At 46.1% G+C, this 576,716-nt stretch overlaps 1 protein-coding gene across 1 annotated transcript; it reads left to right on the forward strand.

Moving 5' to 3' along the window:
* The first annotated feature begins 70,051 nt into the window (after nucleotides 1-70,051).
* On the forward strand, nucleotides 70,052-321,941 carry LOC147115739 (uncharacterized). Its single transcript, XM_085990250.1, has 5 exons — nucleotides 70,052-70,145; nucleotides 99,362-99,481; nucleotides 144,644-144,850; nucleotides 310,646-310,824; nucleotides 320,489-321,941. Exons 3-5 carry the CDS (start codon nucleotides 144,652-144,654, stop codon nucleotides 320,594-320,596), a joined length of 486 nt encoding a protein of 161 aa, XP_085846376.1. The 5' UTR covers nucleotides 70,052-70,145; nucleotides 99,362-99,481; nucleotides 144,644-144,651; the 3' UTR covers nucleotides 320,597-321,941.
* The last annotated feature ends 254,775 nt before the right edge of the window (nucleotides 321,942-576,716 follow it).

A 576,716-nucleotide genomic window follows, 5' to 3' on the forward strand; every position in this document is an offset into this window, starting at 1 on the left:
GGCTGACCGTTAACTCTTCCACGGGAACACTGTGGATCAGAGTCTTCTCCATTTCATCCACCTTTTCCTCCAATGCTTTCACCTTCTTTTCCTCTTGTACTTTGGCTTTCAGCGCTCGGAGAAGTTGCGCCTTGATGCTCTCTAGCTCATGTTCAGGGGCCATTCTTACAGTCTCTGTGTTTCTTACAGTTTCCTTTTCTTCCACTGAAAGGATTCCCAGTTGAATCTGTTCTTCAAGTTGTTGAACCTCGGTCATTGCCGCCTCATATTTGTCTTGGGTTCCCTTCAATATTTTTATGAGTTCTTGGACATCTTGTCTTTCATGTTCTGCCATGTCTTTCACCTCTAATTTCTCATCTATGGATGGAACTTCTACCAATGAGTCTGTCTTGGCCTTGAGCTCATCAAGAATTTCCTGCAGCCTTTGGACTTCTTGCTCATGTTCAACCTTTAGTTGCTCATATGCTTCTACTGAAACTAGCTTTTTGGAGGTTGCCGAGTTAATCCCCTCCAGGATTGTAGCCTGGGCCTGTTCATACTGTTCCTTCAACTTCTCAAACTCTGCTTGTAAGGAGTCGTAGAGAAGAACGGGAATAAAATCCTGGCTTCCTGAAGATTCCTCTTCATTTGCTCCTCCCTGCAAATATTCGAACTCCTGAACAGCATAAGGGAGATGTGATCGGTAATTGGTCACAATGGCTCTATGGTCGCTCTCTGCTTGAGCTAGCTGCTTCTGTTGTCTTTCCAGATTCTCCCATTCGGTGTCATAGAACTTTTTCATTGTTTTCATCTCTTGTTCGAGACGGTAACTCACTTGTTCTACTTGCTGTCGTAATTTGAAATAAAGTTGAGTCCGAGCTCGGTGTTCGTCAGTCATGGATATGTCCGTAAACTGAACAGACTCAGAATTCTCTGTCAAACTATGTTGTCGTTGTTCGGTGGAGTTCTGTTCTGAAACTTTGTTCTTCTCTGGAGCATAAGCCTTTATGCATGCCTTCGTTCTTCCAACCTTAGTCGGCAAGTCCATTTTAGCCTTGTCTTTCATATTTGGGTTGGTCTTATCGTCATCCGTTTCAGAATCTGAGCTGATTGTCTGCACCGAGTCCTCACTCGTTATGGCTTTTAGATAGTGCCATTCCATGTCTATTTTCTTGATCCACTCCCGTCCCAGAAGTGGTGGTCCTCCCTCAGGTAGTACGTATAAGTTCATTCTTGGGTGTTCTTTACCCCCATCTCTCACCTTGACTCTTATCTTCCCCATGGGGTATACTTTATGCCCCGTGTATGTCTGCAATACGAACTTGGTATCTCTTAAGGGTATATGTGAGAATAGCCGGTGGTAATCCCTTCGATTTATGACTGATAGAGCTGATCCAGTGTCCAACTCCATTTTCACTTGGACTCCAGCTATTTTTAGCATGACCCAGATAGTTTGTAGGTCAGCTTCCTTACTCACATTGTGAATTCTCAGACTGCCCAGCTCCTGGCCGTTTGGGTCTGAGTCCGAATTCTGTTCGTCTGAACTCTTCTCAGCCACCTTGTGTACCTTGTTGTACTTTTCCTGTGATGGCTTCCTTTGGTTGTTGGTCTTCTTCCCTGACCGGCATACCTTGGCTATGTGACCCAGTTTGCCACATTTCCTACATTCCTGGTTCTTAAACCAGCATTGGTTCTGGTCGTGTGTTGTCTTCCCACAACGATAGCATTTTGTTGTACTCGAGGTAATTTGATCCACACTGAGTGCCGCTGCCTTTAGCTGCATTTCCGCAGTTCCCTTCGCTGCGGCTTCGTGCGATGCTGCAATAAGGACAGCCCTGTCAAGTGTAAGGTCGTTCTCTTCGAGTAGTCGCTTTTGCGTTCCTTCCTTTGACAACCCGCACACGAACTTGTCTCGCAATGCCTCTGTCAGATTCCCTCCAAACTGGCAGTGTTTCGCTAGTCTATGCAGTTCGACCAAGTATTCTGCGTTGCTTTCGTCTTTCCTTTGCGTTCTCGCATAGAATTTGAATCGTTCCACCAACATCAACGGTGTGGGGTTCAAGTGATCCTTCAGAACAGTCACAATATCATCGAAAGTCTGATCCGCCGGTTTAGCTGGTGCTAGTAGATGCTTCAAGAGCCCGTATGTCTTCGCGCCCATCGAGTTTAGCAAGGTTATAGCTTTGTCATCTTCTTCTATTTTATTGGCCTCACAATAGATCTCAACGCGTTCCACATACGTGGCCCAGTCTTCTACCTCGGAATTAAAATCGTTGATGTTACCACGCTTAGGCATCTTCCTCTCTTCCTGATAACACCACGAATTATTTCTTTAAATTTTCTTTTTTTTTTTTTTTCCCCAAGATGGCGGTTCCCGCGAAAATGGCGGTTTCCCGCGCTTATCTTCTCTCCCCGCCCACTTCAATGGCGGTTACCCGCTTCTGTCTTCTTCCCCGCCTAATGGCGGCTTCCCGCATTTCTTCCCTAGCGGGAGGGGTACACTTTCCCCACGGGCGACGGCCGCTGGCTTTCAGGTTCACAGCCTGCGCGTCGGCTTCAGGGCTTTCCCTTTTCTCGGCAGGGCAACCGGCGCTGGGTACACCCCGTTGACGGCGAACAGTTTCAGCCGCTGGGCTGGCTCTCGCTCGGTTCCCCTTGCTCGGGCTCTGTCTCTCTCCCGCTCGCTCGGCTCTACCGGCGCTGGGTACACCCCGTTGACGGAGAACAGTTTCAGCCGCTGGACTGGCTCTCGCTCAGTTCCCCCTTGGTCGGCTCTGCCTCTCCCGCTCACTCGGCTCCCAATCGCGCCTCCCAGCCCTCTCGCAGTCCGGTGCTTCCCTCCCCGGCTGCGGCTGAGTTTATCTCTTCCCGCACCTACGCTCCCGGTCGCAGCGCTTCGTGGCTTCGGTCGCTGCCCGGCCTTTTTTGCCGGTCGCGGTCTAGCTGTCTCATGACGCCGTTGCGTCCCCCAGCCTGTCTGTACCGCGGCTTCCTTGCTCCACGCTGCCCCAGTCTCAGCGCCTCTGGACCCGACTTCTGTCCGGCTCCTTTACCCCTCGACCGTGGTCGAGTGCACTGCCCTTATCCTCCGGTTATTCTTTTTACTTTCCCTTACTCACAGTCACCGTGGCTGCCTTGCTTCTCGTGCTGATCGGCTCACTCCTCACCGTGGCAGAAGGGACAGTCAGTGCCTGTTGCTGATGGAAGTCTTTGTCTCTAACTTCTTCTTCCTTTCTAGTTCTGCAGCCTCGAGTTTTCTCCCAGCAGAACGACGAGGGCGGTTGCCTCTTCTCGACGCTCGTTAACTGCTTTGGAAGTATTGTTGCCGCAGGGTACGATCGGACTCGTCGCCACTGTAAAGTCTGTGAGTTGTTTAGTTAATTAATACACAGACTACCAGAGTAACTTAAAACAGGACTTTACTATTCGAAGGTCAGGGCGAATCTGCCAAATAAATCCTGACACAGCACTTATATACCGGTGTGGTCACCGTCGGTATTACAGTATACAGAAGCCAACAAAGTAGTGCCACACCTAAAATAGTTCTCTTAAAGGTGAACGGTTACATACAATGGTTTTCTTAAAGGTAGACGGATACATACACTACAATTCTTAATGAATTATTTTGTTGAGCATATAGTCTTGGAAAAACAGGTCATCTTGTCACATGTGTGATGCACCAAGCGTACTGTGATGCTGCAGCTGCATGAATACTTCAAATATTAAAACTTGTTTAATTGAAAGTGGCATGTAGACAGGAATGGTGTGAATATAATGTAAAGAATATAACCTACTGGCCTCCTAGTGAACCGTAAATGTTATTTCTGGCACATATTACAGATAAACCTCAGGTTATTCTGGTAGAGCTTTCTTGTTAATAAAAACTAGGCCTGAAGCCTTCTGTAACATGATGGCATTTTATCAGGACCTTGAGAGCTAGGTTCAAAAGTTCAGCTGCTTATTTTTGTACTGTGTCAAAGCTTGTCCTTCCTAAAGGCAGAGGGAAGCAGTGTATGGTTGGTAGTCAAGCTGTATTCTACAATTATCTATCACTGCCAGAGAATTTCCTTCCAGGGCTAAACTGTGAGTTTCTGACATTCTGCAATTGTCAATATGAATATAATTGTACAAGATTAATCATTTAATAAATAGCCGCTGCTAAAGCAATGTATTTTTGACGTTGACATGGCAATTCTGGTAATCATTGCTACTTTGCTTTCTGCTCAAGTCTAACAAAGGAACACAGTTACATTCCCAATTGACCTTCTGGATGCCGGAACTTTCTGGAGCTTTTAGTATTTTGATTTTTAAGCCTATACAACGCAGCTGTTGGATGTTCTAAAGAAGGATTGGCTAAAAGAGATGAACATCTCCTAAATTTTTCACTACAGCGTTGAGCTTTTCTATATATTTTATAAAGAGTAGAGGGGTGCAGATAAGACTCTGGCAACAAAAATACCCCTTTCACAAAAAAAACTGGGGGTCTAGTTTGCCTTCCTCTTCAGCTCCAGTGTAAGTTGAGTAGTTTGCTGAATCTGAATCCATCTGTATTTCTGGGTTTGATGATTAACATGTTGTGGGTGAGCACTGTGGCTTAGCACCCGAGGCTGGGTGCTCACTCAATAGGGAGAGGGAATAAGGACTGCAGCAACTTAAAGGAGAAATTGCAGCTAAAGCCATGTCGGACCAGGAGAGCACCGAGGCCGGGTATAAAAGGAGGAGTGAGGCGAGGCCCGACCAGATCGGACCAGGAGAGCACCGAGGCCGGGTATAAAAGGAGGAGCGAGGCGAGGCCCGACCAGATCGGACCAGGAGAGCACTGAGGCGGCAGATAAAAGGAGGAGTGAGGCGAGGCCCGACCAGATCGGACCAGGAGAGCACCGAGGCCGGGTATAAAAGGAGGAGCGAGGCGAGGCCCGACCAGATCGGACCAGGAGAGCACCGAGGCCGGGTATAAAAGCAGGAGAGAGGCGAGGCCCGACCAGATCGGACCAGGAGAGCACCGAGGCCGGGTATAAAAGGAGCAGCGAGGCGAGGCCCGACCAACTCAGCAGCGGGGAGAGAGGTAAAAAGTAATCAGAGTGTGACGTCACCAGGGAGCAGGTAAGTGATTGGTTGGTGAGCATTTCTCTTTTTTAAACTTTAACTCTGTAGTTTATAGTTACTAAGGTCTTTTCTGGTGTAGCAGGGACTGTTGGTAAACCATACAAGCGCCTTAGAGTTATCTTTAATTGGTGATAGTGAATTAATTTAAATTAATTAAAGGGTAAGTCATGCCAGGAGAGCCCAGCCCCGTGTTATGCTCCTCTTGCTCTATGTGGGAATTCAGGGACACTGCCGGTGTCCCTGATGACCACGTGTGCCAGAAATGCATCCAGCTGCGGCTACTAGCAGACTGCATTGCGGCGCTGGAGCTGCGGATGGATGGGCTCTGGAGCATTCACGATGCTGAGAGGGTCGTGGATAACACGTTTAGTGAATTGGTCACACCGCAGGTAAGGGCTGCACAGGCAGAAGGGAAATGGGTGACCATCAGGCAGAGCAGTAGTGGCAGGCAGGTAGTGCAGGGAACCCCTGTGGCCATCCCCCTCTCAAACAGGTATACCGATTTGGATACTGTTGAGGGGGATGACTTACCAGAGGAAGGCAGCAGCAGCCAACTTCCTGGCACCAGGGGTGCTTCTGCTGCTCAGAAAGGGAGGAAAAAGAGTGGGAGAGCAATAGTGGTAGGGGATTCTATCGTAAGGGGTACAGATAGGCGTTTCTGTGGCCGTAGACGTGACTCCAGGATGGTTTGTTGCCTCCCTGGTGCCAGGGTCAAGGATGTCACTGAATGACTGCAGGGCATTCTGAAGGGGGAGGGTGAACAGTCAGAGGTCGTGGTTCACATTGGGACCAATGACATGGGTAGCAAGAGGGATGAGGTCCTGCAGCAAGAATTTAGGGAGCTAGGTAGCAGATTAAAGAGCAGGACCTCAAAGGTTGTAATCTCTGGATTACTCCCGGTGCCACGTGCTAGTGAGTATAGGAATAGGAGGATAGAGCAGATGAATGCGTGGCTAAAGATTTGGTGCAGGAGGGAGGGCTTTAGTTTCCTGGATCACTGGGCCTGCTTCTGGGAAAGGTGGGACTTGTACAAGTCGGACGGGTTGCACCTGAACCAGAGCGGGACAAATATCCTTGCGGGGAGGTTTGCTAGCACTGTTCGGGGGGGTTTAAACTAAAATGGCAGGGGGTTGGGAACCTGAGCAGGGAGACAGAGGAAAGGGAAACAGGGATAAAAGCAAAAGATAGGAATGAGAAAAACAAAAGTGGCAGTCAGAGAAATCAACGGTTTAAATCAAACGTGGCCACAGTAAATAATAACTCTAATAGGTCTAAGAGCGTTAAAAAAACAAGCCTGAAGGCTTTGTGTCTTAATGCGAGGAGCATTTGTAATAAGGTGGACGAGTTGGCTGCGCAAATAGAGGTAAACGAATATGATTTGGTTGGGATTACAGAAACGTGGCTCAAGGATGGCCAAGACTGGGAACTCAACATCCAGGGGTATTCAATATTCAGGAAAGATAGGCAAAAAGGAAAGGGAGGTGGGGTAGCATTACTGGTTAAAGAAGGGATTAATACAATTGTAATGAAGGATATTAGCTCTGATGATGCGGAATCTGTATGGGTAGAATTGAGAAATACTAAGGGGAAAAAAACATTACTGGGAGTGGTATATAGACCTCCCAACAGTAAGGCGGAGGTTGGGGATGGCATTAAAAGGGAAATTAAAGAAGCGTGCAATAGGGGCACAGCAGTCATCATGGGTGACTTTAATCTACATATAGATTGGGCCAACCAAATCAGTAACAATATTGTGGAGGAGGAATTCCTGGAGTGTTTACGGGATGGTTTCCTGGACCAATATGTTGAGGAACCAACCAGAGATCAGGCCATCTTAGACTGGGTATTATGTAACGACAAAGGATTAATTAGCAATCTTGTTGTACGAGGCCCCTTGGGTCTGAGCGATCATAATATGATCGAATTCTTCATTAAGATGGAGAATGAAGTAGTTGACTCAGAGACTAGGGTCCTCAATTTAAATAAAGGAAACTACGATGGTCTGAGGAGCGAGTTGGGTAGGATTGATTGGGGAATGGCACTCAAAGGGTTGACGGTGGATAGGCAATGGCAAACATTCAAAGACCGAATGGATGAGCTACAGAATTTGTTCATCCCAGTTTGTCATAAAAATAAAACAAAAAAGGTGACTCAACCGTGGCTAACAAGGGAAATTAGGGATAGCATAAGCTCCAAGGAGACGACATATAAATTGGCCAGAAAAAGCAATAATCCTGAGGATTGGGAGCAGTTTAGGATTCAACAAAGGAGGACAAAGGGATTAATTAAGAAAGGGAAAATAGAATATGAGAGTAAGCTTGCAAGGAACATAAAAACTGACTGTAAAAGCTTTTATAGATATGTGAAGAGAAAAAGATTGGTGAAGTCAAGCGTAGGTCCCTTACAGTCAGAATCAGGGGAATTTATAATGGGAAACAAAGAAATGGCAGACCAACTAAATTCATACTTTGATTCTGTCTTCACAAAGGAGGACACAAATAACCTCCCAGAGATGCCGGGGAACATAGGGCCTGATGAAAGGGTGGAACTGAAAGAAATCAGTATTTGTAGGGAAATGGTGTTAGGAAAATTGATGGGACTAAAGGCCGATAAATCACCAGGGCCTGATAATCTACATCCCAGGGTACTTAAGGAAGTGGCCCTGGAGATAGTAGATGCATTGCTGGTCATCTTCCAGAACTCGATAGACTCTGGAACAGTACCCATGGATTGGAGGGTAGCTAATGTTACCCCACTATTCAAAAAAGGTGGTCGAGAAAAAGCAGGGAATTATAGACCGGTAAGCCTGACATCGGTAGTGGGGAAAATGCTAGAATCTATTATAAGAGATGGAATAGCAGAGCACTTGGTAAGCAGTGACAGGATCGGACAAAGTCAACATGGATTTACAAAAGGTAAATCATGCTTGACTAATCTACTGGAATTTTTTGAGGATGTAACTGGTAAAATAGATAAGGGAGAACCAGTGGATGTGGTGTATTTGGACTTTCAGAAGGCTTTCGATAAGGTCCCACATAAGAGATTAGCGTGCAAAATTAAGGCACATGGGATTGGGGGCAAGGTATTGACTTGGATAGAGAACTGGTTGGCGGACAGAAAACAAAGAGTTGGAATAAACGGGTCGTTTTCCGAGTGGCAGGTAGTGACTAGTGGGGTACCGCAAGGATCGGTCCTAGGACCCCAGCTGTTCACAATATATATTAATTTCTGGACGAGGGAATTGGATGTAATATCTCCAAATTTGCAGACGACACAAAGCTGGGTGGGAGGGTAAGCTGTGAGGAGGATGTCGTCAAACTCCAGTACGATTTGGACAGATTGGGTGATTGGACAGAAACATGGCAAATGCACTATAATGTGGATAAATGTGAGGTTATCCACTTTGGTGGCAAAAACAGGAAGGCAGATTATTATTTGAATGGCAATAGATTGGGAGAAGGGGAAGTGCAAAGAGACCTGGGTGTTCTTGTACACCAGTCGCTGAAGGTAAGTATGCAGGTGCAGCAGGCGGTTAAGAAGGCAAATGGTATGTTGGCCTTCGTAGCAAGAGAGTTCGAGTACAGGAACAAGGATGTCTTGCTAAAGTTGTACAGGGCCTTGGTGAGACCGCACCTTGAGTACTGTGTGCAGTTTTGGTCGCCTTACCTGAGGAAGGACGTTCTTGCCATGGAAGGAGTGCAGCGAAGATTCACCAGGCTGATACCTGGGATGGCAGGAATGACGTATGAGGAGAGATTGTGTCGATTGGGCTTATACTCACTGGAGTTTAGAAGATTGAGAGGGGATCTCATCGAAACTTATAAAATTCTGTCAGGCCTGGACAGACTAGATGCAGGAAGGATGTTTATGATGGCCGGGGAGTCCAGAACCAGGGGTCATAGTCTAAGAATAAGGAGTAAGCCATTTAGGACTGTAATGAGGAGGAATTTCTTCACCCAGAGAGTGGTGAACCTGTGGAATTCTCTGCCACAGAGGGCGGTGGAGGCCAGTTCATTAAATATATTCAAAAAAGAGTTGGATATATTTCTTAAGGCTAAAGGGATCAAGGGATATGGGGAGAAGGCAGGGACAGGGTACTGAATTTGGATGATCAGCCATGATCTCATTGAATGGCGGAGCAGGCTCGAAGGGCCGAATGGCCTACTCCTGCTCCTATCTTCTATGTTTCTATGACCACTGACTGGAGGGAAGCAAGGCCCCTGCTTTCATGAGGAAGCCATAGAGATCTTGCTGCAGCATGTAGAGCTCAAGGGGGGCCTCTTGTTTCCCTGAGCTGGGCATCAGCTGAGCCAGATGGTGGGCAATACGCTTGGCAGGAAGTAAAACATTGTATCGATGCAAATACCACTGTGCAGAGGACATGAGTCTTATGTCATAAAAAAATGAATAACCTCACCAGGAGGGGAAAGGTGAAAGACCCTAATGTTATCTCATAACAACTATTATTATCATGTACTGCTCCTTATTATCAATGAATGCCTTCACCTTCTTTACATCTTCCCATGGGTGCTTATAAATATAAATAATAGATGTAGCTGTGTGAAGGTGTTAAAGTGGAGGAAGGGTTTGGGGGTTTTGCAATACAGTTTTTGTGTTGGGGAGCTGTGTAACCATGGTGCAGGAGAGAGAGCTGGAGGTTCCCTTAACCAGAGGACATTGTGAAGGGTTAGTTGTGGAATTGTTGCTTTAAGAGGGTGACGAGTATGCAGGTATCCAGGGTTGGCAAGGAAGAAAAGGGAAAGGTGTGTCGTGTGTTACCTTGCCTGCCCTACTGAGGATATGGAACTTCTTGCAGCACTGTTCTGCTATCCTGAGGGTGAGGGAGTTAGCAGTCAGTGCCAATGCCACCTCCCTTCAGGTGGCACAAGTGATGAATGTGGGTGACTTGATGGCACCCACGCCCAGATGTCTGTTCATCCTGCCTTCAATGCCCTCCAACAACACCAACAACGACTTGTATTTATATAGCATCTGTAACTTAGTAAAATGTCCCAAGGCGCTGCACAGGATCGTTATCAAACAAAATTTGACACTGAGCCACATAAGGAGATAATAGAGCAGATGACCAAAAGCTTGGTCAAAAGAGTTTAAGGAGCATCATAAAGGAGGAGGGAGAGGCAGAGAGGTTTAAGGAGGGAATTCCAGAGCTTTGGGCCTCAGCAGCTGAAGGTCCGGCCGCCAACAGTAAAGTGATTAAAATTGGGGATGCGCAAGAGGCCAGGAGGGCTTGGAGATCTGCAAGTGAAGTTGTGCATTTTTGACCTCTTCCTCGGTACCTGCTGTCATCTGGACAATGATGGCAATTGAATGTTCAAAATTCTGTCCAAGTAAACTAAAAATATTGGTCAGAGAAGTGGTGAAGTAATTTGAGAAAGAAATGAAAGAGGTAAGCAATGTTCCTGCCTTACCTTCTTGCTCCCCAGTGTACTGCTGAATAGTGCAGCTTGAACATACATTTAAAAAAAGGCTGCACAGAGTTCCTGCAGGTTCAGAAAGTAGCATTGGTTACACTGGTACTGCAAATCAACATACTCAGGAAACTACCACATATCTCCCTCTAGAGGCTAGTGGCAGATGTAACACTTTTTTAAAAGGTGTAACAACAGTGTAAATTATTTTGAGGAAATTCTGGGCCATTATATTCAGTTGACTGTAAAAGCAGATAGGATCCCTCCCCCGTGATGATTGACAATACCACATTTCCCATACAATTGAAACATCTTCCCGGCCTTACTCTTTTCCTTTCTCTGAATAGCATATGTATAATACGATTCTGAATGGGACACCCATTGTACTCAGGGGGATGTTGGGAGCAGATAACTATGTAATTCTCCAGCTCTCCTTAAAAGCTCCTGGACACAGTTCAGCCCAACTGCAGCGTAATACATCGAAAATTTGGTCTCCTAACCACCCAAAAGTCAACTTGCCATTCCAAATCGAAATTACTGCTTGTGGCATTTAGACACAACCTAGCAACTGAGAATGAGCAGTTTGTATGGACATTACCAGTACATCACCTGCAACCATTGTTGGGGGAGTAAATTGATGTGAAGGCAATTATGATGTCACTTCTTGTCCAGCACAAATAGGGCTGCGACTGGGTGCAATCTGTCTCCATCCCTTTTCCTTTTTCCTAATGCCCAGGAATTTAATGTACATGGGAAATAAGGCAGACAATCCACCCTACAAATCTTACATAAGAACTGGCACAAATACATTAACAGTAGAGGTTTGGTGCTGGTAGAACATGCTCTATTATAGATCTAGTATTTCTACTCTTGTAAAACTGTTTGTACTGTATATATTCATCCATTTTTTAAATTTACAGTCAGAATCTTTCCCAGTGTTCCTTGTACCTTTCCAGTTGTCAAACATGCAATGTCCTATTATGTAGAAGCAATTATTAGTGAATAGAGGAAATCTAATAGATGTGAATCAACACTAATTTGATTAATATTCTAAAAATCATTGATGAAACCGTATGTGTCCACTTTCATTTCAGTATGTATGAGAAGACTGAGATATTTGAAATGGTTCACAGCAAGAGGAAGTTGATCTTAAACTAATGGGAAAGTTGAATGATCTTTTCTTAGCATATCATACAATAATATATGAATGTCAGTCAGTTGGGCATCAAAAAAGTTTGCCATCCAGATTGTCACATTGGCTGAGGAAAAAACTGGAGAGAAAGTCAGGGGAGATGCAGCCTAAGTCTCTATCTGCGGTACTTTGAGACAAAGTAAAGAATAATCGCAAAGATAACTGCAGGTGATGAAGATTATTCAACCCCCCCAGTTCATCTTTTGTTGATTGGTAAAAGCTACAAAAAGGGTAAAGTACAAAATTTGTCACCTCAAGATTGTTAATCAAATCCTCAATGAACTCATGTTGGGGGTGGTGGGGGATGGGGGGGTGGTGGCAGTGGCGGCGGTTGGGGGCGGGGGGCGTGGAGAGATTCCATTTTCTTCTGCATTTTGACCTGAGACTTCTATAAAGCTATCACCATGGTAATTATGTCAAATCACATAAAATAATGTCAGTTGTAGGCCATGAGAAACCCCCATATTGGTTGTCCCAGAGCACATTTTCATTCCTTTAATCAGTACATTGAAAACAAAACCATGTGCAAAAAGCATTTTCCAAAGGCTTGTAGAACTTTACTTTCATTTAATGAGATAAAAGCAAACTTTCTTTGAAAAATACACTAATAACAAAAATTCCTCACATTCAAACTAAAGAGCTATTCTCCTGTCAGCTGGCATTAAGTCAATTCTGACTCAAGAACTAACATAAATAATTAAGATCACTTCAAACTTAGCACACCAAATGAAGAAAAAAAGCTTCAGGCTTCTGCTGTTATATAAAATTTATGATTAATTAAAAATTCCAGAATATGAAATACTTTCCTGTGCATTGGTCTAACACTGCCTTATATTATGTTAGTGATGCAGAAAAGAAATCAGACAAGGTCAGTCACCCTGGTAGCAACCCATGGTAATAATTTATACCCAATATTGTATTCAAGATTGTACTTACCAGTGACAATACAAAAATTAGGTTTCAGTGGAATCTTTAAATATTGAAAAATCAACTTTATGTAAACATTGTTATGAAGATAAACATAAGAAAGGTCCATTCAGCCTGTCCAGGTCCCTCTGCCATCCAAGCCTTTTTTCAGGGCCTGGTCTGGTACCAATAAAGGAAAGAAAAATGAGGAGAAACTAATAGTTAAACTGTTACATGTGCACATATTGTACTAATATATTTGCCTTTCATAACAGCATGTCTGTAGTGTATACGTGCTTTCGCTAGGAGCTTGCCATAATTTATCTACTCACCACTTCTAAGTTCTGGTCTAGATAGAGATTTAAATCCTTATCTCCTGTTGCAGGGATCGGCTAATGGCGATTTCATATTTAGTTCTTTTTTGTCCCTTCATACAATTTCGGAAATTATTTACAAAGAGAGAATGAATTTGTACCACTTTCTAGCTTTAATGTAGAAAGTTCATCTCAAAGCAATGTTCCTTCAAACACACTAGAACTTTGTTTACGTGTAATATGTGGATATTTGGCTCTGACAGTTAAGGGGTAAACATTTTGCTTTGTTCTCTTATTGTGGCTGACTTAGTGGTTGGTATTTTATAAACCTATTGTCTGTGGAAGTTGCAGAAAGTGAAGCTGTGGGCTAAGGCAGAATTCTGCCATTTTGTTCTCTTCTGGCGCGATTCACTGTGCCTGACATTAGCAGCTGGATGCAATCACTTAGATGTGAGTACTAAGGAGCATTTGTCATCATTACAATCTAGACAACATAAAAGATTCCTGAAATATTTCTACCGCATGATAACTTTGTTGCTGGAAAATCAGAGGTGAAAGCTGTGCAGCTGCATGGTTTGGTTTTTTGCTTCTCTAGCTTTTAAAAAAACAAGTGTTGCCTGAGTTATAATGTTGAACTTGAACGTGAACATGATTTTTTCTTTTATTCAATTTTCTAACAGACTTCCTGGGCATTGTGCGTAGGCTGAAGAAGCGATTGGGCTGTGTGTGTGCTTGGCAGAGCCAGGTGTGGCAGAGGAGGGTCTGGGTGGAGGGTAGTAGTCGGAGCCAGCGCCAGCACTGAAGGGTGAGGGTGGGTATCGGATTGCTGTATCAGGTATGTAGGCATGTTAGGGAGTCAGGTGATTTAGAAGAAGAAGAAAATTAAATTTAAAAAAACTTTACACCAGGGAGTGGAGAACAGATAGACTTTGGAGCAGAACATAGGTCATGCTGAGCAGGGAGCACAGGTAGAGATGGATGTAGGCATAGAGCAGGATGTGAGAAACATAGAAACATAGAAACATAGAAGATAGGAGCAGGAGTAGGCCATTCGGACCCTTGAGTCTGTTCCGCCATTCAATGAGATCATGGCTGATCACAGAATCACAGAATCACAGAAACCCCACAGTGCAGATAAAGGCCATTTCGGCCCATCGAGCCTGCACTGACACATATCCCACCCGATCCCCGTAACCCCTACACCAACACATATCCCACCCTATCACCGTAACCCCACGTATTTAATCCCCCTAACACTAAGGGTCAATTTATCATAGCCAATCAACCTAACCCGCACATCTTTGGACTGTGGGAGGAAACTGGAGCACCCGGAGGAAACCCACGCAAACACGGGGAGAATGTGCAAACTCCACACAGACAGTCACCCGAGGCCGGATTCGAACCTGGGTCCCTGGCGCTGTGAGGCAACAGTGCTAACCACTATGCCACCGTGCTGCCCTCATCCAAATTCAGTATCCTGTTCCTGCCTTCTCCCCATACCCCTTGATCCCTTTAGCCTTAAGAAATATATCCAACTCCTTCTTGAATATATTTGATGAACTGGCCTCCACCGCCCTCTGTGGCAGAGAATTCCACAGGTTCACCACTCTCTGGGTGAAGAAATTCCTCCTCATCTCAGTCCTAAATGGCTTACCCCTTATCCTTAGACTATGACCCCTAGTTCTGGACTCCCCGGCCATCGGGAACATCCTTCCTGCATCTAGTCTGACCAGGCCTGACAGAATTTTTATAGGTTTCGATGAGATCCCCTCTCAATCTTCTAAACTCCAGTGAGTACAAGCCCAATCGACACAATCTCTCCTCATACGTCATTCCTGCCATCCCAGGTATCAGCCTAGTGAATCTTCGCTGCACTCCTTCTATGACAAGAACATCCTTCCTCAGATAAGGCGACCAAAACTGCACACAATACTCAAGATGTGGTCTCACCAAGGCCCTGTACAACTGCAGCAAGACATCCTTGTTCCTGTACTCAAACCCTCTTGCTATGAAGGCCAACATACCATTTGCCTTCTTAACCGCCTGCTGCACCTGCATGCTTACCTTCAGCGACTGGTGCACAAGAACATCCAGGCCTCTTTGCACCTCCCCTTCTCCCAATCTATTGCCATTCAAATAATAATCTGCCTTCCTGTTTTTACCACCAAAGTGGATAACCTCACATTTATCCACATTATAGTGCATTTGCCATGTTTCTGCCCAATCACCCAACCTGTCCAAATCGTATCCTCCTCACAGCATACCCTCCCACCCAGCTTTGTGTTGTCTGCAAATTTGGAGATACTACATCCAATTCCCTCATCCAGATCATTAATATATATTGTGAACAGCTGGGGTCCTAGGACCGATCCTTGCAGTACCCCACTAGTCACTGCCTGCCACTCGGAAAACGACCCATTTATTCCAACTCTTTGCTTTCTATCTGCCAACCAGTTCTCTATCCAAGTCAATACCTTGCCCCCAATCCCATGTGCCTTAATTTTGCAAGCTAATCTCTTATGCGGGACCTTATCGAAAGCCTTCTGAAAGTCCAAATACACCACATCCACTGGTTCTCCCTTATCTATTTTACCAGTTACATCCTCAAAAAATTCCAGTAGATTAGCCAAGCACGATTTACCTTTTGTAAATCCATGTTGACTTTGTCCGATCCTGTCACTGCTTTCCAAGTGCTCTGCTATTACATCTTTTATAATGGTCTCTAGCATTTTCCCCACTACCGATGTCAGGCTTACCGGTCTATAATTCCCCGCATTTTCTCTACCACCTTTTTTGAATAGTGGGATAACATTAGCTACCCTCCAATCCATGAGTACTGTTCCAGAGTCTATCGAGTTCTGGAAGATGACCAGCAATGCATCTCCTATCTCCAGGGCCACTTCCTTAAGTACCCTAGGATGTAGATTATCAGGCCCTGGGGATTTATCGGCCTTCAATCCCGTCAACTTCCCCAACACCATTTCCCTACAAATACTGATTTCTTTCAGTTCCTGCCTCTCATTAGTCCCTATGTTCCCCGACATCTCTGGGAGGTTATTTGTGTCCTCCTTTGTGAGGTCCTTTATTCAAGTTCCAAGCTCGAGAAGGCCTAGGCATTCCTACTTCAACATGCTGTAAATGGAGTTGCAGTAATCTTTCTGCAATTTTATTCCTGGAAAACGTTCACTCACTTCAGAATTCAGAATATTTAAACTAATCCTATTCTCCAAAGATTGCTTTCAGTTTGAGCCTGTGTGGTGAGTGATGTAGCGGAGAATATTTATTTACTGCAATGTTATTGGGCTGGTGTATATTTGGTGGGGTGTGATTAGGGGAAGGAATTTGAAATGTTGCAGGAATGTTTTGAGTAAAATGATTATTGACTAATGAAAGTAGCCAATTATAAAAGAGAAAAACACAGAAATTTAGCCAATGGAAAATGAAAGAGCGAGCCAATGGGAAATAACTTCTTGACTTGGGAAAAGCTATTTATCATATCTGGGTTTTTGACAAAAATCTATTTTGAACTCAAAACTCATTTGAATGAGTGTACTTTTGAAACCATGGGGGCGACTTTGTCAATGGAGGCGCGTTGGAGGCGGGTCTGCTGCTTGTCTGGTTTTAGTCCCGCCTTCATCTATTTGTGGCCAACCAACACTATTTTCCCTTGCTTGACCTTGTTAAGCCTGCCCAGCAGGCTTAGCAGGCCAATTAAGGGGAAGCTGGTTACAGAGAATGTCAGCGTAATATGTTTCTTCTGTCAAAAATTTTTGACAGATGAATTGTCATCATTTGACAGCTCTGTGAAGCTATCAAACACTGACATTCTATGTTGTTTGATGAGTCCTTGTATTCAAGACTCGTCAAACCTCTTTTGTGAGCAGAAATTAGATGGCTTTTGCATTGGAGAATGCAGCAGCCATCTGTCATCTCTGCCGATGAGATGCGAGACTCTCCGCATCCCCAACTGTTGAAGCCTGCAGGAAGAAACAAAGGTAAGTAAACATTTTCTATCACTTTCCACTTACCACGCATAATTACCTCTCCACACTTGCACCCATCACTTAATTTCACAGCGCACTTTGCACCCCTCCGACCCCAGCAGACCCACTGCTCACCTCGCTGACCATGGTGGTGTTTCCCCGACATCGGGAAGCCTGCGCCTCTGTTGAAAAAATGGGGATAATCCTCTTAACTACCTGTTACCTACCTGTTAACAGGCAGTTAAGTGGCTGTAAACCCCTTCCCGCCTCCAGGAGATGGGACCCAGCACTGGTCGGCTACCCACCTCCTTGGAAGATGGCACGGAGGCAGGTTGGGGGCGGGATGGGTACCCGCCCCCAGATTCTGCCATTTTCCCGGTAGTTCCACCTCCAAGCTTGCCTTCCCAGGGCTGGCAAGATAGCACCCCGTATTTCTTTTTAACATAATGAGGCTATCCTCAATATTTTATAATAATAGCGGGATTCAACTTTTCCCTGAATAGCATTCACAGATTTATTGCAGGTACCTACAGAAAGTTGGTAATGTAGATGTTGCAAAGCCCTCCAGGAAGACTTTGTATTAGCTGCCACTGCTGTGCATTAGATCAATTAGCACTATGCATTTGAGTTGAGGTCGATGATCAGCCGTGATCTTATTGAATGGCGGAGCAGGCTCGAGGGGCCGTATGGCCTACTCCTGCTCCTATTTCTTATGTTCTTATTTAATGGACCAAATTTTGCGGCCCCTATGGGACGCACCCATAGGGGCCGCGCAATTGCTGGGTTTAGGCATGCAAAGCGTATGTGCTAAAACCCGGCACTTGCGATCTGTCAAGAATCTTCTTGACAGATCACATGCATCCCCGGGAGAAGTGCCTCTGCAGGTGGAGAGTTGCACCTTTTGCACAACTTCCGCCCGCTGAAAGGCCATAGAATTCTTACGCCTGGTAAAAGCAGGTACCTAGGCTTTCTTTTACCAGCATAAGAGTTTAAAATAACATAAAAATACATTTTTTTCAATCATTTAAACATTAAAAAACCCGTGGAATAAGGTAAGGTTATCTTTAGCCCCTTTAAAACATTTAAATTTATTTTTCAAAATATTAAATTTTTGTTTAAAATATTTAATTAAATGGCATTTTAATTAATTTTATATATGTAATGGCTTTTATTTATTTATTTCAGTGCATTGGTGCATTTTTGCAGTCATCCCCATTCATATTTTTGACAGTTCTGTGCGTACGGAACTGTCAAAAGTATGAAGGGGGATTCCCTTCTTCCATTGGTTCGCCTGCCTCACGAACCGCATGCGCCCCTGGGATACCTGGGCCTCTGCGCATTTCAAAGAGGAAACGCCCAGGATTGCAAGCCTCGGTATCTACGGAACCAGCAGGTAAGTTCGTAGATTTTTTTCCAATCGGAGGCATCTGCCCACAGGAAGCCTCCGATTGGAAATTCAGGGCCTATGTGCTATCTCAAATAGTGCATTAAGTATACCCTCAAAGTAGTGTGCAACAGTACAATTTTGAGTTATTCATGCAAGTGTCTTTGTACCACTGGTTGCTGCTGCCCCTCTTCTAACACTGTTGTTTTACCACTTTGTGGACGTGATTACATTGCAAGGTAGAGCGCAAGAGCTAACAAAGGATCATATTGAAGTTATCCTTGTGAGGATCAGGTTGTTTCTGTTATCGTTGTATTTACTATTGGTAGCACCAACATCAGAGAGGAAAACACATGTCGGGTAACCACTGAACCACACCATCAACTGACCATGGTGGCCATTCCCACCAGTATCGCTGCAAAGTGAATTTAGAACACCCGGGGAAAAGAATTGCTCTAGTTGCTATGTGTAGTAACATTGTAAATCATTCAAAAAGGATGTGCTCATGATTTTGCTGCAAATAGTGGCCACAGCAGTTCTATTCCCCTGGTGGTGTTGAGGTTTTCTCACCATTGCTGAGTGAGGTTTCTGCTGGGAGCTAAACTATTCTCACTCATTGGGAGTGGGACTCACAGATCCATATCAGATTCATTTATTTGATACTAGCAGGGGGGGCCTGGCGTTGCCAGGGCAGTTTAGAGGGCAGCGCGGTTGACGGCCGCCCGCTGCTGCTCCCCTGCTCTGTGTGTCAGGCCGGGCGGTTGTGAGGCCCGCCCCGAGTGACCCCAACTCACTTCCCGCTCCCGGAACCACAATGTGGGGCTTTGTTTGGCTGGTGCTGTCGCTGTGGGGATTAAAAAAATGGCGGCAATGTTTCGGGAGGCTGCAGGATTAGGTCCCGCCTGTGACACACTGATTGGTCAACCATCAGGTAACTGAACTGTAGGAATGGTCCACCATCACGTCACTCAACGCTAATGAGCGGTAGGATTGGTCAACCGGTAATGAGCGGATTTTTGAATGTTTTTTGTATACTGTTGGAACAATGTTTGTCTGACCAAAACGTAAATACACTTATGACACTCCCCTGATCATAACCTTTCTTTTGATATAACATATGTGTAGGTACGCTCTATAACTTTTGAGTGTATAGTGGACATACAGACAGACAAACAGACAAACAGACAAAGCAACTGCTTTATTATATATTAGCTGGAGTGCCCGGTGGTGCCGAGGGTTTTTTGAGGGCATGTTGTTGTTGGAAGAGAGAGAGAGAGCGACTGGGGGGAAGAGAGAGCGCGACTGGCGGGAAGAGAGAGAGCGACTGGGGGAAGAGAGAGAGCGACTGGGGGGGAAGAGAGAGAGCGACTGGGGGGAAGAGAGAGAGCGACTGGGGGGAAGAGAGAGAGTGACTGGGGGGAAGAGAGAGAGCGACTGGGGGGAAGAGAGAGAGCGACTGGGGTGAAGAGAGAGAGCGACTGGGGGAAGAGAGAGAGCGACGGGGGGGAAGAGAGAGAGCGACTGGGGGAAGAGAGAGAGTGACTGGGGGGAAGAGAGAGAGCGATGGGGGAAGAGAGAGAGCGACTGGGGGGAAGAGAGAGAGCGACTGGGGAGAAGAGAGAGAGCGACTGGGGGGAAGAGAGAGCGACTGGGGGGAAGAGAGAGAGCGACTGGGAGGAAGAGAGAGAGCGACTGGGGGAAGAGAGAGAGCGACTGGGGGGAAGAGAGAGAGACGGGGGGAGAGCGAGAGAGAGAGACTGGGGGGAGAGAGAGAGAGAGAGACTGGGGGGAAGAGAGAGAGACAGAGGGAGAGAGACAGACAGAGAGAGAGGGAGAGAGAGAGATGGAGAGAGAGATAGGGAGAGAGAGACAGAGAGTGAGAGAGAGACAGAGACAGAGGGAAGGAGAGAGAGAGGGAAGGAGAGAAAGGGAAAAGTGGTGGGGGGGAAAGGGGTGGGGGAAGGGGTGGGGGGGAAGGAAAAGGGAAAGAGGGGGAGGTGGGGGAAAGGGGAAGAGGAGGGGGGAAGAGGGGGAGGGGGAGGGGGAAGAGGGGGGGAGGGGGGAAGAGGGGGAGGGGGGAAGGGGGGAGGGGGGGAAGAGGGGGAGGGGGGAGGAGGGGAAGAGGGGGAGGGAGGGAGGGGGGAGGGGAAGGGTGAGGGGGGAAGAGGGAGGGAAGGGGGTGTGTGGGAGGGTGTGGGGGGGAAGGGTGGGGGAAGGGGGGGAGAGGGGAAGGAGGGGGAGGGGGGAAGGGGGGGTAAGGAGGGGGGAGCGGTGAAGGGGGGGAGAAAGGGAGGGGGGAGCCAACAGACCCTCTCCCCTCTGCCAGTGTTGAGAGTTGCGCTGCCGGCGGTGGTTGGAGAAGGCTCGGCCCCGGGGCCTCGGGCACACGCACTGACATGGCCCAGCCGAGTGCAGCGCCCTGGTCAGCCCGAGCTCCGCAGCCGGCGTTCGGCCGCAGGCCACAAAGCAGCCAAGCCCAGCGCCGGCGATGGCTCCGCAGAGCTCCGTGCCGCCCCACCAGCCTTTAGAAAGATGGTGGCGGCGGTTACTCTCGGCTCAGACCCGCCCGGCCCACAAAGCACCCGAGCCCAGCGCCAGCGATGGCTCCGCGGAGCTCCGTGCCACCCCACCAGCCTTTAGAAAGATGGCGGCGGTGGCTACGCTCGGCTCCAGACCCGCCTGGCCAGCCTTTAGAAAGATTGCGGTGATCGCGGGCCGCTTGTTGAGCAGGACGGGAGGTGCCTAGCTCGGGCGTGGCTGGGGAACAGAGGCCGAGGCTTCGAGGCCTGTAAAAACGGTGAAAGGTAGGAAAATTAATGAGGTTAGAGAAAATATTTACAAATTAATTAACTTTTTTGAAAAACAATTTGGCCTAGAAATTCAGTATAGCCACGTTTGGGGCGCTAAAGTTGGGCGGCCGCTAAAGTTTGCGCACGGCGCAAAGTCTCGCCACCTTCGCCGATATTCAGTCGCATCGCCCCAAGAGGTTGCTGCTGCGCTAAAACAGGCGATGCACGACTATCTTTAGGCGCTAAGCCGGCGGAGCTGAGTGATACCCCCGAGGCCGGGCGCAGCGCAGGTGCGGCGAGTTGTTGATTGACGGCAGACACTCTGGCGCCGGTCAGCTCTTAAAGGGGGAGGGTGGATTTGTTTGCCTGCCACGCCCTGCACACTGCAGCCCTCAACCTAGGCCTGACCACTTCAGCTTCATCTGCACAACGCCCAGGGCTATGGAGAAGACCAGGGAGAGAGCGCAGCGCTTCAGCGACGGTGACCTGAGGGTGCTGGTTGGCGGAGTGGAGCGCAGGCGCCATGTTCTGTTCCCAGAAGGTGGCAGGAGGCCGCTGCCCAGCGCCTACCGGAAAGCCTGGAGGGAGGTCTCAAACAGGGTGTCTTCCAACAGCGTGGTTGCAAGGGTGAGTACCCTTTCCAGTGTCCTCCTCATCCCTGCATGTGCACCTCACTTTATGGGCAAAGGGACCTGAAAGCCCTAATGGCCAGCCCTCATCCAGCAGCTATGGGACTGTCATGAAAATCACTTGCACATTCAGCACTTTACACAATGTACAAGCTATTCGACCATGGGAGGCAGTGCAGACAAGATCAGGGCTTGACACTGTCAGGGCTATTCCACCATGGGAGGCAGTGCAGACAAGATCAGGGCTTGACTCTGTCAGGGCTATTCCACCATGGGAGGCAGTGCAGGCAAGATCAGGGCTTGACACTGTACTTAGAGGCCGTCCTTTCTCTTGCAGGCCAAGGTGGCGCACAACCGGCAGAAACGAAGTGAGACCGGGGGAGGCCGTCCTGACGTCAAAGAGCTCTTTGACCTCGACCAGCGTGTGGAGCGCATTATGGCAGGCCGGCTGATTGGACCCGTCGCCAGTGGAGATGCCGACCCTGTTCTGGGCACCAATGGTAAGGGCATCACCTTTTTGACCTCTCTTGTTCCACTTGCGCCTCAGATCAGCATCCTTTGCCACTGTCCGACCAATGCAGTGAATGGCAGCACTCATGCCTCCCTCGCTGCCGCCTTGTCCTCACTCTAGAGCTACTCTTGTGCCTTCCTGCTTTCAGATGGTGAATTGCCAGGTGAGGAGGCGGGCCCTCAAGCTGCCACTGCAGCGCTTCCGAATTCGAGGAGGAGGAAGAGGAAGCCGGCCCATCAGTGCCACCCTCAGCCGCGCCAGCCCATGGCGATGAAGGGGACACGTCTTCCCTGGAGGGGAGCCGGGGGGAAGGGTCGGAGGAGAGTGAAGCTCCGGGGCCCAGCGGGCTGCAGCAACGCGGGAGGGGTGGGGAAGCTCGGCGGACTTCTCCCCAGAGGGTGAGTGCGGCCTCCAGTCCTGCGACGGTGAGCGCAGAGGAGGTGCGGCTCCTGGAGGAAATGGCCGTCCAGGCTGAGCGCAGGCACAATGAGCTCATGGCTGCAGTGGCAAGGATGCCTGATTCCATTGAGTCTTTGTCAAGGAGTGTGCAGCAATTTGGAGCAGCACAGGCCAGGAGTCTGGATCAATTCAGTGCAGCACAGGCCAGGAGTCTGCAGGACCTCGCGGCAGCACAGGCGGCTTCGAGCCAAGTGCTCAGTCGTGCCGTCCATTCACTGGCTGTTGTCATGCGGACACAGACCAGGGCCACACGGGCACTAACTGCTGCCACCCTCGCTGGATCAGCCAGGCATCGCCAGGGCACTCGCCGCGCAGCAGCAGCCCAGCAGTCTGTTCTTCAGCTGTTTGCTGCGCATGCTGCAGTGCTGGCCCGTGCGAGTGCCAATGTATCAGGCGACCAGGGAGCACCTGCGATCTGTCAGGTTGGCACCATTCCTGCAGCCGACACTGCCACTCTGCCATTGCAGCTGCCACGAGCCGCTGAACAGACTGCTGCCGCCCAGCCAGAGTTGGAGCAGTCAGCAGCCGGGCCCTCCAGGGCCAGAGCTGGTGCAGGCCGACCCCCAAGTGCATCTGCCGTCTCGCCATCTGACCCTCAGCAGCCTTCCCCCAGCCTTGCTGCAGCCACTGGGCTCCCATTGAGGAGGAGCTGCAGGGCGGGCAGGGGCCAGGCAAGGATGCGAAAGGCATCGCCCTCGCAGGGCAAAAAGTAGATGGTCTGCACAAATGCTTTGTGGTTGTTGAAAGGCCGAGACTGGTGTCTTTCTTTGTTTTTGTAAGGCCGAGACTGGTGTCTTTCTTTGTTTTTGTAAGGCCGAGACTGGTGTCTTTCTTTGTTTTTGTAAGGCCGTGACTGTTAGTTTTGTGTTTTTGGAGGGGGCTTCTCCACATGAGGTTGTAATGTGGGAAGGGCAGAGGTTTGCAATAAATTAATGTTCTTAAATTGCACTGTGCATGGTTTTTTTGGCAAGTCCTGGTTGCCCTGCATGGCTGAGGGCTTGTGGAGCGGCTACATTCATCTGCTGACATTGGCACAAGCCATTCCCTGAGAGGGGGCCTAGAACCGACGTTCAATAAGCCGGCGACGGGCGGCCCTTGCACTTTCTGCCTCCCTCCTGTGCTGGTCCTCCTCCTCCTCCTCCTCCTCCTCAGGTGGTCCTCCAATCTCTGGTGGCAGTGGCTGAGTCCTGCGGATAGCCAGGTTGTGCAGCATGCAGCACACGACCACGAAATGGGAGACTTGCTCCGGCGAATATTGTAGGGCTCCACCGGAACAATCCAGACAGCGGAACCGTTGCTTCAGGACGCCGATTGTTTGCTCAATGATGTTCCTGGTCGCTTGATGGCTGTCGTTGTATCCCTCTTCAGCAGGGGTGCTGGGCGCACGGAGCGGGGTCATCAGCCAGGTACACAAAGGATAGCCTTTGTCCCCGATAAGCCATCCTCGTGGGTGAGGCTGGGCCTGGAACATGTCTGCCACAGAAGTCTGGCGTAGGATGAAGGCATCGTGGCTGCTGCCTGGAAAGCGGGCATTGACAGCTAGGATGAGCTGCCTGTGGTCACACACCAGCTGGACGTTGAGCGAATGGTAGCCCTTCCGGTTGCGGTAATCTTCGGAATTCTCCAGAGGTGCCCGCAAAGCCACATGCGTGCAGTCAATGGCGCCCTGCACCATGGGGAAGCCCGCGAATGCTGCAAAGCCCATTGCACGCTGTTGATGCTTGGCAAGGGCCATGGAGAAGGAGATGAACTGACGTCTCCTTTTGAAAAGGGCTTTGGTCACCTGGTGGATGCAGCAATGCACGGCGAACTGGGAGATGTTGGAAATGTCCCCAGTAGCGGATTGGAAGGAGCCGGTGGCATAGAAGTTGAGAGCCACCGTCACCTTCACTGCCACCGACAGAGACGTCCTGCTCCTCAGATGTGGCTGCAGATCACCGCCAAGCAGGTGGCAGATCTCTGTGACCACCTCCCTTTGGAATCGCAGCCTCCGAACACACTGCTCGTCAGACATGTTGAGATAGGAGAACTGCTGGCGGTATACCCTGGGTGGGTAAGGCCTCCATTCCCGACGCCTGTTGCCCCCTCTCCGTCTAGCCAGGACTGCCACTCTCTCACGGCGTCTATGAGCCCTTTGGATGCAATGGAGAAGGCCAGGGTTTGCACCCATTGCAGCCCCCATTATATGTTAGCAAACAATGATATGTCAATGAAGGCAAAGACAAGTGGAAAGCTGTGGCCTGAAGCCACAAGTACCTGTCCGAGTGTTGAGCCAAAGCAGAAAGCTCTCTACCTTGGTCTCTCTGCAAAGATCCGTCTCTCAAGAAGGAGTGCTGCGAAATGGCAGCCTTTTCTAGTGCAGGAGGAGTGCCCTTTAATTTGCGCCCCCCGCGCCCCGCATCGACTGAGCACCGTTCCACTCTACCAGTCGCTAGGGGCGCCAGGCGCACAAGAGGGCGTCGTGACTGAATTTCCGGTTTGGGGCGCACAAAGGGCGTTGCACGAGGAAATGATGTCAGGATCTGCGCGCGCAGCTGAGCGCACGCAAAGACTTTGCGCCGCCGCTAAATCGTGAGTGAAGTTGGGGAGAGACGCAGATCGTGCTGCGCCCGGCCGCTAGCCGCCTAGCGCCCGACATCTACTCCTCCTAAGGCGCTACCGGCTGGCGCAACCAACTGAATTTCTAGGCCTTTGTGTTTTAAAAGCAACTTTTTTTTTGCTGGAAATGTAGATTTGAAAATAAACACGCAGAAAGTGGGACAAAGAAATGAAGAGTTAGGAATCAAGATGGCGGCCACTCACCTCAGCTCAGAAGGATTAGGCCCGCCCACACACGCACCGATTGGTCAACCATCAGGTCACTGAACTGTAGGATTGGCCAATCATCACGTCACTCAACTCTAGGATGGCCCGCCTGCACACGCAATGAACCCGCCCCCGTGATGCAGCGATTGGTCAACCGTCGTGTCGCTCGACTGTACGATTGGTCAACCTTCACGTCACTCAATGCTAATGAGTGGCTAATGAGCGGAATTTTGAAATTTTTTTGGATATCGTCTGAACAATTTTTGTCTGACCAAAAAGTAAATACGCTTATGACCATTCCGGAATCATAAGCTTTCTTTTGATATAACACATGTGTAAGTACGCTCTATAACTTTTGAGTGTATAAAGTACAGACAGACAGACAGACAGACAGACAGACAGACAGAAGGACAGACAGACAGAAGAGCTCTTTTATAGATATAGATTAGCCAATACTGTATTCTAATTAAACTAAAATACATATTTAGATTAGGCCAATTAGCACTGTGAATTTAACGTGTTATCTCAATTATTTAATGTGTTATCTCAATTAGTGTATTAAGTATATCCTCAAAGTTTTGTGCAGCATTACGATTTTGAGTTATTGATGCAAATGTCTTTGTACCACTTCCGACATTGATAATGTTGCTTTATCCGCTTGCTATTACACGTTACACTGTGAGAAATACAAGAGCAACTGTATTAGACACATACAGTGTCCATTTTAAAATGCAATAATCAAACACATTGGCCTGGATTTTGTGGTAAAAATAACGGTGAGGCTAGCAGCATCACCGTTATTAAAGAGTAAATCGGACAGCAATTTCCACAACTGCACATATGCAGTTGAACGCGGAAATCAGGAAGTTGCTGTCTGAGTTGCCCTGCTCCTCCACAAGCTGCGCTATACCAGTATCTTGCCCAGAGATTCTGCATTGAAACACATGGAATCGCGTGAAATTGGGCTACATACGTGATAGATACCCACTAAACACGCCAGAAAAAGCTAGGGCTTGTCGATTCAAGTGTAAGTGAATTTTAACGGTGTGATGAGTCTTAATTATTGCCAAGCAACCTCTCTGGCAATGAAAATTTACTTTTACAAATATGGAGTCTCATTCCTTCAGACTTTAATCACAGGAGTTTTAAAAAATTAAAGAATTTTTTTTTTTTTTACTTTTCCTTTATGTCTCTTTTCTATCTCTTAATCCCATCTTTCTTTCCTTCACTTTATTTTGCTTCCTGTACATGATTTGACATTGAATTAACTATTCTAACTTACACTTCCTGGTTTAGACTCTGTGTGCCTCAGTAAGGATTCTTCAATCTGATTGATTAAGGAGACACACCGTTGCTTGCCCTGTTCACACAGGTCCCAGATCCCCCTGTAGAGGGTGCCGTGTTGTTTTTGATTTCTAATTACTGCAGCTTCCATTGCAAAAGCCCACAGAAATGCTGTGGGCAAGTGTGAATTCAATGAACAGCTAGCACCGTTCGTTCATGGCTGACCACAAAATCCCAGCCATTATGATCATTTTACTTTTGCTCAGGTTCATTGAACAAAAATTTCTAATATTCTGATGTCCGTGCATGTATGTGTGTGTATTTTGGTTGGGGGAGTCGAAATAAGGTCCCGAAAACAGTTTAACTGTAGGTATGACTTCCCAGAAAGACGACTTTTGTCTAAAGCTGTTTGTGTCAACGTCTGGAAAAGCCATACCATCTCAATGGCTTGGTTGTGTTTGTGCTCTCTGGTGACATGTAACTGGCTTGAGTACACTAATGAGCTCATCCACCATAGTCAACTGGGATTCTATGAAGAGTAGTGGCTAAAAATCTAAATTCATGGCCTTTAAAAATAGATCCTGGACATTTGTTTTTAATAAACATTTTTTGTCCACATAAATAATTATTATTTCAAAGTAATTTATTGCCAATAATTTATTACAGTACCGCTATATTTCTATGAATTATTTGTGCAGTTTAATCAATTAACGGGGTACTTCTAAAAAAATAACTTAATACTTCTACTAATATTTTACAAAATGTAAAAACAAGTCTTGCTGCTGCTCTCAAAAACAGAGCCCCATCAGCACAATTCATTACTGTACCAGAGGTAACAGAAACCAAGATCATTTAAAAAAAATAATTGAGGAAAGTCTACAGCCTGATTTAGTTTCTGCTACAAATTCCACAATTGTAGTATCATAGAGTACCAGAGCTGTACATACAACCAAGCTTCCACTGGTGTCATCTTTGATCTCAGTGGTAAGGTCAATTTTGTTTCTTGTTTTGATTTTTTGCTTAAGTAGCCATTGTAACCTGATATATTGATGGTTAGTGTTCAAAATGCTAAAAGGATTTGATAGAAATTATTTACTCTGGTGGGGGGGATCAAGAACAAGTGGTCATAATTTTAAAATTAGAACTAGGCTGTTCAGGAGCAAAATCAGGAAGCACTTTTTCACACACAGGATAGTAGAAATTTGGAACTCTCTCCCCAAAAGGCTGTGGATGCTAGGACAGTTGGAGCTTTCAAGACTGAGATAGGTTTTTGTTAGGTAAGGGTATCAAGGGATATGGAGCAAAGGCAGAAAAATGGAGCTGAAGTACAGATCAGCCATGATCTAATTGAATGGCGTAGTAGGCCCAAGGGGTTGAACGGCCTACTCAGGTTCCTATGTTACCGAATGAGGCAGAGTCCTGACACAGACTGTTCTTTCTGAGGGTTTCATAGGTGCTCATTGTCTTTTTAAAAGTTTTTTCTTGAAGTTTCCATCTGCCCCAGCTCTATTAATGGTGTTGATTCCTTGTTGTAATACAGTTCTATGGGTGCTGGTCAACCTCTGTACGTTGTCATACATCTATATGGTTTAATAGTGAATTCTCAGCAGGACATTAATCACAGAAAGCAACACAACTGAGCCTGATCTTTCACCCACTCTGTCCACATGTGCACACCCAGCAGGGGGCACTAAATAATGACCAGGATTGGGAACCCTTGCTGATTTTGCACCTCCCCACCCAAGCTAATGGAGGCGCTGAAGCCAATTGTGGCAGCTTTACTAATAATCTGACTAAGATCAAATAATTCAGCATAAACTGGGGATTAAACCAAGGACCTTACTGATATGCATGGTTTGGCCACTCATTGGATAAACTTGTGTGGTCAGTTTTGAGTTCTGGGCGGGCACATGACCCAGCGAGCGGCCGACCTGTCCAGGAGCATCTGTGGGGAGGCCTAGCCAATTTTAACAGCCAGGCCTCTCTATTCCATTGGCCAAGCTTCCGCCCAAAACAGCCTGGAGGTTGGTGGGAAGTGGTTGCCCAGTCGTTAACATTGGGTGGCAGGATGCTGCAGAGGGAACGGTTCCCAGTACAAAGGCAAGTGAAGCCACCTCCTCCTCCTGTCCCTAAAGGACATTTTTCTTTTTTTCTGGACCTGGATTAATTTTCCGACATCTTTGGCCTGGCAGAGAAGGCACCAATGCTTCCCCCACTCAGGCCTCAGGTTAATATTGCAGTCGGGCCCCGATGAAGTCATTGGAGCCCATTTTGCATCTGTACAAAAGTAACCAGCCGGCTTCGGGCAGGTAGTCCTTGCCTCCTGCAATTCCAAATGGCATTTGGCCAGATTGGGGCAGAAAGCCAGTGGGTAAGTTTCCACTCCATTTTACCTTCCCCCTGCCGGCAGGGGTGTGGGAATTAACCCCACTGAACCATTGAGGGAGCCTGTCGGTAGTTTTCACAGGGACCGGAATGGTCTGAAATACTATAAACAGTGAAAGTGATGTAGGCTACTTTTGCTCGATTCTATAATTACATAGAATATACAGCACAGAAACAGGCCATTGGGCCCAACCAGTCCATGCCAGCGTTTATGCTCCAACTGAGAAAATTATGAACACGACAATGCAAAGAAGTACACAATAAGATTAATTATCTTCAGACATACTTGCCACCATTTTTGCATTATTATTGCTGACCATTTCATGAGTGGCCCATTCATTCAGCAGTGCTGCAACTCATCCAGCAATAACCCACTATATGTTCACAACAGTACGATTGTACATAACCTTCCATAATTGTGTTAATTAGTACTGTTTTGTGGCAGTGATCAGATCAATAAAGCCTCCAATTTTAGTGGACAATGCACAGTTGGAAGGAAAAAAAAGATTTGCATTTATATAACACCTTTCATGATCTCAGGATGTCCCAAAGTGCTTTACAGCCAATGAAGTACTTATGAAGCATAGTCACTGTTGTAATGTAAGAACTGTGGCAGCCAAATTGCTCACAGCAAGGTTCCACAAAAGCAATGTGATAATGATCAGCTAATCTATTTTAGTTATGTTGGTTGGGGGATAAATATTAACCAGGACACCGGGGAGAACTCCCCTACTCTTCATCGAAATAGTGCCATGGGATCTTTTATGTTCACCTGAGAGGGCAGTCCTCACCCTCCATTAGCTGGCAGGTTTTATGAGGCTTGCAAAACCAGACCAGCCACTGTTAAATTTAAAATGGTGGTTAAATCTGAGGCATGCCAGCCTCATTATATTATTTAAATGGGCAGCCTGCCTCCTGGGAGCGGGTTGGCTTCCCGCCCCCCCACCCCTCCGCCCCCGTCCCCGTCCCACCTCTCTTAAAAACGGAAGTGGAGATCGGTTCTGGTCGGTATTCAGATTTTTAACACTTTAACTTCCCACCTGACCCCAACCCACCCGTTTGTTTAGGTTAAAATTTCCCTCTAATTCTCCATGCAAACCTTTACAAGATTTTAGCTACATCCAATAAATAGTCCTCTAACTTTAGCAGCCAGATGGCTTCTAGGATTATTTGTAGTTTTAACCTTTTTTGAAATGACAGTTATTAGTCACGTACTAAATTTGGTTTCATTGATGATTTTTCTCAGCAGTATAAACAATACTGTATTTTTCACATTTAATGTTACTTGATTTACACTTGGCATGACAAGCATATGCCCTAACAATTTACTTCCAATGAGTTCTGGTCCAGATGCTTCAGCACTCTTATGTATGGTTCAGGTTTTTAAAGTACCTTTTTCCCTTTCAGCCGTTTCACAGTAATTCCCCAAATAGATCTTATCCTCCGTGATCTGGAAGCTGTATGTTTTTTGTGATTTGCCCTTGCAGAAGGTACATGATCTGGGGCTAAATATTATTCTACTTGCAGTACTCTACAGACTTGAAATCAGGCAGGCTCATCATAGATATTCAGTCATCTTGGTGTACAGAATGTCATTACAGAGAAAAAAAAATTATCAAGCTAAAATAAATACAGTATTGATTTACAGTTTTAAGGGCACACAGGATTATCATTGGGCAATAAAGGACACTACAATGATCAATTATAAATATAATTTACACAGTCTACAAGGAATGATTACCCTTTTGAATCTTTAAATGAAGAAGTGAAGATAAATGGTCAATTTTGCTATGCAAAGTTTCTGGACATGCCAAGGAAAGGTAGAACAATTACGCTTCTGAAAAGATGTGGAGTTGCCCCTCAATAGCCAGAATCATGGCCATTAATAGGAGCAGACCTACCCTTGTTATGGCGCATTTTGTATCATAATTTCAAAACTGCTATAGTAGGAACAAGCATTGCATCATCAACAAGTGGTGTTTCTGGGTATTTCAGCATTGAATCTGTAGAATTCAAGTATACGCAAAGGTAAAGCTGAAAACCTAAACCCAAAGGTTGGCTTGAGGAGCTCCCTAGACTCGAGGGAAATGGAGACATCCTGTCTCTGCACTAGGTTGTTAACCTATGCATGTATTCTTACCTCTGTGCCAGCATGGATCACAAATACCATGGAATGCATTTTGGGAGGAAAACAAAGAATGGGAGTTTAAACTCGATGGAAAGACACTGATGCATGTAGATGAACAGGGAGATCTATGGGTGAAAATACATAGGCACCTAAATTCATTAGAGGCTTAAACCAGGCCAAGGCACGTCAGATCAGAAAGGGCTGAGGACCATTCCAAATTGGTCCTTGGGCCTCATCATCATAATCGTGGCGAGCTGGGACCGCCCATCAGGGGCCCTGATGCAGCTTGCTGGTTGGGGCCTGACTACTTTTGGTCGACTCGGACACTAGCAGAGGCCCACAGGTGTGTCAGGAGGGGGTTAAGCACAGGCCGGCAATGACTGCAGTCTTAATGCAGAGGCAGAAGGAGCGCTCCTGCTCCACCTGCTTCCACATTTAAAATAAGTAAAAAAAAAAATACCTGCAGCCTTCTTCTGCAGCCTCCAGAGAACCCCTTAAGAACGACTAGTTAGCCCGTTTGTAGAGCCTGGAATTGTAGTCAGAGCTTGCACAGTGCCATTCTGTGAACGGGTCCGGAAATGGGCGCAGCAGACTCGCATTAACATTGAAATGAGGCTGCGTTCATTTCAGGCAGCTGCCCTCGCAAATCGGCGTGGGCCTTCCTACTGCTAAATGTATCATTGTTCACCCTTAAAAATGGGCGCAATGATGTTTCTTGAAATTAAAGCCACAGAAAAGACAAATAGCTTTGTGTGTTTTAGATAATGTAGAATACAAAAGGAAAGAGGTAATGATAAATTTGTTCAAGCCAATGATCAGGCCAAAATTAGAGTACTGTGTGCAGTTTGGGGTGCCCCATTATAGAAAGAACATCAAAGCTAGAAAGCATACAGTTTAGATTTGCCAGGGATGAGAAACTATAATTATGAGGAAAGACTTGAGATACTGGGACTATTTCCATTGGAGCATGGAGGCTAAAGAGCAAATTTATAAGAAGTTATTAAAATTGTGAAGTGTTTTGATAGAATTAATAAGGAAAGACCATTTCCTCTGATTGGGGAGTCAGTGATAAGGGCCTTCAATTCAAAACTGTCACTGACAGAATGAGGAGAGAGGTCAGAAGTAATGTCCTTCTGTAGACAGTCATTGGAGCATGTTACACTTTGCCACAGGGAAAAGTTGAATCAAGAACTATTTTTTTTAAGTGAAAAGTAGAGAAACACTTGAAACAGACAGATACAGAGCTATGGAAAGAGAACAGAACAGGAGAATTAGTTTTAGATTGCTCTAGCAATGAGTCAGCACAGACACAAATGAGTCAAATGGCCACCATCTGTAGTTCTATGGCTCAGACAAAAGCCTAAAAATCTGAAACCCTGCCAAGAACACCGATGAAATGTTTCATCACCACTGCCGCACTTCAACTAACACCACCTCCCACATAACATACATTGGATTTGCTAGTAGCTTTTCTTTGACTGTGAAGAAGATCCTTAAATAAAGATATTGCTTTGGAAAGTACTTATAATGCAAAATACTTCTCCCTAGTAAAAATCTAAATGTTAGAAAGCTTATTTACTAGGACGTTGCCACACCATCAGGAGAACATACATTTCAGACTGGGATGGTGGTGTGGGGAAACACTGTGTGTATGTAGATAAACCTGTATAATCCCCTTTTAACTGCTGTATTCCCCTCCCCCTGCAAGACAGTTGCAAGCTGAGAGGAATAAGGCACGTTCAGACTTGCCTGCTGCTGTTAGAAGGAAAACCAATCAGGTTCCAGCAGGTGACCAATCCGTGAGTCATCACAGGTTCGCGGGCTTCACGAATTCAGTACTGTATTGTGAGAGTTGGAGTAAAGACCTATTTCTTGTAGCTCGCTGTGTTGCCTATTTCTTTACGCGGGAGACCGTAGTCCCCCACATTGGTGACCCCGAATGTCGGCGGCCGAAGCTCCCGACTCACGCAGCCCTACAGAGGCCAGCAACGACCCGATGGCAACCAGCAGCAGCCTGATGTCGGCCGGCGCCGCGTCCTTGAAGCTCCCCACCTTCTGGGAACACCAAGCACAAGCTTGGTTCGCGCACTCGGAGGCCCAATTCACCCTTCGCAGGGTTCAAGATGATGAAGAAAGGTACCTCCACGTAGTCTCAGCACTAGCAAGCTCTACCGCCGCCGAAGTTCTCGACCTGCTGGGGAACCCACCACAGACCGGCAAGTACTCAACCATTAAGGGCCACTTGCTGCAGGCTTACGGCCTGTCCAAGGAGGAGAGGGCCCGCAGGCTTCTCTCACTACCAGGCCTCGGCGATTCTACCCCAACCCAGTTGATGAGCCGGATGCTTGCGCTCCTGGGCTCTGAACCGCAGTGCTTTTTGTTTCGGGCCCTTTTCCTCAGCCTGCTTCCTCAGCAGGTACAGACTGCCCTCGCGGGGTCCCCGATCACGGACTGCATACAACTGGCAGCCGTCGTGGACAAAGTTTTCGCCGTCGCCCAACTCGGCTGTGCAGCCGTGAGGCTCCCCGACACCACCGAGCGCGCGCCGCCACGCCAGGCCGCAGAACTATACCACTACCACGCGCGTTTCGGCCACAGGGCCCAATGCTGCAGAGCACCCTGCTCTTTCGATCAAACCAAGATGGCCGCCCGGCCCAACGCACCAGCCCCGCGCTGCCGCCTAGGCCCGCTCGACCGCACCCCCGCCGCCACGATGGCCATCGGCACCGCAAGTAAACTGCTGTACATAACCGACTCTCTTTCAGGGCGCAGATTCCTTTGCGACACCGGAGCCCAATGCAGCATAATTCCTGCCTCCTAGCTCGACATCCAGGCAGGCTGCAGCGGCCCACCCCTCGTGGCGGCAAATGGCGCAGCCATCGCTACTTTCGGAAAGTGACGGGCCGAGGTTTGTTTCAACGGCCAGCGATTTACGTGGGATTTCGTGACGGCCTCGGTGGCACATCCTTTGCTGGGCGCCGATTTTCTTTGCGCCCACGGACTCCTGGTCGACGTCCGCGACAGGCGCCTGATCGACGCAGCAACTTTCGCTTCACTGGCCTGCCAGCAGAGCAACAGCCCGGCCCTCGTCGGGTCCTGCTCCGCCCCGGCGCATGACGACTATGCCCGCCTACGCGCAGATTTCCCAAGGCTCACACAACCGACCTTCTCAGCCGCGGCAGCTAAGCATGGGGTCGAGCACCACATCGCCACTACGGGACCACCAGCGTTCGCTCGAGCCAGACGCCTGGACCCAGCCAAGATGGCGGTGGCCAAGGAAGAATTCGCCATGATGGAAAAACTGGGCATCATCCACCGCTCGAACAGCCCTTGGTCATCCCCCCTCCACATTGTGCCCAAGCCGGATGGTGGCTGGCGCCCCTGCAGCGACTACAGACGGCTCAACGATGCCACCACGCCCGATAGATACCCCATTCCGCACATCCAAGGCTTCTCGGCACACCTAGCAGGAAAGTTCGTCTTTTCCAAGGTCGACCTGATTCGCGGCTACCATCAGGTCCCCGTCCACCACGCAGACGTCCAGAAGACGGCGGTCATCACCCCCTTCGGACTGTTCCAGTTCCTGCGCATGCCCTTCGGGCTTAAGAACGCCGCACAGGCCTTCCAACGGCTCATGGACTCCGTCCTACGGGACCTGAGCTTCCTGTTCGTCTATCTGGACGATATCCTCATGGACAGTACCAGCAAGGCCGAGCACATCGCGCATTTGCGCTCCCTTTTCCAGCGCCTCAGCCAACACGGGCTAATCGTCAACCCGGCCAAATGCCAGTTCGGAGCAGCCCAAATTGACTTTCTCGGCCACAGAATCTCGCCAAGGGGAGCCATTCCCCTACCTTCCAAGGTGCAGGCGGTGGCGGACTTTCCCCAGCCCACCTCGGTTAAGGCGCTGCAGGAATTTTTGGGGATGGTCAATTTCTATCACCGGTTCATGCCCAAGGCCGCCGCACTCATGCGCCCCATCTACGAAGCCACCAGGGGCAAAATGGGCAAAGAGCAACTCACCTGGTCCAGCGAGATGGCGACAGCCTTCCACCAGACCAAAAGCGCCTTGGCCAACGCCACACTACTAGCCCACCCCACCCCGGGCGCCAAGACCGCCCTCACCACGGACGCCTCGGATTACGCCGTCGGCGCCATCCAGCAACAGTGGGTCGAAGGCGCGTGGCAGCCACTGGCATTTTTCAGCTGACAGCTGCGCAAGAACGAGCAGGCTTACAGCACGTTCGACAGAGAGCTCCTGGCCCTGTTCCTGGCAATCCGGCACTTCCGTTTCCTTCTGGAAGGCCGGCCATTCACCGCATTCGTGGACCACAAGCCGCTCACTTTCACCATGGCCAAAGTAACCGAACCCTGGTACGCGCGCCAACAGCGCCAACTCAACTTCATCTCGGAGTTCACCACGGACATCCGCCACGTCGCTGGCAAGGACAATTTGGTGGCCGACTGCCTCTCAAGACCCTCGCTCCATGCAGTGCACCTGGGCGTCGACTACGCCAGCATGGCGAGAGACCAGGCTGCCGACGCGGAGATCCAGGCCCTCAGGACGTCAACTACCAGCCTCACCCTGGCCGACATCCACTTCCACGCAGCCGGCACAACCCTCCTGTGCGACGTCTCAGTCCCCTCGCCTAGGCCGGTCATTCCATCCGCCTGGCGCAAGCAAGTTTTCGACATCATCCACGGCCTCTCACATCCAGGGATGCGTGCGTCTCAGAAACTTATGTCCACCAAGTTCGTCTGGCCTGGACTCCACAAGGATGTGAGAGACTGGACCAACACATGCGTGCCGTGTCAGTGCGCTAAGGTCCAGCAGCACACCAAGGCGCCATTGGAGTGTTTCCCGGTGCCCGAGAGTAGTTTCGACCACGTCCACGTCGATCTGGTAGGCCCCTTGCCGCTATCGCACGGTTTTACACACCTGCTCACGATCGTCGACCGCACCACCAGATGGCCCGAGGTGGTTCCCCTCGCCTCCACCACCACGACCGACGTCGCGCGAGCATTCGTCTCGACATGGGTGGCCCGGTTCGGCGTGCCGACCGACATATCCTCGGACAGAGGCCCCCAGTTCACCTCCCATTTGTGGAATGCCATCATCGCTGGCCTCGGCACCAAGTTGCACAGGACAACAGCCTACCACCCGCAGGCCAACGGGCTCTGCGAGCGCTTTCATCGTTCTTTGAAAGCCTCCCTCCGCGCCAGCCTGGTCGACACCAGCTGGATCGACAAACTACCCTGGGTTCTCCTGGGATTGCGTACCGCGCCCAAAGAGGACCTCCGTGCCTCTGCGGCTGAGATGGTCTACGGCCAACCGCTCAGAGTACCAGGCGACTTCCTCCCCCTGACAACGGAGCCGTGGTCGGCTGCCAGACAGCTTTCCCTGCACCAGGACGCGGCCCAGCAATTCCGTCCAGTGCCCACTTCGCAACATGGCCCGCAGCCGTCCTACATGCCTCGAGACTTACGACATGCGGAGTTCGTCTTCGTGCGCCGGGACGCGCACAGAGGCCCGCTGCAGGCACCATACACCGGCCCCTTCCCAGTATTGGAGACGGGGGACAAAGCTTTTCTTATCGATGTCGGCGGGAAGCCGAACCTTATTTCAGTAGACCGCCTCAAACTGGCGCACCTGGACCTCAGCTTCCCGTTTCGGCCGGCTCTTCCCCCACGGCGTGGCAGACCTCCCACGTTGGCGGCGGCCCCACAAGAGGACCAAGACACACCAGAACCTTACTTTCCGGCCGCCGCCCCACCTTCGCCGGCAGCCCGTCCAGCCAGCCCACCGGCAGACCAGCTGCCAGACCAGCCGACGAACCAACCGGCCGACCTCCCAGACAGCCCTCCTCACATGCCAGATGGCTACGACAGCCGCTACGGCCGCTTGGTCAAACCTCCGCAGAGACTGACTTTTACAATAAACGAGGATTCTGGGGGGGCGTATGTGGTGTTGCCACATTGGGGAAACACTGTGTGTATGTAGATAAACCTGTATAATCCCCTTTTAACTGCTGTATTCCCCTCCCCCCGCAAGACAGTTGCAAGCTGAGAGGAATAAGGCACATTCAGACTTGCCTGCTGCTGTTAGAAGGAAAACCAATCAGGTTCTAGCAGGTGACCAATCCGTGAGTCATCACAGGTTCGCGGGCTTCACGAATTCAGTACTGTATTGTGAGAGTTGGAGTAAAGACCTATTTCTTGTAGCTCGCTGTGTTGCCTATTTCTTTACGTGGGAGACCGTAGTCCCCCACAGTGGCATCTACTCAGCTGATGTCAACTATGGATTCCTTGGTTTATGCTGATTCGATGGGAATCTCATCTATCTTATTTCTGGAAGCTGTTCCAAAGCAACCAACTTTGAAATAATTTGATACCTGCTGAGTAATTCTGTGTAATAATGTGGATCCTTTCTTGCCCTTTCTTGCTTTCTGAATTAAATGTATTAAGCCTATTTTTTGGCTACTATGCACTTTTTTTGATTGCGGAAATTAGTTTTCAGATATGAACTTTACGCACCATACAACAGCATCAGAGAGTATTTACTTTCCACAACCCACATATTCAACTATGACAAATTTCTAAAAGGTTAAAACCTTTCCCTTGATATTGTTTTTTTTAACAGACAGCTAGGCTGCGATTTAGCTGACCGAGGCGGGTCCGGGGCGGCGGCAGGGGTCAGTAGCACGGTCCCAGCCCGCTGCCTGCTCCAGCCCGCACTCTCCAAGTGATTTTCCATTGATTGGGCTTGTAAAGCCCGCCCAGCGAGGTTCTCGGCCAATTAAAGGGAAGCGGGTCTGATGACATCATTTGAGGAGGCGTCATCAGCTGGTTTCCTTAAAGGGGCCATAAGAAAATAAGAGCATAAGAAGTAGGAGCAGGAGTCGGCCATTTGGCACTTTGAGCCTGCTCCGCCATTCAATAAGATCATGGCTGATCTTCTGTAAGGGGTTTTAGATCGCAGAGGTTTCTCTCTCTAGAGGCCTCTCTCTCTTGCACAGTAAAACCATGAGTGGTTCGACCCACTCGCCCCTTAGATTCTGTACTCTGGACTTTGGGGCAGGAACTACAATGTAGAGAAAACTCTTATCGACCAAGTTTGATGAAACAAAATGGAATTTTATTGCATAATGTAAAACAAATCAAATGCAAGCAAATAAGAGGGTACATGGGAGGGAAAAACACAAACAAATCATAACGACACAATACTAACTAAGGCAAATACAGGCATATTATACTCTACAAAGATCATCATGAAATGGGGAAACACACGGAACATCGAGGGACAACAACTCATGTTAATTATACCCTTAAATGACCACCCCCTTTAACCTATCTAGATCTGATTATGAAGGGCCAGAAACATGCTCACCAATCCAACTAGGAAGTGTAAGGTTTTGAAACAGGTCTGCGTTTGATCCTTTCAGGCGTCCTGTCTCCACGTGGTTAGTGGAGCCCCAGCGAGCTGCGCCACACCTCTCTCCTGAGGTGGGGGTCGGGGACGGCTGGACACCGGCTGGCCTGGATGTCGGCAGGGTCGGGGATTGTCTGCTCGACCCCGGTCAGAGGAGCCTCGGGCTGGCCCCCTTTTTCCCTTCTGTAGTTTTTTGTTGCCTCTTCTCCCGAGCCGGGGTGGGTCGATGGCCTCCCGTTTCGTCAACGGCCCGGGTTTGGTCGATGATCTCCCGATGTTTTACCCCGGGGCGGGACGCCGGCTTGAACCATCTTCTTCTCCTTCTTCTAGCGATGATGCCACCGAATACGATGGTAGCACCACGATGGCTGTCTTTTTTTTTGCTACCCCCGGGTTCCCCAGATATACTTCTCAGGAGAAGCCTTTTTCTCCCGCTTAAATCAGGTTAGTCTTTGTTTAACTTTTGGCGGGCTTATCGCACAGCGGGGTAGTTATTATATTTTAAAATACTTTGGAATGGCCGGTAAAGGGCCATCTCTGGTCTGGAATGACCTTCATTGTTTTTAATGTCCTGGTGATGTCCTTAACGGGTCCTTGATGCTCTTCTCATCATCAGCAAACTTGGATATATTACATTTGGTCCCCTCATCCAAATCATTGATGTGATTGTGAATAGCTGAGGCCCAAGCGCTGATCCTTGCGGTACCCCACCAGTTACAGCCTGCCAACCCGAAAATGACGTGTTTATTCCTACTCTCTGTTTTCTGTCCGTTAACCAATCCTCAATCCATGCTAGTATATTACCCCCAATCCCATGAGCCCTAATTTTGTTTAATATCCTCTTGTGTGACACCTTATCGAATGCCTTCTGAAAATCCAAATACACCACATCCACTGGTTCCCCCTTATCTATTCTGTTAGTTACAACCTCAAAAAACTCTAACAGATTTGTCAAACATGATTTCCTTTTCATAAACCCGTGCTGACTCTGCCCAATCCTATTATTATTTTCTAAGTGCCCTGTTACCACGTCCTTAATAACAGATTCTAGCATTTTCCCTACTTCTGATGTCAGGCTACCTGGTCTGTAGTTCCCTGTTTTCTCTCTCCCTCCTTTCTTAAATAGTGGGGTTACATTTGCTACCTTCCAATCTACGGGAACCATTCTAGAATATATGGAATTTTGGGAAATGACAATCAATGCATCTATTAACTCTATAGCCAACTCTTTCAAAACCCTAGGATGTAGGCCGTCAGGCCCAGGGGATTTATCGTTTTTCAGTCCCATTAATTTCTCCAGCACTATTTTTTTACTAATACTAATTTCTTTCAGTTCCTCATTCTCACTAGACCCTTGGTTCTCCACTATTTCCGGGAAGTTTTATGCATCTTCTTCCATGAAGACAGACACAAAGGGCTGGATTTTAACTCAGGTGTGGGATGGTGTCGCGTTATCTGCATTTCGTGTTATCCACCCGAATCTAAATGGATGTGGGAGATTGACGCAATTTTAACTTAATTGTCCAATTGATTTCCAACGTGTGGGAACCCTTGGCAAATGGGTTTTTCCTGACTGAAAGTCGCCTCCGATTATGTCACCATTGCTGCTGCATTTAAGGTCTACAGCAAGCCTTGCTTCTTCTGCAGACTGCCATGCTTTTTGCCTGTGGAGTGTGAGAGACCTGCAGGAAAGATGACTAGCGGGAGACCCAGCTCAGCTTCTCGTTTTGATGAGGTGGCCCTGCAGGCATTAGTAGATGGGGCTACAGCCAACAGGGAGGTGCTCTTCCCTTCTACAGGGAGGAAGAGGCCTCCCAATTAGACCAAGGCAGTGTGGATGCAGGTGGCTGAGGAGGTCAACTCCTTGGGAGTCAACCGCAGAACCTGGATACAGTGCCGCAAGAGATTTCATGACCTCCTCTGCACTGGAAAAGTGAGTATGATTTTCCCATCACCCTCAATTTCCATTGCCTTTCCTCACCAGCGCTCAGCTTTAACAATCTCTTCCTCCACATCCCACTTGACACTGACATCCATGCACCCTTACCCATTCCCTTTCTCTCTATGGTCACATTCACATAACTATTCGACTATGCAGCCCTCACACTCCCTATCACTGTGATGCTATGCAAACAGCTGACAACACACAGGGCGGGCCCTTGGTCTTGCCACCTCACTCCATCTTTGTCTCCTTCTAAATATCAATGCTATGGAATTTCTACGCTCACTCCTTCATTCTCACTCAACCTCCACTTGTCTCCCCCATTGCAGGAAAAGAGAACTCACAATAAAAGAGAGCGAGCGAGGACAGGAGGAGGGACAGCCTCATTAGCCCACCTGACCCCCTGGGAGGAGGCGGTCCGGGAAATCGTGGGAGTAGAGGAGGATGCGCAAGTGGGGGATGGACAGACGGGTGCAACACAGCAAGCTGGTGACAGAATAGTTTCCCATCTCTCTCATTGGCATTGCATGAGTCGCTGATAATGATTTTGAAACTCTAACAGATGGACTTATGGGCATTTGCAATATGCAATGTGCATGTAACCTTGGCATCACATCTCTGAATCTTTCCTTTACTCCCCCACAGGACCATCGCAAGCATCCATCCCCACTAGCCAGGAAGAACAGGCCGAGCAGCCAGACTCCTCAGAGGAAGCTGCAACCTCTGAGGGCGCAGTGTCACCAGAATTCAGCGCACCCACCACCAGTGCAGACACTCACGCCTCGGTGGGACCTTCGGGACATAGAGTAGTGTTGTCACCTGGTGTATCACAGCTCACAAGTGAGCATCAGCAGATTGTGGAGACAGGGACAGCAGTGGAGAGTCCTAGTCGGAAGGCGCAGGACTCTGCCAGCTCGGCTCAGCTGCATGTCGACCCTTTGCCTTTGGGTCCATTCCTAAGATCAGCGGTGCTGGAACTCCAGGAACAGATGCAGGAGTCTCTGGCAGGTTTTGTCTCCAGGGTCACTGCAAGTGTGGAGCGAATGGAGGAGTCCATAGCGACCATGAGCAGAGCCTTTGTGGAGTCATTGGCGCATCAACGCATCACAACGGAAAGGATGGCAACCTCCCTTGAACGGATGGCAACAGTAGAAAGGATGGCTTCGGCCATGGAGGAGATAAGTCGCCAGAGTGCTGAAAACATGGTGAGTGTTCATAATAGAATAACATCTCTGGAGGAGCGATGGTCATCTATTGAACTGAGAAACCAGGCCTTCGTGGAAGTCCTTCTGAGTAGGACGGCCATTGCAGATACGGCTCCCCATGGCCCCCCGATGTGCAGCAAGGTGCTCGCCAGCCACTTGCAGGTGCTGAGGGGGACATGGCCCATGAGAGGGAAGTTGGTGGCAGACATCAAGGAAGTGGGGGCTCCTCTCCAAGCGCTCACACTTCCATACCACTGCAGAGACCTCGGTCAGAGCCCCACCGGATTCCACACCCAAGTGAGATAGGCGTCTCAACCCCTGCACAGCTGCAGGAGCAGCAGACTGTTGACGAGCCCTCACAGGCTCGCAACCCCAGAGGACGCCTGCCAAAGGTGTCGAGACAAGAGCAGCAGCAAAGTGAGAAAGGGGCCTCCACATCTGCTGAAGCCACAGGGGAGGCACCACGTAGGAGCATGCGTAAGAGAAAAATTTTGCACAAATAGTTACAAGGGTGAAATGTTGTGTTTATAGTAAAAATGCCATCAGTTGGTTCTTGTACATAAAAATTCTGATAGCAACTGTTGCAGTTGTGGCGTGTTTCATTTCGCGAATGGGACTTTCACGTTGAGGGATTAGGATTATTTGCAACTGTCAGTATACTGGTCAAATAGCTAGGAATCAGCAGGGTCTTGGCCATTGTCGATGCTCAGGCAAGAAGCTGCGAGGCAAAAGTGCTTGATCGGCTGGCCTAGGCAAATCTGGCCAAGATGAGTGCGTTCCTTGCATCCCGGGCAGCAATGTTCTTGCGTAATGCTGCCGCTGGTTGATGGGCCTCTGCAAGATGTGCGTTTTCGCACTCCTCCTCCTCCTCCTCCACCTCATCTGAGGAGGGTATGTGAGGAGCCACTTGGTCCTCAGGAATCTGCAAGCCATGACGCTGTGCCATGTTGTGAAGTGCACAGCAAACCATGACAATTCTGGAGACCTTGGCTGCTGAGTACTGCAGGGCTCCACCAGATCTATCCAGGCATCTGAAGCGCATCTTCAGCAAACTGATGGTTTGCTCGATTATGGTTCTGGTGGACATGTGGCTGGAGTTGTAGCTCTCCTCAGCTTCGTTGGTTGGTCTCCTCAACGGCGTCATTAGCCACATCTTCAGGGGATAGCCATTGTCTCCAAGTAGCCATCCGTTAGGTTGGTCTGGCGGACTGAAGAGCGGAGGCACACTGGACTGGCGCAGTATGAAGGAGTCATGGCAACTGCCAGGGTACTTGGCACAAACATGCAAAATTTCCTTCTTGTGGTCACACACCAGTAGAATGTTAAGGGAGTGGAAGCCCTTGCGGTTGTCAAAAATATCTGGATTGCGATGGGGTGCCTTAAGGGCCACGTGTGCAGTCAACGACGCCTTGCACCCTTGGAAAGTCTGCCAGATTAACTAATCCAACCGCTCGCGCCGTGACACTTGCTCAATCCTTGGTGAAATGGATGTGAATGTGTACGATGGCAAAGAGGGCATCCGTTACCTGCATGATGTAAGTGTGTGCGGCCGCCTGGGAGATGTCGCTGATGTCTGCTGCTGATCCCTAGAATGAGCCTGAGGCAAAAAATTTGAATGCGGTGGTGACTTTGATGGCCACTGGTAAGGCTTGTCCACCTGGTCCTCTGTGCTGCAGGTATTGTTGCAACATTGCACAGATGTCACTCACTGCCTCTCGCGAAAGTCGGAGCCACCTTTGGCACTGCTGCTCAGACATGTTGAGGTAGCTGACCCTGTGGCCTAGAAATTCAGTATAGCCACGTTTGGGGCACTACAGCATGGCATTCGCAAACTTTTGCGCCCGGTGCAACTTAGCGCCACCTTCGCCGATATTCAGTTGCATCGCCCCAAGAGGTTGCTGCTGCGCTAAAGCAGGCGATGCACGACTATCATTAGGCGCTAAGCCGGCGATCCGGGGCGCAAACACCGAAGGCAGGCGCAGCGCAGGTGCGGCGAGTTGCCCATTGAGGGCAGACAGTCAGGCGCCAGTCAGCACTTAAAGTGGGAGGGTGGAATTGTTTGGCTTCCATGCCCTGCACACTGCAGCCCTAAGGCAAGGCCTGAACACTGCTTCTGGAACTGCTCCACGCCCAGGAGAATGGAGAAGGCCAGGGAGAGAGCGCAGCGCTTAGGCGAGGGTGACATGAGGCTGCTGGTTGGCGCAGTGGACCGCAGGCGCCATGTCCTCTTCCCTGAGGGTGGCAGGAGGCCGCTGCCCACCGAATATCAGAAAGCATGGAGGGATGTGGCAAACAGTGTCACGTCCAACAGCGTGGTTGGCAGGACACCAACCCAATGCCGGAAAAAATTCAACGACCTCACTCGGGTTGTCAGGGTGAGTACCCTTTCCAGTATCCTCCTCATCCCTGCATGTGCACCTCACTTTATGGCCAAAGGGGCCTGAAAGCCCTAATGGCCAGCCCTCATCCAGCAGCTATGGGACTGTCATGAAAAGCACTTGCACATTCAGGACTTTACACACTGTCAGGGCTAATCGACCATGGGAGGCAATGCAGGCGAGATCAGGGCTTGACACTGTCAGGGCTAATCGACCATGGGAGGCAGTGCGGGCAAGATCAGGGCTTGACACTGTCAGGGCTAATCGACCATGGGAGGCAGTGCGGGCAAGATCAGGGCTTGACACTGTACTTAGAGGCTGTCCTTTCTCTTGCAGGCCAAGCTGGCGCATAACAGAAGACAGCAGCGACAGACCGGGGGAGGCTGTCCTGACCTGAAACAGCTGAGCGACCTCGAGCAGCGAGTGGAGCGGATCATGGCAGGCCAGCTGCGTGGCCCCGTCGCCACTGGAGATGCTGACCCTGTTCTGGGCACCAATGGTAAGGTCATCACCTTTTTGACCTCTCTCTGTCCACTTGCGCCTCACACCAGCATCCTTTGCCACTATCGAACCAATGCAGTGCACAGCAGCACTCATGCCTCCCTCGCTGCCGCCCTGTCCTCACTCTATAGCAACTCTTGTGCTTCCCTGCTTTCAGATGGTGACTCGCTAGGTGAGGAGGCGGCCCCTCAAGCTGGCACTGTGTCCGAGTCAGACATAGAGGAGGGAGAAGAGGAAGCCGGCCCATCAGGGACACCCTCAGCTGAGGCAGCCCATGGCCGTGATTGTGACACGTCTTCCCTGGAGGGGAGCAGGGGGGAAGGGTCGGAGGATAGTGAAGCTCCGGGGACCAGCGGGCTGCAGCAACGTGGGAGGGGTGGGGAAGCTCGGCGGCCTTCTCCCCGGAGGGTGAGTGCGGCCTCCAGTCCTGCTACGGTGAGCGCAGAGGAGGTGCGGCTCCTAGCGGAAATGGGCACCCAGGCTGTGCGCAGGCACACTGAGCTCATGGCTGCAGTGACAAGGATGCCTGACTCCATAGAGTTACTGGCAAGGAGTGTGCAGGAATTCGGGGCAGCACAGGCCAGGAGTCTGCAGGATGTCGCGGCAGCACAGGCCAGGAGTCTGCAACAATTCAGTGCAGCACAGGCCAGGAGTCTGCAACAATTCAGTGCAGCACAGGCCAGGAGTCTGCATGACGTCGCGGCAGCACAGGCTAGCAGGACTTCGCTGCATCACAGGCGGCTTCGAGCCAAGTGCTCAGTCATGCCGTGCATTCACTGGCTGCTGTCATGCAGACACAGACCAGGGCCACATGGGCACTAACTACTGCCACACTCGCTAGATTGGCCAGGCATCGCCGGGGCACTCGCCGTGCCACAGCAGCCCAGCAGTCTGTGCCTCAGAGATTGCTGCGCATGCTGCAGTGGTGGCCTGTGCGCGTGCCAATGTATCAGCCGACCAGGGAGTGCCTGTGATCTGTCAGGTTGGCAGCATTCCTGCAGCCAACACTGTCACTCCTCCATTGCAGCTGCCACCAGCCGTTGGACAGACTGCTGCCGCCCAAGCAGAGTTGGAGCAGTCAGCAGCCGGCCCCTCCAGGCCCAGAGCTGGTCCAGGCCAACCCCCAGGGGCATCTGCCGTTTCACCATCTGACCCTCAGCAGCCTTCCCCCAGCCTTGCTGCAGCCACTGGGGTCCCATTGAGGAGGAGCTGCAGGGCGGGTAGGGGCCAGTCATGGCAGCGAAACGGATCACCCTTGCAGGGGAAAAAGTAGAAGGTGTGGCCAAATGTTTTGTTTTATTTATAAAGGCCGAGACTGCTATATTTGTTTCATATTTAAAGGCCGAGACTGGTATATTTGTTTTACTTATAAAGGCCGAGACTGGTGAATTTGTTTCATATATAAAGGCCGAGACTGGTGTATTTGTTTCATATATAAAGGCCGAGACTGGTATATTTGTTTTACTTATAAAGGCCGAGACTGCTGTATTTGTTTCATATATAAAGGCCGAGACTGCTGTATTTGTTTTATATTTAAAGGCTGAGACTGGTATATTTGTTTTACTTATTAAGGCCGAGACTGGTATATTTGTTTTACTTATAAAGGCCGAGACTGCTGTATTTGTTTCATATATAAAGGCCGAGACTGCTGTATTTGTTTTATATTTAAAGGCTGAGACTGGTATATTTGTTTTACTTATTAAGGCCGAGACTGGTGTATTTGTGTTTTTGGGGGGGGGGTTCTCTCCATTAGTTTGTCATGTGGGAAGGGCACAGAGGTATCACAGTAAAAAAATTTCTTAAATCGCACTGTCCATGTTTTCTTTTGGAAGTCCTGGTTGCACTGCTCAGCTGAGGGCTTGTGGAGTGGCTACATTCATCTTCTGCCATTGGCACAAGCCATTCCCTGAGAGGGGGCCTAGAACCGAGTTGCAATAAGCCGCCGACGGGCGGTCCTTGCACTTTCTGCCTCCCTCCCGTGCTGGTCCTCCACCTCCTCCTCCTCCTCCTCCTCCTCCTCTGGTGGTCCTCCAATGTCTGCTGACAGTGGCTGAGTCCTGCGGATAGCCAGGTTGTGCAGCATGCAGCACACGACAACGAAATGGGAGACTCGCTCAGGCGAGTACTGTAGGGCTCCCCCGGAACAATCCAGACAGCGGAATCATTGCTTCAGCACGCCGATTGTGTGCTCAATGATGTGCCTGGTTGCTTGATGGCTGTCATTGAATTCCTCTTCAGCAGGGGTGTTGGGCGCACGGAGCGGGGTAAGCAGCCAGGTGCACAAAGGATAGCCTTTGTCCCCGAGAAGCCATCCTCGTGGGTGAGGCTGGGCCTCGAACATGTCTGCCACAGAAGTCTGGCGCAGGATGAAGGCATCGTGGCTGCTGCCTGGAAAGCTGGCATTGACAGCTAGGATGAGCTGCCTGTGGTCACACACCAACTGCACGTTGAGCGAATGGTAGCCCTTCCGGTTGCGGTAATCCTCAGCATTCTCTAGAGGTGCCCGCAAAGCCACATGCGTGAAGTCAATGGCGCCCTGCACCATGGGGAAGCCCGCTAATGCTGTAAAGCCCATTGCACGCTCTTGCTGCTCGTCCACGGTCATGGGGAAAGAGATGAACTGACGTCTCCTTCTGAAAAGGGCATTGGTCACCTGGCGGATGCAGCAATGTACCGCGAACTGGGAGATGTTGGAAATGTCCCCAGTAGCGGATTGGAAGGAGCCGGTGGCATAGAAGTTGAGAGCCACCGTCACCTTCATTGCCACCGACAGAGACGTCCTGCTCCTCAGCTGTGGCTGCAGATCTCCGCGAAGCAGGTGGCAGATCTCAGTGACCACCGCGCTTCTGAATCGCAGCCTCCGAACACACTGCTCTTCAGACATGTTCAGATATGAGAACTGCTGGCGGTATACCCTGGGTGGGTAAGGCCTCCTTTGCCGAAGCCTGTTGGCCCTTCTCCGTCTGGCCATGACTGGCACTCTCTCACGGCGTCTCTGAGCCCTTTGAATGCAATGGAGAAGCCCAACGTTTCCACCCATTGCAGCCCCCATTATATGTTTCCAATCAATGCTATGACACTGAAGTTAAAGACAAGTGCAAAGCTCTGGCCTGAAGCCACAAGTACCTGTGCGAGTGTTGAGCCAAACCAGAAAGCTCTCCACCTTTGTCTCTCTCCAAATATCCGTATCTCACAAAGAAGGAGTGGTGCAAAATGGCTGCCATTTATACTGCAGGAGGAGTCCCCTTTAATTAGCGCCCCCCGCACCCCGCAGTGACTGGGAACCGTTCCCCTCTACCAGTCGCTAGGGGCGCCAGGTGCACAATAGGCCGGCGCCACTGAATTTCCGGTTCGGGGCGCTCAAAGGGCGTTGCACCATGAAATGACGTCAGGATCTGCGCGCAACTGAGCGCGCGCAAAGGTTTTGCGCCACCGCTAAATCTTAACTGAAGTTCGCGAGAGGCGCAGATCGCGCCGCGCCCGGGCGCTAGCCGCTTAGCGCCCCACTTCTCCTCCTCCTAAGGCGCTAGCGGCTGGCGCAAACAACTGAATTTCTAGGCCTGTGTCTGTAGACCCTGTTTGGGTGTATCTCTTACACCGATTGGCTTCCAAGCGCTGGCCCCTTCTGGCCTGTGCAGCTTCAGGTGGGTGAGCAGCAGCCTGGCGCTCCTGTTGTTGCTGCTGCTGTTGGTGCTGCTGTTGTTCCTGGTTCTGCTGGTGCCGCGGCTGGTGCTCGAGCTCACCTAATGCCCAGAAGGGAAGGAAATAAATGGCTCCCATGCTTCTGGTATATGCCTCAGTTGAGGATGTAAAGTCTGTAGGTATTATGGCGAATTAATACACAGACTACAAGAGTAACTTTAACAGGACTTTACTATTCGAAGGTCAGGGCGAATCTGCCCAATAAATCCTGACACAGCACTTATATACCGGTGTGGTCACCGTCGGTATTACAGTATACAGCAGCCAAGATAAAGTAGTGCCACACCTAAAATAGTTCTCTTAAAGGTGAACGGTTACATACAATAGTTCTCTTAAAGGTAGAACAGTTACATACACTACAATCCTCCCTTTTTAGCTTACAACATACTTATTCCCCATTAAACATAACATCATAACATATATCCAACTTCATGTTAAAACAGTTCACAGATGTAGTCTCTGCGGGAACAGTTCACAGATTCAGTCTCTGCGGGAAACAGTTCATAGATTCAGTCTCTGCGGAAAACAGTTCACAGATTCAATCTCGGTGGATGCGCCTTCCATGCTTCTTGACTCGGTCCTGACAACACCTCAGTGGTGTAGCAGTTCCCTGTGGTGTAGTCGGTTCATGTTGCTGGAGTGACTCATCCAATAGTCCTTCACTGGACTTAACAGCTTGAACTTCCGTCCTTCTGAACCAGCATTGTTGGCTTGTAAAAACTTGAGTACCTTGGGAAGTTTTTCTACTTCCAAACTGATTTGGCTCCGTTCGAAGGGACCCCGTGCGTGATCTAGTAGTGATGATGATGGTCCAGATGATCATCATCTTCTGCTTCGTCTTTTCCTTTTCTGCTTCTTGGAGACTCTCTGGGCTCCACTGTCAGCTGCCAGCTGCATGCACAGTTCCTCCTTCTCGTCCTCCTTTTTCCGTAGTAGCGCCACCATCTCCCGATGTTCCTTAGACTTTTTGTGATTCTTCATGGTTTCTGCACTTTGGGAGTTTTCATCACAAGCTGGGCAGAACAGGTCATCGTAATATTCGATGTCGTCCAACAGGTCATGGTAATATTCGGTGTCATCTTGAGCTAGGCCAGTGAGAGGGTCTTCTATTTCCTCCATACCCAGCTGGACATTAGCCAGCTTTTGTTCCAAATCCAGACATCTTTCCTGAAGAGACTTCTTCAGGCGTTCAGCTTCATCCAGCTTTTTCTGGGCTTCCTGCAAGTCTTTTACTAATGACGTCATTTGTGATTTCAATACTTCAACTTCATTCGGAGATTGGTTGATCGGACAATTCAATCCCTCTACTGCAGCAGCTGTTTCAACCTTCTGTTGTTCAACATTGACGTGAGTCAGCGTACTTTTGGCATCCAAGGGTTGCTCTGCTGCCATCTTCTCAGTCTGTGTTGCAACCTCAGCTATTTCAATAACTTTTGGGAGCTCCAAACCCCTCTCCTTTGAAGATTTAAACTCCTGTTCAATTTGTTCCCATTTCAGAGTCTTGTCCTTCAGCATATGAAGGAGTTGGCTGACCGTTAACTCCAAACCCCTCTCCCTTGAAGATTTAAACTCATGTTCAATTTTGTTCCCATTTCAGAGTCTTGTCCTTCAGCATATGAAAGAGTTGGCTGACCGTTAACTCTTCTGACCTCATACGTTTCCCAGTAGCTGCAGGGCTGTTTATAACCTTGCCCTGGGGCTCCTTTGCTGTTTCTACTTCGCCATCATCCGCAGCCTCCACCATTCGAATTTCCCCACTTGAATCGTCCGGTGATGCTGCACCCAACTTCAGTAGGAGCTCGGAGTTCATGGCGACCAAATCAGTCTTTTCTGCCTGCAATCCGCTAACAAGCGCTTTCAGTTGCTGAATCTCTTGCTCCACCAGATTAAAGCACGCACCTTCTGAAACCGAATCAGCTTTGATTCGTTTAGCCTCCTTGCCCTGACGGTTTGTGTGCTCCTGCTCCTTTTTCTCCATCAGCTGTTTCTGTTGTCTTTCCAGGTTCTCCCACTCTGTGTCACAGAACTTTTTCATTGCTTTCATCTCTTGTTCGAGACGGCAACTCAATTGTTCTAATTGCTGTTGTAATTTGAAATGGAGTTGAGTTCGAGCCCGGTGTTCCTCAGAATTGTGCATATCTGTAAACTGGACAGACTCAGAATTCTCTGTCAAACTATGTTGTTGTTGTTCAGTGGAATTCTGTTCTGAAACTTTGTTCTCCTCTGAAGCATAAGCATTTATGCACTCCTTCGTTTTTCCAACCTTAGTCAGCAAGTCCATTTTAAACTTGTCTTTCGCACCTGGGCTGGTCTTATCGTCATCCGTTTCAGAGTCTGAGCTGATTGTCTTCACCGAGTTCTCACTCATTATTGCTTTTAAATAGTGCCATTCCATGTTTATTTCCCAGATCCACTCCCGTCCCAGAAGTGGTGGACCTCCCTCAGGTAGTACATATAAATACATTCCTTGGTGTTCTTTGCCCCTGTCTCTCACCTTGACTTTTATCTTTCCCATGGGGTATACTTTCTGCCCCGTGTATGTCTGCAATACGATCTTGGTATCTCTCAAGGGTATGTGTGAGAATAGCCGGTTGTAATCCCTTCGATTTATGACTGATAGGGCTGATCCTGTGTCCAATTCCATTTTCACTTGGACTCCGGCTATTTTTAGCATGACCCAGATAGTTTGCAGGTCAGCTTCCTTACTCACATTGTGAATTCTCAGACAACCCAGTTCCTGAACGGTTGGGTCTGAATCCGAATTCTGTTCATCTGAACTCTTCTCAGCCACCTTGTGTACCTTATTGTACTTTTCCTGCGGTGACTTTTTTGTTGTTGTTGGTCTTCTTTCCTGACCGGCATACCTTCGCTATGTGACCAAGTTTGCCACATTTTCTACATTCCTGGTTTTTAAACCAGCATTGGTTCTGGTCATGTGTTGTCTTCCCACAACGATAACATTTCGATGTACCCGAAGTAATTTGATCCACACTGAGTACCGCTGCCTTCAGCTGCATTTCCGCTGTGCCTCTCGCTGCGGCTTCGTGCGATGCTGCAATAAGGACAGCCTTATCAAGTGTGAGATCGTTCTCTTCTAGCAGACGCTTTTGTGTTCCTTCCTTCGACAACCCGCACACGAACTTGTCTCTCAATGCCTCTGTCAGATTTTCCCCAAACTGGCAGTATTTCGCTAGTCTACGCAGTTCGACCAAGTATTCCGCGTTGCTTTCCTCTTTCCGTTGCGTTCTCGCATAGAATTTGAATCGTTCCACCAACATCAGTGGTGTGGGGTTCAAATGATCCTTCAGGACAGCAACAATATTAGCGAAAGTCTGATCCGCCGGTTTAGCTGGTGATAGAAGATGCTTCAATAGCCCGTATGTCTTTGCCCCCATTGCGTTTAATAAGGTGAGAGCTTTATCATCATCTGCTATCTTATTGGCCTCACAATATATCTCGATACGTTCTACGTATGTGGCCCAATCTTCCACCTCGGAATCGAAGTTGTTGATGTTACCATGCTTAGGCATCTTCACTATCTCTCACTATCTTTCTGCGAAACAAACACGAAATTTTTCTTTAACTTTTTTTTTTTAAATGGCGGTTTCCCGCGCTTGTCTTCTTCCCCCGCCCACTTTCAAAATGGCAGTTTCCCGCTTCTGTCGTCTTCCCCGCCTACTGGCGGCTTCCTGCGTTTCTTCCCCTGGCGGGAGGGGTAAGCTTTTCCCTCGGGCGACGACCGCTGGCTTTCGGGGTTCGCAGCCTGCGTGTCAGCTTCAGTGCGTTCCTTGTTCCCTTTTCTCGGCAGGGTAACCAGCGCTGGGTACAACCCGTTGACGGCGAACAGTTTCAGCCGCTGGGCTGGATCTCGCTCAGTCTCCCTCGCTCGGGCTCTGTTGTTCCCTTTTCTCGGCAGGGCAACCGGCGCTGGGTACAACCCGTTGACGGCGAACAGTTTCAGCCGCTGGCTGGATCTCGCTCAGTCTCCCGCTCGCTCGGGCTCTGTCTCTCCCGCTCGCTCGGGCTCTGTCTCTCCCTCAGCGGCTTCCAATTGCGCCTCCCAGCCCTCTCGCAGTTCGGTGCTTTCCTCCCCGGCTGCGGCTGAGTTCTCCGTGATTTATTTATTTTTATATCTTCCCGCACCTTACGATCCCGGTCGCAGCGCTTCGTGGCCTCGGTCGCTGCCCGGCCTTTTTCACTCCAATCGCGCCTCCCAGCCCTCTCGCAGTCCGGTGCTTTCCTCCCCGGCTGCGGCTGAGTTCCCCACGGTTTATTTATTTTTATATCTTCCCGCGCCTTACGATCCCGGTCGCAGCGCCTCGTGGCCTCGGTAGCTGCCCGGCCTTTTTCACCGGTCGCGGTCTAGCTGTCTCACGATGCCGTTGCACCTCCCAGCCCGCTTGTACCGCGGCTTCCGTGCTCCACGCTGCCCCAGTCTCAGCGCCTCTGGGCCCGACTTCTGTCCGGCTCCTTTCCCCCGACCGTGGTCGAGTTCACTGCCCTTATCCTCCGGTTATTTTTTTAATTTTCCCTTTACTCACAGTCACCGTGGCCGACTTGCTTCTCGTGCTGATCGGCTCACTCACCACCGTGGCAGAAGGGACAATCAGTGCCTGTTGCTGATGGAAGGCTTCGTGTCTGAATTCTTCCTTCTTCCTTGCTCTGCAGACTCGAGTTTTCTCTCAGCAGAACGACGAGGGCGGGTGCCTCTTCTCGACGCTCGTTAACTGCTTCGGAAGTATTGTTGCCGCAGGGTAAGATCGAACTCGTCGCCACTGTAAAGTCTGTAGGTATTATGGCGAATTAATACACAGACTACAAGAGTAACTTTAACAGGACTTTACTATTCGAAGGTCAGGGCGAATCTGCCCAATAAATCCTGACACAGCACTTATATACCGGTGTGGTCACCGTCGGTATTACAGTATACAGCAGTCAAGATAAAGTAGTGCCACACCTAAAATAGTTCTCTTAAAGGTGAACGGTTACATACAATAGTTCTCTTAAAGGTAGAACAGTTACATACACTACAGAGGAAGCGCTCAGTGAGGGTGGCGAGAGGGGTTTCCCAGGAGGTCACACTGGCGATGGGTGTCAGGCTCCAAACTTCCACAGCTGTGGTTATGCCTTCTAAAAGTTTCCCCAGACCTGAGACATCAAAGTCCTGCCACCTGCAAATGATGGCTGATCAAATCTCCTCTTTAATGATTGACTTGCAGCTGATAGTCAGCAATCCAATAGTGCTCCCGCCAGGTTTCACCATCGTGTTTCCCACCAGGCGTGTTTCATGTGGGAAAAAGGTTAAATTCGCAAGGGCCTTTCAAAATAGGATTATAGAGGCTATTTAGCGCTTGTTAAGGGCCTTAACGACCTATCCCGCCTGTTGGAGGCGGGATGGAGTCAGGACCATTAGACAGGACTGAGTTAAAGTTGCTCGGAGTTGGGAACCAGGCGTTGGGGTGTCCTGCCTTCCAGTTTTCGCGATTTTAACCTTCCACACACCTCCAATCATGCCTCCATGGCCCATTGAAAATCCAGCCCAAAGTATTTGTTTAATTTCTCTGCCATTTCGTTATTCCCTTTATAATTTCTCTTGTCTCAGCCTGTGAAGGACCAACATTTACTTTTGCTAATCTTTTCCTTTTTACATACCTATAGAAGCTTTACAGTCTGTTTTTATGTCTCTCGCTAGTTTACTCTCATATTCTATTTTTCCTTTATCAATATTTTGGTCCTCCTTTGCTAAATTGTAAAATCCTCCCAGTCCTCAGGCTTACTACTCTTTTTGGCAACATTATAAGCCTCTTCCTTTGATCTAATCCTATCTTTAACTTCTCTTGTTAGCCACAGTTGGACCACTTTTCCTGTGGGATTTTTGTGCCTTAAAGGAATGTATATTTGTTGTAAATTATGTATTGATTCTTTAAATGCTAGCCATTGCTTGTCTACCATCCTACCTTTTAATGTAGTTTCCCAATCTACCTTAGCCAACTCACCCCTGTAGGGGGTTTCTCTTGCTTGCTCTGGTCTCCTGCCAGGCTTCTTGCAATAATTACCCGTGAGTGGTTCGACCCACTCGCCCCTACGGTTCTCGACCTTGGACTTAGATGCAGGGAGCTGTAGTGCAGAAAAACTCAATAGACCAGGTCGAATAGCACGAAATGGATGCCTTTATTGAACAGTTTACAGCATTATAAAATACATGTCATATGCACAGATTAGAGCAACTGCAAGCATGCACACATCTATAAACTTAACTCTATGGAAATGGGGAACACACGGCACATCGTAAAAGGGGTAACACATTACAACTACCCTTAACCCCCTCCCCTAGACCTAACTAAGTTTCGATTTGAGGAACTCGGGATCATGCTCACCACTTTAAGAATTGCGAAAAGGGGTTTGCAGCCTTTCGACACAGCTTTCCATCGTCACGTGGGTTTGGAAAGTTCTGGCGCAGCTTGTTTTCCTCTTGGTTCTCCTGCGATGTAGGCAGCCGGTACAGCCTTGGTGAGCGCTCGCCACGGATGAATCCGTTACCGACGTGATTTTGAGAACTGGATGCACACGGGTGAATCCGTTACCGATGCGATGTTGAGACACTGGGGTGCCGGGCCCTGAGTGTCTTCTTCTCCGGCCTGGGTCGTCGATCTCCCGATGGTCTTACTCGGGGCGGGACGCTGGTCCCAAAAAGCTTTCTTTATACAGTCATAATTGTCCTTCTGATTTGAAGCAGAGCTGGAGTACAGGGTGTCTTCTTCTTCGGCCTGGGTCGTCGATGATCTCCCGACAAAAGTACCCGGGCCACCCTCGTCATCTTCCCGTCGTGGCCGGGCCTTGCCTGGCCGAGCTGGCTTCCAAGCCGAAATCTTCTCGCCGTCTTCTCGTCGTGGTCGGGCCTTGCCTGCCCGAACACCGAACACGTTCCGAACCGAAGTGCTGTGTGAAGGTCTCTGATGGTCTTGAAACGTTTTACCGAAGAAGTTGAAGAAGTACCGTCCAAGTTCCGAAGCTACTCCGAAGCGTACTAATGGACTTTTTCAATCCACAGTTATACTTTTTGGAACCATTCTTATCTCCCGCCAAATCATAGTCCTGTCTTTGTAATAATTTTGGTGGGCGGAACTCTCTGCAGGGGTGTTTTGTCTTCATAACGGGAGTCGGTGATAGCTTAACTGGCCTTCCTGGGCCGATAATGTCTTTGCTTTGTCACCGTAACTCGGCTTGTATATTGATCGGTCTGGAGATTGCCCTTGATGGCTGTTAAACGGCTTTTCTTTGTACAGTAAATGGGTTTAAGTGTTCATTCAATTGTCCGCCCATTTCTTGATGGGTCTCATCCTGCTACCCAAATCTGTCCTGTACTTATAATCCAATCAATATGTATACTCAGTTCCATGAGTTTCGGCTTCCCGAAACTGGTTTTCGCGGGCTTTAATGTCCTTAATCCACAAGCCTGTCTGGCTTGCAGTAACAGAAATTCAAATGGTCCCAGAAGCTGGTCACGAGGTCTGGCGGCCATTTTGTGTGCCCTTTTATCAAATGTTTCTCTGTACAAGCTTCTTTTGGTCAATAAAGCTGTTTTATTAATCCTAATTTCCTGCGTGATTATTTATGAAAATTTCGCGAATCTTACCCCCTCATACCTACGTAGTTTGCTTTGTTTAGATTTAAGACCCTAGTTTCGGATTTAACTAAATCACTTTCAAACTGAATATAAAATTCCATCATATTATGGTCACTCTTCTCTAAAGGCCCCTTTACTACAAGGTTATTAATTAACCTTTTCTCATTGCACAATACTAGATCTAAAATAGCCTGTTGCCTGGTTGGTTCATCAACATACTGATCTAGAAAACTATCTTGTATACATTCCATGAATTCATCCTTCACACTATTACTACAAATTTGGTTTGCCCAGTCTATATGTAAATTAACATTCCCATGATTACTGTATTACCCTTGTTACATGCGCCTCTAATTTCCTGATTTACACTCTGCCCTACATTACAACTACTGTTTGGGGGCCTATGAACAACTCCCACCAATGTTTTCTGCCCCTTGCTGTTTCTTAGCTCCATCCAAACTGATTTTGCTTCTTGATTTTCGGAGCTAAGACCGTTTCTCTCTACTGTCTTTACCCCATCCTTTATTATCAGGGCTACCCCTCCTCCTTTTCCATTTTGCTTATCTCTTCTAAAGGTTATGTATCCTGGAATATTTAGTTCCCAACCTTGGCCGCATGTCCAAATTGATTTTGACAGTTGCGCTGTTAGCGTTCTACAGCATTTAGGTGCTGGAAACACTGACAAGCACTGCACAAAGGTGCACAGCTGCACCCAGGCTCTCCCATGACTCCGTCCATATGCTAATGGAGGGAGTCACAGCACGCAGGGAGGTTCTCTTCCCTTCCAATGGGTGGAAGAGACCGCTCCAGGAGACCAATGCAGCCTAGTTGCACATTGCACAGGAGGGCACAAGCAGGGATGTCGTCAGGAGGACCAGGCTACAGTGGCGCAAACCTTTCAATGACCTCAGTAGATCACGTAATGTTACTGCCAAGCCATACTCAACTTCATCTTGCTGTGCCTCTCATCACATCCCCATCACTCTGGCTTCCCTACCCTACTCCTGCACATCCTTACACCAACTTATGACCTCCACCCATCCCTCTCTATCTACATTATCACTTCCCCATCTCACTAGCCACCCCTCACACTGTGTGTTTTAGCCAATGGTCATGTGAAATTTCTGGTAATGTGCTGTCAAACATTGAAATCTTTACTTTCAACACTTTGCACTCTTGGACAGAGTTGTGTGCACCTTTGACGTGTCTTAGAGTGTTCCAGTGAACGTTGAGCCATAATGTTCCCACCCCACCCCACCCAATGGTGATGAGTGTGAAAGAAATGGCTTGGACATTGTAGGGATGCTTTATGGTGCCAACCTGGTGCATCATGTGGCAGCCAGTGTGTAGAGTGTTAAGTGAAGTCAATCTGGACATGGTGAGGCCATCGCTGGCATCCCGGGCAGCAATGTGCACGGGCGATGATGCCCTGTGTCCTGTGCAGCATCAGTTGATTGCGGAGAAGTTTGGTGTGGATGTTGGTGCTGCTGGTGTGCCTGGTGATGTTGGTGTTGGGGCTGATCATGTTGGGATTCTGAGGACCAAGGTGAGATTTTTTCAAGGGCACCGATGCTGATGGAATAGATGGCAGGGGAGGTTACGATGATAGAAGTGATCTGTCAATGGTGAGATAGGTTGTTCCAATTAGGTGACACTGGATAGAGAGTTTGCTCCAAACACTTGCTAGCTGCATAAAAGACAATGGGGTAAAAATTGCTTAGCGCCCCCTTTGGTGCGCTAACTTTGCCGGGGCGCTAATTTTAGTGCCCCCACGGCTGATTTTCCCAGAAAGTGCCCAGAGAGGGAGGAGGGGTGCTACTGGAAGCTCCCTGCATCCCTCTTGGGGCGCAGCGAGCCAATATCGCGTGCTACGTGCTGTGGCACGCTGTGCCGTGGTACTGCAGGCATTCCTCCCCTTATTAAAGGGGAGGGGCCTGGCGCAGCACGTACTGATGCCCAGCTGGGCCACCATGGATTGGGCGTGCTGGCAAATGAGCCCGGCACTCAAGAGGACTGCCAGGCTCACAGAGAGCAGCCGGCACCCCGCGGGGCGACTTCACGGGGACAGCAACGGGGGCAGGTGCTGGCAGGCAGCCAGCAACAAAAATGGCCACCCACCACATCCCCTTTAACTAGCATCGCCCCGGCCACAGGTAGGCCCCCCTGACCCCGGCGGACATAGCATCCGGCGGAAAGTTGCGGGGCGCCACCCAATGTTACAGCCGGGGCGCGAGCGGGGCGCTGCGCATGCCGATGACATCATCATCGGCGGCGCAGCGCTGTGTCGCGCAGTGATATGGTTAGCACCGCCGCTAACCTCCTGCTGAATTTTGCGGGAGGCGTTAGCGGCGCCACGCCCAGGCACTAGTTGATTTGCTAACGGAGGCGCAAATCAACCAAATTTAGCCCCCAATCTGTCTTCCAAATGCAGTAAGCAACAGCTTCTAACCTTGAGATGTGAAGACCTGTGAAATGGGAGCTTTCATAGAACATTTGCAGCTGTCAGGTTAGTAAATCATTCCATGCTGACACAACACCCGACCTACTTACCTGACGTGATCCCCGTGCTCCGGGAAACTCATGGAAAAGCTGGTAAAATGGTAAGTACATGGTAAAATCCTGCTTTACTACCTTTTAACAAGCTTTTAACTATCTAAATTGTCTGACCCGCCGCTTGGTGTCGGATCTGTTCAGGATTGACAGACCCGACACTTGGGAAACTGACACGGAGGTGGGTTGACAGCAGGATACTGACCCGCTGTTTGATTTTGATTTTGACAGCGGGACCCGCCTCCAAACCCACACTCTGAGCACTAGTAAAATTCCGGCCGTACAGTCCAGGCACTGTAACATTCATAAATTCAAACATTTGCTGACTTCAGTGCTGAATACCGTAAAATTAATTGATTTATTTAAATGGAGTTTGCACCACATACACTCTTCCAATAAATTCTGTGTGCAGATTGCCACAAGCCATCGTATGTGTTTTATATGTAAAAGAACGATTGCACTGAACTAGTAAGGTAAAAATAAGCGGAAACGAAGTACACTGGAATTCACTGATGGGCGGCTGAGCCAAAATCTGTTTAGCCCTCACCCTGTTAAGTAAAAATTAAAAGTGTGTCTCTCGTGACTCTCTCTTAAATTTTATAGAACCTGTGAAAATCTGTTTTAATTAATGACACAGATTCTCTTAAAACAGGCAGGGCTTAAAAATTCGATTGCAGAGCAACACTGATTTGACGCCAGCGCTGCCATTTTCATCGCCAACTCTGGAAGTAACACCCTGTGTTAACCTCGCACAGTTGAACATGTGTTCAACAGCAGCAAGGACCCCCTACCAGTGATATTTAACCACTCTCAGATGAGCTGCTGATTAATTTCTAAGTAGATGCAGTACTCACCAGAACGCGTCTCAAGATTCGTCGTGGTCTACTGCATGCTCCACAAACTCACCATCATGAAGGCCCAGCCCTTGCCACCAGGTATACGGTGAGGGGAGGAGAAGGAGATGATAGGTGAGTGATGGGGGTATGGTGAATTGAGCCGTGTATGAGGCTAGTGGTGCAGTTTGTGGGATATGGCATTTGAAGATGAATTCACTGCCCTTGACCACTTGTGTGGGGTCATTAAACTTCTTCCTGCCTGCGTCCACATCCTTGGGGCTACACTGCTGGCATTCACCACAATGGCTATCTGCTCCCACTGAACTTTGCACTGTTGCCTGGAGGGCCTCCTGCCCCCCTGTGGAAAGAGGACCTCTGTCCTCCTATTGACCTCCTGCACCAAGGCCTCCAGTGCTGCATCGGAGAACCTTGTGCATACTCTCTCCCCTATTGTTCCTTTCCGCTGTCTTCCTCAGCCAGTTCAATGATGTGTTGCAGGCAGAATGCACCCCCCCTTTAAGAAGTGCAGATTGCCTTTAGGTAGTGCAGATTAGCTTTAATTGGTGCTAGCCTCACACGAACTTGGGTCCCCTGCTGAGCGTTCAGCAGCGCATTCAGTGATGGGCTGAAAACCACAATCATGGAAATGAGCAGGTAGCATGAAGTTCCCGTGCTGCCTGCAATCCTCCAAATGGGTGAGGATTGCTAGTGCATCGTGATTCCTGCGCCCGTTTTCGGTGGCAAACTAATTTCTAGGCCACAAAGTTTTGAATTGTACTGTATCATGTATCCAATCAGCCTGATTAGACTGTAACTTCCTCACAAAGTAAGAAAGCAGCCCCATAACTGACTCACACAAAAATTTCTGGAGCTTGATGAAGCAAAATTATTCTACTAATCTCATCGGACCTTGTTAGAATCATTTTCTTGATCAAGTTCCTGAAATATTTTCACAGCTTTCATCTGCAAACATTTCTTCCAATACTAAGTACATTCTAAATGATCAGAAATGTCACTTGCACATAAACTAAATGTTACATTCACATGATTTGTGCTACAGCAAGATCCCATGGGATTAATCTGATGTGTTTTATACCATTCAATTACTATCTTGGAAGGAAAGGGGAGAGGTAGAAAGGTGCACATAGACCCACTTTAGAAAAATACAAATGCAAACCAAAGTGAGCAAATTCAAACTCTGCAGTGGCCTTGCCCAATTGAATTGACCAGGTTTGGACTTTATGGGCCAGTACTGCTCGCCTCCCTTTGACTTGTGTGTGGAATATTAAACATCAGACACTGTGCAGCAGCATTGTATCCTATGACATACGAGCTCCAACATGCTTTGACAAATAATAGTAGAACATGAATTTTATTACGTGATCATAATTTGTAAGGGAGGGGAGATAACTTGCTTAAAAAAACTCAGTAAATCCCTCCTCATCTCTTTAATGATCTCCAATATAGTCAGACGTAATGTGCACAATTTATGGTTTCCTCACTAATACAGAACCCACAAAACATTTCACTTAAATAACACACTACTTGTTTACTTCCAAAGATAGTTATGTAAATAAACCTCCTGTACAAAGTAGAATATGAGTGGATGGAAGAGTCAAATATAACTGGAGCAGTAGTTGACAGCATTGGAAATTCATCAGGTCTAATTTATTAGATTCTGACAGAGTATTTACATTATGATAAAACTGTTGGGTGAATAACTTTCCCATAATGCTGATTTATTACCCCTGTGGAAGGATGGTTGTCAACTTTTAGAGGGAGATTTTTTTTTCCTGTCAATTAAATAACAATCAATCCATGTTGGGACAAAGCATAAAATTGAAAAAAAAGAACCTAGAAAGTGTGACCGAGATAAATATATGCCTGACAAAGATAGTGGCCTCAAAATTTGATTGCGTACTGTCTGCCTTTCGTATGAAAACCTGGAGCTGCAGGACGCAATGTGGTGCATGGTGTGCACGCACTCGGTCATCACTGAAAGTGTGCCACGTGCCATATGGGTTAGAGTGCCCTCTGGTCACCCAGGGCACCCACCTGAACCTGGCATTAGGCCCATTGCTTATGCAAGTTATGGGCCTAATGCTTGTTTCAGGCCCCTTTGTAAAATTAGTTTGTGCCATGCATGCTGTGGTCAGTTTTCTCACATGCACAGCAGCCAAGCTAATGGTCCTTAAAGGGACCGCTGGAGGCTGCCACCAAAAGGTAAGTTTAATGATTTTAACTTGCCTGAATGTGGAGCCAGAAGGAACAGGAGTGCTCCTCCCGGCACCACATCTAAACTCAGGGCCACTTCCGGCCACTGCTCGCCCTCCTCCCAATTGCCTCCTTGCCCCAGACTCACCTGAGGATTTCGACCAGCATTCCAGCCAGGTGAATTCGATGCCCTCTGTGAATGGCAAGCTGCCTCTTGGGTCGTGACTGGTGCCTGAAGCTCGCTGGTATTATTCTAGTGAAGCCGGCAGACCAATTTGCCGTGGTTTTATCATCGGCCTCATTAGGTGCGTACAGCGTGTGCTGCACCAGGATCGTGCCCGTGATCCAATTTCTCGGCCATAATGTCATGCAGAAGTTCTCAAGTGGGTCCAAATGCTATACAATGTATCTATTCAAGTGATTTTGTGTTCATAATAATGTAGATATCACAGTACAATATGAAAACTCAGGAAATGTGTATAACGTGTTCAATCGTGTAACCAAATTTGTTAGTTCATGTGGAAACTGAAATGTGAAGTCAGGCTATTACTTACGAACTACATTGTAAAACAATATGGTGGAACAATACAAGTCCATCATTCAGAACAATGTAAAAACTAGACAGCCCTGGAAATAGATTGAAGTGCCTGACCCAAGTCAGACATGTTACAATTAGGAATTCAACACTTGATTGTAAACACTTTAAGAGGATCACCTTTCCAATGCAAATGTGTATGTGCCCAAAACTGACAATCCTCTAGATACTGGAGCTGACAGTTTTATGGAAGGGAAATGAATTATTAAAGTCAGACAAATGACTCACTGACATTGTCTGCAGTGATTCTAAGTGCTACTGATAGCTGCAGTATCTGAAATATGCTTAATATCCCATGTTTGTAAAACCAAAAAGAAATCCAAAGGGTATTTTTGACACAGGTCTTGTTATAATACTTCTGGGACAGTGTTTCCACCTGAGTGTTTGCAAACATTTGAAATGTGTGCAGTTGCAGTGCAATTATTGTCTCAAACACAACACTGGACTGTGAGCACAGAATAGGCATAATGCACAGAATCTTTGCCTCTCAAACTGCCTTTACACATTTGTGAAGTATATGCATATACATCACATTTGCATGGACGATACAAAATTTCAGTTTCATGCATTGATGTAAGTTGGGCCAATTTTCCTAAATTTTGTGTGTCTAAATATGTATATGCCCCTGTGGCAACAGAAATATGGGGCAGGAATTTAACTCAGGAGTCGGGTTGGAGGCAGGACTACAACCTTTGGGGTTGTAGTCCCGCCTCCATCGAGATGCGGCCAATCCGCGCGATTTTAACTTGATTGACCTTGTTGAGCCTGCCCAGCGAGCTCAGCAGGCCAATTAAGGGCCACCCAGCAACAGGTGACATCACAAACTGAAATTTCATCTGTCAAGAGCTTTTGACGGATGAAATATCAGTGTTTCACGGCTGTTTAAAGCTGTCAAACACTGACAGTCTTACTTCTAACCTGAGTCCTTCTCCACAGACTCAGTTAGAAATCTCTCCTGTACAGAAAGCTGAAGGCTGTCACTTTTGACAGTTCGCAGCCATTCTGCTTTCTGTGCTGGTGAGATGAGGGACTCCCGGAACCTAAAGGAAGGAAGGCTGAAAAGGTAAGAAAAGGTATGTAAAGCTTATTTAATCACTTTAGACACACCAAACACACTTACCTTTGCATTCATGCACATATCACTCACCTGAACACTGACATCTCGACCCCTCCAAGTCCTTCAACCCGACGGCCCGCCTCCTCTAACTTGGCGTGGTTTGGAGCCATCGGGAATCCCACACTTCAACATCAAAAATAGGGAATAGGCTAAAAACTGCCTGTTAACTATCTGTTAACAGGCAGTTAATTGGCACTAATCCCTTCCCGCCTCGGGTAGGCGAGTCCCAGTGCGGGGCGGGTACCCGCCTCCTTTGAAACTGGTATGGAGGCGGGTTTGGGTGCGGGAAGGGGTCGGGACCCCTGATTTCGGGATTTTAACCCCCCACACACCTCCAATCCTGACTCCACGGCACAATGAAAATCCTGCCCATGGCCTCTGGTAGTGTTATAATTTTGAAGGTGGATTAGTCCCTGTCTCATTAGAGTTCCACATTATTAAACAGAATGGGAGATAAATAATTTCTAATCACATGCCGACAATAAACAGGCAGATGAAATATACACAGGAATGATGGGTAACAAGCCCTACTATTATATTTACATTGTTCATCAGTAGATGGCAATGTTGTTTTAGCAATATGAAAAATCATGTGCACCTTTACACATAAATACACTTCAGTGATCTAAAATACCTGCTTGTGTTCTCAATGAGGTGTTCTTTCTACAGAATAGAATTTGAAACACAGTGCTAAAGCACTGGAATGACCCGAGAAGTACATTGTACAGAGCAAATCTAAGACTGAATAAAGAATTATACATCATTTGTTTAAAATAACCACTTTGCTAGAAACAGATATTGCAAAACTATTAATAATAGAAGCTAGAGTAAACCACAACTATGATCAAGGAACACCTTCCTGTTATATGTATTCCTGTTAATGTCAAGCTTAATGTTAAAATCTTGAAAATGAATGCTTAGCTTGTGATCTTTGTATAATTTGGCCTCAGGCAGTGCTGTCTGTACAACATCATTGCTTGAAACTGTGGTAAAACATTCATTTTAGATTCTGTAGTTACAGGTCTCTGGAAGGGGCCTGTTTCAACAAGCTGTTAGATTTAAGATGTGTTTTTTCCAGTTTGCAATTACTGTTCAGTGGTATAGATGCACTGGTATTGGATCCTATAGGCCTGCCTTGGTAACTCTAGGAGGTGGAATGAACTCCTGGATCCATGCCTGTTTGTTCCTAAGGTGCCCTAGTTGATTCAGACTACCAGTCTACAACAAAACAGGACAAAATACAATAAAATCAATACATTTCAGTCACATCATCAGTAATAGTTGTAGGTATGTTATGTTATCTACTATGAGAACAGGAAACACTTTGGATGCTCCCTATGGATGTAAAGGCCAAGTGTGCAAACCTCTTGTCTGACCAATAGTCAAGGATTGTCAGTCTCAATATTATATTATGAACATTAAGAGGAATATGATGTACAGAGTAGTCTTTAGTGCTATTTGAGGCCAAGATACTTAGACTGACAGTGATTTGTCAGGAAGAGAATATCCATGTTTGTTTTGACAGAAAGGAGACTGTGAGGAATTTTAATGTGTTTTCATATCTCAAGAATTTAAAAGAAAATAATCCCTGCCTTGAGACACAAAACCCCTACCCACCCCTTTAATTTTGTTAAAAAACATGACAGGACATGTCAGAAGATTTCATACAAATATATCTCTACAAAAAATATTTACCATAAGCACCAAATTTCTGAAACAAAATTTAAATGAGATTCCGGCACAAAAATTGTATGAGTGAAAATATATTCAAAATGTATTTCAAAATGCCCCTTTAGACATATCTCTTGCTCCAAACTTGAATATCAGTTATATGCACTTGTGTATATACCCATTATTTTGAAGTAAGGAACATTTGGTAGAGCTTTTACAAAATATTGAGGATTTTTCTATAATGGGCATGTTATGTGATTTCTCACTGGTGACGCTTCCAAGATCTATCTCATCATCCTGAATCATGTGTAACTCATTTTGATATTACAGTGTTCTAAAAAACAGGTTGGATTAAAAATGAGTGAGCAAACATAATAGATATATTAACCTTTCAGGCTGCTGATATTTCAACATAAAATATGATTTTGTTAAATCATGTATAACTTAATAATACCTCATTGTAAGGGAAGATTTCCTCTGTGTGCTAAATGCAGCAGAATCATTAATGTGTGTTTGAAAAGAACAGTTTTATGATTTTGCTATATCTGGTGCAGAGGACAATTCACCTCATGTATTATCACTAGGCACCAACATTGATTTTATTGAGAACCTAAGTGAAGGACAAAGTCTTACTGTGGAGCATGCCACCTCGTTTGAAAAGAATAGGAGAGAAGAGGAGATAAATCAAGAAATAGTGATTGGCTGAAGGCAAGTTTGGGTTTTCAAAGCCTGTAAATTGTAGGGGGAAGGAAAGACTGAAGGAGACAAGGGGGATGATTTTCATCCCCTTTTTCAAGCAGGAATGAGGCGGTAGTGGGCCAGGAACTTATCCCTTCATCTCCGCTGGTGTCTGCTTTTGGAGCAGACCAGGAAACAGGTAAGCATCTACTAAAATATGCAAATCGGGGTCCTACACCATCTGTAGGACCCCAATGCAATTCTGGTCTTCCAATGGGTAGAACGCATGCTTGGCCTAGTGGAACAGAGCTTTCAACAGCCTAACCATCGGTCCTTAAAGGCCACTCAGAAACATTGAGGTTTTCCAAAGATTTTTGTGGGGTCAGGAGGCAGATAAATGTTCCCCTTGGTCCCACAAAAATCTTTTCAGCTGTTGCCAGTCCCACCATGTTCCCTCTTCTGAATTGCCTTCCTCCCCTTTTAAGGTCCTACTTATGGCTCAGCTTCACGGAGGAGCCATTTGATTTCCTCCCATTTACACAGAACACAAAAATTGCCCCCATAGTGTTCCACGTGTTGAGGTTCTGGCAAAGAATAAGTTAATGTTGGAGTCAATGCTAAGTGTCTTAATTGCAAAACAATGAAGAAGCCGAGGGGAGGAAGAGCACATAGGATGGCATATTGAGAGGTTAAGAGGAACAAGAGAGTAAAGTTCAGCAATGACTATAGCGTTAACTTCAAAACACAGGAAGAGTAACAAATACTGGGGCCGATTTTCATTTTGGGTGCACATCAGGCAGGCGGTGGATGGAGCGATCATACCGCCCACTCCATAGGACCAGCAAGAAGTCGAAACCATTCTTGGGTTGGGCCTCATTGAAACAAAGAAATAATTTGCATTTATATAGCACCTTTTAGGATACTGGAGAAAATACAGAAAAGGATGTAACCAGAATTGAGAAATGCAACTATCGGAAAAGGTTGATCAGGCTGGGGCTCTTCCCTCTGGAAAAGAGAAGACTAAGGGGAGACCTGATAGAGACACTGTAAATGCTTCCACTCCCTTAATGTTTAGCTGGTGAGTGCTCACCATCAAAGCATCATGCAGGATTGAGCCCGCTTGTGAAGGAATAAGCAATATAACCCATTCAGAAAAATACACCAATCTATGAAAGAATTCTGGCCTTATTAAAACATGACAAACTGGGTCTGGAAATCTAGAAACCCAACGATGAAAAAGCTGTGATAGCATTCTGGCTATTGAGATAAGATAAGTTGTTGACACTGAATCAATAACCTTATTGAAACAGAAGGTTAAAGGCTCCTGAAGTCTGAATCTTTGGGAACAAGACAATAGTTACCCAGTACAAGGTGTTCTAATTTACACCTCGTAAAGGAGCACATAAAAGTAACAAACATCTGCCTTTGTAAAGATGATACTGGGTGGAGCGCACCTGCTGTTGCACCATTTTTTATGATGGATTTCGAGCACCTAGAGAAGAGACATAGTTCTGTAGTGCTACCAGCTGAGGGCCTTAAGAACTGCAGGGGTCAGCAGAAAAATGACTAGAGATAATTAGCTTACATCACTAGAAAACCTTAAAGGAAATACCACTGTAAAAGGGTATAAATATTGAACTCTCAAATGGGATGATAGACTCGCTTAAAGGGGCAAAGCGATTCTCAGCTTCAGGGCTAGCTCTGTAAGTCTTCAACTCTTTGGGGATCAAGGTACTGTATTTGATTTTGGTGGATATCCTGAATAAACTAAGAACTGTAAAACTGTAGCGAAGTTAATATTTGAGAGTAGGTTCTCTGCTAATAAAATTGTAAGCTTTCCTTTTTTGGAACTGTTAATGTTGTGATTGACTCACCAACTGTAAATTATATGTCGGTTCTTTAATAAATCTATATATTTTTAGAATTGTCTCACATAATACTTCTGTATCAAACTTGCAAACTCAATCTCTGTACACTCTTTGGTGAGAAGTTGCAGAATTCTGGGGGAGTTTTCCAGACCCTCATAATATCCGGAATGTTACAGTCTAGCTAAACTTATTAAAAGTGCTATCTGGAGGACGGTAACATTTTCAGGTTGTTCCTTTCCTTTAGGGGAAGATAGTCCGGACCTTTAGACCCAATTAAGCATCTTTAGGATTCGGCTACCTCAAACTTTAGTTGAAAGTGAACGTCTGAGGAATACGCCTGATCCAGGGTAGCCCTAAAGTGGCTAGGACTAGTAATTATCCTTTCACGCTTTTCTGGCAGTTGTCATAACAGCTTCATACTATCCCAGTTGTCCAACCACCCCACTCTGACCCACCACAGCAAGTCAGAGGCTAGCTGCTTGGGGACAAGGGCTATCTCCTACACAGCTGGCTCATGACATCTCTCCAAAACCCAGTCTTGCCAGTTGAACTGTGATACTACCTGAGCCAAGGTCCACTACAGCCATCATCGAGCAGACCATTGGGCTGCTCAAGTAACGCTTCTGCTGTCTGGGCAGGTCTGGTGGATTTCTGCAATACAGCCCAAATCTTTGAACCTCTTCCTGCACAGCATTCAGGTCTTGGGTGTAATGCTGCAGGCATTGACATGCTGTGCAACCTCTCTCCATGCCTCGTATATTATCAGAAGGAAAGAGGAGCTCCTTCCGGTCCCTTGCTTGCTGCACAGGAGCATCAGAAAAACAGGGAACCCTGGAAGTCAACATTCTTCTCAGTAGGATTTAAAAATTGTGTCTCCCATAAACCAGCACTGAAAAGGCACCTCTCCTTTAAGAGGTGAAAGCCTTAAATGCAGGTCAGGTCCATGGAAAATCCTGCCCTCTGAAATTGCCCAGCAGCACTGGGAATGCATGGGCACCTCGCCAATAGAATGTAAATAAGGCCTGGCCATCATAATGCTTCGGGGGCTAACTGACAAATTGTGCGGGCAACATGACCGCTCAACTCACTGCCTGCCTGATGTCCAGTAAGTTGTGTGGATGGGAGCAGAAAGCTACAAAGGAACATAAACGGATTAAGTGAGTGAGGAAAAACTATAGCTGATGAAGTTCAATGTGGGGAAGTGTGAGGTCATCCACTTTGGATCCGAGAAAGACAAATTAGAATAGTTTCTTAATTGTGAGAGACTGGGAGCTGTGGATAAGCAAACTAATTAGGCATACATGTACACAAATCACTAAAAGCTAGTGCACAGGTACAAAAAATAATCAAAAAGGCGAATAGAATGTTGACCTTTATCTCAAAGGGACTGGAGTGCAAAAGTGAGGAAGTGAAGCTTCAGTTGTCCGGAGCCTTGGTCAGTCCCCATCTGGAGTACTGCATTCAGTTTTGTGCTGTGAACCTTAGGAAAGATATATTGGCCTTGGAGGGGGTAGAGTGCAAATTCACTAGAATGATACCAGGGCTTAAAGGGTTAAATTATGAGAACCAGTTGCATATCCCTCACTACCTCTGCATCAGTATTGTTGGCAGAGCCTTCAGCCAACATGCTTTGTACCCTGGAATTCTTTCCCAGAACATTTCCACCTTAGTACATCACTGACCACCCTCAAAAGCCTCCTCAACATCTACCCACTTTGATTCTGCCTTCAGTTACTGCCCCTGATTCTTCTCTCAGCTCCTGCTGGGTAGCTGCTCCTCCCTCTTGTGAAATGCCTTGGCGTCTTTCCTTCTGTATTAGGTGCTATGTAAGTCCTTGTAGTTGTTGGGTGGTTTGGCTGCAAGAATTACCATTTGAGTGGTGTTCATATTACTACTGTGTCTTATATTTCACTTGAATGCAAAAAAGGTTATGTTGAACAGAAATATGAACTTGTGCATCATGCAACCTATCTAGTAACACCATAGATATGTCACATAGCCATTGTAAAGGTGAACAAACTTGGCAAAGTTTTCCAGTCAAGTTTTATATTTAAGACAATCCAAAACATGACCTGATAGTTGGAATAGCAAAAATTGTATGTTCTTTCCTCACCATATCATCTTGGTCAAACTTCCTTTCTTTTAAGAAATTATTGTTACAAAGGTTACACATAAAAGAGAAAGAAAATTATTAGCTTTTATTGCTAACCTGTGATCTGAAGGTAACGAACAGTGATCAGTTGAGATGTCAGTTCTAATTAGTTTGCAGCAAACTTGATAGAAATCAGAAGGAAATACTGCATGGATGTAACCTACTCCTGAAGCTGAACTGAGACTGCATTGATTATTCAATAAATAACCACTTTACTGTCCCAATGGCTATTGCAAACAGCTTGCCTATATTCAAGCTGGCCTGTTATGTTTAAAATCAAGAGTTTCTGTTTCTTGTTACAGAAATTTGGAAAATGAACCTTCAATCTTTTCACTTTTGACCCTGTTGGAATTTTCAGCAGTGTGCTGTCAAGTGAGGGAGATTAGAGTTTTAGCAGGTGAGTGAATTCTTTGTGATGGATTTTCAGGTCATATTTTGAGATGGAATATCATATATTTTTATGTAAACATGTTTGAAAAGAATCAGCAAATTTGAAGAAGTTGTTGGAGATGGCTTTTGAAGTTTTATATTTGGATGAGATGGTAAGAGACTTCTGGGAAGGGTATCTGGGATGTGGTCATCGCTGGCAAGGCCGGCATTTATTGTCGATCCCTTGTTGCCCATAGAAGGTGGTGGTGGTGGACGTTGTGTATGCACCTTTAAGAGAATAACTGGTCTCAGACTGCAATACCGGCAGTGACCACCCCTGTAGACAAGGCGCTAGTGCGCCTCTGTGTTTTTAGTTTCACTATTGACATCCACCAGTAAAGACTTATTTTGTTCCACTCCTGCTGTCCGTGTCTCAATCATTCACGGACATAATACTGGCGATGAGTAAGAAACGAACTTACCTGCAACTCGGCAGCACCTCAGACGACGTTGTTGAAGGTCGAAGCCAGAAGAAAGAAAAAAAAAAAAAATCCAAAGAAACTCGAGAAACGGCGTCGACCGTGGGCAACCGCCCTCCAAATCGTCGGATTGAAAACTTGCAGGAGAGACTGTCAAGAGCCAGGCTTGGTTCCCCGGTCTGTGGTTTCCCAGCTAATCGGGCTGGTGGCAGGTAGTGCACTGATCCTTCCTGGGCTGCGGCGGGCTGAAGCTCGATCGGATGGCTTTTCAATGGGGTCGGTCAGTGAGTCGGGAAGCAAAGAGAGAGCGAGAGGGTGGAGCACACAGGGCGCGGCCGGTGCTTCGAAGCCGGGCAGCGTTCGGACCTAAGAAGAGGGAGGGAAGTGTCCCAGAGGGTCCGCTCCACGACGGGAAAAAAATAAAGAAAAAAATATTAAACGCTCAAGAAACCGTGGAAAGCAACGTTAACAACAGCGGGGAAGAAGGCAAAGCGCAGGAGGCGCCATTTTGTTAAATCGGGGAAGAAGGCAAAGCGCGGGAGGTGCCATTTTAGATTTGCAAGATGCCGAAGACTGGCTGTATCGCTGCTTTTGATAATACAATAGAGGACTGGACCACGTATGTGGAAAGAGTCGAGGTATATTTTGAGGCAAACGAAATAGCGGAGGAGAAAAAGGCATCGATATTGCTAAACTTAATGGGCGCTAGAACGTACGGCCTATTGCGGGACCTGATTACTCCAGCCAAACCGAAGGCGAAGAGTTTTAACGAAATTGTTGCTGTCCTACAGGAACACCTAAACCCTGCAGATACCCTACGGGACAAATTTGTCTGTGGACTCCTGAGTGAAGGAACACAGAAGAAGTTATTCTCAGAGAAAGAGCTGACGCTAGATAAGGCTTTCAGTGTGGCAGTATCGTATGAAGCAGCAGCCAGGGGAGCTGCAGAAATTCAACAAAAGCCACAGGAATACGGCACCCACGAAATGACACGGGGATTTGCAAAATGTTATCGCTGCGGCAGAACTAACCATGACCAAAAGGACTGCTGGTTGATAGCAGAAAGATTTAAATTCCACAGGAGAACTCAGCACAAAGATGAGAGCAATGCTGAGTATCTTACTATCAAAGCACTGCCAGTTCGGAGCAGGACTGGCAGATACCCTACGGGACAAATTTGTCTGTGGACTCCTGAGTGAAGGAACACAGAAGAAGTTATTCTCAGAGAAAGAGCTGACGCTAGATAAGGCTTTCAGTGTGGCAGTATCGTATGAAGCAGCAGCCAGGGGAGCTGCAGAAATTCAACAAAAGCCACAGGAATACGGCACCCACGAAATGACATGGGGATTTGCAAAATGTTATCGCTGCGGCAGAACTAACCATGACCAAAAGGACTGCTGGTCCAAAGACAAAATATGCAGGCAATGCGGGAAGATGGGACACATTGCACGAGTTTGCAGGTCTGGGAAGAAGACCAGCGACAACAAAAAGGCTACTAAGGAACCGTACAAGAAAGTACAAAAGTTCCGAAGACCAGATGAGCGATAGTGAATCCGGGAACAGGAGACTAAGCTGTCTCAAACTTCACAATGTAATCGCAAAAGAGGATCACCGAACCATTTGGGTCACCCTCACGATAGCAGGGTCCCAAGTTAAAATGGAATTGGATACAGGATCAGCGCTCACCATCATGAGTCGACGAGACTACGAGCGGCTATTTTCACACATACCCTTGAGAGAGACATCCATCGTCTTGACGACGTATACGGAGCAAAAAGTATACCCCAGAGGAAAAAGAAGGGTGCCTGTCGAATACAACGGCAAGAAAATATGGAAATTGTATCGTTACATACTGCCAAATGGTGGACCACCGTTATTGGGACGGGAATGGATCAGGAAGATAAACTTAGATTGGCACTCCATTCATGCAATGACGGTGGACGGTAAAAAAGATGAAGACGTCACTCCTGGACGATTGTCAACAATCTTAGCTAACGCCAAAGAGGTATTTCAACAAGAACTGGGCACGCTTAAAGGCGTAACCGCCTCGATAAAAATAGAAGAGAATGCAGTTCCCAAGTTTTACAAAGCAAGACCGGTACCATATGCAATTCGCCCAGCCGTCGAGGCAGAGCTGGAGAATCTGGAGAAGGCGGGCATGTTGTCTAAGGTCGACTGGAGTGAGTGGGCGACACCCATCGTTCCTGTCATGAAGAAAATGTTAAGCAATAAGTCCGGGGAGCCAAGGAAGATTCGCATCTGTGGGGATTTCAAGGTGACGGTGAACCCAGTCCTTCACACAGTACAATATCCTCTTCCAAGGATAGAAGACATCTTCGCCTCACTGTCTGGAGGGAAGCGTTTTACAAAAATTGACCTAGCAAAAGCATATTTGCAGATGGAGGTTGAAGAGTCCTCTAGGAAATATCTCACGATAAACACTCACAAAGGTCTTTACCAGTATCATCGATTGGTATTCGGAGTAGCATCGGCTCCGGCGATATGGCAAAGAGCGATGGAACAAGTCCTGCAAGGGATTCCGGGGACTCAGTGTTACTTGGACGACATCCGTGTGACAGGTGAAGATGACAGTGAACACCTTAACAACCTAGAACAGGTGCTCACTAGACTACGGGAACATGGGCTGCGAGCCAACCGCCCCAAGTGCGAATTTTTTAAGAAACAGATATCGTATTGTGGCCACGTGATAGATGAAGAGGGGTTACATAAGTCCCCTGACAAAATTGAAGCGGTTGTTAAGGCCCCAGCGCCTGAAAATGTGTCGTAGCTGAGGTCATTCCTCGGATTGGTGAATTACTATCATAAGTTTTTGCCGAATTTGTCGACAATTTTGCACCCACTGAACGCCCTGCTACGAACGGGGGTAGCATGGAAATGGAGTGATGATTGTAAGCGTGCTTTTCAGAAGAGTAAGGACTTAATCACTTCAAGGGAAGTATTGGCTCACTACAACTCAGCACTGCCGATCAGACTGGCGTGTGATGCATCTCCCTACGGCATTGGGGCGGTACTGTCACATAAATTCCTTGATGGTTTAGAGAGGCCGATAGCTTTTGCGTCACGCTCGTTAACTTCTGCCAAGCGTAACTATGCTCAGATTGACACAGAGGCCCTCAGCCTAGTGTGGGGGGTGAAGAAGTTCAATCACTACCTGCACGGTCAAAAATTTACTCTACTAACCGATCATCAACCTCTTGTCTCCATTTTCAACCCTCAGAAGGGCGTACTGATAATGACAGCGCAACGGCTGCAGAGATGGTCCCTTTTTCTAGGGGCACACCAATATGACATCGAGTACAAAGGAACTAAACAGCATGGAAATGCTGATGGATTGTCACGCCTACCGTTGCCGACGGTGGAAGAAGAAGACCTTGCAGTGGATCCAATGGAGTTATTCCACTCGGCCATAGTCGAATGTCTTCCTGTGACGAATGCAAACATAGAAAAGGAAACACGGAATGACCCGACACTATCACGGGTCTATGATTTAACGGTGAAGGGATGGCCAGCACATGGCGAACCACTGCTGCCAGCATTCTCGCCGAGAAGAGAACAGCTGTCAGTGTGCAGAGGAACCTTGATGTGTGGATCCAGAGTAGTAATTCCACCTAAGTTGACGGATAGAGTGCTCAATGAGCTTCATGAGGGTCATCTGGGTGGGGTAAAAATGAAGAACTTAGCCAGAGCGTTTGTGTGGTGGCCGGGAATCGATAGAGAAATCGAAGAGATGACCAAGAGCTGTGCAGGATGCCAGAAGGTCCAAAACGCCCCACCCAAGCTCCTCTGCATCCATGGGAGTGGCCCTCATCTCCATGGCAAAGGGTGCACATTGATTTTGCTGGTCCCTTCATGGACTCGATATTTTTAATTGCGGTGGATGCACATTCAATGTGGCCAGAGGTAATAAAAATGTCCTCAACCACCACGGAAAAAACGATCACAGTTTTACGAACCATATTCGCCAGGAATGGGCTGCCTGAACAGATTTGCTCTGACAATGGACCACAGTTTGTGTCTGAAGAGTTCCGGAGGTTCTTAAAGAACAATGGTGTTAAGCACTACACATCTGCCCCATATCATCCAGCCACTAATGGATTGGCCGAGAGGTTTGTCCAAACATTCAAGAAGACTATCAAGGCAATGTGTAATGAAGATATACCCCTACAACACAAGGTGGACAACTTCTTGTTTGCCTACCGGAATGCGACTCATGCGGTTACCAACCAAACCCCAGCCATGATGTTCTTCAATCGAAGACTACGATGCCACTTGGATTTGGTTACGCCAAACGTCCGAAGAGATGTGGAGAACAGGCAGTTTCAGAATATGAATGAAAGGCCGACCAGGAGTTTTAAGATAGGTCAACCAGTTTTGGCCCGGGACTACCGCACTGAGAAATGGCAGCCAGGAACGATTTGTACATGGCAAGGACCTCTCATGTATACCGTGGACGTTGGAGAGAGCATTGTAAGACGCCATGCTGACCAGATTCTAGAGTCACTGGAAAACGTCAACTCCACACTACGATCTGATACACCTGGAAATGAAATCGACGTACCAATTGCAGCTACCGCAGAATCGGTGATATTGGAAGCAGATGAACCAAACAACGACATTGATCTCGACTCAACATTGCCAGAAGAACCTGATACCCCAAAGAGGCATTATCCAGACAGAATCAGGAAGCCTCCTCAAAGACTGAACTTATAATTGCTTAAACTTAACCAATGTATCTAGCAACCGTAATTGTGATTGTAATTAGTTATCATTTAGTTGTTAAATGAATGTTATGTACTGTTTATCTAAAAAGGGAGGAATTGTTGTGTATGCACCTTTAAAAGAATAACTGGTCTCAGACTGCAATACCGGCAGTGACCACCCCTGTATAAAAGGCGCTAGTGAGCCTCTGTGTTTTTAGTTTCACTATTGACTTCCACCAGTAAAGACTTATTTTGTTCCACTCCTGCTGTCCGTGTCTCAATCATTCACGGACGTAATAGTGGACCTTCTTCTTGATCCACTGCAGTCCATGTGTTACAACCACTTGGGCCAGCAGCACATGCTAGGCCTTAGGCTTTCTCTCTCAAAGCACCACATCAGTGGCATTGAAGAAGTAACACCAGGCTGCACCAGGAACAAGCAGCAGCAGTACCCCCTTCCCAGTTACAAGCTGGCATGAGAGGAGGACCACCTCAGACCCATGAGCCTTTTGTAGAATATGAATAGCCAGCCACCTCTTGCAATACTGACCCTCAGGTTGCACCTAGAAGAAGCAGTAGAATCAGAGAAAGAAAAGCATGTGTAGTGGCCCAGGGAAAGCGCAGTGTTAGGAAACAATAGGTTGGCTTGTGTTCACTCTGGACCTTGTTTTAAAGTAGAATGTGCACTTATGTCATTATTTATAGCTGATTTCTTCAATCTTTGTTCTAGGATGGCTACTGGATTGAAGGATTGGTCCTTTTATATAAAAATAGGGGATGCAGAAGCAGTTACGGCAGTAATGACAAAGGTAGACTGTGTTAAACTGAAGAGAAGACTTTAGTGGTCAGTTGTGCTCTGATACCTCTTGCAGCAGTCACTGAGATGTCACTGAATGACAGTTATCATGATGCTCTTCCCCATGTACTCCTGCCTCCGAAGCTGTTAGGGTTGCCTGTCAAGAATGTTGAAGACCTTTTTAAAAGGTGAAATTGTGCTGGGCACAGCAGGCTACAACTACATGGACTATGTCAGCTGGAGCAAATTGCAAACGTCCTCATAAACTGCCAAGGCAGTAAAAGCACCATTTTAAGACCCCAATGGTCCTCTCACTTAATTCAAGCAGTACAACTTGTCTTTGCACATCCTGTGCTCATAACATTTCCCTGGCCCTGAAAACTGCTGTTTTACTTAACTAGTGATGCTTCCAGCTCTCGCCTTTAAGGTGTTGCTGAAGACCTATGATGAAAGTCTGGCCTATCAGATTTGCCACCCTCCCAAACAACAAGCTGCCTATAAGCAACACGATTAGTGATGGCACTTTGCCCGTTCTACTTAAATGAGACCCAACCACCAAAATCGATAGGGCCTCCCGTCAACATCATTAGGAGAAAACCTCCCATCACCTACCTGATCTGTGCTTCACACAAAATCGACCTCCATTGTCAATTTAACAGCTGCACAATGAACAAACAAGTTAATACTGTGTGCTGCGCTAATATAAATCAGCAATGTGTTTTTCCCTTAACTTTCCCTTCACTTGGCATCTGCCAAGGGACTCTGGGGGAAAAATTCAGTTGGTTGCGCCACCCGTTAGCGCCTTAAGAGGGTGCTAAGTGGGGCGCAAACCAACTAGCGCCCGGGCGCGGCACTGCCCACGCCTCCCGCCAAATTCAGCAGGAGGTTAGTGGTGGCGCTAACCGTTAGCACTGCGCCGCTGGTGATGATGTCATCGCTGTGTGCAGCGCCCCGCTCACGCCCTGGCCATGATCTTCGGGAGCGCCCCCTGATTTACCTCCGGACGCTATGTCCGACAGGGTCAGGGTGGCGTACCGTCGGCCGGGGAGGTGCAAATTAAAGGCGAGGTGCGGGGCGGCCATTTTTGTTGTTGGCCGCCTGCCAGCACCTGCCTGCGCTCCCGTCCTCGGCCTCCGGAACCCCCCCACCGCGGAGTGCCGGCTGCGCTCCAAGAGCCCGGCACTTCTCTTGGGTGCGGGGCTCTTTTGCCTGCACTCCCGATCCCCGGGGGCCCAGCTGGGCCCCAGATCGTGCTGCACAAGGCCCCTCCCCTTTAAGAAGGGGAGGAAGGCCTGCAATACCGCAGCGCGACGTACCGCAGCATGTGGCGCTGCGGCATGTAGCACCATGATATTCACTCGCAGCGCCCCAAGAGGGAGGTGGGGTGCCTCCAGTAGCGCCCCGCTTCCCTTTGGGGCGCAACCGACCAATTTCCGGCATGGGGGTGCTAATTTTTCAGCGCCCCGGCGAAGTTAGCGCCCCAAACAGGGCTATACTGAATTTCTCCCCCTCTGTATCTTGCACTAGGTGCCTTTAACCTTCTTGAACTGCTGTGAAATCATATTCGCAAGTGTTGGCACACCTAACGGTGAATGTGCGAGGGCCAATTGGCTCTGCAGGGTCAGCAGGGAGCTTTGCCATCTGCAGTAAGGACACTTGCAGTCAACGAGCAGCTTTGCATGAGCCTTTTTATTTGCATCTGTTCCCTTGGATGTAAATGTTCACTGCTAGTACTCCACACGCAGAACTTTGCACGCTGGCAGCTAATGCAAGGAATTTGGGCTCCCATGATTTTCTACCCATGAATTTATTGTGAGCAGATGCAGGACATGAAATTGGGCATCACTTCATTCAACAAATTCACACCACATTGAATTTTGTAGCACAGGAATTTGATGGGCAAGAAGATGCTGCATTTCAGATTAGCACAAGCTTCATTTAAATAAAATAATGATGTTAAATAGGGCCCCCCTGCTGAACTCGCAACTTGCCCATGTCATCATGATATTTTCACTGGCATGACCTGGTTTAGTATATCCTTAAAGCAAGGTTGGTGTAATTGGAGCTGGAGGAAAACTGCTGCCTTTTTTTTCATGAAGCAAGTGCCCAAGGTGTCAATTGCAGCAGTCACAGTGCTGGTGAAAGAAACTTGATCCCTGTGTGCTCTGGACCTCTCCTGCAGATGACCATGAAGATACCACTTGCTCCATGGCACTCTGCAATTGAATAAATCTCTCAGACATAACTGCAGTAATGTTGGAGGTGCACTGCTGCACATTATTCACAGGACATTGCTGGTTACTTATGGTGGATTCATAGGATGTCATGAAGTTCCTTTGCTCCTCCATTAATTCCTGTCTGAAAGCAGGCTCAGTAGGATACTAATCACTTATCCATACAATGGAGCAATGCCTAATCTGCATTTTCCTGTTCATCTCCTGCTGTCTTCATTTGCACCTCCTCACTTTTGGGTGGTGCATTATGCTTGCTACTACCTCAGATTCACCATCTAGATTACAGAGGTTGCTAGGATCTGTGCTGTTGCTTGGGACAGGTGAAGTATCTGATGCAATGTACTGTGATGTGCATGGTCCCGCGTACCATCTTGTTTTCTTGCATCAACTTGAGAAGGATCTACAGGAAAAGAAATGGAAGAAGAATTAAAACAGATCCACAAATCCATGCCTTCAAAGAAGTAAGATTATGATGCATATTGTGAGTCCTGCTCAGTTTGACCCAATGGTAATGATGGAGAACGTGATAGAAAATAGAATGGATACATAAGAACATAAGAACATAAGACATAGGAGCAGGAGTAGATCATTTGGCCCCTTGAGCCTGCTCCACCATTCAATAAGATCATGGCTGATATGATCTTGGCCTCAACTCCACTTCCCTGCCCGCTCCCCATAACCCTTGACTCCCTTATCATTCAAAAATCTGTCCATCTCCACCTTAAATATATTAAATGACCCAGCCTCCACAGCTCTCTGGGGAAGAGAATTCCAAAGATTCATGACCCTCAGAGAGAAGAAATTTCTCCTCATTTCCGATTTAAAATGGTGCCCCCTTATTCTGAAATTATGCCCCCTAGTTCTAGATTCCCCCATGAGGGGAAACATCCTCTCTGCATCTACCCTGCCAAGCCCCTTCAGAATCTTATATGTTTCAATAAGATCCCCTCTCATTCTTCTAAACTCCAATGAGTATAGGCCCAAACTGCTCAACCTTTCTTCATAAGACAACCCCTTCATCTCCGGAATCAACCTCGTGAACCTTCTCTGAACTGCCTCCAATGCAAGTATATCCTTCCTTAAATAAGGAGACCAAAACTGTGCAGTACTCCAGGTGTGGTCTCACCAACGCCCTGTACAGTTGTAACAGGACTTCCCTACTTTTATACTCCATTCCCTTTGCAATAAAGGCCAACACTCCATTTGCCTTCCTAATTACTTGCTGTACCAGCATGCTAACTTTTTGTGATTCATATACAAGGACCCCCAGATCCCTCGGTACCTCAGCATTTTGTAATCTCTCCCCATTTAAATAATAATTTGCTTTTTTATTTTTCCTACCAAAGTGGATAACCTTGCATTTTCCCACATTAAACTCCATCTGCCAGATTTTTGCCCACTCACTTAGCCTATCTATATCCCTTTGGAGATTCTTTGCGTCCTCCACACAATTTGCTTTCCCACCTATCTTTGTATGGTTAATAATAAAATGAAGGAGACTTGCTGGGTGGTGGCACCATGTCCCCAAACTCACTCTGGTCGATATCCTCCACAGATTCCTGGCCAAAAAAGGCAGAATCATCTCTTCTATTTGAGAAAGCTATTTCAATGTAGCTGCCCTGTACTGAATCTCTACACAAGGTTGTGTACAATCTTTCTCTGGAAGCGCACACAGTGGAGGTAATTCTGACTGTGTCTGATAGTGTACAATGGGTGATAGTGAATTGGCAGCCCGTGTTACATCAGTCCCCATTTTTATTTCCATCAATGGAAATATAAATTGGGAGAAATGTAAAACAGGCTGCCGATTCACGAATGCCCATTTTTACACTAACGCACACAGTCAAAATTACTCCCAATTTGTGAGACATTAGAAACTACCACAGTACCCCAAACACCACCCTTGTGCTGATTGCACTTCTCGCCCCGTGTGAGGGCATTGCAGAGCAGCATACCTGCTGTTTGTGGGATCAGTACTTATTCACAGCACAACTTTGAACAATATTGTTCAAGGTAGTATTGTGTCTGTGGTGTATGTAACCTGTTCCACCTTAAGAGAACTTAAGCCTGTTCCACCTTAAGAGATGTACTACTTTCTCTGGCTGCTGTATACGTAATACCGGTGGTGACCACCGGTATATAAGTACTGTGTAGTGATATTGTATTTAGTATAGTCCTGACCTCCAACTAGTAAAGACCTGTTGAACTTTATTCTTGTAGTCTGTGTCAGTAATTAATCTTAATACAACTGGAACACACAGACTTAACAGTGGCGACGAGTCCGATTCTTACCCTGCGGCAGTTTATATCCACGGCGGCTTCGTCCACAGAACGGGCGTCGAAGAGAGGCATCCACCCTCATCACCCTGCTGGAAGACACGTCGCGCGGCAGGCATCGAGAACCCGGAGTGCAGAAGACATCCTGAACTCGAAGCCTCCATCAGCGGCAGTCAGCTATCTTCTTTCTACCTCGGTGGTGGGTAAGCAGGTCAGCGACGTGAGCAGAAAGTCGGCCGCGTTGGCTGTACAGACGGGGGGAGGAAGACGGAGGAATAAGGGCGGTGAGATCGATTGCAACCGGAGATAAGGGCCGGGCCGCATTCGGGCCGAAAGGCGCAGCACGGGGACATCGATCGCGGCTGGTGATAAGGGCCGGGCCGCTTTCGGGCCAAAAAGGCGCAGCGTCTGGGGCGACTGAAGGCGCAAGAGCCGCAGTGAAGGCGAACGCAGCCGGTGCTAATAACCGGGCTGCAAGAAGGGCTGCGAGGCGCGACATCAGGGAAGCGTGAATGCCCAAGGGAGCCGCGGTGAAGCGGAGACAGCGTCGGGGGAGTTACTAACCGCTGGGAAAGGGGAGCAGCAGCGGCACGCCAAACGCCATTGCAGCCAGTGGGTGAAGACCGCCAAGCGCGGGAAAACCGCCATTTTGTAGGCGGAGGACGAAGACAAGAGCGGGAAGCCGCCATCTTGGGATAAAATAAATTGCAACGATGCCTAAACATGGGAACATTAATACCTTTGATAGCGACATCGAAGATTGGGCCATGTATGTAGAACGCATACAAAATTAGTGTAAAGCAAATAAAATCCCAGATGCAGAGAAAGCACTGACTTTATTAAACTTAATGGGGGCAAAGACATACGGGCAATTGAAACACCTTTTATCACCAGATGAACCGACGGATAAGACGTTCGAGGAGATTGTGATTATCCTGAAAAATCATCTAAACCCCACGCCGCTGATGCTAGCGGAATGATTTAAATTTTACAGCAGAAGGCAGCTGAAGGATGAAAGCAATGCTGAATATTTAATGGAATTGCGTAAGCTGGCAAGGTACTGTTAGTTTGGAACGGGACTGACAGAAGCGCTAAGAGATAAATTTGTGTGTGGATTATTAAAAGAAGATACACAAAAGCGACTGCTCGAGGAGAATGAGCTGACGCTTGAGAAAGCGGTCACTATGGCAGCAGCACACGAAGCCGCAGCGAGAGGCACGGCAGTAATGCAGCTGCGATCACCGGAACTCAGTACAAATAAATTGGGTTTGAGTACTGTAAAATGTTATCGTTGTGGAAAGACATCACACGATCAGAACCAGTGTTGGTTTAAAAACCAAGAATGCAGAACGTGTGGCAGGCTTGGCCACAAAGCTAAAGTATGCCGGTCAGGAAAGAAGACCAGCAACAAAAAGTCACCGCAAGGAAAATACATAAAGGTGCACAAGGTGACAAAGACCAGTTCGAACGAACAGAAGTCAGATTCAGACGCTAGCAGTAATGAACTGGGTAGCTTAAGAGTACACAACGTTGGTAAGGATGCAGATCTCCAGACAATTTGGGTCACTCTTCAGATAGCAGGAGTCCAAGTAAAGATGGAATTGGACACTGGATCGGCATTGACGGTCATGAATAAGAAAGATTACAAAAGGTTATTCCAACATATTCCCCTACGGGATACGGAGATTATATTGAAAACATACACGGGGCAAAGAGTGTACCCCATCGGAAAGATAGAGGTAAAAGTGGTCCACAAGGGTGAAGAAAGCCAAGTAATGGACTTATATGTGCTACCTGAAGGAGGTCCACCACTACTGGGACGGGAGTGGATTAGGAAAATGAATATGGACTGGCACTCCTTAAAAGCACTAACGGTAGATTCCAGGGAAACAGATGTCAAACCTAAACGATTGTCCAAAATATTGGATGATGCTAAAGAGGTGTTCCAGCAAGGACTGGGAACACTGAAAGGAATTACGGCAAACATCAAGATTGATGAACATGCACAACCAAAATTTTTCAAAGCCAGACCGGTACCCTATGCAATACGACCTACTGTAGAAGCGGAACTGGAAGCACTAGAACGTTCAGGTGTACTGTCTAAGGTAGATTGGAGTGAGTGGGCTACGCCCATTGTTCCCGTTATGAAACGTCCTTCGAGCAACAAGCCAGGAGAACCAGGGAAGGTTCGCATCTGTGGAGATTTCAAGATCACCGTTAATCCGGTGCTTCACATGGTGCAGTATCCGCTTCCGCGGATTGAGGATATTTTTGCTTCGTTGTCTGGCGGGAAACACTTCACCAAGATAGACCTGGCGCAGGCGTACTTGCAGATGGAGGTTGAAGAAGAGTCACGCCAGTACCTCACGATCAACACGCATAGAGGTTTGTACCAGTATAATAGGCTGGTTTTTGCAGTGGCATCGGCTCCGGCAATTTGGCAGAGGGCCATGGAGCAGGTATTACAGGGAATTCCAGGCACACAATGTTACCTAGACGATATTCTGATTACAGGTGATGGTGATGAAGAACACCTCGCAAACTTGGAACTGATGCTCAACAGCCTGAAAGAGTATGGACTTAGAGTTAATCGGTGGAAATGTGAGTTCTTTCAGAAGCGGATCTCGTACTGTGGTCATGTCATTGACCGGGAGGGGCTTCATAAGTCTCCTGACAAGATAGAGGCAGTTGTAAAGGCTCCTGCTCCGGATAATGTCTCTCAGTTGAGGTCGTTTCTGGGATTGATTAACTATTACCATAAGTTTCTACCAAATCTATCCACGGTACTGCACCCGCTGAACGCTCTTTTACAGAAGGGGGTACTATGGGAATGGAGCGAAAACTGTAAGAAGGCATTTCGCAAAAGCAAAGAATTGATCACCTCAGAGGAAGTGTTGGCTCACTTCAACCCGACACTGCCTATTCGGTTGGCTTGTGATGCTTCTCCATATGGTATTGGGGCAGTACTCTCACACAAGTTGCCAAATGGCACGGAAAGGCCAGTCGCGCTTGCATCCAGATCATTGACCTCCGCTGAGCGCAACTATGCACAGATCGATAGGGAGGCTCTCAGCCTTGTATGGGGAGTGAAGAAGTTTAATCATTACCTGCAGGGCCAAAAATTCACACTTCTGACAGACCATCAGCCGTTGGTATCCATTTTTAACCCTAAGAAGGGTGTTTCGGTGATGACAGCACAGCGACTCCAGAGATGGTCCCTTTTCCTAGGGGCACATCAATATCAAATAGAATTCAAAGGTACAAAGCAGCATGGCAATGCTGATGGGCTGTCGCGCCTGCCACTACCTGAAGCAGAAGAGACGACGAAAGTTGACCCTGTTGAGTTATTTCATTCGACCATCATCGAGTGTTTACCAGTCACCAATGCAAGTATTGAAAGAGAAACCAGGAACGACCCGACACTGTCCCGAGTTTACGAGGTGACAGTGAAGGGATGGCCAACACATGGTGATCCTCTGTTACCGGCATTCTCGGCAAGGCGAGACCAGCTGTCCGTCTGCCATGGTACTTTGATGTACGGGACAAGAGTGATTATTCCTCCCAAGTTACGGGAAAGAGTTCTAAAGGAACTGCATGAAGGTCATCTGGGGGGAGTTAAGATGAAAAGTCTTGCTAGGGCTTATGTATGGTGGCCGGGCATTGACCAACAGATAGAGGAGTTGACAAAAAGCTGCGCTGGGTGCCAAAAAGTGCAAAATGCACCTCCGATCGCACCGCTACACCCATGGGAATGGCCTTCAGCCCCATGGCAACGCGTACATATTGACTTTGCTGGTCCATTCATGGACTCCATGTTCCTAATTGCGGTGGACGCACATTCCAAATGGCCAGAAGTGATCAAGATGAATACCACTACTTCAGAAAAGACAATTGCGGTGTTAAGAACAATATTCGCAAGGAACGGATTGCCAGAACAGATATGTTCGGACAACGGACCACAGTTCGTGTCGGAAGAATTCCAAAAATTCTTAAAGAAGAATGGGGTGAAACATTATACCTCTGCCCCATATCATCCGGCGACAAACGGGTTGGCCGAGAGATTTGTCCAAACATTCAAAAAGGCAATGAAGGCCATGAACGATGATCAGATTCCGTTACAACACAAGGTGGACAATTTCCTAATGGCATATCGAAACGCCGCTCATGCAGTGACTAACCAAAGTCCTGCCATGATGTTTTATAACAGGAGGTTGCGGTCCAGGTTGGACTTGTTAAAACCAAATGTGCGGAGGGAAGTGGAAAACAAACAGTTCCGGCATATTAACAACAAGTCCACTCGAAGTTTCGACGTAGGACAACCAGTGTTGGCAAGGGGCTATGGAAACGAAAAATGGCAGTCTGGAACAATTCGGGCCAGACAAGGACCTCTGATGTACACAGTAGATATTGGTAACAATGTGATAAGGCATCATGCGGATCAACTGGTAGAATCAAGAGCAAGGGTCGAACCCATGGTTGCGACAGAGACAACTGTGGAAGACGTTAATGAACCTGAAGCATCTACCTCGACAGGGACTGTACCTGATGATGACGTCCAATACATAGGAAACCAACAAGAAGAGTCACCTCAGCAACAAGAATCAGAGACCACTGAAAGGCGTTATCCAAACCGAATCAGAAGGCCTCCTGAGAGACTGAACCTTTGAACTGTTTATACCTGAAGTTATATATGTATATATGTTATTATGTTATGTTAAATGGGGATATGACTGTTAAGCTAAAAAGGGAGGATTGTGGTGTATGTAACCTGTTCCACCTTAAGAGAACTTAAGCCTGTTCCACCTTAAGAGATGTACTACTTTCTCTGGCTGCTGTATACGTAATACCGGTGGTGACCACCGGTATATAAGTACTGTGTAGTGATATTGTATTTAGTATAGTCCTGACCTCCAACTAGTAAAGACCTGTTGAACTTTATTCTTGTAGTCTGTGTCAGTAATTAATCTTAATACAACTGGAACACACAGACTTAACAGTGTCCAATTAGATCTGCAGGCTACAACTTTAGTGCATTACAGGACTGTACAGAAAATGATGAAAAATGTTGTCTTGGTACATTGCATGCTATCTCTGAGGGTGCAGCAACTGAAGATTTATATTTGCACAATGCCTTCCAAGCCCAAGCAGTATGATTTATATACGCAAAACTCATACTAGTGAACTTCCTCTACATTTGCTCCCAGGCCTAATGGATCTGGGATAAAGCATGAACTCCGATTGCTATCTGCACCTATGCAACTTGGTACTTTAACAGGAAAGTGGCCTTTTGCTTTAAAGTGTGCCACTTTCCATTACTGCACCTCCTGTAGCAGTACCTTCAATGCCTCCTGAGAATGAGGGAGTCTTGCCTACTGCTCTCATTGTACACCTTGTCCTCACAGCAATGGCTATGTTTTTCTGCTGCTACTTAATAGTAACTAGAAGTAGCTGCCTCTTTAACAGTGAGCAGCAGCCCTTTATAAGCTACCACCTAGCTGGACTTTTGCAACCCCCGGCCAATTGTGTAGCTGCTCCACTTCCTTTTGCAGATTTTCCATGTGCAGGGAGCATATGGAATTTAGGGAGAGGAACTAGCCTAGCAAAATTCGGTTAAGACGGGATTCACTGTTGCTGGTGCAGATGCATTTCTGAGACAGATAATTGAAGCCTTGATTTTGTTACGTTCACAAAACTGGAGCTTACAAGATGTTTCTATTCATAATTAAATACAGCCATACTGTCAACATTCATTCTCCAAGCTGCCATTTGTTGTAAGCCAGGAAATCTAATTGACAATGAATCTTTAAATCATCCTTGTTACATTCAGTTTTTGAGGGATTTCTTTCTAAAACAGCATTTTATTTACTGTCCCCCTCTCCTTCAAATCTGCCGTCATCACCCCTCTCCTCAAAAAGCCAACCCTTGACCCCTCCATTCTTGCAAACTACTGCACCATCTCCAACCTCCCTTTCCTCTCCAAAGTCCTTGAACATGTTGTCGCCTCCCAAATCTGTGCCCATCTGTCCCAGAACTCCATGTTTGATCCCCTCCAATCAGGTTTCCATCATGCCACAGTACCGAAACGGCTCTTATCAAAGTCACAAATGATATCCTATGTGACTGTGACCATGTTAAACTATCCCTCCTCATCCCTCTAAAACTGTCTGCAGCCTTTGACACGGTTGATCACAGCATCCTCCTCCAACGCCTCTCCATAACATTCAGCTGGGTGGAACTGCATTCGCCTGGTTCCATTCTTATCTATCTAATCATAGCCAGAGAATCACTGCAATGGCTTCTCTTCCTACTCGCACATCATTATCTCATGTCCCCCAGGATCTGTCCTTTGCCCCCCTCATATTTCTCATCTACATGCCGCCTCTTGGCGACATCATCCGAAAACATAGCATCAGTTTCCACATGTACGCTGACGACACCCGGCTCTACCTCACCATCGCCTCTCTTGGCCCTTCCACTGTATTTAAGTTTTCAGACTGCTGTCCGACATCCAGTACTGGATAAGCAGAAATTTCCTTCAACTAAATATTGGGAAGACCAAAGCCATTGTCTTCAGTCCCCGCCACAAAGTCTGTTCCCTAGCCATCGATTTCATCCTTCTCCTTGGCAATTGTTTGAGGCTGAACTGTTCGCAACATTGGCATCCTATTTGACCCCAAGATGAGCTTCCGACCACATATCCATGCCATCACTAAGACCGCCTATTTCCACCTCCGGAACATCACCCGACTCCGTCCGTGGCTCAGCTCATCTGCTGCTGAAACCCTCATCCATGCCTTTGTTACTTCTAGACTTGACTATTCCAACGCACTCCTGGCTGGCCTCCCATGTTCTACCCTCCGTAAACTTGAGCTCATCCAAAACTCTGCTGCCTGTGTCCTAACTCTGCACCAAGTTCCGTTCACCCATCACTCCTGTGCTCGCTGACCTACACTGGCTCCTGGTTAAGCAACGTCTTGATTTCAAAATTCTCATCCTTGTTTTCAAATCCATCCATGTCCTCGCCCCTCCCTATCTCTGTAATCTCCTCCAGCCCCACAACCCTCCGAGATATCTGCACTCCTCTAATTCTGACCTCCAGAGCATCCCCGATTTCAATTGCTCCACCATTGGTGGCTGTGCCTTCAGCTGGCAAGGCCCCCAGCTCTGAAATTCCCTCCCTAAACCGCCTCTCTATCTCTTTCCTCCTTTAAGATGCTCCTTAAAATCTATCTCTTGTCATCTGCCCTAATATCGACTTATGTGGCTTGGTGTCAAATTTTGTTTTATAACGCTCCTGTGAAGTGCCTTGGGATGTTTTACTACATTAAAGGCACTATATAAATACAATGGCCCAGAAATTCGTGTCGGGGGCTTCCCGCGGGTGCAAGCCCCCGACCTACACTTACCTAGCGCGCCGGCAGTTGAAGCCTGGGCCTGCATGGATTTCCTGTCTGTGGCCCGGTTCAGCTCCCGGCGCGCTGTGCTTGCGTGACCCAGCGGCGTACTTAGTGCGATGCGTCGGCTGGGATCACGTGAGCACTGGGCAACCAATCGGAGGATGCAAAAGTTAATTCATGAGTTTGACAGTAAGAACTGTCAAACTCATGAAAACTCCGGGCGCCCAAAACAGTACTTAAACTTGAAATAATTTTTTTTTTAAATCACACTATTTAAATGAACTATAAATAACTTTAAATAACTATTTTAAACAATAATTTAAATTTTTGAAAAAAATAATTTTATAAAAAATCGGGGCTAAAAATACACTTACCTTACTGTAAAGTCTTTAAAAATAATAAAACTGTGGAAAAAAAATTCTAATTTTAATTAATAGACCACTTACCTTTTAAAATTAAGTCCTTACGTCTGCTTTTTTAAAGTGTAAAAAGTGGAGGCCTTCACGCACGGGCAAACCTGGAAAAAAAAGGAAGTTCAACGTGCACGCGCAGACTCCTGCGTGCACGCGTTCGACATCTGAACCCCTTGGTTCAGAGGATTGGAAATGCTGGTTTCCCCTGCATGCGCTGTGCATGCAGAAAACCGGCAATTCCATCGGTCCCACGCGTGAGTACACGGTGCTTACTCGCGCATTGGGACACTAATTTCTGGGCCATTGTTGATGATGCAAAACATATTCAGCAAAACATTTGTGATTCCAATTAATACTCTGTTTTAGAAAGGAATGCCTCAGAAGCTGAATGTAACAAGGATGATTTAAAGGTTCATTGTCAATTAGAACTTCTGGCTTGCAACAGATGGCAGCTTGGAGAATGAATGTTGACAGTAAGCATACGAATTTACTTCCAATTTTATTTTATCATTTAGTCCATACAGCAAAGAGAGTCTCCAAAGAGCAATAATTTAACATCAATAGGCTAGCTTATTCATCTTGTTCTAGAAACAGAGCTTGCAGAATGATAAACCATTGAATAAGATTACTGTTTTATCACTGCAAAGGAGTCACTGGGGGAGATATTGAGGCCTCCTGTCTGACAAAAATAGGGTGGTAGCGCCCAGAAAATAGTGGAGAATGACTTGCCACCCCATGCCCGGCAATGATTTGGGCATCTCTGTCTTCCCCAGAGCCTATTGTGCGAGCGCGCTTTCAGGGACCAATTAGCTACAACCACAAGAGAAGTAAGTGCATCTTTAAGCTGATAATTAATATTTTGAAGGTGATTAAAAACCAAATCTTGTGATTAACATTCAAAAAGGAGATGGATCCATCGTTATTTTTTATCTGGAGGTTTGTCCCCTTGAACGTCTTGTTATTAAGGATATTAGTCATTTTCAGTATATTTGTGCTCTAATGAAAAGTTAATACTGAGGGAGATAGAAAAACAAACAAAAGGAATATTGTTTTCCAAACTCAGAGCAGCCTTCATGGTAGACAAAGTAGGCAGTCCTGCTCTCCTACCTAAAGGACATATCAAGAATACAACTTAAGGGGGAAAGGAGTTATAGATTTAAGAGTCTTTGCTATATTTCATAATGTGCCGTTGAAATTTGCAATTTTCATTAAAGATTTAAAAAACTTATCAATATATTGGTGAGAATATTACTATTTTATACTAGGAATCATAGCTCTAGTGGTTTTCTTCAAAAATGAGATGAAAATCTAAGCAGCTGCATCACCCAAACTATTGGCTATTGATTAATTTGAGAAGAAATTGTTCTTTCATTTATTTTCTTTCAGGCTTTAAACAGATCTCAATAAGCACCAAGTAACAAGGAATATTTTAAAATCATAAATAGCACAGTTATTACTTTCCATATTAAACTCTGCCCATCTTCTTACCTGGTCATTCAGCAGCTCTGGGAACCTTGAAATATTTATTTGAGTGCCTGGTCTGTTAAAAAGTATAATCTTGATTCCATTAAAGTTTCTTCCTACCAATAAAGAGCGCATCAAAATGAGTGTTCAAGTGAAGTGAAGAAAGGAAGGAAGCTTTAGTCTCTCTTGAGTACATATTCAGAGAGAATCATTAATGTTATGTGATTCTCTATAGCCCATACTCCATAATGACTATTACTGCATAATGATGCTTCTGTCTATTTTGTTTTGACCACTCCAAGAGGAGTGGATTTTTGATTAATATAGTCACTGTCTAACGAGGAGCTGGTCAAAGGTATGGGAGCTGCCCAGTTAAGTGTGGACTCTTTTGTCATACTAGCCGATCTTCCTTGCCATTGCATGCAGTGACTTGGAGAATGCACTGTTTTATACGGGGTGATACCAGCAAAGTGCAATGGGGAAAATGTTACTAAAAGTGAATGTAACACTTATCATAAGCAAGGCTTATACGCAAGACTTTTAATATATTATAGATGGCGATTTTCAAGAAACATAACACATGATAAATTAATTTATTAATAATTGCTATAATTAGGATACAGGAGAATAAACTGTTCTTACCTTGATATCCAGTGATACCATCATGTAATCTCAGGTTATGTACCTATATAGTTCTTCCTGCATTAACCTGATAGTGGGCCCTATTCATAATTATTTCAGCAAGTGCAAACTTGTGCTTTTACAATTTTGCACAAATCCTGCAAGGGAAAATTTGTAGAAACCCTATTTCTTTTTACAGCTCAAACTGTTTTTACAGATAGAAAGCAACCTGTCTAATTTCAAATTCAGCAGAGCTCTGTACTACAGCCAACTTTTCTCTTTTAAGCCTCTCACTAGTTTTGATGAAACATTTAATTCATAAAGTGACAAATTATTACCATATTGAAGAAGCGCTCCTTGGATGATTCATACAACCATAGCTCAACATTGATTGATAACTGAATCACATGTAAAGGCATAGAGAACCAAAATAAAAATGCAAAACCACTGAAGTGGGAAAAAAGCCAACATCTGTAAAATCCAAATATAGCACAGCAAAATAATAACAGCCACATAACTAGGTACAAATAATTGATTCAGGTGCAAGTTATAACACCTCTCTCTTTCCTCCTCACTGGACATTTTTTTTAAAATTAACTTTATTTCAAGAGCTCAAGTTTTAGTTTTTCAACATGCAGTAACCCATTGAAATTAATTAAAGTTCAAGTTCAAATGTCCAGCTATTACCCTCCCTTTAATTTTCTAGTTACTGGCCTGAAACCATGCCACTTATGATCTGATTTTCAGTTGATTGATTAACTTATACTTAGAATTGCCAACCCTCCAGGATTGTCCTGGAGTTAAAGATTAATCTTCTGCATGCTGCCGTGAGCAACCCAGGAAGAAAATCCTTGGGGGCATCAAAACAATTGTGTTATTTTCATTTTCTTTGAACACTCTGGCCACAATTCTTTCAATGGAGGTGGGTTGGATGTAGGTCAGGTGGTTTCCGGCTTCCAGTCCTGCCCCCAACTGCATCCGGCCCACAGACATGATTTTACGTTGATTGGCCTTGTGATTGTCCTCTTACCATTTCTGTAGCTGAATTCATTGTAAAAATGGAAATTGTCACCCTTTCCCACAATTCCTAAACCCTCTGGTAACAATTTCAGTTAGAAAATTGACACATTAGAATGTATTTGTATCAATTACACCAAAGTAACAGGTGTATCTATTGTCACTAAATGGATTAATAAGCGGTAGGATTACAATAGCTCACATAGCCATTTTTTGCATAGCTGTCAGACTAACAGACAGAAAGGGATCTTTATAATTCCCTGCTGCTTACTTTGAACAGTATTGCAGTCCTTTTACATAATTGTTGCCAAGAATAATATTATTCAGAAAACACGAGAGTTTTAATCATCGGCGGGGTCAGTGACATGTCCAAAGCGTTGACAACTTCTTATTTAGTTTGATACCATTTGTGATGTACTGAAAAATGTGAGCCACATCTTTGGAATTACAAGGGGGGAACCACATCAAATCAAAAGTTAGAAACTGTTCCATAACCACATTTTCCTCTGACAATGGAGCACATTCATGGGGCTTTGGCTTCAAAGCTGTTGTCCAAGATACAAAAATACTTCCCTGAAGGCCACAGAGTAACGATATCCTCCAGATAGCTTACACAGGTGGAATCTGGCAAACATGCATCATATGTTCAGATTTAGTATATTTATTTAATGCTAGGCACCAGCGTTAGTAAAAACATATTTTCTAATGTTGGAACTAAAATTAAAACATGAACAAGATCTCAATTGAAATTAGATACAATTCTTTCCTCTGAACTTCAGAAGTGTCAGTAGGGAATATTGGCTTCAACATTGTATAGGGTCACAAAGTTCATGGTTCGGTGCCTGTGTAATGTCTGAAAGATCACTGAGAAAGTTTGCATGATGCAGTCTCAAGCATCTTAATGAGACTCTTGTTGCTATAGAAGACCATGAAATTATGTATACAATTCCATAATTCACTAGAAAATCCATGTTACAGTACTTAAAGCAGGCATGCAGTCAAAATTACTGTAATATACATTTTGACTGTTCAAACGGTGCAATGCATACTCTTTATGAAAGTTTTGTTGCTCATTTTCAAATACCCGTATTGAATGGAAAGGTATTTGTGACCAGTTTAAGCTGTAATTATCCAATGTTGTTGTGAAATAACATACTAACAGCATATGCCCCAAATGCCTGACAGAACTTCTTCTAGTTTGCAATTTGGCCTTGGAATTGTTCCCAGAACTAACACACTGAAATGCAGAGAATGTTGATTATACCATAGGAGATCCTGTTAGTAACAAATTGTCGAATCTAGTAGAGGTTTTGCAAAACAGAATGGAATAGAAATTGATTTAAGTCCATTTTCAGACACAGATTGGGCACCGCACTCTGAGCGCTTCTGATCACATGGATGCAACTAAGGCCCCATGGTGGTAGTCTTAATGAATTTAAATAAAATAGTTGGCAGCCAGCGCTACTCAGCTATTCATTGGCTGAGTTCTCCTAATGGGCCAGAAGCACCACCACAAGGACATGGCTGCAATGCAAGAAAAAGTTCAATGACCTCACGAGGCTAGCTAAGGTAAGCATCCTAACTCATATCTCTCTTCTTCGCCTTGCACTACCTGTAGCCCCACCACTCACAATCCTTCCTTCCCCGCTCACTAGCGCTCTCCTACAATCACTGCAGTGCACTTCACTCCACCTCCTTCTGCTCCTATTGCAACACTTTGCACCTACTAATGTCCTCATTATTACTTCCCTCACCACCTCACACATCTGCTATCTTTCACACACCAGCAACTCTATTCTACCCCAACATGCACATCCTCAAAGCATTGATACACTACTTTCTTTTTTGCAGGGCAAGCTCACATGCATTAAATGAGAAAAGGTAGCCACAGGAGGAGGGACATGCTTCATCCACTTGAAGAACAAGTTCTGGACATCGTGAGCAGGGGACATGGAGGGACATCAGGAGCATGGTATCTGGCAAGGCTGGAGGACAAGTCCCATGGGTTTTACACGGTCGTTCCATTGTTCCCTTCTCATTTCAATCTCACCCTCACACACTATGCATGACAAATTGTTGCTGCTTTCAGAAGCCACTCATCTGTCTCTCCTTACCCATGCCAATAAATGTTCACCCTTGTCCCTTTCTTCCATTTCAGGACCAGAAACTCCACAATGCCATTGGGGAGCAGAACAAGAAGAGGACAGCTCTACTAAACAGGAAGTGTAATTTGGCTGTACCTTTACAGACACCAGCTCAGAGACTGGCACCCCGCATAGTTCAGAGTTGGTTAGAAGGGTCTTTATGTGGAGATGCTAGTGTGCATGAGTAAGGGCAGGGGAATAGGATGGACCAGAAAAAAACTCCCCTGCTCTAAAGGTTACAGATGAAAACATTGAGGGCCCACAATGCATACGAAGACTGATAGCAATCCACACAGGCCTTCTAAGTGCACTGGCTTGTCTGTCAGCAAGCTTGCTGACAACGTTGAAGAGTATGGAGAAGTCAACTCCAACATGTGTGGTCCTCATCCAGGGCATCAAGACCATTCAGTCAACCATGGAGCAAGTTGTCAGCTCTGTAAGGGGCCTCACAGTGATGGAGCTTCTGGTGATAGCTTTGACATTGTGGTATCTTGAGGTGGCCATAGATGGAGACAGACACAGGTTAACTCCTTAACATGGTTTAATCAACACTTGCACATAAAAGCTTCTGCCATGAGGCAGCAAAAACAAAGAGTACAACAGTACAGACCAGACTTAACTCAGGAGACCAATTGCCACAGCACCACCTGGTGGATCAGGTTACTCATAACCTCCCAGGTTACTACAGACATCATCTCCGCTGGCTTACAAAGCTTGAAGGAGAACATTGGTAGGGGCTTTGAGAGATTCCAAGCACACCAGTAGTTTATTATCAGCATAGCAGTGGGAATGTTGTGTCTTAACCCCCTGAGTGGCATTGCCTCCATGGGAGAGTGTGCTGCTGTCCTCTCTCAGGAGGACAGCATGCCTACTCCACCACCAGCCTATCAACCGGTGCCCTTATTGGTGTTAGACAGCCACCTGGACCAGACTGCCCTGGCCATAGCCGTGTCCCAGCAGCCTGCAGCTGGATCCTCAACTGCCAGAGCTCCTGAGGGCACCCACTCCAGCCATCTCTAGTCCCCACAGTGGAAGTTCAGCAGACTTTGACCTCCCAAGCTGTGACCACTGGGAAACCATTACACACTGAAACAGGTAAAAGAGCATAGAAGTCAGGTACTAGGAGTTTGCACGAGGGTGATTTGTAGATAGGCATCAGTTATGTAACCATTTGTCAAATCAAGACTGAAGTCTTTTGGAGTAATGAAGTAAAACATTCTGTTTTGGTATAGCTGTCTTTATAATCTTAGTGATATAACAGGAACACCCATGAAGTTGCATAGTTTGAGGGCATTGATATGGTGGGTATCAGGATGGAGTCAGATGGAAGGAAGGATTGTTGGTGCTCTGGAGCGGGGAGGGATGGTTTAGAATAACCTCTTCTCTATAATTTTCTGCCTCACATTTCTGACAGCTTGCAGCACTACTAGGCCATCCTCCTGGTAGGTAGCTCAAAATTTATACCTGTAGAAGGGCGAGTTGCCTGTCAAGGCACGACAAGTGCCGGCAGCTCATCCAGATTATTTAGACGAAGCCCCATTTCGGGCCAGCCTCGGGCCTCCAGGTTTGGACATGCGTTTCTGGCACATAGCCACCTTTGCGCCCGAAACCGGGTGCCAAAAATTTCTACCCCATTGTGACTTTCGGTGGGTTGCCTATTGTTAGTTGAAACCTATAGCATTTGAAGGGATAAATGTAAGCAAAAGCTTTAGAAAAGAAAATATGTGTACGGAAAATAATTCTTGTTAAGCCATATGTCTTTGTTAATTCCTGATATCATATTTACATATTAAGTAAAAATTATGTCTCAGTTTCTCTCAATTGGGTCACATTTATGATGGACTGCTTCGCTGAATCATGTAGATACCACTCAGTGACAATTAATCTAATCTTTCCATATACACCAGAGTGTGAACCTTACACATTTTTTAATAGAGATCAGTTCTTCCCTTTGGAATACTGTGATTTATGTTGCGTTTATTTTTTCTCATCATTTGATTCTGGCTGTGTAAGCCTTGATAATATTGCTGAATTTCATATGAACTACATGTGAAGCCTGCTTACAGAAATATGTTTATTGCAATATTTAAGAACGGTGGGGGTTTGGGAAGTATTACAAATACACATTTTCTTTTATAAAATCTAAACACATTTTTGAACAGCCTTAATTGTTGGTGTGTTGCGATGCTTTTGAACAGGCTGAGCTGGATCCATCAATTTGCGGTGGGCAACACCAGCAAACGAGCAGCGTTCGCTGTTATTACCCCTTTGAAACTGACTGCAACTACAGGATGTAGTGCATGCGCATCTAAACATGGGAATCCTGAAACTGCGGACAGTCATTGACTGCTCTGACACTGGCTGCACTGTGGCTCCCCCCCCCCCCAATAGCCGGCAATCAGTGTAATCAGTGAAATCAGTGAAACGGATGAAAACTTTGGCTTTTCCGCGGTAATATCTCTGTTTAATACCCCATTAAAAGTTAGGCCTTGTTGGATTAGGTGTAACTGGGGTTTTAACAGTGTATTGACTACTAAACAAATGTTATGGCCCTGAAAAACTAATTTTAATTTTGTGATGTGTCAAATTTCTCCATTGTGATAAAATGACAATTTTTAAGACACATTAAAAAAAATCATTTTTTTAAAAGTTTGTTCTTATTTATTTCAGGATTACCTTATCCCAATCTGAAAGCCCCAATCTTTGTTTTTCTCTCTGTAACATTTTTAAAAAGTGGGGATAAAAGCAGTTTCTCATTTCCTGCCTCTCTGTGAGAATTCTGCATTGTGATTGGCTGCTTAGACAGCATGTTGACATCACAGCAGAGCGTTCTATGGATTCCCCATTATATTACATGGAAATCATGCATCGAAAAAGGCAAACATCTCGCCACAGTAATTGCAAGGTCTTTGTGGGCAGCTTTCTTTGGTGCCTGAGGCGAACGTCTTTGGTTCGCCGCTGACCGCAAATTCCGGGCCAATATTCTGAAACTCTGGTCAAAGTCAGACACATTGGTACTGGAATAACTTTGTGTTTACTTCATACAAACATTTGGATTATGTTCTCAGCCTCCACCCCTCCCCCACCCCCTGCCCTCAACATTGCCACCAATACTTTCAAGGCAGCAGCAATGTTTACCTTGCAATTGTTTTTCAATTCAAGTTATTAAATGTGGAGAAAAATGGGTGCTGGAATAATGTAGTGATGTAACCTACCTCTTGCCACTGTTTGCGAAACAATTCCTTTTTAAATAAATTTCTGCTTCTGTTGAAATTAGTCTCATCAGGTTATCTGTTCAGTTAAAAGCCAATAGTGACGTGCAGATTTAGAAATGCATTTGCTTAATATCTGGCACTGAAGTCTACAGCTTGTGAGACTGTAATAAGGTGACACATGTCTGTGACTAAACACACAATCCTTTCATTGTTCTGTGCGCACCATGAAGGTCAGAGCAAGACATTGAACAATAAGGGGATGAAATAAACCATGAGTAAGTATTACAGCAAAATCAGCATGTGATTTGTCATACAGCAAATATTTAAGGAAACCCACAATTGTTCATAAAATGCTATAAATGCCTAGCATGACTGTTTTGAATATTAATTGACCATTTCATTAATAGTAGCTTCAGTTTTTAAAATTACTTTCTTAAATGCCCGTCATTATTTCTAACTGCCCACCACCATTTTTGAAACTCCCTTTCAGATAATAAATATTGTTAGAAGAATATTTGCAAGTGTGATTTGAGTCATTGATACAATCTCTAATTTGCAATGTATACCTCACACTATCATTTGTAATTGCATATAAACATATCGCGTGCTTATTCTGGTAAGAGATCCTGTGAGATCCCAATAGGCTGGTTAATAGAACACTATAAGACAATTTAAAACATGTCATTTTTCCTTTTGGATTCTTATCAAAATGTTGAAATGAATTTGGATTCCTATGTTCTGGCTTTTAAAAGATTGTATCTTTGTGTTACTCATTACAGGTTGTAAAACAAGTATTAACAAAAACAGTATATAATCCCCTTGTGTACATTGGCATTCTTCTTACAATTGTTTTTTTTATTTTAGAGAACATATACATCCACAGTAATTACAGATGGCCCAATGACCAACCACCATATTATTGCAGCAATACAAAGGGTAGACAACCTAATACATCCATAATAAAACATCACATAATAAGCACAAAAACTGAGTGTGACTTTTCAGTAAAGTAATCTCTTCCTGTAACATAACACTAATAAACAGTAGGTGTAACATTACAGCCCTTTTATAACCTGATGCGAAAGAACCAAGGTCAACTTTGAAGGCAGACTGCCAAGTAACGCATCAAACTTCTAGCAATCATGGACTGCTTAATCCAAAAATATTGAGGTATGCATATTAGTAGAATATATATTACGTATAAGTTATTGTGGGTGAGCCCAGAACAAGGAGGCATAAATATAAGATAGCTACACACAGATCAAATAAAGAATTTAGGATGAATTTCTTCACACACTGTGGTGAGAATGTGGATCTCGCTGCCACAAGGAGTGGTTGAAGCAAATGGCATTGATGCATTTAAGAGGAGGCTTGATACATACATGAGGGATTAGGGAATAGAGGGGCGGAGTGGAGAGATAATTAGAGTGGAAAAAGGCTCATGTGGAGTATAAGCAACGACGTAGACCAGGTGGATCGAAATGCCTGTTTGTGTGCTGTAGATTCTATATAATTCTATGTACACATTCACCAGTTTAACCTAAGTGTGACAATAAGATGCTTCAGATCACTGAAACAAGGACTGCAGTGTCACAAACTCAGTCTTAGTTGCTACTGAAGCACAGAAAAATCTGAAGAATCTGTACTAGAATGCCAATAGAAATTCCAGAGCGTTCACACAGCCTGACTGTTCTATCAACCCTGGTGCAGCAGCTGATGATTAACTTGTATTTGAACCTCTGAATACAGAGAATACAATTCTCAGAACACAATTCTGCCTGAGGTGATTGCCACAGGCTAGAGAATTACTGTATGAAGGACAACAACAATGTCATTGGCTACTTATAGGCTTTGCAGAATATTTAAGTTGCCAGCTGTGCCAGGGTTTCCTGAGGATCCCAACACTTCTGTTACGTTTGCCATGTGTTTCTAGCACTATAATTTAGATATGATTAACAAGTCAATGAGTTCAATATGTTTAACTAAAGCCAGCTTGATACTGCTATAAAGCTTTCTCAATGAAGTGATTGACCTAGAAATTTGTTGATGCTGTGCCCATTTTACAAGTGTAATACAGGTGCCTAAGCATTCAATATGGCGGGCCGCATCCGCGCGCACATTCCGCCCCAGAAGTATGCCACCGATAATATTGGTAAAGGCTTTGCATATGCAAATAGGGGGCCTAGCTCCTGTTTCAGGACCCCTTCTCAAAATTGTGCTACCTGAGCGCAACAAAGTCTACGTGCAGCTTAACCAGTGGTCCTTAAAGGTTTTTTTCCAAATCAAAATTTGAAATGGAACTTTTGCACTGCAGCAAATGCCTAAACTCCTTGGGGCCTAAATTCGTTATCGCCCAAAAAATGGGGGCAAAATGGCCAGCGCGCTCCGATCGTGTGGCTGTTCATGTGGGAACATCTTCAAAACTTCTCACTAGGCTGCTACTAACACACTCCTTCTTTCTTCAAGGAGAAGCTGCATGCAGCCACAGGCGGAGGCCCATCATCCATACATGTCCTGTTCCCTGTGCAAATGACCATGTTGGACATTGTGGGCAGGAGGCGTGTCAGGAGCGTGACCTCCTGAGAGGTAGGAGGACAAGTCCTTCAGGGTTTTTGGCCATTTCACCCTTTTTCACTTCTCACTGAAATCTCATCCTCATACACTATTCATGATAAAGGACTGCTGCCTTCAGTAGGCACTCATCTGTCTCTGCTTACATCAGGAGAACAGCATGCCTGCTCCCCCAAGACACAGTCAACCAGTGCCCTTGTTGATGCCAGAGAGCCAGCTGGGCCTGACTGCCCAGGCTGCTGCTAAAATATTACAGTCTGCAGCCGGGCCCTCTATGGCCAGAGCTACTCACGATTACTCAACCACAGCCATCTCACAAGCCCTCAATGAACGTTCAGTAGCCTTTCACCTCCCTTGCTGTAGCTACTGGGGATGCATCTTGTAGGATCACTAGATTCGGTAAGCAAGCACACAAGACAGGCACTAGGGCTTTGTGCAAGGGTGGTTTTTAGTTCTCTATGTTCAGTATAAGCAATTGTCAAATGAAGAGTGAAAAAGTATCTTTACAAAGTAATCATTTTTTTCTCAGATTGTTGTTGGTCTTTATTCTTAGCCATGTAAGGGCATCAACCATGAATTTGGACTGTATGAGGACTGGATTAGATTGATGGAGGAACTGTTGGTGCATTGGGGAGCGGATGGAATGTTCATGAGAACCTCTCATCAATGAGATGCTGCCTGAGAGCTCTGACAGCTGGCATCTCTGCTGGGCCTTGCTCTTCCTCTGCAGCCTCAGCTTCCAGATCCTCTTCCTGTTCCTCAACTTCTTCCTGCTATGTGGCTCCAACTCTTGCCCTCTTTCAAAGGCAAAGTTGTGCAGCATATAGCACACAATGACAAATATCGACATTTGCTCTGGTCTATATTGAAGCCGCTTCCCGATGTGTCAAAGCATGAAAACCTTTGCCCGAGGAGCCTGATGGGCTGCTTTATGAGAGCTCTGGTTCTGGCATGACTCTCATTGCATTCAGGTTGCATGTCTATGCCCGGGTTCCTGACAGGAGTTATTAGTGGGACATATAAGAGATAGCCCTTGTCCCCAAGCAGGGGCTGGGGGGTGGGGGGTGGGGTGTGGTATTAAAGAAAGGTGCAGGATGAAGACATCATGACCACTGCTAGGATACCAGGCACAGATCTGCTTAATTCATTGCCTATGATCGCAGATGAGATGCACATTTAATTTATGGAATGGAATCCCTCCCTGTTGTAGTAAAGGGCTTAGTCTTGTATGGGAGCATGCAGGGGAACGTGGGTGCAGTTAATGACCCCCCTGCATCTGCAGGAATCCAGCAACTCTTGCAAAGTCTGCCACTCTCTCCTCCTGCATCACAGCCTGTATTGGGAAAGTGATGAATTACTGGTGCCAGCAAGCAGTGCAGCTGTGGCCTCCTTGATTACAGTGTGCAAGACATTACCAATGTCACCTGCTGGATGTTGGAAGGAGCTTGACGCATAAAGCTTCAGGGCCACCGTGACCTTCGCAGCCACAGGCAGTGCTGTGGATGCCCTGGTGCTGGGCTGCAATTCTTGGTTGAGCTCAGGCATTGCCTCCCTGGAGACCTGAAGCCACCTGATGCACTGCTCCTCTGTAAAGGTGAAGTTGGAAATCCGGTGCCTGTGCACCTTTAGTGTAAGGCCTCCTCCATGCCGCCTTCCTTCACCCTCTATTGGCAGACCGTGCAGCTTTCTGTTGCCTTCCTTGCTGCCACATCTGCTGCTCATGTCGGAGTCCCAATGGCAGACCAAACAGGATACCCATGTACCAATAATGTTAGGCAGACAATCGTTTGAAAGAGTGCAGGACCTCCAAAAAAAATCACTCTCCAAGTTCAGCTCAGCAAAACAGTGAATAATCAAAACACTCTCCAGCAGCCCATCAAGTCCAAACAGAGACTTGCCTTAATGGAGGTGAGTATCCCTTTAAATAGTGCCTCTGCAGCATGCTTCCCGACTATTAAGGCAATAATTTCCTGGCCAAGGTTAAGAACCAGAGAATCAGGCAAAGGACCTTATTCAGGTGCAGGACCCTCATGATAATACTATCGCCTAAAAAATGTCAGTATGAATTCAGCAGTCAATTGGGCGTGGTCCGTAACACTGCTAAATTCCACCAGTTGAGCACCTGAAAAATGGGCATAGCAATGTTGACCCCTTTGTATTGCCATTGTGTATATAATTTTTCCTACAGTGCATAGCAGATCAGTTCATGTATATTAAAATCAATGCACATTTCATACCTGAATAGCTTTATACATCTGCTAATGGGTTGAACGCGTGACCCCACGCTATTTCAAGGTGACGAGGTTACTTTGCTGCTTGATGAGATGAGCTGTCAGTGTTATTTTTGGTCAGGCGAGCACCCTTACTCTGGTAATAAGTCTGTGACGTTATCTGAGTAGTTTAGATTTAGCTTCCATTAAAATAGTTTCTGTTTCTTGCCAGAATGAGAGTGAGTGCAATTTCTGCAGAATTTACCAATTTGCATCTGGTTTTACTCCAGTAACGAAGTGAGAACTATAAACATTTTTTTAAAACTTCAGATATCATTGTTGCTGTTTCACATCAATGCTGTGGGTTGTCCACTTATAGGTTAAACAAGAAATAGTGGCACAGCAGAACAAAACAAATGATTATGTGTCCCGATAAAATGCCCCATGAGCACAGAGGCTTGACCTGTGGTAATGAAGTTATGAATAAAACTCTAATAGATGTGTTACTGGGTCCCTAACCTTACTTAAATGCATTTTAGTAGAATCACAGATGCTTTATCTTTGAACTTTCTTCCTAACTGATAATGAAAAAAGTTCTTTGATGTGTCAAAATTCTCTTGGCATCGAACCAAATAAAATTCAAACCTTTGAAAATGCCAATCAATAGGTGCACTTGTAGAATCATTGGGGGTTCTTTTAACTTTGGCGATAGTGTGAAACTTTTGCCAGGGCTGGCAAAAGCTCTTGACAGATGAAACGTCACTCGCTGACGTCACCAGTAACCGGCTTTCCCTTGATTGGCCTGCTAAGCCTTCCTGGTCCAGAGCTGGTCGAGGACGTCCTGCAAGGCCATCTGAAGTCTCCCGCATAGACACTCAGCAGCCTTCCACCAGCCCTGCTGCAGCTACTGGGCCAACACTTCATAGAAGCACTAGAGTAGGCAAAGGCACAGTAAAGACAGGCACTAAGGGATTGCACAAGGGTGAATAGTTAATATTTTTGGTGCAAATATGTGTTTACTGATTTTGATAAATGTATTAATTCATTTTGAATTCTTTTGTGATGTGTCTCATTTCAGCTTTGCACTGTGATATGGCCTGTGACAGGAATGGAATGATGGGGACGTGGTGAGGAATGGGAATCTGGGGTTTAATTCATTCAAACCGCAGTCTGATGAAGTGGTCACGGACCGCACTCCCGGAAGGCTGATTGAGTGGCTGCCTCCTCCCTTGCTCCTGTTCCTCCTCCTTCTCATCCTCCTTGTCTTCCTGTTCCTTTCCCTCCTCCTCCTCTGTCTCCTCTCCCTCTTCCTCCTCCTGATGTGGTCCCACAATCCCTGGTGGCAAGGACTGGGCCCTCATGATGGCCAATTTGTGGAGCATGCAGCACACCACGGAATGGGACACCCACTCAGCCGAGTACTGGAGGGCTCCGCCCGAGTGGTCAAGGCAGCGGAACCGTTGCTTCAGCAGGCCGATGGTCTGCTTGATGATGTTCCTGGTGGCAGTATGGCTCTCATTATATGAGTGCTGGGCAGGAGTGTTGGGGTTGTGGAGGGGAATCATGAGCCAGCTGGAGAGAAGATAGCCCTTGTCTCCGAGCAGCCTGCCACGAGCTTGACGTGGTGGCTGGAAGAGTGCTGACACACCGGGGTTTAATTCATTAGAACCGCAGTCTGATGAGGCGGTTGCGGACCACCCTTCCGGAAGGCCGATTGAGTGGCTGCCTCCTCCCTTGTTCCTGTTCCTCCTCCTCATCTTCCTCTTCTTCCTCGTCGCAGGATGGCGCAGGATCTGGTGGAAGATGAAGGCATCGTGGCTGCTGCCAGGATAGCGGGCATTGATGGTGAGGATTCACTGTGCGTGGTTGCACACCAACTGCACATTAAGTAAATGGTAGCCTTTGCGGTTATGGAAGATGTCAGGATTGTTATGCGGTGCCCACAAAGCCACGTGGGTGCAGTCAATGGTGCCCTGCACCATAGGGAATCCTGCAATCCTGGCAAAGCCACATGCACTCTTGTCCTGCTTCTCTCTGGTGATGGGGAAGGAAATGTAATCCCTTCTCCTACTGTAGAGAGCTTCTGTGACCTCCTGGATGCAGCGATGGATGGTGAACTGCGAGATGTCAGCTATGTCTCCTGTTGCAGACTGGAAAGATCCACTGGCGAAGAAATTCAGGGCAACGGTGACCTTGACTGTCACACTGATCTGAGGCTGGAGGTCTGGTTGCAGGAGGTGGCAGAGTTCTGTGACCACCTCCTTGGTGAAGCGGAGCCTTCTAATACACTGCTCCTCGCTTAATTGGAAGTAGGAGAAGTGCTCTCAGAATACCCTTGGAGGGTAAGGCCTCCTGTTGTGAGGCCTGATGGCCCTCCTCCTCCCTCTGGGCACATGTTCCAGTCCTTCTCTCTGTCTCCACTCTCTCCACCGTTGATCCTGGAGAGCGAGGACGACTGCCAGTATAGCCCCCATTAATGTTACCAAGTTTAGCAGTTTGAATCTTTGAAGAATAAATGTAGCTACTTTTTTGTTGCCAGAAGGCTCCTAATACAGAAGAATAACTGAATGAAACTGTTGCAGTGGGTGAAACTAAAAAAAAAACACTGAAACTGTACTAACCTGACAGCTGCGAGTGATTACTGATGATCCTGTTAAATAACGTCCCTGCAGCCAGCTTCCTGGTGCTACCGACCAGCTCTCCCTGTCGGTGTTTACTCCAGGTGGTGAGGTAAGTGGCGATAATCAATTTTGCAAATCGCATGCTCACTGACATCATGATCTCCCTGGCATTGACGTTCCCAGCGATACCTCTTACCGGCGGTGCAACGGGGGGGGGGGGGGGGGGGCGGGGGTGGAGAGCGGATTTGTTGTGCGGCACTGGATTTGCCTCGACCCGGCGATACTGGTGTAGCGCTCCATTACTGCCATCTACTGGCGCTAACGGGAGGAGCTAAAGGGACAAATTTTTCCCCCTTAGTGTTCTGGGAATTTTTCTGTTATGACAGATTTTTTATAGGCTCATAGCTAAGACACTCATGACATCTCCTGACAGAAGCAAGCCTGGTGAAGAGGAAATGGAAAACTGAGAGCAGTGTCCTTGTGGGAGGAGAAGTCTTTGGTACAGATGTTCTGGCTATGATTGGATAGGTACAAGTGGAACTAGTTGAGGGTTGTCTCATCCAACTGGAAAATTGAGGAGAGGCATTGGAGGAGAATGGTGTGGTCAAGCACGTCAATGGCCCCAGAGAGGCTGAATAGAATGAGGAGGGATAATGCACCACAATCTGAGAATGTATATAATCAGGGTTGTTTCAGTGCTGTAGCAGGGGCGGAAACCTGATTGGAGAGATTCAAATAGGGAATCCTGAGGCATTGGAATGCAAGAGATGCAAAGAATGAGGTGTAAGTTTGCATGAGGGCTTGGGATAACTAAAGAGTATGTGCAGAACAGGCGAAACTTTGCGGAAAGCACCTTTGGGCCATCCACACGGTACATGGTCTAGTTAGTACTGTTTCCTTGTCAGATTCCTTTGTGTGCTATCTTCTTCCCATCTGTTCCTAGGTCCTGCAGATAGCATGTGCAGCATTGAGCCTGCTACCATTAATGGTGTCCTGTGGGTGGGGGGGGCGCGGGGGGGGTGTTCTGAAATGCCAAATTTGGCAACCCTTCTTGCACCCACCTGCCTGTGCCCTTAGCCATCTCTGAAACATAGGAGCAGCTGCTGCACCTCTCATTCACTTGCCTAAAGGATTAGTTTTATGCAGCCACGTTGGGTTTCCTATCAGTGTGTTTATACCTGGCACGTCTCCTCGCCTCCAAAAATTGATTTTGAAGCTTGATAAAGCTGAAATAAATATATGCTCCATTTGCACGTACTCATCTTTAAGTGCATGGATCCCTTTAGTTCGGAATTGATGGGCCAGAAATTCCACTTACTTCGCTGGGCTGGTTCCCTGAACAAAGCTGCACAGGCAGCTATTGTAATAAATTGGAGAGCAAGTTTCAGAGCAGTCAGTGCGTATCTGCCCTGGGGGAGTTCGGGCTGTTAATGCAGCACAGGAACTTTCAATGTGCCGGGTGTGCAATGTTAGGCCTTTGGGTCTTTAATGATTAGAATGGAAGAGAAAAGGTCATAAAACAGACAAATGGGATTCTGGAATTTACATAGAAGTGCAAAGGAGTTTCTGGGCATAGAACTATACCAGTGTATTATCCATATAATTCCAGGAAACTCGGAGGAGCTGCTCTTTTGCATGGAGGCGGGGCTATGTGAATGAGTGGCAGAGGGTTTTCGGCAGATGTATCTCTGAAATGGTGTGAGCAATTGACGAAATTTGCTTGTAGAAATGTTTCAGTGTAAAACCAGCATTAAGCAGTTGCACATGAATTTCCTTGCAAAAATATGACGTGGGAACATCACCTCCAAGTTCCCCTCCAAGTCACACACCATCCTGATTTGGAAATATTTTGCCGTTCCTTCATCGTCGCTGGGTCAAAATTCTGGAACTCCCTCCCTAACAGCACTGTGGGAGTACCTTCACCGTAGAGTTATACAGCACAGAAAGAGGCCCTTCGGCCCATCGTGTCCATGCCGGCCATCAAGCCCTGTCTATTCTAATCCCATTTTCCAGCACTTGGTCCATAGCCTTGTATGCTATGGCATTTCAAGTGCTCATCTAAATACTTCTTGAATGTTGTGAGGGTTCCTGCCTCTACCACCCTTTCAGGCAGTGAGTTTCAGATTCCAACCACCCTCTGGGTGAAAAAGTTTTTCCTCAAATCCCCTCTAAACCTCCTACCCCTTAGCTTGAAACTATGTCCCCTGGTTATTGACCCCTCTACTAAGGGGAAAAGTTCCTTTCTATCTATCCTATCTATGCCCCTCATAATTTTGTACACCTCAATCAGGTACCCTCTCAGCCTTCTCTGCTCTAAGGAAAACAACCCCAGCCTGTCCAGTCTCTCTTCATAGCTGAAGCGTTCCAGCCAGGGAACATTCTGGTGAATCTCCCCTGCACCCTCTCCAATGCAATCACATCCTTCCTATAGTGTGGCGACCAGAACTGCACACAGTATTCCAGCTGTGGCCTAACTAGCGTTTTATACAGTTCCATCATAACCTCCCTGCTCTTATATTCTATGCCTTGGCTAATGAAGGCAAGTATCCCATATGCCTCTTTAACCATCTTATCTACCTGTCCTGCTGCCTTCAGGGATCTATGTACATGCACACCAAGGTCCCTCTGATCCTCTGTACTTCCTAGGGTCCTACCATTCATTGTGTATTCCCTTGCCTTGTTAGTCCTCCCAAAATGCATCACCTCACACTTTTCAGGGTTAAATTCCATTCGCCACTATTCTGACCATCTAACCAACCCATTTATATCGTCCTGTAGCCTGAAGCTTCCCTCCTCGCTCTTTACCACTCCATCAATTTTCGTGTCATCTGTGAACTTACTGATCATACCTCCTACATTCATATCTAAATCATTAATGTACACTACAAACAGCAAAGGACCCAGCACCGATCCCTGCAGTACACCACTGGACACAGGCTTCCAGTCACAAAAACAACCTTCGACCATCACCCTCAGCCTCCTGCCACTAAGCCAATTTTGGATCCAATGTGCCAAATTGCCCTGGATTACATGGGTTCTTATCTTCTTGACCAGCCTCCCGTGGGCTTCAGCGGCTCAAGAAGGTGGCTCACCATGACCTTCTCAAGGGCAAGTAGGGATGGGCAATAAATGCTGGATTTGCCAGCAAACCCCACATCCCATGAACTAATAAAACAAATCATAGGGGGAAATTTTAACATGGGTGAGCGGGTGGGAGTGGGTGCAGGTGAGGGGCGGTTAAGTGGGCAAAAATTCCACGTTGGGAAGCCGACTCCAACCTGCTGACTTCCGGGTTTTACTGAGGTGGGACAAGGGGCAGGCAGCCAACCAGCTCCCAGGAGACAGGTTGGCAGTTTAAATATGTTAATGAGGCCGGACAGGGTTCCCGGGTCTTGGGAAACTCGGTAGCTGCAGCGAGGTGAGGACAGCCTTGGCGAGCTCTCCTTATGGGCTCTCCTTCCTTCCTGCCCTCCAAGCTCACCTACCATCAGACCCACCCTTCCATATAAACTCCCTTGGGATTGGGGATCAGACCCCCTCAAGAGTCAAGGATTGGAACCTCCTTCAGGATTGGATTGGATCCTGACCCCTGCCCTCCCCGGGCTTGGAGATTGGGCCCCCCCTTTGGGATCGGGCACCGCCCCCCCCCGCCCTGGGGTCGGGAATCGAAAACCTTTGGGATCGGACACCCCACCACGGTTGGGGTTCGGACCTCCCTTGAGATCGGCCTCTCCCAGGGTCAGGGATCAGATCCCCCCTTGGGACCGGAACCCCCCCCACCCCCGACCACCGCCCCGGGGTCGGGGACCAGACTTATCTCTCCAACCGACTGGAAACCAAACCTGTCAATCAAGCTGACTTCTGGGCGGGGAACCTGTCTGGGCCAAGAATCGCATGCTGTGGAGTTAAACCTCCACAGCATGCGGGAAAACCCAAACTTCCAGGTTTCTCACACGCTACTGGCCCCTACTCCCAGTGCACCGGGAAGTGAAAACTCCCCCCATAGAATCATAGAATGATACAGCACAGAAGGAGGCCATTCGGCCCACTGTGCCTGTGCCTGCTCTTTGAAAGAGCTATCCAATTAGTCTCACTCCCCTGCTCTTTCCCCATAGCTCTGAAAATTTTTCCCTTCAAGTATTTATCCAATTTCCTTTTGAAAGTTACTATTGAATCTGCTTTCACCACCCTTTCAGGTAATGCATTCCAGATCATAACAACTCGCTGCGTAAAAAAAGGAAAAATATCCTCATGTCGCCTCCGGTTCTTTTGCCAATCACCTTAAATCCGTGTCCTTTGGCTACCGACCCCCTTTTGCCACTGGAAACAGTTTCTCCTTACTTAATCTATTAAAACCATTCATGATTTTGAACACTTCTACCAAATCTCCTCTTAACTTCTCTGCTCTAAGGAGAAAACCTCAGCTGCTCCAGTCTCTCCACATAACTGAAGTCCCTCATCCCTGGTACCACTCCAGTAAATCTCCTCTGCACCCTCTCCAAGGCCTTGACATCCTTCCTAAGGTGTGGTGCCTAGAATTAAACACAATACTCCAGCTGAGGCCTAACTGTAAGGGGTTTTAGATTGCAGAGGTTTCTCTCTCTAGAGGCCTCTCTCTCTTGCACAGTAAAACCTTGAGTGGTTTGACCCACTCGCCCCTTAGATTCTATACTCTGGACTTTGGGGCAGGAACTACAATGTAGAGAAAACTCTTGTAGACCAAGTTTGATGAAACAAAATGAAATTTTATTGCGTAAGGAAAAATAAATCAAATGCAAGCAGATAAGAGAGTACATGGGAGGGAAAAACACAAACAAATCATAACGACACAATACTAACTAAGGCAAATACAGGCATCTTATACTCTACAAAGATCATCATGAAATAAGAAAACACACGGAACATCGAGGGACAACAACTCATGTTAATTGTACCCTTAAATCCACCCCCTTATTAAACCTATCTAGATCTGATTGTGAAGGGCCAGAAACATGCTCACCAATCCAACTAGGAAGTGCCAGGTTTTGAAAGCAAGTCTGTGTTTTGATCCCTTCAGGCGCCCCGTCTCCTCGTGGGTCGTGGAACCCCTGTGAGCTGCGCCACACCGCTCTCCTGAGGTGGGGGTCGGGGCGGCTGGACACTGGCTGGTTCTGGCTGTCGGCGGGGTCGGGGATCGTTGGCTTGACCCCGGTCAGAGGAGCCTTGGGCTTGCTCCCATCGTTTCTTCAGTTTGTTTTTGTCTCTTCTCCCGAATTGGGAGAAGGCCTCTCGTCTTCGTCAATGGCCCGGGGTTTGTCGATGATCTCCCGATGTGTGACCCCGGGGCGGGTCGCCGGCTCGAGCGGTCTTCTTGATGGCAGCTTAGTCTTCTTCGTCTTCCTCTGGTGGTGGAGAGGAGTTTGCTGATCTTCTCCCGAAGCGACTCCTCTTCACCCACTGCCACTCGGTCGTGTGTCTCTGCAACTGTAGCTGTCTCCAACTGTCTCTGCAACTGTAACTGTTCAACTCCAACTGCTCCAATTATACCTTTTCTTCAGAGGCTTCCACTTCCCGCCCAAAATCAGGTTAGTCTTTGTTTAACTTTTGGCGGGCTGGAAGCACAGCGGGGTAGTTATTATATTTTAAAATGTTTTAGATGGCCGGTAAAGGCCCATCTCTGGTCTGGAATGACCTTCATTGTTTTTAATGTCCTGCTGATCTTGTTATCTAGTCCTTGGTGCTGTTCTCATGAATATGAAATTGTTCCCTTTTGTCTGGGTCAACATTTAGATGGCCTCTGTCTCCAGGCCGATCTTGACTGGATCTGCATCTAATCCATATGTATATGTGTGGGTCTGGTTTCATTCTCTCAGAAACGGCTTCCAGAACTTACTGTGGGTTGAATCCACAAAGCTGTCTGAGGATTCGCAGGAACCATTTTAAAATGTCCCAATAAGCTGGTCACATGATATGGTGGCCATTTTGTATGCCCCTTTTTCTGGGCTTCTTTTAAAACAGTCTTTAAAATCATGGCCTCTTCTGCCATTTGACCCTTTATAATGTAAAGTTTAATTTTGTGAATCCTACACTCCCCCCTGATGATACTGTAACTTGCTTGAAGTATCATAATTCTGGGTGAGCAAAATTTTCTGACTTTCCACAATCTAACCATCTCCAGTATTTATCCATCTATGACCCCACGACACATGCATTTCCCATTTCAGAAAAATCTAGTGAACATTAAGCATCTATAGATGGCAATACCTTGGAGTTAAAAATCTAACAACTTACTTCCAGACGTGGAGGGGGGCCTTATACCCTTACATCACCTAGTGTATACACATTACCTTCTAATAATAACAACACATCTACTTCAAATGCAATAAGAAAATAAAATACACACATGAAAAATTCAAAAATGCACATGAATACATATCAAAAATAATAGAGGAGGGAGGGAAAGTTTTATCTTTATACAAAGCAGCAAAATCTAAACAGGTGCCTCTTCTTCTACCCGCACATAATGCTCCCTCCATTCCCCTCTATTCTCATACTTTTGCGAATGATTGACCTTTTTACAGTGTACAAACAGTAAATAAACTACAATGACAACCTGGCACACTACAAGAATGTGGGAGGCTATCCTAATCCATGAATGGACTTCTATATTAGCGAACAGGTCCCACCACAGTGGGGTCACTATATCCAATATGTCTACCCCTATCTCTAAAGTCTTCTGCTCCAGTGTGTAGAAGTGTTTCTGTGAAACAACAACAGCTTTTAATATCTTGGTGAGGTGTTCAGGGAGAGGGGGAATGATATATCCAAAATGTGCAACGAATCTCTACAGATCGGTGAAATTCTCTTTCACAGTGATGTGAACAGTGGAAGGTTCAGGAATGGGGACAATTCGCTCTTGGGCCACTTGAACTTCTGCCCTGGGCTGTCACTAACCGTGCTGTCCATGCTGGTAGTGGGGCACTGCAGTGGTGACACAGTATGTCCCACTTCCTATATATGCCACCTGCGGGGGCACATGGCCTTGTGCCATTGCCTTCATGGTGCAATTTATAGGCTTTGCGCCAGCAGTTCTGAACCCACACTGTCGTTTTGAATGGGCATTCAGGTGCTGGGGACACAGGATGATGTGTGCTCCCTGGCTCCGGCACCCCAAGAGGTTGGTACCCGTCATTGCATGCTCCCATCGAATGACGTAAGGTGGGACCCCTGTGTAGCGAATGTGCGCACCTCCCTGAATGACTCCAATGTTCTCCACCCTGTATACCGGGGCGGGTTTGGCTGTTTTTCCCATCACCGGCTTTCTTACCACTATACCCATAATGGTGTGATTAGACGGTCCACAGTCCACTGGGACTGGGTAGGCCTCTGAGGCTAGTCTGAGCTGGCACGGACTTAATGCATTCTCAAAAGGGTGGAGGGCTGCGAGGTGCTTGTTGCTGATCCAGGAGGTGACTAAACCTTGTTTCAAATCCTCCAGGTTACTGCGGCCCTCGCCCAGTAACCACGCCCCATATAGCACACAAGATTCGTTCTGCGCAGCCTGATCGGACGCGTTCCCATCCTCCCTGATGAGAGCATTTACCGTTCTGGCGTGTTTCTCCAGCTCAGCTATTATCTCTTTTAAGTGTAGTGTCATGGCCTGGTCCTCATGTAACTCAGAACCCACTACCTTATTCTCGTCAGTCAGTATCTTTCTTAACTGTGTTTTCAAACTATTGATTTGGGTTTGCAGCTCCACGTCATCCAGTGTGTTGATGACGGAAGTTCCTGTATTAAAAGCTGTGAAAATATCATTTACTGCACCCGTTCTTTGTCTCCCTACTCTGTCCAAGACCTCATGTGGTGTGGTGTACAATTCGGCTCTGTCGACATCGGCAAAGTCGAATTTGTAAAACTGTTTAAACATGTTTGTTAACAGGACCTGGTATAATTGCTTCGTTTCCCTGGGGCACCACTCTGGCAATCGTACCTCGGTGAGGTTTAAAATCACCGAAGCCACCACGTAGTGTACACCTTGGTACAGCACCTGACCTGTGGGTACCAATACCAATCCGTTCCCGGGTCCCTTTGTTGTGGTGGGGCACCCTTGAGGGCTTTTGCTACCGGAACTGTGGGCAGGGGCTTGCGGGGTCGGGTGATGAGCTCAGTGGCATTTACTGGGATCTGAGAGTATGGGACTCCACACGCCCGTGTGCTGACGTCCCACCTCATTCCTTGTCCAGCATCCTGCCACTGTCTTTGGAAAAAGATGGAGACGCCTGTGGGGCAAGCGCGTTCTGAACCCCACATACAGATGTAGATCCCCTCATCTGGTTCCCACCATTTGTCCCAACAGACACTCAACCCCCCATGAGTTCCCGTAATCGTCCGATGGGTGTTGTTACCCAGTCTCTCCCACTCCACAGTGGAGTTCTTCATGGTGCTGCTCAACTTGCGCAGCCACCACCAGCGGTCCAAAGGTACATGTCCCAGACAGTTCAAGCAAATCTTCTTTCCCATGGTGACGCTGATCCTGGGTGCAATGATCCGCACCCTGGGGCACATCAGAGATGTTTCTCTGTACGCAAACCCCGTCTGGCTGGAGTATTCAGTAGAGTTCAACCCCAGCCAGCCTGGCCATCTTCCTTCATGGAAGTAGGCAGCAGTCCCTTCAGCGTCCCGTGGGCCGGTTCCATCAGCCGCGATGGGGCCTCTGTTGCCAGAGCACCCATATATGGTGGAGTCCTTAGTGCGGCCCCGATAGGCCCAGCTCCACCCGATCGTCACGAACGCGACGAGGATCCCTCTCATCTTTCTCCTGGTTCCTGCAACAAATCATACAATATAGCCAGGCTCCCGAGAGATTCTGGCTTAGGTGACGGCATGATCGGGTCTTTCGACATCGATCCAAAACTACACACATAGTGGGCAGATTTCAAACTACTTAAAACTCTAATCCCCTTAATATTTACACACCTTAAACTTAAACTTAAACTTAACTTATATACAGCGCCGCCCGTCCCCGGGCGTCTTGCCTAATCCCTGATTGGACTGCAGCTCACCGCTCCCTGTGGCGGGGCTGCAGTGACCTGTGGCTTAGGTTCCCTGCAGCCTTTTGCTGTTAATCGGGGACTGCGTTTTGTCAAGGATTTCTCAAGTCGGCGTTTACTGGGAGCGGGGGACTCGGGCCAAGGTTTTACTGGCTGAGGCGTTTGAGTCGACCTGTGAAAAGGTACTTTGGGCGTGGCTCCCTTAGCGAGTGGACCTTTGGGTGGGACCTTCACTCTCACAGTCCGTGGCTCTTCCACGACTGTGGGCTTCGGCTCCCTTCCCTCAGGCTCAGCCCCTTTGGGATTCGGGCAGGCTCCCTTGGCGAGTGGACCTTCGGGTGGGACTTTAGCTCTCACAGCCCGTGGCTCTTCCACGACTGTGGGCTTCGGCTCCCTCCCCTCAGGCTCCGCCCCTTCAGGATTTGGGTCTGTGGCAGACGACTCCTCCTCACCTGTCCCTACAGATGGAGGATCTCCGCCCCCAATTTCTACCTCCCCCATGCTCGAGTCGAGGGCGGGACCTCCGTCCTCCGACTCCACCTCCTCCAGAATCATGTTGAGGGCAGGACCTTGTTGTTCGGGCCCCTCCTCGTCCGAGTCCCAGGCCATCGGGGAAACCTCCCCCCAGGTGGGCGGGACAGCTTCTCCTTCCAAGCAGGCTACAACGCCAGCTTGTGTGGTCTGTGACTCATCGCGCACCTCAGGCTGAGGATCTTTACCCTCAGACCTGGCTTCAGTTGCTGATGCTCTTGCACCCAGTTTAAACAGTTTGCACTGATTGATGTGAAACCATTTAGTGCGCCGGGGCAACTTCACTGCGTGATGGTATGTTGCCTCCCTGGTGCAAGGGTCAAGGATGTCTCGGCGCGGGTGCAGAACATTCTGGAGGGGGAGGGGGAACAGCCAGTTGTCGTGATACATGTTGGTACCAACGACGTAGCTAAAAAAAGGGAAGAGGTCCTACAAGTAGAATTTCGGGAGTTAGGAGCCAAGCTAAAAAGTAGGACCTCGAAGGTAGTAATCTCTGGATTACTACCAGTGCCACGTGCTAGTAAGAGTACAGAGAACAGGATAGTTAGGCTAAATACGTGGCTTGAGCAGTGGTGTAAGAGGGAGGGTTTTAAATTTTTGAGGCATTGGAACCAGTTTTGTGGTAGGTGTGACCTATACAAAAGGGACGGTCTACACCTGTGCAGAGATGGAACTGATGTTCTCGGGGTAATTTTTGATAAAGCAGTTCGGGAGCATTTAAACTAGTATGGCAGGGGGCTAGAAACCTATGTAGTGAAATAGAGGAAAGTGAAAGGCAGACAGAAATAAATGATAAAAGGGTGAGGAACAAAAAACAAAGGGCCAAACTAATTCATAAAAAATGTGAGCATAAAAAAAGCCTGAGGGTTTTATACCTTAATGCGAGAAGCATCAGGAACAAGGTAGATGAATTAGCTGTGGAAATAGAGGTTAATAATTATGACCTAATTGGGATTACGGAAACATGGTTGCAGGGTGAGCAGGGCTGGGAGCTTAACATACAGGGGTATTCAGTATTTAGGAAGGATCGACAAAAAAGAAAGGGAGGAGGGGTAGCATTGCTAGTAAAAGAGGGGATAAATGCAATTGAAAGGAAGGATATTAACTCAGTTAATACAGAATCTATATGGGTGGAGCTAAGAAATAGCGAGGGGCGAAAAACATTAATAGGAGTGGTATATAGGCCTCCAAATAGTAAAATAGAGGTTAGGGAGGGCATCACGAGGGAAATTAGAGAAGCGTGCAATAAGAGCACAGCTGTCATCATAGGTGACTTTAACTTACATATAGATTGGACTAGCCTAATCAGTAAAAATAATGAGGAGGAGGAATTCCTTGAGTGTTTGAGGGATGGTTATCTGGATCAATATGTCGAGGAACCAACTCGGGAACAGGCTATATTGGACTGGGTACTGTGCAATGAGAAGGGACTAATCAGTAATCTTGTTGTACGGGGACCCTTGGGTCAGAGCGATCATAACATGATCGATTTCTCACTCGAAATGGAGAGCGAAGAAATTGACTCAGAGACTAAGGTCCTGAATTTAAACAAGGGGAATTATGATGCCATGAGACGGGAACTGAGTAGGTCTGATTGGACAACGTTCCTGGGAGGACTGGAGGTAGATAAACAATGGCAAACATTTAAAGATAGAATGACAAAATTGCAAAAATTGTTTATACCAATCTGGCATAAAAGGAAATCTAAAAAGGTGACTCAACCGTGGATAACAGGGGAAATTAGAGACAGCATAAAATCCAAAGATAGGGCGTATAAAATAGCCAAAAAAAGCGCCAGAGCGGAAGATTGGGAACAGTTTAAGATAGAGCAAAGGAGGGCAAAGGGCATAATCAAGAGGGGCAAAATAGCTTACGAAAACAAGCTGGCGGAAAATATAAAAACTAACTCCAAAAGCTTTTATAAGTATATCAAAAGGAAAAGACTGGTGAAAACCAAAGTTGGTCCATTGCAGTCAGATACGGGGGAATATATAATGGGAAATAAGGAAATGGCAGATCAACTAAATGCATACTTTGGGTCAGTCTTTACGAAGGAAGACACAAAAAACCTCCCTGGGATATCGGGAAAAATAGGGACATTGGCAAAGGAGGAACTGACGCAAATCAATATCTCTAAGGATATGGTGTTAAGGAAGCTAAAGGGATTGAAGGTGGACAAATCCCCAGGGCCTGATAACATGCATCCTAGGGTACTGAAGGAGGTGGACCTAGAGATAGCGGATGCACTAAGGATGATTTTTCAGAATTCATTAGACTCGGGAACAGTGCCGATGGATTGGAGGGTAGCTAACGTTACCCCACTATTCAAAAAGGGGGGTAGGGAAAAAGCAGGTAATTACAGACCTGTAAGCCTTACATCAGTTGTGGGCAAAATGCTGGAGTCCATCATTAAGGATGAAATAGCGGAGCACTTAGCAAATGGGGACAGGATAGGACAGAGTCAACATGGATTTACAAAGGGTAAATCGTGCTTGACTAATCTATTGGAATTTTTTGAGGGAGTAACTGGTAGAATAGATGGGGGAGAGCCAGTAGATGTGGTGTACCTGGACTTCCAAAAGGCCTTCGATAAGGTCCCACATAAAAGATTAGCATGGAAAATTGAGGCTCATGGGATAAAGGGGAAAGTTTTGGCGTGGATAGGGAACTGGCTGTCAGATAGAAAACAGAGAGTTGGAATAAACGGCTCATTTTCTGAATGGCAGGCAGTAACAAGTGGGGTACCACAGGGATCTGTCCTGGGCCCCCAGCTGTTCACAATTTACATTAATGACCTGGATCAGGGAGTCGGATGCAGCATTTCCAAATTTGCAGACGACACTAAACTAGGAGGGGGGGTGGGCTCAGAGGAAGAGACCAGGAAGCTCCAGAGCGATTTGGACAGACTGGGCGATTGGGCGGATAAATGGCAGATGCATTATAATGTGGACAAGTGCGAAGTTATCCACCTTGGGTGCAGGAACGGGAGGGCAAATTATTATTTAAATGGCAATAGATTGGGAGAGGGGGAAGTACAGAGAGACCTGGGTGTTCTTGTACACCAGTCACTGAAGGCGAGCATGCAGGTGCAACAGGCGGTCAAGAAGGCAAACGGTATGCTGGCCTTCATAGCAAAAGGGTTAGAATACAGGAACAGGGATACCTTGCTGCAGCTGTACAGGGCACTGGTGAGACCACACCTCGAGTACTGTGTACAGTTTTGGTCGCCTCATCTGAGGAAGGATGTTCTTGCCATGGAGGGGGTGCAGCGGCGATTCACCAGGCTGATACCAGGAATGGCGGGAATGACCTATGAGGAGAGACTATGTAGTTTAGGGATGTACACACTGGAGTTTAGAAGATTGAGAGGGGACCTCATAGAAGTGTATAAAATTCTGACAGGTCTAGACAGACTGGATGCAGAAGGAATGTTTCCCTTGGCGGGTGAGAACAGAACTAGAGGACATAATTTAAGGATAAGGGCTAAACCATTTAGGACAGAGATGAGGGGGAATTTCTTCACTCAGAGAGTGGTGAACCTGTGGAACTCATTGCCACAGAGGGCAGTGTACGCCAGCTCATTAAATATATTTAAGAGGGAATTAGATATATTTCTACGGGCAAAAGGGGTTAAGGGTTACGGAGAGAAGGCGGGGACGGGATACTGAATTAAAGGATCAGCCATGATCTCATCGAATGGCGGAGCAGGCACGAAGGGCCGAATGGCCTACTCCTGCTCCTATCTTCTATGTATCTATGTATCTATGTATACCATGGGGCTGGCCTTGTCTACAATGCTGTAGGGCCCCATGTACAGTGGTTCTAAACTCCCTACTCGGGCATAGTTTCTCACCATGACCTGATCTCCAACTTCCCACTCGATTGTCTTTCGGGGTTCAAGCAGCAATCGCTTGCCCTGATGCTGCCTCCCCATGTTCCCAGCCGCTTGCCCATAGATCTGTTTCAGGCGCTCAAAGAGGGTCCGGGCGAACTTGTCCCGATTCAGCTCTTGGAGCTGCCCCTCAGTGAGCACCGGGGCTAGTACATGGGTGGGGGTTCGCATGACTCTTCCAGTCATTAATTTGTGTGGGGAGTACCCCGTACTTTTAGACTGGCTAGCCCGGATCCCCATGAGGACTAGGGGCAAAGCCTCCGCCCATTTCTGGGGCGAGTCCCTCATCTCCTTCCTCAGCTTTTCCTTTAAGGTGCGGTTCATGCGCTCCACAATCCCAGATGACTGCGGGTTGTGGGCCACGTGCCACTTCCCTTCAATGCCTAAGAGCATGAGGGTGTCCTGCATCACTTGGCCAGTGAAATGAGCCCCTCGGTCAGACTCCACAAATCGTGGTAGTCCCCACCACGAGAACACTTCCTGGACCAAGATCCTGGCAGTACTAAGTGCCGTGGCTGTTCAGCATGGGAAGGCTTCCACCCACTTTGTGAACACATCCACCAGGACAAGGCAGTACTTATAGCCTCCCTGGGCGGTGGGCAGGGGCCCGATGCAGTCAACCTGTATTGACTGCCATGGTCCCTCTACTCTCCTGATGTGCCCTATGGGCACCTTCCTTTTCTGGGGGTCTGGGTTGTTTGCAGCGCACACTAGGCAATTGGCGCAGAACTTGCGGACATCGTCCCGAAGTCCCGGCCACCACCCCGCCTGTTCCACCCGTTGCCAGGTGACCTCAGGCCCGGGGTGTCCTGCTCCTGGACCCTCGTGGGCCAGTTGAAGGAATTCCCTCCAGTGCTGTTGCAGCACAACCCACTGTTCCTCTCGGAACAGCATGCCTTCCTTGATGGAGAGGGCTGCTGTACCGTATGGACCCTCTACTTCCTTGCCCTCAGTGAGGGCCTTGAGGACTGTTTTTAGGGTGGGATCTAGGGTTTAGACGGTCTTGAGGTCCGGGGGCAGTGTTACCCCTGTGGTTCCCTGAGTCCCATCCCTGCCTTGGATCACTGCCACGGGTTTGGACCCATAGGGATCCCAAAAGGTACCGGTGCGGGCACCCTCCCTGGCTAGTGTATCCGCTTGCTGATTACCCGCGCCGCGGGGTTCCGTGGAGGAATGGGCCTTTACCTTGTGGATAAAGACTTCCCCTTTCTCTCCCACCGCAGCTAAGATCTTTTCTAACAGGGGCTTCACGGTTAAGGGTCGCCCGTCCGCAGAGGTATATTCGCGGCGGGACCAGATGGCTAGGTACTCCGTACACGAATTGTATGTTAACATGCTGTCCGAGCAAATCGTGTATGGGGTGGGGAAGATCTCGGGGTGTGTAACGACGTACACTACCGCAGCCAGTTCAGCCTGCTGGGCGCTCATGGTGCTGGGGAGCTTAATCGCCAGGGCAATGTTTGCCTCGGGGTCATAAACTCCACACCCTGTGAGTCATTCGCTAGCTTCTTAGCTAGTCACTTTATTAGTATATGAGAACTTCAGTACATGAGGACTTCTACAGCTTCTTTCTAGAGGCTTCCATCTTGACTACTGCCTTATGGGTAGCCCAGTGCCTCATGGGTAATGTAGTCTTAATATACATACAGCTGGGTAGTGTAGTCTTATACATACAGCTATATACAGCTCTACACAGCTCTATGGCTCCACCTAGTGTCCACTATAGAATGACATGTTATTGATCATTACATCCCCTTTCTTTGAGGTTTAACAAAATCAATATCAATCAACTTTCAAGAAAACAATAAAGATAATATCAGTAACACTTTTGTTAGTGCTCTATAAACATAAACATTTTCAAAACAGTCAACACATTTTCAAAGCTTTACATTGTACTCAAAGATTAAGTCTATCAGGCTTTTTCACTTCACGTGTGGATCTTCTCAACACGGGTAAGTCTGATGTGTCTTCATGAGATTGTTCTGGCGGTGAATGACAAGATGCAGTTGTGGCATTGTCATCAATCTGCTCTTGTATAGATCGAGGTCTCCTTGCAATCTTTGCTTGGGAGAGGGTTTCAGTGTTTCCTGCACTCTTCATGCCATAACTCTCAATGTAGTCAATGCACTCTCGAAAAACTGCTGGCAGCTGGATCCCATCATACAGCATAGTCCTCTCAGCAGCCTCGGCTAATGGAACACCAAAGATTGGCCTGAGGGAAGAAGGAGTATTCACCGGAACTGCTTCCTGCTCTGGTGCAGGCTTCTTCTTTTTCTTTTTCTCTTTCCATTGCTTAACAACATCTGCTGTGGTTATATCTTTGGACTTTTTCTCCTTGTGTTTTTCCTCTTTGTGCTTTTCTTCCTTTGGCTTCTCTTTGACCTTAAAGTCTTTTTCTTTCTTCTTGGAGAAACTAGGCTTTTTGAAGACATGGATACCCTTTGGCCTTTTCATCCTTGATGGGCTCTCTGCTTCATCACCTGAGTCATCTGGTCTGCTTATGGCACAGTTTATACAGTAGACTCTCTTGACCAGTTCTAAGTCTTCACAAGCTTTGTCACCTAGTATCGAATCAAGTCTTTCAGCCACAACAGAAAACATGAGATGATGCACTTTGTCTTTGACTGTCACTTTAAGTCTGCATACACCTAAGCTATCTATTTTCTGTCCATTATAGCTCTTCAGTAGTACTGACTTTTTCTGAATTTGGGCTTTTCTTTCATATTTTTTATGTCACTCATACTGATTAAGTTTGCTTTTGCCCCAGTGTCCAGTTTCAAGGTAACTAATGCTCCATTTATCTGCAGTGGGATCATCCATTTGTCCACTTTTACTGCATTGACTTTATGTTCAGCACTGTCCATTTCTGAGGGCTGAACATTTTCTGTATCTTTTTTGATATCGTCACATGACACCATTCCTACAAAAAATGTCTCACTTAAATCAGTGTCCTCAATCACATTAACTTGTTGCCCTTTCGTTGTTTTTACTTTTGAAAAGCATTGTTTGGCAAAGTGATTCTTTCCATTACACTTTGTGCACATTTTTCCAAACGCTGGGCATTGTCTTAACTGGTGTTTGTAACCACAGCGTTTACAATTAAAAATTTCATCCTCCGATTGCTTTTCATTTCTGTTCTGCCCACATTTCTTCCCCTTGTAGGACACAGCACCGACAGCAGCATTATCACTCATTACAATCGCATCATTATTGATTTCACTGAAAGTCTTCACGTGCTTTCGAGCTAGCTCGCTGGCTTGGCATATTTTCACAGCATTTTCCAAATTTAGTTCAGTTTCTCTCAACAAACGTTCCCTGACTTTTTTATCATGAATACCAAACACAATCTGGTCACGAATCATGGATGCTTTGAGCTCAGAGAAATTACATGTCTGTGCTTTCAGTTTCAGATCAGTTATAAAGCTATCAAAAGTCTCATTTTGCTGCTGTGTCCGAGAACAGAAGATGTATCTTTCATAGGTCTCATTCTTTTTGGGAGAGCAATGTGCATCAAATTTTATTAGCACATCTTCTAATTTTCCTCTGTTCTCCTCTGGATTAAATACAAATGTATTAAATACCTCTATCGCCTGTGGGCCTGCAACCATAAGCAGCAATGCTATTTTTCTTGCATCTGGCTTCGTACCGAATCCAATGGCAGCAATGTAGAGTTCGAATTGTTGTTTAAAAATCCGCCAATTGTAGTCGGCATTTCCCTCAAGATTCAAACGCTCTGGTGGCTTCAAATTCTCCATGTCGCTTTTCACAATTTTTTAGCAGATATTTACAACTCTTGGTATCCTGGTACCATATTATGTTCATTAATAACTAGCAGTTTTCATTAAGAACACAGCTAGCTTCTTAGCTAGTCACTTTATTAGTATATGAGAGCTTCAGTACATGAGGACTTCTACAGCTTCTTTCTAGAGGCTTCCATCTTGACTACTGCCTTGTGGGTAGCCCAGTGCCTCATGGGTAATGTAGTCTTAATATACATACAGCTGGGTAGTGTAGTCTTATACATACAGCTATATACAGCTCTACACAGCTCTACGGCTCCACCTAGTGTCCACGATAGAATGACATGTTATTGAGCATTACACTGATACCGTGCTGGAACCATCCACGTAGATCTCGCGGCCCGTGGGATGTATCCCGGCCCGTAAACCTACGTCCACCTCCCATACCCCTTCTACGGAACACCGATGGGCTGTTCCGGGATATACCATGTTGGCTGCGAGCTTGGGCTCGCAGAGACCCTTCACCTTTAGCTCCATCTGTGAAAGGAGGAGGGTCCAGCGCGCAATGCCTGCACTGCTTACTGTCCCATCCTTAATCCTTCCATTTAGATGCATTCGGGTAGGTGTGTGATGGGTGAGGAGAGTGATGGGAGAGGTGCCTATGAAGATCAGAGATCTTTTCACAGCCCAATGCGTGGCCAGGAGATGCCGCTCGCAATTGGAAAAACTCCTTTCCACATCAGTGAGCACCCTGGAGGAATCGACCACTGGCCTCAGCTTGCCGTGTCGCTCTTGAAGCAGTACAGCGCTCAAGCTATCCCCGCTAGCCGCTACCTCCAGGAAAAACTCCTCTCCCCCATCTATGGCCCCCAGGGCTGGCGCGGTCTGCAAGTCTCTCTTGAGTTTCTCAAATGCTGCCTGGCAACCTTCATCCCAGTACCACTCCACTCCCTTGTGTGGGAGTCGGAGCAGTGGGGCTGCTGTGGCTGCATAGTCCTCAATAAAGTCTCTGCAGTACCCGGTCAGTCCCAGAAAGGACCTCACACCAGTTACGGTGTTGGGGATCGGCAGAACTTGCACCGATTGCCGCCTGGCCTTATCTATGGCTCTCTCACCGGCGCGGATGTTCAGACCCAGGAATTTCACTTCCTGCTGACCGATCCGTGCCTTCTTTGGGTTTACTTTGAAACCCTTTCTTCCTAACAGCTCCAGTAACTCGGCCAATAGTGGGCCATGCTCCTCTCTTGAGTCCGTGAATAGGAGCAGGTCGTCCACATACTGCACTAGCTGATTGGGCTGGCTGAACTCTTTTAAACTCCCTGCCATGCATTGATGGAAAATGCTGGGGCTGTTGTGGAAACCCTGGGGCAAGCAGTTCCAGGTGTACTGTTGTCCTTTAAACGTAAAGGCAAACTTGTATTGATCCTCCCTCCTTAAAGGGATGGACCAAAACCCATTAGAAATATCCAGCACCGTGAACGTGGTCGCGGAGGCTGGAATACTTCTGATCAGGTTGGCAACTGCTGCTACTGTAGGCGCGTAGGCTGGGATGTTGCTATTGAGGACTCTGTAGTCCACCGTGGCTCTCCAGGAATCGTTCAGCTTCCTCACCGGCCATAACGGAGAGTTCACATGGGTGACTATCGGTCTCAACATCCCCTGCTGCACCAATGAAGATATTGCTGTCTCCATGTCGGGCTCCGCTTCCCGGGGGTAGTTGTACTGTTTTTGGGGTCGGGCCATGGGGGTCCCCGTCTACGCTGACCTCAAACCCGGTGACCCTCCCGCAATCGTGCTTGTGAGTGGCGAACGTCATCAGGTGGTCGTACATGAATGCCTGCAAATCTTGTGGGATGCCCGTGACCATGAGCTCGAGGTCGTAGCCCTCTTCTGGCTTCACGGTACACAGGGTCCCTCTTTCTCCTTCCCCTGGGATGACGACTACCTTGCCCGGCTCACCCTTACCCGCTCCCCAAAGACAATGGTTTCTTAGGTCCACGAGGATCCCGTGTTCGACCAAGAAATCGGACCCGAGGATCCCTTTCCCATTCTCCACCTCCCACTTCATCAGTATACACCTCCACTTGGTGCGGAGTGGTCCTAAATGAATGGAGAGGGGAATGGAATGTGCGCCAGCCTGTTCCTTGCCTGTGAAGCCCGACAGAATATATGGAACCCCGGTGGACAGAGGCGAGGCGGTGGGGTTATCTGTGTGGATCACGGTGCACGATGCCCCCGTATCCAACAAATAGGTCCCTTTTACCTCCTCCACTTCCATCTCCACGAGGGGTCGCCTCCACATATCATATCACAGCGCACACAAGTAAACGGGCTGTGCCGGCTCTAGTCATTTGGGCACAGCAGTCGGGGTTTCGGGAGCGACAAGACCAGTGGTGATGGCTATTTTCCCCTGCAAAATCATCAGAGACCGCATTATCTCTAAAATTGATTCAATCGCAGCGGGATCCATAACTGCACCAGCTCCTTGTGCTGGGGCAGGAGCTACGGCTTGGGCTTGGGCTGGTGCTGGGGCGACGGTCTGGGCTTGGGCTTGGGCTGTGGGAAATCTCCCTTTATTATCCTTCCACGGATTTCTACAGTCCTTGCGCCAATGTCCATCCTTCCCACACCCGTAGCAATTGAGCTTGGCTTGGACAGAGCGATTCCCCTCCTGACGCCACTCCTTCTTGCTTGGGGCTGCGGGTTTTGCCTCATGCACCTTTCCCTTCTGGGGAGGTGTTTCCTGACCTCTACAATTCTTGTACACAACATTTAGCTGACGGAGTACCGTCTCCTCCGTGACGCCGGGACCTTGGGGATCAAACCATGACCTGGCTAGGGCCCGTATCTCTGGCAAGCTGTTGGTAACCAAGCAACGGAGCCAATGAACCCGCTGTCCGCCGCTCATTGCAGCCCGTTCAGGCATACCCGGACAGCTGCGTCGATACACTGGCCACAGCCTCTCTGCGAAAACCCGTGGGGGTTCTCCAGATAGCTGCACGGTCCCTTCCATGCGGTCGAACGGACTACCGTCGTCCACTCCCATTACTTCTAAAACTTCCTCCCTGAGATCCGTATACCCTTTCCGTCCCCTCTTACTATCCTCTGAGAGGCACTGAAGGATCGGGCAATCCAGGGAGAAAAGCAACAGTTTCACCTGTTCCTGATCATCACAGTCATTAATGGCTGCTGTTTCCTCTATCTCCCTGAAATGAATCGAGGGATCTCCCTTTACGGTGAGTCGTGCAAGGTGGCTCACCATGGACCTTAATTGTGGGCCAGCGTAGGGCACCATGAGCTAGTTCTGGTGGGGTCTGATACCGCCATCGGCAGCGTTGGGACCGAACCTCTGGTGCCGAGCGGGACACATTGGTGCCGGTCCCGGCTTTGCTACCAGTAGTTCTTCCTCACACTCCACCTCGGCTACCTTCTCTTTCACTACCCCCTCCTTTTCCGGCCAAGTCTCACTATAGCTCGGCGGTGCTGAGGGCTCGGTGGTTGGCACCACAACTACCTCAGCTGGAATCTGCTGTTTTGATTCCTTCAAAAAGTCCATGTGACTGGCTTTCGGGCTGACGAGACTCACCATGCCTTTTGCCTTAACCAGGGCCGTTCTTAGGTCCTCTATGGTCTTTTGGCAGGGGCCATGGTCTGTGCTCTCAAACCCGTGCTCGAGGGCTAGCTTGTAAGCTGCCTTAACCTCCACTACTCTCTCCTCCTGCGCTCTTAGCTGTTGTGCGAGGCGGGCATTTTTCTCCTGGATCCTCGTTTCATTGATCTTTGCCTCAGTAAACTGGCACTCCAGGTACTCTAATCTAGCCTGATGTTGACTAGCTACCACTTGGCGTTCCTGATTCAGTGCATGAAGCGCTGTGATGAGTTTCTCCCCACCCATGGCCTTTTCCTCTATCTCTGCTGCCTGGGTTGTGATCTTGGCTGCCTGTGCTGCAACGACCCGGTCCAAAATCTGGACCTGCTTCTTGTAACACATCAGCCACACTGCCTTCTCCACTGACTTCTTATGCTCTTTGCTCTCTGTCCACCTGATGGCGGCGTCCACCGGACGCCCATCAGCAAGAGATCAGAAATCCACTGTTTAGTGAGATTTACCTTGCCAAAAACATAATCCGCTATCCTCTCATCCATTGCATTTCGACCATTCAAACTCGGATCTACCACATTGCAATCCTGCTGCCAGAGTCCTGCCGCGGTCGCCATTTTCTGTAAGGGGTTTTAGATCGCAGAGGTTTCTCTCTCTAGAGGCCTCTCTCTCTTGCACAGTCAAACCTTGAGTGGTTTGACCCACTCGCCCCTTAGATTCTATACTCTGGACTTTGGGGCAGGAACTACAATGTAGAGAAAACTCTTGTAGACCAAGTTTGATAAAACAAAATGAAATTTTATTGCATATGGAAAAATAAATCAAATGCAAGCAGATAAGAGACTACATGGGAGGGAAAAACACAAACAAATCATAACGACACAATACTAACAAAGGCAAATACAGGCATCTTATACTCTACAAAGATCATCATGAAATAAGGAAACACACGGAACATCAAGGGACAACAACTCATGTTAATTGTACCCTTAAATCCACCCCCTTATTAAACCTATCTAGATCTGATTGTGAAGTGCCAGAAACATGCTCACCAATCCAACTAGGAAGTGCCAGGTTTTGAAAGCAAGTCTGTGTTTTGATCCCTTCAGGCGCCCCGTCTCCTCGTGGATTGTGGAACCCCTGTGAGCTGCGCCACACCGCTCTCCTGAGGTGGGGGTCGGGGCGGCTGGACACCAGCTAGTTCTGGCTGTCGGCGGGGTCGGGGATCGTCAGCTCGACCCCGGTCAGAGGAGCCTTGGGCTTGCTCCCATCGTTTCTTCAGTTTGTTTCTGTCTCTTCTCCCGAGTTGGGAGAAGGCCTCTCGTCTTCATCAATGGCCCGGGGTTGGTCGATGATCTCCCGATGTGTGACCCCGGGGCGGGACACTGGCTCGAGTGGTCTTCTTGATTGCGGCTTAGTCTTCTTTGTCTTCCTCCGGTGATGGAGAGGAGTTTGCTGATCTTCTCCCGAAGCGACTCCTCTTCATCCACTACCACTCGGTCGTGTGTCTCTTCAACTGTAGCTGTCTCCAACTGTCTCCGCAACTGTAACTGTTCAACTCCAACTGCTCCAATTATACCTTTTCTTCAGAGGCTTCCACTTCCTCCCAAAATCAGGTTAGTCTTTGTGTAACTTTTGGCGGGCTGGGAGCACAGCGGGGTTGTTATTATATTTTAAAATGTTTTAGATGGCCGGTAAAGGCCCATCTCTGGTCTGGAATGACCTTCATTGTTTTTAATGTCCTGCTGATCTTGTTATCTAGTCCTTGGTGCTGTTCTCATGAATATGAAATTGTTCCCTTTTGTCTGGGTCAACATTTAGATGGTCTCTGTCTCCAGGCCGATCTTGACTGGATCTGCATCTAATCCATATGTATATGTGTGGGTCTGGTTTCGTTCTCTCAGAAGCGGCTTCCAGAACTTACTATGGGTTGAATCCACAAAGCTGTCTGAGGATTCGCAGGAACCATTTTAAAATGTCCCAATAAGCTGGTCACATGATATGGTGGCCATTTTGTATGCCCCTTTTTCTGGGCTTCTTTTAAAACAGTCTTTAAAATCATGGCCTCTTCTGCCATTTGACCCTTTATAATGTAAAATTTAATTTTGCGAATCCTACAAACCAGTATTTTATAAAGGTTTAGCATAACTTCCTTGCTTTTGTACTCTATGGGGTAGAAATTTGTTTTGGGTGGTTGTACAAGACGGGTGGTATTGTATCCATCGCCTGTTATACAAACCACATAATTGTTCCATTGACTTCAATACAACTAAGTATTGGGCAGGGGGTATAATAGGCGGGCCTAGCCTATACCATCCATTTTGCCCAAGACGTGTTTCTACCTCTATGCTTCTATTTATAAAGCCAAGGATCTGTTGTGTCGGTACCTTTCTACCTGGACACAATTTAGGACTCAGAACTCAGAGATTCAAACATGAAGTGCTTTATTGGAAGGAAAAGAAGTTCCGGAAAGTTCCGAACAAAGAGAGCTAAACTTAACCGAGAACACCCAACCATTTATCTCCTGTGACAGCGCCACCACAGGTGGGAGGAGAACACATAATAGAACACACAATACATAACATTTCCTCCCCTCTTAAATGGAAGGTCCACATTATTCCTCAACAGGTAAGTTACTTTCAATGCACTCAACGAACCTAGGGTAGAGGTAGACTGCCTCAAACCCTGACTTTACCCTGGGGTTTATTCTGCCCCAGTCTTGTGGGTAAGTCACTAAGCCTACAGATCCAAGCGTCTTGGAGGCTGCCGCTCTCTGACAGGATACCGGCGGTCATCGCTGGCTTCCACAGCAGTAGGCATTGACACAGGCCTAGATGGAGAAGGTGCCTGTGTCATTTGAAAGTCAGGAGTTTGCACAGGTGGAACAGTCTCTTTGACTTCCTGTGTTGGAGAAGAGCACTGTGGCAAGGGATGCTGGTTTGCGGTATCATCCGGAAACAGTTCAGGCCAACCAGCCGTTGGAGCCTCTGTGGCTGTCTCTGCCCGTAGCAACAGTTGATCTGTGTGTCTTCTCCAGACGACGTCCTCAGCAGTCTCAACCGTGTAAGACACAGGGCCCGTCTGCGCGATCACCGTAGCAGGAACCCATTTCGGTCCAGTGTTGTAGTTTCGAGCTAGGACGTGCGCTCCCGGATGAAACCGTCTCTCCTTGGCTCTTTTCTCTCTCTTTTCAACTTGAGCTTGTTGTTGATGATGGACAACCTGCTCTGCCCTTGGAGGTTTGAGTTAGTCAAAACTTGTCCGCAACTGCCTCTTCATCATGAGCGAAGCGGGGGAAGTTTTGGTTGTGGCATGCGGCTCGTTCCTGTAGGACAACAGGAAGCTGTTCAGATGTTGGTGGATTGAGCCCTGACCTTGCGATGCCTTCAAGGCGTGCTTCAAAGTTTGCACAAACCTTTCTGCCTGGCCATTAGTAGAGGGATGATAGGGTGCAGACCTGATGTGTTGGACACCATTCACATGCAGGAAGGTTGCAAACTCCTGTGATACAAATTGTGGACCGTTGTCATTTACGAGTTGTGAGCCATAACGGCTGAACATCTCGCCAAGTTTCTCAATTGTTTTCTCTGCCATGGTAGACCTCATCACAGCGACCTCCGGCCACTTGCTACGAGCATCTACAACCACCATAAACATCTTCTCTTCGAAAGGACTGGCGAAGTCCACATGTACTCGCTGCCACACTTCTGCAGGCCAATCCCAGGGGTGTTGGGTTGCCAGCTGTGGAACATTCCGGACCCTTTGACATGGGGAACATGTTTTGGCTTTCTCCTCAATATTCCCATCGAGACCTGGCCACCAGAAGTAGCTTCTTGCCATTTCCTTCATCCGAACCATCCCACTTTGGCCTGTATGAAGTTGTTGCAGTATAGGTTCCCTCAGAGGTGGCGGAATGATGACACGGCATCTCCAAAGAAGACAACCTGCCTGGACGGAGAGCTCATTTCTTTTTGAAATGTAAGGTTTCAAACTAGGAGAATCTCCTATAGCTCTCCCTCGAATGATATCGTCCATTACCTCAGACAGGACTGGATCGTTGCGGGTGTACCTTCGCACCTGAACTGCAGTGGCAGGTGCTCCCTCCACTTGTCTAAAGTAGAAGATGTCTATCTGACGAGGCTCTGGGGGAGTAACAGGCAAGGGTAGCCTCGAGAGACCGTCTGCGTTGCCGTGCAAGTCTGATTTGTGATATTTGATGTCGTATGTGTGTCCTGACAACAGTAAAGCCCACCTTTGCATCCTGCTTGCAGCGAGAGACGGAATTCCGGTGTGGGGCCCGAAGATAGCAGTCAATGGACGGTGGTCCGTCAGGAGTGTGAACCTTCTCCCAAACAGGTACTAATGAAATTTTCGAATTCAAAAAACGATTCCCAAGGCCTCGCGCTCGATCTGCGCATAGTCACTCTTGGCCTTGTTCAAGGTGCGTGATGCGAAGGCGATAGGTTTCTCTTTACCCGAAGGCATGATGTGGGATATGACTGCTCCCACACCATATGGTGATGCATCACATGCTTGCTGCACGGGTAGCTTTGGGTCGAAGTGTGTCAGGACCTCCGATTTCAGCAATGCTTTCTTTGCTTGGGCGAAAGCTTCGGTGCACAGTTCAGTCCATTTCCATGTTTCCCCTTGACATAGCAACTGATGTAACGGCTTCAGCAATGTTGCTAAGTCTGGAATAAACTTCCCATAGTAGTTAAGTAGCCCCAGAAATGAACGTAACAGGCTCACATTCTGGGGTGCTGGGGCCTCCACGATCGCCTTGACCTTTGACGGCGCCTTATGCAGGGCAGTAGCGTCAATCACATGCCCCAGGTACTCAACTGAAGACTGAAAGAATTCACATTTGTCTTTACGAACTCTGAGTCCGTACTCTTTCAGTCGTTGTAGTGTCGCATCCAAGTTCAGAAGATGATCCTCCTCATTTGTCCCAGTGACAAGGATGTCATACAGGTAGCACTGGACTCCTGGCAGTCCACTCAAAATCTGATCCATTGCCCTTTGGAATAGAGCAGGAGCCGACGTAATTCCAAATGGAAGGTGGCAGTACCTGTATAGCCCCTTGTATGTCACAATTGTCAGCAGCTCCTTTGATTTGTCATCGACATGCATTTGTAGATAAGCCTGGCATAAGTCTATTTTGCTGAACTTTTGCCCTCTGGCCAGGCCCGTAAAAAGATCCTCAATGAGGGGAAGAGGGTACTGTTCCGCAGACAGCACCGGGTTAATAGTCACTTTAAAATCCCCGCAGATTCGAACAGATCCATCCTTTTTCAGGACAGGAACAATGGGTGTGGCCCATTTGCTCACGCTCACAGGCTCCAGGACTCCATTCTCGACTAAGGCCTCCAAGTTAGCCTCAACTTTTGGCCTAATTGCATAGGGTACAGGTCGGGCTTTGTGAAACTTTGGCGTGCTGTCCGGTTTAATGTCCAGTCTCACGCTGATCTTTTTCATGCTCCCAAGTTCCCCATTGAAGAGTTCTGCATGTTTGTTTAACACTGCAGTCAGACTTGACTCCCCTTTTGACATCATGCGGACTGCAGGCCAGTCCAGCGTGATTTTCTCTAGCCACGCACGTCCCAGTAGCGATGGGTAATTTCCCTTTACCACATATAGTGGCAGTTTTGCAGTCTGTCCGTTCAATTTAACTGTCACCTCAATGGCGCCTCTCATGGCCACAGGTTCGCCGGTATACGTCTTTAGCACAATGTTTGTTGGCTGAAGGGTAAGATGCTTTAGCATTTTGTTGTAGACAGTATCTGAAACAAGGGACACAGCTGCTCCTGTGTCCACCTCCATCCACACTGATTGTCCCTCCACCAGTGGTGACACCCAGTAGCCATTTGAATCACCTGTAACCGTCAGTATGTGCACCTCTTCCTCCTCAGAGGTGTCGCTCCCCTCTGTTTTGCTTGTTCCATCATACTGCACTGAATGAACACTCTTTTTCCTCTCTTGTCCAAATACAGACATTTTGCTTCCATGCTTCCCAGCTCTGTCTGTTCTTTTTTTACCTCTACAGGCCCGTTCAATGTGACCCTTTTTGCCACAATTTCGGCATTCCAGCTCCGTACACCAGCAGTCATTAGCGTGATGGCCCGTTTTCCCACAACGGTAACATGTGCCGTTCCGCACACCTTTAGGCTCAGACGACACCTTGTGAACTCTCCCTGTGGAACTCAACTGGTGAGCCTCCTTTTCCGCCATCTCCATGGAGACACTAACTTCAATGGCCTTTTCAAGAGTAAGGTTGTCCTCAGTAAGAAGGCGCTTCTGTGTGGCTGCATTTTGCAGACCACACACGAGTCTGTCTCTAATGGTGTCCTTCAGCACCTCCTTGAGCTCGCAGTGTTCTGACAACCTTTTTAAAACAGTAATAAAGATTGTCACTGATTCCCCCTCCTCTTGATTCCATTTGTGAAATCTAAATCTCTCAGCAATAACCAGAGGTTTTGGTGAAAAATGTGCTCCAAGAATTTCCACTAGTTGCTTATATGTTTTAGTTCCTGGCTTATCTGGTTGCATGAGGCTGTGAAGTAAATTGAATGTCGTCGGCCCGATTACACTCAAAAAGGTAGGCATGGCCTTTTCATTTGCCACCACATTCGCCAATACAAAATAGTCAAAACGTTCCGTATATGCGCTCCATTGCTCCACATTTTCATCAAAATCACCGATGTTTCCTAATATAGTAGCCATCTCACGTTTCAAATTAAAATTCCTGTTTACTTACTGCACCCGTCTCTGTTCTGAGTGTTTTGTAGTCGAAAACAAGAAAGTTCCCACAACACAGATTCATCCGATCCTCGTCGCCACTTGTTGTGTCGGTACCTTTCTACCTAGACACAATTTAGGACTCAGAACTCAGAGATTCAAACATGAAGTGCTTTATTGGAAGGAAAAGAAGTTCTGGAAAGTTCCGAACAAAGAGAGCTAAACTTAACCGAGAACACCCAACCATTTATCTCCTGTGACAGCGCCACCACAGGTGGGAGGAGAACACACAATAGAACACACAATACATAACAGGATCTTATATGCTTTTTAATAGCCTTCTCAACTTTTCCTGCCACATTCAAAGATTTGTGTACATACACCCTTGGGTCTCTCTGTTCCTGCAACCCCTTTAAAATTATACCATTTAGTTTATATTGCCTCTCCTCATTCTGCCTACCAAAATATATCACTTCACACTTCTCTGTGTTAAATTTCATCTGCCGTGTGTTTGCCCATTTCACCAGTCTGTCTATGTCCTCCTGATGTCTGTTGCTATCCTCTTTATTGTTCACTACATTTCTGAGTTTCGTGTCATCTGCAAACTTTGAAATGATGCCCTATATACCTAAGTCCAGGTCATTAATACATATCAAAAGAGTAGTGGCCCTATTACCTATCCCTGGGGACACCATTGTATACTTTCCTCCAGTCTGAAAAACAACCATTCACCACTACCCTCTGCTTTCTGTCCCTTAGCCAATTTCATATCCACGCTGCCACTGTCCCTTTATTCCTATGGGATTTATTTTTGCTTACAAGTCTATTATGTGGTATCTAAGCAGGTTTGGAAGATTGTGGCTGGAGCCTCCGCAATTTCCACCTTTACTTCCTTCAGTAAGAAGATCTCCTTTTTGGTCTCTCATTGGCCCCACCCTTTCTTTTGACTACCGTTTTACTATTTCTATGTTTATAAATGACTTTTGGATTCCCTTTAATGTTAGCCGCTAATCTATTCTCCTACTTTCTCCTTGCCCCTCTTATTCCCTTTTTTAGATCTCCTCTGTACTTTCTGTAATCAGCTTGGCTCTCTACTGTATTCTGAACCTGACATTTGTCATAAGCCTCCTTTTTCTGTTTCATTTTAATCTCTATATATTAAGTCATCCAGGGAGCTCTAGCTTTAGATGCCCTTCCTTTCCCCCTCGTGGAAACGTGTTCACTATCTCTTCTTTGAAGGCCTCCCATTGTTCAATTACTATTTTGCCTACCAATTTTTGATTCAAATCCATTTGCGGCAGGTCCCTTTATAACTCACTGAAATTAGCCCTCCTCCAGTTAAGTATTTTTACGCTTGATTATTCCTTGTCCTTTTCCATAACTATTCTAAACCTGATGATATTATCAACCATGAAATACTTTTTGATAATACTGAACCCCACTCAATATTTTTGGAGATATTTTTAGAGGTAGTAGTTGGCTGGCTGTGGATTGTTTCAGGTTCTCAAGCAGTACAAATACTTTATTGGCCGCTAAACATAAATATTCTATACAGTCGTTCTTATTTATTTTTTTGCCGCAATATTTATAAAAGTTCTGTGATAGTGGATTGGCGGTTAGGATCAGATCAGCCATGATCTTATTGAATGGCGGAGCAGGCTCGAGGGGCCGATTGGCCTACTCCTGCTCCTATTTCTTATGTTCTTATGTTCTTATGTTCATAAAATGTTAGACATTTATTTTGTGTGCTGTATCGACTTCAAGTTATGTTTACAATAATTCTAAGAGAGTAAAATTAAACACCATTTTTCATATAGCATTCTGTAGTTAATTTTATTTTCCTGTTTTCTCCATGTCTTGCACTGTTACTTGCTGGAGAGGACAGATATGTAGCACATTTTCAGGTCTCTGGTCAATACCATTTTGTAACCACTTGTTAGTAAGTGTGAGTATGGCAGTGGATTAACTTACGGTCTGATTGTAATTCTCACAGATGGCTTGAAATCAAGGATTTCAGCACGTGAGAAATGGGTAACTCAAGGCACTTCTCTTCCCTGGTGTCTCCACATTGTTCAGCTGCCTCCATGGAATAATTTCTCTAAAGTTAGATTACAGCTAAACAGGACAAACATTTGATCCAAATCAAATCAGACCATCGTACCTTCATATCTATTCCTTCCTGTTATGTTTCGCCCCACCTTTAAAAGCTTCTTCACAATTGACCTTTTTACCCATGCATTTGGTCACCTTCCCAACTCTTCTCCTAATTCCTGCATGGTATTTGATTCCTGCCCTTCGTCTCCAGCCACTTGTAAAATGCTTCGGGATGCTTCTCCATGTTTAAAGTACTATATAAGTGTAAGTTGTCATTGTTATCCAGAATTGTCCGCTCACTATTTCTTGTAGACCACAGCTGCTTGTGACTGGGATAAAAGGGAAGGTAGAGTGAGTAGAATCAAAGGCCAGAATCTTACCGGCACTGCGAGTGCGAGTTTGGAGGCGGGTCTGCTGTCAAAATGGCAGTGATTGACAGCAGGGCAGAAGTCCGCTCTGAACCCACCCTCTTGGTAATTTCCCTAGTGTCGGCTCTGCCTGCGGTTTGCAGACCTGGCATTAAGCGGCGGGCCAGGCAATTGAGATACTTAAGAAGCTGCTTAAAGGTATTTAAGCAGCATTTTAGCAGGTCCTAATGATTTTTCCATGTTTTTTACGAGGTTCCCGGCGCTCGGGATCACACCAGGTAAGCGTGTCATGTTCTCTATGACTCTCCATTGCTGTGAATAGGTGACAGCTGTAAAAGTGGTATGGAAGCTACCATTTCACAGCTGTTCACTTTCCAATGTCAGAAGCTTGAGTCTTCAGGATTTGGAAGACACTTTTGAGCTGTATGCAGTTTGGAAGTGTTTGGAGTAAACTCTCTATCCACTGTCACCTCCTTGGAGCAACCTCTCTCACTACTGACAGATCGCTTCTGTCATCTCAACTTCAGCTGCCATCTATTCCAGCAGCATCGGTACCCTTGAAACTATCTCACCTTGGTCCACACAATCCCACCACGATCAGCCCTAACACCAGCATCACCAGGCACACCAGCAGCGCCAATAACAACACCAACCTTCTCCGCAATCACCTGATGCTGCACTGGACACAGGACATCAGCACCCGACCACACTGCTGCCCGGGACGCCAGCTATGACCTCACCAGCATCAATACACCCTGGCTACCACATGATGCGCCAGGTTGGCACCACCCCACACCAGCATCATAAAGCATCCCTACAATGCCCAAGCCATTCCTTTCACAATCATCACCATTGGGGGGCCGGGTGGGGTGGGGTGGGGTGGTGGGGGTGGTTAGGGGTACCGTTATGTCTCACCATTCACTGCAACTCACTAAGACATTTCCAAAGGTGCACACAAATCTGTCCAAGAAGGCAAAGTGTTGAATATAAAGGTTTCAATCTCTGACAAAACATTAACAGAAACTTTACATGAACCAGGTTGGCCTGGTGGGAAAGTCACAACAGCAACCCTGTGCAGGCCTCTGGTTAAAATAGCAGTCGGGCCCAGATGACATCATCAGAGCCAAATCTGCATATTTAAAGTAGCACCCTCAGCAGGTGCCCCTCTCGTCTACTCAAAAGAGCAGGTTAAAATCGGAACTTGCATGATCAGTGCAAGACATTGTTGGGTGAGTCCCACGGGCAATTTTAACTGCCTGCCTGGTTTCTGCTGAATCAATAATGTTTTAATGACTTGTATTATAGCACATATATTTTAACTCTTGTCTAACTCTTTACAGGGTTTGATAATATACAACCTGTGGGAGGTAAAGGGGCAGGAAGAGAGGATTGATAACATATGTCAATCTTAAAACAGCTCGTTTAACTCACAAATATCTGCATTCTGCTCTGAAATATGTCTTGGAGATATCCATTTTGTTAAGACGTATATTCAAAACTGTAAGGGAGAGGGCATTTTACTTTCTTCCTGCTTTCAGGAAAATTCTGCTTTCAAAGTCAATTCAGATATTTAAAATATTTCACAGTACATTATAACTCATTACTCTGAATAATGAACCCTGCCCAACAGGAATAAGTATTGAGATTAATTTGGCCCACATGAAATTCAGATTCTACCAACCCAACGTCAATTTAAAAATGCAAGTCGGTAAGCAAGGAGAGTCTTTGAGAAATCTATTTCAAAATCCCACTCGACTGCCAGGGAAATTACACAAATGGACCAACAAGAAGGTCACAGAAATGTCACAGACTGATTACCACTTAGACCTCAAGGAATAAGGTGCCATATATATTTAGCCATTAGACTGGCAGGAAAATGAGGCACTGTGGATGCCGTGCCATGAGACTACTACTGAAATAGATGCCTTTCACATTCATCAAATAATCTGAATTACACAAACTGTAATTTAGAAGATTAATAGGTGATTTGATTGAAGTTTTCAAGATATTAAGGGGAGCTGATAGGGTAGATAGGGAGAAATTATTTCCGCTGGTTGGGGAATCTAGGACTAGGGGGTCATAGCCTAGAAATTAGAGCCAGGCCTTTTAGGGGTGCAGTTAGGAAACACTTCTACATGCAAAGGGTGGTAGAAGTTTGAAATTCTCTTCTGCAAATAGCATTTGATGCTAGATCAATTGTTAATTTTAAATCTGTGATTGATAGATTTATATTAACTAAAGGTATTAAGGGATATGGGGCAAAGGCGGGTATAGGGAGTTAGGTCACAGATCAGCCATGCTTTCACTGAATGGCGGAACAGGCTCGAGGGGCTCCTGTTCCTATGTTCTTATAATTGGACAACACGGATCGATTTAGATTTAAAATTGCTTCTGAGCTCAGCCCTATCATGTTTGTAAGGATTACTGTTCCACAGTGAAGTCCGCTGGCAAATGACATTACCCATACAATGAAAAAATTATAATGTTCCAAGCTGGAATTTTTCACATCAGATTGAATTCCATTTCAGTGAAAATAATGTTAATTCCAGGTCTGAAAAATTGCCCATCATTTAGATGGAAAGGTCATGGGGTCAAAATTCCACATTGTTGTGCCCATTTTTCAGGCATGAAATGGGCGCAACAATGACGAATTTAGCAGTGTGCTGACCCGCGCCAATTCGCGTGTATGCCAGGGCCACTGCTAAATTGGTCCCAAGATTTTTTTAGGCAGCCCTGATGACCACCTGTAAGGAGCACAGAACACTGCACAACTGTGCCTTTGAAAAGGGGCAAGTGTTTGAGCTGCAAGAGGAGGAAGAAGCTGAGGAGAAACAGGAAGAAGAGGATCAGGAAGCTGAGGCTGCAGAGGAAGAGCAAGGCCCAGCAGAGATGCCAGCCATCAGAGCTCTCAGGCAGCATCTCATTGATGAGAGATTCTCATGAATGCTCACACCCATCCCCAATGCACTGACAGTCCCTCCATCCACCTAATCCTGCCCTCATAACAACCATCTGAATGATCTTATACAGTCCAAATCTAAGGCTGGTACCCTTACATGGCTAAGAATATCAAGACCAACAGCAAACTGAGAAAAAAATGTTTACTTTACAAAAGTACTTCTTCACACTTCATTTGACAATTGCTTATACTGAACATAGAGAACTAAAAATCACCCTTGTGCAAAGCCCTAGTGCCTGTCTTGTGTGTATGCTTACCTATTCTAGTGCTCCTATGAGGTGCATCCCCAAGGGAGGTGGAAGGCTGCTAAACTTCCATTGAGGACTCCTGAGATGGCTATAGTGGGCGACCTTGAGTAGTTGGCCGTAGAGGGCTCAGCTGTAGACTGTAGTGTCTCAGCAGCGGTAGGGACAGTCAGGCCCAGCTGGCTGTCTGGCATCAAGGGCACTGGTTAATAGTGTGGCGATGGAGCAGGCACGTTGTCATCCTAAGGAAGGACAGCATATCCCTCTCCCATGTACAAATGCCAATCTTATGTTGCTGTACCTGAGCACTCCCGCTAGACTGCATGAGAACAGAGTGCAGGAGTGATGATACGCTCTCAAAGCCCTTATCTACACTCTCCTTCATGCTTTGCAAGCCAGAGGGCATGCTGGAGCCCACAGTCAAGGTGGCTGCAGTCTGAGCTTCCATTGAAGCTGTCTGACCAGAGTCTCCAACATTTTGGGTCCCAATGCAGTGTTCATAGAGCTGACCACCTGCACCATGTTTGATGGCATGGTGTGGATTCCATGCTCGAAGACCTCACACAGGTTGGAGTTGGACTCCTCTGTGCTTTCTGCCATTGTGTGATCGCTCACTGTCAGGCTGCCCAGTGCATTTAGAAGTTTGTGCTATATAGCTAACAGTTCTCCTCTGTAGGCTGGGTCCTCGAGGTCTTCATCTCCACTGTCTGCAGCAGGGCTACAATGCGAGGTTGCCTTCCTGCGACATGCTTCCTGGGCCGTCCTGCCCACCTACCCTGTGCCCCTGCGCACTTGTGCTCGGTGAATTTTGTAGTGTATGTAACGTTCCACCTTTAAGAGAACTATTTTAAGGGTTGCACTACTTTATCTTGGCTACTGTATACTGTAATACCGGTGGTGACCACACCGGTATATAAGTGCTGTGTAAGGATTTATTGGGCAGATTCGCCCTGACCTTTGAATAGTAAAGTCCTGTTAAAGTTACTCTTGTAGTCTGTGTATTAATCCACCATATAACCCACAGACTTTACAGTGGCGACGAGTTCGATCTTACCCTGCGGCAGCGATACATCTGAAGCAGTTAACGAGCGTCGAGAGGAGGCACTCGCCCTCGTCATTCTGCTGAGAGAAGACTCGAGTCTGCAGAGCAAGGAAGAAAGAAGAATTCAGACACGAAGCCTTCCATCAGCAACAGACAGTGAACGTCCCTTCTGCCACGGTGGTGAGTGAGCTGATCAGCCACGAGAAGCAAGTCGGCCACGTTGACTGTGAGTAGGGGGAAAAAAAAAAAAAGAACGGAGGAAGGGCGGTGAACTCGACCACGGTCGGGGGGGAAAGGAGCCGGACAGAAGTCGGGCCCAGAGGCGCTGAGACTGGGGCAGCGTGGGGCACGGAAGCCGCGGTGCAAGTGGGAACGCAGCCGGTGTGAGAGACCGGGCTACCAGCGGGAACGCAGCCGGTGTGAGAGACCGGGCTACAAGCGGGCTGGGAGACGCAACAGCGTCATGAGACAGCTCCACCGCGACCGGCGAAAGGCCGGGCAGCTACCGAGGCCGTGAGGCGCTGCGACCGGGATCGTAAGGTGCGGGAAGAAATAAAAATAAGAAACCGTGGAGAACTCAGCCGCAGCCGGGGGAGGAAAGGACCGGACTGCGAGAGGGCTGGGAGGCGCGATTGGAAGCTGCTGAGGGAGAGACAGAGCCCGAGCGAGCGGGAGAGACAGAGCCGAGCGAGGGAGACCGAGGAGATTCAGCCAGCGGCTGGAACTGTTCGCCGTCAACGGGTTGTCCCCAGCGCCGGTTGCCCTGCCGAGAAAAGGGAACAAAGAACGCACTGAAGCCGGCGCGCAGGCTGCGAACCCCGAAAGCCAGCGGTCGTCGCCCGAGGGAAAAGCTTACCCCTCCCGCCAGTAGGCAGAGAAGAAGACAGGAGTGGGAAACCGCCATTTTGAAAGTGGGCGGGGAAGAAGACAAGAGCGGGAAACCGCCATTTTTGGAAAAAAAAAGTTAAAGAAAAATTTCGTTGTTGTTTCTCAGGAAGATTGTGAAGATGCCTAAGCGTGGCAACATCAACAAATTCGATTCTGATGTGGACGATTGGACCACGTATGTAGAACGCATCGAGATATATTGTAAGGTCAATAAGATAGCAAATTATGATAAAGCTCTAACCTTACTAAACTCAATGGGTGCGAAGACATACGGGTTATTGAAGCATCTTCTATCACCAGCTAAACCGGCAGATCAGTCTTTCGCTAATATTGTTGCTGTCCTGAAGGATCATGTGAACCCCACACCGCTGATGTTAGCGGAACGAGCTAAATTTTATGGGAGAACGCAACTAAAGGAGGAAAGCAACGCAGAGTACCTGGTTGAACTGCGTAGGCTAGCAAAATACTGTCAGTTTGGGGTAAATCTGACAGAGGCACTGAGAGACAAGTTCGTGTGCGGGATGTCGAAGGAAGGAACACAAAAGCGACTGCTCGAAGAGAACGATCTTACACTTGATAAGGCTGTCCTTATTGCAGCATCGCACGAAGCCGCAGCGAGAGGCACGGCGGAAATGCAGCTGAAGACAGCGGTACTCAGTGTGGATCAAATGACTTCGGGTACAACGAAATGTTACCGTTGTGGGAAGACAACACACGACCAGAACCAATGCTGGTTTAAAAACCAGGAATGTAGAAAATGTGGCAAACTTGGTCACATAGCTAATGTATGCCGGTCAGGAAAGAAGACCAGCAACAATAAGTCACCGCAGAAGAAGTACAGAAAGGTACATAACGTGACTGTGAAGAGTCCAGATGAACTGAATTCGGATTCAGACCCCAACAGCAAGGAACTGGGTAGTCTGAGGATTCACAATGTGAGTAAAGAAGCTGACCGACAAACTATCTGGGTCACACTGCAGATTGCAAAAGTCCAAGTGAAGATGGAAGTGGACACCGGATCGGCGTTGACGGTCATGAATAAACAAGATTACAAAAAGTTATTCAAACATATTCCCCTACGGGATACGGAGATAGTATTGCAGACATACACGGGGCATAAAGTATACCCCATCGGAAAGATAATAGTCAAGGTGAGACACAAGGGCAAAGATCACCAAGGAATGGACTTATATGTACTACCCGAGGGAGGTCCACCACTTCTGGGACGGGAGTGGATCAGGAAAATAAAGATAGACTGGCACTCACTAAACACAATGATGGTAGATTTCGGAAAGAAAGATGTCAAACCTGAACGGTTGTCCAGAATATTGGACGAGGCTAAAGAGGTGTTCCAGCAGGGACTGGGAACACTGAGAGGAATTAAGGCAAAAATCAAGATTGCAGAACATGCAAGCCCAAAATTTTTCAAAGCCAGATCGGTACCTTACGCGATACGACCTGCTGTGGAGGCAGAACTGGAAGAGCTTGAACGTGCAGGGGTACTGTCGAAGGTGGACTGGAGTGAGTGGGCCACGCCCATTGTTCCCGTCATGAAGTCTTCATCAAGTAACAAGCCAGGGGGACCGGGGAAGGTCCGCATCTGCGGAGACTTCAAGATCACAGTTAATCCGGTGCTTCACACAGTACAATACCCGCTTCCGCGGATTGAGGATATCTTTGCTTCATTGTCTGGCGGGAAACACTTCACCAAGATAGACCTGGCACAAGCATATTTACAGATGGAGGTCGAGGAAGAGTCACGCCAGTATCTCACAATCAACACGCACAGAGGCTTGTATCGATATAATAGACTGGTTTTTGGAGTAGCTTCGGCTCCAGCAATTTGGCAGAGGGCCATGGAGCAGGTCTTACAGGGTATTCCAAGCACTCAGTGTTACTTGGACGATATCCTGATTACGGGAGAAGATGAGGAGGAACACCTCACAAATTTGAAACTGGTGCTCACCAGGTTGAAGGAATATGGCCTTCGAGTTAATCGCCAGAAATGTGAGTTCTTCCAGAAACGGATCTTGTACTGCGGTCATGTCATTGACCAGGAGGGGCTGCACAAGTCACCTGACAAGATCGAAGCGGTCGTGAAGGCCCCCGCGCCGGAAAATGTATCACAGTTGAGGTCGTTTCTGGGGTTGATTAATTATTACCATAAGTTTCTGCCAAATCTATCCACGGTGCTGCATCCGCTGAATGCTCTGTTGTGGAAAGAAGTACCATGGAAGTGGAGCGAGGACTGTAAGAAGGCCTTTCGCAGAAGCAAGGCGTTGATTACCTCTGAGGAAGTGTTGGCTCACTTCAACCCAACGCTACCTCTTCGTCTAGCTTGTGATGCTTCCTCTTATGGTATTGGAGCTGTACTCTCACACAAGTTACCAAATGGCTCGGAAAGGCCAGTCGCATTTGCGTCCCGATCATTGACCTCCGCTGAGCGAAATTATGCTCAGATAGATAGGGAGGCTCTCAGCCTTGTGTGGGGAGTAAAGAAATTCAATCATTACCTGCAGGGCAAGAAGTTTACATTGCTGACAGACCACCAGCCGTTGGTGTCCATATTCAACCCTAACAAGGCCGTTTCCACTATGACAGCACAAAGGCTACAGAGGTGGTCCGTTCTACTAGGGGCACACCAATGTGACATCGAATACAAAAGGTCCAAACAGCATGGAAATGATGATGGGTTATCGCGCCTACCGTTGCCAGTGGAAGAAGAGGCGACTACAGTGGACCCAGTGGAGATGTTCCACTCAACCATAATGGAATGTCTACCAGTAACAAATTCCATGATCGAAAAGGAAACAAGAAATGACCCGACTCTCTCACGAGTCTACGATTTAACGGTGGAGGGTTGGCCAGTACATGGCGAACCAATGCTGCCAGCATTTTCGCACAGAAGAGAACAGCTGTCAGTGTGCCGAGGAACCTTGATGTGTGGATCTAGAGTGGTGATTCCACCCAAACTCCAGCAGAAAGTACTAAAGGAGCTTCACGAGGGGCATCTGGGTGGAGTGAAAATGAAGAACCTAGCCAGAGCGTTTGTGTGGTGGCCAGGTATTGATGGAGACATCGAAGAAATAACCAAGAGCTGTCTAGGATGCCAGAAGGTCCAAAACGCGCCACCACAAGCTCCTCTGCATCCATGGGAGTGGCCCTCATCTCCATGGCAAAGGGTACATATCGACTTTGCTGGTCCATTTATGGACTCAATGTTTTTAATCGCGGTGGATGCACACTCCAAGTGGCCGGAGGTAATAAAAATGTCCTCCACCACCACGGAAAAAACCATCACAGTATTAAGGACCATATTTGCCAGGAATGGGCTGCCGGAACAGATCTGTTCTGATAATGGACCGCAATTTGTGTCCGAAGAATTCAGGAAGTTCTTAAAAAGCAATGGGGTCAAGCACTATACGTCCGCCCCATACCATCCCGCCACCAATGGATTAGCTGAAAGGTTTGTCCAGACCTTCAAGAAGGCCATAAAGGCCATGGGTGATGAAGACTTAAATCTACAACATAAGGTAGATAACTTCTTGTTGGCGTACAGGAATGCAACACATGCGGTCACAAACCAAACTCCCGCCATGATGTTTTTCAATAGAAGAATAAGATGCCGGCTGGATTTGATTAAGCCAAACGTCAGAAGGGACGTAGAGAACCAGCAATTTCAAGGCATGAATGAAAGGCCAACTAGATCCTTTCAGATAGGTCAACAAGTTTTGGCCTGGGACTACCGTACCGAGAAATGGCAGCCGGGAACTATTGGAAAAAGGCTAGGACTGTTGATGTATACCGTGGACATTGGTGAAAGCATAATAAGGCGCCATGTTGACCAGATCATAGAATCATCCACAAAGGCCCAACCTACTCCACAACTCTATACGTCTAATGTTGAAGCAGAGATACCCAGAGCATCTACCTCCGATCCGGTAATACTGGAATCCGATGAACCTGAAACGGTCCTTCAAGCCGAATCGACCTTGCCAGAAGAACCTACTACACCACCGAAAACGACTACACCACCGAGGCGTTATCCGGACAGAGTCCGGAAGCCTCCAGAGAGACTGAATCTGTGAACTGTTTCACATAAAGTTGTATATATGTTAAGATGTTATATTAATGGGAATATGTATATATTGTTAACCTAAAAAGGGAGGATTGTAGTGTATGTAACGTTCCACCTTTAAGAGAACTATTTTAAGGGTTGCACTACTTTATCTTGGCTACTGTATACTGTAATACCGGTGGTGACCACACCGGTATATAAGTGCTGTGTAAGGGTTTATTGGGCAGATTCGCCCTGACCTTCGAATAGTAAAGTCCTGTTAAAGTTACTCTTGTAGTCTGTGTATTAATTCACCATATAACCCACAGACTTTACAAATTTCCCAGTGCAGACATCTCTACCTTACACTCTATACTAAGTGGGGTGGCAGTCCCTGATCTGGTGCTTGCTTAGGTAAGATTGATTGATGCTGGATCTTCTGGAAGGATGTCTTGCTCTTTTGCCCTCTAGAGTTTCAGGATCTGAAAAGGAAGAAAGGGATAAGGGTTGGCAGTTATTGGCAAGGGCAAAAGTTTGTCATGAACAGTGTGTGAGCACAGGATTTCAGTGAGAAGGGACAGATAGCTAAAAATCCTGATGGACTTCTCTTCCAGCCTCTCCAAATGCAACGAATCTGAAACCCTCCCTGCCGCAATGCCCAAGTCTTCTTTGAGCCTTCACAGGTCTCAGCTGCTGTGCTTGCTCTTGCCTCTGCAGATGTTACTGCTGCTGTGGCAGCCCCAATGGTCGTCCCAGCAACATTCACATCTTTCCCAGTACTCCTGTAGCCAGTGAAGTCAAACAGTGCAGCTGCAGTCAAAAGTCAGCTCTCCAACAGCTAAATTGTATCAAAAACTACCAAAACTCAGCCAAAAAATAGCTTCAAAAATCCCCAGCAGCCAAAAATGCCTATCCAGAGACCTACCTGAATGGAGGCGGTGATCAACGTTCCCGCAAAGCTGCGTGACCACTCAGCAGTCTAGACGTCCCACGCAGGCCACTCACTGGCTTTACAATGGGAGAAACCGTGCATGCATGAAAATTTGAATGGGCCGCGCAGCCAGTTAAAGGGACCGTGCACCAAAAAAAGTTAGAGGGAACATTGGCAGCGATTCCGTTAAATGTTTCTGCTTACTGAATGTTTGTGCCATGTTTTTCTCGGCAGACATACGAATGAGTGAATCAAACGCATCCAGGCACCAATTTCCCAAAGGGCCCCCAATACAAGCACAGGATCTATACTTACATGTTTTAATGAGGCCAGCGTTCATTTCTGATGGTCGCCAGGGACGGCTAATGAGTACCTTAACCGGTATGGCACCCACTGCTTTTTGCGGGCATCACTGGTGCGTGATGTCCCACCACAAAATTGGTAAGTGAAACGCTGATTTCATGCTCAAAAGCTTGACGAAACACAAAGGATTTTCTACCCCAATATTCCTCTAAGCTCAAACATTAACTTATCTCTTTTTTCCAGCTTCATGGTTGATGTGCTGCATATTTCAATCATTTTCTGTATTTCTTTGTTGATTATGTGGTCTGTAATAAGGATTAAATTGGTTTCAATTAGAAAAAATCTTGCTTTCATCTGTAGTGTATGTCATCCTTTTTGTTAAGGATTGACATTTCTGTTTACTAACATATAAGAAGAAGTAAATCAAATCATTTGGATGGCTTCTTCATTTGAAACAAGGAATACATTTGGTACAAGGGATTCAGCACAGCATTATACCCTGTAACATGGGAGTGGAAACTGTACAATTTGGATTTGAAATATTGAATCTGAGAGCTAGATTTTAGGTTGTGGTGATTTGATTGCATAATTTAGATTTTGAAAATCCAATCAGATGGAGAAGACCAGAAGCATGGTGGATTAGAACACTTTTTTCACTCCTGTCAGCCTGGAATTGAATCTTGTTCAGATTGATGGAATGAAAGTCTCCTTTTAATCTCTGGGTCCTAAATGAAATGAACTTAGGCAACCCCTATCTCATTCACAGTGGACAGGAGAGCATAGCATAAATCTCTTGTGATGTTGGAGTTCAGATTCAATGTTTGGGACAGAGTCATCTTGGAGGCTTGATACTGACACTGGTTGCTGTAAGTGAAAAAAAATCCACATTCCCTAGTACTGACATTCTTTACATTGAGAATACAAAAAGCAATGTAATCAGATGACTAGATTTAGTTTCACCTTCTGTCGGGTTACACGGCCCGTTTTCATGAATAAGTATTCATTTCTGTACAAATGAACATTGCAGTGATGTAAATCATACCGAAACATATTTGAGGGTGAAATTGGTCTTTGGCAGTACCACAAAATGGGCGATAGCGAATTGCCAGATCTTCAATGGAAAAGAAAATGGAAAAGAAAATCGGGTGGGGCGTAAAACGAGCTGCTGATTTGTTATTGCCTGTTTTGCCCTACCACCCAAGACCAATTTCACCCCCATTACTTCACTTGTTCCTGATGTTATGGCAAAATGCCAGGGATCTGTTCTTCCACCAGCCACCCCCCACTGCCCCCCACCCCCGAAAAACTGCCAACATTTAAAAAAAAAAAAAAATTATAAACGATAATATGCATTACTCCATAATATTAAAGGGTCAATTTACAAGACAGGCTCCAAAACTCAATTCCCAATGAAGTCAAAGAGTACCCAAAATAGAGGCTTCCATAATGTTCAGAATTTCATCAATACCCCTTTAAAGATTACCCAATTGTACCATTCTTGTTTCTCTTACATATTTTGCCAATAACATACATAAACATTTCTAGTTCTTGGCACGGCTGTCATCAGTCCAATTTTCAACTACACAGCTTGAACTGCACTTCAGAACGCTGTCCAAAAATCTCTAAAGTGAACACCAGATTATTAAGAAATAACAACAGAAAACGCTGGAAAAACTCAGCAGGCCAGGGCAGCATCCGTGGAGAGAGAAACAGAGTCAACGTTTCGGGGCGATGACCTTTCATCAGAACTGGAAAAAAGCAGTGTAGGGTTCGCAAAATTGAACTTTATATTATAAAGGGTCGAATGGCAGAAGAGGCCATGATTTTAAAGACTGTTTTTAAAGAAGCCTAGGAAAAAGGGGCATTCAAAATGGCCGCCAGACCCCATGACCAACTTATTGGGACACTTTAAAATGGTTCCTGCAGTCCTCAGACAGCTTTGTGGATTCAGCCCACAGTAAGTTCTGGAAGCCGTTTCTGAGAGAACGAAACCAGACACCCACATATGCATATAGATTGGATGCAGATCCAGTCAAGATCGGCCTGTAGATAAAGGCCATCTAAATGTTTAACCAGACAAAAGGAAACAGTTTCATATTCATGAGAAGAGCATCAAGGACCCATTAAGGACATCACCAGGTCATTAAAAACAATGAAGGTCATTCCAGACCAGAGATGGCCCGTTACCGGCCATCCAAGAACAGTTTAAAATATAATAACTACCCCATTGTGCTCCCAGCCCGCCAAAATTAAAACAAAAGACTAACCTGATTTGGCACGAGATAAGGGCTTCTGATGAGAAGTATATCTGGGAACCTAGAGGTAGAAAGAATGTGTCGTGGAAAACGGGAGGAAGCCATAGACGGAGCGGTCATCGTGGTGCTGCCATCGTATCGGTAGCATCATCGCTAGAAGAAGACAGTTCGAGCCAGCGTCCCGCCCCGGGGTAAAACATCGGGAGATCATCGACCAACCCCAGGCCGTTGACGAAACGAGAGGCCATCGACCCACTCCGGCTTGGGAGAAGAGACAATTAAAAAACTACAGAAAAGATGATGGGGGCCAGCCCAAGGCTCCTCTGACCGGGGTCGAGCAAACGCTCCCCGACCCCGCCGACATCCAGACCAGCCGGTGTCCAGCTGCCCCCGACCCCCACCTCAGGAGAGAGGTGTGGCGCAGTTCGCTGGGGCTCCAACAACCACGTGGAGACGGGACGTCTGAAAGGATCAAACGCAGACCTGTTTCAAAACCTTACACTTCCTAGTTGGATTGGTCAGCATGTTTCTGGCCCTTCATAATCAGATCTAGATAGGTTTAAGGGGGTGGACATTTAAGGGTATAATTAACATGAGTTGTTGTCCCTCGATGTCCCGTGTGTTTTCCCCATCTTATGATGATCTTTGTAGAGTATGATATGCCTGTATTTGCCTTAGTTAGTACTGTGTCGTTATGATTTGTTTGTGTTTTCCCCTCCCATGTACCCTCTTATTTGCTTGCATTTGATTTGTTTTACATTATGCAATAAAATTCCATTTCATTTCATCAAACTTGGTCTATAAGTGTTTTCTCTACATTGTAGTTCCTGCCCCAAAGTCCAGAGTACAGAATCTAAGGGGCGAGTGGGTCGAACCACTCACGGTTTTACTGTGCAAGAGAGAGAGGCCGCTAGAGAGAGAAACCTCTGTGATCTAAAACCCCTTACAGCAGGAAATGGAAAGCAGGTTTGGGGGCTGGGAAAAGGGGGAGGGGATGAAAGAACAAAAGGGAAGGTAAGTGATAGGATAGAAAGCAGGAGAGATTAAGAGACATTGAGAGACATTAAAAGATATTCAAGGCGAGAGGAGGTGGTAATAGGACAGGTTAAGGAATAAAGGATGGCTCTAGATGGGGTGTGAATTGCACTGGCAGAATGAAGGACAGCTGCCATGAGGGCAGCGCCACATGAACACTCTCGACCTCTCTCTTCAACAGCACTGACGCACTCTATCTCAAAGCTGTCCGGGTCCACAGTTCCATTTCATCATTCGACTCATCCGACGCTTCAACAAAAAACTTTTTTCTTCCTTTCTGATGTCAAGGATTGCAAGCTTCATCAACTCTTGAACACCAACGCCCCTCCGGAACCTTCTTCCCCTTCACTTTCCTCTGACCCCACTTCTCCCAACCTCACCCCCTGCCGCGTTTTCACTATTCCCTCTGACCTTCCCCTCTCTGACCCCGAACGATCAGTCCTCAGCAAAGGCCTGAGCTTCATCCCCTTATGCCCCCACCTCAATGAATTTCGAGCTCGGCACGATGCTGAGCTCCTTTTCCGCTGCCTTCGCCTCTGTGCCCACTTCTTTGGCCAGGAGTCTTCCCACCACATGGCTGACCCTTTCTCCCGCTTTCAGAATTCTCGTTCTACCTGGACCCCTCCCTCTGGCCTCTTACCCTCTCTAGATCTTTTCATTGCTAACTGCCGCCGTAACATCGGCTGTCTCCATTTCTCTGCTCCCCTCACTCACTCCAACCTACCTCCCTCTGAACTTGCAGCACTCCATTCTCTCAGATCCAACCCCGACATTGTCATTAAACCTACTGACAAGGGTGGTGCTGTTGTTGTTTGGCGAACCGACCTCTACCTAGTGGAAGCTGAACGCCAACTCTCCGACACCTCCTCCTACCTCCACCTGGACCATGACCCCACTACCGAACATCAAGACACCATTTCCAAGACTGTCACTGACCTCATCTCCTCTGGAGATCTTCCCCCTCTCGGCCGCCAACCTCATAGTTCCCCAACCCCGCACAGCCCGCATCTACCTCCTTCCCAAGATCCACAAACAGGACTGCCCTGGTAGACCCATCGTTTCAGCCTGTTCTTGCCCCACAGAACTTATCTCTTCCTATCTCGACTCTATTTTTTTCTCCCCTTGTCCAGTCTCTTCCCACTTACATCCGCGACTCTTCCGACGCCCTCTGCCACTTTAACAGTTTCCAGTTTCCCGGCCCCAACCGCTTCCTTTTCACTATGGACGTACAATCCCTCTATGCCTCCATCCCCCACCAGGATGGCTTGAGGGCGCTCCGCTTCTTCCTTGAACAGAAGCCCAACCAGTCCCCATCCACCACCACCCTCCTCCGCCTGGCTGAACTTGTTCTCACATTGAACAACTTCTCCTTTGACTCCACTCATTTCCTCCAAATCAAAGGTGTTGCTATGGGTATCTGCATGGGTCCTAGCTATGCCTGCCTTTTCGTGGGATATGTGGAACACTCTTTGTTCCAGTCCTACTCGGATCCCCTCCCTCACCTCTTTTTCTGGTACATTGATGACTGTATCGGTGCCGTCTCCTGCTCTCGCCCTGAACTAGAAAATTTCATTCACTTTGCTTCCAATTTCCACCCTTCCCTCACCTTCACATGGTCCATCTCTGACTCTTCCCTTCCCTTCCTCGACTTCTCCATCTCCATCTCTGGGGATGGGTTATTGACTAACATTCACTACAAGTCCACTGACTCCCACAGCTACCTGGACTACACTTCCTCCCACCCCGCCTCCTGTAAGGACTCTATTCCATTCTCCCAGTTTCTCTGTCTCCGCCGCATCTGCTCCGATGATGCCACCTTCCACACCAGTGCTTCCGACATGCTCTCCTTTGTCCTCAACCGAGGATTCCCCTCTACTGTGGTTGACATGGCCCTCGACCGTGTCCGTTCTATCTCCCGCACTTCTGCCCTCACCCCTGCCCCTCCCTCCCGGAACCACGATAGAGTTCCCCTTGTCCTCACCTTTCACCCCACCAGCCTCCACATTCAACAGATCATCCTCCGCCATTTCCGCCACCTCCAGCGTGACCCCACCACCAAATGCATCTTCCCCTCACCTCCCCTTTCAGCATTCCGTTCCCTCCGCGACACCCTAGTCCACTCCTCAACCACCCCCAGCACCCCTTCCCCTTTGCCCGGTACCTTCCCGTGCAAGCGCAGGAGATGCAACACATGCCCTTATACTTCCCCCCTTCCCACTGTCCAGCGCCCCAAGCACCCCTTCCAGGTGAAACAGCGATTTACTTGTACTTCTTGCAATCTAGTATATTGTTTTCGCTGCTCACAATGTGGTCTCCTCTACATTGGGGAGACTCTTGGGACTTTAATAATTAAATTCTGCCACCCCACCGCCCCCCCACCTTCACCACCACCATAGCAATGCTGGATGCCCGGGGTAAATAGACATCTCTGGAATCCTTTGGGCAATATGATCTAAATGGTACAATTCTGGGGGGGCCAGGGGGTGCAAGAGCAGAAGGACCTGAGGGTGCATATAAAAGTGGCAGGGCAAATTTATAAGGCAGTTAAAAAAGCTTATGGGACATGTGGATTTGTAAATAGGGGCATTGAATACAAAAGCTAGGAAGTCATGCTAAACCTTTACAAATCACTGGTTAGGCCTCAGCTGGAGTATTGTGCACAATTCTAGGCACCACACTTTAGGAAAGATGTCAAGGCCCTGGAGAGGGTACAGAGGAGGTTTACCAGGATGATACCAGGGATGAGGGCATTCAGTTATGTGGAGAGTTTGGAGAAGCTGGGATTGTTCTCCTTAGAGAAGAGAAGGTTAAGGAGAGACCTAATAGAGGTATTCAAAATTATCAGGGATTTTGATAGAGCAAGTAGGGAGAAACTGGCCGGAATTTTCCCGCTGCTGTGCGTGTGGGTTTGGAAGCGGGTCGGCAGTATAAGTTGCAGAAAATGGGAGCACATCGGGAATGCGCTGTCATCCCGCCTCCTTGCGCCTTTAACTCGGGCACATTTGCCAGCGTGCCACAGACCCGAACGGCAGAGGCAGGCAACCTAATTAATTTCATTAACTCCTTGTTGTGAGACCCTTAACAGTAATTTTAACCCTACCTTTTGAATTTCACTGGATGACCACGGGAATCACGCAGCTCGGGAACCATGTCTATCAACCTGAGGCGAAAGCTCAGTGGCCATTGAGCGAGGCCATTAATGCAGACCATGGAAATCCCAATAAATACTCTTAGGTAACACCTGCTTACTTTCCTATGGGAAAGGCTCTTACTGACTCCATTTTGAGCACAGATTTAGGTGTCTCAAGTTTGCAAGTCTTTTCTGCCACTCTCACCACATTGCTATTAACTATCACAACATTGACAGATTGCTCCTCTGATCTCTACTTGACTTTCTATCGATTCCATCAGCATGGGTGCCGCTTATACTGTCTCACCTTGGTCCTCAGAATCAGACCAGGATGAGCGCCAACACCAGCAGCAGCAGGCACACCAGCAGTAGCAGCAACAACACCATCAACCTCCTCCGCAATGTCCTGATGCTCCACACGAGAGAGGCCATCAGCGCAGGGCTGCACCACACCGGAGGCGATACCCCCAGCACAGGGTGTACAGGCAGAGGATGAGCTTCCTCAACATGACTGAGCAGCAGTGCCAAAGGAGGCTCAGGCTATCGCGCCAGGTCGTTGCAGACATTTGCAACTTGCTGGAGCAGGAGCTGCAGCCCAGATGACCTGGTGGACACGCCAGTGGCTGTCAAAATCACCAGCGCCCTCAACTTCTTTGCCTCAGACTCCTTCCAGGGATTTGCAGCAGATGTTTGCGGCATCTCCCAGTTGGCCACCCACAGATGCATCACACAGGTCACCAATACCATGTTTAACAAGTCAGCCAATTATGTCAACTTTGCCACTGATGAAGCCAGTGTTACTGAGCATGTGCTCAGCTTTGCCGCTCTGGCTGGCTTCCCACGGGTGCAGGGCATCATTGACTGCACACATGTGGCCATCAGGGCACCCCCACATCACCCAGGAGTGTTTGTGAACCTCAAAAGCTTCCACTCCCTCAATGGTCATCTTGTCTGCAACCATAGGAAGATCATCATGCAAGTGTGCACCAAATTCCCTAGCAGCTTTCATGACTCTTCCTTCCTGTGCCAGTCCACCCTCCATCAGATCTTCGCTACCTCCAAACAGAGTTACCGGCTGGCTGCTTAGAGACAAGGGCTATCCACTGAAGATGTGGCTCATGATGCTATTGAGGAGGTCAAGCAATTCGGCTGAGGAGCGTTCTAATGAAAGCCACATGTCCACCAGATGTGTCATAGAACAAACAATAGGCATGCTGAAGATACGCTTCAGATGCCTTGACAGATCACAACATAGTGCAGCAACTCAGATTAGAGCTGCATGACGAGCAAGGCGCAGAGCGCACAGCCTCTCAGAGGAGGAGGAGGACGAGCATCAGCTGGAAGACGAGAAGTAGGAGGAGCAGGAGGAACCTGAGGTCCAGATGACACCAGCACCGGAGCATATTGCAGCCTGGGAGGCCAGGGATGGCCTCATCATGGCCAGATATACTTGACTTCCTGCATTGTACCCATGTGGCTGCCACATGCTGTGCCAATATCACCCTACCCCCCCTCCCCGCCTGCCCCCCACCCCCCGCAACAACACGGTAAAACATCCCTCCAATGACCAAGCCATTCCTTTCACACTGACCCCCATTGCTAGAGGTTACATAATGTCTCGCCATTCACTCCAACTCACAAAGCCACTTCCAAAGTAGCAGACAAAAGTGGGCTGACCGGAAAGTGGTGAAAATAAATAGATTGATAAGTATGATAACAGTAACGGAACCTTAACAGTAACACTTCTTTATACACCCATGTGCTTACCCTTGTGTGTCTACTTCTGTGTCATTTTTCTTTTACACGTGCTTCTACGAGGTGCTCCTCCTGTGGCTTCAGCAGAGGTAGAGGCAGGCTGCTCACTTCCCTGCTGCAACTGCATAGACACTTTTGGTGGACGTGCTCTGGGTTTTGGAGCTTGTGAGGGCCCCGCCAAAGACTGCTCCTCCTGCAACTGTGCAGGGGCAGACTCGGCCATCGCAATCCACGGAAGCACCTGGGGCTCTGACTGACAATGGGGGAGAAGTGGGAGTGCTTTGAGAGGAGCCCCCACTTCCATGTCCCTTGTTACCTTCATCCCTCTCATGGGCCACCCGCACTTCCCAGCTAGCAAGTGCTAGGATAGTGGGGCCATGAGGGCCCAAGTCTACGTTTAGATTCCTGCTAGAGAGAAGGTCTATGAGCCTCTGCCATCTGTTCTCCATAGCAAGCATGCGCTCACGTGAGTGGTGCATTTGCTGCTCCATGCAGGTGGCCAGCCTTTCCATGGAAGAGCACATCGTCGCCATCGTCTGTGATATGGTGGTGCTCATGTTGGAGAGGGACTCCTTCATTCTCTGCACATTTGCACACATTGCGGCTGCAAAACCTGTCAGAGCCTCCTGCATTTCTTGCTGCTCCTCCGGGGTCAACCACTTTCTCGATGGCCCCTGAGGCTCAATGTCTGCATGCAGCTGAGCAGAGCTGGGAGCGTCCTGTGCCCTGTCAACACCATCTGCTCTTCTCATTTGTTAATTGTGAGACACCAGGTGACAACACTACTCTATGTCGCACAGCACCCACCGAGGTGTGTTGTGTATGTACCTTTAAGAGAATAACTGGTCTCAGACTGCAGTACCGGCAGTGACCACCCCTGTATAAAAGGCGCTAGAGAGCCTCTGTTGTTTAGTTTCGTTATGGACTTCCACCAGTAAAGATCTGTTTGTTTTCACTCCTGCTAGTCCGTGTCTCAATCATTCACGGACTTAACACTGGTGACGAGTAAGAAACGAACTTACCTGCAACTCAGCAGCAGATCCGACGACGTTGTTGAAGGTCGGAGCCAGAAGAAAAAAAAAGAGGCCATTGAAGCTCAAGAAACGGGCGTCGACCGTCAATCATCGATTTAAAAACTTGCAGGAGCGACTTTCCAGAGCCAGGCTGGGTTCCTCGGTCCGTGGTTTCCCAGCTAATCGGGCTGGTGGCAGGTAGTGCTCTGATCCTTCCTGGGCTGCGGCGGGATGAAGCTCGATCGGGTGGCCTTTCAACGGGGCTGGGCAGCGAGTCGGGAAGCAAAGAGAGAGAGAGAGGGTGGAGCATACAGGGCGCGGCCGGTGTTTCGAAGCCGGGCAGCGTTCGGACCTAAGAAGAGGGAGGGAAGTGTCCCAGAAGGTCCGCTCCACGACGGGAAAATAATAAAAAAAAAAGAATACGCGCAAGAAACCGTGGAAAGCAGCGCTAACAACAGCGGGGAAGAAGGCAAAGCGCGGGAGGCGCCATTTTGTTAAATCGGGGAAGAAGGCGCCATTTTAGATTTGCAAGATGCCGAAGACTGGCTGTATCACTGCTTTTGATAATACATTAGAGGACTGGACCACGTATGTGGAAAGAGTCGAGGTATATTTCGAGGCAAACGATATAGCGGAGGGGAAACAGGCATCGATATTGCTAAACTTAATGGGCGCTAGAACGTACAGCCTGTTGCGGGACCTGATTACTCCAGCCAAACCGAAGGCGAAGAGTTTTAATGAAATTGTTGCTGTCCTCCAGGAACACTTAAACCCTGCACCGCTGTTGATAGCAGAAAGATTTAAATTCCACAGGAGAACTCAGCACAAAGTTGAGAGCAATGCTGAGTATCTTACGGAACTACGCAAGCTATCAAAGCACTACCAGTTCGGAGCAGGACTGGCAGATACCCTACGGGACAAATTTGTCTGTGGACTCCTGAGTGAAGGAACACAGAAGAAGTTACTCTCAGAAAAAGAGCTGACGCTAGATAAGGCTTTCAGCGTAGCAGTATCGTATGAAGCAGCAGCCAGGGGAGCTGCAGAAATTCAACAAAAACCACAGGAATACGGCACCCACGAAATGACACGGGGATTTGCAAAATGTTATCGCTGCGGCAGAACTAACCATGACCAGAAGGACTGCTGGTCCAAGGACAAAATATGCAGACAATGTGGGAAGATTGGACACATTTCACGAGTTTGTAGGTCTGGGAAGAAGACCAGCGACAACAAAAAGGCTACTAAGGAACCGTACAAGAAAGTACAAAAGATGACGGACAGTAGTTCCGAAGACCAGATGAGCGATAGTGAATCCGGAAACAGGAGACTAAGCTGTCTCAAACTTCACAATGTAATCACAAAAGAGGATCACCGAACCATTTGGGTCACTCTCACGATAGCAGGGTGCCAAGTTAAAATGGAATTGGATATAGGATCAGCGCTAACCATCATGAATCGACGAGACTACGAGCGGCTATTTTCACACATACCCTTGAGAGAGACATCCATCGTCTTGACGACGTATACGGGGCAAAAAGTATACCCCAGAGGAAAAATAAGGGTGCCTGTCGAATACAATGGCAAGAAAATACGGAAATTGTATCTCTACATAGTGCCAAATGGTGGACCACCGTTATTGGGACGGGAATGGATCAGGAAGATAAACTTAGATTGGCATTCCATTCATGCAATGACGGTGGACGGTAAAAAAGATGACGAAGTCACTCCTGGACGATTGTCAACAATCTTAGCTAACGCCAAAGAGGTATTTCAACAAGAACTGGGCACGCTTAAAGGCGTAACCGTCTCGTTAAAAATAGAAAAGAATGCAGTTCCCAAGATTTTCAAAGCGAGACCGGTACCATATGCAATTCACCCAGCCGTCGAGGCAGAGCTGGAGAATCTGGAGAAGGCGGGCGTGTTGTCTAAGGTCGACTGGAGCGAGTGGATGACACCCATCGTTCCTGTCATGAAGAAAACGTTAAGCAATAAGTCCGTAGAGCCAAGGAAGATTCGCATCTGTGGGGATTTCAAGGTGACGCTGAACCCTGTCCTTCACACAGTACAATATCCTCTTCCAAGGATAGAAGACATCTTCGCCTCACTGTCTGGAGGGAAGTGTTTTACAAAAATTGACCTAGCACAAGCATATTTGCAGATGGAGGTTGAAGAGTCCTCTAGGAAGTATCTCACGATAAACACTCATAAAGGTCTTTACCAGTATCATCGATTGGTATTCGGAGTAGCATCGGCTCCGGCGATATGGCAAAGAGCGATGGAACAAGTCCTGCAAGGGATTCCGGGGACTCAGTGTTACTTGGACGACATCCTTGTAACAGGTGAAGATGACAGTGAACACCTTAACAACCTAGAACAGGTGCTCACTCGACTACGGGAAAATGGGCTGCGAGCCAACCGCCCCAAGTGCGAATTTTTTAAGAAACAGATATCGTATTGTGGCCACGTGATTGATGAAGAGGGGTTACATAAGTCCCCTGACAAAATTGAAGCGGTTATTAAGGCCCCAGCGCCTGAAAATGTGTCGCAACTGAGGTCACTCATCGGGTTGGTGAATTACTATCATAAGTTTTTGCCGAATTTGTCGACAATTCTGCACCCACTGAACGCCCTGCTACGAATGGGGGTAGCATGGAAATGGAGCGATGATTGTAAACGTGCTTTTAAGAAGAGTAAGGACTTAATCACTTCGAAGGAAGTATTGGCTCACTACAACCCAGCACTGCCAATCAGGCTGGCGTGTGATGTGTCTCCCTACGGCATTGGGGCGGTACTGTCACATAAATTCCTTGATGGTTTGGAGAGGCCGATAGCTTTTGCGTCACGCTCGTTAACTTCTGCTGAGCGTAACTACGCCCAGATTGACAGAGACGCCCTCAGCCTAGTGTGGGTGGTGAAGAAGTTCAATCACTGTCTGCACGGTCAAAAATTTACTCTACTAACCGATCATCAACCTCTTGTCTCCATTTTCAACCCGCAGAAGGGCGTACCGATAATGACAGCACAACGGCTGCAGAGATGGTCCCTTTTCCTAGGGGCACACCAATATGACATCGAGTACAAAGGAACTAAACAGCATGGAAATGCTGATGGATTGTCACGTCTACCATTGCCGACGGTGGAAGAAGAAGACCTTGCAGTGGATCCAATGGAGTTATTCCACTCGACCATAGTCGAATGTCTCCCTGTGACGAATGCAAACATAGAAAAGGAAACACGGAATGACCCGACACTATCACGGGTCTATGAGTTAACGGTGAAGGGATGGCCAGCACATGGCGAACCACTGCTGCCAGCATTCTCGCTGAGAAGAGAACAGCTGTCAGTGTGCAGAGGAACCTTGATGTGTGGATCCAGAGTAGTAATTCCACCTAAGTTGACGGATAGAGTGCTCAATGAGCTTCATGAGGGTCATCTGGGTGGGGTAAAAATGAAGAGCTTAGCCAGAGCGTTTGTGTGGTGGCCGGGAATCGATAGAGAAATCGAAGAGATGACCAAGAGCTGTGCAGGATGCCAGAAGGTCCAAAACGCCCCACCACAAGCTCCTCTGCATCCATGGGAGTGGCCCTCATCTCCATGGCAAAGGGTGCACATTGATTTTGCTGGTCCCTTCATGGACTCGATGTTTTTAATTGCGGTGGATGCACATTCAATGTGGCCAGAGGTAATAAAAATGTCCTCAACCACCACGGAAAAAACAATCACAGTTTTACGAACCATATTCGCCAGGAATGGGCTGCCTGAACAGATTTGCTCTGACAATGGACCACAGTTTGTGTCTGAAGAGCTCCGGAGGTTCTTAAAGAACAATGGTGTTAAGCATTACACATCTGCCCCATATCATCCAGCCACTAATGGATTGGCCGAGAGGTTTGTCCAAACATTCAAGAAGGCTATCAAGGCAATGTGTAATGAAGATATACCCCTACAACACAAGGTGGACAACTTCTTGTTTGCCTACCGGAATGCGACACATGCGGTTACCAACCAAACTCCAGCCATGATGTTCTTCAATCGAAGACTACGATGCCGCTTGGATTTGGTTAAGCCAAACGTCCGAAGAGATGTGGAGAACAGACAGTTTCAGAATATGAATGAAAGGCCGACCAGGAGTTTTAAGATAGGTCAACCAGTTTTGGCCCGGGGCTACCGCACTGAGCAATGGCAGCCAGGAACGATTTGTACACGACAAGGACCTCTCATGTATGCCGTGGACGTTGGGGAGAGCATTGTAAGACGCCATGCTGACCAGATTCTAGAATCACTGGAAAACGTCAACTCCACACCATGATCTGATACACCTGGTAATGAAATCGACGTTCCAATTGCAGCTACCGCAGAACTGGTAATATTGGAAGCAGATGAACCAAACAACGACATTGATTCCGACTCAACATTGCCAGAAGAACCTGTTACCCCAAAGAGGCGTTATCCAGACAGAATCAGGAAGCCTCCTCAAAGACTGAACTTATAATTGCTTAAACTTAACCACTGTATCTAGTAACAGTAATTGTGATTGTAGTTCATTATCATTTAGTTGTTAAATGAATGTTATGTACTGTTTATCTAAAAGGGGAGGAATTGTTGTGTATGTACCTTTAAGAGAATAACTGGTCTCAGACTCCAGTACCGGCAGTGACCACCCCTGTATAAAAGGCGCTAGAGAGCCTCTGTTTAGTTTCGTTATGGACTTCCACCAGTAAAGATCTGTTTGTTTTCACTCCTGCTAGTCCGTGTCTCAATCATTCACGGACTTAACAAGGTGTGTGTATCTGCACTGATGCTGGGTGTGCCTGGGTCTGCTGACAGTGCTCCCTCAGAGGCTGGAGGCTCCTCTGAGGAGTCGCCTTCATCCTCCGGCTGGACAATGGGGGGGTGGGGGTGGGGGGGGAGGGTTGGGGGGAGGGGGAGTCTCTTGATGGGCCTGTGGGAGAGTAAAGAGATGATTTAAAAATGTTATATTGAGAACGGTTAACAATACCATTATGCACATGATGAACATTTACTGGCTGCTGACATTAGTAACCAGCCTGCTGTATGCCGTGTGGTTGTTTGAGATGTAATTCTGTCACCAGGTTGCTGAGAGGACCCCCTCTCTCTGTCTCCCACCGCCAGCAGCTCTACAGCTTTTAAGAGCTCCAGGGCCACCTCTGCTGGAGTTAAAGTGCTGAAGGCTGGAGGGCCACCTCCGGTTCTCTCCCTCTCCCTGTTGTTCGCTCTCTTCTGCAAGGAGGGAAAGAAGAGAAGTTTGAGTGAGAGTGATGGCATGAATGTAAGGATTGTGTGGGTTACATCTGTAGAGGGTGACTATGATGGAGTGGGGTGCCAGTGCCAAATGGCCTCCTTCTGTGATGTTACTTGGTATGATTGCATTAGGATGAGGGTGAGTGTGAGGGGTGGATAGTCAGTTGGGGATATGAGTATTGTTGTGTATGTAGCTTTAAGGGAATAACTGGTCTCAGACTGCAGTACCGGCAGTGACCACCCCTGTATAAAAGGCCCTAGCAGGCTTCTGTAGTTTCAGTTTCCAGGTTGTCTCCATTCAGTAAAGACTTGTTATAATCAACTCCTGCAGTCCGTGTCTCAATTATACACAGACATAATACTGGCGAGGAGTAAGAAACAAACTTACCTGCAACTCGGCAGCACCTCAGACGACGTTATTGCAGGTCGAAGCCAGAAAAAAAAAAAAAAAATCCAAAGAAACTTGAGAAACGGGCGTCGACCGTGGGCAACCGCCCTCCAAATCATCGAATTGAAAAGTGCAGGAGAGACTGTCGAGAGCCAGGCTTGGTCTCCAGTCTGTGGTTTCCCAGCTAATCGGGCTGGTGGCAGGTAGTGCACTGATCCTTCCTGGGCTGCGGCGGGCTAGAGCTCGATCGGGTGGCTCTGCAATGGGGCCGGGCAGCGAGTCGGGAAGCAAAGAGAGAGAGAGAGGGTGGAGCACACAGGGTGCGGCCGGTGCTTCGCAGCCGGGCAGCGTTCGGACCTAAGAAGAGGGAGGGAAGTGTCCCAGAGGGTCCGCTCCACGACGGGAACGGTTCTTCAATTAACGGAGCAAATATTGAAGCGCAATAGAAAAATAAAAATACCGCGGAGAGCGGCGTTGGCAGCAGCGATCGGGGAGGCGTGAAGACCATAGGGCATCGCCATTACAGGATAGTAAAATAAATACAATCTCCAGCAACAGCGTTGGCAGCAGCGGCAGTGGTGGGAAAGCGCGGGAGGCGCCATCTTAACTCGGCAGGGAAGAAGGAAAAGCGCGGGAGGCGCCATTTTGATCCATCGGGGATGAAGGCAAAGTGCGGGAGGCGCCATCTTAGATTTTCAAGATGCCAAAGACTGGCGATATCACTGCCTTCGATAATGCAATAGAAGACTGGACCACGTATGTGGAAAGAGTCGAGGTATATTGCGAGGCAAACGAAATAGCCGATGAGAAAAAGGCATCGGTATTGCTAAATTTAACGGACGCAAGAATGTACGGCCTATTGTGGGACCTGATTACTCCAGCCAAACCGAAGGCGAAGAGTTTTAACGAAATTGTTGCTATCCTACAGGAACACCTAAATCCTACACCGCTGCTGATAGCAGAAAGATTTAAATTCCACAGGAGAAATCAGCATAAAAATGAGAGCAATGCTGATTACCTTACGGAACTACGCAAGCTATCAAAGCACTGCCAGTTCGGAGCAGGACTGGCAGATACCTTACGGGACAAATTTGTCTGTGGACTCCTGAGTGAGGGAACCCAGAAGAGGTTACTCTCAGAGAAAGAGCTGACGCTAGATAAGGCTTTCAGCATGGCAGTATCGTACGAAGCAGCAGCAAGGGGAGCTGCAGAAATACAACAAAAGCCACAGGAATACGACACCCACGAAATGACACGGGGATTTGCAAAATGTTATCGCTGCGGCAGAACAAACCATGACCGGAAGGACTGCTGGTCCAAGGACAAAATATGCAGGTAATGCGGAATGATGGGACACATTGTATGAGTTTGCAGGTCTGGGAAGAAGACCAACGACAACAAAAAGGCTACTAAGGAACCGTACAGGAAAGTACAAAAGATGACGGACAGTAGTTCCGAAGACCAGATGAGCGATAGTGAATCTGGGAACAAGAGACTAAGCTGTCTCAAACTTCACAACGTAATCGCAAAAGAGGATCACCAAACCATTTGGGTCACCCTCACGATAGCAGGGTCCCAAGTCAAAATGGAATTGGATACAGGATCAGCTCTAACCATCATGAATCAATGAAACTACGAGCGGCTATTCTCACACATACCCTTGAGAGAGACATCCATTGCCTTGAGGACGTATACGGGGCAAAAAGTATACCCCAGAGCAAAAATAAGGGTGCCTGTCGAATACAACGGCAAAAAAACACAGAAATTGTATCTCTACATTCTGCAAGATGGTGGACCACCGTTATTGGGACGTGAATGGATCAGAAAGATAAGTTTAGACTGGCACTCCATTCAGGCACTGACGGTGGCTGGTAAAAAGGATGACGACGTCACCCCTGGACGATTGTCAACAATCTTAGCTGATGCCAAAGAGATATTTCAACAAGAACTGGGCACTCTTAAAGGCATAACCGCCTCGATAGAAATAGAGGAGAATGCAATTCCCAAGTTTTTCAAAGCAAGACCGGTACCATATGCAATTCACCCAGCCGTCGAGGCAGAGCTGGAGAATCTGGAGAAGGTAGGCGTGTTATCTAAGGCAGACTGTAGCGAGTGGGCGACACCCATCATTCCTGTCATGAAGAAAATGTTAAACAATAAGTCTGAGGAGCCAAGGAAGGTTCGCATCTGTGGGGACTTCAAGGCGACGGTGAACCCAGTCGTTCACACAGTACAGTATTCTCTTCCAAGGATAGAAGATATCTTCGCCTCACTATCTGGAGGGAAGCGTTTTACAAAAATTGACCTAGCACAAGCATATTTGCAGATGGAGGTTGAAGAATCCTCTGGGAAGTATCTCACGATAAACACTCACAAAGGTCTTTACCAGTATAATCGACTGGTATTCGGAGTGGCATCAGCTCCGGCGATATGGCAAAGAGCGATGGAACAAGTCCTGCAAGGGATTCCGGGGACTCAGTGTTACTTGGACGACATCCTAGTGACAGGTGAAGATGACAGTGAACACCTTGCCAACCTAGAGCAGGTGCTCACTAGACTACGTGAACATGGGCTACGAGCCAATCGCCCTAAGTGCGAGTTTTTTAAGAAACAGATATCGTATTGTGGCCACGTGATTGATGAAGAGGGGTTGCATAAGTCCCCTGACAAAATTGAAGTGGTAGTTAAGGCTCCAAGGCCTGAAAATGTGTCGCAACTGAGGTCATTCCTCGGATTGGTGAATTACTACCATAAGTTTTTGCCGAATTTGTCCACAATTCTGCATCCACTGAACGCCCTACTACGAACGGGAGTAGCATGGAAATGGAGCGATGAATGTAAGCGGGCCTTTCAGAAGAGTAAGGACCTAATCACTTCAAGAGAAGTATTGGCTCACTACAACCCATCACTACCGATAAGACTGGCGTGTGATGCGTCTCCCTACGGTGTTGGGGCGGTACTGTCACATAAATTCCTTGATGGTTCAGAGAGGCCGATAGCTTTTGCGTCACGCCCGTTAACTTCAGCCGAGCATAACTATGCCCAGATTGACAGAGAGGCCCTCAGCCTGGTGTGGGGGGTGAAGAAGTTCAATCACTACCTGCACGGTCAGAAATTTACTCTACTAACTGATCATCAACCTCTCGTCTCCATTTTCAACCCTCAGAAGGGCATACCGATAATGACGGCACAACGGCTACAGAGTTGGTCCCTTTTCCTAGGGGCACACCAATATGACATCGAGTACAAAGGAACTAAACAGCATGGGAATGCTGATGGATTGTCACGCCTACCGTTGCCGACGGTGGAAGAAGAACTGGCAGTGGATCCAGTGGAGTTATTCCACTCGACTATAGTCGAATGTCTCCCTGTGACGAATGCAAATAAGAAAAGGAAACACGAAATGACCCGACACTCTCCTGGGTCTATGATTTAATGGTGAAGGGATGGCCAGCACATGGCGAACCACTGCTGCCAGCATTCTCGCTGAGAAGAGAACAGCTGTCAGTGTGCAGAGGAACCTTGATATGTGGATCCAGAGTAGTAATTCCACCCAAATTGAAGGATAGAGTGCTCAATGAGCTTCATGAGGGTCATCTGGGAGGGGTAAAAATGAAGTACTTAGCCAGAGCGTTTGTGTGGTGGCCGGAATCGATAGAGAAATCGAAGAGATGACCAAGAGCTGTACAGGATGACAGAAGGTCCAAAACGCCCCACCACAAGCCCCTCTACATCCATGGGAGTGGCCCTCATCTCCATGGCAAAGGGTGCACATTGATTTTGCTGGTCCCTTTATGGACTCGATGTTTTTAATTGCGGTGGATGCACATTCAAAGTGGCCAGAGGTAATAAAAATGTCCTCAACCACCACGGAAAAAACAATCACAGTCTTACGAACCATATTCGCCAGGAATGGGCTGCCTGAACAGATTTGCTCTGACAATGGACCACAGTTTGTGTCTGAAGAGTTCCGGAGGTTCTTAAAGAACAATGGTGTTAAGCATTACACATCCGCCCCATATCATCCAGCCACTAATGGATTGGCTGAGAGATTTGTTCAAACATTCAAGAAGGCTATCAAGGCAATGTGTAATGAAGATATACCCCTACAACACAAGGTGGATAACTTCTTGTTTGCCTACCGGAATGCGACACATGTGGTTACCAACCAAACTTCAGCCATGATGTTCTTCAATCGAAGGCTACGATGCCGCTTGGATTTGGTTAAGCCAAACGTCAGAAGAGATGTGGAGAACAGGCAGTTTCAGAATATGAATGAAAGGCCGACCAGGAGTTTTAAGATAGGTCAACCAGTTTTGGCCCGGGACTACCACACAGAGAAATGGCAGCCAGGAACGATCTGTACACGGCAAGGACCTCTAATTTATACCGTGGACGTTGGAGAGAGCATTGTAAGACGCCATGCTGACCAGGTTCTAGAGTCACTGGAAAACGTCAACTCCACACCACGATCTGATACACCTGGCGATGAAACCGAAGTACCAATTGCATCTACCGCAGAATCGGTGATATTGGAAGCAGACGAACCAAACAACGACATTGATCCCGACTCAACCTTGCCAGAAGAACCTGATATCCAGACAGAATCAGGAAGCCTCCTCAAAGACTGAACTTATAATTGCTTAACTTCAACCAATGTATCTAGCAACTGTATTTGTAATTAGTTATTATTTAGTTGTTAAATGAATGTTATGTACTGTTTATCTAAAAGGGGAGGAATTGTTGTGTATGTACCTTTAAGGGAATAACTGGTCTCAGACTGCAGTACCGGCAGTGACAACCCCTGTATAAAAGGCCCTAGCAGGCTTCTGTAGTTTCAGTTTCCAGGTTGTCTCCATTCAGTAAAGACTTGTTATAATCAACTCCTGCAGTCTGTGTCTCAATTATACACGGACATAATAAGTATGTACATAGAGAGGGATGGATGAACGTGCAAGGTATGTTGGTGTGAGGAATGATGTGCAGGAGTAGGCTTGGGAAGGCAGAGTGATGGGGATGTGGTGACAGGAAGAGCAGGATGAAGGTGAGTGTGGCTTTGCACGCGCCTTTCCTGATCTCATCAGATCATTGAAGTGCTTCCGGCACTGCACCCAGGTCCGCCTCACCACATCCCTGCTGTTCACCTCCTCAGCTATTTGGAGCCAGGCTCTTTTTTTTGTCTTTTCTGCCCATCAGCAGGGAAGAGGACCTCCATGCATGCTCTGACTCTCTCTATAAGAATATGCAGGGAGTCATCAGAAAACTGGGATGCAGCTCTCTGTCTTTGGGAACTCATGTTTAGAAATCTCAGCAAAATCAAAATCCTCCAATATACTCCCTCCACACTCCTACATGAACCTTCAAATGCGATGTGGCCAAGGCTGCTTTAAATATCCCCGCTGGAAATGAGTCATTGATGATGTCTTCAGACATACATAGAAACATAGAAGATAGGAGCAGGAGTAGGCCATTCGGCCCCTCGAGCCTGTTCCGCCATTTAATGAGATCATGGCTGATCATCCAAATTCAGTACCCTGTCCCTGCTTTCTCCCCATATTCCTTGATCCCTTTAGCCTTAAGAAATATATCTAACTCTTCTTGAATATATTTAATGAATTGGCCTCAATGGCCTTCTGTGGTAGAGAATTCCACAGGTTCACCACTCTCTGGGTGAAGAAATTCCTCCTCATCCGTGTCCTAATTGGCTTACCCTTTATCCTTAGACTGTGACCCCTGGTTCTGGACTCCCCCGCCATCGGGAACATCCTTCTTGCATCTAGTCTGTCTAGTCCTGTTAGAATTTTATAAGTTTCAATGAGATCCCCTCTCATTCTTCTAAACTCTAGCGAATACAAGCCCAATCGACCCAATCTCTCTTCAGACATCATCCCAGGTATTAGTCTGGTGAATCTTCACTGCACTCCCTCCATGGCAAGAACATCCTTCCTCAGATAAGGCGGCCAAAACTGTACACAATACTCAAGGTGTGGTCTCACCAAGGCCCTGTACAACTGCAGCAAGACATCCTTGCTCCTGTACTTGAATCCTCTCGCTATGAAGGCCAACATACCATTTGCCTTCTTAACTGCCTGCTGTACCTGCATGCTTACCTTCAGCGACTGGTGCACATGGACACCCAGGTCTCGTTGCACTTCCCCTTTTCCCAATCTATTGCCGTTCAGATAATAATCTGCCTTCCTGTTTTTGCCACCAAAGTGGATAACCTCGCATTTATCCACATTATACTGCATCCGCCATGCATCTGCCCAATCACCCAACCTGTCCAAATTATACTGGAGTTTCTCTGCATCCTCCTCACAGCACACACGCCCACCCAGCTTTGTGTTGTCTGCAAACTTGGAAATATTACATCCATTTCCCTCGTCTAGATCATTAATATATATTGTGAATAACTGGGGTCCTAGCACCGATCCCTGCGGTACCCCACTAGTCACTGCCTGCCACTCGGAAAAAGACCCGTTTATTCCAACTCTTTGCTTCCTGTCTGCCAACCAGTTCTCTATCCAAGTCAGTACCTTACCCCCAATCCCATGTGCTTTAACTTTGCACGCTAATCTCTTATGTGGGACCTTATTGAAAGCCTTCTGAAAGTCCAAATACACCACATCCACTGGTTCTCCCTTATCTATTCTACCAGTTACATCCTCAAAAAATTCCAGTAGATTAGTCAAGCACAATTTACCTTTTGTAAACCCTGTTGACTTTGTCCGACCCTGTTACTGTTTTCCAAGTGCTCTGCTATTACATCTTTTATAATGGACTCTAGCATTTTCCCCACTACCGATGTCAGGCTTACCGGTCTATAATTCCCCGTTTTCTCTCTACCACCTTTTTTGAATAGTGGGGTTACATTAGCTACCCTCCAATCCATGGGAACTGTTCCAGAGTCTATAGAATTTTGGAATATGACCAGCAATGCATCTACTATTTCTAGGGCCACTTCCTTCAGTACCCTAGATTATCAGGCCCTGGGGATTTATCGGCCCACACCATTCAATAGGGCTGGGAAATGCGCAAGTCTGCCTTAATAGGGGCCATTACGCTAAAGTCGCTTTGAGGAGCGAGCTGATCAATACATCATGGTACCGACCCGCAATGCGGGCCACACGCACCTGACCCGACTCGGTAGGGAAAATTCTGGTCACTATTTCCTCTGGCAAGTGGATCGGTAATCAGAGGCCATAGATTGAAAATCATTGACAAAAGAACTAGAGGGGAAATGGGGAGAAATTGCTTCACAAAGCATTGTTAAGATCTGGAATGCACTACATGTGATGGAACCAGATTCCATAGTAACTTTCAAAAGGCAATTGGACATGAACTTGAAGAAGCCTCATTTGCAGGATTATGGGTAAAAAGCTCAGGTGTGGGAGTAAATTGGATAGCTCTTTCAAAGAGCCACACAGGCATGGCAGGCAGAATGGCCTCCTTCTGTGGTGTAAAATTCTATGATGCAACATACTCAGGATGATTTATTTCCATCATTTGCATATGATTGCTTTTGTTACCTCTAGACTTGACTATTCCAACGCACTCCTGGCTGGCTACCCACATTCCACCCTACGTAAACTTGAGGTCATCCAAAACTCGGCTGCCCATGTCCTAACTCACACCAAGTCCCGTTCGCCCATCTCCCCTGTGCTTGCTGACCTAACATTGGCTCCCGGTTAAGCAGCGCCTCATTTTCAAAATTCTCATCCTTGTTTTCAAATCCCTCCATGACCTCACCCCTTCCTATCTCAGTAATCTCGTTCAGCCCCACAACCCCCCGAGATATCTGCGCTCCTCTAATTCTGCCCTCTTGAGCATCCCTGATTATAATCGCTCAACCATTGGTGGCCGTGCCTTCTGTTGCCTAGGCCCTAAGCTCTGAAATTCCCTATCTAAACCTCTCCGCCTCTCTACCTCTCTTTCCTCCTTTAAGACACTCCTTAAAATCTACCTCTTGGACCAAGCTTTTGGTCACCTGCCCTAATTTATCTTTATGTGGATCGGTGTCAAATTTTTTGTCTTAAAATACTCCTATTCAGCGCCTTGGGATGTTTTACTACGTTAAAGGTGCTATATAAATACAAGTTGTTGTTGATTACAATACAGCCTGATGCGTTGGGCATCACACATCACTTCCAATGGCAAGTTACCAGGGTGTGAAAATAGGCAGGAATGCAGCACGGTGCAGCACTTCCCTATCCCAGTTCCCACTTCTATCCATTCCAGTTCCACTGAAAAAGCAGCAGATGGAGGGCTGAAAATCCTGCCCCAAAACTCAGGTCAAAGGGATATATTTTCCTCCACTGCATATAGCATAAAATTGGTTTTGATCTTGGCTCAAGGTAGAAACCTAGTTTATAGGTGTTTACATTTGTTGCTTACTTCATAGATAATGATTAAAGGAAAAAGTTGATCTACTATTGTACTAAACAGGTCTGGTCTCTTTCTTTTTTAAATAGAGTTTATTTAAAAAATATATTGCCTCTCCTGCTTTGTGAAAATCAGTCTTGAGGTTATGATGGAAGGTCACAAGGGACCAGCTTTGGTGTCTGTTGTGGCAGTCAATCTATTACAGCATATCTTCCATTGTTTGGGGAAATGAGGTCATGCTGTGAGGGATGGAATTCCTGACTGATGTGGATCATGGCAAACCGCACTTCACCCTTGATTTTGGGACTTAGGAGTAATGTAGATCTTCCAAAAAAAAATGTTGAAGTAAATTTTATTACATTTGTATTGGAATAAAAGTATATTTTGCCAAGATGTAATTTATTTTAGTTCTACCCCTCCATTTACCATACTACACCTCTTTTGCTGTTACATTGAAAGAAGAGGAAAAAAATCTTATTTAATAAATGACTACATGCCAATGTCATTTTTTTTGTAATAGAACTTTTTATAATGAAATCACCCACTTTTATTTATGCCCATAAGAATCAAGTGGCATCAAAATTACTGCTCGGCTATGCTAGACTATTTCTTCCCGGACCCACCAACATAAGAAACACAATGGTTATCCGTTTAAGTTAGGTGTTTAGTATTTATTTAACAACATAAAATGCAGCTCCGCAATGTTGAATATAATAACTAAAATAGCACCTCAAGTCACAATGCACTGTCACCCAAGGCGGCACACTGTTTGAGAATAGAATTGGACTACTATTTGTAGCTGATGAAGTGTAAAAGTACAGCATTAATAATGTGCACTTTTCTTAAATAAACCAATGTCAGTGGCTTCCACTTTATGAAAGATGACTCTGGTGTTGAGTTTTTATTTTAATCTGTGAGTTGTTAAAGTAAACCTAAGCACCAATAATATATGATGTCTGGCTTTATAAACTGAACTTGAAATTAGTGACACTTCATTTTTTTCACAAAAGTTAGCAGGTGCATTCAATTTTCTAAAGTGCTGTTTTAATCCAATTGATGCTTTCCTTTGAAGTGGGCGCATTAAACAGTAAGACAGAAAAGGACAGTTTGCGAGCCTTCCATTTCTCAGCAATGAGTAGAAATTTCCAAGAAGAATGCAAGTCATGTGTTGTATTAGACAGAACGTTATTTACATTCCATTTAGTTAAGTAAAGGTTAGTGAGGTCATTGTGACCCTTAACCCAGTGTCCCTAACTAATTGCTATTAGTTTATGAAAAATGAAATAGCAAGTCACAGGTAATATAACATTTCCATTCTAGAGATGAATGCTGTTTTTCTTTTGTTTGTAAGGTACAATATCTGCTCCAATATAAGTGATTTATGGCAATGGCAATAGATTCCTGAAAAATTGCTTTCTATTCTCATTCAAATTATCTTTGCAAACGTATGATAAAATAGATAACAACAACCAAACATCTACACATAAACCTGATGGATGAATACTTTCAGTAAATGGTAACTGTTTAATGATGTAACAGTCAACAATCAAAATAATTGAATACATTTTACGTAAGAATAAATGTTCATGTTACCATGCTGACATACACTATATCATTGGCTTTAACATTGCACATTCTTTTGGGAACAGTTTGTATGTAGCTTATCATTGATTAGTATTTTGCAAGATTAATGTAAAAACTTATTTTTCCTGAGATATTTTCTGATTACATCAGCCCTGCATATTTGATGTTTTTCTGATATTTCCCCTGCTGGGAAGCAGTGTCATTACTTGGAAGAATCAAATGGTCACCTCTGGTTCTCTGGGCAAGTGGGTGTTTAGAGGGCAAATGAGGTTACCAGCTGGATTACTGTCAATTTTCAGGGCTGTCAATATAACCCTTCAGGGATGGGTTTGCTATTCTACATGGACTTCACCAGAGCCAAGCTATTGAAAAATGACACCAGAGGGTCTCGTTTTCTGTCTTATAAATCAAGGGCAGTCTGCCTATATGTTATGCATGCCATGGCTAGAATCTCCCACAGGAGCGTCAACTGTAGAGATATTGATGCTGCTCTTTCTACAAGCAGTTTAATGCTATGCATTTTCTAGTTAGGAATAAACAGAATGTTGACTAACCTTTTTTTTACTCCTTCTGGCACATTTTCAAGTAACTGATTAAAAATGTAGCAAACTGATCTACAGAGGCAAAACAACAACTTGAACTTTTAACATAAAAAAACACCTTAAGGCATTTCACAAAAGCATAAATCTAACAGAAATTGACATGAGCCGGAGAAGCAGATATTAGGAGCGGTGTCTAAAAGTTTGGCCGAAGAGGTAGGTTTTAAAGGAAGAGAGAGGTGGAGCGGCAAAGAGGTTTAGGAAGGGAATCCCAGAGCTAAGGGCCTAGATAGTCGAAGGCACGGCCACCAATGGTGGGATGAAGGGACTAGGGGATAGTAATCGGGATATGTTTAAATAGAATATTAGCTCTATATCCCCATAACTCACTGCACAACTAGAAAAATATATAAAGCGTTCTTTCTTCCCCACGCTCCATTCAACAAACTTAGAATTGATTTGGGTCCCTTTTATGTAAACACTATAAGGCGCAATGGGTTTTTTGAGACAATTTATGCTCTTTTCAATTGCTATGTGCTGAGGGCTACTGCTCTAGTGAAGAACTATAGCCTAGAATTTGCTGTTGGTTCACAATTCAGGGGTTAATTGTAGGTTACTAAAAGTTTTTGGGAGTAGTAAAGACTTTTGTTTTACTCCCAATTTTTGCTGTTTTCAGTTTGTGGACTAAACAATGCATCATGTCTTCCACATAGCAGGCCAGCCAATGAAAAGGGAAAAGCATGACTGCTCTTAATTGGTTGCCAACTGCCATTAAGTAGCTGTAAAGAGCTTTAGAAAGACACTTCTAGCTGTTTATTTGATAAAATTGTTACAGAATTGGGCATAAGAGTGAGGAAAGCGATTTACAGGGCAGGCAGTGCAATGAATTAGGGGGAAGAGGCACATCATTTATGTAACCAATGCCCCTGTCTTCTTCTAGAAGCACCTGGTGGACCAGGCATGGGAAGAGATGGCTGACACAGACAACACCCGTCTTCCATCACTCTCCTGGCTGGTTCACATGCAGGGCCCTTGCAATGCAGTCCTAGGGTCAACAGAATCCCAGTAGGCTTTTAGTGAAAGCCTGCAGCCGGCCAGCACACATACTCCTCCCAGAAGAGAATCGTTTAGAAGGAGTAGTAAATTGGGTGCCACTAATCTGAAACAAAGCCCAAGCACGAAGGCCAGTGCTGTGGCAACCCAAGCTGCCAACACTCACGTTACACAACAGAGGAAATAAATGTACTGCACTGTTTCTGTACTGTGTAGGAAAACGATAGTCTCCTGATGCTTAACTTAGATGGCACATTATGCACTGCCACACTCCAGCATCTCCCATCAACCCCACACTCTAAATATAACTCTCCCAAACCCTGAAATCCCTTTCTCACTCTTCCCAGATGCAAGGATTCCTCCCTTTTCTCAGGCTCCAACACCCCTTCACAATTCCCAAACCTCACCAAATCCCCTTGCACAGCTCCCAAATCCCTGGATCAACCTCCCAATACTACCAAACCAAAATAACCCCCCCCCACCCCAAGCCACACACCCCAGCACCAGAACACACCTCCTTCCTATCTACAACCTGAAATATCTTCCTACCATCTGTAATGATATCAGCAAATAGTGATGGTATTTGCCTGTTTGATTATTTATGCATTACCAGCATATTTGCCTGATTGATTATTTATGCCTGGCCAGCAGAGGGCATGTGAGAGACAAGCAGTTTAGTTTTAGTTTCATTTTAGATGGATCTCTAAGATGGTGTCTCCTGTAATGCTGTTAACCGAATTGAACAAACTTTAGATTAAAAGACATTCTCTTTCATAAATGCCTCGTCATTGAACCCACATAGAAATCAATAGATGGTGTCAGAAGAAGTGATTGAAAGAGATGAAGAGGAAAAATCTGAAGTTAAATCAGCTCTCCACATATTAGCAAGCCAAAAGAGAACATCGTTACTTACCATTGGAGAATAGCTAACGAAGTGAAAAAATGGTAGGATTACACCCACCGGCGAAGCTTCAGTTGACAGGTAATGTGGCTGAAAATTGGAGGAGGTTCAAACAACGTTTGGAGTTGTATTTAGCGGCAATCGGAGCTGACGAGAAAAGTGATAAAATGAAAGCGTCAGTGTTCTTACATGTCGTGGGTGATGAAGCGCTGGAGGTGTATAATAACTTCACATTCGCTGCTGATGGAGACAAAATGAAGTTGGATAAAATAATGGAACAGTTTGAGGCCTACTGCATACCTAAACATAACGTGACGTTTGAGAGGCACAGATTTTTCACATGTGTACAGAAAACGGGTGAGACTATTGATCAGTATGTGACTGAACTGAGAAACCGAAGCAAAACATGTGAATTTGGGGGACTGACAGACTCGCTGATAAAAGACAGACTGGTGTGTGGTATTCCACATAATGGTCTAAGGGAAAGACTGCTAAGAGAGCAAGATCTAGACCTGGGAAAAGCCATAGCACTGTGTAGGTCTACAGAGACTGTGAAGTCGCAGGCAAAGGAGCTGTTCAGTGACAGTAGCTGCAACGTGGATGCAATGAGAAAGAATGGACACAAACCGTTTAACAAAAAGAGCGCCAATGTGAAAAAAGAGGCGTGGCCAGCGAACAAAAATGAAAGGGGCAATCGAAAGTCATGTAGTCGATGCGGTACACAGCATCCACCAAAAAAGTGTCCAGCATATGGTAAAACATGCAATAGTTGCAACAAAAACAACCATTATGCCCGTTGCTGCAAGAACCAAGTGCAACAAAGCAAGGTCCATGCAGTAGATGAAAGCAAGATAGAGGAGTTCTATGTAGATGTTGTGTCTGAAAACAAAAAATAAAAAGAGACTGGATGTTGACACTAAAAGTGAATGACATACACATTCCATTTAAATTGGATACTGGAGCACAAGTTAATGTGATATCAGAGATTGATTTTAAGAAAATTAGACCCAGGCCAAAGATACATGGAATAAAAGTGAAAGTGACAGGATACTCAGGTACTAATATGCCAGTGAAAGGAAGATGCATTGTCAAAGTGACACACAAGGACAGAGAGCACACGCTAGCATTAATCGTGGTGCCAAAGGATGTGCAAGCCATACTAGGTCTAATAGACTGTGAGAGACTGAACCTGGTAAATTGAGTCCTCGTAGTGGAAAGCGAAGGAGAGACAGTCTATGATGAACTCATGAAAGAGTACAACGACCTATTTCAGGGTCTAGGCTGCCTTCCAGGAGAACACATGATCAGAGTAGATAAAAGTATGCCAACGGTCATACATCCATGCAGAAAAGTTCTGTTTGCTCTTCAAAAGCAACTGAAGGCAGAGTTGGACAGGATGGAAAGCCTGAACGTGATTCAGAAGATAGATGAGCCAATTGAGTGGGTGAGTTCCCTCGTCGTTGTGGACAAAAAGAATGGAAAGCTCAGAATTTGCCTGGATCCAAGAGATCTAAACAGAGCAATAAAGAGAGAGCACTTCAAGCTTCCTACACATGAGGAAATCATGGCACAGTTTGCAAATGCAAAGTATTTCAGCAAGTTAGATGCATCATCAGGATTTTGGCAGATGAAACTGGACGAGGCAAGTTCAAGACTGTGCACGTTCAACAGTCCATTTGGCAGATACAGATTCCTAAGGTTACCATTTGGCATTGCCTCAGCTCCTGAAGTGTATCACAAAACTATCCATATGATCTATGAGCACCTGGAGGGAGTTGATACATCAATGGATGACATAATAGTATGGGGAACCACGAGGACTGAGCATGATGAGAGACTGAAAAAAGTGCTGGAAGCAACAAGGAAAACAAACCTGAAGCTGAATAGAGAGAAATGCCAGCTCGGGGTGACAGAACTGACATTCGTGGGAGATACCCTTAGCGGTGAGGGCATCAGACCAGATCCCAGAAAGGTGTCCACCATTGAGAATATGCCAAAGCCACAATGCAAAAAGGACGTGCAGAGGTTTAATGGAATGATCAACTACATGGGTAAATTCATATCCAACCTCTCAGAAAAGATGGCGCCACTGAGAAGACTAACTGAAAAGAACATAGAATGGGAGTGGAATCATGAGCATGAGAAGTCATGGAGCGATCTAAAGAAACTGCTCACAGAGGAACCAGTTCTGAGGTTTTATGACCCAGCGAGACCCATCAAGATATCATCAGATGCATCACAGAGTGGGCTCGGTGCTGTTCTTCTGCAAAAATATGACTACTGGCAACCTATTGCATATGCATCATGCTCAATGACAGACGCGGAGACGCGATATGCTCAAATAGAAAAGGAGCTGCTCAGCATCACATACGCCTTTGAAAGATTTCACCAGTTTGTGGCAGGACAAGCAATCAGTGTAGAGACTGACCATAAGCCCTCGATTGCATTGTTCCAAAAGCCACTAAATAGCTGTCCGCTTAGAATACAAAGAATGATGATCAGGCTGCAACGCTATACACTGAATGTTGTGTACACACTGGGTAAGCTGATGTATACAGCAGACACGTTGTCCAGAGCTGTTGACCCAAGTGAGCCCGCAAACACCAAAATGGATGAAAAAGTGAACGCCTACATGGACATGATCACAAGTGCACTGCCCATAGCAGATGCAAAAATGGAGCTCATAAAGACTGAGACAAACAAAGATGAAACAATGAGACGACTGAGGAAAAGCATCTTGGATGGATGGCCCAACATGAAGCAAGACTGCTCACCTGACATGGCAGAGTACTGGAACTGCAGGGCGGAACTATCAGTGGTCAAAGACATCATCTACAAAGGAAGTAAAATAGTTATCCCAAAGAGTCTGAGAAAAGAGATGCTAAGAAGGATCCATGGAGGACATCTGGGAATCGAAAAGTGTAAGAAAAGAGCACGAGAGGTGATGTACTGGCCACGAATCAACCAAGATGTGACAAATGAGGTGTCAAACTGCACAATATGCCTGAAATATTGAGCAAGCAATCCGGTAGAACGACTAAAGCCACACCCAGCGCCAGACAGACCTTACCAGAAGGTAGGCGCTGACCTATTCGTATGTCAAGGGAAGGACTATCTTGTAGTCACAGACTATTACTCCCTGTATCCAGAGGTTTGTAGACTGTACACCACCACTGCAGATGCTGTGATAACATGTATGAAAGCCATATTCTCCAGACATGGCATGGCAAGCGAGGTCTTCACAGACAACGGACCCCAGTTTTACAATGCAAGTTTCCGACACTTTGCCAAAGAGTGGGACTTTGTCCACACAACGTCAAGTCCTCACTTTCCACAGTCCAATGGACAAGTGGAAAAATCGGTCCAGACAGTGAAAAGACTGATGTACAAGGCAAAAGACAGTGGAACTGACTTCTACCAAAGCATGCTTGTATACCGCACAACGCCGCTCGAGTGTGGTATGTCACCAGCCCAACTCCTTATGGGACGTCGGCTAAGGTCAAACCTACCCATCCCGGAGAACCTCCTGAAAACAAAAGAGGGGGAGAAAGTGAGGAAGTTCAAAGAACAACAGAAAGAAAAGCAAAAGTACTACTATGACAGAGGAACACAAAACCTACCTGAACTCCACACTGGTGACCAAGTAAGGTTCAAAGACAAAACAAACATATGGACTCAGAAGGGAACTGTCCTGAGTGAAGTACAACCAAGGTCATACACCATTCAGACAGATGAGGGTGCTGTTCTGCGAAGAAATCGTCGAGATCTTCTCATGGGACCAGCCACAGCAAGTCAAAAGACTGATACTGTTGAACAACCTGATCACACAGCAGATCAAAAGACTGATACTGTTGAACAACCTGATCACACAGCTGAGAAACCATCATCTGAGGCAACAACTCAGATTCAAGGACAATCAATCAGAAAATCCTCAAGACATGTGAAGCCTCCTGAGAGACTCATTGAGCAAGTTTAAGGACTCTTGTTATAGAAGGAAGTAATGTTATCTTATTCTTTCTTGAAGTTCTAGTGTATTTACATATTTCATGTGAACACACAAAGCAAGGTTAAAAAACCTTAATAATGATAATGATAATGTAAGTTCATTAAGTGTTACAGTTAAAATGCAGAGTAATACAACCAAAACATGTTGTTAGATAAAAGTAAAATACTTTTGTTTTAAGAAAGGGAGATGTAATGATATCAGCAAATAGTGATGGTATTTGCCTGTTTGATTATTTATGCCTTACCAGCATATTTGCCTGATTGATTATTTATGCCTGACCAGCAGAGGGCATGTGAGAGACAAGCAGTTTAGTTTTAGTTTCGTTTTAGATGGATCTCTAAGATGTTGTCTCCTGTAATGCTGTTAACTGAGTTGAACATACTTTCGATAAAAAGACATCTCTTTCATGAATGTGTCGTCATTGAACCCACATACAAATCAATACACCATCCTTCCGTGTAGCCTGCACTTTAAAAGATACAGGATCTAACATTGACTACATAGGTAAATAAACACATTAGCACAGATTTTCCTGGGAACTTATGTCATTGTACTGGCACATCTATGTCATGGGGTCCTTTGAATGGCACAAAAGAAAAATGGGCCAAATGGCCTCCTTAAGTGCTGTATGATTCTGAAGAGGATATTATGGAGTAAGTGATTTACGCCATATTTTCCTGGGATTTTTGTGCAGCTCCACCATTACCCTCACCGATGGTGGTTAGGAGGTGAAATTGGGTGCCTTTGCACCTCCTGTTAGTGCCCCCAGGGGTGCTAACGCGGCACAAGTGGCTTTGCGACCGAGCGCAGTGCTGACATCGACTCCTGCCACGTTCGGCAGGAGTTTTGCGGTGGCGCTATGGTGTTGTGCCCCAATCTCATTTGTCCGGAGATCATGACGTCATTGCCATGCGCATCGCCTCAGTAGCGGTCCGGACCCAAAATTGACTTCTGCCCCCTGCAGCAGCGCCAGTCGAAAACACCGACAGCTGCAGGATGCATGCATCGGGCACCTGGCTACTTCGGGGGACGATGATTAAAGGTGAGGTGGCCGAGGTAAGTAAAAAAAAACTTATCTTCCTTCCCGTTTTTTTCGCGGGTTCCTGTCCATGATCGGTCAGCTCGTCACTCTGCTTGAGTGCCAGGCTGATCGCACGGGATCGTAGCTGCCTTGATGATCCAGGTAGATACTTTTTATATTGCAGCGCCTGCAGTGTGGCCCTTCCCTTTAAGGGAGGGAAGGAGCTTTTGAATGTGACAGCGCTGCACGGCCCAGTGTGCAGTGCTGCTGAAGTCTCCGCCCCGCCTGCTGCCTCTTGTGCTTCAAGAATGCAGTGGAGTGCTTGATTGAGCACTCCACTTACTTCCTGGAGTGCAAAACCAAATTTTTTAAAAGTTTAGAAACATTAGCACCTGGCGCTAATTTTCTCAACTTTTAAAATTTTGCGCCCCAAGTGGGGCTATAATGCATTTCTCCCCCTTAGAAGCTAATTATCATAGCTCCAGCCCATTAAAGTAAATGGTGATTGTGATGTTCCTGCATTTAAATCAGTTTTCACGCCGCTGCCACTCAGACTTAAAAATATTGGTCTAAGTGGCCTGGCAGCAGTACAATTTTATTGCGCCAAGATGAGGTCTAGTTGTTAAAATGTATTACTGTTGCAAGATTAAACAACTAGGATCTTTGAGTATCCACTTCCTGCATCTGGGATTTTCAATTTTAATATTGCCATGCCATATGTCCAGATCCTATTCAATTTATGAGATCGTTTTCAGAATTTAAATGAACCCTTCTCTGTTTCCCCACAGTGCTCAATCTCACTAAAGCCTCTCACACAACAAACATATATTTTCAAATAACTCTTATTTGCTTATTAATCATAATTGTTTCAATCAATCATGAATAAATTGATGTACATAGACCTCAAAAACATTTCAAACCCATTTACTTAGAGGTAAGTCAGCATATCATTATGTAAATCTTTTACTGTCCATACGATCTTCAGTCTCAATCAAAGCCAGAACTTTCCAATAAATGAAAAATTCAAGGTTAGCTTGCTTAGCTCATTCTATGCCCTTAAAATCCACAAAAATAAAAGTTAATAATAATTTAATTTCTGAATTACTAATGTAATTTATAATGTAGCGACTTGGAGTAGCCTGAATTCATAAATTACACACAGCAATGAAACTGAAGATAATCTTGAAACTCAGTAAGGGACAAGACAGTTTAAAATAATCGTAGGTTAAAGTTTATGGAATTACACTTCCTGCTGCTCTGGATGGTGAATGTGCCATGACATCAGCTCTTGGCTGAGTGCCTGATTCCCCGTGATGCTCACTTCAGCGTATTCTAATTGGAAAACCAGCAATATTTGGAGCAAGTTAACAACGGCGAGATCGGGGCACTAAATGGGGTGCTTTTGGGTGTACCTCTCCAATCTCGCCATTGTGGGAAAATCTGGCCCATTAATGATAATCAAAGCTACTTATTTATGAGTTCCATGAAAATATGGACATAATCACATAACTTGAACACAAAAATCCTAATGCTACCACATTGTTTTGTAATAAAAATGCAATTTCACTTTATTCAATCACTATGGCCCAGTGGCCCTGATAATATATTGTACATTACAGATCAAACAGAATATCTTCCAATTCACCATGAGCAGCATCTTGGGGAATCCACTACCGTTCCCATTGCTTAAACCGTCCACCCTTACCATGGGCAGCCACCTATATTGGGCAAATGGCACTAACCATTTGCCATTACCATAGGAGTCAGTTATAAAGGTGCGGCTTATAAAGTATTAAATGGGCCAACTATTTCACGCAGTTCAATAAATACTTGCCCTGTACTTACCCAACTAAAATTAGATTTTCAAGCAGTTTGAATCAATTGTTCGCACCTCCTTAAAGTTGTTACCTTAGTGATGAGATTCTGGATGCAACTGCTAACAAGTAGCACTGTGTCTATTGACACCAATATGTCAGCCAATGAGTTGCACTGTGTCAGTCAATGAGTTGGAGGCAGAGCGGGATTTACAGCAAACATTCTATTTTACAGCAAACAAAATTTATTTACTCAGCAAACAGCAAACAGAGTTCATTTAAACAGCGCACTACAGCAAACAGTCTATTTACTCAGCAAACAGAGTCTATTATAAGAACATAAGAACATAAGAAATAGGAGCAGGAGTAGGCCAATCGGCCCCTCGAGCCTGCTCCGCCATTCAATAAGACCATGGCTGATCTGATCCTAACCGCCAATCTACTATCACAGAACCATCTCCTGAATCTAACAGAATTAGACACACGAAATAGGAGCAGGATCAGGCTACATGGCCCCTGGGCCCGCTCCGCTACCCACAGGGCCATGTCCGATCCGAACCTAGACTCATGTCCAAATTCCTGCCCGCTCCCCGTAACCCTTAATTCCCTTTACTTCTAGGAAACTGTCTATTTCTGTTTTAAATTTATGTAATGATGTAGCTCCTACAGCTTTTTGGGGCAGCGTATTCCATGGACCTACCACCCTCTGAGTGAAGTAGTTCCTCCTCATCTCAGTTTTGAAAGAGCAGCCCCTTATTCTAAGACTATGCCCCCTAGTTCTAGTTTCACCCATCATCGGGAACATCCTCCCCGCATCCACCTGATCCAACCCCTTCACAATCTTATATGTTTCAATAAGATCGCCTCTCATTCTTCTGAACTCCAATGAGTAGAGTCCCAATCTACTCAACCTCTCCTCATATGTCCATCCCCTCATCCCTGGGATTAACCGAGTGAACCTTCTTTGTACTGACTCGAGAGCAAGTATGTCTTTTCTTAAGTATGGACACCAAAACTGTATGCAGTATTCCAGGTGCGGTCTCACCAATACTTTGTACAACTGAAGCAATACCTCCCTATTTTTATATTCTATCTATATATTAATAAAGAGTCTCCCCAAACTACAGCAAACAGAACTCATGACCGAAACTACAGCAAAGTCTCCCGATACAAAAGCAAGGTTATTTCATCAGCAAAATGCAGTGAGTGGAGGATAGTTACATACAAATGATGTGTGTAAAATCAATCTCAGTGATTTACAGCCGACTCGACTCCAGACTTGGGGATTGATGGGGTAATTACCCCATTGATGAGGTAATTATCTCAATTCTGGACAGTAGTACTAGTATCCTTATATGCAGCCAACAAATAGGAGAGGCAGTTCCTAAATGGAGATTGCCTGTTTTAAAAAATATATTGGTTACTTTCCTTTTTGGTTTTACCATCCACCATGTACAGTGGGCACATCACGTTAATATCAATGCAGCCATTATAAATAGTGGGGATTTTGCTTATATAAATACAAATTTTACCCACCACACATTGCATTGTATTTCTTGACATAAGAATGTCATATTTGGGGCAGGTTGGGATGGACATTGGAGAAGGATCTTGTAACATTTGCATATTGAATTATCATTGGCCCGCAGGCATCTGTAAGAAATACCTATTATATTCGCATGTGATCACATGCTGAGTTGTCATTGGCCTGCAGGCATCTGTAAGGACTGCTATTGTTTGGAAGACCCAGAGGGTCCTGACTCCATCTTGTCCACACGGTGCTATATGAGTCAGTTCACAGACTTATTGCTTTCATAAAAGAGTTTAAACTGTAATACTCCATTGTCCTGCAATTTATTATTTTTGTACAAAGTGTGCAAAACAAGACATGGTGTCAGAACAGGGATTTGAAATGGACAGCGTTGGAGCTCCCTTACCTCGAATGAATTGGGAATCTTTGAACTTACATAGAGAATGGTGCAAGTTCAAGCAACACGTGGAGTTGATGCTCTCGGGTCCACTGAAAAGAAAAGGGGAGGAAGAAAAATGCAGCTACCTACTCCTGTGGATCGAAGAAAAAGGGAGAGACATTTTTAAGACATGGTCTCTCACCGCGGATGAAGCAAAGGTACTGAAAAGTTATTTTGACCATTTTGAAGCATATGTGATGCCCAAGACAAATACGATATTCGCTAGGAACAAGTTTCAGGAGAAAGTACAAGGAGCTAGTGAGTCGTTTGAACAGTTCGTGACTGAGTTAAAACTGCTGGTAAAAGACTGTGTATATGCAGATAATGATGAGATGGTCAGAGACCGCATCGTGTTTGGAATATATTCAGCTAAAGTGAGAGAGAAAGTTTTGAATGTTGGGTCCGGGCTAACGCTGGACAAAGCTATAGACATAGCTAGATCGCACGAGATAGCCCAAGCACAATTGAAAACCATAACCGGCGCCACGAGCAGCTCGAGTGAACAGACAGTGCACGCAATTAATAGACACACACCAAAGAACACCGCCCAGAGAGCGCGTTTCAGAGTTCTAAAAATGAGTGACACAGACCTAAAACGCTTCAAAAACTGTGGCCATTGTGGAAACAACTGGCATGGAGAAAAGGAGTACTGCCCTGCCAAAGGAAGGCAATGTACTAAATGTTGTAAACGGAACCACTTTGCGAAAGTTTGCAAGACTGTTTTCGGAAAAACAATACACACAGTGAGTGACAGCCAAATGCCAGATAGAGAGCCAAATGCAGAGGAACTGTTTATTGATTCTGTGTCACAGAAAAAACAGATTTCAGAGACTGAGCAAGCCTTTGCCGATATTGAGATAGGAAAACGGCAAAGAGCTTAAGTTTAAACTAGACACTGGATCTCAGGTTAATGTAATTCCTCTGAGTGAGTATCACAGCTTGAAAGATGAGTGTGAGCTACAGCCCACCTCACGCAGACTGACCGGCTATGGGGGTGAGCAGCTCATTGTAAAAGGCACATGCATGATGAAATGCAAGTGCAAAGAAAGCGACATGATGTTGAACTTTTACATTATTGACACTCGAGCACCGCCAGTGCTAGGTCTAAAGGCATGTTTAGACATGGACCTCATCAAGCTAGTGCTATCATTGACAGCACCAGTTGAGAAGCAGACAGTCATGGAGGAGTTTGCTGACGTCGTCAAAGGAATCGGACTATTCCCAGGTGAATGCACTATTCACCTTGACCCAGCAGCAACCCCTGTGGTTTGCCCACCGAGAAGGATACCCCTTGCTCTACGTAGCCGCCTGAAGGAGGAGCTGCAGAGCATGGAGAATACAGAAATCATCATCCGGGAAACAGAACAGACAGAGTGGGTCAACGCATTAGTAGTGGTTGAGAAACCATGTACAGGCAAGCTCAGAGTCTGTCTCGACCCCAGAGATTTGAACAAGGCTATCAAACGCCCTCACTACCCTCTACCAATGCTAGATGACATCACACCCAAGCTAGTGGGAGCACGTTACTTCAGTGTAATGGACGCACGATCAGGATACTGGACTATCAAGCTCACGGAAGAGTCATCTAAGCTAACAATGTTCAACACACCATTTGGACGCTACCGATTTCTGCGTTTACCATTTGGTCTTATCTCAGCTCAGGATGAATTCCAGTGGAAGATCGACGAAACCTATGAAGGCCTCGACAGAGTAGTCGCAATCGTAGATGGCATCCTCATCTATGGCAGGAATAGAGAGGAACATGACAGGAACCTCCGTGTGATGCTACAAAGATCACGGGAGAAAGGCATCCGTCTCAACCCCGAGAAAAGCATAATCGGATCCACCGAGATCAGTTATTTCAGGCATTACCTCTCAACTGATGGCATTAAGCCGGATCCAGAGAAAATCGCCGCCATCAAGAAGATGGAGCCGCTGAAGAACTGCGCAGAGCTAGAGACAGTACTAGGTATGGTTAACTACTTAGCCAAGTTTGCCCCGAGCCTCTCCGAAATCAACGCACCCATGTGTCAGTTGCTCAAACAATCCAATGAGTTCCTATGGGACAAACAACATGACACAGCATTTCAGAAAATGAAAGCCCTAATCACCAGAGAACCAGGACCAGTTCTTGCCTACTTCGACCGCAACAAAGAGCTCAGACTACAAGTGGATGCGTCAAAGTACGGACTAGGCGCAGTATTACTGCAAGAAGGAAAGCCCATCGGCTACGCTTCCAGATCTCTCACAGACAGTGAAATCAACTATGCTCAAATCGAGAAAGAGCTATATGCAATTCTGTTTGGATGTAAGCATTTCCACCAATACGTCTATGGCCGACAAGTCATTGTGGAATCTGACCACAAGCCCCTCGAGTCAATCATGAGGAAAGCACTAGCCGCAGCCCCACCAAGGCTACAGAGAATGATCCTTCAGCTACAGAAGTATGACTTCACAATCATTCACCGTCCAGGCAAAGACATTCTTGTCGCAGACATGCTCTCCAGAAAGTCTCTTAGCCACCAGGACAGCAGCCTCAGTGAAGGCATGGATGTGCAGGTACACATGGTGTACAACAGCTTACCTGTGAGTGACTCAAAACTGAAGGAGATCCAAGCAGGAACAGAGAAAGATGCACAACTCACACTGCTGAGCAAAGTCATACATGAAGGATGGCCTGAGGAAAGGAAGAAATGCCTTCAGAGCATATCTGAATTCTGGAACCACAGAGACGAACAGTCACAAATCAACGGAATTGTCTTCAAAGGGGAGAAAATCATCATTCCTACCAGTCTCAGAGAAGAGATGGTGACAAAAATTCATGCTGGACATATGGGCATGGAAAAATGCAAACAAAGAGCACGTGACATTATGTTTTGGCCCGGAATGTGCAAACACATTGAGGACATTGTCGGAAAATGTTGCATTTGTCTAGAACGCCGCCCATCAAACAACTCCAAGCACCAGCCAGCAGCTGCAGCCAGAGGTCGTCAGCTGCAAGCAAATGCATGCAAAACGTGTACAGAGACAGCAACACCAAAAGAGATACTATGACAGGCCAGCTAGACTACTGCCGCCACTGCACAATAGAGTTATCCTTGACTTGTGAACTGTCAAAGGGTGTAGGCGGATTGCTGCCCTAAAAAAAAACTGTACATCGTTATTGAAACATTGAGATATTTTCAGTGCTAGTTAAATGTTGAGTTTACTTATATGTTGATGCTACTGAGAACATTATGTAGAAGAAAGGTTCAAAAGTAATGCATAACATTTTTCTTTTAAAAGAAAGGGGATGTAACATTTGCATATTGAATTATCATTGGCCCGCAGGCATCTGTAAGGAATACCTATTATATTCACATGTGATCACATGCTGAGTTGTCATTGGCCTGCAGGCATCTGTAAGGACTGCTATTGTTTGGAAGACCCAGAGGGTCCTGACTCCATCTTGTCCACACGGTGCTGTATGAGTCAGTTCACAGACCTATTGCTTTCATAAATGAGTTTAAACTGTAATACTCCATTGTCCAGCAATTTATTATTTTTGTACAAAGTGTGCAAAACAAGACAGATCTGATTACAGTAGGTTCCTGCTCCTTTATCTACCAGTCCATTTGCTTGTTCACTAATATCCTTTAGGGAAGGGTAGCCACCATCTCTACCTGGTTTGGCCCACACACGGTTCCTGTCCCACACTCTGTAGCTGACTCTTAATGCCCTCTGAAGTGGTCTAGCAAACCATTCAGTTGTAGAAACAATCGCTCAAGGAGGTGACCCACCACCTCCTCAGGGTAACAAGGGATGGACAATAAATGTAATCTTGCCAGCATTGCCCACATCTCAAGGACAATTTTTTTTAAATGGGACAATGCTCCTATCCTTATCACAGGAGGTCTGCCAGTATATAATATACATAACATACAGCTAGTGAAACGTGGGCTATGGCAAGGCAGAGGTTAAATCAGATATAAAAATCTGTGCACTCCCTCAAACATAATGATGTGGGGTGGCTGAAGTGGAAAAGTTTCCCAGGAATTGTTGCAGAAAAAAAGTAATCTTGCAAAGGCACTCAACTCCATTTGAATCCAGAAAATTCTGATTCTCTTTCTTTTGCTCATTTTGCTGTCATTGATGCATTCAATCCATTTCCAGCCTGTATTCTCCAGTGATCTTACACCATGTTAAAAGGCCATGTTAGAATTTTCTAACAATGTGTTGCCCGCTCTCCACCACCACATCCTGTTGCTGATGATATTGATCTTTAGTGAGTCCTCAAAGGAGTTGGAATCACTTCTCCAGCTTCTGTGGCGGAGAGTTCAATTTTTCTCTTTCACATTTTAAATTTTTCATGAATTTTCTGCTCATCAAAGTAAGGGATGACCATGCTGGAGAATGGAACACATTCTCATCTATTTGTCAGTTTTTGTGCTCAGCAAGATGAAGGATATCATCACTGGGAACTAGAACACTTTCCCATTTCATGCACTCAACATCAGCATCAAGCACTCTCAGGTTAGGTCAAATGCAGAGTAAAGCTACGTCTATTCTGCCCCAACTTCAAAAGAACATGTCCTACTTTATCAGTGTGATATTTCCTAGACCAATAATCTTTGTGGCATCTCTGAATGAGACTGCTATTTTATTGTTAAATTAGGTCTAGTTTCCTGTTGTGCCTCCACACCCACTAAGAACTGCAGTAAGACTGCCAGACTCATTTTGTGCATTTTTCTTACAGGCAGTAGAGAGACTGGGCTGGATGCAAAACCAGGATCCATAACTGAAAATTGGTAGTCTGTTAACCCACTACACCACTCGGTCTCACTTCTCACTTTTCACATTCAGTATTAACATCAAGCACTTCCACATGATGGATTAAAATTAAAGTTTAAAAACTGCCCTGGACCACATTTAATTTTCTAATCTTAGAAACGGAATAGCAGGGTGTCCTAGTGAGTACAACTCTGCTAATTAAGTAAGTGTTGGGTGGAATTTGGTTTCAGCCCATTTTCAGGTGCAGAATTGGTGCTGTGCTTGGAGCAAACGTCCAATCACATGGACACAATTAAGGCCCCAAATTGGTTCCCCTGGCTAATTTAAATGAAACAGCCAGGTTGCCAGCATTACTTGCGTTTTTTATTGGCAGCTTGTCTAATGAGGGCGTCAATATCATGCTGACACCATTTAAAAGAATCATGCACCTCTTAAAGGGGAGATGCATCTTCTAATCCCTCAGTGGGAGCAAAATATCCAGGCAAGCTGCCTAGCCCGGGTGGGCAGAGGTTGCAGCGCGGGTGAGTGTCAAAAGCATCACACCCAGGATATGACTACAATGCAGAAAAAAGTTTAATGAACTCACAAGGCTGGCTATGGTAGGGCTCCTAACTCATACCTCTCACTTCTCTCTGCTTAGCCGTGCACAACCTGTAGCCCCAGCATTCACAATCCATCCCTCGCGTGATTCCTACCACTCTCCTCTAATCGCTGTCGTACATTTCTCGCCACCTCCTTCTGCTGCTACTGCAGCATTCTGCACCTGCTACTGTCCTCATTGTTACTTCCCTCACCTCCTCACACCTCTGCCACCTTTCACACACCAGTGACACTATCCTACCCTGACATGCACATCCTCAAAACATCGGACTAGGCTAACGCCAACATACTCCCGACTTCCTTGCAGGACAAGCTCGCATGCAATAAAAGGGAGCAGGCAGGCAGGCACAGGTGGACGGAAACTTTCATTTTGTTGCTTGCTTTATCAGTATCCCCTGTTCAAATATTGCCCTTCCTTTAATACGTTTTTTTTTTGATTCTATGACATTGACATCACTTTATAGTTATTGACATTTCTCGGGTAATTTGTAATCTCGCTAAAATATTCTAGAAATGTTAAATTTCATTACGTAAATTGCATCACTGTAAGACATCTGACATCAGGGCAGACTTTATATGCTAATTAGCCATAATCTTGTAATGAAATGAACAGATTCTGCACCACTTCTTATGATTAAAACAGGCAGACTTTAACCTTGTGATCCCACAGCAGTTTCTGCTTTAATGCAGCTGTTTGGCACTTGTCATTTTACATTTGTACATTTTAAAATCTTGCAGATTTAGGCTAACTTTAATTGATGACATGATACCCAGTGTAGAAATTATTAGCAACAGGTTTAATGTGTGGAAATCACCTTGGAAGCTATATAATACAATCATGATTAACTTAAGGCACAATTGGTTGCAAATAAAAGTGTGTAATATTTTAATCACTTCTGTAGGTTCCATATTGTCCCTGGAATGTTTTCTCTTTGTGTCAGGACGTTTTACTTACTCATTGTAAAACACATTTGTATGTGTTTTATTTCAAAATATATACTCAGTAAAGCCTATTAAGGATTTTCTATGCGTAATATTTGGCAGTATAACTTATGAATTAAAGTCATTTCTTTTACATTCTACAGAAGTGAGGAGCTCCTTTAACACTGCACTGAAGTGAGGTACTGCTTTAATTTCTTCTTCTTAGGCAGTCCCTCGGAACCGAAGATGTCTTGCTTCCACACTAAAAATGAGGTCTCAGGTGACTGATGAGTCCAATGCGGGACCGACAGTCTCTGTCACAAGTGGGGCAGATGGTGGTTGAAGGGATGGGTGGGTGGGGTGCTTAGGTTGATGTGCACTCCTTCCGCTGTTTGCGCTTGGCTTCCGCTTGCTCATGGCGAAGAGACTCGAGGTGTTCGGCGCCATCCCAGATGCTTCTCCTCCACTTTAAGCGGTCTTGGGCCAGGGGTTCCCAGGTGTCGGTGAGGATGTTGCACTTTTTCAAGGAGGATTTGAGGGTGTCCTTGAAGCATTTCCTCTGCCCAACTGGGGCTCTCTTGCCGTGTCGGAGCTCCGAGTAGAGCGCTTGTTTTGGAAGTCTTGTATAGGGTATGCGGACGATGTGGCCCGTCCATCAGAGCTGATTGAGCGTGGTCAGAGCTTCGATGCTGGGGATGTTGGCCTGAGCAAGAACACTGACGTTGGTGCGCCTATCCTGCCGATGGATTTGCAGGATCTTACGGAGGCAGTGTTGGTGGTACCTCTCCAGTGCTTTGAGGTGCCTGCTGTACATGGTCCATGTCTCTGAGGCATACAGGAGGGCAGGTATTCTTATGTTCATTAATAAATAGACATTCTTATTATGAACACAGCTAGCTTTTGCTAGACACTTTATTGAGCACATGTGGACTAGGTACAGTATCTGTAGAGGCATCCATCTTGACTGCTGCCTTGTGGGTAGCCTAGTGCCTCATGGGTAATGTAGTCTTAATATACATACAGCTGGGTAGTGTAGTCTTATATACATACAGCTATATACAGCTCTACACAGCTCTACGGCTCCACCTAGTGTCCACTATAGAATGACATGTTATTGATCATTACATCCCCCTTTCTTTGAGGTTTAACAAAATCAATATCAATCAACTTTCAAGAAAACAATAAAGATAATATCAGTAACACTTTTGTTAGTGCTCTATAAACATAAACATTTTCAAAACAGTCAACACATTTTCAAAGCTTTACATTGTACTCAAAGATTAAGTCTATCAGGCTTTTTTACTTCACGTGTGGATCTTCTCAACACGGGTAAGTCTGATGTGTCTTCATGAGATTGTTCTGGCGGTGAATGACAAGATGCAGTTGCGGCATTGTCATCAACCTGGTCTTGAATAGTCTCTTGTGTTTTTAGGAGGGAACGGCGGTTCCTCCTGAGAATCTGTCCTTCCTCAGTTCTAACAGTGTATGACCTTGGTCCTACTTCCTCAAGAACTGTAGCTTTCCTGTTCCATGCATCTGGATCCTCAATCCTGACAACATCATCCCTTGTCAATGGTTTTAGAGTTTTGGATGACTTGTCATAATATGATTTCTGTTTCAGCTTTAACAGTTGAAGTCTCTGTCTCAGTTCCTCACTTTGCTGTTCTTTTGCACAGCAGGGTAGTGTGGTGCGCAACTTGCGACCCATTAGTAGTTCAGCGGGTGAAGAACAACAGTCTAAAGGTGAGGCTCGGTAGCTCAGCAGGGCGAGATAAGGATCAGACTTGCTTTCTGTCGTTTTCTTCAGTAGCTGCTTGAGAACTTGAACACCTTTCTCTGCCTTACCATTTGACTGAGCATACAAAGGACTGGATGTGATGTGCTGAAAGTCATAATGTGCTGCAAACTGTTGCCACTCCTTACAGTTGAAGCACGGACCATTGTCGCTAATGGCAATCCTGGGAATTCCATGTCTGGCGAAGATGGATTTCACATGCATTATGACACTGCTTGCTGTGGTGCTTGAGAGCAGTGCCATCTCAGGATAGTTAGAATAGTAGTCAATCACTATTAGATAGTCTTTACCATTTAAATGAAAAAGGTCCATACCAACCTTTTGCCATGGTGCTGTTGGTATGTCAGCTACTATCATTGGTTCCTTTGCTTGTTTGTTTTGGTGTTTCTGACATGCCTCACATTTGCCTATCATGTTCTCAATGTCCTTATTTATGCCAGGCCAATAAACAGTGTCTCTTGCTCTCCTTTTGCAATTTTCAATTCCGAGGTGTCCCTCATGAATCCTTTTGAGCATGTCTTGACGTAGAGCCTGTGGAATGACTATTCTGTTCTGTTTTAGTAATAGTCCACTTGCGATACTCAATTCTGACCTTATGTGAAAATATTTTGGACAGGAACCTTTTGGCCAACCATGATGAATGTTCTATATTACTGTTTGTAATACTGTATCTTTTACTGTTTCTTCTGCTATTTGCTTTGATTTTGTGTCTGACACGGGCAGCGCAGTAGTGACCATACTCACATGAACATCCACGTCTTCTTCAGTAGAGCTCACATGACTCATTGTGGGTGCTCGGGATAGTGCATCTGCTAACACTATGTATTTGCCTGGTGTGTAGATCAGTTCAAAGTCATATCTTTGCAGCTTCATCATGAGTCGTTGAATCCTTGGAGACATCTCATTCAGGTTTTTTTTTATGATGGCAACCAGAGGGCTGTGGTCTGTCTCAACTGTGAAGGTGGGAAGTCCATATATGTAGCCATGAAACTTTTCTAGACCAACTATCAAGCCTAGACATTCCTTTTCAATCTGGGCGTATCGACACTCAGTATCAGTCATAGACCTGGAGGCATAGGCAACAGGCTTCCAATCTTCACCCTCTGCTTGTAGCAAGACCGCACCTAGGCCATCTTTTGATGCATCCGTTGACACTTTGATTCTCTTTGTTGGGTCAAAGAAGGTGAGTACAGGTGTGGTTGTCAGCACTGTTTTGAGGTTTATCCACTCTTGTTCATGTCTTTCTGTCCATGCGAACTCATTTGTTTTATGTAGCAGGTCTCGCAGACAGGCTGTCTTGGCTGACAAGTTAGGAATGAACTTTCCAATGAAGTTTATCATCCCCATGATGCGTAGCACTCCTTTTTTGTCAGTGGGTCGGGTCATTTTGAGTATGGCGTTTACTTTTTCCATATCTGGCTCTATTCCTTTACCAGATAGATTATCTCCTAGGAAAGTGACTTCCTGGATGTCAAACTGACACTTGGCTTTGTTGAGCTTCAGTCCATTCCGGCATATGCTCTGTAGCACTTTAGTCAGTCTCTCATTGTGTTCTTTCAGTGTGGAGCCCCAGATGATGATGTCATCAACATAGACCCGAACTCCTTCCAGACCTTCAATTATGTGTTCCATCGCTCTATGAAAGATTTCAGATGCAGATATTATCCCAAAAGGCATTCTGAGGAAACAATACCTGCCAAATGGTGTGTTGAAGGTACAGTATTTGGTGCTCTCTTCATCCAGTTTTAGTTGCCAAAATCCTTGTGAGGCATCGAGCTTTGTAAAGTATCTGGCATCTGATATTTCACTGGTGATTTCTTCTCGCTTGGGAATCTGGTAGTGTTCACGTTTTATGTTTGCATTTAAGTCCTTTGGATCCATGCATATTCTTAGATCATTGTTCTTTTTCTTTACACATACCATGGAGTTAACCCAGTCTGTTGGCTCTTCGACTTTCCTGATGACTCCTAGTGTGGTCATTCTGTCCAGTTCATTCTTGAGCCGGTCACGCAGGGGTGCTGGAACTCTTTGTGGAGCATGTACCACTGGCTGAGCATCCTCCTTTAGCTGGCTCTTGTAAGTGAATGGTAGAACTCCAAATCCTTTGAACACATCCTGGAAATTATTCACTACAGAATCCACCGAGTCATCTGGTCTGCTTATGCCAGAGTTTATACGGTAGACACTCTTGACCAGTTCTAAGTCCTCACAAGCTTTGTCACCCAGTAGTGAATCAAGTCTTTCAGCCACAACAGAAAACATGAGATGATGCACTTTGTCTTTGACTGTCACTTTAAGTCTGCATACACCTAAGCTATCTATTTTCTGTCCATTATAGTCCTTCAGTAGTACTGACTTTTTCTGTATTTTGGGCTTTTCTTTCATATTGTTAATGTCACTCATACTGATTAAGTTTGCTTTTGCCCCAGTGTCTAGTTTCAAGGTAACTAATGCTCCATTTACCTGCAGTGGGATCATCCATTTGTCCTCTTTTACTGCATTAACTTTATGTTCAGCATTGTCCATTTCTGAGGGCTGCACATTTTCTGTATCCTTTTTGATATTGTCACATGACACCATTCCTACAAAAAATGTCTCACTTAAATCAGTGTCCTCAATTACATTAACTCGTTGCCCTTTCTTAGTTTTTACTTTTGAAAAGCATTGTTTGGCAAAGTGATTCTTTCCATTACACTTTGTGCACATTTTTTCAAATGCTGGGCATTGTCTTAACTGGTGTTTGTAACCACAGCGTTTACAATTAAAAATTTCATCCTCCGATTGCTTTTCATTTCTGTTCTGCCCACGTTCCTTCCCCTTGTAGGACACAGCACCGACAGCAGCATTATCACTCATTACAATCGCATCATTATTGATTTCACTGAAAGTCTTCGCGTGCTTTCGAGCTAGCTCGCTGGCTTGGCATATTTTCACCGCATTTTCCAAATTTAGTTCGGTTTCTCTCAACAGACGTTCCCTGACTTTTTTATCATGAATACCAAACACAATCTGGTCATGAATCATGGATGCTTTGAGCTCAGAGAAATTACATGTCTGTGCTTTCAGTTTCAGATCAGTTATAAAGTAATCAAAAGTCTCATTTTGCTGCTGTGTCCGAGAATGGAAGATGTATCTTTCATAGGTCTCATTCTTTTTGGGAGAGCAATGTGCATCAACTTTTTTTAGCATATCTTCTAATTTTTCTCTGTTCTCCTCTGGATTAAATACAAATGTATTAAATACCTCTATCGCCTGTGGGCCTGTAACCGTAAGCAGCAACGCTATCTTCCTTGCATCTGGCTTCGTACCGAATCCGATGGCTGCAATGTAGAGTTTGAATTGTTGTTTAAAAGTCTGCCAATTGTAGTCGATATTTCCTGTGAGTTTCAAACGCTCTGGTGGCTTCAAATTCTCCATGTCGCTTTAAAAATCTGGCAGGGCCTGCGGGAAACCCGTTCTCCCAGATCTCCCAACCGCTTCCTAGAAACCCCACTCCTGGTACCATCTTATGTTCATTACTAAATAGACATTCTTATTATGAACACAGCTAGCTTTTGCTAGACACTTTATTGAGCACATGTGGACTAGGTACAGTATCTGTAGAGGCATCCATCTTGACTGCTGCCTTGTGGGTAGCCTAGTGCCTCATGGGTAATGTAGTCTTAATATACATACAGCTGGGTAGTGTAGTCTTATATACATACAGCTATATACAGCTCTACACAGCTCTACGGCTCAACCTAGTGTCCACTATAGAATGACATGTTATTGATCATTACAGGTATCACTACTGCTCTGTAGACCATGAGCTTGTTGCCGGGTTTGAGGTCCTGGCCTTCAAATACCCTCTTCCTCAGGCGACCGAAGTCTGCACTGGCACACTGAAGGTGGTGTTGGACTTCGTCATCGACATCTGCCCTTGTTGACAGTAGGCTCGCGAGGTATGGAAGGTGGTCCACATTGCCCAAGGCTTCATCGTGGATTTTGATAATCGGGGGGGCAGCACTGTGTGGCGGGGGCAGGTTGGTAGAGAACCTTTGTCTTACGGATGTTTAGTGTAAGGCCCATGCTCTCGTATGCTTCGGTGAAGGTGTTGATGATGGTTTGGAGTTCGACCTCTGAATGTGCGCAGATGCAAGCGTCATCTGCATACTGTAATTAGGTGACAGAGGATGGGATGACCTTGGATCTGGACTGGAGGCGATGGAGTTTGAACAGTTTCCCGTTCATTCTGTAGATTAGCTCCACTCCAGCGGGGAGCTTACTGAGAGTGAGATGGAGCATTGCAGCCAGGAAGATCGAGAAGAGCTTTGGTGTGAAGACACAGCCTTGCTTGATCCCTGTTTGTACGTGAATTGGGTCTGTGGTGGATCCATTGGTAAGGATCACGGATGGCATGTCGTCTTGAAGCAGGCGGTGGATGGTGACAAACTTTTGAGGGCAGCCGACTTTGAGGAGGGCACTCCATAATCCCTCATGGTTGACAGTGTCGAAGGCCTTTGTGAGGTCAAAGAAGGCCACGTACAGCGGTTGGTGCTGTTCCCTGCATTCTCTTGCAGTTGACGAGCAGTGAAGATCAGGTCCATTGTGCCCCTTAGTGGGCGGAATCCACACTGCGACTCTGGGAGGAGCTCTTCAGCCAATGGGAGAAGGCGATTGTGCCGGATTCTTGCGATGACTTTCCCTGTGGCAGGCAGCAGGGAGACTCCTCTGTAATTACCGCAATCGGACCTGTCAGCTTTGTTAGAGATGCTCACGACTACAGCAACTCTGAGATCTCCTGGCATGCTCTCCTCCTTCCAAATAAGAGAAATTAGTAAATGTATTTGCGACAATAGTGTACTGCGCTGAAGTGAAGAGCTCCTTTAACACTGCACTGAAGTGAGGAGCTCCTTTAAAAGTGCACTGAAGTGAAGAGCTCCTTTAACACTGCACTGAAGAGAGGAGCTCCTTTAACATTGTACTGAAGTGAGGAGCTCCTTTAACATTGTACTCAATGAAGGGAGGAGCTCCTTTAACACTGTACTGAAGTGAGGAGCTCCTTTAACACTGTACTGAAGTGAGGAGCTCCTTTAACACTGTACTGAAGTGAGGAGCTCCTTTAACATTGTACTGAAGTGAGGAGCTCCTTTAACACTCAATGAAGTGAGGAGCTCCTTTAACATTGTGCTGAAGTGAGGAGCTCCTTTAACACTCACTGAAGTGAGGAGCTCCTTTAACATTATACTGAAGTGAGGAGCACCTTTAACACTCACTGAAGTGAGGAGCTCCTTTAACATTGTACTGAAGTGAGGAGCTCCTTTAACATTCACTGAAGTGATGAGCTCCTTTAACATTCACTGAAGTGAGGAGCTCATTTAACATTGTATTGAAGTGACGAGCACCTTTAAGACGCACTGAAGTGAGGAGCTCCTTTAACACTCACTGAAGTGAGGAGCTCCTTTAACACTGACTGAACTGAGGAGCTCCTTTAACACTGACTGAACTGAGGAGCTCCTTTAACATTGCACTGAAATGAGGAGCTCCTTTAAAATTGTACTGAAGTGAGGAGCTCCTTTCACATTGCACTGAAGTCAGGAGCACTTTTAACGCTGTACTGAAGTGAGGAGCTCCTTTGACACTCACTGAAGTGAGGAGCTCCTTTAACATTACACTGAAGTGAGGAGCTCCTTTAACACTGACTGAAGTGAGGAGCTCCTTTAACATTGTACTGCAGTGAGGAGCTCCTTTTACACTATACAGAAGTGAGGAGCTCATTTAACATTAAACTGAAGTGAGGAGCTCGTTTAACACTCACTGAAGTGAAGAGCTCCTTTAACACACACCAAAGTGAGGAGCTCATTTAACATTGTATTGAAGTGAGGAGCTCCTTTAAGACGCACTGAAGTGAGGTGCTCCTTTAACACTCACTGCAGTGAGGATGTCTTTTAACACTGACTGAAGTGAGGAGCTCCTTTAACACTCACTGAAGTGAGGATCTCTTTTAACACTGACTGAATTGAGGAGCTCCTTTAACATTGTACTGAAGTGAGGAGCTCCTTTAACATTGTACTGAAGTGAGGAGCTCATTTTACACTTTACAGAAGAGAGGAGCTCATTTAACATTAAACTGAAGAGAAGAGCTCCTTTAACACACACCGAAGTGAGGAGCTCCTTTAACATTGTTCTGAAGTAAGGAGCTCCTTTAACATTGTACTGAAGTGAGGAGCTCCTTTAACACACACCGAAGTGAGGAGCTCCTTTAACATTGAACTGAAGTGAGGAGCTCCTTTAACATTGTTCTGAAGTAAGGAGCTCCTTTAACATTGTACTGAAGTGAGGAGCTCCTTTAACACTGTACTGAATTGAGGAGATCCTTTAACATTACACTGAAGTGAGGAGCTCCTTTAACACTCACTGAAGTAAGGAGCTCCTTCAACATTGTACTGAAGTGAGGAGCTCCTTTAACATTGTACTGAAGTGAGGACCTCCTTTGACACTGTACTGAATTGAGGAGCTCTAACATTAATCTGGTGAGGAGCTCCTTTAACACTCACTGAAGTGAGCAGCTCCTTTAACACTCACTGAAGTGAGGAGCTCCTTTAACACTGTTCTGAAGTGAGGAGCTCCTTTAACACTCACTGAAGCGAGGAGATCCTTTAACATTGCACTGCAGTGAGGAGCTCCTTTAAAACTGTACTGAAGTGAGGAGCTCCATTAACATTGTACTGAAGTGAGGAGCTCCTTTAACATTGTACTGAAGTGACCAGCTCCTTTAACATTGTACTGAAGTGAGGAGCTCCTTTAATACTCACTGAAGTGAGGAGCTCTTTTAACACTGTACTGAAGTGATGAGCTCCTTTAACATTTTACTGATGTGAGGAGCTCCATTAACACTCACTGAAGTGAGGAGCTCCTTTAACATTGCACTGAAGTCAGGAGCTCTTTTAACATTGTACTGAAGTGAGGAGCACCTTTTACATTGTACTGAATTGAGGAGTTCCTTTAACACTGTTCTGAAGTGAAAAGCTCCTTTAACACTCACTGAAGTGAGGAGCTCCTTTAACATTGTGCTGCAGTGAGGAGCTCCTTTAACATTGTACTGAAGGGAGGAGCTCTTTTAACATTGTACTGAAGTGAGGAGCTCCATTAATACTCACTGAAGTGAGGAGCTCCTTTAATATTGTACTGAATTGAGGAGCTCCTTTAACATTACACTGAAGTGAGGAGCTCCTTTAACATTGTACTGCAGTGAGGAGCTCCTTTAACATTGTATTGAATTGAGAAGCTCCATTAATACTCACTGAAGTGAGGAGCTCCTTTTACACTGTGCAGAAGTGAGGAGCTCCTTTAACATTAAACTGAAGTGAGGAGCTCCTTTAACACTCACTGAAGTGAGGAGCTCATTTAACGTTGTATTGAAGTGAGGAGCTCCTTTAACACTCACTGAAGTGAGGAGCTCATTTAACGTTGTATTGAAGTGAGGAGCTTCTTTAAGATGCACTGCAGTGAGGAGCTCATTTAACGCTCACTGAAGTGAGGAGCTCCTTTAACATTGTTCTGAAGTGAGGAGCTCCTTTAACATTGTTCTGAAGTGAGGAGCTCCTTTAACACTGTACTTAATTGAGGAGCTCCTTTAACATTACACTGAAGTGAGGTGCTCCTTTAACACTCACGGAAGTGAGGAGCTCCTTTAACATTGTACTGAAGTGAGGAGCTCCTTTAACACTGTACTTAATTGAGGAGCTCCTTTTTCATTACACTGAAGTGAGGACCTCCTTTGACACTGTACTGAATTGAGGAGCTCTAACATTAATCTGAAGTGAGGAGCTCCTTTAACACTCACTGAAGTGAGGAGCTCCTTTAACATTGTACTGACTTGAGGAGCTCTAACATTGTACTGAAGTGAGGAGCTCCTTTAACATTGTACTGAAGTGAGCAGCTCCTTTAACATTGTACTGAAGTGAGCAGCTCCTTTAAAACTCACTGAAGTGAGGAGCTCCTTTAATATTTTACTGAAGTGAGAAGCTACTTTAACACTGTACTGAAGTGAGGAGACCCTTTAACATTATATTGAATAGCGGAGCTCCTTTAACATTGTACTGAAGTGAGGAGCTCCTTTAATACTCACTGAAGTGAAGAGCTCATTTAACACTCACTGAATGAGGAGCTCCTTTAACATTGTACTGCAGTGAGGAGCTCCTTTAGGACTCACTGAAGTGAAGAGCTCCTTTAACACTCACTGAAGTGAGGAGCTCCTTTAACATTGTACTGAAGTTAGGAGTTCCTTTAGGACTCACTGAAGTGAAGAGCTCCTTTAACACTCACTGAATTAAGGAGCTCCTTTAACATTGTGCTGCAGTGAGGAGCTCCTTTTACACTGTGCAGAAGTGAGGAGCTCATTTAACATTAAACTGAAGTGAGGAACTCCTTTAACACTCACTGAAGTGAGGAGCTCCTTTAACACACACCGAAGTGAGGAGCTCATTTAACACTGTATTGAAGTGAGGAGCTCCTTTAAGACGCACTGAAGTGAGGTGCTCCTTTAACACTCACTGCCGTGAGGAGCTCCTTTAAAACTGTTTTGAAGTGAAGAGCTCCTTTAACACTCACGGAAGTGAGTAGCTCCTTTAACATTGTACTGAAGTGAAGAGCTCCTTTAACACTCACGGAAGTGAGGAGCTCCATTAACATTGTACTGAAGTGACCAGCTCCTTTAACATTGTACTGAAGTGAGGAGCTCTTTTAACACTGTACTGAAGTGATGAGCTCCTTTAACATTTTACTGATGTGAGGAGCTCCATTAACACTCACTGAAGTGAGGAGCTCCTTTAACACTCACTGAAGTGATGAGCTCCTTTAACATTGCACTGAAGTCAGGAGCTCTTTTAACATTGTACTGAAGTGAGGAGCTCCTTTTACATTGTACTGAATTGAGGAGTTCCTTTAACACTGTTCTGAAGTGAAGAGCTCCTTTAACACTCACGGAAATGAGGAGCTCCTTTAACAATGTACTGAAGTGAGGAACTCCTTTAACACTCACTGAAGCGAGGAGCTCCTTTAACATTGTACTGCAGTGAGGAGCTCCTTTAACACTCACTGAAGTGAGGAGCTCCTTTAACATTGTACTGGAGTTAGGAATTCCTTTTGGACTCACTGAAGTGAAGAGCTCCTTTAACACTCACTGAAGTGAGGAGCTCTTTTAACATTGTGCTGCAGTGAGGAGCTCCTTTAACATTGTACTGAAGTGAGGAGCTCCTTTAACATTGTACTGAAGTGAGGAGCTCCATTAATACTCACTGAAGTGAGGAGCTCCTTTAACATTACACTGAAGTGAGATGCTCCTTTAACAATGTACTGAAGTGAGGAGCTCCTTTAACATTGTACTGAAGTGAGGAGCTCCTTTAACATTGTATTGAATTGAGGAGCTCCATTAATACTCACTGAAGTGAGGAGCTCCTTTAACATTGTACTGCAGTGAGGAGCTCCTTTTACACTGTGCAGAAGTGAGGAGCTCCTTTAACATTAAACTGAAGTGAGGAGCTCCTTTAACACTCACTGAAGTGAGGAGCTCATTTAACGTTGTATTGAAGTGAGGAGCTCCTTTAAGACGCACTGAAGTGAGGTCCTCCTTTAACGCTCACTGAAGTGAGGAGCTCCTTTAACATTGTTCTGAAGTGAGGAGCTCCTTTAACATTGTACTGAAGTGAGGAGCTCCTTTAACACTGTACTTAATTGAGGAGCTCCTTTATCATTACACTGAAGTGAGGTGCTCCTTTAACACTCACTGAAGTGAGGAGCTCCTTTAACACTGTACTGAATTGAGGAGCTCCTTTAACATTACACTGAAGTGAGGTGCTCCTTTAACACTCACTGAAGTGAGGAGCTCCTTTAACATAGGGTGGGATATGTGTTGGTGTAGGGGTTATGGGGATCGGGTGGGATATGTGTCGGTGCAGGCTCGATGGGCCGAAATAGCCTCTATCTGCACTGTGGGGTTTCTGTGATTCTGATTCTGTGAACATTGTACTGAAGTGAGGAGCTCCTTTAACATTGCACTGAAGTGAGGCGCTCCTTTAACATTAAACTGAAGTGAGGAGCTCCTTTAACACTCACTGAAGTGAAGAGCTCCTTTAACACACACCGAAGTGAGGAGCTCATTTAACATTGTATTGAAGTGAGGAGATCCTTTAAGACGCACTGAAGTGAGGTGCTCCTTTAACGCTCATGTATTGAGGAGCTCCTTTAACATTGTTCTGAAGTGAGGAGCTCCTTTAACATTGTACTGAAGTTAGGAGCTCCTTTAACATTGTTCTGAAGTGAGGAGCTCCTTTAACACTGCACTGAATTGAGGAGCTCTAACATTATACTGAAGTGAGGAGCTCCTTTAACACTCACTGAAGTGAGGAGCTCTTTTAACACTCACTGAAGTGAGCTGCTCCTTTAAAACTGTTCTGAAGTGAAGAGCTCCTTTAACACTCACGGAAGTGAGGAGCTCCTTTAACATTGTTCTGAAGTGAGGAGCTCCTTTAACACTGCACTGAATTGAGGAGCTCCTGTAACACTCACTGAAGTGAGGAGCTCCTTTAACAATATACTGAAGTGAGGAGCTCCTTTAACACTCACTGAAATGAGTTGCTCTTTTAACATTGTACTGAAGTGATGAGCTCCTTTAACATTGTACTGATGTGAGATGCTCCATTAACACTCACTGATGTGAGGATATCCTTTAACACTCACTGAAGTGATGAGTGTAACGTCCGTGTGTAATTGAGACATGGATTGCAGAAGTTGGTTATGTAAAGTATGTGTCTATACTTAATCCTATAATGAAGAGACAGCTTGGAAGATTCAACGTAGGTCTTTACTTAATACCAACAGGCGGGAACTGAGGGGAGATCAGTACCCACAGTACTATTTATACCCCTATGGCCAGGAGTGGTACTACGGTATCACTACGCCCTACAAAGTAGTGCTGCCCTGGCCATAGGTTTAAAGTAACATACCTATTACATACACAACATTCCTCCCCTTTTAATTAAAACGTACCCGTGCAATTAAGTCAATAGATGCCCCATAACTAGGGCTAATAACATTTGGTAACACAATATACATAACATATTTACATCAAGAGTTGTCTTCTTATATATATATAAACAGAAACATGTTATAGATTCAGTCTCTGAGGAGGCCTCCTATCTCGACTAGGATAACGTCTTTCTCTAGTCGGTCTCGGTGTAGGCGGCGGTACTTCCGTCACCCCTTCATCGCTGGACTCGTCGGTGTCTGATGGCACATCCTGTGCCGTGGAGATCACTGGAGTGCTGAACTCCTCGCAATCCTGAGCCCTCTGTAACGACGAGCTGGGCCGTGATTCCGCTGTAACAATGTGCTGAGACGTTTGAGGTAGTGAATCAGTTGGGTTTCTGGACTCCACAAGTTGATCAGCATGTCGTCTGATTATGCCTTCCCCTGTCTCAACTGTGTACATCAAGGGTCCCTGGCGGGCCTTTATCGTACCAGACCGCCACTTTTCATTCCGATAATCACGGGCCAACACTTGCTGCCCCACCTCGAAGCTCTGTGTCTGTCTGTCAGGAGCCCTACGAAATACTCGGTTTTCCACATCTCTCCGAATGTTTGGTCTGAGCAATTCAAGGCGAGACCTTAACCTTCTATTAAAGAACATGACGGCGGGGGCCTGGTTGGTCACCGTATGTGCAGCATTACAGTATGTGAATAGGAAGTTGTCCACCTTGTGTTGTAGTGGCAACCTTTCCTCCCCCATCGCCTTGATGGCCTTTTTAAAAGTCTGTACAAAGCGCTCTGCCAGCCCATTTGTAGCTGGATGATATGCTGCGGACGTATAATGTCGCACTCCATTCCTTTTTAGGAATGCTTGAAATTCTTCTGCCACAAATTGTGGCCCATTGTCCGAACAGACTTGCTCGGGCACCCTGTTTCAGGCAAAAATGGTCCTTAAGACTGCGACCGTCTTTTCGGCTGTCGTTGATGACATCTTTATGACCTCCGGCCATTTTGAATGGGCGTCCACTACAATAAGGAACATCGCATCCAGGAAGGGGCCAGCGAAGTCCACGTGGATCCTTTGCCACGGCGTTGAGGGCCACTCCCACGGATGTAGTGGGGCTTGTGGTGGTACGTTCTGTACCATCTGGCACCCTTGGCACGCTTTTGCTACTTCCTCAATGTCCCTGTCAATGCCGGGCCACCAGACGTAGGCTTTGGCGAGGCTTTTCATTTTGACACCCCCAGATGACCTTCGTGTAAGTCCTGCAACACTTTATGTTGTAATTTTTGAGGGACCACCACCCTGGCTCCGCACATCAATGTGCCCCGGCAGATGGACAACTGGTCCTTCCTTGCCGAAAACGCCGGCAATGATGCGTCACCCTGCGCCGGCCAGCCTTTCACGGTTAACTCGTAAACCCTTGCCAATGTCGGGTTGTTCCGTGTTTCCCGCTCGATACATTGGCTGGTGATGGGCAAGTGTTCCATAACAGCCGTATGATATATTTCCACGGGGTCCTGTACTATCTCTTCGATCTTGGCAGGCAAGGGTAGCCGCGACAGGCCATCCGCATTGCCATGCTGTTTGGTACCCTTATATTCAATAAGGTACTGGTGTGCTCCTAAGAACAGTGACCATCTCTGTAGCCTTTGGGCCGTCATCAGGGGCACCCCTTTTGTTGGATTAAATATCGACACCAACGGCTGATGATCTGTCAGTAGTGTGAAACGTTGCCCATGCAGGTAGTGGTGGAATTTTTTTACACCCCACACCAGACTGAGGGCCTCCCTGTCGATTTGCGCATAGTTTCTTTGGGCTGTAGTTAACGACCTTGAGGCAAATGCTGTTGGCCTCTCCGTCCCGTTGGGAAATTTGTGTGACAACACTGCCCCTATACCGTACGGGGAGGCGTCACATGCCAACCTCATTGGCATTTTTGGGTCAAAGTGTGCGAGCACTTCCTTTGATGTAATGAGTTGTTTACCCTTTTTAAAAGCAGCCTCACACGCTTCGTCCCAATTCCAGGAGACTCCCTTTTGCAGCAATGAATTTAGTGGATGTAAAATGGACGATAAGTTCGGGAGGAACTTATGGTAATAGTTTATAAGGCCTAAGAATGATCGTAACTGAGATACATTCTCAGGGGGCGGGGCCTTCACTACTGCCTCGATCTTTTCCGGGGACTTATGCAGGCCTTCCTTATCTATAATGTGACCACAGTATGAGATACGTTCCTGGAAAAACTCACATTTCTGCTTGTTCGCCCTGAGTCCGTATTGTTGCAACCGCAGAAGTACTTGCTCCAGGTTAGCGAGGTGGTCGTTATCCATTTGTCCTGTCACCAGGATGTCATCCAGGTAGCACTGCATTCCTGGAATGCCCTGTAGGACCTGTTCCATGGTCCTCTGCCATATTGCCGGGGCGGACGCCACACCAAATACCAGGCGATTGTACTGGTACAATCCCTTGTGTGTGTTAATCGTTAGGAGCTTTTTCGAGTCCTGTTCCACCTCCACCTGTAAATAAGCTTGACAAAGGTCAATCTTCGTAAAGTGTCTACCCCCAGCTAACGATGCAAATATGTCCTCTATCCGTGGCAGCGGATACTGTACCGTGTGCAGGACTGGGTTAATAGTTCTCTTAAAATCCCCGCAAATGCGAACCTTCTTTGGTTCCCCCGGTGTGTTATTTGCAGATTTCTTTATAACTGGGACGATGGGCGTGGCCCACTCACTCCACTCAATCTTTGTAAGGACACCTGCACTCTCTAAGGCATCCAGTTCTGCTTCCACAGCTGGCCGAATGGCGTAAGGCACCGGTCTGGCCTTACAAAACTTGGGGTTTGCGTCTTGAGCAATAGTGATTTTTGCTCTAATGTCCTTTAAGGTCCCCAGCCCTTGTTGGAACACCTCTGGCGTTTTTGCCAATATTTTCGACAGCCTGCTTGTAATGGTTGTATCATCCTTGGTGGTCTCTACTTTTAACTCGTGTATCGACTTCCAGTCGAAATGGATTTTTCTTATCCATTCCCTACCCAAAAGTGGTGGTCCACCGTTTGGTAGGACGTATAAATAAAGTCCTGGCACTTTCCTGCCGTTGTATTTAACTGTTACTTCCATTTTTCCCTTCGGGTAAACTTTTTTGTCCCGTATATGTTTTTAATTTAATTTCCGTATCCTTTAAGGGAATGCGTTTGAACAGCCTGTTATAATCTTGTTCATTAATTACTGATAGGGCTGAACCCGTGTCCAGCTCCATATTAACTTCGACGCCTGCTACCTTCATTTTAACCCACATGGTGCTGTGGTCCTCCGTTTTGTCTACACCATATAACTTGAGACATCCCAGACCTTTAGGCTCTGCTTTTGTGCCTTCCTGTGACTCGTCTGAGCTACTGTCAGACATCTTATGTATTTTTGTCCTTGCCTTGGTACTGCTCGGACTGCCCCCACTATTGGGTTTCGTACCCGACCGACAAACTTTCGCTATATGCCCCTTTTTTCCACACTGCCGGCATATTTTATCACGAAACCAACAATTACTTTGGTCGTGGGTGGTTTTGCCACAACGGTAGCATTTATCTTTGTGAAATGTCACCTCATGGGTGTCATAGCAGGTTGTGTTTTGTCGCATTTGAGCAGCACCCTGTGCTGCTGCTTCGTGGACCAATGCTATTTCAATCGCCTGATCTAGGCTGAGCTGTTTCTTGGCTAGCAACCGTTTTCGTGTACTCTCATTTAACATGCCACAGACAAATCTGTCTCTGATCGCGTCCGCCAATATGGCTCCAAACTGGCAATGTTTGGACAACCTTCTGAGCTCAGCTAAATAGGCTGCCTGCGACTCATCATTCCTTTGGTCGCGTCTGTAGAAGCGGTACCTTTCCGCTATAAATGGTGGCTTAGGGTTTAAATGTACCTTTAACGTATCAACAATTTGGGCATACGTTTTGTCTGCTGGCTTTTCTGGAGTAAGAAGATTCCTCAGCAGACCGTATGTTTTTGCCCCCATACAATTTAATAAGGTTGCTACCTTTTTGTCATCTTCCACCTTGTTTACTATGCAATAAAGTTCATGCCTTTCGATATAGGCATCCCACTCTTCTGTGTCCTCAACAAATGCTGACAACCAACCTTCCTTTGACATTTTAAACTGCTGAAGAGCTTTTCCCGCCTTTCTCCACTAGATGGCGTTTTTTACTTTTTTTAATTTTAAACTGCTGAAGAGAAAAAAAAACTTTTCCCCTTTGTCCACTAGATGGTGTTTTTCCCGCCTTTTCTCCTGCTGCTGCTAACGACCTCTCTCCAGCTTCGTTATTTTTGGCCCTTGCAGCTCCCGTTATTGCCACCGCCGCTATTGACAAAGACCTTCCCCTCTCGTGGCTTGCTAGTCCTCATGGCTCCATTTGTGCCCCAGATCGCCTGCCGGTTCTGGCCCTTGCAGCTCCCATTCCCCGGGAAGGATTTCAGTTTACCTGGCCCTGGGTGGACTTTTGCCCCGTGGCTGGAGCGCCCGTTCAGCCTGTTCTCTCAGCTGCTGCAGCCTCCGCTGGAAACCTCTCTCTCTCGCTCCGTTGCTGCCGCTCCTCCCGAACCCGGAGTGCTGGGCGGCCTCCTTCGGTCGATGCTGGACTCTGCAGGCTGGCTGGTAAGAAACCTCTCTCCTTCTCTCTCCGTACTGCTACCGTTCCTTTGTTGCGCCGTGTACTGGTGAGTTCGAACCTTACTCGTCGCCAGTGTAAAGTATGTGTCTATACTTAATCCAATAATGAAGAGACAGCTTGGAAGATTCAACGTAGGTCTTTACTTTATACCAACAGGCAGGAACTGAGGGGAGATCAGTACCCACAGTACTATTTATATCCCTATGGCCAGGAGTGGTACTACGGTATCACTACGCCCTACAAAGTAGTGCTGCCCTGGCCATAGGTTTAAAGTAACATACCTATTACATACACAACAGGTTATAACAGGTGTTTACTGTATGGAGACAAAACTGGAACTACATTAACAAAGTTGCTACACAGGCTTATATACAGGGGTGGTCACTACTGGTACTGCAGTATACAGCGGCTGCAGAATATAGTTCCTTCTTCAAGGTACATACACTACAATTCCTCCCCTTTTAGCTAAACAGTACATAACATTTGATTAATAATTAAATAACATATTTACAATTACAGTTGCTATATGCATTAGCTGAAGTTAATCAATTATAAACTCAGTCTTTGAGGAGGCTTCCTGATTCTGCCCGGATAACGCCTCTTTGGGGTACCAGGTTCTTCTGGCAAAGTTGATTCGGGATCAACGTCGTTGTTTGGTTCGTCTGCTTCCAATATCACCGATTCTGAGGTAGATGCAATTGGTACTTCGGTTTCATCACCAGGTGTATAGGATCGTGGTGTAGATTTGACGTTTTCCAGTGACTCTAGAATCTGGTCAGCATGGCGTCTTATAATGCTCTCTCCAACGTCCACGGTATACATTATAGTTCCTTGCCGTGTGCAGATCGTTCCTGGCTGCCATTTCTCTGTGCGGTAGTCCCGGACCAAAACTGGTTGACCTATCTTGAAACTCCTGGTTGGCCTTTCATTCATATTCTGAAACTGCCTGTTCTCCACATCTCTTCTGATGTTTGGCTTAAGCAAATCCAAGCGGCATCTTAGTCTCCGATTGAAGAACATCATGGCTGGAGTTTGGTTGGTAACCGCATGTGTCGCATTCCGGTAGGCAAACAAGAATTTATCCACCTTGTGTTGTAGGGGTATGTCTTCATTACACATTGCCTTGATAGCCTTCTTGAATGTTTGAACGAACCTCTCAGCCAATCCATTGGTGGCTGGATGATATGGGGCGGATGTGTAATGCTTAACACCATTGTTCTTTAAGAACCTCCGGAACTCTTCAGACACAAACTGTGGTCCATTGTCGGAGCAAATCTGTTCAGGCAGCCCATTTCTGGCGAATATGGTTCCTAAGACTGTGATAGTTTTTTCTGTGGTGGTTGAGGACATTTTTATTACCTCTGGCCACTTTGAATGTGCATCCACCGCAATTAAAAACATCGAGTCCATAAATTGACCAGCAAAATCAATGTGTACCCTTTGCCATGGAGATGAGGGCCACTCCCATGGATGTAGAGGGGCTTGTGGTGGGGCGTTTTGGACCTTCTGGCATCCTGTACAGCTCTTGGTCATCTCTTCGATTTCTCTATCGATTCCCGGCCACCACACAGACGCTCTGGCTAAGTTCTTCATTTTTACCCCTCCCAGATGACCCTCATGAAGCTCATTGAGCACTCTATCCTTCAATTTGGGTGAAATTACTACTCTGGATCCACACATCAAGGTTCCTCGGCACACTGACAGCTGTTCTCTTCTCGGCGAGAATGCTGGCAACAGTGGTTCGCCATGTGCTGGCCATCCCTTCACCGTTAAATCATAGACCCAGGAGAGTGTCGGGTCATTTCATGTTTCCTTTTCCATGTTTGCATTTGTCACAGGTAGACATTCGACTATGGTCGAGTGGAATATCTCCACAGGATCCACTGCAGGTGCTTCTTCCACCGTCGGCAACGGTAGGCGCGACAATCCATCAGCATTCCCATGCTGTTTAATTCCTTTGTACTCGATGTCATATTGGTGTGCCCCTAGGAAAAGGGACCACCTCTGTAGCCGTTGTGCTGTCATTATCGGGACGCCCTTCTTAGGGTTGAAAATGGAGAGAAGAGGTTGATGATCAGTTAGTAGAGTAAATTTCTGTCCGTGCAGGTAGCGATTGAACTTCTTCACCCCCCACACCAGGCTGAGGGCCTCTCTGTCAATCTGGGCATAGTTACGCTCGGCTGCAGTTAACGAGCGTGACGCAAAAGCTATCGGCCTCTCTGAACCATCAAGGGATTTATGTGACAGTACTGCTCCAACACCGTAGGAAGATGCATCACACGCCAGTCTTATCGGTAGTGATGGGTTGTAGTGAGCCAATACTTCTCTTGAAGTGATCAGGCCTTTACACTTCTGAAAGGCCTGCTTACATTCATCGCTCCATTTCCATGCTACTCCAGTTTGTAGCAGGGCGTTCAGTGGGTTAACGTTTTCTTCATGACAGGAACGATGGGTGTCGCCCACTCGCTCCAGTCTACCTTAGTTAACACGCCTGCATTCTCCAGATTCTCCAGCTCTGCCTCAACGGCTGGGCGAATTGCATACGCTACCAGTCTTGCTTTGAAAAACTTGGGAATTGCATTCTCTTCTATTTTTATTGAGGCGGTTACGCCTTTAAGAGTTCCCAGTTCTTGTTGAAATACCTCTTTAGCGTTAGCCAAGATTTTTGAGAATCGTCCAGGTGTGACGTCGTCATCCTTTTTACCAGCCACAGTCAGTGCCTGAATGGAGTGCCAGTCTAAACTTATCTTTCTGATCCATTCACGTCCCAATAACGGTGGTCCACCATCTTGCAGTATGTACAGATACAATTTCTGTATTTCCTTGCCGTTGTATTCAACAGGCAGCCTTATTTTCCTTTTTGGGGTATACTTTCTGCCCCGTATATGTCTTCAAGACAATGGATGTGTCTTTCAAGGGTATGTGTGAGAATAGCCGCTCGTAGTCTCGTCAATTCATGACGGTCAGGGCTGATCCTGTATCCAATTCCATTTTGACTTGGGACCCTGCTATCGTGAGGGTGACCCAAATGTTTCGGTGATCCTCTTTTGTGATTACGTTGTGTAGTTTGAGATAGCTTAGTCTCTTGTTCCCGGATTCACTATCGCTCTTCTGGTCTTCGGAACTACTGTCCGTCATCTTTTGTACTTTCCTGTACGGTTCCTTAGTAGTCTTTTTGTTGTCGTTAGTCTTCTTCCCGGACCTGCAAACTCGTGCAATGTGTCCCATCTTTCCGCATTGCCTGCATGTTTTGTCCTTGGACCAGCAGTCTTTCTCGTCATGGGTTGTTCTGCCGCAGCGATAACATTTTTCAAATCCCCGTGTCATTACATGGGTGCCGTATTCCTGTGGCTTTTGCTGTATTTCCGCAGCTCCCCTTGCTGCTGCTTCGTACGATACTGCCACGCTGAAAGCCTTATCTAGCGTCAGCTCTTTCTCTGAGAGTAACCTCTTCTGGGTTCCTTCACTCAGGAGTCCACAGACAAATTTGTCCCGCAGGGTATCTGCCAGTCCTGCTCTGAACTGGCAGTGCTTTGATAGCTTGCGTAGTTCTGTAAGGTAATCAGCATTGCTCTCATCTTTATGCTGATTTCTCTTGTGGAATTTAAATCTTTCTGCTATCAGCAGCGGTGTAGGATTTCGGTGTTCCTGTAGGATATCAACAATTTCGTTGAAACTCTTCTCCATCGGTTTGACTGGAGTGATCAGGTTCCGCAATAGGCCGTATGTTCTTGCGCCCATTAAGTTTAGTGGTACCGATGCCTTTTTCTCATCGGCTACTTCATTTGCCTTGCAATATACTTTGACTCTTTCCACATACGTGGTCCAGTCTTCTATTGCATTATCGAAGGCAGTGATATTGCCAGTCTTCGGCATCTTGGAGATCTAAGATGGCACCTCCCGCACTTTGCCTTCTTCCCCGATTGAACAAAATGGCGCCTCCCGCGCTTTCTGCCTTTTTCGCTGCTGCCAGCGCTGTTGCTGGTGTTTTTATGCCTTGATGGCGACGCCCTATGGTCTTCGCGCACTTCCCCCCCGCGCTGCTGTCAACGCCACTCTCCGCGGTCCCTGTGGCAAACTGCAGCTCCTCGCGGCTTTCTGCGCTTCTAATTCCTTTTATTTTAATTACTGTTCCCGTCATCAGAGCAGACCCTATGGGACACTTTCCTCCCTCTTCTTGGGTCTGTACACTGCCCAGCTTCATAGCACCGGCCGCGCCCTGTGTGCTCCATCCTCTCTCTCTCTCCCCTCTTCCCGACAACACTGCTCGACCCCGTTGAAAAGCCACCTGATCGAGCTCTAGCCCGCCGCAGCCCAGGAGGGATCAGTGTACTACCTGCCACCAGCCCGATTAGCTGGAACACCACAGACTGGATAACCAAGCCCCGCTCTCGACAGCCTCTCCTGCAAATCTTCGAATTCAATGAATCAGAGGGCGGTTGCCCACGGTCGACGCCCGTTTCTTCTGGTTTTTTTTCTTTTTTGGATTTCTTCCTTCTGGCCTCGACATCGAACAACTTCGCTTCAGGGATGGATCCCCGTGAGGTGGTGCAGAACATTAGGTAAGTTCGGATCTGCTCGTCGCCAATGTAACGTCCGTGTGTAATTGAGACACGGACTGCAGAAGTTGGTTATAACAGGTGTTTACTGAATGGAGACAAAACTGGAACTACTATACAAAGTTACTACACAGGCTTATATACAGGGGTGGTCACTACTGGTACTGCAGTATACAGGGGCTGCAGAATATAGTTCCTTCTTCAAGGTACATACACTACAATGAGCTCTTTTAACATTGTACTGAATAGCGGAGCGCCTTTTACATTGTACTGAAGTGAGGAGCTCCTTTGACATTGCACTGAAGTCAGGAGCTCTTTTAACATTGTACTGAATTGAGGAGCTCTAACATTATACTGGAGTGAGGAGCTCCTTTAACACTCACTGAAGTGAGGAACTGTTTTAACACTCACTGAATTGAGGAGTTCCTTTAACACTGTTCTGATGTCTGGAGCTCCTTTAACACACACGGAAATGAGGAGCTCCTTTAACATTGTACTGATGTCTGGAGCTCCTTTAACATTGTACTGATGTCTGGAGCTCCTTTAACACTCCCTGAAGTGAGGAGCTCCTTTAACACTCACTGAATGAGGAGCTCCTTTAAAAGTGTACTGAAGTGAGGAGCTCCTTTAACACCCACTGAAGTGATGAGCTCCTTTAACATTGTACTGCAGCGAGGAGCTCCTTTACCATTGTACTGAAGTGAGGAGCTCCTTTAACACTCTACTGAAGTGAGGAGCTCCTTTAACATTGTACTGAAGTGAGGCGCTTCTTTAACATTGAACTGAAGCGCGGAGATCCTTTAGCACTCACTGAAGCGAGGATTTCTTTGACATTGTACTGAAGTGAGGAGCTCCTTTAACATTGTACTGAAGTGAGGAGCTCCTTTAACATTGTACTGAAGTGAGGAGCTCCTTTAACACTCTCTGAAGCGAGGAGCTCCATTAACATTGTACTGAGGTGACGAGGTCCTTCAACCTCATATTGAATTGAGGAGCTCCTTTAACATTGTACTAAAGTGATGAGCTCCTTTAACATTCACTGAAGTGAGGAGCTCCTTTAATATTGCACTGAAGTGAGGAGCTCCTTTAACATTGTACGGAACTGTGGAGCTCCTTTAATAAAGTACTGAAGTGAGGAGCTCCTATTACATTCACTGAATTGAGGAGCTCCGTTAACAATATACAGATGAGAGGAGGTCCTTTAACACTCACTGAAGTGAGGAGACCCTGTAACATTGTGCTGAAGTGAGGAGATCCTTTAACACTCACTAAAGTGAGGTGCTCCTTTAACTCACACTGAAATGAGGCGCTCATTTAACACTCACTGAAGTGAGGAGCTCGTTAACACTGTACTGAAGTGAAGAGCTCCTTTAACACTGTACTGAAGTGAGGAGCTCCTATAAAACTGTAGTGAAGTGAGGAGCTCCTTTAACATTGTACTGAAGTGAGGAGCTCCTTTAACACTCACTGAAGTGAGGAGCTCATTTAATATTGTACTGGTGAGGAGCTCCTTAATAAGGTGCTGAAGTGAGGAGCTCCTTTAACATTGTACCGAAGTGAGCAGCTCCTTTAACATTGTACTGAAGTGAGGAGCTCCTTTAACCCTCACTGAAGTGAGGAGCTCCTTTAACATTGTACTGAAGTGAGGAGCTCCTTTAACACTGTACTGAAGTGAGGAGCTCCATTAACACTCACTGAAGTGAGGAGCTCCTATAAAACTGTACTGAAGTGAGGAGCTCCTTTAACATTGTTCTGAAGTGAGGAGCTCCTTTAACATTCACTGAAGTGAGGAGCTCCTTTAACACTCACTGAAGTGAGGAGCTCCTTTAACAATGTACTGAAGTGAGGAGCTCCTTTAACATTGTACTGAAGTGAGGAGCTCCTTTAACACTCACTGAAGTGAGGCGCTCCTTTAACATTGTACTGAATGAGGAGCTCCTTTAACACTCACTGAAGTGAGGAGCTCCTTTAACATTGTACTGAAGTGAGGAGCTCCTTTAACACTGTACTGAAGTGAGGAGCTCCTTTAACACTCACTGAAGCGAGGAGCTCCTTGAACAGTGTACTGAAGTGAGGAGCTCCTTTAACATTTTACTGAAGTGAGGCGCTCATTTAACACTCACTGAAGTGAGGAGCTCGTTTAACACTGTACTGAAGTGAAGAGCTCCTTTAACATTGAATTGAAGCGAGGAGTTGCTTAAACATTGCACTGAAGTGCGGAGCTCCTTTAACACTCACTGAAGTGAGGAGCTCCTTTAACACTCAATGAAGTGAGGAGCTCCTTTAACATTGTACTGAAGTGAGGAGCTCCTTTAACCTTATATTGAATAGAGGAACTCCTTTAACATTGTACTAAACTGAGGAGCTCCTTCAACATTGTACTGAAGTGAGGAGCTCCTTTAACACTGTACTGAAGTGAGGAGCTCCTTTAACCTTATATTGAATAGAGGAACTCCTTTAACATTGTACTGAAGTGAGGAGTTCCTTTTACATTGTCCTGAAGTGAAGAGCTCCTTTAACACTCACGGAAATGGGGAGCTCCTTTAACATTGTCCTGAAGTGAGGATCTCCTTTAACATTCACTGAAGTGAGGAGCTCCTTTAACATTTTACTGAAGTGAGGAACTCCTTTAACATTTTACTGAAGTGAGGAGCTCCTTTAACATTCACTGAAGTGAGGAGGTCCATTAGGACTCACTGAAGTGAAGAGCTCCTTTAACACTCTCTGAAGTGAGGAGCTCCTTTAACACTGTACTTAAGTGAGGTGGTCCTTTAGGACTCAATGAAGTGAGGAGCTCCTTTAACATTCACTGAAGTGATGAGCTCCTTTAACATTGCACTGAAGTGAGGAGCACCTTTAACATTGTACTGAATAGAGGAGCTCCTTCAACATTGTACTGAAGTGAGGAGCTCCTTTTACATTGTACTAAAGTGAGGAGCTCCTTCAACATTGTACTGAAGTGAGGAGCTCCTTTTACATTGTACTGAAGTGAAGAGCTCCTTTAACACTCACGGAAATGGGGAGCTCCTTTAACATTGTACTGAAGTGAGCAGCTCCTTTAACACTCACTGAAGTGAGGAGCTCCTTTAACATTGTACTGAAGTGAGGATCTCCTTTAACATTCACTGAAGTGAGGAGCTCCTTTAACACTCACTGAAGTGAGGAGCTCCTTTAACATTTTACTGAAGTGAGGAGCTCCTTTAAGACGCACTGAAGTGAGGAGCTCCTTTAACATTGTACTGAAGTGAGGAGGTCCATTAGGACTCACTGAAGTGAAGAGCTCCTTTAACACTCTCTGAAGTGAGGAGCTCCTTTAACACTGTACTTAAGTGAGGTGGTCCTTTAGGACTCACTGAATTGAGGAGCTCCTTTAACATTGTACTGAAGTGAGGAGCTCCTTTAACACTCACTGAAGTGAAGAGCTCATTTAGCATTGTACTGAACTGAGGAGCTCCTTTAACATTGTACTGAATTGAGCAGCTCCTTTAAAATTGTACTGAAGTGAGGAGCTCCTTTAACACTCACTGAAGTGAGGAGATCTTTTAACACTCACTGAAGTGAGGAGCTCCTTTAACATTGTACTGAAGTTAGGAGCTCCTTTAACACTCACTGTAGTGAGGAGCTCCTTTAACACTCACTGAAGTGAGGAGCTCCTTTAACATTGTACTGAAGTGAGGAGCTCTTTTAACATTGTACTGAAGTGAGGAGCTCCTTTAAGGCTCACTGAAGAGAGGAACTCCTTTAACATTGATCTGATGTGAGCAGCTCCTTTAACATTGTAATGAAGCGAGGACCTCCTTTAACATTCCACTGAAGTGAGGAGCTCCTTTAACACTCTCTGAAGCGAGGAGCTCCATTAACATTGTAATGAAGCGAGGAGGTCCTTTAACCTTGTACTGAAGTGAGGAGCTCCTTTAACATTGTACTGAACTGAGAAGCTCTTTTAAGAATGTACTGAATTGAGGAGCTCCTTTAACATTGTACAGAAGTGAGGAGCTCCTTTAACACTCACTGAAGTGAGGTGCTCCTTTAACATTGAACTGAAGCGAGGAGCTCCTTTAACACTCACTGAAGCGAGGAGCTCCTTTGACATTGTACTGAGGTCAGGAGCTCCTTTAACATGGTACTGAAGTGCGGAGCTCCTTTAACACTGTACTGAACTGAGGAGCTCCATTAACACTGTGCTGAAGTGAGGAGCTCCTTTAACATTGCACTGAAGTCAGGAGTTCTTTTAACATTGTACTGAAGTGAAGAGCTCCTTTAACATTGTTCTGAAGTGAGGCGATCCTTTAACATTGAACTGCAGCGACGAGCTTCTTTAACACTCACTGAAGCGAGGAGCTCCTTAAATATTTTACTGAAGTGAGGAGCTCCTTTAACATTGCACTGAAGTGATGAGCTCCTTTAACATTGTACTGAAGTGAGGAGCTCCTTTAACACTGTACTGAAGTGAGGAGCTCCTTTAACATTGTACTGAAGATAGGAGCTCCTTTAACATTCTAAGGACACGAGGAGCTCCTTTAACATTGTATGGAAGTGAGGAGCTTCTTTAAAATTGTACTGAAGTGAGGAGCTCCTTTAATATTGTACTGGAGGGAAGAGCTCCTTTATCATTGTACTGAAGTGTGGACCTCCTATAACATTCTACTGAAGTGAGGAGCTCCTTAAACACTCACTGATGTGAGGAGCTCCTTTAACATTTTACTGAAGTGAGGTGCTCCTTTAACATTGAACTGAAGTGAGGAGCTCCTTTAACACTGACTGGAGTGAAGTGCTCCTTTAACAATCACTGAACTGTGGAGCTCCTTTAACATTGTTCTGAAGTGTGGAGCTCCTTTAACATTGTACTGAAGGGAGGAGCTCCTTTAACACTCACCGAAGTGAGGAGCCCCATTATTATAGTAATGAAGTGGGGAGCTCCTTTAAAATTGTACTGATGTGAGGAGCTCCTTTAACTCTCTCTGAAGAAAGGAGCTACTTTAATATTGTAATGAAGTGAAGAGATCCTTCAACATTGTACTGAAGTGAGGAGCTCCTTTTGAATTCACTGTAGTGAGGAGCTCCTTTAACATTGTACTGAAGTGAGGAGATCCTTTAACATTGTACTGAAGTGAGGAGCTCCTTTAACACTCACTGAAGCGAGGAGCTCCTTCAACATTTTACTGAAGTGAGGAGCTCCTTTAACACTCACTGAAGTGAGGAGCTCCTTTAACATTGTACTGAAGTGAGGAGCTCCTTTAACACTGCACTGAAGTGAAGAGCTCCTTTAACATTGAACTGCAGCGACAAGCTCCTTTAACACTCACTGAAGCGAGTAGCTCCTTTAACATTTTACTGAAGTGAGGAGCTCCTTTAACATTGTACTGAAGTGAGGAGCTCCTTAAACATTGTACTGAAGTGAGGAGCTCCTTTAACATTGTACGGAAGTGAGGAGCTCCTTTAACAATATACAGATGAGAGGAGGTCCTTTAACACTCACTGAAGTGAGGAGACCCTGTAACATTGTGCTGAAGTGAGGAGCTCCTTTAACACTCACTAAAGTGAGGTGATCCTTTAACACGCACTGAAGTGAGGAGCTCCTTTAACAGTCACTGAAGTGAGGAGCTCCTTTAACATTTTACTGAAGTGAGGTGCTACTTTAACATTGAACTGAAATGAGGAGCTCCTTTAACGTTGTACTGAAGTGAGGAGCTCCTTCCACACTCACTGTAGTGAGGAGCTCCTTTAACACTCACTGTAGTGAGGAGCTCCTTTAATATGTAATGAAGTGATGAGCTCCTTTAACATTGTACTGAAGTGAGGAGCTCCTTTAACATTCTACTGAAGTGAGGAGCTCCTTCATTATTGTACTGAAGTGAGTAGCGCCTTTAACATTGTACTGAAGTGACGAGCTCCTTTAACATTCTACTGAAGTGAGGAGCTCCTTTAACATTGCACTGAAGTCAGGAGCTCTTTTAACATTGTACTGAAGTGAGGAGCTTCTTTAACACTCACTGAAGTGAGGAGCTCCTTTAACACTCATTGAAGTGTGGAGCTCATTTCACGTTGTATTGAAGTGAGGAGCTCCTTTAACATTGAACTGAAGCGAGGAGCACATTTAACACACACTGAAGCGAGGAGCTCCTTTAACATTGTTCTGAAGTGAGGAGCGCCTTTAACATTGTACTGAAGTGAGCAGCCCCTTTAACACTGTACTGAAGTGAGGAGCTCCTTTAACATTCTAAGGACATGAGGAGCTTCTTTATCATTGTACTGAAGTGAGGACCTCCTATAACATTGTACTGAAGTGAGGAGCTCCTTAAACACTCAGTGAAGTGAGGAGCTCCTTTAAAACTGCACTGAACTGTGGAGCTCCTTTAACATTGTTCTGAAGTGTGGAGCTCCTTTAACATTGTACTGAAGTGAGGAGCTCCTTTAACAGTCACCGAAGTGAGGAGCCCCTTTAATATAGTAATGTAGTGAGAAGCTCCATTAAAATTGCACTGATGTGAGGAGTTCCTTTAACACTCTCTGAAGAAAGGAGCTCCTTTAACATTGTACTGAAGTGAGGAGCTCCTTTAACAATGTACAGAAGTGAGGAGATCCTTCAACATTTTACTGAAGCGAGGAGCACCTTTAACACTCACTGAAGTGAGGAGCTCCTGTAACATTGTACTGAAGTGAGGAGCTCCTTTAACAGTGTACTGAAGTGAGTAACTCATTTAACACTCACTGAAGTGAGGAGCTCCTTTAACATTTTGCTGAAGTGAGGAACTCCTTTAACATTGTACTGAAGTAAGGAGCTCCTTGAACATTGTACTGAAGTGAAGAGCTCCTTTTACATTGTACTGAAGTGAGGAGCTCCTTTAACGTTGTACTGAAATGAGGAGCTCCATTAAAAATGTACTGAAGTAAGGAACTCCTTTAACACTCACTGAATTGAGGAGCTCCTTTAACAATCTACTGAAGTGAGTAGCTCCTTTAACAATGTACTGAAGTGAGGAGCTCCTTTAACAATGTACTGAAGTGAGGAGCTCCTTTAACAATGTACTGAAGTGAGGAGCTCCTTTAACAATGTACTGAAGTATGGAGCTCCTTTAACACTTTACTGAAGTGAGGAGCACCTTTAACACTGTACTGAAGCGAGGATCTCCTTTCACACTCACTGAAGTGAGGAGCTCCTTTAATATTGGACTGAAGTGATGAGATCCTTTACCATTGTACTGAAGTGAGGAGCTCCTTCATTATTGTACTGAAGTGAGTAGCGCCTTTAACATTGTACTGAAGTGAGGAGCTCCTTTAACATTCTACTGAAGTGAGGAGCTCCTTTAACATTGCACTGAAGTCAGGAGCTTTTTTAACATTGTACTGAAGTGAGGAGCTTCTTTAACACTCACTGAAGTGAGGAGCTTCTTTAACAATGTACTGAAGTGAGGAGCTCCTTTAACATTGCACTGAAGTGAGGAGCTCCTTTAACATTCTATTGAAGTGAGGAGCTCCATCAACATTGTGCTGAAGTGAGGAGCTCCTTTAACATTGTACTGAAGTGAGGAGCTCCTTTAACATTGCACTGAAGTGAGGAGCTCCTTTAACATTCTATTGAAGTGAGGAGCTCCATCAACATTGTGCTGAAGTGAGGCGCTCCTTTAACATTGTACTGAAGTGAAGAGCTCATTTAACATTGTACTGAAGTGAGGAGCTCCTTTAACATTGTACTGAAGTGAGGTGCTCCTTTAACATTGTACTGAAGTGAAGAGCTCCTTTAACATTCTACTGAAGTGAGGAGCTCCTTTAACATTGCACTGAAGTCAGGAGCTTTTTTAACATTGTCCTGAAGTGAGGAGCTTCTTTAACACTCACTGAAGTGAGGAGCTCCTTTAACACTCACTGAAGTGTGGAGCTCATTTCACGTTGTATTGAAGTGAGGAGCTCCTTTAACATTGAACTGAAGCGAGGAGCACCTTTAACACTCACTGAAGCGAGGAGCTCCTTTAACAATATTCAGAAGTGAGGAGCTCCTTTAACATTGTACTGAGGTGAGCAGCTCCTTTAACACTGTACTGAAGTGAGGAGCTCCTTTAACATTGTACTGAAGATAGGAGCTCCTTTAACATTCTTAGGACACGAGGAGCTTCTTTAACATTGTACTGAAGTGAGGAGCTCCTTTAATATTGTACTGGAGTGAAGAGCTCCTTTATCATTGTAATGAAGTGAGGACCTCCTATAACATTCTACTGAAGTGAGGAGCTCCTTAAACACTCACTGATGTGAAGAGCTCCTTTAACATTTTACTGAAGTGAGGCGCTCCTTTAACAATCACTGAAGTGAGGAGCTCCTTTAACACTCACTGAAGTGAGGAGCTCCTTTAACATTGTGCTGAAGTGAGGAGCTCCTTAAACACTCACTGAAGTGAGGAGCTCCTTTAAAACTGCACTGAACTGTGGAGCTCCTTTAACATTGTTCTGAAGTGTGGAGCTCCTTTAACATTGTACTGAAGTGAGGAGGTCCTTTAACATTGTACTGAAGTGAGGAGCTCCTTTAACAATATACAGAAGTGAGGAGATCCCTCAACATTTTACTGAAGTGAGGTGCTCCTTTAACAGTGTACTGAAGTGAGGAGCACCTTTAACACTCACTGAAGTGAGGAGCTCCTGTAACATTGTACTGAAGTGAGGAGCTCCTTTAACAGTGTACTGAAGTGAGTAACTCCTTTAACACTCACTGAAGTGAGGAGCTCCTTTAACATTTTACTGAAGTGAGGAACTCCTTTAACATTGTACTGAAATAAGGAGCTCCTTTAACAGTGTACTGAAGTGAGGAGCTCCTTTAACATTGTACTGAAGTGAGGAGCTCCTTTAACATTGTACTGAAGTGAGGAGCTCCTTTAACATTGTACTGAAGTGAAGAGCTCCTTTAACATTGTACTGAAGTGAGGAGCTCATTTAACACTCACTGAAGTGAGGAGCTCCTTTAACACTGTACTGAAGTGAGAAGCTCCTTTAACACTGTACTGAAGTGAAGAGCCCCTGTAATAATGTACTGAAGTGAGGAGCTCCTTTAACATTGAACTGAAGTGAGGAGCTCCTTTAAATCTCACTGAAGTGAGGAGCACCTTTAATATTGTACTGATGTGAGGAGCTCATTTAACATTGTACTGAAGTGAGGATCTCCTTTATCATTGTACTGAAGTCAGGATCTCCTTTAAGATTCTACTGAAGTGAGAAGCGCCTTTAGCATTGTACTGAACTGCTGAGCTCCTTTAACATTCACAGAAGTGAGGAGCGCCTTTAAAATTGCACGTAAGTGAGGAGCTCCTTTAACATTGTACGGAAGAGAGGAGCTCCTTAATAAGGTGCTGAAGTGAGGAGCTCCTTTAACATTGTACTGAAGTGAGGAGCTCCTTTAACACTCACTGAAGTGAGGAGCTCCTTTAACATTGTACTAAAGTGAGGTGCTCCTTTAACACTCACTGAAGTGAGGAGCTCATTTAATATTGTACTGAAGTGAGGAGCTCCTTTAAGACTCACTGAAGTGAGGAGCTCCTTTAAGATTGTACTGAAGTGAGGAGCTCCTTTACCACTCACTGAAGTGAGGAGCTCCTTTAACATTGTGCTGAAGTGAGGATCTCCTTTAACACTCACTGAAGTGAGGAGCTCCTTTAATGTTGTACTGAAGAGAGGAGCTTCTTTAACATTGTACTGAAGTGAGGAGCTCCTTTAACATTCTACTGTTCTGAGGAGCTCCTTTAACATTCACTGAAGTGAGGAGCTCCTTTAACATTGTACTGAAGTGCGGAGCTCCTTTAACATTGTACTGAAGTGCGGAGCTCCTTTAACATTGTACTGAAGTGAGGAGCTCCTTTAACATTCTACTGTTCTGAGGAGCTCCTTTAACATTCACTGAAGTGAGGAGCGCCTTTAACACTCACTGAAGTGAGGAGCTTCTTTAACAATGTACTGAAGTGAGGAGCTCCTTTAACATTGCACTGAAGTGAGGAGCTCCTTTAACATTCTATTGAAGTGAGGAGCTCCTTCAACATTGTGCTGAAGTGAGGAGCTCGTTTAACATTGTACTGAAGTGAGGAGCTCCTTCAACATTGTACTGAAGTGAGGAGCTCCTTTAACATTTTACTGAAGTGAGGAGCTCCTTTACCATTCACTGAAGTGAGGCGCTCCTTTAACATTGTACTGAAGTGAAGAGCTCATTTAACATTGTACTGAAGTGAGGAGCTCCTTTAACATTGTACTGAAGTGAGGTGCTCCTTTGACATTGTACTGAAGTGAAGAGCTCCTTTAACATTGTACTGAAGTGAGGAGCTCGTTTAACATTGTACTGAAGTGAGGAGCTCCTTTAACAATGTACAGAAGTGAGGAGATCCTTCAACATTTTACTGAAGTGAGGCGCTCCTTTAACAGTGTACTGAAGTGAGGAGCACCTTTAACACTCACTGAAGTGAGGAGCTCCTGTAACATTGTACTGAAGTGAGGAGCTCCTTTAACAGTGTACTGAAGTGAGTAACTCCTTTAACACTCACTGAAGTGAGGAGCTCCTTTAACATTTTACTGAAGTGAGGAACTCCTTTAACATTGTACTGAAGTAAGGAGCTCCTTTAACATTGTACTGAAGTGAGGAGCTCCTTTAACATTGTACTGAAGTGAGGAGCTCCTTTAACATTGTACTGAAGTGAGGAGCTCCTTTAACATTGTACTGAAGTGAGGATCTCCTTGAACATTGTACTGAAGTGAAGAGCTCCTTTAACATTGTACTGAAGTGCGGAGCTCATTTAACACTCACTGACGTGAGGAGCTCCTTTAACAGTGTACTGAAGTGAGGAGCTCCTTTAACATTGTACTGAAGTGAGGAGCTCCTTTAAAACTGTACTGAAGTGAAGAGGCCCTGTAATAATGTACTGAAGTGAGGAGCTCCTTTAACATTGTACTGAAGTGAGGAGCTCCTTTAACATTGTACTGAAATGAGGAGCTCCTTTAAATCTCACTGAAGTGAGGAGCACCTTTAATATTGTACTGGTGTGAGGAGCTCATTTAACATTGTACTGAAGTGAGGATCTCCTTTATCATTGTACTGAAGTCAGGATCTCCTTTAACATTCTACTGAAGTGAGAAGCGCCTTTAGCATTGTACTGAACTGCTGAGCTCCTTTAACATTCACAGAAGTGAGGAGCGCCTTTAAAATTGCACGTAAGTGAGGAGCTCCTTTAACATTGTACGGAAGAGAGGAGCTCCTTAATAAGGTGCTGAAGTGAGGAGCTCCTTTAACATTGTACCGAAGTGAGCAGCTCCTTTAACATTGTACTGAAGTGAGGAGCTCCTTTAACCCTCACTGAAGTGAGGAGCTCCTTTAACATTGTACTGAAGAGAGGAGCTCCTTTAACATTGTACTGAAGTGCGGAGCTCATTTAACACTCACTGACGTGAGGAGCTCCTTTAACAGTGTACTGAAGTGAGGAGCTCCTTTAACATTGTACTGAAGTGAGGAGCTCCTTTAACACTGTACTGAAGTGAAGAGGCCCTGTAATAATGTACTGAAGTGAGGAGCTCCTTTAACATTGTACTGAAGTGAGGAGCTCCTTTAACATTGTACTGAAATGAGGAGCTCCTTTAAATCTCACTGAAGTGAGGAGCACCTTTAATATTGTACTGGTGTGAGGAGCTCATTTAACATTGTACTGAAGTGAGGATCTCCTTTATCATTGTACTGAAGTCAGGATCTCCTTTAACATTCTACTGAAGTGAGAAGCGCCTTTAGCATTGTACTGAACTGCTGAGCTCCTTTAACATTCACAGAAGTGAGGAGCGCCTTAAAATTGCACGTAAGTGAGGAGCTCCTTTAACATTGTACGGAAGAGAGGAGCTCCTTAATAAGGTGCTGAAGTGAGGAGCTCCTTTAACATTGTACCGAAGTGAGCAGCTCCTTTAACATTGTACTGAAGTGAGGAGCTCCTTTAACCCTCACTGAAGTGAGGAGCTCCTTTAACATTGTACTGAAGAGAGGAGCTCCTTTAACATTGTACTGAAGTGCGGAGCTCCTTTAACATTGTACTCAAGTGAGGAGCTCCTTTAACATTCTACTGTTCTGAGGAGCTCCTTTAACATTCACTGAAGTGAGGAGCTTCTTTAACATTGTACTGAAGTGAGGAGCTCCTTTAAAATTGTACTGAAGTGAGGAGCTCCTTTAACAATGTACTGAAGTGAGGAGCTCCTTTAACAATGTACTGAAGTGAGGAGCTTCTTCACCATTCACTGAAGTGAGGCGCTCCTTTAACATTGTACTGAAGTGAAGAGCTCATTTAACATTGTACTGAAGTGAGGATCTCCTTTATCATTGTACTGAAGTCAGGATCTCCTTTAACATTCTACTGAAGTGAGAAGCGCCTTTAGCATTGTACTGAACTGCTGAGCTCCTTTAACATTCACAGAAGTGAGGAGCGCCTTTAAAATTGCACGTATGTGAGGAGCTCCTTTAACATTGTACGGAAGAGAGGAGCTCCTTAATAAGGTGCTGAAGTGAGGAGCTCCTTTAACATTGTACCGAAGTGAGCAGCTCCTTTAACATTGTACTGAAGTGAGGAGCTCCTTTAACCCTCACTGAAGTGAGGAGCTCCTTTAACATTGTACTGAAGAGAGGAGCTCCTTTAACATTGTACTGAAGTGCGGAGCTCCTTTAACATTGTACTCAAGTGAGGAGCTCCTTTAACATTCTACTGTTCTGAGGAGCTCCTTTAACATTCACTGAAGTGAGGAGCTTCTTTAACATTGTACTGAAGTGAGGAGCTCCTTTAACATTGTACTGAAGTGAGGAGCTCCTTTAACAATGTACTGAAGTGAGGAGCTCCTTTAACAATGTACTGAAGTGAGGAGCTTCTTCACCATTCACTGAAGTGAGGCGCTCCTTTAACATTGTACTGAAGTGAAGAGCTCATTTAACATTGTACTGAAGTGAGGAGCTCCTTTAACATTGTACTGAAGTGAGGTGCTCCTTTAACATTGTACTGAAGTGAAGAGCTCCTTTAACATTGTACTGAAGTGAGGAGCTCCTTTAACATTGTACTGAAGTGAGGAGCTCCTTTAACACTCACTGAAGTGAGGAGCTCCTTTAACATTGTACTGAAGTGAGGAGCTCCTTTACCATTCACTGAAGTGAGGCGCTCCTTTAACATTGTACTGAAGTGAGGAGCTCATTTGACATTGTACTGAAGTGAGGAGCTCCTTTAACATTGTACTGAAGTGAGGAGCTCCTTTAACATTGTACTGAAGTCAGGAGCTCTTTTAACATTGTACTGAAGTGAGGAGCTCCTTTAAAATTGTTCTCCAGTGAGGAGCTCCTTTAACATTGCACTGTAGTGAGAAGCTCCTTCAACATTGTACTGAAGAGAGGAGCTCCTTTAACATTGTACTGAAGTGAGGAGCTCCTTTAACATTGCACTGAAGTGAGGAGCTCCTTTAACATTGTGCTGTTGTGAGGAGCTCCTTTAACATTGTACTGAAGTGCGGATCTCCTTTAACACTCACTGAAGTGAGAAGCTCCTTTAACATTGTACTGAAGAGAGGAGCTCCTTTAACATTGTACTGAAGTGAGGAGCTCCTTTAACATTGCACTGAAGTGAGGAGCTCCTTTAACATTGTACTGTTGTGAGGAGCTCCTTTAACACTCACTGAAGTGAGGAGCTCCTTTAACATTGTACTGTTGTGAGGAGCTCCTTTAACACTCACTGAAGTGAGGAGCTCCTTTAACATTGTACTGTTGTGAGGAGCTCCTTTAACACTCACTGAAGTGAGGAGCTTCTTTAACAATGTACTGAAGTGAGGAGCTCCTTTAACACTCACTGAAGTGAGGAGCTTCTGTAACATTGTACGAAGTGAGGAGCTCCTTTAACATTGTACTGAGGTGAGGAGCTCGTTTAACATTGTACTGAAGTGAGGAGCTCCTTTAACATTGTACTGAAGTGAGGAGCTTCTTTAACATTTTACTGAAGTGAGGAGCTCCTTTAACACTCGCTGAAGTGAGGAGCTTCTTTAACATGGTACTGAAGTGAGGAGTTCCTTTAACATTGAACTGAAGTGAGGAGCTCCTTTTACACTCACTGAAGTGAGGAGCTCCTTTAACATTGTACTGAAGTGAGGAGCTCCTTTTACACTCACTGAAGTGAGGAGCTCCTTTAACATTGTACTGAAGTGAGGAGCTCCTTTTACACTCACTGAAGTGAGGAGCCTCTTTAACATTGCACTGACGTGAGGAGCTCCTTTAACATTGAACTGAAGTGAGGAGCTCCTTTTACACTCACTGAAGTGAGGAGCCCCTTTAACATTGCACTGAAGTGAGGAGCCCCTTTAACATTGCACTGAAGTGAGGAGCTTCTTTCACATTGTACTGAAGCGAGGATCTCCTTTTACAGTCACTGAAGTGAGGAGCTCCTTTAACATTGTACTGAAGTGAGGAGCTCCTTTTACACTCACTGAAGTGAGGAGCCTCTTTAACATTGCACTGAAGTGAGGAGCTCCTTTAACACTGAACTGAAGTGAGGAGCTCCTTTTACACTCACTGAAGTGAGGAGCCCCTTTAACATTGCACTGAAGTGAGGAGCCCCTTTAACATTGCACTGAAGTGAGGAGCTCCTTTAACATTGAACTGAAGTGAGGAGCTCCTTTAACACTGTACTGAAGTGAGGAGCTCCTTTTACACTCACTGAAGCGAGGAGCTCCTTTAACATGCCACTGAAGTGAGGAGCTCCTTTAACATTGAACTAAAGTGAGGAGCTCCTTTAACATTGTACTCAAGTGAGGAGCTCCTTTAACATTGTACTGAAGTGAGGAGCTCCTTTTACACTCACTGAAGCGAGGAGCTCCTTTATCATTCTACTAAAGTGAGGAGCTCCTTTAACAGTGTACTGAAGTGAGGAGCTATTTTAACATTTTACTGATGTGAGGAGCTCCTTTAACTCTCACTGAATTGAAGAGCTCCTTTAACATTGTGCTCAAGTGAGGAGCTCGTTTAACATTGTACTGAAGTGAGGAGCTGCTTTAAGACTCACTGAAGTGAGGAGCTCCTTATAAAACTCACTGAAGTCAGGGGCTCCTTTATCATTGTACTGAAATGATGAACTCCATTAACATTGTACTGACGTGAGGAGCTCCTTTAACGTTGTACTGAAGTGAGGAGCTCCTTTAACACTCACTGAAGTGAGGATCTCCTTTAACATTGTACTGAAGTGAGGAGCTTCTTTAACATTGTACTGAAGTGAGGAGCTCCTTTCACACTCACTGAAGTGAGGATCTCCCTTAATATTGCACTGAAGTGAGGAGCTCTTTTAACATTCTACTGAAGTGAGGAGCTCCTTTAACATTGCACTGAAGTGAGGAGCTCCTTTAACAATGAACTGCTGTGAGGAGCTCCTTTAACTTTGCTCTGAATTGAGGAGCACCATTAACATTGTACAGAGTTGAGGAGCTCCTTTAACATTGTACTAAAGTGAAGAGCTCCTTTAACATTGCACTGAACTGAGGAGCTCCTTTAACACTCCCTGAAGTGAGGAGCACCTTTAACATTGTACTGAAGTGAGGAGCTCCTTTCACACTCATTGAAGTGAGGAGCTTCTTTAACATTGGACTGAAGTGAGGAGCTCCTTTAACATTGCACTGAAGTGAGGAGCTCCTTTAATACTCACTGAAGTGAGGATCTCCTTTATCATTGTACTGAAGTGAGGAGCTCCTTTAACATTGTACTGAATTGAGGAGATTTTTTAACACTCACTGAAGTGAGGAGCGCCTTTAACAATGCACTTAAGCGAGGAGCTCCTTTAATAATGTAATGAAGTGAGGAGGTCATTTTACATTGAGCTGAAGTGAGGAGCTCCCTTAACATTGTACAGAAGTGAGGAGCTCCTTTAACATTGTATTGAAGTGAAGAGCTCCTTTAACATTGTACTGAAGTGAGGAGCTCCTTTAACATTGTACTGAAGTCAGGAGCTCTTTTAACATTGTACTGAAGTGAGGAGCCCCTTTAACATTGTACTGAAGTGAGGAGCTCCTTTCACACTCATTGAAGTGAGGAGCTTCTTTAACATTGGACTGAAGCTAGGAGCTCCGTTAGCATTGTACTGAATTGAGGAGCTCCCTTAATATAGTAATGAAGTGAGGAGCTCCTTTAACATTGTACTGAAGTGAGTAGCTCCTTTAACATTGTAATGAAGTGAAGAGCTCCTTTAACGTCTGGCTGAAGTGAGGAGCTCCTTTTCCAGTGTACTGAAGGGAGGAGCAATTTACACTCGCTGAAGTGAGGAGCTCCTTTAACATTATACTGAATTGAGGAGCTTCTTTAACATTGTACTGAAGTGAGGAGCTCCTTTAACACTCACTGAAGTGAGGAGCTCCTTTGACATTGCACTGAAGTGCAGATCTCCCTTAAATTGTGCAGAAATGAGGAGCTCCTTTAACATTGTACTGAGGTGAGGATCTCCTTTTACATTGTACTGAAGTGAGAAGCTCATTTATCATTTTACAAGTGAGGAGCTCATTTATCACTTCACCTGACGAAGGAGCAGCACTCCGAAAGCTTGTGATTTCTAATAAAGCTGTTGGACTATATCCTGGTGTTGCGTGACTTCTCACATTTGTCCACCCCAGTCCTACACCGGCATCTCCACATCATGACTACTATCGACACCACAAACTGCCGGCTCAAAGTGGAGAGGATCTCCAAGTAGATCGCGCATATCGACACAGACATCAAGTTTCTACAGAGATGCAAGAAAGCAGATAAGATCCCGAAAGGACTACAGATCACAAACCCACTCAAGTCGACCTACAACACAGACTATGCTGAGAGACTCTGCCGTCGTACCTCTGGCACACTCCTCAACCATCTCGTACACCAGCTCTACAGCAGACGCTGCAACCTCGAAACCAAGATAGAGTCCATGTTCTCAGCCTGTGCTCAGGACACAGCAGACCAGCTACAAGACACCACCAAACAGACGAGGCAACGGAACTACGCTGCCTACATGCACACCAAGAACAGGAAGCTTGAGAAACTCGGCATCACCACCAGCAGCAACCAAGCCTCCCCCAGTACCACGGTTGAAACCACAGGGAAGTCCATCGTCAACTTGTCTGACCACACCCTTCAACCAGACGAAATCGAAGTTCTCAGCCGAGGGCTCAATTTCTGCCCCACCACCAAAATGGACCCCATCGGTCTTGTGGCAGACACAGAGGAATTCATCAGGAGAATGAGGCTCCGGGAATTCTTCCACAAATCCCAAGATGTCAGCAGCGAACCCAATGAGACAATCAATGATCCGGAACAACAGACAGAGGGATCCGCAGTGCAGCAACCGAAGAAGAAAGAGTCAAATTGGACCCCTCCGGAGGGTCGCTGCCCTAAGCTTGACATGTATGCTCAAGCTGTCAGGAGATGCATCAACGCCAGATTCATCAGCTGCACTCACAAGACAGTCCAGAATGTCACCCAAGCACAACGCAATGCCATCCACGCTCGCAAGACCAACCGCAACATCGTCATCAAACCAGCTGACAAAGGAGGAGCCATCGTCATACAGAACAGAATGGAGTATTACAAAGAAGCATACCGACAACTGGACAACCATGAACAATACAGACAGTTACCCGCAGATCCGACCAAAGAACACACCCGCCAACTCAACAGACTGATCAAGACCTTCGATCCAGACCTTCGAAGCATCCTACACGCTCTCATCCCACGTAGCCCCCGCGTGGGAGACTTCTACTGCCTCCCAAAGATACACAAAGCCAACACACCCGGACATCCTATCGTATCAGGCAACGGAACCCTGTGTGAGAACCTCTCTGGATACGTCAAGGGCATCCTGAAACCCATCGTACAGGGAACCCCCAGCTTCTGTCGCGACACTACAGACTTCTTACAGAAACTCAGCACCCACGGACCAGTTGAACTAGGAACACTCCTCGCCACGATGGACGTCTCGGCACTCTACACCAGTATCCCACACGATGACGGCATCGCTGCGACAGCCTCAGTACTCAACACCAACAACAGCCAATCTCCAGACGCCATCCTACAACTCATCCGCTTCATCCTTGACCACAATGTCTTCACCTTCGACAAGAGTGAGGAGCTCCTTTAAAACTCACTGAAGTGAGTAGCTCCTTTAACATTGTACTGATGTGAAGAGCTCCTTTAACTCTCACTGAAGTGAGGAGCTCCTTTAACATTGTACTGAAGTGAGGAGCTCCTTTTACACTCACTGAAGTGAGGAGCTCCTTTAACTCTCACTGAAGTGAGGAGCTCCTTTAACATTGTACTGAAGTGAGGAGCTCCTTTTACACTCACTGAAGTGAGGAGCTCCTTTGACATTACACAGAAGTGAGGAGCTCCTTTAACATTGTACTGAGGTGAGGAGCTTCTTTAACATTGTACTGAAGTGAAGAGCTCCAATAACATTATACTGAGGAGAGGAGCTCCTTTAACATTGTACTGAAGTGAGGAGCCCCTTTAACACTCACTCAAGTGAGGAGCTCCTTTAACATTGTACTGAGTGAGGCGCTCCTTTAACACTCACTGAAGTGAGTAGCTCCTTTAACATTGTACTGAAATGATGAACTCCATTAACATTGTACTGACGTGAGGAGCTCCTTTAACGTTGTACTGAAGTGAGGAGCTCCTTTAACACTCACTGAAGTGAGGATCTCCTTTAACATTGTACTGAAGTGAGGAGCTTCTTTAACATTGTACTGAAGTGAGGAGCTCCTTTCACACTCACTGAAGTGAGGATCTCCCTTAATATTGCACTGAAGTGAGGAGCTCTTTTAACATTCTACTGAAGTGAGGAGCTCCTTTAACATTGCACTGAAGTGAGGAGCTCCTTTAACAATGAACTGATGTGAGGAGCTCCTTTAACTTTGCTCTGAATTGAGGAGCACCATTAACATTGTACAGAGTTGAGGAGCTCCTTTAACATTGTACTAAAGTGAAGAGCTCCTTTAACATTGCACTGAACTGAGGAGCTCCTTTAACACTCCCTGAAGTGAGGAGCACCTTTAACATTGTACTGAAGTGAGGAGCTCCTTTCACACTCATTGAAGTGAGGAGCTTCTTTAACATTGGACTGAAGTGAGGAGCTCCTTTAACATTGCACTGAAGTGAGGAGCTCCTTTAATACTCACTGAAGTGAGGATCTCCTTTATCATTGTACTGAAGTGAGGAGCTCCTTTAACATTGTACTGAATTGAGGAGATTTTTTAACACTCACTGAAGTGAGGAGCGCCTTTAACAATGCACTTAAGCGAGTAGCTCCTTTAATAATGTAATGAAGTGAGGAGGTCATTTTACATTGAGCTGAAGTGAGGAGCTCCCTTAACATTGTACAGAAGTGAGGAGCTCCTTTAACATTGTATTGAAGTGAAGAGCTCCTTTAACATTGTACTGAAGTGAGGAGCTCCTTTAACATTGTACTGAAGTCAGGAGCTCTTTTAACATTGTACTGAAGTGAGGAGCCCCTTTAACATTGTACTGAAGTGAGGAGCTTCTTTCACACTCATTGAAGTGAGGAGCTTCTTTAACATTGGACTGAAGTGAGGAGCTCCTTTAACATTGCACTGAAGTGAGGAGCTCCATTAACATTGTACTGAAGCGAGGATCTCCTTTAACATTGTACTGAAGTGAGGAGCTCCTTTAACATTGTACTGAATTGAGGATCTCATTTAAGATTGTACTGAAGTGAGGAGCTTCTTTAACCCTCACTGAAGTTAGGAGCTCCTTTAACACTTTACTGAAGTGCGGAGTTCCTTTAACATTGTACTGCAGTGAGAAGCTCCTTTAACACTTTACTGAAGAGGAGAGCTCCTTTAACATTGTACTGAAGTGAGGAGCTCCTTTAAGTTTGCAGTGATGTGAGGAGCTACTTTAACACTCACTGAAGGGAGGAGCTCCTTTAACATTGTACTGAAGTGAGGAGCTCCTTTAACATTGTACTTTTGTGAGGAGCTCCTTTAACACTCACTGAAGTGAGGAGCTCCTTTAACATTGTACTGAAGAGATGAGCCCCTTTAACATTGTACTGAAGTGAGGAGCTCCTTTAACATTGTACTGAAGTGTGGAGCTCCTCTAACATTGTACTGAAGTGAGGAGCTCCTTTAACACTCACTTAAGTGAGGAGCGCCTTTAACATTGTACTGAAGTGAGGGGCTCCTTTAACACTCACTGAAGTGAGGAACTCCTTAAACATTGTACTGAAGTGAGGAGCTCCTTTAACATTGTACTGAAGTGTGGAGCTCCTTTAACATTGTACTGAAGTGAGGAGCTCCTTTAACACTCACTGAAGTGAGGAGCTTCTTTAACATTGCACTTAAGTGAAGAGCTCCTTTAACATTGTACTGAATTGAGGGGCTCCTTTAATATTGTACTGAAGTGAGGAGTTCCTTTGACATTGTACTGAAGTGAGGAGCTCCTTTAACATTGCACTGTTGTGAGGAGCTCCTTTTACATTGTACTGAAGTGAGGAGCTCCTTTAACATTGTACTGAAGAGAGGAGCTCATTTTACACTTTACTGAAGTGAGGGGTTGCTTTAACACTTGCTGAAGTGAGGAGCTCCTTTAACATTGCAGTGATGTGAGGAGCTCCTTTAACACTCACTGAAGTGAGGAGCTCCTTTAAAATTGGACTGAAGTGAGGAGCTCCTTTAACATTGTACTGATGTGAGGAGCTCCTTTAACATTGCAGCGATGTGAGGAGCTCCTTTAACACTCACTGAAGTGAGTAGCTCCTTTAAATCTGTACTGAGGTGAGGAGCTACTTTAACATTGCACTGAAGTGAGGTGTTCCTTAAATATTGTGCTGATGTGTGGAGCTCCTTTAACATTTTACTGATGTGAGGAGCTCCTTTAACACTCGCTGAAGTGAATAGCTCCTTTAACATTGTAATGAAGTGAAGAGCTCCTTTAACATCTGACTGAAGTGAGGAGCTCCTTTAACAGTGTACTGAATGGAGGAGCAATTTACACTCGCTGAAGTGAGGAGCTCCTTTAACATTATTTTATACTGAAGTGAGGAGTTTCTTCAACATTGTACTGAAGTGAGGAGCTACTTTAACAATCGATGAAGTGAGGAGCTCCTTTGACATTGCACTGAAGTGAAGATCTCCCTTAAATTGTACAGAAGTGAGGAGCTCCTTTAACATTGTACTGAGGTGAGGAGCTTCTTTAACATTGTACTGAAGTGAGGAGCTCCTTTAACATTGTACTGAAGTGAGGAGCTCCTTTAACATTGCACTGAAGTGAGGAGCTCCTTTAACAATGAACTGATGTGAGGAGCTCCTTTAACTTTGCTCTGAATTGAGGAGCACCATTAACATTGTACAGAGTTGAGGAGCTCCTTTAACATTGTACTAAAGTGAAGAGCTCCTTTAACATTGTACTGAACTGAGGAGCTCCTTTAACACTCCCTGAAGTGAGGAGCACCTTTAACATTGTACTGAAGTGAGGAGCTCCTTTCACACTCATTGAAGTGAGGAGCTTCTTTAACATTGGACTGAAGTGAGGAGCTCCTTTAACATTGCACTGAAGTGAGGAGCTCCTTTAATACTCACTGAAGTGAGGATCTCCTTTATCATTGTACTGAAGTGAGGAGCTCCTTTAACATTGTACTGAAGTGAGGAGATTTTTTAACACTCACTGAAGTGAGGAGCGCCTTTAACATTGCACTTAAGCGAGTAGCTCCTTTAATAATGTAATGAAGTGAGGAGGTCATTTTACATTGAGCTGAAGTGAGGAGCTCCCTTAACATTGTACAGAAGTGGAGGAGCTCCTTTAACATTGTATTGAAGTGAAGAGCTCCTTTAACATTGTACTGAAGTGAGGAGCTCCTTTAACATTGTACTGAAGTCAGGAGCTCTTTTAACATTGTACTGAAGTGAGGAGCCCCTTTAACATTGTACTGAAGTGAGGAGCTCCTTTCACACTCATTGAAGTGAGGAGCTTCTTTAACATTGGACTGAAGTGAGGAGCTCCTTTAACATTGCACTGAAGTGAGGAGCTCCTTTAATACTCACTAAAGTGAGGATCTCCTTTATCATTGTACTGAAGTGAGGAGCTCCTTTAACATCGTACTGAAGTGAGGAGATTTTTTAACACTCACTGAAGTGAGGAGCGCCTTTAACATTGCACTTAAGCGAGTAGCTCCTTTAATGTTGTAATGAAGTGAGGAGGTCATTTTACATTGAGCTGAAGTGAGGAGCTCCCTTAACATTGTACAGAAGTGAGGAGCTCCTTTAACATTGTATTGAAGTGAAGAGCTCCTTTAACATTGTACTGAAGTGAGGAGCTCCTTTAACCCTTTACTGAAGTGCGAAGTTCCTTTAACATTGTACTGAAGTGAGGAGCTCCTTTAACACTTTACTGAAGTGAGGAGCTCCTTTGACACCCACTCTAGTGAGGAGCTCCTTTAACACGCACTGAAGTGAAGAACTCCTTTAACATTGTTCTGAAGTGAGGAGTTCCTTTGACATTGTACTGCAGTGAGGGGCTCCTTTAACACTCTCTGAATTGAGGAGCTCCTTTAACACTCTCTGAATTGAGGAGCTCCTTTAGCATTGTAATGAAGTGAGGAGCTCCGTTAGCATTGTACTGAAGTGAGGAGCTCCCTTAATATAGTAATGAAGTGAGGAGCTCCTTTAACATTGTACTGAAGTGAGTAGCTCCTTTAACATTGTAATGAAGTGAAGAGCTCCTTTAATGTCTGGCTGAAGTGAGGAGCTCCTTTTCCAGTGTACTGAAGGGAGGAGCAATTTACACTCGCTGAAGTGAGGAGCTCCTTTAACATTATACTGAATTGAGGAGCTTCTTTAACATTGTACTGAAGTGAGGAGCTCCTTTAACACTCACTGAAGTGAGGAGCTCCTTTGACATTGCACTGAAGTGCAGATCTCCCTTAAATTGTGCAGAAATGAGGAGCTCCTTTAACATTGTACTGGGGTGAGGATCTCCTTTTACATTGTACTGAAGTGAGAAGCTCATTTATCATTTTATAAGTGAGGAGCTCATTTATCACTTCACCTGACGAAGGAGCAGCACTCCGAAAGCTTGTGATTTCTAATAAAGCTGTTGGACTATAACCTGGTGTTGTGTGACATCTCACATTTGTCCACCCCAGTCCTACACCGGCATCTCCACATCATGACTACTATCGACACCACAAACTGCCGGCTCAAAGTGGAGAGGATCTCCAAGTAGATCGCGCATATCGACACAGACATCAAGTTTCTACAGAGATGCAAGAAAGCAGATAAGATCCCGAAAGGACTACAGATCACAAACCCACTCAAGTCGACCTACAACACAGACTATGCTGAGAGACTCTGCCGTCGTACCTCTGGCACACTCCTCAACCATCTCGTACACCAGCTCTACAGCAGACGCTGCAACCTCGAAACCAAGATAGAGTCCATGTTCTCAGCCTGTGCTCAGGACACAGCAGACCAGCTACAAGACACCACCAAACAGACGAGGCAACGGAACTACGCTGCCTACATGCACACCAAGAACAGGAAGCTTGAGAAACTCGGCATCACCACCAGCAGCAACCAAGCCTCCCCCAGTACCACGGTTGAAACCACAGGGAAGTCCATCGTCAACTTGTCTGACCACACCCTTCAACCAGACGAAATCGAAGTTCTCAGCCGAGGGCTCAATTTCTGCCCCACCACCAAAATGGACCCCATCGGTCTTGTGGCAGACACAGAGGAATTCATCAGGAGAATGAGGCTCCGGGAATTCTTCCACAAATCCCAAGATGTCAGCAGCGAACCCAATGAGACAATCAATGATCCGGAACAACAGACAGAGGGATCCGCAGTGCAGCAACCGAAGAAGAAAGAGTCAAATTGGACCCCTCCGGAGGGTCGCTGCCCTAAGCTTGACATGTATGCTCAAGCTGTCAGGAGATGCATCAACGCCAGATTCATCAGCTGCACTCACAAGACAGTCCAGAATGTCACCCAAGCACAACGCAATGCCATCCACGCTCGCAAGACCAACCGCAACATCGTCATCAAACCAGCTGACAAAGGAGGAGCCATCGTCATACAGAACAGAATGGAGTATTACAAAGAAGCATACCGACAACTGGACAACCATGAACAATACAGACAGTTACCCGCAGATCCGACCAAAGAACACACCCGCCAACTCAACAGACTGATCAAGACCTTCGATCCAGACCTTCGAAGCATCCTACACGCTCTCATCCCACGTAGCCCCCGCGTGGGAGACTTCTACTGCCTCCCAAAGATACACAAAGCCAACACACCCGGACATCCTATCGTATCAGGCAACGGAACCCTGTGTGAGAACCTCTCTGGATACGTCAAGGGCATCCTGAAACCCATCGTACAGGGAACCCCCAGCTTCTGTTGCGACACTACAGACTTCTTACAGAAACTCAGCACCCACGGACCAGTTGAACTAGGAACACTCCTCGCCACGATGGACGTCTCGGCACTCTACACCAGTATCCCACACGATGACGGCATCGCTGCGACAGCCTCAGTACTCAACACCAACAACAGCCAATCTCCAGACGCCAACCTACAACTCATCCGCTTCATCCTTGACCACAATGTCTTCACCTTCGACAAGAGTGAGGAGCTCCTTTAAAACTCACTGAAGTGAGTAGCTCCTTTAACATTGTACTGATGTGAAGAGCTCCTTTAACTCTCACTGAAGTGAGGAGCTCCTTTAACATTGTACTGAAGTGAGGAGCTCCTTTTACACTCACTGAAGTGAGGAGCTCCTTTAACTCTCACTGAAGTGAGGAGCTCCTTTAACATTGTACTGAAGTGAGGAGCTCCTTTTACACTCACTGAAGTGAGGAGCTCCTTTGACATTACACAGAAGTGAGGAGCTCCTTTAACATTGTACTGAGGTGAGGAGCTTCTTTAACATTGTACTGAAGTGAAGAGCTCCAATAACATTATACTGAGGAGAGGAGCTCCTTTAACATTGTACTGAAGTGAGGAGCCCCTTTAACACTCACTCAAGTGAGGAGCTCCTTTAACATTGTACTGAGTGAGGCGCTCCTTTAACACTCACTGAAGTGAGTAGCTCCTTTAACATTGTACTGAAATGATGAACTCCATTAACATTGTACTGACGTGAGGAGCTCCTTTAACGTTGTACTGAAGTGAGGAGCTCCTTTAACACTCACTGAAGTGAGGATCTCCTTTAACATTGTACTGAAGTGAGGAGCTTCTTTAACATTGTACTGAAGTGAGGAGCTCCTTTCACACTCACTGAAGTGAGGATCTCCCTTAATATTGCACTGAAGTGAGGAGCTCTTTTAACATTCTACTGAAGTGAGGAGCTCCTTTAACATTGCACTGAAGTGAGGAGCTCCTTTAACAATGAACTGATGTGAGGAGCTCCTTTAACTTTGCTCTGAATTGAGGAGCACCATTAACATTGTACAGAGTTGAGGAGCTCCTTTAACATTGTACTAAAGTGAAGAGCTCCTTTAACATTGCACTGAACTGAGGAGCTCCTTTAACACTCCCTGAAGTGAGGAGCACCTTTAACATTGTACTGAAGTGAGGAGCTCCTTTCACACTCATTGAAGTGAGGAGCTTCTTTAACATTGGACTGAAGTGAGGAGCTCCTTTAACATTGCACTGAAGTGAGGAGCTCCTTTAATACTCACTGAAGTGAGGATCTCCTTTATCATTGTACTGAAGTGAGGAGCTCCTTTAACATTGTACTGAATTGAGGAGATTTTTTAACACTCACTGAAGTGAGGAGCGCCTTTAACAATGCACTTAAGCGAGTAGCTCCTTTAATAATGTAATGAAGTGAGGAGGTCATTTTACATTGAGCTGAAGTGAGGAGCTCCCTTAACATTGTACAGAAGTGAGGAGCTCCTTTAACATTGTATTGAAGTGAAGAGCTCCTTTAACATTGTACTGAAGTGAGGAGCTCCTTTAACATTGTACTGAAGTCAGGAGCTCTTTTAACATTGTACTGAAGTGAGGAGCCCCTTTAACATTGTACTGAAGTGAGGAGCTTCTTTCACACTCATTGAAGTGAGGAGCTTCTTTAACATTGGACTGAAGTGAGGAGCTCCTTTAACATTGCACTGAAGTGAGGAGCTCCATTAACATTGTACTGAAGCGAGGATCTCCTTTAACATTGTACTGAAGTGAGGAGCTCCTTTAACATTGTACTGAATTGAGGATCTCATTTAAGATTGTACTGAAGTGAGGAGCTTCTTTAACCCTCACTGAAGTTAGGAGCTCCTTTAACACTTTACTGAAGTGCGGAGTTCCTTTAACATTGTACTGCAGTGAGAAGCTCCTTTAACACTTTACTGAAGAGGAGAGCTCCTTTAACATTGTACTGAAGTGAGGAGCTCCTTTAAGTTTGCAGTGATGTGAGGAGCTACTTTAACACTCACTGAAGGGAGGAGCTCCTTTAACATTGTACTGAAGTGAGGAGCTCCTTTAACATTGTACTTTTGTGAGGAGCTCCTTTAACACTCACTGAAGTGAGGAGCTCCTTTAACATTGTACTGAAGAGATGAGCCCCTTTAACATTGTACTGAAGTGAGGAGCTCCTTTAACATTGTACTGAAGTGTGGAGCTCCTCTAACATTGTACTGAAGTGAGGAGCTCCTTTAACACTCACTGAAGTGAGGAGCGCCTTTAACATTGTACTGAAGTGAGGGGCTCCTTTAACACTCACTGAAGTGAGGAACTCCTTAAACATTGTACTGAAGTGAGGAGCTCCTTTAACATTGTACTGAAGTGTGGAGCTCCTTTAACATTGTACTGAAGTGAGGAGCTCCTTTAACACTCACTGAAGTGAGGAGCTTCTTTAACATTGCACTTAAGTGAAGAGCTCCTTTAACATTGTACTGAATTGAGGGGCTCCTTTAATATTGTACTGAAGTGAGGAGTTCCTTTGACATTGTACTGAAGTGAGGAGCTCCTTTAACATTGCACTGTTGTGAGGAGCTCCTTTTACATTGTACTGAAGTGAGGAGCTCCTTTAACATTGTACTGAAGAGAGGAGCTCATTTTACACTTTACTGAAGTGAGGGGTTGCTTTAACACTTGCTGAAGTGAGGAGCTCCTTTAACATTGCAGTGATGTGAGGAGCTCCTTTAACACTCACTGAAGTGAGGAGCTCCTTTAAAATTGGACTGAAGTGAGGAGCTCCTTTAACATTGTACTGATGTGAGGAGCTCCTTTAACATTGCAGCGATGTGAGGAGCTCCTTTAACACTCACTGAAGTGAGTAGCTCCTTTAAATCTGTACTGAGGTGAGGAGCTACTTTAACATTGCACTGAAGTGAGGTGTTCCTTAAATATTGTGCTGATGTGTGGAGCTCCTTTAACATTTTACTGATGTGAGGAGCTCCTTTAACACTCGCTGAAGTGAATAGCTCCTTTAACATTGTAATGAAGTGAAGAGCTCCTTTAACATCTGACTGAAGTGAGGAGCTCCTTTAACAGTGTACTGAATGGAGGAGCAATTTACACTCGCTGAAGTGAGGAGCTCCTTTAACATTATTTTATACTGAAGTGAGGAGTTTCTTCAACATTGTACTGAAGTGAGGAGCTACTTTAACAATCGATGAAGTGAGGAGCTCCTTTGACATTGCACTGAAGTGAAGATCTCCCTTAAATTGTACAGAAGTGAGGAGCTCCTTTAACATTGTACTGAGGTGAGGAGCTTCTTTAACATTGTACTGAAGTGAGGAGCTCCTTTAACATTGTACTGAAGTGAGGAGCTCCTTTAACATTGCACTGAAGTGAGGAGCTCCTTTAACAATGAACTGATGTGAGGAGCTCCTTTAACTTTGCTCTGAATTGAGGAGCACCATTAACATTGTACAGAGTTGAGGAGCTCCTTTAACATTGTACTAAAGTGAAGAGCTCCTTTAACATTGTACTGAACTGAGGAGCTCCTTTAACACTCCCTGAAGTGAGGAGCACCTTTAACATTGTACTGAAGTGAGGAGCTCCTTTCACACTCATTGAAGTGAGGAGCTTCTTTAACATTGGACTGAAGTGAGGAGCTCCTTTAACATTGCACTGAAGTGAGGAGCTCCTTTAATACTCACTGAAGTGAGGATCTCCTTTATCATTGTACTGAAGTGAGGAGCTCCTTTAACATTGTACTGAAGTGAGGAGATTTTTTAACACTCACTGAAGTGAGGAGCGCCTTTAACATTGCACTTAAGCGAGTAGCTCCTTTAATAATGTAATGAAGTGAGGAGGTCATTTTACATTGAGCTGAAGTGAGGAGCTCCCTTAACATTGTACAGAAGTGGAGGAGCTCCTTTAACATTGTATTGAAGTGAAGAGCTCCTTTAACATTGTACTGAAGTGAGGAGCTCCTTTAACATTGTACTGAAGTCAGGAGCTCTTTTAACATTGTACTGAAGTGAGGAGCCCCTTTAACATTGTACTGAAGTGAGGAGCTCCTTTCACACTCATTGAAGTGAGGAGCTTCTTTAACATTGGACTGAAGTGAGGAGCTCCTTTAACATTGCACTGAAGTGAGGAGCTCCTTTAATACTCACTAAAGTGAGGATCTCCTTTATCATTGTACTGAAGTGAGGAGCTCCTTTAACATCGTACTGAAGTGAGGAGATTTTTTAACACTCACTGAAGTGAGGAGCGCCTTTAACATTGCACTTAAGCGAGTAGCTCCTTTAATGTTGTAATGAAGTGAGGAGGTCATTTTACATTGAGCTGAAGTGAGGAGCTCCCTTAACATTGTACAGAAGTGAGGAGCTCCTTTAACATTGTATTGAAGTGAAGAGCTCCTTTAACATTGTACTGAAGTGAGGAGCTCCTTTAACCCTTTACTGAAGTGCGAAGTTCCTTTAACATTGTACTGAAGTGAGGAGCTCCTTTAACACTTTACTGAAGTGAGGAGCTCCTTTGACACCCACTCTAGTGAGGAGCTCCTTTAACACGCACTGAAGTGAAGAACTCCTTTAACATTGTTCTGAAGTGAGGAGTTCCTTTGACATTGTACTGCAGTGAGGGGCTCCTTTAACACTCTCTGAATTGAGGAGCTCCTTTAACACTCTCTGAATTGAGGAGCTCCTTTAGCATTGTAATGAAGTGAGGAGCTCCGTTAGCATTGTACTGAAGTGAGGAGCTCCCTTAATATAGTAATGAAGTGAGGAGCTCCTTTAACATTGTACTGAAGTGAGTAGCTCCTTTAACATTGTAATGAAGTGAAGAGCTCCTTTAATGTCTGGCTGAAGTGAGGAGCTCCTTTTCCAGTGTACTGAAGGGAGGAGCAATTTACACTCGCTGAAGTGAGGAGCTCCTTTAACATTATACTGAATTGAGGAGCTTCTTTAACATTGTACTGAAGTGAGGAGCTCCTTTAACACTCACTGAAGTGAGGAGCTCCTTTGACATTGCACTGAAGTGCAGATCTCCCTTAAATTGTGCAGAAATGAGGAGCTCCTTTAACATTGTACTGGGGTGAGGATCTCCTTTTACATTGTACTGAAGTGAGAAGCTCATTTATCATTTTATAAGTGAGGAGCTCATTTATCACTTCACCTGACGAAGGAGCAGCACTCCGAAAGCTTGTGATTTCTAATAAAGCTGTTGGACTATAACCTGGTGTTGTGTGACATCTCACATTTGTCCACCCCAGTCCTACACCGGCATCTCCACATCATGACTACTATCGACACCACAAACTGCCGGCTCAAAGTGGAGAGGATCTCCAAGTAGATCGCGCATATCGACACAGACATCAAGTTTCTACAGAGATGCAAGAAAGCAGATAAGATCCCGAAAGGACTACAGATCACAAACCCACTCAAGTCGACCTACAACACAGACTATGCTGAGAGACTCTGCCGTCGTACCTCTGGCACACTCCTCAACCATCTCGTACACCAGCTCTACAGCAGACGCTGCAACCTCGAAACCAAGATAGAGTCCATGTTCTCAGCCTGTGCTCAGGACACAGCAGACCAGCTACAAGACACCACCAAACAGACGAGGCAACGGAACTACGCTGCCTACATGCACACCAAGAACAGGAAGCTTGAGAAACTCGGCATCACCACCAGCAGCAACCAAGCCTCCCCCAGTACCACGGTTGAAACCACAGGGAAGTCCATCGTCAACTTGTCTGACCACACCCTTCAACCAGACGAAATCGAAGTTCTCAGCCGAGGGCTCAATTTCTGCCCCACCACCAAAATGGACCCCATCGGTCTTGTGGCAGACACAGAGGAATTCATCAGGAGAATGAGGCTCCGGGAATTCTTCCACAAATCCCAAGATGTCAGCAGCGAACCCAATGAGACAATCAATGATCCGGAACAACAGACAGAGGGATCCGCAGTGCAGCAACCGAAGAAGAAAGAGTCAAATTGGACCCCTCCGGAGGGTCGCTGCCCTAAGCTTGACATGTATGCTCAAGCTGTCAGGAGATGCATCAACGCCAGATTCATCAGCTGCACTCACAAGACAGTCCAGAATGTCACCCAAGCACAACGCAATGCCATCCACGCTCGCAAGACCAACCGCAACATCGTCATCAAACCAGCTGACAAAGGAGGAGCCATCGTCATACAGAACAGAATGGAGTATTACAAAGAAGCATACCGACAACTGGACAACCATGAACAATACAGACAGTTACCCGCAGATCCGACCAAAGAACACACCCGCCAACTCAACAGACTGATCAAGACCTTCGATCCAGACCTTCGAAGCATCCTACACGCTCTCATCCCACGTAGCCCCCGCGTGGGAGACTTCTACTGCCTCCCAAAGATACACAAAGCCAACACACCCGGACATCCTATCGTATCAGGCAACGGAACCCTGTGTGAGAACCTCTCTGGATACGTCAAGGGCATCCTGAAACCCATCGTACAGGGAACCCCCAGCTTCTGTCGCGACACTACAGACTTCTTACAGAAACTCAGCACCCACGGACCAGTTGAACTAGGAACACTCCTCGCCACGATGGACGTCTCGGCACTCTACACCAGTATCCCACACGATGACGGCATCGCTGCGACAGCCTCAGTACTCAACACCAACAACAGCCAATCTCCAGACGCCATCCTACAACTCATCCGCTTCATCCTTGACCACAATGTCTTCACCTTCGACAAGAGTGAGGAGCTCCTTTAAAACTCACTGAAGTGAGTAGCTCCTTTAACATTGTACTGATGTGAAGAGCTCCTTTAACTCTCACTGAAGTGAGGAGCTCCTTTAACATTGTACTGAAGTGAGGAGCTCCTTTTACACTCACTGAAGTGAGGAGCTCCTTTAACTCTCACTGAAGTGAGGAGCTCCTTTAACATTGTACTGAAGTGAGGAGCTCCTTTTACACTCACTGAAGTGAGGAGCTCCTTTGACATTACACAGAAGTGAGGAGCTCCTTTAACATTGTACTGAGGTGAGGAGCTTCTTTAACATTGTACTGAAGTGAAGAGCTCCAATAACATTATACTGAGGAGAGGAGCTCCTTTAACATTGTACTGAAGTGAGGAGCCCCTTTAACACTCACTCAAGTGAGGAGCTCCTTTAACATTGTACTGAGTGAGGCGCTCCTTTAACACTCACTGAAGTGAGTAGCTCCTTTAACATTGTACTGAAATGATGAACTCCATTAACATTGTACTGACGTGAGGAGCTCCTTTAACGTTGTACTGAAGTGAGGAGCTCCTTTAACACTCACTGAAGTGAGGATCTCCTTTAACATTGTACTGAAGTGAGGAGCTTCTTTAACATTGTACTGAAGTGAGGAGCTCCTTTCACACTCACTGAAGTGAGGATCTCCCTTAATATTGCACTGAAGTGAGGAGCTCTTTTAACATTCTACTGAAGTGAGGAGCTCCTTTAACATTGCACTGAAGTGAGGAGCTCCTTTAACAATGAACTGATGTGAGGAGCTCCTTTAACTTTGCTCTGAATTGAGGAGCACCATTAACATTGTACAGAGTTGAGGAGCTCCTTTAACATTGTACTAAAGTGAAGAGCTCCTTTAACATTGCACTGAACTGAGGAGCTCCTTTAACACTCCCTGAAGTGAGGAGCACCTTTAACATTGTACTGAAGTGAGGAGCTCCTTTCACACTCATTGAAGTGAGGAGCTTCTTTAACATTGGACTGAAGTGAGGAGCTCCTTTAACATTGCACTGAAGTGAGGAGCTCCTTTAATACTCACTGAAGTGAGGATCTCCTTTATCATTGTACTGAAGTGAGGAGCTCCTTTAACATTGTACTGAATTGAGGAGATTTTTTAACACTCACTGAAGTGAGGAGCGCCTTTAACAATGCACTTAAGCGAGTAGCTCCTTTAATAATGTAATGAAGTGAGGAGGTCATTTTACATTGAGCTGAAGTGAGGAGCTCCCTTAACATTGTACAGAAGTGAGGAGCTCCTTTAACATTGTATTGAAGTGAAGAGCTCCTTTAACATTGTACTGAAGTGAGGAGCTCCTTTAACATTGTACTGAAGTCAGGAGCTCTTTTAACATTGTACTGAAGTGAGGAGCCCCTTTAACATTGTACTGAAGTGAGGAGCTTCTTTCACACTCATTGAAGTGAGGAGCTTCTTTAACATTGGACTGAAGTGAGGAGCTCCTTTAACATTGCACTGAAGTGAGGAGCTCCATTAACATTGTACTGAAGCGAGGATCTCCTTTAACATTGTACTGAAGTGAGGAGCTCCTTTAACATTGTACTGAATTGAGGATCTCATTTAAGATTGTACTGAAGTGAGGAGCTTCTTTAACCCTCACTGAAGTTAGGAGCTCCTTTAACACTTTACTGAAGTGCGGAGTTCCTTTAACATTGTACTGCAGTGAGAAGCTCCTTTAACACTTTACTGAAGAGGAGAGCTCCTTTAACATTGTACTGAAGTGAGGAGCTCCTTTAAGTTTGCAGTGATGTGAGGAGCTACTTTAACACTCACTGAAGGGAGGAGCTCCTTTAACATTGTACTGAAGTGAGGAGCTCCTTTAACATTGTACTTTTGTGAGGAGCTCCTTTAACACTCACTGAAGTGAGGAGCTCCTTTAACATTGTACTGAAGAGATGAGCCCCTTTAACATTGTACTGAAGTGAGGAGCTCCTTTAACATTGTACTGAAGTGTGGAGCTCCTCTAACATTGTACTGAAGTGAGGAGCTCCTTTAACACTCACTTAAGTGAGGAGCGCCTTTAACATTGTACTGAAGTGAGGGGCTCCTTTAACACTCACTGAAGTGAGGAACTCCTTAAACATTGTACTGAAGTGAGGAGCTCCTTTAACATTGTACTGAAGTGTGGAGCTCCTTTAACATTGTACTGAAGTGAGGAGCTCCTTTAACACTCACTGAAGTGAGGAGCTTCTTTAACATTGCACTTAAGTGAAGAGCTCCTTTAACATTGTACTGAATTGAGGGGCTCCTTTAATATTGTACTGAAGTGAGGAGTTCCTTTGACATTGTACTGAAGTGAGGAGCTCCTTTAACATTGCACTGTTGTGAGGAGCTCCTTTTACATTGTACTGAAGTGAGGAGCTCCTTTAACATTGTACTGAAGAGAGGAGCTCATTTTACACTTTACTGAAGTGAGGGGTTGCTTTAACACTTGCTGAAGTGAGGAGCTCCTTTAACATTGCAGTGATGTGAGGAGCTCCTTTAACACTCACTGAAGTGAGGAGCTCCTTTAAAATTGGACTGAAGTGAGGAGCTCCTTTAACATTGTACTGATGTGAGGAGCTCCTTTAACATTGCAGCGATGTGAGGAGCTCCTTTAACACTCACTGAAGTGAGTAGCTCCTTTAAATCTGTACTGAGGTGAGGAGCTACTTTAACATTGCACTGAAGTGAGGTGTTCCTTAAATATTGTGCTGATGTGTGGAGCTCCTTTAACATTTTACTGATGTGAGGAGCTCCTTTAACACTCGCTGAAGTGAATAGCTCCTTTAACATTGTAATGAAGTGAAGAGCTCCTTTAACATCTGACTGAAGTGAGGAGCTCCTTTAACAGTGTACTGAATGGAGGAGCAATTTACACTCGCTGAAGTGAGGAGCTCCTTTAACATTATTTTATACTGAAGTGAGGAGTTTCTTCAACATTGTACTGAAGTGAGGAGCTACTTTAACAATCGATGAAGTGAGGAGCTCCTTTGACATTGCACTGAAGTGAAGATCTCCCTTAAATTGTACAGAAGTGAGGAGCTCCTTTAACATTGTACTGAGGTGAGGAGCTTCTTTAACATTGTACTGAAGTGAGGAGCTCCTTTAACATTGTACTGAAGTGAGGAGCTCCTTTAACATTGCACTGAAGTGAGGAGCTCCTTTAACAATGAACTGATGTGAGGAGCTCCTTTAACTTTGCTCTGAATTGAGGAGCACCATTAACATTGTACAGAGTTGAGGAGCTCCTTTAACATTGTACTAAAGTGAAGAGCTCCTTTAACATTGTACTGAACTGAGGAGCTCCTTTAACACTCCCTGAAGTGAGGAGCACCTTTAACATTGTACTGAAGTGAGGAGCTCCTTTCACACTCATTGAAGTGAGGAGCTTCTTTAACATTGGACTGAAGTGAGGAGCTCCTTTAACATTGCACTGAAGTGAGGAGCTCCTTTAATACTCACTGAAGTGAGGATCTCCTTTATCATTGTACTGAAGTGAGGAGCTCCTTTAACATTGTACTGAAGTGAGGAGATTTTTTAACACTCACTGAAGTGAGGAGCGCCTTTAACATTGCACTTAAGCGAGTAGCTCCTTTAATAATGTAATGAAGTGAGGAGGTCATTTTACATTGAGCTGAAGTGAGGAGCTCCCTTAACATTGTACAGAAGTGGAGGAGCTCCTTTAACATTGTATTGAAGTGAAGAGCTCCTTTAACATTGTACTGAAGTGAGGAGCTCCTTTAACATTGTACTGAAGTCAGGAGCTCTTTTAACATTGTACTGAAGTGAGGAGCCCCTTTAACATTGTACTGAAGTGAGGAGCTCCTTTCACACTCATTGAAGTGAGGAGCTTCTTTAACATTGGACTGAAGTGAGGAGCTCCTTTAACATTGCACTGAAGTGAGGAGCTCCTTTAATACTCACTAAAGTGAGGATCTCCTTTATCATTGTACTGAAGTGAGGAGCTCCTTTAACATCGTACTGAAGTGAGGAGATTTTTTAACACTCACTGAAGTGAGGAGCGCCTTTAACATTGCACTTAAGCGAGTAGCTCCTTTAATGTTGTAATGAAGTGAGGAGGTCATTTTACATTGAGCTGAAGTGAGGAGCTCCCTTAACATTGTACAGAAGTGAGGAGCTCCTTTAACATTGTATTGAAGTGAAGAGCTCCTTTAACATTGTACTGAAGTGAGGAGCTCCTTTAACCCTTTACTGAAGTGCGAAGTTCCTTTAACATTGTACTGAAGTGAGGAGCTCCTTTAACACTTTACTGAAGTGAGGAGCTCCTTTGACACCCACTCTAGTGAGGAGCTCCTTTAACACGCACTGAAGTGAAGAACTCCTTTAACATTGTTCTGAAGTGAGGAGTTCCTTTGACATTGTACTGCAGTGAGGGGCTCCTTTAACACTCTCTGAATTGAGGAGCTCCTTTAACACTCTCTGAATTGAGGAGCTCCTTTAGCATTGTAATGAAGTGAGGAGCTCCGTTAGCATTGTACTGAAGTGAGGAGCTCCCTTAATATAGTAATGAAGTGAGGAGCTCCTTTAACATTGTACTGAAGTGAGTAGCTCCTTTAACATTGTAATGAAGTGAAGAGCTCCTTTAATGTCTGGCTGAAGTGAGGAGCTCCTTTTCCAGTGTACTGAAGGGAGGAGCAATTTACACTCGCTGAAGTGAGGAGCTCCTTTAACATTATACTGAATTGAGGAGCTTCTTTAACATTGTACTGAAGTGAGGAGCTCCTTTAACACTCACTGAAGTGAGGAGCTCCTTTGACATTGCACTGAAGTGCAGATCTCCCTTAAATTGTGCAGAAATGAGGAGCTCCTTTAACATTGTACTGGGGTGAGGATCTCCTTTTACATTGTACTGAAGTGAGAAGCTCATTTATCATTTTATAAGTGAGGAGCTCATTTATCACTTCACCTGACGAAGGAGCAGCACTCCGAAAGCTTGTGATTTCTAATAAAGCTGTTGGACTATAACCTGGTGTTGTGTGACATCTCACATTTGTCCACCCCAGTCCTACACCGGCATCTCCACATCATGACTACTATCGACACCACAAACTGCCGGCTCAAAGTGGAGAGGATCTCCAAGTAGATCGCGCATATCGACACAGACATCAAGTTTCTACAGAGATGCAAGAAAGCAGATAAGATCCCGAAAGGACTACAGATCACAAACCCACTCAAGTCGACCTACAACACAGACTATGCTGAGAGACTCTGCCGTCGTACCTCTGGCACACTCCTCAACCATCTCGTACACCAGCTCTACAGCAGACGCTGCAACCTCGAAACCAAGATAGAGTCCATGTTCTCAGCCTGTGCTCAGGACACAGCAGACCAGCTACAAGACACCACCAAACAGACGAGGCAACGGAACTACGCTGCCTACATGCACACCAAGAACAGGAAGCTTGAGAAACTCGGCATCACCACCAGCAGCAACCAAGCCTCCCCCAGTACCACGGTTGAAACCACAGGGAAGTCCATCGTCAACTTGTCTGACCACACCCTTCAACCAGACGAAATCGAAGTTCTCAGCCGAGGGCTCAATTTCTGCCCCACCACCAAAATGGACCCCATCGGTCTTGTGGCAGACACAGAGGAATTCATCAGGAGAATGAGGCTCCGGGAATTCTTCCACAAATCCCAAGATGTCAGCAGCGAACCCAATGAGACAATCAATGATCCGGAACAACAGACAGAGGGATCCGCAGTGCAGCAACCGAAGAAGAAAGAGTCAAATTGGACCCCTCCGGAGGGTCGCTGCCCTAAGCTTGACATGTATGCTCAAGCTGTCAGGAGATGCATCAACGCCAGATTCATCAGCTGCACTCACAAGACAGTCCAGAATGTCACCCAAGCACAACGCAATGCCATCCACGCTCGCAAGACCAACCGCAACATCGTCATCAAACCAGCTGACAAAGGAGGAGCCATCGTCATACAGAACAGAATGGAGTATTACAAAGAAGCATACCGACAACTGGACAACCATGAACAATACAGACAGTTACCCGCAGATCCGACCAAAGAACACACCCGCCAACTCAACAGACTGATCAAGACCTTCGATCCAGACCTTCGAAGCATCCTACACGCTCTCATCCCACGTAGCCCCCGCGTGGGAGACTTCTACTGCCTCCCAAAGATACACAAAGCCAACACACCCGGACATCCTATCGTATCAGGCAACGGAACCCTGTGTGAGAACCTCTCTGGATACGTCAAGGGCATCCTGAAACCCATCGTACAGGGAACCCCCAGCTTCTGTTGCGACACTACAGACTTCTTACAGAAACTCAGCACCCACGGACCAGTTGAACTAGGAACACTCCTCGCCACGATGGACGTCTCGGCACTCTACACCAGTATCCCACACGATGACGGCATCGCTGCGACAGCCTCAGTACTCAACACCAACAACAGCCAATCTCCAGACGCCAACCTACAACTCATCCGCTTCATCCTTGACCACAATGTCTTCACCTTCGACAAGAGTGAGGAGCTCCTTTAAAACTCACTGAAGTGAGTAGCTCCTTTAACATTGTACTGATGTGAAGAGCTCCTTTAACTCTCACTGAAGTGAGGAGCTCCTTTAACATTGTACTGAAGTGAGGAGCTCCTTTTACACTCACTGAAGTGAGGAGCTCCTTTAACTCTCACTGAAGTGAGGAGCTCCTTTAACATTGTACTGAAGTGAGGAGCTCCTTTTACACTCACTGAAGTGAGGAGCTCCTTTGACATTACACAGAAGTGAGGAGCTCCTTTAACATTGTACTGAGGTGAGGAGCTTCTTTAACATTGTACTGAAGTGAAGAGCTCCAATAACATTATACTGAGGAGAGGAGCTCCTTTAACATTGTACTGAAGTGAGGAGCCCCTTTAACACTCACTCAAGTGAGGAGCTCCTTTAACATTGTACTGAGTGAGGCGCTCCTTTAACACTCACTGAAGTGAGTAGCTCCTTTAACATTGTACTGAAATGATGAACTCCATTAACATTGTACTGACGTGAGGAGCTCCTTTAACGTTGTACTGAAGTGAGGAGCTCCTTTAACACTCACTGAAGTGAGGATCTCCTTTAACATTGTACTGAAGTGAGGAGCTTCTTTAACATTGTACTGAAGTGAGGAGCTCCTTTCACACTCACTGAAGTGAGGATCTCCCTTAATATTGCACTGAAGTGAGGAGCTCTTTTAACATTCTACTGAAGTGAGGAGCTCCTTTAACATTGCACTGAAGTGAGGAGCTCCTTTAACAATGAACTGATGTGAGGAGCTCCTTTAACTTTGCTCTGAATTGAGGAGCACCATTAACATTGTACAGAGTTGAGGAGCTCCTTTAACATTGTACTAAAGTGAAGAGCTCCTTTAACATTGCACTGAACTGAGGAGCTCCTTTAACACTCCCTGAAGTGAGGAGCACCTTTAACATTGTACTGAAGTGAGGAGCTCCTTTCACACTCATTGAAGTGAGGAGCTTCTTTAACATTGGACTGAAGTGAGGAGCTCCTTTAACATTGCACTGAAGTGAGGAGCTCCTTTAATACTCACTGAAGTGAGGATCTCCTTTATCATTGTACTGAAGTGAGGAGCTCCTTTAACATTGTACTGAATTGAGGAGATTTTTTAACACTCACTGAAGTGAGGAGCGCCTTTAACAATGCACTTAAGCGAGTAGCTCCTTTAATAATGTAATGAAGTGAGGAGGTCATTTTACATTGAGCTGAAGTGAGGAGCTCCCTTAACATTGTACAGAAGTGAGGAGCTCCTTTAACATTGTATTGAAGTGAAGAGCTCCTTTAACATTGTACTGAAGTGAGGAGCTCCTTTAACATTGTACTGAAGTCAGGAGCTCTTTTAACATTGTACTGAAGTGAGGAGCCCCTTTAACATTGTACTGAAGTGAGGAGCTTCTTTCACACTCATTGAAGTGAGGAGCTTCTTTAACATTGGACTGAAGTGAGGAGCTCCTTTAACATTGCACTGAAGTGAGGAGCTCCATTAACATTGTACTGAAGCGAGGATCTCCTTTAACATTGTACTGAAGTGAGGAGCTCCTTTAACATTGTACTGAATTGAGGATCTCATTTAAGATTGTACTGAAGTGAGGAGCTTCTTTAACCCTCACTGAAGTTAGGAGCTCCTTTAACACTTTACTGAAGTGCGGAGTTCCTTTAACATTGTACTGCAGTGAGAAGCTCCTTTAACACTTTACTGAAGAGGAGAGCTCCTTTAACATTGTACTGAAGTGAGGAGCTCCTTTAAGTTTGCAGTGATGTGAGGAGCTACTTTAACACTCACTGAAGGGAGGAGCTCCTTTAACATTGTACTGAAGTGAGGAGCTCCTTTAACATTGTACTTTTGTGAGGAGCTCCTTTAACACTCACTGAAGTGAGGAGCTCCTTTAACATTGTACTGAAGAGATGAGCCCCTTTAACATTGTACTGAAGTGAGGAGCTCCTTTAACATTGTACTGAAGTGTGGAGCTCCTCTAACATTGTACTGAAGTGAGGAGCTCCTTTAACACTCACTGAAGTGAGGAGCGCCTTTAACATTGTACTGAAGTGAGGGGCTCCTTTAACACTCACTGAAGTGAGGAACTCCTTAAACATTGTACTGAAGTGAGGAGCTCCTTTAACATTGTACTGAAGTGTGGAGCTCCTTTAACATTGTACTGAAGTGAGGAGCTCCTTTAACACTCACTGAAGTGAGGAGCTCCTTTAATACTCACTGAAGTGAGGATCTCCTTTATCATTGTACTGAAGTGAGGAGCTCCTTTAACATTGTACTGAAGTGAGGAGATTTTTTAACACTCACTGAAGTGAGGAGCGCCTTTAACATTGCACTTAAGCGAGTAGCTCCTTTAATAATGTAATGAAGTGAGGAGGTCATTTTACATTGAGCTGAAGTGAGGAGCTCCCTTAACATTGTACAGAAGTGGAGGAGCTCCTTTAACATTGTATTGAAGTGAAGAGCTCCTTTAACATTGTACTGAAGTGAGGAGCTCCTTTAACATTGTACTGAAGTCAGGAGCTCTTTTAACATTGTACTGAAGTGAGGAGCCCCTTTAACATTGTACTGAAGTGAGGAGCTCCTTTCACACTCATTGAAGTGAGGAGCTTCTTTAACATTGGACTGAAGTGAGGAGCTCCTTTAACATTGCACTGAAGTGAGGAGCTCCTTTAATACTCACTAAAGTGAGGATCTCCTTTATCATTGTACTGAAGTGAGGAGCTCCTTTAACATCGTACTGAAGTGAGGAGATTTTTTAACACTCACTGAAGTGAGGAGCGCCTTTAACATTGCACTTAAGCGAGTAGCTCCTTTAATGTTGTAATGAAGTGAGGAGGTCATTTTACATTGAGCTGAAGTGAGGAGCTCCCTTAACATTGTACAGAAGTGAGGAGCTCCTTTAACATTGTATTGAAGTGAAGAGCTCCTTTAACATTGTACTGAAGTGAGGAGCTCCTTTAACCCTTTACTGAAGTGCGAAGTTCCTTTAACATTGTACTGAAGTGAGGAGCTCCTTTAACACTTTACTGAAGTGAGGAGCTCCTTTGACACCCACTCTAGTGAGGAGCTCCTTTAACACGCACTGAAGTGAAGAACTCCTTTAACATTGTTCTGAAGTGAGGAGTTCCTTTGACATTGTACTGCAGTGAGGGGCTCCTTTAACACTCTCTGAATTGAGGAGCTCCTTTAACACTCTCTGAATTGAGGAGCTCCTTTAGCATTGTAATGAAGTGAGGAGCTCCGTTAGCATTGTACTGAAGTGAGGAGCTCCCTTAATATAGTAATGAAGTGAGGAGCTCCTTTAACATTGTACTGAAGTGAGTAGCTCCTTTAACATTGTAATGAAGTGAAGAGCTCCTTTAATGTCTGGCTGAAGTGAGGAGCTCCTTTTCCAGTGTACTGAAGGGAGGAGCAATTTACACTCGCTGAAGTGAGGAGCTCCTTTAACATTATACTGAATTGAGGAGCTTCTTTAACATTGTACTGAAGTGAGGAGCTCCTTTAACACTCACTGAAGTGAGGAGCTCCTTTGACATTGCACTGAAGTGCAGATCTCCCTTAAATTGTGCAGAAATGAGGAGCTCCTTTAACATTGTACTGGGGTGAGGATCTCCTTTTACATTGTACTGAAGTGAGAAGCTCATTTATCATTTTATAAGTGAGGAGCTCATTTATCACTTCACCTGACGAAGGAGCAGCACTCCGAAAGCTTGTGATTTCTAATAAAGCTGTTGGACTATAACCTGGTGTTGTGTGACATCTCACATTTGTCCACCCCAGTCCTACACCGGCATCTCCACATCATGACTACTATCGACACCACAAACTGCCGGCTCAAAGTGGAGAGGATCTCCAAGTAGATCGCGCATATCGACACAGACATCAAGTTTCTACAGAGATGCAAGAAAGCAGATAAGATCCCGAAAGGACTACAGATCACAAACCCACTCAAGTCGACCTACAACACAGACTATGCTGAGAGACTCTGCCGTCGTACCTCTGGCACACTCCTCAACCATCTCGTACACCAGCTCTACAGCAGACGCTGCAACCTCGAAACCAAGATAGAGTCCATGTTCTCAGCCTGTGCTCAGGACACAGCAGACCAGCTACAAGACACCACCAAACAGACGAGGCAACGGAACTACGCTGCCTACATGCACACCAAGAACAGGAAGCTTGAGAAACTCGGCATCACCACCAGCAGCAACCAAGCCTCCCCCAGTACCACGGTTGAAACCACAGGGAAGTCCATCGTCAACTTGTCTGACCACACCCTTCAACCAGACGAAATCGAAGTTCTCAGCCGAGGGCTCAATTTCTGCCCCACCACCAAAATGGACCCCATCGGTCTTGTGGCAGACACAGAGGAATTCATCAGGAGAATGAGGCTCCGGGAATTCTTCCACAAATCCCAAGATGTCAGCAGCGAACCCAATGAGACAATCAATGATCCGGAACAACAGACAGAGGGATCCGCAGTGCAGCAACCGAAGAAGAAAGAGTCAAATTGGACCCCTCCGGAGGGTCGCTGCCCTAAGCTTGACATGTATGCTCAAGCTGTCAGGAGATGCATCAACGCCAGATTCATCAGCTGCACTCACAAGACAGTCCAGAATGTCACCCAAGCACAACGCAATGCCATCCACGCTCGCAAGACCAACCGCAACATCGTCATCAAACCAGCTGACAAAGGAGGAGCCATCGTCATACAGAACAGAATGGAGTATTACAAAGAAGCATACCGACAACTGGACAACCATGAACAATACAGACAGTTACCCGCAGATCCGACCAAAGAACACACCCGCCAACTCAACAGACTGATCAAGACCTTCGATCCAGACCTTCGAAGCATCCTACACGCTCTCATCCCACGTAGCCCCCGCGTGGGAGACTTCTACTGCCTCCCAAAGATACACAAAGCCAACACACCCGGACATCCTATCGTATCAGGCAACGGAACCCTGTGTGAGAACCTCTCTGGATACGTCAAGGGCATCCTGAAACCCATCGTACAGGGAACCCCCAGCTTCTGTTGCGACACTACAGACTTCTTACAGAAACTCAGCACCCACGGACCAGTTGAACTAGGAACACTCCTCGCCACGATGGACGTCTCGGCACTCTACACCAGTATCCCACACGATGACGGCATCGCTGCGACAGCCTCAGTACTCAACACCAACAACAGCCAATCTCCAGACGCCAACCTACAACTCATCCGCTTCATCCTTGACCACAATGTCTTCACCTTCGACAAGAGTGAGGAGCTCCTTTAAAACTCACTGAAGTGAGTAGCTCCTTTAACATTGTACTGATGTGAAGAGCTCCTTTAACTCTCACTGAAGTGAGGAGCTCCTTTAACATTGTACTGAAGTGAGGAGCTCCTTTTACACTCACTGAAGTGAGGAGCTCCTTTAACTCTCACTGAAGTGAGGAGCTCCTTTAACATTGTACTGAAGTGAGGAGCTCCTTTTACACTCACTGAAGTGAGGAGCTCCTTTGACATTACACAGAAGTGAGGAGCTCCTTTAACATTGTACTGAGGTGAGGAGCTTCTTTAACATTGTACTGAAGTGAAGAGCTCCAATAACATTATACTGAGGAGAGGAGCTCCTTTAACATTGTACTGAAGTGAGGAGCCCCTTTAACACTCACTCAAGTGAGGAGCTCCTTTAACATTGTACTGAGTGAGGCGCTCCTTTAACACTCACTGAAGTGAGTAGCTCCTTTAACATTGTACTGAAATGATGAACTCCATTAACATTGTACTGACGTGAGGAGCTCCTTTAACGTTGTACTGAAGTGAGGAGCTCCTTTAACACTCACTGAAGTGAGGATCTCCTTTAACATTGTACTGAAGTGAGGAGCTTCTTTAACATTGTACTGAAGTGAGGAGCTCCTTTCACACTCACTGAAGTGAGGATCTCCCTTAATATTGCACTGAAGTGAGGAGCTCTTTTAACATTCTACTGAAGTGAGGAGCTCCTTTAACATTGCACTGAAGTGAGGAGCTCCTTTAACAATGAACTGATGTGAGGAGCTCCTTTAACTTTGCTCTGAATTGAGGAGCACCATTAACATTGTACAGAGTTGAGGAGCTCCTTTAACATTGTACTAAAGTGAAGAGCTCCTTTAACATTGCACTGAACTGAGGAGCTCCTTTAACACTCCCTGAAGTGAGGAGCACCTTTAACATTGTACTGAAGTGAGGAGCTCCTTTCACACTCATTGAAGTGAGGAGCTTCTTTAACATTGGACTGAAGTGAGGAGCTCCTTTAACATTGCACTGAAGTGAGGAGCTCCTTTAATACTCACTGAAGTGAGGATCTCCTTTATCATTGTACTGAAGTGAGGAGCTCCTTTAACATTGTACTGAATTGAGGAGATTTTTTAACACTCACTGAAGTGAGGAGCGCCTTTAACAATGCACTTAAGCGAGTAGCTCCTTTAATAATGTAATGAAGTGAGGAGGTCATTTTACATTGAGCTGAAGTGAGGAGCTCCCTTAACATTGTACAGAAGTGAGGAGCTCCTTTAACATTGTATTGAAGTGAAGAGCTCCTTTAACATTGTACTGAAGTGAGGAGCTCCTTTAACATTGTACTGAAGTCAGGAGCTCTTTTAACATTGTACTGAAGTGAGGAGCCCCTTTAACATTGTACTGAAGTGAGGAGCTTCTTTCACACTCATTGAAGTGAGGAGCTTCTTTAACATTGGACTGAAGTGAGGAGCTCCTTTAACATTGCACTGAAGTGAGGAGCTCCATTAACATTGTACTGAAGCGAGGATCTCCTTTAACATTGTACTGAAGTGAGGAGCTCCTTTAACATTGTACTGAATTGAGGATCTCATTTAAGATTGTACTGAAGTGAGGAGCTTCTTTAACCCTCACTGAAGTTAGGAGCTCCTTTAACACTTTACTGAAGTGCGGAGTTCCTTTAACATTGTACTGCAGTGAGAAGCTCCTTTAACACTTTACTGAAGAGGAGAGCTCCTTTAACATTGTACTGAAGTGAGGAGCTCCTTTAAGTTTGCAGTGATGTGAGGAGCTACTTTAACACTCACTGAAGGGAGGAGCTCCTTTAACATTGTACTGAAGTGAGGAGCTCCTTTAACATTGTACTTTTGTGAGGAGCTCCTTTAACACTCACTGAAGTGAGGAGCTCCTTTAACATTGTACTGAAGAGATGAGCCCCTTTAACATTGTACTGAAGTGAGGAGCTCCTTTAACATTGTACTGAAGTGTGGAGCTCCTCTAACATTGTACTGAAGTGAGGAGCTCCTTTAACACTCACTGAAGTGAGGAGCGCCTTTAACATTGTACTGAAGTGAGGGGCTCCTTTAACACTCACTGAAGTGAGGAACTCCTTAAACATTGTACTGAAGTGAGGAGCTCCTTTAACATTGTACTGAAGTGTGGAGCTCCTTTAACATTGTACTGAAGTGAGGAGCTCCTTTAACACTCACTGAAGTGAGGAGCTTCTTTAACATTGCACTTAAGTGAAGAGCTCCTTTAACATTGTACTGAATTGAGGGGCTCCTTTAATATTGTACTGAAGTGAGGAGTTCCTTTGACATTGTACTGAAGTGAGGAGCTCCTTTAACATTGCACTGTTGTGAGGAGCTCCTTTTACATTGTACTGAAGTGAGGAGCTCCTTTAACATTGTACTGAAGAGAGGAGCTCATTTTACACTTTACTGAAGTGAGGGGTTGCTTTAACACTTGCTGAAGTGAGGAGCTCCTTTAACATTGCAGTGATGTGAGGAGCTCCTTTAACACTCACTGAAGTGAGGAGCTCCTTTAAAATTGGACTGAAGTGAGGAGCTCCTTTAACATTGTACTGATGTGAGGAGCTCCTTTAACATTGCAGCGATGTGAGGAGCTCCTTTAACACTCACTGAAGTGAGTAGCTCCTTTAAATCTGTACTGAGGTGAGGAGCTACTTTAACATTGCACTGAAGTGAGGTGTTCCTTAAATATTGTGCTGATGTGTGGAGCTCCTTTAACATTTTACTGATGTGAGGAGCTCCTTTAACACTCGCTGAAGTGAATAGCTCCTTTAACATTGTAATGAAGTGAAGAGCTCCTTTAACATCTGACTGAAGTGAGGAGCTCCTTTAACAGTGTACTGAATGGAGGAGCAATTTACACTCGCTGAAGTGAGGAGCTCCTTTAACATTATTTTATACTGAAGTGAGGAGTTTCTTCAACATTGTACTGAAGTGAGGAGCTACTTTAACAATCGATGAAGTGAGGAGCTCCTTTGACATTGCACTGAAGTGAAGATCTCCCTTAAATTGTACAGAAGTGAGGAGCTCCTTTAACATTGTACTGAGGTGAGGAGCTTCTTTAACATTGTACTGAAGTGAGGAGCTCCTTTAACATTGTACTGAAGTGAGGAGCTCCTTTAACATTGCACTGAAGTGAGGAGCTCCTTTAACAATGAACTGATGTGAGGAGCTCCTTTAACTTTGCTCTGAATTGAGGAGCACCATTAACATTGTACAGAGTTGAGGAGCTCCTTTAACATTGTACTAAAGTGAAGAGCTCCTTTAACATTGTACTGAACTGAGGAGCTCCTTTAACACTCCCTGAAGTGAGGAGCACCTTTAACATTGTACTGAAGTGAGGAGCTCCTTTCACACTCATTGAAGTGAGGAGCTTCTTTAACATTGGACTGAAGTGAGGAGCTCCTTTAACATTGCACTGAAGTGAGGAGCTCCTTTAATACTCACTGAAGTGAGGATCTCCTTTATCATTGTACTGAAGTGAGGAGCTCCTTTAACATTGTACTGAAGTGAGGAGATTTTTTAACACTCACTGAAGTGAGGAGCGCCTTTAACATTGCACTTAAGCGAGTAGCTCCTTTAATAATGTAATGAAGTGAGGAGGTCATTTTACATTGAGCTGAAGTGAGGAGCTCCCTTAACATTGTACAGAAGTGGAGGAGCTCCTTTAACATTGTATTGAAGTGAAGAGCTCCTTTAACATTGTACTGAAGTGAGGAGCTCCTTTAACATTGTACTGAAGTCAGGAGCTCTTTTAACATTGTACTGAAGTGAGGAGCCCCTTTAACATTGTACTGAAGTGAGGAGCTCCTTTCACACTCATTGAAGTGAGGAGCTTCTTTAACATTGGACTGAAGTGAGGAGCTCCTTTAACATTGCACTGAAGTGAGGAGCTCCTTTAATACTCACTAAAGTGAGGATCTCCTTTATCATTGTACTGAAGTGAGGAGCTCCTTTAACATCGTACTGAAGTGAGGAGATTTTTTAACACTCACTGAAGTGAGGAGCGCCTTTAACATTGCACTTAAGCGAGTAGCTCCTTTAATGTTGTAATGAAGTGAGGAGGTCATTTTACATTGAGCTGAAGTGAGGAGCTCCCTTAACATTGTACAGAAGTGAGGAGCTCCTTTAACATTGTATTGAAGTGAAGAGCTCCTTTAACATTGTACTGAAGTGAGGAGCTCCTTTAACCCTTTACTGAAGTGCGAAGTTCCTTTAACATTGTACTGAAGTGAGGAGCTCCTTTAACACTTTACTGAAGTGAGGAGCTCCTTTGACACCCACTCTAGTGAGGAGCTCCTTTAACACGCACTGAAGTGAAGAACTCCTTTAACATTGTTCTGAAGTGAGGAGTTCCTTTGACATTGTACTGCAGTGAGGGGCTCCTTTAACACTCTCTGAATTGAGGAGCTCCTTTAACACTCTCTGAATTGAGGAGCTCCTTTAGCATTGTAATGAAGTGAGGAGCTCCGTTAGCATTGTACTGAAGTGAGGAGCTCCCTTAATATAGTAATGAAGTGAGGAGCTCCTTTAACATTGTACTGAAGTGAGTAGCTCCTTTAACATTGTAATGAAGTGAAGAGCTCCTTTAATGTCTGGCTGAAGTGAGGAGCTCCTTTTCCAGTGTACTGAAGGGAGGAGCAATTTACACTCGCTGAAGTGAGGAGCTCCTTTAACATTATACTGAATTGAGGAGCTTCTTTAACATTGTACTGAAGTGAGGAGCTCCTTTAACACTCACTGAAGTGAGGAGCTCCTTTGACATTGCACTGAAGTGCAGATCTCCCTTAAATTGTGCAGAAATGAGGAGCTCCTTTAACATTGTACTGGGGTGAGGATCTCCTTTTACATTGTACTGAAGTGAGAAGCTCATTTATCATTTTATAAGTGAGGAGCTCATTTATCACTTCACCTGACGAAGGAGCAGCACTCCGAAAGCTTGTGATTTCTAATAAAGCTGTTGGACTATAACCTGGTGTTGTGTGACATCTCACATTTGTCCACCCCAGTCCTACACCGGCATCTCCACATCATGACTACTATCGACACCACAAACTGCCGGCTCAAAGTGGAGAGGATCTCCAAGTAGATCGCGCATATCGACACAGACATCAAGTTTCTACAGAGATGCAAGAAAGCAGATAAGATCCCGAAAGGACTACAGATCACAAACCCACTCAAGTCGACCTACAACACAGACTATGCTGAGAGACTCTGCCGTCGTACCTCTGGCACACTCCTCAACCATCTCGTACACCAGCTCTACAGCAGACGCTGCAACCTCGAAACCAAGATAGAGTCCATGTTCTCAGCCTGTGCTCAGGACACAGCAGACCAGCTACAAGACACCACCAAACAGACGAGGCAACGGAACTACGCTGCCTACATGCACACCAAGAACAGGAAGCTTGAGAAACTCGGCATCACCACCAGCAGCAACCAAGCCTCCCCCAGTACCACGGTTGAAACCACAGGGAAGTCCATCGTCAACTTGTCTGACCACACCCTTCAACCAGACGAAATCGAAGTTCTCAGCCGAGGGCTCAATTTCTGCCCCACCACCAAAATGGACCCCATCGGTCTTGTGGCAGACACAGAGGAATTCATCAGGAGAATGAGGCTCCGGGAATTCTTCCACAAATCCCAAGATGTCAGCAGCGAACCCAATGAGACAATCAATGATCCGGAACAACAGACAGAGGGATCCGCAGTGCAGCAACCGAAGAAGAAAGAGTCAAATTGGACCCCTCCGGAGGGTCGCTGCCCTAAGCTTGACATGTATGCTCAAGCTGTCAGGAGATGCATCAACGCCAGATTCATCAGCTGCACTCACAAGACAGTCCAGAATGTCACCCAAGCACAACGCAATGCCATCCACGCTCGCAAGACCAACCGCAACATCGTCATCAAACCAGCTGACAAAGGAGGAGCCATCGTCATACAGAACAGAATGGAGTATTACAAAGAAGCATACCGACAACTGGACAACCATGAACAATACAGACAGTTACCCGCAGATCCGACCAAAGAACACACCCGCCAACTCAACAGACTGATCAAGACCTTCGATCCAGACCTTCGAAGCATCCTACACGCTCTCATCCCACGTAGCCCCCGCGTGGGAGACTTCTACTGCCTCCCAAAGATACACAAAGCCAACACACCCGGACATCCTATCGTATCAGGCAACGGAACCCTGTGTGAGAACCTCTCTGGATACGTCAAGGGCATCCTGAAACCCATCGTACAGGGAACCCCCAGCTTCTGTTGCGACACTACAGACTTCTTACAGAAACTCAGCACCCACGGACCAGTTGAACTAGGAACACTCCTCGCCACGATGGACGTCTCGGCACTCTACACCAGTATCCCACACGATGACGGCATCGCTGCGACAGCCTCAGTACTCAACACCAACAACAGCCAATCTCCAGACGCCAACCTACAACTCATCCGCTTCATCCTTGACCACAATGTCTTCACCTTCGACAAGAGTGAGGAGCTCCTTTAAAACTCACTGAAGTGAGTAGCTCCTTTAACATTGTACTGATGTGAAGAGCTCCTTTAACTCTCACTGAAGTGAGGAGCTCCTTTAACATTGTACTGAAGTGAGGAGCTCCTTTTACACTCACTGAAGTGAGGAGCTCCTTTGACATTACACAGAAGTGAGGAGCTCCTTTAACATTGTACTGAGGTGAGGAGCTTCTTTAACATTGTACTGAAGTGAAGAGCTCCAATAACATTATACTGAGGAGAGGAGCTCCTTTAACATTGTACTGAAGTGAGGAGCCCCTTTAACACTCACTCAAGTGAGGAGCTCCTTTAACATTGTACTGAGTGAGGCGCTCCTTTAACACACACTGAAGTGAGTAGCTCCTTTAACATTGTACTGAAGTGAGGAGCTCCTTTAACACTCACTGAAGTGAGGAGCTCCTTTAATGTTGCGCTGATGTTCGTAGCTCGTTTAACATTGTACTGAAGTGAGGAGTTGCTTTAAGACCCAATGAAGTGAGGTGCTCCTTTAAAATTGCACTGAAGTGAGAAGCCCCTTTAACATTGTACTGAAGTGAGGAACTCCTTTTACACTCACTGAAGTGAGGAGCTCCTTTGACATTACACAGAAGTGAGGAGCTCCTTTAACATTGTACTGAGGTGAGGAGCTTCTTTAACATTGTACTGAAGTGAAGAGCTCCAATAACATTATACTGAGGAGAGGAGCTCCTTTAACATTGTACTGAAGTGAGGAGCCCCTTTAACACTCACTCAAGTGAGGAGCTCCTTTAACATTGTACTGAGTGAGGCGCTCCTTTAACACTCACTGAAGTGAGTAGCTCCTTTAACATTGTACTTAAGTGAGGAGTTGCTTTAAGACCCAATGAAGTGAGGTGCTCCTTTAACATTGTACTGAAGTGAGGAACTCCTTTATCATTCACTGAAGTCAGGTGCTCATTTAACATTGCACTGAAGTGAGGAGCTCCATTAACATTGTACTGAAGCGAGGATCTCCTTTAACATTGCACTGAAGTGAGGAGCTCCTTTAACATTGTACTGAATTGAGGATCTCATTTAAGATTGTACTGAAGTGAGGAGCTTCTTTAACCCTCACTGAAGTTAGGAGCTCCTTTAACACTTTACTGAAGTGCGGAGTTCCTTTAACATTGTACTGCAGTGAGAAGCTCCTTTAACACTTTACTGAAGAGGAGAGCTCCTTTAACATTGTACTGAAGTGAGGAGCTCCTTTAAGTTTGCAGTGATGTGAGGAGCTACTTTAACACTCACTGAAGGGAGGAGCTCCTTTAACATTGTACTGAAGTGAGGAGCTCCTTTAACATTGTACTTTTGTGAGGAGCTCCTTTAACACTCACTGAAGTGAGGAGCTCCTTTAACATTGTACTGAAGAGATGAGCCCCTTTAACATTGTACTGAAGTGAGGAGCTCCTTTAACATTGTACTGAAGTGTGGAGCTCCTCTAACATTGTACTGAAGTGAGGAGCTCCTTTAACACTTACTGAAGTGAGGAGCGCCTTTAACATTGTACTGAAGTGAGGGGCTCCTTTAACACTCACTGAAGTGAGGAACTCCTTAAACATTGTACTGAAGTGAGGAGCTCCTTTAACATTGTACTGAAGTGTGGAGCTCCTTTAACATTGTACTGAAGTGAGGAGCTCCTTTAACACTCACTGAAGTGAGGAGCTTCTTTAACATTGCACTTAAGTGAAGAGCTCCTTTACCATTGTACTGAATTGAGGAGCTCCTTTAATATTGTACTGAAGTGAGGAGTTCCTTTGACATTGTACTGAAGTGAGGAGCTCCTTTAACATTGCACTGTTGTGAGGAGCTCCTTTTACATTGTACTGAAGTGAGGAGCTCCTTTAACATTGTACTGAAGAGAGGAGCTCATTTTACACTTTACTGAAGTGAGGGGTTGCTTTAACACTTGCTGAAGTGAGGAGCTCCTTTAACATTGCAGTGATGTGAGGAGCTCCTTTAACACTCACTGAAGTGAGGAGCTCCTTTAAAATTGGACTGAAGTGAGGAGCTCCTTTAACATTGTACTGATGTGAGGAGCTCCTTTAACATTGCAGCGATGTGAGGAGCTCCTTTAACACTCACTGAAGTGAGTAGCTCCTTTAAATCTGTACTGAGGTGAGGAGCTACTTTAACATTGCACTGAAGTGAGGTGTTCCTTAAATATTGTGCTGATGTGTGGAGCTCCTTTAACATTTTACTGATGTGAGGAGCTCCTTTAACACTCGCTGAAGTGAATAGCTCCTTTAACATTGTAATGAAGTGAAGAGCTCCTTTAACATCTGACTGAAGTGAGGAGCTCCTTTAACAGTGTACTGAATGGAGGAGCAATTTACACTCGCTGAAGTGAGGAGCTCCTTTAACATTATTTTATACTGAAGTGAGGAGTTTCTTCAACATTGTACTGAAGTGAGGAGCTACTTTAACAATCGATGAAGTGAGGAGCTCCTTTGACATTGCACTGAAGTGAAGATCTCCCTTAAATTGTACAGAAGTGAGGAGCTCCTTTAACATTGTACTGAGGTGAGGAGCTTCTTTAACATTGTACTGAAGTGAGGAGCTCCTTTAACATTGTACTGAAGTGAGGAGCTCCTTTAACATTGCACTGAAGTGAGGAGCTCCTTTAACAATGAACTGATGTGAGGAGCTCCTTTAACTTTGCTCTGAATTGAGGAGCACCATTAACATTGTACAGAGTTGAGGAGCTCCTTTAACATTGTACTAAAGTGAAGAGCTCCTTTAACATTGTACTGAACTGAGGAGCTCCTTTAACACTCCCTGAAGTGAGGAGCACCTTTAACATTGTACTGAAGTGAGGAGCTCCTTTCACACTCATTGAAGTGAGGAGCTTCTTTAACATTGGACTGAAGTGAGGAGCTCCTTTAACATTGCACTGAAGTGAGGAGCTCCTTTAATACTCACTGAAGTGAGGATCTCCTTTATCATTGTACTGAAGTGAGGAGCTCCTTTAACATTGTACTGAAGTGAGGAGATTTTTTAACACTCACTGAAGTGAGGAGCGCCTTTAACATTGCACTTAAGCGAGTAGCTCCTTTAATAATGTAATGAAGTGAGGAGGTCATTTTACATTGAGCTGAAGTGAGGAGCTCCCTTAACATTGTACAGAAGTGGAGGAGCTCCTTTAACATTGTATTGAAGTGAAGAGCTCCTTTAACATTGTACTGAAGTGAGGAGCTCCTTTAACATTGTACTGAAGTCAGGAGCTCTTTTAACATTGTACTGAAGTGAGGAGCCCCTTTAACATTGTACTGAAGTGAGGAGCTCCTTTCACACTCATTGAAGTGAGGAGCTTCTTTAACATTGGACTGAAGTGAGGAGCTCCTTTAACATTGCACTGAAGTGAGGAGCTCCTTTAATACTCACTAAAGTGAGGATCTCCTTTATCATTGTACTGAAGTGAGGAGCTCCTTTAACATCGTACTGAAGTGAGGAGATTTTTTAACACTCACTGAAGTGAGGAGCGCCTTTAACATTGCACTTAAGTGAGTAGCTCCTTTAATGTTGTAATGAAGTGAGGAGGTCATTTTACATTGAGCTGAAGTGAGGAGCTCCCTTAACATTGTACAGAAGTGAGGAGCTCCTTTAACATTGTACTGAAGTGAGGAGCTCCTTTAACCCTTTACTGAAGTGCGAAGTTCCTTTAACATTGTACTGAAGTGAGGAGCTCCTTTAACACTTTACTGAAGTGAGGAGCTCCTTTGACACCCACTCTAGTGAGGAGCTCCTTTAACACTCACTGAAGTGAAGAACTCCTTTAACATTGTTCTGAAGTGAGGAGTTCCTTTGACATTGTACTGCAGTGAGGAGCTCCTTTAACACCCACTGAAGTGAGGAGCTCCTTTAACATTGTACTGAATTGAGGAGCTCCTTTAACACTCTCTGAATTGAGGAGCTCCTTTAACACTCTCTGAATTGAGGAGCTCCTTTAGCATTGTAATGAAGTGAGGAGCTCCGTTAGCATTGTACTGAAGTGAGGAGCTCCCTTAATATAGTAATGAAGTGAGGAGCTCCTTTAACATTGTACTGAAGTGAGTAGCTCCTTTAACATTGTAATGAAGTGAAGAGCTCCTTTAATGTCTGGCTGAAGTGAGGAGCTCCTTTTCCAGTGTACTGAAGGGAGGAGCAATTTACACTCGCTGAAGTGAGGAGCTCCTTTAACATTATACTGAATTGAGGAGCTTCTTTAACATTGTACTGAAGTGAGGAGCTCCTTTAACACTCACTGAAGTGAGGAGCTCCTTTGACATTGCACTGAAGTGCAGATCTCCCTTAAATTGTGCAGAAATGAGGAGCTCCTTTAACATTGTACTGGGGTGAGGATCTCCTTTTACATTGTACTGAAGTGAGAAGCTCATTTATCATTTTACAAGTGAGGAGCTCATTTATCACTTCACCTGACGAAGGAGCAGCACTCCGAAAGCTTGTGATTTCTAATAAAGCTGTTGGACTATAACCTGGTGTTGTGTGACTTCTCACATTTGTCCACCCCAGTCCTACACCGGCATCTCCACATCATGACTACTATCGACACCACAAACTGCCGGCTCAAAGTGGAGAGGATCTCCAAGTAGATCGCGCATATCGACACAGACATCAAGTTTCTACAGAGATGCAAGAAAGCAGATAAGATCCCGAAAGGACTACAGATCACAAACCCACTCAAGTCGACCTACAACACAGACTATGCTGAGAGACTCTGCCGTCGTACCTCTGGCACACTCCTCAACCATCTCGTACACCAGCTCTACAGCAGACGCTGCAACCTCGAAACCAAGATAGAGTCCATGTTCTCAGCCTGTGCTCAGGACACAGCAGACCAGCTACAAGACACCACCAAACAGACGAGGCAACGGAACTACGCTGCCTACATGCACACCAAGAACAGGAAGCTTGAGAAACTCGGCATCACCACCAGCAGCAACCAAGCCTCCCCCAGTACCACGGTTGAAACCACAGGGAAGTCCATCGTCAACTTGTCTGACCACACCCTTCAACCAGACGAAATCGAAGTTCTCAGCCGAGGGCTCAATTTCTGCCCCACCACCAAAATGGACCCCATCGGTCTTGTGGCAGACACAGAGGAATTCATCAGGAGAATGAGGCTCCGGGAATTCTTCCACAAATCCCAAGATGTCAGCAGCGAACCCAATGAGACAATCAATGATCCGGAACAACAGACAGAGGGATCCGCAGTGCAGCAACCGAAGAAGAAAGAGTCAAATTGGACCCCTCCGGAGGGTCGCTGCCCTAAGCTTGACATGTATGCTCAAGCTGTCAGGAGATGCATCAACGCCAGATTCATCAGCTGCACTCACAAGACAGTCCAGAATGTCACCCAAGCACAACGCAATGCCATCCACGCTCGCAAGACCAACCGCAACATCGTCATCAAACCAGCTGACAAAGGAGGAGCCATCGTCATACAGAACAGAATGGAGTATTACAAAGAAGCATACCGACAACTGGACAACCATGAACAATACAGACAGTTACCCGCAGATCCGACCAAAGAACACACCCGCCAACTCAACAGACTGATCAAGACCTTCGATCCAGACCTTCGAAGCATCCTACACGCTCTCATCCCACGTAGCCCCCGCGTGGGAGACTTCTACTGCCTCCCAAAGATACACAAAGCCAACACACCCGGACATCCTATCGTATCAGGCAACGGAACCCTGTGTGAGAACCTCTCTGGATACGTCAAGGGCATCCTGAAACCCATCGTACAGGGAACCCCCAGCTTCTGTTGCGACACTACAGACTTCTTACAGAAACTCAGCACCCACGGACCAGTTGAACTAGGAACACTCCTCGCCACGATGGACGTCTCGGCACTCTACACCAGTATCCCACACGATGACGGCATCGCTGCGACAGCCTCAGTACTCAACACCAACAACAGCCAATCTCCAGACGCCAACCTACAACTCATCCGCTTCATCCTTGACCACAATGTCTTCACCTTCGACAAGAGTGAGGAGCTCCTTTAAAACTCACTGAAGTGAGTAGCTCCTTTAACATTGTACTGATGTGAAGAGCTCCTTTAACTCTCACTGAAGTGAGGAGCTCCTTTAACATTGTACTGAAGTGAGGAGCTCCTTTTACACTCACTGAAGTGAGGAGCTCCTTTGACATTACACAGAAGTGAGGAGCTCCTTTAACATTGTACTGAGGTGAGGAGCTTCTTTAACATTGTACTGAAGTGAAGAGCTCCAATAACATTATACTGAGGAGAGGAGCTCCTTTAACATTGTACTGAAGTGAGGAGCCCCTTTAACACTCACTCAAGTGAGGAGCTCCTTTAACATTGTACTGAGTGAGGCGCTCCTTTAACACACACTGAAGTGAGTAGCTCCTTTAACATTGTACTGAAGTGAGGAGCTCCTTTAACACTCACTGAAGTGAGGAGCTCCTTTAATGTTGCGCTGATGTTCGTAGCTCGTTTAACATTGTACTGAAGTGAGGAGTTGCTTTAAGACCCAATGAAGTGAGGTGCTCCTTTAAAATTGCACTGAAGTGAGAAGCCCCTTTAACATTGTACTGAAGTGAGGAACTCCTTTATCATTCACTGAAGTCAGGTGCTCATTTAACATTGCACTGAAGTGAGGAGCTCCATTAACATTGTACTGAAGCGAGGATCTCCTTTAACATTGTACTGAAGTGAGGAGCTCCTTTAACATTGTACTGAATTGAGGATCTCATTTAAGATTGTACTGAAGTGAGGAGCTTCTTTAACCCTCACTGAAGTTAGGAGCTCCTTTAACACTTTACTGAAGTGCGGAGTTCCTTTAACATTGTACTGCAGTGAGAAGCTCCTTTAACACTTTACTGAAGAGGAGAGCTTCTTTAACATTGTACTGAAGTGAGGAGCTCCTTTAAGTTTGCAGTGATGTGAGGAGCTACTTTAACACTCACTGAAGGGAGGAGCTCCTTTAACATTGTACTGAAGTGAGGAGCTCCTTTAACATTGTACTTTTGTGAGGAGCTCCTTTAACACTCACTGAAGTGAGGAGCTCCTTTAACATTGTACTGAAGAGATGAGCCCCTTTAACATTGTACTGAAGTGAGGAGCTCCTTTAACATTGTACTGAAGTGTGGAGCTCCTTTAACATTGTACTGAAGTGAGGAGCTCCTTTAACACTCACTGAAGTGAGGAGCGCCTTTAACATTGTACTGAAGTGAGGAGCTCCTTTAACACTCACTGAAGTGAGGAACTCCTTAAACATTGTACTGAAGTGAGGAGCTCCTTTAACATTGTACTGAAGTGTGGAGCTCCTTTAACATTGTACTGAAGTGAGGAGCTCCTTTAACACTCACTGAAGTGAGGAGCTTCTTTAACATTGCACTTAAGTGAAGAGCTCCTTTAACATTGTACTGAATTGAGGAGCTCCTTTAATATTGTACTGAAGTGAGGAGCTCCTTTGACATTGTACTGAAGTGAGGAGCTCCTTTAACATTGCACTGTTGTGAGGAGCTCCTTTAACATTGTACTGAAGTGAGGAGCTCCTTTAACATTGTAATGAAGAGAGGAGCTCATTTTACACTTTACTGAAGTGAGGGGTTGCTTTAACACTTGCTGAAGTGAGGAGCTCCTTTAACATTGCAGTGATGTGAGGAGCTCCTTTAACACTCACTGAAGTGAGGAGCTCCTTTAACATTGTACTGATGTGAGGAGCTCCTTTAACATTGCAGCGATGTGAGGAGCTCCTTTAACACTCACTGAAGTGAGTAGCTCCTTTAAATCTGTACTGAGGTGAGGAGCTACTTTAACATTGCACTGAAGTGAGGTGTTCCTTAAATATTGTGCTGATGTGTGGAGCTCCTTTAACATTTTACTGATGTGAGGAGCTCCTTTAACACTCGCTGAAGTGAATAGCTCCTTTAACATTGTAATGAAGTGAAGAGCTCCTTTAACATCTGACTGAAGTGAGGAGCTCCTTTAACAGTGTACTGAATGGAGGAGCAATTTACACTCGCTGAAGTGAGGAGCTCCTTTAACATTATTTTATACTGAAGTGAGGAGTTTCTTCAACATTGTACTGAAGTGAGGAGCTACTTTAACAATCGATGAAGTGAGGAGCTCCTTTGACATTGCACTGAAGTGAAGATCTCCCTTAAATTGTACAGAAGTGAGGAGCTCCTTTAACATTGTACTGAAGTGAAGAGCTCCAATTACATTGTACTGAGGTGAGGAGCCCCTTAAACATTGTAATGAAGGGAAGAGCTCATTTAACATTTTACTGAAGTAAGGTGCTCTATTACCATTGCAGTGCAGTGCGGAGTTCCATTAACATTGTACTCTTGTGAGTAGCTCCTTTAACATTGTACTGAAGTGAGGAGCTCCTTTAACACTTTACTGAAGTGAGGAGCTCCTTTAACATTTTACTGATGTGAGGAGCACCTTTAACACTCACTGAATTGAGGAGATCCTTTAACATTGTACTGATGTGAGGAGCTCCTTTAACACTGTACTGCAGTGAGCAGCTCCTTTAACATTGTACTGATGTGAGGAGCTCCTTTAGCATTGTACTTAAGTGACGAGCTCCATAACACTTTACTGAAGTGAGGGGTTGCTTTAACACTCGCTGAAGTGAGGAGCTCCTTTAACATTGCAGTGATGTGAGGAGCTTCTTTAACATTTTACTGATGTGAGGAGCTCCTTTAACACTCGCTGAGATGAATAGCTCCTTTAACATTGTAATGAGGTGAGGAGCTTCTTTAACATTGTACTGAAGTGAAGAGCTCCAAAAACATTATACTGAGGAGAGGAGCTCCTTTAACATTGTTCTGAAGTGAGGAGCTCCTTTAACACTCACTGAAGTGAGGAGCTCCTTTATCAATGTACTATGTGAGGAGCTCCTTTAACATTGTACTGAAGTGAGGAGCTCCTTTAACACTCACTGAAGTGAGGAGCTCCTTTAACATTGTACTGAAGTGAGGAGCTCCTTTAACATTGTGCTGATGTTAGTAGCTCGTTTAACATTGTACTGAAGTGAGGAGCTCCTTTAACATTGTACTGAAGTGAGGAGCTCCTTTAACATTGTGCTGATGTTAGTAGCTCGTTTAACATTGTACTGAAGTGACGAGCTGCTTTAAGACTCAATGAAGTGAGGTGCTCCTTTAAAATTGCACTGAAGTGAGGAACTCCTTTAACATTCACTGAAGTCAGGAGCTCATTTAACATTGCACTGAAGTGAGGAGCTCATTTAACATTGCACTGAAGTGAGGAGCTCCATTAACATTGTACTGAAGTGAGGAGCTCCTTTAACATTGTACTGAAGTGAGGAGCTCCTTTAACATTGTACTGAAGTGAGGAGCTCCTTTAACATTGTACTGAATTGAGGAGCTCCTTTAACACTTTACTGAAGTGCGGAGTTCCTTTAACATTGTACTGAAGTGTGGAGCTCATTTAACATTGTACTGAAGTTAGGAGGTCCTTTAACACTCACTGAAGTGAGGAGCTCCTTAAACATTGTACTGAAGTGAGGAGCTCCTTTAACACTCACTGAAGTGAGGAGCTCCTTAAACATTGTACTGAAGTGAGGAGCTCCTTTAACATTGTACTGAAGTGTGGAACTCATTTAACATTGTACTGAAGTTAGGAGCTCCTTTAACATTTTAATGAAGTGAGGAGCTCCTTTAACATTGTAATGCAGTGAACAGCTCCTTTAACATTGTACTGAAGTGAGGAGCTCCTTTAACACTCACTGAAGTGAGGAGCTCCTTCAACATTGTAGTTAAGTGAGGAACTGCTTTAACATTGTACTGAAGTGAGGAGATCCTTTAACATTCACAGAAGTGAGGAGCTCATTTAACATTGTACTGAAGTGAGGAGCTGCTATAAGAATCACTGAAGTGAGGAGCTCCTTTAACACTCACTGAAGTGCGGAGCTCCTTTAACGTTGTACTGAAGTGAGGAGCTCATTTAACATTGTACTGTTGTGAGGAACTCCTTTAACACTCACTGAATTGAGGAGCTTCTTTAACATTGTACTGAATTGAGGAGCTTCTTTAACATTGTAGTGATGTGAGGAGCTCCTTTAACTCTCACTGACGTGCACAGCTCCTTTAACTCTCACTGAAGTGAAGAGATCCTTTAACATTGTGTTGAAGTGAGGAGCTCCTTTAACATTGTACGGTTGTGAGGAGCTCCTTTAACACTCACTGAATGAGGAGCCCCTTTAACATTTTACTGAAGTATGGGGCTCCTTTAACATTGTACTGAAGTGAGGAACTCCTTTAATAATGCACTGAAGTTGCAGAGCTCCTTTAACACTCAGTGAGGTGAGGAGCTCCTTTAACACTCACTGAAGTGAGGAGCTCCTTTAACATTGTACTGAAGTGAGGAGCTCCTTTAACATTTTAATGAAGTGAGGAGCTCCTTTAACATTGTACTGAAGTGTGGAGCTCAATTAACATTTTAATGACGCGAGCAGCTCCTTTAACATTGTACTGAAGTGAGGAGCTCCTTTTACACTCACTGACGTGAGGAGCTCCTTTAAAACTCACAAGTGAGGAGCTCCTTTAACATTGTACTGAAGTGAGGAGCTCCTTTAACATTGTTCTGTTGTGAGGAGCTCCTTTAACATTGTACTAAAGTGAGGAGCTCCTTTAACAATCACTGATGTGAGGAGCTCCTTTAACATTGTACTGAAGTCTTCTTCTTATCGTGTCCACGGACAGTCTATACATAGCCCAGCCAGAACTGGACACATTTTTGCACCTTGTTGTTGGATTCGGCAAGATCTGCAACAGTGCAGGGTTCCTCTAACGATGGGCATTGCAGGAGGTGTTGCATAGTCTGTGCCTCAGTTCCACATTCACAAGTTTTCGGGCTGGTTGAAATCCCCATTTGCTTCCAGATTGCCCAGTTGCAATTAGCTCCTGGGGGAAGGCTTTCATCAGGTAAAATTTCCATCGCTGGGGGTTGTTCAAGACTGGCGAGCTGGTCTTTCCACAAGGCGATGCGGGCTTCAGATGAGGTTGATTGTAATGGAACAACACTGTTCATGAAGCTCTTCCTTGACTTTAGGCGCCTGGGTGTAGGTGTATGACAATGCAGAGGTGCCTCTCATCTGATGATTGACGGAGTCGCTCTTTCTTGCTGGCTACCGTTCTTCTTATATCAGGGGGAGCGAAACCCGCCAGGATTTATAGGCTGTTGGTGTTTGTTGGTTTTAAGCAACCTGTGATAAATCGGCAGCTTGCATTCAGAACGGCATCCATCTTCTTGGCATGAGTAGACCTTTCCCATGCAGGGCAGGCATATTCGGCAGTGGAATAGCAAAGAGCAAGTGCACTGGTTCGCAATGTTTTCGGGCTTGCTCCCCATCTTGTGTTAATGAGCTTATTCAGGATGTTGTTTCGTGCGCTCACTTTTGCCTTTGTCTTCTCGATGTGGTTCTTGAAGGTGAGGCATCGGTCAAGGGTGACTCCTAAGTAGATAGGGTGCTCGCAATGCATCAGTGTTGCTCCACACCAGGTTATTTTCAACTGGCGTTTGGCTTCACGGTTTCTGAGGTGGAATGCACAAACTTGCATCTTTGATGGGTTTGCGCAAAGGTGGTTTACTTCATAGTAGGATTTTAGTCCCTCCAAGGCCTCAGAAAGCGTTTTCTCCACGGTGTTAAAATCAGTGCTTTGGGCAGTGACACATAAGTCATCAGCATATATAAAACGGCGTGTGACACCGTCTATAGGTTGGTCATTCGTGTAGATGTTGTACAGCAGCGGTGCAAGCACGCTTCCCTGAGGAAGACCATTCTTCTGAATACGCCACCTGTTGCGCTTCCCACCTAGTTCAACATAGAACCGGCGATTCTGAAGCAGGCTTTCTAACAGCTCTGTTAAGTGAATCTCTTTTGTCATCTCTAGAATCTTGCAGAGGAGACGTCTATGGTTCACTATATCGTATGCTGCTGACAGGTCTACAAAAACAGCACCTGTTACCATCCCTTGATCAAAACCATCTGAAGTGAGCAGCTCCTTTAACATTGTACTGAAGTGAGGAGATCCTTCAACATTGTACTGAAGTGAGGACCACCTTTAACACTCACTGAAGTGAGGAGCTCCATTAACATTGTACTGAAGTGCGGAGCTCCTTTAACATTGTACTGAAGTGAGGAGCTCCTTTAACATTGTACTGAAGTGAGGAGCTCCTTTAACATTGTACTGAAATGAGGAGCTCCTTTAACATTGTACTGAAGTGAGGAGCTCCTTTAAAATTGCACTGAAGTGAGGAGCTCCTTTAACATTGCAGTGAAGTGAGGAGCTCCTTTAACATTGTACTGAAGTGAAGAGCTCCTTTAAAATTGTACTGAAGTGAGGAGCTCCTTTAAAATTGTACTGAAGTGAGGAGCTCCTTTAACATTGTACTGAAATGAGGATCTCCTTTAACACTCACTGAAGTGAGGACCTCCTTTAACATTGTATTGAAGGGAGGAGCCCCTTTAACATTTTACTGAAGTGAGGAGCTCCTTTCACATTGTACTGAAGTTAGGAGCTCCTTTAACATTGTCCTGAAGTGAGGAGCACCTTTAACATTGTACTGAAGTGAGGAGCTCCTTTAACACTTTACTGAAGTGAGGAGTTCCTTTTACACTCACTGAAGTGAGAAGCTCCTTTAACAGTGTACTGATGTGAGGGGCACCATTAACATTGCAGTGATGTGAGGAGCTCCTTTAACTCTCACTGAAGTGGATAGCTCCTTTAAAATTGCACTGAAGTGAGGAGCTCCTTTAACATTGCAGTGAAGTGAGGAGCTCCTTTAACATTGTACTGAAGTGAAGAGCTCCTTTAAAATTGTACTGAAGTGAGGAGCTCCTTTAAAATTGTACTGAAGTGAGGAGCTCCTTTAACATTGTACTGAAATGAGGAGCTCCTTTAACATTGTACTGAAGTGAGGAGCTCCTTTAAAATTGCACTGAAGTGAGGAGCTCCTTTAACATTGCAGTGAAGTGAGGAGCTCCTTTAACATTGTACTGAAGTGAAGAGCTCCTTTAAAATTGTACTGAAGTGAGGAGCTCCTTTAAAATTGTACTGAAGTGAGGAGCTCCTTTAACATTGTACTGAAATGAGGATCTCCTTTAACACTCACTGAAGTGAGGACCTCCTTTAACATTGTATTGAAGGGAGGAGCCCCTTTAACATTTTACTGAAGTGAGGAGCTCCTTTCACATTGTACTGAAGTTAGGAGCTCCTTTAACATTGTCCTGAAGTGAGGAGCACCTTTAACATTGTACTGAAGTGAGGAGCTCCTTTAACACTTTACTGAAGTGAGGAGTTCCTTTTACACTCACTGAAGTGAGAAGCTCCTTTAACAGTGTACTGATGTGAGGGGCACCATTAACATTGCAGTGATGTGAGGAGCTCCTTTAACTCTCACTGAAGTGGATAGCTCCTTTAAAATTGCACTGAAGTGAGGAGCTCCTTTAACATTGTACTGAAGTGAAGAGCTCCTTTAAAATTGTACTGAAGTGAGGAGCTCCTTTAAAATTGTACTGAAGTGAGGAGCTCCTTTAACATTGTACTGAAATGAGGAGCTCCTTTAACATTGTACTGAAGTGAGGAGCTCCTTTAAAATTGCACTGAAGTGAGGAGCTCCTTTAAAATTGTACTGAAGTGAGGAGCTCCTTTAACATTGTACTGAAATGAGGAGCTCCTTTAACATTGTACTGAAGTGAGGAGCTCCTTTAACATTGTACTGAAGTGGGTAGCTCCTTTAAAATTGTACTGAAGTGCGGAGCTCCTTTAACACTCACTGAAGGGAGGAGCTCCTTTAACATTGTACTGAAGTGAGGAGCTCCTTTAAAATTGTACTGAAGTGAGGAGCTCCTTTAACATTGTACTGAAATGAGGAGCTCCTGTAACACTCTCTATTGTGAGGAGCTCCTTTAACACTCACTGAAGTGGGGAGCTCCTTTAACATTGTACTGAAGTGTAGAGCCCCTTTAACATTGTACTGAAGTGAGGAGCTCCTTTAAAAGTTACTGAAGTGAGGAGCTGCTTTAAAAGTTACTGAAGTGAGGAACTGCTTTAACATTGTACTGAAGTGAGGAGCTCCTTTAAATCTCACTGAAGTGAGGAACTCGCTTAACATTGTTCTGAAGTGAGGAGCTCCTTTATCATTTTACTGAAGTGACGATCTCCTTTAACACTCACTGAAGTGAGGAGCAGATTTAACATTGTACTGTTGTGAGGAGCTCCTTTTGTAAGGGGTTTTAGATCGCAGAGGTTTCTCTCTCTAGAGGCCTCTCTCTCGCACAGTAAAACTGTGAGTGGTTCGACCCACTCGCCCCTTAGATTCTGTACTCTGGACTTTGGGGCAGGAACTACAATGTAGAGAAAACTCTTATAGACCAAGTTTGATGAAACAAAATGAAATTTTATTGCATAATGTAAAACAAATCAAATGCAAGCAAATAAGAGGGTACATGGGAGGGAAGAACACAAACAAATCATAACGACACAATACTAACTAAGGCAAATACAGGCATATTATACTCTACAAAGATCATCATGAAATGGGGAAACACACGGAACATCGAGGAAGAACAACTCATGTTAATTATACCCTTAAATGACCACCCCCTTTAACCTATCTAGATCCGATTATGAAGGGCCAGAAACATGCTCACCAGTCCAATGGGAAAAGTATAGAGTTTTGAAGTCTTGTGTTTTGATCCTTTCAGGCGTCCTGTCTCCACGTGGTTAGTGGAGCCCCAGCGAGCTGCGCCACATCGCTTTCTCTCTCTCTCTCTCTCTCTCTCTCTCGGCGAAGGTCACGGACAGGCTGGACACTGACGGGCCTGGATGTCGGCGGAGTCGAGGATCGCCTGCTCGACCCCGGTCAGAGGAGCCTCGGACTGGCCCCCTTTTTCCCTTCTGTAGGTTTTTGTTGTCTCTTCTCCGGAGCCGGAGTGTGTCGATGGCCTCCCGTTTCGTCAATGGCCCGGGGTTGGTCAATGATCTCCCAATGTTTTACCCCGGGGCGGGACGCTGGCTCGAACCATCTTCTTCTCCTTCTTCTAGCGATGACGCCACCGATACGATGGTAGCACCACAATGACTGTCTTTTTTTCTACCCCCGGGTTCCCCAGATATACTACTCAGGAGAAGCCTCTTTCTCCCGCCCAAATCAGGTTAGTCTTTGTTTAACTTTTGGCGGGCTTATCGCACAGCAGGGTAGTTATTATATTTTAAAATACTTTGGGATGGCCGGTAAAGGGCCATCTCTGGTCTGGAATGATCTTCATTGTTTTTAATGTCCTGGTGATGTCCTTAACGGGTCCTTGATGCTTTTCTCATGAATATAAAATTGTTCCCTTTTGTCTGGGTAAACATTTAGATGGCCTTTATGTTAAGTATGTGTATTGTATTGAACAATTAACACAAAGACTTAAACATATAACTCAAACAGGTCTTTACTGGTTGGAGGTAGGGACTACACGTAGGTCTTTACTTCATGCCCACAGGCGGGAACTGAGGGGAGATCAGTACCCACTGTACTATTTATACCCCTACGGCCAGGAGTGGTACTGCGTATCACTACGCCCTACAAGTAGTGCAGTCCTGTCCATAGGTTTAAAGTAGCACACATATTACATACACAACATTCCTCCCTTCTTAGCTTTACAGTCATCTCCCCATTTAACATAACGTAATAACATATATACATATATAACTTCAGGTTTACATAACAGAATAACATAGATACATAGATAACTTCATGTCAAAACAGATCACAGATTCAGTCTCTGCGGAAAACAGTTCACAGATTCAATCTCTGTGGTGTAGTCGGTTCACGTTGCTGGAGTGACTCATTCAATAGTCCTTCCATGGATTTAACAGCTTGAACTTCCGAACTGATTTGGCTCCGTTCGGAGGGACCACGTGTGTGATCTGGTAGAGGTGATAATGGTTCAGATGGGTCATCTTCTGTTTTTACTTTTCCTTTTCTGCTTCTTGGAGACTCTCTGGGCTCCATTGTCAGCTGCCACAGCTGCCAGCTGCATGCGCAGTTCCTCCTTCTCTTCCTCCTGTTTCCGTCGTAGAGCCAGCTTCTCCCGATATTCCGTAGACTTTTGGTGCTCCTCCATGATTTCTGCACTTTGGGAGTCGAAGTTACAAGCTGGGCAGGACAGGACATCGTAATATTCGGTGTCGTCCACCAGGTCATGGTAATATTCGGTGTCGTCCTGAGCTAGACCAGTGAGAGGGTCGTCTATTTCCTCCATACTCAGCTGGACGTTAGCCAGCTCTTGTTCCAAATCCAGACATCTTTCCTGAAGAGACTTCTTCATGTGTACCTCTGCATCCAGCTTTTTCTGGGCTTTCAGCAAGTCGTTTACTAGTGACCTCATTTGAGATTTTACTACTTCAACTTCTTTTGGAGATTGATTGATCGGACTATTCAATCCCTCTACCGGAGCAGCTGTTTCAGCGGTCTGTTGTTCTACGTTGACGTGAGTCAGCGTACTTTTGGCATCCAAGGGCTGCTCTGTTGCAGTCATCTCAGTCTGTGTTGCCACCTCAGCTCTTCCAACAACCTTTGAGAGCTCCGAACCCCTTTCGTTTGAATATTGAAGTTTGTGTTCAAGTTTTTCCCATTTCAGAGTCCTGTCCTTCAGCATATGCAGGAGTTGGCTGACCGTTAACTCCTCTGACATCAGACGTTTTGTGTGCTCCTGCTCCATTTGCTCCAGCAGCTGCTTCTGTTGTCTTTCCAGATGTTCCCACTCTATATCAAAGAACTCTTTCGTCGCATTCATCTCTTGCTCAAAACGGCGAATCATTTGTTCTAATTGCTGTTGCAGTTTGAAATGGAGTTGAGTTCGAGCCCGGTGTCCCTCAGAAATGTGCATGTCAGTAGACTGGACAGACTCAGAATTCTCTATCTCAGTGGAATTCTGTGCTGAAACTTTGTCTTTTGCACACGGGTTGGTCTTACCATCATCCGTTCCAGAGTCTGGGTTGATTATGTTCACCGAGTTCTCACTCGTTATTGTTTGTAGGAAATGCCAGTCGATATTCATTTTCCTAATCCACTCCCGTCCTAGTAGTGGAGGACCTCCTTCAGATAGCACATATAAGTCCATTATTTGACTTTCTTCGCTCTTGTGGACCACTGTGACCTCAATTTTACCGATGGGGTACACTCTTTGCCCCGTGTATGTTTTCAATATGAGCTCTGTATCCTGTAGGGGAATATGTTGGAATAACCTTCCATAATCTTTCTTATTTATGACCGTCAATGCCGATCCAGTGTCCAATTCCAGTTTTACTTGGACTCCTTCTATCTGAAGAGTGACCCAAATTGTCTGGAGGTCTGCACCCTTACCAACGTTGAGTACCCTTAAGCTAGCCAGTTCACTACTGCTAGCGTCTGAATCGGACTCCTGTTCGGCCACCTTGTGTACCTTTGCGTATTTCCCTTGCGGTGACTTCTTGTTGCTGGTCTTCTTCCCTGACCTGCATACTCTAGCTATATGTCCAAGCCTACCACATGTTCTACATTCTTGGTTTTTAAACCAACACTGGTTCTGATCATGCGTTGTCTTTCCACAACGATAACATTTGCCAGAACTCACACCCAATTTGTGTGCACTGAGCTCCGGTGACCGTAGCTGCATTACTGCCATGCCTCTCGCTGCGGCTTCATGTGCTGCTGCCATAGTGACCGCCTTCTCAAGCGTCAGCTCATTCTCCTCGAGCAGTCGCTTTTGTGTATCCTGTTTAAATAAACCACACACAAATTTGTCTCGTAGTGCATCTGTCAGTCCCGTTCCAAACTGGCAATATTTCGCTAATTTACGCAATTCCAGCAAATATTCAGCATTGCTTTCATGCTGTAGCTGCCTTCTGTCGTAAAATTTAAATCGTTCCGCTAGCATCAGCGGCGTGGGGTTTAGATGATCTTTCAGGACAGTAACAATCTCATCGAACGTCTTATCCGCCGGTTCATCTGGTGATAACAGGTGTTTCAATTGCCCGTATGTCTTCACACCCATTAAATTTAATAATGTTAGAGCTTTATCTTGGTCACGAATTTTATTGGCCTTACAATAATTTTTTACTCTTTCAACATATATGGCCCAATCTTCGAGGTCACTATCAAAGGTGCTAATATTCCTGTGTTTAGGCATTGTAGATTTGCAATTTCTCAGATTTTATTTTCTTTACTTGTTATCAAAGATGGCGGCTTCCCGCTCTTGCCGTCGTCCTCCGCCCACAAAATGGCGGTTTTCCCATGCTTGGCGGTCTTCACCCGTCCCCCGACGCCGTCTCCCTTCAGCCCCCGAGTGCGGCCCTTATCTTCGCCGCGATCGCCCGAGTGCGGCCCTTATCAGCGGATGCGATCGCTGGATCGCGAAGTGGCTCCCGACCGAAGCGGCTCTCGGCCCTTATCTTCTGTGCGATCGATAGCCCGCGCTGTGCACCGCGGCTCTTGCACCTTGAGCTTCTGCAGCCGCCGCGCCTTTCAGTCCGAGTGCGGCCCTTATCTTTGGTCCCGATCGCTGGCCCGCGCTGCGCCTCGCACTTGAAAGCGGCCCGGCCTTATCTCCGATCGCGATCAATGGCCCTTATCTCCTCCAACTTCCCCAGCCCTGTCTTTGCAGCCAACGCTGCACGGCTTACCTCACCACCTAGGTTGAACAAGGAAACTGCAGAAAGACTTCTGTCAGTCGCTGGAAGCTGTCAGGATGGCTGCTGCACTCCAGTGCTCAGTCGCTGATGGAGGCTTCAGAGTCCTAAAGCCTGTCGCTTCTAGTGGGGTGGTGATGTTTGAAACCTCTCTTCAACTGCCGCAGGGTAAGAACCTGACTCGTCGCCAGTGTTAAGTATGTGTATTGTATTGAACAATTAACACAAAGACTTAAATGTATAACTCAAACAGGTCTTTACTGGTTGGAGGTAGGGACTACACGTAGGTCTTTACTTCATGCCCACAGGCGGGAACTGAGGGGAGATCAGTACCCACAGTACTATTTATACCCCTATGGCCAGGAGTGGTACTGCGTATCACTACGCCCTACAAGTAGTGCAGTCCTGTCCATAGGTTTAAAGTAGCACACATATTACATACACAACACTTTATCTGCAGGCCGATCTTGACTGGATCTGCATCCAATCTATATGTATATGTGGGTGTCTGGTTTCGTTCTCTCAGAAACGGCTTCCACAACTTACTGTGGGCTGAATCCACAAAGCTGTCTGAGGACTGCAGGAACCATTCTAAAGTGTCCCAATAAGTTGATCACGGGGTTTGGCGGCCATTTTGAATGCCCCTTTTTCCTAGGCTTCTTTTAAAACAGTCTTTAAAATCATGGCCTCATCTGCCATTCGACCCATTATAATATAAAGTTCAATTTTGCGAATCCTACACTTTAACGTTGTACTGAATTGAGGAGCTCCTTTAAAATTGTACTGAAGTGAGGAGCTCATTTAATATTGTACAGAAGTGAAGAGCTCCTTTAACATTGTACTGAAGTGAGGAGCTCCTTTAAAACTCACTGAAGTAATGAGCTCCTTTAACAGTGTACTGAAGTGAGGAGCTCCTTTAACATTGTACTGAATTGAGGAGCTCCTTTAACATTGTACTGAATTGAGGAGCTCCTTTAACACTCACTGAAGTGAAGAGCTCCTTTAACATTGTACTGAAGTGAGGAGATCCTTTAACAGTGTACTGAAGTGAGGAGCTCCTTTAACATTGTACTGAATTGAGGAGCTCCTTTAACACTCACTGAAGTGAGGAGCTCCTTTAACATTGTACTGAAGTGAGGAGCTCCTTTAACACCCATTGAAGTGAGGAGCTCCTTTAACATTGCACTGAAGTGAGGAACTCCTTTAACATTGTACTGAAGTGAAGAGCTCCCTTAACATTGTACTGAAGTGAGGAGCTCCTTTAACACTCACTGACGTGAGGAGCCCCTTTAACACTCACAGAAGTGAGCAGCTCCTTTAACATTGTACTGAAGTGAGGAGCTCCTTTAAAACTCACTGAAGTGAGGAGCTCCTTTAACATTGTTCTGAAGTGTGAAGCTCCTTTAACATTGTACTGAAGTGAGGCGCTCCTTTAACACTCACTGAAGTGAGGAGCTCCTTTAACATTGTTCTGAAGTGTGAAGCTCCTTTAACGCTCACATGAAGTGAGGAGCTCATTTAAAACTGTACTGATGTGAGGAGCTCCTTTAACATTGTACTGATGTGAGGAGCTCCTTTAACATTGTACTGAAGTGAGGAGCTCCTTTAACACTCACTGAAGTGAGGAGCTCCTTTAACACTCACTGACGTGAGTAGCTCCTTTAACACTGTACTGAAGTGAGGAGCTCCTTTAACTTTGTACTGAAGTGAGGAGCTCCTTTAACATTGTGCTGACGTGAGGAGCTCCTTTAACATTGTGCTGAAATGAGGAGCTCCTTTAACATTGTACTGAAGTGAAGAGCTCCTTTAATATTGTACTGAAGTGAGGAGCTCCTGTAACACTCACTGAAGTGAGGAGCTCCTTTAACACTACTGAAGTGAGGAGATCCTTTAACATTGTACGGAAGTGAGGAGCTCCTTTAACATTGTACTGATGTGAGGAGCACCTTTAATATTGCACTGAAGTGAGGAGCTCCTTTAACAGTCATTGAAGTGAGCAGCTCCTTTAACATTGTACTGAAGTGAGGAGCTCCTTTTACACTCACTGAAGTGAGAAGTTCCTTTAACATTGCACTGAAGTGAAGAGCTCATTTAACATTGTACTGAAGTGAGGAGCTCCTTTAACACTCACTGAAGTGAGGAGCTCCTTTAACATTATATTGAAGTGAAGAGCTCATTTAACATTGTACTGAAGTGAGGAGCTCCTTTAACACTCACTGAAGTGAAAAGCTCTTTTAACATTATATTGAAGTGAGGAGCTCCTTTAACAATGTACTGAAGTGAGGAGCTCCTTTAACACTCACTGAAGTGAGGAGCTCCTTTAACAGCGTAGTGAAGAGAGGAGCTCCTTTAACACTCACTGAAGTGAGGAGCTCCTTTAACACTCACTGAAGTCAGGAGCTCCTTTAATATTGTACTGAAGTGAGGAACTCCTTTAACATTGTGCTGAAGTGATGCGTTCCTTTAACATTGTTCTGAAGTGCGAAGCTCCTTTAACACTCACTGAAGTGAGGAGCTCCTTTTGGAGACCACATAGGGGCAGTAACACAATTCACTATGTATAGCCAATGTTGCTATCGCTCCACGTTATGTACGGAACTTGGTTGGGTTATCGGGGCAGGGTCCTTTTAAGAGTCGTCGATTGTGTGATGACGTCATAGCCCTGCGACGAGGCCGAGTCCCTCAGTCCATGCGGAGAGTTAATAAAGCTAACACGCGTTTTTCTTTGCTGCTATGATGTCTCGCAGTCTGTTTATTTCCAGCGACTCCTACATTTGTGACCCCGTTTCTTTTTTGGACGTTTCCAAAGACTTTATCCGAGATGGCGACGAACGCCGTTTCTCTCAAATTATGGAGTTTTGGGAACGGCAGGCTGCCGCTTGGTTCGCCCAGGCCGAGGCTCAGTTTGCACTCTGGGACATCACTGCGGATGACACGAAGTATTATTACATCGTCTCTGCTCTCGGCAGCTCCACCGCGGCCAGAGTCGTGAGCCTGCTCGAGGACCCCCCGGAGCACCACAAACTTGCGACGCTGAGAACGCACCTCCTGGAGACCTTTTGACTAACTGAGCCTGAGCGTGCACGCCAGCTTCTCTCGCTACCCGGGCTTGGCAACTCCAAGCCATCAGAACTGATGGACCACATGTTAACCCTTCTGGGCAAGCACAAGCCGTGCTTCCTCTTCAGAGAACTGTTCCGACAACAGCTGCCAGGGCAGGTACGGTCGGCTTTAGCCAACTCTCATATTAGTGATTTCCGCGCCCTGGCCAAGGAGGCCGACAAATTTTTCTCCGCCGGGCAACAGTACTGCGTGGCCATGCGGGGCCCTGCCCCCACCGCCACAGCCCAACGGCGGCAGCCCCCAAGCATGTGCTTCTACCATGCACAGTTCGGCCCCAACGCTAAGAAGTGCTGGCCCCCGTGCAGCTTCACCGCGTCGGGAAATGCGAAGGCCCACTCATTAACTACCATGGCTGTTGGCCGTTCAGTTAGTCTGTTATTCATTACGGACACTGACTCTGGACGTCGTTTCCTCTGTGACACGGGTGCCCAGGTGAGCGTCCTGCCCGCGTCAACCGTAGACATATGGGGGGGAACCACGGCCCCACCCTCGAAGCCGCCAACGGCAGTTCCATCCGTACTTTCGGGAAACGGAGCGTGGTGCTGTGTTTTGGCGAAAAGCGTTTCGCGTGGGACTTTGTTACAGCGAAAGTGTCCACCCCGCTTCTCGGCGCTGACTTCCTCTGCACCAATGGCCTTTTGGTGGACGTCAAGAACTGACGTCTCATCAACGCTGAGACTTTCAGTTCACTCCCGTGTTTGCTCAGTGGTTCCGGCATGACGAAGTTGTCCAGCACACTCTCGGCCTTCGACGAGTTTTCCCGCCTCCTCGCCGGGTTCCCGGACCTCACGAAGCCCACTTTCTTGTCCGCCGCCACCAAGCACGGGGTAGAACACCACAACCCGACCACCGGTCCGCCTGTCTATGCCCGCGTTCGGCGCCTTGACCCGGGGAAACTCGCCATCGCTAAAGCCGAGTTCGACACGATGGAGCGCCTCGGCATCATTCACCGGTCGAACAGTCCATGGGCCTCGCCCCTCCACATCGCACCGAAACCAGGTGGCGGTTGGAGCCCGTGCGGCGATTACCGGTGCCTCAACGACGCTACGACACCCGCCCGCTACCCGATTCCACACTTCCAGGACTTTTCCGCCCGCCTGGCAGGGAAAGTTGTTTTCTCTAAACTGGACCTCGTTTGGGGTTACCACCAGGTCCCCGTCTGGCCGCAGTACGTCCCGAAAACCATGGTGATCACCCCATTCAGGCTGTTCGAATTCCTCCGCATGCCATTCGGTCTCAAAAACGCCGCTCAGGCTTTTCAACGCCTAATGGACACCGTGTTACGGGACATGCCATTCCTGTTCGTCTACCTGGATGACATTCTCATCACCAGCGCCTCCAGGTCGGAGCATGTGTCCCACCTCCGGAATCTCTTCGAACGCCTCAGCCAGCATGGCCTAATCGTCAATCCGGCCAAGTGCCAGTTCAGGCTGTCCTCGATCGACTGTTTCGGGCACCGCATCACGAAGGACGGGGCGGTGCCACTGCCATCGAAAGTGGAGGCCGTGATGGACTTCCCGCGACCCCTCACCGTGAAGGCCCTGCAGGAGTTTTTGGGCATGGTGAACTTTTACCATCGCTTCGTCCCCCGAGCAGCCCAGCTTATGCGGCCCCTTTACGAGGCCCTCAAAGGCAAGCCCGCCAAGCTCGCCATCGACTGGTCTGAGGAGATGGCCAATTCTTTCACGGACACGAAAAGGGCCCTGACTAATGCGACCAGGCTGGCACATCCATTGCCTGATGCGCCGATCGCTCTCACCACTGACACTTCGGACTATGCTGTCGGCGCCGTCCACGAACAGTGGATCGACAGCACCTGGCAGCCGCTCGCTTTCTTCAGCCGGCAGCTCCGCCGCAACGAGCGGAAGTACAGCACCTTCGATCGTGAGCTTCTCGGCCTCTGCCTCACCGTCCGACATGTCCGTCTCCTGCTGGAGGCCCGCCAGTTCACGGCGTTCGTGGACCACAAGCTGTTGACCTTCGCCATGGCCAAAGTTTCCGAGCCGTGGTCGGCCCGTCAGCTGCGCCAGCTTTCCTTCGTCTCCGAGTTCATGACGGACATCCAGCATGTGGCTGGGAAAAACCACCCTGTCGCCGACTGTCTCTCCCGGGCTGTTGCCAGCGCCGTACACCTCGGCATCGACTACACCCGCATGTCGGCCGACCAGGCCTCCGACCCGGACGTCCAGGCCTACAGGACGGCTGTCACAGGCCTTCAGTTAGCGGACGTCGCGTTTGACGATGACGGCACCATGCTCCTGTGCAACGCCTCCATTGGGCAGCCACGCCCCGTCGTGCCCGACGGGTGGAGGCGGCAGGTTTTCGACACCGTCCATAGCCTTTCCCACCCGGGCAGGAAGCCATCACAGAAGCTGGTGGCGACTAAGTTCATCTGGCATGGGCTCAAGAAGGACATTCGCGACTGGGCCAATACCTGCGTGGTATGCCAGCGCTCGAAAGTGCATCGCCATACTAAGGCCCGTTAGCGCCTTTCGCGGTGCCCGAGAGGCAGTTCGAACATGTTAACGTGGACCTGGTGGGGCCCCTGCCGCCCTCCCGCAGGTTCACCCAACTCCTCACGATGTTCGACAGAACCACCCGATGGCCGAAAGCCATCCCGCTGTCGTCAACAACGTCCGTCGATGTGGCTTGAGTGTTCATCAACACTTGGGTCACCCGGTTCGGCGCCCCATCTGACATCTCCTCCGACCGGGGGCCCCAGCTCACGTCGGAGCTCTGGAACGCTGTCGCCCAAGGCCTCGGGTTGAGACACCACCGCATATCACCCTCAGGCTAATGGGCTGTGCGAACGGTGTCATCGCTCCATGAAGGCCGCGTTCCGGGCCAGCCTCCGGGATGACATTTGGATCGACAGACTCCCGTGGGTCATGCTGGGACTCAGGACCGCCCCCAAGGAGGACCTCAAGTCCTCGTCCGCCGAGCTCGTCTACGGGCAGCCGCTGCGGGTTCCCGGGGATTTCGTCCCCAACGCCACGGACCCTTGGTCCGCATCCCGTCAGCGGTCCGCCCTCCTGGACAACGCAAAGGTTTTTGCGCCGGTGCCCACAACGCAGCACGGTCACCCTCAGTCCCACGTTCCGCCCGACCTTCATGCGGCGGAGTAAGTTTTCGTCTGCCACGACGCCCACCAGGGACCTCTTCACCCACCCTACGACGGACCATTCCGCGTCCTGGAAGCCGGGGACAAGGCCTTCGTGGTGGATGTCGGCAGTAAGCCGGACTACATTTCCATGGACGGTCTTAAGCCAGCCCACCTGGATCTGGAACAACCCGTTGGGTTGGCTCAGCCCCCACGGCGGGGCCGACCTCCGGCTTCTGCACCCTCAGTCCACCACCGAGCGCCCGGGGACCCTCCTGCGACTCCCCCCCGGTCCCCACCCCGGACTTAAGGAGCCGTTTTGGCCGTGTGCTCCGGGCCCCTCAATGACTGACATTGCCAGTTCTAGTGAATTCTGGGGGGACGTATGTGGCGGAGACCACATAGGGACAGTAACACAATTCACTATGTATAGCCAATGTTGTTACCGCTGCACGTTATGTACGGAACTTGGTTGGGTTATCGGGGCAGGGTCCCTTCAAGAGTCGTCGATTGTGTGATGACGTCATAGCCCTGCGATGAGGCCGAGTCCCTCAGTCCATGCGGAGAGTTAATAAAGCTAACACGCGTTTTTCTTTGCTGCTATGAAAGTCTCATAGTCTTTTTATTTCCAGTGACTACTACAGTGCTGAAGTGAGGAGCTCCTTTAACATTGTTCTGAAGTGTGAAGCTCCTTTAACATTCACATGAAGTGAGGAGCTCATGAAAAACTGTATTGATGTGAGGAGCTCCTTTAACATTGTAATGAAGTGAGGAGCTCCTTTAACACTCACTGAAGTGAGGAGCTCCTTTAACATTGTACTGATGTGAGGAGATCCTTTAACATTGTACGGAAGTGAGGAGCTCCTTTAACACTCACTGAAGTGAGGAGCTCCTTTAACACTCACCGAAGTGAGGAGCTCCTTTAACATTGTGCTGCAGTGAGGAGCTCCTTTAACAATGTACTGACGTGAGGAGCACCTTTAACACTCACTGACGTGAGGAGCTCCTTTAACATTGTACTGAAGTGAGGAGCTCCTTTAACTTTGTACTGAAGAGAGGAGCTCCTTTAACTTTGTACTGAAGAGAGGAGCTCCTTTAACACTCACTGAAGTGAGAAGCTCCTTTAAGTCTCATATACGTGAGCAGCTCCTTTAACATTGTACTGAAGTGAGGAGCTCATTTAACACTGTACAGAAGTGAGGAGCTCCTTTAACATTATACTGAAGTGAGGAGCTCATTTAACATTGTACAGAAGTGAGGAGCTCCTTTAACATTGTACTGAAGTGAGGAGCTCATTTAACATTGTACAGAAGTGAGGAGCTCCTTTAACATTATACTGAAGTGAGGAGCTCATTTAACATTGTACTGAAGTGAGGAGCTCCTTTAACATTGTACTGAAGTGAGGAGCTCCTTTAACTTTGTACTGAAGTGAGGAGCTCATTTATCACTCACTGAAGTGAGGAGCTCCTTTAACACTCACTGAAGCGAGGAGCTCCCTTAACATTCTACTGAAGTGAGGAGCTCCTTTAAGACTCACTAACGTGAGTGTTAGATCCGTGATTCTGAGAGTATGCTGTTTTTCAATAACCACACGGATGCTGTAACTTAACGATAAACAGGTATTTACTGGAGGAGTGTAGTCTCAAGACTGGGGGTACAGAGGCATGCGCAAGGCTTATCTACAGGTGTGGTCACTGCCGGTACTACAGTATACAGGAGCTCTAAAAGTAGTTCTGTCTGAAAGGCACATACACTACAATTCCTCCCCTTTTAGATTAGTAGTACCCCTAATATTCAAATAACAATTAACACTTTAACATGTACATTAAACAACAATAGTCCATTTATAGATTCAGTCTTTGGGGCGGCTTCCTGACCCTTTCGGGATAGCGCCTTTCCTGAGGTTCTTGTTCTTGGTGCAGAGGCGATTCTGACCCCTTTTCATCGGGTAGTTCATCGGGTTCCACTGCTACTGGTTCTGAGGTAGATGCTACCGGTATGTCGGGTTCATCCCCAGGTACTCGAGACATGGGGTTGACGCTGTTGTGTATGTACCTTTAAGAGAATAACTGGTCTCAGACTGCAGTACCGGCAGTGACCACCCCTGTATAAAAGGCGCTAGAGAGCCTCTGTTGTTTAGATTCGTTATGGACTTCCACCAGTAAACATCTGTTTGTTTTCTCTCCTGCTAGTCCGTGTCTAAATCATTCATGGACTTAACACTGGCGACGAGTAAAGAAACGAACTTACCTGCAACTCAGCAGCAGCTCCGACGACATTGTTGAAGGTCGGAGCCAGAAGAAAGAAAAAAAATAGAGGCCATTGAAACTCGAGAAACGGGCGTCGACCGTCAATCATCGGGTTCAAGGCTTTGCAGGAGAGACTGTCCAGAGCCAGGCTGGGGTCCTCGGTCTGTGGTTTCCCAGCTAATCGGGCTGGTGGCAGGTAGTGCTCTGATCCTTCCTGGGCTGCGGCGGGCTGAAGCTCGATCGGGTGGCCTTTCAACGGGGCCGGGCAGCGAGTCGGGAAGCAAGGAGAGAGAGAGAGGGTGGAGCACACAGGGCGCGGCTGGTGTTTCAAAGCTGGGCAGCGTTCGGACCTCAGAAGAGGGAGGGAAGTCTCCCAGAGGGTCCGCTCCACGACGGGAAGATAATAAAAGAAAACGAATTAATATTTAACATGCAGGAAACCGTGGAAAGCAGCGCTAACAACAGCGGGGAGGAAGACAAAGCGCGGGAGGTGCCATTTTGTTAAATTGGAGAAGAAGGCAAAGCGCTGGAGGCGCCATTTTAGATTTGCAAGATGCCGACGACTGGCTGTATCACTGCTTTTGATAATACATTAGAGGACTGGACCACGTATGTGGAAAGAGTAGAGGTATATTTCGAGGCAAACAATATAGCGGAGGGGAAAAAGGCATCGATATTGTTAAACTTAATGGGCGCTAGAACGTACGGCCTATTGCGGGATCTGATTACTCCAGCCAAACCGAAGGCGAAGAGTTTTAACGAAATTGTTGCTGTTCTACAGGAGCACTTAAACCCTGCACCGCTGTTGCAAGCAGAAAGATTTAAATTCCACAGGAGAACTCAGCACAAAGATGAGAGCAATGCTGAGTATCTTACGGAACTGCGCAAGCTATCAAAGCACTGCCAGTTCGGAGCAGGACTGGCAGATACCCTACGGGACAAATTTGTCTGTGGACTCCTGAGTGAAGGAACACAGAAGAAGTTACTCGCAGAAAAAGAGCTGACGCTAGATCAGGCCTTCAGCGTGGCAGGATCGTATGAAGCAGCAGCCAGGGAAGCTGCAGAAATTCAACAAAAACCACAGGAATACGGCACCCACGAAATGACACGGGGATTTGCAAAATGTTATCGCTGCGGCAGAACTAACCATGACCAGAAGGACTGCTGGTTCAAAGACAAAATATGCAGACAATGCAGGAAGATTGGACACATTGCACAAGTTTGTAGGTCTGGGAAGAAGACCAGCGACAACAAAAAGGCTACTAAGGAACCGTACAAAAAAGTACAAAAGATGACAGACAGTAGTTCCAAAGACCAGATGAGCGATAGTGAATCCGGAAACAGGAGACTAAGCTGTCTCAAACTTCACAATGTAATCGCAAAAGAGGATCACCGAACCATTTGGGTCACTCTCACGATAGCAGGGTCCCAAGTTAAAATGGAATTGGATACAGGATCAGCGCTAACCGTCATGAATCGACGAGACTACGAGCGGCTATTTTCACACATACCCTTGAGAGAGACATCCATCGTCTTGACGACGTATACGGGGCAAAAAGTATACCCCAGAGGAAAAATAAGGGTGCCTGTCGAATACAATGGCAAGAAAATACGGAAATTGTATCTCTACATACTGCCAAATGGTGGACCTCCGTTATTGGGACGGGAATGGATCAGGAAGATAAATTTGGATTGGCATTCCATTCATGCAATGACGGTGGACGGTAAAAAAGATGACGACGTCACTCCTGGACGATTGTCAACAATCTTAGCTAACGCCAAAGAGGTATTTCAACAAGAACTGGGCACGCTTAAAGGCGTAACCGCCTCGTTAAAAATAGAAGAGAATGCAGTTCCCAAGTTTTTCAAAGCGAGACCGGTACCATATGCAATTCGCCCAGCCGTCGAGGTAGAGCTGGAGAATCTGGAGAAGGCGGTGTGTTGTCTAAGGTCGACTGGAGCGAGTGGGCGACAACCATCATTCCTGTCATGAAGAAAACGTTAAGCAATAAGTCCGGAGAGCCAAGGAAGATTCGCATCTGTGGGGATTTCAAGGTGACGGTGAACCCTGTCCTTCACACAGTACAATATCCTCTTCCAAGGATAGAAGACATCTTCGCCTCACTGTCTGGAGGGAAGCGTTTTACAAAAATTGACCTAGCACAAGCATATTTGCAGATGGAGGTTGAAGACTCCTCTAGGAAGTATCTCACGATAAACACTCACAAAGCTCTTTACCAGTGTCATCGATTGGTATTCGGAGTAGCATCGGCTCCGGCGATATGGCAAAGAGCGATGGAACAAGTCCTGCAAGGGATTCTGGGGACTCAGTGTTACTTGGACGACATCCTTGTAACAGGTGAAGATGACAGTGAACACCTTAACAACCTAGAACAGGTGCTCACTAGACTACGGGAACATGGGTTGCGAGCCAACCGCCCCAAGTGCGAATTTTTTAAGAAACAGATATCGTATTGTGGCCACGTGATTGATGAAGAGGGGTTACATAAGTCCCCTGACAAAATTGAAGCGGTTGTCAAGGCCCCAGCACCTGAAAATGTGTCGCAACTGAGGTCATTCCTCGGGTTGGTGAATTACTATCATAAGTTTTTGCCGAATTTGTCGACAATTCTGCACCCACTGAACGCCCTGCTACGAACGGGGGTAGCATGGAAATGGAGCGATGATTGTAAACGTGCTTTTCAGAAGAGTAAGGACTTAATCACTTCGAAGGAAGTATTGGCTCACTACAACCCAGCACTGCCAATCAGGCTGGCGTGTGATGCGTCTTCCTACGGCATTGGGGCGGTACTGTCACATAAATTCCTTGATGGTTTGGAGAGGCCGATAGCTTTTGCATCACGTTCGTTAACTTCTGCCGAGCGTAACTACGCCCAGATTGACAGAGAGGCCCTCAGCCTAGTGTGGGGGGTGAAGAAGTTCAATCACTATCTGCACGGTCAAAAATTTACTCTACTAACCGATCATCAACCTCTTGTCTCCATTTTCAACCCTCAGAAGGGCGTACCGATAATGACAGCACAACGGCTGCAGAGATGGTCCCTTTTCCTAGGGGCACACCAATATGACATTGAGTACAAAGGAACTAAACAGCATGGAAATGCTGATGGATTGTCACGTCTACCGTTGCTGACGTTGGAAGAAGAAGACCTTGCAGTGGATCCAATGGAGTTATTCCACTCGACCATAGTCGAATGTCTCCCTGTGACGAATGCAAACATGGAAAAGGAAACACGGAATGACCCGACACTATCACGGGTCTATGATTTAACGGTGAAGGGATGGCCAGCACATGGCGAACCACTGCTGCCAGCATTCTCGCCGAGAAGAGAACAGCTGTCAGTGTGCAGAGAAACCTTGATGTGTGGATCCAGAGTAGTAATTCCACCTAAGTTGATGGATAGAGTGCTCAATGAGCTTCATGAGGGTCATCTGGGTGGGGTAAAAATGAAGAGCTTAGCCAGAGCGTTTGTGTGGTGGCCGGGAATCGATAGAGAAATCGAAGAGATGACCAAGAGCTGTGCAGGATGCCAGAACGTCCAAAACGCCCCACCACAAGCTCCTCTGCATCCATGGGAGTGGCCCTCATCTCCATGGCAAAGGGTGCACATTGATTTTGCTGGTCCCTTCATGGACTCGATGTTTTTAATTGCGGTGGATGCACATTCAAAGTGGCCAGAGGTAATAAAAATGTCCTCAACCACCATGGAAAAAACTATCGCAGTTTTACGAACCATATTCACCAGGAATGGGCTGCCTGAACAGATTTGCTCTGACAATGGACCACAGTTTGTGTCTGAAGAGTTCCGGAGGTTCTTAAAGAACAATGGTGTTAAGCATTACACATCTGTCCCATATCATCCAGCCACTAATGGATTGGCCGAGAGGTTTGTCCAAACATTCAAGAAGGCTATCAAGGCAATGTGTAATGAAGATATACCCCTACAACACAAGGTGGACAACTTCTTGTTTGCCTACTGGAATGCGACACATGCGGTTACCAACCAAACTCCAGCCATGATGTTGTTCAATCGAAGACTGCGATGCCGCTTGGATTTGGTTAAGCCAAACGTCCGAAGAGATGTGGAGAACAGGCAGTTTCAGAATATGAATGAAAGGCCGACCAGGAGTTTTAAGATAGGTCAACCAGTTTTGGCCCGGGACTACCGCACTGAGAAATGGCAGCCAGGAACGATTTGTACACGACAAGGACCTCTCATGTATACCGTGGACGTTGGGGAGAGCATTGTAAAACGCCATGCTGACCAGATTCTAGAGTCACTGGAAAACGTCAACTCCACACCACGATCTGATACACCTGGTAATGAAATCGACGTTCCAATTGCAGCTACCGCAGAACCGGTAATATTGGAAGCAGATGAACCAAACAACGACATTGATTCCGACTCAACATTGCCAGAAGAACCTGTTACCCCAAAGAGGTGTTATCCAGACAGAATCAGGAAGCCTCCTCAAATACTGAACTTATAATTGCTTAAACTTAACCACTGTATCTAGTAACCGTAATTGTGATTGTAATTCGTTATCATTTAGTTGTTAAATGAATGTTATGTACTGTTTATCTAAAAGGGGAAGAATTGTTGTGTATGTACCTTTAAGAGAATAACTGGCCTCAGACTGCAGTACCGGCAGTGACCACCCCTGCATAAAAGGCGCTAGAGAGCCTCTGTTGTTTAGATTCATTATGGACTTCCACCAGTAAACATATGTTTGTTTTCTCTCCTGCTAGTCCGTGTCTAAATCATTCACGGACTTAACAGACGCGTTCCTGTGACGCTAAGATCTGATCGACGTGGCGTCTCACCATGTTCTCCCCGATATCCACTGTGTACATTAATGGCCCCTGCCTTATGCATATCGTTCTGGGTTGCCATTTCTCTGTTCGATAGTCACGGGCCAAGACTGGTTGTCCTACATTGAAGCTCCTTGTCGGCTTCTCATTGATGTGCTGGAATTGTTTGTCCTCAACATTTCTTTGCACATTTGGTCTGAGCAAGTCCAGACGAGATCTCAACCTTCGGTTAAAGAACATCGTGGCCGGGGTCTGGTTGGTAACTGCATGTGTCGCGTTTCGGTAGGCTAATAAGAAATTGTCCATCTTATGCTGTAGTAGAATTTCATCGTCGCACGTGGCCTTTATCGCCTTCTTAAAGGTTTGTACGAACCTCTCAGCCAATCCATTTGTGGCTGGATGATACGGGGCAGATGTGTAATGCCTTACCCCATTCCTTCTCATAAATTTTTGAAACTCTTCGGACACAAACTGTGGTCCATTATCAGAGCAAATCTGCTCTGGCAAACCGTTTCTGGCAAATATGGTCCGTAGGACTGAAATCGTTTTCTCTGTAGTGGTTGAGGACATTTTTATCACCTCAGGCCACTTCGAATGAGCATCTACTGCTATCAAGAACACTGAGTCCATGAATGGACCAGCAAAATCAATATGCACCCGTTGCCATGGAGAGGAGGGCCATTCCCATGGGTGTAGAGGGGCTTGTGGTGGTGCATTTTGGACCTTCTGGTATCCTAAGCAGCTCTTAGTTAGGTCTTCAATTTGTTGATCGATTCCCGGCCACCACACATAAGCCCTAGCAAGGCTTTTCATTTTCACTCCCCCCAGATGACCTTCATGTAGCTCATTTAGCACTCTCTCCCTTAACTTGGGTGGAATCACCACTCTCGATCCACACATCACTGTCCCCTGGCATACTGACAGCTGTTCTCTTCTGGATGAGAATGCTGGCAACAGTGAGTCGCCATGTGTTGGCCACCCCCTCACCGTCAAATCATATACCCGAGACAGCGTCGGATCATTGCGGGTCTCCTTCTCTATATCTGCGTTCGTTACTGGCAATCGTTCAATTATTGACGAATAAAATATCTCGATAGGGTCCACTGCTGGTGCTTCCTCCACAGTAGGCAGTGGCTGGCGCGATAGCCCACCAGCGTTCCCATGCTGTTTCGTGCCTTTATATTCTATTTCATATTGATTCGCCCCTAGAAACAGGGACCATCTTTGCAACCGTTGTGCAGTCATCACTGGAACGCGCTTCTTAGGATTAAAGATGGAGACAAGTGGTTGGTGGTCAGTCAGCAAGGTGAACTTCTGCCCATGCAGATAGTGGTTGAATTTTTTTACTCCCCATACTAGGCTGAGGGCCTCCCTGTCAATCTGGGCGTAGTTGCGCTCGGCTGAGGTTAGTGACCGAGACGCAAAGGCTACTGGCCTCTCCAACCCGTCTGGGAATTTGTGCGACAGCACCACTCCAATACCATAGGGTGATGCATCACATGCCAAACGAATTGGTAGCGCTGGGTTGAAATGGGACAACACCTTTTTTGATTTGATCAATTCTTTACACTTCTGGAAAGCTCGTCTACGTTCGTCATCCCACTTCCATGGTACCCCTGTTTGCAGTAGGGTGTTCAGTGGGTGTAATACCGTGGACAAATTTGGAAAGAACTTGTGGTAGTAGTTTACCAGCCCGAGGAACGACCTCAGTTGTGATACATTTTCCGGTGCTGGAGCCTTGACTACTGCCTCAATCTTTTCAGGGGACTTATGTAACCCCTCTTCATCGATGACGTGGCCACAATACGAGATCTGTTTCTGGAAAAACTCGCACTTGTGGCGATTAGCTCGTAGCCCATACTCCTTTAATCTGGTGAGCACCTTCTCCAAGTTGGCGAGGTGATCACCGTCATTTTCGCCCGTGACCAAGATGTCGTCCAAATAACACTGGGTCCCTGGAATCCCTTGCAAGACTTGATCCATTGCCCTTTGCCAGATAGCCGGAGCCGAGGCTACCCCGAACACCAGCCGGTTGTATTGATAGAGACCTTTATGAGTGTTAATCGTAAGGTATTGTTTCGAAGCTTCTTCTACCTCCATTTGCAAGTACGCCTGGGCTAGATCAATTTTGGTGAAGCATTTACCTCCAGATAGCGAGGCGAAAATATCCTCAATTCGTGGAAGCGGATATTGTACCGTGTGAAGGACTGGGTTCACTGTCACCTTAAAATCCCCACAGATGCGGACCTTCTTTGGTTCCCCAGGCGTATTACTCAACGACCTCTTCATTACAGGAATGATGGGTGTAGCCCACTCGCTCCAGTCCACTTTGGACAGTACTCCTGAACTTTCCAACCCTTCCAGCTCTGCTTCGACAGCTGGTCTGATCACATAAGGCACTGGTCTGGCCTTAAGAAACTTTGGGTTTGCATTTTCCTCCATTTTAATCGTTGCTGTAATGCCTTTTAGTGTTCCTAGTCCCTCCTGGAACACTTCTTTTGCGTCAGTTAGCATTTTTGACAGTCGTCCAGGTGTGACGTCGTCATACTTTTTGGCCTCAACCTTCAGTGCCTGTATGGAATGCCAATCTAATTGTATCATCCGGATCCATTCATGTCCTAGCAGTGGTGGTCCTCCATCTGGCAATACATATATATCCATTTTAGGTATTTCCTGGCCTTTATATATCACTTTCACCCTTATTTTTCCTTTGGGGTAGATTTTTGCCCTGTATACGTCTTCAAGACAATCTCTGTAGCTTTCAAGGGTATATGTGAAAATAGCCGCTTGTAGTCCCTTTGGTTTATGACTGTTAGGGCTGATCCTGTGTCCAATTCCATTTTCACTTGGACTCCGTCTACCTTGAGTGTAACCCAGATAGTCTGGTGATCCTCCATTTTGGTTACCTTTTGTAGTTTCAGACAACCCAGCTCCTTGCTTCCGGAGCCTGTGTCACTTTTCTGTTTGTCTGAACCACTGTCCATCACCTGGTGTACCTTTTTGTACTTCTCCTGTGGAGATTTCTTATTGTTGGTTTTCTTCCCAGACCTGCAGACTCTTGCTATTTGTCTTGCGTTTCCACACTGTCTGCACACTTGGTCCTTGAACCAACAATCCTTCTGGTCATGTGTTGTTCTGCCGCAGTGATAGCACTTCCCTGTTCCATAGGACATTTCATTGGTGCCATATTCTTGCGGTCTCCGTTGTATCTCTACAGCTCCCCTTGCGGCTGCTTCGTGTGATACTGCCATACTGAAAGCCTTGTCCAGCGTAAGATCTTTTTCTGATAGAAGCCGTTTCTGGGTTCCTTCACTTTGTAGCCCACACACAAACTTGTCCCTTAACGTATCTGCTAGTCCCGCTCCAAACTGGCAGTGTTTCGATAGCTTGCGCAGTTCCGTTAGGTACTCAGCATTGCTTTCGTCTTTGTGTTGGTTCCTTTTATGGAGCTTAAATCGTTCTGCTATCAGCAGCGGTGTGGGGTTTAAGTGGTCCTGTAGGATTTCTACTATGCTTTCAAAATTCTTGTTCACCAGCTTCTCTGGGGTTATTAGATTTCGCAGTAACCCATAAGTTTTTGCACCCATGGAATTTAACAAAACCAGTGCTTTACTAGCATCTGGCACTTCATTCGCCCTGCAGTACACGTCAATATGTTCCACATATGTCGCCCAATCTTCGACTTCATTGTCGAACGTAGAGTTACTGCCACTCTTCGGCATCCCTGGGTGTGATTTAACTGTCAAAAATGGCATCTCCCGCGCTTCCCCTTCTTCTCCACTGGCACAAAATGGCGTCTCCCGCGTTTTCCTTCCTTCCCGCGCTCGCCCTTCTTCTCCGCTGTGGCTTCTAAAAATGGCGTCTCCCACGCTCTTCCTTTTCCGTGGCTCAATGGCGTCTCCCGCGCTCTCCCTTCTTCTCCCCGTGGACACTGTTAAGCCCTTGAGCTCTGGCTGTGCTCTGCGCGTTCTTTTTTTTTTCTTCTCGTCGCTGCTCGGTCCTGAACCCAGCTGTTGTTTTACCCTCTCTCTCTCCGTTTTTTTTTTTTTTTTTCTCGACGCCGCTCGATTTTCAACCCCCGGCTGCGCCCTGTGCGCTTCACCCTCTGTCTTACCCCGTCGACGCTGCTCGGCTTTCTCTCCGCCGTCGGTCAGCTCCAGCCGCCACTGTCCAGGAAGGGTCTGCGCTGGACCTGTCGTCAGTCTCTTGCTGATCGTCGTGGCTGGGGAAACAAGCCCGGCTCTCCACAGCCTCCCCTGCGATGTTCACTCTCTGCCGGACGACTGGGCGGTTGCTCGTGGTCGACGCCTGTGTTCCTGGCCGCGACTTTTTTTTTTTTTTTTGTTACACCGCCTTCCCGGAGCGAATCCTCGAAGGGAAATGCAGAGTTGAAGGTAGATTCGAATCGACACTCGTCGCCAGTGTTAGATCCGTGATTCTGAGAGTATGCTGTTTTTCAATAACCACACGGATGCTGTAACTTAACGATAAACAGGTATTTACTGGAGGAGGGTAGTCTCTAGACTGGGGGTACAGAGGCATGCGCAAGGCTTATATACAGTATACAGGAGCTGTAAAAGTAGTTCTGTCTTAAAGGCACATACACTACAGTGAGGAGCTCCTTTAACAATGTACTGAAGTGAGGAGCTCCCTTAACATTCTACTGAAGTGAGGAGCTCCTTTAAGACTCACTAACGTGAGGAGCTCCTTTAACATTGTACTGAAGTGAGGAGCTCCATTAACTTTGTACTGAAGTGAGGAGCTCATTTAACACTCACTGAAGTGAGGAGCTCCTTTAACAATGTATTGAAGTGAGGAGCTCCTTTAACACTGGACTGAAGTGAGGAGCTCCTTTAACATTGTGCTGTAGTGAGGAGCGCCTTTAACATTGTACTGATGTGAGGAACTCCTTTAACATTGTACTGAAATGAAGAGCTCCTTTAACACGACTGAAGTGAGGAGATCCTTTAAAGATGTACTGAAGTGAGGAGCTCCTTTAACATTGCACTGAAGTGAGGAGCACCTTTAACATTGTGCTGAAGTGAGGAGCACCTTTAACACTCACTGAAGAGAGGAGCTCCTTCAACATTGTACTGAAGTGAGGAGCTCATTTAACATTGTACAGAAGTGAAGAGCTCCTTTAACATTGTACTGAAGTGAGGAGCTCCTTTAAAACTCACTGAAGTAATGAGCTCCTTTAACATTGTACTGAAGTGTGGAGCTCCTTTACCATTGTACTGAAGTGAGGAGCTCCTTTAACATGGTACTGAAGTGTGGAGCTCCTTTAACATTGTACTGAAGTGAGGAGCTCCTTTAACATTGTACTGAATTGAGGAGCTCCTTTAACACTCACTGACGTCAGGAGCCCCTTTAACATTGTACTGAAGTGAGGAGCTCGTTTAACTTTGTACTGAAGTGAGGAGCTCATTTAACACTCACTGAAGTTAGGAGCTCCTTTAACAATGTACTGAAGAGAGGAGCTCCTTTAACACTCACTGAAGTGAGGAGCTCCTTTAACAATGTGCTGAAGAGAGGAGCTCCTTTAACACTCACTGAAGTGAGCAGCTCCTTTAACATTGTACTGATGTGAGGAGCTCCTTTAACATTGTAATGAAGTGAAGAGCTCATTTAACATTGTACTGAAGTGAGGAGCTCCTTTAACACTACTGAAGTGAGGAGATCCTTTAACAGTGTACTGAAGTGAGGAGCTCCTTTAATGATGTACTGAAGTGAGGAGTTCTTTTAACACTCACTGAAGTGAGGAGCTCCTTTAACACTACTGAAGTGAGGAGCTCCTTTAACATTGCACTGAATTGAGGAAGTTCCTTTAACATTGTGCTGAAGTGAGGAGCTCCTTTAACACTCACTGAAGTGAGGCGCTCCTTTAACATTGCACTGAATTGAGGAAGCTCCTTTAACATTGTACTGACGTGAGGAGCTCCTTCAACACTCATTGAAGTGAGGAGCTCCTTTAACATTGTACTGAATTGAGGAGCTCCTTTAACACTCACTGAAGTGAGGAGCTCCTTTAACATTGTGCTGCAGTGAGGAGCTCCTTTAACAATGTACTGAAGTGAGGCGCTCCTTTAACACTCACTGACGTCAGGAGCCCCTTTAACATTGTACTGAAGTGAGGAGCTCATTTGACACTCACTGAAGTTAGGAGCTCCTTTAACAATGTACTGAAGAGAGGAGCTCCTTTAACACTCACTGAAGTGAGCAGCTCCTTTAACATTGTACCGATGTGAGGAGCTCCTTTAACATTGTAATGAAGTGAAGAGCTCCTTTAACATTGTACTGAAGTGAGGAGCTCTTTTAACACTCACTGAAGTGAGGAGCTCCTTTAACATTGCACTGAATTGAGGAAGCTCCTTTAACATTGTGCTGAAGTGAGGAGCTCCTTTAACATTGTACTGAAGTGAGGAGCTCCTTTAACATTGTACTGAAGTGAGGAGCCCCTTTTACACTCACAGAAGTGAGCAGCTCCTTTAACATTGCTCTGAAGTGAGGAGATCCTTTAACATTGCACTGAAGTGAGGATGTCCGTTAACACTCATTGAAGTGAGGAGCTCCTTTAACATTGCACTGAAGTGAGGAGCTCCTTTACCGTTGTACTGATGTGAGGAGCTCCTTTAACATTGTACTGAAGTGAGGAGCTCCTTTAACAATGTACTGAAGTGAGAAGCTCCTTTAACATTGTACTGATGTCAGGAGCTCCTTTAACACTCACATGAAGTGAAGAGCTCCTTTAACATTGTACTGAAGTGAGGAGCTCCTTTAACAATGTACTGAAGTGAGGAGCTCCTTTAACAATGTACTGAAGTGAGGAGCTCATTTAACAGTCACTGAAGTGAGGAGCTCCTTTAACATTGTACTGAAGTGAGGAGCTCCTTTAACAATGTACTGAAGTGAGGAGCTCCTTTAACAATGTACTGAAGTGAGGAGCTCATTTAACAGTCACTGAAGTGAGGAGCTCCTTTAACATTGTACTGAAGTGAGGAGCTCCTTTAACAATGTACTGAAGTGAGGAGCTCCTTTAACAATGTAATAAAGTGAGGAGCTCCTTTAAATTTGTACTGAAGTGAGGAGCTCATTTTACAGTCACTGAAGTGAGGAGCTCCGTTAACAATTTACTGAAGTGAGGAGCTCCTTTAACCATGTACTGAGGTGAGGAGTGTGATGAAATATGCCATTCATCAGGCACTCTGTATTCTTTGTGTTTGATTGTGCCTGTGACTGTGACAAGCAGGGGAGTTTAGTTTCAGTTTCATTTCCTTACCTGTATTGTATTGTGTGTAGGGCTCCGCCCATACCTGGCCCCTACTTAAGCAGGCCCCAGCGTGTCTCACAGGCAGTACAGCAGATCTCTGGATGAGAGACACTTCTCCACTGTGTATTACTTTCTGAGTTAATAAAAGCCTTGCTTTGCTCCGTTAACGTTGAGTCTCGGATTCATTGAGGCGCATCAATTTTATTAACTCAATTTTCAACGCAATGGATCAACTCTTGAAACCCGAACGTTTGGATTTGGACCCGCATGCTTCGGACGCATCGGCACGATTCGGACACTGGTTTAAGTGTATGGAATTCTTCCTGGACAATTCCGCAGCCATCACAGACGCAACGGACGCTGAAAGTATGAAACTCGGAATCCTGCGGAATTGGGTAAGCCACCGGGTTTACCCCCTCATCCAAGACGCCGACACGTACCCGGCCGCCTGCGACATCCTAATGGCGCATTACCAGCAGCCTACGAACGAGGTGTACGCTAGGCATCTGCTCGCTACTCGCACACAGCGACCTGGGGAATCACTGGATGAGTTCCTAGTCACCCTGAAAATGCTTGGCAAAGACTGCAAGTGCCAAGATGTAAAAGCCGCAGTGTACACTGACGAGCTTGTTTGTGATGCCTTTATCACAGGCCTCAGCTCCACTTACATCCGGCAGAGACTACTGGAAAAAACGGGATTGGACCTGAAACAGGCTGTGGACACAGCGCGATCCCTGGATGTGGCCCAGAGAAACTCGGACGCCTACTCTTCAGCCAGCGCCGCCCACGCCACCACGTGTGCACCAAGGGCGCCGCCATCTTGGAAGGCATCTTCCCCGCCCGGCAGCCCGACACCGTCGGGGCCCCGCTCTCCCCCCAGAAGCCCTACGACAGCCGCGACGCGTCGGGGCCCCAACTGCTACTTCTGCGGGCAGCCGAAGCACACCAGAAACCTGTGCCCGGCGAAAGGCACCACCTGCTTTAAGTGCGGTAAGAAGGGGCACTTCGGGAAGGTGTGCAGAGGGAACCCCGCTGGAAAACCCGCCACCGCCGCGTGTGCGCCGTGGGAGCGGCCATCTTGGACGCCATCTTGCCCGACCTCGTGGGGTCCGCCATCTTGTGAGCAGACAGCGTGGACGCCACCTTGTCTCGATCAGGGCCCTACAGTGGCATCGGTCACAGTGGATCAGACCAGACCGCACCCGCTATCCAAATCAATGGTGGACATCGAGGTAAACGGGTGCGGGGTTAAATGTTGAATTGACAGTGGAAGCACGGAGAGTTTTATCCACCCTGGACTAGCACAACAACTCTCTCTAACGGTGTTCCCTGCTCGGGGCACCATCTCTATGGCTGATAAAACCCAGACATCGACCATTATGGGTTACTGCGCAGTACAATTGTCCGTTAACGGAACTGTATACGATAATTTTAAATTACTAATCATGAAGAGTCTATGTGCGAGCGTGATCTTGGGCCTGGATTTCCAGTGCCACCACCAAAGCATCACGCTCAATTACGGTGGGTCCCAGCCGCCCCTCACAGTGTGCGGTCTGGCTACCCTGAAGGTAAAGCCGCCTTCGCTATTCGCGAACCTTACTCCCAACTGCCGGCCAATAGCGACCAAAAGCAGGAGGTACAGCTGGGAGGACAGGCGGTTTATCGTGACCGAGGGGGACAGGCTGCTGAGGGAGCGCGTTATTGAATGCAGCAACAGCCCATGGCGCGCCCAAGTGGTGGTGGTGAGGGGTAGCGAGAAGAAACGGATGGTGATCGACTATAGCCAAACGATCAACAGGTACACCCAACTAGACGCCTACCCGCTACCCCGCATATCAGAAATGGTGAACCAAATTGCCCAATACCGGGTGTTCTCCACCATCGACCTCAAGTCAGCGTACCACCAGCTCCCTATCAGACCAGAGGACCGCCCGTAAACCGCCTTCGAGGCGAACGGACGCCTCTACCAATTCCTCAGAGTCCCCTTTGGGGTGACGAATGGGGTCTCGGTCTTCCAGAGGGAGATGGACCGCATGGTCGATGACCACCACTTGCAGGCAACCTTCCCCTACCTCGACAACGTCACCATCTGCGGTCACAACCAGCAGGATCACGAATCGAACCTCGAGAGGTTCCTGAAAACCGCACAAAAACTCAACCTCACTTACAACGAGGACAAGTGCGTTTTCAACACCACGCGCCTCTGCATACTAGGCAGCGTGGTGGAGAATGGGGAAATCGGACCAGACCCCGACCGATTGTGCCCCCTATGGGAGCTGCCCCTGCCCAACACTCCCAAAGCCCTGAAAAGGTGCCTGGGGTTATTTTCTTATTTTGCCCAATGGGTCCCCAACTACTCCGACAAAGCCCGCCCCCTCTTGAAAGAATCCTCTTTTCCGCTCTCTGCTGAGGTCCACGCCGCCTTCAAAAGCATTAAGCGGGATATTGAACGGGCCACGCTACAGGCAGTGGACGAGAACACTCCCTTTCAAGTGGAAAGTGATGCGTCTGACTTTGCCTTGGCGGCCACCCTCAACCAGGCAGGGCGGCCCGTAGCTTTCTTCTCGAGGACCCTCCAAGGGCCCGAGATCAGACACTCCTCCGTGGAAAAGGAGGCCCAAGCCATCGTGGAGGCAGTGCGCCACTGGCACCACGACCTAGCCGGCAAACGCTTCACCCTACTTACCGACCAGCGGTCGGTAGCGTTTATGTTTAATAATAAACAGAAGGGGAAGATTAAAAATGATAAGATTCTCAGGTGGCGGATCGAGCTCTCCACCTTCGAGTATGACATCATTTACCGGCCAGGGGCCCTTAACGAATCCCCCGACGCCCTCTCACGAGGGATGTGTGCCAGCGCCACCGGGGATCGGCTACAGACCCTCCACAACGACCTCTGCCACCCAGGGGTCACACGGCTGTTCCACTTCATAAAGTCCCGCAACTTACCCTACTCGATTGAGGAAGTTCGGTCTCTGACCAGGAACTGCCGCACTTGCGCTGAGTGCAAGCCTCGGTTCTACCGCCCAGATAGAGCCCACTTAATCAAAGCTACACGGCCCTTTGAGCGGCTCAGCTTAGACTTCAAGGGCCCCCTCCCGTCAGTCGACCGCAATGTTTACTTCCTGAACATTGTGGACGAATACTCCCGTTTCCCATTCGCCTTCCCCTGCCCAGACATGACCAGCGCCACGGTCATTAAATGCCTGAACAGCCTGTTCTGCCTGTTCAGTATGCCGAGCTACATCCATACGGATAGGGGGGCATCCTTCATGAGTGAAGAGCTACGCCAGTACATGCTGTCCAGGGGGATCGCCACGAGCCGTACCACCAGCTACAACCCCCAGGGTAACGGCCAGGTGGAGCGAGAGAACGGGACAGTATGGAAAGCAGTCACTCTAGCTCTAAGGACCAAGAGCCTCCCTATCTCCCGCTGGCAGGAAGTCCTCTCAGATGTGCTCCATTCGATACGGGCGCTATTGTGTACTGCCACTAATGCCACGCCTCATGAGCGAATGTTTGTCTTTCCCTGGAAATCTACCTCAGGCGTATCCATGCCGTCATGGCTCTCCACCCCAGGTCCGGTATTTGTACGAAGGCATGTGAGGGGCCACAAGATGGACCCTCTCGTGGAGTCAGTGCACCTACTCCACGCCAACCCCCAATACGCGTATGTCCGGCACGCCGACGGAAGGGAGGACACCGTGTCCATAAAAGACATCGCCCCAGCCGGTAACGACAACAACGATGACAACAACAGCAACAACGATCACAGCAACTCTTACCCACCCACTATCCTTTCATCACCCCCGGAAGAACATCGACCAACGGTGCCCCCACCAACTACCCCTTCAACAACCCTGGCAGCGCCCCCGGCAGAGACCCAGGAGGCCACCGGGGACACCCAGCCGACACCCACGGCACCACAACAGCTACGTCGGTCACAGAGGACTATCAAACCCCCGAACAGACTAAATCTGTAGAAGGGGTGAATGTGATGAAATATGCCATTCATCAGGCACTCTGTATTCTCTGTGATTGATTGTGCCTGTGACTGTGACAAGCAGGGGAGTTTAGTTTCAGTTTCATTTCCTTACCTGTATTGTATTGTGTGTAGGGCTTCGCCCATACCTGGCCCCTACTTAAGCAGGCCCCAGCGTGTCTCACAGGCAGTACAGCTTGGGCCTCCTTTTCCACGGAGGAGTGTCTGATCTCGGGCCCTTGGAGGCCCCAGCGTGTCTCACAGGCAGTACAGCAGATCTCTGGATGAGAGACACTTCTCCACTGTGTATTACTTTCTGAGTTAATAAAAGCCTTGCTTTGCTCCGTTAACGTTGAGTCTCGGATTCATTGAGGCGCATCAAGGAGCTCATTTAACACTCACTGAACTGAGGAGCTCCTTTAACATTTTACTCATGTGAGGAGCTCCTTTAACACTCACTGAAGTGAGGAGCTCCTTTAACATTGTACTGATGTGAGGAGCTCCTTTAACACTCACTGAATTGAGGAGCTCCTTTAACATTGTACTGAAGTGAGGAGCTCCTTTAATGATGTACTGAAGTGAGGAGCTCCTTTAACATTGTACTGAAGTGAGGAGCTCCTTTAAAACTCACTGAAGTGATGAGCTCCTTTAACATTGTACTGAAGTGAGGAGCTCCTTTAACACTCACTGAAGTGATGAGCTCCTTTAAAATTGTACTGAAGTGAGGAGCTCCTTTAACACTCACTGAAGTGAGGAGCTCCTTCAACATTGTACTGAAGTGTGGAGATCCTTTAACACTCACTGAAGTGAGGAGCTCCCTTAACATTGTACTGAAGTGAGGAGCTCCTTTTATGATGTACTGAAGTGAGGAGCTCCTTTAAAACTCACTGAAGTGATGAGCTCCTTTAACATTTTGCTGAAGTGTGGAGATCCTTTAACACTCACTGAAGTGAGGAGCTCCCTTAACATTGTACTGAAGTGAAGAGCTCAGTTAACATTGTACTGAAGTGAGGAGCTCCTTTAACACTCACTGATGTGAGGAGCTCCATTAACATTGTACTGAAGTGAGGAGCTCCTTTAATACTCACTGAAGTGAGGAGCTCCTTTAACATTGTTCTGTTATGAGGAGCTCCTTTAACACTCATTGAAGTGAGGAGCTCCCTTAACATTGTACTGAAGTGAGGAGCTCAGTTAACATTGTACTGAAGTGAGGAGCTCCTTTAACTCTCATTGAAGTGTGGAGCTCCTTTAACACTGGACTGAAGTGAGGAGCTCCTTTAACACTCACTGAAGTGAGGAGCTTCTTTAACATTGTACTGACTTGAGGAGCCCCTTTAACACTCACAGAAGTGAGCAGCTCTTTTAATATTGTACTGAAGTGAGGAGCTCCTTTAATACTCACTGAAGTGATGAGCTCCTTTAACATTGTACTGAAGTGAGGAGCTCCTTTAACACGCACTGAAGTGAGGAGCTCCTTTAACATTGTACTGAAGTGAGGAGCTCCTTTAACACTTACTGAAGTGAGGAGCTCCTTTAACATTGTACTGAAGTGAGGAGCTCCTTTAACATTGTACTGAAGTGAGGAGCACCTTTAACACTCACTGAAGTGAGGAGCTCCTTTAACATTGTACTGAAGTGAGTTTCTCCTTTAACATTGTACTGATGTGAGGAGCTCCTTTAAAACTCACTGAAGTGAGGAGCTCCTTGAACATGGTACTGGAGTGAGGAGCTCCTTGAACATGGTACTGGAGTGAGGAGCTCCTTGAACATTGTACTGAAGTGAGGAGCTCCTTTAACATTGTACTGAAGTGAGGAGCTCCTTTAACACTCACTGATGTGAGGAGCTCCTTTAACATTGTACTGAAGTGAGCTGTTCCTTGAACATTGTATTGAAGTGACGAGCTCCTTTAACATTGTACTGAAGTGAGGAGCTCCTTTAACATTGTACTGTTATGAGGAGCTCCTTTAACACTCACTGAAGTGAGGAGCTCCTTTAACATTGCACTGAAGTGAGCAGATCTTTTAACACTGTACTGAAGTGAGGAGCTCCTTTAATATTGTACTGAAGTGAGCAGATCTTTTAACACTGTACTGAAGTGAGGAGCTCCTTTAAAACTCACTGAAGTGAGGAGCTCCTTGAACATGGTACTGGAGTGAGGAGCTTCTTGAACATGGTACTGGAGTGAGGAGCTCCTTGAACATGGTACTGGATGATGTGCCTCAATAATTCCGAGACTCGATGTTAGCGAAACAAAACAAGGCTTTTATTAACTTCGAAGGTAACACGCAGTGGAGAGAGGTACCTTCCATCTGGAGATCTGCAGTACTGGATATGAGGCCAGACTGAGCTTGCTTACATAGGGGCCAGGTATGGGCGGAGCCCTACACACAATACATTACAATATACAATACAATGGTGAGGAGACGGAACTGAGGTAAGGGAACTGAAACCTGAAACCAACCACGGTCACAGGCAGTGATGAATGGAATATTTCATCACATTCACCCCTTCTATAGATTTAGTCTGCTCGGGGGTTTGATAGTCCTCTGCGACCGACGTGGCTGTTGTGGTGTCGCGGGTGTCGGCTGGGTGTCCCCGGTGGCCTCCTGGGTCTCTGCCGGGGGTGCCGCCAGGGTTGTGGAAGGGGTAGTTGGTGGGGGTGCCGTTGGTCGATGTTCTTCCGGGGGTGATGAAAGAGTAGTGGGTGGGTAAGAGTTGCTGTGATCGTTGTTGTTGCTATTGCCGTGGTTGTTGTCATTACCGGCTGGGGCGACGTCTTTTATGGACACGGTGTCCTCCCTTCCGTCGGCGTGCCGGACATACGCGTATTGGGGGTTGGCGTGGAGTAGGTGCACTGGCTCCACGAGAGGGTCCGTCTTGTGGCCCCTCACATGCCTTCGCACGAATACCGGACCTGGGGTGGAGAGCCATGATGGCATGGATACGCCTGAGGTGGATTTCCGGGGAAAGACAAACATTCGTTCATGAGGCGTGGCATTAGTGGCAGTACACAATAGCGACCGTATCGAATGGAGCACATCTGAGAGGACTTCCTGCCAGCGGGAGATAGGGAGGCCCTTGGTCCTTAGAGCTAGAGTGACTGCTTTCCATACTGTCCCATTCTCTCGCTCCACTTGACCATTACCCTGGGGGTTGTAGCTGGTGGTACGGCTCGTGGCGATCCCCCTGGACAGCATGTACTGGCGTAGCTCTTCACTCATGAAGGACGCCCCCCTATCCGTATGGATGTAGCTCGGCATACCGAACAGGCAGAACAGGCTGTTGAGGCATTTAATGACCATGGCGCTGGTCATGTCTGGGCAGGGGAAGGTGAATGGGAAACGGGAGTATTCGTCCACAATGTTCAGGAAGTAAACATTGCGGTCGACTGACGGGAGGGGGCCCTTGAAATCTAAGCTGAGCCGCTCAAAGGGCCGTGTAGCTTTGATTAAGTGGGCTCTATCTGGGCGGTAGAACCGAGGCTTGCACTCAGCGCAAGTGCGGCAGTTCCTGGTCAGAGACCGAACTTCCTCAATCGAGTAGGGTAAGTTACGGGACTTTATGAAGTGGAACAGCCGCGTGACCCCTGGGTGGCAGAGGTCGTTGTGGAGGGTCTGTAGCCGATCCCCGGTGGCGCTGGCACACATCCCTCGTGAGAGGGCGTCAGGGGTTTTGTTAAGGGCCCCTGGCCGGTAAATGATGTCATACTCGAAGATGGAGAGCTCGATCCGCCACCTAAGAATCTTATCATTTTTAATCTTCCCCCTCTGTTTATTATTGAACATAAACGCTACCGACCACTGGTCGGTAAGTAGGGTGAAGCGTTTGCCGGCTAGGTAGTGGCGCCAGTGGCGCACTGCCTCCACGATGGCTTGGGCCTCCTTTTCTACGGAGGAGTGTCTGATCTCGGGCCCTTGGAGGGTCCTCGAGAACAAAGCTACGGGCCGCCCTGCCTGGTTGAGGGTGGCCGCCAAGGCAAAGTCAGACGCATCACTTTCCACTTGAAAGGGAGTGTTCTCGTCCACTGCCTGTAGCGTGGCCCGCTCAATATCCTGCTTAATGCTTTTGAAGGCGGCGTGGGCCTCAGCAGAGAGCGCAAAAGAGGATGCTTTCAAGAGGGGGCGGGCTTTGTCGGAGTAGTTGGGGACCCATTGGGAATAATAAGAAAATAACCCCAGGCACCTTTTCAGGGCTTTGGGAGTGTTGGGCAGGGGCAGCTCCCGTAGGGGGCGCAATCGGTCGGGGTCTGGTCCGATTTCCCCATTCTCCACCACGCTGCCTAGTATGCAGAGACGCGTGGTGTTGAAAACGCACTTGTCCTCGTTGTAGGTGAGGTTGAGTTTTTGTGCGGTTTTCAGGAACCTCTCGAGGTTCGAGTCGTGATCCTGCTGGTTGTGACCGCAGATGGTGACGTTGTCGAGGTAGGGGAAGGTTGCCTGCAAGTGGTGGTCATCAATCATGCGGTCCATCTCCCTCTGGAAGACCGAGACCCCATTCGTCACCCCAAAGGGGACTCTGAGGAATTGGTAGAGGCGTCCGTTCGCCTCGAAGGCGGTTTACGGGCGGTCCTCTGGTCTGATAGGGAGCTGGTGGTACGCTAACTTGAGGTCGATGGTGGAGAACACCTGGTATTGGGCGATTTGGTTCACCATTTCTGATATGCGGGGTAGCGGGTAGGCATCTAGTTGGGTGTACCTGTTGATCGTTTGGCTATAGTCGATCACCATCCGTTTCTTCTCGCTACCCCTTACCACTACCACATGGGCGCGCCACGGGCTGTTGCTGCGTTCAATAATGCGCTCTTTCAGGAGCCTGTCTACCTCGGTCGCGATAAACCGCCTGTCCTCCCAGCTGTACCTCCTGCTTTTGGTCGCTATTGGCCGGCAGTTAGGGGTAAGGTTCGCGAATAGCGAAGGCGGCTTTACCTTCAGGGTAGCCAGACCGCACACTGTGAGGGGCGGCTGGGACCCACCGTACTTGAGCGTGATGCTTTGGTGGTTGCACTGGAAATCCAGGCCCAAGATCACGCTCGCACATAGATTCTTCATGATTAATACTTTAAAATTATCGTATACAGTTCCGTTAACGGACAATTGTACCGTGCAGTAACCCAGACTGGTCGATGTCTGGGTTTTATCAGCCATAGAGATGGTACCCTGAGTAGGGCCACCTTTAGGGAGAGTTGTTGTGCCAGTTCAGGGTGGATAAAACTCTCCGTGCTTCCACTGTCAATTAAACATTTAACCCGGCACCCGTTTACCTCGATGTCCACCATTGATTTGGATAGCGGGTGCGGCCTGGTCTGGTCCACTGTGACCGATGCCACTGTAGGGCCCTGATCGAGACAGGATGGCGTCCACGCTGTCTACTCATGAGATGGCGGACCCCACGAGGTCGGGCAAGATGGCGTCCAAGATGGCCGCTCCCACGGCACACACGCGGCGGTGGCGGGTTTTCCGGCGGGGTTCCCTCTGCACACCTTCCCGAAGTGCCCCTTCTTACCGCACTTAAAGCAGGTGGTGCCTTTCGCCGGGCACAGGTTTCTGGTGTGCTTTGGCTGCCCGCAGAAGTAGCAGTTGGGTCCCCGATGCGTCGCGGCTGTCGTAGGGCTTCTGGGGGGAGAGCGGGGCCCCGACGGTGTCGGGCTGCCAGGCAGGGAAGATGCCTTCCAAGATGGTGGCGCCCTTGGTGCACACGTGGCGGTGTGGACGGCGCGGGCTGAGGAGTAGGCGTCTGAGTTTCTCTGGGCCACATCCAGGGATCGCGCTGTGTCCGCAGCCTGTTTCAGGTCCAATCCCGTTTTTTCCAGCAGTCTCTGCCGGATGTAAGTGGAGCTGAGGCCTGTGATAAAGGCATCGCGAACAAGCTCGTCAGCGTACACTGCGGCTTTTACATCTTGGCACTTGCAGTCTTTGCCAAGCATTTTCAGGGTGCCTAGGAACACCTCCACCGATTCCCCGGGTCGCTGTGCGCGAGCAGCGAGCAGATGCCTAGCATACACCTCATTCGTAGGCTGCTGGTAATGCGCCTTTAAGATGTCGCAGGCGGCCAGGTACGTGTCGGCGTCTTGGATGAGGGGGTAAACCCGGTGGCTTACCCAATTCCGCAGAATTCCGAGTTTCATACTCGCAGCGTCCGTAGCGTCTTTGACGGCTGCGGAATTGTCCAGGAAGAATTCCATACACATAAACCAGTGTCCGAAGCGTGCCGATGCGTCCAAAGCATGCTGGTCCAAATCCAAACGTTTGGGTTTTAGGAGTTGATCCATTGTGTTGAAAAATAAGTTAATAAAATTGATGTGCCTCGATAATTCCGAGACTCGATGTTAGCTAAACAAAACAAGGCTTTTATTAACTTAGAAGGTAACACGCAGTGGAGAGAGGTATCTTCCATCTGGAGGTCTGCAGTACTGGATATGAGGCCAGACTGAGCTTGCTTACATAGGGGCCAGGTATGGGCGGAGCCCTACACACAATACATTACAATATACAATACAATGGTGAGGAGACGGAACTGAGGTAAGGGAACTGAAACCTGAAACCAACCACAGTCACAGGCAGTGATGAATGGAATATTTCATCACACTGGAGTGAGGAGCTCCTTGAACATTGTACTGAAGTGAGGAGCTCCTTTAACATTGTACTGAAATGAGGAGCTCCTTTAACATTGTACTGAAGTGAGGAGCTCCTTGAACATGGTACTGGAGTGAGGAGCTCCTTGAACATGATACTGGAGTGAGGAGCTCCTTGAACATTGTACTGAAGTGAGGAGCTCCTTTAACATTGTACTGAAGTAAGGAGGCCCCTTAACTTTGTACTGAAGTGAGGATCTCCTTTAACATTGTACTGAAGTGAGGAGCTCCGTTAACACTCACTGAAGTGAGCCGCTCCTTTAACATTGTACTGAAGTGAGCTGTTCCTTGAACATTGTACTGAAGTGAAGAGCTCCTTTAACATTGTACTGAAGTGAGGAGCTCCTTTAACATTGTACTGAACTGAGGAGCTTCTTTAACACTCACTGAAGTGAGGAACTCCTTTAACATTGTACTGAAGTGAGGAGCTCCTTTAACATTGTACTGAAGTGAGTTTCTCCTTTAACATTGTACTGATGTGGGGAGCTCCTTTAACATTGCACTGAAGTGAGGAGGTCCTTTAACACTCACTGAAGTGAGTTTCTCCTTTAACATTGCACCGAAGTGAGGAGTTCCTTTAACGTTGTACTGAAGTGAGGAGCTCCTTTAACAATATATACTGAAGTGAGGAGCTCCTTTAAATTTCTACTGATGTTCCTTCACGTGGTATTTGAATTTCCAGATTTCTGTGACTGAAGTATAAATCGTACTAACTTAATCAACTGATAGGGAGGAACTACTTTGCGCTCGATTTTGTTAACGGAGTCGGGTTGAGGGCGGGCCCGCTGCATTGCGACTTTCGGACCCGCACCCGGCTGCCGCCTCCCAGTTCTTCCGAATTTGGCTTCATTGGCCTCGTTACGGCCAACGTGCAGGTTCCTCCAGGCAATTGTTTGGAGTGTGTCAGTTTCTCTCAGCTGATGCCGGCTGTTTGTTTGAACATTCAAAGGGGCCATGTTCCCTTAGCATACAAATGTCATTAGGATGGCTTGGTGCTGTATTATCTTGAAAGGGGAGTTGACAGCGTCTGTTCTGAGCAAAATTTAACGAATGATATTGGTGGTCATGTTATCCCAGAAAGAGATTGATGATTTTTTGATGTATGTCTTTATTATCTGACTATGAAATGAAAAAGATGCCAGATGTGTTCCAATCTTTTGCTTAGTAATATTCATGTTTTTTTCTCTTAAAGGTGCTGGGAGCTGCAGGAACGGCAGCCCCAATAACTAAGTCTGCAGCCAGGTTCAATGAGGGCTCTCTCCATGCTCTTGTGGAGGGAGTTAGAGGATGTCAGGAGCTCCTCTTCCCTGGAAATGGAAGGAGGAGGCCTCCTCAGCAAACCAAGGCAGCTTGGCTGCAAATTGCTGAGGAGGTGAGCTCGAGGTCTGTGTGCAGACGCACATGGGTTCAGTGTGGAAAAAGGTTTAATGATCTGCTGAGATCACCTAAAGTGTGGCCTCTGTGTTCTGGGAAATGGAAGTTCAAGAGTGAGGGCTCAGGGCTACTTCCATGTAGAATGATGGTGGTGACACTGAGCGCAAACCACCGTTTATTGGACAGATGATGCCTGGGGTTTGAGAATGTCGGACTTATATTCATCTCCATGTGCCAGCCACCTGTGGTTGAAGCGTTAGCTTACGCGAATCTGGCATGGCTGAGTGCATCCCTTGCCTGACGACCAACAATGTGGTCGCCTGCTGCTGGATTGCCCTCATCTGGCCCCGCAAGGCATCACTCCCTGTCCTCCTTCTCATCCTCCTCCTCGTTCTCTTTCTCATCCTCTTCATCTTCCTCCAAGGAGGCTGAGCCACTTTTTCATCCAGCAGCACTAAGCCGCGCTGCTCTTCCTCCGAATCTGATGACCAGGATGAGAGGATGTAAATGGTTCCCATCCCATTGTTATAGAATTCAGTTGAGGCAAGAAGCTTGCAAGCGCACACTCAAAGTGGCCTGAAATTATTCCAATCAGTTCAAACAGCAGATGTGTGTCAGCTTGACCAGTCACAAGGTCAGTAGATTTGTAAAATCTTATCCCAAACCTCCAACAAAATTGTTGCATTTGAATGCCAGTCATGTTACAGGAGCGCTTTTAAAGTTCTGCACCAATAATGAGTACAGATCATTTTTCCCCAGGGTCTGATAATCTACATCGTAGGGTACTTAAGGAAGTGGCCCTAGAAATAGTAGCTGCATTGCTGATCATCTTCCAACATTCGATGGAATCTGGAACAGTACCCATGGATTGGAGGGTAGCTAATGTTACCCCACTATTCAAAACAGGTGGTAGAGAGAAAACGGGGAATTACAGACCGGTAAGCCTGACATCGGTAGTACGGAAAATGCTAGAGTCCATTATAAAAGATGTAATAGCAGAGCACTTGGAAAACAGTGACAGGATCGGACAAAGTCAACATGGATTTACAAAAGGTAAATCGTGCTTGACTAATCTACTGGAATTTTTTGGAGGATGTAACTGGTAAAATAGATAAGGGAGAACCAGTAGATGTGGTGTATTTGGACTTTCAGAAGGGTTTTGATAAGGTCCCGCATAAGAGATTAGCATGTAAAGTTAAGGCACATGGGATTGGGGGCAAGGTATTGACTTGGATAGAGAACTGGTTGGCAGACAGGAAGCAAAGAGTTGGAATAAACGGGTTGTCATAAGTCGCAACTTCTACAAGAAGTAACTCAGGAAGTACTATTGGACGGCCAGCTGAGGGCGCCGTCCGAGTAGTATAAATACTCGGGCGTGGGCCCAACTTGGCCAGAGACAATCTGGAAACAGGAAGCTAGTGACTACTAACTAGACCTCCATGTTTTGTTACAAGTCGATTAAAGCCTTGCTTTTTGTTCAACCAAGTGCGTAGTGAGTCTTTATTACGTCAATTTAATCGACTTGTTATCGTCTCCATGCTTTGGGTGATTCGGAACAACCAGCTGCAACTCGAACCGCAGAAAGGAACTTGGGCAAGAAACTGATCCATCATGGAAAAACTCCTTAGACCCGCTTGTCTCAACCTGGACCCGAATGCACCTGCGGCAGCGAAGTTATGGAAGCATTGGTTTCGTACCTTTAGCAACTTTCTTGAAGAATGTGGGGCAGATGCCCCGAATAAGTTATGACGTATCCCCTCATATGTATGATTATATTGAGGACTGTATAGACTACGACACTGCTATCCAAATTTTACAGCAGCTATATGTCAAGTCCCCGAATGAAATCTTTGCTGGACACCTACTGGCCACAACTCGGCAGCAGCCTGGGGAATCACTCAATGAATTCCTCCAGAAACTTTGCAGGCTCGGCAAAGATTGTAACCTTAAAGCGGTTACAGCTGAACAGTATCAAGAGGAACTAATCCGCGATTCCTTTATCAATGGGATTGCGTCCCCTTTTATATGGCAGCGCCTGCTGGAAAATAGAACCCTCAATTTACAGGCTGCTTATGACCAGGCGTGTTCCCTGGACTTGGCCAAGAAGAATGCAGACACTTATCTCCCACCATGTGCATGGGCGGCGGCTATCACCTTTAATGAGTCTTTCGATCGGTCTCGGGCGGATGCCCCCGCTGATGATGACTCTACTCTAATGGGCGATGACCCTACCCTAGAGGTCTTCGCTGATGATGACCCCGCCCTAGCAGCATCCTGGCAATCAGGAAGAAAGTGTTTCTTTTGTGGAGGTACGTTCCATTACAGAAAATTTTGCCCGGCTCGTAATGCGACCTGCAATCATTGCAGCAAGAAAGGACACTTTTCCAAGGTATGCCAGTCACGGGCCTCTGCTAACAAGAAAGGCTGCTCCTCTAAAGTATATCGGTCGAGAGCTCCTGTTAGCTTCACAGCTGCTATCTATGGAGCTGCTCCTCCCCCAAGAACCACTGCTAAGGCTACAGCTGCCGAAGGAAAAATTGCCCCTCCTCCCATCACAGCTGTTTTTCCCCAAAGTTTGTCCCATGCAGCCACGAAGGTTTCAGTAAATGGGCACACTCTAAGTGCGCTAATCGACTCCTGCAGCTCTGACAGCTTCATTAGTAAGCGGGCTGTCAGCAGGTTAAAACTGCGCATTTATCCCTCGGACAGGGAGATTGCAATGGCTCTGACGACTCTGACCACCAATTCTTCTGGCTTCTGTCTTGTCAACCTCATCCTCAATGGCCACACTTATCTCTCCACCCGGCTCGGAGTACTCGAAAACTTATGCAGCGATGTGCTTCTGGGACAGGACTTCCAGAAGCAGCACAAAAGACTCACTTTTGAGTTTGGAGGGTCGAAGCCGGAGCTTACCATTTCTAAGGTGCCGTTTTGTGCGCTCTCGGCAGCCTTACTCGGTGAGCCCTCCCTGTTTGCCAATCTCTCCCCCCACTGTAAACCCATAGCCATCAAATCACAGCGCTTTAGCCAAGACGACCGAGCATTTATCGAGGCAGAAATCTCTCGCCTTTTAGCTGACAGTATTATTGAGCCGTGTTCATCTCCCTGGTGGGCTCAAGTCGTTGTTGTGAAAAACCCTTTAAAACAACATAAGAAATGTCTGTGTATTGATTATTCGCAGACTATTAATCAATATACCGATCCGGATCCCTACCCGCTACCATGCATAGATGACATGGTCAACAACCTTGCCAAATACAAGGTATTTTCAACTTTCGATTTAAAGAGCGCGTACCATCAGGTACCGCTGAAAGACTCTGACAAAACGTATACGGCCTTTGAAGCCAATGGTCGGCTTTATCAGTTTCGTCGCCTTCCATTTGGGGTCACCAATGGGGTGGCCGTATTCCAACGGGCAATGGATGGCCTAGTCCGGCAAGAGAACTTGACAGATACCTTTCCGTATTTAGACAATATCACTATTGCCGGCCATGATCAAAAGGAGCATGACACCAATCTTCAGAGATATTTTGACGTTCTCCGTCGTCGCCACTTAATGTTAAACGAATCCAAATCGGTGAAATCGGTGCCATCAGTGAACATTCTTGGCTACTGGGTGGGCAACAGTGTTATTAAACCGGACCCAGAGCGACTTCGTCCACTTCAGGAGCTCCCTCCCCCTACAAATCTCGGCCCTCTTCATCGGGCACTTGGCATGTTTGCTTATTATGCAAAGTGGATACTTCACTTCTCCGATAAAATACAGCCCTTGCTTCATGCGAAGTCTTTTCCATTGGAAGCAACAGCTATTTCTGCCTTCAACCTCCTCAAACGACAGCTGGAGAAAGTCACGCTTCGCTCCATTGATGAAAACCTTCCTTTTATGGTCGAATGCGATGCATCGGAGGTGGCGATCTTGGCTACCTTGAATCAAGGTTGTCGACCCGTGGCATTCCTATCCAGAACCTTGCAGGGTAGCGTACCCCCCCCCCTGTCGAGAAGGAGGCTACAGCCATCATCGAGGCTGCACGCCAATGGAGTCATTTTCTTGCTCGGCGTCATTTCATGCTCATAACTGACCAGCGCTCCGTGGCCTTCATGTTGGATAACCGGAAGTGCACGAAAGTCAAAAATAATAAAATTCAACTCTGGAGGATGGAGCTGGCCGCCTTTGGACATACTATCTGTTACCGACCCAGCAAACAGAATGTGGCCCCAGATACCTTCACTTGGGCATTTTGCTCTTCAATGTCAACGTCGACTCTGGCGGATCTGCATATGGACTTATGCCATCCTGGCGTTACCCGTATGTTGCACTTTGTGCGCTCCAAAAATCTACCATTCTCAACGGAGGACGTAAAGAAAACATGCTCCTCCTGTAGGATTTGTGCAGAATTGAAACCACAATTCTTCCGCCCATCAGATGGCTTACACATACATACAATGCAGCCTATGCACAGGCTCAGCATAGACTTTAAAGGGCCATTGCCTTCATCGACGCGGAACACCTACCTACTTACGATGGTAGATGAGTATTCACGCTTTCCCTTTGCCTTCCCCTGTCCTAATATGCTTACCTCTACGGTAATTAAATGCCTCGATCAGGTCTTTTCCCTTTGCGGGACGGCCAATTTTATCCACACGGATCGGGGTCTCTCCTTTATGTCAAATGAACTTAAAAGTTATCTCTCCCAATGGGGAATCGCCTCGAGTAAGATGACACCATATCACCCAATCGGCAACGGACAGGTTGAACGATACAATGTCATCATCTGGAATGCTGTCCATCTGGCACTGAGGCCACGCAACCTACCAGGCCAGCAGTGGGAAACTGTGCTCCCCGACGTGTTACACTCTATCAGGTCTCTTCTCTCCACATCCACTAATGTCACGCCTCATGAGTGATTCTTCAAGTTCCGGCGTCGCTCTACACATGGGACATCTCTACCGTCATGGTTGGTGGCTCCAGGCCCTGTGCTACTCCAAAGGTTCGTCTGGTCTGCCAAGAACGACCCTCATTGATGAGGTGGAGTTAACAGAGGTAAACCCCACGTATGCACACGTGCGGTACCCTGATGGCCAGGAGTCTACCGTCTCGCTCAGAGATCTGGCTCCCTGCCCAACCGGTCACACGGGCCCGAATGATGAAGGATCCCACGACGATGATGTCAACACTCCGCACTCTTATGAAGATGACGCCCTAGCTGGGACACCGAGAGATCTGCCGGCAGAGTTACCGGATCAACTTAGGGAGCCGAATTCTCCCCGTAGGATGGCCACCCAAAACCAGGACGCCAGACAATCTCCAGCTATGACCCAGGATGAGGCCAGCTCTGCGCCTGTGGGGACCCGCACCCGGAGTCATGATATTCCCAGTCCTCCACAGGATGATCAAGACGACGCGGACTCTACCGACTTACTGGTACGGGCCAAGCGACCCAGGGACCAGGACACGGTCCGGGGAGGCGTGCCTTCCGGTCACAAGCAGAAAGCTAAACGACTACGGCTATTTTTGGTCTGCCTAGTCCGTTAAAGGAAGACTGGACTTCCTAACCTTTTAGGGAGGAAGAATGTCATAAATCGCAACTTCTACAAGAAGTAACTCAGGAAGTACTACTGGACGGCCAGCTGAGGGCACCATCTGAGGAGTATAAATACTCGGGCGTGGGCCCAACTTGGCCAGAGACAATCTGGAAACAGGAAGTTAGTGATTACTAACTAGACCTTCATGTTTTGTTACAAGTCGATTAAAGCCTTGCTTTATGTTCAACCAAGTGCGTAGTGAGTCTTTATTATGTCACGGGTCTTTTTCCGAGTGGCAGGCAGTGACTAGTGTGGTACCGTAGGGATCGGTCCTTGGACCCAAGCTATTCACAATATATATTAATGATCTAGACAAGGGAACTAGATGTAATATCTCCAAATTTGCAGACGACACAAAGCTGGGTGGGCGTGTGTGCTGTGAGGAGGATGCCGAGAAACTCCAGGATGATTTGGACAGGTAGGGTGACTGGGCAAAAGCATGGCAGATGCAATATAACATGGATAAATGTGAGGTTATCCACTTTGGTGGCAAAAACAGGAAGGCAGATTATTATCTGAATGGCAATAGATTGGGAGAAGGGGAAGTGCAACAAGACCTGGGTGTCCTTGTGCACTGTAGGGGTTCACAAAAAATCCCCTCAGCCCCGAAGATACTGGAGGTATTAATCTACATCGTGGACAGAGACTGTGCGTGACTTTAAATTGCCTCTGGGTTGGACAATGTTTTAAAACGTGCCCAGAACCGTAAAATGCTGCGTTACGGTGAGTGAACAACACCGGAATCGAGGAACTTCATGGAAAAATTCGCACACTTTAAGACAGTACATTTTATTAATAAAATTGTTCCCTGGAGTTTGGTAATTTCAAAGGGGTTTAAAAATGGCCGTCAGAAAAGCATGGTTGGGACACTGGGGCTTGGAAAAGCAGCTCTCAGCTCATGGATGTCTGTGAAAAGTGGGAGGGTCAAGCAGTGGCAGCCAGATTCTGTCAATCAAAAATGGGAGTTTCCCTTCCCTGCTGACAATTGATGTTTATTTACTGAGATTGCTGTCTTGTTGACATAAAGAATTATCCACTCAAGCTGTGGTTTCAATGACCGCAGGACAAAGGGCTTCTGTTTACCTAGTAATCCAACCCATTCAAAGCCCCTTACACACAATGAGACACACCAAAACTACGGAAAGGACTTTGATAGGGAACAGTTTAGAATGAATGGGTTTTTGAATCACCCATTACTCCCTTCTGTTAGCCCAAAAACTCCGGATGTGGGCGGGAACATTTCGGCCCCAGAACGAAAACATATTCAAACCACTCCAAGCCCATTTGAGTCAGCCAATCATGGCCTTTCTCTTGTGTATTCGAGCATATTGGCACGAATTTGCACACAGACCCTTTCAGCGCCAAATAGCAGGAGCTTGCAGGATATAAAGATAGCTCCTGAGAAGCTATCTCTCTCTCTTATTTTCCTTGGACCACAGGTGAGCAGGTTTCTGACTCCTCAGCAAGGCAATCCAGTAAGGAGTTAAAGGGGGGTGGTAATTTAAGGGAAATTGCTAAGATTGTTTAATTAACATTGTAGCCATTTATCCCTCACTTTGCCGTCTGTCTCCCCCCATTTAAGCAATTGTACAGTGATTACTAAAATCATGTGTTGTAGTTTTCTTTAGTTTAATAAAAGTTGATTTTCTCACATCCAGACCAGTTGTCCGTTTTAATATATCATTAATTATAAATCCTCCAGTCAGAACTGGAAGTGTGGGTTTAGCGATTCGAAACTGCTGTTTGGGATTGGTCAGAGTGTAGTAGCAAAAGGATGCCTGACCAGGTGAATTACCGTAAACCAGGTAAAGGAAGGTAAATTACCGTAAACCCCGAAAAGGATGCCCCCTACAAATTGGCGACCGCGGCAGGACTGGAGGCAGTTCTTGATATGATGAGTGGTCTGGATCTGGAGAAAGCATCGGCTCTTGTTTCTCTTGTTTTCAGTCTGTGGGTAGTCCTGCAGATGTTAGCGGCAGCGTGTAAGCTGACCTATTATAGCATAGGTGGCTGGGTTAAGAAGGGTGAGATGAGGAAGCAGGAGCAGGTGACAGAGGCCAAGAATCGGGAGTCAGAGTTGGAAAAGTGCCAGGCAGAGATAGAGCGCCTTGTGCAGGAAGCCACTGAGGCCAGAGATAGCGAGATGAGACTGTGGGAAGAGAATGTCCGCCTCATCTCAGAAGTTACAGCAGCTTATAAGCTGGCCTGCGACCAAAAGTTTAGTGAAGCAGATCATGGCCCCTGTAGGGCAGAGATAGAAAGCCTTAACATGGCTTTAAAAGGAGCAAGGGGGATGATTTGCCTGATTGGCCCGAAGACAGGTCAGCCGGATTTTACCAGCAGCCCAAATCAAACCGCCCCACAGGCAACACCCAGGGAAGCAGGGAAGGGCTGGCTAGGGAATTAGAGATCCCAAGGCAGCAGCCCACAGCTTCGGGTTTTGAGGAGCTCTGGCAGCAAGAAGGGGTGGACAATGGGGTGGTAGGAGAACGCCAGCAGGTCCCGCTAGGCAGGCGGGAACCAGGACCAGTGTACCCCCTCCGACAACGGAGGTATGGTCCGCCCGTGAGCGATAATAACCCAGGGGCTGTTCAGCATACCTATCTGGTACCCTATGATACCCAACAGCTCAGAGGCCTAGTGAAACATATGCTCATGCTTTCTGAAAAGGGAGACCCCTCAATGCACTTCCAACAGGTAGAACAGGCAGCCGGTGTTAACGGCTGTGATGATGAAGAGAAAGCCAAAATGTTGCTTTTCTCTGTGGATAGCAAGCTCTATCAGGCCCTTTCAGATGAGGCTAAGAGAGGGCAGAAGGGTTTTGAGTACCTGAAGGAGGAAATACTGGAAGCCATGGGTGCAAATGACGGCAATCCATTCGATCGTGTAGGGAAAACCCTGCAGAAGGAAGGGAAGACCCCACAGGCATTTGCAGACAGGCTGTGGCCAGTCTACAACAGCGCATGTACAGGGGGACAAAATAGGGCACACCTGAACGAGCGGAAGTGGACCCAATGGCTTTGTTGCCTGGTGTCCAATTGCCTACCCCAGATAAAAGTAAAAGCTGATACTTGGTTTGACCACCGAGACCCCCTAGTAACCGAAGAGACTGTAATCCGGCAGCTCACGGTAGCATATAGGAATGGGAGGAATAGTGAGACCCCCCAGCAAAAGGGTAAAGTCCATGAGGTTAAACCTGGGGCTCAATATAAGAAAGAGTGGCACCAGGAGGGGAGCCATCCCTCCCAGAACAAGGTCACTTGTTACAAGTGCGGGGAGGATGGCCACTGGTGCAGGGATTGTAAAAAGCCTGGGAGACACGATAAAGCCAGGACCCCCGCAGCCCCAACTCAGAAGGCAGAGACAGAAACTCCTCCCGATACAGTCGAGTCCATCCTGGAGTCGTTAAAATCTTTCCTCACGGCCAGTCAGGGAAAGGTAGCAGCCATCAGTGGTGCTGCAGCCCCCTCGCCCACCTCTGCCTCCCCACAATGACTGGCCGGTATGCTGGCCAAGGAGGGTGCACGTGCAGGCACTTTCTGGGACCCATATGAGTCCGGGCCAGTGGCAGCGATTACAGGCAGGGAGGGGACACAGGGAAAATTGTATAAATCTGACAAGACAAGTTCAAGTTAACAGGCTGTAAAGACAGGCACTGTGGCTTGTTTCCAGGGAAAGGTTGTCCAGCCCACAAATTGGGACACTTCCCTGCCCCAGTGGGACCTAAGTTTTGGCCAAAGTTTAAATTTGAACAAGTTATGTGGCTCAGAAACAGAGGAACAGCAACCTGAGATTAGAAATCTGCAGGCTGCTGCAAGTCCATTCACAGAGACTGCTCACGCAGGTGCGGTTCCCCAGCCCGTACCCCCAGCGGCTCCTTTTCAGTTTTCCCGCGCAGGCGCAGTCACGCGCCTGAGGGGAGAAGTTTCCCAACACCGGGTTCGCGCAGGCGCAGTCGCGAACTTGGAACCCCCAGCGGCTCTTGTTCACTGTGAGGCCGCGCGCACAGGCGCAGTCGGCCGTTTAAATGTCCCCGCTTCCCAATCTATACGCGCAGGCGCAGTAGCCTGCTTGGAAGACCCAGTGGTTCTTCCTAGCTTTTTCAAGGAAACCAAATGCACAGGTGCGGTTGCCTTTGATAGTGTAGTGGTTCCCCAGCCCTGTGAAGAGATTGTTCGCACAGGCGCAGTTGCCTGCGGGACCACAGCGGCTCTTTCTCAGTTTTCTCACGCAGGCACAGCCGCCTGTTTGGATACAGAGGCTTCACAGCCTCTGCCGGGGGACTCCGGGGAGGAGATTTGTGCAGGCGCAGTCGCCTGTTTAAAGGAACAAGCTTCCCAGCCCGCTTCTAGAGTGGTCCTCCCCATGATGTGGGACCCTGGGGAGGCAGGGATAGCAATCCCTCTTACAGGGGACATAGGGAAGGAGCTGGTACCAGGTTTTGCACCTGGAGAGGAAGATTTTCAGCCATCAGCAGCGGGTGGTGAGGGAATACTTGCCCCCAGTACAGGAGTGGGTAGGGAGAAGGAGACAAACCCAGAGTACCGGCAGGCTGCCAGGTATATTAAACAGTCCAGGCTGTTTGCATCAGGGGGAGAAGGTTTCCAGCCAGCTAGGGCTGTGACCCAAGCTCAGGGTCCGCCAGCCAAAGTTCCCCCCACAGAGATGCCCCTCAGAAGGTCTCAGCGGGTCTGCAAGCCCAAGAAAAGATGGTCACCAGAGTACCTGCCACAGAGAGCAATCTCCCGAGCCCGGGAGGAATCAGAACACAGGGGTCCCCAATCAGCAGCCATAAGCTGCAAGGGACCAGAAGCAGGAGTCAGTCCAGCTTCGCTGCAGGCAGCAGTAATCTGCGGCATTTCCAGAGATTAGCCTGGCCATCCGGAGATGGGCAGCATTTGTATTATAGCTTTGGTTTGATTATCATTTTGAATATAGCATGCTTTTTAAGGTGTTTGAATTTTAAGTTTTGATATAACTAATAGTTTTAAACCAGATTTTTTTTGTATTTTGTTACAGCTCCAAGCTGAGCAGAGGCATAGGACCTCTCTGTGTTTGGGATCATTTTGTGACAACTCCAAGCTGAGCAGAGGCGTAGGACCCTCTCTGTGCTTGGGATCATTGTGATTACATTGTATAACCAAGATTGCAACATTTTGTAATATGTTATAATGTAACGAGTGATGCAGTGGTATGAGACCCCTTATTGTAAATTGATGTATCTGTAGATGCCTACCGTACCACGATTTTTTCTCAAATTTGAGGGGAATAGATGGGTCGGGGCTATTAGGTAAATACAGGGGATTGTTGTTTGTCGGGGGTCAGAAAATTTTGCTCACTTCTTCGAGTGGATACTACAAGCAAGTTGGAAGTATCCAAAGGGAGGAATGTAGGGGTTCACAAAAAGTCCCCTCAGTCCCGAAGATACTGGAGGTATTAATCTACATCGTGGACAGAGACTGTGCATGACTTTAAATTGCCTCTGGGTTGGACAATGTTTTAAAACGTGCCCAGAACCTCAAAAGGCTGTGTTGTGGTGCATGGACAACACCAGAATCGAGGAACTTCATGGAAAAATTCACACACTTTAAGACAGTACATTTTATTAATAAAATTGTGCCCTGGAGTTTGGTAATTTCAAAGGGGTTTAAAAATGGCCGTCAGAAAAGCATGGCCGGGGCACTGGGGCTTGGAAAAGCAGCTCACAGCTCGTGTGTGTCTGTGAAAAGTGGGAGGGTCAAGCAGTGGCAGCCAGATTCTGTCAATCAAAAATGGGAGTTTCCCTTCCCTGCTGACAATCGATGTTTATTTACTGAGACTGCTGTCTTGTTGACATAAAGAATTATCCACTCAAGCTACGGTTTCAATGACCGCAGGACAAAGGGCTTCGGTTTACCTAGTAATCCAACCCATTCAAAGCCCCTTACACACAATGAGACACACCAAAACTACGGAAAGGACTTTGATAGGGAACAGTTTAGAATGAATGGGTTTTTGAATCACCCATTACTCCCTTTTGTTAGCCCAGAAACTCCAGATGTGGGCAGGACCATTTTGGCCCCAGAACGAAGACACATTCAAACCACCCCAAGCCCGTTTGAGTCAGCCAATCATGACCTTTCTCTTGTGTATTTGAGCTTTTTGACGTGAATTTGCACACAGACCCTTTCAGCGCCAAACAGCAGGAGCTTGCAGGATATAAAGCTAGCTCCTGAGAAGCTATCTCTCTCTCTTATTTTCCTTGGACCACAGGTGAGCAGGTTTCTGACTCCTCAGCAAGGCAATCCAGTAAGGAGTTAAAGGGGGGTGGTAATTTAAGGGAAATTGCTAAGATTGTTTAATTAACATTGTAGCCATTTATCCCTCACTTTGCCGTCTGTCTCCCCCCATTTAAGCAATTGTACAGTGATTACTAAAATCGTGTGGTGTAGTTTTCTTTAGTTTAATAAAAGTTGATTTTCTCACATCCAGACCAGTTGTCTGTTTTAATATATCATTAATTATAAGTCCTCCAGTCAGAACTGGAAGTGTGGGTTTAGCGATTCGAAACCGCTGTTTGGGATTGGTCAGAGTGTAGTAGCAAAATGCTGCCTGACCAGGTGAATTACCGTAAACCAGGTAAAGGAAGGTAAATTACCGTAAACCCCGAAAAGGATGCCCCCCTACAGCACCAGTCGCTGAAGGTAACCATGCAGTTGCAGCAGGCGGTTAAGAAGGCAAACGGTATGTTGGCCTTCATAGCGAGAGGGTTTGAGTACAGGAACAAGGATGTTTTGCTGCAGTTGTACAGGGCCTTGGTGAGACCACATCTTGAGTATTGTGTGCAGTTTTGGTCGCCTTATCTGAGGAAGGATGTTCTTGCCATGGAAGGAGTTCAGCGAAGATTCACCAGGCTGATACCTGGGATGGCAGGAATGACGTATGAGGAGAGATTGTGACGATTGGGCTTGTACTCGCTGGAGTTTAGAAGAATGAGAGGGGATTTCATTGAAACTTATAAAATTCTGACAGGACTGGACAGACTAGATGCAGGAAGGATGTTCCCGATGGTCGGGGAGTCCAGAACCAGGGTCACAGTCTAAGGATAAGGGGTAGGCCATTTAGGACAGAAATGAGGAGGAATTTCTTCACCCAGAGAGTGGTGAACCTGTGGAATTCTCTACCACAAAAGGCAGTGGAGGCCAATTCATAAAATATATTCACGAAGGAGTTCGATATATTTCTTAAGGCTAAAGGAATCAAGGGGTATGGGGAGAAAGCAGGGACCGGGTTCTGAAATTGGATGATCAGCCATGATCACATTGAATAGCGGAGCAGGCTCAAGGGGCCGAATGGCCTACTCCTGCTCCTATCTTCTATGTTTCTATGTTTCTATCATGGCCTCCACCAACTTGCTGCAGGACTGTTTCTGACAAGATGGGAAACAGGAGCCAGAGGCATGAAAATGGGAAACCTCTGTCAAAATAGGATTATCAAGGCAGTTAACAGGCTCTTAACTGCCTTAACTCCCTGTCCCACTGGTTGGAGTCGGGTTAGTTTGGGAGCAGCTGAACAGACATTCACGAAAATCGCATGGCGGTGGGATGGAGGCGGGTTGGGTGTCTGAAGCCATTTTTTCCAATTTTCATAGCTGACCCGCCTCCAAACCCGCCTCCTCAGGGCTGTTAAAATTGAGCCCTCTAGCTCTAGTCATCAATGTTGGACCAGTGGTAGAATAGGTATAGGAAACACATGTCTCACAAGTCCCAAACTGTTGTGACAACATTGTGTAGAATTTCTTTAACTTCATGAATTAGGAATGGTTTGTTTTGTTAGAATATTGTTGTTTCATCTCTAGGATGTAGGAATGGGCCTTTGGCATAGCGGTAGCATCCCGCCGCTGGGCCAGAAGGTGTAGGGTTTCGAACCCCGCTCCAGACAGTCCCGGCAAGTGGAATCGGAGCTCCGGCTCTAAATTCTGGGTTGACATCCAGCGGGTTACTTGCGTCCGTGGGTGTGGGTGGCCCCCCCCCCATCATATGGGTTGTGGGAGCCCGTAAAACCCTCCCGCCATAGGACTAACCACCCTAATGGCTGGTATGTAGATGGTTACGGTCACGGAAGGAGCGTTAACGCGGCCAGAAACCCTTCCACCACTTCATACAGTTCCCCAAAGGGAACAGTGTGAAGACACGTATGATGACGATCTCTAGGATCTGGGTTTAAATTCAATTCACATTAATGGGATTAAGCTCCTCTTCTTCTGATCGGTGTAATTAGAATGAAATTAGATCAAAAGTGCAGTCAAAGAATAAGTTTTGACGCGGCTTTGGAAGATAGGGGCATCAAAGCTGAGAGGTTTGGGAAAAGAGTTCCCGAATTCAGGGTCCTGGTGGCTGAAGGCTTTGCCATCAATTGTGGGGTGAGGGGATAGAAAGTCAGAAGAGCAGAGGATGTGTGCTGGGATGTAGGGCTAGAGACAATCACCCAGCAAGACTGCAAAGTCTGCAAATACAGGAGTAATGAGTCTGTGGGAGGTTGTGTGGGGAAGTACACAGGCTGCGGAGTTCTGGATTATTTGGAATTAATGTGCGGTGGAATCCAGGAAGCCTGCAAGGAGAGAATGAGAAGTCAAGCCTAGAGGGTTTCAGCAGCAGAGGAGATCAGGTGCGGATGTAGGCAGGTAATGTTCTAGAGGTGGAAGTAAGTAATTATTTCTGCAATTGAATCACAGGCCAGTTTCTTGGGTGGCCACTATTGGGAGATTCTTAGTATTTATGGAAGTCTGTGTATGTTACAGATTTCACAGATCATTGTTAAATTTTGTTGGACTAGGCTGTCAGTTAAACAGAGCCTCTAATTTAAAAAAAAGTAATTTCAAAGAGCTTGCACCTTGTGTAGATTGTAAATGAGAAACAGATGATTGTTGATTTAGTGCCTACAGGTGATGATCATTCTGCTTTGGAATACTATTTCTGATGTGGGTTAGAGTTAGTACCAGTTCCAGTGTTTGATTCAGATGTAAATCATATTGCCTATAGGAAGCAGTTAACAAACAATAGATTAAATTCTATTAAACATAGAGGTCTTTTCATTAAAAAGCACAAGCATCCAATTTACAACTTACTGATAAAGTTAAGCTTAGAAGTATGTTACAGTATGTTTGGTAATAAATAACAAAAGAAAACATGGTTTTTTTTTTAAACGCATTCGATCAATCAAACTCGCTCTTTCCACAGCCCATGTGCAATCTGTACCATCATTGATTTTACTGCAGAAAACTGGAGTTTTCTTCTGTTGCCTAATCTGAATCTTTTAACATAAAAGCCCCGATATTAACAGGCTGACGGCAAGGGAGGCGGAGGGTGGGGGAGAGGGTTTTGGGGTCGGGAAACCCAGAATAATTTAATGGCAGGATCTGCTTACCATTTTTGGACTCTGTTTCCCGGCCAGAGCCAGCCAGATTGAGAGGCTGGCTGGCTGTCTGTTGGGTGAACATAAGAACATAAGAAATAGGAGCAGGAGTAGGCCAATCGGCCCCTCGAGCCTGCTCCACCATTCAATAAGATCATGGCTGATCTGATCCTAACCGCCAATCCACTATCACAGAACCATCTCCTGAATCTAACAGAATTAGACACACGAAATAGGAGCAGGATCAGGCTACACGGCCCCTGGGCCCGCTCCGCTACCCAAAGGGCCATGACCGATCCGAACCTAGACTCATGTCCAAATTCCCGCCCGCTCCCCGTAACCCTTAATTCCCTTTACTTCTAGGAAACTGTCTATTTCTGTTTTAAATTTATGTAGTGATGTAGCTTCGACAGCTTTTTGGGGCAGCATATTCCATGGACCTACCACCCTCTGAGTGAAGTAGTTCCTCCTCATCTCAGTTTTGAAAGAGCAGCCCCTTATTCTAAGACTATGCCCCCTAGTTCTAGTTTCACCCATCATCGGGAACATCTTCCCCGCATCCACCCGATCCAACCCCTTCACAATCTTATATGTTTCAATAAGATCGCCTCTCATTCTTCTGAACTCCAATGAGTAGAGTCCCAATCTACTCAACCTCTCCTCATATGTCCATCCCCTCATCCCCGGGATTAATCGAGTGAACCTTCTTTGTACTGACTCGAGAGCAAGTATGTCCTTTCTTAAGTATGGACACCAAAACTGTACGCAGTATTCCAGGTGCGGTCTCACCAATACCTTGTACAACTGAAGCAATACCTCCCTATTTTTATATTCTATCCCCCTAGCAATGAAAGCCAACATTCCATTGGCCTTCTTAATCACTTGCTGCACCTGCATACTAACCTTTTGAGTTTCGTGCACCAGGACCCCCAGATCCCTTTGTACTTCAGTACTTTCCAGTTTCTTGCCATTAAGATAATAACTTGCTCTATGATTTTTCCTGCCAAAGTGCATAACCTCACACTTTCCAGTATTGTATTCCATCTGCCAAATCTCTGCCCACTTACTTAGCCTGTCGATGTCCCCTTGCAGGTTTTTTATGTCCTCCTCACTCACTACTTTCCCTCCCATCTTAGTATCATCTGCAAACTTTGATATGTTACACTTGGTCCCCTCCTCCAAATCGTTAATATAGATTGTAAAGAGTTGGGGACCCAGCACTGACCCCTGCGGAACACCACTGGTTACTGATTGCCAGTCTGAGAATGAACCATTTATCCCAACTCTCTGCCTTCTGTTAGATAGCCAATCCTCTATTCATGCCAGAATATTACCCCCAATCCCGTGATTTTTTATCTTAAGCAATAATCTTTTGTGTGGCACCTTGTCAAATGCCTTTTGGAAGTCTAAATACACTACGTCCACTGGTTGCCCTTTATCCACCCTATACGTTACTTCCTCAAAGAACTCCAGCAAATTTGTCAAACATGACTTCCCCTTCATAAAACCATGCTGACTTTGTCCTATTAAATTATGATTATCCAAATGTCCTGTTACTGTCTCCTTAATAATGGACTCCAATATTTTACCTACCACAGATGTTAGGCTAACCGGTCTATAGTTTCCAGCCTTCTGTCTACTGCCCTTTTTAAATAAGGGTGTTACATTAGCAGTTTTCCAGTCTGCCGGGACCTTTGCCGAGTCCAGGGAGTTTTGGAAAATTATTACCAATGCATCCACAATCCCTACCGCCACTTCCCTCAAGACCCTAGGATGTAAGCCATCAGGTCCAGGTGATTTATCCGCCTTGAGTCCCATTATTTTACCGAGTACCACTTCCTTAGTGATTTTGATCGTGTTTAGCTCCTCCCCCCCTTTAGCCCCCTGTTTGTCCAGTGTTGGGATATTCTTAGTGTCTTCTACTGTAAAGACTGATGTAAAATATTCATTCAGTGTTTTTGCCATCTCCATATTTCCCACCATTAATTTCTCGGTCTCATCCTCTAAGGGACCAACATTCACTTTAGCCACCCTTTTTCTTTTTATATAACTATAAAAACTCTTACTATCTGTTTTTATATTTTTTGCTAATTTACTTTCATAATCTATCTTCCCTTTCTTAATCAATCTTTTTGTTATTTTTTGCTGTCTTTTAAAGTTTTCCCAATCCTCTATCCTCCCACTAGATTTGGCTACCTTATATGCCCTTGTTTTTAGTCGAATACTATCCTTAATTTCTTTACTTAGCCACGGATGGCTGTCTTTTCTTTTACACCCTTTTCTTCTCAGTGGAATATATTTTTTTGGGAAGTTGTAAAATACCCTTTAATCTATTTTCCCAATCCTCTCTACTCAATTCCGCTCTCATACCTTCATAGTCTCCTTTATTCAAGCTTAGCACGCTTGTTTGAGATCCAACCTTCTCACCCTCTAATTGAATATGGAATTCAACCATGTTATGGTCACTCATTCCAAGGGGATCCTTTACGAGGACATTTTTAATTAATCCTGTCTCGTTACACAGGACGAGATCTAAGGTTGCTTGCCCCCTGGTCGGTTCAGTTACATACTGCTCAAGAAACCCATCCCTAATACACTCAATGAACTCATCCTCAAGGCAGCCCTGCCCAATTTGATTTGTCCAATTAATATGATAGTTAAAATCCCCCATAATTATAGATGTTCCCTTATTACAAGCCTCAACTATTTCCTGATTGATACTCCGTCCAACAGAGTTGCCACTGTTCGGAGGCCTATAGACAATGCCCACTAGTGTGTTTTTCCACTTATTATTCCTTACCTCCACCCAAACTGTTTCATTATCCTGATCTTTTGACCCAATATCATTTCTCTGTATTACAGTGATTCCTTCCTTTATTAACATAGCCACCCCACCTCCCCTTCCTTCCTGCCTGTCCTTCCTGATCGTTAAATAACCTGGTATGTTTAATTCCCAGGCATTGTCACCCTGCAGCCATGTTTCTGTAATGGCCACAAGATCATGCCCATATGTAGTTATTTGTGCCATTAACTCGTCTATTTTGTTACGAATGCTACATGCATTCAGATCGAGAACTTTCAAATACGTTTTGTGACACTTAGTTCCTGCCTTTGCCCTTTTTATTACTTTATCTTTTACTCCATACCTTCTGCCCCTTCCTGACATGCTCTGGTTTTTAATTTCCCCACTGTTACCTAAGTCTATGACCTTTTCTGTTGTCATTTTTATTATTTGCTCTCTAGGAACCTCCCCCCCACTAGTTAGTTTAAAGCCCTCTCTACAGCCCTAGTTATATGATCCGCCAGGACTCTAGTCCCAGCACTGGCCAAGTGAAGCCCGTCCCGATGGAACAGCTCCCTCCTGCCCCAGTACTGGTGCCAGTGTCCCAGGAAGCAAAACCCATTTCTCCCACACCAGTCTTTGAGCCACGCATTTAACTCTCTAATTTTATTTGTCCTAGCCAAATTCTCTCGTGGCTCAGGGGATTATTACCCTTGTGGTTCTGCTTTTTAATTTGGCCCCTAGCTGCTCAAACTCCCTCAGCAGAACCTCCTTCCTTGTCCTATCTATGTCGTTGGTACCAACATGGACCACGACAACTGGATCCTCCCCCTCCCACTCCAAGTTTCTCTCCAGTCCAGAGGAGATGTCCTTAACCCTGGCACCGGGCAGGCAACACAGCCTTCGGGACTCTCGCTCTCGGCTGCAAAGAACTCTATCTATCCCCATAACGATACTATCCCCTACCACTACAACATTTCTTTTAACTCCCCCCACTTGAATGGCCCCCTGCTCCACGGTGCTGTGGTCAGGTTGCTCATCCTCCCCGCAGTCCCTGTTCCCATCCTCACAGGGAGCAAGAGCCTCAAACCTGTTGGACAAGTGCAAGGGCTGCGGCTCCTCCAACACTACCTCCTGGATCCCCGTACCTGCCTCACTTCCAGTCACACCACCCTGACCCTGGCCACGGATTACATCTGAATTAATTAATCTAATTGGTGTGAATACCTCGTGATACACAGAGTCCAGGTAACTCTCCCCCTCCCTGATGTGTCTCAGTGTTTGAAGCTCGGACTCCAGCTCTTCAACATGGAGCCGGAGTTCCTCGAGCAGCCAACACTTACTGCAAATGTGATCACCGTGAGCATCAATGGTGTTCACCAGCTCCCACATATTGCAGCAGCAACACATCACCTGATCTCCCATTCTATGTGATTAATTAAATTTATTAATATTATTCTTAAATACCCTCTGCCCCGATTCTAGATGGTGAATATCACACCTTAGAAACTATAAACCAAAGAGATTTAAGCTTAAAAAGGGAGAAATACTTACCAACCAATCACTTACCCGCTTTCTGGTGACGTCACACTTGGATTACTTTTTAAGGGGGTAAGGCCTTCGGCACCAGGCTGCAGCCGGGGAGCGGAGAGGAGGGAGGGAAAAATTGGGGGTGGGGGAGGGGTAGAAACATCAATGGTGGAGCCAGGAGAGATCGGGGGGCTGGGGGGCGGGGGGGAATCAATTGTGGGGGATGGAGAGATCGGGGATCAGATGGGGGACATCGATGGGAGGGCCAGAGAGATCGGGGGTTGCAGGCAGAAGATCGTGGAAAGGGCCGGAGAGATCGGGGAGTGGGAGAAGATTGCAGGCCATGGAGGACAGTGGGAGGGTATCGGATTGCAGGGGTCCAATCGCTGGGGAGGTTAACAGGCTTGTTTGGTGGGCCGGGGGGAAGCACTCCTGCTCCTCCTGGCCCACAAGTAGTGCTGGAAAAACACTTGCCTGTTCCATGTAGCAGTCCTCTCCTTCCTTTAGCTGCCGAGTTTCTCGAGCTGGGGAACCCAGCCAGCCAGCATTAAAACTGCAACAAGGAAGAAATCTGAGGCACGCAACCTCATTAAAATATTTAAATGAGCGACCCGCTTCCTGGGAGTGGGTTGGTTGTCCGAACCCAGTCCCGCCTCCGTTAAAACCAGAAGTGGGCGGGTTCGAGATGGGTTGGGTTCGGGTTTGAGATTTTTTTACATTCTTACTTCCCACCCAACCCATACCCACCCGTGTTTGGGGGTTAAAATCTCCCCTCCCCCCCGCCCCCTATTTCTATGCTGCTAGGATCAGCTTGAAAGGGGTTAAGTCTATGGACTAGATTCTCAACTTGCTGCCCCGGACTGGCATTGCAAACTGGCTGCCCATTATAGGAACCGACTGACTTTCATTTAGACCGATGTCAATGTAAATGAAAATCAGGCAGTTTCAATCATGGCCGACTAATCCACAAAGTCAGTTTTTCACCCGGGCTGAAAATCTACTCCTATGCCACTCAAGTTTTCTTGAGCAGGGCATACAGCAGCCATTTCCTAGACATGATGGCAATGATAGTGCTTATTCATGCAAGTTGCTGTAGCTTCAAAACAATGAGAAGACCCCAAAAGGTCAGTTAACTGAAATGGGCATAACATTAATAAGCATCTTAGGCTAGCCATAAAGATGGTCTTCTTTATCTTCATTCAATGTTGTGAAATATCCATTGTCAATAATTAAATCATGAAAGATATATTATCTACACGCAGACTTAAGGTAGATGACAGAGAAGACCCTCTCGCTCTCTCTCTTTCTGAGACACAGGATATTGCATATTCTCACAGTAGAAGCAAGAAGCTGTTTACGTTTTAAAACATCTGGACCACCTTAGCTAGAGGAGGTGAGCCAATGTTCAAAGAGTTAGTGAGTTGCATCTTTATTGCTTTCTATAGTAGGGGAGCAAAGGTTAATTGATTGTACTCATTGTGAAGACTGTATATCGTTCATTCTTATATTTTTATGTCAAACAAACCAATTGTTGGTTTGAAGCTGTGCACCATTTCATTCGAGTGCTATCCAATCTACCTTCTGTGGCAGCTCCTGTCATATTTCAGTAGCCAGTACACAGAGTAAGGGCTCTATTTTACAATCCTTGGGTCATGCTATTGTCTAACTAGATACTGGGCAGAAAAAGATGCATTCCAGATCATAGGGGCTGGGAGTGACTAGTGATGCTAAACCTGAGAGAATATCAAGCACAAACATTCAGAAGTTGGGAGACTTTTGTTACTTGAGGAAAAGTTCTACAATGTTTCTCCCTGAACTCTAAAGATAGTTGAGGAAAACTCTCTGGTTATCTACCGACACTCATATCTCCATAACCTGGCAAGTTATTTTCCACAAATAATATCTCTTCAAAGGAAGAACATTTTTCTTTAATAGTTTAAGCACACCAACATATTAAAATCTGTGCTCTATTTTGTTAGCTGTATTTATGTTTTCTTGGCTTTAAACATATTCTATAATAAGACGATGTTAGCCTATCAGTTCTCACTTCTTCACTGTCCCATTTTCTGTCACTGAGTGATTATTATCTTATCTTCCATGTTTTCCTGCTGATTGCTGAGTTTGTTTTTACAGAGTACACTGCTCTCTGTGGGGCTTTGGGTTGAGTTTTACTGAAGCCTCTGTGGCCCACATAATGCAGCTAACCTTGACGTTCATTTCCTTTTTACAAGTTGATTCACACTCAAAGCCTCACAAATTTTTAGCTGTGTGTTATTAATTTGGGTGTGGTGTACAATTTACTCAGATTACAGTTAGCATTTGCAGCCAAAAGTACAGTCTGTTCTCAATCAGGTCCAGTATGACATATGACGAGCTTTGGATCAGAATAGATTTTACAAGGCAGAATTTGCATACCCAATGTTTTCTGCAATGGTGTGCAGTTGAAAGATCCAAGTTCCACAATAGGGGTGTATCACAGTTTCATTGTGCTAAGGCAGTTTGTTGTATCACATCCTATTTAATATCATAAAATTTGCATTATGATCTAAATATTTGGGTATTTCAGTGCAATGGAAGTTAATGCAGGTATTACTTCTCATTGCATGTTTTTAAAAAATGTATTTGTGTTATTACAAGTCATTGTAAAACAGTCCAAAATGATTTATAATCAACTTCATCAAGGTCAGGAATCTGTATTTTTCTCAAGTAATTTTTCAAACATTATCTGAGATAGTTCGCATAATATTGACAGTATTATCTTAATATTTCAAGATTGATGCTGGTCTTTTTATTTCAATTTTGTTTGTATTGGGTGGGATTTTCCACCTCATTATAGTGCTGTACCTGTACTTGCCACTGAAATAGGTTTAGAGGTCCCATCCAAAGAATAAAGAGTTGCTTGCATTTATCTTTTGTAAGAGGCAAATGGTGAAATATGGAACATTTTAGTTATTTTTTAAGACAAATGTTGCAAGTTATTTAAAAAGGGTGCGTACCACGATGAAGCGAGTGAAATGCATGAAGTGCGATATGTATATATACCTCAGCAGGATGAATACACTTACACAGATTGTCATCGAGTTGCTAACACTTGAGCAGTGGATTGTTGAACTTGAGAAGCAACTCAATGCATTATGCAGTATGCAGGCTGGGGACAGAATTTTAGATAGATGTTCTGTGGCACAAATGGACCTGAACAGGAAGACGAGGAAGTGAAGGGCTGGGCAAAGGTGACAGGAAGAGGAAAGACAGACAGAAGGTGTGGTCAGGAGGCAAGCAGTCAGAGCTGACACTGGCCAATTCCTTCCCCAGCCTGGAATGAGAGGTTGGTTGAGGATCGGACTCCGAATGAAACAAGAGGCTTGGTATCATTATGTAGAGCACAGACCTATGGAACATGGTGCTACCTTGGGGACCAGTGAGCATAGGAGGAGTCAGGTGCTTGTAGTGGGGAGATCAATGATTAGGGGATTAGCAGGTCAGTCTGTGGCCATGACTTGGGATCCAGAATGGTAGGTTGCCACCCTGGCGCCAGGTCAAAGTAGATCAAGGAGTGTGATGACCGTCTGAGTGCTTGTCGGTCATGTGGGAATTAATAACATTGGCAGAACTAAGAAAAGGGGTCCTGCAGAGGGAATTTCAGGAGGTGGAACAAAGCTAAAAAGCAACTCAGGGCTAGCATTCTCAGTATTACCTGTGCCATGCACTAAACAGGACAGGGAGAGATAGATTAAATAGCTGAATGCATGGCTGGAGGAGCAGTGTAAGAGGGAGGATTTCAGATTTGCTAGGAATTTGACTAGTTTTGGAACAGCAGACTGGACTTCACTTGAACCAAACTGGTGCCAATGTCCTGGCACCAAGTGTAAATAGAGCTTTGGGTGAGTGTTTAAAATAGTAAGCCTAGGGTGTGGGGGGTAGATAAATGGAGAAACCTATAGTGGAGCATATGAGGGATGGCTTAAGAATAATTATTGTGAAAGAATAAGAAAAATAAAATTGTGAAAAGGGTACTGAAGGGTATGAATGGGTCTAGGCTGCAAATATTAAAAATAATGGCCCAGAAATTTGGGTCTCCACGGGTGAGTACGCATGGGGTATTCACCCGTACGCCCAACAGAAGTGTCGGTTTCGTGCATGCACTGCGCATGCATGGGAAACCGGAACTTCCATTCCCTTAAAGGAAGGGGTTCAGAGCTCGAACGGAGAGGCAGCACGGGCGCATTGAACTTATGTTTTTTTTGCAGGTTACTCCAGGAGGGTAAGTCTCCAGCAGTTACACTTTTAAAAAGCAGTCGCAAGGCCTGCTTTTAACAAGGTAAATGGTGAATTAATTAAAATTAAAACATTTTTTCCACAGGTTTATTATTTTTAAATACTTTAAAGAAAGGTAAGTTTATTTTTAGCCCCGTTAGAAAATGTAATTACAGGAAACTTTCGATTAACCAGCCACTAAATAACCGGAAATGTCGGTTAACCGGCAAAATTCAGGAGTCGGTTCAGGTAACTTTTTTTACTTTTAGTTACTTTTTTTTACTCATTTCTGGCTGTGCAAGCGCCTAACTGAAGCTGTTGCTAAGCTACAGAGATGCTTGCAAGCTGTGCTGATTGTTTTGAAGCTGTTGCTAAGCAACAGGGTTTGTTGCTAGACACGGAGCTCAGAAGCTCCGTATGTTTTAACTATAGCGTTCGGTTAACCGGAATTGTTGATGAACCGGCAACACGTCGGTCCCGTCCGTGCCGGATACCAGAAAGTTTCCTGTAATTTTTTCAAAAATTTAAATTTGTGGCAGAGCCATCAAGAGACATTGAATAAACTGTAATAATTCCTTTAGACACCCAGTGGTGCAGTTGTGAACTGCACCTTTAAGCTGTGTGCAGCTTCTGGTATTTTCACGTGATGACGTCATGACGCCGATCACGTGACCCCCAGTTGGCACGGAAAACGTGATGACGTCATGACGTCAGTTGGCAGTTGGAAATGGCAGTTGGAAATGGCAGTTGTAAAAGAGCTTGCTGAGAAAGGCTGTGAGGAGACACAGACCTGCTGACCTCTATTCCTGTAAGTTAAAAGTTAAAGTATTGAGTTCATTAAAGTTTGATTAATTCTTTTCACTGCGTTGGACTTCGTTTTTTGGATAGGAACTCTCGTTCCTACATTGGTGACCCCGAGCTCGCTGGACAACTTTCTTCGAGATATTCATGATGAATACGAATGCCGTTGCCCTTAAATTGCCGCAGTTCTGGGAACAGCAACCAGAAGCATGGTTTTTCCAAGCAGAAGCCCAGTTTGGTATCCGGGACATTACAGCAGATTCAACCCGTTATTATTACGTGGTTTCAGCTCTGGACAGCGCCACGGCTTCACGCGTCGTCAGCATCCTGGGGAATCCACCGGCAGAGGGGAAGTACTCAGCTTTAAAAGAACGTTTACTACAAGTGTATGCTTTAACTAAGTCGGAACGGGCACGCAAGCTTATCGCAATGCCGGGTCTTGGGGACTCAAAACCATCAGAATTTATGAGCCAAATGCTCACGCTTTTGGGTTCGGAGCCCCAATGTTTTTTATTTCGAGAGCTCTTCCTCTGTCAGCTACCCGAGCCAGTTCAGGCAGTCTTGGCCAGTTCTACGATTACGGACTGTGCCGAACTGGCTGCGGAGGCAGATAAGTCTTTTATGGTCATACAGCAAAGTTGCGCAGCTATGAGGCCTCTTTCTCCTACGCGAGCAAAATCCAGCCCTCCTTCGTCAGGCTTATGTATGTACCACGCCCGTTTTGGCGTCAGGGCTCGACGCTGCCGTTCACCCTGCAGTTGGGTTGAAAAAAAGGCTCCAGCAGACTCACAAGCCTCGAAGAAGACAGGGGGTGATAAACACACCCAGTTCACCATGGCAGTCGGTTCAGCAGGAAAACTCCTCTATGTTACTGATTCCGTAACCGGGCGACGATTCTTGTGTGATACTGGTTCTCAGTGCAGTATTTTGCCAGTTTCAAAGCTGGACCTACAATCCGGCAGTCACGGCCCTTCCCTTGAGGCAGCCAATGGTGCGGCCATTCGCACATTCGGTAAACGGACAGTCAATTTAACTCTTGGAGGTCAACGTTTTGTTTGGGAATTTATAATGGCTAAAGTATCACAGGCCATTCTGGGGGCTGATTTTTTTTGTGCCTATGGTTTTCTGGTTGACGTCCAACATTGTCGACTCATTAATGCGTCTACCTTCCATGCAGTGCCTTGTCACCGCAGTACTGCTGTCTCCTGGTCGGTTGCCTGTGCGGTTCCATCGCAAGACGTGTTTAAGCGCATACTTGGCAAATTCCCAGAGCTCACCAGGCCTACATTCTCGGCAGCAGTTGCGAAGCACGGGGTGGTGCATTATATTACCACAACGGGATCGCCCGTTTACGCTCGTGCACGAAGATTGGAACCCGGAAAGCTTGTGGCTGCAAAGGCAGAGTTTCGTATTATGGAGCGCCTTGGGATTGTCTGACGCTCCGACAGTCCTTGGTCTTCCCCATTACACATTGTACCCAAACCGGGTGGCGGATGGAGACCTTGTGGGGATTACAGACGCCTTAACGAAGCCACTAGGCCGGATAGGTATCCAATACCGCATATACAAGATTTTTCGGCTCATTTGGCCGGCAATTCGATATTTTCCAAAGTGGATCTCGTCCGTGGATACCATCAAGTTCCTGTACACCCTCAAGACATCCCCAAGACGGCGGTTATCACACTGTTTGGCCTTTTTGAGTTCCTTCGCATGCCGTTTGGATTGAAAAATGCAGCTCAGGCTTTTCAGCGGCTGATGGACTCCGTGTTACGGGACCTTTCTTTCATTTTTATTTACTTGGATGATATACTCATTGCTAGTAAAAATATGGATGAGCACATGGCTCATTTACGTGCACTCTTTGCCCGTCTCAGCCAACATGGCCTCATTATAAATCTAGCCAAATGCCAGTTTGGGTTAACCACCATTGACTTTCTAGGGCACAGGATCACCTCAGAAGGCGCTGTACCACTGGCCACTAAGGTTGAGGCAGTTACGGCTTTCCCGCGGCCTCATATAATTAAATCTCTTCAGGAGTTCCTGGGGATGGTGAATTTTTATCACCGTTTTGTCCCCAAGGCAGCTCAATTAATGCAGCCGCTGTACGAAGCACTTAAAGGGAAGTCGGGTAAAGATGTTATCATTTGGACACCACAGATGGACCAAGCATTCCTGGACACCAAGGCGGCATTGGCAGCTGCAACTATGCTTGCACACCCACTTCCGGGCGCAACCATCGCCCTTACTACCGACGCCTCCGATTACGCCATCGGGGCAGTGCAGGAACAATGGGTTGATGGTACGTGGCAACCATTGGCCTTTTTTAGCTGCCAATTGCGTAAAAATGAACGAAAGTATAGCACCTTTGATAGGGAGTTGCTGGCCTTGTTTTTGGCCATCCGGCATTTTCGTTTTCTTTTAGAAGGACGGCCTTTTACGGCATTTGTGGACCATAAACCACTTACTTTTGCAATGGCAAAAACGGCGGAGCCGTGGTCAGCCCGACAACAGCGCCACCTTACATTCATATCTGAATTTACAACGGATTTGCGACATGTGTCTGGCAAAGATAATCTGGTGGCTGATTGCCTGTCACGTGCCCCAGTCCAGACAATTCACCTGGGAATTGTTAAGTATGTGTATTGTATTGAACAATTAACACAAAGACTTAAACGTATAACTCAAACAGGTCTTTACTGGTTGGAGGTAGGGACTATACATAGGTCTTTACTTCATGCCCACAGGCGGGAACTGAGGGGGACCAGTACCCACAGTACTATTTATACCCCTATGGCCAGGAGTGGTACTGCGTATCACTACGCCCAACAAGTAGTGCAGTCCTGGCCATAGGTTCAAAGTAGCACACATATTACATACACAACATTCCTCCCTTCCTAGCTTTACAGTCATCTCCCCATTTAACATAACGTAATAACATATATACATATATAACTTCAGGTTTACATAACAGAATAACATAGATACATAGATAACTTCATGTCAAAACAGATCACAGATTCAGTCTCTGCGGAAAACAGTTCACAGATTCAATCTCTGTGGTGTAGTCGGTTCACATTGCTGGAGTGACTCATTCAATAGTCCTTCCATGGATTTAACAGTTTGAACTTCCGAACTGAATTGGCTCCGTTCGGAGGGACCACGTGTGTGATCTGGTAGAGGTGATAATGGTTCAGATGGGTCATCTTCTGTTTTTACTTTTCCTTTTCTGCTTCTTGGAGACTCTCTGGGCTCCATTGTCAGCTGCCACAGCTGCCAGCTGCATGCGCAGTTCCTCCTTCTCTTCCTCCTGTTTCCGTCGTAGAGCCAGCTTCTCCCGATGTTCCGTAGACTTTTGGTGCTCCTCCATGATTTCTGCACTTTGGGAGTCGAAGTTACAAGCTGGGCAGGACAGGACATTGTAATATTCGGTGTCGTCCTGAGCTAGACCAGTGAGAGGGTCGTCTATTTCCTCCATACCCAGCTGGACGTTAGCCAGCTCTTGTTCCAAATCCAGACATCTTTCCTGAAGAGACTTCTTCATGTGTACCTCTGCATCCCATCCTCGTCGCCAGTGTTAAGTATGTGTATTGTATTGAACAATTAACACAAAGACTTAAACGTATAACTCAAACAGGTCTTTACTGGTTGGAGGTAGGGACTATACATAGGTCTTTACTTCATGCCCACAGGCGGGAACTGAGGGGGACCAGTACCCACAGTACTATTTATACCCATATGGCCAGGAGTGGTACTGCGTATCACTACGCCCAACAAGTAGTGCAGTCCTGGCCATAGGTTCAAAGTAGCACACATATTACATACACAACAGGAATCGATTACGTTGGGTTGGCGAAAGAACAGCAGGCGGATCCTGAAGTTCAGGCGTATCGGACCATGCCTTCTAGCTTGCAGGTAGCCGATGTTATGTTCCAATCAGCAGGAACCACGCTGTTGTGTGACATATCCATGGGAGTGCCCCGACCAATTGTGCCAGTCGAATGGCGCAAGAAGATATTTCATATTATACATGGCTTATCACACCCAGGGATGCGAGCTTCACAACGACTTATGTCCCATAAGTTTGTGTGGAAAGGGATGCATTTAGACATTCGTGACTGGACAAACAATTGCGTGGACTGTCAAAAGTCGAAGGTTCATCGTCATGTGAAGGCTCCAAGGGCTATCTTTCCAGTGCCTGAACGCCGTTTCGACCATATACATGTGGACTTGGTGGGCCCCCTCCCCATGTCTCGGGGTTTTATGCATCTCCTGACAATAGTAGACCGTACTACCAGGTGGCCAGAGGCGATTCCCTTGGTTGCTACTACCACAGCAGACGTATCCAGGGCATTTACTTCATCGTGGGTGGCCCGTTTTGGTGTGCCATCTGATATCTCCTCTGACCGTGGTCCTCAATTTACGTCAGAATTATGGAATGCAGTTGCACAGGGCTTGGGTACCAAACTGCATCATACCACCGCTTACCATCCACAAGCAAATGGCTTATGTGAAAGATTTCATTGTTCTTTAAAGGCGTCCCTCCGTGCCAGTTTGCGTGGTTCCAACTGGGTGGACAGACTCCCTTGGGTGATGCTAGGCCTCCGTACAGCCCCCAAAGATGACCTCCAGGCTTCATCAGCTGAATTAGTATACGGTCAGGTGCTTCGAGTACCAGGGGATTTCCTCCCTTCACATACAGAATCATGGTCACCTGCTCAGCAGCTTCGTCTGCATCAAGAGGCGGCAAAGAATTTTCTGCCTATTCCAACTTCACATCACGATCTACAGAGACCTCATGTTTCGGCAGAACTTATGAGTTCCGATTATGTTTTTATTCGGCGGGATGCTCATGGAGGTACACTCAGACCACCTTATGATGGACCGTTTCGGGTTATTGCACCGGGGGAGAAATATTTTACGATCAAAATAGGAGAAAAATCGGATACCATCTCCATCGATCGACTTAAACCAGCCCATCTGGATCGGAGTGAACCGGTGGTTGTCGCTCAGCCGCCTCGCCGTGGACGACTGCCATTGGCTGCTAGACCAATCCTGAAGCGGCCTGCTATTAAATTGCCTGCTTCGACGTCATCCTCATCTACACCTTCTGCTATGGTTTCCTCCACCCCAGATGTACCGCTTCAGACACAGCCAAATGTGGGCCCAGCTGATAACGATCCAGCGTCCGAAATTCGCAGTCGTTCGGGCAGAATAATTAAACCTCCTACACGTTTGATGCTGTCTGTTAAAGAGAATTCTGGGGGGGCGCCTGTGGCAGAGCCATCAAGAGACATACGGCTGAAAATTCAGTAGCCTTAGCGCCTCATTTGAGGCGCTAGAGGGCCTTGCGCCGGAGTTATGGCCAGTAGTGAAATTCCCTGGGGCCCTAAATCGGCGTTGCTCCGGTAGCGCTGCGCCGGCACCGATGACGTCATCGGTGTGCGCAGCATCCCGGTTGCCGTGGTAACCCGCCCGAACTCCGAAATTGAGTTGCGGCCGCCTCGCCCGTGGCAGCCGCAACCAGCGTTTTGTCAGAGGTGCCTTACTGCAGTTAGCGCCGGCGCATTAAAGGCCCCGCGGCGGCCGGCCGCTTTCCCGCCGGCCGCCTGCCCGCAGCTCCCTCCCCGGACTTCTCTCCCCCCCCCCCCCGGAACAGATGCAAGCCCGGCACTTGTCCGAGGTGCCGGGCTCATTTTTAAGCAGATTTGCGCGGGCCGCGGCCGGGTGCAGGCAGCTCCTCCTTAACGGAAGGAGGAGGCCTGCACTTCCCCAGCCTGCCGCACCGCATCGGGTGCCGCAGCGCCGGAATTGCGGCGCGAAACGGCAGTTAGCACCCTTTTCCAGGCGCTAAGACCCTTCAGTAGCGCCGGCAGCCGTTTGGGCACAGCGCCACTGAATTTTTGGCGCGCGCAGGGGACTTAGCGCCGGCACTAATTTCCGGCGCTAAAGCCCTGGCTAAGCCAAAACCCAATTTCTAGGCCATTGAATAAACTGTAATAATTCCTTTAGACACCCAGTGGTGCAGTTGTGAACTGCACCTTTAAGCTGTGTGCAGCTTCTGGTATTTTCACGTGATGACGTCATGACGCCGATCACGTGACCCCCAGTTGGCACGGAAAACGTGATGACGTCATGACGTCAGTTGGCAGTTGGAAATGGCAGTTGGAAATGGCAGTTGTAAAAGAGCTTGCTGAGAAAGGCTGTGAGGAGACACAGACCTGCTGACCTCTGTTCCTGTAAGTTAAAAGTTAAAGTATTGAGTTCATTAAAGTTTGATTAATTCTTTTCACTGCATTGGACTTCGTTTTTTGGATAGGATCTCTCGTTCCTACAAATTATTGTTTAAAATAGTTATTTTATGTAATTTATACTTATTTTAAAAATGTGATTTTTTAAAAAATGTATTTGAAGTTTTAGTGATGTTTTGGGGCTTATAGTATTTATAGTTTTGACAGCTCTTCCTGTCAATTTTATGAATGGGCATTCCCTGCTACCATTGGCTCTCCATGGCCCACATGATCCCAGGGGACGCATCGAACTAACTGTGCCCCTGGGATACGCAAGCACTGCGCGTCGGCAGTTGGAGCAGGCCCAGGATCAGAATCCCACGCGGGCCCACAGCTCAACGGCCGGCGCGCTAGGTAAGTGCAGGTCGGGGGCTTGCACCCGCGGGAAGCCTCCGACCCAAATTTCTGGGCCATTAGAAATAAAGTCAGATAACTAGAAACTTTTATTAGAATGAAGGAAATATAATATAAATTTGATGAAAGCTGATGTTTATTTTTTAGGTCTTCCAAAAGATCACTCCCGTAAGGGAGCTTTAACTCCCTACAAACTGGAGTATAACATTTTATGTGCAATGGGTAATTTCTTATGTCTCCACTGCCAGTGGAGAATCTTGCCCACTGGCAGCACATATTGGAAATTTGGGTGTGTGATGTTCACAGTTTTCTGACCATAAACTCATAACGCCTAGGATAAAAATGTAATAAAATATGTGACAGTTCATTGACTCTTAATAATACTAAACTTCAACTATTGTGTGCAACTTAACTTAAATGCCAGACTCAGTCTAAATGCCATGGTGCCTCTAACCTGTAAAAAAACCGAAAGACTTACATTTATATAGCGTCTTTCACGACCACCGGACGCCTCAAAGCGCTTTACAGCCAATGAAGTATTGTATTGCAATGAGCCCAGGAGGAATGATGAACTGGAAGAAGGCTGTTCCCTATATCCTCAGATTTGACAGCCATCGGCTACAAAACTGTCTGTCAAGTGGACTTCAAATTAACAAAGTCCTTCCCTCAGAAACATGTCTCAAGTTTTTCAACTATTCTGAGGACAAGGCCAAGCTATAAGAGCCTTAATGCTAGGACCCCCTATATGACCAACAATCAACACTTATTTCTCCCTGTCTCCTGAAACCAAGTAATATTAAGTGATTCTGCCAGTGAACTTGGTAAATAACCCTTGTTAATTCATTTATCTACATAGTAGTGATGATCTGTCATTGAAGTGACATGTTGCATAACAATCAGTTATGTGCACCCTTTCTAATATGAAGAAATAAAGAGAGACAGACAGCTGAGAGATTCTCAGCACATGGCAATTAATTTTAAAATGACCAGCATGTCATAGCTGATAAAAAATACTCAGGCTTTCTTAAGGTTTGAAAAGTGACAGAAACTCAGTGCATTGCACTTTGTTTCAGCCACGGTGGGACTGGGAATTTCTGGCTATAACTTTTCAGGGCAGGGGAATGAACAGGTCTGCAGAATCGCTGAGCAACTAACTTGTCCCTTGCTTCTCTTGCTGCAAGACGTTGAGGAGGCCCTCCTTCTTCTGCTGCTTCCTCACTTTCACACAGGTCTTTCTAGCCAATGAGGGCTGCTGTTGTTACTCTGCCTCCTTCAGACACAGTCCTCTCTGGATGGTAAGGTTTTACAAGATGCAGCACACCACTATGATACAGGAGACTCTTAAGGCTGCGATTTTGTCATTGGATGTGGCTTGGGAGCAGGTCAGCTGGATTCCGGGTTCCAGTTCCGCCCCCAACTGCATCCAGCCCACGGATGTGATTTTACATTGATTGACCTTGTTAAGCCTGCCCTGCGGGCTTGCCGACCAATTAAGAGGAAGCCGGTCAGATAGCATCATTTGATGACACATCATCTGCCGGTTTTCTTAAAGGGACCACGCACAATTTTTTTTGACAGCACATTTCTCAGTGTTTGACAGCATTAAGGTGCTGCAAACACTGACAATCACTGTGCAAAGGTGAGTTCTTGCACCCAGGCTCTCCAGTGACTCCCTCCTTAGGCTAGAACAGATGGCAGCTGCAGGTGAGATTAAAAAAGCGATCTGTCACTGGTGAGAGAGATTCTCCCAATGAGGTGGGACTAGACATCCAATTCAAAACGTGTTACCTACAGAAAATTGTAAATGCATTAACAATTATTTTCCCAACATTTTCTTACCTCTGAAACTCACCAGTGCATCATTGGATCCTTCACACCACTTCTGCAGCTGTCATCAATGCAGAAACATTACAGCAGACGCACAACATGCCACATTTACCTGCCTGTTAACAACTATCAAGTACCTGTTAACAGGCAGTTAAATGGCTATAATCCTCTTCTCGCCGCTAGGTGTTGGGTCCATGCGCAAATCGGGGACCCGACACTTGGGAAGATTGATTGGAGTCGGGTTGACAGTGGGTTTTCTACCCGCTGTCAATCTTTGTGATTTTGACAGCAGTCCCGTCTCCAAACCTGCACCCTGAGCGCTGGCAAAATTCCGGCCTTAGTGAGGCATATTGTAGGGAGCCCCCAGACCTGTCATGACACCTGAACCTTTGTTGAGGAGCCCTATTGTGTGCCCAATTATGATCCTTGTGGTCCCATGTATCTGATTATATCTGTGTTGTTTAGGCATGATGGGGTTGTGGATGATGTCATGAGCCATGTCCCCCATCAGCCATCCTGTATCGTTCCTGAAAGGATCAAATTCTGAGGGGATTGGTTGAGTATTGCAAGCTAAAAGCGTTGCAACAACTGCCTGGGAACCTGACACAAACTTGCATTATACTGCTTCTGTGGTTGGAGAAGAGCTGGAAATTAATGGAGTGGTAGCCCTTCCTATTTACAAAGGCTGCTGGCTGGTATTCTGGTGCCCTGATGGCAACATGTGTGCACTCAATGATGCCCTGGACATGAGGGAAGCCAATCACTGGGAATGTGATGTATTGGTTGGTCCCGGCAAAGAGCATTGATGGCTTGCTTGATGCGGCTGTGCACTGCAAACTGGGAGATGTCTCCTGTAGCAGCCTGGAAGGAACCTTGGAAAAAAGTTTAAGGGCGGTAGTGACTATGACAACCAGGGGCAAAGCATGGCCTCCTGGTCCAGTAGGCAGCAGGTCTTGTTGCAGATGGTTGTAGAACTCTGTTGAGCTAAATTATGTTTTCCCTAGTTGTAAATGCACTATTGCTACATTATTGATACAGTGCTTGGTTGATCTGCAATAGTGAGATTTTGAGAATATTTGCAAACTCTGTGACTCAGCTTTAATTAACGTAACTCTTCCACATTAAAAATAACATTAATAGAACTCGGTAGACTGCTGTGATGCTGGAGTGTGCTGGTACTTTAACATCCTTAGCAATGAATGGAAGGTCAAGACGTGAGTTTGAGTAGACAGTAAATTTGCAATGTCAACTTTGCCAGCTGCTGTACATGACAAACAGAGGGCAAGCACTTCCCCACAATGTGGGAGGAAAAATGTCATTGTGGAACTGCCCCGCTCAATTCCAAGTGACTGGCTAAAGAGATGAATTGACAGGGCGCTGGGAACAAGTTACCCGTTCAATTGGGAAGGGTACTGAGAAGGGAAGAAAATCAAGAAAAATTTAAAAATATTCCAAAGTTAGCTTTCAGGAGAAAGATACAATACAAATAATTAATTTCTGTGATACAGTCTTTTTGCTGACATTTAGAGCAATGTGATTTGTCATTGTAGATATTGTAGAACTTCGCTGTTGGATTTAAGTGAAGGTATGAATATGGATATTTTGTAAGTGTGCTTTCAGTTCCATAATGAGCAGAAATCCTTGACAAATTGCAGAAGCTGCAGATTTTCCAAGTTGGAAGATTAATTTATTTAAACAAGAATGAAATTGGCCACTAGGTACAGAGCACTAGACCTCTGGGGAGCAGTGTTAATTTTGCTAGAAGGTTCTATAATTTTGAATGGCAACATTATGTTTGAAAATCCCTCAGTCGGTGATTGCAGTCCTTTATTGTTTCTAAAGTGAACCCAAGAGCAGTCACAATTCCAGCTCTGATATAATTGTGGTGAAGCAGTGGCCTTCACAACAAGTGAAACATCATTGTAGATCAGAAGACAAAGCTTCATGACAAAACTGTTCAGCTGGTGCACCAAGATATCCTCCAATATTTAATTGGACTAATGCAACACTTGGCATAAATAAAGCATCTCCTTGCTGCAAATGGAAAACTAGTTCCTAGTGAAAAAATATTTAATCATAACCAAAAGGTAGTTTGCTATAATGCACAATATAATTTGTACTTTACTCTGTCACTAAATCACAACAAACTATTTGTTAAACTTCTACAATATGTCTTTTATATTTCAGGTTCAGTGTTATAAGGTTCCCCTTATTTTGGCTGTTGTATTTGAATTGTGATAGTATCTAAATTTTGTACTTTATTTCCACAATCAACACAAATTTATGGTTTTCTATATGGTCACCTATTCTTTATATCACTTCACAAACCAGTGATAATTAGATATATACTTATTGTCAGTCATTTCATATGTTGTGAATTATTATTCTTTTGACCAGTTGTAATTCATTTGAGGCTTTTTTCCTTACTGTAAGTGATGAACATTCAATAGGTACATTTAATACACCCCACAACATTTATCTATCCTAAGCCTCAGCTATTGAAATTAGTTTTTTTTTTAGGTCAAATTGGTAAGCTTTTCATATTTGTACCTCTTTTAATCTCAGACATTTTCATCAACCAAATTTGAAATGAGGCAAAGAGTAAATCCATGGCTAATTGCCATTCCACTTTCCTGTTTTGTTACACATCAAATAAACACCGGATAACTTGCTCATGATTCAATCAGACCTTTTACCTTGGTTTTCCTCTGGTTAACAGATAGGTCAAGGGTAGATTTGAAGCTAATTGAATTTCTTAACACTCTAATATTTGCTGTGCTGTGAGCAGTTTTGCCTGCAGCTGAGGTATTGTGTTACATTCTGTGCTTTTCTGTTTAGAATACTTGACTTCTTCCTGCCATTCATGGAGAATCTCCGGAGATTTAAAGACAAATTTCTATAACAATGCCAATAACTCAGCAGTTCTTCATTATTTTTGGCAGAAAATAATATCAATATTTTTATAGATAGTGTCAGAAGTATGAGTTTTTTTAAAGAGTGGTGCAGTGATGTTGATACGGTTTATTAATAGACATATTACAGATGTTCATGATTTGTTCATACATTACATGAACAAAACAATCTTTGTTACAGTTACCTGTACTTTGTAGAGCTGCAAGAGATTAACCAATATGCATGTCAGCATTGATTTACTTTCAACTAGGTCAGAGAGTAAGGTAAGCAATAAATACAACTGAAGAATCAAGCTTATCTGAATTTGACTACCATAAAAGTTTGATTCTGGAATGGAAATAGTTGCAAATCTATGATCATGATTTCCCAATCATTTACATAATGTACAAATTAGTGATGTTAGTTATTTACCCATTCAACTACTCATCAAGGCAATCTTCTAAATGGCATATCTATTCCAGGAAAACAATATGTGAGCTATACATAAGAAGGTGAACTGGGAGAAAATCTTGTAAATCAAAGAGACAGAAAAACAATGGGAAATCTTTGAAAGGGTAATCAATAGAGTTCAAGAGAAATGTATTCCACTAAATGGTAAAAACAAGCAAGCTAATTTTGTGCACCATGGATGAATAAAGAACTAAAGGCATATAAGAAGTAGGAGAAGAGGGAAAAAGGGAATATGAAGATTTTTGGAGAGAAGTTAAAAAAGCCCATCATCAAAATCAAATTATCAATGAATATAAAAAGAAATAATAGTGTTTTATAAAGAAAGAAAGACTTGCATTTATGCAGCGCCTTTCATGTCCACCGGACGTCCCAAAGCACTTTACAGCCAATGAAATACTTTTTGAAGTGTAGTCACTGTTGTAATGTAGGAAACGCGACAGCCAATTTGCGCACAGCAAGCTCTCACAAACAGTAATGTGATAATGACCAGATAATCTGGGGGTTGTTTTAGTGATATTGAGGGATAAAGATTGGCCAGGACACTGAGGATAACACCCCTGCTCTTCTTCAAAATAGTGCCATAGGATCTTTTATGTCCACCTGAGAGGGCAGACGGGGCCTCGGTTTAACATCTCATCCAAGAGATGGCACTTCCGACACTGCAGCACTCCCTCAGCACTGCACTGGAGTGTCAAACTAGAATTTTTTGTTCAATTTTCTGGAGTGGGACTTGAACCCACAACTTTCTGACTCAGAGACGAGGGTGCTGCCCACTGAGCCGCAGCTGATATTTATAGACACATAAATAGCAAAAGGAAAATTAAAGTAACGATAGGGCCATTAAAGGATGAGCAAGATAAACTCATAGGTAATGACAGAAAAATGGCAGAAGTCTTGAACAACTATTTTGCCTCAGTTTTTACTAAAGAAGACAATGAAATAGACACTTCACTAGAGGATGAGCTTAAAAAGAATATTAATACAGTTGGGATAGAAAGGAAGAAAATAATTGACAAACTAGCAAAACTAAATGATGAATGGTATGCACCCACATAAAATACAAGAAGACATTAGAAAACTTGCAGACTGGGCAGTTAAGTGGCAAATGAACTTTAACATAGATAATTGTGAGGCGATGCACTTTGGTAGGTAAAACAGAAACATCACCTACATCTTAGATGAGCAAAGGGATTTAGAGATACAGGTGATCAAATCATTAATGAACCAGTTGGGTTTTTATGACAGTCCGACAGGTTCATGGTCACTTTTACCGATTCCAGCTTTTTATTTCCAGATTTCTTAAACGGAATTCAAATTCTCACACTGCCATGTTGGGATTTGAACTAAATTCTCTGGATTACTAGTTCAGTAACATAGCCAGTATTGTACCCTATCTGCATCAATGAACTAATTAAGCAGATCAATATTGGCTTGACCTGGGGCATAGAAGCTGAATTTCAAATCCTTTCATTATAATGAACTTGGTCACTTGCAGAAAATTATTTGATTTATGGATGCTGCTGAATTCAGTTTTCAGAAACATTCCATGTCACAGATTTTTTTTTAACTATTTATTTAGAGGTAATTTATGATACCTATAAAGTCTTAGATTAAACAAAATTGCACCTCGGGTGTGAAATGGGGGCAGAAAGATCCCATTTTAGGGGCTATCTCCTGCGCTCCATGGGGGCCTGAAATAAGCCCAATACGGGAGAGAGAAGCCATGATCAGCAGAGGGGAGGCCGAAGGCTTCCTCGAGGGGCCAGGAGGGGGTGGGAAGCACTGCTCTTCCTCCTGGCCCACAAGGAGTGCTGTAAAAGGCACATACCTTCTTGAACTGACAACTCATGCCTCCCTTTCACTGCCGGATTTCCCGAGCCCAGGATAACCTATGTGGCGTCTGTAAAATTTAAATCAAGCTACCAATTGGACTGTGGGAGCCTGATTTAAATAAGTTAATGAAGTGTCCCGCCTCTCGAAGGTGAGATACTCGCATGACACGAAACCCGCCGCTGTAAAAATGGCACCGGTAACGTATGCGGTGGGTTGGGGGTGCGTTCCCTGTTTTTTTTTATTTAGTCCCCTCTCCAAATTTCTCCCACCCATCTTTGAGGGGTTAATATCGAGGCCTTTATTTTACTTTAATCAATAAATTTGATGAACAAGGTCAGAGAATGTGGAGTCAGAGGACAAGTAGCAGAATGGATTGCTAGCTGGCTTCAAGACAGAAAGCAGAGAGTAGGGGTAAAGGGTAGCTATTCACAGTGGCAGAATGTGGGTAGTGGTGTTCCATAAGGATCAGTGCTGGGACTACTGTTGTTCATAATTTATATTAATGATTTAGACTTAGGAATCAAAAATACAATTTCTAAATTTGCGAATGACACCAAATTGGGGGGTAGAGGGAACAGTCAATACTGAGGAGGACTGCAACAAATTACAGGAGGACAGTAATAAACTTGCAGAATGGGCATATAAAGTTGGCAAATGAAGTTCAACACAGATAAATGTGAGGTATTACATTTTGGTAGGAAGAATAGGGAGGTTACTTATTACTTGGAGGGTGCGAGTCTAGGTGGGGTAGACGAACAAAGGGATCTCGGAGTACAAATGCACAAATCACTAAAAGTTGCGACACAGGTTAGCAAGGCCATACAAAAAGCAAACCAAGCACCGGGTTTATTTCTAGAGGTATAGCATTAAAAGTAGGGAAGTTATGCTAAACCTGTATCGAACCTTGGTTAGACAACACTTAGAGTACTGCATACAGTTCTGGTCGCTATATAGAGGATATATAGAAACATAGAAGATAGAAGCAGGAATAGGCCATTCGGCCCCTCGAGCCTGCTCCGCCATTCAATGAGATCATGGCTGATCACACAAATTCAGTACCCGGTCCCTGCTTTCTCCCCATATCCCTTGATCCCTTTAGCCTTAAGAAATATATCCAACTCCTTCTTGAATATATTTAATGAATTGGCCTCTACTGCCTTCTGTGGTAGAGAATTCCACAGGTTCACCACTCTCTGGGTGAAGAAATTCCTCCTCATCTTTGTCCTAAATGGCTTACCCCTTATCCTTAGAATGTGACCCCTGGTTCTGGACACCCCGACCATCGGGAACATCCTTCCTGCATCTAGTCTGTCTAGTCCTGTTAGAATTTTATAAGTTTCAATGAGATCCTCTCTCATTCTTCTAAACTCCAGCGAGTATAAGCCCAATCGACCCAATTTCTGCTCATACATCATTCCTGCCATCCCAGGTATCAGCCTGGTGAATCTTCGTTGCACTCACTCCATGGCAAGAACATCCTTCCTCAGATAAGGCGACCAAAACTGCACACAATACTCAAGATGTGGTCTCATCAAGGCCCTGTACAACTGCAGCAAGACATCCTTGTTCCTGTACTCAAACCCTCTCGCTACGAAGGCCAACATACCATTTGCCTTCTTAACTGCCTGCTGCACCTGCATGCATACCTTCAGTGACTGGTGCACAAGGACACCCAGGTCTCGTTGCACTTCCCCTTCTCCCAATCTATTGCCATTCAGATAATAATCTGCCTTCCTGTTTTTGACGCCAAGGTGGATAACCTCACATTTATCCACGTTATATTGCATCTGCCATGTTTCTGCCCAATCACCCAACCTGTCCAAATCATACTGGAGTTTCTCGGCATCCTCCTCACAGCACACATGCCCACCCAACTTTCTGTCATCTGCAAACTTGGAGATATTACATCTAGTTCCCTTGTCTAGATCATTAATATATATTGTGAATAGCTGGGGTCCAAGGAGTGATCCCTGCGGTACCCCACTAGTCACTGCCTGCCACTCGGAAAAAGACCCGTTTATTCCAACTCTTTGCTTTCTGTCTGCCAACCAGTTCTCTATCCAAGTCAATACCTTGCCCCCAATCCCATGTGCCTTAAATTTACATGCTAATCTCTTATGTGGGACCTTATCAAAAGCCTTTTGAAAGTGTCAGGGCGAGGCTGGTTCTGGACCCAAGTGCAGACAGACAAGGCGAGAAGCAGTATGCAGTCTTAAATAAAAGTACTTTACTAGAATCACACAGGTAAACAGTTACAAACATAGGAGCTCAAGACAATCTACCACTCGGCAAATGGCTTGTCAAGACTGAGCACAGAGGGAAGAAACCACAGAACTTAAATACAAGCAAAAACAGGTGAAACCAATAAACCTGATAAAAGGCAGTTAAGTAAACTAGTAACAATTTAGCAAAGGGAAACAAACAAGTGAAGGTGCCATCTAGGGGTTACCGAGGGAACTAACTGGCACACTCACAGGGCCCCCTCCCCTAGGAACGGCTCCTGATGTTCCTCCTGGACGATCAGGGTGGCGACGGCGAAAATCCCTGATGAGTTCAGGATCCAAAATGTCCCGGGCCGGAAGCCAGGAACGCTCTTCAGGACCATAACCCTCCCAGTCGACCAGGTATTGAATGCTCCTCCTAACCCGGCGACTATCAAGGAGGTGATGGACAGTATAGGCTTGCTGACCGTCAATCATGCGGGGCGCGGGGGGGAGGTCTGGAAGCAGGAACCAAGGGACTGGTAAGTACCGGCTTGAGGTGAGAGATGTGGAACGTGGGATGTATCTTCATCGACTGAGGAAGGAGGAGCCGGTAGGCCACAGGGTTAACTTTTTCCAAAATCCTAAAAGGTCCGATGAACCGGGGAGCCAACTTGCGGGACTCCACGTGGAGCAGAAGATTCCGGGTAGACAGCCAGGCCTTCTGTCCAGTCCGGAACCGAGGAGCTGGGCGGCGGTGTCGGTCAGCCTGCACTTTCTGCCGAGAAGAAGCGAGCTACAAGGCGGATCGGACCCTCCTCCAGGTACGGCGGCAGCGTTGGACGAACCCCTGGGCAGCCGGGACTCCTACCTCCCTCTCCTGTTCAGGGAAGAGTGGCGGTTGGAAGCCATATTGACATTCGAAAGGTGAGAGGCCAGTGGAGGAGCTCTGAAGGGTATTGTGCGCGTACTCTGCCCAGACCAGATACTTGCTCCAGGTGGAAGGATTGGAGGACACGAAGCTTCTTAGCACCCTCTCCAGATCTTGGTTGGTTCTCTCAGCCTGGCCGTTAGACTGTGGGTGAAACCCAGAGGAGAGACTGACGGAAGCACCCAGGAGGGAACAAAAAGCCTTCCAGAACCTGGATGAGAACTGGGGACCACGGTCAGAGACGACATCCAGGGGCAAGCCATGGAGGCGGAAGACATGCTGGACAACCAGCTGGGCAGTCTCTCTGGCAGAGGGAAGCTTGGCAAGAGGGACAAAGTGAGCAGCCTTGGAAAAGCGATCGACCACAACTAGGATGGTAGTGAATCCCTCAGATGGAGGTAGCCCGGTGATGAAATCCAGGGCGATATGAGACCAGGGACGGCTGGGGATGGGCAAGGGATGCAGGAGACCAAGCGGAGGTTGTTGGGATGTCTTGTTCTGGGCACAGACGGGACAAGCGGAGACAAAGGCCCGGGTGTCGGCTTCAATAGAGGGCCACCAGAATCTCCTCTTAAGGAACTCGAGAATCCGACGGATCCCAGGATGACCAGTCAATTGAGAAGATTGCCCCCAATTGAAGGACCTGGGCGCGCACCTGACTGGGGACATAAAGGCTATTAGGAGGGCCTGCTCCAGGGTCAGCCTCCTGACGTTGGGCCCCTTGCACGGGAGCAACGATGCAGGAACTGGGGATGATAGGTTCCGGGGTCCGGTCCTTTTCCGAGGGGTCAAACTGGCGAGAAAGGGCATCCGGTTTGAGGTTCTGAGACCCTGGGTGGTAAGACAGGAGAAAGTTGAACCGGTTAAAGAAGAGAGCCCACCTGGCCTGCTGAGGGTTGAGGCGCTTGGCGTCCTGGATATATGTCAGATTTTTATGGTCGGTCCAGACGACAAAAGGATGCTCTGCTCCCTCCAACCAGTGTCTCCACTCCTCCAAGGCCAACTTAACTGCCAAGAGCTCCCTGTTGCCGACATCGTAGTTACTATCTGCTGGCTTCAGGTGACGGGAAAAGAAGGCACAGGGATGTAGCTTTTGGTCCTTAGGGGAGCGCTGGGACAGGACAGCCCCGACTCCAATATCCGAGGCATCCACCTCTACGGTAAAGGGCAGGGTGGGGTCCGGGTGTACCAGAATGGGAGCAGAGGTGAAACGTTGTTTGAGCTCCTGGAAGGCCCGTTCCACTTCAGAAGACCAACTGAACCGTAAAAACGAGCCCTTGGTCAATGCGGAGAGGGAGGTGGCAATGGAGCTGAAGTTGCGGATGAAGCATCTGTAAAAGTTGGCGAATCCCAGGAACCGCTGAACCTGCTTAACCGACGTGGGATGCGGCCAGTTCAAGATGGCTTGAACCTTGCTAGGATCCATCTGGACGCTTCCACAGCAGAGACGTGGAATTCACATTTCTCGGATTTGACAAAGAGACGGTTCTCCAAAAGCCTCTGCAGAACCTGTCTGACGTGTTGGACATGCTGCTGGGGGGACTTTGAGAAGATGAGAATGTCATCCAAATAAACAAACACGAACTGGTTCAGCAGGTCCCGGAGCTTGGAAGACAGCAGGAGCATTAGTGAGACCAAAGGGCATGACAAGGTATTCCCAGTGACCGCTAGGGGTGAAAAAGGCAGTCTTCCATTCATCCCCCTCCCTAATGTGGACCAGGTTGTACGCGTTGTGGAGGTCAAGTTTGGAGAAGATGGTAGCTCCCTGCAGCTGCTCAAATGCTGAAGACATCAAAGGGAGAGGATAGCGGTTCTTAATGGTAATTTTGTTAAGCCCCCGATAGTCTATGCAAGGCCTGAGACCACCATCCTTCTTCTTTACAAAAAAGAAGCCAGCACCCGCTGGGGAGGTGGAAGGACGAATGAAACCTGTAGCGAGGACTTCCTTGATGTATTCTTCCATGGAAACATTCTCAGGGCCAGAGAGAGAGTAGAGCCGACCCCGAGGGGGGCTAGTGCCAGGCAGGAGATCAATGGCACAGTCGTGGGACCGGTGTGGGGGGAGTGTAGTGGACCGCCTCTTACTAAACACAGCATGGAGGTCCGAATATTCAGGGGGCACATGAGCAAGGTCCAGCTGATCAGCTGGCTCGGGAGAGGAAGGACGGGGCAGACTAGGGAAGACCTTAAGACAGTTGGCTAGACATGAAGGACCCCACTCCAGCACAGTCCCAGTAGTCCAGTCAATGTGAGGGTTGTGAAGAGAGAGCCACGGATGTCCAAGAACGAGAGGGAGCTCAGGTGAATCGATAAGGTGAAACTGCAGCAACTCTTGATGTCTCTCCCCTACTTGGACATGTAATACTCCGGTGATATGATGAATACGCCCAGAAACAAGGGGCCTGCCGTTGAGGGCGGTGACTTGTAAAGACTTGTCAAGGCGGGAGAAAGGAATTTTCAGGCTGCGCACAAGGGTGGCATCGACAAAACAGCCAGCGGCCCCGGAGTCAATAAACGCCTGGAGGTTGTACTGTTGCCCCCCCAAGAGAGACGAGCGGAAAGCAGGGTTTGGAAGACAGAAGGGGTAGGAGAAGGGATTTGATCTGTTTGTATTTTCCCAATCCTCCTGGCTTTTTCCTGAAGCTCAGGGCATGTGGCTCTGAGATGGCCAGACAGGCCACAGTAAAGACAACGCCCCTCTCTCAATCTCCTCTGTCTCTCAAACTGGGAGAGCCGAGTTCTGCCGAGTTGCATAGGTTCCTCTTCGGCGCTAACAGGTGGACTCGGGGGTACTTGGAAACTCTTGGTTAGATTCGAAACACCGGAACATCTCACCTCTGTGGAAGTAGTGAATCTCCTCTCTCTACCATGCTCCCGGAGGCGGTTATCCACTCTGATGGCAAGGGAGATGAACGTGTCAAGGTCCTCCGGAACATCTCTGGATGCCAGTTCATCTTTGATAGATTCAGAGAGGCCATGAAGAAACGTGGAGCGAAGGGCCTCGGTGTTCCAGCGGCTCTCCGCAGCGAGTGTGCGGAACTCAATGGCGAAGTCGGCGACGCTGCAGTTGCCCTGGCGGAGATTCAAAAGTCTCTTAGCTGCCTCCCGTCCACTCATAGGATGGTCAAAGACTTTGCTCATCTCTTCGACGAAAAGGAGAATGTCTGAGCAGATGAAAGATTGCTGCTCCCAGAACTTAAATACAAGCAAAAACAGGTGAAATCAATAAAACCTGATAAAAGGCAGTTAAGTAAACTAGTAACAATTTAGCAAAGGGAAACAAACAAGTGAAGGTGCCATCTAGGGGTTACTGGGGGAACTAACCGACACCCTCACAGAAAGTCCAAATACACCACATCCACTGGTTCTCCCTTATCTATTTTACCAGTTACATCCTCAAAAAATTCCAGTAGATTAGTCAAGCATGATTTACCTTTTGCAAATTCATGTTGACTTTGTCTGATCTTGTCACTGTTTTCCAAGTGCTCTGATATTACATCTTTTATAATGGACTCTAACATTTTCCCCACTACCGATGTCAGGCTTACCAGTCTATAATTCCCCGTTTTCTCTCTACCACCTTTTTTGAATAGTGGGGTAACATTAGCTACCCTCCAATCCATGGGTACTGTTCCAGATTCTATCGAATGTTGGAAGATGACCTGCAATGCATCTACTATTTCTAGGGCCACTTCGTTAAGTACCCTAGGATGTAGATTATCAGGCCCTGGGGATTTATCGACCTTCAATCCCGTCAACTTCCCTAACACCATTTCCCTACAAATACTGATTTCTTTCAGTTCCTCCCTTTCATCAGACCCTATGTTCCTCGACATCTCTGGGAGGTTATTTGTGTCCTCCTTTTGAAGACAGAACCAAAATATGTATTTAATTGGTCTGCCATTGCTTTGTTCCCCATTATAAATTCCCCTGATTCTGACTGCAAGGGACCTACTCTTGACTTCACCAATCTTTTTCTCTTCACATATCTATAAAAGCTTTTACAGTCAGTTTTTATGTTCCCTTCAAGCTTACTCTCATGCTCTATTTCCCCCCTCTTAATTAATCCCTTTGTCCTCCTTTGTTGAATCCTAAACTGCTCCCAATCCTCAGGTTTACTGCTTTTTCTGGCCAATTTATATGTTGGATCGTATGATATCCCTAATTTCCCTTGTTAGCCACGATTGATTCACCTTTTTTGTTTTATTTTTATACCAAACTGGGATTAACAAATTCTGTAGTTCATCCATGCGGTCTTTGAATGTTTGCCATTGCCTAGCCACCGTCAACCCTTTGAGGGACATTCCCCAATCAATCCTACGCAACTCGTGCCTCATACCATCGTAGTTTCCTTTATTTAAATTCAGGACCCTAGTCTCTGAGTCAACTACTTCACTCTCCATCTTAATGAAGAATTCTATCATATTATGATTGCTCCGACCCAAGGGGCCTCGTACAACAAGATTGCTAATTAATCCTTTCTCATTACATAATATCCAGTCTAAGATGGCCTGATCTCTAGTTGGTTCCTCGACATATTGGTCCAGGAAACCATCCCGTATACACGCCAGGAATTCCTCCTCCACAGTATTGTTACTAATTTGGTTAGCCCAATCTATATGTACATTAAAGTCACCCATGATAACTGCTGTGCCCTTATTGCACGCTTCTCTAATTTCCCGTTTAATGCCATCCCCAACCTCCGCATTACTGTTTGGAGGTCTATTTACCACTCCCACTAACGTTTTCTGCCCCTTGGTTTTTCTCAGTTCTACCCATACAGATTCCACATCATCAGAGCTAATATCCTTCCTTACAATTGTGTTAATCCCTTCTTTAACTAGTAATGCTACCCCACCTCCCTTTCCTTTTTGCCTATCTTTCCTGAATATTGAATACCCCTGGATGTTGAGTTCCCAGCCTTGGCCACCCTGGAGCCATGTTTCCATAATCCCAATCAAATCATATTCGTTTACCTCTATTTGCGCAGCTAATTCACCCACCTTATTACGAATGCTCCTCGCATTAAGACACAAAGAGGCACTCGAGAGGATGCAGAGAAGATTTACAAGGATTGTACCAGAAATGTGAGGGTATACATATCAGGAAAGGGTGGTCAGGCTGGGTCTCTTTTCTCTTGCAAAAAGAAAGGTGAGGGGTGACCTATGAGGTTTTTAAGATTTTGAAAGGTTTTGATAGGGTGGATAGAGAGAGAATATTTCCACTTAGAACATAAGAACATAAGAAATAGGAGCAGGAATAGGCTACTTGGCCCTGTAGGGGGTGGCGTTTACCCAGTCAGCTTCACCTCTGACTGTCTCTGAGCGGTTTGAATCGCTCCCACACCCCTGGGTTCTAGACACCGGACTTAGGTACAGGCGGCGATACAGAAAATCGAGCAGACAAGTGGTTTGGTGCAAGAAAACCAAAATTTTATTGTAGGCAGAATAAAACACAATCTTACTGAGAATTACTGATATAGTTACAGGCATAAACAATTACACTTATAAGGGAATGGGGAACACACGGCACATCGATGGAAACAAATACATTAAAAATCCCCTTATCCTTATCCCACCCCCTAACACCTAACTAGATTAAGCTACGAGGGGCCAGGAATTCATGCTCACCAATTCGAAACCTGTTGCTTTAACTGGTTGGGTTTTGAGGTTCACTCTTTCTGTCCTTTGGGGTTCGTCATCGTCACATGGTCAAAGGGCATGGCGCTGAAGTTGTTTGTATGAAGCACCCTCCTTTTTCTCCCGTCAACCTCTTCGTTGGGTACTTCGTCGCGATGGGCCTTCTTCTTCTTCGGGCGGTCGCCAACGGTATTGCTGCGGTTGGGGTTCGGCTGGCGGTCTTTACTGTTAAGATTTTCCTATCCAAGCTTCGACCAGCTTATTCTTAACTGGGCTATTATTGCCCATGTATCAAACGCCAGCTTATAACTAGGCTGTTTGTCTTGATTTCGCTACCCATGCTTCGAATGCCAACTTATTCTTAAATTGGGGTTTTACTGTCCATGCATCCAACGTCAACTTATTTATCAAATGCCAGCTTAAAACTAGGCCACTTGTCCCCCAATGTGTCTTCCTGCTGCCCTTCTCTGCTTTCACCAGTTTTTACCACTCTCCTCATCTTGTCTCGTCTGTTTGTGGCCCCGTGTGTCCTGTGCGTTTTCGATTCGGGTTCTTGTTCTCCTCCCGCATTTGGCCCCGGTGTAATGGGCGTCCTTGGTGTTGAGCGGTGCAGGGAGGGAGAAGAGGGCCCGCCACGAGGCACGAGAGTGAGAGGCAGGAGCCCAGAGCAGGAGGCAAGCGGCAAGAGCTGAGAGATAGGAGACCGATCACTACCGATGGGCCTACAATTATACCTGGTTCTTCACCCTTATCTGCACGCCAAATCAGGTCAGTCCTTTGTCTAACTTTTGGCAGGCTCGTTTAAAATGATTACAGCCATTTACTTTAACGACTCCTGGGGTGGTTGTCTCCTGGTATAATGGCTTTGATGTCCTGGATGTTTGTCATTTATGAAACTTAATCGGGTTTCCTGGCTTGGCAGCTACCTGTGAGCTGTTACCGATTATTTATGCAAAGAGTTGATGGCTTTCAGATTAGAGCCACCCTGGCTTGATCTGTTCCAAGGTGAAGAATGCATATTCTGTGTTTACTTATCTGTCTGGCTTTACAAAGTCTTTTCACAGATTCCTGAATGTTAGATTTCATTTCAGGGCCTGCCCTTTTGCAGGGCCTTGCTTTTAAAATCCTGTCGGTTTTGGTCACGAGGTTACAGAAGCCATTTTGGGTACCCTGATTTAATAACTTGTCCAAACAGGGTCCCTTTATCCATAACCTTTGGGGAATGTGGGAATTTTGAGAACCCTACAGCCCCTCGAGCCTGCTCCGCCATTCAATAAGATCATGGCTGATCTTGGGCTCAAAGCCACTTCCCCGCCTGCTCCCCATAACCCTTCACTCCCTTATCTTGCAAAAATCTGTCTATCTCCACCTTAAATGTATTTAATGACCCAGCCTCCACAGCTCTCTGGGGCAGAGAATTCCACAGGCTTACGACCCTCTGAGAGAAGAAATTCCTCCTCATCTCAGTTCTAAAAGGGCGACCCTTTATTCTAAAACTGTGCCCCCGCGTTCTAGATTTCCCCACGAGGGGAAACATCCTCTCTGCATCTACCTTGTCGAGCCCCCTCAGTATCTTATATGTTTCACTTGTGGGGAAGAGCATAACTAGAGGCCCTCAATATAAGATTGTCACCAAGAAATCCAATAGGGAATTCAGAAGAAACTTCTAGACCCAAATAGTGGTGATAATATGGAACTCGCTACCACAGCGAGTGGTTGAAGCAAAAAGTATAGATGCATTTAAGGGGATGCTAGACAAGCATATGAGGGAGAAGGGAATAGAGGGTTATGTTGATAGAGTTAGATGAGGAAAGATGGGAGGAGGCTTGAGTGGAGCATAAACGCCGGCATAGACTGGTTGGGCCGAATGGCCTATTTCTGTGTCGTATATCCTATGTAATCCTATGTAACTCAGGACCGCCACTGCAGCAGTTAAGAGGTGACCAGAGTTTTAAAGAGAGCAAAGAATCCTGAACAGGAAACAAACATTTTAGGTTAAGGCCTAAAAATGTTACTATTTGGAGCCCATATTGAGAGAAAGGAGGCCACAACTAGGCCCTCCTACCTCTATACAGTGAGTTAGAGTGTTTACCACCATTGTTCCAGGGTCTACAACCCTGATGGGCCTTGACAGTAGCAGTAAGCAGAGAAATGGGATGACTTACCAGGCTCCTGCCTTGCACCTGGAAGGGGCAGCCAGTGGCCATCTCAGTGGGGGTATGGGGATGAAAATTGAGCTCAGGGTAGGAATGCAAAGCTAGGCCTCAACATCCAATTTTAGCTTGTTTTCTGCTGCTATATAGCAGAGAAAAACCCAGCCCCAGCTGTCAGAGAACACAGAATTAAAAAAAAGATATACATATGGTGTCATGCTAAACAAACAAAAATCAAGCAGTGGCAGACACAGGATGAAATTTTATGAGATCCTGTGCCACTGGTGGGGCCTCACATGCAGTGAGCAGCTTATTGGAAAATTGTGTGCAGTCCACCTGTGATTTTCCAATAAGCCATCTGCTGTGCCTGAGATCCTGTTGGTGATGTAGGGCTGTTGGGAAATTTTACCCTTAATGTAAATATGTCCTTTTCTTCCTATTAAAGAACTAACCTGTCAAAGTGTGTGAAGTGATCTTGATTGGTATTAACATCTCACAAAAGATAAATCAATCTATCTCTACCACTAGGTTTATATAAAATGACAGGAGGATATAAAACCAGCCTATTGTGCTTTTTAAAATTGGATCTCCTGTATTGGCATATCAAAAGGTTAGGTAAAATCTACTTGGTCATGCTAGATATAACGTAATTCATATTCATCACAAGGTTCATTGTAATTGATTGTCATATATGTAAATGAAACTGACTTTTGTTGAAAGTACAGTGAAATGCTTCATACATAATTGGTCAGAATAATTTTGTTTAAAAAGAAATGTTTTTAGCATTTGACTAGAAAGTCTAAACTGGTATTTACTCTGTGAGGGAAAAACTTGGAATTGGTTAACAATGTGCATACTGTATATTGAAGCTTTGCATCAATGGAAGTGTGTAGATTGATTGTGCTTTTATTTGCTGATACAGTTATTGATGAGTTGCATTTCTGGCTAAGAACTATCAAAGGAGAACACCAGTAATAAACTGTTCCAATAAACGAGTAAGATGAACAGTAAAGAAACTGATATGCACCAGAGGCATTGCTACCATTTGTAAGCTCCATTAACTGGTATGGAATGTATGATATTGATTTCTAGATTTTTTTTCTAATTCATGTCTGGTTGAAATATACTGAAGTTAGTGAAATAATATTTTCTACTGTTCAGAATGACGCTAATGTTGCAGAATAAAGAGAGAAGCAGCATGATCAGAAATATATGAGATCACAAGGATTTGCCTACTTCTGTTCAATATGTTGTAAAAATGATTTGCAATGTTTGGATTTCGCAGAGGTTTAAAAGGACTAAGAGGTTCTTAAAAAAACCAGGAACACAAAACTCATAAGTGAATTTCTGCAGATCAATAAGATAAGTGACTGAAGTTCATCAGTTTCCCACTAATGAAGCAGGTGTATTCTTGTCTGCTTTCATTTTCTCTGTCCACACCAAAACAAACATGAGTTCAAACTCAAAGCTCTGAGAAGAATATTACAATGTGCTGATAGAAGGCTTAAAATATATGATTATGCAAATACCATATTCCATACATCATCACCAATGCTTAATAGCAGAAGAGAGACTGCGAAAGTTAACACTTGTGCCTTAAAAAATGAGGTTGACAATTAACTAAACAAAAAACAGAAGCATAAACAAACTGCGAGAGAGTTGTTTACTGTTCAAAGTCAACTAATGGAAAAAGAGTGTCAGTTATATAATGCAAGAAACAAGCTAAAATATAAACTCCCAAGAACATAACTGCTGGGAATGGCTTCAATGGTTCACCAATAAGATACCATAACATCAGCGTATGTTCAGCGGAAACCTCGAATGGATAAATAAACGGAGCTTCTGCCGAAGTTACGGTGGCCAATTGGGAGCAGTCCCGAGGAAATACCAGTGTCCATCCAGAAACAAACTGATTACATCAGCCTTCTCATAGGATACCAACATAAGTTATGGAATGAGAAAATGGCCAATTGGTCTGCCAGACCCACTCCCTCTACAGATCATATAATATTCATTCTCTCATGGACTTTACATCACACCTTTTATCCTGAGGGAAAGTTCTGAAAAAATGCTCCCTGTTCACCAAATGCAATGAAACAAAACTGAAGAATATCTCTCCATCTTCATATCGCTACTGTCCTCCACGTTATGTCTCCCGGCTTGCACTTCCAGCACATAAACTTCAACTCCAGTCTCAATCTGATATTTATCCAGCTCCTTTTTTGAATAAAACAATTGGCAGCAATGCTTTTGGTGCAAATTTGTTTGTGGGGAAAATTCTTCCAATTTCTAGTGTTGGCTGAGATTTTTTAAATCTTTGCATCAGTGTTATTTAGTTTTGTGGTTATATTCTGAGTCAAATAGTTTGTTTATATTATTTATAGCTACTTTAAAGACCTGGATCAATTGATCCAGAAGCTTGTTTTCTGCAATGAATATAACTATGATAGCCTCTCCTCATAACTTGGGGGCCTGAATCCTAGAATCATCCTTGTTGTCATCAGACAGATTTCAAGTCATAGGGATTTGCAGTCCATCACTAATCAGAGTCCATTGTTCTGAGCACACATATCATGAATTCTTTCTTCACTAGGTACCAAATATTGGCAACTTGAATGTAGCTTCCACTTACAGTGACCAAGACTTCCCAACCCACCCTACCCCCAATCATCAACTTTTACATCACAACCCAAACAAATACTATGACAGAGCTCAAACATAGGTAATAGTGTGGAGTTCCCAGTCCTGGAATGGACTGGTGGAGAAGTGACCACTAAGGGCTTCACACCCACCAATTTAGTTGAAAGTGGGTAATGCTCATATTTCTATGGCCTACCTCAATAACATTAAAGAAGTGAACTTCCAGCATATGTAATATTCTTATTGGGAGATCATGAGTTTTTGGGCAGAATATCTGTCATGCTGTGGGCTTTCAAAGCTATAACGCCTGTGGTGCTTGTGGAGGCTACTTCTAGTTGTTTGTACATCAAGATATTGGCCCAGAAATTCAGGTCTCCACAGGTGAGTACGCATGGGGTACTCACCCACAAGCCCAATGGAAGTGCCGGTTTCATGCATGCGCTGCGCATGCATGGGAAACCGGCACTTCCGTTCCCCTGAAAGAAGGGGTTCAGAGGTGGAACGCATGCGCAGGAGAGGCAGCGCGTGCACATCGAACTTACGTTTTTTTTGCAGTTTTTCCCGGGTGGGTAAGTCTCCAGGAGTTACACTTTTAAAAAGCAGGCGCAAGGCCTGCTTTTAACAAGGTAAGTGATGAATTAATTAAAATTAAAACAATTTTTCCACAGGTTTATTATTTTTAAATACTTTAAAGAAAGGTAAGTTTATTTTTAGCCCTGTTAGAAAATGTAATTAATTTTTTCAAAAATTTAAATTATTGTTTAAAATAGTTATTTTGTAGGAACTGGGGTTTTTAGCCGAAGAATTGAGATCGACTCAGAAAATCAAAAACAATAAAATTTAATGAACAAACGAAGCTGTACAGGAAACTGTAGGATACAATGCAAATAGGTCTGGTCTGCTTGAAAGCCTCTCTGGAAACTGCTAGAAGGTTCCGAGCTCAACTGCTAGCAGGTTCCGAGCTCAACTGCTAGCAGGTTCCGAGCTCAACTGCTAACAGGTTCCGAGCTCGACTGCTAGAAGGTTCCGAGCTCTGACGTCATGACGTCATCACGTTCTTCCCACCGTTGAGAGATCACGTGACGGACGGCATGACGTCATCACGCGGAGTACAGGAAAGAAGCCCTAGTACAGTTAACAGATACATTAAAGGTGCAGCCCCAGCTGTACTACATTGCTGTAAAAGGAATTATATACAATTGTCCGTAATCCTCTGGTGGTTCCGCCACATGCGCCCCCCCAGAATTGTTTTTAACAGAGAAGGTAAGGCGAGAAGGGGGTCTGACGAGTCTGTCTGACCGACTGCAATACCCCGGCAGCTGGAACGGAGCGCTAGAAGACGAACTGGCCGTTGGCTGTGGTTGGGATGACGCCGCAGGCAGAGGACAAGAAGAGGCCGGCTGTGGTCGACCCGGTGAGGCGGGCACTGGCGACTCGGCGGATGACTGTGGCTGTACTGGACCGGCAGTCGATGGTGGACGACCACGACGAGGCGGTTGAGCGGTGACGACTGGTTCGCTCAGATCCAGATGCGCCGGTTTCAACCGATCGATGGAGATGTGGTCAGGCTTACCGCCGATGTCGACTGTGAAGGACTTGTCACCTGACGAGATGACGCGGAACGGACCTGTGTAAGGCGGTTTGAGCGGGTTTTTGCGAGCATCCTGCCGAATGAACACGTATTCTGCGCTCTGAAGATCCACCGGGACATGGGAGCGCTGCAGGTCATGATGCAACGTAGGCACTGGGATGAAATTCCTGCCGCTCCCTGGTGGCTGACGAGCTGCTGAGCTGGGGACCAGGGTTCCATGTGAAGAGGAAGAAAATCGCCAGGCACTCTGAGTGTTTGGCCGTAAACCAGCTCTGCTGAAGAAGAATGCAGGTCATCCTTAGGCGCCGTGTGAAGACCGAGCAGCACCCAAGGGAGCCTGTCCACCCAACTAGGCCCACGGAGACTAGCACGCAGTACGGCTTTAAGGGACCTGTGGAATCTTTCACACAGACTGTTCGCCTGTGGATGGTAGGCGGTGGTACGATGAAGCTTGGTGCCCAAACCTTGAGCTACGGCGTTCCAAAGCTCAGAGGTAAATTGAGGCCCCCTGTCGGAGGAGATGTCAGCCGGTACCCCGAACCGAGCTACCCACGACGAGATGAAGGCTCTGGAGATGTCTGCCGCTGTGGTGGCAACCAAAGGAATTGCCTCTGGCCACCTGGTGGTGCGGTCTACCACGGTGAGGAGGTGAGTGTACCCGCGAGAGGAAGGGAGAGGACCAAGCAGGCCCACGTGCACATGGTCGAATCGACGCTCCGGAACGGGAAAAGTGGCGACTGGGGCCTTAACATGGCGTTGTATCTTGGACTTCTGGCAACTCACGCAGGTATTGCTCCAGTCACGGACGTCGAGATGCATGCCCTTCCAGACGAATTTCTTTGCCATGAGTCGTTGTGACGCTCTCATGTCAGGGTGTGACAACCCGTGGGTAGTGTCGAAAATTCTCCTGCGCCATTCGACTGGAACGATTGGACGTGGGACGCCCATCGAGATGTCACACAGGAGCGTGGTCCCTGCAGCCTGGAAACTGACATCAGCCACTTGTAAGCTGGAAGGTGCGGTCCGGTATGCCTGCACTTCAGGGTCTGCCTTCTGTTCTTTTGCCAAACCAACATAGTCGACTCCCAGGTGTACTGCGTGGAGCTGGGCGCGGGAGAGACAATCGGCCACCAGGTTGTCTTTGCCCGAGACATGTTGTATGTCGGTTGTAAATTCAGATATGTACGTAAGATGACGTTGTTGCCGTGCCGACCATGGTTCCGCTGTCTTGGCCATTGCAAAAGTAAGTGGCTTGTGGTCTACAAAAGCCGTGAATGGGCGTCCTTCCAGTAGGAAGCGAAAATGGCGGATGGCCAGAAACAATGCCAACAACTCCCTATCAAAAGTACTATACTTGCGTTCGTTCTTCCGCAATTGGCGGCTGAAGAAAGCCAGTGGTTGCCATGTGCCGTTGACCCACTGCTCCTGTACTGCCCCGATGGCATAATCAGATGCGTCGGTGGTAAGTGCAATGGTTGCGCCCGGAAGGGGATGTGCCAACATGGTCGCAGCAGTCAAAGCGTTCTTAGTGTCGAGGAAAGCCTGGTCCATCTGGGGTGTCGAATCGATTGGGTCTTTGCCCGATTTACCTCTGAGGGCCTCGTACAAAGGTTGCATCAACAATGCCGCCTTGGGGACGAACTGATGATAAAAATTGACCATTTCCAGAAATTCCTGGAGGGCCCTGACGGTCTGAAGAAGAGGGAATGAGGTGACTGCTTCCACCTTCGTGGCCAGCGGGACGGTGCCTTCTGAGGTGATTCTGTGTCCCAGGAAATCAATGCTGTGCAACCCAAACTGGCACTTGGCCGGGTTGATAATAAGGCCATGTTGGCTGAGGCGAGAAAAAAGGGTACGCAAGTGCGTAATGTGTTCTTTCGTGCTGTTACTGGCAATAAGGATGTTGTCTAAGTAGACGAAGATGAACGGCAGATAGCGCAACACGGAATCCATGAGACGTTGGAAGGCTTGTGCTGCATTCTTCAGCCCAAACGGCATACGAAGGAACTCAAAGAGCCCGAAAGGTGTGATGACGGCAGTTTTGGGGACGTCCTGAGGATGCACGGGCACTTGATGATAGCCTCGGACGAGGTCTACTTTGGAAAAGATGGAATTCCCTGCCTGGTGGGCCGAAAAATCCTGAATGTGAGGAATTGGGTACCGATCCGGTGTGGTAGCCTCATTCAGGCATCTGTAGTCGCCGCATGGTCGCCATCCGCCGCCCGGCTTAGGAACAATGTGTAATGGCAAGGACCAAGGACTATTCGAACATTGAATAATACCCAGGCGTTCCATTGTATGGAACTCCGCCTTGGCGGCCGCGAGTTTACCAGGTTCCAGCCTTCGAGGTCTCGCATAAACGGGGGATCCTGTCGTGGTAATGTGGTGCGCCACACCGTGCCTCGCGACTGAAGAAGAAAATGTTGGCCTGGTGAGCTCAGGGAACTCACCGAGAAGACGAGAGAACTCATTTGGAGAAGGGACTGCACAGGCAACTGACCAAGACATCGTGGTGCTTCGGTGGCAGGGGACCGAGTGAAAAGTGGAGGCACTGATTAGCCGGCAGTGTCGGATGTCGACGAGAAACCCGTTTGCGCAGAAGAAATCTGCCCCCGGGATGGCCTGTGAGACTTTCGCCGTGATGAACTCCCAAACAAAACGTTGGCCGCCAAAACTCAACTGGACCCTACGCTTTCCGAACGTGCGAATGGCCGCACCATTGGCTGCCTTGATGGGGGGACCTTGACCGCCGGATTGAAGATCTAGCTTCGACGCTGGTAGGATACTGCACTGGGAGCCAGTATCACAGAGAAAAGGTTGCCCTGACAGGGAGTCTGTAATGTACAGGAGTTTCCATGCGGACCCGACGGCCATCGCAACTCCAGCGCATCCCTTAGGCCTTAATGATCTTCTTAGAAACCGCGGGTTTGAGGTAGATTTTTTTTTAGTGAGAAACTGCAGGGCGGACGGCAATTTCTGGCCTTCGCGCCGAAACAAGCGTGGTATGCACACCAGCCTGCAGGAGGAGGAGTCGGATTCGCTCTTGTGGGGGATGGGTGCCTCGTGGCTGCACAAGATTGTTGTGAGACGGTGAATATTTTATCCGCTTCCGCAGCGAGTTCAGCACAATCCGTGATTGCGAAATTGGCCAAGGCCGTCTGTACTGGCTCTGGTAGTTGACAGAGCAACAGCTCGCGGAACAGAAAACATTGCGATTCTGAGCCCAAAAGTGTGAGCATTTGGCTCATGAGCTCTGAGGGTTTTGAGTCCCCGAGGCCGGGCATGGAGATAAGTCTGCAAGCGCGCTCCGACTTGGACAGACCGAAAATCTGCAGTAAACATGCTTTTAAAGCTTCGTATTTGCCATTGTTCGGTGGACTCTCGAGGAGGTTGACGACCCGCGAGGCCGTGGTGCTGTTGAGGGCGGAGACCACGTAATAATAACGGGTCGAATCCGCTGCTACTCCCCGGATTGCAAATTGGGCTTCCGCCTGGAAAAACCACACGGCCGGTTGTTGCTCCCAAAATTGCGGCAGTTTGAGGGTGACAGCATTCGTGTCCATGATGTAACTTCAACGAAAATTGTTCGAAGAAATTGGGGTCACCAATGTAGGAACTGGGGTTCCTAGCCGAAGAATTGAGATTGACTCAGAAAATCAAAAACAATAACATTTAATGAACAAATGAAGCTGTACAGGAAACTGTAGGATACAATACAAATAGATCTGGTCTGCTTGAAAGCCTCTTTGGAAACTGCTAGAAGGTTCCGAGCTCAACTGCTAGCAGGTTCCGAGCTTAACTGCTAGCAGGTTCCGAGCTCAACTGCTAGAAGGTTCTGAGCTCTGACGTCATGACATCATCACGTTCTTCCCGCCGTTGAGAGATCACGTGACGGACGGCATGACGTCATCACGCGGAGTACAGGAAAGAAGCCCTAGTACAGTTAACAGATACATTAAAGGTGAAGCCCCCAGCTGTACTACATTGCTGTAAAAGGAATTATATACAATTGTCCGTAATCCTCTGGTGGTTCCGCCACAATTTCATGTAATTTATAGTTTATTTTAAAAATGTGATTTAAAAAAAAATTATTTCAAGATTTAGTGATGTTTTGGGGCTTCTAGTATTTATAGGTTTGACAGGTTCCTGTCAAACTTATGAATGAAGCATTCCCTGCTACCATTGGCTCTCCATGGCCCATGTGATCCCAAGGGACGCATCAAACTAACTGCACCCCTGGGATACGCAAGCACTGCGCGCCAGCAGTTGAAGGAGGCCCAGGATCGGAATCCCACGCGGGCCCACAGCTCAATGGCCGGCGTGGTAGGTAAGTGCAGGTCGGGGGCTTGCAAACGCGGGAAGCCCCCGACCTGAATTTCTGGGCCATTAAGGAGCGTGGAAGCAGTCAAGGAGAATAGCAGAAAGAGACCAGAGGTTTTTGGTTGCTAGCGTAGAAGTACTGCTGGAGCAGGTACAACTCAGGAGGAATGCAATAATTAGAACACAATGAGATAGGCTGCATAGACGTATTCTTCAGGAAGTGGCAGCACATGCCAACTCTAAAAGCAACAACTACAGAACATTGTTGCAGGTCAGAAAAATTGGCCCCAAACCATTTCAATCTGCCTTGTATGATAACAGGTTATGTATTGCACTCTTTTGGGCCCCTCATACTACTTGTCATTCATGTTAATACTTGCCATGCATGTCCATCTAGCCACAAGGCACCTTTGAAAGCTATAGCAGCTACCTACAATTCTGTCTTCACTCCCAACCCTCCTGAGAAGCTGCATTCTACTTTCCTTCCTTACCAATGTAGCTGTATGATAGCATGTCCACCTAATCACTTCTACTGTTGCCTGCACAATGGGCCTGATTTATTTCTGTTTCTTTTCCTAACAATGTGAATTTCTACTTATGCTTTTCTCTTTGTAGGACAAGGGAGCACATAACACTGAGAACAAAGTTGTATGGTCGGAGGGTCACACAACTATCGACCCCTCAGTTAGTGTGACAAAATGGTACTCAGGCTATTTAGCGCTGGGGCAGTAGAAGAGGTGGGAGAAGTTGGAGGTCTCCCTCAAGCTGAAGGCTAGTATAATTTTTATCATCCTTGTTGTTCTCACTCTGTCATATGCACACATTCACCCACTGCCACCAATGCATACAATCAGTGGAACTGTAGCCATCAATTGGGAACAACTGTAGAAAGGTCTGCAGTCAACATCTGTACAGGGATGATTTACCACCTCAGTGCACAACAGTCCTCCAACGTGTTTCCTGGAATCTGCATCATTAGAACGCCAGACGCTGGATACAAGGACCACCTGCCAGGCCCAGGTGTCCAACATGCATAGGTCAGTGGAGGAAAAATGAAAGTTCTTATCAGCCAGGGCCTGTACAATTGCTTTCAAAGCAGTGCCTTGCACAGGCCCCCTGAAAAAATAGCAAAAATTTAGAAAAAACGAATTGGCTGTTCGACTGGCAGCTAGGTGGTTGTAGGCAATCCTACAATATGAGAGGTGTCTGAGACTTACTGCAGTGACTTTCCTCTCTACTGCAGCCGGACTCCCTGCAGAGTTGGGAAGAGCACTTAAATCATTTCAATGATCCCCAAGGCTAGAATTTTGTCTGGGGTTGGAGGGCACCTCTGCAGTGGCTGCATATGCTTTCCCACCAGATTTACGCCCCAATTGGAAAATCTAAGCGGTTGGCCGGAATTTTCTGGCGTCTGTGTGGGCGTAATTAGAGGCAGGTCGGGTGGGAAATTTGAAATAAGTTGGAGCGGGTTGGGAACCCGCTGTCATCCCACCCCCACGCGCCTTTGCCTTGGGCGCGTTTGCCAGTGCAGCAGCGACCCGAACAGCAGAGGCAGCCGAGCTAATTCAGATGATTATGAGATATTGTCAAGCCCTTAAGAGTCTTTTTATCCCTACCTGTCAAATTTCCATGGATGAGCACGGGAATCACGCAACTCGGGAACCACGCCTGTGAACCTGAGACAGAAGTTGAATGGCCTTTGATCCAGCTCATTAGTGCACAGCATGAAAAGTACAATAAAAACTCTCACCTGACACTTTGTCATTTTCCTAAGGCAGATGTTGTTGCTGAGTGCATTGTCAGCACAGATTTAGCTCTCTAGAGGTTGCAAGTCTTTTCAGCAAAGTCAAGATCCACTGCCACCTCATTGGTACCACCTAGCACACCATTGACAGATTTCTTCTATCATCTCTACTTGACCTGCCATCTATTACATCAGCATACTGTTTCATCTTGGTCCTCAGAATTGGACAACGATGAGCCACAACACCAGCAGCACCAGGCACACCAGCAGCACCAACAACAACACCACCAAACTTCTCCTCAACCACCTGACGTTCCACAGTACACACTCAGCGTCTGCATGCAGCTGAGCAGAGCTGGGAGCACCCTCCAGCAAGGCGCATCCACTGCTGCCCCTGTCTCCACCATCTGCTCTTGCTCACTTATGACTTGTGAGACACCAGGTGACAACACTACACTATGTCGCGTGGCACCCACTGAGGTATGCGTATCTGCGCTGGTGCTGGGTGCACTTATGTCTGTTAATGGTGTGCCCTCAGGGGCAGGCAGCTCCTCTGAGGAGTCATCTTCATCTTCCTCCTCGACAGTGGGTGGATGGGGGGCTGCTCTTGACGGATCTGTGGAAGAGTAAAGAGATGAGTTAGATATGTCAAATGAAGAATGGGTACAGATACCATTATGCACATGATGAACATTCACTGGCTGCTGACATCAGTCCCCATATGAGTGACTGCTGTATTCCATGTGGCTGTATGAGATGTAATTATGCCTCCAGGTTGCTGAGATGTACCCCTCTCTCAGCCTTCCACCTCCAGCTGCTTTTTGACTCTGGATACTTCCAAGGCAACCTCCTCTGCTGCTGTTAAGGTGGCGAAGGAAGAAGGGCCACCTTCGGTTCTCTCCCTCTCTCTCTTATTAGAATCATAGAAGCATTACAACACAGTAAGAGGCCATTTTGCCCGTCGAGCCCATGCCGGCTCTCTGCAAGAGCACTTCAGCTAGTCCCATTCGCCTGCCCTTTCCCTGTAGCCCTGCAATTTTTTTTTCCTTCAGGTACTTATCTAATTCCCTTTTGAAAGCCACAATTGAATCTGTCTCCACCATCCTTTCAGGCAGTGCATTTCAGATCCTAACCACTCGCTGTGTAAAAAAGTTTTTCCACATGTCGCCTTTGGATCTTTTGCCAACCACCTTAAATCTGTGTCCTCTGGTTCTCGACCCTTCCGCCAATGGGAACAGTTTCTCTCTATCTACTCTGTCTAGACACCTCATGATTTTGAACACCTCTATCAAATCTCCTTTCAATCTTCTCTGCTTTAAGGAGAACTACCCCAGCTTCTCCAGTCTATCCACGCAACTGAAGTCTATCATCCCTGGAACCATTCTTGTAAGTCTTTTCTGCACCCTCTCTAAAGCCTTCACATCTTTTCTAAAGTGCGGTACCCAGAATTGGACACAATACTCCAGTTGTGGCCGAACCAGTGTTTTATAAAGGTTCATCATAACTTCCTTGCTTTTGTTCTCTGTGGACTGGATTTTGTCAATGGGGTGCTTTTGGAGGTGGGACGCCCACTTGTTGGGTTTTAGTCCCGTCTCTATCGACTTGTGGCCAACCCACGCTATTTTCCCTTGTTTGACCTTGTTAAGCCCACTGGGTAATGTGCAGGGCGGCCTTAATACGTGGCATTAATGGAAAGTCGACCCGCCATGGCTACCACTCACACCCGACCTGCCCAGGTACAGAAAATTCCAGCCGTCATCTCTTACAGGAAGAGCTCCAGATAAGATCAAGGTCACCACAACTCTCAGTTCATACAGTTCTTTATAGGTTAGCACTGATGACATTTGAAGTATCAGTTAGTTTTCTGTACACAAATATATCAAGGAAATGGTAGACCTGTAACTTAACCAGGTCAACAACTTCATCATATTTTCCACTGACCAACAATAGCAGCAGGAGAGGGATGCACAATTCTGCCAGTCTGCTGGCTATTCAATAGTACAGGGGATCAGTCATTGCACCCTTGTGGTCATTCCACTGTCTGCGCATATTGCTGTAGTCTACGTGAACCAGAAGGAATTTTACTCTATCAGTGTGTAGCTGATCTGTGGCCACCAGTGCAGAATCTTGCAAGTCAATGCCTGCTTTCCCAGTGGCCCCACAATGCTTCTATTTTACGCCAATCATCTGTGCCAGCCTAATTTGAAAGGAAGTGAAGAGTTGAACTATGGCTCCTGGGAGAACAAAACTACACTTGTGCCAAATCATGGACAGATACAGAGTGCAGATACAATGCGACTCATGCTGTTGCGAGGATAATTATAGAGCATGCAATTGGAATCTTGAAGCAACACTTCAGATGACTTGACAGATCATGGGGTGTATTGCAGTACAGGCACTCACAAAGCACTGCCATCTGCTGCATGGTCCATAAGTTTGTTCTGCAATAGGCCTTACTGTAAAACATAAAGAGCATGCCAGAGCAGGAGGATGATAATAACAGTGGGGGAGTAACTGCTGAAGCATCAGTGTAGCTTGGAAGATGCATTTCAATAAGTGTCTGCATTGCCCCAGTTTTGAAACCTCTTGAGAGCAGCTCCAAGTAAATTCTGAGCCCGCGCTACCATTTATATTCAGTTAAAGAAAGAAAGAACTTGCATTATATGGCGCCTTTCGCAACCTCAGGATGTCCCAAAGCACTTCACAGCTAATGAAGTACTTTTGAAGCTTCGACGCTGTTGCAATTTATGGAAACATGGCAGCCAATTTGCACACAGCAAGGTCCCACAAACAGCAATGAGATACATGACCATAGAGTCATATGAGGGGGAACAGTGGGGGATTTAAGGGGAAGCTAGATAAACACATGAGGGAGAAAGGAATAGAAGGTTATGCTGATAGGGTTAGATGAAGAGGGGTGGCAGGAGGCTTGGGTGGAGCATAAACACTGGCATGGACCTGTTGGGCCGAATGGCCTGTTTCTGTGCTGTACCTTCTATGTAATTCTATGTAACGGCCCTGAATTACGTTGACATACAGCTCTACTGGTGCTAACAGCCCTCTGGTAACCTGCCTAAATGGATATGCTTGAGGCTATTCCATCTGAAAGCATCACAAGGTTCAATGAATAGCAGGAATGAGTGTAAACTTCAGTTTATTTACTTTTTCCTTACTGAGCCATGGGGCACTGAGACTAACTGACACAACCCACCTGCTCCCTTAGCTGAGATTAGCTAGTAGCAATGACTGGGGATTAATGCAGGGAACTTCTGCTCTTTTTGGCTGCACAGGCAATCCATTCACCCAGTAGGCCATTAGGAAGAAAATTATTTATTGCTTAGATCAGAAATGATGAACTTTTTTGGGTGCATTCCTTCCTGTTGTTGAATACTCTGGATATTTTAAAGGTTTGCTTTGTTTTGAAGAAAGTAGTATTGGATAATTGCCACCGTTGCTAATAATCTGATTGGAGCTCGTCAGGGCCATTGTGAAGGCTCCTCTGTTTGCAAAGCATGGAATCCAGACCCAGAAGATTCTGGAAGCACATCAGAAGAGTTTTGGTATGTGACAGAGACTTGATCAGATAACCTCATTAGCAAGGCAGATAAAATGTCATGCAGCACATTAACAAAACTTGCACTATCATTTTCAAGCATCTAGTGAAACATGTATGTGGTATATTTATCTATTAAGTAGTTTTACATGTATTAAAACTTGGACTTGTATGAGTGCTTTGATAAAATGCAGACAATGACAAAATTTAAAGGGTCGATTTTAACTCAGGACAGGAATTGGGATTAAGGGGGCCAAAGTGGGTGGGAAAGCATACAGACCACCCCCCCTCCGCCACCCCCCCCCATCTCCCCAGAGTGTTAAAATCTCCCAGGCCTCATTTACAGCCCCCCAATCTGACTCCTGCCCCAAGCTGGCAAGAATCGAAATATAGGAACCGGAGTAGGCCATTCAGCCCCTCAAACTTGTTCTGCCATTCAATTAGATCATGGCTGATCTGTACCTCAACTCCATCTACCCACATTTGTTCCATATTCCTTGATACGCTTACCTAACTAAATTCTATCGATGTCAGTCTTGAAAGCTTCAATTGACCCAATATCCACAACCTCTTGGGGGAGACAGTTCCAGACATTCCACGGTGGCATAGTGGTTAGCACTGTTGCCTCACAGCGCCAGGGACCCGGGTTCGAATCCGGCCTCGGGTGACTGTCTGTGTGGAGTTTGCACATTCTCCCCGTGTTTGCGTGGGTTTTCTCCGGGTGCTCCGGTTTCCTCCCACAGTCCAAAGATGTGCAGGTTAGGTTGATTGGCTATGATAAATTGACCCTTAGTGTTAGGGGGATTAAATACAGGGGGTTACAGGGATCGGGTGGGATATGTGTCGGTGCAGGCTCGATGGGCCGAAATGGCCTCTATCTGCACTGTGGGGTTTCTGTGATTCGGTTCTTCCTGAACTCCTAAATGGCCCAGTTTAATTTTAAGATTAAGCCCTTTTGTTCTGGATTTCCCCAGCAGAGGAATTTGATCCTCTGCATCTACCCTATTGAATCCCTTTAAAATTTTAAACCGCTCGATTAGATCATCCCTCAACCTTCTAAGTTCAAGGGAATACAAGCCAATTTTTTTGCAACCTGTCCTCATAATTTAACCCTTTAAGTTCCGGTATCATTCTGGTGAATCAGCGCTGCACCCCCTCCAAGGGCATTATATATTTCCTTTTGGTGCCCAAACCTGAATGCAGTACTGCAGATGGGGTCTGACCAAGGCACTGTACAGCTAAAGCATTGCTTCCTCAGTCTTGGGGCTGGATTTTGTAAATGGAGACATGCTGGAGGTGGGACTGATGCTTGTTGGGTCTCAGTCCCGCCTCCATCAGCCTCTGGCCAACCAGTGAAATTTTCCCCTGATTGACCTTGTTAAGCCCGCCCAGTGGGCTCAGCAGGCCAGTTAGGGGGAAGTCACTGACAGAGCACGTCAACGCCTGATGTGCCATCTGTCAAGACTTCTTGAAAGAAGAAATGTCAACATTTGACAGCTCTGTGAAGCTGTCAAACACTGACTTTCTGTGTAGTTTGATGAGCCCTTGCGTTCAGGACTCATCAAACCTTTCTACTTTGTAGAAATCAGATGACTGGTTGGTTCGGAGGATCCAACAGCCAGTCTGTGAAATCTACAACGAAGATGTCGGGACTCCGGAACCACCGCGGCTGAAGGCTGTAGGCAGAAACAAAGGTAAGTGAACATTTTTTAACACTTTACACACACCTCACATACTTACCACTCCACACTTGCACCCATCACTCACCTCTACATTGCACTTTCAGACCCCTCTGACCCCCTCCGACCTCCTACTCGACTCCTCCACCCCGGCGGGGTTCTCCGAGGTCGGGAAGCCTGTACTTGAAAAGGTAAAATGGGACTAATCCTTTTTTCTGCCTGTTAACTAACTGTTAACAGGCAGTTAAAAGGATTTAATCCCTTTCCCGCCTCGAGGAGACGGGACCCGGGGCAGGACGGCTTCCCGCCTCCTGGCAAAAGGGCATGGAGGCGGGATGGGAGTGGGTTTCCCATCTGCCCACATTTTCTACAACTTTACCAGCAGTCCTGACATCATTGTAATGAAGGATATTAGCTCTGATGATGTGGAATCTGTATGGGTAGAATTGAGAAATACTAAGGGGAAAAAAACGTTAGTGGGAGTGGTATATAGACCTCCAAACAGTAAGGCGGAGGTTGGGGATGGCATTAAAAGGGAAATTAAAGAAGCGTGCAATAAGGGCACAGCAGCCATCATGGGTGACTTTAATCTACATATAGATTGGGCCAACCAAATTAGTAACAATACTGTGGAGGAGGAATTCCTGGAGTGTTTACGGGATGGTTTCCTGGACCAATATGTCGAGGAACCAACCAGAGATCAGGCCATCTTGGACTGGGTATTATGTAATGAGAAAGGATTAATTAGCAATCTTGTTGTACGAGGCCCCTTGGGTCGGGACGATCATAATATGATCAAATTCTTCATTAAGATGGAGAATGAAATAGTTGACTCAGAGACTACGGTCCTCAATTTAAATAAAGGAAACTATGATGGTCTGAGGAGCGAGTTGGGTAGGATTGATTGGGGAATGGCACTCAAAGGGTTGATGGTGGATAGGCAATGGCAAACATTCAAAGACCGCATGGATGAGCTACAGAATTTGTTCATCCCAGTTTGGCATAAAAATAAAACAAAAAAGGTGACTCAACCGTGGCTAACAAGGGAAATTAGGGATAGCATAAGATCCAAGGAGAGGACATATAAATTGGCCAGAAAAAGCAATAATCCTGAGGATTGGGAGCAGTTTAGGATTCAACAAAGGAGGACAAAGGGATTAATTAAGAAAGGGAAAATAGAATATGAGAGTAAGCTTTCAGGGAACATAAAAACTGATTGTAAAAGCTTTTATAGATATGTGAAGAGAAAAAGATTGGTGAAGTCAAGAGTAGGTCCCTTGCAGTCAGAATCAGGGGAATTTATAATGGGGAACAAAGAAATGGCAGACCAACTAAATATATATTTTGGTTCTGTCTTCACAAAGGAGGACACAAATAACCTCCCAGAGATGCCGGGGAACATAGGGTCTGATGAAAGGGTGCAACTGAAAGAAATCAGTATTTGTAGGGAAATGGTGTTAGGAAAATTGATGGGACTGAAGGCCGATAAATCCCCAGGGCCTGATAATCTACATGCCAGGGTACTTAAGGAAGTGGCCCTAGAAATAGTAGATGCATTGCTGGTCATCTTCCAGAACTCGATAGACTCTGGAACAGTACCCATGGATTGGAGGGTAGCTAATGTTACCCCTGTTGTGTCCAAGAGTAATAAGACATAAAACGGCAGGGGAACGGTACAACAAGTGTTTACTCAACGTGGCTCACTCTGGAACTGAACTGTACAGATTACTACTCAGTGCTATATACAGGTGTGGTTACTGCCGGTACTGCAGTATACATGAGCTGTAAAAAGTAGTTCCCCCCTTAAAGGTATATACATTACAATTCCTCCCCTTTTAGATTAACAGTACCATAACACTCATTTAACAATTAAATATCAAACTAATTACAATTAACACTTTTAACATACAGTCTTTGGGGAGGCTTCCTGATCCTTTCTGGATAGCGCCTTTCCCGAGTGTCTCGCTCTTGGTGCAGAGGCGATTCTGGCACCCTGTCATCGGTTGGGTCATCAGCTTCCGATGCTACTGTTTCTGGGGTAGATGTGACCTGTACGTCGGGTTCCTCACCAGGTACGTATGGGTGAGACATGGGGTTGACTTGTTCCTGTGACTCTAGGATCTGGTCAGCATGGCGTCTCACGATGTTTTCCCCAACGTCCACTGTGTACATTAGTGGGCCCTGCCGTGTGCATATCGTTCCTGGCTGCCATTTTTCGGTTCGGTAGTCGCGGGCCAAGACTGGTTGCCCTACATTGAAGCTCCTTGTTGGCTTCTCATGGATGTGCTGGAATTGCTTACTCTCAACACCTTTTCGTACGTTTGGTCTGAGCAAATCCAGGCGAGATCTTAACCTTTGGTTAAAGAACATCATGGCTGGGGCCTGGTTGGTGACTGCATGTGTCGCATTCCGGTAGGCGAACAGGAAATTGTCCACCTTATGCTGCAGCGGAATGTTGTCATTGTACATAGCCTTTATTGCCTTCTTAAAGGTTTGTACGAACCTCTCAGCCAATCCATTTGTGGCTGGATGATACGGGGCAGATGTGTAATGCCTTACCCCATTCTTCTTCATAAACCTCCGGAACTCTTCGGACACAAACTGTGGTGTATGTGCCTTTAAGAGCCCCCTGTGTACTGTAATGCCGGTAATGGCCACTCGGGCTATATAAGCCTGTATAGTGCCTTGTATCTGTTAGTTCACCTCCAGACTTTGTTCAGTAAACACCTGTGAAACCAACTCCTGCATTCCGTGTCTCCATTAACACATGGATACAACAGTGGCGACGAATTGGAAACGGACTTACCTGTAATTCGGCAGCACCTCAAGGAGATCGATTCCTCAGATGAAAGTTGAAGAAAAACAAGAAAGAAAAAAAAAAAAACTGTGGTTTCACCAGCTAGCCGAGCTGGTGGCAGGTACTGCAATAGTCCTTCCTGGGCGGCGGGCTGGGGCTCCATCGGCTGGCTCTGCAGCGGGGCCGAGCAGCGAAGGTGGAGGCAAACAGAGACAAAGGGTGGAGCACTCGAGAGACGGCCAGCGCTGCAAAGCAGGTCGGCGTTCGGACCAAGCAGAGGGAGGGAAAAGTCCCAGAGAGTCCGGCGGGAACGAATCTCCACCTATTAAAAATACCTATGTAAATAAAAACCATGGAGAACAGCGTTGTCAGCAGCGGCAGCGGCGGGAAAGCGCGGGAGGCGCCATTTTTTTGCTGCGGGGAAGAAAGGAAAGCGCGGGAGGCGCCATTTTTTTTCAGGATGCCTAAGACTGGCAATATTACTGCTTTCGATAGCGATATAGAGGATTGGGCCACATATGTGGAAAGAGTGGAGGTATATTGCACAGCAAATGAAATAAAGGCTGATAACAAGGCATCAGTACTTCTAAATCTAATGGGCGCAAGGACATACGGGCTGTTACGAAACTTAATCACTCCAGCCAAACCGAAGGACAAGAATTTTAAGGAGATTGTTGATACCCTACAGGAGCACTGAAACCCAACACCGCTGCTGATAGTGGAATGATTCAAATTCTTCAGGAGGAATCAGCACAAGAATGAAAGTAACGCTGATTACCTCACCGAATTAAGGAAGCTGTCAAAGCACTGCCAATTCGGGGCAGGACTGGCAGATTCTCTTCGAGACAAATTCGTCTGCGGTCTCCTAAGTGAAGGAACACAGAAAAGGTTACTTTCTGAGAAAGATTTGACACTGGACAAGGCTTTCAGTGTGGCTGTATCATACAAAGCAGCCGCAAGAGGAGCTGCAGAGATACAGCAAAAGTCACAGGACTTCGGCACCCATGAAATGACACAGGGTTTCGAGAGAAGTTATCGCTGCGGCAGATCCACCCATGACCAGAGGGACTGCTGGTTCAAGGACAAAGCATGCAAGCAATGCGGAAAGATTGGACACATTGCACGTGTATGCCGATCTGGAAACAAAAAATCCACGGACAGGAAAAAAATCAATAAGGAAAAGTACAGAAAGGTACAAATGATGACGGACAGTAGCTCCGAAGACCAGAAGAGCGATAGCGACTCCGGAAACAAGAGACTAAGCTGTCTCAAGTTACATAATGTAATTGCCAAAGAAGATTACCAGACCATTTGGGTTGCCCTCACGATAGCGGGGTCCCCAGTTAAAATGGAGCTAGATACAGGATCAGCTCTGACCGTCATAAGTCGACGGGATTACGAGCGGCTATTTCCGCATATACCTTTGAAAGACACATCCATTATCTTGAAAACATATACGGGGGCAGAAAGTATACCCCAAAGGGAAAATAAGGGTGCCTGTTGTATACAACGGCAAGGAAATACAGAAGTTGTATTTATACGTTCTGCAAGATGGTGGTCCACCGCTGTTGGGACGTGAATGGATCAGGAAGATACGTTTAGACTGGCACTCCATTCAGGCACTGACGGTGACCAGTAAGAAAAAAAATGACGATGATATCATACCTGAACGATTAAAAGACATCTTGGCCAACGCTAAGGAAGTGTTTCAACAGGAACTAGGAACCTTGAAAGGCGTCACCGCCTCAATAAAAGTAGAAGATGCAGCAATTCCCAAGTTTTTAAAGGCAAGGCCGGTGCCATACGCAATTCGTCCAGCCGTCGAGGCAGAGCTGGAGAATTTGGAAAAAGCAGGCGTGTTATCCAAGATAGATTGGAGCGAGTGGGCAACACCCATCGTCCCAGTCATGAAGAAAACGTTGAGTAATGATAAATCTGAAGAACAGAGAAAAATTCGCATCTGTGGGGAATTCAAGGTGACTGTAAACCCGGTCCTTCACATGGTACAGTATCCTCTTCCGAGGATAGAAGATATTTTCACCTCACTATCCAGAGGGAAACGTTTCACCAAAATTGACTTGGCACAGGCATATCTACAGATGGAGGTTGAAGAGGCCTCTAAAAAGTATCTCACGATAAATACACACAAAGGCCTGTACCAGTACAATCGACTGGTTTTCGGAGTAGCATCAACTCCAGCTATCTGGCAAAGAGCTATGGAGCAAGTCCTCCAAGGGATTCCGGGGACTCAATGCTACCTAGATGACATCCTTGTAACAGGAGAAAACGACAATGAGCACCTTGCCAATTTGGAGCAGGTGCTCACTAGGCTGAGAGAACGGGGCCTACGAGGAAATCGCCCCAAGTGCGAATTTTTCCAGAAAGAAATATCATATTGTGGCCACATAATTAACGAGGAAGGGTTGCATAAGTCACCTGAAAAAATTGAAGCGGTCATAAAAGCCCCAGCACCTGAAAATGTCTCACAATTAAGGTCGTTCCTGGGATTGATAAATTACTATCATAAATTTTTACCAAACTTGTCAACTCTTCTGCACCCTCTTAACGAACTGCTACAAACGGGAGTAATTTGGAAATGGAGCGAAGACTGTAAACGTGCCTTCCATAAATGCAAAGGCTTGATCACGTCCAAGGAAGTTTTGGCTCATTACAACCCATCACTGCCAATCAGACTGGCGTGTGATGCATCCCCTTACGGCGTAGGAGCGGTATTATCGCATAGATTCCCTGATGGCTCGGAGCGGCCGATAGCTTTTGCGTCACGCTCATTGAACTCAGCTGAGCGTAACTATGCCCAGATCAACAGGGAAGCACTCAGCCTGGTATGGGGAGTGAAGAAATTCAACCATTACCTACACGGACAAAAATTTACCTTGCTGACTGACCATCAACCCCTCGTCTCCATATTCAACCCTAAAAAGGGTGTTCCCCTTATGACAGCGCAAAGGCTACAGAGGTGGTCCCTTTTCCTAGGGGCACACCAATATGACATAGAATACAAAAGATCAAAACAGCATGGGAATGCTGACGGTTTATCGCACCTACTGCTGCCAACGGTTGAAGAGGCACCTACAGTGGACCCAGTGGAGATGTTCCACTCAACCATAGTGGAATGTCTACCAGTAACAAATTCTGCCATTGAAAAGGAAACGAGAAATGACCCGACTCTCTCACGAGTCTACGATTTAACGGTGAAGGGAAGGCCAACACATGGTGAACCACTGTTGCCAGCATTCTCGCAAAGAAGAGAACAGCTGTCAGTGTGCCGAGGAACCTTGATGTGTGGATCCAGAGTGGTAATTCCACTCAAACTCCAGGATAAAGTGCTAAAGGAGCTTCACGAGGGGCATCTGGGTGGAGTGAAAATGAAGAACCTAGCCAGAGCGTTTGTGGGGTGGCCAGGTATTGATGGAGACATCGAAGAAATGATCAAGAGCTGCCTAGGATGCCAGAAGTGCAAAACGCCCCACCACAAGCCCCTCTACATCCATGGGAGTGGCCCTCATCTCCATGGCAAAGAGTACATATCGACTTTGCTGGTCCATTTATGGACTCAATGTTCTTAATCGCGGTTGATGCACACTCCAAGTGGCCGGAGGTAATAAAGATGTCCTCCACCATCACGGAAAAAACCATCACAGTATTATGGACCATATTTGCCAGGAATGGGCTGCCTGAACAGATCTGTTCTGATAATGGACCGCAATTTGTGTCCGAAGAATTCAGGAAGTTCTTAAAAAACAATGGGGTTAAGCACTATACGTCTGCCCCATACCATCCCGCCACCAATGGATTGGCTGAAAGGTTTGTCCAGACCTTCAAGAAGGCCATAAAGGCCATGGGTAATGAAGACATAAATCTACAGCATAAGGTAGATAACTTCTTGTTTGCATACAGGAATGCAACACATGTGGTTACAAACCAAACTCCCGCCATGATGTTCTTCAATAGAAGCCTAAGATGCCGGCTGGATTTGATCAAGCCAAACATCAGAAGGGATGTGGAGAACTGGCAATTTCAAGGCATGAATGAAAGGCCAACTAGAACCTTCCAGATAGGTCAACAAGTTTTGGCCCGGGACTACCGTACCGAGAAATGGCAGCCTGGAACTATTTGCACACGACTAGGACCGCTGATGTATACCGTGGACATTGGAGAAAGCATAATAAGGCGCCATGCTGACCAGATCATAGAGTCATCCGAAAAGGGACAACCTACACCACAACTCTATACGCCTAATGATGAAGCAGAGATACCCATAGTATCTACCTCCGATCCGGTGATACTGGAACCAGATGAACCCGACACTGGCATTCAAGCCGAATCGACCTTGCCAAAAGAACCTACTACACCACCAAAAACTACTACACCACCGAGGCGTTATCCGGACCGAGTTAGGAAGCCTCCAGAGAGACTGACTTATAATTGATTAACTGCAGCAAATGTGTAGATTATTGTTCTTGTAACATGTTAATTAATGATTACTTAAAATGTTATGTACTGGTTGTCTAAAAGGGGAGGAATTGTGGTGTATGTGCCTTTAAGAGCCCCCTGTGTACTGTAATGCCGGTAATGGCCACTCGGGCTATATAAGCCTGTATAGTGTCTTGTATCTGTTAGTTCACCTCCAGACTTTGTTCAGTAAACACCTGTGAAACCAACTCCTGTATTCCGTGTCTCCATTAACACACGGATACAACACAAACTGTGGTCCATTATCGGAGCAAATCTGTTCTGGCAAGCCATTCCTGGCAAAAATGGTCCATAGGACTGCAATAGTTTTCTCCGTGGTGGTGGAGGACATTTTGAAGGCCGCAGGCCACTTCGAGTGTGCATCCATGGCTATTAAAAACACAGAGTCCATGAATGGACCAGCAAAATCAATATGCACCTGTTGCCATGGAGATGAGGGCCACTCCCATGGGTGTAGAGGGGCATGTGGTGGTGCATTTTGGACTTTCTGGCATCCTGAGCAGCTCTTGTTTAGGTCCTCGATTTGCTTATCGATTCCTGGCCACCACACATAAGTCCTGGCAAGGCTTTTCATTTTTACCCCTCCCAGATGACCCTCATGAAGGTCATTGAGCACTCTATCCCTTAACTTGGGTGGAATTACCACTCAGGATCCACACATCAAGGTCCCCCGGCACACTGACAGCTGTTCTCTTCTTGTCGAGAATGCTGGCAACAGTGAGTCGCCATGTGCTGGCCATCCATTCACTGTCAAATCATATACCCGAGACAGTGTCGGGTCACTTCGGGTCTCCTGTTCTATACGAGCGTTAGTTACCGGTAGGTATTCAACTATAGTCGAATGAAATATTTCGACAGGATCCACTGCTGGTGCTTCCTCCGCAGTAGGCAGTGGCAGGCATGATAGCCCATCAGCATTTCCATGCTGTTTCGTGCCCTTATATTCAATCTCATAGTGGTGCGCCCCTAGAAAGAGTGACCATCTTTGTAGTCGTTGCACAGTCATCACCGGAACGCCCATCTTCGGATTAAAAATGGAGACAAGAGGCTGGTGGTCAGTCAGCAAGGTGAATTTCTGCCTATGCAGATAGTGATTGAACTTTTTCACTCCCCACACTAGGCTGAGAGCCTCCCTGTCAATCTGGGCGTAATTACACTCGGCTGAGGTTAGTGATCGTGACGCAAAGGCTATTGGCCTCTCTGAGCCGTCCGAGAATTTGTGTGACAGCACCGCTCCAATGCCGTAGGGTGACGCATCACACGCCAACCGAATTGGTAGCGCTGGGTTGAAATGGGCCAATACCTCTTTCGATGTGATTAGTGTTTTGCTCTTCTGGAAAGCTCGTCTACATTCGTCACTCCACTTCCATGGTACCCCAGTTTACAGTAGGGTGTTCAGTGGGTGTAATATTGTAGACAAATTTGGCAAGAACTTATGGTAGTAGTTTACCAGCCTGAGGAACGACCTCAGTTGTGACACGTTTTCCGGTGCTGGAGCCTTGACTACTGCCTCAATCTTTTCTGGGGACTTATGTAACCCCTCTTTATTGATAACGTGGCCACAATACGAGAGCTGTTTTTTAAAAACCTCGCATTTGGGGCGGTTAGCTCAGAGCCCATATTCCTTCAATCTAGTGAGCACCTGCTCCAGGTTGGCGAGGTGATCACTGTCATTTTCGCCCGTGACCAGGATGTCGTCCAACTAACACTGGGTCCCTGGGATCCCTTGCACGACTTGTTCCATTGCCCTTTGCCAAATAGCCGGAGCTGATGCTACCCCGAAAACCAGCCGGTTGTATTGGCAGAGACCTTTATGGGTGTTGATTGTGAGGAATTTTTTTGATGCTTCTTCTACCTCCATTTGCAGATACGCCTGGGCCAGATCAATCTTAGTGAAGCATTTCCCTCCAGATAGCAAGGTGAAAATATCTTCAATCCGCGGAAGTGGATATTGTACGGTGTGAAGGACCAGGTTCACTGTTACCTTAAAGTCCCCACAGATGCGAACCTTCCTTGGTTCCCCAGGCGTGCTGCTCAACGACTTTTTCATCACAGGGACGATGGATGTAGCCCACTCGCTCCAGTCTACCTTGGACAGTACTCCTGAACGTTGCAAACGCTCCAGCTCTGCTTCGATGGCTGGGCGGATCGCATAAGGTACCGGTCTGGCCTTAAAAAATTTTGGGCTTGCGTTTTCTTCGATTTTAATTGTTGCTGTCATGCCTTTTAGTGTTCCGAGTCCTTGCTGGAACACTTCTTTCACGTCAGTTACGATCTTTGACAGTCGCCCAGGTGTGACGTCGTCATCCTTTTTGGCAGCCACAGTCAGTGCTTGTATGGAATGCCAATCCAGCTGTATTTTCCAGATCCATTCACGTCCCAGTAATGGTGGCCCTCCATCTTGCAATACATACAGGTCTAGTTTTGGTGTTTCCTTACCATTATACATAACGGTCACCCTTATTTTTCCTTTGGGGTAGACTTTTTGCCCCATGTACGCCTTCAAAATAATTTTTGTGTCTCTCAAGGGTATGTGTGAGAATAGCCGCTCGTAGTCCCGTCGGTTTATGACTGTTAGGGCTGATCCTGTGTCCAATTCCATTTTTACCTGGACTCCTGCTATCTTGAGAGTGACCCAAATGGTTCGGTGATCCTCCGTTTTGATCACATTATGTAGTTTCAGACAACTCAGCTCCCTGTTTTCGGAGTCGGTATCACTCTTTTGTTCGTCTGAACTATTCTCCGTCACCTTTTGTACCTTCTTGTCCTTTTCTTTTGGAGATTTCTTATTGCTGGTTTTCTTTCCCGACCTGCAGACTTGTGCTATGTGTCCTACTTTTCCACACTGTCTGCGCACTTTGTCTTTGAGCCAGCAATCATTGTGGTCGTGTGTTGTTCTGGGGCAGCGATAGCACTTCTCTGTTCTGTATGACATTTTGTTTGTGCTATATTCTTGCGGTCTCTGTTGTATCTCTGCAGCGCCCCGTGCTGCTGCTTCATATGATACCGCAACGCTGAAAGCCTTGTCCAGCGTAAGGTCCTTTTCAGATAAAAGCCGTTTCTGGGTTCCTTCACTTTGAAGCCCACACACAAACTTGTCCCTTAAGGTATCTGCCAGTCCCGTTCCAAACTGGCAGTGTTTCGATAGTTTGCGCAGTTCTGTTAAATATTCAGCATTGCTTTCATCCTTATGCTGGTTCCGTTTGTGAAACTTGAATCTTTCTGCTATCAGCAGCGGTGTGGGGTTTAAATGTTCCTGTAGTATCGTCGCTATGTCTCCAAAACTCTTTTCCACTGGCTTCGCTGGGGTTACTAGATTTTGCAATAAGCCATACACCTTTGCACCCATTAAATTTAACAATACCGGCGCTTTCTTGTCATCTGACACCTCATTTGCCTTGCAGTATACCTCTATTTGTTCGACATATGTAGTCCAATCTTCGACTTCATTGTCAAATGCGGTGATACTGCCACTCTTCGGCATTTTGGGTGTGGTTTAAAATGGCTTAAAATGGCATCTCCCGTGCTTTCCTTCCTCCCCCGCTGCTGCCAACTCCGCTCTCGGTGGTCCTCGTGGCAATGGCGGCACCTCACGGGTTTCTGCGCGTCTCTCTCCCTCTCCTCGACGCTGCTCGGCCCCTGAACACCGGCTGCACCCTGTGTGCTCTGCCCTCTCTCTCTCCCCCATCGACGCTGCTTGGCCCTTTGCTGTGCCTCTCGGTCGGGCTCTAGCCCCCCGCTGTCCGGGAAGGGTCTGCACACTACCTGTTGCGAGCCCGTTTTGCTGGACCACCGCGACTGGAAAGCCAAGCCTGGCCCTCAACAGCCTCCCCCGCAAATCTCGAGTCTCTGCTGGATGACTGGGCGGTTGCCCATGGTCGACGCCCGTGTCTCTGGCCTTGACCTCCAATCTACTGGTCTCCAGGAACGAATCCCTGGGAGGTGATGCAGAGTTGCAGGTAGGATCAAATTTGTCTCGTCGCCAATGTTGTGTCCGAGAGTAATAAGACACAAAACGGCAGGGGAACGGTACAACAGGTGTTTACTCAACGTGGCTCACTCTGGAACTGAACTGTACAGATTACTACTCAGTGCTATATACAGGTGTGGTTACTGCCGGTACTGCAGTATAAATGAGCTGTAAAAAGTAGTTCCCCCCTTAAAGGTATATACATTACAACCCCACTATTCAAAAAAAGTCGTAGAGAAAAAGCGGGGAATTATAGACCGGTAAGCCTGACATCGGTAGTGGGGAAAATGCTAGAGTCCATTATAAAAGATGTAATAGCTGAGCACTTGGAAAGCAGTGACAGGATCGGACAAAGTCAACATGGATTTACAAAAGGTAAATCATGCTTGACTAATCTACTGGAATTTTTTGAGGATGTAACTGCTAAAATAGATAAGGGAGAACCAGTGGATGTGGTGTATTTGGACTTTCAGAAGGCTTTCGATAAGGTCCCACATAAGAGATTAGCATGCAAAATTAAGGCACATGGGATTGGGGGCAAGGTATTGACTTGGATAGAGAACTGGTTGGCGGACAGAAAGCAAAGAGTTGGAATAAACGGGTCATTTTCCGAGTGGCAGGCAGTGACTAGTGGGGTACTGCAAGGATCGGTCCTAGGACCCCAGCTGTTCACAATATATATTAATGATCTGGACGAGGGAATTGGATGTAATATATCCAAATTTTCAGACGACACAAAGCTGGGTAGGAGGGTATGCTGTGAGGAGTGTTCTGGACCGATGGACTATTTTATGTGCAGATAGCACCCTCTGGTGGTGCTTCTGTGTTAGCAGTGTTTTTGTATGAAGCAGAGGTCATTTGACCTTTGTTCCTTTCTTCCTGTGAGAGGTCATTTGACCTTTGTTCCTTTCTTCCTGTGAGAGGTCATTTGACCTTTGTTCCTTTCTTCCTGTGAGAGGTCATTTGACCTTTGTTCCTTTCTTCCTGTGAGAGGTCATTTGACCTTTGTTCCTTTCTTCCTGTGAGAGGTCATTTGACCTTTGTTCCTTTCTTCCTGTGAGAGGTCATTTGACCTTTGTTCCTTTCTTCCTGTGAGAGGTCATTTGACCTTTGTTCCTTTCTTCCTGTGAGAGGTCATTTGACCTTTGTTCCTTTCTTCCTGTGAGAGGTCATTTGACCTTTGTTCCTTTCTTCCTGTGAGAGGTCATTTGACCTTCGTACCTTTCTTCCTGTGTAACCCAGGAAGTAGAATCCCAGGAAGTAGAATTCCAGGAACAACCTGGTAGTAATGGAGGATTCCATAAGGGATTCACAATCCAATGTAATCTGAGTTCATATGTTAGGCCAAGCGCAATATCTGTGAGTATCTTTGTTTGTTAGCATAATAGCAACATTGTCAGAGTAGTATTTTGATAACACTATGTTTATGAAAGGTTAATATTTGATAGTTACGGAAGTGAGTCCAAATGTTAGTTAGTTATACAATTAATCTATTCTACTGTTGTAAATATGTTACATCTTATGTAATATCGAATGTATAGTACTCAGTTTATGTACAAAACATACTTTGTCTTTGTTTACAGTTTCACAAAAATTGTTCAAGTAAAGGCTTCAAACAGCAAACGGCTTCACGAAGAATTATTTTGAATAAGTGTTTAACTTGCTGGATAACTAGATAGGAGCACATCTAGCGCGGCCAGTACAGTGAAAAGATATCAGTGAAAAGAGATCAGTGAAAAGATATCAGTGAAAAGATAGCAATACGGCTAGCTGTGAAGAGCGGAGCAGGAGGAACCCAGTGTAAGCCTTAACCTCGTAGAGCACATCTACCTCACATCAACATGTCAGAAGATAATAACGATAATGCTTTGCAGCAAGGAGAAGACCTTAAACAGGCAGACGAAACTGTAGAAGGTGACAATCGGTCTATAAGCTCCGGTTACGTCAGATCGCAAGCTGGTTCACAGTCATCAAGCCAGAGCTGCGCATGCGAACAGAGAAATAGAAATAAAAGTAAGACAGGCCCGTCTCCAAGCTGAACCCCAAGCTGAACAGGCCTGACTCCAAGCTGAACAGGCCCGACTCCAAGCAGAACAGGCCTGACTCCAAGCTGAATTCCAAGCGGAACAGGCCCGTCACCAAGTTGAACACCAGGCTGAACAGGCCTGTCTCCAAGCCACATTAGACGCTCTGCAGCAACAAAAAGAGATAGATGCTGCATTAGCCGAGACACAAGTATTCGAGGCAATTTTGGAGGGAGCTGATCCCGAGACAGCTTACAAACCTTTAATACCCGTTTCGTGGCAGAGTCCACGACAGCACACCATAGAGTACGTGAGTGACCATGCCGACATACAGTTTACAGGAGAAAGGGATGGAGGCCCGTACATCTCTACAGATGCAAGCACTTCGTATAACATGCCACAAGTTGCCAACCAAGGTCAAAGCAGACGGCATGCTTCAAGCCACAGAGTCTCCCCCAGCAGAATGGAAGACACGGTGCAGAGGAATAGGACGCCGAATATAGAAAGTCAGAGGCAAATCCCCTCTCGGTTCCTTGAGACCCCCAACAGAGCCCCTAGCCAAGGCAACCCTGGCACAGGTCCCAGCACCTATGACCTTGCCAAATACCTTGCATGCACCCAGCTGGTGACTTCGGGGTTAATCAAGTTTGATGACAGGCCGGAGAATTATCGGGCTTGGAAGTCCTGCTTCCACGATGTCATATCGAGCTTAGACCTGTCGGCAGGAGAAGAGCTCAGCCTCCTTATCAAATGGCTCGGCCCAGAGTCCGCCGGACAGGCCTGCAGGATAAAAGCGGCCAATGTGGGACAGCTGCCAGAGGGGTTGAAGAAGGCTTGGGCGAGGCTGGAAGAAAGCTACGGCTCGCCCAAAGCCATTGAAAGGGCTCTCTTTGACAGGTTGGAGAACTTTCCGATGTTGATGAGTAAGGACCGCGAATTTGGAGATCTGCTGTCGGAACTCGAAGCCGCAAAGCAGGACGGCTACCTGTAGTGTATGTACCTTTAAGAGAGAACTACTTTCACAGCTCCTGTATACTGTAGTACCGGCAGTGACCACACCTGTATATAAGCCTTGAGCGGGCATCTGTACTGTTAGTCTTTAGACTACTCTCCTCCAGTAAACACCTGTTGATTGTTAATTTACAGCCTCCGTCTAGTTATTGGAAAACATCTTACTTTAAGATCCACAGATTCAACAGTGGCGACGAGGTCGATTCGAATCTACCTGCAACTCTGCATATCCTTTCAAGGATTCGCTCCGAGAGGACGGTGGAAGAAAGTCGAGGCTAGAAGCACGGGCGTCGACCATGAGCAACCGCCCAGTCATCCGGCAGAGAGTGAACATCGCAGGGGAGGCTGTTGAGAGCTGGGCTTGGTTCTCCAGCCACGACGATCCAGCAACAGACTGGCAACAGGTACAGCGCTGACCCTTCCCAGACAGCGACGGCTGGAGCCGACCGACGGCACAGAAAAGGCCGAGCAGCGTCGACGGGGTAAGAGAGAGGGTAAAGTGCACAGGGCGCAGCCAGGGGTTGGAGACCGAGCGGCGTCAACGGAAAATAAAAAGAGAGAGAGGGTAAAGCACAGCCGGGGTCCAGGACCGAGCGGCGGCAATGAGAGAGGCGCACAAGAGAATGCGCAGAGCGCAGCCAGGGCTCAAGGGCTGAGCAGCGTCGGCGGGGAAAGAAAGGAAGCGTGGGAGACGCCATTTGAGCCACGGAGAAGAAGGGAGAGCGCGGGAGATGCCATTTTAGAAGCCGCAGCGGAGAAGAAGGGCGAGCGCGGGAAGAAAGGAAAGCGCGGGAGACGCCATTTTGAGCCAGCGGAGAAGAAGGGAGAGCGCGGCAGACGCCATTTTAGACAGTTTAACCACACCCAGGGATGCCGAAGAGTGGCAGTGTCACTGCGTTCGACAATGAAGCCGAAGATTGGGCGACATATGTGGAACGCATTGAGGTGTACTGCAAGGCGAATGAAGTGCGAGATGCTAGGAAAGCACTGGTTTTGTTGAATTCCATGGGTGCAAAAACTTATGGTTTACTGCGAAACCTAATAACCCCAGAGAAGCCAGAGGATAAGGATTTCGAAAGCATGGTGGAAATCCTACAGGACCACTTAAACCCCACACCGCTGTTGATAGCAGAAAGATTTAAGTTCCACAAAAGGAACCAGCATAAAGACGAAAGTAATGCTGAGTATTTAACAGAACTGCACAAGCTATCGAAACACTGCCAGTTTGGAATGGGACTAGCAGATACGTTAAGGGACAAGTTTGTGTGTGGGCTTCAAAGTGAAGGAACCCAGAAATGGCTTCTATCAGAAAAGGATCTTATGCTGGACAAGGCTTTCAGCATGGCAGTATCACACGAAGCAGCCGCACGGGGCGCTGCAGAGATACAACGGAGACTGCAAGAATATGGCACCAATGAAATGTCATATGGAGCAGGGAAGTGTTATCGCTGCGGCAGAACAACACACGACCAGAAGGATTGTTGGTTCAAGGACCAAGTGTGCAGACGGTGTGGAAAAGCAGGACACATAGCAAGAGTCTGCAGGTCAGGGAAGAAAACCAGCAGCAAGAAATCTCCACAGGAGAAGTACAAAAAGGTACATAAGGTGATGGACAGTAGTTCAGACGAACAGAAAAGTGATACAGACTCCGGAAGCAAGGAGCTGGGATGTCTGAAACTACATAAGGTAATCAAAATGGAGGATCACAAGACTATCTGTGTCACGCTCAAGATAGACGGAGTCCAAGTGAAAATGGAATTGGACACAGGATCAGCCCTAACAGTCATAAACCGAAGGGACTACAAGCGGCTATTCTCACATATACCCTTGAAAGCTGCAGAGATTGTCTTGAAGACGAACACGGGGCAAAAAGTCTACCCCAAAGGAAAAATAAGGGTGAACGTGATATACAAAGGCCAGGAAATACCAAAAATGGACCTATATGTATTGACAGATGGAGGACCACCACTACTAGGACGTGAATGGATCCGGAAGATACAATTAGATTGGCATTCCATACAGGCACTGAAGGTTGCGGCCAAAACGGATGAAGACGTCACACCTGGACGACTGTCAAAAATGCTAACTGACGCACAAAAAGTGTTCCAGGAGGGACTCGGAACACTAAAAGGCATAACAGCGACGATTAAAATAGAGGAAAATCACACAGAATCACACAGAAACCCCACAGTGCAGATAGAGGCCATTTCGGCCCATCGAGCCTGCACCGACACATATCCCACCTGATCCCCGTAAACCCTACACCAACACATATCCCACCCTATCCCCGTAACCCCACATATTTAATCCCCCTAACACTAAGGGTCAATTCATCATAGCCAATCAACCTAACCCACACATCTTTGGACTGTGGGAGGAAACCGGAGCACCCGGAGGAAACCCACGCAAACAAATGCAAGCCCAAAGTTTTTTAAGGCCAAACCGGTGCCTTATGCGATCCGACCAGCCGTCGAAGCAGAGCTGGAAGGTTTGGAATGTTCAGGAGTACTGCCCAAAGTGGACTGGAGCGAGTGGGCCACACCCATCATTCCTGTAATGAAGAGGTCGTTGAGTAATGCGCCTGGGGAACCAAAGAAGGTCCGCATCTGTGGGGATTTTAAGGTGACAGTGAACCCAGTCCTTCACACGGTACAATATCCGCTTCCACGGATTGTAGATATTTTCGCCTCGCTATCTGGAGGTAAACGCTTCACTAAGATAGATCTGGCCCAGGCGTACCTGCAAATGGAGGTAGAAGAAGCCTCGAAACAATACCTCACGATCAACACTCATAAAGGTCTCTACCAATGCAACCGGCTGGTGTTCGGGGTAGCATCGGCTCCGGCTATTTGGCAAAGGGCAATGGATCAAGTCCTGCAAGGGATTCCAGGGACCCAGTGTTATTTGGACGACATCCTGGTCACGGGCGAAAATGACAGTCATCACCTCGCCAACCTGGAGAAGGTGCTCACTAGATTAAAGGAATATGGGCTACGAGCTAATCGCCACAAGTGCAAGTTTTTCCAGAAGCAGATCTCGTATTGTGGCCACATTATTGATGAAGAGGGGTTACATAAGTCCCCTGAAAAGATTGAGGCAGTCGTCAAGGCTCCAGCACCAGAAAATGGGTCACAACTGAGGTCGTTCCTCGGGCTGGTGAACTACTACCATAAGTTCTTACCAAATTTGTCTACAGTATTACACCCACTGAACACCCTACTGCAAACGGGGGTGTCATGGAAGTGGAATGACGAATGTATACGAGCTTTCCAGAAGTGCAAAGAATTGATCACATCAAAATAGGTGTTGGCCCATTTCAACCCAGCACTACCAATTCGGTTGGCGGGTGATGCATCACCCTATGGTATTGGAGCGGTGCTGTCGCACAAATTTCCAGACGGGTTGGAGAGGCCAGTAGCCTTTGCGTCTCGGTCACTAACCTCAGCCGAGCGCAACTACGCCCAGATTGACAGGGAGGCCCTCAGCCTAGTATGGGGAGTAAAAAAACTCAACCTCTATCTGCATGGGCAGAAGTTCACCTTGCTGACTGACCACCAACCACTTGTCTCCATCTTTAATCCAAAGAAGGGCGTTCCGGTGATGACTGCACAACGGCTACAAAGATGGTCCCTTTTTCTAGGGGCGAACCAATATGAAATCGATTATAAGGGCACGAAACAGCATGGAAACGCTGATGGGCTATCACGCCTGCCACTGCCTACTGCGGAGGAAGCACCAGCAGTGGACCCTGTCGAAATATTTTTTTCGTCGATAATTGAATGCTTGCCAGAAACTAACGTGGATATAGAGAAGGAGACCCGAAATGATCCGACACTGTCTCGGGTATATGATTTGACGGTGAAGGGATGGCCAACACAGGGCGACTCACTGTTGCCAGCATTCTCATCCAGAAGAGAACAGCTGTCAGTATGCCAGGGGACAGTGATGTGTGGATCCCGAGTGGTAATTCCACCCAAGTTAAGGGAGAGAGTGCTCAATGAGCTTCACGAAGGCCATCTGGGAGGGGTGAAAATGAAAAGCCTTGCTAGGGCTTATGTGTGGTGGCCGGGGATCGATCAACAAATCGAGAACCTAACAAAGAGCTGCTCAGGATGCCAGAAGGTCCAAAATGCACCACCACATGCCCCTCTACACCCATGGGAGTGGCCCTCCTCTCCATGGCAACGGGTGCATATTGATTTTGCTGGTCCATTCATGGACTCAATGTTCTTAATAGCAGTGGATGCGCACTCGAAATGGCTGAGGTGATCAAAATGTCCTCCACCACCAGAGAAAACGATTGCAGTCCTACGGACCATATTTGCCAGGAACGGCTTGCCAGAGCAGATTTGCTCTGATAACGGACTACAGTTTGTGTCCAAAGAGTTTCGGAAATTTATGAGAAGGAATGGGTAAGGCATTACACATCTGCCCCGTATCATCCAGCCACAAATGGATTGGCTGAGAGGTTCGTACAAACCTTTAAAAAGGTGATAAGGGCCATGTGCGATGATGACATTCCACTACAGCATAAGGTGGACAATTTCCTGTTAGCCTACAGAAATGCGACACATGCAGTTACCAACCAGACCCCGGCCATGATGTTCTTTAACTGAAGGTTGAGATCTCGTCTGGATTTGCTCAGACCAAATGTGCGAAGAAATGTTGAGGATAAGCAATTCCAGCACATCAATGAGAAGCCGACAAGGAGCTTCAATGTAGGACAACCAGTCTTGGCCCGCGACTACCGAACAGAGAAATGGCAACCCGGAACGATATGCACATGGCAGGGGCCACTAATGTACACAATGGATGTCGGGGAGAACATTGTGAGATGCCACCTCGACCAGATCCTAGCGTCACAGGAACGAGTCAACCCCATTTATCGCGTACCTGGGGATGAACCCGACATACCGGTAGCATCTACCCCAGAAAAAGTAGCAGCGGAAACTGATGAACTAACCGAAAAAAGGGGGCCAGAATCGCCTCCGCACCAAGAACAAGACACTCAGGAAAGGCGCTATCCAGAAAGGATCAGGAAGCCGCCCCAAAGACTGAATCTATAAATGGACTATTTCAGTTAAATGTGCATGTTAAAGTGTTAACTGTTATTTGAATGTTATGGGTACTGTTAATCTAAAAGGGGAGGAATTGTAGTGTATGTACCTTTAAGAGAGAACTACTTTTACAGCTCCTGTATACTGTAATACCGGCAGTGACCACACCTGTATATAAGCCTTGAGCAGGCATCTGTACTGTTAGTCTTTAGACTACCCTCCTCCAGTAAACACCTGTTGATTGTTAATTTACAGCCTCCGTCTAGTTATTGGAAAACACCATACTTTAAGATCCACGGATTCAACACTACCTACCCGGTCTATCGTACTTAGACACTTCCAGAGGGGTAAGTCCCATCATTGAGAAGCTTCCATTTAACCTGCAGGAGAAGTGGATAATGTTTGGATCAAAGTTCAAGCTAAAGCACAACGTGGCGTTCCCACCATTCTCTGCGTTCGTTAAATTCATCCGTAAAGAAGCCAAAGCCAGGAACGACCCCAGCTTTAACTTCTTCTCCGCCCACCCAGCACTTGCCAGAAGAGACAAGTTCGACAGACATGGAAAGACACCAATATCTGTCCACAAAATGCAAGTGTCCTCAACTGAGAACACAAAGATTCAGAAGAAACCTGAGGATATGAGCAAACAATGCCCTATCCACAACAAGCCCCATCCTTTAAAGTAGTGCAGAGGCTTCAGGGAGATGTCCCTGGAAGATCGGAAACAATATCTTAAAGAGAACTCTATATGTTTCAAGTGCTGCTCTTCCACGAGCCATCTCGTCAAGAACTGCAAGGTAGATGCAAAATGCACAGAATGTGAAAGTGATCGGCACGTTTCAGCACTACACCCAGGCCCAGCTCCTTGGAAGTCAGAGACGCCCCCTCCCGCTTCAGAGCACGGCGGGGAGAGAGAGGGAGCTGCTGGTCCAGAGATTACATCCAGGTGCACCGAGGTGTGTGGAGAAGGAGTGAGCGCAAGAGCATGCTCCAAGATATGTCTCGTTAATGTGTACCCTGCAGGATGTCGTCAGGAATCTGAAAAGATGTATGCCATACTAGATGAACAAAGCAATCATTCTCTTGCAAGATCCGAGTTCTTCAACATCTTCAAGGTCAAAGGAAGTCCGTCGCCTTACACGCTGAAGACGTGTGCTGGACTTTCAGAGACAACAGGCAGGAGGGCCTGCGGTTACGTTGTTGAGTCAGCCGACGGGAAGATTAGTCTCCCCCTTCCTACACTCATCGAATGTAATCAAGTCCCCGACAACCGTTCTGAGATTCCCACTCCGAATGCAGCTCGCCATCACCAACATCTGAGACGCATTGCAGACGAGATCCCACCTCTTGATCCAGATGCAAGCATACTTCTGTTGTTGGGAAGAGACATCCTGAGGGTACATAAGATAAGGGAATAGATCAACGGTCTACATGACGCACCTTTTGCCCAAAGGCCAGACCTTGGCTGGGTCGTTGTTGGAGATGTGTGCCTCAAGGGCGCTCACAAGCCATCTCAGGTGAGCACACTCAAGACTTCCATCTTGGAGAATGGTCGTCCAAGCTACCTTACCCCATGCAGTAGTCAGATCCGAATGACAGAGAAGTTCAGTCATACGGCTCAGCCTCAGAAAACCCCAGTGCTGATCTCCGCAGACAGCACACAGATGATGCTCACTGGAGAGAACCCGGGTCAGTCAGTCTTCTGTCGCACCGCCAACGACCACAAACTTGCTCCATCGATCGGCGACATGAGGTTCCTCCAGATTATGGACAATGAGGTCTCTCGTGACAGCTCTAACAGCTGGGTTGCACCCTTAACCTTCCGGAACCCCAGACGACGGCTGCCGAACAACAGGGGGTATGCCTATAATCGTCTTAACTCACTCCATCGCACACTGGAGAAGAAGCCAGAGATGAAAGCCCACTTCCTAGAATTTGTCAAGGAAATGCTTGTCAACGATCATGCAGAGATAGCTCCTCCACGCCAGGAAGGCCAAGAGTGTTGGTACCTCCCTTCCTTCGGAGTCTATCACCCCAAAAAGCCGGAACAGATGCGCGTGGTGTTTGACTCCAGTGCACCATTTCAGGGAGTCTCTCTCAGCGACGTACTCCTCACAGGGCCCGATCTTAACAACAGCCTCTTGGGAGTGCTCATGAGATTCAGGAAAGAACCCGTCGCCATCACTGCTGATATCCAGCACATGTTTCATTGCTTTGTGGTGAGAGAAGACCACAGAGACTTCCTCCGCTTCCTGTGGTATTGGGACAATGACCCCAATAGAGACATTGTGGACTACAGAATACGTGTCCATGTCTTTGGGAATAGCCCATCCCCTGCTGTTGCCATATACGGACTAAGGAGGGCTGCCAAGGAAGAAGACGACGACTTTGGCAGTGATGTGAGAGAGTTCATCGAACGAGAGTTCTATGTCGACGACGTACTGAAGTCATTCCCGACCGAAGTAGAGGCCATCAGTACCCTCAGACGAGCCCAGGAACTACTTGCACTATCCAACCTCAGGCTGCATAAGATAGCCTCTAACAGACCAGCACTGATGGAGGCATTCCCCCCTGAAGATCGTGCTAAGGGCATCAAAGACCTAAACCTCTTCACTGATGACCTCCCCCTACAGCATACCCTAGGGTTGTCGTGGAACATAGCAACAGACATGTTCACGTTCCAAGTCTTAGATGCCAGGAAACCCTTCACACGTAGAGGAGTGCTCTCTACAGTCAACAGCCTATATGACCCTCTCGGCTTCTTAGCCCCTGTCACCATACAAGGCAGGCTGCTCCTCAGGGAACTCTCCACATGCACCGAAGAGTGGGATTCACCTTTCCCTGAAGAGATGGAAGCAGAGTGGGACAGATGGAGAGACTCACTCCAAGACTTACAGGAGATCCAAATACCTCGCTGCTATTCATCTTTCTCTCCCTTAAATGCCCAATTCAAAGAGCTTTGTGTCTTTGCAGATGCATCCGCTAAAGCCATTGCAAGTGTGGCTTATCTGAAGGTCACCACTCAAGAAGGACAAAGCAAAATTGGCTTCGTCTTTGATAGAGGCAAGTTGGCACCCCAGCCAGACCTCACCATACCCAGATTGGAACTGTGCGTAGCAGAACACAACCTACCTCCTCACAGCAGTCTACGGAAGCTGCATCCTATCATCGACACCGACGGACCGTCTCCGAGGTGGTTCTTCTTTTGTCGCCAGAGGACTCCAGTGACAAGTAGAGTTCGGACTATGTGGAGTCGTTAACGACCCCAGACGGGGAGTGTTCTGGACTGATGGACTATTTTATGTGCAGATAGCACCCTCTGGTGGTGGTTATGTGTTAGCAGTGTGTTTGTATGAAGCAGAGGTCATTTACCTTTGTTCCTTTCTTCCTGTGTGAGGTCATTTGACCTTCGTACCTTTCTTCCTGTATAACCCAGGAAGTAGAATCCCAGGAAGTAGAATTCCAGGAAGAACCTGGCAGTAATGGAGGATTCCATAAGGGATTCACAATCCAATGTAATCTGATTTCATATGTTAGGCCAAGCGCAATATCTGTGAGTATCTTTGTTTGTTAGCATAATAGCAACGTTGTCAGAGTAGTATTTTGATAACACTATGTTTATAAAAGGTTAATATTTGATAGTTACAGAAGTGAGTCCAAATGTCAGTTAGTTATACAATTAATCTATTCTACTATTGCAAATATGTTACATCTTATGTAATATCAAATGTATAGTACTCAGTTTATGTACAAAACATACTTTGTCTTTGTTTACAGTTTCACAAAAATTGTTCAAGTAAAGGCTTCAAACAGCAAACGGCTTCACGAAGAATTATTTTGAATAATCATAATCATAATCAACTTTATTGTCATTGTTAGTGCACAAGTGCAGTACAACGAAATGTAGGCTTGTGGCTCCCGAGAGTGTACATTTAGATTAAGACATTTATACATTCAACATTCATTTGGCTTGTAATACATTAACATACACATAACCATAATAAAGTGCATTGGCAGATGTGCAGGCTTTAGAGTTTATTTGTGGAGTTCAGTAGGATGACAGCCCTGGGAAAGAAGCTGTTCCTAAATCTGGTCGTTCGGGTGCGAATGCATCTGTAGCGTCTGCCAGATGGCAGGAGGGCGAACAGACTGTGGCTGGGGTGGGTAGGGTCTTTGATGATGGTCCGTGACCTCCGTAAACAGCGTTTCTGGCATATGTGCTCTATGGTCGGTAGCCGGGTGCCGGTAATGCGTTGGGCAGTTTTGACCACCCGCTGCAGGGCTTTCCGGTCATAGTAGCTACAGCTGCCATACCATACTGTGATACAGTTCGTCAGGATGCTCTCTATTGTGCAGCGGTAAAAGTTAGAGAGGATCAGGGCTGACAGGTTACATCCCTTCAGTCTCCTTAGGAAATATAGGTGCTGCTGGGCCTTCTTCAGCAAGTGTTTAACTTGCTGGATAACTAGATAGGAGCACGTCTAGCGCGGCCAGTGCAAGGAGGATGTCGTGAAACTCCAGTACGATTTGGACAGGCTGGGTGATTGGGCAGAAACATGGCAAATGCACTATAATGTGGATAAATGTGAGGTTATCCACTTTGGTGGCAAAAACAGGAAGGCAGATTATTATTTGAATGGCAATAGATTGGTAGAAGGGGAAGTGCAAAGAGACCTGGGTGTTCTTGTGCACCAGTCGCTGAAGGTAAGCATGCAGGTGCAGCAGACGTTTAAGAAGGCAAATAGCATGTTGGCCTTCGTAGCAAGAGAGTTCGAGTACAGGAACAAGGATGTCTTGCTACAGTTGTACAGGGCCTTGGTGAGACCGCACCTTGAGTATTGTGTGCAGTTTTGGTCACCTTACCTGAGGAAGGACGTTTTTGCCATGGAAGGAGTGCAGCGAAGATTCACCAGACTGATACCTGGGATGGCAGGAATGGCATATGAGGAGAGATTGTGTCAATTGGGCTTATACTCACTGGAGTTTAGAAGATTGAGAGGGGATCTCATCGAAACCTATAAAATTCTGTCAGGCCTGGACAGACTAGATGCAGGAAGGATGTTTCTGATGGCCGGGGAGTCCAGAACCAGGGGTCATAGTCTAAGGATAAGGAGTAAGCCATTTATGACTGAAATGAGGAGGAATTTCTTCACCCAGAGAGTGGTGAACCTGTGGAATTCTCTGCCACAGAGGGCGGTGGAGGCCAGTTCATTAAATACAATCAAGAAAGAGTTGGATATATTTCTTAAGGCTAAAGGGATCAAGGGATATGGGGAGAAGGCAGGGACAGGGTACTGAATTTGGATGATCAGCCATGATCTCACTGAATGGCGGAGCAGGCTCGAAGGGCCGAATGGCCTACTCCTGCTCCTATCTTCTATGTTTCTATGTTTCTATGTTTCATACCCGCCTCCTCGGGGCTGACAAAATCCAGCCCATAAGTCCAAACACCTTGAGATAAACGCCCTTTTAATTACTGTTTGTACCTGACGTCACCGCTGGCGGGCAGGGGTCAAAATTGGAGGAAGGTCAGGACACTGCCAGGGACCCATCGAAATGGTTCCTGGCAAAATAAATAAGGACTGGGCGGGGCGGGGGCAGGGGCTGGGGGTGGTCGGCACATCCACAATCTGGGGATGGGGCGATTCTTGGGGTTGGAGCCTCGCACGGGTGAGAAGCGGACAGAGTAGTTTTGTGGGCCCAGGAAGAGCACCCCTGCTTCTCCTGACCCAGAAAAATACAAGTTTGTTCAGTGGCCTCCAGTGGTCCCTTTAAGGGCTGCTGGTTAGACTGCTCAATATCTGGTGCCAATGGAGAGTGTTGGCGGCGTATACTACCCCCATTTGTATCTCAAAATTGCAATTGGGATCCTATGTTTGGCCTAGTACCCCAATTTGCATATTACAAGTCACCACCCACCTGAAGCAGGCAGGCTGCCCATACCAAGATGCTGGTAGCTAAAGTGCCAGTGTAAACATGCGGCAAGTAGCCCGACACAATTTTCAGGTCGCTACAACCCTGCTTACACTGGGCAGAGGCACTTAAAATCCGCCCCAGAGACCTTTAAAGGTGGAAATGCAGGTAGAAAAGGCTATGAAAAAGCCAAATTGTATTCTGAGTTTTGAAACTAAAAGGAAGGAAGGGATGCTGAATTTCTACGCGACATTGGTTAGGCTGCAGTTGAACTATTTGGTGCATCATTAAGAATATTACAGCCATGGAAAGGGCACTGCAAATATTTGCTAGAATGAAGCCAAGAATGAGAGGGTGTAGTTATACCGGTTTAAAAAATTGGGTCTTTTATCAGAGACGGTTAAGGGGAGAAATCTAATAGCGATTTTCAGAAGGTGATTAATGAAAGAATATTTCCACTGTTTGTGAATTGTTAACAACGTGGCATAGACTGATGGTTATCACCAGAGGAGCAAAGGGAGAACAGAAAATAATTTCTTTCACACACAAAGCTCTGCTCCTAGTACGAACTGTTGTTAGCATTGTTAGGAAAACCAAGGCCACAACGTTATAGCTCCATCTCCACCATAGTGGTGCTACTAACGGGGCTCTGCACTGGGAATGGAATCTCGTAAAACTAACCCCCTATGAATACTTTACCATGAATGGCTATTGAGGCAAAGGCTATAACATGATTTAAAAGGGAACTGAATAATTATTTGAAGAGGAAGAATATAAAATACAGGAAAAGGGTAGGAAAATGGGATGAGAGTACATAGCTTTAGTTGAACAGCTAGCACTGGCCCAGGATGTGCTGAATGACCTCCTTCTCTGTTACAGGGTGGAACGTTCAACTTTGGCGGGCCGTTAAACTGGCGGTCGTGGATCGGCCGCCTGTTATACAACCCGTCAGATTTTCCTTTCTATTGGCTTCAATGGCACTGCCCGTTTTATACCCCCGCCAAAGTTGAAAATTACGCCCATCCTTTTTAAGATTCTATAAATGAGCCTTTTTCATTTTATTCTTTTGTTCTTAAATGAGACCTGCTGGGTTGTTGAGGAGGAGTTGGGGTTATTGAGGACAACAGCAATTCCCCATTCTGATTAGGTCTAAGCATGAAGATAGAATTTACAAGGTTTGAGCTGAAGGTTCCATCACTGGATTAAGAGTCTGAATAGGTGATTATATTTTTTCTGGCTGAATGTATTAAAATCTGAAAGCAATTATTTCTCATATTTCCTGGAGGCATTTTAATTTATTTTTCACTTTTAGGCACATGGCTATTGATTTAATATTTAAATTCAGTAAGAAAAATACACTATTACTATCATGCTTCAGGAAAAAATCTGCAAGCCTTGTACCAAAATTGAATCTGATACTCAAGCTTGCTTGTTAGAACCAGATCATTACTTTGCACGGTACAGTAGTTATACTATAGATTATGTTTGCAGGGTGAAACTTCCACTGGTAGCTGCAGCAACACAGTGATATCCCTTCCATGTACTACAGATGATTTACATTCCTAGTCTTATGTGATTCACTTGGTGATAAATTTGTAAAGTGATGACAAGCGCAATAGCTGCCTGACTATTTTCTAGTGTTTATACTGGCAATTGCTATAATTAAAACAGAACTCTTGTAGGGATTCCAAAAATTAATACTTTTAGGAGGGCAAGACTAAATTGCAACTTCTGTGAGCTGCAGTGTAAGTCTGTAATAGTCTAAGTACATAATTAGTAAAATAATTAAATTATTTTAAAAGGTGCATCTATTTGTTTGATTTTCTTTTATTAAATCAGTGAGTATATATATTTCCTAAGGAAGGAGATACTTGCCTTAGAGGAGTGCAATGAAGGTTCACTAGTTTGATTCCTGGGATGAGGGGGCTGTCCTATGAGGAGAGATTGAGTAGAATGGGCCTATATTCTCTGGAGTTTAGAAGAATGAGGGGTGATCTCATTGAAATGTATAAAATTCTTAGAGGGCTTGACAGGGTAGATACTGAGAGGCTGTTTCCCCTGGCTGGAGAGTCTAGAGCTAGGGATCATAGTCTCAGGATAAGTGTTCGGCCATTTAGGACTGAGATGAGAAGACATTTCTTCACTCAGAGGGTTGTGAATCTTTGGAATTCTCTACCCCAGAGGGCTGTGGATGTTCAGTCAAAGAGTATTTTCAAGACTGAGATTGATAGATTTTGGGGCATAGAAACATAGAAGATAGGAGCAGGAGTAGGCCATTTGGCCCTTCGAGCCTGCTCCGCCATTCAATGAGATCATGGCTGATCATCCAAATTCAGTACCCTGTCCCTGCCTTCTCCCCATATCCCTTGATCCCTTTAGCCTTAAGAAATATATCCAACTCTTTCTTGAATATACTTAATGAACTGACCTCCACCGCCCTCTCTGGCAGAGAATTCCACAGGTTCACCACTCTCTGGGTGAAGAAATTCTTCCTCATTTCAGTCCTAAATGGCTTACCCCTTATCCTTAGACTATGACCCCTGGTTCTGGACTCCCCAGCCATCAGAAACATCCTTCCTGCATCTAGTCTGTCCAGGCCTGACAGAATTTTATAGGTTTCGATGAGATCCCCTCTCAATCTTCTAAACTCCAGTGAGTATAAGCCCAATCAACACAATCTCTTCTCATACGTCATTCCTGCCATCCCAGGTATCAGCCTGGTGAATCTTCGCTGCACTCCTTCCATGGCAAGAACGTCCTTCCTCAGGTAAGGCGACCAAAACTGCACACAATACTCAAGGTGTGGTCTCACCAAGACCCTGTACAGCTGCAGCAAGACATCCTTGTTCTTGTACTCGAACCCTCTTGCTATGAAGGCCAACATACCATTTGCCTTCTTAACCGCCTGCTGCACCTGCATGCTTACCTTCAGCGACTGGTGTACAAGAACACCCAGGTCTCTTTGCACTTCCCCTTCTACCAATCTATTGCCATTCAAATGATAATCTGCCTTCCTGTTTTTGCCACCAAAGTGGATAACCTCACATTTATCCATATTATAGTGCATTTGCCATGTTTCTGCCCAATCACCAAACCTGTCCAAATCGTGCTGGAGTTTCACGACATCCTCCTCACAGCTTACCCTTCCACCCAGCTTTGTGTCGTCTGCAAATTTGGAGATGTTACATCCAATTCCGTCGTCCAGATCATTAATATATATTGGCCCAGAACTTGGTGTCGGGGGCTTGCCGCGCGTGCAAGCCCCCGATGTGCACTTACCCGGCGCGCCGACATCTGAAACCTGGCCCGCAGTGGATTTCCTGTCAGTGGCCCGGTTCTGATGTCGGCGCGCTGTGCTAACCTGACCCCGCGGCGTAGCTAGTGCGATGTGCCGGCTGGGATCAGGTGAGCACTGTTCAGCCAATCAGGGGAGGGGAAACTTCATTCATACGTTTGAGAGTAAGAACTGTCAAACTCTTGAAAAGTACTGCACCCCAAAACACTACTTAAACTTTAAATAAAATTTTAAAAAACATCCCAATCATTAAATTAAGTATAAATAATGTAAAAAAATAATTTAAACAATAATTTTTTTTTTTGAAAAAAATAAATTTTTAATAAAAAGGGTCTAAAACTAAACTTACCTTATTGTAGATTCTTTAAAATAATAAACCTGTGGGGAAAAAAATTCTAAATTGCACTAAAACACCACTTACCTGTAAAAATAAATACTTACGTGTGCTTTTTACAAGCGTAAAGACCGGAGGCCTTTACACATGCGCAAATCCCCCAAAACAGAGGAAATCCAAGACGCACGCACTGCCCCCTACAGTGCACGCGCTGGCCTCTTCACCTCTTGGGTTAGAGGAGAGGAAATGCCGGTTTTCAGCGCATGCGCTGTGCATGCTGAAAACCGGCATTTCCTCCGGCCAGACGCGTGAGTACCCCTTCCGTACTCACGCGTTTGGGGAGGAATTACTGCCCCATTGTGATCAGCTGGGGTCCTAGGACCAATCCTTGCGGTACCCCACTAGTCACTGCCTGCCACTCGGAAAACGACCCGTTTATTCCAACTCTTTGCATTCTGTCCGCCAACCAGTTCTCTATCCAAGTCAATACCTTGCCCCCAATCCCATGTGCCTTAATTTTGCACGCTAATCTCTTATGCGGGACCTTATCGAAAGCCTTCTGAAAGTCCAAATACACCACATCCACTGGTTCTCCCTTATCTATTTTACCAGTTACATCCTCAAAAAATTCCAGTAGATTAGTCAAGCATGATTTACCTTTCGTAAATCCATGTTGACTTTGTCCGATCCAGTCACTGCTTTCCAAGTGCTCTGCTATCACATCTTTTATAATGGACTCTAGCATTTTCCCCACTACCGATGTCAAGCTTACCGGTCTATAATTCCCCGCCTTTTCTCTACCACCTTTTTTGAATAGTGGGGTAACATTAGCTACCCGCCAATCCATGGGTACCGTTCCAGAGTCTATCGAGTTCTGGAAGATGACCAGCAATGCATCTACTATTTCTAGGGCCACTTTCTTAAGTACCCTGGGATGTAGATTATCAGGCCCTGGGGATTTATCGGCCTTCAGTCCCATCAATTTTCCTAACACCATTTCCCTACAACTACTGATTTCTTTCAGTTCCACCCTTTCATCAGACCCTATGTTCCCCGGCATCTCTGGGAGGTTATTTGTGTCCTCCTTTGTGAAGACAGAACCAAAATATGCACTAAGGGAATCAAGGGATATGGGATATGGTAGGAAAGTGGGGTTGATGTAAAAGTTCAGCCATGATCTTATTGAATGGCGGAGCAGGCTTCAGGAGGCGTATGTCCTAATCCTGCTTCTATTTCTTATATTCTTATGTTCTTTATTTTTTAATCTGCTTCTTACAAAGCATATCATTTTTGTTGAATAACCAATTATTGCTATATATCATTCACTTATCAGGAATTTACAGCAGATATTATTAAGGATATTCTATTTTATAATCGTTTCTGTTCTTATGGTGATTGAAGGTTTTTTACTGTACTAGTAATGTTGTGTTTTACTTTGGTGAATTATTGAATAGCATTATTATGAAGGTGAATGTGTGTTATTAAGACTTTAAACATGGCCAAATATTTCTTTCTTTCTTTAATTTTGTGACAGAATTGTTCACTTAATAGGAATTAATAGATAAAAATACTTGTTAATGAAAACCAACAGAACAGAGGCATAGAGGAAATTATTTTAGGTTTTCAATTTCTTTGCATTAAAAAGGTGCTGAATTTATCAGGCATTCAACTGAAGTAGATTTGACTTAACTCCTTTTAATGCAAACCTACTGTTGCATTAAAGCCACTGTGCTGATGGCTCAGCTAATTAAGGCAGTAAGTAACTGAACTATATGAGCATGGAAGAGTTCAGGCTCGATCCTCAGTCTGTGGTAAGTTAAGACAAAGGTATGAAAGTTACAATTGGTGCAGGAGCCATGAGTTAGGAAGGAGAACATTGGTAAGCCTTTCTATGCCTGAGTACACTCCAGTGGTCCCTGCTGTGTGAACATCTGTTGTAAACAGGATTGAGCTTAGCTGTTCTGCCCACTGTGATTGAATGGTCTGCTGACATTCACTGCCTAAGTTCAAGCATGAAGAATGGCCTCTAGGGTGAGGTTCCAGAAGACATGTGGTACCTGTGGAACTGTACCCCAGGAAGTAGTTAATGCCTTCAGGATAGAGACAGAGAAGAAGAAAAAGCAAGTGAAAGAAAACGGAAGGAAAAACATGCACAATTAAAATTTTCATTTCTAGTTGAGAACCTTCCCAGATGTTTGGTGAAGATCTGTGCAAACCTACTATGCAATAACCACACTGCTGATGGGTTGCATGCCAGGCTGGAGCCAGAGTACAATGGCAATTTTTCATGTTTGCTTGTGGTGGTGCCGTGCCTCTGGTGGTGTGGGGAAAACTATTTTGAGAATGTACTCCATGTTGCCAGAGGCATTAGTAGTGGTTTGTTTACATTACAGCACTACAACCAAAGTTACCAGTGTTGTCATATAAATGCAGCATTACTGCAGTCTATTTCACACTAATTGTGAAGTGTGATTCCAGTTCACAGTGAAAGAATTACATGACCCAGAGATGACAGCTGCACTACCACCTATGTCACAGAGCTCCGAGACTCTCAGCTGTCAAAAGATATTCAGCTGTTCAAAAAATGCTTTCGCTAGATGCATAACATTGTTTCCATAGCATGGGATCAGACTGAAGACCACCAATTCTGTCAATAGCTGAAGCACTTGATTTGACATCCACAGATATAATATATTCCTGCAATCCTGTCTATGTATACTGTTCTTATCTTTTATTATAGGGTCTTTAAATATGAACATATGTGAAAATTGAAAAATAATACAGTCTGTAGTATGGAAAGATAATTACCTCTATTTCTGAAAAAGAAGTCAAAATGAACTTGTGTAACAGAATATCATTTACAATAACATCCCTGTGCTTTACTTGCACCAAGTTCCTGCAGATTGTGGTTTTGATCAATTTAGTTAGATCATGGTAGCTTAGTTACTGATCCTGTTTCCAAATCAATCACAGATACGTTGGTGTTTCAGGTTAATTGTGTTTAATTGTACAAAACTGAAATTAACAAGCAAATCATTGGAAAAGTATACTGGTACATAGGAACAGGAGTAGACCATTCAGCCCCTCGAGCCTGTTCCGCCATTCAATGAGATCATGGCTGATCTGCGACCTAACTCCATATACCCGCCTTTGGCCCATATCCCTTAATACCTTTGGTTAACAAAAATCTATCAATCTCAGATTTAAAAGTAACAATTCATCTAGCATCAATTGCCGTTTGCGGAAGAGAGTTCCAAGCTTCTACCACCCTTTGGGTGTGGAAGTGTTTCCTAATTTTACTCCTGAAAGGTCTGGCTCTAATGTTTAGACTATGCCCCCTAGTCCTAGAATCCCCAACCAGTGGGAATAGTTTCTCTCTATCTACCCTATCTGTTCCCCTTAAATCATGAAAACTTCAATCAGATCCCCCTTAACCTTCTAAATTCTAGGGAATACAACCCTAATTTGTGTAATCTTTCCTCATAACTTAACCCTTGAAGTCTGGTATTCTCATTTTATTCTAAAACAAAAGCTAAACACTACGGATGCTAGAAATCTGAAATAAAAACAGAAAATGCTGGAAACACTCAGCAGGTCAGGCAACATCTGTGGAAAGAGAAACAGAGTTAACGTTTCAGGTCGATAAATTATCAAGGAATATAAAAGAAATAGTAAAGTATTCTACAGACACATAAATAACAAATGAAAAATCAGGATAGGTATAGGACCATGAAGGGATGCACAAGCTAAACTCACAGGTAATGACAGCAAAATGGCAGAAATATTGAACAGTTACTTTGCCTCAGTATTTACCAGGGAGACTAACAAGGTGGGCATGATATTAGAAGAAGAGATCAAAAAAGATATAAAGATATTTAAGATAGAAAGGGGGAGATAATTGATAAACTAAATAAACTTAGAGAGGATAAAACCCCTGGTCCAGATGGATTGCATCCATGTGTTTTAAAAGAAGTTAGGGAAGAGATAGCAGAGGCACCATTACATATATATAACAATTCATTACAAATGGGAATAGTGCCAGAAGACTGGCAGACAACTAATGCTATTCCTATGCTCAAAAAAGGAGTTAGAACAAGTCCAGAGAACTATATGCCAGTTAGCTTAACAATGGTGGTAGGAAAGATAATGGAATCTTTACTCAAAGATATAATAGAAAAACATCTAGAAACTGAAAATATAATAAAGAGTAGGAACCATGGATTTCAAAAGGGAAGGCCATGCTTGACTAGCCTTATTGAATTCTTTGAAGAATAAACAGTGTAGACAAGGGCAATGCAGTAGATGAAATATATTTGGATTTTCAAAAGGCCTTCAATAACTTACCACATGATAGAGCTCTGACTAAGGTCAGAGAATGTGGAGTCAGGGGACAGGTAGCAGAATGGATAGCAAGCTGGCTACAAAACAGAAAACAGAGAGTAGAGGTTAAGGGCAGCTACTTGGACAGGCTAAAGTTGGGAAGTGGTGTTCCATAGGGATCGGTGCTTCGACCACTGTTCACAATTTACATTAACGATCTGGACTCAGGAATAGGAAGACAATTTCTACATTTACGGATGACACCAACTTGTGGATGTAGTTAATACAAAGAAAGATTGTGACAAATTACGAGAACATTAATAAACTTGCAGAAAGGGCATTTAATTGGAAAATTAATTTCAATATTAATTGGACAGAAGAAGTAGGTAAAGGGGATAAGGGAATGGAGTTCCTACAATGTGTGCAGAACTCCTTTCTAACCCAATATGTAAAAAGCCCAACAAGGGAGGATTTGCTCTTGGATCTAGTAATAGGGAATGAACCAGAGCAGATAAGAGAAGTAAAAGTAGGGGAACATATAGGCAATAGTGACCATAATATAATATGCTTTAAGATGATAATTGAGAAGGACATAACTATGATGAAAACCAGGTTAATAGGTTGAAGAAAAGCTGATTTTGAGGGGCTGAGAATAGAACTTGGGGGGGGGTGAAATGGGCAACAATATTGGCAAACAACGATGTAGAACAGCAATGGGAAACATTTAAAACAGTGTTCAACAGAGTGCAGGAGCAATATATTCCACTAAAAGGAAAGAACAAACTAAACAATAATGAGACTCCATGGATGAATAAAGCCATAAGGGAACAATTGAGGCTAAGGAAAGAAGCATACATTAAGTACCTAGACAGCAGGGGAATGCATGATAAGGGATAATACAAAAAGATTAGGGGAGAAGTCAAAAAAACAATTAGGGAGGCAAAGACGAACTATGAAATTAAATTATCAAAGAACATAAAAAAAAGATAAAACATTTTATCGGCACATCAATAAAAAAAGGAAAGTTGGGATGGGGATAGGGCCATTAAGGGATAGACAGGATAATACCACAGGTAACAATAGAGAGATGGCAGAAATATTAAATCATTATTTTGCTTCAGTATTTACCAGGGAGATAGAACAAGTGGACATGGCATTGGATGATGAGATTAGTAATGAGATAAGTGCATTTAAAATAAAAAAGGGGATATATTAAATAAACTAATCAAACTCAAAGAGGATAAAACCTCTGGTCCAGATGGATTGCATCCACACATTTTAAAAGAATCTAGGGAAGAGATAGCAGAGGCATTATTACGCATATTTAATGATTCATTAGAAAAAGGTGTAGTGTCAGAGGACTGGTGGATAGCTAATGTAATACAATATTTAAGAAGGGGGATAGAACATGTCCAGGGAATTATAGACCAGTCAGCCTAACATAGGTGATAGGAAAAATAATGGAATCCCTACTAAAGGAGAAAATAGAAGAACATCTAGAAATCAAAAATATAATAATGAATAGTCAGCATGGATTTCAAAAGGGAAAGTCTTGCTTGACTAACCTCACTGAATTTTTTTGAAGAGGTAACAGAGAGAGTAGACAATGGTAATGCAGTAGATGCAATTTATCTGGATTTTTTTAAAGGCCTTCGATAAGGTACCCCATAATAGACTAATGAACAAGGTCAGAGAATGCGAAGTCAGGGGACAAGTAGCAGAATGGATTGCTGGCTGGCTTCAGGACAGAAAGCAGAGAGTAGGAGTAAAGGGTAGCTATTCACAGTGACAGAAGGTGGGTAGTGGTGTCCCACAAGGATTAGTGCTGGGACCACTGCTGTTCACAATTTACATTAACGATTTAGACTTTGGAATCAAAAACACAATTTCTAAATTTGTGGATGACACCAAATTGGGGGGGATAGTCAATACTGAGGAGGACTGCAACAAATTACAGGAGGACATTAATAAACTTGCAGAATGGGCATATAATTGGCAAATGAAGTTCAACACAGATAAATGTGAGGTATTACATTTTGGTAGGAAGAATAGGGAGGTCACTTGCCGGTAATGACCAGTTGGCCCAAATGGTCTGTTTCTGTGCTGTGGTCTCAATGTAACTCGATGTACCTTTTCATCAGAACTGGAAGAAGTTAGAGATTTAACAGTTTATAAGCAAGTACAGAGCCTGGGGAAAAGGAGTGGTGGGGGGTGGGGTTGGGGAAGAGAACAAAAGGGAAGGTCTGTGATAGGGCAGAAGGCAGGATTGAATAAATGACAAAAGGGATGATGTTGCCAGGCAAAAGGGGGGTGGTAATGGGACAAGTAAAGAAACAAAAGATGGGTCTAGAGGAGGTGTAAAGGGCAACAGTAGAACCATTATCAGCACCAGCTGTCCGAGAAAATGGGAGCAGTGGTTATAGTCTGAAGTTGTTGAACTCAATGTTGAGGCCGGAAGATTGTAAAGTGCCTAATCGAAGATGAGATGCTGTTCCTTGACTTGCTGAGTGTTTCCAGCATTTTCTGTTTTTAGCTCTAATTTTATTATTCGTTTTGATCATTCTGGATTAATATCAGTACTCTTAAACATGGGCACAACAATGCAAGTTAAAGTTGCATTCCTGGATAGTGTTTTTCTAGAAGCTGAGTTTCACGGGAGGCGTTAGCGGCACCGCGCCCAGGCGCTAGTTGATTAGGGCGCTAACGGGAGGCGCAAATCAACCAAATTTAGCCCCCCATGAGTCTTCCTGAAATCAAAGATCACACAAACACTTGGTGTGATTTTAAAACTACAATACTGTAGGAATGTCTAATTCCTATCAAAAGACTGAGGTCGACTCAGGCAATCAATCAAAAGATGTTTAATGTAAAACGAACTGAGTTTAACAAACAAATGCACGAGAACTACGAATACAGGCCTAGTCAGTTCGGAGGCTCCACGAGGACTGCTAGGGCGGTCCCGTGGACGGCGTCATGACGTCATCACGTTTTTCCGCGCTCTTAAAGGGACCGCACTCTGTACATGCAAACAGTATATACAAAGATACAGGTTCAGGCTGTAGCTGACAGATTGTTAAAGGGAATTATGTACAGTTGTTCAGAGTCCCTTAGTGGCTCTGCCACAATACCATACTTTAATGTGTCAATTTTGTATTGCTTTTGCATCAAACCAATGCAGAATCTGTGATATAACTAGTTTAAGCCAACTAATCCTACCATGAATGATTTATCAAAAGTAACGCCTGGAGAAAGTAGCCTCACGCTATTGTGGCTTCATATTATTGCAATAAAAGTGTAACTAGTGTGAAGTGGACATTTTAAACTTTAGTATTTAAATTGCTCCCAGGTTGCCTGCTATGCTGAGTTTAATTTTTTTAATGCTCGTAAAGAACTGATACAACAGTCAACTCTTTAGTAATGTTACAAATTTCACTGGCATTCAGATATCAGTTTGCAGAATTATGTGCGTGAGTTTAAGCACGACATATGCAGTGCTTTGCTTTCCCCTTCTGAGAAAGCAGGGCAGTAGACTTCAATGCTGCACTCCACACCTCTCAGGATAACTGCATCATAAAATAGAACACAGTTATGATTTAGTAAAGGGTTAATTCATTGAGCCTGTTCGGCTAGCTTTCAAGAATTATTACACCTCTATTGGGTGTCTGAATCAGAAGATTGACTGGGGAAAAAAATGCCTGTATTGAGGGATAATTTCTGATTCCAAGTAATTCCAACATGAACGTGCTCATTTGAAATCCCACTCTCCATTATTCTATCAGAGGTGTTAACACATTTATTTAAAACAGGTTAATGTCTCTGCTAAAATAGTGAAGACATTCAAATAAATGTATTGCCACCTGTATGCTGGTATCGCACGACATATTTTCAGGGCCATTGAATCCTCAATACCCTTTTACTTATTTCCCAAATATAATCTTAAAGTTGGTCATTCTTGTCCATGACTAAAACAAATGTGACTTTTTGCTGGCTAAAGCGCTCTCTTTTTATATTTTGTTTTGTTGTTGGTTTTCCTGGGTTTCCTCAGTACATAAATGGCCCTGTGAGAGGTGGCAGATGATCAACCTGCTCCCACCAGTCTATTAATAGCGCTCTGACGCCATTCTTTAAGAGGTGCATTAGAGTGTTTTGGAGTGACTTCTATTCCAATTTCCCCTTCGAGTAAATGTCTAATTGCCAGTTTTTTTTCTCCGCAACAGCACAACTATAATTAGTAACTCAACACAGAAACATAGAAGATAGGAGCAGGAGTAGGCCATTTGGCCCCTCGAGCTTGCTCCGCCATTCAATGCGATCATGGCTGATCATCCAAATTCAGTACCCAGTCCATGCTTTCTCCCCATACCCCTTGATCCGTTTAGCCTTAAGAAATATATCCAACTCCTTCTAGAATATATTTAATGAATTGGCCTCTACTGCCTTCTGTGGTAGAGAATTCCATAGGTTCACCACTCTCTGGGTGAAGAAATTCCTCCTCATTTCTGTTCTAAATGGCTTACCCCTTATCCTTAGACTGTGACCCCTGGTTCTGGACTCCCCGACCATCGGGAACATCCTTCCTGCATCTAGTCTGTCCAGTCCTGTCAGAATGTGAAAAGTTTCAATGAGATCCCCTCTCATTCTTCTAAACTCCAGCGAGTATAAGCCCAATCGACTCAATCTCTCCTCATACGTCATTCCTGCCATCCCAGGTATCAGCCCGGTGAATCTTCGCTGAACTCCTTCCATGGCAAGAACATCCTTCCTCAGATAAGGCGACCAGAACTGCACACAATACTCAAGATGTGGTCTCACCAAGGTCCTGTACAACTGCAGCAAGACATCCTTGTTCCTGTACTCAAACCCTCTCGCTACGAAGGCCAACATACCATTTGCCTTCTTAACCGCCTGCTGCACCTGCATGCTTACCTTCAGTGACTGGTGCACAAGGACACCCAGGTCTAGTTGCACTTCCCCTTCTCCCAATCTATTGCCATTCAGACAATAATCTGCCTTCCTGTTCTTGCCACCAAGGTGGATAACCTCACATTTATCCACGTTATATTGTATGTGCCATGCTCATGCCCAATCACCCAACCTGTCCAAATCATCCTGGAGTTTCACAGCATCCTCCTCACAGCACACACGCCCACCCAGCCTTCTGTCATCTGCAAATTTGGAGATATTACATCTAGTTCCCTTGTCTAGATCATTAATATATATTGTGAATAGCTGGGGTCCAAGGACCGATCCCTGCGGTACCCCACTAGTCACTACCTGCCACTCGGAAAAAGACCCGTTTATTCCAACTCTTTGCTTTCTGTCTGCCAACCAGTTCTCTATCCAAGTCAATACCTTGCCCCCAATCCCATGTGCCTTAACTTTACGCGCTAATCTCTTATGCGGGACTTTATCGAAAGCCTTCTGAAAGTCCAAATACAACATCTACTGGTTCTCCCTTATCTATTTTACCAGTTACATCCTCAAAAAATTCCAGTAGATTAGTCAAGCATGATTTACCTTTTGTAAATCCATGTTGACTTTGTCTGATCCTGTCACTGTTTTCCAAGTGCTCTGCTATTACATCTTTTATAATGGACTCTAGCATTTTCCCCACTACCGATGTCAGGCTTACCGGTCTGTAATTCCCCGTTTTCTCTCTACCACCTTTTTTGAGTAGTGGGGTAACTTTAGCTACCCTCCAATCCATGGGCACTGTTCCAGATTCCATCGAATGTTGGAAGATGATCAGCAATGCATCTACTATTTCTAGGGCCACTTCCTTAAGTATCCTAGGATGTAGGTTATCAGGCCCTGGGGATTTATCGGCCTTCAATCCCATCAATTTCCCTAACACCATTTGCCTACAAATATTGATTTCTCTCAGTTCCTCCCTTTCATCAGACTCTATGTTCCCTGACATCTCTGGGAGATTATTTGTGTCCTCCTTTGTGAAGACAGAACCAAAATATGTATTTAATTGGTTGCCATTTCTTTGTTCCCCATTATAAATTCCCCTGATTCTGACTGCAAGGGACCTATGCTTGACTTCACCAATCTTTTTCTCTTCACATATCTATAAAAGCTTTTACAGTCAGTTTTTATGTTCCCTGCAAGCTTACTCTCATATTCTATTTTCCCCTTCTTAATTCGTCCCTTTGTCCTCCTTTGTTGACTCGTAAACTGCTCCCAATCCTCAGATTTACTGCTTTTTCTGGCCAATTTATATGTCCTCTCTTTGGATCTTATGCTATCCCTAATTTCCCTTGTTAGCCACGGTTGAGTCACCTTTTTTGTTTTATTTTTTATGCCAAACTGGGATGAACAAATTCTGTAGTTCATCCATGCGGTCTTTGAATGTTTGCCATTGCCTATCCACCGTCAACCCTTTGAGTGACATTCCCCAATCAATCCTACCCAACTCGCGCCTCAGACCATCATAGTTTCCTTTATTTAAATTCAGGACCCTAGTCTCTGAGTCAACTACTTCATTCTCCATCTTAATGAAGAATTCTATCATATTATGATCGCTCCGACCCAAGGGGCCTCATACAACAAGATTGCTAATTAATCCTTTCTCGTTACATAATACCCAGTCTAAGATGCCCTGATCTCTGGTTGGTTCCTTAACATATTGGTCCAGGAAACCATCCCGTAAACACTCTAGGAATTCCTCCTCCACCGTATTGTTACTAATTTGGTTAGCCCAGTCTATATGTAGATTAAAGTCACCCATGATGACTGCTGTGCCCTTATTGCACGCTTCTCTAATTTCCCTTTTAATGCCATACCCAACCTTCGCATTACTGTTTGGAGGTCTATATACCACTCCCACTAACGTTTTCTGCCCCTTGGTATTTCTCAGTTCTAGCCATACAGATTCCACATCATCAGAGCTAATATCCTTCCTTACAATTGTGTTAATCCCTTCTTTAACCAGCAATGCTACCCCACCTCCCTTTCCTTTTTGTCTATCTTTCCTGAATATTTCCTGAACATGTTGATTTATCAGAGCTGTGAATTCCTATCAGGTCATTCTATACTACAGAGTATTGGAGCCACACCATGCTGCTCTTAAACATACAGGGGGTTAAATTGGATAAGACCGGAAAACGGGCAGGGGGTGGGGGGGTTCACAGGGGGCCCGATATCACAAGGGGCTAGCGCTACTTAAAGGTAGCATGCACCTCTTAAAGGGGTGGTGCATTGTGGCTAGTGGAACTGGTGTCAGGAAGTTAATTGCTTTTGAAGATTTTTTTCAAGATAGCTCAACCTGCGAGAGAGCGTACACACCAAGGCTATTCTGATAATGCACTGGAGGCTTTGCGATATCAGGCCCCCTGCTGGTGCCTGCAGCCAATGAACAGCATGGGTAGCACCGGCTGCACACAGCAATCATGCAAATCAGCAGGCAGCACGAATTTGGCATCCTGCCTGCAGCGCAATGAACGGGCGCAGGTTAATAGCGCACCACGATCACCATACCTTTTTTCAGGTCTTATGCAATTTAACCCCTGAAGTGTTTCGTTTACACCCAATTTTAAGCATAAATTGAAGTACAGATTTTAATGGTACCAGGGAGCACAGAATTAGTGGGAGAAGAAAATTGTTAGTGAAATTTAAAGGAACAGGGACAATTAAAGAGGTGTTTCACAACAGGGTGACAAAAATTGAGAACAGCTTTGGAGAGCCTCAAAAGCATCTCAATCCATCAGCAGCCTTTGCCAAGGCCGAAGGGGCAGGGGACTAATTGACAGGCAAAAATGGAAGGACAGAAAACCTAAGCTGCAGGCATGAGTCTGGAGTTGCCAAGTATTCAATGGTTGACTGAATGGGGGAAAAATTCAACCTTGTTTTGCCCCTATTTTAGGCGTGAAATGATGGAAAAACTCAGGAAGATTGGGCCAAGATCTCCATTGTTGATCTGCACCTGAAGTTCGGCGGCCGCAGTTTTATATTGGGCGACGTTTAGTTACCCAGGATGTCTGCCTGAAACAGGCATTAGGGTACTTGTATATGGCAATCAGGGGTCTACTGCCTGTTTCTGGACCCCAATGCTAAATTGTGCAAAACCTGGGTGGAACATGCACCCAGCATGCTTTGTTCAGTTTTTCCGGGCCCGTGATCCTTAATGTGGAGCCAGGAGGAGAAGGAGTGCTGTTCCTGGCTCCACAGCAATACTGAGGGCCATTGCTGTCTTGCGCTTGACCCCTCCCATTCCCCTCCCCCCCCCCACCCCCCCCCCCCATTTCAAATTATGGGCTTGAAGTTCCAGGGCTCTCTTTATCATACATGTCTGCTTCCTTCTGTTATGTGCCACCCTATCCTGTTAAGTAGTATTGAGACATTGGAAGTGTCTGGAGCACATAAAGGAACACCCAAGTGTCTATCCTCAACAACAACTTGCATTTATATAGCACCTTTAATGTAGTTCACTGATGTGACTACATACACATGCATCATTGTTAGGAGGATGTTTTGGTACAGTTCCAGGTAAAACTGCAGCTGCAATTTGTGCCCTGCTGCAGAATGGGCATGCACGATATGCATTTAAGTGGATACACTTTGTGCCACATACTTTGTCCATTTACTTGGTATAAGGTAAAGGTGGGTTGAATTAACTTGGCTGATTTGGTCAGGTCTTCGAATATTTTCTACATTTGGAGCCACATTCTATGGCTGTTGGATCACAGCATGCTCAAATTGGAAAATCTCTTCTGAGGGCAAGGGGCCTTGGAGTGCCATATAGGGCAACCCTGCTGTTCCCCCTATCTTCCAACAGTACCTTCCCTGCTGCATCAAAACAGTTTGGAATTTTAACACAGCGCTGCTCCATTCTCACACATCTCTGAACATGTGTAGCAAAAAATCTTTGTATCTAAAACACCTTTAAATGTCGGCAGCAGTGTCAGGTGTACTGCCCCCAAAACAGTGTGCGCACAATCATGGGAAGATTAAATGGCGGGAGATCACTCTGAATGCGATTCCTCAATATTCATCAGGGTCAGCCTTGCGAGCCTTGAGTGGGCATATTGCCCACATCCCAACATTCCCACCGCCTCCTTGATCAGATCAGAAAATTGGCTGTCTGTCTCCCTGATACTCAGTGTTTTTTATGCTTTGATCTTTGGTGCATTGAACTGCAGAGAAGTATTTTCTTTCCCTCTGCCAGCACACAGGTAATATTTTCACTGCAAGACATTGTGCAGCATCTAAATCAAAAGGACTGCATCACTCAGAGGCCCTGAGTGCTACCAGTCATCCTGAATCTTAATTAGAAAGTGAAGTGTCAAGAGCAGATGTCAGCAAGCATGATCAAGGAATACAGGAGTGCATTTTTATTGAACCATTTAGTTTTGCAGGCTGCCTCAGCAACTGACTACAAATCCTGCTTTCCGTACACTGGTCATTCAGTGCACGAAAGAGTTCAGATTAGTGTCAACATACAGAAATGCTAAACTAAGCTCTTTTCATTCCTTCATCTAATTAGGCTCTAAGGGCCAGATTTTGAAAAAAATGTTTGGTTGTCTAATGCATATTTCATAGAATTATAGAATCATACAGCACAGAAGGAGGCCATTCAGTCTATTGTGCCTGCGTAGCTCTTTGAAAGAGCTGCTCACCTAGTCTCACTCCCCTGCTCTTTCTACATAGCCCTGCCAATTTATTGGATCTTGATGTGCAACATGGAAAAAGTTACATTTGCAATGTGTGTATGCTTATCAGATGTTTGATAGATTTCTGATAATCAATCTGAAAAATGAAAATCATAAGTCGATCTAAAGTAAATGTAAATGAGGCAAATCCTACATTTCCAAATTAATACAGGCTCTTTCTCAATGCAAGTACTCATTTCCCAGGAAGCAGGTAACAAACTAATAGGAAAGAAAAATAATGCATAGGTGATAATAGTTGAGTTGAATTATTAGACAATGTCACCCCCAAAAGACACGGGCTTTTTAGTTTACATTGCATGGAGAGTAATCTGGTGGAGCAGACCACCTGCCCATTATAGAACCCACCTAAATTTCATTCCATTGATTGCAAACTTGGAGAATATGTAACTAGTGCACACAGCAGCCACCGCATGCTGATGTTAGAAGGGGTGAATTTGAGTTCAGTGGCAAGGGCACCAATCAAACAGTCTGTTTTGTCTTAGATGGTGTCGAGAAATTTGAATGTTCAAGTGACTGCTCCCATACAGAAAAGTGGTAAATGTTGCATAAGGCTCCTAACTTGGGCTTTGTAGATGTTGGAGAGGCATCGGTGGGTCAGGAGGAGAGTCACCCATTGCAGAGTACCCAGCCTATGCCATAATTTTTTAGCCACAATGTTGATATGGCTGATTCAGTTAAGCTTCTGATCAATATTGATAGTGGGGAATGCAGTGATGATGGTGTCATTGAGGTGGGTTGGCCTTCTCTTATTGGAGGTGGTTATTGTCTGGCACTTATGTGGCACAAATACTACACGTCGCTTGTCTGCCCAAGCCTTGAACTTGTTCAAGTCCTGCTGTAGGCTTGTATGGGCTGCTCCATTATTGGAGGGGCTCTGAATGGAGCTGAACACTGTAGAATCATCAGCAAACAGCTCCACCCCTGAATTTATGAGGGAAAGTCATTGATAAGGCAGCTGAAGATGCTTGGTCCAGGAATGCTGCTCTGCAGTGATGTTCTGGGGCAGCAACAACCACAACCATCTTTGTGTGTGTCAGGTATGGCTCCAGCCACTATATGATTTTCTCATTAACTCCCATTGACCTCAATTTTGCTAAGGTTGTTTGGTGTCATAGTTGGCCGAATGCTGTTGAGGAGAGCTGCTCTTACCTTTTCTCTGGCATCCTTGTCTTGATTCAGGTTATAGCCAGGACTGGAGTCAAGTGGTTCTGGAAGCCCAACTGAACATTGGCAAGCAGTTTATTAGTGAGTAGGTGTCACTTGATGGCACTATTGATTCATTCTTCCATCGCTTTACTGATGATTGGGAGGAGGCTGATTGGTCAGCATAGATTTGTCATGCATTTTTTGGACAGGAAATAGTTGGACAATGTGGCACATTCAGCAATAAAACCAGAATGTTATCAGACCCCATAACCTTTGCTGTGTCCAGTGTACGCAGCCACTTCTTAATGCTACTTAGAGTGGCATCTTGCTGCATTTTCTTCCACATATTGGTTTGTTTTACCAGTTTTGCATTTTTCTTCCTTTTCATTATATATAAATTCAAATCCTTCCAAGTCCTTTTCTTCATTGGTGCAGCAATTGTTATTGCACCATACAAAGTGGTGAGAATGGTATTCGTTTGAGGGTTCCAAATGTGCTGCATAATTGAAATGAGGAAGAAGGGTTCCTGACAGGCCAAAAAATAAAGGTGCCACAATATCTGTCCATGCTCATCGCTCCTCCACATGTACCTTGATATGGCAAAGGAGACCTGTCTTCTCTGCCTCCTCTTCCCAAGATCATAGGTTTATAACAGCTGCGGCAGGATGACCTGCAGACAATATCCAGAATATCAGAATATGGACAGCTCTTCTCGTGGAGGTCGTCGTCGTACATGTCTTCACACTGTTCCCTTTGGGGAACTGTATGAAGTGGTGGAAGGATTTCTGGCCGCGATTAACGCTCCTTCCGTGGCCGTAACCATCTTCGTACCAGCCATTAGGGTGGTTAGTCCTATGGCGGGAGGGTTTTACGGGCTCCCACAACCCATACGACGGGGGGGGGCCACCCACGCCCATGGACGCAAGTATCCCGCTGGATGTCAACCCAGAATTTAGAGCCGGAGCTCCGACTCCACTTGCCGGGACTGTCTGGAGCGGGGTTCGAAACCCTACGCCTTCTGGCCCAGCGGTGGGGATGCTACCGCTACGCCAAAGGCCCACTCCCCTCGTGGAGGTGAAGGTTACCATTGCATTAAGCTTTCCTGCTACCCCAGGGGAGAGTCATCACATCAGGCAGTTCCCACGTTTCAAGCAAGTGCTCATGCTGTAATGAAGATAGCAGCATCTGTGGAGAGAGAAACATAGGGTTAACATTTCAGGACAATGACCTTTCATTTGTGTTCTGACAAAAGGTAATCAGCCTGAAATGTTAACCCTATGGGGGAAAAATTTGGTTGCTTTCCGCGAGGGAGTGCTAACGGGGCGCAAAGCAACTAGCGCCCGGGCGCGGCGTCGCTAACGCCTCCCGCGAAATTCAGTGGGAGGTGAGCAGCGTCGGTAGCCGGTAGCGCCCCGTGGCACTGAGCCTCCGGTGATGACATCATCACTGTGCGCAGCGCCCTGCTCGCACCCCGGCTGCAAATTTGGCTTGTGCCCCCTGACCTACCACTGGACGCTATGTCCCACAGGGCCAGGGGGGCATTTTTGTGGCCGGGGCACGATAATTAAAGGGCAGGTGGCGGGCGGCCTTTTTTTTAGGCTGCCTGCCAGCACCTGCTACCTCTGGCCTCCTCCTGCGGGGTGCCGGCTGTGATCAGTCAGCCCGGCACTCCTCTTGAGTGCTAGGCTCTTTAGCCGGCACCCCGTTCCCCGGTGGTCAAGCAGGGCCCCGGTGTGCGCTGTGCTAGGCCCCTCCCCTTTAATCAGGGGTGGGAGGCCTGTAGTACCGCGGCGCTGCTTCACGTAGTGCCGTGATATTCAATGGGAGTGCCCCAAGAGGGAGGGGGAGCGCTAACCCCACCTCCTGCTTGGGGCGTTACCATTGAATTTCGGGCACGGGGGCGCTAACTTTTTTGGGAAGCTAAAAGTAGCGCCTCGGCGAAGTTATTGCCCCAAAGGGGGCGTGAGACAATTTCCCTCCCAGTTCTCTCTGCACAGATGCTGCCTGACTTGCTGAGTATTTCCAGCATTTTTTTGTTTTTTGCTTTTTGTGCTCCTCCGGGCCCAACAAGGAAAGAGTGGGCTTCTGCAGCCCCTAGCTGCCCCCTTCCCACCTGCGAGACCCTGCCGAAGCAACCTCCCCGTGAGTTACCCAAGTACCAGCGGGCGGCCTTCGGACCACTTGACCTTCAACTGCCAGCAGCCAGCTTCCTGCTCCTCTCAGCATCCCAATGGAAATTCTTTGACCTATGTGGAGGGCTTTTATGTCTGTAGAGGCTTTCTTGCTCAGGCTACAGTTAAAATGCCATGAGGTCATAGTGATGTAATAGGACCCTGATTTACATGAATTCAGAAGGCTTCCACCTGCAGAACCCTACAAGTTAACATTGGAGGCGGCCAGAAGGAGTGGTGTTCTGAGCCGGTAAGTAACCTGCTCGTTTTTAAATATCCACCACTTTACATCGGGCTGATTGAGTTAAAGTCGACCCCTTTGTGTCTAATACTTGTAAACGGAAATAAAGATTCCATTGTAATATGAGGTTTGCTCAGTTCATGAGTTGGAGAACCCAGAAGTTTTTGTTCAAGGAGGTGGGGGGGGTGGTAGGGGAGAGGGTGGAAGACTAGAGTTATTTTATCTCTCCCAGTTTCACTGTTGGGGATAGCTGTTAAGAGTAGATAAATTCTTAATAGTTGTCCTTGACTGGTTCACACAAGAAATGAAGTGCCGGAAGAAATAAATAAATTAAATCTGCTGTGATTACTCAGTACACTGGATTCTAAAATCCTGCCAGTTTATGCTTTTAATCCTGAGGAAATCCTTTGGATACAACAACGAATTAAATATTCCTGGGCAGGAAACTAGAGTTTAACAAACACATGAAATATATTTGTTAATTAGAGGCTTCATTGTATCGTTATTCTGTAATTGATGGCACACACTACTGTCATAATTCTCTGCAGCCAAAATCCACAAATAGCTTATATTGCCTCTTTTGTGACAGAGATTTCCTTACATACATTGCTGATTTTATATTGACAGCAAAATCTTACCCCTATGATGAAATTGTCTAATATAAGTTACCTTACCTTTAGTACCCACAGTAGATGTTATGAGCACAACCTTTGCTACAACAGGTACCAGTAGGTTAATCACAGGAACCCGACAGTGCAGATAGAGGCCATTTCGGCCCATCGAGCCTGCACCGACACATATCCCACCCTATCCCCGTAACCCCACGTATTTAATCCCCCTAACACTAAGGGTCAATTTTATCATAGCCAATCAACCTAACCCGCACATCTTTGGACTGTGGGAGGAAACCGGAGCACCCGGAGGAAACCCACGCAAACACGGGGAGAATGTGCAAACTCCACACAGACAGTCGCCCGAGGCCGGATTCGAACCCGGGTCCCTGGCGCTGTGAGGCAACAGTGCTAACCACTATGCCACCGTGCTGCCCTTACTGCCAATAGTATTGGTAGAAGTTCCATGACTGCCCAGAGGTTTATTTTTCCCTTTGCAGTGATTGAAGCAGAAATTTAAATATGAACTTGCCCATCCAGCAGGTTTCACCCATTGAGACCAGGCAACAAAAAGCCTTGTGAAATTTGGTTCGACATTTGTTTTGCTGCAACTGTTCAAAACAGAATCCACATTGCCTTTGAAAATTCCCTAAAACAGTTTAGACCATCGCCACCAAACTTCACATCACTGTAATTCAAGTTTTAACATTGATGTAGCATTTCCAGTAATGTTATATGCAAGTTTATTGCTGGTTATTGAGACATTATGGGAGTCTTCATTGACATGATACAGCGATTGAAACTACATTGAATGCACAGTACGTTCATAGCACCAGTGAGGCCATAGAGGAAAGTTCCCTATTTTTCTGATTTATAAAACAATAGTTTATTTTTTTTAATTTTATAGATACAAACAGTAATAAAAACACAGCGCATAAGCATGAGAAAAACACCAAACAGGTAATAAAAATAGCAGTCTCTCAAAGAGGTAATAGAACAGTCAAACCAACAGTAATCTTGACCCAGTTAAGACAAGGCAGAGAGATAGATCTCTAAACCAAGCATTGGTGAATCCAGGGAGTCAGGGGAAACCAGCACACTAACAGAGCATATAAAGAAACACGGGAAGAACTAAAGTATGAGGATCTACCCCATAACACCTACCCAAAAAGAGTCAAGCATTGTTAGAAGCCAGGCGTAGATGGGGCCTAATTTCATAAATACTTATCTAATTTAGATTGTCCTTATCTACTACAGTGGGGATGTGTATTGCTGATCTGTTTTAACCAAACCAAGATAGAAATGATTGTACTATTGTTAATTATTGTTTAAAGAATATAAGCATGAATTGTTTTATCTTAAATTTCCCATCAAAGCTTAATTACTATTTGTCATAGGACAGGCTGGATGGACCAAAGAATCTTTACCTGTATGCCATTGTTTGTATATACGTATATTCTGTACATAGATTTCATTAAGAACTATTGATCTCCTGTAGCATTTCACATGGGGAGTCAAGATCAAGTGTAGCCTTAGAATGAAGTGGGGTTAGAGGGTGGGAGGTAAGTGGACCAGAGCGAGCTGATATAATTTAGTTCCCATTTTAAAGTCACACATTGTGGGTGATTCACAAATTGCTGTTTATTTTACAAACTAATAATGCCGGGCACTGTGAACTTGCCATTATTTTTCCAACAATTTCTGGCCCATTGTGCTGTTGTGCTGCCCTAATTATTGCACTGCACAGCTAAATAGACATATGACAATAAATAAAAAATTACAAAGCAAGTCTGCGGGCCTGAAATTGTTAGCCAACTGCAATTTTTTAATCCAATATGCTGAAAGCATTTAAAAGAATTATATTCATTGAATCTGCTCCACTTTTAACAGATAAGGCACTTAAAAAAAATCTTCCCATAGCAACATCCACAAATCTTTTATCTTTCTAAAGTTGCTGAAATATTTGGAATCCAAATATCAAGGAAATGTCAAGAAACAAGAGAAGCACACTGATCAGTTCCACATGAAAGCGAGTTTTCTGGAGCGCTCAGCAATGACTCCTGGCTGGCAGCCAAAGGGCAGATTAATCTCTCATTTTTACTGAGAGTTCACATCGCCATGACAAATGGATGCTCCTAAATAACAGCATGGCCTACAAGCTCTCACTTCAGATTGTCGTCATACATCACCACTGGGGTCGACAGACCAGATAATAATGGCTTGTTGTTAACCATTAGCAAGTTCATCCTGTCTAAATAAAATGAAACAGTGAGCAAGGAGCATTTTCATGAAATTTATCGGCCTGACATTTATGATACCATGTAAATACAATTTGAGTGGAATAAGCTTGTGTAAATATGAACTGAAGAATGAGTAGAATTTTAATACATGTTTTTAAGATTATTGAATTGTTTGTCAGTATGAAACAAAGCAAAGTAAAACACTGCATTAATTTGTGAATTAATTGTTGGAATAATTTTTTAATCTCGGTGGTATACGAAGGGATTATGTGTGTGGTATTACACCAGGAAGTATGCTGGTGTAGTATCCTGCATAGAGATGAGAAATACTAGGCTTTTTGATTCATTAGAAGTCTTTCCATTAAAAGTTTATCAAGCTTCTGAAAGTCCAAATGTACTACAGGTTGAGCGTCCAAAATCCGGACCCTGGACTCCGGGACGATTGGTGGCAGGGTCGTCCGGAATCCGTAAAATGTTCCGGAATCCGGACACCCCGTCAAATCACAAACTGGGCCCAGGCATTTCTGGACTCGGAACGTGTTTCTGATGTCCGAAGTCCGGAAACGCCTGGGCCCAGGTTGCGATATTTCCGGACTTCAGACACCAGAAACACGTTCTAAAAACCGGCTTGACCTAGGTTCCGAAGTTGCCGGATTTTGGACGCTCAACCTGTATATCATAGGGAGTGCCACTGTCTATGTTATTTGTAACATCCTTAAAGAAGACAATTGATTTTGTCAGGCAGCACCTTCCCTTTCTAAATCCATTCCGTTTCCTATTATTACTATATAGGTATTCCTGCAGCTTACCTCGCAGAATAATTTCCATCACTTTATCTGTTATTGATGTTAAGCTAACGGGCCTAAAATCAAAAAAACTCTAGCCAAATATGTTCTTAATATAGGAGATTTTCAGCAGCAGGATAGGAGATCACAATCTTGTGTGAGACTGTCAACAAATGCAAAGGCAACCCACCTTATTTGTTATTTAACATTTTTCTTTAAAAGGCATCATGACTTAAATTAATTTTTGTGATCATACACAAATGAAGTCAGGTATAATTAATTTTATATCTGTCACTCACTCATCATTTCTACATGTTCTGCAATAAAATGATGGCAAATTCCTTGACACTAGAATTGATTTTTAAACAATAATTTCTTCACTCAGAGGGTGGTGAATCTTTGGAATTCTTTACCCCAGAGGGCTGTGGAGGCTCAGTCATTGAGTATATTCAAGACAGAGATCGATAGATTTTTGGATATTAAGGGAATCAAGGGATATGGGGATAGTGCAGGAAAGTGGAGTTGAAGTAGAAGATCAGCCATGATCTTATTGAATGGCGGCGCAGACTCGAGGGGCTGAATGGCCTACTCCTGCTCCTATTTCTTATGTTCTTAACAACATTTGCATAAATATAATAAAATTGCAATAGTTATAATAATATCAGAAGTATGGTCACAATGCATTTTTGTGCATCAGTTCTTCAATTCTTTACAATAATGTAACGCAATGACTTATAATTTGCTTCATCTCATCTCCAGTGGACCACTGGGCTTATCAAAGTGTCTTCATGAACATGTTCTTATTCAAAAACATTACACACTCTTAAAATTATATATAGCAACTAATGAAAGCATAATGTTTGAAATTAGTGACGGCAAGAATGTAACGTGGGGACATGCCTTACTTGGTCACTAACCTCTTTCTACCTAATTAAGACTTCTATGTATGTGGCCTGTCCAAGTGCATGTGTCAGATTTGGATAGATACTGTTCTCTGCAGCCACGATTGGGAGTTCTGAAGGCTGTGTTGCCTGCCAAGGTTAAAGATATCACCTCGTGGCTGGAGAAGAATTTGAAGTGGGAGGGGAAGGATCCAGTAGCTGTGGTCCACATAGGAACCAACAACATAGGTAGAACTAGGAATGAGGATCTGCTGAGAGAGTTTGAGGAGCTAGGGTCCAAGTTAAACACAGAACCTCAAAGGTAATAATCTCTGGATTGTTACCTGAGCCATGCGCAAATTGGCATAGGGACAAGCAGATCAGAGAGTTAACTACATAGCTCAAAGAATGGTGTGGGAGGAGGGAGTTTTGATTTATGGGGCGCTGTTCCATTGGAATGGTTTCCACTTAAACTGAGCTGGGACCAGTGTCCTGGTGAATTGAATAACTAGGGCTTTAAACTTAAAAGGAGGTTTGGTGGGGGGTGGTGGGGAGGTGGGGGTGAGTGGTCAGGTATGGGGAAATTTAGAAATCTAAAGAGTAAAGTCAAGGCAATGGAGCAGTGTGGCGATTTGGGTAAAGATAAGCAGAATGTGACAGGAAGGGACAGAGAGTTTAACAGCAATAGTGCATCAGCAAATAAGGTGAACGCAGGGAATAATAGTAAAAAGCTAAAATTAAAGGCTTTTTATCTGAATGCACAAAGCATTCATAACAGAATAAAAGAATTAGTGGCACAAATAGAAATAAATTGGTTTGATCTAATAGCCATTATAGAGACGTGGTTGCAAGGTGACCAAGGTTGGGAACTAAATATTCCATGTTACTTGATGTTTCGAAAAGACAGGCAGCATGGAAAAAAGGGGGTTAGTCCTGATAATAAAGGATGACATAAGGACAAGAGTGAGAAAGGATCTTGGCTCAGAAGATCAGGAAGTAGAATCAGTATGGGTGGAGATAAGAAATAACAAGGGGCAGAAAACAATAGTGGGAGTAATTTATAGGCCCCCTAACAGTAGCTATACCATTGGACAAAGTATTAATCAAGAAATAATAGGAGCTTGTAACAAAGGTAATGCAATAATCATGGGGGACTTTAATCTTCATATAGACTAGGCAAATCAAATTGGCAAATGTAATCTGAAGGAAGTGTTCATGGAATACATTCCAGACAGTTTCCTAGAATAATACATTGTGGAACCAACCAGGGAACAGGTTATTTTAGATCTTGTATTGTGTAATGAGACAGGGTTAATTAGTAATCTCATAATAAAGGATCTTCTGGGGAAGAGTGATCATAATGTTAGAATTTCACTTTGAGTTTGAGAGTAACATACTTAAGCATGGTACTAGAGTTTAAAACTTAAATAAAGCTAATTTCATAGGTATGAGGGGCAAGTTGGCTAAGGTAGATTGGGAAATTAGATTAAAAGGTATGATGGTAGATAAGCAGAGGTAAACATTTAAATAAATATTCCAAAATTCTCAATGAATATACATTCCATTGAGAAATAAAAACTCCATGGCTAACTAAAGAAGTTAAGGATACTATTAGAGTAAAAGAAGAGGCTTATAATGTTGTGAAGAATCGTAGTAAACCTAAGGATTGTGAGAGCTTTATAAAGCAGCAAAGGATGACCCAAAAATTGTTTTAAAAAAGGAGAAAATAGAATATGACAGTAAGCTAGCAAGAAATATAAAAACAGATTGTGAGAGCTTCTACAAGTATGTAAAAAATGAAAATAGTATCAAAAGTAAGCAGCGGTCCCTTACAGGCTGAGACAGGAGAAATTATAATGGGGAATAAGGAAATGGCAGAGACCTTAAACAAAAATAGTGGGGAACCAAGGGGCTATTGAGAGTGTGGAACTTAAATTAAGTATGATTAGTAGAGAAAAAGTATTAGAGAAGCTAATGGGACTAAAAGCCAACAAATCCCCTGGACCCAATGGGTTACATCCCAGGGTTCTAAAAGAGGTGGCTACAGAGATAATGGATGCATTGGTTGTGATCTTCCAAAATTCCCTAGATTCCAGAATGGTCCCAGCAGATTGGAAGGTAGCAAATATAACCCCGCTATTCAAGAAAGGAGGCAGAGAGAAAACAGGGAACTACAGGCCAGTTAGCCTGATATCAGTCATTGGGAAAATGCTGGGATCCATTAATAAGGAAGTGGTAACAGGGCACTTAGAAAATCATAATATGATTAGGCAGAGTCAACATGGTTTTATGAAAGGGAAATCATGTTTAACAAATTTATTAGAGGTTTTTGAGGATGTAAGTAGTAAGGTAGATAAAGGGGAACCAGTTGTAGGGGGTGGTGTGGGTTGGCGCGTGCGCCCAGTCAGTTATGCCCCTGACTGTTTGTGAGTGGTTCGAATCGCTCCCACGCCCCTGGGATCTAGACACCGGACTTAGGTACAGGCGGCGATACAGAAAAGACTCGAGTAGACAGGTGGTTTGGATGTGAGAAAACCAAGATTTTATTAAAATAGAAATTAACACAATCTTATGAGAAGTTACTAGTATAAAATTACAGGCAAATATCAAATAACTATACTTATACAGGGAATGGGGAACACACGGCACATCGAGGGAAAACAACTATCTTAACAATCCCCTTATCCTTATCCCACCCCTTACACCTAACTAGATTAAGCTATGCGGGGCCAGAATTCATGCTCACCAATCAAAGATAAAAGCCAACTGTTAACGAGTTTTGAAGTCTGGTTTCTGGTCCTTCTAGGTACCCCGTCACCACGTGGTCTTCAGGGGTGCGGTGCTGGGTCTGCTACTGCGACACACCTTCTCCCCTCCGCTGCCGTCGTTGTCTCGTCTCCTCTTCTTCTCCCTCGGGCGGTCGTTGGCGGCACCGTTGTGCCTGCAGGGCAGTTGGCAGTTTTAACTGCCTAGATTTTCCTACCCAAGCTTAAAAACGCCAGTTTATTCGTCGTGGCATGGCCACCTGCGTTTTTGCAGTGCTCAACGAGATACTTGTCTTCCCAAGCACCAGCTTATAACTAGGCGCTTGGTTTACTTATCAATATGGTTTCTTCGCTGCCCTGCTCTGCCCTTATCGAGTTATTATCGTCTTCTTCGTCTCCACTCGTCTCGTCTCGTCGGACTACTATACGAGTCCTGAGCTACCTACTCAACTACGTCTCGCCCCTTTCTGCGGCCTGGACATCCTGGATGGCTATGGAGTTGGGTCTCATTCCCCTTCCTAGCAGTTGGTATGGTGTCACTGGCTATTGAAAATCTGCTCCGGGAAGAGAACCCACCACGAGGCCAGGGCATGAGTACGAGCAGCAGCCCAAGAGGCCGGAGCCACGAGAGCAGAGAGCAGAGTCAAGGGCAAGAGCAAGAGAGAGAGATTGCTGCCCGGGGCCTTCAGTTATACTCCTCACGATAACCCTTATCTGCGCGCCAAATCAGGTTAGTTAATTGTTCCAATCTTGGCAGGCTAATTTAAATAATTGTAGCAATCTACACTAACTGTTTTTAGATGGCCGGTAATCGCACCTACTGGCCTGATGATCGAGTTGTTTTGTTATTAATACATCTTAATCGGTCTGCCCAGCTTCGATGGCTTCCTTGAGCTATTTCCGATTACTTATGCAAACAACTTGATGGCCTCAAGTATAGGCCTAACTGGTTTTGGTCTGTCTGCGATTTGGCTTAATGCATAATTCAAAGTCCTGCTGTCTGCTTTTCAAAATACAAAAGTCTCTCTTCACAGAAACTACAGCTTAGGTTTCGATTTCCCCAAAAGCTGCTTGTGCCACAGAGTCCAAGCTTTTAAAATCTTGCAGGCTTTTGGTCACGAGGTGCGGACGCCATCTTTGGGTACCCTTTTTAAAATGTCCATGCAGGGTCCCTTTTATTAATAATAACCTTTGGGGAAATGTGGAAATTTTGTGAATCCTACACAGTGGATCTTGTATATTTGGAATTCCAAATGGCATTCGATAAGGTGCCACATAAAAGGTTGTTATGCAAGATAAGGGCTCATGGGGTTAGGGTAATATATTAGCATGGCTAGAGGATTGGTTAATGGACAGAAAACAGAGAGTAGGGATAAATGGGTCATTTTCAGATTGGCAGGCTGTAGCTAGTGGCATGCCGCTCTAATGGTATATAATGTGAGGAAATGTGAGGTTATTTTGCTAGGAAGAATAGAAAAACAGAATGGGCAAAATTCAGCGGAAGTTTAGCAGTGGCAGTAGCCGGTAGCATCCCACGGTGCTGCGACGCACAGCGATGACATCATCGCCATGCACAGTGCCCCGCTTGCGCCCCGGCCACAAACTTGGCTTGCGTCCCCTGACCTACCGCCAGACGCTATGTCTGATAGGGTCAGGGGAGTGTTTTTGCAGCCGGGGCGGTGATAATTAAAGGGCAGGTGCCGGGAGGCCATTTTTTTTGGGCCACCTGCCAGCACCAGCCCCCTCTGGCCTCCTGCTGCGGGGTGCCGGCTGCGACTCCTCTTGAGTGCCGGGCTCTTTTGCTGGCACCCCGCTCATTTGTGGGCCAGCAGGGCCCTGGTGCGCACTGCGCTAAGCCCCTCCCCTTTAATCAGGGCTGTGGATGCTGAGTCATTGAGTATGTTCAAGGCTGAAATAGATAGATTTTTGGACTGTGGGGAATCAAGGGATATGGGGATCGGGTGGGAAAGTTGAGTTGATGTCGAAGATCAGCCATGATCTTATTGATGGCGGAGCAGGCTCAAGGGGCCGTATGGCCTACTTCTGCTACTAATTCTTGTATTCTTATGTTCTCATTAAACCTCCAGTATTGAAACTGCTCTAGCCCTTACTTATATTTGGCTAATTTTCCATCAGTTATTTTATGTTGGTGCTGTGCCAAAACCAACAGCAATGATAACTTACATTATATGATACCCCTTATAATGATAAACATCTCAGAGAATTTTACAAATGTAAGAAGTCACACAACACCAGGTTATAGTCCAACAGTTTTATTTGAAATCACAAGCTTTCGGAGCGCTGCTCCTTCGTCAGGAGAAGTGGAGAGATGCATAAAGACGCAGCTTATATAGTCAGAGAATAATGCCAGATGATTACAGGTAATCTTTCTAACTGCCATTTATCACACCTCGGCAGAGAGACATATATAAGCTGTGTCTTTATGCATCTCTCCACTTCACCTGACGAAGGAGCAGCGCTCCGAAAGCTTGTGATTTCAAATAAAACTGTTGGACTATAACCTGGTGTGGTGTGGCTTCTTACATTTGTCCACCCCAGTCCAACTCCGGCATCTCCACACCATTTTACAAAGGGCAGAGGTGGAGAACAATCAGGAAGTGAAGGAGTAACTGAAGGCACAGTTAAGGAGATAAGTTTCTAGAAGGCATTTAATGGCAGGGAAAAGGTAGCAAGGAAAAGTGGTGTGGATTTTGGTAACCCTGTGTCTGAACTTTTCTCTCTCTCCCTACCTTGTGTCTGAACTTCTCTCTCTCTCCCAACTGTGTGTCTGAATTTGCTTCTCTTTCCTGAGCCTGTGTCAGAACTTGCCTATGACAAAATTCTGCAAAATTTCCACTCACCTCCCCTAAAATGAAGTAAATTTCCCAAAGTACCATATAATGCATGTGATTAATATTTCTTAAACACCAGTAGATCTCTCCTGGCATTGCTCACGTTGAATGATTGTATACATTGTCTGCCTTCCCTTTCTGTCTTTTCTTTGTGTTGCTGTGTGTGTGTGTTTCTCTCATCTCTTCTTGTGCTCATTTGCTTACCCAATGTGCTCCTGTGCACTTGCACCTGGTAACACCACCGTGGAGGGGATGCCCAGGACCCCCCTCTGCCCAGTGACCCTCCCTCTCCCTTGGCACCCTGTGTGAGGAGCTGAAAGAATTCCAAAAAGCAAATTCTCACTCTTGTTCAAGGGTTTAGGTCACTTCTCCAGTCTAGAGTTCCCCCCTTCTGGAGGCTGTTATGCCTCATCTCAGGGTGTGCCAGCCTCCAGTCTTAGGCCAGGATTCTGCAAGGCATGGCCTGGAGAAATGCCTGGCCTGGAAGTACCTGGTCCCAGCCTCATCCCTAGTTGCAATCTCTTGGTGTTACTGGCCTTGTAAGGGGCAGGTGGAAGCTCTGGCCCATACAAGGCCCTGTGGGACCATCCGGCGAAGACCATCTGATGTATCCACATCCTTTCTGCTACACTCCCACCAGATTTGCAGCAGGAGCGTGGCAGGAGACCCAAGCAATTTCAGTCCCATTATAAGCGCTTATGAACCCAATAAAAAGAAAACAGCTGCAAAGAGCAGCCAGCAAGTCTGGAGCATGTTAGCAATCAGAGGCAGGTGACTTTAGTGTTATTGGCACTTTGAAAGCCAGAGCTGGTAAACTGGCAAATATCAACTGGCTGAATTCAGGGCACACCACACTTGAAAAGATGGGAAACTGTTACTGTCCCACCGCTTCACAGGGCTTTAGACTAGGAGGCTTATTCCTGCACTAAAGAGGCAAATCGCTGGAATGGGAGTCAGCCAAAACTAGAATTACAATTTGAGGAACCAGTAAGCGAACAGAGCAGACAGGGGTCCTAAAAAGCAAGCTGTGCTCTGTAAACGTGTATGGTTGGTAACTTTTCTCAATTCAAGGTTACGATCATATTCACCTTTACTTGTGAGACTAGTTTCCAAGGTTGCCTGGTTACAATTTCAATATAAATAAATGAGCAGCTGTAAGCAATAGGCAATAGAATTTTTTCACCCAGCGAACACCTATGTTAGGCCTAATTTAACTATACTATATGTAGCAATTGTCCCTTTAATTACTTCCAGCAACCAATCTCATCAGAGCATCCTCTGTTGTATGAGTTATATTTTTTTTAATGTTTCATGCCAGCTATCTTTATAGCCTTTTCAAGTTAAATTAGCAATTCATTGCCAACTTGTGTTGAATTGTGGTCAGTTTGTCTGTTGGATATCTGCTTCTGGATTGAGACTGTCCAAACTAATTTCACATAGGTTCCTTACAGCTAGAATAATGAGATTTTCATTGTATCCATGCAGACTGCCTTTGATCCTAGGCCAAGAGTCATAAGGTGAATGTGCTAGCCCAATGCACCACCCAGTCCCTCTTGTTCTGCATCTTCTAATTATTAAACAATGGGTTTTTTTTGTCCAGTTTGTAATTAGGATCAAGCAAACAATGAACCAAACATACATTTTCCTAAACCTATAAAAAATTTATATGTTCCTCTTACAGGGGACAGACATTGCTTAGTTTCCTGAAAACAAATACTTCAGACTACAATCACTGCAAAACATTTGAACGAGAACACTGCCAAAATGCCTGCATTAAAAACTAGTTGCTGAAATGTCCCCAGCATTCTTACGGGATACTCTTAGGAAGTCTGAAGTTAAAACTTCATTTTAAACATCATTATGAGCTCTCAGAAATACTTTAGGATTGACTCACTTGGATCTAAAGATATTGCTCATATAATCATGAGATTGTTGAGGTATTGGTATGAACAGCATAGTTAGGTAATCGAGTGTCTAAATGGTGAGTGGTTTCAGTGAGATGAGTAATTTATTGCAACCTGATCATTCTTCCAACAATACTTGATAAAAAAAATAATGCAAGTTTGCAAGCACGAACTTTGGAAGCTCAGTTTTTAAGTGCTGTGAAAACCATGAATAGGCCTGACTCCATGGGTGTGATAATGGAAAAGAGCTGCTCATGATTTAGAACACTGTGAGTCGTGGCTGTTAAGTTTCAGAGGGATCCAATTTACTTTGAGCTACAATGCATTTGCTTGTGCCAGATTTGTCAGAATATGTAACCATTATTGACCCTAGTAATCTGAAACTTTGAAAAACAAAGTACCCATATACCCAAAGGGGAAAAGTGTGTACAAATCTGCTGTAACAAGCTATCCAGGGTTAGGCAGGATGCAAGGTTACAAAAATCATTCCAGAGAATGTTTTTTTCTTAGCTAAGCTCCACAGGGAGTTTTTTTTTAAAGTGAGCAATCTATAACCAATGTCAGATGTACCTGACAAAATTAGATCAGATGTTATCATCCATAAAATTATAGAATCTTTTAATAGCTAATAGTGTCAGGATTTTCAAAATGGAATTAGCGGGTTTCTTTCAGCAGACCACTTTGTGCTTTATAAGGCCAAATATTTGAACTCTGATGTCCTCCCTGATATTTGTTCAACTCAACTTTAACAATCTGTTTATTGTCATTTAGCTCACCTAGTTGTGCGCATGTGTCTGCTAGTAATAGAGAAATATTTTACCGGGAAGAAAGTATTGCATTTCACACAAGTTCTGTAGGAGCAATGTTACACTTATTTCTAACTTTGCTGATTCTTTATTGAAAGACATTAAAAAAAAAATGAGATCTTCAAGGATTCATTTCTAATCTGTCTCTGTATTTTGTTACATTTGTTGCTAGCAATGGTAATACTGGATGAAATTAAATAATAACCTATCAATTTGTGAAGGATATTTAACAGAAGTCTGCTGGGTGGCACTGTGGCACTACACATTGGAGCATTGACACATTATATCATGTAAAGGTGTGTTGAAGGAACTCCAGGTATTACAGGAAACTTTCTGGTATCCGGCACAGACGGGACCGACGTGTTGCCGGTTCATCAACAATTCCGGATAACCGAACGCTATAGTAAAAGATACGGAGCTCAGCGCTCCGTATAAAGCAACAAACCCTGTGCTTCAAAACAATCGGCACAAGTTGCAAGCATCAATGTAGCTTAGCAACAGCTTCAGCTACACCCTTGCACAGCAACAAATGGAGTAAAAAAAGTAACTAAAAGTAAAAAAGTTACCTGAACCGACTCCTGAATTTTGCCGGTGGATAGAGCGTTCCGGTTATTTAGGGGCCGGTTAATCGAAAGTTTCCTGTACTCAGCTGTGAGACGAGTTTGATAATAAATGAGACCATCCTTCCATAGAAACCTATAGTTCCTCCATCAGAACATCTAACTACCTCTTGAGTGATTCCAGAGTTTTGCCTCCCTTATGTTACCTGTGAAATCATTCCAGATATTAACTATTCTTTACATGCAGAATTGCTTCCTGACAACAGTCTTGAACATGTCTTTTAACAGTTTATATTATTGTCTCCTTGTCTTGCAGTCTTGGTTTAATTTGAAATAGTTCTCAGGATTTCTATTCCATTTAGTATAATTGATAAGGTCCCCTTTTATTTACCTACTTTTAAGGCTAAAAAGTCTATGGGCTTGATTTTAATTTGTAGGTGGGAACGTGGGAAAGCGAGTGGTGTGGCCATCCAAGAGTGGCAGTAGGCAGGCTCAGTCGATTTTAATGGCCGGCCCTCATTAGCATGATGCTTGCTGACCGAAAGGTCCGGGAACTCGGTGGGAAGCGGCTGCCGGGGCGTTAAGACTGGTTGGCAGGAGGCCGCTGCCAGGCAACCATGGGAATGGTCCTCAGCACAAGGTAAGTGGATTTCTGTGATTCAGCAGGGGAATCGCGGCCTGGGGATGGAGGGGTGGAATACCTGGGGCAGGGGAGGCCCAAGGCTTGTGGGACCCAGAGGAGCAGTCCCAATCCTCCTGGCCCACAAAGAACCAAATAAAATTTTAAGAACTTATCTTGTTGGGCCATTTGTGTCCCTGCCAGCTGTTCTTGGCAGGTTTGGCTTGGTGCGGAAGCCAGCACTGTTCCCCCACTCAGGCCTTAGGTTAAAATAGCAGATTATGTAATTGGAACCCGATCTACATATTTAAAGGGGATCCCGCCGGTGTTGGGCAGGTGTCCTTGTTGCCTGCAATTTAAAATTGCAGTTGGCTGGATCAGGGCGGTAAAGAAGTGGGTAAGTCCCCTGCTCCTTTTTAACTGCCCCTCCCTCCCCCGGCCTGGTTTCCGTCATATGGGGGAAGTTAACATCTAGGAATAGGTTTTTCTAATTTTTCCCCATTTCTCTGACACTCAGGATCAATCCCATGGCTCCTGCTCAGCATTCCATCCCCATCTTTTCCTTTCTGTCTCAGTGGCCACAGTACCCAATGTGCAGCCTGATCAAAGCACAATCAGCTTCAGCAGGATGGCTTCAGTCTTGTATTTTACTAATTTGGCAATACAGTTCTGAATCCTATTTGTTATGGTCCGTTCTTCTGGAATTGTAGTGATCAATAACATGTCATTCTGTGGTGGACACTAGGTGGAGCAGTAGAGCTGTATATAGCTGTATGTAGTAAGACTACACTACCCAGCTATACATACATTAAGACTACATCACCCATGAGGCTAGGCTACCCACAAGGCAACAGTCAAGATGGCAGCCTGCACACAGGAGCACACATGCAGCATCTCTACAGATACTGTACCTAGAGAACGTGTACTCAATAAAGTAACTAGCAAAAGCTAGCTGTGTTCATAATAAGAATGTCTAGTTATTAATGAACATAACATGGTACCAGGAGTGGGGTGAAGATCTGTTGAAAATTGTGAAAAGCGACATGGAGAATTTGAAGCCACCAGAGCGTTTGAATCTCGAGGGAAATGTCGACTACAATTGGCGGATGTTTAAACAACAATTCAAACTCTACATTGCAGCCATCGGATTCGGTACGAAGCCAGATGCAAGGAAGATAGCGTTGCTGCTTACGGTTGCAGGCCCACAGGCGATAGAGGTATTTAATACATTTGTATTTAATCCAGCAGAGAACAGAGAAAAATTAGAAGATGTGCTAAAAAAATTTGATGCACATTGCTCTCCCAAAAAGAATGAGACGTATGAAAGATACATCTTCCGTTCTCGGACACAGCAACAAAATGAGACTTTTGTTAGCTTTATAACTGATCTGAAACTGAAAGCACAGACATGTAATTTCTCTGAGCTCAAAGCATCCATGATTCGTGACCAGATTGTGTTTGGTATTCATGATAAAAAAGTCAGGGAACGTCTGTTGAGAGAAACTGAACTAACATTGGAAAATGCTGTGACAATATGCAAAGCCAGCGAGCTAGCTCGAAATCACGCGAAGACTTTCAGTGAAATCAATAATGATGCGAATGTAATGAGTGATAATGCTGCTGTCGGTGCTGTGTCCTACAAGGGGAAGAAACGTGGGCAGAACAGAAATGAAAAGCAATCGGAGGATGAAATTTTTAATTGTAAATGCTGTGGTTACAAACACCAGTTAAGACAATGCCCAGCGTTTGGAAAAATGTGCACAAAGTGTAATGGAAAGAATCACTTTGCCAAACAATGCTTTTCAAAAGTAAAAACGACGAAAAGGCAACGAGTTAATGTGATTGAGGACACTGATTTAAGTGAGACATTTTTTGTAGGAATGGTGTCATGTGACGATATCAAAAAAGATACAGAAAATGTGCAGCCCTCAGAAATAGACAATGCTGAACATAAAGTTAATGCAGTAAAAGAGGACAAATGGATGATTCCACTGCAGATAAATGGAGCATTAGTTACATTGAAACTGGACACTGGGGCAAAAGCAAACTTAATCAGTATGAGTGACATTAACAATATGAAAGAAAAGCCCAAAATACAGAAAAAGTCAGTACTACTGAAGGACTATAATGGACAGAAAATAGATAGCTTAGGTGTATGCAGACTTAAAGTGACAGTCAAAGACAAAGTGCATCATCTCATGTTTTCTGTTGTGGCTGAAAGACTTGATTCGATACTAGGTGACAAAGCTTGTGAAGACTTAGAACTGGTCAAGAGAGTCTACCGTATAAACTGTGCCATAAGCAGACCAGATGACTCAGGTGATGAAGCAGAGAGCCCATCAAGGATGAAAAGGCCAAAGGGTATCCATGTCTTCAAAAAGCCTAGTTTCTCCAAGAAGAAAGAAAAAGACTTTAAGGTCAAAGAGAAGCCAAAGGAAGAAAAGCACAAAGAGGAAAAACACAAGGAGAAAAGTCCAAAGATATAACCGCAGTAGATGTTGTTAAGCAGTGGAAAGAGAAAAAGAAAAAGAAGAAGCCTGCACCAGAGCAGGAAGCAGTTCCGGTGGATACTCCTTCTTCACTCAGGCCAATCTTTGGTGTTCCATTAGCCGAGGCTGCTGAGAGGACTATGCTGTATGATGGGATCCAGCTGCCAGCAGTTTTTCGAGAGTGCATTGACTACATTGAGAGTTATGGTATGAAGAGTGAAGGAAACACTGAAACCCTCTCCAAGCAAAGATCGCAAGGAGACCTCGATCTATACAAGAGCAGATTGATGACAATGCCGCAACTGCATCTTGTCATTCACCGCCAGAACAATCTCATGAAGACACATCAGACTTACCCGTGTTGAGAAGATCCACACGTGAAGTAAAAAAGCCTGATAGACTTAATCTTTGAGTACAATGTAAAGCTTTGAAAATGTGTTGACTGTTTTGAAAATGTTTATGTTTATAGAGCACTAACAAAAGTGTTACTGATATTATCTTTATTGTTTTCTTGAAAGTTGAGTGATATTGATTTTGTTAAATCTCCAAAGAAAGGGGGATGTAGTGATCAATAACATGTCATTCTGTGGTGGACACTAGGTGGAGCAGTAGAGCTGTATATAGCTGTATGTATTAAGACTACACTACCCAGCTATACATACATTAAGACTACATTACCCATGAGGCTAGGCTACCCACAAGGCAACAGTCAAGATGGCAGCCTGCACACAGGAGCACACATGCAGCATCTCTACAGATACTGTACCTAGAGAACATGTACTCAATAAAGTAACTAGCAAAAGCTAGCTGTGTTCATAATAAGAATGTCTAGTTATTAATGAACATAACATAATGACTGGATATTGGGAGTGCTGAAGCTGCGTATTGCATACATCTGTACCTATTAGAAAAATTGTCGCTATTTCAACTTTTTGGAGTTAACTCAAAATCCCAGTACAAGATTCAATTCAGAAAATAAAACATATGATGTAGCTTCTCAGAAATGTCTCCTGCACATGCATTTCTAGATCGCATCATAGTCAATTTCCCTTCTCTAACAGTAACTCAGGCTGCGATTTTACCAGCGCTCAGAGTGCGGGTTTGGAGGCGAGTTCGGAGTTAAAATCAAAATGATTGATGGCGGGTTGCGAAACCGCTGCCATCCCACCTTCACGCAAGTTTACAAAGTGTCAGGTCTGCGACTCTCGATCAGACCCAGCCCCAAGCGGCGGGAGAGCCACTTAAGGCAGATAACAGCTTGTTAACTGCCTGGATAATCCTATTTTGAGAGGCTCTTCCATTTTGCAGCATTTTCAGCATGTTGCATGTCGTGCAACAAACATGCCAGCTGATTGTACCGGGTTCAGCAACTCGCTGAATAGTTGACAGTTGCACCTTCAGCATAAAAGCTGACCTGTAACATGAGTTTACTTTCAGATGCCAGAACTTTCTGCAGATTTTGCAGGTGTATTGAGCTTGTAAGTGTTTAATCTGAGATCCATATGCACCTTGACCTCCTTGGAATACCATCTCCCCACATTGACTGAGCGCTTATAACATCTCTTCCTCAACTGAGATATATAGCAGCAGAACCATTTATACCCTCTCATCCTGGTCCTCAGAATTGGAGGAAGAGCAGCCGCAGCAGCAGCAGAACCAGGCACAACAGCAGCACCAACAACAGGAGCACCAACCTTCTCCTCACCCACCTGATGCTGCACAGGGCAGAGGGCGTCAGCGCAGGGCTGCACCGCGCCGCAGGAGATACCTCCAACACAGGGTTTACAGGCAGAGGATGAGCTTCCTCAACATGAGTGAGCAGTAGTGCCAAAGGAGGCTGAGACTTTCACGAGAGGCCGTCGCTGACACCTGCACAATGCTGCACCAACACCTGCAGCCCAGAGGAGCGGGTGGACACTCTTTACCAGTGGTACTCAACTTTTTTGCTTCAGGCTCCTTCCAGGGATCATCAGCAGACATCAGTGGCATCTCCCAGTCAGCCGCACACACTTGCATCATGCAGGTTACCGATGCCCTCTTTGCCAAGTTGCACAATTACATCCACTTCTCCACGGATGAAGCAAGTGTAACCGTGCGCGAGGTTGGCTTTGCAAATATGGCAGGCTTCCCAAGGGTGCAGGGTGTCATAGACTGCACACATGTGGCCATTAGGGCACCCCATCACAACCCAGCTGTATTTGTGAACTGCAAAGGCTTCCACTCCCTTAACGTTCAGCTGGAAGAATATTATGCATGTTTGCGCCAAGTTCCCTGGCAGTTGCCATGACTCATTCATCCTGCGGCAGCCCACTATGCCTCAGCTGTTCAATCCACCAACCCAACTTTCCGGGTGGCTCCTTGGAGACAAGGGCCATCCCCTGAAGATGTAGCTAATGACACCGATGAGGAGGCCATCAAACAAAGTGCTACAATGCGAGCCACATTTCTACCAGAGCCATCATCGAGCAAACCATCGGCTTGCTCAAAATGCGATTCACATGCCTCGACAGATCTGGTGGAGCCCTACAGTATGCACCAGCCAGGGTGACCAGAATCATCATGGTCTGCTGTGCCCTGTACAACATCACACAGCAGCGTGGCTTATCACTGCCTAAGGAACAATTGGCTCAGTGCACAGCCTCCTCAGAAGAGGAGGAAGAGGAAGACCTTGTGGAGGCAGTTATGCCAGTTCCACCAGCACATGAGCACATTGCTGGCCGTGAGGCAAGGGATGCACTAATCCATGCAGATTTGCGTAACTTTATGCAGCAAACACATGTGGCTGGCATATGGAAATGAGTGTCTGGCTGACCTTCTTGACACACCATACAGCATCTGTACAATAAACTGTGCTTTCCTATCACTCTCCCCAGCATCACTACAGATGAAAGGCACCCTGACCCCTCACTGTGCAACTTCCATTTCTGAGCATGCATAGGCCAACTCTTTGAATCTTTGACATCGCATTTCTTTAATACAATTGAAATAACGATGAGAAACTTAACTTTGTATTATATCAAAACACCCAAGTGACTACCCTTGCGACTATTTGTGTGTTAACTTTCTCTTACGCGTGCTTCTACGTGGTGCTTTCCCTGTGGTTTCAGCAGATGTTGAGGCACCTTGCTCACTTCTCTGCTGCACCTGCTTAGATGCCTTTGGCGGGCATCCTCTGGGTTTGGGAGCCTAGGAGGGCTCCGCAACAGTCTGCTCCTCCTGCGGCTGTGCAGGGGCTGAGACGGCCATCTCAGTTAGGTGAGGAATCTGGGGCTCAGACCGAGGGTTCCGCAGTTGCATAGGAGTGTGAGTGCTTGGAGAGGAGCCCACACTTCCTTGTTGTCGACTACCAACATCCCTCTCATGGGCCACACACACTTCACTGCTAGCAAGTACTGGAGAGCACTTTGCTGCACATCAGTGGGGCCATGAGGACACATTTCTGTGCTGACATTCCTCATAACAAGGATGCACCTCTGGTTTCACTCCTCAATTAATGCCATCTATCCTCCATAGATGGCCATCTATTTAGAAGTGTTACCATGTTCTGCTGTGTCTGACGATTTATGTCCTCCATGGAGGTTGCCACCCTTTCCAAGGTGGCACCTTCATTCGCCATTGTGTGCACTACGGCATTGCTCATGTTTGACATGGACTCCTCCACTCTCTGCACACTCGCAGTTACCGTGGTTGCAAACACTGTCAGAGACTCCTGCGCTTGTTCCTGAAGCTCCAGCACCTCTTTCTGGATGACCCCAGAGGCACAGGGGGCAAAATTGAGTCGTGCCCCCTTTGGGGCGCTAACTTCTCCGGGGCACTACTTTTAGTGCCCAGAAAAAGTTAGCGACTCGTGCCCGAAATTCACTGGTTAAGCCTCAAGAGGGAGGCGGGGTGCTACTGGAAGTGTCCCGCCTCCCTCTTGGGGTGCTGTGAGTGAATGTCGTGGCTGTACGTGCCGCTGTACAGCAGGCCTTCCTCCCCTTATTAAAGGGGAGGGGCGTGGCACAGCATGACCCAGGGCCCAGCTGGGCCACCAGGGATCGGAGTGCCAGCAAAAGAGCCCAGTGCTCAAGAGAGGTGCCGGGCTCACGGAGGAGCGTTTCACAGGAGGCCGGGGACAGCAACAGGGGCAGGTGCTGGCAGGCAGCCAGCAACAAAAATGGCTGCCGGCACCTCCCCTTTAAGTTGCACCGCCCCGGTCACAGGTAGGACCCCTTGACCCTGTCGGACATAGCGTCCGGCGGTAAGTCAGGGGGCACTACCGAAGATCGCGGCCAGGGGGCGAGTGGGGAGATGTGCTCGGAGATGACGTCATCACTGGAGGCGCAGCGACGTGGGGCACTAATGGTTATCGGAGCCGCTAACCTCCCTCCCTCTGAATTCCGCAGGAAGCGTTAGTGGCGCCACGCCGGGCGCTAGTTGCTTTGCACCCCATTAGCGCCCTAACGGGAGGCGCAAATCAACCGGATTTTTCTCCCACAGTGTTCACATGCAGCTGAGCAGAGCTGGAAGCATCCAGTGCCCTCCGGCTCTCTGTCTCCACCATCTGCTGATGCTCACTTGTGAGCTGTGACAGACCAGGTGACAACACTAATCTATCTCACAAAGGACCCACTGAGGTGTGCGTCTCATTTCTGTTAAAAGTGGGTCCCTTTTATAATTATTGGGTCAGATGTTTAATGACTTAGCTCTCCACTGTGGCCATTGTATAATATTTAATAGTTGTGCTTCCTGAAATGTATACCTGTAATTGTGCCACTTTTGATTAATTTGACAGTATTATTTTGTGTTGTTGACCTCTCAGTAGATGTCAGTTTTCTTTCAGTTTAATATGGCATTAATTTTAATTGGCATTTGCAGCGTTTATACTTGATTAACATCATATATTATTCTATTACTCATTCCTAACCATAATTTTGTAATATTAATTCCATAGCACTTTCATTCGAACATCAGCAAACATCTTCAGCAAAGTACAATAAATAAAAGAGAACACTGTAGAACGCTAGACCGATGGACTGAAAAAACAAATAGGACCAGCAGCCTACAGGGTCATCAGTGCCAAAAACACTGCAAAAACTAATCAATGAGCATTCCAGAATTTATACTTTTCTTCCTTCTACCTCTTCCAAAATGAATCAGCTGATACATAGAGAATATTTACTTTGGCCAGAAACTTCAGGGCTCTTGAGCAATGTTATGCTGCCAAGTATTCTGTAAGAAATAGATGCTGGAATAACCAAAATGTAATCTAAGTTTCAGAAAAATAAAGATTAGGTGCCAAAATGGAATGGCCTTGGGATGTGAGCAAAGCATGTGTATTATCAGTCAGTGTCCTCCCTATATCCCCAGCACAATGACGCCTAATACAAGCAGATTGTTTAACTTAGGTTATGATTACAGGAATAGAGGACTGTTGTGATTGAAAAGCAGCAATTCCAGAATTTTTTTTAAACCTCTCGTACAATGCTTCCTGTAACAACACAAAACAACAAAAACAGATGCAGGGTTCCCTGGACCTCCTAGTGACTTCTACATCTGCCTGCACTGGATCAGTGAGGTTGGCCCTGTGCCGATCTCCTCTTTGCTAAGCTGCCTGTCTTTTATTTCTCTCAGTATCTATATCATTCCCTACTCTAACATCAAATGGCACGGACGGATAAACTTCCAGTTCTGTAACCTCGGTATAACCAAAATATTTCAGCTAAACACTAGCCATGGGTAGTTCCGTGATCATCCACAGTCCCTGAATGCAGGTAATTTTATCCTTTATGTAATGGCTGTTCTTAACCAGGCTGCCATGTACTAACGTGAATGAGCACCCAGTGTCTCTCAACCCCCTTACATGCATTCCATTCACCATGACCGGGTGAAGATACATTGGCAGTCACCCCATAACTGGTCAGCTCATACCTTATAAGCAAATGTGACCTCCCAGTTTGCATCACAGGATTTCTATGAGGCTAGCAAGGGTTTGCCTTGTGACCTGCCTCACCAGATTGAAGTTTGATAGTTGACATGTGTGATTTTTCCAGAAAGATTTTGTGCTGAAATTTTGTACTTATCAAGGTATAGGTGTTGGAGACTGGGATATATTCCCACTTTTGGTACCCAATATCAACATCAAACACTCCCGAGTTAGGTACAGTATGGCGAGCTGGATGGTAATGACTCCCTCTTGCCTGCTTTCAAAATGTGCCTTCACTGCAACTTAGTAGAACACCTTTTACTCATTTCAGTTTGATTTGCTTTCACTTAAAGAGATGGCCTTATTGCCGTACTGCCATGTTTCTCTGCGTATGAACCCCTGTTTATATTCAATAATTTCACTATACCCAGGATAGGCTTGCATTTGTCGTCTGGCCATTGTTGCCCAACTGATTGTCATTTTTGCAGATCCATGGAGACTCTTTGATGCTAGGATGAAAGCCTTCATTCCAGTTTTTATTAGTGAATAGATCCACTCAGCACTCTGTTAGAATTAAGCCACCAATTTGCCCACTCTGTATATGGCCACATACCAACCTGGTTATCTGTCAACATGTAAGTTTATTGTTTTGTCTGCTGAAAGCTTACCGTGTGCAGTGACCATAGAATGACCCTCTTAAGAAAACTAAAGATGTCTGTCAGAGTTTAATAAACTGTTATGTTACTCTAGTTTATATAGGAATTTGAGAGATGACAGGATTAGGCTCAAAATGTCAGAAACAGGCAGAGTGTAATATGTGTATGTCATTTTTTTCTTGCCAAGCTTGCTGTCCATTGTCTAATAGAATATCATTGACTGGGTACGTTCTGCTACCATCTTTTATCAGGGACATATTGAGGACTTTTGCAATTTATTGGAAATGCAATTCCGACCTTTCTTTGACCTGTCTAACTTGATTATTTTCAGTGGAATACTGATGATGAACTTTATTAAGTGTCACTTTGAATTAGAATGTGCACATGGATGTTTTAATGGGGCAGGAGAGGTGTCATTTCAGTTCTCATGTTTGTGTGACTCTGTGTTGTTCAAGTAGAAGTGTTTTTGGGGTCAATTTTAAAGTCGTGCCCAAAAATAGGCATGAAGTCAATGGATTGGCAGCTCCGCCCACCTGCTTTTGCCAACATGGGGCTTGTGCACTTTTAAGGCCCAGGCCTCATTGGCATGCTGCTGGCAAGCTGCGGGTGCCAAGTAGGCACTGACGTAAGAAAACTACTAGGCACTTGGTCTGAGTATTAAACAAGGCTTTAATCAACTGTTTTTCAACATGGAGATCTAGTTGTGTCCTTCACTAGTTCCTGTTAAAGAATGTCCTGAGCAAGCTGGGCCCATGCCCGAGTATTTATACTCTCCCTGGACAGCGCCACCAGCAGGCCGCCCAGTATTACTTCATAAGTCATTTCCACATGAATGACAAGATTCATGTCAGGCACCCCATTGCAGCTCAACATTTTATGGGAGTACAGTTTCCATGCTGTGCCAACTGGCAGGCCGGGCGGGGGTGGGGGCAGGGGTGAGGTGATCATGGGGAGGACCTCGAATGGGCTGGTAGCAGGCCAGAGTTCTTTTGGGGCCCCAGGAGGAGCAGAAGTGCTTTTCCTAGACCCACCAAACAAATGACAAGTTTCCTGGGCCATTTCATGAGTGGCCTCCAGTGGACCCTTTAAGGACCATTGGTTAGGGCACTCACCACCTGTATGGCACAGGCTCTGCCCATTTGTATTTGAAAATTGCACTCAGGACCCTGCAGCCTGTGTGGAGCTAGGATTTGCACATGTAAGCAGTCTCCTGCCTCTTTCAAGTGGGCAGTCTGTTCGCCTTGGATGTTAGTGGGAAGGCCAAGGTGCCCCCAATTTTCAATTGCTGGCCACCCCACCCATTTTTCTGGCAGCCGGCAATTGAACGTCGCTCCCTTTATTTGTAAAGATAACAGTTAATAATATACACCAATAAATTACTGTTGCTTCATTTCTAGTAGGTTGTATGTTGGAATCAGGACAATGAGGGAGACACAAAGTGATAACTGAGTTGTCAGCTTGTGATCTTCTATTTTGAACAGTGTGCTGGTAACTGTACTGTTGTTCCTGTGGGGTTGATTGTTCATAGTGCAGCTTTTATGCCATGCTCATCTTATAGCCCTGCAGTGTATATTGGCTCTTGTTGCTTTGTGTTCATCCATCACAAACCCTCCCTTAAATTATCACTACCAATCCTAGTCATGTCACAACCCATCTCTTACATCACAGCTATCTAGCCTGGGCACTTCACATGCCCTCTTCTGCACTGACTAGTCAGCTGAGACATGCCACAGATCTTCCTTGACACTGCAGATACCCAACCCAGGCATGTCACAAACTGTCCGCTACACGATAACTATCCAACATTATAAATATCAATTCTCATATGCCGCTGACCCCTTTCTGTGCTGTGCACACCCAGACCAGGTTTAACATTAAGCCTTCTCAAAAGTATAACCATCCACACCAAACAGCATCTGTAGTGGCGCTTCTTAGTTTCCAAACAGGCAGCCACTGAGCTGTGGGGCTGTTAACAACGAGTAGACGTGTGTCGAAATAAAACGTTCCCAAACGTAGCTTTGTCTTTTAAACTGTTTACTATAACACTTTACGAACAGAATTACAAAGCAAACACATATAAACGAACACGGTCAAAAACTGTATTGCACCAAACCTCACAACTTCTGCCTCCTTCAGCCACGTGGAGTTTAAACTGTAAAATGGCTGCATACCATGTGTGGCTTAGGGACTGTACCATTGTGGCAAGAATGAAGGGGGTGTCTCGGACTATACTACTGGAGCAAGAAAATAGGGGGTTTCTTAATACAATAAGTCAATCAGGTAAATTAACTGTATTATGCTATTTAACCAATATTTTAAAGTATTTTCTTAAGCTTTTATGGCTCTTACATTCCGGCCCCTAATTGACTAGGCACATGAAGCGTATCAATTACTCAAACATTAAGAGTCATAAACTAATGAGTTCAACATATTTACAATATAAGTGTCCACTTTTTTCGTTCAGGAACTTTTCACGCTGCTTCTTGTAGCAGGCAGAGCTTTGTGATCGGTCTTTCCAGGGTACTGGTCTTGGTTTGCAAACAAACGCGACGAACGACGCCTCTGGAGTCTGGCATGGTCTTAATTATTTTTCCCATCAACCAAGAATTTCTAGGGGCTGAATCATCCACGATTAAGACAATGTCTCCGACAATGAAGTTCCTCTTTATTTTGGACCATTTTTGACGCTCCTGTAGCAGAGGTAAGTATTCTCTTGTCCATCTGGTCCAGAAAAGGTCTGACATATACTGAACTTGCCTCCACTTCCGACGGGCATACAGATCTTCCTTTTTGAAGACTCCCGGGGGCATGGCTGGCTGTGTTTTCAACAACAACAGGTGGTTCGGAGTCAGGGCTTCGAGGTCATTGGGATCATCTGATGTCTTAGTTATCGGTCGGTCATTAATGATGGCTTCGACCTCGCACAGAACGGTTTGGAGTCCCTCGTCGTCGAGCGCTTGCTGCTTCAGTACAGAACTGAGTAGTTTTCTTACGGTGCGTATCTGTCTTTCCCAGACACCTCCATGGTGGAATGCAGCCGGAGGATTGAAGATCCACTTAATTCCTGTTTGCATCATGGCTTCTTGTATTTTAAGCCGATTCCAACCTTCAATAGCTTCCCGTAGTTCTCTCTCCGCTCCGACGAAATTAGTGCCATTATCAGAACGCATAATGGACACCTGACCTCTTCTACAGACAAAGCGCCGCAAGGCGTTAATACAGGAATCAGTGTCAAGCGTGTGTGCCACCTCAATATGAACTGCTCTGATGGTCAAACAAGTGAAAAGCTCACCATATCTCTTGACAAGGCTCCGTCCTCGCTTTACCTCGAAAGGCCCGAAATAGTCCACCCCTACGTTTGTAAATGGGGGCTTGTCTGGTAACAAACGGTCTTCAGGCAGGTCTGCCATTTTCTGCTCCCCAGCTCTAGCGTGTAACCGTCTGCAAACAATGCATTCAGAGAGTATTTTTCTTATTACAGAATTAGCTCCTGGAATCCAGTATCTTTGTCTTAGCTTCGCAAGCACGTGATTCCTCCCACTGTGTCCAATACTCTGGTGTATATGCTGAAGAATGAGAGTAGCAACCCGGAGGTCCTTAGAAAGGATAGCAGGATGCTTGGCCTCCTCTGGCATAGCAGATTTGTTTAGTCTCCCTCCCACCCTCAGTACTCCATCTTGCAGTGTAGGGTCCAGCTTGTAGATATGACTACCTTTCTTGATTGGAGTATTTCGCTGTAAAGCTTCGATTTCTTCTGGGTATCTTTGTCTTTGACTGAAGCAAACTATCTCCATCTCAGCCTTGGCCAAATCCTCCACGGTCAATGAATTCTTACTCAATGTGGTCTTGTGCTGATGCATATACTGCTGTAGAAGCATTCTCTGCTTATCGGGGTTACTTTCAGACTGACTGATAGTGGCTCGGTACTCTTTTCTCTTACCGCTCAGGTGTAGCAGCAACTCTTTCAACCTTAGAAACCATGCAACTGCTTTCCTCAACTGGTGCCATCCTGAGAAATGGTTAACAAGCTTGTTCACTGTGTCAAAGTTCTCTTTCGTAGTTATGAGATTTACTGTGACTGATCTCTTGACTTCGACGTCGTCTTCAGCAATCTGACTTGGCATATCTGGTCTTTCTGGCCATGATCTCTCTGTTTCCAGCAGATAACTTGGGCCTTGTATCCAAGTTTCACTCCTCATGAAGTTTTCAGCCTTCAATCCCTGTGAGGCTTGATCTGCTGGGTTTAATGAGGTGTTTACATGCCTCCATTGAGATGGTTGTGTAGCTTCTCTAATGGATGAGATTCTGTTTGCTACGAAGGTCTTGAAGCGTATCTTCTCATTCTCTATATACTTCAGCACCGTCGTGCTATCCGTCCAGAAGACAGATTCTTCTAGTGGGAGCTGTAACTCTTTCCGCATCGCCTGGTCAACTTTAACTGCAACAACCGCTGCCGTCAACTCCAGTCTCGGGATGGTGACCTGCTTCAGCGGAGCCACCCTGGATTTCCCCATGAGGAAGGCACAATGTTTCTGGCCCTGTTGATTTGTCAGGAAGAGATAAGTAGCCGTGCCATAGCCGTCCTCACTGGCGTCCGAGAAATGATGTAGTTGAGCCGTCTTTGTAACTCCAAAACTCACGGGCTTGATGCATCTACTGACGTTGAAGCTAGAAAGTTGTTGCAAATCTGTCAACCATCTGTGCCATCTCTGAGCTTGACCTTCTGGGATATCTTCATCCCATCCTCTCTTGTCTCTACACAGCTCTCGTAGCATCAGCTTCACCGGCAGAATGAGTGGTGCCAGGAATCCAAGAGGGTCGTAGATGGAACTGACCACGGAGAGAATCCTTCATCTTGTGGATGGTCTTTCGTTCACCATTATCCTGAAGTTGAACGTGTCTGACTCAATGCACCATTGTACACCAAGAGCTCTCTCGATAGGAAGGACATCGTGGCTCAGGTCCAGATCTTTGACTTCAGTGGCTCTTTCCTTTTCTGGGATAGAAGCTAGAACTGCTCTGCTGTTGCTTATCCACTTAGTCAGATGGAATCCTCCATTCGAACACAGAGTTCTAAGGTCTCTTGACAGTGCGATGGCATCGTCTTCTGTTGACACGGACTTCAGACAGTCATCGACATAAAAGTTTCTGAAGATTGTCTCCACAGCCTCTGATGGTGCTTTGCCTTTGCCATCTTCTGCAGTTTTTCTGAGAGCGTAGCTTGCACAGCTGGGAGATGATGTGGCTCCGAACAAGTGTACGGCCATTCTACATTCCACCATCGCTTGACTAACGTCGCCATCTGGCCACCAAAGGAAACGCAGAAGATCAGCATCTTCATCAGGGATTCTGACTTGGTAGAACATTGATTCTATGTCTGCCATCATGGCAACGAGCTCTTGTCTAAACCTAGTCAAGACGCCAATGAGGGTATTAGTAAGATCAGGACCTTGAAGCAGCTGGTCATTCAGTGAAGTTCCTCTGAATGAGGCAGCGCAGTCAAACACTACACGGATCTTTTTCTTCTTTGGGTGATACACACCGTGATGAGGAATGTACCAGACCCTTCCATCGTCTCTGTTCAACTGTTCCTCGGGCACTTTTACAGCATAGCCTTTCGCTATGATGTTTCTCATGAAGCCTTTGTAGTCTTCGTGAAAGTCGGGGTTCTTGTTCAGCTTTCTCTTTAGACTGATGGCGCGTTGCTCTGCTATGCAGCGATTGTTCGGCATCTTCGCGGTCTGTCTTCTCAGTGGCAAACCAATGTGATAGTGGCCATCAATGAACTGTCTAGACCTTGTCATCAAATCCATGAACTGATGGTCTTCTTGTGACATCTCTGTCTTTTCCTCACAGCTGCGTTCTGAAAAGTCTGCGTTGAACTGCTGTATCAACAGCTCTTCAATGCTTGCGATAGAGATGCGATTAACTGTGACATTTTGTCGTTCCTCCTTGTTCAACTTGTTGCCATCATCTCTCCTTACCAGTCCATTGACTACCCATCCAAGGGCTGTCCTGACAGCGTAGGGTCCGTCATCCTTGCTGTTTATCACCTGCCATGGCTCCATAGTTTTGTAGGCATTGGTTCCAATTAATAGGCCAATTTCTGCTTCAATGTATGGGAGACGCACCTTTTCTAGGTAAGGCCATCTATCCACATCCTTCTGCAGGGCTAAGTTCCCTATTCTAACAGGAATCTCCCTCTGTGTGAAAACATTAGGCAGGTCTGTGAAGTCCTTCTCTTCAAGTCCACACACTTCTAAGTCTGACAGGATATAACTTTGCATTGACTTCTCATGACCCATGGTGCGTAATAGGATTTCTGTTCTTCTGCCTCTAACGTTCAGCTGTCGCATGAGTGATTCTGTGCAGAACGTTGCTGAACTACCTGGATCCATGAAGGCGTAAGTCTCCACAAGCTTCTCGCTCCTCTTAGACTTGATCTTTACTGGTACGACGGCAAGAATACAATCACTGTCACCGGCCCCAGTGAGTCCACAAGTCTCTGGTTCTAGCGACACCAGAGCACTTGAAACAACCTTCTCGTCGGTATTGTTTTCTTCACTCTTCTTAGAGACTTGTTCTTCTTTATGGATATGCAGCAGACTGGGATGTTTCCGAGTGCACTCTCTGCATGTTGTTCTTTGCTTACAGTTTCTACTCAGGTGCCCCTGAGAGAGACATCCAAAACATAGGCCGTTGTACTTCAGGAATTCGATTCTGTCCTTATGTGGCTGTGCTTTGATGTCGCTGCAGAAATCCAATGTATGATTCTTCTGGCAGAATAAGCATGGCTTCTGAAAGGCATTAGCAGGCGTCACTGTGCTGCTCTTTTTGGGAGATGAGTTCTGGGGCCTATCTTCCTCGGCCTGAGTGACGATAGTTGCAAAGCTGCTTCCCCTGGAACCACCTTTCCTGAGAGTCTTTGATTCAACAGGCTTGGCTTTCACTCTTCCATCGGTGGTCGGGCTGGCGTCCTGGATGTTTCCAAACAATGGGTCCCTAGCAATTTTAGCCTGTTTGTCTATGAAATTCACTAAGTCTGCAAACCTGGCTCTACTTTTCCGTTTCTCTATTATCTCAAAGGCTGTTCTTCTCCATTGTTCTCTCATCCTGTAAGGAAGCTTAGAGATGATGATTCTCATAGTCGTAGGATTGTCCATCTCTTCCATGAATTCAACATCCTCCATGGTGTTGCGACATCCTATGAGGAAAAGAACATATGCGTTCAATGCCTCTCCGTCTTCCGATCTGATCTGTGGCCACTTGGTAGCCTTTTCAATATATGCAGTGGCTATCTTCAGCTCATTACCATAGTGCTCCTGCAGCAACTTCCTGGCTTCTATGTATCCCCGGTCCGGTCTCATGTGTTCACAGCTTCTGACCAGGTCTTGTGGTTTACCACTGGTGTACTGTCCCAGGTAGTACAACTTATCACTGCTGCTCTCTGTTTTGGAGTCAATGGCTTGTTCAAAGGATCTGATGAAGGGCTTATACTTGAGTGGGTCGCCTTGGAACACTGGTATGTCTCTTTGAGGGAGTTGAAACAGATTCTGTTGTTTTACAAGCATCTCTGTAATTTCGTTCTGACATTGCATCACTCGGTATAGGCTTCTCCCTGTGTCTTCAGGCCTCTGGTGGTCATCAGCAGGGTCTAGTCTAGACCGTCTGACGTCTGGGGTAGCATCACGTGCTCCTGTTAGTGGAGAGGCCAGTCTTCCATGCTGTAATGCCAGGGGATTGCCTTCGGACTCTCTTGTAACTCTTGAAGGTGCCCTGGATCCAACTCTATGTGACAACATTGACTGGCAGTATTTGCTCCCGCCATCCTGTGAGCCTTCATAATCTTCATACGCACTCAACCTGGCGTCTTAGACCGCGATAGCTGTTTTTATCTCCAGCTGTTCTTTCTTTGCCTGCACCTGGGCCTGTTGGGCCTGCAGTTGGGCCTGTTGGGCCTGCACTTGGGCCTGCAGTTGGGCCTGTTGGGCCTGTTGGGCCTGCAGTTGGGCCTCTTGGACCTGCAGTTGGGCCTCTTCCCGTTCAAGAGCTTGCTTCTCTGCTAAAGATGCTGCGCGCGCCATCAACACCGCCCGTTCAACCTCCTCCCTCATGCGTTGCGACGAGCTTGTGGTAGAAGCGACTGACCTGCGTCCAGAAACAGAGCTACCTTCTTTTCGATTTTTGCTCGGTCTGGCGGAAGTCTCTGAAATGCTATCGTCTGGTCCGACTTCATCGTCAACTTTATCTTTCTCTGCTGTATCAGCATCTTGACGAATCTTTAACATCCACTGTTCTGTGGCCTTGATATAGTCCTTAATGCTGGTTGATTTAAGATCAAACCAGTTGTGCTGATCAGCGTTTCCCTCTTCTTCAGACAGAAGTGCTAATACATCTTCATTGAGTACATTAAATTCTTCATGCAGCTTGGAGAAATCGTAATACATTATGTCTTCAGCTTTCTTAATATTAGCATTATCTTCCATGAGACGATCAATTATCTTCATTTTTCCAGTTATCTGAGCTAATTTAGCCTTCCTTGCACCTATGCTTCTATGTAACTTCTCTTCCATTGCCTTTGGGGGGAGCTTTATTTCCCTCTTTTGGCCAGCAATCCTTCTGGCTGGGGGAAGCTCCTGGCTCCGTAAGGCCTCGGCCATTTTACCCACAGCTCTTATTTAGCTTCTCAATAGAATGAACAAAGCAAGTAACAGTCACTGTACCTTCGCCTTCTTATATTGTCGTCTGGCTCCGTGACCATTCATGTGTACGTTCGCCGACGATTCCGTCCTTTCCTTCTTAGGGAGCAAGTTTTTGACTAATGTAGTGGCGCTTCTTAGTTTCCAAACAGGCAGCCACTGAGTAACAACGAGTAGACGCGTGTCGAAATAAAACGCTCCCAAACGTAGCTTTGTCTTTTAAACTGTTTACTATAACACTTTACGAACAGAATTACAAAGCAAACACGTATAAACGAACACGGTCAAAAACTGTTCCAAACCTCACAACTTCTGCCTCCTTCAGCCACGTGGAGTTTAAACTGTAAAATGGCTGCATACCATGTGTGGCTTAGGGACTGTACCATTGTGGCAAGAATGAAGGGGGTGTCTCGGACTATACTACCGGAGCAAGAAAATAGGGGGTTTCTTAATACAATAAGTCAATCAGGTAAATTAACTGTATTATGCTATTTAACCAATATTTTAAAGTATTTTCTTGAGCTTTTATGGCTCTTACAGCATCAACTGCCCTTTCTACTACCTTAAAGCTACATAAAGCTAGGCTGATACTCCAGTGCAGTGTTGAGGGAGTGCTGCACTATCGGAGGTGCCGTCGGAGGTGCCGTCTTTTGGATGAGACGTTAAACTGAGGCCCTGTCTGCTCTCTCAGGTGGACGTAAAAGATCCCATGGCACTATTTTGAAGAAGAGCAGGGGAGTAATCCCCGGTGTCCTGGCCAATATTTATCCCTCAATCAACATAAAAAAAAACCAGATTATCTGGTCATTATCACATTGCTGTTTGTGGGACCTTGCTGTGTGCAAATTGGCTGCTGCATTTCCTACATTACAACAGTGACACCAAGACAACACTTGAAAAGTACTTCATTGGCTGTAAAGCGCTTTCAGACGTCTGGTGGTCGTGAAAGGCGCTATGTAAATGCAAGTCTTTCTTTACATAGCTCAAACACACTGCTGACCCTTCTGTACATTGTCACCAAAAAAATTAATACACATCATGTCACCTCTATGTCACTGCCTACAGAGCCCACATGCACCATTAAGATATCTTGACACTGCCTCGGTAGTGTCAATCATCCTTAGCACCTCTGCTACCAAATCCAGAAACCACCAACACTCTAAACTGGAACATTGCTGTCATATTTGGGAGACAGACCTCAGAATTCAGTCATAGCTGTACTGCCTATCAGTTCTGTTATTTGATATCACTTGTGATTTTTGTCATAATTCATCAAGTCTCCCAGTGTATTTTGTATATTTATATGTCTGTAGAGTAATAATATTTTACAGGTTCTGGCAGGCACTATTTTCATTATGAAATCTGTGGTGAGACAAAAGAGTAGTTTCTGCACTGTCAGATAATCTGAGTGAATGGGATACAGCAAACACGGTGGATTTGCTTGTTGTAAACCTTAAGGACTTTTATAGAGAACATGAAAGGGATTCATGACATTGAGCAATCTAACACATTTACTTAACTAGGGTATAGCGCATTGACCGCTATTTTACCAATAACAAACCTGCTATGATATAGAATACAAATCATTTCAAGATTTCCTTTAAGCAGGCAGTAGCTACAGTTGTAGGAAGTTACGGATTGCTTAGATTATTGTCCAACTTGACATAAAACAGGGAACAAAATCAAACATAAGTGGCATACACATCTGGAGTTCTGGAAAAAGCAAGCTCAAAGTAAAATGTCATTAGTGCTGTAACAACCACTTCATCTTTAACCTGCCGTCGACCTTACAGTGCACTCTCTGTTTGTTTGCTGTTCCCATAACTACTGTTAATGGTTATACTCATTGTTTCATGTTGGTGATTCTGACAGCACATATGATGCCAGCCCCCTTTATTGTATCTTCAAATGCTCTTTTGTTGTTTCTATTCTCTACATTTCACTTTCAATAACAACTCCAAGACAACTAGTTTTTGTATTTAAAGACACTCTGTTTGCACAGGAGTGCCTCTTAATATATTCTTATGAAATCAATGCTGTAAGATCACACATTCTTTTTTAAATGCTGAGTGTGTGTGCGTGCATGCACGAGAGAGGGAATAAATGGAATTTGACCTTTAATAGAAAATTATATTCACACTCAGCATATGAAGTCCTATTAAAGGGACACCATTTAACATTTTTAGAACAAGATTGTATGAATATACAAGTGATACAGGTTAGAGCAAAATGTGATATATAATGCAGAGTAAAAGTGTGCACAACCTAATAACCTTAAAATTAAGTTAAGATACTTTAAATAAAAAATTAAATATACTCTCAATAAAATGTAATATGCATAAAATATTTTTGTATCAAATGCATATGAACACAAACAGAAATGTGGCTTTGACTGACATGAATTTAAATTGTTTAAGCACCAAAAATGATCATTTCTTTTTGGATAGAGGAATGGCAGCTGTAACAGCAAAGCACTGAGCTCCTAACTCCAAAGGTCACAAATTTGAAATCAAATTGTCTAATGCGTAAATTCATGTACTCTCAACTAGACTACTTGAGGAAAAATTGTGATAAAACAGGCTGCTTCGTTTCAGATAGTGAAGCAGCTATAATGGTTGTCAGGAAGCAGGTTACATACAGTTCAGGTCTTTCTGATCAACAAAACACCACAGTGGGGAGCAGGTGAGGGTTACCCAAAAAGTTGTGATGGTGGGAATAGTGATGGGTGCACAGGGGAGTGGTAAGGACAGGATATAAATGATTCACAGGAAGAGAAAAACATCAGCAGCCTCCCTTGTACTTAAAATCTTTTGAACAGGGATAGATTATATTTATTCCAGACGCTAAAGGAGATGGGGTGTGGAGGGGTGCGGCGGCGGGGAAGAGATTTGTGTACACTGACAATCATTATGAGAGAGTCTTTGTACACTAAGGAGGTACCAGTAGATTGGAAACAGGCCAATGTGCTGTCAATATTGAAAAAGGGGAACAAAAGAGGAACAGTCTTATTTCTAGTCCATGTAAAATAATGAAATCAATTATCAGATGTGTACTTGAAGAATATCTGTACAATAACAACTTAGTACATATCAATCCAAAATGATTCAAAAGGGTTTGATCCTGCCTGTCTAATCTCCTCGATTTATTTGCAGATGTAACCAGCCCAGTGGACCGTGGTAAGTCTTATGATGGGTTTTACCTGAACCTCCAGAAGGCGTTTGATGATGTTTCACATGATAGGCAATTAAACCAAAATCTTTGAGAATTCAGTGGAGGCAAAAACTCTGAAATCATTTAAGAAGCAATTGGATGCCGTGATGGGAGACTTTAGGGTCCTTGTGGATGGATGAACTAAGACTGGCCTTCACATTCCTAATCCTATTGGCCCCAATTTCCTGGGTCACACTTATGCAAAAATGTCGCTGAATTTATGTTGGTTTCTGTGCCAAATGTGCTGATGAGAATTTATTCCAAAATTTCCTGCGGAGCTCATTTACCTATGCCGAAACATAAAAAACTGTTTAGAACAAGCCCAAATCCAGTGACACTAATAAGATCATAGAAACTTGGTCGCTGTCCAGTGGCAGAACCAGTGGTGCGGGGAGGGGGAGGGTGGGGAGGCAGGGGGTCATGAAACCCATTAGTTTGAGGTTGGCTAACACATCATTGGAGAACTGCCTCTGTTTCAGTCAGTCACCCGTCTTTGGCCGACAGATTCGGCCTGCAAGTCTGAGCATTTCCCAGCTTTGCCTTTGGACTAGGTAAGTCGGCATTCCCTAGTTCCCAGCTCGGTACCCTTTCTGCCAAGTTGGCCAAGTCCTGAGTTCGACTGCCCACCCCACCCCCATTTGGAGAAACCCAGCTCCACCAACTGCTGCTGCCTTCTGCCATGGCGCCTCAGTCTCAGAACCGCTTGCCTCTGTTGCTCCTCTCTCTCACCATTATTACGCAAAACAGGAGTTTGCCCATTGGGAGGGCTATTCCAGCTGCTTAATCTTTCTGAATGGGTGGGGGTGGGGTCTGAAATAATTTGGATACAATGAGACTGATAGTAATTTGATTAAGTATAGTGCAGGTCTCAGTAAGAATTTTTTTTTAAATTGCAAAGAAAATCACTATCAAATTCCAAACATCTCAGTTACTCCAATATCAGGTAACTTCGGACCATTGTGCACTTAAATGTTTGGCGCAGATCTATGCCAGCCCATTATTTGCGGAAATCCAGGCAACTCGCGTGAACTGGTCTTTTGTATGGGGGTGGAGCTATGTAAACGAAAGCAGAGTGTTTCAGCGGATGTATCTCAAAAGTAGCGCAAATGATCAAGGAAATTCATGCGCAGCGATGTTTCAGTGTAAAACTGCATTCATCAGTTATGCGCGAATTTCCTTACAAAAAAAAGCACAACGCTGCTCTTACACCATAGTTGCACCTAAACGATCATTGCCGCTAAACAGAATGTACCAGTACTGATTTTAAGTATATAGGGACTGAATGCCTGAGAAAACAAATGATATTAAAATGATATCAAATGCATATCTTTATTCCTAAATAAGCCACTGGTCAGTTATGTTGAATTGATTAAATTTATTTCATGGTTAATAACATCTGCAGCCCAGAAAAATGAAGCAATTTCCTCTTCAACAGGGCACTTTAATTAATTGGCTTCATTGGTACAAGCATTCATAGAACAGTGCACTACTTAATTTTGCAATCAACAGTAATACACCAATCTATAAATTCTGTGTCTCTAATTTGGGACACTGTTCACCAACATTGTTATGAATGGGTCACTAATGATTGACACTTTGGTTAATCCTCATAATACATGTAGTAAATTCCAGTGTGTGTATTACTGATTGATCTTACTTAGTGTAAAGTGCATTTTTTCTTTTACATTTTGCATTCTTAATCTGATTGTGATCATTTCCATTTGGTTCCCATGTGGAAGTTGCAGCTGTTGCAAGAAGATGATATCACTATTAACCCTCTGGGCTTATGATAGCAAATCGGCACCATATCCAAAAATAATACAATACTAAAGCAAAGTTTTATTTATTCAGTTTCTTCAGAGAATACCATTTCAATGTGTTTCATATGTTTCAACAGGAGGTTATAAAACTAAAGAATAAAGTTCCCTCTACATCAAGAAATCAATCAAACGAAGTCACGCATTGTTCTTCACTAGCAATAGAGCATAAAGAATGTAGGAAACACATAGTTCTGCCTAAAACTTCAGAAAAGGTGATCCCTATGATAGACTTTCATATTCTGAATTTTAATACACTGCATTCCACAAGTCCACTTTGACAAGTGTATGGTATTCAAACAAGCTGAGGCCAAAGGTATTGCAAAGAGAAAAGGCATTGATTCCATCAAACTCCACTGACTTCTAGATGTGATTTTTTTCAGATGGATTCAGCTTCTTAGATCTGGATTTTGGGATATTTGTAAATCAGAAGATCCAATCCTTCCTGCTGAAGTGCGTTTCTCTGGACTAAAGCAAACGTGAGTACATCTCCTTGCTATACCATTAGTGAAAAAATATGCGATTGCGCCAGGGAATTTATGCTTTCCTACACCCTGACAAAAATACTTTTTAAAAGTTACATTCATTATAATGGTATTATTGTGTGAGGGCGAGTAGCCCGTTCTCTTTAAACAAACATTTCCCCTATCTGTACCTTAGAGAACTGTAAGTGACCTGCTATGAGGGCTTCCATCAATGCTCCTCTGAAGCTAGTCTGGGTGACTCCTTCCACATGTTGAACTGCTTGGTTTTCACATGGTGATTGGCCAAGATAGTATGGCTGTGATTTATAAGTCACTGTGTAGAAAATCAAATACTGTACGTGAGCTAGCTGCGCAAATGAATCTATCATTTAAAAAGAAACTTTTGTTTTGTTTGTGCAAATCTAGTCAACAAGAAGTGTTTTGCTCTCCTCTTGTATAAAACAAATGGCAAGGAAGGCTGAAAATTGTGCCTTTACTATTTGTTTTAAATCTGAAAAATTAATATACAATATTGAGAAATTTTATATAGTAGGTTTCTATAAGTTAATGATTCAGGAAAAACGTTTAGTGTTCAGATGTCATATTAGAAGCCATATTTGATATAGTTTTTTTCTCCAGGTTCAGATGGCCTAAGTTGTAGGAGAAAAAAACTGTTTATTAATGCCGACACATGGCAAACAAATCTTCTTAATTTTAATACAAAACGTACCATTTTCAACAACAACATATATATATAAACCGCCATTAGCATAGAAAATCATCTCAAGGCATTTCACAGAAACAAAGGCTGAAACTATGGCCACCAATGGTGGAGTGAAAAATAGGAGGGACCCACAAGATGCAGGAGTCAGAGAAATGAAGTGATTGGGAGGGGGTTATGTAGCACTGGAGAACATTGCAGAAATAGGGAGGGATCAGGCTATGGATTAACTTCAACACAAGGTGAGCATTTTAAATTAGAGACGTTGGGATTTCGGGAGCCAATGTAGGTCAGCGAGGACAGGAGTGATGCATGATTGGGCCTTGGTGCACGATAGGATACAAGTAACAAGAGTTATAAATCGGCAGACGTTTATAAAGAGTAGAGGATAGGGGACCAGCCAGGAGAACTTTGGAATAGTCTGGAGGTGACAAAGTCTGGAGGTGACAAATGCATGAATGAGCATTTCAATGTCAAATATGTTAAGGTAGGGATGGAAGTTGGCAATGTTACAGAGACGCCAGTTGGTGGCCTTTGTGATGGAGAGGATATGAGCTTGGATACTCAGCTTGTGATTGAATTGAGGTTGCGAACAGTCTTGTTCAGCCTGATAGGGTGGCTGGGGAGGGGGATGAGCCGATGGGTAGCGGATGGAGTTTGTTGCAGGGTACAATAACAATGGTTTTGATCCAACGTTTAGATGGAGCAAATTGTGGCTCATCCCAGACTAAAGGAATAATATGACCCCTCCCCCCCCACCCCACAACCTGGCAGGAATAGTGAAGGTGGGAGGATTAAGATGGTGGGGGGGTGGGGGGTTCCTGTCCTCCACCTATTTTTTCCTAAATTCAGACATGAATAGGCCATCTGCCCCAGAGGAGTGGGGGCTTAATTTAAATGGCAGAGTCATGTCCCAATGACAGCATTGTGATGCTCACACTGTTTTACCAGCAGGCCCGTCTAAGGCCCGCACAGTCTCCAACTTGCCAGTGAAAGCTGGTAGCAGCAAGGATCCTGGCCACAGGAGGCCCAGGTAGGAGATTTTTTTAAAGGTTCCCTGTGGGCCAGGAGGAGCAGGAGCATTCCTCCAGGCCCCACAGTATATATTGACTCAGCCCACTGGCAGTGAAGTCATTCCCGCCAGCTTCGGCGAGAGTCAGTGTCAGGCATGTAAATGAGGCCCGGGGGTTAAAATCTCCAGGGGACCAAATGGTTTGCCACCCGCTTCTGCCCTGTAATTCCCGATTCCCACCCCAAGTTAAAATCAGCTCTTAACTGCCCGATTTTCACTTCCATTGATTCTAGTTTGACAACCAGGCGGTAAATTGAAAATCTACCCCGTGTCTCCAGATGATGTCGCCAGGGGCGGCATATAGATGAGGAAGAGGAGGAGGCCAAAAATGGATCCTCTGGGGACTCTGAAATTCATGGTGCGGGGTTGAACAGCAGAGCCATCAGTTTGGCTACGATCAGATAGATAGGAGTAGAACCAAGCGAAGGCAATCCTTGTTACATATTGTGACAGGTAGCTTCATTGAAATCAACACACATGCTCTCAAGCCAGGTCATACCTTCAGCTTTAAGTTGGTTATATTCTGAGGCAGTCCCAAAGTCAAGTCCTTGCTCTGTGATGCTCAGTTAATAATCTATGTACTGCTCAAAGAGATCAGGACAAAGGAAAATAACAAGTGTGCCTAGTTACTAACTTTTTACTCTGGTATGCTGGGGAAGCAATCTTTTGATTCCCACACTGTGGCAGCCACCTGTGGCCGCATGTCTTCCTCCTATTTCTGATTTAATTAGCACCCATCAGCCATTATTGCCTCCAATCTTTCTCCCAGTAGGTCGTTCATAGAAACAGAGCCATTTTCTCTGAAGGTTTCAATAGGAGCGAGCAACATAAATGAAGCAAATTGAACAGGACAACCAATAATAACATTGCTTTCTCAAATTGCCTTAAAACATAAGTTACAAGTTTAATATTTTGACAAGTTTCATATTTCTACACTATCAAATTTTAAACAGCTATTTCTAAGCTATTACACTGGCATAATCTTTCTTTTGTTTCAATTGACACCCATGGCAAGGAGGAAGAATTTGAAAATACTCCATTGTTTATGCCCCATTCTTTCCAGAACAAATTTCAGGTTAAAGTTACTGTTTTAATGTGGAGAATTGAGCATTGTACTAGCTTTAATCAAATAAACTTGTGCCTTATTCATGAAGACTCATCAGTTCACCACTCTGATGTAATACCATAGCACATAGCTTAGCCACAGGTGTCTCATTAATGTGCATGTTCACTCTTCACTTTCCTGTCTGCCTCTATGAATGCTTTTCTCACAGTATACAGACCACATTCAGTTTATCGTCAGGAGCTATGGTAAAATGATTCCAAACAATACAAGTCTTTTTCCTTTTGAAAGATGGCTAAGTTCAGAGAACGGAAATGGCAGGGGTGATGGACCCACGAGTGGTTTTTCTGTTCGTCTGTGGGTGGTAGCTTTCATCTAAGTCAGATTCAGACTCAGATGACTGGGAGTAAGCCTCAGATGATAGCACTGTCTGGGACTCAGACACACGGAGACTCGGTGTCAGATCCTGATGATAAAGCAACCTCAGCAGAATCAGCAACAGTAGAATTGAGGGGGACGGCTGGATAGCCTTTGTGTGGGACGTAGCAATATTGTCATAATCGTCAGCCACTGGTAGTGCTATAGAATAGCGTTTCTGCAGGTGTTGTTTAAATGGGCTCCCTTCCAAATGACCTCTCTGCCTTTCTCTACTAATACCTTTGCTGCAATGGGAACTGAGTGCTTTCACTTCATTAAGATGAATGGTGAAATAATTCCAAAACAACAGATGTGAACCTTTTGGATTCTGAAACCCAGCCAGAGATCTGCATTCCTGTTAGGTGCTAGCTCTAGGGGCAGTGATGGGGGAGGTGCAATATTGTACCACTGACTGAAGTAGGGTGAGTGACAATTACTAATACTGGAGTTGACTGCCCTGGACATGGCCACATCCATGGTTTGAGCTTTAGGACTGTTGTGTTTAGAGAGGTGGGTGAAATATTTTGGCTTCAATGCATAATTTATTCTGGCGTTTGTTGCTTTGGTGATAAGGATTTTCTCCATTCATTCCACTTCTCAAAAGACCAAGGAGTCAATTTTGTATCTTTGCCGTACGTCGGTGGGTTGATGGTCGGGCCTCCTTTCCATTCAACTGGCGAGCTACCACCGTGTTCTGAGTGCTGGTCAGCAGCTCACCATTTCAGGGGGAGGGGAGGTGACAGAATATGCAGCAGGCCATCCACAGAACATGGGCCTGCAGCAAGGGATTAATGGAGAGAACTGGACGAATGGGGGTGACTAAAGGGGTGGAAGGATTAGCAGTGAGGCACAGGAAGCGCAATTATGCTCATTCAGCTGGCCAAAAAGTGCCAAATATTTTCCTTTAAGGGACGCAGGTTCAGGCCGTTTCCTGTTTTGTGTAGTAGGCAGATCCAACACTCAGTGGGTGCCACACTTACCTGTAACAAAATGGCACAGGGTTCCTAATGACATCATAGGAGCCTGATTTCCGCTGAATAATAAGCCTCACACCCGTATCCAGTGGGAGCACAGACTGCCCAATTGGAGGCCCTCTCAAAATGACAGTGGGTGGGCCTCGAGTGGGAAGCGAGCAGTAAATTTATTTTTGATCTCACTACCCCTGCATTCTCGCTGAAAAACAAGGTGCTAAAACCAAAATCTGAGCCCTTGCTCTTGGCTGATTATCCTGAAGAATTGATGAAATCTGTCTTCATGGAAAAGCGTTTGCCAAATATTTTTTGGGTGGGGGCGTGGGGGCATGAGGGTGGGACAGGAGGGGATGGCGGGTGAGGGAGGAGAGCCAATTATCACACTACCCCTATACATAAGTGAGGCAATGATACTTTTCAATGTGATGTATATCATTAAGTATTTGCAAACAAATTTGGAAAGGTTTGTCAAGCACTTCGTTTTTATGAAGATAGTGCTGGTGTATAGTAAAATAATACAGCTTAATCCCAGGTAATAGTATGACAGCAATCACTCACTGACTAAATAGTTTTGCATTGACTGTCGCTTTATTTCTGTGACATATGCATTGAATTTTAGTATTGGATTTTGGGAATATAGAAAAATAGAATTTAATCATGGCTGCACTAGAGGTCTGTACTTTATGAGCAACATAATTGCTGTTTTTGGCTACAACAAAGTAATATAAAAGGTGAACTTACAGAAAACACCATGACCCTTTTTAACAACTATGCAAGTAATTTTGAAATGAAGTGCCAAACATAGACTTTATGAACAAGACCAACAACAACCAAGCTTTGTTTTTACAATGCAAGCATGCTGTGAGAACTTTCCACTGCGTGAAAACCTTTTTCTAGTTATGTAAATTTTTACCAAGTGGTAAATTTCAAACAAGGCAAACACTTCCAACAATCAGTAATTGCACTGCAGACAGCAGCAACATCAGCAGCAATTTATATCGCTAACATTCAGCACCAAACATCAATATAAAGACGGCCGCAAGATTTTCTATATTCCCTTCTGTCTGATCATTTTCTCCTCTCTTTTTTGAAAGCGTGGGCACTTTGCTGAGGTACGATTTCATAGGTACAGCTCACCTAGTCCTTCAGCCATTATTCCTGTGTGTGCTTTGACGGTGAGAATTGGCAAACTATTCAGCTCTAGGGGGCATCAAAGCCAGGCCTGATCCTGTCCTGATGTTAATCTATTTCTTTTCTGTGCTTCAAAAAAAATGACTGCACTGAAAATATATGCAGCTGGGTGAATTAGTAAAATCTATACATGCAAACTAAGCACGCTACACATCACTGGCAGGCAGCTGAGTCAACAGTCAGTTTAACTCTCTTTCCCTCTAAAAACAATTAGAAATAAATTCTTGTTGTCAGTTTCTCGAGGTGACTCACAATCCATTCAAATTTGATTCAGGTTTAGACATCCTCAAAACCAGAGAAAGCTGGACTACGTGACCTCAGTACACTGCTGGAACCTGTAGTTTATCAATTTACTGTCTAAAATAAATAAAAACAAATAAATGATTTTGCTGCTGGAGGTTACACTGCCGTAAACATACTTTAAGTAGCAATGAAGAGTGTCAGTATATTAGGGTTTCTTTTTTAGTAGTGGCTTATGTTCTAAAATCTGCAAATGATGCAAACAAATGATTGAACATCCCGATGAAATGGGGTCTGGGTGCCTCAGCCTGATGCCATGCAATCTGTCCGACAGACCCCAGAACATTCTTTAGCTTAGAAATGTTGTCATCCACTCTCTCAGCAGGAACAGCGAATTCCCACTCGGTGTGTATACACTCGGCCACTTTTGAAGAGTGTTAACTTATTTCACGCAGAGCTCAGCTGATCCAATTTGCTATTACTGGGAAAGAGATGAATTTTTGCTTGGTGCTATATGGATTGCCTAAAAACCAACCTACCGTTCAGAGGTTGTCCTCAAGCAAATTACTAAAATACATATTTTTGTCACAGTTTGACCCCTTGAGGACAGCAGCAGCACCTCTACAATCACAAACAAATAAACTGCACATATTTTAACATGTTTACACAGTACTATGAATTACAAACTGCTTTATGACTCGCTCTGTGACATGCATTTCAAAAAACACAAATATCTTAAAGCGGAAGTTCTAGGTCAAGATATTTTATAATGAGTGCTACAACATGTCATTGAATATGGTGGGGTAGAAATTCAACTTCGGCGGCAGCACAAGGCAGGCGATATCGAATCAGTGCCCGTTACACACCTCATCCGATATTCAGTTCCATTCACAAATTTCTTCTCCAGTGTCTTTAGGGTAAAATCTGCTTATGGCCTGTTTCCTGCCGCATAACCAAGAGCATGCAGATATTGCGCGCCCCAACCGGTAGGCCTGAGGCTCGCCCAAAATTGAGCATTGGCCTCATTTCAATAATTTGAGTGAGCCTGTTGCGCCTCGAGAGACAGATTTCCCATTTCAAACAAATCAATTTCATGCCTCTTGCCTCATTGGCGCAGCCCTCAGGTAAGTACTGTAGGTGGGGAGGGGGCACCTCGGGGGCAAGGATAACAGGAGGGATGCAGATCGCTGGCCGGCAGTGGTCCTCAAGAGTACTGTGGAGCCAGGAGGAATAATCATGCTTCTCCTTGCTCGACATCAACCTGTGACAACATTTTTTTTTTTACTTACCTTTTTTGATAGTGGCCACATGCATGACTGAAAAAGGTGAGTGGAGCAACCCCAACACCTACTGTACTCAGGGCAGCCAAATTTGGCAGAGGAGTCCGAAAACAAGCATTAGGTCCTTGAATATGTTAATGAGGGGCCTAATGCTTGTTTTAGGACTCCTCTGTCTGCAAGAGACACCTAAACAAAGGCCCCAACAAATTTAGCTCACACATGAGCCAGTGTATTGCTAAATTTGTCATTGTTTCTCCCGTTTTACACCCGAAAAACAGGTGCAACACATACCAATTTCTAGCCCTTTATCTGAAAACCAAATGAAATGCAAGCAGGCAGCAAATGTCAAGACATGTGTTGTGTCTCCTTGTGTTCTTATACTATAAATAATACAGACACTTTTAGCTCATTTTAGTTACTGCTTTTACTTAGCTGTATTGTTGCTTTGTTTCTGTGCTGCCGCATGGTGCGGAGTTATACAAGATGTCCGACGCTGCACTGTGCACTGACCGTGCACAGTGTGCCACATAGCAATATAACTACACCATACCAAAGTAGTTCCATACCAAAGTAGTTCCATTTAACGATGTGATACTATAACAATGTAACATCCCTCTTTCTCAAAAAACTAAAACATGAAATTTAGCAATTTAAATTAACAAATATTATATCTAAACTATTATTATCAACTACAAAGAATTGTGAGTTTTTTTTTTATTTGCGATATCGCTCAGGTGGTTGGATGTTGTCCCTCCATCTTGTGGATTTGGTGGTGACCATTCCTCTCTGCAGTGTTTTGGTGTGTTCCGCTCTCGTTGTTGTTGTTGCTGTCGCCTTTGGAGTTGGAGTGTGCATGCTCGTCGTTGTTTGATTTGTAGCGCTTGTTTCTGGTGTTGTACTGCTTATGGTAGCTGGTGTTGTCAATGTTGCTGATGTTGTCTGCTGCTTATCCAGTTCAGGTGAAGGTCTGATGTGGAGTCTGTTCCGTCTGTATTGGTTACCAGGTTCAGTCTCTACGAAGTAGGATCTTGGAGTATCAGCTTTTCCAATGACCTTGGCTGGATTCCAGGTTTTCAACACTGGGTCTTGCACATGCACTGATTGTCCATTCAGCAATTCTGGTAGTGTCTTTGCATGTTTATCATAATGTTTGCTTCCTACGATTTGTGCTTCTGCCAGCTTTTGTCTGAAGTCCTCCTGGTCCTGGGGAGGATGTATTTTTGCTGGTAGTGTAGTCTTAAACTTCCTCCCATTCAGCAATTCTGCAGGTGATTTCATGTCTGCTTTCAGTGGTGTTGATCTGAGTGATAGGAGGGCAAGGTTTTGGTCTTCCCCCATCTCACTACTTTTGATGAGAGTTCTCTTGACAGTCTGGATCTGTCTTTCGATGAACCCGTGTCCCCTTGGGAAATGTGGGGATGAGGTTACTATTTTGAACCCATACTTTTCTGCCAGAGCTCTGAATTCACTCGATGTGAACTGGGTTCCATTGTCACAGATTACCTTTTCCGGGATTCCTTGTTCAGCAAACAAGCTCTTTGCAATCCTGGTGGTAGTTGTGGCTCTCAAGTCTTTCATCCTTCTCACAAAAGGAAACTTGGAATAGTAATCTGCCACTATGAGATACCATTCTTGATTGCACATGAAGAGATCTGCCCCAACAGTGTGCCATGGTCTTGATGGTATTTCACTAGGTATCATCTCCTCTTTCTGTTGTGCATTTCTGTATTTCTGGCATATCCCACATGCAGAGACCATCTGTTCGATATTTTTGTACATGCCTATCCAGTATACAGCTGATCTGGCTCTCAGCTTGCATTTCTCCATTCCCATGTGGCCTTCATGTATGAGATGGAGAAGTTGTGTCTGCATCGTCTTTGGCACGATGATCCTCGATCCAGCAAGGAGAATACCGTCTTCTACTGCAATATCATCTTTAATCGTCCAGTATTGACGAATTGTCGCCTGTACCTGCTGGATTCTCTCTGGCCACCCCTGTATTACTTGTTGTGTGAGTAGTTGCAACTTCTCATCTTTGCTAGTCTCATCTCTGATTTGACTGAGCTTTGTAGGGGTAACATTCACTAGGTGATGGATTTTTACTGTTAGGCCCTCCACCTCGTGTTTCTCATATGGTGACAATCGAGACAACGCATCTGCTAGCACCATTTCCTTTCCTGGCTTATATTTAAGCATGAAGTCATAGCTTTGGATCCTTAGAAGTAGTCTTTGCAGTCTTGCAGGCGCTTTGCACAGATTCTTCTTATAGATCTGTTCTAGTGGACGATGGTCATGCTCTATTGTAAATCGCCTGCCATATAGGTATGTATGGAATTTCTCGCATCCGTACACTACTGCTAATAGTTCTCTTTCTATGTTGGCATATCTCGTCTCGGCTGACGTCAAAGCCTTTGATGCGAAAGCTATCGGCTTTCCTTCCTGCACCAGAGCTGCCCCTAGTCCTCTGGTAGAAGCATCTACTTGCAGAGTGACTGGTTTTCTTCTGTCATAATATGACAGACTTGTTTCTTTGCACAACAGTTCTTTAAGTTGTTTGAAATTCCTTTCGTCTGATTCAGACCACTGGTATTCGCCGTCTTCTTTCAATAGCTCTCTGAGATTTGTTGTATGTTCCGACACGTGTGGGATGAAAGAACTCATGTATTGGACCAAGCCGAGGTAACTCCTCAGCTCTTTCTTGTCTTTGGGTGGTTTCATTTCAGCAATCGCCACAATCTTCTCTGGATTTGGCTTGACCCCCTCTGGTGTATAAATCATACCAAAGAATTGGCATTCCTTGACTTTACCTATGCACTTATCTGCATTTAACTTGATGCCAGCCTTCCTGGTACTCTCCATGGCCTCATGTAGGTGCATGTCATGGTCTCTTTCATCTGCTCCATAGATCTGAATATCATCAGCTATTCCTATAGCTCCTTCACAGCCTCTGTATGTCTCGTCTATTTTCTGTTGAAAGATATCTTGACTGACCTTTAGCCCGAATGGTAGCCGCAGGAATTTGTAACGCCCAAATGGTGTGTTGAATGTTGTCAATGTTGTTGATTCCTCATCCAACTTCACGTTCCAATATCCCTTTCTGGCATCTAGTTTTGAGAAAACCTTGGCTCCTGCCAGTGATGGCGTAATCTCCTCTAGCGTTGGGGTGGGATAGTGGTCCCTCTTTATCGCCTGGTTTAGATCTTTGGGGTCTAAACATATTCTGAGATGCCCGTTTGGCTTTTCTCATACCACAATTGAGTTTACCCAGTCTGTGGGTTCAGTGACCTTTACGGTCACTCCCTTTTCTTCCATCTCCTTTAGCTCTCTTTCAAGCTTTGTCTTCAGCTCGATGGGTGCATGGATAACAGGCTTTACCTCTGGATCGATGGTGATGTGGTATTGGAAATCTCCGAAACATCCCACTGTATCATCGAAACATTCCGGATACATGTCTATCGAATCTTTTTTACTCTTGATTTGTGGGTGGTTCTCTAGTGGGGTGTTGCTGTCTATCTTCAGTGGCGTTTCCGTCAGCTCGTGATGCACTGAGATCAATCTCAACTTCTCGCAACTGTTTAATCCCAGGATTGCTGGCCCCTCAGTGTCGGTGACATAGAACATGCAGTTGATGTTCTTTCTTTTATGTGTCCCTTTGATAAAGGTTATTCTGAGTTGTTTAATCTCACTCCCCCCATATGCTGTCAGCGTGACATTACTTGCCTTTAAACAACCATTTTTCGGGTAGCCATCTTCTCTCAGATTTTCGGGAAAGATCTGCTGGTACAGTTTCAATGGGAGAATGTTGCTCTGAGCCCCTGTGTCCAGCTTCAACTTTAAGTTGATGGTTGTGGGCCGACCTTTGACCTTTTTTTTGATTTGGATGATGGTGTGTAATTCTCTCCTCGGAGTATTTTCCGCTCTGGACATCTCGTGAAGCTGTATCTTTATGGTTTCGATGTTTAGTGCATTGTCATGATCATCATCATCATCCTGCTCATCCATGGCATGGATATTGTGTTTCTTTCTCTGGTTCTGCTGTCCGCCTTTGTTTTTGATGTATGTTCCTTCTTTCTTCGTTCTACACCTCTTTTCCCAGTGGTTTAGTTTGCCACATGCATTGCAGCTTGTTCCATATGCTGGACATTTCCTCTTGTCTGTGTAATCGTGCGGTCTTCCACAATTTCTGCACATGTTTCCCCCGTTGTCATGTGCATGTCTTTGTGTGTTGTACTTTTCTCTCACTGCATCCACTCTGTTGTCCATCTCAGAAGCCGTCCGCATGTCAGCCGTTTGAGAAATCAGCGTTTTCATTTGCTGCTTCATGGCTTCATGAGCTCTCACAGTATCTACAGCCTCTGTTATTCTGAGCTTTTCTTTTCCTATCAGGGCTTTTTGTACCTCTACATGCGCTGACCCCCATATTAGCTGGTCCACAAGCCTTTCCTCCATTTCCTTAAATTTACACTTGCTGGTTTCATTTCTCAGCCTTGTCAGGAAATTGTCAGCTGTTTCACCGGGTTCCTGTCTTAGACTCTGGAATTTGTATCTGTGTATACGGTGATTGGATTTAGGCTCTTGATGGTTGCTGAATTTATCAAAAATTGTCGCAGGGTTTTCCTTTTCCTCTTCAGTCAAACTCCAGCTATTATACAAATCTAGACCTTTTTCTCCTGTCCACAACAGAATGTAACTAACCTTTTCCTCATTGGTAGTACCCTTCAGGAAGCTTTTGAATGTAAGCTCACATTTCTGTTTGAACTTGCGGAATGATTCTACTATATCGTCGGCTTCCCAGTTCATGAGGGGTTGCATTTGCACAGTCAGTGCAGTGGCAGCCGTCATTTTAGTTTCCCGTATGATTCACTCTCAATCACCGCAGACACCGGCACTCACAATCAGCTCATAAAATCACTTTTCGTCTTATTCGTAGTTCATATAGCACAGTTTTGTACTCACTTATACCGCTGCCACCATGTTGTGTCTCCTTGTGTTCTTATACTATAAATAATACAGACACTTTTAGCTCATTTTAGTTACTGCTTTTATTTAGCTGTATTGTTGCTTTGTTTCTGTGTTGCTGTGTGGTGCGGAGTGATACAAGATGTCCGACGCTGCACTGTGCACTGCCCGTGCACAGTGTGCCACATAGCAATATAACTACACCATACCAAAGTAGTTCCATACCAAAGTAGTTCCATACCAAAGTAGTTCCATTTAACGATGTGATACTATAACAATGTAACAACATGTATGACAAGTCTTTAAAGCCATGTATACATAGCTAATGTTTCAGTCACATTTTTGATTGTTATTTCATATTGTTACCATGCAAAATAATACAGTAGTGGAGAGATGCAGCAAAACTGGAGGCCATTGCCATTGTGCTCCCGACTTTCTTTGTGTCACCCGAGAGACATGGACAGTTTTATTTGTGATGCAGTGGTTGCAATTAAGCAGGTGAGAACATCCTTAAGAATCAATGTTCTTGCTTTAGCCAGTGTAAAAGAATGAGATCACTGAATGCTGGCAGTGTTAAGTCATATAGTCCCACCATTGTGTCTTTGCTAAAATCACAATTAAACATTGAAATAGGATGTCGCTATCCAAAATCAAAAACAGTGGTATAAGAAATGCTTCAAAGGCATTTTTAAACAATATATATATCTGCAATGGCACTTTATTTCTGTGCAATTGATCTCTGCTTATCAACTTAGTCCTGCTCACAGGGATTCCAGAAGAAATATAGAAATCTGTGACTGGTACTATATTAAACACAAGGTGGATGCTGATTTTTGTTCCCCTGAGACGCAGTGAAATGATTTCCTGATGGACAATCAGAACTCTGAGCAGCACAGAAATAAAATGCGATCACTTCAAATTCAATTCAGCCAAATTTACAATTCAATTCACTATCATGGTGCTTTAAGGATGCTGCTGAATCATAAATCCAGCGTTAGTTTATTTGTTTCTAAATTCTATTGAAGGTTCGAAGCTCAATTTTAGTGGTCAGTGCTGCGGCCGGTCGAAAAGGCCTTTGTGCCCCGTCAGCGCCCCCCATGGGAGGTGCAAAGGAGGGGAATTTCTCCCCCTAAATATCAATATAATGCTCACCAGTGATCTTTTTCTAGAAAATAAAATTACATTCCAATAGCAGGAAAGTGTTGGTGATAGGGTTTGCACATACAGGTAGACTATCCTTTATCCGAAAACCTTGGGACCAGCTGTGTTTCGGTTTTCGGAATTTTTCGGATTTCAGAAGGTTTTCATCTCCATATCTGACAACAAACACTGTTGCTTAGCAACAGCTTGTAAACACTCGGGCCCTGCCTTGGAAGCGTCTCTGAAGCTGTTGCTAAGCTACAGAGACTCCTTCCACAGCCTGACTGTTTAAAAAAATGCTAGGGGAAGAAAAAAAATGCTAGGGGAAGAAAAAAAACCTAACAAAACGGCTGCTGATTTCTGCTGTTAGATCGAGGTTTCCGGCTCCCCCTGCTCCGTATCTGAATTCCTTGACTTAGCGGGGGTCTGGGGCTCGACTGCCTCCACCAGTTGTGGAAAAGCTGGATATCGGCTGACTCCTACACTAAGCTGGCCCGCAAATCAGGTCGGGGGGGGAGGGAAGAAAAGACTATTGGACGGGCCACTGCAGCTATCGGACGGGCCGCTGTATTGTTGGGTTCACTCTCCCGGTACCTCCTTCACACTGCCCGGCTCGGTCTGCAATCTCTTACCCAGGAGGGAACTCTGTGACCCTCTGCCCTGCTCACAGGAAAAGGCAGAGCTCCCGGACCACTCCTGTCATGTTTGGCGCCACTCGGGTCATGTCGTGCGCATGACTTACGCTCCACGAAAAAACTTTCGGTTTTTAGAGGTTTTCGGTTTTCGGAAGTGCTGATAAAGGATAATCTACCTGTATTTCCTTGTGCACCAACATTCATTTGCAAATAGGGTAATACAATAATTTATGAATACAGAATGTTTACATTTTAATCATAACACAGGTTGTCAGTAGGTTTATCTTGTAGCAACAAACACTACAACATTATTTTACCAATTCTTTCACGATATTTTATTTGTTTTAGCAGTGAAAGTTAGTGGAAACGTCACTTGTATCCTGCTTTGTAATATATTCAATATAATTCAAGACATCACTTCACAGAGACATTGGGGGCTAAGTTCATTATGGCCCATTTTCAGTGCATAACAGACAGTGCGCTTCCAGTGCGTACCTGATCTGGGAAGCCGAAGACTGAACAGAAATAGAGCCTTGGGCCTTATTGTAATAATCGAGGGTAGTTGCCGGCATCTCTTACATCTCCAGGGGCAGGGACAGTGTGGCTGGATAGAATTTGGGCCACTTGCCTTGCCAGCAGTGACCTGAGGTAAGTCCTGAGGATGGGGGAGTGGGGGTGGGGGGTGGGGGGGAGAGAGAACAGGAAGCGGGTAATCGCAGGCCGGCAGCAGCCCACAGTAGTCCTGTGGAGCCAGGAAGAGCACTCCTGCTCCAATTAAAGTAAGTTTTAAAAAAGAAATCTTTTCTTTTTGTTGATGGATGCTGGTTAGGCTGCAGCAAACCCTTGAGTAGAGCAGGACCGGCTCCTTACCTGAGGGCTGCTGCTGGAGAGGCATGTGGCCCAAATTCGATTAGTCCACGTGGGTGAGCTGCCTCTGGAGTCAACAGCTCAGCCCGTTTATTGAAATGAAGTCCAAGGCCAAATTTCTGTCCAGCTTCAGGCTTCACGGGATGGGCTTCTCTTCAGGTGAATACCCATGAATGCTGCGTTCCACCACTCCAAAGCCTTTGGCAGCCTTTTCCTTGCCTACTCCCCACTTTTCCGGTTCCCTCAGTGCCACATCATCAGTGCTCCTATCTAACTCCCCTCCCACCCACCCCCCGAGTGAAAGTCTCTGGGCTGGTGCCTGAGAGTGAGGAAACAAGTGCCACAGGTGGTATGTTGGAGGGGGTTGAGGCAGAGGAAGATAGGCAGAATGATGCAGCTGCAAGTGGTGGGTGGAATGGTTCTTATCCTCCTCTTCCTCATCACCATGGTCAGAGACAGCTCCTCCTCATCATCTTCCTCCTCTAGTGCTCCCATTGCTGTGGTAGATCTGCAGGAACAGAGAGTAGAAAGTAAGAATTGATGAGCATTGTGCTCTTGTGAGCTCCTCCTAGGCCCACAAAAAATAATTGAAAGTTTCCTGTGCCACTTTTAGAGTGGTTTCCAATGGCCCCTTTAAGGACCACTGGTTAGGCCGCTCACACCTGGTACAAATGGGCAGAGCTTGCGCCGTGCATGCACTGCCAATTTGTACCCCGAAAATTACAATCAGGGTCCTACAAGTAGCCTAGGATCTTATTTGCCTATTTAAGCAACCTTATGCCCGTTGCAGGCAGGAGGGCTGCTCGCCCCCACTGTCTCTCTAATGTTACTGTCTTAATTGTAAATTATTGCTTTCCGTGTATAGAAATGCCCATTTTGTGGCATATTCATACTTGATTGTAAACCTCTGTGTTGTACCGTGATCCACTTACTGATAAACTGGCAAGTGTTACATTTTAAAGATCCAGCACTTCTGTAGCTTATGCTTTGTACAGCTCTCTGAAAAATACCATTCATCAGTGTCTGAAGGGTCTAAAATCTAGAGCAGACCTCCAGTTTTCCATCAGTTTTTAGCAATCTCTCGATGAAATAATGCTGTTTTCCTGGCACTTGAGCACCATGTGGTTGTAAAATGTATGATATGAAAGAAAAGTGTTTTTAAGCCACAGAATTATCAAATTAATTACCTACTGAACATAAACACTGTGTGGGGCCATGCGGTTTCAATAACTTTAGGCAAAAATAATATCGACCAAAGATGAGAGGAGCGATATGCTTTAGCAAATAGATTGGTTTGGGTCAAGGGGCAAACTGTAATAAGAGACAAGATGTAAGTCAGGCTTCTTCAAATCATACCAACTTTCTGTTTCTACTACATATTTTTTCAGCAATACTAAAACTGCTTATACTTATTTTGGCAAGGATGTTGTGTTAGAATTGAACTGCTCTGCAGGTCAAATTCAGGGTACCTTTTATGTTGACAATTATTTAGAGCTGACCCTTTGGTCATGAACACTGCCCGACCATAAATATCCTTTTCAAAATATACTGTTTAATTAGAATGTGGGTTTTAGGCATTCCATTGTAAGTTATATTATCTCCAGAACATTATGTACAATATTCTTTCTGAAGTTCTACTGTAATAATACAGTTGATCTTACAAATTACTTGCCATGGGTTCTGCATCATGTCTACAGGGGAAATAGTCTATATGTAAATATGATCGATGCATTTTGGAGGATGTCTGAATGGTGGTGAAGAGAAATGAGACATGAATTTCCTTCACATTTTGTTCATATTGTTTTTCTTTCCCTATTTTTGCAACAGAAGAATTGAAGTTTAGAATTCATTGATTCATTTGTTTCAAATGTTTTTCAGTTGAGTGCAACGACGGATAAGTTTCCATAAAAATTATAGACCAGCTCCATGCCCCTGGAGATCTTGAGGAGCTGCAGTCTGTATTTGATATTAGGCATTTTGTGGACACAAACGTTTATTTTCAAGTCACTGATAGTCAAAAAACTATTAGTGTACATCTCTACTTGGCTCATATAAAGCCAGTATTTTTTGAGTTTAGTGCTGGAACTATGGGTGTGGAAACATCCAAAATGCCCATTCTGAAAAATGTACACTACAGCTAGCAATGCTACAAACTGGCTCATCCTTAAAAACGCAGCCTATAATCCTGTAGAGATTGCATGGAAAAAATTGAGTAATTGCTGACAAATTAGGCATTACTGAAATATCCCATAAGACGCTGGATCATAAATCAATGTAGTATATATAGGATAGGCACATGCTGAATGTTTTAGTCATAGGCTTTTTCTCATGTGCAACCAAACTGTAGTGTCTTGCTCATTTATGTACCTTTTTGTTTCTTTGGAAGAGTTTATTTTATGAATTTCAAGTACTGCGTGCATTTGTGGTTTTGCTGCTGCAGGCACCTTATGGATTACTACAATTATTTAATAAGATGAACAATTCCTCTTTGCAAAGTGTGTGCCTTGAATTTCATGTACCAGTATTAAGGGAGGGGAGGGGCCATTATTGTGACTGTTGCAATACATTACATATAGAGAGTGTAGACAGCTCTAAACATAAGGGGATGAACATTTACCAAGAATAATATTGCAAGATAATGTTGCAATTCTAAACAATCAAGTTTGAGCTGTTTTACCAATGTGAATCATATAAGATTAAAATGCTCAGCAAACAGTTTTAAAAATACTTTTCATTTGCTTAACTTTTTTTTAAATTCATTTTGTAAAAATAATTTACAAGATTATTTTCAGATGATTACTGCACGTGCTGGTTTATACAGGCAGATAATGTGCAAGCTGATGACACATGTTCATATCCTTTTATGGTTAAAACTGTAAGGGGTGGTGTGTGTGGTCAGCTTCACCTCTGACTCCCTGAGCGGTTCGAATCGCTCCCACTCCCTTGGTTCTAGACCTGGACTTATTTGGGGGTTGTAATGAAATTGCCGCAGACAACTGAGTTGGTGAAAAGAACTTGGATTTTATTTGAGACAAGAAAATATACACAACACAATAAATCTTATCACTCTAAAAGGGGGAACACTTCAGAATATGCGAGGGAGAATGACAATAGACAAAAATACCTTACCCCTCCCAATCCCACTATACTAACTAGATTGAATTCCAAAGGACCAGGAAATGCTCACCAAACGCAGGAATAGTTTGTAGAGTGGGAAAAACTTGCAGATCTTCGGTTTCTTCTGAGTTGGTTTCTTGTTGGTCGCGGTGGCCCAGTATTACCTAGTTGTTGGCAATATTGTGAGTTGTTTGTTTCGTGGGGCCCTTGGTTGCCGCGATTCCTTTCCGTTCTCCTTCTGTTGCCCTTCTGTCGATTGATTGTCCCGAGGCTGATGTCATTCGAATGAACTGTGCCTCTTTCTGTGTCTGTCCGAACTGTACTGCTGACTTCAATTCACTGACTGCTGTTTCAATTCTCTGTCCTGAACTGTACTGATTGAACCCATCAAACTCATCGAACTAACTGACTTCTTGTGGAGACAGGTCTTTAGTTTATACTAAACGAAGCCTGCTAATCTTGTTAGATTTTTGGCTGGCTCGTTAAGGGCCACTTGATTGGTCCCATTTAGTTAACTGGTTTCGGGATAGCTTCCTGAGTAGTTGAAGAAGGTGTGAAGTGGTTTTGGATGTCTCAAACTGTGGTTCGATTGTCTTTTAATCTTAGATTTCCTGTAAGGCCTTCAAATCCTGTGCAGGTTCTTTAATCCATGGGTTTTAATGGGCTTTGGGCTTTAGGTGAGGCTGGGGTTTCCATTGATTTATTGATTATTGATCTGCAAATTCCCAGATAGGGGCTGAGTTTCATTTATTGTTCCTCCCAGACAGTCTGGCTACTTTCGAGTACCCAAACTGTTCCTCTGCAGAGGTCAATCCCACATTCCTGTCACAGCCTTTTCCTACAAGTCTGTACATGCCTTTTTAAACCAGCCAAATCTTCCTGGGGTTTTGATTTTTAAATCCCTTTGGCCCAATATTACCTTCCAACAGTACAATATCCCTTCCTTTTCATACATTTAGGGAAATTGTGTAATTTAATCTTTGAATTCTCCTGTTAGGCCCAACCATACATTTTGGGCTTGATTTTAACTCAGCCGTCAGGCGGGCTTTGAGGCGTGTGGGGGGTTAAAATCGCAAAACCTGGGGCTCGGGACCACCCCGCCTGGTTCCCGAAACCTAGCCATTTTAACCCAGGCGTGTCTGATGGTCCCGAATCAGTCCCGCCTGCAACAGGCGGGACTGGTCTTTAGGGCCCTTAAACAGCACTCATTGGCCTTTATAATCCCATTTTAACAGGCTCTTGCCTGTTTAGCCCTTTTCCCACATAAAACACGCCTGGTGGGGATCACGCCTGTGAAACCTGACGTGAACACTATTGGCTTGCTGACTATCAGCTGCAGGTCAACCATTAAAGAGGAGATTTGATCAGCCATCCTTTGCAGGTGGCAGGACTTTGTTGTCTCAGGCCTGGGGCAACTTTTACCAGGCTTACCACACCTGTGGAAGGTTGAGCCTCACACACTTCTCCAGTGTGACCTCCTGCGAAACCCCTCTCATCAGCCTCACTCAGCGCTTCCTCAACTGAGGCATCTACCAGAAGCATGGGAGGCCTTTTTATCCTTCCATTCTTGGCATTAGAGGACATCCAGCCCCATTCGCGAAATGACACACGCCACAACTGCAGAAGTTGCCATCAGAATTTTTATGCAAAACGAACAACTGATGGCATTTTTACAGAATACACAACATTTCACCCAAGTGACAACCCTTGTGACTATTTGTGCTTTATTTTCCTCTTACACATGCTCCTACGTAGTGGTTCCCCTGTGCCTTCAGCAGATGTGGAGGCCCCTTGCTCACTTTCCTGCTGCTCCTGTCTCGACACCTTTGGCGGGCGTCCTCTGGGGTGGCGAGCCTGTGAGGGCTCGTCAGCAGTCTGCTGCTCCTGTGGCTGTGCAGGAGTTGAGACGTCTATCTCAGTTGGGTATGGACTCCAGCAGGGGTCTGACCGAGGGCTTGTATCGATTTGTATGTGGGTTCAATGACGACACATTCATGAGAGAGATGTCTTTTTATCTAAAATATGTTCAACTCAGTTAACAGCATTACAGGAGACACCATCTTAGAGATCCATCTAAAACGAAAGTAAAACTAAACTGCTTGTCTCTCACATGCCCTCTGCTGGTCAGGCATAAGTAATCAATCAGGCAAACATGCTGGTAAGGCATCATAATCAAACAGGCAAATACCATCACTATTTGCTGATATCATTACATCGCCCTTTCTTAAAACAAAAGTATTTTACTTTTGTCTAACAACATGTTTTCTTTGTATTACTCTTCATTTTAACTGTAACACTTAATGAACTTACATTATCATTATCATGGTTTTTTAACCTTGCTTTGTGTGTTCACATGAAATATGTAAATACACTAGAACTTGAAGAAAGAATAAGATAACATTACTTCCTTCTATAACAAGAGTCCTTAAATTTGCTCAATGAGTCTCTCAGGAGGCTTCACGTGTCTTGAGGATTTTCTGATTGATTGTCCTTGAATCTGAGTTGTTGCCTCAGATGATGGTTTCTCAGCTGTGTGATCAGGTTGTTCAACAGTATCAGTCTTTTGACCTGCTGTGTGATCAGGTTGTTCAACTGTATCAGTCTTTTGACCTGCTGTGGCTGGTCCCCTGAGAAGATCTCGACGATTTCTTCACAGAACAGCACCCTCATCTGTCTGAATGGTGTATGATCTTGGTTGAACTTCACTCAGGACAGTTCCCTTCTGAGTCCATATGTTTGTTTTGTCTTTGAACCTTACTTGGTCACCAGTGTGGAGTTCAGGTAGGTTTTGTGTTCCTCTGTCATAGTAGTACTTTTGCTTTTCTTTCTGTTGTTCTTTGAACTTCCTCACTTTCTCCCCCTCTTTTGTTTTCAGGAGGTTCTCCGGGATGGGTAGGTTTGACCTTAGCCGACGTCCCATAAGGAGTTGGGCTGGTGACATACCACACTCGAGCAGCATTGTGCGGTATACAAGCATGCTTTGGTAGAAGTCAGTTCCACTGTCTTTTGCCTTGCACATCAGTCTTTTCACTGTCTGGACCGATTTTTCCACTTGTCCATTGGACTGTGGAAAGTGAGGACTTGACGTTGTGTGGACAAAGTCCCACTCTTTGGCAAAGTGTCGGAAACTTGCATTGTAAAACTGGGGTCCGTTGTCTGTGAAGACCTCGCTTGCCACGCCATGTCTGGAGAATATGGCTTTCATACATGTTATCACAGCATCTGCAGTGGTGGTGTACAGTCTACAAACCTCTGGATACAGGGAGTAATAGTCTGTGACTACAAGATAGTCCTTCCCTTGACATACGAATAGGTCAGCGCCTACCTTCTGGTAAGGTCTGTCTGGCGCTGGGTGTGGCTTTAGTGGTTCTACCGGATTGCTTGCTCGATATTTCAGGCATATTGTGCAGTTTGACACCTCATTTGTCACATCTTGGTTGATTCGTGGCCAGTACATCACCTCTCGTGCTCTTTTCTTACACTTTTCGATTCCCAGATGTCCTCCATGGATCCTTTTTAGCATCTCTCTTCTCAGACTCTTTGGGATAACTATTTTACTTCCTTTGTAGATGATGTCTTCGATCACTGATAGTTCCGCCCTGCAGTTCCAGTACTCTGCCATGTCAGGTGAGCAGTCTTGCTTCATGTTGGGCCATCCATCCAAGATGCTTTTCCTCAGTCGTCTCAGTGTTTCATCTTTGTTTGTCTCTGTCTTTATGAGCTCCATTTTTGCATCTGCTATGGGCAGTGCACTTGTGATCATGTCCACGTAGGCGTTCACTTTTTCATCCATTTTGGTGTTTGCAGGCTCACTTGGGTCAACAGCTCTGGACAACGTGTCTGCTGTATACATCAGCTTACCCGGTGTGTACGCAACATTCAGTGTATAGCGTTGCAGCCTGATCATCATTCTTTGTATTCTAAGCGGACAGCTATTTAGTGGCTTTTGGAACAATGCAATCAAGGGCTTATGGTCAGTCTCTACACTGATTGCTTGTCCTGCCACAAACTGGTGAAATCTTTCACAGGCGTATGTGATGCTGAGCAGCTCCTTTTCTATTTGAGCATATCACGTCTCCGCGTCTGTCATTGAGCGCGATGCATATGCAATAGGTTGCCAGTAGTCATATTTTTGCAGAAGAACGGCACCGAGCCCACTCTGTGATGCATCTGATGATATCTTGATGGGTCTCGCTGGGTCATAAAACCTCAGAACTGGTTCCTCTGTGAACAGTTTCTTTAGATCACTCCATGACTTCTCATGCTCATGATTCCATTCCCATACTATGTTCTTTTCAGTTAGTCTTCTCAGTGGCGCCATCTTTTCTGAGAGGTTGGATATGAATTTACCCATGTAGTTGATCATTCCATTAAACCTCTGCACGTCCTTTTTGCATTGTGGCTTTGGCATATTCTCAATGGCGGACACCTTTCTGGGATCTGGTCTGATGCCCTCACTGCTAAGGATATCTCCCACGAATGTCAGTTCTGTCACCCCGAGCTGGCATTTCTCTCTATTCAGCTTCAGGTTTGTTTTCCTTGTTGCTTCCAGCACTTTTTTCAGTCTCTCGTCATGCTCAGTTCTCGTGGTTCCCCATACTATGATGTCATCCATTGATGTATCAACTCCCTCCAGATGCTCATAGATCATATGGATAGTTTTGTGATACACTTCAGGAGCTGAGGCAATGCCAAATGGTAACCTTAGGAATCTGTATCTGCCAAATGGAGTGTTGAACGTGCACAGTCTTGAACTTGCTTCGTCCAATTTCATCTGCCAAAATCCTGATGATGCATCTAACTTGCTGAAATACTTTGCATTTGCAAACTGTGACATGATTTCCTCATGTGTAGGAAGCTTGAAGTGCTCTCTCTTTATTGCTCTGTTTAGATCTCTTGGCTCCAGGCAAATTCTGAGCTTTCCATTCTTTTTGTCCACAACGACAAGGGAACTCACCCACTCAGTTGGCTCATCTATCTTCTGAATCACGTTCAGGCTTTCCATCCTGTCCAACTCTGCCTTCAGTTGCTTTTGAAGAGCAAACGGAACTTTTCTGCATGGATGTATAACCGGTGTCATACTTTTATCTACTCTGATCGTGTGTTCTCCTGGAATGCAGCCTAGACCCTTAAATAGGTCGTTGTACTCTTTCATGAGTTCATCATAGACTGTCTCTCCTTCACTTTCCACAATGAGGACTCTCTTTACCAGGTTCAGTCTCTCACAGGCTTTTAAACCTAGTATGGCTTGCACATCCTTTGGCACCACGATTAACGCTAGCATGTGCTCTCTGTCCTTGTGTGTTACTTTGACAATGCATCTTCCTTTCACTGGTATATCAGTACCTGAGTATCCTGTCACTTTCACTTTTATTCCATGTATCTTTGGTCTGGGCCTAATTTTCTTAAAATCAGTCTCTGATATCACATTAACTTGTGCTCCAGTATCCAATTTAAATGGAATATGTATGTCATTCACTTTTAGTGTCAACATCCAGTCTCTTTTTTCTTTTTTGTTTTCAGACACAACATCTACATTGAACTCCTCTATCTCGCTTTCATCTACTGCATGGACCTTGCTTTGTTGCGCTTGGTTCTTACAGCAACGGGCATAATGGTTGTTTTTGTTGCAACTATTGCATGTTTTACCATATGCTGGACACTTTTTTGGTGTATGCTGTGTACCGCATCGACCACATGACTTTCGATTGCCCCTTTCATTTTTCTTCGCTGGCCACGCCTCTTTTTTCACATTGGCGCTCTTTTTGTTAAACGATTTGTGTCCGTTCTTACTCACTGCATCCATGTTGCAGCTACTGTCACTGAACAGCTCCTTTGCCTGCGACTTCACAGTCTCTGTAGCCCTACACAGTGCTATGGCTTTTCCCAGGTCTAGATCTTGCTCTCTTAGCAGTCTTTCCCTTAGACCATTATCTGGAATACCACACACCAGTCTGTCTTTTATCAGCGAGTCTGTCAGTCCCCCAAATTCACATGTTTTGCTTCGGTTTCTCAGTTCAGTCACATACTGATCAATAGTCTCACCCGTTTTCTGTACACATGTGAAAAATCTGTGCCTCTCAAACGTCACGTTATGTTTAAGTATGCAGTAGGCCTCAAACTTTTCCATTATTTTATCTAGCTTCATTTTGTCTCCATCAGCAGCGAATGTGAAGTTATTATACACCTCCAGCGCTTCATCACCCACGACATGTAAGAACACTGACGCTTTCATTTTATCGCTTTTCTCGTCAGCTCCTATTGCCGCTAAATACAATTCCAAATGTTGTTTGAACCTTCTCCAATTTTCAGCCACATTACCTGTCAACTGAAGCTTCGCCTGTGGGTGTAAACCTTCCATTTTTTCACTTCGTTAGCTATTCTCCAATGGTAAGTAATGATGTTCTCTTTTGACTTGCTAATATGTGGAGAGCTGATTTAACTTCAGATTTTTCCTCTTCATCTCTTTCAATCACTTCTTCTGACTTCTGACACCATGTATCGATTTGTATGTGGGTTCAATGACGACTCATTCATGAAAGAGATGTCTTTTTATCTAAAGTATGTTCAACTCAGTTAACAGCATTACAGGAGACACCATCTTAGAGATCCATCTAGAACGAAAGTAAAACTAAACTGCTCGTCTCTCACATGCCCTTTGCTGGTCAGGCATAAGTAATCAATCAGGCAAACATGCTGGTAAGGCATCATAATCAAACAGGCAAATACCATCACTATTTGCTGATATCATTACAGGGCTCTGCAGTGGCATGGAAGTGTGAGCGCTTGGAGAGGAGTCCCCACTTCCTTGAGGTCTGCCACCAACCTCCCTCTCATGGGCCAGGACCCCCTCAGTGCCTGCAAGTGGCTTGAGAGCACCTTGCTGCACATCAGGGGGGCCATGGGGACCTGTATCTACAATGGTAGTCCTACTCAGAAGGACTGCCATGAAGGTTTGGTTTCTCTGTTCAATAGATGCCCATCGCTCCTCAAGAGATGTCATTCTATTCTGAACACTCACCATGTTTTCCATACCCTGGTGACTAACCTCCTCCATGGCCGTAGCCCTCCTCTCCTCTACCGTAGCCAGCCTTACCACGGAGGCAGCAATCATTTCCACGTAGGTAGCCATCCTTTCCGTGTTGATGAGTTCATGTGCCAATGACTCCACAAAGGCTCTGCTCATGCTCGCTATGGACTCCTCCATTCACTCCACAATCACAGTGACCGTAGAGACAAAACCTACCAGAGACTCCTGCATCTGTGCCTGGAGTTCCATCACCTCTGATCTTACGGATGGACCCAGAAGCAGAGGATCGACATGCAGCTGAGCCAAGCTGGCAGAGTCCTGCGCCCTCCGATGAGGACTCTCCACTGCTGTCCCTGTCTCCACAATCTGCTGATCTCACTTGTGAGCTGTGATACACCAGGTGACAACTCTACTCTATGTCCTGAAGGTCCCACCGAGGTGTGAGTGTCTACGCTGGTGCTGGGTGCGCTTATTTCTGCTGACGCTGCGCCCTCAGAGGTTGCAGATTCCTCTGAGGAATCTGGCTGCTCAGGCTCTTCCTCCTGCACAGTGGGGACAGGGGCTCTCGATGGTCCTGTGGAGGAGTGAAGGAAAAAGTTAGAGATGTGATGCCAAGGTTACATGCACATTGCATTTTGCAGATGATCATAAGTCCATATGATGTAGCTTCAGAATCATTATCAGCGACTCATGCAATGCCAATGAGAGAGATGGAAAACTATTCTGTCACCAGCTTGTAGGGATGCACCTGTCTCTCCTTCCCCAACTCCCACATCTAGGTCAGCCCCGACAATCTCCAGGACGCCTTCCTCCCAGGGGGTGAGCTGGGCTAATGAGGGCGGCCCTCCTCCTGTCCTGGCTCGCTCTCTCCTGTTGTGACCTCTCTTTTCCTGCAATGAGGGAGACAAGTGGAGGTTGAGTGAGAATGAAGGAGTGAGTGCAGAGATTGCATAGCATAGATACTTAGAAGGAGACAAAGATGGAGTGAGGTTGCAAGACCAAGGGCCCTCCCTGTGTGTTGTCAGTTGTGTACAAAGCATCAGAGTGAGAGGGAGTGTGAGGGCTGCATGGTGGAATAGTTATGTGAATGTGAGCATAGAGCGAGAGGGAATGGGTAAGGGTGCATGGATGTAAGTGTCAAGTGGGATGTGGAGGAAGAGATTGCTAAAGCTGAGTGCTGGTGAGGAGAGGCAATGGGGATCAGATTGAGGGTGATGGAAACTTCATACAGTACTTACTTTTCCAGTGCGATGAAGGTCATGGAATCTTTTTCTGCACTGCGTCCAGGTGCGCCGTGTGAGCCCCAAGCAGTTGACTTCTCCAGCCACCTGTAGCCACACAGCCTTGGTCTGACTGGGAGGCCTCTTCCTCCCTGAAGAAGGGAACAGGACCTCCCTGTGGGCCCTAGCACCATCCAGCAATGCCTGGAGTGAAGCCTCATCAAATTTGGGGGCAGCTCTTGCCCTCCCGCTGGTCGTTGCTCCTGCAGGCTCCTGTGCCATCTCAATGGTAAAGTTTGGAAGCCTGCAGAAGAAGCAAGGCTTGCTGTGGACCTTAAAAGCAGCAGCAATGATGACATCATATTCTGCGACTTTCTGACTGGAAATACTCAATTGCCAAGGGTTCCCACATGTTGGAAATCAATTGGCCAATTGAGTGAAAATTGCATCAATCTCACAGACCCATTTAGATTCGTGTGGGAAACACCAAATTCGGGGAACCCGACAATTCCCTGCACCTGAGTTAAAATTGAGTACTTTGGCCTAGAAATTAGGTTTGCCTCCGCCAGGGCTTTTGCGCCCGAAATTTTGCGCCCGCGATAATTGCTGCTGCGCCCGCCAAAAATTCAGCTGCCCCGCGCCCAGACGGCTGCGGGCGCTAATGGAGGGTTTCAGCGCCTCGCTTTGGGCGCTGAATGCAGGTTTGCGGCGCTAATCCCCCGCTGCGGCACCCGATGCGGTGCAGCAGGCTGGGGTACTGCAGGCCTCCTCCTTCTGTTAAGGAGGAGCTGCCTGCAGCCGACCGCTGACCGGTCGATTCGCCCGACAAATGAGCCCGGCACCTCGGAGAAGTGCCGGGCTCGCGGGCCACACACATCAGTGCCGCGGGGGGGTGGTGGAGGAGTCCGGGGAGGGAGGTGCGGGTAACCCCAGAGAAGCCAGTGGATAAGGATTTCGAAAGCATAGTGGAAATCCTACAGGACCACTTAAACCCCACACCGCGGCTGATAGCAGAAAGATTTAAGTTCCACAAAAGGAACCAGCATAAAGACGAAAGTAATGCTGAGTATTTAACAGAACTGCACAAGCTATCGAAACACTGCCAGTTTGGAATGGGACTAGCAGATATGTTAAGGGACAAGTTTGTGTGTGGGCTTCAAAGTGAAGGAACCCAGAAGCGGCTTCTATCAGAAAAGGATCTTGCGCTGGACAAGGCTTTCAGCATGGCAGTATCACACGAAGCAGCCGCACGGGGCGCTGCAGAGATACAACGGAGACTGCAATAATATGGCACCAATGAAATGTCATATGGAGCAGGGAAGGGTTATCGCTGCGGCAAAACAACACACGACCAAAAGGATTGTTGGTTCAAGGACCAAGTGTGCAGACAGTGTGGAAAAGCAGGACACATAGCAAGAGTCTGCAGGTCAGGGAAGAAAACCAGCAGCAAGAAATCTCCACAGGAGAAGTACAAAAAGGTACATAAGGTGACGGAGAGTAGTTCAGACGAACAGAAAAGTGACACAGACTCCGGAAGCAAGGAGCTGGGTTGTCTGAAACTACATAATGTAATCAAAATGGAGGATCACCAGGCTATCTGGGTCACGCTCAAGATAGACGGAGTCCAAGTGAAAATGGAATTGGACACAGGATCAGCCCTAACAATCATAAACCGAAGGGACTACAAGCGGCTATTCTCACATATACCCTTGAAAGCTACAGAGATTGTCTTGAAGACGTACACGGGGCAAAGAGTCTACCCCAAAGGAAAAATAAGGGTGAACATGATATACAACGGCCAGGAAATACTAAAAATGGACCTATATGTATTGCCAGATGGAGGACCACCACTACTAGGACGTGAATGGATCCGGAAGATACAATTAGATTGGCATTCCATACAGGCACTGAAGGTTGAGCCAAAAAGGATGACGACATCACACCTGGCCGACTGTCAAAAATGCTTACTGACGCACAAGAAGTGTTCCAGGAGGGACTTGGAACACTAAAAGGCATAACAGCGGTGATTAAAATAGAGGAAAATGCAAGCCCAAAGTTTTTTAAGGCCAGACCGGTGCCTTTTGCGATCCGTCCAGCCGTCGAAGCAGAGCTGGAAGGTTTGGAACGTTCAGGAGTACTGTCCAAAGTGGACTGGAGCGAGTGGGCTACACCCATCGTTCCTGTAATGAAGAGGTCGTTGAGTAATACGCCTGGGGAACCAAAGAAGGTTCGCATCTGTGGGGACTTTAAGGTGACAGTGAACCCAGTCCTTCACACGGTACAATATCCGCTTCCGCGGATTGAAGATATTTTCACCTCGCTATCTGGTGGAAAACGCTTCACTAAGGTTGATCTGGCCCAGGCGTACCTGCAAATGGAGGTAGAAGAAGCCTCGAAACAATACCGCATGATCAACACTCACAAAGGTCTCTACCAATACAATCGGCTGATGTTCGGGGTAGCATCGGCTCCGGCTATTTGGCAAAGGGCAATGGATCAAGTCCTGCAAGGGATTCCAGGGACCCAGTGTTATTTGGACGACATCCTGGTCACGGGTGAAAATGACAGTGATCAACTCGCCAACCTGGAGAAGGTGCTCACTAGATTGAAGGAATATGGGCTACGAGCTAATCGCCACAAGTGCGAGTTTTTCCAGAAGCAGATCTCGTACTGTGGCCATGTTATTGAGGAAGAGGGGTTACATAAGTCCCCTGAAAAGATTGAGGCAATAGTCAAGGCTCCAGCACCGGAAAATGTGTCACAACTGAGGTCATTCCTTGGGCTGGTGAACTACTACCATAAGTTCTTACCAAATTTGTCTACAGTATTACACCCACTGAACACCCTACTGCAAACGGGGGTACCATGGAAGTGGAATGATGAATATAAACGAGCTTTCCAGAAGTGCAAAGAATTGATCACATCAAAAGAGGTGTTGGCCCATTTCAACCCAGCACTACCAATTCGGTTGGCGTGTGATGCATCACCCTATGGTATTGGAGCGGTGCTGTCGCACAAATTCCCAGACGGGTTGGAGATGCCAGTAGCCTTTGCGTCTTGGTCACTAAACTCAGCCGAGCGCAACTATGCCCAGATTGACAGGGAGGCCCTCAGCCTAGTATGGGGAGTGTAGTGTATGTACCCGTCTATCTTTAAGGGAACTATTGAATGTAACCGTTCACCTTTAAGGGAACTACTTTAGGTGTGGCACTATTTGTTTGGCTTCTGTATACTGTAATACCGATAGTGACCACACCAGTATATAAGTGTTGTGCCAGGAGTTATTGGGCAGATTCGCCCGGACCTTCGAATAGTAAAGACCTGTTTGTTTGTTACTTCTGAAGTCTGTGTATTTATTAACTGCACAACCCACAGACTTTACAGTGGCGACGAGTCCGATCGTACCCTGCGGCAAGACTACCAAAAGCAACGAAGAGCGTCGAAGAGAGACAACCGCCCTCGTCGTGCTACCAAAAGAAAACACGAGGCTGCAACAACAGAAAGCAGGAAGACTAACAACAAAAGCTGTATCAGCAACAGGCACTGACTACCCTTCTGCCACGGTGCGGAGTGAGCCAACCAGCAAGAAACAAGGCGGCCGAAGAGACTGTGAGTAGGGGAAGGTGTAGAAGTATCCGGAGGATAAGGGCAGAGCACTCGACCTCGGTCGAGGGGGAGCTGTGCCGGCCAAAAGTCGGGTCCAACGGCGTCGGGTGACAGCCGGACCGCGATCGGCGGGAAAACTCCGGGCAGCGACCGCAGCCACGAAGCGCTGAGCCTGCGAGTAGGCGCGGGAAGAGAAACCCAGCCGCAGCCGGGGAGGGAAACACCGGTCTGCGAGAGGGCTGGGGAGGCGAACGGGAACCGTGCGGGTGAGAGCCAGGTGCGGAGAGAGAGACTGCGAGGAGCCAGTCCAGCGGCTGAGCTGTTCTCCACCAACGGGGTACTCAGAGCCGGCAAAACCGAACGTGCGGGAGTGGGTGAGAGACACAGCCGAAAACGGGGTGAGAGACTGCGCGAGAGCCAGTCCAGCGGCTGAGCTGTTCTCCACCAACGGGGTACCCAGGGCCGGTAGCACCGAACGTGCGGGTGAGAGAGCGACAGAGCCGGGTACGGAGAGAGAGACTGCGTGAGAGCCAGTCCAGCGGCTGAACTGTCCTCCGTTAACGGGGTGTACCCAGCGCCGGTAGAGCCGTGCGGGCGGGAGGAAAAGACATAGCCGAGTAAGGGGAGCTGTGCGGTAGCCAGCCAGCGGCTGAACCTGTCCGCTGTGGGGGAAGCGTACCCCTTCCACCGGGAAGAAACGCGGGAAGCCGCCATTAGGCGGAGAAGACGCCAGAAGCGGGAAACCGCCATTGAAGTGGGCGGGGTGAGAAGGAAAGAGCGGGAAACCGCCGATTTTGTGGGAAAACCGCCATCTTAGAAACAAACAAATAAATAAGAATACTTAAAGAAATACTGGTGCTGCTCCCAAGGGAAGAAAGATGCCTAAGCGAGGGAATATTAACGACTTTAATTCTGAAATAGAAGACTGGGCCACGTACGTGGAACGCATAGAGATCTATTGCGAAGCCAACAAAATAGAGGAAGACGACAAGGCGATAACATTGCTAAACTCGATGGGGGCAAAAACATACGGGCTCTTGAAGCATCTAATAGCACCAAATAAACCAGCGGATCAGACCTTCGAAGAGATTGTGGCTGTGCTGAAGGACCACTTGAACCCCACACCGCTGATGCTGGCTGAACGATTCAAATTCTACACAAGAACGCAGAAGAAAGACGAAAGCAATGCGGAATACTTGGTCGAACTGCGTAGGCTAGCGAAATACTGCCAGTTCGGAGGGAATCTGACAGAAGCGCTGCGGGACAAGTTCGTATGCGGATTGTCCAAAGAAGGGACGCAGAAGCGACTACTGGAAGAGAACGACCTCACACTGGACAGGGCTGTCCTTATAGCTGCATCGCATGAAGCCGCAGCGAAAGGAACGGCGGAAATGCAACTAAAGGCGGCGGCACTCGGGGTGGACCAAATTACTTCAAGCACAACAAAATGCTACCGTTGTGGGAAGACAATGCATGACCAGAATCAATGCTGGTTTAAGAACCAAGAGTGTAGGAAGTGTGGCAAACTGGGTCACATCGCGAAGGTATGCCGGTCCGGGAAAAAGACCAATAATCAAAGGAAGCCACCACCAGAAAAGTACAACAAGGTACACAAGGTGGCTGAGAAGAGTTCAGACGAACAGAATTCAGACTCAGACCCAAACAACCAGGAGCTGGGTAGTCTGAGAATCCACAATGTGGGTAAAGAAACGGATCTACAGGCCATCTGGGTCATACTAAAAATAGCTGGAGTCCAAGTAAGAATGGAGCTGGACACTGGATCAGCTCTATCAGTCATCAACCGAAGGGACTACCACCGGCTATTCTCTCACATACCTTTAAGAAATACCAAGTTCGTATTACAGACATACACGGGGCATAACGTGTACCCCGTGGGGAAAATAAGAGTCAAGGTGAGAGATAGGGGTAAAGAACACCCAAGAATGAACTTGTACGTATTATCTGAGGGAGGACCACCACTTCTAGGACGGGAGTGGATTAAGAAAATAGACATGGAATGGCATTACCTAAAAGCCATAATGAGGGAGGACTCGGTGCAAGCTATTAGCTCAGATTCTGAAATGGATGATGATAAGACCAAGTCGGAAATGGAAGACAAGGCTAAAAGGGACTTGCCGACGATGGGAAAGAAAACGAAGACATGCAGAAGGACTTATGGTACCAAGAAGAATAAAGCTGCAGAGCAGAACCCCAGGTTGACAGAGAATTCTGAGTCTGTTCAAGCAAAGGATTCATCCATGACGGAAGAACACCGAGCTCGGACGCAAGCTTATGTCAAAGTACGACAACAATTAGAACAGTTGAGTGACCGTCTCGTACAGGAGATGAAAAATATGGAAAAGTTCTGGGACACCGAATGGGGGAACCTGGAAAGACTACAGAGACAGCTAGCTCAAGTAGAGAGCGACCATAGAGCCATCGTGGTCAAATACCAATTACATTCCCCTGATGCTGTTCAGGAACTAGAATATTTACAGAATGAACCAAAGGAAGAGGAATCTTCAGGGAGCCAGGATTTTATTCCAGTTCTTCTCTACGACTCCTTACAAGCAGAGTGTGAGAAGTTGAAAGAACAGTATGAACAGGCCCAGGCTACAATTCTGGAGGGGGTTAACTCGGCAGCCTCCGAAAAGCTAGTTTCAGTAGAAGCATATGAACAACTAAAGGTTGAACATGAGCAAGAAGTCCAAAGGCTGCAGGAAATTCTTGATGAACTCAAGGCCAAGACAGACTCATCGATAGAAGCTCCATCCATAGATGAGAAATTAGAGGTGAAAATCATGGCAGAGCATGAAAGACAGGATGTCCAAGAACTTATAAAAACATTGAAGGACACCCAAGACAAATATGAGGCGGCAATGACCGAGGTTCAACAACTTGAAGAACAGATTCAACTGGGAATCCTTTCAGTGGAAGAACAGGACACTGTAAGAATGGTCCCTGAACATGAACTAGAGAGCATCAGGGCGCAACTTTTCCGAGCGCTGAAAGCCAAAGTTCAAGAGGAACGTAAGGTGGAAGTATTGGAGAAAGAGGTGGAGGAAATGGAGAAGACTCTGATCCACCGTGTTCCCAGGGAAGAGTTAACGGTCAGCCAACTCCTTCATATGCTGAAGGACAAGACTCTGCAAGGGGAACAATCTGAACACGAGCTTCAATCTTCAGGGGGAACGAGTTCGGAGCTCTCAAAAGTCACGGAGATAGCTGAGGTGGCAACACAAATTTTACAAGGATGCCAAAAGTACGTTGAATCACGTCAAGGTGAACAGAAGAATGTGGAAACCGTTACTTCAGTAGAAGGGTTAAATAGCCTGATAACGCAATTACCGATGGAAAGGAAGGTATTGAACTCACAAATGAGGTCCGTCGTGAAGGAATGGCAGATAACCCAGGAAGAGCGGGATGAATATGAATGCATGAAGAAGGCTTTTCAAGAAAGGTGTTTAGGGAAGGAACCACCGTCAGCTAACGTCCAGACGGGTGAGGAGGAAGAAGAAGTCTCTCTCGCTGGCCTAACTCAGGACGAACCCGAATATTACCATGACCTGTTGAGTGACACTGAATATTACGAGGATGTGGTCTGCCCAGCTTGTGATGAAAACTCTCAAAGTGCTGAAATCCGGAGGGAGCACTTAAGGTCTAAGGAACATAGAGAGTTGGTGGCGCTACAGCTGGCAGCCGAGAAAGGAGCTCCGAGAGTTTCAAAAAGGCAGAAAAGAAAAAGAAGAAGCAGAAGACAATAACTGTCTAAAATATTAGCACTTCTACCATTCCAGGCGGGACATTACGAAAGGAGCTGAATTAGTTGAAAAACTGGAAAATGTCAAGACAGCCAGTTGGTTGTAAAAGTCCGCACTGCTGGTTCAACAGGACAAAGGTTCAAGCTGTTACGTCAAGAAAAAGGCTATGGAGGAGTCACGCTAGCCAGGTAATCCGGCTACACCAAAGAAATGTTGTTTGGAACGAGTCAAGATCAGAGACTGAATCTATGAACTGTTTCCGCAGAGACTGAACCTGTGAACTGTTTCCACCGAGATTATATTTGTAAATTGTTTTATATGACATTGACTCCACCGAGATTATATCTGTAATTTGTTTTATAGGAAGTTGAAGATATGTATGTTTAACGGGGACTCTGTAAGTAATAAGCTAAAAAGGGAGGATTGTAGTGTATGTGCCCGTCTATCTTTAAGGGAACTATTGAATGTAACCGTTCACCTTTAAGGGAACTACTTTAGGTGTGGCACTATTTGTTTGGCTTCTGTATACTGTAATACCGATAGTGACCACACCAGTATATAAGTGTTGTGCCAGGAGTTATTGGGCAGATTCGCCCGGACCTTCGAATAGTAAAGACCTGTTTGTTTGTTACTTCTGAAGTCTGTGTATTTATTAACTGCACAACCCACAGACTTTACAGGGAGTAAAAAAGTTCAACCACTATCTGCATGGGCAGAAGTTCACCTTGCTGACTGACCACCAACAACTTGTCTCCATCTTTAATCCAAAGAAGGGCATTCCGATGATGACTGCGCAACGGCTACAAAGGTGGTCCCTTTTTCTAGGGGCGAACCAATATGAAATAGAGTATAAGGGCACGAAACAGCATGGAAACGCTGATGGGCTATCATGCCTGCCACTGCCTACTGTGGAGGAAGCACCAGCAGTGGACCCTGTCGAAATATTTTTTTCGTCGATAATTGAACGCTTGCCAGAAACTAACGTGGATATAGAGAAGGAGACCCGAAATGATCCGACACTGTCTCGGGTATATGATTTGACGGTGAAGGGATGGCCAACACATGGCGACTCACTGTTGCCAGCATTCTCATCCAGAAGAGAACAGCTGTCAGTATGCCAGGGGACAGTGATGTGTGGATCCCGAGTGGTAATTCCACCCAAGTTAAGGGAGAGAGTGCTCAATGAGCTTCACGAAGGCCATCTGGGAGGGGTGAAAATGAAAAGCCTTGCTAGGGCTTATGTGTGGTGGCCGGGAATCGATCAACAAATCGAGGACCTAACAAAGAGCTGCTCAGGATGCTAGAAGGTCCAAAATGCACCACCACATGCCCCTCTACACCCATGGGAGTGGCCTTCCTCTCCTTGGCAACGGGTGCATATTGATTTTGCTGGTCCATTCATGGACTCAATGTTCTTAATAGCAGTGGATGCGCACTCGAAATGGCCTGAGGTGATCAAAATGTCCTCCACCACTACGGAGAAAACGATTGCAGTCCTATGGACCATATTTGCCAGGAACGGCTTGCCAGAGCAGATTTGCTCTGATAACGGACCACAGTTTGTGTCCGAAGAGTTTCGGAAATTTATGAGAAGGAATGGGGTAAGGCATTACACATCCGCCCCATATCATCCAGCCACAAATGGATTGGCTGAGAGGTTCGTACAAACCTTTAAAAAGGCAGTAAGGGCCATATGCGATGACGACATTCCGCTACAGCATAAGGTGGACAATTTCCTGTTAGCCTACAGAAATGCGACACATGCAGTTACCAACCAGACCCCGGCCATGATGTTCTTTAACCGAAGGTTGAGATCTCGTCTGGATTTGCTCAGACCAAATGTGTGAAGAAATGTTGAGAATAAGCAATTCCAGCACATCAATGAGAAGCCGACAAGGAGCTTCAATGTAGGACAACCAGTCTTGGCCCGCGACTACCGAACAGAGAAATGGCAACCCGGAACGATATGCAAACGGCAGGGGCCACTAATGTAGACAGTGGATGTCGGGGAGAACATTGTGAGATGCCATGTCGACCAGATCCCAGCGTCACAGGAATGAGTCAACCCCATGTCTCGCGTACCTGGGGATGAACCCAACACACCGGTAGCATCTACCCCAGAAACAGTAGCAGCGGAAACTGATGAACTAACCGACGACAGGGGGCCAGAATCGCCTCCGCACCAAGAACAAGTCACTCAGGAAAGGCGCTATCCAGAAAGGATCAGGAAGCCACCCCAAAGACTGAATCTATAAATGGACTATTTCAGTTAATGTGCATGTTAAAGTGTTAACTGTTATTTGAATGTTATGGTACTGTTAATCTAAAAGGGGAAGAATTGTAGTGTATGTACGTTTAAGAGAGAACTACTTTTACAGCTCCTGTATACTGTAGTACCGGCAGTGACCACACCTGTATATAAGCCTTGAGCAGGCATCTGTACTGTTAGTCTTTAGACTACCCTCATCCAGTAAACACCTGTTGATTGTTAATCTGCAGTCTCCGTCTATTTATTGAAGAACACCATACTTTAAGATTCACGGATTTAACAGTTGGCAGTTGGTAATCCAGAATTTTTATGTAGTCCAAATGAATATTTTAATGCTTTGTTGAAGATCAGAACTTGGAAGCAGTTGCACAGCATACATTTATGTGAATTTAATTTGACACAAACATCTTGCTCATTTCAAGCCAGTTGTGACTTGTTTAAAAAGCAGGGGTCCTTCAGCAAAGGATGCATGTGATGCAATGTTCCCATGTGATCAGATTCAGCTCATCAGGAGGCTACAATATATAAACCAACAAAGGTTTATGAAAGCGTTTCAGAGGTCAGAGGTCAGCAATAGCACTACATCTGCCAACATGCATTTCACAGTCCCATTTGTAAGGCACTAGATTTAGTGGCTAATGGAATTAAAGTGAGTATGAGAACAGAGATAAAGGGACAGATGGTTTTATATTGATATGGCAGCATTTAGCAAATGTGGTGTGAAGCTAGGAAAGTCAGAAGTGGATATGTAATAAAAAATTGTATTTATAGCACTACAATCACTTATTGTTCATGAAGTATTTATTGTTGGTGAGGATGACATTCCCTGTTGACCTATTTAACATACCTTGAAAGGCTGTAATTTTTCACCTATAGGATTGCACCTTCTGAAAAACCATCTGGAGGCTAAAGGATACTGGGGTGTGAGGGGAGGGTATAAAATTACAATAAATTTAACGTGAGGATTTGAGAAATCCTTTGAGTCTGATAAATTACGTTTTTATTTAAACTCCTACAAAGAGTTTACTGCATTCTTGGTGCCATCAGAGGGGGAATCTCATTTTCTCCTGTTTCAACAATTATATAACATGTATTAAAGAAAACTTGGTATGGCTGTGCACTGCTGTAAAAGAGTGCAACAATGAGACTTGATTAAATTCCAGTCATCTTTGACATTCAAAATTGAAGTATCTTTAAAGTTAAATCTGAAAATCTAACTCCAACTACACAGTAGGATTAACTTCAATGGAAGTGAACAGACAGCTGATGCGATATTGCCCATTTTACGTTCCTGCCCAAGATGAATTTTGACCCCAGTTACTTTTTTGGTAAAATTACTCTTTGCTCTCTTCACAGCAGGAAACACAAGGACACACCTACCTGAGCACCTTCAGGTACTGGATTCAGACTCTGCTCCTGGACCCATCAACATTGACTCAGGCAATGAATGTGGACTTTGTAGCAGGGATCAGATGTGTTTGTCACTAAACCATGAAGGAAAACCACACACTACAGGGTAATTTTTCATCTTCTGCACACCTGGTGCAGAATTTTGCTTGTCGGGAATATATATTGGGAATGCGCCCACGAGCATCTCCTCCCCCATAATTTTCCATCCAATGTTGCCACAGATTGGGTGGTCAAAAAAGGGTAAATTGCTGGTACTGTTCATTCACTAATTAACTTTCTTTTACAGTAGCGATAAGAGCGATAAAAACAATTCCTAGCACAACTACCGGTAAAGAGCTGTGCTTGCTGGATCTTTCCAATTTTATGTCATTGTTAAAATTCAGATTTTGTGCAACACCTTTATCTTGTGTTTCTGAAGCCCCTCGTGTAGCAACACAGCCAAACCAGGAAATGAGATCATAAGCTATTCCTAAATGATGTGAGTTTTCTTTCTTTTATGATCAAAAGGTGCCTTCTTTTTAGCACTTAAATTGTTAAGGTGTGAATTGAAGATTCCTGGTCATCTAATAGTCTGTTTTTGACACCTGACAGTAGTTGAAACCACATGTCTATCTGGGCGGTGGAAATGGAATTAGTGTTCAGAGAGATTGTCCTTTCAGCTTTCTGTCAATCCACATATATTAGCATTTCAAATAAGCACTTCCAGCCACTAATGTAATTTTTACTTAATGGGCTTCTGAACAAATGCATTTGCTACTTTACTATAAACACAGTGTCAATTTCTGAAGCGCTCTCCGGGGTGGGGGTTGGAGTTTGCCCATGGGGAGAACATATTGTGATATTGGGCATTTGTTTTCCATAACTTTCCATCCATTAAAATAATTAATCAATATGAAATTCTGGGGAGAGTATGTCTGAATTCCCAAAATGCATCACAGGTGAGCAAAGCTCCCTGTTGGGAGGACAATTTGATGAAATCATCCTGCCAATGTCTGCGGGCCTCCATGTTGAATTTTGGTACGGGAAAGCGGCTTCTAGTATAGCTGTAGGTATTTTGAAAACTATGAAGTAATGACAGAAATCCCTCTATTTGACACGATAATGATGATATAACTTCAGTGGGCAGAACTCCAGATATGACCCCATTTATTTTTTAAGAAAGCCACATGTATACTCACTCCATGAGTGGGATTACTGTTCGCTGCTCCCGAGGGATCTCTCCATGGAAATGACTGCAGTCCATTAGTTAAAAATTAACATATAAAACTACCCTTTTCCACCACAGATGTAAAATCATATGTTTGTACAGCAGTTAAATTAGCTTAGGCAAACAGACAGTAAACTACTGCTCACCCAAGGGAAAATCACACACAAAGTCAGAGAGAAAAGACCATAGTCCTTGGACTATGAACTTCAGATGCACAAGTCCAGTAGACCACCAGAAACACTGAACTAATGCAAACTGCTAGAAAAGTAACATTTAAAGAAGTCTGATTCCATCTGTCGACAAAAGAAAGGCCTAGCTGGAATATGGTGGTCCTCTTACCGTTGGTGCATAATCTGCCAATATGTCACTAAAAATGATCAAAATGGAGTAGAACAGTATAATGTGTGCAGAGTACACATAACTATTGTCAATAGCACCATTAGATGGAATATTATTTTCTTGAAGGCATGGGATGGCCAAATTTTGGTGAAAATTCAGATTTTTAATTAATACATTTTTATAATCCAGTTCATAGTTTATTTCTCCCCCTCCCACCTGTCACTTTTAAATCTGGCTTCCTTTGCTTTCAGTATATCCAGTGAGCTCAGTAAAGCATTACACAACAGCAAGTAAAACAAACTAACAACAGAAAATACTGGAAAAACTCAGCAGGCCAGGCAGCATCCGTGGAGAGAGAAACAGAGTTAACGTTTCAGGTCGAAGACCTTTCGTCAGAACTGGAAAAAGCTCGAAAGGTCTTCGACCTGAAACGTTAACTCTGTTTCTCTCTCTTCACGGATGCTGCCTGGCCTGCTGAGTTTTTCCAGCGTTTTCTGTTGTTATTTCGTATTTCCAGCATCCGCAGTATTTTGCTATTGAGCAAGTAAAACAAAACAGTCTTGCTTTAATAACAGGTAGTACAGCTGTGTTTACAATATCAACTTAAAATTGGCATGTAATTGGCTAAATAACATCTATGCATGTTATATGTCTTGTGTCTAATTCACATCTGTCATACGCTAAATAACATACTACAGATGATAGACTTAAAATAGCAAAACAATCTTCAAGAAAGACAGTCATGCTGGGTTCTTCAGACCTGGAGCCTGAAATTTACAAGCAGCTCCAATTACCTGGATTTGCCGATTGAGACCGCTTCATCAGAGGGAGCACCTGAGGAGTGATTTTAAAGAGATAGGCGAGATTGAACAAAGCTCCAGTTTAGCAGCTAATAAATACAACTGTGCTCAAAACCCCAAACTATCTGCAAGCAACAGCACAGGAGATATGCTAATGCTCGTTAGAAAAAAAATCAGACATCTTCAAGAAATCTGCTTACTGGCGATTTTGTAGAAAGGACCAGCTAATAGCTGACCAAGGTAAAATGTTAGGTTTATTATGACAGAAAGCTGTCTGCTATACACAGTGGTACTAATGGATAGGAAAGCAGAACAGTCTGTGAAAGCACCTCCTTGTCTGGGGCTGCTTCTTGGGTGTGATGACATGATGAGTAATTAACCAGCCTTTGCCTTCCCTTGAAGGTTTTTTTTGTTCCTTTACGCCTTAAACATCACCTATCTCCAAACTTCATTCAGAAACAGCACTTGAGCACCACTAATGACATGCTTTTTATAGGCCTGGCCTGCCTCAACATGCTTGTGGTGCCTAGTTGTCAGAAAACATACTTGTGAACTATACAATAGTCTGTAGCTCAAATGAAAACATGGACAAAATGTAACTGTCTTCCAGGATTTCTTCTTTTTTGGGGAATCTGCCCTAAAAACAACATTCCATATCGTAAAAGATCCTATGGCACTATTTCAGAAATGAGGAGGGGTGTCCTGGCCATTTTTTACCCTTCAAACAACATCACTAAAACAGGTTATTTGGTCGTTATCACATTGCTGTTTGTGGGACCTTGTTGTGAGCAACTTGGCTACTGCATTTTCTACAGTGCAACAGTGACTAGTTTCAATAATACTTCATGGGCTATAAAGTGCTTTGGGATGTCCTTGAAGCCCTGCAAACGAGCGCAATTAGTGAAAACGCGCAATGCTGATTAGTTCAATCTGGGGGCGGGGCCGGCTTCCAGCACAATGTTTTTTAAACTAGCACAAAAGATCGCGGAAACTCGATTTGCGCTGGACGTAATTTGCGCTTGAAATTCCTCGATCTTTTGTGCTGGTTTGACCGATTTCGGGCAAATTGCGCTGAAAAACCCAGTGTAACCAAATGGAAACTCCAGGCCTAACATAGTTTAATATTAGCTGGAAGAAACAAAATTGAAATTAAATCGTAATAACTAAAATTGATAAAATGAGAACATATCTCTATGGTTCATGAATTTCTATTAGTGTTTAAAAAAAAAGTTCTGTAGCCATCTACTGTGCAGATGAAATGGCTAAATTGAGAGCAATGAAAGATTTCAAACCCTGAGGGATGAGTCTACCAGAAAAACACCCTTTCAGCACCTTGCAATATTCCAAGGTTTCATAGAGTTTGATTTTAAACCCCTACCCACCTCCCATCCGGCCGGTCGGTGCGAACACAGGGGGTTAAGATGGCGGGGGAGTGGGTTGGGGGGAGGAAGAGGGTGTTGATTGGAATTTTGGTATTTTCTGGTAAATGTTGATCTGTAAAGAACATGAGAACATAAGAACATAAGAACTAGGAGCAGGAGTAGGCCATACGGCCCCTCGGGCCTGCTCCGCCATTCAATAGGATCATGGCTGATCCAAATCTAGACTCACGTCCACTTCCCTGCCCTCTCCCCGTAACCCCTAATTCCCTTCTCTGCTAGGAAACTGTCTATCTCCATTTTAAATTTATTTAATGTTGCAGCTTCCACAGCTCTCTGGGGTAGCAAATTCCATAGATTTACTACCCTCTGAGCGAAGAAGTTTCTCCTCATCTCAGTTTTGAAAGGGCAGCCCCTTATTCTAAGATTATGCACCCTCGTTCTAGTCTCACACATCAGTGGAAACACCCTCACTGCATCCACCCAATCAAGGCCCCTCACAATCTTATATGTTTCGATAAGATCGCCTCTCATTCTTCTGAATTCCAATGAGTAGAGGCCCAACCTACTCAACCTTTCCTCATACGTCAATCCCCTCATCTCCGGAATCAACCGAGTGAACCTTCTCTGAACCGCCTCGAGAGCAAGTATATCTTATCTTAAATATGGAAACCAAAACTGCACGCAGTATTCCAGGTGAGGCCTCACCAATACCCTGTATAACTGCAGCAAGACTTCCCTGTTTTTATATTCCATCCCCCTTGCAATAAAAGCCAAGATTCCATTGGCCTTCCTGATCACCTGCTGCACCTGCATACTAACTTTTTGTGTTTCATGCACCAGGACCCCCAGATCCTTTTGTACTGTAGCACTTTGCAGTTTCTCTCCATTTAGATAATAACTTGCTCTTTGATTTTTTCTGCCAAAGTGCATAACCTCACACTTTCCAATATTATATTCCATCTGTCAAATCTCTGCCCGCTCACTTAGCCTGTCTATGTCCTTTTGCAGGTTTTTTATGTCCTCCTCACTCACTGCTTTCCCTCCCATCTTTGTATCGTCGGCAAACTTGGATATGTTGCACTCGGTCCCTTCCTCCAAATCGTTAATATAGATTGTAAAGAGTTGGGGTCCCAGCACTGACCCCTGTGGAACACCACTAGTTACTGATTGCCAGCCCGAGAACGAACCATTTATCCCAACTCTTTGTTTTCTGTTAGATAGCCAATCTTCCACCCATGCCAGTATATTACCCCCAATCCCGTGATTTTTTTATCTTGATCAGTAATCTTTTGTGTGGAACCTTGTCAAATGCCTTTTGGAAGTCCAAATACACTACATCCACTGGTTCCCCTTTATCCACCCTGTATGGTACGTCCTCAAAGAATTCAAGCAAATTTGTCAAACATGACTTCCCCTTCATAAAACCATGCTAACTCTGTCCTATTAAATTATGTTTATCCAAATGCTCTGCTACTGTTTCCTTAATAATGGACTCCAACATTTTGCCAACCACAGATGTTAGGCTAACTGGTCTATAGTGTCCAGCTTTTTGTCTACTTCCCTTCTTAAATAAGGGTGTTACATTAGCAGTTTTCCAATCTGCCGGGACCTTTCCTGAGTCCAGGGAGTTTTGGAAAATAATCACCAATGCATCCACAATCCCTACCGCCACTTCTCTCAAGACCCTAGGATGTAGGCCATCAGGTCCGGGGGATTTATCCGCCTTAAGTCCCATTATTTTACCGAGTACCATCTCCTTAGTGATTTTAATCGTGTTTAGCTCCTCCCCCCCCATTGCCCCCTGTTTGTCCAGTGTTGGGATATTTTTAGTGTCCTCTACTGTAAAGACTGATACAAAATATTTGTTCAGTGTCTTTGCCATCTCCATGTTCCCCACCACTAGTTTCCCGGTCTCATCCTCTAAGGGACCAATGTTCACTTTAGCCACCCTTTTTCTTTTTATATAGCTGTAGAAACTCTTGCTGTCTGTTTTTATATTTTTGCTAGTTAACTTTCATAATCTATCTTCCCTTTCTTAATTAATCTTTTAGTTATTGTTTGCTGGCTTTTAAATGCTTCCCAATCTTCTATACTCCCACTAGATTTGGCTACTTTATATGCCCTTGTTTTCAGTCAGATACTATCCTTTATTACTTTACTAAGCCATGGATGGCTGTCTTTTCTTTTACTCCCCTTTTTCCTCAGTGGAATATATTTATCTTGAAAGGTGTGAAATATCTCCTTGAATGTAGACCACTGCTCTTGTACTGTCTTACACTTTAATCTGTTTTCCCAGTCCACTTTAATCAATTCTACTCTCATACCTTCATAGTCTCCTTTATTTAAGCTCAGTATGCTGGTTTGAGATCCAACTCTCTCACCCTCAAACTGAATTTGGAATTCAACCATATTATGGTCACTCATTCCAAGGGGATCCTTTACTAAGACATTTTTTTATTAATCCTGTCTCATTACACAGGACCAGATCTAAGATTGCCTGCCCCCTGGTTGGTTCAGTTACATACTGCTCAAGGAACCCATCCCTAATACACTCTATGAACTCTTCCTCAAGGCTGCCATGCCCAATTTGATTAGTCCAGTCAATATGAAAATTAAAATCCCCCATGATTATAGCTGTTCCCTTATTACAAGCCCCAACTATTTCCTGATTTATACTCCGACCAACAGAGTTGCAACTGTTAGGAGGCATATAGGCTATGCCCACTAGTGATTTTTTCCCCTTATTATTCCTTATCTCCACCCAAACTGTTTCACTATCCTGATCCTTTGACCCAATATCATTTCTGACTATTGCAGTGATTCCATCCTTGATTAACATAGCAACCCCACCTCCCTTTCCTTCCTGTCTGTCCTTCCTAATTGTCAAATACCCTTGTATGTTTAGTTCCCAGTCATGATCATCTTGCAGCCATGTTTCCGTAATGGCCACCAGATCATACCCATGTGTAGTTATTTGTACCGTCAACTCGTCTATTTTGTTACGAATGCTGCTTGCATTCAGATAAAGAACTTTCAAATGTTTTCTGACAATTTATTCCTGCTTTTACCGCTTTTACTACTTTACCTTTATCATTATACATTCTGTCCCTTCCTGACACGCTCTGGTTTTTAATTCCCCCACTGCTACCTTGCTCTATTGCCTTCTCCGCTGTCATTTTTATTTTTCGCTCTCTTAAAACCTCCCCCCCACTAATTAGTTTAAAGCCCTCTCTGCAGCCCTAGTTATTCGATTTGCCAGGATTCTAGTCCCAGCACTGGCCAAGTGAAGTCCGTCCCAACGGAACAGCTCTCTCCTGTCCCAGTACTGATGCCAGTGTCCCAAGAAGCAAAACCCATTTCTCCCACACCAGTCTTTGAGCCACACATTTAACTCTCTAATTTTATTTACCCTAGCCAAATTTGCATGTGGCTCAGGTAGTAATCCAGAGATTATTACCCTTGTGGTTCTGCTTTTTAATTTGGCCCCTAGCTGCTCAAACTCCCTCAGCAGAACCTCTTTCCTTGTCCTATCTATGTCGTTAGTACCAACATGGACCACAACAACTGGATCCTCCCCCTCCCACTCCAAGTTTCTCTCCAGCCCAGAGGAGATGTCCTTAACCCTGGCACCAGGCAGGCAACACAGTCTTCGGGACTCTCGCTCTTGGCTGCAAAGAACCCTATCTATCCCCCTAATGATACTATCCCCTACCACTACAACATTTCTTTTAACTCCCCCCACTTGAATGGCCCCCTGCTCCACGGTGCTGTGGCCAGGTTGCTCATCCTCCCCGCAGTCCCCGTTCCCATCCTCACAGGGAGTAAGAGCCTCAAACCTGTTGGACAAGAGCAAGGGCTGCGGCTCCTCCAACACTACCTCCTGGATCCCCGTACCTGCCTCACTTCTAGTCACACCATCCTGTCCCTGGCCACGGACTACATCTGAATTAATTAATCTAATTGGTGTGACTACCTCCTGAAACACAGAGTCCAGGTAACTCTCCCCCTCCCTGATGTGTCTCAGTATTTGAAGCTCGGACTCCAGCTCTTCAACAAAGTAAACATGACTTGATCGCTTCGAGTTATGGGTGCACATTTACCCATATGCTTTCAGCTTTGTGAGTTTGGATGATAGCAGGTAAAAATGTAGACTTATGATGAAGAAACTTGATCGAAGCCTTTGGGGGAGAAATTCGGTATCGCCCCGTTTGGGGTGCAATTATCGGCCGGGCGCAAAGTTTAGCACCTGGTGCTAATTATTACCTCCGACTACAAACTTGGCTTCTATCGCTTCTGGAGGTGATTGGAGCGCGAAATCAGGTGCCACACACCTCTCTTAAGGCACTAACACCGAGGAGCGAGGCGCTACCTCAGAGCGCTGGCGAAGCTCATGTGATGTCAGTCAGCAATGGAACACGGACGCACTGGCGCTGGCCAGTTCTTAAAGAGGAGGGTTGATCTTGCTCTCCATCCACACCTTGCTCATTGTAGCCTTGAATCTCGGCCTGGAGAGACCTGTACATCAAATCTGCTGGAAAGAACAACGGAGAGGCCCAGGGAAATATGTCAGAGTGCAGCCTCCATAGTCTCTTCTAAATTGATGCAAGGAAGATCAAATCAAAATGAACCTGCAAAGTGCTGCTCCGTACCCAAGACTCCTCAACACAGCATTGAATCTTTCCAGAAGTCTGTCTCTCTCACTCAGAATGCGAGTGCAAAAATGTCACCGAAAAGAAAAGGCAGGAACCGGTCACCTTTAAATAGCGCTCCCCCAGTCCCTTCCCGACTGCAAAACGCTCCCCTCAACCTGTCGTTGCTAGCGGCAGGCAGTAAGGCAGGGGGCACCACTCAATATCCGGTCCAGGGCACTACCAGGGCGTTGCACGCTCGACTGACATCACGATCTGCGGGTGCAGGAGATCGTGGTGGTAGTGTTTAGCGCCGCCACAAAATGCCTGGTCAATTTCACGAGCGGCGCAAACATCGCCACACCCGGGCGCTAGTTGCTTTGTGCCCTCTTAAGGCACTAATGGGAGGTGCAAACCAACCGAATGTTTCCCCCTTTGACTTTGAGGGTCTTTGTGAAGGTGTGTTGGGGGGGGGGGGTGGTGTGGGGAGCACAGCTCAGTGTGAAGTGACATTTTTTTTGGCAAGTCAATCTTCATTTATTGAAAGCACTGGGATATCTGTTGTGTGGTCCTTTCTCTGGCTGCTGGCTGTCCTGAACCACATTCTGTCCCTCTTACATGTCCTCCTTATGCCAAAAGCTGATCCATCTTCATCACCATCACTTTCAGCTTTTGAAAGCAGCAAGTCTTTCTTCATTGTGATGTTATGTAGTGTGCAACAATTTAAAATGATTCTTGAGACTCTCACTGGACTATATTGCAGTTCTCCACTGGATTTATCCAGGCACCTAAAAGGGGACTTGAGAATTCCTATAGTTTGCTCTATGACATTTCTTGTACTGATGTGGGCCTCATTATATCTGCTGTTCCCTTTCGCTAACTTTATACCTGTTCCATGCCACCTGGAATAAAAGAGAAGCCTCACTGTCAAACCAGCAAGCACTTCCTATTCCTGCACCATCGTTCTTGTTGTCCCTATTTCTGCACCCCTGCTTGGTACCACAGTGCTACCCTCTTACAGGTTCCTGCCAAGGCAGGGACACCCACACTGCTACTTGGAGTGCTGTCGCCATCTCAGCCATGGAACAGCAACACAAACTCATTCACAAGGGATAACACCTTTAAACTTACTTGAAGATCACCAACATGCAAATCCCAGCTTTTGGCATGCATCCATTAAAAACATACCACAAATCATTCAACGGTGTCCAGAAATAAATGCTGTCCTGGGGCATTAACTGTACCTGCCACTTTAATGGTGTGTCTGTCTTTAAGACCTGGATTACTCCCAATTTTCCTGTTCCTACATCTATTAGAGTGCCTCCAGCACTGCCAGATGTGTATCCTATCCATGTTGATGAAGGTCTGCAGGTGATCCTGACAATGCATTGCTTCCCTGAGCACTACTTCCACACTGCACCCAGTTGGTACTTGGGAAGGAACATTGGCCCTTATATCTTCTCAGTATTTTATACACTTTAAGCCATTAAATAAAAATTCTGAGGTCATGGTGTTCAGAATGAGGGATTATTTGTGTCTCTGAGAGGAACAGATGTTTGTATTGTGGCCAGAAGGAGTGTTTATAAGGTACTTTGATACTGACTTTGGACTTTGTGGTTGGAGGCAGTTGGACCTGACTCATGTGAATCACTGTGTGTTCAGGTGCTGGAGTCATGACTGTGAATAAAACTTTCCTGGGCTGTACTGCAACAAAGACCGCTTCAGCAAGAACTGCAAATCCCATGTCAGGGAGAGGACTAACATTTATTCTAAGCATGTAAATGGCTAAGAAAAAGAGGGTTTGGTGAGGGGAAAGGGAAGAATAAACAAGTAAAAAAAAGCGCTTGAACAAATACTGCAAATACATTGAGAGGTAGAGCAAAAAATATTTTGTAATACAAATAACTAGAAATAAAAGGCTTTGTGAAGGGAAGAACAAATTCACTTGTAAAGTAGAGGTAAATTGTATCTTTGAGTATCAGAGAGGCGTGCAATATTTTTCCCTCATGTCAGTCATGTGATATTGCTGTTGTACATTTGCTGTATTGCAGGGATAGGCAAACTCCTGTCATGCTCAGGTTGCAACAGGATTGCAGTTCACATCAAAAACCACACCCACAGTCCCAGGCTACCCATGTGCAATGGCACTGGAGACCTACAGGCTCTAATTTCTTAATGTTACTGTTAAGTCTGTGTGTTATAATGAGAATTATTACACAGACCACAAGAGTAAATTTTAACAGGTCTTTACTAGTCGAAGGTCAGGGCGGAACTGCCCAATAAATCATTGCACAGCACTTATATACCGGTGTGGTCACCACCGGTATTACAGTATACAGCAGCCAAGATAAAGTAGTGCAACCCTTAAAATAGTTCTCTTAAAGGTGGAACAGTTACATACACTACAATCCTCCCTTTTAAGGTTAACAGTATATATTCCCCATTAAACATAACATCATAACATATATACACAACTTCATGTAAAAACAGTTCACAGATTCAGTCTCTCTGGAGGCTTCCTGACTTGGTCCGGATAACGCCTCGGTGGTGTAGTAGTTTTCGGTGGTGTAGTAGGTTCTTTTGGCAAGGTCGATTCAGCTTGAATGCCAGTGTCGGGTTCGTCTGGTTCCAGTATCACCGGATCGGAGGTAGATACTATGGGTATCTCTGCTTCATCATTAGGCGTATAGAGTTGTGGTGTAGGTTGTCCCTTTTCGGATGACTCTATGATCTGGTCAGCATGGCGCCTTATTATGCTTTCACCAATGTCCACGGTATACATCAGCGGTCCTAGTCGTGTGCAAATAGTTCCAGGCTGCCATTTCTCGGTACGGTAGTCCCGGGCCAAAACTTGTTGACCTATCTGGAAGGTTCTAGTTGGCCTTTCATTCATGCCTTGAAATTGCCAGTTCTCTACGTCCCTTCTGATGTTTGGCTTGATCAAATCCAGCCGGCATCTTAGTCTTCTATTGAAAAACATCATGGCGGGAGTTTGGTTTGTGACCGCATGTGTTGCATTCCTGTACGCCAACAAGAAGTTATCTACCTTATGTTGTAGATTTATGTCTTCATTACCCATGGCCTTTATGGCCTTCTTGAAGGTCTGGACAAACCTTTCAGCTAATCCATTGGTGGCGGGATGGTATGGGGCGGACGTGTAGTGCTTAACCCCATTGTTTTTTAAGAACTTCCTGAATTCTTCGGACACAAATTGCGGTCCATTATCAGAACAGATCTGTTCCGGCAGCCCATTCCTGGCAAATATGGTCCTTAATACTGTGATGGTTTTTTCCGTGGTGGTGGAGGACATCTTTATTACCTCCGGCCACTTGGAGTGTGCATCCACCGCGATTAAGAACATTGAGTCCATAAATGGACCAGCAAAGTCGATATGTACCCTTTGCCATGGAGATGAGGGCCACTCCCATGGATGCAGAGGAGCTTGTGGTGGGGCGTTTTGGACCTTCTGACATCCTAGACAGCTCTTGGTCATTTCTTCGATGTCTCCATCGATACCTGGCCACCACACAAACGCTCTGGCTAGGTTCTTCATTTTCACTCCACCCAGATGCCCCTCGTGAAGCTCCTTTAGCACTTTATGCTGGAGTTTGGGTGGAATCACCACTCTGGATCCACACATCAAAGTTCCTCGGCACACTGACAGCTGTTCTCTTCTTTGCGAAAGTGCTGGCAACAGTGGTTCGCCATGTGCTGGCCATCCCTTCACCGTTAAATCGTAGACTCGTGAGAGAGTCGGGTCATTTCTTGTTTCCTTTTCGATCGTAGAATTTGTTACTGGTAGACATTCCACTATGGTTGAGTGGAACATCTCCACTGGGTCCACTGTAGGCGTCTCTTCTACCGTTGGCAACGGTAGGTGCGATAAACCGTCAGCATTCCCATGCTGTTTTGATCCTTTGTATTCTATGTCATATTGGTGTGCCCCTAGGAAAAGGGACCACCTCTGTAGCCTTTGCGCTGTCATAATGGAAGCGCCCTTTTTAGGGTTGAATATGGATACCAACGGCTGGTGGTCTGTCAGCAGTGTAAACTTCTGGCCCTGCAGGTAATGATTAAACTTCTTTACTCCCCACACCAGGCTGAGAGCCTCCCTATCTATCTGAGCATAGTTGCGCTCAGCGGAGGTCAATGATCTGGATGCAAATGCGACTGGCCTTTCCGAGCCATTTGGCAACTTGTGTGAGAGTACTGCTCCAATACCATAAGGAGAAGCATCACAAGCTAAACGAATAGGTAGCGTTGGGTTGAAGTGAGCCAACACTTCCTCTGAGGTGATCAATGTCTTGCTTTTGCGAAAGGCCTTCTTACAGTCCTCGCTCCACTTCCATGGTACTTCTTTCTGCAAAAGAGCATTCAGCGGGTGCAGCACCGTGGATAGATTTGGCAGAAACTTATGGTAATAGTTAATCAACCCTAGGAACGATCTCAACTGGGATACATTTTCCGGAGCGGGAGCCTTCACAACAGCTTCGATCTTGTCAGGTGAATTGTGCAGCCCCTCCTGGTCAATGACATGACCACAATACGAGATCCGTTTCTGAAAGAACTCACATTTCTGGCGATTAACTCGAAGGCCATATTCCTTCAACCTGGTGAGCACCAGTTTCAAATTTGCAAGGTGTTCCTCATCGTCATCTCCTGTAATCAGGATATCGTCCAAGTAACATTGAGTGCTTGGAATTCCCTGTAATACCTGCTCCATGGCCCTCTGCCAAATTGCTGGAGCCGAAGCCACTCCAAAAACCAGTCTATTATATCGATACAAGCCTCTGTGCGCGTTGATTGTGAGATACTGGCGCGACTCTTCCTCAACTTCCATCTGTAAGTACGCTTGCGCCAGGTCTATCTTGGTGAAGCGTTTCCCGCCAGACAATGAAGCAAAGATATCCTCAATCCGCGGAAGCGGATATTGCACCGTGTGAAGCACTGGATTAACTGTGATCTTGAAGTCTCCACAGATGCGGACCTTCCCCGGTTCCCCTGGCTTGTTACTCGATGAACGCTTCATGACGGGAACAATGGGCGTGGCCCACTCACTCCAGTCCATCTTAGACAGTACTCCTGAACGTTCCAGCCCTTCCAGCTCAGCTTCCACAGCAGGTCGTATCGCATAAGGTACCAGTCTGGCTTTGAAAAATTTTGGGTTTGCATGTTCTGCAATCTTGATTTTTGCCTTAATTCCTCTCAGTGTTCCCAGTTCCTGTTGGAACACCTCTTTAGCCTCATCCAATATTCTGGACAATCGTTCAGGTTTGACATCTTTTTTTCCGGAATCCACCGTTATTGCGTTTAGGGAGTGCCAGTCCATATTTATTTTCCTGATCCACTCCCATCCCAGAAGTGGTGGACCTCCCTCAGGATTACATATAAGTCCATTCCTTAGTGTTCTTTGCCCTTGTGTATCACCTTGACTTTTATCTTTCCGATGGGGTATACTTTTTGCCCCGTGTATGTCTGCAATACTATCTCCATATCCCGTAGGGGAATATGTTTGAATAACTTTTTGTAATCGTGCTTATTCATGACCGTCAACGCCGATCCGGTGTCCAATTCCATCTTCACTTGGACTCCTGCTATCTGCAGTGTGACCCAGATAGTTTGTCGGTCAGCTTCCTTACTCACGTTGTGAATTCTCAGACTACCCAGTTCCTTGCTGTTGGAGTCTGAATCCGAATTCTGTTCATCCGAACTCTTCTCAGCCACCTTATGTACCTTTCTGCACTTTTCCTGTGGTGACTTTTTGTTGCTGGTCTTCTTTCCTGACCGGCATACTTTAGCTATGTGACCAAGCTTGCCACATTTTCTACATTCCTGGTTTTTAAACCAGCATTGGTTCTGATCGTGTGTTGTCTTTCCACAATGATAACATTTCGTTGTACCCAAAGCCATTTGATCTACGCTGAGTACCGCTGCCTTCAGCTGCATTTCCGCAGTGCCTCTCGCTGCGGCTTCGTGCGATGCTGCAGTAGTGACAGCCTTATCAAGTGTAAGATCATTCTCTTCAAGTAGCCGCTTTTGTGTTCCTTCTTTCAACAACCCACACACGAATTTGTCTCTCAGTGCCTCTGTCAGGCTTTCCCCAAACTGACAGTATTTCGCTAATTTACGCAGTTCAATTAAATACTCCGCGTTGCTTTCCTCTTTCAGTTGCGTTCTCGCATAAAATTTAAATCGTTCCGCTAACATCAGCGGTGTGGGGTTCAAATGATTCTTCAGGACAGCAACAATTTTAGCGAAAGTATGATCCGCCGGTTTAGCTGGTGATAGAAGATGCTTCAATAGCCCGTATGTCTTCGCACCCATTGAGTTTAGTAAGGTTAGTGCTTTATCTTCATCTGATATTTTATTTGCCTTACAATATATCTCTATGCGTTCTACATACGTGGCCCAATCTTCAACATCGGGATCGAAATCGTTGATGTTACCACGCTTAGGCATCCTCGCAATCTTCTTGAGAAACAAAAAGAAATTTTTCTTTTATTTATTTTTTTTTTCTTCAAAATGGCGGTTTCCCGCGCTTGTCTTCTTCCCCCGCCTCTGAAAATGGCGGCTTCCCGCGTTTACCTTTCTCCCCCGCTGGCTGTAATGGCGATTGCCGTATTGCTGCGTTCGCCCTCCCCCAGCGGTTTTTAACTCGTGCCTCCCAGCCCCTCTTGCAGTCCGGTCCTTTCCCCCGGCTGCGGCTGAGTTCTCCGCGTTTTTTTTTATTTTCTCCCGCGCCTTACGCTGACCCGGTCGCTGCACCTCGCGGCCTCGGTAGCTGCCCGGCCTTTTTCACCGGTCGCGGTCGAGCTCTCTCTCGACGCTGTTGCATCTCCCAGCCCGCTTGCAGCCCGGTCTTTCGCACCGGCTGCGTTTGCATTCACCGCGGCTTCCGTGCCTTATGCTGCCCCAGTGTCAGCGCCTCTGGCCCCGACTTCTGTCCGGCTCTTTTCCCCGGCCGTGGTCGAGTTCTCCGCCCTTATATCCTCCGTTTTTTTTTTCTCCCCTACTCACAGTCAACGTGGCCGACTTGCTGCTCGTCGCTGATCGGCTTACCCACCACCGTGATAAAAGGGATGATCACTGCCTGTCGCTGATGGAAGGCTTCGTGTCAGAATTCTTCCTTTGCTCTGCAGACCCGAGTCTTTTCTCAGCAAAATGATGAGGGCGGATGCCTCCTCTCGACGCCCGTTAAACTGCCTTGGATGTATCTCTGCCGCAGGGTAAGATTGTACTCGTCACCACTGTTAAGTCTGTGTGTTATAATGAGAATTATTACACAGACCACAAGAGTAAATTTTAACAGGTCTTTACTAGTCGAAGGTCAGGGCGGAACTGCCCAATAAATCATTGCACAGCACTTATATACCGGTGTGGTCGCCACCGGTATTACAGTATACAGCAGCCAAGATAAAGTAGTGCAACCCTTAAAATAGTTCTCTTAAAGGTGGAACGGTTACATACACTACAGTTACATTTTATTTGACAATGCAGAATCAGTATAAAATAAGTGTCCCCATAGGGAAATAGATTAGTTCCTGCAGACTGGTTTAGATTGTTAGGGCAGTTCTTTGAACCTCTCCAAGTTCATGTACTAAAGGTAACATTTGTTACAAACTCTGTAGATGTGGGATTCTTGAACAACAATTTTTTGCGATTTGCTAGAACTGTCTAATACACTAGTTAGGCCACAGCTAGAGTACTGCACACAGTTCTGGTCACCACATTACAGGAAAGATGTGATCGCACTTGAGAGGGCACAGAGGAGATTTATGAGGATGTTGCCAGGACTGGAGAATTGTAGCTATGAGGAAAGATTGGATAGGCTGGGGTTGTTTTCTTTGGAACAGAGAAGGCTGAGGGGAGATTTAATTGAGGTGTATAAAATTATGAGGGGTCTAGATAGAGTGGATAGGTAGGACCTATTTCCCTTAGCAAAGAGGTCAATAACCAGGGGGCATAGATTGAAAGTAATTGGTAGAAGGATTAGAGGGGAGTTGAGGAAATTTTTTTTCACCCAGAGGGTGGTGGGGGTATGGAACTCACTGCCTGAAAGGGCTGTAGAGGCAGAAACCCTCACCGCATTTAAAAATTACTTGGATATGCACTTGAAGCGTCGTAACCTAAAAGGCTACGGACCAAGTGCTGGAAAATGGCAATAAGCTGGATAGCTCTTTTTCGACTGGCACAGACACGATGGGCCGAATGGCCTCCTTCTGTGCTGTAAATTGCTATGATTCTATGATTTCTAGCATAAAACACTTTTAGCTCTCAAGTAGTGAAACTCGTGGTATTCTGAAGGCTGCTGTGAAATTCACTTGTTGCCTTTCTGTGGCAACATCCAAAATTTAATGAAAGAAAAAAAAATGATTCAGAATGTTTGGCACACATCAGAAACTATGCCATCAGCACTTTAAGCATTCAAGAGCAAAATAAAGGATCCGTGTAGTTTTTTAAAGTTTGCTCAAAGACTGCTATAAATAAAAGATACGTTCTGTGGTACTGTATATTTTTCCAATTTTATTTTTAGTATTTGAAAGTGCTTAATTCTTGCAAATATTACATGATCATAAAGAAATTGTTTTTCATAGCTTAATGGTTTGGGCATGAAAGGATCTTCTGTTATGTCATAAAATATGTGCTGGAAAATTATACTGCAGTAAAATCTAACATATGTTATTTTTATTACTGTAGAATCTCAGGGCTAGACACTTCCATGTAAAAGACCATTTTGTGCCACTAGAACTGCTCTTCAAACATTTACAGTAATATACAGTTGTTTTAGTGCTGGCTACAGCATACTTTATTTGATAAATTTGGATATTTATCACTTGTTTAACAGATTTTTAAATGATTTTCAGCATTTCAGTGGCATTTATATTGATGCTTCTAATTTTGTGTTATAGCAATTTTAGAGGTACAGATAACGTTTGGTCTCATGAGGTTTAGAATTCTGAGATTCCATTATACTCTAGGGGAGATTTTTAACTGCTGTCCATTTCTCGCCTGAAAAACAGACAACCGGCAAAGGAAAATCTGTTGTGAATTTTCGACACACATTTGTCCGCCTGATTTAAATTTCAGGCCGGCCTTTAAATAGCACCAGTACTCCTGCTCAAACAGGCTGGTGTTTGTTTAAATATGCAAATCAGGATCCTATGCTGGTTGTAGAAACCCGATTGCAATTTTAATGTACAAATGGATGAAGCATACAAAGTGAATGCTGGCCCCATTTTTCCCAGGTGTTGAGCAGTCTAACCAGGGCTCCTGAAAGGGACCATTGGAGGCTGCTCCGAAGAGACAGGTTTTGCTTTTTTAAAGCTTTTTGTGGGACTAGGGGGAGCATTCCTGGTCTTCCTGGCCCCACAAAAGTGCTTCGGCCTGGTGCAGGCCTGTTCTTACCCCGCGGCCCCCAACCCCCCCACACACACACACACATCTCTCAACAGGCTCTAACTACTGGCTAGCTCTGTGCAGAATGTGGCCGATTTTCCCATTCAAAAAAATTGAGAGCGTCCGTAGCTCACCAGTAAAATTTAAATGGGACCCGAGCCTGAAAGTTATTTAGGCCTCCCGACTATGGCCTTGGGTGGGAGCCATTGGCACACTGCCGATATCGTGCCCATTTTGCACCCAACTTGTAAATCTCCCCCTATATGCCTTGCTAGTTTCGGTACCTCTGGGAATAAGAAAATAAACTGCCTAGATTGTGAACAATTCCATAAGAGTTTAATATTTGTAATAAAAAAGAACTTATATTTCAAAGTATTTAAGTTATTACATTTGTAAACATCAGTTCATAACTGCATGCCACCTTTGCAGAATCTTGAATAATTATTTCCAGTAGTATCATTAATACTATTTTGGTAATTATGTCTATTAAAGTTCACTTTTTAGTCTAAAGTGACAACCCACCCCCTCAAGGCAGGATGTAAGGAGACTTGACAAATTTGCATTAAATTATTTCAGTTGCGCTGCTCGCTTTTCAATTTGATCCAATTTATATTTTTCCTGCAATGTGATGCGATGTTTATTATTCTGGAAGGTGTCATTTCAAATGCAATGGTACTGATGAATGAGACAGAACCATGTGGAACCCAAAAGCAGGGGAAATATGGCTTCATTCCAAATATGTTTCACTTCTTGGGCGGAAACTGCCATCAGACTGTTTGAAGAGTGGAGTGAAAATGGCAATAACAAAGTATTTGATCAAGCCTTCACATTTCCTGTTTGGTTGGAACCTGCATCTCCTAGGTCAAGGGACAAGGCTTTCCATTTTTTTGGAAAATATGTGTCTCATATATGGTGTATTTTCCCATCTGTACTTTACACTGCCACTTCAAGAATTGAGAACTGGAATAGTATTGACAGTGGTGCTATTAATGATACCGTCTATATTTTTTGGAGTGATGTCTTATTAGATTACTGTGGAATTATTGGGGGTGAAATCGGGCCTGGTAGTGCCCATTCCTTGGGTGCTACGAGTGCCCTTAGGGTTCCAAAATGGTGTCCACAACACGCACGCACACTTCTGATGCAAAGTGCACCAGACGTCATCTTGGTAAAGGGGTTAGCATGGGTGCACTTAACATTTGCCAGAAGTATGCAGAGCAGGCAGATCATGACGTCAATCAGCATGCAACGCTGATTTGATGCTCGCGCTGCCATTTTGGAACTACACACTCCAGCTGACACAGCTCTTTACCTCACACAGCTGAACACGCATTAAGTAGCATGAAGGAACCCCCCAACCGTGCTATTTAAAGGGATCATCAACTACTTATAGGTTAGTTGCTACTTTATTTCTTCTGGCTGTTGCTACAATTCTACATGTTTTTGGTGCTTTCCATAGTTGTTTCAAGTTTCAAAAGTATACAGGGAGTGGTGTGGCAGGAGCTGAAGTACATTTGCTAACTTCAAGGCTTTTGCACAAACCAGTTGTTTGCAGACACGGCCTTCCTCTTGGAATCGAGCATGACTGGGAGAATGAGCAGAGCAGGACAAGCTGCTAGAAGAGGGTGGAGGAGGAGGGGGTGAAGGGCTCTCAGCAGGGGTTGGCCACCAGTTTCATGCTGGAAAGGATGGGCTCCAAGCTCAGTGCAAAGCCCTATACCAAGTTGGTGCCGGACTCCTCCATGCACCTTGATATTGAACACAGGCTTTCTGGCAGGCTTCCCATTGCACCAAGCATTTTGTTGTGTACACCCATCAGCCTTCTTCTGTAGCCTAGCCCCTCGAAGCCCTTATCTGACTCCTCTGAAACAGAACTCGTGTGTGACCTCGCCCTCCAGTGAGTTGGCACCTGTGATATCCTTGCCGCCTGCCCTGGCTGCAGTGCATTTGTGCCCAGTGTCTCACCATATGCAGATACTGCCTCTATGCTATCCTCTAAGATACGCGCAGTGTCAGTATCTGAGCTGGTGGCTGCGAGTGTGAAATCGAGTGAGTGTGTATCTTCATCATCACTCTCTTCTTGGTCTTCCTCCACTGCCTGGCCAGTTTGCAGTTCTTGGGTATCTGAATGGAAAAAGGGACAAGGGTAACGTTGTGGTGAGGTGAGAGGGGAAAGTAAAAAATGCATGCTTACACCATCTGCAGCTTATAAGTCAGAAGAGATTGTGGGATGAGGGGGAAGTGGGATGTGAGAAGGAGGATTAGGAATGAGGATACCGTCCTCTTCAATGGATTCAGCCCCACCACTGGCCACGGCCTCAGCAATGGCCCTTCACATAATGGCCAGCACCATCTCCTCCATGGGGGTTAGAACATGCAGGCATGCCTTTCCCCCTTTGATTGGTTCCTGTTGCCTCCAGTTATTCTCCATCTTCTCCGGCAAGAGAGTGGAAATTGTGTCAGTGAGTGTCATGCAATATGTTTGGGTGATGTGGCTATCATGGTTGAATAGCTGGCAGTGTGTGCAAGCTGTGAGATGTGGTTGTGAGGGTGAGCTGAAGCTATGAATGGTACGTATGAGTCCTGTTTGATAGAGATTGCTGGTAGGTGAGTGAATTGAGCAGTGGCTGAGGCTAGTGGTGCATTTGGTAAGATATGGCATTTGAAAATGCATTCACTGACCTTGATCACTCATGTGAGGTCATTAAACTTCTTGCGCACTGCATCCATGTCCTTGGGGCTACACTCCTGGCATTTACCTCATGGCTACATGTTCCCACTGCCTTCTCATTGTGAGTCTGGAGGGCCTCCTGCCCCCCTGTGGATACAGGACATCTCTCCTCCTTTCCACCTCCTCCATCAAGACCTCCAGTGCCGCGTTGGAAAACCTTGGTACACACTCTCTCCCATGGTCATAAGGGGTAGGCCAGTTAAGACCGAGATGAGGAGGAATTTCTTCATTCAGAGTGTTGTGAATCTTTGGAATTCTCTGCCCCAGAGGGCTGAGAATGCTGAGTCTTTGAGTATATTCAAGGCTGAGATAGATAGATATTTGAACTCTAGAGAATCACGGGATATGGAGATCGGGTGGGAAAGTGGAGTTGAGGTCGATGATCAGCCATGATCTTATTGAATGGTGGAGCAGGCTCGAGGGGCCATGTGGCCTACTCCTGCTCTTATTTTTTATGTTCTTATGTCAGCCATTGTTGATTGTTGCACAGCACTATTCCGAATGATCACAGCACCTCCAGCAGCCAGAATGTGCCTTCCCTTTAAGAGGTTCAGGCTAGCTTTAAGCAGTGCAGGCTAGTGTTAAGTAGTGCTAGCAAGTGACAGTATTGGGCCCCCTGCTGATGCATGCAGCCAATGAACAGCATGGCTAGCGCCGACTGCATGCATTTCAATCAATGGGCACGAGGTAATCGCGCATCGTGATCCCCGTGCCCGTTTTCAGGGACTATCCAATTTAGTCCCCAGTGTGTTATGACTGGATATTGAAGTGAGCTATTTTACTCTTTGTTATATTTGTTAACATTTTTGGGTCAGTGCCTCAGATAATTCATGTAGGTGAGCCCTCACTCTCTATGTCCTAGTGAGTGCTTTCACTTGCCCAGATATCTAGGCACCCAGTTTTGGTCTCTTCACATAGTGGGTGATATAGTGACCTTAGAAAAGGTTCAGAGAAGAGCTATGAGACTGGTTCCTAGCTAGGAAGAGCTCAGGTGACACCCTGGAGACCAAGCTCAATAGAGCCTTGTTTAGTTATCGTATAACACCCCAAGCTACCACGGGGCTTTCTCCGGCTGAGTTGATGATGGGGAGAAAGTTGCGGTGCACGTTAGACCTGATTCACCCAGATCTCAAAAGCAAGGTTGAGACAAAACAAACAAACCAAAAAGCGTACCATGACAAACATCCAAAGCTCGCCATTTCGCCATAGGGGACTCTGTGTACACCCGGAACTTCGGTTATGGACCTAAATGGATACCAGGACTAATCCAGGACATTACAGGACCTGTGTCGTACTCCATGTTACTAGGGGATGGTCGAGGGGTTTGTCGGCATGTGGATCAGCTTTTCAGCCGGCAGCAGGGGGAACTGCCTCAGATGGAACAAAGGGCAGTAGAGGAGGCTGTTCCAGGACCCAGCACGGCTTATAAGGTGCCAGTGGACACTGGTACTGCCAGGCCACAGCGGGACAGAGTAAAACCAACATCAGAGACTACTCCAATCTCAAGTGCGAATGAATCTGAGAATCCACCACAAGTGGAATTAAGACGTTCACAAAGGATTTGCAAGCAACCAGAAAGACTTATACAAACCTGTTAAATTAGTCAGGGGTTAACCATGGTTAGAGCATACTGGTTAATTAAAACGTAGTACCTAGTAAGGGTTATTGTTTAAGAATTGCATATGGCAATGTGGTCGGTGCTGACCCTCTGTCTGCCTTTAAGAGGGTGTTGAACCAGTTCTTAACTGGGGCAGTGATCGTAGAATCATAGGGGGAAAATTCAGTATCGCCCCGTTTGGGGAGCGATTAGCGGCTGTGCACAAAGTTTAGCGCCTGGCGCTAATTATCGACTCCAACTGCAAACTTGGCTTTTATCGCCCCTAGAGGTGATTGGAGCGCTAAATCAGGTGCTACACGCCTGTCTTAAGGCGCAAAGGCCGAGGAGCGAGGCGCTAACTCAAAGTGCGGGCGCAGCACAGGTGATGTCAGTTAGCAATGGAACACAGACACACTGGTGCCGGACAATTCTTAAAGGGGAGGGCGATCTTGCTCTCCAGCCACACCCTGCTCATTGGAGCCTTGAATCTCGGCCTGGAGAGACCTGTGCCTAAATCTTCCAGCTATGGAACTATGGAGAGGGTGAGAGAACGAGCTCAGCGCTTCAGTGAGCGGGCCTTGGAGGCTCTGGTTGGCGTGGTGGAGCGCAGAAGATCTATACTCTACCCTGAGAGTGGCAGCAGGCCTTTGCCGTGCAAGTACAGAAGAGAGTGGAGGACGGTGGCTCAAAACATCTCCTCCAGGAGCGTGGTGCCCAGGACACATACTCAATGTCGAAAAAAGTTCAATGACCTCACTCAGGTCATCAGGGTGAGTGGCTTTTTTTCAATACCTCTCCATCCCTCCATCTCAACCTCACTCAATGGCCAGAGGGTCTTAAAACCCAAATGCCCAACACTCTTCCAACACCTATGGCCCTCTCATGAAACACACACGCACATTCCACACTTTGCATACAGTAAGGGCTATTCACCTTTGGGAGGCACATCAGGCAAGACCATGGCTGCATACAGTAAGGGCTATTCAATTATGGGAGGCACATCAGGCAAGACCATGGCTGCATACAGTAAGGGCTAATCAATTATGGGAGGTACATCAGGCAAGACCATGGCTGTATATTTACTCAGGCGCCGTCCTTTTTCTTGCAGGCCAAGCTATCTCATAATAGGAGACAGCAGCAATAGACGGGTGGAGAGTAGCCTCAGCTCCAACCCCTCAGCAATCTTGAGGCGCGCGTCCACAGGATTGTGGCAAGCCAGGTGATTGGTCACGTCGCCCCTGGAGAGGCCGATCCCGTTATAGACAGCAATGGTAAGGTCATTGCTTTTTTGTCCTCTCTCCTTCCACTTGTCCCTCACAACACCAGCCTTTGACACTTTCAATCCAACTTACTAAATCGCTGCACTCATTCCTCCCTTACTGCCCCCCTGTCCTCATGCTAAAGCCACTCTTGTACCTCCCTGCTTTCAGATGGTGATTCACCAGCTGAGGAGACGGGCCCTCAAGATGCCAGTGGGAGTGAAGCTGCAGGCGAGGAGGAAGAGAAAGCCGGAGCATCAGCGCCACCCTCTCCTGAGGTAGCCCATGCCCACACTGGGAACACGCCTTCCCTGGAGGGGAGCAGGGGGGAAGGGTCTGATGAGGGTGAAGCTCCAGGACCCAGCGGGCTGCAGCAACGCGATGGGGGTAGGGAAGCTCGGGGCCGCTCCCCGGAGGGAGAGTAGACCAGCGAGACCTGCTGCACTGGACGCAGAGGAGGAGCGGCTCATCACTGAAATGAACACCCAGGCAGTGGATATGCACACTGAGCTCATGGGTGCAGTGGGAAGGGTGCCCGAATGCATTGAATCACTGACAAGGAGTGTGGAGCAGTTCGCTGTTGCACAGGCGGATGCCACGCTATTGCTTAGTGCTGCAATTCAGTCACTGGCTGCCAAGAACCCATCTCAGACTGCTCTCATGCAGACTCAGATTGAGGCCACGCAAGCACTGACTGCTGCCATCATTGCTGGTTCGGACACATTTCCCCGGGGCTCTCACTGCACTGCAGCAGGTCAGCAATCTGTGCTCCAGCAGATTACTCCGGATGCTGATGTCCTGCCCCGTGGGAGTGTCAGTGTGTCGGTCGAGCAGGGAGTTGCTGTCCTCTCTCAAGATGACAGCATTCCTGCTGCCACCACTGTCACTTCCCCATTGCCTGTAGCCCAGACTGCTGTCGCCCATGCAGAGTTGATGCAGTCTGCAGCCAGGCCCTCCAGGCCCAGAGCTGGTCAAGGCCGTCCTTCAAGGGCATCTGTAGTCTCAGGTTCTGACAATTAGCAGCCTTCCACCAGCCCTGCTGCAGCCACTGGGGCCCCATTACGGAGGAGCAGTATGGTGGGAAGGGGGGAAGTGCGCAAGGGAAGGAGATCACCCTCGAAGGGCAAAAATAGGAGGTCTGGCAAAACATTTGTCAATTTTTTATTAAAGGCCGAGGTTCGTGTTCAAATTTTTGTTTAGTGTTTTGGACATTATCTCCAGGTTGTGAGAACCAGTTATGTTAATGACTGTTTTTTTGTATTTCTATTAGTTTGTCATGAAGAAATGACACACAGAGTTTGTAAAATAAATAAGTTTTTGTATTCAAAATGTACATGTTTGGTCTTTGGAATCATTGCTGCCTTGGCCGGCTTAGGGGTTGTGCGTTGGTTTCATTCATGTTGTTTTCAATGGCAGAAGCCATTTCTTCAGCAGCGGCCTAGAAGCGGCTTGCTATCAGCCGTTGATGGACGGCCCTTCCAGCTTCAAAATTGTGGGCCTCCCTCCCGCCTTGGTGCTGCTGATGATCATCCTCCTCCTCTTCCTCCTCCTTTTCCTCTTCCTCCTCCGGTGGTGCTCCAAGGCCTGGTGGCATTGGCTGGGTCCTGAGGATTGCCAGGTTATGCGGCATGCAGCACACAACTATGAAGAGGGAAACTCGCTCAGGCGAGTACTGCAGGGCTCCTCCTGAGTGGTCCAGGCAGCGGAACCGTTACTTGAGCACGCCAATTGTGTGCTCAACGATGTTCCTGGTGGTGAGATGGCTCGTTGTACCGCAGCTCAGCAGGGGTGTTCGGGTTACGGAGCGGTGTCATCATTCAGGTGCACAGTGGATAACCCTTGTCCCAGAGGAGCAAACTACTTGGCTGATGCGATGCCTGGAAGAGTTCTGCCACAGCAGTCTGGTGCAGGATGAATGCATCATGGCTGCTGCCAGGATAGCGGGCATTGACAGCGAGTGTCAGCTGTCTGTGGTCACAGACCAACTGGATGTTTAAGGAGTGGAACCCCTTGCGGTTGCGGAAATCCTCTGCATTCTCATGCGGTGCACGCAATGCCACATGTGTGCAGTCAATGGCGCCCTGCACCATAGGGAAGCCCACTATCCTCGCAAAGCCCAATGAGCATTCATGCTGTTTGGCTCGGGTCATCGGGAAAGAGATGTACTGGCGTCTCCTTTCATAGAGGGCATTTGTGACCTGATGAATGCAGCAATGGACCGCAAACTGGGAGATATTGGCGATGTCCCCAGTAGCTGCTTGAAAGGAGCCGGTGGCATAAAAGTTCAGAGCTACTGTGACTTTCACTGCCACCGACAGAGATGTCCTGGTTCTCAGTAGAGGCTGCAGATCTGGCTGCAGCAGGTGGCAGAGCTCAGTGACCACCTCCTTGCTGAAACGCAGCCTGTGCAAACACTGCTCCTCAGACAAATTAATGTAGGAGAATTGTTGGCGAAATACCCTGGGAGGGTAAGGTCTCCTGTACAGAGGTCTGTTGGCCCTCCTCCGTCTGGCCATGATTGCCACTCTCTCTCTGCGTCTCTGTGGCCTCCGAATCTGCAGGTGCAGGACTACGCCCTGAATCAGTGCAGCCCCCATAGTCTCTTGGCAATCAAAGTGATGAAGGTCAAAAACAAAAGTACCTGCAAAGTGATGCTCAGTAGCCAAAACTACTTCACACAGCGTTGACTCTATGCAGAAGTCTCTCCTCTCTCTCAGAATCTCTCTCTCTGTCAGAATGAGTGGTGCAAAAATGTCTACCACAGAAAAAGCCAGGAAGAGGCCGCCTTTAAATAGCGCTCCCCCAGCCCCACACCGACTGGGAAAAGTTCCAGTCTACCTGTTGTTGCTAGCGCCAGGAGGAAAGGAGGGGGGTACCACTCAATATCCAGTCCGGGGCGCCACAAGGGCGTTGCATGCTTGAATGATGTCAAGATCTGCGGGCGCAGGAGATCGGGGAGGTATTGTTTAGTGCAGCGGCAAAATGTCTGGTCAATTTTGCAAGCGGCGCAGACATCGCCGCGCCTGGGCGCTAGTTGCTTTGCGCCCCATTAGCGCCCTCTTAAGGCACTAAAGGGAGGCACAAACCAACTGAATTTTTCCCCCATAGAACCATAGAAAGTTACAGCACGGAAGGAGGCCATTTCGGCCCATCGTGTCCGCACCGGCCAACAAAGAGCTATCCAGCCTAATCCCACTTCCCAGCTCTTGGTCCGTAGCCCTGCAGGTTAGAGCATCCCAAGTGCACTTCCAAGTACTTTTTAAATGTGGTTAGGGTTCCTGCCTCTACCACCCTTTCAGGCAGTGAGTTCCAGACCCGCACAACCCTTTGGGTGAAGAAATTTTCCCTCAAATCCCCTCTAAACCTTCCATCAATTACTTTAAATCTGTGCCCCCTGTTTTTGACCCCTCTGCTAAGGGAAATAGATCCTTTCTATCCACTTTATCTAGGCCCCTCATAATTTTATACACCTCAATAAGGTCTCCCCTCAGCCTCTTTGTTCCAAGGAAAACAGACCTAGCCTATTCAGTCTTTCCTCATAGCTAAGATTCTCTACTCCTGGCAACATCCTTGTAAATCTCCTCTGTACCCTCTCTAATGCAATGACATCTTTCATGTAACGTGGTGACCAGAACTGCACGCAATACTCTAGCTGAGGCCTAACTAGTATTTATACAGTTGAAGCATAACCCCCCTGCTCTTGTATTCTATGCCACGGATAATAAAGGCAAGCATTCCGTATGCCTTCTTAACCACCGTGTCTACCTGGCCTGCTACCTTCAGGGATCTGTGGACATGCACTCCAAGGTTCCTTTTTTCCTTTACACTACTCAGTGTCCTACCATTTAATGTGTATTCCCTTTCCTTGTTAGCACTCCTCAAATGCATTATCTCACACTTCTCTGGATTGAATTCCATTTGCTACTGTTCTGCCCACCTGACCAATTTATTGATATCGCATCATAAGTGGCTTTAAAGATAACTCATGGACCATGTGATATCCTGGACTGGTTTTGATCGCCTAAGCAGGATGGATAGGAATTTTTGCAGTGTATTTTTTCACTTATTGGCCTTGGGTTCTTTTCTTTTTTTGCCTCTCCCAGGAGATTGCATGGCTGCAGGGGCTGGGAAGTGTCTAATCATAATGCTCCAGCCATCATGAGTGTGGGGCAGGCTTGATGGACCAGCTGGTAATTTCCTGTCCACCATTTTCATATATTCTTAAATTTGTAGTGCCCAGGAATTGAACAGAGAATCATCTTCACTTTATTCCAGTTTACTAGCTTTGTCATATGCCTTTGTTTGACTTTGGAAGGCAGCAGGATAAACATTTCACTGTAATATGCCAATAATTGAACATTAGAAGTGCTTTACTGCAGATTTTACACTGAACTAACAAATACTTGAGCCTGCTGTGCTTAACTATAATGGAAATAATATTCTTATGTACTGTAGCAGGATTTTTTTTCTCACTATCCACAGGAGCTCTCTGGTGTGACTGTCTTTGTCCAAAGGCTTCAGATCAACTCCCCAATTTGAACCAGACATGCCAAGAAATACTTTCCAAAAAACAACTGGGACCATGCTATTTTAAATAACTGTCAATTAAACTCCAAAAGAGCAATCCAATCAAATATATATTTGAGCACAATAGCAAAATACTGCGGATGCTGGAAATCTGAAATAACAACAGAAAATGCTGGCAATACTCAACAGGCCAGGCAGCATCTGTGGAGAGAGAAACAGAGTTAACGTTTCAGGTCTGGGACCCTTTATCAGAATGCCTTGGTGCCTCCCTTGGTCACCTGGCTCAGACTAGTAACTGATTGCAAGTATTGTATCAAAATAAAGTCATTGGGGTACATCTTGACTTTGTGTGATAGTGTAAAATGGGTGATAGCGAGTCAGCAGCCCATTTTACATCTCTCCTGATTTTTAATACCAGTGACTTCAATAACTCAGTGCCATATTAAACACTGCATTTGAATACTAATCCACCAAAGAAGTACAAAATAGGTAAGCTTATACTGTGTGCAGTTTGGTGTCCCCTACCTTAAAAGCACATTGATTGATTAAAGAGAGTCCACAGAACAAGGGCAAGGATGATTATGGTGCTTGGAGCTTTATAGCAATTAATTTATTTTCATTGGAGAAAAGAAATTGAGGAACAATATGTAAATTATTGAAATTTGACTCTGAGCATAGAACAAGAGGATCCAAATATAAAATTAACATAAAAGAATTATTTTCCCTACAGGGTGATTAATATAAGAACTAGACTCTCAGCAAATGCTTCTAATGATTTGTCCCATAAGTCCATTTAAAAATGAGCTGAATACTGAGATTGATCAGGGCTCACTTGATGGCTCAATGGTGTGGTAATGAGCCATACAGACCAGGAACATCCCTGTTCCATGCTATGGAATTATCAGTTGGCCTTAGCATCCCAGGCTAGGGAAGGAATAAATCACTTGGGAATCCCTAAGTGCGGCTTGCTATCCATTAACTCCAGACAGACTCTGGACATATGTGGGCATCAGGTGAGGACAGGATCAGGTTTGGCCTTGATGGGCACCATAGTTCAAATGGCTTACCAAATCATATTGTCCTGCTTGCACATGAAAAATGGCCACTGGAGCAAGGTTCTGTAAAGGTGTGGCATTTGATGTACAGTCCTCCAGCATGTGTCACCACATTTGGTAGAAGGGAACATTGAGAAACAAATAAAATAGAATTGATGGTTGTAAGAATAAGAATAGGCCAGATGATTCAATACTCTATAGAACATAATAGTTCTTTGCTGCTAAGATCATGGAGAATGTGGAATGCAGCTGGGCAAGATTAAGAACGGCAGGCTGTAACAATAGATTGATATCCTAAAGCTTCACAAGAATACCTTGGGGCTTAGAGAGACATTTCACAGAATTCTGTTTTCTTGTGGTTCCTCAGAGCATTGCATAAGTTGATTAACAATATCAAATAAATTGGGGACAGTTCATAATATTACATATTGGATATAGTCTGCTGCCAACAATGACCTTGGTAGATCAAATACTGTGGCAACAAGAGCAGGTCAGTGTTAGATCCGTGTATCTTGATGTTGTGTGTCCTTCAATAACTAGACAAGAGACTGCAGGGAACAATCAACAGGTGCTTACTGGATGTGGGTTACTCTAAAACTAACTATACAGATCCCTACTCAGGTTTATATACAGGTGTGGTCACTGCCGGTACTACAGTATACAGGAGCTGTAAAAAGTAGTTCTCCCCTTAAAGGTACATACACTACAACTCCTCCCCTTTTAGATTAACAGTACCATAACATTCATTTAAAAATTAACACTTTTAACATGCAACATTAACTGAAAATGGTCCATTTATAAATTCAGTCTTTGGGGCGGCTTCCTGATCCTTTCTGGATAGCGCCTTTCCTGAGTGTCTTGCTCTTGGTGTGGAGGCGATTCTGGCCCCCTGTCATCGGTTGGTTCATCAGCTTCCGATGCTACTGTTTCTGGGGTAGATGCTACCTGTATGTCGGGTTCATCACCAGGTACGCGAGACATGGGGTTGACTCGTTCCTGTGACTCTAGGATCTGGTCGACATGGTGTCTCACAATGTTCTCCCCAACATCCACTGTGTACATTAGTGGCCCCTGCCGTGTGCATATCGTTCCTGGTTGTCATTTCTCTGTTCGGTTGTCGCGGGCCAAGACTGGTTGCCCTACATTGAAGCTCCTTGTCGGCTTCTCATTGATGTGCTGGAATTGCTTATTCTCAACATCTCTTCGTACATTTGGTCTGAGCAAATCCAGACGAGATCTCAACCTTCAGTTAAAGAACATCATGGCCGTGGTCTGGTTGGTGACTGCATGTGTCGCATTTCTGTAGGCTAACAGGAAATTGTCCACCTTATGCTGCAGTGGAATGTCGTCATCGCACATGGCCCTTACTGCTTTTTTAAAGGTTTGTACGAACCTCTCAGCCAATCCATTTGTGGCTGGATGATACAGGGCGGATGTGTAATGCCTTACCCCATTCCTTTTCATGAATCTTCGAAACTCTTCGGACACAAACTGTGGTCCGTTATCAGAGCAAGTCTGCTCTGGCAAGCCGTTCCTGGCAAATATGGTCCGTAGGACTGCAATAGTTTGCTCCGTGGTGGTGGACGACATTTTGATCACCTCAGACCATTTCGAGTGCGCATCCACGGCTATTAAAAACATTGAGTCCATGAATGGACCAGCAAAATCAATATGCACCCGTTGCCATGGAGATGAGAGCCACTCCCATGGGTGTAGAGGGGCATGTGGTGGTGCATTTTGGAACTTCTGGCATCCTGAGCAGTTCTTTGTCAGATCCTCAATTTGCTGATTGATCCCCGGCCACCACACATAAGCCCGAGCAAGGCTTTTCATTTTCACCCCACCCAGATGGCCTTCGTGAAGCTCATTGAGCACTCCCTCCCTTAACTTGGGTGGAATTACCACTCGGGATCCACACATCAAGGTCCCCTGGCATACTGACAGCTGTTCTCTTCTGGATGAGAATGCTGGCAACAGTGAGTCGCCATGTGTTGGCCATCCCTTCACCGTCAAGTCATATACCCGAGACAGTGTTGGGTCATTTCGGGTCTCCTTCTCTATATCAGGGTTAGTTACTGGCAAGCGTTCAATTATAGTCGAATAAAATATTTCGACAGGGTCCAATGCTGGTGCTTCCTCCACAGTAGGCAGTGGCAGGCGTGATAGCCCATCAGCGTTTCCATGCTGTTTCGTGCCCTTATACTCGATTTCATATTGATTCGCCCCTAGAAAAAGGGACCATCTTTGTAGCCGTTGTGCAGTCATCACCGGAACGCCCTTCTTTGGATTAAAGATGGAGACAAGTGGTTGGTGGTCAGTCAGCAAGGTGAACTTCTGCCCATGCAGATAGTGGTTGAACTTTTTCACTCCCCACACTAGGCTGAGGGCCTCCCTGTCAATCTGGGCGTAGTTACGCTCGGCTGAGGTTAGTGACCGAGACGCAAAGGCTACCGGCCTCTCCGAACTGTCCGGGAATTTGTGCGACAGCACTGCTCCAATGCCATGGGGTAATGCATCACACGCCAACCGAATTGGTAGTGCTGGGTTGAAATGAGCCAACACCTCTTTTGATGTGATCAATTCTTTGCACTTCTGGAAAGCTCGTTTACATTCGTCATTCCACTTCCATGGTACCCCCGTTTGCAGTAGGGTGTTCAGTGGGTGTAGTACTGGAGACAAATTTGGCAAGAACTTATGGTAGTAGTTCACCAGCCCGAGGAACGACCTCAATTTTGACACATTTTCCGGTGCTGGAGCCTTGACTACTGCCTCAATCTTTTCAGGGGACTTATGTAACCCCTCTTCATCAATAACGTGGCCACAATACGAGATCTGCTTCTGGAAAAACTCGCATTTGTGGCGATTAGCTCGGAGCCCATATTCCTTCAATCTAGTGAGCACCTGCTCCAGGTTGGCAAGGTGTTCACTGTCATTTTCGCCCGTGACCAGGATGTCGTCCAAATAATACTGGGTCCCTGGAATCCCTTGCAGGACTTGGTCCATTGCCCTTTGCCAAATAGTCGGAGCTGATGCTACCCCGAACACCAGCCGGTTGTATTGGTAGAGACCTTTATGAGTGTTGATCGTGAGGTACTGTTTCGAGGCTTCTTCTACCTCCATTTGCAGGTACGCCTGGGCCAGATCAATCTTAGTGAAGCGTTTCCCTCCAGATAGCGAGGCAAAAATATCTTCAATCTGCGGAAGCGGATATTGTACCGTGTGAAGGACTGGGTTCACTGTCACCTTAAAGTCCCCACAGATGCGAACCTTCTTTGGTTCCCCAGGCGTATGACCTCTTCATTACAGGAACAATGGGTGTAGCCCACTCGCTCCAGTCCACTTTGGACAGTACTCCTGAATGTTCCAAACCTTCCAGCTCTGCTTCGACGGCTGGGCGGATCGCATAAGGCACCGGTCTGGCCTTAAAAAACTTTGGGCTTGCATTTTCCTCTATTTTGATCATCGCTGTTATGCCTTTTAGTGTTCTGAGTCCCTCCTGGAACACTTCTTGTGCGTCAGTTAGCATTTTTGACAGTCGTCCAGGTGTGACGTCGTCATCCTTTTTGGCATCTACAGTCAGTGCTTGTATGGAATGCCAATCTAGCTGTATCTTCCGGATCCATTCACGTCCTAGTAGTGGTGGTCCTCCATCTGGCAATACATATAGTTCCATTTTTGGTGTTTCCTTGCCGTTATATATAACGTTCACCCTTATTTTTCCTTTGGGGTAGACTTTTTGCCCCGTGTACATCTTCAAGACAATCTCTGTATCTCTCAAGGGTATATGTGAGAATAGCCGCTTGTAGTCCCTTCGGTTTATGACTGTTAGGGCTGATCCTGTGTCCAATTCCATTTTCACTTGGACTCCGGCTATCTTGAGCGTGACCCAGATAGTTTGATGATCCTCCGTTTTGATCACCTTATGTAGTTTCAGACAACCCAGCTCCTTGCTTCTGGAGTCTGTATCACTTTTCTGTTCGCCTGAACTACTCTCCGTCACCTTATGTACCTTCTTGTACTTCTCCTGTGGAGATTTCTTGCTGCTGGTTTTCTTTCCCGACCTGCAGTCTCTTGCTATGTGTCCTACTTTTCCACACTGTCTGCACACTTTGTCCTTGAACCAGCAATCATTTTGGTCGTGTGTTGTTCTGCCGTAACGATAGCACTTCACTGTTCTTTATGACATTTCATTTGTGCCATATTCTTACCGTCTCCATTGTATCTCTGCAGCGCCCCGTGCGGCTGCTTCGTGTGATACTGCCATGCTGAAAGCCTTGTCAAGCGTAAGATCCTTTTCTGATAGAAGCTGTTTCTGGGTTCCTTCACTTTGAAGCCCACACACAAACTTGTCCCTTAAAGTATCTGCTAGTCCCGTTCCAAACTGGCAGTGTTTCGATAGCTTGTGCAGTTCCGTTAAATACTCAGCATTACTTTCATCTTTATGCTGGTTCCTTTTGTGAAACTTAAATCTTTCTGCTACCAGCAGCGGTGTGGGGTTTAAGTGGTCCTGTAGGATTGACACTATGTTTTCAAAATCCTTTTCCACTGGCTTCTCTGGGGTTACTAGGTTTCGCAGTAAGCCGTACGTTTTTGCACCCATTGAATTCAACAATACCTGCGCTTTCCTCTCATCTGGCACTTCATTCGCCTTGCAGTTCTATGCGTTCGACATATGTCGTCCAATCTTCGACTTCATTGTCGAACGCTGTGACACTGCCACTCTTCGGCATCCCTGGGTGTGGTTAGACTGGCTCAAAATGGCGTTTTCCTGCGCTCTCCCTACTTCTCCGCTGTGGCTCAAAATGGCGTTTTCCCGCACTCTCCCTTCTTCTCCGCTGCGGCTCAAAATGGCGTCTCCCGCGCTTTCCTTTCTTCCCCGCTGACGCTGCTTGGCCCTTGAACACCGACTGTGCTCTGCGGATTTTCCTTTCTTCCCCGCTGACGCTGCTCGGCCCTTGAACACCGGCTGCGCTCTGCGCGTTTTCCTGCGCGCCTCTCTCTCTCGTTGACGCTGCTCGGCCCTTGAACACCGGCTACTCTCTGCTCTCTCTCATTGACGCCGCTCGGTCCTGAACACCGGCTGCACCCTGTGCGCTCTACCCTCTTCTCCCGTCGACGCTGCTCGGCCTTCTTCTGTGCCATCGGTCGGCTCTAGCCGCCGCTGTCCGGGAAGGGTCTGTGCCGTACCTGTTGCCAGCCCGTTTTGCTGGACCACCGTGACTGGAGAACCAAGCCCAGCTCTCAACAACCTCCCCTGCGATGCTCAAGTCTCCGCTGGATGGTCGACGCCCGTGCTTCTAGACTCGGCCTTCTTCTTTCACTTTTCTCCAGGAGCGAATCCCTGGGAGGTAATGCAGAATTGCAGGTAGGTTTGAATCTTCTCGTCGCCAATGTTAGATCCGTGTATCTTGATGTTGTGTGTCCTTCAATAACTAGACAAGAGCCTGCAGGGAACGATCAACAGGTGTTTACTGGATGAGGGTTACTCTAAAACTAAGTGTACAGATCCCTACTCAGGGTTTATATACAGGTGTGGTCACTGCCGGTACTACAGTATACAGGAGTTGTAAAAAGTAGTTCTCCCCTTATAGGTACATACACTACAGTCAGAGGCTAGGTATTCTGCAGCGAGTGTCTCACCTCCTGACTCCCCAAAGTCTTTCCACCATCTAGAAGGCATAAGTAAGGAGTGTGATGGAATACTCTCCACTTGCCTGAATGAGTGCAGCTCCAACAACACTCAAGAAGCTCGACACCACCCAGGACAAAGCAGCCCGCTTGATTGGCACCCCATCCACCACCTTAAACATTCATTCTCTCCACCACCGGCATACAGTGGCTGCAGTGTGCACCATCTATAAGATGCACTGCAGCAACTCGCCAAGGTTTCTTCGGCAGCACCTCCCAAACCCCCGACCTCTTCCACCTAGAAGGACAAGGACAGCAGGCGCATGGGAACACCACCACCTCCAAGTTCCCCTCCAAGTCACACACCATCCTGACTTGGAAATATATCGCTGTTCCTTCATCGCTGCTGGGTCAAAATCCTGGAACTCCCTACCTAACAGCACTGTGGGAGTACCTTCACCACACAGACTGCAGCAGTTCAAGAAGGTGGCTCACCACCACCTTCTCAAGGGCACTTACAGATGGGCAATAAATGCTGCCCTTGCCAGCGATGCCCACATCCCATAAATGAATTTAAAAAAATCTTTTCTCATTGCATACTTTATTATAGTCTTGCTGCTCTTTCTGGTTGTTGCCCATGTGTTTTGGTGGTTGCAAATAGAGACAGGTTTTTACAAGGAAAATATCTTTCCCACTGGTGCCCAAAATAATATTAAAAAAAAATATAATACATCCTTTAATTCTAACCTTGAAAACAACTGCCATCAGCATATCTACAGTGCCATGTAAAAATATCTCCCCTCTGATAAAATTTAACTGTACCCACATGAAAACACAGATGAAATTCCTGGAAGTAAGCTAAATCAGATTTATTTTGGAGCAGAAATTGGTGCTTTGTGCCACTGAATAAGATGGACAAACATTTCTAAATCACAGTTCATTGTCATCCATAGCAACACATTTCAAAATAGAATTGTTTGTGCAGTATATATTTGAAGACTACTAAGCAAAAATTGTTGATTATAGGTTGTTTTAATTATAATTATGCATGCATACGCCTCCACTTTACCTGACTTATAAAACTGCCATATCTTTCAGTGCGGTAGAAATTGATGCACATTGTTCCCATCTTTCGGGCATAAAACAGCGCAAAACATATGTAGGGGGTGGCGTGTGCCCAGTCAGCTCTGCCCCTGACTGTCCCTGAGCGGTTCGAATTGCTCCCACACCCCTGGGTTCGAGACACCGGACTTAGGTACAGGCGGCGATACAGAAAATAGAGTAGACAAGTGGTTTGGCGCAAGAAAACCGCAATTTTTATTAAAGGCACAATAAAACACAATACTGAGAATTACTGGAATAATTACAGGCATATAAAATTACACTTATTTGGGAATGGGGAACACACGGCACATCGAGGGAAAAAACACATTAAAAATTCCCTTATCCTTATCCCACCCGCAATACCTAACTAGATTAAGTTATGAGGGGCCAGGAATTCATGCTCACCAATGGGGTTTCTTTTACGGTTCGAAACCTGTCGATTAAGCTGGTTGTGGTTTTGGGGTTCGCTCTTGTTGTCTTTAGGGGCCTGCCGTTGTCACGTGGTCACAGGGCGCGGCGATGGAGTTGTCTGTGTGAAGTACCCTTCTTTTCCTTCATTAGATTAAAGTCTTTTGTGCGGTCCTTCACCTTGCAAGAATGGTTGTTCTTCTGGTGGTCGTTTGGTCGCCAACGGTTTTGTTGCGGTTGGGGCTCAGTTGGCGGTTTATATCGTCGATTGATTTTACTACCCAAGTTTCAAACACCAGCTTATAACTAGGCCGGGGTGTGTGCCCGCTCATCCCCAACGGCTTCTTCTTCGCTGCCCTTCTCTGCCTATTGGCTTTACCATTTGTCTCATCTCGTCTCGTCTGCCCGTTTGCGGCCCGTGTGTCCTGTGCTTGTTCGATTCGGTTCCGTCCTCCTCCCCGCGTTTAGCCCCCGGTTTTGTAATGGGCATCCTTGGTGTCGGGAGAGGCAAGAGCACGAGGCAAGAGAGCGAGCAAGAGTGCGAGAGCTACTGGTGGGCCTAAAATTATCTTCATCCCTTATCTGCACGCCAAATCAGGTCAGTTCTTTGTTTAATTTGGCGGGCTGATCTAAAATTATTACAGTCATTTACTTTAACGGCTTCTGGGGCGGTTGTCTCCTTGTTTAATGGCTTCGTATCCTGGCTGTTTGTTATTTATGAAATTTAATCGTCTTTCCTGGCTTGGTAGCTATCTGTGAGCTGTTACCAATTATTTATGCAAAAGTTAATGGCCTCAAGATTAGGTCCATCCTGACTTGATCTGTTCCAAGGTGAAGAATGCATATTCTGTGTTTACCTAGCTGTCTGGCTTTAGAAAATGGCAAAGTCTTTCACAGATCCATGCATGTTAGGTTTCGTTTCAGGATTTTGAATGGGCCTGCCTTCTGCAGGGCCTTGCTTTTAAAATCCTGCAAGCCTTGGTCATGAGGTTTCAGATGCCATTTTGGAGACCCTTTTAATAACTTGTCCATACAGGGTCCCTTTATCCATAACTTTTGGGGAATGTGGGAATATTGAGAACCCTACACTGCCCCCTGTTGATACTAAACTCGCTTTAAGTATCATCCTGACAAGGTGAGCAAAATTCACGACCCTCCATAGTCAATCTTCCCCGGTAATTACCTACCTATGATCCCACGACACATGCATTTCCCATTCTGTAAAAATGCAGTGTACATAAGCATACATAGAATAATTACAGTCGTTTACACACATCCAAGTATGGAGGGGTCCAACACCCCTGCACCACTTGGTATACACACACATCTTTATTAAAACAACATGTCGAAAATCTTTATTAAAAACAACAACAAAAAACCAATCTTTATTCAGAAATACAAAAAAATTCAAACAGGCGTATCTCCCTCCACCTTAACATAATGTTCCTTCCAGGTCCTTTGGTTTCAGAATTCTAGTATTTGGCCTTTTCCCTTGCACTGAGTGCACACTAGGTACAATACTATTCCTAGCTGGCAAACCACGAGGATGTGGGAAGCCAGTCTAATCCACAAAGGGACCTCTATATTTTCAAAAATGTCCCACCAGGTGGAACTACAATGTCCGGTATCTTGGCCCCTATCTCTACCGTCTTCTGCTCCAGAGTGTAGAAATGTTTCTGTGAGACTATTACTGCTTTGAGTATTTTGGTAAGATGTTCTGGGAGAGGGGGGATTTCGTAGCTGAAATGCGCTACATATTTTTGCAGGTTGGTGAAATTCTCTTTTACAGTGAGGTGAACAGGTATGGGGACAATTTGTTCCTGGGCCACTTGAACTTCTGCCTCGGGTTTAAAGCAGAAACTGCTGTCACTTACCAGACATCAGCTATGCTGTCCATGCTGGTAGTGGGGCGCGCCTGTGGTGACACAATATGTCCCACCTCCTATATATGCTACCTGTGGGGGAACATGGCCTTGTTCCATTGCCTCCATGGTACAATTTATAGGTTTTGCGCCAGCAGTTTTAAACCCGCACTGTGGTTTTGAATAGGCGTTCAACTGCTGGGGATACAGTATTATGTGTGCTCCCCGGCTCCGGCACCCCGAGAGGTCAGTACCTGTCATAGCGTGCTCCCACTTTATGACATAAGGTGGGACCGCTGTGAAACGGATGTGTGCACCCCCTTGAATGAATCCAATGTTCTCTACCCTGTATACCGATGCGGGTCAGGCTGTCCTACCCATGACCGGCATTCTTATCACTATACCCATGATAGTATGGTTGGAACGTCCACAATCTACTGGGACTGGGTAGGCCTCAGAAGCTAGCCAGAGTTGACATGGGCTTAATGCATTCTCAAATGGGTGGAGGGCTGCGAGGTGTTTGTTGCTGATTCAGGAGGGGACTAAACCCTGTTTCAAATCCTCCAGATTACTGCGGCCCTCGCCCAGCAACCATGCCCCGTACAGCACGCACACCTTGTTCTGTGCAGCCTGATCAGAAGCATTTCTGTCCTCTCTTATGAGGGCATTTACAGTCTTGGCGTGTCTTTCCAGCTCAGCTATTATTTATTTTAAATGGGCCATCATGGCCTGGTCCTCATGTAATTCTGAGCCTACTACCTTATTTTCATCCATCAAAATTTTCCTCAGTTGTGTTTTTAGATCGTTTATCTGTGTCTGCAATTCTATGTCATCCAGACTGTTGATGACGGAGGACCCTGTGTTAAACGCTGTAAAAACATCATTCCAGGCTCCCCTTCTTTGTCTCCCCACATTACCAAAATACTCATGGTGTGTGGTGTACAGTTCGGTTTTGTTTACATTGGCAAAATTGAACTCGTAGAATTTCCTAAACATGTCTTTCAACAGAGCCTGGTATAGCTGCTCTGTCTCTTTGGGGCACCACTCAGGTACGTGTACCTCGGTGAGGTTCAGGATCATGGAAGCTACCGCCTAGTGTACCCCCTGGTATAGTACCTGTTCCATCGGCACGAGTACCAGCCCATTCGCTGGTCCCTTGGTGGTGGCAAGGCACCCCTCTCTGTGTGTCCTTGCTGCCTGGGTCATGGGCAGGGGCTTCCGGGTGCATGCCACTAGCTCAGTGGCTTTGACTGGGGCTGGGTAACGTGGGACCAAGAAAGTGTGTAGGTGGGAATCCCATTCCACCCCCTTCCCCTTATCCTGCCATGATGTGGAGAAGATGATGGATATGCCCATGGGGCAGGCCCTTTGCGACCCCCACATGCAGACATAAATTCCCTGTTCCGACTCCCACCACTTATCCCAGCATACGCTAGTCCCTCCTTGGGTCCCAGTGACCGTCCGGTGGGTGTCGTTCCCCATTTGTTCCCAGTCAGCTGTACGGTCCCCCATGTCTGTGCTCAGCTTCCTGAGCCACCACCACCTTCCCAGGGGAATCTGTCCTCTGCAGGTCAGGCACACGTGTTTCCCCTCAGTGACCCCGATCCGTGAGGCCACAAGTGGTATGCTGGGACAGGGGAGGGAGGCCTCCCCGTAGGTGAACCCGGTCTAGCTGGAGTACCGAGTGGAGTTGGATCCCAACCATCCGGGCCATCTTCCCTCATGGGAATAGATGGTGGGCTCCTCCGCGCCTTGTTCGCTGCTCCCAGCAGTCACCACTGGTGCTTTGTCTCCCGAGCACCCATAGATGTGGGAGTCCTCCACGTCACCTCGCTTTCCAATGCTCATTCCTATCAGGGCGAGTAGGACTATGCCCCCTTTCATCTTGAAATCCTTTCTGCAAAGAGATACAAGAGCATATAGCCAGGTCCCGAGGAGATTCTCTGGCTTGGGTAAAGCATAGTCGAGTCTCGCGACCTCGACTTAATACAAACACTCTTAACAATACTACTACTATTCAAACTACCAATCACCTCGTTTAAACTTAAACTACCACCCAAACTTAACAATATCACACTTAAATTGCATAACTATGTGTGATAAATCCATGTAGTGAGACAAGGACTCGAGGAGGCGATATCGTAGAATTAGCATGAGTACTTTATTAACAAACAGAGTAACACACCTCATGCCTGCATCCTGGCATTTCACCTTTGCTGACCTTGACAGGAAGCAAACCTCTGACCTTAGCAGCAGCATTGGCTACAGCATCACCTGGTGGATAACCTTAATCATAACATCCCAGATTACTACATCCCTCCCCCCTTAAGATTTCAGTATGAATTTCTTAACAAACAACCATTCCTGAGGGTCACATAAGGAGTCTCCATTCATCATGTTCCATACTTGACAAATCTAACAGTTCAGTATCAATCTCTCTGGTGGCTTGCGAGTCCTTTGTGAACGTCTAACAGTAAAGTCCCTGCTTGTTTGTGGTGAAGCCAAAAGCTGCTCCTGAGCAGTGCTCAGAGTACCTGACTCTGCAACGATGGTTTCCTCTTGACGAATAGGTTCCTGTGGAATTGGCTCTGTCCCTGGTGGTGGCACCACAGATGCACTTGGATAACTGGGGGCAACCCTGTCTTCAGTCATTGCATCTGGAACCTTCAGTTTAATTTGCCCTTGTCTGGGAAGTATCTGATCTATATGTCTGCGTACTACCCTACCATCTCCCAACATGACCTTGTATGATACTGGACCTGTCATTGAGTCTATGAAGCCAGGAATCCACTTTGGTCCATAACTGAAATTCCTGGTAAGGACTGCATCTCCTTCTCCAAAACTTCGGCTCTTTGTTGTTTTGTCATGGTTCTCTTTTTGTTTGTTTTGTCTGTTTTCCATTTTCCTTTTTAGGTCTGGGTGGACAAGGTCAGGAGTGGAGCCTAGTCTATGACCTAATAACATCTCAGCAGGAGAGAGTCCTGTGGTGGATTGAGGTGTTATTCTGTAGCTGAACAGAACCCGTGACACTTTGGCTGCTAAACTCCCTTCTGCACTTTTTTTCATCATCTCTTTAAATGTTTGTACGGCTCTCTCCGCAAGTCCATCTGAGGATGGATGATATGGAGCCGAGGTCATGTGCACTATGCCATTTTTCCTCAAGAACTCTTTTGTCTCTGTACTCACAAAACAAGTGGCATTGTCACTTACCACGATCTTCGGTAGCCCTTGATTACTGAAGCTCCGACACAGGCAGTCTATAGTAGTAGTGGCGGAAGCAGAATTTACAGGATAAACATCCATCCATTTGGAATGTGCATCAATGATTATGAGGAACATCTTCCCCATGAATGGACCCGCATAATCTAAGTGCAATCTTCTCCATGGTTTATCTGGCCACTGCCAGGGGTGGAGAGGAGCCGCTGCTGGTGCCTTCCGGTGTTCCTGACAAGTGCTGCATGTCTTGACTCGATTTTCTATCTCCTCATCTAGCTTTGGCCACCACAAGTAACTCCTAGCCAAGGGTTTCATAGGCGAGACCCCAGGATGACACTGATGTAGTTGCTCTAGGATAGACTGTCGTGCTGGCTGTGGAATAATCACTCGTGCTCCCCACAACACGCAACCATCCTGCACACTCAGCTCTGTTTTCCTGACACTGTAGGGTGTGAAGTCAGCCCCTTCCGGATGCTGTGGCCACCCCCTCACCACATATTCTCGAACTCTAGACAGTACTGGATCTTTACCTGTCCATGTTCTTACTTGCTCTGCAGTCACAAGTGCCGTGTCAGTGTCCTCCAACATCAAAACTCTGTCCTCTGGAGCTGCACGGATAGGTGTGCCTGGCAGTGGAAGACGGCTCAAGGCATCTGCGTTCCCATGGTACTTGCCCGCCTTGTAGACGATGACATACTCATATGCCCTCAACGTCACTGCCCACCTCTGGATCCGGGGTGACACCATCTGTGGAACTGCTTTCATTTCATTGAAAAGAGAGAGAAGAGGTTTATGATCGGTGCATATGGTGAACTTCCTGCAATATATGTACTTGTGGAACCTCTGTAACCCAAACATTACTGCTAACCCCTCTTCGTCTAACTGGGAATAGTTTTTTTCCGCTGGTGTTAGAGTTCGGGACATAAACCCTGTTGGTCTTTCAGTTCCATCTTCCATGCAGTGTGAAAGAACTGTCCCCACCCCATAAGGTGAAGCGTCACAAGAGAGAATGATGTCTTTCTCTGCATTGTAGTGAACCAGCACATCCGACGACAGCGTCAGTTTCTTGGACTGTTCAAATGAAACCCCCTGCTCCTCTCCCCACTGCCACTGTGTCTCCTTGCACAGTAGTTTGTGAAGAGGTGCTAACACCGTTGACAAGTTTGGTAAAAACCTGTTGTTATAGTTCAGCAGTCCCAGGCAAGCTTTTAACTCAGCCACATTTGTAGGAGCAGGGGCGTCCTGCAGTGCTTGTACCTTCTCCTTGAGTGGATGGAGCCCGGTGGCATCCACTCTGTGTCCCAGGAACACTGCTTCATTCTCCAGGAAAGTGCATTTACTCCTCTTGAGCCGGAACCCTGCCCTCTCTAATCTCTGTACTACCTCTCTCAGAGTGCTCAGATGCTCCTGGTCGGTTCTTCCCGTCACCAGAATGTCATCCAGATAGATGGAAACATGTGGAATCCCTTGCAGTACACCTTCGATTGTCCTCTGGAAGATAGCTGGACTAGATGAGACACCAAACGGTAAGCGGTTATATGTAAACAAGCCCTTGTGTGTATTTATGGTGACATACTTCTTTGATTCATCATCCAGTGTAATCTGCAAGTAGGCATGACTCATATCCAACTTTGTGAATTTCTTTCCTCCAGCCAGGTTTGCAAAGAGATCCTCTGTTTTGGGAATCAGATACTGCTCTAGTTTGGACACCCGATTGACTGTCAATTTATAGTCTCCACAGAGTCTTACCGAATTGTCCGGTTTCAAAACAGGTGCTATGGGAGCTGCCCATTCCGAACATTTCACTGGCTCCAGTATGTTCTCTCTCAATAGATGGTCAAGCTCAGCCTCTACCTTTGGCTTCATGGCATAAGGCACAGGTCGTTGTTTAAAATACCTTGGCGGTGCCTCCTTGTCTACATAAATCTTAGCTGGGGGCCATTAAATGTGCCAAGTTCCTCCTTGAACAAATTCTCATGTTCACTCAACACTTCTTGCAAAGTCAACTGTTTGCCCGCATCTATTTGATGTACTGCTCCCCAGTCTAATTTAAGTTCTTTTATCCAGCCCCAACCTAACAGGTTTGGTCCGGTACCCGATACTATAACTACAGGTAGCTGTTCCACTGTGTCCCTGTGTTGCACAGTTACATTAGCTGTTCCTAATGTTGCTACTCGTTCACCTGTATATGTTTTAAGAGGCAGGGAGCAAAGCTTTAACTCTGGAACTTTTGCACGGTTCCACAATTTTGAGTACTCTGCCTTGTTCATTATGGTCATGCTGCACCCTGTATCCACTTCAAAGTTCACCTTAGAGTCATTTACTGTCAGTTGCAATGTGATAGGAGCCACTTTTGGAATGTTCTCTAACATGCTATACATTATGAACATGTCCTCTTCTTCCTCAGCTTCCCTGCTGATGTGGTGTACTCCAAGTTTTTTCACTTCTCTCCCTTGGTTTTGCTGTCCTCCCCCTTTTGGTTTGGATTCCTCCACAGGTGATTTCGCCCTGCAAGCTCATTTTATGTGTCCTTGTTTCCCACACTTGTATCACTTTTCCTCCAGAAACCAGCATTCACTCGCCAGGTGATCGCCCTTGCATCTATAACATGCCTTCACATGCTCACGTTGTGGTTTCTGACACATGTTCAACTTGTGCACAACAACCTGACCTGCAACTTGCGTAGCATTAGCTCTGTCTGAACCCTGTATTTCTTTTACATCTCGGTTCGCTGTCTCTATGGCTTGAGCAAGTTCCAATGCTTTTTCATAAGTAAGCCCAGTCTTGGATAATAATCTACGCTGTATTCGGTCGTCCATAATTCCGCAAACTAGCCTATCTCGCAGCATTTCCTTCAGGTTGTTCCCATAATTGCAATCTTATGCTAATTTACGCAACACCGCTACATAGTCCATTATGCTCTCTTCCTCTTTCCTGTTCCTTGAATTAAACTTGAACCGCTGTACAATCTCACTAGGCTTAGGGTTGGAATGTTCTTTTAGCAAAGCCACTGATTCAACAAATGATTTGTCGCCAGGCTTTTCAGGACTGAGCAGATTCTTCATCAAACTGTAGGTTTGGCCTCCCACTGAACTAAGCAGAATGGCTTTCCTTTTTCTGGCATCGTTTATTTCATTTGCTTTGAAAAAATAACCCAACACTTCACAGTATTCCTCCCAGGTTTGCGCTTGACTATCAAAAGCGGAAAGCATTCCTACCGTGGCAGCCATGCACTCTTCCAGCTGGTAGCTAACCGTAACTCGTAATTTTGTTGTTTAAATGTCCTGGCAGACTTTTCTTCTTTATTCAGGGTCCTTTAGTTACCTCGTCGCCAAATGTGATAAATCCATGTAGTGAGATAAGGACTCGAAGAGGCGATATCGTAGAATTAGCACGAGTACTTTATTAACAAACAGAGTAACAAACATCATGCCTGCATCCTGGCATTTCACCTTTGCTGACCTTGACAGGAAGCAACCCTCTGACCTTAGCAGCAGCATTGACTACAGCACCACCTGGTGGATAACCTTAATCATAACATCCCAGATTACTATACTATGTACATCTGCTGCCCGTCTCCAGGCAGCCAGCCTAATCCCTGTTCAGGCTGCGGCACACTGCTCCCTTCAGTGTGGCCGCACTGTCCTGTACTTTCGGTCCCTCGCAGCCCGTGGCTGCTGGCTGGGGGCCTCTGTCCTTAGATTTTCCCCTGACTCGGGAGGCTGTCCCTTTAAAATGGGGAGCCGGTGACCACGGTTTCCTTGGCTGGGGCGTCCGTGGGGACCTTCTGAGGACTTTGGTGGGTGGGGTTTTTCTGGCTGGTGGTTCTTTAACACGAGCCACTGCCCCCTCCAGTGCGGTCTGTGCACTTACCACTACCGCTGGCTGGGGATCTTCATCCTCAGGCTTTACCTCTCCTGAACCTGGGTTAGGGGCAGGTAGCTCTTCGCAGCCTGGTGCTGCAGGCTGGAGGTCCTCGCCCTCAGGTCCCAAGTCTGGGTCCGGGGCGGGGTCTTCGCTCTCGGGTCCCCCCTCCTCTAAACCCGGGTCAGGGGCGGGGTCTTTGTCCTCAGGTCCATCCTCATCTATATCCCAGAAGAGTGGGGGAGTGTCCCAAGCGGTGGGCGGGATGGCCCCTCCCCTTAAACAAGCCACAGTGCCTGCCTGTGCAATTTGTGAACTTGCTCCCACTGCAGGCTGAGGATTTCTATCCTCAGACCTTGCCCCAACTGGCTGTTCTCTCTTCTCGGGCTTAAACAGTTTACACTGATTAATATGGAACCATTTGGTGCGCCAAGGCATCTTAATGGCATATACCATGGGGCTTGCCTTTGTCTACAATGCTGTAGGGCCCCATGTATAGCGGTTCTAGACTTCTTACCCGAGCAAAATTCCTCACCATGACCTGATCCCCTATTTCCCACTCGTGGTGTCTTCGGGGTTCTAACAGCAATCGGTTACTCTGATGCTGCTTTCCCATGTTCCCAGCCGCCTGCCCGTGGACCTGCTTAAGGTGCTCAAAGAGGTTCCTGGCGAACCTGTCCTGGTTTACCTCCCTGAGCTGACCTTCTGTGAGCACCGGGGCTAGTACATGGGTGGGGGTCCGCATAACTCTGCTAGTCATCAGCTCGTGTGGGGAGTAACCCCTGCTTTTTGACTGGCTGGCCCAGATCCCCATCAGGACCAACGGTAGGACCTCGGCCCATTTTCTAGGCGAGTCCACCGTCTCTTTCCTCAGCCATTCCTTCAAGGTCCTGTTCATTCTCTCCACAATCCCTGAGGACCGTGGGTTGTGTGCGACGTGCCACTTCCCCTCGATGCCGAGCAGCATAAGGGTATTCTGCATTACCTGCCCGCTAAAGTGACTCCCTTGGTCGGACTCCACATACTGTGGTAGCCCCATCGTGAGAACACTTCCCGGACCAGAATCCTGGCTGTACCCAGAGCTGTGGCTGTTTTGCAGGAGAAGGCGTCTACCCATTTCGTGAACACATCTACCAAGACTAGGCAGTACATATAGCCTCCCTGGGCAGTGGGCAGGGGCCTGATGTAGTCGACCTGTATCGACTGCCATGGTCCCTCTACCCTCCTGATGTGTCCCATAGGTACCTTCCTTTTGTGGGGATCAGGGTTGTTAGCAGCACACACCAGACAGCTAGCGCAGAAGTCGCGGACATCTTCCCTGAGTCCTGGCCACCATCCCGCCTGTTCCACCCGCTGCCAGTTGGTCTCAGGCCCGGGATGCCCCGCTCCTGGACCCTCATGGGCCAGTTGAAGGAATTCCCTCCGGAGCTGCTGTGGTACTACCCATTGTTCTCCCCTAAACAGCATGCCTTCTTTCACAGAGAGGGCTGCTGTGCCGAAAGGGCCCTCTACCCATTTTCCCTCAGTCACTGCACTGAGGATTGCCTTGAGGACGGGGTCTTGGGTTTGGACCGTCTTAAGGTCCGGGGCTGAGGCTACCCCTGCACTCCCTGGTGTCCCATCCCTACCCCTGACTGCTGCTATGTGTCTGGACCCATATGGGTCCCAGAAAGTGCCAGTGCAGGCACCCTCCTTAGCTAGCATGTCAGCCTGTTGGTTGCCTTGACTACAGGGTTCTGTGGAGGAATGGGCTTACACCTTATGGATGAAAACCTCCCCTTCCTCCCCCACTAAGATTTTCTCCAGCAGGGGTTTCACTGTGAGGGGTCTCCCATCAGCGGAGGTGCATCCGCGGCGGGACCAGGTGGCCAGGTACTCCGTACACGAATTGCACGTGAACATGCTGTCCGAGCAAATCGTGTACGGGGTGGGGAAGATTTCGGGTTGTGTAACGACGACACTACCGCGGACAGTTCAGCCTGCTGGGCGTTCATGGTGCTGGGGAGCTTAATTGCCAGGGCAATGTTTGCCGCTGGGTCATAAACTCCGCACCCCGTGAGTCGCTCACCAGCAGATACCGTAATGGAGCCGTCCACATAGAGAACATGGCCTGTGGGGTGTATCCCGGCCCATAAACCTATGTCCACTTCCCAAACCCCTTCTATGGAACACCGGTGGGCTGTTCCAGGATATACCAGGTTGGCTGCGAGCTTTGGCTCGCAGAGACCCTTCACCTTTAGGTCCATCTGTGAGAGAAGCAGGGTCCAGCGAGCAATGCGGGCACTGCTTACCGTCCCATCCTTGATCCTCCCATCCAGGAGCATCTGGGTGGGTGTGTGATGGGTGAGGAGGGTGATGGGAGAGGTGCCTCTGAAGATCAGCGATCTTTTCATAGCCCAATGTGTGGCCAAAAGGTGCCTCTCACAATTGGAGTGGCTCTTCTCCATATCCGTGAGTATCCTGGAGGAGTAGACCACCGGCCTCAGCCTGCCATGCCGCTCTTGGAGCAGCACAGCACTCAGGCTGTCCCCGCTGGCTGCTACCTCCAGGAAGAACTCTTTTCCCCCCATCTATAGCCCCTAGAGCTGGTGCGGTCTGCAGGTCTTTCTTGAGCCTGAGAAATGCTGCCTGGCAACCCTCATCCCAAGCCCACTCCACTCCCTTATGTAGGAGTCGGACCAGAGGGGCTGCTGTGGCTGCATAGTCCTCAATAAAGTCTCTGCAGTACCCGGTTAGCCCTAGAAACGACCTCACACCCGTGACTGTGTTGGGGACTGGTAACTCCTGTATTGCTTTCCTCCTAGCCTTATCTATGGCCCTTCCCCAGCGCGTACGGTCAGGCCCAGGAATTTCACCTCCTGCTGGCCGATCTGCGCTTTCTTTGGGTTTACTTTAAAACCCTTTTGCCTGAGCAGCTCCAGCAGTTCGGCCAGTAGTGGGCCATGCTCCTCTCTCGAATCAGTGAACAGGAGCAGGTCATCCACATATTGAACCAACTGTCTGGGCTGGCTGAAATTCTTTAAACTGTTTGCCATGCACTGGTGGAAGATGCTGGGGCTGTTGTGGAAGCCCTGAGGCAAACAGTTCCAGGTGTACTGTTGCCTTTTAGAAGTAAAGGCAAACTTGTACTGATCCTCCCTCCTTAATGGGATGGACCAAAACCCGTTGGAAATATCCAGCACCGTGAAAGTGGTCGCGGATGCTGGGATACTTCCTATCAGGTCGGCAACTGCTGCTACCGTGGGTGCATAGGCTGGGATGTTACTGTTGAGCACCTGATAGTCTACCGTGGCCCTCCAGGAATTGTCCAGTTTTCTAACCGGCCACAGTGGAGAGTTTACGTGGGTGGCTATCGGTCTCAGGACTCCCTGCTGCACTAAGGAGGACATGGCTGCTTCCATGTCTGGCTCCGCTTCCCTGGGGAAGTTGTACTGTTTTTGTGGACGGGCCATGGGGTCCCTGTCTACGCTGACCTCAAACCCGTTGACCCTCCCGCAGTCGTGTTTGTGTGTGGCAAATGTGGCTAGGTGGGCTTGTACAAATGCCTAGAACTCCTTTGGGGTATTACTGACCATGAACTTGAGGTTGTAACCCTCTTTTGGCTTCATGGTGCACAGGGTCCCCTTTCCTTCTTTCCCTGGGATAACTACTACCTCGCCTTCCTTTCCTGTATTTGCCCCCATAGGCAATGGTTTCTTAAATCCACCAGGATCCCGTGGCCTACAATAACATCAGCTCCCAGGATCCCTTTTCCACCCTCCTGCTCCCACTTCATTAGAATACAGGTAGCATACCTAAACGAATGGCGAGCGGGATGGAAAATGATCCGGCCTGTTCTCTGCCTGTGAATCCCGCCAGACTGTATGGGACCCCGCTAGATAGAGGTGAGGTGGTATAGAGGTGAGGTGGTGGGGTTAGCTGAATGGACCACGGTGCATGATGCCCCCGTGTCCAACAGATAGGTCCCCTTCACCTTGTCTACCTCCATCTCCACGAGGTGTCTCTTCCATACATCGTACCGAAGGGAACACAGGTAAAAAGGCTGCGCTGGCTCTAGTCAGGGCTGTGGGTTGGATGGGGCTGACGGGGTCAGAGCACCGGTAATGGCTGCTACTCTCCTGTGGCCAGTCAATAAGGACCTCATGGTGTCCAAAAATGACTCGACCGCGGCAGGAGGGATTCCTGCCTCTGCCTTTTGGGCTGGGGCTGTGGAATTCTTTCCCTTGTTATCCTTCCAAGGGTTTTTGCACTCCTTCCTCCAGTGTCCATCCTTCCCACACCCGTAACAATTGAGCTTTGTACTAGAATGGTTATTCCCTTCCTGATGCCACTCCTTCCTACCCTGTCCGGGTTTTACCTCATGCACCTTCCCCTTAGTTGGGTGTGCATCGGCTCCCCTACCGTTCTTATAGGCTAGGGTCGACTTTCTGATCACCGTAAGTTCGGTGGTCAGGGGATTCTTAGGGTCGAACCAGACTTGCGCCTTGTCCTGGACCTGTGGCAAGCTGTTTGCCACCAGGCAATGGAGCCAGTGGGCCAGCTGATCCCGGTTCAGGAATGCCCGGTTAGGTGCCCCAGGGCAGGTGCTCCTATACACTGGCCATAACCTGTCCGCGAAAGCCTGCGGGGTTTCCCCTGCGAGCTGCACTGTCTTCTCCACACGGGAGAAAGGACTTCCCTCATTCATCCCCATGGCCTCCAGAACTTCATCCCTGAGCTCCTCATACCCGCTCTACCCCCTCTTACACTCGTCAGAGAGGGACTGGAAGAGCCTACTCTCCAAAGAGAACAGCAGCATTTTGGCCTGCTCAGCATCATCGCACTCGTTGACACTGGCTGCCTGTTCCACTTCCCTGAAGTGGACCGAGGGGTCCCCTTTTTCAGTGAGCCTTGGGATATGGCTCACCATAGCCCTAAGCTTTTGGGTGCCATAGGGTAATACGAACTGGTTTTGGAGGGGTCCCACGTCCTCACCATTAACGGGTGGGCCGAACCTCCGATGCCGGGCTGGGCGCATCGGTCCCGGTTCCGACCTCTCTTGCGGGGGCTGTTCCCCCTCCGCGTCTACCCCTGACTCCAACCCCCTTGCCGCCAGACCTCGCTAAAACCTGGCGCTACAGGTGGTGGTCGCGGGACCTCCTGTTCCTCCACCGGGTCATCCCTTGGCACTACCAGTGATGTCTGAACCGTTCTCCCCTCGTTCCCTATAAAATCCGCCTGGCCTGCCTTCGGGCTTATGAGGCCTTTCTTAGGGCCAGACTCAGATTCTCTATTTGTTCCTTGCAGGGGCCATGATCTGCATCTTCAAACCCCTGTTTGCTCGCTAACTTGTAAGCTGCCTTTACTTCTTTTACTTCCTCCTCCTGCTCTCTTACTTGTCTTGCTAGGCGGGCGTTCTTTTCCCGCAACCTCAACTCATTACCCTTGGCTTCAGTGACCTGGCACTGTAGGTATTCCAACCTGGCCTTATATTCTCCCATTAATTGTACCCTTTCCTGATTTTTTTTTTTTTATTCATTGATGGGATGTGGGCGTCGCTGGCTAGGCCTGCATTTAGTGCCCATCCCTAATTGCCCTTGAGAAGATGGTGGTGAGCCACCTTCTTGAACCGCTGCAGTCCATATGGTGTAGGTACACCCACAATGCTGTTAGGAAGGGAGTTCCAGGATTTTGGTCCAGCGACAGTGAAGGAACGGCGATACAGGTCCAAGTCAGGATGGTGTGTGGCTTGGAGGGGAACTTGTAGGTGGTGATGTTCCCATGCATCTGCTGCCCTTGTCCTTCTAAGTGGTAGAGGTCGCAGGTTTGGAAGGTGCTGTTGAAGGAGCTTTGGCGAGTTGCTGCAGTGCATCTTGTAGATGGTACACACTGCAGCCACAGTGCGCCGGTGGTGGAGGGAGTGAATGTTGAAGGTGGTGGATGGAGTGCCAATCAAGCGGGCTGCTTTATCCTGAATGGTGTCGAGCTTCTTGAGTGTTGTTGGAGCTGCACTCATCCAGGCAAGTGGAGAGTATTCCATCACACTCCTGACTTGTGCCTTGTAGATGGTGGAAAGACTTTGGGGAGTCAGGAGGTGAGACACTTGCCGCAGAATTCCCAGCCTCTGGCCTGCTATTGTAGCCACAGTATTTATATGGCTGGTCCAGTTCAGTTTCTGATCAATGGTAACCCCCAGGATGTTGATAGTGGGGGATTCAGCGATGGTAATGCCATTGAATGTCAAGGGGAGATGGTTAGAGTCTCGCTTGTTGGAGATGGTCATTGCCTGGCACTTGTGTGGTGCGAATGTTACTTGCCACTTGTCAGCCCAAGTCTGAATGTTGTCCAGGTCTTGCTGCATATGGACACGGACTGCGTCAGTATCTGACGAGTCTCGAATGGTGCTGAACAGTGTGCAATCATCAGCGAACATCCCCACTTCTGACCTTATGATGGAGGGAAGGTCATTGATGAAACAGCTGAAGATGGTTGGGCCTAGGACACTGCCCTGAGGAACTCCTGCAGTGATGTCATGTGATTGAGATGAATGACCTCCAACAACCACAGCCAACTTCCTTTGTGCTAGGTATGATTCCAACCAATGGAGAGTTTTCCCCTTGATTCCCATTGACTTCAGTTTTGCTAGGGCTCCTTGATGCCACACTCGATCAAATGCTGCCTTGATGTCAAGGGCAGTCACTCTCACTTCACCTCTTGAGTTCAGCTCTTTTGTCCATGTTTGGACCAAGGCTGTAATAAGGTCAGGAGCTGAGTGGCCCTGGCGGAACCCAAACTGGGCGTCAGTTAGCAGGTTATTGCTGAGTAAGTGCCGCTTGATAGCACTCTCGACGACACCTTCCATCACTTTGCTGATGATTGAGAGTAGACTGATGGGACGGTAATTGGCCGGGTCGGATTTGTCCTGCTTTTTGTAGACAGGACATACTTGGGCAATTTTCCACACTGCCGGGTAGATGCCAGTGTTGTAGCTGTACTGGAACAGCTTGGCTAGGGGCGCAGCTAGTTCTGGAGCACAAATCTTCAGTACTATTGCCGGAATGTTGTCAGGGCCCATAGACTTAGCAGTATCCAGTGTCTTCAGCCGTTTCTTGGCATCACGTTGATTCAGGGCCTGCAATGCTACCAGCAACTTATCCCCTGCTAGAGCCTTGTCCTGGATCTCCAGGGCTGACTCCTTTATCTCGGCTGCCTGTGCTGCAACGAGCCTGTCCAAAAGCTGGACCTGCTTCTTGAAGCATATCAGCCAGACTGCCTTCTCTAGGGATTTCTTGTGCTCCTTCCCTCCTGTCCACTTAGCTGCGGCATCTACCGGATGCCCAGCCTTTAACAGATTGGTGATCCACTTCTTTGTGATATTCACCTTCCTGAACACATAATCAGAAATCCTTTCCTCCATCATGGTTTGCTCTTCTGAACCATTGTCTACTGTTTCGCACCCCTGTTGCCGGAGTCCTGCCGCGATCGCCATTTCTGTAGGGGGTGGCATGTGCCTAATCAGCTCTGCCCCTGGCTGTCTCTGAGCAGTTCGAATCGCTCCCACACCCCTGGGTTCTAGACACCAGACTTAGGTACAGGCAGTGATACAGAAAATAGAGTACACAAGTGGTTTGGTACAAGAAAACCGCAATTTTTATTAAAAGCACAATAAAACACAATACAGGTAGACTACCCTTTATCCGGACTTCCGAAAACCGAAACCCTCTAAAAACCGAAGGTTTTTTCGTTCAGCGTAAGTCGTGCGTACGAACGAAAAAACCTTCGGTTTTTAGAGGGTTCCGGTTTCGGAAGTTCGGATAAAGGGTAAGTCGTGCGCACGACCCCCCGCCGGCCCCGACAACCGCCGGCCCCGACAACCGCCGACCCCGCCAGCCCCGACAACCGCCGACCCCCCCGCGGACCCCGCCGGCCCTGACAACCGCCGACCCCCCCCGCCGGCCCCGACAACCGCCGACCCCCCCCCCCCGCGGACCCCGCCGGCCCCGACAACCGCCGACCCCGCCAGCCCCGACAACCGCCGACCCCCCCGCGGACCCCGCCGGCCCCGACAACCGCCGACCCCGCCAGCCCCGACAACCGCCGACCCCCCCGCAGACCCCGCCGGCCCCGACAACCGCCGACCCCGCCAGCCCCGACAACCGCCGACCCCCCCGCGGACCCCGCCGGCCCCGACAACCGCCGACCCCGCCAGCCCCGACAACCGCCGACCCCCCCGCGGACCCCGCCGGCCCCGACAACCGCCGACCCCGCCAACCGCCGACCCCCCCGCGGACCCCGCCGGCCCCGACCCCGACTGACTTACGCTGAGTGTCAGCGTAAGTCGTGCGCACGACCCCCCGCCGACCCCCCTGCGGACCCCCGCCGACTCCCCCCCCCCCCCCGCGGACCCCCGCCGACCCACCTTCCGAAATCCGAAATTCTCCTTTATCCGAAACTCGGCTGGTCCCGAGGTTTTCGGATAAAGGATAGTCTACCTGTACTGAGAATTACTGGAATAATTACAGGCATATAAAATTATACTTATTTGGGAATGGGGAACATACGGCACATCGAGGGAACAAACACATTAAAAATCCTCTTATCCTTATCCCACCCCCAATACCTAACTAGATTAAGCTATGAGGGGCCAGGAATTCATGCTCACCAATGGGGTTTCTTTTACGGTTCGAAACCTGTCGATTAAGCCGGTTGTGGTTTTGGGGTTCGCTCTTGTTGTCTTTTGGGGCCTGCCGTCATCATGTGGTCACAGGGCACAGCGATGGAGTTGTCTGTGCGAAGTACCCTTCTTTTCCTTCATTAGATTAAAGCCTTTTGTGGGGTACTTCACCTTGCAGGGATGGTTGTTCTTCTGGTGGTGGTTTGGTCGCCGATGGTTTTGTTGTGGTTGGGGCTCGGTTGGCGGTTTATATCGTCGATTGATTTTACTACCCAAGCTTCAAACGCCAGCTTATAACTAGGCCGGGGTGTGTGCCCGCTTGTCCCCAATGCTTCTTCTTCGCTGCCCTTCTCTGCCTATCGGTTTTACCGTTCGTCTCGTCTCGTCTCGTCTCGTCTGCCCGTTTGCGGCCCGTGTGTCCTGTGCTTGTTCGATTTGGTTCTGTTCTCCCCGTGTTTGGCCCCCGGTGTTGTAATGGGCATCCTCGGTGTTGGGAGAGGCAAGAGCACAAGGCAAGAGAGCGAGCAAGAGAGCGAGAGCTACCGATGGGCCTACAATTATACCCAGTTCTTCATCCCTTATCTGCGCGGCAAATCAGGTCAGTTCTTTGTTTAATTTGGCGGGCTCGTCTAAAATGATTACAGTCATTTACTTTAACGGCTTCTGGGGCAGTTGTCTCCTTATTTAATGGCTTCGATATCCTGGCTGTTTGTTATTTATGAAATTTAATCGCCTTTCCTGGCTTGGTAGCTATCTGTGAGCTGTTACCGATTATTTATGCAAAAGTTAATGGCCTCAAGATTAGGTCCATCCTGACTTGATCTGTTCCAAGGTGAAGAATGCATATTCTGTGTTTACCTAGCTGTCTGGCTTTAGAAAATGGCAAAGTCTTTCACAGATCCATGCATGTTAGGTTTCGTTTCAGGATTTTGAATGGGCCTGCCTTCTGCAGGGCCTTGCTTTTAAAATCCTGCAAGCCTTGGTCACGAGGTTCCTGAAGCCATTTTGGGTACCCTTTTTAATGGCCCAGAAATTCAGATCTCCACGGGTGAGTACGCACGGGGTACTCACGCGTAAGCCTGATGGAAGTGCCAGTTTCTTGCATGCACTGCGCATGCGTGGGAAACCGGCACTTCCGTTCCTCTGAAAGCAGGGGTTCAGAGGTCGAATGCTTGCGCGCGGGAGTCTGCGCGTGCGCTTTGAACTTACGTTTTTTTTACAGGTTTTTCCGTGAGGGTAAGTCTTTAGAATTTAGAAGTGTAAAAACCAGGTGTAAGGCCTGCATTTTAAAAGGTAAGTGGTCAATTAATTAAAATTAAAACATTTTTTCCACAGGTTTCTTATTTTTAAATATTTAAAGCAAGGTAAGTTTATTTTTAGCCCCGTTAGAATATAAAATTATTTTTTCCAAAAATTTAAATTATTGTTTAAAATAGTTATTTAATGTAATTTATAGTTTATTTAAAAAGTGTGATGATTTTTTAAAATTTATTTGAAGGTTTACTACTATTTTGGGGCCGTAGTATTTAAAAGTTTTGACAGGTCTTCCTGTCAATACTTATGAATGGGCTTTTCCCAGCTCCAATTGGCTGCCCATGGCCCACATGATCCCAGGGGACGCATCGCATTAACTACGCACCTGGGACATGCAAGCACTGCGCGCCGGCAGCTGGACCAGGCCCCGATCGGAATTCCACGGGGCCCTACAGCTCAACGGCCGGCGTGCAAGGTAAGTGCAGGACGGGGGCTTGCCCCCGCGGGAAGCCCCCAACCCGAATTTCTGGGCCAATAACTTGTCCATACAGGGTCCCTTTATCCATAACTTTTGGGGAATGTGGGAATTTTGAGAACCCTACACTTATCAATTTAGCAGTGGGATGCCCTGTACCCAATCTGCACTGCCAAATTCGTGGGACCAATCTCTTTAGGCGCCTGTGCGGACATTATGCTCCTTAAATATGTAAATCAGGGTCCTAATGCCTGTTAAAGGACCCCTTTTAGAAATTAGTGACCAATTAGTGGGGCAGCCCCCACAGCCACTAACCAAGGGTAAGTTTTAAAAATGTTTTTAAAAAAAAACATCTTCCTGTGGAGCCAGGAAGAGCAGAGTGCTGCCCACAGGAGTTGTGATCTATCCCCTCCTTCCATAGCCCGACCTGCCCCCACCCCCCGCACTTACCTGAGGGCCACTGGTGGCCCGAAACTGATGATGGGCGAGCTGTTTGTCTGTGAAGGTGGGACCAGTGCCAGCAGCTCACAACAATTATTCAGATGAGGCCCACCAGCCAATTTTTATCGCTCCTCAGGCCTGTTGCTTCGGGTGTTTGCTTTTATTGACTTACCTCACTTTGGGGGTGATTTTCTCAATGGGGAGCTTTTGGAGGCAGGACTCCCACTTGTTGGGTTTCAGTCCCGCCTCCATCAACTTCTGGCCAACCCACGCTATTTTCCCTTGATTGACCTTGTTAAGCCCGCCCAACGGGCTTAGCAGGTCAATTAAGGGAAAGCTGATTGCAGAGAATGTCAATGTATGGTGTTTCAATTGTCATCGTTTGTGAAGCTGTCAGTGACATTCTCTGTAGTTTGATGAGGTCTTGAATTCAAGACCTCATCAAAACTCTTTCTTTTGCAGAAATGAGATGGTTGTTGCATTGGAGAATGCAATGGCCATTTGTCATCTCTACTGCGGAGGTGCAAAACTCTCCGCATACACACCGACTGAAGCCTGCAGGAAGAAACAAAAGTAAGTACACTTTTTCTAACATTCAGATACTCACCTCTCCAACTTGCACCAATCACTCACCTCCACAGCACACTTTTGGACCCCGCAGACCCCCTACTCGCCTTGGTGACCTGGCGGGGTTCAGAGCCTTCGGGAAGGAGACGGGACCCGGTGCGGGACGGCTACCCACCTCCTGGCAAGATGGCATGGAGGCGGGTTGGGAGCGGGTTGTGTACCCGCCCCCAAATTCTGCCATTTTCCTGACAGTCCCGCCTCCAAACCCACCTCCCCAGGGCTGGCAAGATCCCACCCTTAGTGTGTCTATATTTCAAAAATTAACATTTTTATGAGTCTTCTCCCATGCAATGTAACACTTTGGAGTATATAGCTGAGCAATCAAGATAGTCCAAATATACCCAGAATGTTAAAAGTAACTATCCACTGTACTATTTATCTCTATTGTCTTTTGATAGCTGCAAAAAGAATTTGGTAAGATTATTTATAATGTCTATCATCTCTTGGGAGGAATCTGTAACGTGGACAATATTGGTTTAGCTTTGTTTTTCAGTGGAAGTAACAGGCTTCTGCCTAGAATATTGTTTCTAATGTTCATTGATAATAGCTTACCACTGATGTGGGCATATTACTTTGGGTAGATGAATGATAATAGAGATTGCCCTTGATTTACTGATGTAAGCCCTAGTGCAGTGATAATCACAAACAACAGCAGCCTTTAAAAATATAATCCAATGTAGAATCATAGAGATTTGCGGCACAGAGGGAGGTCATTTGGCCCACCATGTCTGCGCCGGCATTGTTTAAAGTGCCAATCCCCTTTAAATGACTAGAGTTTTGCCATCAGTAAGATAGCTTTATGGATTTGTATAACTGGGAGACACTTTGAACAGTTAATTTCCCAACCTCCCCCCCCCACCAAAAAAAAATGTAGTTCACCTAAACTTGCTTGCTTTACTGGATGTCTCTTCCTTCCCCATTTGCAAACAATATTCCTCATTTCGGGTGTAAACTGGAGAAACGAATGCCAGTAAGGAATCTAGGTATTAAAATAGATGCTTGAAACTGAAAGTTGAAAATGGCAGCAGCAGAAACCATGACTAACTTTGGTCACCAGTAAGTCCTGCTGCATGCCACTTGGAAAATTCCCTCCAATACTTCTTACAGTTAACTGAGTATACATCTAAATGTCAACCAGGGTCCAAATTCTGCTTATAATCTCATGCACATGTACTGGTGCTCATTGATACATTCTTTCTATAATTGGGGTACAAAACTATCCCTCCAGAGACCGCAGTGAGTAAATAAACAACATAAAGAAAATATCCTGTCCCATATTTTAACCGGGAGCCAGTTCAAAACTCGCCCACTCAGTAGCAAAAAACGCCCGGGACATTTTAACTCCTGGGCCTCATTCAAATGCCGCGGGCTGATTTCCCAGCAAGCGGCGCAAAGTTATGCGGCCCAGACACCACCCGCCAGGTGAGCCAGTCCACGGGATTGACTGCTGGGTCGTGCCACCGGGGTGCCTGCAATTGGGAGGAGTGCAGTAGAGTCCTCCGATGTCCTTGTGGGGCCAGGAGGCGCACTACTCACCCGGAAGCAATGTACACATAAGTTGCTGTCTCACCCTGACACATCAATCCTTTTCTGTGATTGGTGTATCTGCTGATTTCCTCTCCCTTGACTCCTCCTTTTTAATCTCTTTTTCCAGCCTTACTAGCGTGCCTGTTTATCTCTCATGACAAAGGGAACACACCCTTAATATCATAACTGTCTTTTCTCTTGACCTGCTGTGTATTTTGAGCATTTCCTGCTTTTATTTCAAATTTCCATCATTTGCAGTTATTCTTTTTTTATTTTATTCTGTTGGGACATTACGTTGGGTTCCTGATTTCTGTTTGGTTTTGTAGAAGATCGATGTGCGTTCAGTTTTCTGAATAACCCCTGTAAATGTCCAATTTGAAATTGTTCCTGCAGCTTGTGCAGTGTCTCCTCCAGGCTCCCTCTTGTGCTATTGAATTGCAGAGCTGATGCCTTGGACTCTTGAACCTTGCAAAGCTGCTATCGAATCAGAGTAATAATCTCCAGTTCGAGATATACGCTAATATCCTCGCCATTCTACAATTACTTCCCCTTCTAATTAATGAGAGATAATAGACATGTTTAAAAAAGGAATCCGATTATAAAACTTAGATGTTTAGGCTTTTTCAGAGCTTTGTTTACCACCTGCATTTATTTATAAGTGATCTGGTATTGTTAAAAACAAACTTATAATTATGCTGTCCAGACTTACTGCCTTGCTGGTTCCAATGTACTTTTTTGAGAAGAAATGGCGCCTGCAAAACAGAGTCTAACAGATTATTTACATATTCAACATTAGAGTTACTTATTTTAAGGCAGCAGTGCTTTGATTTGCTTCTGTTTTATTTTAGAAAAGTCGACATTGAATGTCCTAAGTGAACTGAGAGTGATGTGGTGGGTAAGAATACTGTCCTTTCACCTTGAAGACCTGTATTTGAATCCAGGCCAGACAAATGGAATAAAAGTCCCATTTCTCTTCCTGACAGCTGCTAAGAGTGTTTAGTGAAATAAGTTGGAGTGGTCTCAATGTAGTTTCCCGCGGATGAAAATGCACAGGGCAGTTGTGCCCTCACAATTTACAATTGGCACGTGAAATAAATTTTAAAAGATTCACATTTAGTTTAAAACTTGCTTGATTTTACATGATTCCAAAAAATACAAGCTTTAACCTGAGGGACTAGATGAATGTGTTTTGGATTCCTTCATGATTTCTGTCAATGCTGCTCCATAGTAAATCGATCTATGGCACACTTATTACATGACAATAGCTTTTAGTCTGTTCCTTCTTCTGCAAGGTAGCCCACATAATAGCTCAGCTAAAAAGTGATTATAAAATTGTCATATGCAATGTAGCTGATACATTTGAATATTGGGTCATGCTGGGATTCAGACATATAGCCATAGATCTTAGTTATACACCAAATGGCACTGTAATAATTCTGAAAGGATTGAAAGCTTTCATGTAGTTACACTCCATTAGCCTGTGTTTGGACCACTGTTCAGTGTGCTATTGCATTCATAGTTAAGTTAGAAAGTTAGTGCAGCCATTTCTTAAATTTTTTGTGATGCAGCGGTTAACATGAATCTATCAGAAAAATACACATTTCATCTCAACATTAAAACATATTAGACAGTTGTAATCACCATGGTAAACACACCTCACCATGTTGTTATACAGGAGACCACAAAGGTGCAGTTGGTGATGCAATAAGACTATCATGTTGCTATTTTCAGCCAACATTACAAAGATTTGATAAAAACATGGAAACCATATTGTAAAAATTTGTAACATTGACTGGTTGCCAATATGGCGATGTTGCAGCACATTTGGTATTGTAACAGAGTTTTTCAAGCAGGCTATTCTTGGTACAGAGTCTGCCTTCAATCCTCCAATACTGTGACAAGGTCCCCTTTATGTACATTAACACTTGTACAGTAAACGTATAAGAATTCACAGATTTCATCTTTCCGAATGAAAAGATAACATCTTGAATTTATTTTCATTAGAAAAGAGCTTAAACACATTTAAAAAGAAAATAAACTTCATGTAACGTTTTCTGATTGAAACTTAATTGAAGTCTTTTTCTGTGAAAAAGGACACTGCAGGTTTTAAGCTAAAGTGAAACATTTTAGTATTGCAAAATTAAATTTAGTGATCTACTAACATACTGAGAAATGACACCAATTTCAATCTAAGTACAGAGATTTCTCATTGCGACAGCAGATTTTTAAAATTTACGAGAACATTGCTTTCACAAACATGACTGCAAATGTCTGATTACGGAAGTTCATTAAAATACTAATCTTCCAGTAGATGGCAGTAAAGACTCAAAATACAAAAGTATTTTCACCTTGGCACCAGGTTCTATACTGAGTACACGCACTTAGATGGGACAAACATTTCCCCCTCCTCCCCAAACTTAGGCTGACTGGCTCAACTAAGCTGTTCCAAAACTGAGCCTGGAGAGGGTGAGATTGTTTATTGACAACGTGGAAACACAGGAAAACAACATTTATCCTGAAACAGGTTAGTTTGGCAATAAATCTGATCGCTTGACAGTACGAGTTTGAAATCCAAAACATGATTAGCATTGTGTCTCTTAACAATGCTAGGTCAATCTTTTGATGATTGGCAGTGGGGGTGGGAAGAGGTAACTTGGGCCTTGGGGGAGTGCTTATGGAAAGGGAAGTTGCAAATCACTGCTAGTTTAATCTGTTATAGGATATATTGTGGCACTAAGCCACATTTTTCCATTGTCATCAAGTTAGTGGTAGGGATCTGGTTGGGCCAAGTTTGGGTTTGATGATTTGGTTGAGATCAGATCAAATGACACGGGTCAGAGTCACTACTCCATGCCAGTTTACTTATCCCTTCCAATAAGTACAAACAGCCAAAGGCTTTGCTAATGTTTTGCAGAAATAGTACCCTCGCTCTTGGGTTTCTAGTTGTTCATAGTTCAGACTTATGAAAAATAAGTCTTACAAAAATAATAGTAAAGCTTACCAAAGTAATATATAATGTATTCTGGTAAACATATCCCAGCCTTTTAAAAAGGCTTTGTTTTAAAATAACTAATTATAAAAACATTTCTGAAGTGTTTCTGAGAAACCTGATGAAAAAAGGCTCCTTTGACATAGTCGGCTTTGTTCAATAAAAACTCAATGGGGGTGAAATTCCACTTCAGCGGGGAGGGGGCGGGGGGGCACAGTACGAGCAGTAGCGAATCGGTTGTCTGTTCTACAACCCGTCCAAATTTCCTTTATATTGACCGATTTGCTACCGCCCGTTCTATGACCCAGTCGTAGTTAAATTTCACCCCCAATGAATTTTATGCAAAGTCTGTGCAGGGATACAACCAAAGCAATACATTGTCAGATTAAATAACCCAAATTCACAACTGAATCCAAAATAATCAAATATGCAAATGTTGCTAAATTTAGGAGGTGCAGTGGAATCAAGGAGGCAACTCAAACATTGCAGAATTAGTTTGAAAAGCTATGGGTAGAACAATGGCAAATGTTAATGTAGACAAGGTAAATCTATGGAATAGACTCCAAGAGAAATGGCGGAAGCAGACAGTGTTGATTCATTCAACTGTAAATTAGATACATTTCTTTCATAAAATAATATTTTGGGATGCAGTATATGAGTAATTTGTGACATGACACGTGGTATGGCATGCTGGGAGCAACAGGTGACTTTGGACCTATGGTTCTCAAAGCTTTCCACCACTGGGGATTTTCCTCACATCATGTCTGGGTCTGTTCTGGAGTAATTGATAGAGATTGATTGCCATGCTTCGTCATCAACTCCATTATTGTTGTATCATGCAACTATCAGGATGGTAGAAGGAAAACCAGAAGGACCTTGGTCTTTTTACGTCGAGCAATTCCTATGTTCCTGTAAGTGCAAAGTGTGGTAAACCACTGTTATAGTTATCACTGTATATTGTTCTCACTGTTCTCACTGTCACATCACTACACGAGGTCGCCTCTTGTCGCACTGTTATACCTGGGCTGACCACCTCCGACTCCGCCCATTACCTGCCCAGGTATAAAGGTAGCTGACTGGCTAGTATTCCTCCCTGTTGGATCGGATCACCCACGAGGGTGGGCTCTGTTATTTAGCCAATAAAAACCTTCAGTTACGTTCTTAACTCGTCGCCTTTTATTGGACTAATTGATAGGCATATCAATTTTATTGGCTAAATTTTAAAGATGTCTGATAATGAACAGCAACAGCAAGGAGCTCACCCAGCAGCACAGCAACAGCAGCCTCCAGACAACGGGCCACACCAGCCGGCTTGGCTGCAAGCCTTGAAACCACCATACCTGGATCTAAACCCACAGGCACCAAACTCAGCCAACGACTTCAAACACTGGCTGGACTGCTTCGAATCGTACCTGGAGGAAGCCGTCATCCCTCAGAGATCCAAACTAAGAGTCCTGAAAGCCCAAGCGAGCCCGAGAGTATATACACTCATCCAGGACATGACTACGTACGACGACGCCATCAACCTACTGAAACAGCAGTACCGGAGCCCGGTAAACTACATGTACACTAGGCATCTCTTAAGATCTCGCCAGCAACAGCCAGGAGAATCGATAGCTGAATTTTCACGAGCGCTGAGACAACTCGGCAGGAACTGTGACTTTAAAGCGGTGACGGCTACTGCGAACATGGAAGACAATGTCCGCGACGCCTTGGTGAGAAGCCTACGTTCCGACTACACACGGCAAAGACTGCTTGAAGCTAAGGACATAGACCTGGACAAGGCCGAAGCCCTCGCCCTCACCCTAGAGGCCACCCAGCAAGACCAGGAAGCGTTTGCCAGGTACTATTCGCGACCCTGGGACTCGGGCCCGACCCCCACCCCACCACCCTTCACAGCGCTGCCCCCGGGACCTACCTCAGCGTCTGCATCACGGATCCGACCGGGCCCGCTAGCCCCGGTACCGGCCCCGACATCAGGCAACCCCGATCGGGCCGCTGGCTGCTTCTTTTGCGGCCAGGAGAAGCATCCGAGGTCGCGCTGCCCAGCCAAAAACTCGACCTGCAAAACCTGCCTCAAGAAAGGCCACTTCTCCAAGGCCTGCAGAAGCAAATCCTCAGAAGCCAGCAGTGCCTCATGCGAACCCTGGGGGCGGCCATCTTTGTGCGGGGCAGCCGAAGCCTGCAGAGCCTCATGGGAAAACCAGGGGCGGCCATCTTTGTGCGGGGCAGCCGAAGCCTGCAGAGCCTCATGGGAACAGCAGGGGCGGCCATCTTTGTGCGGGGCAAACGATTTAAACAGAGCCTCATGTGAACTACGGGGGCCGCCATCTTCGCCGCCATCTTGTCATGACAACGACGCGCTCATCTACACCCTAGCTTCCGTGACCCTGGATCAAGCCCGCCCGCACCACCTGGCCAGCTCAATGATGGACATCAAAGTCAACGGCCACGCCACGACACGACCTGCCTGTTCGACAGCGGAAGCACGGAGAGCTTCATCCACCCAGACACGGTGAGCCACTACTCCCTCCCCGTCCTGCCAACGCGCAGCCGCATCTCGATGGCATCGAGGTCGCACGCCACAGACATCAGCGGCTACTGTGTCGTGACATTGTCGGTTAAAGGGACAGAGTATAAAAATTTTAAACTCCTCGTACTCCCCCAGCTGTGCGCTGCCGTCATACTAGGGCTGGACTTCCAATCCCACCTCCAAAGTGTAACCCTAGCATACGGTGGACCCCTCCCCCCACTCACAGTCGACAACCAGCGAAAGTTAAACCGCCCACCGCGTAACACCTGCAGCCTATCCACCCTCAAGGTACCGCCACCTTCCCTGTTCGCTAACCTCACCCCCGACTGCAAACCTGTCGCTACTAAGAGCAGGCGGTACAGCGCTGGGGACAGAGCCTTCATTAGCTCTGAGGTGCAGCGACTCCTGAAAGAGGGCATTATTGAGGGGAGCAGCAGCCCCTGGCGTGCCCAGGTGGTGGTAGTCAAGACCGGCGACAAAAATCGCCTGGTTATCGACTACAGCCAGACCATAAACAGATACACCCAGCTGGACGCATACCCCCTCCCCCGCATATCGGACATGGTCAATGAGATTGCACAATACCGCGTATTCTCGACCATCGACCTCAAGTCGGCCTACCACCAACTCCCCATCAGCCCGGAGGACAGCCAGTACACCGCCTTCGAGGCGAATGGCCGCCTCTACCAATTCCTTAGGGTCCCCTTTGGTGTCACCAACGGGGTCTCGGTTTTCCAACGGGAGATGGACCGGATGGTTGACCAGAACGGACTACAGGCCACTTTCCCCTATCTCGATAACGTCACCATCTGCGGCCGCAACCGGCAGGACCATGACGTGAATCTGGAGAAATTCCTCCGTACGGCCCAACGGCTGAACCTCACCTACAATAAGGAGAAATGCGTGTTTAACACAGCGCGCCTTGCCATCCTTGGCTGTGTAGTAGAGAACGGAGTCATCGGCCCCGACCCCGAAAGAATGCGCCCCCTCATGGAGCTACCCCTCCCCCACTGTCCAAAAGCACTTAGGAGAACCCTGGGGCTTTTCGCCTACTATGCCCAATGGGTACCCAATTATGCGGACAAAGCCAGACCCCTCCTGAAAACCACATCCTTCCCCCTCACGGAAGAGGCGTGCGCGGCCTTCTCCCTCATTAAGGGAGACATAGCCAAGGCCACAATGCACGCAGTGGATGAGTCAATCCCCTTCCAAGTGGAGAGCGATGCATCCGACTTCGCCCTAGCCGCTACCCTTAACCAGGAGGGTAGGCCGGTAGCCTTCTTCTCAAGGACCCTACAGGGCCCCGAGACCCGACACTCGTCGGTCGAGAAGGAAGCCCAGGCAATTGTGGAGGCAGTACGGCGCTGGAGGCACTACTTGGCAGGCAAACGATTTACCCTCCTCACCGACCAACGCTCGGTTGCCTTCATGTTTAATAACAAGCTGAGGGGCAAGATCAAGAACGACAAAATCTTGAGGTGGAGAATCGAGCTTTCCACCTATGATTATGAGATCTTGTACCGGCCCGGTAAACTGAACGACCCCCCTGATGCTCTTTCACGCATTACATGCGCCAGCGCGCAAAGTGATAGACTTCAGACCCTCCACAATGACCTCTGCCACCCCGGAGTCACCAGACTCTACCATTTCATTAAGGCCCGCAACCTGCCATACTCCATCGAGGAGGTCAGGACCATGACCAGGAACTGCCAGATCTGTGCCGAGTGCAAACCGCACTTCTATAAGCCGGACAGAGCAAGCCTGATCAAGGCCACCCGCCCCTTCGAGCGTCTGAGCATCGACTTCAAGGGGCCCCTACCGTCATCCGACCGTAATGTGTACTTCCTCAACATCGTTGATGAGTACTCCCGTTTCCCCTTTGCCTTCCCCTGCCCAGACATGACCAGTAACACGGTCATTAAATGCCTGAACAAACTCTTCGCCTTGTTCGGGTTCCCGAACTATATACATAGTGACCGGGGCGCCTCCTTCATGAGCGAGGAACTCCGTCAGTTCCTATTGGAGAGGGGTATTGCAGCAAGCAGGACCACCAGCTACAACCCCCGAGGGAACGGCCAGGTGGAAAGAGAGAACGCGACGGTATGGAAGGCCACCCTCTTAGCCTTAAAGTCTAAGGGCCTCCCAACCTCCCGCTGGCAAGAGGTCCTCCCGATTGCGCTGCACTCCATCCGGTCACTACTTTGCACTGCCATTAACACCACCCCCCATGCTCGAATGTTTGTCTTCCCCAGGAAGTCGACTACGGGAACCACCCTACCAACCTGGCTGACCTCTCCGGGACCCGTCTTGCTGCGAAAGCACGTGAGGGCCCATAAAACGGACCCCCTGGTCGAGAAGGTGAACCTCCTGCACGCCAACCCCCAGTACGCCTATGTGGCTTACCCAGACGGACGGGAGGACACTGTCTCCTTACGAGACCTCGCACCCTCACCCCCCCCTCCCAACCCCCCGAGTCCAGCCGAGGTAGACGGCATGCCGGAACCCCACGAGCCTTTGTCGACTACGCAGACACCAGCTTTAACACCGGATAATGTAACACCGCCGCTGCGACGATCGGAGAGGCTAACGAAGCCTCCGGACAGACTGACATACCAGAGCTGGTAATACACTTCACCCCGCCGGACTCTAATCTAAACAAGGGGTGAATGTGGTAAACCACTGTTATAGTTATCACTGTATATTGTTCTCACTGTTCTCACTGTCACATCACTACACGAGGTCGCCTCTTGTCGCACTGTTATACCTGGGCTGACCACCTCCGACTCCGCCCATTACCTGCCCAGGTATAAAGGTAGCTGACTGGCTAGTATTCCTCCCTGTTGGATCGGATCACCCACGAGGGTGGGCTCTGTTATTTAGCCAATAAAAACCTTCAGTTACGTTCTTAACTCGTCGCCTTTTATTGGACTAATTGATAGGCATATCACAAAGTACTGTACATACTTGCTCACCCATTTACAGGCCTGTCTGAAAATTGAATCAGGTGGGCCTTGGGTGTCGATAGGGGGAGGCCGAGTTGCCCCACTTGCCCTAATTTCTAATGACCAACCGCCCATTCTTCAGGCAAGAAACAAACAGTTGGCAGTTGAAAATTGCCCCCAAATGTGTCTGAGAGGTCATCTTCTAGAAGTAGAAAAGATCGCAAAGGTAAATCTGGAATGCTATTTCAAATTGCCTTACAAGAGTAGGATAAGGGGATAAAAAAGTTCTAAACAGTAAAAGGTCATTTTAGGACTGATATCAGGAAATTCTTCTTCACACAGAGAGTGATCAACATATGGCATAGTCTTCCAGATGGAGTAGTGAAAGCAAAAACCCTGGAACCATTTAAGAAACAATTAGATTTTACAATGGGGAGATTTTAGGATCTCTCTAGGTAGATGTATTTAGATGGACCAAATGGCCTTCCTCATCTGTAACTATTTTGTGATCTCTGCAGATGTTGTCAATGCCCCAAGTAGTAATTCAGCTGCCAATTGATACTGTGGCATTACACGTACATTCTTTCACTACATTAGATCCAGTATCCCGTCTGTGCTCTCCTGCGCTTGATAATTCAACCAAGACATTAGGAGAACTTTAGTATGAATGTCAACAGTGGCTAGGATGTGATTTTTTCTCTCCCAGTCTGTCACATTGTACAACATATGTTGCTGTCCTTTTCTCCACATTAGTTAATTATTGCTTTATACCAGAAAAATCTGTCTAGGTTATTAATTACTAAGGGGGGAGGGGAACAAATATTCACTCTGTATGCCACATGCAGCAAAAGTATGCAGTGTTCTTTATAATTTTATTACACATAATCCTCTAAGAAAATCTTATACCCTCCCCCCCCCCCCACCCTCCACTCTCCCAGTTAGCATTTTTGAACCTGGCAACACTTAATACAATATATTGTCTAAAATTACTTTTTCCCTATTCCTTCCCAATTTCCTTGCAGGAGCTACTCATTTTCACAAATCAACTTTTTCATTAACTGTGTCAGCCATGATTCAGTGGGTAGCACTCTTGCATCTGAGTTAGAAAATGTGGTAAACCACTGTTATCGTTCACAACCGTTCACTATTGGTACACTGTTGTTATCACTGTTTACACTGTTGTTATCACTACACAAGGTTACCTCTTGCCACGCACGCTGTTATATCTAGGCATACCTCAGCTGACTCCGCCCATGGCTCCGCCTGCTTGCCCAGGTATAAAGGTGACCGCTTGGCTAGTATTCTTCCTTGTTGGAACCGATCACCCACGAGGGTGGGCTCTGTTATTTAGCCAATAAAAACCTATAGTTACTATCTTAACTCGTCGCTTTTCATGGAATGAATTGATAGGTATATCAATTTTATTGGCTAAATAACAGAGCCCACCTAGGTATATCAGAAGGTTCGAGTCCCACTCCAGAGACTTGAGAACAAAAATCTAGGCTGACATGCCAGTGCAGTACTGAGGGAGTGCTGCACTGTCGGAGGTACTATCTTTCAGATGAGACGTTAAACTGAGGCCCGGTCTGCTCTCTCAGGTGGATGTAAAGAGATCCAATGGCACTATTTCAAAGAAGAGCAGGGGAGTTATCCCCAGTGTCCTGGTCAATATTGATCCCTCAATTAACATCATTAAAAAAACAGATTATCTTGACATTATCACATTGCTGTTTGTGGGAGCTGGCTGTGCACAAATTGGCTGCCGCGTTTCCCACATTACAACAGTGACTGCACTTCAAAAGTAGTTCATTGGCTGTAAAGCACTTTGAGGCGTCCTGAGGTCGTAAATCTCCCATAATCACCATCCTTGTGACCTCGCTCAGTGGGATTATCAGTGTAATACCAAATTAAGTGCAATGCGCTCACCCGGTAGGATCTAAATTGCGAGTGGATAAACTCATTTCATTTAGGACCCTTAAGAGTTTCATCCCATCACTGAGATGGATTCAAGCCCAAGTTCTATGGATGAAAGAGGAATGTGCTAGTCCACTGCACCACTCAATGCTTCCAATACAGCTATGTTTAAAAGGAAACTGGCAAAATCATCTGATTACAGCATATTATCTTAAAAGCTTCCTGCCCAAACATTTGAGTGCGACATGAAAGCTGCCGGTGCCACCGCGGCAGTGGTTAATGGCCGCCGAAAACGGTGGCGCAAGTAGGAGTGAAAAATTGGCTCTAGGGACTAATGATTATTAGCCCAATGCTAAACTGATGGTGTAACGCTCTCCTGGTGGCATTCACCCCGGCATCAGGGCCCAGTGTGGCGTTCACAAGCAGCGTTGCAGTTTCGCACAGCATCTGAAAATGAGGCTGTTATTTCACAAAGCATTGTGGGATACATTGTCATTTTTTTAAAAGGGGGGCAATGCCTTCTGAAATGATAATAATAAAAATGTGCAGTTTTAAGCCCTTACAGCTCAACTGCCTTCTGAAAAAAATGTAACATTTGGAAAAAAAAATCCCAAATGGGAGTCTTCAGCTCTTAAAGCTGAATTTCCTTCTGCACCTAAAAAAATGGGAAAAGTGCTTCAGCACTAACACAAATGACTCAGCAAGCCAGGGAAGGGGCACCCAGGATCTTGCACGCAGCACTCCAGCTTTGCGCAGGGGGTCAACACTGCAGGAGAGGTCTTCTACCCACAGCGGCCAGGTGGCCCTCCAGAAAGAATAATGAGGGAGCAGATCACCCAGGCCATCACTGCCAGCAGTGTCACCCCCACCACCTGGCTCCAGTGCCCAAAGAAGCTTCATGACCTCAGACCAGTGGTCAAGGTCAGTGAATGCATCATCAAAAGCCATCTCCTACCAACTGCATCACTAGCCTTATACACTTCTCAATGCATGACTTCGCCCCCCAACCCCCTGCCCCAACCCCAGCCACTCACCTACCAACAATCTATACCAATCACGAGGCACACCTTCCATTCCTAGCTTTACCTCACCTCCTTGGAGGAGATGGTCCAGGCCATTCTTGGTAGGGGCATGGCTGAACATGTGGACAGCAGAGCTGAAAGGATACAAGATGCTGGTATGCTTATACATTTTCCTCCTTCTCGCATGCACCTCTTGCTTTCCTGTCCTCCCATCACCACAACTCCACCCTTGTGCCTTCCTCATTTCACACACCCAAGAAATGCAGTGTGACCAAGAAGAGGGAGAGGCGAGTGAAGAAACAGAAGAAACACCATCACTCGATTTCACACTCTCAGCCACCAGCTCGGCAGGGGGGGGGAGAGGATTGGGGTCAGCCACCAACTGCCAAAAGAGCAGTGGCTGCCGTGTTTTAGCAAAATGATGTTGGTAATGGGTGGTGTAAAACACCCCAATTTTTAGCCCTCTATGTCTTTGTTTAATCTTCACCCAACTAAATGGACAACAAATGCTGGGACATATATAATAACTCGTTTGCTACAAGGATAAAGCACAGTTAAGGGTTCAGATTGCATTAGTATGCTTTGCTCCAGTCATAGATTAACAAGCCAGTTCAGAGTCATAGCACCTAACTTCATGATACTGCATTATAGAAGACTTCATACAAGATATTTGCTCCCAAGTTGTACATAATTAGTAGTTTTAAACTACAAAACTGGGCAACAAGGAGTGATTCAGAGAAACCAACAAATCACTTTATATAATTTAAAATGATGCAATAACTGATTTTAATATACATCCTCTTTAACTGAATGATAAAGAAAATAACATTCAAAGATATTTTCCAACCTGCAACACTTTTTTCAGATACTTTGGGCATAATTATTCCAAGGGTAGATAGCATTGGTCTTTTTAAATATATATATATATAGTATATATATCTCCCTGTATTTATTTTAGGTCCTGTGTACTACACAATATTGCCAGAGAAGGAAACGGATGGGCAGTGTAGTGATGGTCTTGAGTTAGATGCTAGTTACACAAGAGCGGTGTAGTTTAAGCGTGGGTTGACTCTGATTAGATTTCTTCTTCTGGTCTACGGGGAAATAGCTCATGTTCTGCTTTGCCATGACAGCTGAGGTAAGATCAGGAATTCACTGGGGCTAATTTTAATTTGAGGCACAGTCGACAGGTCATCGGACCCCAAATTGCATATTGCAAGTGGCCTCCCTCTTACCCAAGATGGCGGTGCCTGGAGCGTCAGCGTAATAGGGCAGTAGGTGACCCAGTGCAATCTTTAGGCCACCTCTGGCCCATTTATGCCAGGCTGAGGCACTGAAAATCACCCCAATCTGTGTGGCACAGCACACCAGTGTAATGTTATCTTATATCGTAGTATTAAGAGGCTTACGAGTAGATATCGTTGAGTACTCTTTATTAGGTCTTGAGTCAGTGCCAGCTCGTGTAGTACTGCCGCATGGCCAAGATGGCTTCCTATTTATCCGACTGCCGTCAAGCAGCTGTCTTTACTACAGCTACCGTCAAGCAGCTGTCTTTGCTACAGCTGCAGTTATCTGTACATCTTTCCCCCTCAACGATGACATAAACAGTAAACACCATAACATAACATAACACATAGAACACATATTAACAACATATAAAAACAGTCAGTGTAACTACTATTAATTACTATTAACAACATGTAAAAACTGTCAGTGTAACTATACCTTGCAATAACTGCCGGTACATATAAACACTACCCACACCCAGAAGTCCACTAGCTGTTTACAGTCTTTCCCTTGTCTACAGGTCGAGTCTAATGACAGGCTTTCTGGTGTGCTGTGACCTGCGTAGCTGAGCGGGTATTTGCTGGGCCAACCCAGTTGTGTCCATTAAGTTCATGTCTGTACCACACGGATCCCTTGTCTCATTGTCACCCCTGTGTACTTCATCACTTTGTGGCATTGCCCTCGTCTCCTCGTCACTCTGTCGGATTTCCACCATCAGCTCATCCTCTCTGTCCTCCTGCGGCTGATAGGTCTCGGTGGTTTTCAGTAGGTGCCTCCTGTTTCTGCTATACACATTGCCATTTTCTGTCATGACACTGTATGACCTGGGGGCAACCTGTTGTAGAACGGTGGCTCTTTGATTCCATGACCCAGGCCCTTCAATGCGAACTACATCCTTCTCCTGTAGAGGCACTAGTGCAGTGGCTGTGTGGTCATGGAGCGTTTTTTGTTTCCGCTGAAGTTTCCGGGCCTTGTCTGCCCATACCTCATCTCTGTGATCAGGTGTGACATGCCTGGGAAGTCGAGTACGGATTTTGCGACCCAGTAAGAGCTCAGCTGGAGACTTGCCACTTGCCAGCGGGGCCGCCCTGTACGACATCATGGCCAGATATGGGTCAGTGTTGCTGTGTGCTGCTTTCTCTAATAGTCTTTTCACAATCTGCACTCCCTTCTCCGCTTTTTCATTGGCTTGAGGGTAGAGCAGGCTGGAGGTTACATGCTTAAACTCATACCCTGTAGCAAACGACTGAAACTCATGACTGGCATAGGGAGAGCCATTATCAGAGACCAGAGTTAGAGGGATGCCCTGCCTGGAAAAGATTGACTTCAGGTGAATTATCAGAGCTCTTGACGTGGTACTGGGTAGGAGAGCAATCTCAGGATAATTAGAGTAATAATCAATAACTAACAAATAGTCTTTTCCTTCGTAGTGAAAAATATCAGTTCCTACCTTTTCCCAAGGTTGTGATGGGAGCTCTGTGGTAATGAAGGGCTCTTTTGTTTGCTTGTAGTGATACTCCTGACATGTAGCACACTCACTGATCATCTGGTCAATATCAGAGTTCATGTTTGGCCAGTAGAGTGCCTCACGTGCTCTCCTTTTTGACTTTTCCACACCCAGGTGCCCTTCATGTATCCTGTTAAGCATTTCTTGTCGCATAGAGATGGGCACTACAATCCTGTCACACTTAAGCAGTAGTCCATTGACCACAGAAAGCTCAGACAGAATATGATGATATTGTTTACATGACCCTTTCTTCCAACCCTCTTGAAGATTTCTCATCACTTTCCTCAGAACAGGGTTCTTTGATGTCTCTGTGGCTATCTTTGATAGTTGTTCCTGTGAGGCAGGCAATGCTGCATAGACCATATCCACATGAAGGTTCACATCCTCTTCTGTTTCACCGTTTTGTGTGGCACGAGGCGCAGCCCTGGATAGTGTATCTGCAATGAACATTTGTGTCCCTGGCATAACATTGTAATCTCATCATTAGGCGCTGCATCCGTGATGACATGTCACACAGATTCTTTTTTGCGATCCCTAGCAGTGGCTTATGGTCAGTTTCTAGGATAACCTTGGGAAGTCCATAGATGTAGGTATGAAATTTTTCACACCCAAATGCCAAGCCCAGGCACTCCTCTATTTGCGCATACCGGCACTCTGTAGCCGTCATGGAGCGTGACGCATATGCCACTGGTCGCCATTCTCCTTCATCTTCCTGTAGAAGGACAGCCCCTAATCCATCCTTAGAGGCATCTGTGGACACTTTTGTCCTCTTTTCAGGGCAGAAGAACTTCAGTAGGGGTTCACTTGCTAGAATGTGTAGCAGCCCCTTCCATTCATTCTCATGTTCATGTCCCCATTGGAACTCTGTCTCTTGGTGCAGCAGTTTTCTCAAGTGAGCAGTTTTCACTGCCAGATTTGGAATGAATTTCCCTAGGTAATTAACCATGCCAAGGGCCCGCTGAACCCCTTTCTTGTCCTTCGGTTTTTCCATGTCATGTATGGCCTTTACCTTTGATTTGTCTGGCTGAATCCCTTCTGCAGAAATCTTGTCCCCGAGGAATGTGATTTCATTGCTGCTGAACTGACATTTGTCTTTATTTAGTTTGAGTCCATATTGCCGTATCCTCTGAAGTGTTTTTTCCAGTCTGGTGTCATGCTCTCCTTGAGTGGAGCCCCATACTACCAGATCATCCACGCACACCCGCACACCATCCAGGCCCTCGATGATTTGCTCCATTGCTCTGTGGAAGATTTCTGGGGCGGAGCTAATGCCGAAGGGCAGGCGCTGGTAAGAGTATCGACCAAACGGGGTGTTAAAGGTGCACAGCTTAGTACTCTCTTCATCAAGTTTCAGCTGCCAGAATCCATGCGAGGCATCCATCTTGGAGAAGAATTTTGCTCCTGTCATTTCGCTGACTATTTCCTCTCTCTTTGGGATTTGATAGTGCTCTCTTTTTATATTAGCGTTAAGGTCCTTGGGATCCATGCAGACACGCAATTTATCAGTCTTTTTTGAATTGACGCAAACCATGGAATTTACCCAGTCAGTCGGTTCCTCAGTCTTCTTTATGACACCTAGTCCCTCCACGCAGTCTAGTTCTTTCCGCAGTTTCTCACGGAGGGCCACCGGAACTCTCCTGGGTGCGTGAATCACAGGTTGTGCGTCATCTCTCAGTTTGATGGAGTATGTAAAGGGCAGTGCTCCGAAACCCTGAAATACATCCGCATACTTGTGTGTTATAGCATCATGCTTTATATTTGTACTGTCTTGGGGGGCACTCTGCACACAGTTCAGTTCATTAATAGTATAGACTCGTTTTACCAAGCCCAAATCCACACATGCCTTATCCCCCAACAGTGACTCATGTCCTTCAGGCACTATAACAAACGTCAATGGGTGAATGCGATTTTTTACCTTAACATTCAGCCTACACGTTCCTTTTGTTTCAATACTTTGTCCATTGTATGCCTTCAAAGCCACTGTCTTGTTCAGTATTTTTGGTCTCACTTTGAGATTCCATGCATCACTCCAGCTTATGAGGTTTGCCTTAGCACCTGTATCAAGCTTGAAGGGAACAATGGTGCCATTTACCAGCAAAGGGGCTATCCAAACTTCAGTCTTTAGTCCTACAGAATGTACTTCCTTTTCCATATCTTTACCCTGTTTTAAGTCATTTTGCACCATTCCAACATACAAAGTCTCTGATTCCGTGTCTTCAGTCTCAATAGCATGCACTGTCTTTTTACCTTTGGTTTTCTCTTCCCAAAAGCACATTTTAGCAAAGTGATTCCTGCCTTTACATTTTGCGCAGTTCTTCCCATAAGCCGGACACTGTCTTGCCACGTGTCTATTGCCGCACCGTCTGCAATCGTATGGCGTCATAGTCCTGAACTCTGTGCGCCCTCTTGTGTCCCTTCTGTGTACTACATCCACTGGTAGGTTGTCCAGTCCCAGCGCTCTCACGCCCGTTGCTGTAGTTCTCCCATCGAATTTTTGCTTGTGTATGGCTGAGAGTTCACTAGCATGATATATTTTTACTGCAGCATCCAAAGTTAAGTCATTGTCCCTAAGCATTCTCTCCCTCACCTTCTTGTCAAGTATTCCAAAAACGACCTGATCGCATATCATCGATTCCTTCAAGTCTCCAAAGTTACATGTTTGTGCTTTTGTTTTTAAGTCCGTCAGAAAAACATCAAAGGATTCTCCTTGCTTTTGCCCGCGGGAGCGAAAAACAAATCTCTCGAATGTTTCTTTCTTTTTAGGTGTGCAGTATTTATCGAACAAATCTATCACCTTGTCCAGATCATTTTTGTCACCTTCAGCTGCGAACGTAAATGTATTATACAGCTCGATTGCCTGCGAGCCAGCCACTGTTAGCAACAAAGCTACCTTACGTGTTCCAGAGCTAGTCGTGGCGTCGATCGCTGTGAGGTAGAGAAGAAAGTGTTGTTTGAATTCGCGCCAATTTTCGTCCAGATTTCCTTCAAGTTGCAGGCTTGTCGGTGGTTTTATCCCTTCCATTGTTGTGGTATGCCCGTATCGTGCGTTCTATAAATCCTGGTACCATGTAATGTTATATTGTAGTATTAAGAGGCTTACGAGTAGATATCATTGAGTACTCTTTATTAGGTCTTGAGTCAGTGCCAGCTCATGTAGTACTGCCGCATGGCCAAGATGGCTTCCTATTTATCTGACTGCCATCAAGCAGCTGTCTTTACTACAGCTACCGTCAAGTAGCTGTCTTTACTACAGCTACAGTTATCTGTACAACCAGGAATTTCGCTACTATTGAACAATAATATCTTGCCTAGCAAGTGAAATAAATTATTTGGTATGCACTTGTCCAATGAATAAATGTGTATTGCAGCAATTGTCTCCAGTTGTTGCTTTGGAGAACACCTGAGAGAAATGGAAAATAATTCTTTTTATAAATTCAGTTTACCGTTTAAAAAAAAAAATCACTCATTTGTTTGCCTGGAATCCTAAGGACAGGTTTCTAGTCTTTAATCATGGTTTCAGTGGCCAGTGGGTTGGTTCTTTTAGCCATGGCAGAAAGAAGACCATCGTTCATCTGGCCTTATCTTTTATTTCTAATAACACTAAGATGGAAAGGGAAAATGACTTGTCAAATTCTCAACCAACTGGTCTCTGTGCTCCAGCAGTAGCTCCCTATATGTATATAGGGAACATTGAATGTTGGTAATGCAACCTAGATCTAATTTTTACTTGGTATCTTTGGCATCAGTGGTCTTATCAATCAATGTGTGAAAATATCATTCCTGATAAATGTCGTGCTGAATCTTTCGATATATTTGGGTTATGTATTTGGGTCTTTTCAAACCCTTTCATCCTAGACTATTTTAGTAGTCGCATTTTAGACAACTCATGTTTAAATCGTAACTACCCAAGCCTTTCCCAAGGCCCCACACACGAGAAAGAGCAGGGGAGTTCTTCCCAATGTCCAACATCACCAAACAGATTATCTGGTCATTATCATAGTGCTGTTTGTTGGACCTTGCTGTGCACAAATTTGCTGCCATGTTGCTACATTACAACCATGACTACACTTCAAAAGTACTTCATTGGTTGTAAAGCGCTTTGGAACGCCCTACGGGGTCGCAAAAGGCGCTATATAAATGCAGGTTCTTTCTTTTCTTTCTTTGATAGTGGGGGTAAAGTTTGCGCATGATCCAAAATCTAGGTTCTAATGTTTCGGCCACATTTCCGATGAGGTTATGGCAGTGGAGCAGAAGCATCCCTATAGAAATTCAGGTCACGATTTTACAAACCTCAGCAGGTCCATGGCGGGCGACATCAGTGGCGGGTCCCATGGTTATGGAGGGAGTCACAGCACGCAGGGAGATCCTCTTCCCTTCCCATTGGCAGAAGAGACCTCCTTAGGAAATCCACACAGCCTGGTTGCACATTGCACAGGAGGGCACAAGCAGGGATGTGGTCAGGGGGACCTGGGTACAGTGCTGCAAACATTTCAATGATCTCAGTAGATCACAAAACGTTAGTACAAAGCCACACTCAACCTCATCCTGCTGTGCCTCTCATCACAGCCCCATCACTCTGCCTTCCCTACCCTACTCCTGCACATCCTTACTCACACAAACTTACATTGCACCTCCACCCATCCCTGTCTATCTACATTATCACATCCCCATCTCACTAGCCACCCCTCACACTCACCCTCATCCTAGTGCAATCATACCAACTAACAACACACAAGGGTAGGCACTTGGGTGTTTTGTGCAATGTTCATATAACGTTTCCGTTAATGTGGTGTCAAACATTGAAACCTTTATTTTCAAGACTTTCCATTCTTGGACAGATTTGTGAGCACCTGTGGAAGTGGCTTAGTGAGTTGCAGTGAATGGTGAGACATAACAGTACCCCCCGCAATGGTGATGTGTGTGAAAGGAATGGCTTGGTCATTGTAGGGATGCTTTATGGTATTGGTGTGGGGTGGTGCCAACCTGGTGCATCATGTGGCAGCCAGGGTGTACAGCTCAAAGTGAAGTAAATCTGGCCATGGTGAAGCCATCCCTGGCCTCCCAGGCAGCAATGTGGTCAGGTGCTGATGCCCTGTATACTGTGCAGCATCAGTTGATTGCGGAGAGGGTTGGTGTTTTTGTTGGTGCTATTGATGTGCCTGGTGCTGCTGGTGTTGGGGCTGATCATGGTTGGATTTTGAGGACCAAGGTGAGAGAGTTTGAAAGGCACCCATGTTGATGGAATAGATGGCAAGTGAAGTAGAGATGACAGAAGCGATCTGTCAATGGTGGGAGAGGTAATGAGGTTACACTGAGTGGAGACATGTGTAAAGACTTGCAGCATCCTGAATCTGTAGTGGAAATGCAGTTTAGAGAAGCTAGTGGTTAAGGGAAGATATATCAAACAGCTGGGAGCTTTGAGTTGACATTTGAAGCTGTCAACTCATCAGCTGAATCAATGGCAACTGACTTCCTGCCTCAGCTTCACAGATGAGGTCAAGGCACAGCAGGAAACCGGTGGGTGACCTGTCAAATCCAAAAATCTGGGGAAAAACCATTGATAAGTGACTGTAAGCAAGCCACTAATGATTTTAATTGCCTCCCCCGCTGCTGCATGTCTGGTCTGCTCAGCGCTGACAGACCCGATATTTAGTAAAGGCAAGTGGTGGTGGGTTCACAGTGGCGTCCCGACCCGCTGGGGGAAAAAAGCACTTTCCCACCTGACCCGCCACTGATTGCGCCCGCTGTCCCCCCTGTAGTGTATGTAACCTTTAAGAGAACTATTTTATGTAACCGTCCACCTTTAAGAGAACTGTTTTAGGTGTGGCACTACTTTATCCTGGCTGCTGTATACTGTAATACCGACGGTGACCACACCGGTCTATAAGTGCTGTGGCAGAATTTATTGGGCAGATTCGCCCTGACCTTCGAATAGTAAAGTCCTGTTAAAGTTACTCTTGTAGTCTGTGTATTACTTCGCTATACAACCCACAGACTTTACAGTGGCGACGAGTTCGATCTTACCCTGCGGCAACAATACTTCTGAAGAAGTAAACGAGCGTCGAGAAGAGGCACCCGCCCTCGTCGTTTTGCTGAGAGAAAACTCGAGTCTGCAGACCAAGGAAGGAGGAAGATTTCAAACACGAAGTCTCCCATCAGCAACAGGCACGGATTGTCCCTTCTGCCACGGTGGTGAGTGAGCCGATCAACACGAGAAGCAAGTCGGCCACGGTGACTGTGAGTAAAGGGAAAATAGAAACAAATAAACGGAGGATAAGGGCGGTGCACTCGGCCACGGTCGAGGGGGAAAGGAGCCGGACAGAAGTCGGGCCCAGAGGCGCTGAGACTGGGGCAGCGTGGAGCAGAAGCCGCGGTACAAGCGGGCTGGGGAGCGTCGTGAGACGACTAGACTGCGACGGCGAAAAAGGCCGGACAAATACCGCGACCATGAGGCGCTGCGACCGGGGTCGTAAGGCGCGGGAAGATATAAACATAAATAAGCCACGGAGAACTCAGCCACAGCCGGGGAGGAAAGCACCGGACTGCGAGAAGCTGGGAGGCGCGATTGGGGTGAAAAAGGCCAGGCAGTGACTGAGGCCACGAAGCGCTGCGACCGGACCGTAAGGCGCGGGAGGAGATAAAAATAAATAAACCGCGGAGAACGCAGCCGCAGCCGGGGAGGAAGCACCGGACTGCGAGAGGCTGGGAGGAGCGATTGGGTTAAAAAGGTCGGACAGTGACCGAGGCCACGCAGCGCTGCGACCGGGATCGTAAGGCGCGGGAAGAGATAAAATAAATAAATCGCGGAGAACTCAGCCGCAGCCGGGGAGGGAAGCACCGGACTGCGAGAGGGCTGGGAGGCACGATTGAGAGCCGCGCGAGCGGGAGAGACAGAGCCCGAGAGAGAGCGAGCGAGAGCCGTGCGAGCGGGAGAGACAGAGCCCGAGCGAGAGCCGCACGAACGGGAGAGACAGAGCCCGAGAGAGAGCGAGCGAGAGCCGCGCGAGCGGGAGAGACAGAGCCCGAGGAAGACTGAGCGAGATCCAGCCCAGCGGCTGAAACTGTTCGCCGTCAACAGGTTGTACCCAGCACCGGAGAGACGGAGCCCGAGCGAGGGAGACTGAGCGAGATCCAGCCAGCGGCTGAGACTGTTCGCCGTCAACGGGTTGTACCAGAGCCGGTTGCCCGGCCGAGAGAAGGGAACGCGCTGGAGCCGAAGAGCAGGCTGCGAACCCCGAAAGCCAGCGGCCGTCGCCCGAGGGAAAAGCTTACCCCTCCCGCCAGGGGAAGAAAAGCGGGAACCGCCATCTTTAAAGTGGGCGGGGAAAGAAGATAAGCACGGGAACTGCCATTTTGAAAGGGGCGGGGAAAGAAGATAAGCGCGGGGAAACCGCCATCTTGGAAAAAAAAATTTAAAACAAAGAGTTAAAGAAATATTTCGTTGTTGTTTATCAGGGAGGTGAAGATGCCTAAGCATGGTAACATCAACGATTTCGATTCCGAGGTAGAAGATTGGGCCACGTATGTAGAACGCATTGAGATATATTGTGAGGCCAATAAAATAGAGGATGATGATAAAGCTATAACCTTGCTAAACTCGATGGGGGCAAAGACATACGGGCTATTGAAGCATCTTCTAGCACCAGTTAAACCGGCGGATCAAACCTTCGATAATATTGTTGCTGTTCTGAAGGATCACTTGAACCCCACACCGCTGATGTTGGCGGAACGATTCAAATTTTATGCGAGAACGCAACGGAAAGAGGAAAGCAACGCGGAATACTTGGTCGAACTGCGTAGGCTAGCGAAATACTGCCAGTTTGGAGGAAATCTGACAGAGGCATTGCGAGACAAGTTCGTGTGTGGGTTGTCGAAGGAAGGAACGCAAAAGCGACTGCTCGAAGAGAACGACCTTACACTGGATAGGGCTGTCCTTATTGCAGCATCACACGAAGCCGCAGCGAAAGGAACTGCGGAAATGCAGCTGAAGGCAGCGGTCCTCAGTGTGGATCAAATTACTTCGGGTGCAACGAAATGTTATCATTGTGGGAAGACAACACACGACCAGAACCAATGCTGGTTTAAAAACCAGGACTGTAGGAAATGTGGCAAATTGGGTCACATAGCCAAAGTATGCCGGTCAGGAAAGAAGACCAACAACCAAAAAAAGCCATCACAGGAAAAGTACAACAAAGTACACAAGGTGGCTGAGAAGAGTTCAGACGAACAGAATTCGGATTCAGACCCAAACGGCCAGGAACTGGGTAGTCTGAGAATTCACAATGTGAGTAAGGAAGCTGACCTACAAACTATCTGGGTCATGCTAAAAATAGCCGGAGTCCAAGTAAAAATGGAGTTGGACACTGGATCAGCCATATCAGTCATAAATCGAAGGGATTACAACCGGCTATTCTCACATATACCCTTGAGAGATACCAAGTTCGTATTGCAGACATACATGGGGCATAAAGTATACCCCATGGGAAAGATAAGAGTCAAGGTGAGAGACAGGGGCAAAGAACACCCCGGAATGGACTTATACGTACTACCTGAGGGAGGACCACCACTTCTAGGACGGGAGTGGATCAAGAAAATAGACATGGAACGGCACTACCTCAAAGCAATAATGAGTGAGGACTCGGGGCAGACAATCAGCTCAGACTCTGAAACGGATGACGATAAGACCAGCCCAAGCATGAAAGACAAGTCTAAAATGAACTTGCTGACTAAGGTTGGTGGAACGAATGTGGGCATAAAGGCTTATGCTCCAGAGGAGAACAAAGTTTCAGAACAGAATTCCTCTGAACAACAACAACATAGCTTGACAGAGAATTCTGAGTCTGTTCAAGTTCCAGACATATACATTACTGAGGAACACCGAGCTCGAACTCAAACTTATTTCAAATTACGACAGCAATTAGAGCAATTGAGTTGCCGTCTCGAACAAGAGATGAAAGCAATGAAAAAGTTCTATGACACTGAATGGGAGAATCTGGAAAGACAACAGAAGCAGCTGAGGGAGAAAAGGGAGCAGGAGCACACAAACCGTCTGCGAGAGGAGGCCAAACGAATCAAAGCTGATTCGGTTTCTGAAGGTGCGTGCTCTAATCTGGGGGAACAAGATGTGCAGCAACTGAAGGTGCTTGTTAGCAGGTTGCAGGCAGAAAAGGCTGATTTGGTCGACATGACCTCCGAGCTCCTACTGAAGTTGGGTGCAGCATCACCGGACGATTCATTTGTGGGAATTCGAATGGTGGAGGCTGCGGATGATGGCAAAGTAGAAACAGCAAAGGAGCCCCAGGGCAAGTTTGTAAACAGCCCTGCAGCTAATGGGAAACGGATGATGGCTGAAGAGTTAACAGTCAGCCAACTTCTTCATATGCTGAGGGACAAGACCCCGAAATGGGAAAAACTTGAACACGAGCCTCAATCTTCAAAGAAAAGGGGTTCGGAACTCTCAAAAGTTATTGAAATAGCTGAGGTGGCAACACAGACTGAGAAGACTGCAGCGGAGCCGCT

Source organism: Somniosus microcephalus, chromosome 6, assembly GCF_052327205.1.
Source record: "Somniosus microcephalus isolate GS21.2 chromosome 6, FLI_Smic_1.0, whole genome shotgun sequence".
Lineage (NCBI taxonomy): Eukaryota > Metazoa > Chordata > Chondrichthyes > Squaliformes > Somniosidae > Somniosus > Somniosus microcephalus.

Bases quoted from the DNA above. Each gene is read 5' to 3' on its own strand.
- LOC147115739 (XM_085990250.1), top strand. From the start codon at position 144,652: ATGAGTGAATCAAACGCATCCAGGCACCAATTTCCCAAAGGGCCCCCA. The intron at 144,851-310,645 runs GTAAGTGAAACG...ATTTTTCCCCAG, and splicing joins GATGTCCCACCACAAAATTG to GGTCTGATAATCTACATCGT. The intron at 310,825-320,488 runs GTAAGCCTGACA...ATTTTGTTACAG, and splicing joins AAACGGGGAATTACAGACCG to CTCCAAGCTGAGCAGAGGCA.